General features: G+C 38.5%; 6 protein-coding genes across 14 annotated transcripts; 4 read left to right on the top strand and 2 right to left on the bottom strand.

Moving 5' to 3' along the window:
- Positions 1 to 6,926: 6,926 nt before the first annotated feature.
- On the top strand, positions 6,927 to 191,807 carry COL19A1 (collagen type XIX alpha 1 chain). Its single transcript, XM_038130911.1, has 50 exons — positions 6,927 to 7,051; positions 9,119 to 9,245; positions 17,670 to 17,744; positions 18,255 to 18,354; positions 38,323 to 38,446; positions 38,831 to 39,106; positions 40,880 to 40,960; positions 43,194 to 43,319; positions 43,799 to 43,861; positions 51,051 to 51,104; positions 74,101 to 74,145; positions 93,492 to 93,545; positions 100,661 to 100,714; positions 101,404 to 101,439; positions 113,580 to 113,627; positions 127,290 to 127,343; positions 134,597 to 134,650; positions 139,117 to 139,179; positions 139,953 to 139,997; positions 140,938 to 140,973; positions 141,961 to 141,996; positions 142,095 to 142,148; positions 144,080 to 144,133; positions 147,499 to 147,552; positions 148,799 to 148,888; positions 149,513 to 149,557; positions 149,680 to 149,757; positions 150,640 to 150,675; positions 150,777 to 150,830; positions 150,919 to 150,972; positions 153,230 to 153,271; positions 154,328 to 154,381; positions 155,209 to 155,262; positions 158,372 to 158,425; positions 159,347 to 159,400; positions 161,540 to 161,584; positions 162,184 to 162,234; positions 162,319 to 162,363; positions 163,211 to 163,237; positions 163,737 to 163,790; positions 166,397 to 166,441; positions 168,523 to 168,567; positions 168,677 to 168,739; positions 170,196 to 170,231; positions 170,379 to 170,423; positions 172,848 to 173,018; positions 173,931 to 173,997; positions 176,441 to 176,596; positions 183,016 to 183,093; positions 183,319 to 191,807. Exons 2-50 carry the CDS (start codon positions 9,155 to 9,157, stop codon positions 183,453 to 183,455), a joined length of 3,357 nt encoding a protein of 1,118 aa, XP_037986839.1. The 5' UTR covers positions 6,927 to 7,051; positions 9,119 to 9,154; the 3' UTR covers positions 183,456 to 191,807.
- A 1,134-nt stretch (positions 191,808 to 192,941) lies between these two features.
- On the bottom strand, positions 192,942 to 254,971 carry COL9A1 (collagen type IX alpha 1 chain). The gene is made up of 38 exons (XM_038133188.1): positions 254,808 to 254,971; positions 254,426 to 254,499; positions 252,948 to 253,025; positions 252,679 to 252,811; positions 245,591 to 245,987; positions 240,557 to 240,634; positions 239,899 to 239,919; positions 238,819 to 238,893; positions 238,223 to 238,258; positions 238,051 to 238,113; positions 236,093 to 236,146; positions 235,451 to 235,486; positions 230,180 to 230,203; positions 229,796 to 229,849; positions 228,189 to 228,242; positions 226,552 to 226,584; positions 226,397 to 226,453; positions 225,637 to 225,690; positions 224,354 to 224,407; positions 222,155 to 222,208; positions 220,734 to 220,787; positions 220,015 to 220,068; positions 219,777 to 219,830; positions 219,615 to 219,668; positions 219,348 to 219,401; positions 218,212 to 218,256; positions 217,353 to 217,406; positions 217,205 to 217,258; positions 208,607 to 208,660; positions 207,781 to 207,852; positions 203,869 to 203,904; positions 203,722 to 203,766; positions 202,002 to 202,034; positions 199,223 to 199,369; positions 198,006 to 198,060; positions 196,874 to 197,062; positions 194,696 to 194,773; positions 192,942 to 193,517 (listed from the first exon to the last, which is right to left on the bottom strand). Exons 1-38 carry the CDS (start codon positions 254,819 to 254,821, stop codon positions 193,333 to 193,335), a joined length of 2,760 nt encoding a protein of 919 aa, XP_037989116.1. The 5' UTR covers positions 254,822 to 254,971; the 3' UTR covers positions 192,942 to 193,332.
- Positions 254,972 to 314,949: 59,978 nt separating this feature from the next.
- Positions 314,950 to 394,643, top strand: FAM135A (family with sequence similarity 135 member A). Of its 6 annotated transcripts, none has more exons than XM_038130270.1 (23): positions 314,950 to 315,646; positions 322,561 to 322,699; positions 330,205 to 330,284; positions 333,979 to 334,098; positions 353,950 to 354,029; positions 358,183 to 358,325; positions 358,441 to 358,511; positions 358,826 to 358,999; positions 361,287 to 361,413; positions 361,773 to 361,926; positions 364,681 to 364,758; positions 366,901 to 366,950; positions 368,679 to 368,834; positions 374,496 to 374,569; positions 374,861 to 375,015; positions 375,252 to 377,553; positions 379,547 to 379,707; positions 381,352 to 381,443; positions 383,513 to 383,610; positions 388,872 to 389,023; positions 389,932 to 390,042; positions 393,162 to 393,275; positions 394,051 to 394,256. In XM_038130270.1, exons 4-23 carry the CDS (start codon positions 334,022 to 334,024, stop codon positions 394,254 to 394,256), a joined length of 4,575 nt encoding a protein of 1,524 aa, XP_037986198.1. In that variant the 5' UTR covers positions 314,950 to 315,646; positions 322,561 to 322,699; positions 330,205 to 330,284; positions 333,979 to 334,021. The 6 variants fall into 6 exon arrangements, with proteins under 6 accessions (XP_037986198.1, XP_037986199.1, XP_037986203.1 ...); XM_038130271.1 differs by having other exon boundaries at positions 322,561 to 322,667; XM_038130273.1 differs by lacking the exon at positions 322,561 to 322,699 and having other exon boundaries at positions 314,951 to 315,646; positions 394,051 to 394,643.
- Positions 394,644 to 398,458: 3,815 nt separating this feature from the next.
- SDHAF4 (succinate dehydrogenase complex assembly factor 4) lies at positions 398,459 to 409,534 on the top strand. Of its 3 annotated transcripts, none has more exons than XM_038130276.1 (3): positions 398,459 to 399,364; positions 401,872 to 402,024; positions 405,785 to 409,534. In XM_038130276.1, the coding sequence occupies exons 1-3, from the start codon at positions 399,004 to 399,006 to the stop codon at positions 405,892 to 405,894; spliced, it is 624 nt and encodes a 207-aa protein (XP_037986204.1). In that variant the 5' UTR covers positions 398,459 to 399,003; the 3' UTR covers positions 405,895 to 409,534. The 3 variants fall into 3 exon arrangements, with proteins under 3 accessions (XP_037986204.1, XP_037986206.1, XP_037986207.1); XM_038130278.1 differs by lacking the exon at positions 405,785 to 409,534 and adding an exon at positions 402,997 to 404,298; XM_038130279.1 differs by lacking the exon at positions 398,459 to 399,364 and adding an exon at positions 399,371 to 399,523.
- An 18,531-nt stretch (positions 409,535 to 428,065) lies between these two features.
- SMAP1 (small ArfGAP 1) lies at positions 428,066 to 520,010 on the top strand. Of its 2 annotated transcripts, XM_038130473.1 has the most exons (11): positions 428,066 to 428,465; positions 455,352 to 455,485; positions 456,177 to 456,262; positions 459,269 to 459,344; positions 471,844 to 471,918; positions 476,022 to 476,102; positions 497,759 to 497,843; positions 506,972 to 507,099; positions 515,598 to 515,766; positions 516,401 to 516,732; positions 519,029 to 520,010. In XM_038130473.1, the coding sequence occupies exons 1-11, from the start codon at positions 428,348 to 428,350 to the stop codon at positions 519,161 to 519,163; spliced, it is 1,419 nt and encodes a 472-aa protein (XP_037986401.1). In that variant the 5' UTR covers positions 428,066 to 428,347; the 3' UTR covers positions 519,164 to 520,010. The 2 variants fall into 2 exon arrangements, with proteins under 2 accessions (XP_037986401.1, XP_037986402.1); XM_038130474.1 differs by lacking the exon at positions 471,844 to 471,918 and having other exon boundaries at positions 428,070 to 428,465.
- Positions 520,011 to 539,387, bottom strand: B3GAT2 (beta-1,3-glucuronyltransferase 2). The gene is made up of 4 exons (XM_038130475.1): positions 538,472 to 539,387; positions 527,250 to 527,394; positions 520,701 to 520,849; positions 520,011 to 520,563 (listed from the first exon to the last, which is right to left on the bottom strand). Exons 1-4 carry the CDS (start codon positions 539,009 to 539,011, stop codon positions 520,477 to 520,479), a joined length of 921 nt encoding a protein of 306 aa, XP_037986403.1. The 5' UTR covers positions 539,012 to 539,387; the 3' UTR covers positions 520,011 to 520,476.
- Positions 539,388 to 576,716: the final 37,329 nt, after the last annotated feature.

The raw sequence follows: 576,716 nt of genomic DNA on the forward strand, positions 1-576,716 counted from the left end.
ATGCTAAAAAAGTTGGACAAACACAATTTTATTACAAAAAAAGTTGTTTCTTTTGCGAAGTGTCCTTCTTTTGTAGAAGACCAGAAGATAAAGAGCTGATGTGTATGTCTCATGCACTGATAGGGGTGGAGGCAACCACCAACCAAGGATTGCTGGAAATAATACACTGTGAGAAAGATGTGGCTGGAGAAGAGGCGGGGGGGAGGGGGGGGTGGGGCGGGGGAGGCGAGCACATAAGGAGGGGAGGCAGCACTTTTCTGGGAAAAATGTCCTTGTTTTGGCTCCTAGAGATAACACACAATGCAGTACAGCGCTGGCACTGAAATGAGGTGAAGAAGCTGGCATGGACTGTAAGGGAGGATTAAAACCACCCAAGATCCCTGAAGCCCTCCAATCCATTTCCAGAAAGGTCTAGAAGAATTAATTGCACATGCTAACTGATTTACTTAGAGAGAAAGAAACTTAACTCTAGGGCTACAAGGGCAACAAAAAAGCATCGCCACGAACTCTTGGCGCATCAGCTGGATCAACACTGGAGCCAGGAATGGTGCTCGCTCCTTCCTTCCTTCCTTCCTTCCTTCCTTCCTTCCTTCCTTCCTTCCTTCCTTCCTTCCTTCCTTCCTTCCTTCCTTCCTTCCTTCCTTCCTTCCTTCCTTCCTTCCTTCCTTCCTTCCTTCCTTCCTTCCTTCCTTCCTTCCTTCCTTCCTTCCTTCCTTCCTTCCTTCCTTCCTTCCTTCCTTCCTTCCTTCCTTCCTTCCTTCCTTCCTTCCTTCCTTCCTCCCTCCCTCCCTCCCTCCCTCCCTCCCTCCCTCTCCTTTCTCTCTTTCCTCTCCTTTCTCTCTTTCCTCTCCTTCCTCTCCTTCCTCTCCTTCCTCTCCTTCCTATCATGTGCCTACCCTAGGATGGGAAAATGTTTGTCATGTACAAATATAACCTCACTAAACAGTTGCAGGATGGCAGTCTAAGCTGTTTGAACATAGTTGGTTCCAGCATTAATAATTGGTTCTAACACAATTAGTCAGTGGTTAATTGGCAAGATTAAGTACACAGTTTACTAACAAGATTCCACTTACCAGGAAAGGGAAGAAACCAAAGCAGTTTTTAGAAACTCCAGGCTTCATCAAAATGGCATGTTCATGCTAAATCCCTTGGCCTTGCTCCAAAATTAAATTTCTCTATTGTGTACAAACCAATTTTGACATGCCAAAAATAAACAATTTAGAGATTGAGGCGAATGGTACTCTTGATACATTACATGGCTACATTTGTTTTAAGAACATTCCATTTATTTAAATAGTGGCTTTTCTAGAAGGTAGCATTGGAATTCACATGCCTAGTAAACAGGAAAATTTACTTGAATTTCAGTGCATAAACACACAAATAGTCATGCAAACATGGTCTGATAGGTTCTCCCTGTGGACTGTCATCTTCTATCAGTGCTGAAGTCCTCAGCTCCCAAAAATACGTAAATACACAGGGTGATACAGGATGTTGACTTGCAATGTGTATAGGTCAGTAGGCTGGTTTAGAGAGCATGTGACAGCCAGATCTTTTTTTCTCTTTTTGCATGTACTTCAGTCTTCTAGCTGCAGTCTTTTAGACACTATTGAATTCATGGTTCTTTCACATCAGAGGCCATAACTAGGTAGTTCTAGGCTTACACATCAAGCTTACATAAATCTACAAAACTACTTTCTTAAAAGTATAATGGTTAAACCCCGAGAATATTACTCCTAGATGAGAGGCAAATAAAGTACATGAATGCAGAGATACAGATTAAATATGCACTTATTATGACTTTTTAGATTATTGTGCCTATTTATTCAGCAATAAATGTAAATAAAACAGGTGTCATTTTAATATTTCATTTTTATGTTGGTTGACGGCACTGAAATAGTGTAATAGCAAATAGCTCTGCATGAACTCAGAATCCTGGATGGGTGAATATAATTGTAGCTACTATGTTGATAAAACTGATGGCAACTATATATCAGTTAATATGGCATATGCAAATTTAAAGAACTTACTTTCTGAAAATTTGAAACTCTTTATAACTGGATCTAAAAAGTGGATTATTTATTACAGCAGTATTCATTTTTTAAATACGATTTGGGCAAATTAGCTGACTAGGAAGGACACAACAGTAAGCGACACCAGCTAATACTGTGACTTGAGAACTCTTAGACATACTTGTTACAATGTAAAATCTCTGCTTCATCTTGCTGAAGTTAAAAAAAAAGGCACAGAGTATTCTCTGAGCTGAAATAATTTTGCCCATTAAGCCTGCAGGTTTTATATAAACTAGTCTATTTGTAAGATTTTTAACTTTGCTGATACCTTTTTTTTTTTGCTCTTCACCTTCCTTTTCCTAATATTTGCATTATATAAATTAACAAATTTTAATTTTATATTAAATTAACACATTTTACTGATTTATAGATGCTTTCAGACTGTGTGTAGGATTTTACCATATTCATATAGAAATACTGGGCAAACAGCTACACTTCCCAGAAAAGCTATCTAAAACCTGGCTATGACCTTTTCATTATGTATAATCACTTTTAAAGACAAATGGATACTTCAATCTAAAACAAGCCAGAAGATGTGCTTTGACTTGTTTTAGAAAACTGCCTTTCAGCTCTTCTCTTCCTTAATCAGCTGTTTGATCACTAACTTTTTTCTTGTGCAATACAAAAGCCACCAAAATACATGTATTTTCTGCTTTACAGGTACGACAGATTAGATATCAAGGCAAGAAGAGGAAGAAAAACTGTGGTGAACTTTATTTTTTTTATTGTGTCTTTGGTTCGTGAAACAATAGAACTTGTTGCAAGCTGTTTAGGGTATGGCTGTATGTGTATGTGTGTATATATATATATATATATATATATATATATATATATATATATATATATATATATATATATACACACCCATAGGAAGAAAAAGGAAAGTGTGCCTTTCACTAGAAAAGGAACATTTTAATGCTATTAATCTTAGCATTGTTTCTCTAAGCCTGGACTGATGTTTTACTGAATTCTACAAATCCAAAAGTATTTCAGGTTTGAATAACTTAGCTTTTGAATGAACACTTTAAAGAGTAGACTATAGTACATTTCTCAGTATATACTGAGAAATGTATTTTTCTGGAATAATAATGAATACTGTTCAAAGCCTATGATACAGCTTTTGGCATGTTTGCAACTGGTAAATATTAGCAATATCTCACGACATTGATTTATTTACTTTGAAATGTGTATATTTTAAATTAAAATGCCACTATTAAAATATGAAACATATTAGGACCAGATAACACTAAACATTGTGAGCGACTATTTTTTTGAGATTGGGTTTAACAGCAGCATTGGAATCCAAGATAAAAAATGTACATGTACATTTTCTTTCTTTGTTTTTTTTTTTTTTTGGTTGCTGTACCATTACATTTACTACCAATTGGTTGTTTTAGGACACGCTGTAAAGTGTCAAAGAGTAGAGAAAATGCCTGAGCAAAGACAGCAAATACCACAAAACTATAATGATAAGTATTCTGTCTGTATTTTTTTTTTTAGTTATTTTGGCCCCTCTACTGAAAATCTGAGAGCTGCTCAAGCATGCAGTAGAAGAAGTAGCAGTTGGGTTTTTTCCTTTTTGTCTCCAATAGCAGAAACGAAGTGACATCCAGTTTTTCTGTTGGCTTTGCTGCTAGGAGTGCTTAGTATGTGTGCACATGCATATAAATAATTCCCTTTTTATGTAGTTTTTGCCAAAGTGCCCTCATTTGAGTGACATTTTTGCTCCATTTACATCAATGTTAAAATTTCCATTAACTTCCCCAGGGCTGGGATTCCACCTGTTTCGTCTAAGTTCACCATAGTTCAGTCTCATGTATTAAAAGCATTTATATTTTAATTGCTTCAGTGGAATGCAGTTGTCGTGACCGGGAAATCTTGCAGAGGGCAGAAAGGATCATCTGGCAAGGAACAATGCCACATAAGGGCTTACTCAACAGAACAGAAACACTGAGCACTACATTCAGCAAGAAATTGCTGGTGGTAAGGGGCATTTCAAATTAATCTCCTTTTACAAAACTTTTTTCAAGCAGGATACTTCTGCTTTTAAAGACTTTTGTCCAAGTTTACAGCTTCATTCCTGCATACATGTTGTTGTAAGCAACAGTTTAAAATGTGGGTCTAACGAGATGGAGACAAATCTGTTAACACCACACAGAGAGCGAATTATGCAACTTGGCTGGTTTGGATATCTAAGCATGACGAAAAAAGAAACAAAGGGTGAAAGTGAGTGTTAGCAATAAAGAAAAGTTTTCTATTAAAAAAATTCAGTGCTTTAGCCCACCGATTCTCTCACCTTTTCCCTCTGCATCTTGCCTGCAACTGCAGTTGTAGTAAAAGCTGTTCAGAGGAGTGTTTCGCCTTGGCACAGGAGATGGAATGTTCTCTGCATGTCTGTGCTAAGTAAGGCGTAAACCTAAATTTCTCTACTTTCCTCTTCTTGGTGTATTTTCCTTGACTCTTTCCTGGATCCAGGTCTAATTCTGCCTTCTGTGTGCTTTAGCTAAACTCTAAGATAGCTGGAAAAATATGTTGCTGCAAAGATGGGATATCATTCATTGGCTGCTGCTGCTTCAGCTTATCAGTTTTTCCAGCACTTCCCAGATTTAAAGCAGATAAGACAATGTATACACATTTTCTCTGGAGTGCATCAGTAACTGTAGGTGAAGAAGTGTTTGGGATTTCTAAGCTGTTACTGGGAACAAGAGATGTGTCACCAGTTCTGGCTTTGCTTCCTATATTATGGGAGGAAGAGAAAAACCAGTTTTTGGAGGTCATGACAGAGGTTTTTAAACAGTAAGGTTTTTCTTTCTCCCAATTTTCATGTCACTAGTCATTCAAACTGTTTTTAATAATGTGAACAGTGTTGTCCATAAATACATATGATGGCAGTTCCTAATGCGGTGCTCCTCAACTAGTATAAATCCCTGTAATTCCTTTGATTTATGCGAACTGGAATAATCCTGTTTAGTTGAAGACCTGGCCCAGAGTAGAGGAAGTGTATGTGTTAGTCAGGAAAGGTTGTAGCAGTTTCTAATTCTTCTACTTATTGCTTTCATGCAGATGTGAAGAGTTTTTTAGAGTTGACATGGTCCAAATAAGGTATTTAGTTTTCTATTTGTAGCGTCAGTATTTTGCAAGGGGCGCAACATCCTTGCTTCACAGGAAATGAAGACCATACTTGGGTCTGGACCTTGAAGCATCACTGAAATTTTAAGAGGCAGAAATATTTCGTTAAAGGATAAACTGACTGTATGTGCAAAATCTTATGCAATTAAAATGCTTAGCTACAATATGCTAATTAAATGCTTAGCTATGATATAATGCTTACCTTATATTTGATTGAAATTAATGAGAGTGTTGATATTCATGTAAAGGAGATGAATCCAGTATTTAGGACATGCAAAATAAAGTAAAAAAAATTAGACTTTTATAGCTTGAAAGAGCAATGAGAAATGCAGTTCTCAAATTAAAAAAAAAAAAAAAAGACGATGCCTTTTATTATGGGCAGACTTTTTACAAAGGGTCTTTCAACTGATGATCTCACAGCTCTGAAACACAGAATTAGGGCTCAACATTGAGGCCTTTATCAAATGAACAGTCTGAAGGAGAAGAAGAATGCTCCAATGATTTGTTCAGCTGTGGTATTGGGCTCTTGCACCTTACCCTGAGAGGTAAGACAGCTTTACTTTCTGTAATTTTCAGAATGAGCAAGCAAGAAGTGTGAGTTGCCTAAAGTTACACCACAAGCCTGTGGCAAAGCTGTGGAATAAAACACCCCAGCAGATGTGTACATAAGCTGCAATTTCATCTTTCTCTCGTGATTCTAAGTTGGGAAGAACAACAACTGTTTTGAAATTCAAACCAGGAAGATAATCATGTCTTTCCATGTGATTTGTTGGTTATACTGGCTAGTTATCTTGATTGAAATGAGGAAACACTGACGAAACAAAATCTGCTGAGTGGGTGGGAGGATTTTGGGTATGGGAGCTGGGGGTAGAAGAAAGTTTACCCTACATATTTTCTGATCTGAAGACCAATTGGCTAAATTGATGTTAAGCTGATAAATTTTCATATGACCACCTTCCTTTTTTTCTCCCGTCAGAATAATTCAACTAGAAAAAGGTAAAATATGTCTTGGATATAAATAAATATATAGATTATATACATAAGCCCTTCTCTCTGTCTTCTGTATATCTGTTTCTAGTTGTCTTACTGCTCTCTGTCCTTCTATCTGGTTCACATCTTTGAAGTGCAATATGGAAAACTGCCACATACACACTTGGAGAACCTGACAAAAGTGCAGTTTGGCAAATTCAGCTAAGAGCCAGTGGCAGTGCTCAGTCTCACCATTTCATCACAGACAGATGATATTAAAAGTGCAAGACCATTCAGGTTTGTAAAGGATAGATTTTAAAAGGCAAAACAAATTTCTGTAATTCACTGTGCATTACAGCATCAGTGCCATAAATAGGTGTACTCTCTTGGTTGCTTGCATGGCTGATTATTAAATTTATGGTGAAGTATATAAAAGTACATAAAATTAAAAGTATGCTTACACTTAAAAGCTAGTTTCTGCCAGTGTAATAATGTACATAATTGGTTCTTCACAGCTAGAAACCAGATACTCTTTCATTCATGGATTCATACCATGGCTGTCTAATTTATGGAACTGTTGAGAGAGTGCTTTTAGAGAGGTAGGGGGAAGGAGAACATTTCTTACAAACATTTCTTACATTGTTACCTGACTTGGGATGTACGCATATAATTATGTAAAATCTGTGTCTGGGTGGCTGTTTATTCTTTCTTGCAGAGTATTCTGTGCTCACTGAGTGGGAGGGTCACACTGTGAGACTAATAAGGACAGAGCTGCATCCCCCTCTACCACTCTTTGGAGACTCTCTCTAGCAACTCGGCACTACAGCAGCTCTGTACAGGCATTTTCAGTGCTTCTGGGGGACACACCAATAAAATAATTAAAGGTAAGACACTCACTATTTGTAGTCAATTATCTAAACATCTTACATGTGCACACTCACACACGCTACACTATTCCTGGCTTGTTTTGAGGTGTCTTTGTTCAAGGGTTTTTGGTTTTGATTTCCAAAATTGTCATTCAAGTTTATCATTGCTAATATTAACTATGTCTCATATAAACATGATGTATACCGTAAGTTTTTAACGTACTGCAATCAGCCTGTGCCATAGTATTCTGCTCATGATTGTGTGAATACATTGTATTTGCTAGTGGGTGACTATAGGTGTATGCTAAGATATGCAAATAAAAACAACCCTGCTAAATGAGCAGTAATTTACAAAACTGATTAAACTGTTGCGAATTGCCACTATGCTGATTGTGCATATATTTACATTTAAAAACCTACCTTGTAACTAGCAGGCGTGCCGGGCGGCCTGCGCGCAGTTTTTGGGAGCGCGCTGGTGAGCGATCAGCGGCACGGGCGGGCAGTGCCCTGCGGGGAGGGGAGAGCCCGGGGATGCCGCGGCCCGACTCCCGGCCCGACGGGGCCGATCGCCGCCCCCGGCCCGCGGCGGCCCCTCACCTGCTGGCCCGGCGCAGGTGCCGCCGCCGCGCCCCGCGGCACCGGGGCTGTCCCGCTCGCAGGCGCCGCCGGCCCGGGCGGGCTCCTGGCCCCGCTCCGCCCCGGGGCCGCGGAGGAAGCGGCGGCGGGCGCCTGCCCCATGCTCGCTCCCCGGGCTCCCGCGGCTCCCGGCGCCGCAGGCAGGGGCCGGGGAGACGGGGCGGGCGCGGCGGAGGGAGCCCGGGGCGGGGGCCGGGGGCGAGGCGCGGAGCCGGGAGCCGGAGAGCGGCTCCGGCAGCGGGGCGGGGGCGCTGCCCGGGCGCCAGCCCAGCCGCGCCGGGGAGCTGCCCGCTTGCCTTCCCGGCCGGAGTGCTGAACCCTCCCTCCGGCAAACGCGGCTCGATCCGAGGGAAGCGAGGCTGCCGGGTTAGAGTCTGTGCTGCCGAGCGCTCGGAGCGCTCCACGGGCGGCCCGTAGGCTCCGGTGCGCCGGTGGTGCGAGGGAGCGGAGCCTCCTGGAGCAGCCGGCGGGAGAGGACCCGAGCCCGGAGGTGCGGCGGCAGCGAGGGGGTGGCGGTATTGGTGATCAGAGCCCTTCAGAAAACCAGACCTCCGGAGCGGCAGCTCTACTGAATTCCTGATGCCTGCTTGTAAAGCAGGTGCAGGAAATCAAATGATAATTTATTCGAACATGTATTCGCTTTGCTGCTGGTGGGAAGGCTAGAAAAGTTAATCATGATGTAGTTGCTGTCAGTACATGACAGAATAGCTTTGATGATGAATAAGGTGCTTTGCGAAAATAATTATAAAAATTGCATCTTAGATATGTGATTTCCTTTTCTTACAGAAGATGTGATTAGAAAAATGTTAGATTTTTTTTTTCTGTGTTTCATTGAATTCCTGTGTATTTGTATGTCGCAGTTAGCTTAGAAAGAAGCTTTTGTCCTCTAATGACAGTACCAGTTTGTGTTGTTAAAGCCTGTACTTTTGTAAGATTTAAACTAGAAATTCAATATAGGCTGCTCTAGGCACTTTGCAAGGTGGAGAAATACTGCATTTTGGCTTCTTTTGTGGTTGAACTCAAACAATTGCATGTTGCCTTTGTTCCATTTGAGGACTACTTCAGCAGTCACTGTAAGTGTTGTGACACCAAACAGTTTGGCTAATATGTTGAATATTGAAAAATAATGTGGGGAGAAATATAAAAGAAAATTAGTAATTACTAATGAAATGAACATTCACTGCCTTTACAATTATTATCCCCAAGTTACTATTTCTAAGGTGTTACTTCTGCATTTATTTATAAAGAACTAAAAAGGAGTATATTTATCATTTATTTCCAAACTGGCATAAATCTTTTTTGTAGCTCCCTAAACAGGTAAATTATACACTTGTCTATGACTAGCAACTTCCTCTTCACAGTTAAGAATTCTTGTTTGCAGTATCCTGACAAGGTGAGGTGAGAAGAGTAAGACAAGATTGTTCTGAATATGCTTATTTTTTGTTTCAGATTTGTACCTGCTTGTTCACATGTGTCCAGGGGGAGATGAAGTACATTGGATCCTGCCTAGTTTGGCTCTGTATGGCAGTCTTTCTCCTTCCTGTTTCTACTTCTGTGGCTGTCAGTGACCAGACAGGTACTTCTATTTTTCTTGCCCATCACAGACCAAAGGCATAAATCTCAGTATGGAAAAATTTTTAGCAAGTAACAAGAGCCCATAGAAAATAAACAATATGAACAGATAAAATTATATAAGGTTGTTATAAATCTCTTTTCTGAAATGAACTAAGTTTGAAGCAGTTCCAGAGCAGCCTTTCTGCTTCCTGTGCTTGAAAGATTCATGTTTGGAGGTAATTGTAGTTCCTAGGAGTTTTGTTTTGTGCTTTTCTTTTCCTACTGTACAAAGCAAGATCATAAATCAGAGTTTGCAAAACTTTTGTGAACAAAATCATGTGGCTTTATTAGAGCAGACCAGTTATCACATTGACCTAAACAATCTAATGCTCATGTTAACTGCATCATACTTAATCCTTAAACTGGGTCATATGTTTCACACAGAGTGAAAAAAACCTTTTTTCCTAAGAAGATGAGGGAAAGAACTAAAAATATATGTTTAACTTAAAGCTGTTATCCATCTTCTGTAAATTTCTCATATTTCTGTGTTTTCCTCTTTTCCTTACTTTCCACGTGTTATCCAGTGTTCTCACTTAAACTCTTCGTTAACTCTCCAGCATGTGGCAAATTCTGTCTTAAAGACATATAATATGTGCTTGTCAAATATGGAACATCAGTTTTCTAGAATTATTCAGCCTCAGCAAGTACTTCAACTTATTATAATTTTCCTACAATTATTAGCAAGGAGAACATGTTTATTGCTATTTAAATTGAGTTGGGTTTTTTCTCAAAAATAAAATTAACTCTTAGTAATGTTGTTCCTTTCCAGAAATCTTATGAAAGATAATAGAAACTACACACACACAACAACTTTGAATCTCAATAACTCGTTTTAGCTCAGGCCCAAGAAATTTACAAGTCCATGACTAGGAAAATAATCCTTTTACTACCCCTGGAAACCATAAGCAGTAATAATGAATAAATAATAAGTGTAATGTGTGGGCTCTGAGGTAATAATAATGCATTGTGAAGAGCCAGAATTTAAGTCAAAGTCTTTTTTCCCTTTATATTTTTAGGGCAGTGAGGCTGAGTGCTCTGCTGATGAATTATTCTTAACCCCTCTGAGAGAGCAAGTCTACATCATAGCTGTGAAATCATTCTGTCTGAAAGAAGAAAAATAGGTTTTATTCTGTCATTGCTAGATAGTGGGTTGCAGAAGGGAATTTTTTAAAGTGCTAAAATGGTGTGAGTATGGAAGGTTCCCTAGAGATATAGATTGAAAAATGTCAAAACAAAATTCCAGGAAGCATTGTCTCTTTTATTTCTTTTTCCCCTAACGAAGTGATGCCTTAGTAAAAGTTGGGGCAGCCACAGAAGATGGGGCAGATACACTGAACTGCGAATAGACAGTGTATCTGAACTGTGCATTGCATTCTGTTAGAAGTTTGTAGCTAAGCAGCCAATGGTAAAGTTGCAGTTTTCCTTAGCCTGATTGCCACAAATAGATCAAATATGGGTCCAACTGAACTGCTAAGAAGAAAAGGAGAGGTTGAACCTCTCCTGTGAATAACTGAGGGTGTACACTTGAAAGAGGCTTCTTCAGTTTGTGGAGGTACAGGCAGATGGTGAGGAATAACAAGCCGATAGCTGCCAGCTTGAGCAGCTCTGCCAACAGCAGGTGTGTGAGTTAAGCCCAGAGAAAAACTCCAGTTGATAAGAGGAGAGAGACTCTACTAGAGTTTGCAGGAATGGTTACCGTTGAAAAAAGAAATGTGAATTATAGACCAGAAAGCAGGAGTTGGGAAAGAATGGATCCAGGAGCGGAGCAGCAGTAGAAGTAGTACAGATCCTTCTGCCAAACTTTTGTTGCTCTGCTCTGGTCAGCTGAACTGTGTCCTCTGTGTGGCAAAGTTGTCTTGTTCCAGTTTTATAATTTGTATGAAAGGTGAATCTGTTATAAATTTAAAATCTGCTTTTTTCATGGAGAAAGTAATATCTAAAGGTTTTGGGTTTTTTTTTTTTTCTTATCTTGCATTCAGTTGTTCTTTCTGGGGCCTTTGTTCCCTCCCATGTACAAGTTCTGTTTAAATCAGCGTCTGTCCTTCAATATCTGCCTGGACCATCTTTTTGGTTTTCTTCACAATCTTTTTGGTTTTCTTCCTTCAACAACAGATGCATAGCATTTATTTCCCTGAGCTAATATGGAAGCTTTTCCAGCAAAGCACATGTAGGTAGAATCTGAGATGATTATATTACATCTTGAAATTTCTCACCTACTTGAATCTAAAGGAATGGCTTCAAATACATGGAAAAGTGTAGACTAAAAATAATTGGAGGGTGGTGAGAGAAAGAAGTGTGTTAAGGGAAGGATTGACTTGTGTGCATATGTAGGGAAGAGCTTTCTGGGCAGGCATGCTGAATATACTTTGTGACTTATTCATTGGACCAATATTGTAATAAATAAGTACCAGAATTGAAAAAAAGAGTCAGAGGCTGAGAGAGTATGCTGGATCTTCTTGGAGCAGTCTTCCTTAGGCTCTGAGGGTGTCAATAAGTATTAGATTCACACTGAGGATTTCTTTCAGTTCTCATTTTTTGATATGCTTAGCGTTCATTAGAAGGAAGCACTCGCTTCTCATGATGGAGTATAGCAAATCTGAGGGGAGGGAGTTCAGGAGTTTTCCACAGGCATATTTTTGATCTGACTGCAAGCATACTTTCTTCATGTTGTCAACTTATTATTATTGGGAATATATGGGGTTTGAGTGTGGACGTTAGCTCTTTCTGTAGTGACAGCATGAAGTTCTAATTTGATCAATCCTGACAGCTTTATATTAAGAATATTACTATTCTGTCTCATTCCCAGATCATTGCTTCTTTTTCAACTTCATTTTACAATTAGAGTTTTTTAAAGCCACTTGCTAATCCATGAAAAATGTAGTATAAACAAAGTGCTGGGACTATCAGGCATGGTGAATTTTCCTTGTCTTTTGACCTGGAATGTGCTGTGAAAAGTATTGGCTATGGATCATGATTTTAGATAGGCACTTTAGCCCAAGTACTGTGAGTGATTTCAAGTATGCAAACTAGTTCAGCTTTTTGGTTTTAATGTTTTAGTACAGCTAGATACTTCTCCAAATCAATATAATGACCCTACAGTATCTCTCATATACAATGTCTGCGTATTCCTGATATTCCCTTCTGACCTGGCCTTGTATGTTTCCAGGGATGGGCAATCTACCACCTCTCTGGGCAGCCTATTCCAGTGTTTCACTGCCATTATTTTAAAGTCTAGTCTAAATCTAACTTCTTTTATTTAAAAACATTACCCCTTGTCCTGTCACAGCAGGTCCTGATAAAAAGTCTGTACTCATCTTTCTTACAGACCCACTGGCTAGAAGAATGGAGAAAGGTCCCCCTGGAGCCTTCTCTTCTCCAGGCTGAAAACCTTAATTCTCAGGAGAGATGCCTCAGCTCTCTGATCATTTTTGTGGCCTTCCTTTGCACCTATTCCAACACATCTACGTCTTTCTTGTGTTGGGGCCCTGGAGTTAGATGCAGTAGTCAGGGTGGGGGGTTTTTCATAAGAGCTGATGGGCAGAATCACTTCTCTTGATCTGCTAGCCATGCTTCTTTAGATGTAGCCCAGGATATGGCTGGCTTTCTGGGATGTGAGCACATATTGTCAGCTGATCTCCAGCTTTTCATCCATCAGTATTCTCAAACTGTCTTGTCAGGGCTGCTCTCAATTCCTTCAACGCCCAGCCTGTTTTGACACTGAGCATTGCCCTGACCCAGGTGCGGCATATCATGAGGTTGTTGAACCTCACAGGATTCCCATGAGCCCAATTCTCAAGCTTGTCCAGGTCCCTCTGGATGCCATCCTGTCCTTCAGGTGTGTCAACTGCACCACGCAGCTTGATGTCATCTGCAAATGTGCTGAGGGTGCACTCAATCCCTTCATCTATGTGATTGATTAATTAATTAAATAACATTGATCCCGAACGGGACACCACTTGCCACTGATTTCCATCTGGACATTAAGGAGTTGACCACTCCCCTCTGGATGTGACTGTCCAGCCAATTCATCATTCTCCAAGCAGTCCACACATCAAATCCCAACCTCTACAATTCAGAGATATTGTGGGGACCATGTCAAAGGCCTTGCAGAAATCCAGATGACATCCAGAGCTCTTGCCTTGTCCACTGATGCAGTCACACCGTTGTGCAAGGCCACTGAGTTAGTCATGCAAGATTTGCACTTGGTGAAGTGGTGCTGGTTGTCTCAAATCATATGAAGTCCTGCTTTTCACTACTTACTCTTCTTATGGAGGAATATAGTTCTCCAGGGGCCTAGTGTGAGTATCCAACCCTTGAACTCTGTTGCTTGGATTTCTTATTTCTGCCTGCCAATGCTGTTACGATACTTCATGACCATCTAAGTAGTCACCAGACTTGAAGTTGACTTCTTTACTGTATCACGTTCCCTTCATTCTTCCCACTCTTGTCTTAATTAACATTATACATTGTCATTTAATATAATCTTCTTTACAGAGTAAAATAGCAGAATACGAAAAAATCATATCTTATTTCCTGGTGCCTGTATACTTGAGGCTAGAGATATGTAAGAAATCTGAATTCATGACCTTGAAAGCAAGCCAGCTGGATCTGCTTATCTTCATTATGAATATGTTTGGGGTGGGCTTAGTGGTTATCATTGCTGATGTTTGCAAGTGTGTGGCTAGCTCTGAAGAGGTTGCCTGTGTCTGTGTGTTTATGAAGCCTGATCCAGTAAGAGTATGAGAAAAATGTGGGGTAATATGGGTTTCTGCCTGAAGCTTGAGTCAACACAGGACGTGGGTATACATTAGGTTGGGCTTTGCTGTTTGGCCACATTCATTGGTGTGGTCATGGTTACTGATGGAAGCTTCAGTGCCTTTGCAATGTGCATGTCAGCAGCAGTGGTAGATGGCAGCTAAAAACTTCACCTGAATGTGAAGTTTAATTATAAAGTAGCACATGGGTACTCGTGAAGTGAATCTAGGTTACACTACCACACAGGTTACACTAATCTGGAGAGGCCAAGACTGCCCATTGGAAGTTTCAGTTCCCACACAGGAAGTGCACACAAGAGATATCTGTAAGAGGGAGACTGAAGCACACGCCACAGTCTCTTCTGTCCTCGTTTGCATGGAATGGAAAGCTGAGCGTGGTGCCTAGATGGAAGTTGCAGTGTGGTTCAACAGGTGTCCTGATCATTCCAGGAATTTGGAATGCACCATTGCATGTTGCAACAGATATGTCTAGATGCAATGCCTTTTTTTTTTTCATTATGCTATTAGAAAACAAACAAAAAATTCTTACTAATCTTAGTAGTGAGAGAGAAGACAATGATCTGTGATGCACTGTCTTGGTCTGAATAAATTAATATTTTCAAGATTATTGGATTGATTTTATATTAATAAGCTCATAGCTAGAACTCTTTGATTTATAAAGATCAAGGCCAATTTTTTTGTGTAGGTAGATAAACTCATTGATTTAAAGATAAGTTAACTTGACCTATGATATCAGTGGTTTAATATAAATTTTTTAGTTCAGTCCACACAGATGCAGTTTTATCATGTGCTGAGAAATCTAGTTGTATAAATGTAAGCTTGTTCTTCTTACTATTTCATGAATTTTATAGTAATGTATTTTAACAGGCCAAGTAGGTTCATGGTTTCCCACTGGATTAGCAGGGAAGGGTTTATCTTGTTCTTTTTCTTTCCTGTTCTTGTTCTTTTTCTTTCCTGTTCTTGTTCTTTCTTTCCTTTTCTTGTTCTTTCTTTCCTTTTATCTTCATGTAGACCTTGTCATTCAGCTGCCCACATGTTGAATGGGCAAACTGCCTGTTTTGTCTCAGGCTGAAGAAAATTTAAGGATCTGCTAGCAGTCTAAAAATCGTGGAAGAGGTTAACTATACAAGCTGTAACTGCAGAAAGAATTTTCATCACTCTATAGTAATGGAAATTGTCAGTCTTGGTGTGAAGAGAGTTTGGTCTTGTTATTTGAGAGTTTTCCCTTAGCTCTCTGGTAGAAGGAATAGCACTGAACTAAAGGAGTGCATTAGCAGCATGCAATAGAAGATTCACCATAACACTTTCAGTTCTGAGGATGCGGAATACAAAGAAATAACTAACATTTAAATGTCCCGTCTATGCTGTGACTGTTATGCCACTGATAAAAATAGGTCCATGGTCCAGTCTGTGGCATGTGAGGAATCATTGCTATCATCTGGATAAAACAAAAATTAAGGCTTGAGTCTTTATTTGGAAGAAAGTGTCTGTGGGGAATAGGCTCAAACTTTCTAGTCTTTCATTGCTCAACACTCATGTAAGTTAATGCTGGGGAAAAAAAAAAGCACACTTGTGTCCCAAAAGCTTATATCACTTTAGGATAAAATCAGCAATAAATACTCTTTGTATTGAATTGTATTGAATCTGCCTTGAAATTTATTGAATATTTTTTTAAAAATGCCTTTAGGAAACCTGTAGATTTAAGAAAAAACATCTGTCCATGTATGTCTGACATTCTTTTGTGACTTCAGCCATAAATGGCTTCCTTTATGCCAGCTTATTTCTTAGAGCTATAGTTATGTAAATGTATCCTAACAACATTCATTGGTTCAGAGTGGTTGTGTATAGAATTCTATAGTTTAACAATCCATATTTGATTGAAGGTTGAGGTTTGTAAACTAAAGGGTATCTAAGGTGAGCCTGTTTCTGTCCCATGTGTGTATATATCAACTGGTGTATTGAAATTGCTATGTTACTGTGTAATTCCAGCAAATGTTTTTCTCGCTGTATAAAACTTCCTGCTAACCAAGAATGATGAAAGATTTCACTTCAGAGTTTTCAACATGAATATTCTTTACAGTTCGGCGTCTTTTCTGGGGAATGGGAATTTACAGAGTTTTTCATGCATATATTTCATCTCATTTATCATGAAACTCTATCTGTACAGGGAAAAACATGCATATCCATGTATTTATGGATCTATATGAAGGAAAGAAAAAATTTATTCTCTTAGAGCCTTAGAAGTAAATTAATTTATCTGTGATGTTACTTCTAATAGCCAATTGTTAGTTGTAACTGTAATTTTACATGTGAAACACATGGAACTTCATGAATATTACCAATAAACAAAAAGTGTTCCACACAACCTATTCTTTAAATAGTTAACATAGCTTTCATTAACCATATTATCAGGAGGTGTCTTTATGTCTGTATTATATTATATAGTTTCACTTTTACTAGTTATTTCCAATTAGCCATTCTTAATCCAGATCAAATATACTGAAATATATTTAATAGCATGTAAGGGTTTTGAAGGATAATATGCTTTCTACATCACTACAGAATGAATGATGAATTTCACATGCTTTAAGGTTACAAATATAGGGTTTTTTTAATAACAATGTTTGTTCTGGATGCTCTTATGAAACATTCAAATATAGATGATTTCCAGGTTAATGGTAGGACATTCCCTACTTTTTTCATTGAACTAATGGTTCAGAAAGCACCTTGATCTTCACTGCTCAGCAGCTTCAGATATATCTTGGACATCTTTTCAGTTGCATCAGCTCACAAAGCTCTGTGCTTGATAAGTTGACAGGCCAAATATCATAACTTGTCATCTTTGATTTCTTTGATTTGGTTTTTTTTTTAGGATTTAGCAAGGCTATTTGTAAAACTTGTTAAATAGCAAGCCTTATTTCTTACCCTTGCACAAAAGTGATATTTTGCTGTATTTCCTTCTTAAAAGTGGGTATTCCTGTATATCTATATAAAACAAGAGCATAAAGCATTTAATGCAAGTAAGAAGTAATAATAATTAGTATTGCATATTAATAATGCAGTGTCTTATCCGAGAGTTCATTTAGATTTAACCTCAGTTTACCATGTTCCAAATTTTAGAACATTCTATTTGCTTACCAAAATACTTTGGTCCAGACTTACTCCCATACTTAACTTTTGTGGTGTTTTTTTTTTCCCAAAATACAATATTGTTTTGTATTCATGAATGGGGGAAAATATTTTCTAGTAATACGGTGAGAAATATATAAAGAATTTGGAACAGATATTACTGCTTTATAGAGTGTTGTAAATGGAAACAGCATGGTAAGAATTTAATGGTTTTCTTCTGGCTATATTGTTTATATGAACTTTAACCACAGGCAGCTGAATTAAAATGTGATACAAATTCTATCTGCTTATATTATTGGAAGTGTAGTATAAAATCTGCTCTTGTTCAGATTTTATAATTTGGCTTATTGCTGCCTTTCATACCCTAAAGCAACAAAAAGAAACCTTCCTGTCAATATTACCATAACTGCCATGATAGTTTGTTGAATTCCTGTTAGTTTAATAACATTTTACCATAGGTACTAAACTGTGTTCTCTTGAAGGTGCTGTGTGTCCTTTAATGAAAACAGTTGCCCGTCATCTCCAACAAATCAACAGAGACAGTCGTGGTGTATCAGGTAAATGACCAAGCTAATGTGGATATCTGTATTAATTAGCTGGTAATGATTGCTGGATGTAATTATAAACTGACTGAAGCTGACTTTAAAATTTAAAGGCTAGGACAGAGTGCCATCCCCAAGCACCAAAAGCTGCTGCTGCTCTGAGGAGGGTGGCAGCATCCCAGAACACGTTTTTCCTCAAAAATATTCATTCAAGTTCAGCAGCCACACTAATTTCCATGTTTTTTTCCAATCATCCTGCCTTCTTATCAATTCAGATGATAAAAGAACTAGCAAATTCATTTTTCAGGTTTTAAGGTCATATACCAAGTGAATTTTGCATGAATAGTTCTAATAAAAATGAATATTGAAAGTTTCTCTGACTTCAAGTTCTACTTTTCAAAATAGTTTGTCAGTCTATATTCTAGAAATGCCAATATGCTTGTATTCAAGTATGCTAAAAATTATTATTTACTTACGATTTTTAAATTCCATTATAATTGTATCGTATTGTGCTCTGTTTTACAGGGTTTGATCTGGCAGAAAGCTTTTCTTTAAGGCAAACATCTTGTGGTGGGGAAAAGATCTGCTTTAAACTGGGAAGTGCACCTCTCATTAGAGATACAAGGTAAGATACTATTTTCATGCTTAGCTTTTAAAAGATAGAGCTCAGACTCAATGCTACTAATTAACTGAATCACTGAACATGCGTCCAAAGAATGCCACAGAAAACAGTGTGGCTGTTTTTAGACTTTTTTAGTTTTTTTCTGTGGGAAGCATTTTGATTTTGGTGTGCTATCCTTCTGGAATCTGTGAGTACATAGGTAGTAAGTTAATTGTGAATAGCACTTTCTCAAATCATGATTCTAATACTGAAAATTCCACTTTTAATACATTAATATTTATAAAACAAAGAAAACATATAACTTGCATGGTATGACAGGAAGTATTATACTAGTCTCCTCTCAATGAAGTTGCCTGTCCTCTCTCTCACTACTGCTGGCAAGATTAAAAAGAGAGAAAGTACCACTTTTTCCTTGAATGCTATTTTTTTTAATTTTCCTGGTATTCACATTTTGCCTTTGAGTAGTAACAGAATAGTGTGCACTCAGTGTAGAGGAGAAAATAGGCAAAATCCTATTCTGGTGCAGAGTGGGATGAAAAGCAAAGACTGCATGAAAAATCAAAAGGACAGTGAAAGAGTGTAAGGCACAATTGGATTGGATGGACTCAAGTTTGCATAGGGACAAGGAAATGTCAAGAAGCAGTTAGGAATGTAGTTTCAAGTTCCCTGAGCTCAGTGCGGAGAGAGGATCATCTCAGAGCTTCTTGGTTGAGATGTGCTCTGAGTCATGGGACTGTGGTTTCTGTACAGCGTGTTCCTGTGATGACGAGGGAAGCAACTGTATTCCCATGTCTTCAGGTTGGGTATTTTCTGTTGCAAGAGGTCTGGCTCCAGCTTGCCTAGTAAAAAAACACACCTGGCCCTTGGACTTCCCCTTTGCTTAGATCCTGGGCATAGCACAGAGGGACTGTGAGTAGCATGAGGCCAGGGGCAAGGAAGAAGAGGAGAGCTGGAGGCAACCAGACACAAAACAAAGTGATCTTTGTGGGAGGAGCATGACTACAGAAAAAATTAATCTAGCACTTTAGAACATTTAGGTTCTCTAAGTTTTTCTGATCTATTAGATACTGTAAGTGCAAATTTTTATCTGTGTGTAATTCAGCAAAGTTAAACTAATCACTCTCTTTTTATAAAAAATGTTGGATGCTATTAAAGGAAAATTGACTGGACAAAATTACTTGACACAAAGAATGTTCTTCTTTTATTAGGACCTTTCCAGTTTCATCCAGATTGTCTTTAGAAGAGTAACAGGCGATAGTATGTTCCACCCATAAATGTTTTTACTAAAAATATTTTGAGAGATTTTTTTAGTAAGAAAGGTTTCCTTTAAAGAAATTATTAATTTTTCCTTTTTTTTAATAAGCTTTTTTTCCCAATTTATGGGAATTTGAGGGAAACATGAGACTATAGAAAGGTAGAAAATCGAGGCAATAACAAGAAATGTGGAGCAATTTTCCTTTAGGAAAATTTTCCTTTGGAATAAGAAGCTAAGTAGTGCTAAGAAATGCATCTTGTGAGCTGATTTGATTTTGAAACAGTGAGAAAGTTAGTGCCAAAAATGGTACAGAGAGGAGATAGAAATTGCAAAAGGGTTAATTATTTAAAATTCATATTACTTTGAGGTAAAATTCTTGAGTCTAAGAATTCTAAGAATTTCTGAGTAGTTTCAGAAGTGGTCGGAGAGGTCATGTTGAGGTTAAAAAACGTAAAGCTTTTTTCTTGGGTTTATTTAGTAGGCCTGAATACTGGTATCTTCTTTTCTTCTTCTTTTAAAACAGTTTATTAATGAAGGCAATGAAAATGGGGAATTCACAGCTACTATGGCTGATAGCTGTGGCCTAGCAAAGCCCTAACTATCAGCTATTGCAAGGAAAGTCACAACGGTTGCTTTGTTTGGCACTTTTTTTTTGGTACTATATATTTTTTCCTATATTTTATCTCATCAGCTTTTTGAAAGGAGAGAAAAGTGGCTAGGTGGTTTTTCCTCATTGTCAGTGTAACTTGGGCAGGGGCTAGAGATTTTCAGTTAGGGGTAAACCTGGAAGGGAGGTGGCTTGGCTTTCATGATCTCTTGGTTCTCACCTTCTTCACTGTACCTATTATTTTATTCTGTGTATCCTCATTAAAAAAGTAAAACTAAAGAGAAAATGTTTCTAGTTTTCCCTAGAAATATGCTTCTCTAATGGATGAAAAATGTAGCTGGATGAAGCAACTGAGATGATGATTAATAAAATGCATATCAGTGCTAATGTATGAATAAAATTAGGCAGAAAAATGAATATAGTTAGGCAGAAAATTAATACCATGTTATTGATGATGACAAGGTATAAGATAAGATTTTTAGTCAGCTTGCTGTGCAGGTACCTCATACATACATCTTCCTGAACAATAAAAGGGTTAAAAGTATTTTCAATAACATGCAAGCACTGCAGAATTTCTAAAATTAAATCCTTGTTATTCATGGCAATAATCTTGCTCATCCTTTATTAACCTTTCTTCACGCAAATGCATGTCATTAAAAGATGAACTCTATTCTTAATTATTTCAGTTTGCTGAATATAAAATAGCTTTCTGATATTGAGAGAACACTTTGGGCAAATAGTTTTTAAAAATTTTGTTTTAAGTGTGCTACTTTTTAAACTCTTCTGAAGTTTTAGGATTTTTTTTTTTAAATAAGGGCAGATGGCAGTGAGGAGCACAAAGTCAGGTTTTGGGTTTTTATATGGTAGAGTTACCCAAGTTTCTGACTATCCTTTATTGTATCTGTCATCATAACCTTATAATTTACTATCTCAGTTACCCATGTACAAGATCTTTTAATTAATTATTTTTTATTTAAACCTACTTCTCTTACATTATGTAGGGTTGGGTGGTTCCAGACCCCTTGTGTTATTAGATGGCTTTAGGGATCATTCTGCCTCAGAAAATATTTCAGTAGACGTGGTGTGCAGTAAGCAGCAGAACAGTGTTTGTTATCCATCCTGCAGGAAATTGAGAGTATCTGATTAAGCTGACTAGCAAGTATCAAGTAACTTGGCACATCTCCTCTTGCATTTCATTCATTCAGTTGTAGTGTGGGTAATAGAAAGCTATGCTGTGCCATTTTTCTTCTGTGATGCCATTTTGGTTTTTTTCAATGGACCTGGAGTAGTGTTTCACCTATTTATATGTTGTAAATAATTTACAATGCACTGTCAGCTTGGGAAATTGATTGTGTTTATTTATGTTGGACTTCAACTGTAGGTCTTTCTCTCTTTTTGTGATGCAGATCTGTATATATTTTGTCTTGTGATAGCAGATGGATAGCTCTTATGCTTTATGTAAATGACTGTAAAATATTAATGTAAGGCCAGTAATACTTTCCTTATTAAAACCGTGAATTGCTTATTGAAGTTCTCTGTGAACTTTAACAAAAGTTATTCCTGAGGAAAGCAGTGTAACGGAGCTTTTAATCATAAACTTGTAGTTAAGTACTCTTAGGCAGACAGTCTAATTATACAGTCATAATCATACCACAGAATCATAGAATAATAGTAACTATATAATGGTTTACTTTTATCTCAACAAATACCTTATAGAGTAATAATTTTTCTCCGGACTGTAACATGTACTGACCATGTAGTGTATTCCAGTGTGGCACAGAGTTTGCTGACAAAGGAGAACAGGGCTTTGTGCTGGTGGCATTCCTTTAGACCTGCCAGCAGTATTCATACTTCTGGACATTAAACCTTTAAGGCTAGTCTTTGTTCTTCAGTTGCCTTAGAGTAAATAGCTCTATGATGAATTAATTTCACTGTCTTTCTCTAAAGATGCATCAGACATCAGTTGCTCCTCATTCGCACTTTTCTGGAGTGCTGGTGGGCCATTTTTTTTCCTCTTCTGAAAGCACCAATAAAGGAGATAATAAGCTGGTTTCGGCTGAGTTTCAGAATGTTTTTGAAATGGGTGTTCATCATTAGCAAATCTTCATGGCACAGTCACAGCTTTCTTATTTTGTAGTTTGTTTGGCTTGACAAACCATATTAATTTACTGAGGAGATTATCATAGCTGGCTGTTAAATGATCTGAGTTACAGCAGTTGGGATTACTCTCACGACTCTTTTAGGAATTCTTCCCCTTTCTTTGTAAGATACTACAAAAGAGCTTGGATTTTGACTGTATTTGGACTACAAGCTCCTCCAGCAAAGTTGTTACTTGCTGCCAGAAGAGCTGTGGCTTGGGCCATATTTCAGAGAAAGTGTTTCACCTCCTTGGGATGTCTAGTTACTGGAGGAAGAAATACTGTTCCCGCTTGCCTCAGTAAATTCCAGGCAGGAAGATTCTTTCTGCTAAGAGCAGAAATTGGTGATGAACTATATTTATATGGGGTTTTCTATTTGTTTTTAGGGCTAACCTTTTTAATTGCAAAAAAAAAAAAGTGGAGGGAATTCCATTTTCCTAGAGCACAGCTGACATCAAGTCAGGGGGTTTCTGTGCTCACTGTTAGAAGCCTTTTCATAGCCAGCAATTTGCTTTCCCAAAGCCACCTATCTCTACATGGTTTTGCAACCATTTGCTTTGCTGCCTGTATCTGCTGAGACCACTCTCTTCACCAAACTGAAAAACAGTGGCTTCCTTTCTTGAACTTGAGCTCTCCTTGAAGGTCCTCATGGGCACGACTTTTTATTATTTTTGTACATGGCATTTATTTTGAACGTCAGGGTTAGTTTCAACAGTCTTCTTGAAAAACATTTTAAGATGTATTTTAGGAAGTTTTGTACCTATTTCTTATAAATGGTATAGAATAGATACATGGGATAATCACTGGTTTCCAAAACAATTCACTGAAGACTGTTAAAGTGTGACTGAAAATGGCAATGAGGTATTATCCCAGTTTTGAGGCAGTAGTTATAATTATTCAAACCAGCTTTTATCTGTGCTCACACAAAATCCTGCTAGCCTTTGGTCTGTCAAAATATTAGATGGTTATGCAAGAAAACACCTCTCCTTTACTCTATCACGTATTTATTTGAGGTCATTTGAGCAGTTGGAGCCAACAATGCTAAGACTGAAATGTCTGGTATTTTGGTTGCAGGGTATTTTCAAGAAAAGGCCTTGCCTTTGGAATTTGCTTCCTGAGTGTGGGAGCCTGAATGTAGTACAAATTCTGATGTTTCTTCAGGTCTTTTAAAGTAGTGGATCAGAAACTGTAGAGATTCAAACTTTCTTTTATCCTGAAATAGTATCTTTTGTGTTTATTTTTAGTAACTTCAACACTTACTCTATTTCAGAAATTAAAAAGAGGGAAAATACAGTGATTATTGTTGAAAGAACAAATTGGTGTTGTACTCACCTCATAAATACCAATTATTTAATTTCAGAACTAAGGAGAAAAATGGGTCTTCTTACCCTGTAAAATGGCAGATCAATGCTTCTTTTAAAGAATAATCACCTGTCAGTGTCTTTCTGAATTTTGGGGCTTGTTTCTCCCTGAAAATTTACAAGAAATATGGCAATTTTTATAAAATTCAACATTCAGGTATTAAGGCATTTTGATGTCCATACTGAGTTTGAATCATCCTACAATATAACAAATAATTTACTATGCAGAAAGAATTGGGAAAACAAAGGCAAAGACGGAGGTGGCAGAGAGGAAGAGTACATTTAAAAATGCATAGCACTTATATTAAAAGCACACTGTGAGGGAACAGAGAGTTAGAAAACATTTTTTAATCAAGCTACTGACTGTAACAAATTAGAATTCTTTGATGTGTAGTGTGCTCCCCTGAGAGTGGAGCACTTAGTGGAGGGAGCAGTGTCACACCAGCTGAAATGGTAAAACACTGTTGGATGAAGCACTGTTCATCCTTTTATTTCGTAGTGATGATGTTCTTGCTGTAAAGCACTTGCAAATAAAGGGAAGAGGCTTTTATGAGGTGTGTACTTTAAGGTCACTGCTTCACAGAGTATGCAGGAGACAAGCAGTGTTTCTGTGGAATCCCATGTGCCTCATGGCAGGCAATAAACAAATCCAAATAAACAAACCCAGAAATATTATTTGGAAGAAAATAAAATGAGGAGCTTGCTTTCACAGCACCCATCTCCATCTCTCAGCCTCATCTCACTTCCTCCACATCAGCATCAACCTCTCTGTTCAGTGAGGCTGGCAGCTGATCCCTGTGGCTGTGCCATCTGAGCAGTCACAGTGGGGAAGGAGCAGGATAGGCTCTCCCCAACCCCAGCAGCACTGCCTTTAGCTAAAACAACGCCTGAAACTCCACCTTGAGTTTTTAATGGTTTAACCTGCCCTGTGGGAAACAATCCCAGTGTTCCAATTGAAACAACGGCATCTGCAATTTCACTTTTGCTATATATTCCTGTAGGGAATTCCTTTCTATTTTCATCTGATATGGATGCCAAAACTATTTTTCAGTTTTCTTGTTTAGATAGCAAAATCTAAAACATGGATTTTCATAGATACTGCAATTGCAAGACGAAGCTGTCGTGCTACTAGAATTCTAGATTCGGCACGAGAAATTTACCTAGATGCTTCTCAATGGCCCTTGTTAAAAAACTTGGACACAAATTCTGGAGAAGGTTGTTCAATTTCCCAGTATGTTAACTGAAGGAGCCTTAAGTGATTCTAGAGCGTGGGGAACTTTCAGAAAAGTTCCCACGCCTCTTACTCCTTGCCAAATGTGCTGATTTTTAGAATCTTTGCAGTGTTTTCTTGGTTTTTCTTGGCCACCTTTCTTGAAGCAAAAGTCTGTCAAAAACAAGCACAAGGAGGATGCATTTGATAGTCTTAGAGCAAAAGTGCGGTTGCAAAATCGTACAGATTAAGTTTTCTGGAAAACCAGAATAGCTGCGGGTATCTACAGCCATGCTATATGCAACCACACAGAATTCAATGATATGTACTGGGCATAATGCACGCAGCTGAGGATGCACTGTTAGCCCCATTATGTTGTATATAGAGACTGAAAGATCATTTATCAGTTTTGCTGATTGAGCTGAGAGGATTCAAGTGTCTTTATAAAATGCATATAATTTTTCTAGCTGAAGCAATGGTCCCACATGCTTCAAAAGTAATTTATCAGCAGACGGAAAAGAAAACCAAAACAACAAACAACCCTGTAATAAATCAGATATTTCTTTTTCTAGCTTTTGCGATTTAACACTCTGTAATCTAGTTTGCTTTAGCTATGCTGTCAGACATTTCTCCTCTTAACTAAAGTTGCACCTACAAAAATATGTTTGAGCTGATATGTCTGTGTTTATACTGGGGCTTTTTGTTTAAACATGTCGTAGAGCTATCATACCCTTCCCCCACCTTGCCTCTGAGTTTTTAGGTTTTATATCTAAAAATAATTCATGTTCTGTCTCACAGTGAAGCTGCCTGGTGTTTTTTTCATTACCCTGATTTTCATTTATTTTCATTTGGTCCTGAAAGATTTTTGGCCTCTAGCATTTCTATGTGATTTGCTCTTTGCAGTTTTTATCATCATGCTGTGAAGTGCTTTTTTGTTTATGGACATAAATTGACAAAATTTTAAAAATACTTCTTTGATTTGAAATGGACAGTATAGTCCATGTTCTGGGTTTTTCACTTAGAGGTCTGGGTATCAATTTGAGTTCAGTCCTAAGTGTTGAGAGTTTGCTGATTGTAGTCTTGCCTGTCTCAAGTGAATATTTGTCATACCGCAAACTCATTTCAAAACTTGGAATGATTTAATAAACTTCAACTTGAGAAACGATCTGTAATCTATAGAAACAAGATGTACAGATATTGGCATATTAACAAAACCACATGCAAGAGATCATGTTATTTTTGGATTTAGTCAGTGTGACTAGTTCCAGTATCTCAAAATTCTATTTTAAAAAAATAAATCCTAAAAATACTCTGGGATTGTGCATGACAATTTAGGCATTGAATAACTTATTGATTATTGTTCCTAATATGGCATTATGCTTCTAGTTTTCATAGGAAAATTGATGTATCTTTTATTTTAGGGATTAGACTACTAATTAATGATATACCTATATTAAAAATGTTAATGTTGAAGCTCTTGATCAACCTTGATTTCCCTCTTTTGCTCAGTTTTCTTTGTGAACACTGCTGAGAGCTCTGCTTAGATTAGATGTTAGGAATTTTTTTTCTCTGAAATTTTTGTAAAGCATTGAAACAGACTGCCTAGGGATGTGGTGAAGTCCCTATCCCTGCAAGTGTACAAAGGCATATAGATATGGCGCTTGAGAACACAGTTTATTGTGGACGTGGTAGTGGTGCTAGGTTGGACTTGATAATCTTGAAGGTCTTTTCCAGCTCTAACAATTCTGTGAGTCTATGATTCTGTGGGAGTTTGGTAAGAAATGTGTGTGCTTATAATCTATGGTGAGCAGTATTGATTTACTCAAATACTTTGGAATGCATATTCCAAAAATATCCATTGGTTAAGGCATGGGAGGTTTGCTTGGGACCACTCCTGAGAAATAACAACACAAATAACATTATTGAGAGGCCATGACTCTACACACCTTTTTTTCCTGTTACTGGATCTGTCTCTTACATGAGCAGTTCAGAATGCTAGACGACTGCCAGTTTAAATTAATCTATGAAATTAAACAAAAAATATAATAGTATTCACCAGGAGTGTATACAGTAACAGGAACTGATTGCCAAGGCTTGAAGGGAAGAAGTGCCATTCCAGTCTAATTTTTGCACTGAGGACCCTCTGTGGTGGATGTACTTTGAAGTACAGCATGTGCAATTGCAGAATGAAATCATTGCTCTTGCTCGGGATGGACATCTAGCAGTGACTTGTACAGAATTAGTAGATAATGCTCACTCATTTTATGGGTAGAAGTGGTATTTGGAAATGGGGGTTTGGGACATGAATCTTCTATTGCAGTAGATTGTTTGACTTTTTTTAATATCTCCTGTGAGAAAAAGTTGCTGAGAATTAGAATGTTTAGCATATGGCATTATATTCTAATATGAACTGTGAACAATATATGATAAGAACATTAATTAATAAGAATAATCATAGGGACAGAGGCACTGGAAGAAAATATATCACAAAAGGACTAATTATAAAGTGTAAGTTCTAGTAGTAATGAGGCTGTATATGATGACTTGAATGTCTGAAAAGGAAACGCGATTAGATATCTGTTAAGTCAAAAAGGAGCATAAACTTTGAAATATTTTCTTTTTTTAAGAGGCTATTTTTCTTTCCAGAGAACTTTTTTAAATTTAGAAAGTGATAAATAATTGCATTACTGTTAGTATGTGGAGACAGATACGCTATGCTACCAGGAAATTACATAAGCTTAAGATTGGTTTGTTGTGAAAGTGTTAGGAGGATTGAAAAAACACTTCATGATTCAAGATAGCTGATATGATTTCATGGAAAGGAAAGTCATGACTCATTAACCAATTAGAGTTCTTGAAAGATCAAAGAGTTATAACATAGCCTTGCTTCTTTTTTTTTCTTTAAAAATAAGTTAGAAATACTCATATGGATTCATATTATGCCTAAGAATATATTTCTTACAACACCCTAACTTTTTAAATCACAATTAAGTTTAAATGTCATCTCTTTAAAAAGCTTATACTGATTTTGTTCTGACATGCAAGTGAATGTTTACTCCTACCCAGCTGGCTCTAGATTATCCTGTGTGAGCAGGGCCTTGGAACAGATGATCTCCTGAAGTTCCTTCCAACCTCAGCCATTCTGGGGCTCTATGATTGTATTATAAACTATTCTGTAAATAGTTTCTCTTAGGAATGTAGTTTCCCATAACATTGAGTATATAATTTCATTGTCAACCATGTAAATTGTAGGGTAAGAGTGAATTTCATCAAAATGCAGGCTTTGTAATGGGGTAATGAGGGAACCAAGTACTTGCTTTTTAAACTTCCAAAATATTTTTTTTTCCTCTCACTGCATGCTTAAATGTTATAATTTTATTTAATGAAAAATATTGGTGATAATAGCAGTATTTTCTTAACTGTTATAACTTTTTTTACTTTTTTGTCTTCAAGTCTGATACATAAACTAGGTAATATAGTGCTCTTAGAATTTTCATCAGCAGTACAGACTCTAATCTCAGTCTTACTGTTGAAAAAGATGATAATTGTTCATTCCATTTCTGGTATTTTGCATGAAAATTACATGGATGATTTAACCTCAAGTTGCTGTAGTTGATGCATTGGTTTAATGCAAAGCTTTTCTGCTGTGGAGCAGTGAGCTTTCCTCACTGTTTTGAGGAAAGTTTGTGAATTCCTACCATATTAAGTTTCCTTGCTTGGATATAAGACAGCTAGCCTAATTCTCCTGTCCGAGAAGGGCTCCCGGTCATATTCAGTGTTCTTTCAAGTTGGGTTTGATGTGAAGCTTAGAATTCACCTAAATAAAATGTTTATTGACCTATCCATATCACTGCTTGAGGTACCCTCTCAACAACTCTGTTTTGAGCCAGATGCAAGGCCCCATCTCTCTTTATAAGCTTTGGTTTTTGTTTCTCTCCTAGCATTTTAAAGGGAATAATACCTGAACACTCCCCAGCTGGATCTGATAGTAACAGGGCTAGCAAGTGACAGGTCTTTGGTCCATCCTGTTAAATATAGCTATGACTCAGCAGATAGCAATGCGGGTATTTATAAACTGCGTTTATTTTTAACCCCTTTCAATCCATAACTTACAAAAAATCTCATTATTAGAGAAATTGTGAGAGTTGCAGGCTAAGCTGTACATACTCTTTGCTTTTTTGGTTTTTGTTGTTGTTGTTTGTTTTGTTTTTAAACTGGACATTAATTATACAAAGTTCTGAGATTTAATAAAAAATAATTTCCAGTTTCTGAAAAGGCTAGTAAGTCTTCTGATGTGGTGCAAATAAAGTTTTTGATCATTTCTTTTCCATACTTGTTCACTTAAAATTTACGAATGTTCACAGTTTTTATATACTGTAAAAGAGCACCTTATTTATCTAATTATCCTTCTAAGTGTAAGCAGAACACCAGGCTTATATATGCATGGACTGGTTATGCTGTGTGTAGGGGGTGTTAAAGCAAAAGCATGTTCTCTCTGTAGCTTCACTCTTGCAGCTGACAGCTACTTTTTCAGGTCTGACCCTGCTATCTAGTGTCATTAACCTTCTTTCTTACTCGGATTGGAGCTCTTCTATTGGTAACTCAATCTTCACTACTTACACCTTCTTTTTTGGGCAGATCAGCTGGAACCAAGTCAGGTAGATATACCCATTTATAACAGAGTTGTAGGCTCCAGTGCCTTTGGTCTTGCCTGTGCCGTTTTTCTCAAGTACTTCTTAGCACAGCCTGCTTGCAACTTTAGCCAGGAATGAGTTTGTTTATTTATAGGCAGTCCTGCATGCTGAAGAGGAGGAGGCTAGTGATCCAGACAATTATTTGGGGTTAGCAAAAAAAAGCATCCCTTATTTTGGTGCAGCTGCACTCCAGACTGCAGTCCTAGCTCTCCCTTTCCACTGCCAGCCATGCTGTTAGCACTGTGAGTGCTCAGCATTTTCCTGAAAGAGGGACGCTGGCCTGTGAGATGGTTTGCCCTTTACCATCAGCCAGGGTTGTCTAGGACTTGGCAGAATGAACCCGGTAAGGAAAGGGAGAGCCTGTTCCAAGTGTAATCAGCAGTTCACTTTGCTAGTACTTGTTCCATTGGTTCATTGTAAAAAGCTACCCAAAGTTTGGGATGGGGCTGAGGGGAGACTAAACAGGAAGAAATTTACTGTTCTATGGAAACAACATTTTTAGGTTGGGTAGCATGATGTCATGCAGAAACACACAAGGTGCCTTCCAAAACCCCAGCGTGAGAAGTAAAAGGGTGTGAGTCTCTCAGCATGAAGCTCTGCTGGAGCTGAGTCACCCTCCTCTGTACCAAACTAGAGACCACTGTACAATCAGTTAGTGTCTCTAGGTATCTGTACAAATGTCTGAGGACAAATGGATGCTTAGATTTTTTTCGTCCTACAGGGAAGGTTATATGAATATATAAGCTAAGTAATTCCTGATGTCATCCCTCTTTTCCATAATATGAAGTGCGTTTTCTCTCTATCTTCGTGCCCTCCACTCCAGTAGACAAATTGTCTATTGTAGTTTGGGTTTTCTTTACTTTTTCAGACAACAGCAACTGCTTAAATATACAAATATTTAATACTGTACAATAGGTCTTGCTTCCTACAATAGGGTAGGAAGCATATAAAAATGTGTGCAGAGCAATTTTCTCTGTCAGTTGCCTGCCATAAGTTACCATAATTTTTTTTATTAACATCATCAGAAGGTTCCTTGATCAGCTGAATAATTTAGTTCCACTGTAGATAATCATATTTAGCATAAGAACTTAATATCTCATTGACTTCAGAGTCTGACAAATAACAGACTACTCTAATAACTAGACCTGTTGTGTTTGTTTCATTTCTGGTAGCTAACTAGAAGGACCATGCGAGTTAGAAAACAACTCCTAAAATGTCAAAATAAAAATATGGGTGGATGTTGAAAGAAATATCCAGAGTTCCTCTTAAACTATTTAAGTTCTCATCCTCTTCTCTTGATGGTTGCCATCCACAGTTTGATTTTAGGATATTTAGGACAGTAAAGTAGCATTTTGCATAATCTCTAAAGGCCAAAAATCTTGATGCAAGTCTTGAATGAGCTGAAGACAATTTAAATCTCTGCCATTCTCTTAAGCACATCTTAGTTTTAAATTTTTAACAAAGACTGTACCTTTGGAGACAGTCACAAACCCACTGAAGAAAAGGACAGATCATCACACTTCTCTGGATTCTGCCATAATCTCCAAAGAGGAAAATTTAGTTTGGTTTTTTGTGTGTTCCTTGTGAGGAATGTCAGACCCTAAGTAAATTTTTCTATAGGGGCAATCGATTTACTAGTGTGGTTCTGATTAAGGAAAAGCCCTGAAGGTTTCTGGGATGCTCATGATGAACAATAAGACCAGGTCTTCATGTGTTCAGGGTGGTTTCAGTCCCTACAGTGAATCACAGAAGTAGAAACCTATTACAAAACTGGGGATGGGGGATGCATGTGTCTAAAGTTCTATATGTCAGTACTAAAGGGAGAAGTAGAGTGAGGTCTTCCTATATCTAGGAGGAGCATAATTCTCAACAGGAAATTATTTGAGTTCAAAACAGATTATTTTCTCTTGGTTATTTTATATTTTCAGTGTAGATGGATGTTGCTGCTGCTTATGCTGAATACAGATCTTGTGTTCAGAGTGTTTCTTTTTCTTAGATGAGCAGAGAACAAACAAACTGAGAGATGGGGAGCAAATAAACAAAGACATGGGTCTCTAGTTTATTCAGACAGGGGAAAACATCTCTTCATCTGCTTTCCCTGAAGCATGGAATTGGACAAAACTTTCCGATATCTCTCTGCCCCATGCTGCTCAAACCAGCAAGTGTGTAACTTCATCAGAAGTGCTGAAAACTGCTTTCCACAACATAAGACTCCAAAATTCTTTGTTGACCTGAAATTTCTAAAAACTTCATCAAAATTCAGCAGAATTCTACTTAGAAAAAAGGGATGAAAAGGTGTTGTATTTCCAATATCTGTTATTATATATTGCTGCTTTTAATTGTCTTGTTCTTATTACTGCTGATTTTTTTTTTTCCCAGAAAACTTAAAATACACAGAAATGGGCTAAAATTGGAAAGCAGACAGTTAGTCTGACATCTTTAAAATCAAAGGAAGACTGGCCTTTGACTTCTTTAGGGCCAGGAGTTCACCAATAATTCCTGTAAATGAGGATACAGAATACTGCTGGAAACCCTAGGGTAAAAGTACTTTGCAGAGGCATAATGGGTTTGATATTTCTGTGCCTCTTTTAAACCAGTGTTTTTTCAAATGCCCTTTAAAATTTTGATATCAATACAATCAACTTTCACTCCAAAAAATTCCTGAACAACCTGTACATTAAGAGTCAGCTAATCTATAACTGTTCTGTAAATGAAAGCAGAAGTGTGCCGAAGCATATGAAATATTAGGTAAATCCCTCTTCTCAATGTTAAAATAATCTGCAGCTTTGCTTTCAGCAGTACATTTCAAGAGTGGGTTGAGCTCTCCCTAAGTAATTAATAACTCTTAAGCTGTCTGAATAGTTTCCCTTGAGTTGCATCATATAATGTGTCGTATGAAAACAACTTGAGGCCTAATGTAACATGAAACTATATAGTGCATCTTAAAGTGATTTGAGGAAGATGGATGGGAAGGAAATTATTTCTTATTCTGACAGAAAAGACAGCTGTTCTTAGCTTTTATTTGAAAAGAATTTGAAACACATTTTCTAGGCAGGGATTGGTAAATTGTTCTAGTAAGTTGATTCCTGTTCTCCTGTTGCACCAATCAAGTTAGGTAAAAGACTGAGAATCAAAAATATACCAATTAGTTGTAGAAATATTAATAATAATGTGGAGACTTTTGTATTTGGTCCTCCTGAGCTTTACTTTTTCATTCATAACAGATCTGAGTTTAAACCCTTTGCAAACAGGAAAAAGTTAACACTTCAGTGTCTCCATCAATGAAGTACAAAATAAATCATTACCCAACACAGGAAAGTTTTTTAAACCAATTCCTTGAGCTCTGGTCACCAAATTATTGTAACATTGTCATGTTACAAGTGACATATACCAGGTAATGGTATATGTCAGCTGCAAAAGATATGTCTTGCCATAAACTCAAAACATCTCTCACTTCACTCTCAGGAAATGCAAGTTGGCTCATCTTTCTCTTCTTGGAAGATATACAGCAAGCTGGAGGCTTCATTGATACTTGTAAATACGGAAGTTTATCATATACTGTAGTGTATTCTCATTTGATATGGAACAATTGGAGTTCATAAGATTCAAAAATAGATGCTGCTTTTCCATTAGTGCTTTTTTTAAAAATAAAAACAAAAGGTAAATAAAGGATTGCCTTACTAAATTTGATATGGGTAACTCAATGCTGCTTTACAAAGATAGAACTAAAACTGTTTATAGCACAGTGAATACACAGTTAATTCATTCATAATTGCTTCTTTTAGTGTGCTAGCACTAGGAGTTCCAGCTGGTATCTGCATTTCAGAACTTTTGAGGAAACAAATAAAGAAAATATTTTGCCAAAAGTAATTCTGTACTGAATCTTTATAATATGGTGGAAGGTATGTACAAATATAGTGGTAATGTTCATGCAACAGTCTTGTAACTGCTCTTCTGGTAACCTCATAATGTACAGTCACAGTATATACCTGTTTTTAGGAAAAAATTAAGGCTACATTTGATGCAGTAAAAAAGAGGAGAATGCAGCAAAAGCCTTTGCAATTCTGTACATACATATGCTTTGGCACACAGTTATTGCAAGAACATGTGTGTTTTTTACCATTCTGGCTGCATCTGCCTCATGTTTCATCCAGTGAAACATTAAGAAAGACTTGAATGTGTGGATTTGTAACATATCTATGTACAATCTAAAGCCTTGTATTGTTGGGAATGCTCGTGCTGGCTGTTGATGGTCTTCTCAATTTGCCAGCTGAGGCCTCTGTAATTTGCAGTACATCTCAGTCTAGCAGACCAGGGTGGTGTAAATTCAAACTTCTGTATTCAGTTCATGTGCTTCAATTCCTGCTATTGTTTTCAGTAGTTTCCACCAAGGGTGTGCTTTGCTTTGAGAACACAGTGCTCCATTCGTCAGCTTGAATTTTTATTATATACTACTGACAATATGGACAGAGGGAGAGAATCATAACAGTCAAAGTTCCACCTAAAGTATAATTTAATCAGACTCTGGGCCCCTGAGTCTGAGAATAATTCAAATTGCCAACTCTCAAGCACCACCCAAGCCCTAGTGGCACCTAAAATGAATAATTTTGGACAACTGATTTCCCCTGGCGTCTGGGCATAAATTCCAGGCATGCTTAGAAGCACCATGGCTTAAGCAGACTGGCATGTAACTCCCACCCAAGTTCCATTGTAACTCAAAGATGTGTGTAGAGATGCCAGAACGTTGCCCATGTCCCTTGAGGTGCCTAAGCCATTGACTGTACTTCAAGCACACATGGTAAGCATGGACAGCATCGAATTCAACACAAACCACAGCAGACATGAGTGTTTTGAGTGTAGAGGAGAAAGAGAGCACCTTTTTAATAGACTTAAAAAGTTTGAGCAGTCATCTGGGAAGGATGTCTGGTTTGATAAGGAAATTAAACAAGAATGGGAGAACTTAACTGTTGTCCCGCTGAAAAGGATATTTGCTTTTCATGGAGACCTCAGATTTTTTGCTCCCAAGTCTGATGATGTAGTTTTGTTCAGACACTGTTGTCCAAAAAGGCATCTGGTTGAGAGATCAGATGTCAAGGATGCCCTCATCTGCTTGTCTGTGTTAATTTGTAAGTTCTTTTGTCTTGTCTTTACAGATAAATTTGCACACTTACCAGTTGCTACCCATATTTCTGTAACATTATAACTTGCTTAAAACCTGTCATCTCTCTTACTGCTTTTGGTGTAAACACCATGATTTACTACCCTAAGTTCATGTTCTCTGTTTGTACTGTGTGTACATCTGTAGACTATGAGGTGAACTTGGTGTAGGTTTCCTTCACCCTTTTTGTCTCTCCTTTTCTTATTGTTTTTATACTGTGCCATGTGGAAAGGTTAAATAACTCTGTGTTGGAGTACTTCTTGGGTTGTGGATATCGGGTTGTGGGATTTTTGGGTTGAGGAACAACTTGCTTTTGAATTTTTTGTTAATGTTTAATGCTGTTCCTTTATTGTTTTCACCCTGTACATAATACCTCATAAATTTTCTCAGATTTTAAATGTTTGTAGATGTGAGCAGGTGAAACAGTATAGTAAACATTCAAAGAACTTCTGAATTTCAAATTCAGTATTCCATGAAATTTTGGTTTGGCTTTTCTCATGTTCCAACATGAGGTTTTATGTTAATTTTTATGTTACTTCTTTTATTTTTCTCATCAAATATCATTATATTTATTCTTTAAAACATGTACATACTTTGCCCAATTTTGAGGATTTTCAACTGATTTTACAGAGTAGAAGATGCCATGGTAATAATACTTGAATATCACTGAATTATCTTATTAATCATCTGTACCTGTCACTTCAATGCTCAATGCATGCTTTTATATTCTGTTACAGTCATTTGAAGCCATTCAGGGAGGAAGAGCGTAGGGGAAATTATGTACAGTAGCAGGTAGCCTGCTGGTTTTCTGGATATTTCATCCCATTATTTTGTTCCTTTTCATGTTCAGCATCTAGCTAGAAGGGTTGACTGTGAAGTGTATACTTTAAAGCATCTGTTAATAATTTTTTGGTCACCAAGGAATCTTCATATAGGCTCCAATGATAATTCTTCTCAAAATAATGATACTGCTTCTGTTAAGTTATATCTCTGGTATATGGTAGTTGTATATTAAATTTGTGCTGTTTGTTGGCCAGATACTGGAAGAGTTTCCCAAAGAGTTGTGGAATAATTTCCATTCTAGATACTTCCAAAACGCAGCAGGACAGGACTTAGAGTAACCTGATATAATTTTCAGGTTGTCCCTACTTTAAGCCCGGGGTTAAATCCATTGACCTCCAGAAGTACTTTCCTACCTAAGTTATTTTGTGAATCTAACTGAATTTATCCTTGGTCCAATTCTGCTTAAATCTCACCTCTTTAGTTGACTTCACTGAAATTGGTAATATCCTTAAGAATTAATTTGATGTTGTCTGCTTTTCTCACTTCTCTCAATACAGTTTGCTTTGTCAGCTCAGAGGTAAGGGAATTTAGTTAGAGTGAACTCCTGCTGGTTTTTGTAATGCTGGCCCATACCTTAGCTCTTCTTTTGTTACCTGAATGGTTTGGTAAACAGTTAAGGAAGGTAAATTTATATCACGTGTACTCACATAACCAAACTTATTTGAGAAAATTCTGAAAGAAACACAATTTTAGAAGACTTAATATTATCATATGTCTAGATGGCTGTGCGAGTGTTAGGAAGGCATGCAGTGAAAAGCGATGGAGTGGTGGGTGGGTGTGGGTGTGTAGAAAATAATGCCACCTTGCCCAAAGACTGCTTCTGTTTGTCTTCCAGACCTACAGTAACAATCATGGTTTCCCCTCTTTTCATTTGATGAAGACTTCTGATCATTTCTTTTCCACAGTTGTCTGTCCTTTGTCCATTAATGTGAATTCCCCAGTGTTCTCAATATGGAGTTTAGCTGGGAAAGTTAATTGGTTTTGGAGAGCTAATCAGATGCTCCCATCCACATCAGATGCCAGATATCCTGTCGAGCTTACAGCTGTAAACCTGAGATACCATCTCCTTAGCCTGCCTGGGGTGCAGGAAATCATAGGGCTGATCCCATGTCCAGATAGTTTATTGTTCTGCAGTCACACACTCATGCCTGGTGGAGGTATTTTTTTAATAAATCATGAAACATGTTCTTTATGCTATATTTGAAATACAAAGTATGAAATCTAGGTCCAAGTACAGCCAAGCCTATTCTCTTTTGCCTTGCCTTTTGACATTCCAACGTCTATAGCTGTACAACTGCATATGGGTCCACTAACAATGTGGGACAGCAGCCAATTTGGTCCTAGGATAAAACAGGAATCAGCTGTGGGAAATAAGCCAAAGAAGTGTGATTCCCACATGAGGGCCTTAAATAGGTGCTAGTCCTTAAAGAAGCTCTTTGGCAGGATTTAGAGCAGGCTTCTCTGCACAGGAGGCATTTTTTCGGAGCTCCTAAATACAACAATGTCCAGGAGGGTTGTGGGGCTATTGTTTCATCAGCTGTAGTGCTTTGCTCTTTCTTTGCCCCCACCTTTGTTGTTTGTTTTATTTTAGTTTGTTTTTAAGATAAGCTTTATAGCACATTGCTGTATAATTGTAATCCCATCAGTATTTTTTAAGAATTAAACCATTTGCTTCATGTGATTGTGGGAAATGGAGGAAATTTTTCTGCTGCATGGAGGGGTCCACAGGTTTCCTGAACTCTGACCCAGGGAATGCTTTTTGCACCATGGCTAGCTGATTGCAAAAAGCAATGGGAATGCTTTCGCTACTCCTGTGTTGTGTAGAGATCTGTAGTTTTAATTTTCTCACCTCTGTCTTAGAAAAGAAAGAATTTGAAATGCAGAACCTTCAAATTAAATAAGTCGATTGTACCATCCTAATTTATTTAGTAAAGAATTAGTGTGTATTTAATGGTTACCGAAGTCTGTAGAGTTGAGGTACAGATTTCATTTTTTGTGAAATGCAGACTTTTACCAGAGTTCATGGAAGTGGTCTTGAGGTGCATTCTGTGATATAGGTCAGACTTTTTTTGAGACATTGATGCATCTTAGGTGAGAAAGTAATAACAAAATCAAACAACAGTAAAAAATTTGTTCTAAAATACATTCCTTATTTTTTTTCAAGCTTGCTAAAGTCCAATTCTTCTGATGCTCAAGATGTCCGAGTCATTGCCCATGGAGGTCACTGGATCAAATCACTGCTCAAAGCAGGACCAACTTGAAAGTTAGATCAGGTTATTATGAGCCCTGTCCAGCTGTGTTTTGAAAGTCTCCAAGGATGGAGATTATTCCACAAATCCTCTACAAAACTTATTCAACTATCCTAAGCAATAAACTGAAAAAAGACATATTTTAAAATACTTTCATGTGGGACATTCACTTTGCATCATTTCTTTTTAGACTCCTATTTACATTAATCGCAGATGCTAAAAAATTTGGAACAGAAATGAATTAAAAAACTTTCAGTCTTAATTTATTCTTATAAAAAGACTGAATTGTACTTTTGAGAAGAAACACTTCTGAATGCTGAGGCCTGTGAATATGTATGAGTGGGAGCAAGTATTTGGCTTCTTTTTTTCACCAGGTATTATTTCTGTTCATTCCTTTTAAGCAGTGCTTGTTTGTATAAGAATAACAAGAAATCTTCTCCCTCCCTCCTGTTCCAGGCAAGTATTTCCAAATGGGCTTCCTGAAGAATACTCTCTGGTTGCTACGTTCCGTGTACGGCGAAATACCAAGAAAGAGCGTTGGTATATATGGCAAGTTTTAAATCAGTATGACACACCTGAGGTTAGAGTCATCTTTGATTAATTCCTTCAAAAAGTTTCTCTTTTTTTTTGCATATAATATGGCACATGTAATAATTGATGTTTCATTAATGGATTTAGCTAAAGTTTATATGAAAAATACAGACTTATCTGAAATAATTGATAATTTGTGGCAGGAATGACAGAAATTTAGCAAAATCTATTCAGTTTAGACTGCAAAATAAAATAAATGCATGTTTTGATTTATAGCTGATATGTATTTACCAAGTAACATCAAAGAACGCTTCATAACATAATTTTTGCCCTGTATATGTAGTTGAAGTATTTTTATTATATATGGTTTATACATGTGCTTCTTTCTTATAACTTTTAAATAGCCACTTATTTTATTTTATCTTGCTTTCAGATCTCTGTCCTCCTGGATGGTAAAAAAAAGGTGGTGGAGTATATGACCAAATCCTCTGAGGGAAATATACTGCACTACACTTTTAAGAGTCGAGAAATTTATCCATTGTTTGATCGGCAGTGGCATAAGCTTGGTATTAGCGTGCAGTCAGGGATCATTTCCCTCTATTTGGATTGTAATTTAATTGAGAGAAAGCAGACTGATGAAAAATTCACCATTGACTTGCAGGGAAGGACCCTGATTGCTTCTCGTGCTGCGGATGATAAGCCTGTAGATGTGAGTAGCATGAAAGGACAAACAGATAACTTGAAGTAACGTTTTAGCCACGCTTTTACTAACACAGTTGTAAAGAATCGTGTTGATAAAATGTTCAAACCCGGTCATTATTTTCTAGTGTGTATTCTTAATTTGAAGTCCTTAAGTGTTTTTCTCTAAACATTATTCAATTATCTAGCATCTGCTAAGACAAAGCTGTTGCCAAAGTAACTGCATAGAACTCAGTCCTGGTTTAAGGAGTCTGTTTTTCTGTATTTAATTTGGAGAAAGAGCCACCTAATTACCACAGATATAGTATTTCTATGTTTAAAGGTAACTTGCAGTCCTATTTTTTTTCATTTTTATTAAGATTTATTTATAGGTCTGTATCAGTTGTCTGTTAGACTTTATCTGTCTTTGATAAAGGGGAGACACAAAATAATTAAGGATTACCTCTGTATTGAGGTCTTCTAGAGCAATTCAGCTATGTAGAAATAGGGGCACATTGTTCATAGTTGTCTCTCCCTTATACAAAAGAGAAGGATTAGGAGGTGGCCAGAGGTGTATTTCCTGCAGCCTTTGGTGCAAGAATTACCCAAGAAAACCCCATAATATTCTGGGCTATTTTCTGTCCTGGGGATGCTCTCTTCTGTTTCCTGGTGCAGGGAGGAAAGTAATTTGAAAACAAGTAATTTGAAAGCACAGCAAGTAATTTGAAATCTTCAGGAAATATCAGTTTATTTTCAGGACAGTGGCATGCAGCTACCAGGTTTAAAGCATCTGCCTTGGGGTTTATGGTGACCATCAGAAAGCTTCAGCAATGTTATGTACTCTGTTGGGCTCAGGAGGAAAATAGAACATTTTAAGTGCAAGCTAACATTTCAGGAGGAGTCATTCTTGTGGGGCACTAAGCATTTTGGCCAGAACTCAGATCTCTTGTTTCATGGAGCCAAGCTCATGCTTTGTTTTACTTTCTAAGATTTGAGTTCAACATTATTTGAAATGTGTGTACTGTTTCCTCATTTCCAAACAGCATGCAGCAGAAAAAGCAGGGTTTTTTCTGCTGATTGCATGGTATGAGCTGGATAATTCTGAGTGGAAGTTGTCCACTCAGAACTGGGATTTCCACGTTTGCAGGAAAACATTATGGGCCTAAAGCTGATGAAGGCAGCAGGGCAGATCCTATACTAACGGTCACTTTTCTCAGTACCAAGTGCAAGAGGGAGATCAGGAGGATATAAAACTGATGCAAAAAGAGGAATATGAGGACAAGAATATCTTGTTAGAATTTTTCTTGCTTCTCGTCTTTCCAATCCACCCAAAGTCTCTGAAACAAAAGCTTTACATACAGAATTTGTGATTTTTGCTCTTCAGGTGATTTAGTGGCAATGTCCAGGCAAAAGTCTGTCCAAAGCAATAGATGCATGTGATAGAGAGTTTATCAAACCTTTATTTTAGTTTCCTGCAGGGGAAAATTACGTTCCTGAAACGAAGGTTGGCAGAGGATGTCTACAAGGCTAAAATTCTTGTGTAGTATAGGAAACCAATACAGATGGATGCAACTTTAATGAAAATAAATTAAATCTAAAATGTGATTTACATCAAAGTAATAGACTGCATAATTTTTTTCCTTAAATGAGGAGCTGTGTAATTGTTTTGGATTTGTCTTTTCCTAGCATTTCAGAAATATGCAGTGTTTCAAAGAGAAAGTTTACTACCCCAAGATAAGAAAAAGCATGCCATAACACATAATTTTTTACACTTCATATTAATTTCTTTTGTATTCCTTAATAGATTGAACTTCACCACATAGCAGTTTATTGTAATTCACAACTTGCAGTAGAAGATACATGTTGCGAAATATCTGCAGACTTGGTAAGTTATCTGTTAAAATTCAAACGTTAATACAAAAGAAATTGCATTGTTTCCTGCTAAAGAGCTGTAAAAAATTTCAACAGAGGTGGTAGTTTAATTACCTCCTAAAAATGAATTCCATATCTGGAGTCATGGTACATAGTTTTTTGCTGGCTAAATAAATGGTACAGTGGAACATCAGCAAACAGCACTAGGTGCTGCTAGTGCTTTTTAAATGCCTTCCTTAACATTGATTAATGTCTTATTAGTAACTGAAGAAGCCTCAGAGAGTAGGAAACAAATCACTACGATGGCTTGAGAATGGTTCAAAACAAAACAAAACAGCAGAGGCCCTTTCAGTAACAGCTGCACTTTGTGAAGCTTTACAGATGAAATAAGCAGAGCCCATGAAAGAGTCTGCATGACAGTGGAAGAGAAGGAAAAGAGGGTGGTGTTGAGTTTTCTTCATTTCAATACACTAAAATGGAGGAATGGGTCTTTAATAACTGGAAATTTGTAGTGGTAGGTTGAGAGTTGGACTTGATCCTACAGGTTTCTTCCAACCTTGATGATTCTATGAAATACTTTCTTCTTTAGAATGCACATGCTGTTGTGTATATATTGTTTAACATGAGGGAAAACATTGATTTAGTGTTAAGGGTTCACTTTTCCCTCTTTTTTGGGTAGACAAATATCATTGTAATCTGGAAGACAGTAGAACCATAACTTGACGTTGTAGATGTAATTATTTTGCTCAATCTAGCCCACAAAAAAACCAAAACAAACAAAGCAAAACAAAACAAACCCCCAAACCCAAAACAAAATTGAATTAAAAAAAAAAACCAGAAAAAAACCCAACCAAACTATAAATAGCTTCAGAAAGACATTGTGTTAAATTTTTGGCCTGCTAGTCATAAGTAGTCTGTAAGATCAGGCTCCTCTAAGGCAGTGGACAGTGCCATCACCACCAAGGTTGTAGTCAGCAAAAAAACCCCAGAGCGTGTAGGAGGACTGATTGATTACATCCACAAAGAGATAGGGGAAAGTGTACCTTGATGGGAGAGAGAAATCTGCCCAAGAACAGAAGAGCACAAAACTGCTTGATGCTCAGAAGCATGAAAGAAACATGGTCTAATTTCAGGGGGCAAATTTCAATTTTAAACAATGATTAATAGTTCAAATATATTTCTAAACATATTCTTGATGGTAATGCAGACTTTCTTTTGAATGTATAAACTTATGAAAAAGTGGAATTAATTAAATTCCTGTGTGTCCTTGGAAATACAATTTATTGAGCAGTTATGACACAATAGCAAAAAAAGCAAGAACAAAACAAACTCTAATTATATATGAAGACAAAAAGCTCAACAATAGGCTTTATCCATAACACATAAATATTAACTCATCTGTGTAGCCAAAAGCACCATCAATTTCATTTGTATGTCTTACAGTCTCATATGTATGTTTAAGATGTAAGAAATGCTGGACTACTTGTTAATGACTTTCATATTCAAACTAGCATTACATTTTCTGACTCTTTTTTTCACAACCCGTTATAACAGCTACATTTTCAGTAATTTAAGGGAAGGAATTGATACTTGGATACAAATTTCTATGCTAAGCAGTAAATCCTGTGGGAATTTCTCTGACAGAAGGCTCAAAAAAACTTCATTACATCTTAATGAGACTTATTGAAGTTTAGCAGGGTCTGTTGACTTGTCCTGTAGTATCTTTTCAGGTTGGCTCAGTTCTCAGGAGTCACAGACAGGTAAATCTTGGCTTCAGGGCTTGTTTGTTTGTTTCCAAACTATCTATGCCAGAAGTATTTAACTACAAGGAAATTTAAAAAAAAAGTTTTCCTTAGCACTCACTTTTATTCTTTGCACTTAGGGGCGGGGCAGAGGACAGGGTGAGACTATGCAGTACTATCTTTTTCTTTCTCCCCATGGACATTTTCTGTTTCTCTACTTCTGATTTTGGGACACTTTATTCCTCTTTATTTCTCTGTCTTTTTGGAAGAAAGAAGTGGGACAGTCATATCCGTTTTAACTGGCATCAATTTTAGAGCAGAAGGATCTAAATGTCCAGAACTGATTTTTTTACAGCTTTTTTCTCTGTTTGGAAATTGTTGTCACTTTCTATGTATGGTTTGTACAGGAGTATTAAAACAGAATATAACTTAAAACAAGTGGATGGATGGTATTTACCTGCTAACCAAAGGGGACCAAAAACCAAAAAATCTCTTTTTTTTTAGTGCCCGCATGGGGAAATGTTACTGGCTACAACTTCATCACCAGTGACTGTTCATGCCAGCAAAATATACACGCTTCCAGTGATGCAGCAAGAATCTACACAGAGATGCTACTGCTTTCCAAATAAAGTATAAAGTTTTCCTGTTGCTTTTTAATGTATCATGCTGTTTAATCCTGTTGGATATCAAAACAGTTGGGTTTGGGTTTTTTTTGCAGTCATGAAAAAAATCTTACTGATTTGTAGTATTGTAACATATTTACATTGTATTTCCCAGTTAAGAACCAGTACATTTTTGGATTTAGTTAAATTCAAAAAGTAAAGTAAAATTAGAGATGTCAGTAAGGTTTAATTGTTTGAATATACACCCAAAAAAGTACCATGGTAAAACTGAGAATTATATTTAGGCATTCTATTTAGTGTAAATGTTTTCACTTGAGAATGAATTATATTCTACATAATGTTTGTTTTCTTTTAATACTTCTCCTGGGTGTTGCACTATATTTATTGAGTCATTTGCTTTGTTAGGCATTTGTGACAAAGACAGGAAACCTAACCAAATATATTTTAGATCTGGTTTGTTGACTTTTTTATTTCTTTTAAAATCAGGGAGAAGCAGGATTGCCAGGAGTAGCTGGTTTGCCAGGCCACAAAGGAGAGAAAGGTGAAAAGGTAAAATATCACTTGAATTCTCTTTTTCAAGCCTTGTCACTGGCTTATCTTTCTTAAATAGCAATTATATGGATTCTGTTCTTCCTTAAAGGAATCTGCCTGAACATAGGGTGGATCCTTTATCAGTCAGTGTCTGGCTCTGTGTGTGAGCTCCCTGCCAGGCATTTTACAGCTGCCTCACTTTGGGGTCACCTCATCAACTCTGTGGAGCACAGTTTACCTGCCTGGGAAGCACATGCCTCCCCAGCCCTGTCACCATGCCCTGTACAGAAGGCATGTATGTAGTCTGACAGGAATTTTTCCATCTCCTGTGTGTACATCACTGCTGATGGACAGAATCCCGTGTGGTGGAATCATCCTTGCAATCATCAGTAGGAGGGTATGAAATATGACCTCCGTATATTCTTTAACAACACTCGTACCTGAAACTGTTAATTGTGAAGAGAGAAGAATCTGACATTGCCAAGTCTCTAGGACAGGCCAGTTGGCCCTTTCCTTGGGCCTTTTCTGAATTTTCCTGTTTTCCTTTCACACTCCATTCTTTATATTTTGTTGGAAGATGCTGAATTAGGACATGTCTGGGAATGTGTTTTCAATGTGCTATTAGAGGGGGAAAGTTGAATAAACTATTTAAATCTGCCACAAAGACAGTGAGATAGGAATTGAGGTCAGGGATTGCAGTTTGTATGACAGGAAGATGCCTAGACTGTCCTAGATGAAAGTATCCTAACCCAACATCCTACCTTGCAGCCCACCATATAATATGTGATCTCAAATAGTTTGTGAAGACTGCCAGGGCTGTTCCTATAACTGTAGTATCTGGCTGAAAAGGGTCCAGTTCCAAGAAGGCTTGTCCAGACTGCTGGTTGAAATTAAGAACATTTCTTGACCGTGTATTGCCCCTCCCCCACAACTCCTCCCCTCCAGTTATATTTCCCTTTTGACACAAGCTGTATTTTTAGGTGAAATAAAAAACAGTTCAGTCATGTTAGTTTCTATAGTCCATCTGAACCTAGAGGCACTGCTGTCAGTTTTCAGACCTAATAATGAAGTTTTGGTCTGAACTGTATTAAACAATTGTCAGTTTTTAGTTTTAGCTTATGCTACCAGCACAGGGAGTTTCCTAGCATTTGTCTGGGAAACAGTTCTTCTGCTCCTGACCTGATCCATTTAGACCATTATTGCTACTAAGCTGGGAAAGCAAACTTCACAAGTCTGATTTTTTTTTACCATTTAATCTCCCAGCCAATTAGCAGTATTTGCCATGCTAAGCATAGTGCCTCTAAACAAAACATGTCAGTGCCTGTGGTCACTTCTAGTACTGTTCTCTCACTTGTTTTACAAAAAGAGCCTTATTGCATGGATTCTCAGTGCATGGAACTATCTGAGAGTCAATGAACCCTGCTGCACCCAGAAGTTTAACCTAAAGAGAGTATATTGACATTTATTAATGTCCTTTCACGAAATTGAATGAATTAGCAGGTTAAAGTCAGGGGTAGTACACCAAACAGGCAGAAAGCTACTTAATTTGAACTTTTCTTATAATTGACCAGTACTTGTTACTTCCTAGCTTTGCAGTGGGTGGGTTTTTTCTTTTTTGGGGGGATGGGAAAGGGGTTTGGACGAAGGGCACAATATGACTGTGATCAGGATTGGCTCACTGACCTTTGGGAGCAAACAAATCTTGTGTTAAATAGTGCCTGCCATGATGGAGCTGAAAGCAACATTCTCTGAGATTTTAATACGATTTTTCTCTTTGACTCTGCATTTACGCAAGTTTTCAGTAACACTCATTCTCAATGATGGCCTTGTTACATCAATAATTAGACCTGAAGAGGCAGAAAGACTCCAGAATATTCCAGACATGTAGGATACATGACTTATTGTCAGATTATGTAAAGGAAACTAAGAGACTCTGGCTGAGGGTCTTGTAATATAGTACGCACAAAATAGGCAGCTTCTTGATAACTTTGCTGGCTAGTTACAAAAAAACAGGTCTTCTCTGAGCTGTATGCTCTCCAAGCACAACTAAGCACATGCAAGCATCCTAAGCACGTTTCCCCCTTTGCTTGTGCTCATTTGATTGTTTCTTTTGTTTCCAAATCATATTACTATAGGCATCCAACTAACTATATTTAAAAGTCTTTGCCATTACAGCATCCAAGTGAAAATGTTAATTTTTTACCTTCTTATATGAGAAATTTATAATTCTGTTGATATTATCTCCTTTTCAGCACAACAGTTCTTATCCTTTTATTTTGCTTTATCTAATTCCAATTTCCCATTCACTTTAATTGTATGATTGAATTTATGTCTTTTTTTGTTGCTATGGGATTGACAAGGAAGACTCTACCGACACAGATTGATATTAGGCTATACTCAAGACTCTCAAAATTGCCCTTCTCTTCAGTCTAACATCATTGTTCCCTAAGGTCAGATGATTCAGGAACATCTAAGCTATCACCAGTGTAAAGTATGATAACGTATAAGCCATTTTAAGCATTTTGAATTTAATTACTAGCCTGTGTCCACTCCATTCTTGTACTCTTGGCTCATCTTAGTACCTCTGAACAGGTCTGAGCCAAAATTCAAAGTATATTGCAGGCCCAAAGGACTGGAGGGTCATATTTTCACTGGAACAAGCATTCATGCAAATATTGATATACCCCTGGCAAGCTGTGCATCTGAATGCATAGGAGCATCATTGATCAAAATGATGCCATTTGTGTGAATGACCTCCCTGTTTGTGTACCTGGCCTTCCATTATGACTTCATGAGGACAGTTTTGTACTCAAAACTATTATCTCCCATCCTTTGGGCATGAAATATTTGCTTTGCTCTGTAGGATATTTTTGCTGGGAGATCAGCTTCTGCAGCAAGGGACTGCTCTTTAATTTCTCAATAATTAAGACTGAAAAAATTGCCTGGATGAACTTTCTTTGCTACTTACTAAGTGTACAGTTTGGACTATCCCTAAATAATATGCTGTATTATTCTCATGGCAGCTTGATTCTTAGCACAGTGTATTTCACAAGTTGCAAGTGGACACAAATCTGGTGGAAGTCTTCTGTGATTTTAACACATTTTGATATCTGCTGTGGAGTTGGCTTTTCTCTTCTGCTGATCTGAGTAAAATATTTACTCAGATTTACTGTGTTTATTTGGTTGCAATTTGTACTACTTCAGCATCATATTTAGCTGCTCAGAATCTTAAAACATATTTGTTGTTAGCAAATGTCTTTTGATAATGTTGTAAAGGTCCTGTTTTGTCCTCAGTATGTAGAAATTCTTTAGAAAGACAGAATACGTGTGACCGTAATTGGAATGATTACGTATATGCTAAGTATATAAACTGATTTTCTCTCTCAAGGAGGCTAAAAAAATAACTATGTTTTCTACTTTTATTTCTTTTGAGCAGAATAAGTGCCTATGAAATATTTTAAATGGAAATATAAACAGAATTAAATATTTTGATATAATGTTAAACCATTGTTAGCTGTGTTAATAGGTCATTGGTTAATGCTGTAAGTGAAATAGGGACCAAAAAGCCAGAGGCAGATTGCTTTCAAATATTAAAATGCCTGTTGATGTACACCATGGTGAAATTTATTGCTCTTCAACGTCATTAATTTAAATTTTACTTAAGGAAAAAGACATTTTAAAGGCTATTTTGGGATTAGAGATAGGTTTATGCAATATATTATTGCACTAGGAAAATATTTGTAATAGAATGATATGAAAAAAGATCTCCTGGAGAACAAATGAAGTGTCTGAACTGTTTTTTCTCTCCATTTTCCTTGGTAGTCTTTCTTTCCTGCTACTCTGACTTTCCTCTTAAAATCCAGTTGGCTTGATTCCACCTATAACATGTCTATTGTACTATGCAGACTTGAGACTGGTTCCTTTCTGGCCCAGTTGCTGTTGCTGAGGTTATTGATAGGGACTTAGAAGCTGGAATTCAAGAAAAAGAAGAAAGTTGAGCAAATTATGGCTGGTTGTCAGTTATGACAAAGTCAGAAATTGCCAGTATACTTAGTAGAATAATATCTTACAATAAGCGGAATGAAACGCTTCATGCTTACCAACTTAGGAATTTATGGATAGTCCCACTTATGATCGCCCAAGTTATCAAATTAAAAAGAGAAAATGTCATAGGCAATGCAACCATTTTTTCTTATAAAAATTCTGAAATGTGACTTACTTTGTTGCTGTATTTCCCATTCCAGTACTCATTTCAGTCCTGAGTTTAAGTCCTCCTGAGGAGTGGAGATGGTGGCAGCAAGTCCTCATCACTCTGAGGTGCTCACAGGTGTGGGGGAATGTTACACTTCCCCAGTGGGGCCATTCCAGAGCTGAAACAGGAGCAGGGGAGCAAGCAGTCACTGGCACAGGTGCAGGAGTTAAACCAGTGGCACCCAGCTCAGGCCTTGGTGAAGCTGAGCTCCTGCCCTGATGGGACAGAACATAGCTGGGGGCTTCTGCTGGGATGCTACTTCCTCATCTGTATAATCCCTGCTGGTCCCAAAGTACCAGGGAAAGCCAGGAGTGATGCTGCCTTTGGGATGAGTTTTCTTTCTCCTAACATATTCTCTGTGAATTCTTTTTTTTTTCCTTTTGCTAATAGACACTTTTTTGGGTATTGTTTTGTTTGTTTTTTGGGGTTTTTTTTAACCGGATGATATTGTGTCCTGGTTTTAGTTGGGACAGAGTTCATTTTATTCACAGTAGCCAGTATGAGGATGTGTTTTGTATTTCTGCTGGAAACAGGGTTGATAGGGTTGATAACACAGGGATATTTTCATTATTGCCAAGCAGCGCTTGCACAGTGTCAAGGGCTTTTCTGCTCCCTACCCCACCTTATCAGCAAGGAGTTGGGAGTGCACCACGAGTTGGGAGAGGACACAGCCAGGACAGTGACCCCAGCTACCAAAGGGATATTCCATACCCTACACATGGTGCCATGATCAGTAAATTAAGAAGTATATAAAGCAGTGGGAAGAAGGAGGAAGTGGGGGGACATATGGAGTGACACCATTTCTTCCCAAGTCCACCACTATATATGATGGAGCTCTGTTTTCCTGGAGATGGCTGAACACCTGCCCTCCCACAAGAAGCTCAGTTGAAAAGGATTTTCACTATCACCCTTAGTAAATCCTGACAGTAGATTTACAGCTCGTGATTCTACCTTTGGCCATTGTTACACTGTGTGTGCCTCACAACCTATAAATGCCAGCCTTGTACTACTACTGCTCACCACCTTACAAAGCTGTTTTCCCAGCAACTTATCTTTCACTTTTGTGAAAGACTTTAAGGCCTGCAGAAGGAAAAAGAAAATGCCATTAAGAAAAATATAAAAAATTAAAGATCTATTTCCTATATTTTTGGTTTTAGTCTGTGGTACTGTTTCTATGAATACTGTTAGATACCTATAGTGTCTGATATTTATACTCATAAAGGCATGAAAAACTAACACCTTTCCACCTGTGGTCATTAAAATCACAACTAGAAGGTAGAAGCATAACTTGCAGATCTAATTTGCAGTGGAAAATAACTGTCTTAAAGATGGGGAGTCTGTCTGCAGTTAGTGGAACAGAAGTGTAAACATACCTTGGTTAATTGGCTAGTAAGTCATACAGGCTAAAGGTTTCCTGGCATGTAGCAGGCTGTGTAATTTTAGACTGCACAGTGTATAAAAATACACCACTGAAGGTAACAGAGTGGTACTGGTCTATTAAAATACTGGCAAGTGGCAGAAGGGAACAGAGGATGCATAGATAAGAGAATGACTCTGTGGCGATTAGATAAGGTAACCTTTACTTCTCACAGTGCCAGTGGATTCATGCTATTCACACATACAGGATTTTGGTCTATTTTTGAGACAGAGCTGTTTAATATCTTTATCTGTGATCTGGGTGAGGGCATACAATGCATACTCAGCAAGAACAAGTCCTATGGGGAGTGACTGAGGGAGCTGGAGATATTTAGGCTGGAGAAAAGAAGTCTCAGAGGTGACCTTATTGTTCTCTACAAGTGCCTGAAAGGAGGTTGTAGACAACTGGGGGTCAGGCAGGCAGCCAATGACAGGACAAGAAGAAATGGCCTCAAGCTGTGTGACAGAAGGTTCAAGTTGGACTTGAGGAAGAATTTCCTTTTTGAAAAGCTGGTCAGTCCTTGCAATGAGTTGCCCAGGGAAGTGGTGGAGTCACTCTCCCTGGAGGCATTCAAGAAACAACTGGACATGGCACTCAGTGCTATGGTCTCATTGACATGGGGGTGTTCAGTCAAAGGTTGAACTTGATGATCTTGGAGGGGTTTTTTAACCTTTATGATCCTGATGCAACTCTTGTTGTGTACTTCTGACCAATCTTACTGCTTCTTTCTCAGCTTCACAAAGATGAAGGACTTCATTTCAGACCAGAGTTATAATGTTATTCTTGCTGGAGAATGCTCTTTTCTTGGTAGAAGAGGCACACCTAATGCTTTGTTTTGTTTTTAAATGAACACTACATGGTTTCAGTGCTTTTGCTGTATTCCTCTGGCATCCAAATGATTTTTATTTTAAATTTTTTAAACCTTCTACTTTACATTATTTAGCAACTGGGTTTGATGTTTTCTTATGTAATTTTTAAGACTTAGGGTTCAATTTACAGCTGCCAGGATCTTCCATAACTCTTCCGACCAGTCAGGAGAGGTATGGAAGAGAGTCAGTTTTTCTCTCCAAACTAAAATTTTCTTATAGATTGCTTATGATTTGGGGTTTGGTTTCTCTAAAGGAATAAAAAGGAGGGAGGGAGAAATTTAAATAATGGCTTTCAAAAATATTGGAGGCACATGACTTTGTACAAATCTGTATTACACACTGAGCTTTCTCAGTGTAGAACTGGAAATGGACCCTCTTGGTTTCAGTCTTCTGTTGCAATGAATTCCTTTAAAATTAGTGGACTTGCTTTTATGGAAATATGGATCTGCAAGTATTTGTCTGATGAAGGACTTAATTGATGTTACAGGTGTTTAAAATACATTTATTTTGCTGATTTTAGTGTTACATGTAAGGCATCCTCCTCCACAGTGGTTGCATGACTAAAAAGTCAGGTAGAAGATGCTTTTCTATTGAGTCTGATATGACCTGAGTAGTTGTTGTTAACCTCAGAAGTCTGTAGAGTTTCTAATTGATCAATTTGTTTTGTAGGGAGAGATGGGTGTGAAAGGACTGGACGGTGTTGCAGGTCTGCCTGGTGAGAAGGTATGTTTGTGTTTGTTGAGCTGTGATTTAACTCATGGGAAGTGTTCATTATGTCAGTGGCTTCTCTGAGAAATGGGAAGACAGAGGATTTCTGTTAGAACATTAATGTCTTTCCTGCACTGCCATGTTTTTGCAGCACACTGAAAAAGCTGTCCAGATCAATAGTGTTCTCTGCAGATGTGCATGTTTGGTGGGGTTTTTTCCAAAGAAGTGGGAGTTATATACAGACCTAGAGGAAGCTACTTGTTCCACCTGCTCAGTTTGTGGTCTGCAAGCTTAGATAAGAGCTCTTGTGCACTCAGCAGTCTGCTTGGTAGAGCTTGAGGTAAACACCACTGACTTCTTAATCAAAGATTTGAATAGCCATGGCTAAGAAGGCATGCCAGCCTACTGGTGTATTCAAGGATAAGTTTCATTTCATTTCAGAATGTTAGCCTGTGAAATTAGACAGTTGTGTTCACTTATTTGGTTTGGTGCTACTTACCTGTATTAGAGGAAGTCTATAAGTCTAATATCTAGAATCTTCTGTACAGAGACAATCTTCATAACACTGAGGCAACAGCTTCTTGCTGTCAGGCTTAAAACCTGTGGGTTTACAGGACATAAAATTATGAAATTGTCTTTTATTTTTACTTACTATTTCTGTCTCAAATTGTGGTTTTTTTTTTTTTTAGTGGGAGGTAGATGTATATTAGCAAAGTTAAGAGTGAAATTCAAGGTATTTGTTGCTGATGCTAAGTTATATTGGTAGAAAAATGAAGAACAGGCTGCAAAGATGTTCAGAGGAATTCACAACATTGAAGAACTGAATTGTCAAGTGGTATGTAAGACTCAGAGAAAGCAGTAGGCAAGTGATGCAGATGAAGAGGCAAACAAAGGAAGCATTATGCATTTCATGACAGACTGGACTAGCTATTACTGTTCAGGAAGTGATCTTGGAATTACAGATCAAGGAAAACATGGACTCACTGTTTAGCACTAGTCAAATTACTAGGAAGAGAATAGGGAACAAAGAAAAAGAGTTTTAATGTCACCATTTTTAATGAATCCATCTGCATTATTCTGCAACTTGAATGATGTATACAGTTCTGATTCTCACACCTCAGTGTGAATCTAATAATCCCAGAAAAGATTCAGAGGTGTCAAGAGTGATCAAGAGCACCAGACATCTTCCAATTAAAATCTGACAATGTGGATTTCAATCTGAAAAAGGCACAATTAAGAAAAAACATGTCATGTTCTGTTCACTGTACAGTCCTGAATGAAGCAGAAGAGATTAATAGGGATTGATTTATTTATTTTATTCTTTACTGTGTGAATTAGAGCATCAAACCTGTCTGATAGCAGGTTCAAAAAGGATAGAAAGAAAAGATAGGCTCATTCTTCCTGCTACAATATTAAAGTTTGAACACTACCACAGAACTTGAAAATTCTGAAAATGTATTAGAAAATTAGTGGAGTAAAATTCAATTGAGTGTGTCAGTCTGCTTGTACTTCAAGAGGCTGGAATCTGGGAAGGCCACAAGAGGAGTCTTTATGGCTGCCCTGTTATATTTTTCTGTAGACATCTGTTGTTGCCATAATTGTAGTCCTCTAATTGACTGGAGAAACCTTTGTTTTGATCCAGATAGACAATGTTTTACTTTACTGTGCTCCTAGATGTGAATTAATGGAAAGAGTTATTGTAAAGCAGTGTAGATTGAGATTGATCTAGAATGAAGCTGTGTTTTCCCTTGGCTCTTTTCATAGCTCCTACTCTGATGTTATCTTGCTATAAACTTGCCAGGCTTCGTTGCTTTTCCAGTCCAAGTTATTATTATTACAGTTTCCATGGTTAATATTGTTTGGGTTTTTTTGCTAAGTGCCTTGCAAATTCATTGTCAGGCCAAATCCCAAAGCTCCTGTTAGTTTACATGAAGCTCAACAGTCAGATCTTATTTAATATCCAGACATTGTACTTTTTCTGAACATTACAACTCTTTTAATTCAGCCTATATAAAATATAAATTACAAATGAACGGCGAATTAAAATGAACTACCATGAAATACAAAACTGCCAAAGCTTAAAACTTCTAAAATAAAAAAAAAGAAAGCCAAGTATTTTGTACATGCACAGCTAGACGAAGAAACCGAGATCCAGCTATCCAACTTCTGCTAGCTGGAGTGGTCATGTCTGTGTGGAGTAGAGCAGTGCTGTGTGTGTTAGCTCCTTCCTGGAGCTGGAATGAATATTTTCCTCGTGTTGTGGAAGGTGCTAAAGTGTTCTCTCCCAGATGATGCATCAAGAACTATATACATTAGTAGATTTTTTAATTTTTGTGCTCCCATAAGTGTGGTGTTCTGGATGCTAACATTGTACATAGAGTTAAAGACAATGAAGTGGAGGAGCAGCCCCAAAACCTGTCTGAGTTGAAGAAGCATTTGGACAAAACACCCTCAGGCACATGGTGGGATTCTTGAGGTGTTCTGCGCAGGGCCAGGAATTGGACTTGAATATTCTGATGAGTCCCTTGCAACTCAACATAGTCTATAATAAGAATACTCTAAGCGCTGTTGTTTGGAAAGGCATCTCCTACCTTTCAGAGTGTTGAGGTGCAGACTGTGCAGTGCTGGGAGAGCATTCTGAGGAGCTAGTGCTGTTTCTATATCTTCTTAAATCCATCAGCACTCGTTATGTATTGTTGGACATGTTAAATTGCTTAGTATGGATTTTCTTATGTTTTTGCACTTTGTGTTTCTGAGCATTGTACAGATGTGCTCCTGAGTCACTAGCTAGAAACAGGAAGAAGGAAAAATAAGTTACACTCTTTTTTGAAAATTTAACTGAAGACTGAGGCTTCAAAGAGCAGAGGTGCTCTTGATAATACTCCCAAAACCTATCCACTGCAATACTCCTTCACTTATACTTCATTCCCTGGGAAAAGGTTCAGAGAATAAATAACCAATAGATTTTACTCATGCTGTTATGCACAAGCAACAATATCAATTCATTTGACCTATTTTAGATGTTTACCTTAGAATGAGATAAGCTTGGCTGTTGAAAATTCTGTTTCTTTAGGTAGATTGTCTCAAACATACCTGAAATAGTGAAAAAATAAACTTAGAATAATACTATACAATGGACTTTAACTTGAGAGAATCTTAACAGGAGAATCTCCCAGAACAGTGCTGGATGCTCATATACTTAATTTTCAAGATGTGGGTAAATGGTGAGGCATCTGTGAGTCTTCATATATGGCCTTGATTTTCAAGGATCTTAAGCGTGAAAATTGTTCAGTCTGTCTTCAGATGTGACGCTTTGCCTTCTGTCACTTTCAAGACATACTGTCACTGACAACATAATTTCCCATTCACTAAATGCTGCAGTGGTTTTGCCACTGTCTGCTGGCTCATAGGTGCACGAGTAAGTGGTGTAGACTTCTAGGAGGCTCTTGCCAATTGAGAGGTTGGATCTGCTGAAGGCTAATACAGAGAACAGAGTCTAAGGCTTGATGACTCTACGGTAACATAAGAATAGCCTTAACACTCTAAAGAAACCAGAGGAATGTTCTGGCCATAATTCAGCAGCTTTGTGGATTTTTCTGATGCAGTTCTTATAAGCTGTCAAAGTAAAAAATGAGGTTTTCATTGACTGGTGGCGCACCACAAGATGCCTGTTGTCTCATCTGCCTTTGGGTTAAAAGAAGTCATGGTGCTTATGACTAATCTAGAGAATCAAGAATCTAACACAGATCCTGTGGAGCCCTACCTCAGGCCCCCAAAGTCACGAAACAGTAGATAGTACCCTTACATATGCGACTGTCTATTTGATGTCCACCTATCTAGTTCCTTCTCCCCATCCTTTTTCAGGAAACTGTCCTAAGAGATTTTTCTTTTAGATAGTAAAACCTATTAGGGGCAACAGGACAAACTCTTGAGATCATTAGAGGAGATAGTTCTGAGGTACTTGTTTATAATTTTAAAATAAGAGGGTAGTAGGCTTCCCTTGGAGGGAAATTTGCTTCCTTTGTAGACTATCAGAAGAGATGGAATACAGTGGCATGATCCCTTTCCTGCAATGGGAACTGATTTGTAGCTCAGCCTTCTAGGCACACTTCTTCAACGTATTTGTCAAACCATGATACAAGAACAACTGGAGGTTGTGGTTAATCAGAATCCCTATATGTGTGGGACCTTAGGCTCTGTCCTTCTGGCAATGTTCAGCAAAGGCTGTGAGTACAGAAGAAGTGTGTTGAAGGAAGCACTGTGTCAGCCTACTTGTTGGTGATTAGCAAGTGAAGCTGGTTATGGTGTGAGAAATTAAATCTGTCCCTGAAGTGGAAGTTTGAGGGGACTGGACTGCTTTAAGATATGTTATGACAGTCACCTATCTGCTCCAGGAATCAACCCATCCTGAATCTAGCAGTTAGACTCATTATGGCAACAAAAACGTATTGCTCAGCCATTAAGAATGGTCATCACCTATCACTGCTGTGTACAGGGTCACATCGCTGGCATAACTTAAGCAAGGTCAAGACATCTCTGTACAAAGTATTTATATTTTAAGAAGCTTAATTATTTTCCTAGTTTTCCTGTACTACTGAAATGGAGAGACAACATTCCCATGTGTGACCCAGAGGTTTCTCTAACTGAAGTCATTGTGTCATCTTACTTCCATACAGGTTGAATGTGTGCAAGTGCTTTCCATAGCACCTACTGGGGGATTGTTACAGACCTCCATGATATGTGTTTTGTGTTGTGTCTCTGCACAAAGCATATCTTGTGATGGATCCTTCCACTACTTACAGGAGGCTTATTAAAAAAGAGAGCTACCTTTTACAAGGGCAGATAATGATAGGACAAGGGGGGATGGTTTTAAACTGAAATATGAGAGCTGTAGATAACATGTCAGGAAGAAATTCTTTACTCAGAGGGTGGTGAGGCACTGGAACAGGTTGCCCAGAGAAGTTGTAAATGCCTCATTCCTGGAAGTGTTTAAAGTCAGGTTGCCTGGGGTCCTGAGTAACCTGGTCTGATGGGTGGCATCCCTGCCCATGGTAGAGGGGTAGGAACTAGATGATTTTCAAGACCTGTTTCAACCCAAGCCTTTCTATGATTCTGTGATCCTCCCAATATGGTGTATTTCCAGGCTTTCCAAACAATCTGACAGCACTTTGAACCATGATTAGAAGATCAAGTCCTTAAGCTGTAAAAATGTGTTAGACATTTTCTGAGGATAAGGGGGGGAAAAAATTCCACCATTCACCTGGTCTCAGTGCTCTCACTTACAGGGAGCTCATTTTTTTACTTTCCTTCATAGCTTTTTGTAAACTTGAACAAGCTGGGTTTAATTTTCCTCTGTATAGTTGAGACTTTTCTTTTTCCTGCACTTCTTGTTTCACTGATCCAAATAAGTTAAATCCTCTCCTTCTCTTTGCTTCTGGCTCTATAATGCCATGGCAATGAAGCTCCAAATTGAAAGTTTATTTAAATTCTGGATGCTAAGTGATGAAGTCCTGTTTGGGTTACGGGGTTATTTTTTGCTAGTCTGCGACGCCTTGACAGTCGGGGTGAATTTCTCAAGCATTTTGGCGTATACATTTTAGGGGGTAGACAATCTCTGTGTACTTGAGAAGTTTAGCAGGAGGGGTCCTGGTTCGAGAGATAAGCTGCCACCTGTGGTGGATATTTTGATACAAAGTATTAAGCCTCTTTGGGAGTTGTGGACCTTATGGTTCCCTCCAAGTACCTAAGAGGAGATTGTAGCAAGTGTTGGTTTCTTCTCCCAGGTAACAAGTGACAGGATAAGGGGAAATGGCCTCAAGTCACACCAGGGGATGTTTAGATTTCATATTAGGAAAAATTTCTTCACCAAAAGGGTGATCAGGCATTGGAATGGGCTGTCCAGGGAAGAGGTTTGAGTCAACATTCCTCTAAGTGTTCCAAAAATGTGGCATTTGGTGACATGGTTTAGTGGTGGAGATGTCAGTGTTAGGTTAATGGTTGGACTCAATCCTAGAGGTCTTCTCCATCCTTAAGGGTTCTATGGCTTATGTGTGTTCTGAGTCCTGCTAGCCAGAAACGCCTTATGCTTCTGAGAATGTGCTGATGGCAGTAAGGCTCAAAGAACTCAATGCTTTTCTAATTTTTCTATTATGAAAATAACTTTATCAGTGACTACATTCTGAAAAATGAAATTGATGTAGGCAGTAAGATAATTCAGAAAATTCAGATTTACTGAATTAAACTGGATTTGTCCATTCCCCTTTATCCAAACCTCTGTAGTAATTGCTTCCTCATGATACAATGATACAATTAATAGTGATGGAGACCACAAACTCCACTTTGTGAAATACTTGTAACAACATTCATTTTGAATATTTGACTTTCAAATGGCTTAACTTTATTGTTTTAATTTTTTTTGCATTGATTTTTGCAATCTAGATTATGAACATTATTCCTAAAATATTAAATACATTGAGTAAGCTTTTTAGAGTAGCTGGTCTTGCATATAAGCTTAAAGCAATGAGGTATTCAATGCTGTGCATCTGCTACTATGCTCTATAGACCCTCCTGCAGTATATTAAAAAAATAGTTTAGACTAAAAAGAGAAAGACATGCTTATGTAAATAAAAATGTGTTTATTTCTATACAACTTAGATTTATATTCAGAATATTTATCAAATTAAACTGTGTTTGTCCGTTCTCCTTTATCCAAGGGGATACCTGCTATAGTATTTGCTTTCTCTTATTCCTAGTATAAAATTCACAGTATACAACTCATAGTGACAGAGTTCATGTAAAATCACATGTAAAATGTGATGCAGATCAAAGTCAGACCAGAGAAAAAAACAAGTGTAGATTTCAAGAGCTCTACGAACTCTATGAGGGCTATTTGTACTTTGAGTATTGAAAATGAGATTTACATGAAATGAGTTTTACATGAAACTGTTCAGCAGATATTTGTAAAAGGATTAGTCCTTTTTTTTCAAGTACATGTATGTGTGATGATGAGCCAACAAAATGTACATGAACTCACATATTTTGTGAGCTAGAAGAAAATAGTACTGGTATAAATAATGCTGCTTGTAGTCTTGTTTTTCTTAATTTAACTCTGTCCTATGTCAGAAAACTGAAAACTTCAGTTTTCTCAAGTCCAGTATCACTGTGCTGTCTTCAGTTTTAGCTGACTTGGAAACCAAACACTGATGATTTCAGTTTTGATAAATTTGAATATCCTTTTGGAGTAGGGTTCTCTTTATATTTGGAACAGGTAAGGAAATAATTAGAAAAAGGCTACTCGAAATGTGATATGGATACTATTTGTGATATGAATGCTATCAAGACAGCTTCCTGAACAGTCCACTTTGCACTGCCTGGTGGGAAGAGTTCTCTTTTCCCGTAGTAGTACCTGAGAAAATGAGTTTGAAAATGGCTACATTTTAAGGTTTTTTTCAATATAAAACATGACTTAGAAATGTCCAGTGCTTTGTTTTTCAATATGATTTAATTTATATACATGAACTTAAAATTTTGGGAAAAAAAATCCATGCTAGCGGAGCATGTGACTTCAAATTGCTTTCAGAGATGTTTTTAATACCCATCTGTGTACTGAGTTACTACAGGGTCAGGGTTTCAGGGCCAGCTGCATCATGAAATCCACCACTGGAACCTTGTTAAATATACATCCAAATCAAAACCTCATCATGAACATCCTTATGATGATTGTTCTGCTTTGCCCATTGCTCCAGCTAAATCATACAAATTCTAGAATTTTCCAGGGCATATTTGACTTTGCAGAAGAGCCATGAATATTTGGCCTGTTGTGCCAGTTCAGTGTATGCCTCCAGAGCATTAATCACTCATGTAAGTGTACAAATCTGAGGAGACATTGGTGTTGAGTTTTCAGTAATGCAGTCTTTTCCTTGCAGCTGTCTTGAAAGATCTCTGGACATATTGCTTTCCACATTTCATGTCCTGTACAGATCCTTGAAAGGGATCAAGGTATTTCCAAAGTAGCTCATCAGCATCTTTGAGAAAACTTCCAAAATGCATTTAGAGCACTGGATAGGTACTGTTTAAAGCCATCTTACTCAGGTTATCTGTTTTTTATTCAATGCCATCCAATTCATAAGCTCCCATCACTGCCAATCAGTTCTATTTCAATATTCTTAGATCGTGGATGGACGTAAATTGTGTTACTTATACAACTCTTGAAATATCTTTGTGCTGCTTTGCTCTGGAGTCTCTAACAGAAACAAAATAGCATAACCAGTAACAGAGGAAAAATATTTGACATCAGAAATCTTTTCGAAGTAAGAGAGTTGTGAGCTGTAAGAATATGGTACAATTAGAAACTTTATTACCACTGAGTTTAAAGCCTTGAGTTTGAGAATTGCTGGTGATTATAAATAGGCAGTTGGTTGCCATCTATTGCAGCAACAAATTTTCTAAAATTTTTGTCTTCTGTTTGTGTTTTCAGTGATATCTTAGTGTAACATTAATATACATCTGATTTTAAGAGATAGACATACATGAAAATAGTACATCTCAATAGATTTGTGATTCATAGATATGCTTAAAAATAAAATAAATTATCTTACTTGGAAAATAGACTTTAGATCATTATGCTTTCCAAAACTTGTTTCATTGCTTCAGCATGTATGGTTCTTGCCTTCTTGCTCTCTCCTTAGCGTTACAAGAAAGTGTTTTGAATAGTCTTTGATCATAAATTTGATTCCAGAGAGCTGTCTGCTGTGCTGACTTATTTTTGCCTTATTAGGTGATTTTTGCAGTTCACAACTCCAGGAACTGTTGAGCTCCCTGGTTTTTCAATTCCTAAAGTTAACGACAGCAGTTCAGTTCAGTTCTCAAGAGAAAGCTCTGTGGGATCAAATTACCTGGCATGCAGTGACTGCTTGGGTGTTATTTCCATTCTGGAGGGAAGGGTGATGGTGGCTGCTGTAGGTGTTGGTGAGCAAGGACTTCATTTTTTAATTATAGACTCATTGCTTTTTGAGGGAAAGGAAATATGCTTCAGTCCCATCTGAAGAAAGTTACAGCATTGTCTTCTGTGCTCTCCTGAGTTCCCTCAAAATCAGATTAGTATGTCTCAGAAGAACAGAAGTACAAATGTGATTTTAGAGCCAGACATTTTTGTATTGCTTGGCATCAAAGCCGTGCTCTCCTGCAGGCGAGTGACACTGGTGAGATAAGAGTGGGAGGTATATGTACCCTCTGGGATTTGTACTGCAGCTGCAATAACCAGCAGACCGTGCCTGGTCCTGGGGCCTGGAGCGCAGCCGCCGCCTTTGTGATGTGATGTGAGGTGTGGCCAAAGCAACCAAAGGTCACCATTCATTTTTGAGGGGTCTGGGATACAGGGAGCAAAGCAGAGTGTGGCATGGTGCCATGCAGAGCAGGCCTTTGTTAGCCCCTTATGTAACGTGGAAGTAAAACATAATGCAGTTGTTAAATAATGCAGTCATTAAATGCAGCCCTTTGTTTCTTAATCAGAGTCATGAATACTCTAGCTGTGAGTCTGCTTGGCTCTGGGGTTCTTAACTGTGTTTGAAAAGCTTCAGTCAGGACCTTATAGAGCTTGAAAGGGCAGGGGAGGCTCGAGGATCCTTCTTCAATTGTTCATAAATTGTATTTATTGGATTCTTTCTGGAAGGTTTCTGTGGCACATAGATTTTAATCTTGTATGTTTTTTCCCCTTCTTTTTTGAGGGCTAGGGACTGTAGGTTTTGAAACTGATATTCTGAACTTTCCACATCTCATCAGAATGCAGAGCTTTAAGTACCCATTATTGCACTGTAAAAGTTGGCAGCAGTGTGTTGCAGGAAATGGGCTAATTGGGGAGGAAGGAACTTTCTCACTGTACTGCCACATTGTACATCTTGTCTGACACATTTTGCTTAGTTTTGTTTGTCTTCTTTTAAGGCACTAGCTATCCAACTTCACAGAATGCTAGATTTTTTGATCTGATGAATCATTAATCTATTTAAGGATAATTATGGATAACTTGTGTTATTGTACTTCATTTAAATGATATATAAGAGTATTTTCTGCCTGGATGATAACTCCTATTATGAGTAGCACATTAGATTTTTTTTTTTAAATCCTTTGTTTCATACAGTAAAAAACTTATACATAGTACAAATTATACAGAGGTTGTAGATAATACTGTTGGCTGCTGTGACTTGTGGCCTGTTAACTCTCCTTTGCCCTTTTTTAGTGGGTGAGGTGAGTTACATTATTAAAATTCAAATAAATGCAGCTCATATGTACATTTTTAAAGCCCATGAATATATTTCTTGCCCCCAAACACACTAAAATTGTAGCAGTTTTTATATTCCAAATTCAGTGTAAATTGGTTTTTTAAGTTCACAGATACCAAATTGTTGGAAATAAAAATTCCATTTTATTAGTACAGTAAAATCATTCACAGGTATTGCAAACCAGAATGTATTTTTATTTTTTTAGTTCTCACTGCTAGCCCATATTTATAAACACCTAAGATCCATACTGCATGTTTCAAGTCTGAACCGATTAAATTAATGTGACACGCTGAGGCTGGGCCAAGTCTTGTCTAATCAGCAGTCAGCACTGTTTCTCTGGCATGAGGCTCCCAAAAATAGAAACACAAGAAGTCAAACAAGTAAGTGGAAGGGTACTAAGAGAAAAAGTGCTGCTAATTCCACTGTTGACTTTTTGTCTAATGGATTCTTGTTCCCAGGCCACACTAAGTAAAGCAACTGGCACGGGGCGTCTTCCTGCAGATGGCTCAGCAGTGACACACGTGGCCCAGCTGGGTGACAGGTGTTTGATTTGTGTTTAACAAGTACCTCACACAAGACAGATTTCTTTTTTTGCAGATACTGAGAAGCTAGTCAGCTAATGCTTTTTCCTCAGAATTAACACCCCTTTCACTATGCTCCCGTTCTTTTGTGAACAACAGTTCTTCTGATTGTCCCATGCACATGAAAATAGCCTGATGTTACTTTCAAATAAGATTCTAAACGGGAAAAATTAATTCATAATTAACTTTGTTTTATAGTTGCAGCCTGTTACCTTTACACATGGAAGATGCTCAGCAATTATTTGTAGCTATTGACAATAATATCTCAAGAAATAATTATTTAGCTGGCCACCTTGCAGAATGAAAATTCGCTTTAAAAGTATGAATGGGAGGAGGGTGCCAGACTTCTGGGCTGTGGCCATATACTCTGGGTTAGTGTGTCTTCCCATAATATGACAAGGTTTTGGGACTTTCTCGGACAGAGTAGCACAAACCTGGAGTAAAATAAATTCCCTGTCCAGTACAGTATCGATAGAGATGCACCCGAGGCTACCAGGGAAGAGCAAAGATGGGAAACTATTAAACAGATGGGAATTGTGTACAATGTAGATAATGCTATTCCTTAATGAATTTTTGAAGCTTTATTGCTGCATTACAGCACATGGCACAAATGGAGAGAGATTGTCTCAGTGGCAGTCTGGGGGGTGGGGAGGGATTGGTTTCGTTTTAATGAGAAGAAGGCATTTGTTAGTCAGTGCCATGAAAGCAGCTCTGCTAGCAAAGGCAGCAGTGAAAATAGAAGAGTAGCAGGATGATTTTGCCAGTTATCTTTGATTAATAGGAACCTAAGCAGGTAGGATACGTAATGTAAGAGTGGCTGTGGCCAGTTTGTCTTCCCCACCCCATTCCTCTATACTTTGGTCTGAACATTTTTGTCTTCTGGTATCAAATCCATGACTTGGAAAGAGGTAGGACTTCAGGATCTATTAAGAAAAATGCGTGACTCTCTGTGGTGACAGGGTTATACTGCCAGCGTTGTCAGATAGCCAGAAGAAATACCACCATCTAGAATACACTGTACAGGCAGTACTTCTGCTGAATCACAGAAGAATGAGAAAGGAATGCAGCTGGAGAAATGGGTGTCAGAGTAGTGTTGGTTCTTTAAATAAACATTAGGCTTTAGTGAGAGATGGTTAAAAAATCATGCAAAACTTGTGTCCCTCAGATAGCAGACAAGTAGTGTTCTGTCAGACATCCCAGATGTGGTGTGCAAAGTAGGCTAATAAGCCTCAAAGAGACAAAGAAAAGGCCTGAAAGGGAAAATTACAACCCTACTACACTGAGATGTCATCATTATCCACAGAGGTGCTCAGAATTTGTGGAAATGGAGACTTACCTTTAGGGAGCAGTTCCAGGGCTCCTGTGCTGACAGTAGACCCACTGATCCCAGATTCCCAGGTTCCCAGGTTAGTCTAGGTGAGTTGGAGCACTAGATATGTGGTTGGTATATCCTCTTAATCTGCCTCCAAAACACAGTAAATGTCAAAATCACTGTTTTGAGAGTGATGAGAGAAATTTCTTGGACAAGCCTTAAAAATCTATGTGTAAGTGGAGACCTGGAAACTGTACCTTGAACTACTTTATTTATCAGTGGTTGAGAAGAGATTTGCAGCTACAAGCGCACTAACAATATGGCATTTCAGGAAAAATACTAATATAACTTAGATTAGAAATTTCAGTCTCATGCAGCTCTATTTGTTTCTGATTCATTCTAAATGATTTTTGGTTTTTACTGCTTTTTTGCATTTCTTATCTGCGTGGTTAAACATTGAAGTTAGTATTTAATGGCCTGGGGGTCTGACTTTTTTTTAGTGTAAACTTACATTTATACCAGCTGAGAATCTGCCTTCTGAATCTTCAGATCATGGAACTGGATACTGATGATGATGATGATGATGATAGTTCTCTTATAAAGAATAGCTTCTGGGATGTAAGTGGTTGACCAATGCTGTTTACATTCCTAATGCCTGAGGGTCCAACTATTATGTTGAGTATAATATTAATAATATATTATAATATTTTTGAAAGACCTCAGCAATATGTTCATTTTGAATAATGCTTTTTAACATACATTTAACATTATTACATTTCAAATATTATTTGAGCAAGGCCAATTAGATTACTTTCCAGTTCTGTTGAAACTTTAATAGGATTTGGATTTGCTTTAACGCTATGTTATGGTTGGATTAGCAGTAAATTAATAGATGGTGTGTAGGTCAGGCAATTTTCCTTTTGACAGAGCTGCTGTAAGGGGAAAAAACATAGTTGCAATAAACTATCAGTTGTCCATGTGTGTAAGATGGCTTCAAACTTTTTTCAACTGTGTTGCTTCAGATACTGGAAATATTCAACTGGCTAGACTTAATTTTTGAACTGTTCATCTATAAGAACTATTAAATCTTTGAGAACTTTTTCAGCCAGAATCCTATTTGCATATTCTCACTACTCTGTAGGAAATGTTCTTGTGAATTTTATTTGCATTTTTTTAATGTTCTGTGTATGATGTTGTAGATCAAGTTAACTGGATTGTTATCCAGCCCATGTTTCATTTGTGCCTGCACTGTATTTTTAAGTTTTCACCTCTTCAAGGACATGCAATAGCAGTGAATATCACTTGTAATTGCCAAAGGCAGAAAGAAGACCTACTGATAACAGAGGCTCTGCTGATACTTTTTTGATGGCACAGAAACCAGTCCTTGACATTTGTCCCAAAGACTTCAGCCTGTTTATTACCAAAGAAAAAAGAAAGAAAGAAAAAAAAAAAAAAAAAAAAAAAAAAAAAAAAAAAAAAAAAAAAAAAAAAGCAGTGTACCTGGCTGTAGTTGTACATGGCAATAAATTGAGTGATCCTTTCATCTTTGGTTTTTCAGAACAACTTCTCTGACTTCTTCTTTAGGGTGGAAATAATTTGTGGGGGGAAAATATAGGAACAAACTTTTGACTTATGTACTTTATGTATGAAAATATGTTTTATGTATTTGAGTATAGATATGCTTCATGTATTTCAATATAGCTATGCTTTATGTGTTTGAATATAGATATTGTGTGATTGTCCTGGTTTTTGAGACATGCTCATAGCAAAAACAGGAAATAATGCCAACTGCAGTCTGGAGTAAGGAGCCCTGTGGCAATGTTCTCTGATTCTCTGAGCTGCCTATGGCTGCTGATTCTTTAGTCTGAATATAAAGCATCAAAATCTAGATTTTCAAGTGCCATTTAATTTGGAGTATATTAACATCCAATTGCCTGGATGAATAGGCAAGTCAGTCTTGTCCCAAAAATGGATAACCGAAAATGATGAGAATGAGGAAGATTGGTGCCTTCTGAACTCAGTCTATGTTATGATATGAAAATAAGATCAGTAGGTTATTGCCATTTGCCTTTTTCTTGAGCTGTTACTCAACATGAGCCCTCTGACCTGCTCTGAACCCCTTGGCCAAACCATGGTATATCTGCTCCACTGGGGCTGCTGTGGAAGCAGGACAGAGCAAAGGAAATGAACTATTTACCTGTCACAAGCCCTTCTTCATCAGGTTATTTTAAGGGAGGATCTTATTCTTGCTTACACGGATCAAGTTTGCAACAAGGATAGCACTGAGCAAGAACTCAGGAAGTGCTGGTAGCTCAGCAGTAACCAAGAGGGAATGAAAGGCTTGGTAGATGCAGCGAAGCCAAAATGTCTTAATGTTCAGCAGAAACTTCTTGACACAACTAATCCAGAAAATTCATGGAGCAGGTTTAAATAAATATATTTTGAATACATTTTTACATAACTAATATTCTATCAGGTGATCCTGACCATTAAAAAGAGCCTGTTTAAATAAACAAGGAAATATTCCAGTAGGCTAAGAAAGGTGTCATATAATGGACTGTAATTGGCGTGGGATTTTTATCTGTTCAAGGCAAAGCTCTGCCCCTGTTGGTGGCTTGGCACTGGCCGGGTACGTGCTCCACGGGGGAGGATGCTGCTCAAGCCCACTGACAGTAAATTGTTGAACATTCCGCTCCATTTCTGCAATGCTAAAAATAGTTGTCCTCATTTTAAAACACCAGGCTATTAGATTATTCCAAGGGTCTGGCATACTTAGACTAATGGAAGGCACATATCCATAAATTATCAAAACACTAAGCAGTGTTTGACCGTGCTGATTTTGCTCCTATTAAGATGAGTTCCCTTGCCAGTAACCCTGGAGTATCAAGCCTGTTTAGTAAATCAAGCTACTGGCAGTGTCTCAGTAAATTTAAAAATAAAAATGTTTAGTTTTCATATTGAGAATGGAGAAACATCTGACTACTTCTTGGTGGCTTTTTTTTTCTGGGTTTCTTTTTTTTGTTTGTTTTTAATTTCATAGAACCATGTCTGAAAAATGCTTAAAGTATTTTACAGTAATTGTTTCTCTTTCCCAGCCTTGAACAGAATCTCATGAAGTTCCAGTATGTTTGCCATTATAAATCTTGTTAGTGCCTAAAATAGTCCAACTAGCAAAACGCATTCCAAGTGATTGATAACAGTTTCTTTCAACACTTGTTTTTTTTCATTCCTTTTCTTTTTTTTTCTTTTTTTTTTTCTTTTTGTATGTGTGTGTATAGATAATGGGATTCCTAATTCATTTTTTTTTGCTTCAATATTATTTCACAGTATAGGTAACAATGCTTCTGATAAAGTTCATACACTTGTTTGTTAAGATAGCCTCTCCTTTTATTGTTTTCAATTTTTTAGTGTAGAAGTCCTTTATTTGGGAGGGGGAAATATCTAAATATTGAAATCAAGGTATAAAAACTGATGTAAATCCATTTCTAAGAATGTTGTTATATACACACATACACAACATCTTACTCTGTCTTCAGCATTCTTCTCTAATTTTATAAGCTCTTGCAGTGCAATTATAAACTGAAAAACTCAATAAATTATAAGTATATTAAGGACCATGTATATAAATACATTACACATTTCCAAAACAGTTAAAGCAATCACAACATCAATCATTTTAGATTTTATAAGAATCAATCCTGATGGTATTTATGGAAAAGTGTATTTTTGCATTGTTGTGTGTAAGAAATAATAATCTGTAGAGACCTGATTAAACAATTCAAGACAAAAGATGTATGGCTTCTCTTCATAAGAAAATCTGTGATTGTGTTTTGGGGTGTTCTTCTAGTTTACAGTGATCCAGTGTAGCAGGGAAGATGAAATTTTATGTGGTAGCAGACTATGAAGAATTTTTCACAATCCATTCCATAAATCTAGAGAAAATGAAGGGCTAACAAGTACTTGTAATGATTAATTAGACTTTTTCCCCGCTACTTTTTCCCATGTATTGTTATAGACAGGAGCTGGAAAGAAGTTGGAAATTGTGCCATAAGTGAAGTTGCAAAAATGCCATTTTTGCAAGCTATTTTAAGATTTATTTTAATTGTTGTATGTCATGAGGGCTTTGTATTTATTTGCTTAATTATTTGCATCATTTGATGAATAATCATTCTTTTTTATTGACTCTTTCTGCTTTTAAGAGGACATGGATTTTTTCCTTTGTTCTTTTTGTGTCTGTGAGACATTTGTCTCCTGCTTGGCTTGGAATCAAGCAAGTGAACTTTCAAAACTTTCTTTTGTTGCTGAATTTTGGAGTGGACAGAAAACTCAACTGGGTGGTGTACAAGTTACTAGGGCCAACTTCTGTCAAGGACATCAGATCCATGAATGAAATGGAGAAAGAATTTCATGTTAGATTCTTTTAATAAGACTTCTAAGCTCCTATTAGAAGCCATATGAGCAGAAATGAATTCTACCAGTATTCAGCTCAGTAACTATAGGTGAATTATGACCAAAAAAAAAATATTAATGGTGGCATATTTCATGAATCTGTAAATGGAAGATGGTTCTTAGCTTTGAGTGGCAGAGCCAGGTTCTCTGTAGGTCTGTAATTATTTAATACACTTTGCTAAGAAGGAATGGAAAAGGAAATTATTGCAAGTTTTTATATTTAAATTCCAAATGAGATATCACTAGGCTTTTAACTATACCTTTTCCTTGTAAAGCTATATATTAAATGCAGAATTGAGTTGTCTAGCTCTCAATTCGAAGTTCTTGATTTATGGTTTTCTTTTGTTCAAATACTCCTTATTGAAATATTGAGGAGGAAGTTTACTGTGTTGCTCAGCTTGAACAGTTACCTTTCTTTTAAAAACATTTTTGATTAACAAGATGTTTGGTTTTGCTTATGCTCGGTTTCTGTACATAACATTTAAGCATCTTATTCCCTGAATGGAATTTGCAAGTTCAAATCAGATCCTTAATTTTCATGGGCAGTGTAAGGAGTAAGTCATTTGGTAGCCAGGGGTGACAGTCAACTGTACAGATGACTTACTTTGCTCATTTTTTTTTAAACATGGCTTAGAGGACACAGTAAATTAACAGCCTGTATAAAATATTCACTTGGGAAGTAGGGCAAGCCTGCCTGGTTGCAGAAGATCAAGATTTGCCTTTTTTCCTGCTGAGTAAGTTGGCCACTTGGAGATGAAGGAAAGATCTGAAATGGCCCTTTGAGCAGAGCCTAGAAACCAGCAGTCAGCCTTGTGCATACAGCTCCTTGTTGGACCTAGTGTTTGAAGGGTAGATCTCTGTGTGCTCAAGTGCCTGACAGTGGAAGCTGTGGCTCATTTGTTGGGGTTTTAGGTACTTGGCTAGCATGCAAGTGCCTTCTGGACTGTCTTCTTCAGAACAGGGCCTGAAATGAAGCTTGAGAAAGCTTTTCATGTGATCAAAATTCTCTAAATTCTGTTGTCTACTTGTCTGAAGCAACCTACAGCTGTATCTGCTACAGAATTAGATAACCTGGAATTGTTAATGGCCTATTATTTTTAAAGTGAAAAACATATTAACCAAATACAAGGTAGGAGACACAAATAACCCTAGAAATTAATTCAGCTATTCCATAGAAACGGAATGAGAAGCAATACATGTCCAGATGCCTTTTTCTCTTAATTTAGCTCAGTCATGAGTTAGGTCTGTAAAATGATGTCCGTGTACAGTTTGTTTCAGGGGGAAGCTGGCTTAGTAGGTGCTCCTGGCAAACCCAGTATTACCGGCTCCAAGATAGAAGATAAACCAAACAAATACCCCAAAAATTTTTAAAAAGATTCATTCTAATCATTTGCATTCTCAACATCCTTTTTGCCAGCTGACCAGTATCTACATAAATGGTGCTTGAATTGCATATCCAGTTTCTGAGCTATATAATGTGACAGAGGAATTTTACTATTGACTTCTCTTTCAAAAGAGAAAGGACATGTGGTGCTGTGGTACAAACGTGCCCAGCAGTGTCATTTTGCATTAAGACCAGTTGCCTAATTATTCAAACTGTACAGGTCTTTTCAAGTACAAGATTACAGATTTGAAAATTTGAAATTTGAGAGTCTTGAGATCTCAACAAAATGAGATGAGGAGCAGCACTTCTTCCACTCTTCCATTTTAATCTTTTGCTCCTTTCCAGAAGTGGAATATTGTAGGAAGACCAGAACTTGCAAAATGAGACATGTTTATTATAGACCTTGCTGGTAATACTTGATAAAATTGCCTCTTTTCATGGTCAGATTTATTGTTGATTGCAGGTGCTTTTAATGGCAAATATTTGGAATTAAATCTTAATGCCTGTCCAGCTAATTCCTTTTAGAAAATTGTAGGGGAAATAGTTCTGCTGCTTCAACAAGTTAAGAGACCACACAAAAATTTCCCCATTATTCTGTTGTTATTAAAATTTTGAGAAAATGTTCAGCAACACGACCTTGATGCAATTTGTGTATCTTTAGAGCAGACACTTCCTGTAATATAGCACAAGGGGAAGGAAGGAAGGAACTTATTTTCTGCAGATGAGGTAGCCAGCATTTTGTTCAGCAACAAGATTACCACAGTCTATCCATTTCTACATTCAAAGCCAGGATCCCACTGACTTGTACTGCAGACATATTTAAAACACTGAAAATCAGATCAGCAATCCTGCAGTGATATCAGGACAAGCAATCAATGATTGTCCATGAAAAATTTTTGTGAAATGTTTTGCCTAACTTAATATGATAATTTTGCCACACAAAGGAGAATTTAAGTCAGCCATACATGTGGTACTTTTTAAGTTTCTTTTTTTTTTTTTTATTTCTGCAGCATTTGAATTCTTTGAAATAAGTTATTAGTTGCTAATACTGTTATATTTTTTATACTGTCAAGTGGGAATTTCCTAAACTTCTTTACCTACGTTTTGCTGTCTATATTTCTTATTTTCTCTAATTTGTTTAAAAATTTAAAATGTGCAAAAAAATTTGGGCTATTTGTGAAACATAAGGCATTGTGGATCAGTAACATTGGTACAGGCAAGAACTGACTTGTTGAACAGCAGCATTGCTGAAAATTATGGGGACGTAGACATGAGACTGAATTATGAGCTAACAGTGTTCCCCTACTATAACCAATAAACCACATATTGGACAGTATAATTAAAATTGCACCTAGCAGATCAGGGGGAGATATTTTCCCTTCTTTGCTTGGCGGTGCTGCACATGGTATGCTGTGTCATGTTTGGGGGAGTCCGCCATCCAGAGAGGGTCCAGCAGGGAATTAGTTTATGTTCAGGGGCCTAGAAAACAAGACATCTAAGTTTCAAGGAGAAAAATTTTTTGAGTCTGGCAAGGAGGAAGCCAAGGAATGATAGAAATTGTCCTGCAAATCTGAGGAGTCCAGCTGGTTAATCTTCAAGGACAGCTTCCTAAAACCCCAAGAGCACTCCATGTTGTTATGCAGGGAGTTGAGTGAGTATGGCAGAAGGCCAGCATGGATGAACAAGATGCTTCTGGCTGACCTCAGACAGAAAAGAAAGTAAGCAGTGGAAGCACGGGTGAGCTACCCAGTAGGAAGATAGAGACACTGCCAGAGCATGTGGTGATGAAGTTAGGAAACCAGAAACTCATCTGGAATTGAAACTAGTAAGAGAGTTTTAAGGGCAGCATGAAGGGCTTCTGTTAACTGCATCCATAGCAAAAACAATGCTGAAGAAAAGGTTGAGCTGCTGCTTCATGGGTAGGGGATGTGGAAAAGGCTGAGACTACCCAATTTTTTTTCATCTTGTTTTTATCCCTAGTAAGTTTTGCCCTCAGGCCTCTGCATGTTAGCAGAGAGTGTGATGATGAATCACTGGCTACAGGAGACAGTGTTAAGGAGCACTTAAGCTACTTGGATGCTTGCACAATACCAAACATTATACATCCAGGGGTGCTGGGGCAGCTGGCTGATGTGACTGCAGGGCTGCCCTCTGTCATTATCAAAAAGTCTGATTACTAGGAAAGGTCACTGGTGACACGAAACAAGCAAACATCATGTCCATCTTCAAGGGTCCATTGAACTGCAGGCCAGTCACCCCCACCTCTGTCCCTGGAAAAATTATGTAGCAAATCCTGGGAGGTATGTCTGAACAGGGGAAGGACTAGAAGGTCACTGCAAACAGCCTGCATGGATTCACCAAGGATAAATCACACTGACCAGCCTGATTGCCTACTCTGATAAAATGACTGTCAGTGTGGATTAGGGGAGAGCAGTGAGTGTTGTATACCTTGATTCCAGCCAGGCTTTTGGCCTAGTGTTCAGACACATAATTACACTAGAATCTGTGGGGTTCTGACTAGATAAATGAACAGAGTGGGTGGAAGATCGGGGTTAAAGGTGGAATGATGCTATGCAGTCTGACTGCTACCTAATAGCAAGTGTCATACCCCATGAGGGAATACTGGATATTATTTAATGTCCTTATTAAAACCATGCATGATAGGGTTCTCAGCAAGTGCGGGGATGTTATCAAATGCAGGGAAGTAGTCAGTGTGCTGGGAGGTAGGGCAGGAATGATATTGAGAAATGAGCTATCACAGAACTCTTAAAGTTAAGCAAAGGAAAACATGTGGGCCTGCCTCTGAGAAGGAATACCCTTATGCTACAGTACAGGCCAGGCGCCAATTTTCTAGAAAGCAGCTCTATAGAAAGGGAGTTGGGAGTTCTGCTGGATGCCCTTTGTTTGCATAAGGCCAAAGGCATCTTGGGCTGCCTTAGCAGGTGCATGTCCAGCAGACCAGGAAGAGTGATTGGTGAGTGCTTGTGCTACCACATCTGGAGTTCTGCATCCACTTTGGAGCTCCCCGGAGAGGGTAAAGAGCAGCTCCTTGGGGTGAGTCCCATGGAGGCCCACCAAGATCCCCAGGGCTTGAAGCCCATGATGTAAGAGGGGAGGGTGAGGGAGCTGGGTTTGTCCAGCCTTACGGTGAGATGTTTTGGAAAGTGGGGGGTGGTAGGTGATGTGCAGACTCATTGCTGTCTGTAAATACTGGGTGGGTGTGCAAAAGCAAGAGTCAGACTCCTGTCAGAGGTGTACAATAAAAGGATGAGAGGCGATGGATACAAGCTAAAATTAGAGAAATGTTGACTCTGTCTCAGAATAATTTTCATATAATGAATTTGGGATTGAGTAAAAACACAAATGGGAAAGCTAAATGAAGAAAACACTTCCACAAATTTTATATAGTGTTACCTGTGTTGTGTGTCCAGCAGTTGAGGAAGGATGGGAATCATAGAACAACCCAGGTTGGAAGGGGCTTCAAAAGAATATCTGACACGACTTTTCACAAAAAAAAAGGAAAGGAAGCTAGATAAACTGAACAGAATTCGTATACATTTGTAAATTATTTCAGGAATTAGCCTCTCATTTTTAGGTGAGGACATGTGGAAGTTTATTTCACTAGATACCATTTTGTTTGCTAGCTCTTGGGCTTGCTTCTAAAATTGAGCTGTTGATTGTATAAGCTACCCCCTCCAAAAGAAAAAAGTAAAAGGCAGCCACTTTAAGAAGTGATGAAAAGTCCAGAACTATTTGATAATTTATACTTCTGCACACCTCCAAAGCTCTGAATTCAGTTCCCAGATGTGTAGTACATGATCAGTACACAATACACTTGAAAGTACACTTGAAAGATTTGACAAAATGCTGCTACAAATTTTGCAAGTTATAGCAGCTGTTCTAGTTAACCTCACTTAAACCTTAAACTTCTATTTAAGGAAATTACACTCTCTGAAGGGTGATAGAATGTTTAGACATTGCTCTGTCTAATTTTTTTAAAGGAACTTTGAAAACACCATAAGCTTTCCTTTGGATATTTTCCACCCTTTTTGTCTACAGATGTATAAAAAATGTTGTACTGAGGCCATGAGACTGAATTCTGGAAACTGGAAAAGACATGCAAACTATCTCCTGCTGGATGATTTGAGGGAGAAAGAAAAAGTTTGCATTTTTAAAATTAGGTCGTTTTCGTGCTGTCTGTATATAATTTTGCCCATCTGTATTCTGTCTCACAAAATATGCAAGTATACATTAATAAAAACCTAGAGCAGGTGGGTTTTTTTGTATAATATAGACAGACTGCAGATTGCATTTGATGAAGATGTTAACATAGTAACATTGTACACTGTGATCCTTTTCTGAGCTTAAAGTTAGGAAATTAGAGCTGGAAAGAGCATTATAATAGGCCTTTTTATTGAAATACCATCAAACAAAGAATTCAATCTGCTGAAATAACCTGAGCTTGAGTTAATAGTTTAAAACTCGCCCCTTCTGTGTTTTCTCTTTCTTTGTTTTGGTTTGTTTTTAATACTTGGGTAATTTGATTTGCTTTTCAAAGTGAAAGAAATTAGTTTTCTTTTCATAAATTGTATCTGTATATTTTTTCAGTTGATCTGGGTAGGAGAGCTTCACAGTTGACTGGTTATATTTAAAAATTAAAATGAAGGTATTAATAGGAATAAATGTATTAAAATTGGTTCTGCAGAAGAATAGAAGTACTTTAATAAGCAGGTCTAGAGTCAATAAATAGTTGAGAATTTTTAAATCTGAGAAAATCCCCTAGAATGAATGGAAAAATAAATGACTCCTAATAACTGAAAAAACTATGGAAAGCCATATCATTTTTTTTGTAGACATGTCACACTTCTTTGAATGAGAGACAATCAGCATCCAAATTACTTCATTTTTGTCTCATAATAAAAGTTCAGTGCAATAAAATTATTTTAAAGAATACATTTACTTGAACAATGTTTGTTTGAGGTTTGTATTTTATGCTTTTGTGTTCCAGGGCGAACGTGGCTTTCCAGGTAGTAAAGGGGAAGAAGGTGAAAAGGTAAATTATTCTGTCCATGTAATTTATTGGTTTAACAATATGATACTTGGCCAACCAAGTAGAGCTTTGTTCTGACTGTCTACCTTAAGCCTTTAATTAATAAAATTCTTAAAATTTTGGTATGTAAATGTTTAGGAATGAGAAGTTCTTTATGTATTTGCTGAGTGCCATCAGGACTTCATTTAGATTTTTTTTTCTCTCTAAGAAAAAGTTTTTGGAGGAACCAACAGAACCTCTGCAGTGGCAGGAAATAGTTCAATAGCTTGTACTAAAATGGGAGCTAAACTGCCCTTGTGGAAGGCTGTCTTGGCTGATAGAGTGCCAGCATTGGGTGGCATCAGATGATGCAACCCAATCCTCTTGTGTTACCTCTGACAGGTAAGTCTTCCTAGGTCATCAATCAAAGGCAAAAAAAGTGTGTTAAAGGACAAGTCGAAGGAAGAGCTGGACACCAGCTTGTCTAATAGGAATTAAAGTAACAATGCTGATACTTTATGGTTGTAACTTCAGTTCTTAACCATGTTCATGCCTGGTTACTGTTTTCTCACTAGTTTTGTCTGGTCTGGATTAGGCAACCTGAAATAAGAGTCTTTTCTTGAAACAAGTAGTTTCTCTGTGCTTCAGCCCACTGTCTAAAAAGGGTGCAGAAAAGCATTTCTGCTGAATTTATATATCATAAAGATGAAGAATGATAGGAGCTGCTATTCAGGCAATATTCAGACTGATGAAAATAGAGAGTAGGTGGCAGCTTCTGAATTTAAAAAAGTGTAATATATTTGTGAGTTAGGCTGCTTTGGACATGGATATATTCACTCACCCACCATACCTCTGCAGAAGTGTCAGACAGCTTTCCAATGTTCGTATTTTAAAGAAAGCATGCTAGGGATTAACAGAATTGAAGCAGATTTAAAATGTGGAGGTTTTTAAGGAGGAAGTATCCCAGTAGCCAAGAAGGAAGAAGTATCAGAAGTAAAAACCTGCATCCATAGCAACTAACATTTATAATGTTAGGATTCTGCCTCTGAAAAAACCTACTTGTCAAGCTTGAGTGTTTCTAACTCCAATGACAGATCTTATTTCCTTGGTAGTATCATTATTCATCAGTTCTGAAGGGTTTGTGGAATTTTTTTTTTTTTTTCTTTTTTTTCCCTCCCCATAATTGCTCTGCAGCTGTGCTGTGTTCTCCTCGAGTTTTATGAATAAACTGTGTTTGAGCACAGGCACATGGTTCCAGCTGTTGCTGCCACTCTCTTGATTTCCCTTATTTTAAAGGAGAGATAAAATGACCCAACCACTGGTAGTCACACTTTTCTTATGTAGAAGCTAAACCAGCATGCTTAGACCATTTTTTTTTCTTTCTGTCTCATAAATTCAGATGATAATTAAAAGGTCCCATTTAAAAATATTTCCAGTGTTTATTATTTCTTATTAATGCTGCATTCAACTGCCCTTCAAATTACAGGAAATATAACAGTGGAAAGTTCTTTGTTTACCAGTCATCACTCAAAAATAATTTGGGCTAGTCTCATGAGAAGCTACACATGATATTTGTGTGGGAAGCATGTGTTTTAAGGCTATGGGAAGTAGGTCTTTAGCAGTTATTCCATTCAGCTTTAATTCAAATAATTGTTTAAGAACAACAATGTAGAGTTTCAGCTACTAAACTCCAGTATAAAGAAAATTATCAACACATTTGCATTTTAACATAGCAGCACAAAATGAAATAGTTGTACTACTTTGTACGTGATAAACATGATTACAAAGCCTGAAATAGAAAATTTTCCTATTACCAAAAATTCTGCCTAGTATTGCATATTAAGGAACAAAATTTTTGCACACACTATTTCACATATCTCCTAGGGTGGGGCACAGTTACCTCAGCGTGGGGTATTTACCATTCCAGACTCCCCACAGAAGTACATGGGAATGAACTATCCTCTACTTTTGGTTTAGTGACCAATCATTTCTTAGTATTGAATACTTGAAACTAACCCACCCTTATACCTCATTGTATCAAATGAAAATAGTTGTTTTTTTGTATTAGGTTCTGCTTTGGCAGAGCAAGCCTTGGGGACAGCAGAGAGACAGAGACAGCTGAGGTGACAGTGCGTGATCATTTGTACATTACAGTTATGGGAAGCATCTATAATGTAAATTATTGAGGGAGATTCCTTTATGCTGTTTAAGGGTTTCTCTGCCACACTTGGTTCTTGCTGAGGAATCCAAGTCTTGTTCTGCTTTTGGTCAAGGCTGAACTTGGTTCTCTCTTACAAAAGCCAATAGTGGTATGAGAAGTACAAACCTTGCAGGTGTAATGTTGCAAGTTTTCCCTCCAAGGGAAATATACTCTCACTGTAAATTTATTTTAATTCTCCTTTGTATTCTGTTTTCTTTGTGTTACTCAGATAATGACACTCTTATGTGATAGTCTTATAACTGCAACAAAAACATTGGTTTACCCTTTTATAGCGTGACTGAAACGTATATGCTGGGAGCAGTTGTAATTGGTTTGCTGCCAAGTAGGCAAACTATATCATGGGGTTCTGTTCTCCTTCTAATACTGCTTAGAATTTTAATTTTACAGTATGGGATAGAAAATATGACTATTACATTTCATGATGATAGGAAGTTAGAAGGTACTGATAGTAACTCAAAAAAATCTTTAAAATATAGAATGTTCTTGGTAAATCAGATATGTAGCCTGAAAATAAAAATGAAATTGCAACTGAAAGACTAAGATGTTCCAAAGTGAAGTATTGTCTGCAAAAATAATTAAAAAGTCCTATTAAAAAGTGCTATTTGGTGTTGATATGGCTTCAATTTTACAGATTTTGAAGGGCAAGCACTGGGAATGACTGGTACTCAGGAATACAGAACCTTTGAGGAAGGACTGCATGATTTATTCTTAGTGTAGAGTCAGCTGAAAATATGTGAACAGCCTTCAATACATAACATTGCTGCAAAGGAGGAAAGAAATGGTCTGTTTATGTGTCTGTAGTGCATGCAGGGCAGTGGGATGAAAATGCAGCAAGGAAGATGCTGAGTAGCCATTAAGAAAGGGTTTTTAATTTTAACGCTTTATTACAGAAGTAGTTTCCTCTTCCAATGGTATGCAGTTTTTATCTTGGTAACACAAAAGGGAATAAACTAAAGACTTGCTTCATGAAAACACACAAGATGAGATTATCTTAAATGACTTTGTCATTTTCTATTAATAGCATCAAAATTATGTAAGGTATTCCTTACGTTTATTTCTAATTCAATAAGCACAGAGAATGGTAAGACCATTTCTTTTTGAACATACATACTTGTTTGTTTTTAATGTCCAGTTAATAGTTTTCTGTGATAGGACTGTAAAGCTCTGGAACAAAGTGCCCAAAGTGGTTTTCCAGCAGCAACTTTTCCTTAAGGTTTTCAAGGCAAGCCCTGAGCAATCTGGCCTGATTAACAGGTTTGGGTCTGGATTTCAACCTCTGCAGGTTTCAAGATCTCAGACCTATCTTGAAACTTGCAGACGTTGAAATCTTATTTATTATTACTTATTTTGATACTAGAAGTACATGCATCACCTGGAGGTTGGAACAGGCCCAGTGCCTGTTAGCTAGTTGAGGTCATCGGGCCCAACCTATGACCTAACGCTACCTTATTAACTGGACCACGGCAGTAAGTTCCACATCCAGTCTTTTTTTCAAACACTTCCAGGGACAGTGACTCCACCACCTCTCTAGGCAGCCCATTCCAATGCCCAGTCACTCCTTCTGTGAAGAACTTGTCTAATGTCCGCCCTAAATACCCAAATTAGAGAAATAACCTCTAAAATACCTTTTTCCTTTTAAAAATCTGTAATTAATTCTCTTTCCTCCTGGTTATTGCTTCCTTTGGTCACCCCAGTTAGTACTCTTTAACCAGGTCCCCTATTTTTTCTGTTGTCTTGTCTACATTTTTGGTTAGAATGAGTACATTCATTAGTACACTTCACAGATATGATTATTTCTGTAAATGAGCTAGAACATTAAGAATTCAATTTTCTGGGACACATGAAATGTGAACTTCATATAGATTTCAATAACATTTAGCAGTCAGTATATGTGGAACAAATCTGAATTTTATTTGAAATAGTGGTGATAGAAAAGCCAACACATTTACGTGTTGATTATAGCTGAGCAAACATGATTTGTTTGTCACTAATAGATACTGGTCATTTCACAGAGCTAGGAATCCTAAATTCTTTTCCTTGCTTAACTCTTTCAAAATGCTAGTATGAAATTCCTCTTTGTGTTTTAAGTCAGAGAGGCAAGGTGTGCTGTTATATAACAAAATCACAGGACTAGCTGATATCTCAGAAGACTCAGAAGACTTTTTCCTTCATAAAGCATATTCACTTTCTTCTCACTTTCTTTCTCACACTTGAAGTAGAGGATTTTAAAACTGGATCTCATTGGACCTGAGCTATGTAGCAATTTGTGGGCTCTGACATGCACTTATAAGCACTTGATCTTTGGTAAAGTTATTATTTTACCATAATTCTGTGATTATTATTTCTCAGTAAAATTATATTAATTAAAAAGTTACATGTATTTGAATAAGGGTAACTTTGAGAATAAAACTATATTGATAGTAATTTATTATTTCCAGAGTTTCTTCCTTTTTACATTGCATATTGCTTGTCTTAATTGTGCTTTCACCTGTGTATACATATGAGAAGAGAGGAGGAGTCTGGGGCTTGTCCAGACTAAATGTAGAAAAAAATTTCATCTGCCCAATTTTCTTCTAAACGCAGGATGTTCTTTGTATATATTTACTATTTTCTGAAATACAATTTGAATTATTCCAGGAAATAGGGCTTGTTCTATTTCCTTTAGAAGACAATTCCTAATAGATCTTAGTGTCAAGAAGATTTCCTGGAGGTTCAACGTTTTCTACTTCATCCTATCACACCTAATAAAATACTCCTCTGTCTACCTTCTATCCATCCAGAGCACAGAGGGCTTATAAACTTCCCGGTGTCCCCAGGTGTAGTCTTTTGTTTCAGTCTTCAATATGCTTTTCTTGAATAAGCACAAGGAAATGAAGAAAGAATCAGCTTTCCTAGGTCTAACATGCTAATTTGAAGCTAGTCATAATTTTTCTAGTATTTTAATGTCTGTAACATAAATTTCAGTGGCAAAACCAGACGGCTCAAGTACTGGGGAAGCTTCCAATTTACTTGAAAAATAGAAGCTATTTTGCATAGATGGAAGACAAAGGTCAATAATTAAAAATACTAAAAAGCTGCAATTAAGATAAACAGTTAGTAACACTGTGTATTAGTAGAGTGCTTCTATTTATGAGCTGTAGGTTCTGCTAGAAATGCTTCAGTCTGAGCAAAAGGTTAGAAGAGTAAATTCCATAAACTGCACATCTTGGTGTAACCGCAGACACTACCCAGTCTTAATGTACTTAGAGTAATGGAAGAATGGGCAATTTGCTTTATAGACTTAGGGTCCTGTTCCCTAGTTTCTTTGGGTGTGAGTGGAGTTTGTGCCACTGTGCTTAAAATTTGTCTCTTACCTGTGCTAACCATCAGTGCAGCTACTTTATTGGGGCAGGGAGAAGAATATTTGAAATCCTTGAAATCCTGTTTCATGCAGGTAAGACTGAGTGCTTTACCAGCTGGATATAAATGTGAACAAAGATTTTTCATACTTGTCTCTTAATGCTATATAGAGAAGTATGCAAGTTTTCTCTTTCTCATCTTATAACAATTTAGTCACCTCTTTGCACTTTCTTTAATTTCTCTCCCTGAAATAAATGCAGGCACATCGGCATCCTCGTAAGCTGAACATTAAAAAGGCTTATCAGGTAATTCTGTGGTACTTGGCTTGATCTGTCCATCTTCTTGTTGTTTAATGCTCTTGCCCTTTGGAACAGGCTTAATCAAAAGTGTCTGTTGGAAATAGTCCCTAGCTTTTGAACTGTGCCTGGGAATTATATGAGGAAATGCTAATTGGACTCATTGAAATGTCTGCAAAAAACCTTTACAGCTGGGGTCTATCAGTTAAATGATATAAATGACCAAGTTCCAGGTCCCAAGATCTATCACTGTTTAATTCACTTACACATGCCCATTTGGTCAGATTAAAGGTTCGTCAGGCTCAGCATCCTGTTCTAATGATAACCTGAAGGGGTGCCCTGGGGACAAGCATAAGGACAAAGTAAGCAAGTATAGTACTCTTCCAGCCTTCAATTATTTGAGACTGCATCTCAGCAGATGTGTTTGCAGCAAATTTAGTAGTTTTCAATGGACTTTTCTCCCACTAAAAAGTACTGTTTTCTCCTGGATTCATGTAAACTTTGAGCATCTGCAATATCCTGTGGTGAGGAATTACACTGTTTATCTTTGTGTTTGAAGAAACACTTCCTTTCGTTTATTTGAAACCTGCTTCCTCTTAATTTTATTTGGTGTCCACTACTTCTTTCAGAAGGTTCCTGTTCTCCTTTTCAGTATCAATTGAGAATCAATAAGCTTCTATTACACATTCCTGAGCTGTCTCTTTCAAATTGAACAATATCAATTAGTGTCTCCCGCTATGAAATATGTTCTGTATTGGATCATCCTTACGAGTTGCTTCTGGATATAACTGAGTTCTGTTCCAGTGTTTAAAGATGGAAAAGACAAGAACTTCAGTCTATGTAATATCACAGTGAAATTCTTTGGTTTATCCTCTGTGCCTTCTTGTCTCCCCACAGGGACTTTTCTGTCCTCTCTTTAGCTTTGAGTGTGGTCTCAAGATCTCATTCTTGATCCTTTTGAACTGGTCACTAACAGTCACTCCATTTAGGAAGCTAGGTTTGTTCACAGGTATTATGGCTACATATAAGGATTTTACAATCTTCATCATTTGATGTATATCTACACTGAACTTCATTTTTCCTTTGGCCAGGTCATCTAATATTATAATGACTGTATTGAGTTTGTCATAGTTCATCCTCATCTGTTTTATCCTTTATAATTTGATATTTTGACTAGATTGTTGTCTACTTCAAAAGGTTTTTCTTTGAGTGTAAACACTCCAAGTCTTGCTGAGAACAAGATTAGCAGAAAACTGATTTTTGTAATACATAAATGCTGGTGTGGACTCTCACCCTCTTTCTGCCTTGGACTAGAAACATCCAAATTTGACAGGTTTGGAGGGCTTTTGGCATTAGAAAGGTACCTTTATCTTAAGCTCTGAAAATGGTAATGTGCACATATTGGGTACAATTGTTCAAAAGCGACTTGAGCCTGACAGAGTTCAGAACTCTGATGATCCCTGTGGTTCCTTTCCAGCTCAGAATATTCTGTTGTTCTGTAATTTACTTTAGTCCACAAAGCTCTCCAAACTCCAATTGCACCCACAATGTAGGAATCTTCTTGCATGGTAGGCCCAGATGTAGATCTCTGGGCAAGAAAGCTCACACAGTGCTCTGCAAAAACAGGCATTCCTGCTCCGATGAGCTATCTGGGGTATCAGAAGCATTGTATCTTAGGGAGCATTCTGTTGAGATATGAGGTTTAACAGTGTAAGCAGAGTGCTGAGTTCTTTGCATTCACTGCTTCCAGTAATGGTGCCTTCTGTGCCAATTTTAGAGATTTCTGTGAAGACATATCCAGAGATGGATGACTGGATGTTATTACAGCTGTATGCCTAGAGAAAGCACTTGCTAATTTGGAAACAAGACTTTAAGCTTTTTGAGTGGTATCTAATAAATGGTAATTAATTTAAAATTAATGTACAAAATTTTACCTGTTACTCATGGTACACATTTAGCAACTGAGTACTCTTTCAGAAGATTATTCTTTGTGAAAAAAAATGTACTGACAGGTATCTAATGAGAAGAAGAAAAATAGGATAATCTAATAAACAGCATTGATGCTGCAATATTTGAAAATAACATTTGGCATAAATTGCATACATGCTTACGAAGCCTTGTAGTTCCTGTAGTTTAGCCTCATACTTTGAGACCTCTTTAAAAATTCTTTTATTTAATATTTATAAAATAAGCATGCATGCAAGGATGTAAATCTGTAGATGAAATCACAGAATCTTGGAACAGTTTGATTTGGAAGGAACCTTAAAGCTCATTTAGTTCCAATCTTCCTGCTATGGGCAAGGACATCTACTGTAGATTGTAGGTTGTTCAAAGCCCCATTCAAACTGGTCTTGGACACTTGTAGGGATTGGGCACCTTCTCTTGGCAATCTGTTCCAGTCCCTCACTACCCTTACAGCAAACAATTTCTTTCTTTTATGTCATCTTAATCTATCCTCTTTTTCTTAAGCAAGTTTAAGTCAATGGGCTCTGTATGTGAGCTTTTGCAACTTTGAGTGAGAGTTGTTTTCAGTGAGGAAAAGGATTAGAACTCATGAACAACATAATGAAAGAAGAAACAACAAAATGGTTACAGACATTGGTCACTGTAGAAGAGATGACAGAACTGTTTTCATTAATATACTAAAAATAGAACTCAGTGTGTGCATATGAGCAGGGGAATCTTTCTACAACCCACAAAGACAGATGTGGATGTTACTACTGAAAAGCCAGCAATATACATCATAAAGTATATTAAAGTTCCAAAGCACTTTTTTCCCCTCCACTTAGCAGTAGTTGATGTTTATTAACATAATACTGTCAGTGATAAAAATGGTCTTCCTCCAAGCTCCTCCTTTCCAGTTGCTTCTTCCTATCCACAGTGTCCCTGTGCACTGCTATTGCAACTGTTTTTTGTGGTTTCTAGTAAAATAAACAATTCAGAGAACTGTTTAGACCAAAAAAGTGCCTCTGTTTACTGGGTCTATATCCCAGCACATTCTGTTTCTCCAGACTGGTATGTGGCTGTTTTTCAGCAACCAATGTAATTCAGAAGAATAGGCATATTTAAGAGACTAAAAGGTGCTGCAGACCTATATGGATGACTTTTGGGGTTGGAGAACAACAGTATAATTCTTTTTGGATGAAGCTACACTGAAAGATGTACTTTGGGAACAAGCCTAAGGTGCTTCAATTTCTCATGGCTCTTGAATTCATGAAACCAGACTAGAGCTACTTCAGTGTAGGTTTGGAATGACTCCAACAAAATACAGTGTTAACATCTAGTACTCTGTGCCATTTCTCTATAAATCATGTCTTTTGTGCCACACTCTATGCTCATCTGGGCATAAATAAAAAATACTTTGAAGAAGGCCTGACATAACATGGCATGGAAGTCAAGGGTATAAAGCTGTTATAAAGGATCTATACAAAACTTCGAGAATGGTAAATTGTAGAGAAGGATGCAATAATGTAGCTAAGCCAGTCAGCAGCTTTATGGTGCTACTTTTTACAGTATGCACATTCCCCATCTTTGTGTATTGTTAAATTTTAGTTTGAGAAGCCGAAGAAGCTGGATTAGAAGAGCAGCTAATTTGCAACACCTGCTGAGAGTTTCTGTTGCAGTAGGTGAAAAGTAGGTGAAGACTGAGTTAGCTTTGATGTCTACAGGGAAGATCATCACTGATCTTCCTGGCTGAGGCCAGTATATATTGTGCACAGACAAAGAAAAAGGCTTTATCCTGGTAGCCTTTTAAGTTTTCCGTACCTATTGAAGGCTAGCAGTAAGTTAAACTCCTGTTGTTGGTAGCTGGCCAGTAGATACAGTTCAGGATGTACTGTACATCATCATTTCCCAGGATGACCTTTCGAAAGATAAATCCTCCCATTCAGCAGCAGAATATTGTCCCACCTATTTATTCTAGACACATTGGTTTTCCACCCTTCAATGCACAACTGTTCAACTAGAAGAGAAATGTAATTGTTCCTATGGATGGTACCCATAGAACCTATATGGGCTGATTATATGGACAGTTTCAGGTCGGTGGGAGCTGTTTATTTCAATCCTCTAAAAAGGGGATAAAACTTCCTGCATTAAATCTCTATTTACTAAGTTTTGTGCAAAAGGCAGAAATTCCTGCTTTTCTAATTACATTTTGAATTGACCTTGGTGAAGTCTGACTGAGTAAGGTGGGTGTGTTTTGAACAGATCAAGCCTCCACCTCAGATAAATACCCATTAGGAGACTGAAGGTACCATGTCTTTAAACTGTAACAGGGTTTGTGAGAGCTTTATTGAAACACCAGTTTCCTGGATACAAAGTATGGATTTTTATGACCTTAATAAACTACTTATTGTAGTCTAAGAAAATAGAGAAAACTTATACTGCTGTCTGTGTAGGCCTGATGAACATGGTTAATACTCACAACTACAGAAAAGGCTATTATTCTGGTTGTCATGTGAAAGAAATAAAGCTAGAGGTGCAGCCTTTGGCAGAAAAGACGTAGCAGTCCATCAGCTTGTGCAAACACTTGATGTGGCTTTAACCATCTGCAGAACATCTTCTAGAGTATAAATAACAATAGCAATAGCCTGCCAAAACCATGAAAGCATGTGTGTCTAAAAAATACTACGTTCTGTGAAAGCAATACTATTTGTCAACTGATGTCAAGAACAGATTGGCTTTTGGTTGCCTTAGGAGACAAGCCCTGAAAAGAAACTAGTTTATTCCTCCTACGGAAAAATCTTCATTCAACACTAACACCAACCCGGTATAAACAGAAACCTCCCCACTAAAAGGCAGATAGAATTTTAAACAATTGTAGCTGCAAGTCAAATCCATTTCTAGTATTTACTTAAGAAATGGAAAAATAATCTGCTCATTATTGAGACTGTTTTTTCTTTTGAGGTTTTAATCTATTGATAGATACACAAGATACTTAGGGTTAAAATTACTGGGAAGATCAGTGAGGGGAAACAGAGCCAAATTCAGCTGTTAGTTTTGTTCTTGAGTGATATAAGAACAAAACTCTGTAATAACTCAGGGATTTGTGCAAGCTGAGACATGTATTGTGATTACCTTGTGTTATGCAATGTACAAAGACAGAGGACCATTTATTTAATCCAAGGGTTATTATAACTGAAGTGCAAGAATTAAGACAGAAGATGGATACCTGCAGAACAACGAGACCTGACTGGCTAATTAAAAAATTGATAATACAAAAAATGATGCTACATCTATTTTGCAGATATTGTGTTCATAACACTAGAGGAAAAGGTGTTGAGGGGAGTGGTTACTGTATGAAAATAAATGCTATGACCTTGTGTAAACCCTGCAATGCCAAACTATGCACTGAGTTTTACGCTTGGATGTCCTGGTATTTAAGTGTGCGTGCATGAGAACCATCAAAGAAGAAGATAAATGATGACCAGAGTTTTAACTATGACAATCCTAATGGGTGGGTAAGACCAAGATGAAGGAGTATTTGTGAAAATAGCCTGGATCAAAATGGAAGCTGTGTAGAGGGATGAAAAACATTTTGCCTCTGGTCTGGATATGCATTGTATTTGAGAGACCCACTTCAAGATAATTCCAGTTCTTGCTGACCAACAGAATCAGTGGTTTTTACAGTGACAAAAAGAGGAATCTTCCTCAAGTAAAAAATGTTGAAAGAAATATTTAAACCAATTCAAACATAGATTAGATATGAGGTACTGGAAAGTTAAGACATGCTCTTGGCGAGTAGTCAAGTCTGGATGTAACTGGTGACTCACAGAAATGATTGTTGATTTTATATCTGCAGATGAGATTAGCCAGAGACAGTGTAGAAGGAGAGGAAGACTGGACCATACGTGTTCCCTTTATGGCCTCTGCATGGAAAGATCCATGTATGAGTTGTCTGACTGAATTCAGGAGTCTTTATAGTTTGGAAAGGCTTTTGCTTTTGGATTATGAGGAAAGGTATAGTACAATAAATTATATGCAGTACTCCAATTTTTAAACCGGAATGGTATTCTGTGTGTAGGATTTATTGCAGAACTCAGCCAGATGGAGTTAGTAAAGAATAGAATATCCATTAATATTCAGAATGAATTTTTTAGTTTTTAAAATATATTGTGGGTTTTTCTGGGGAGTCAGACTGCTGTTTGCACCCACTAAAGTTTTTGCACAGAAGTACAAAGTAGGATTTGAAAATGATCACCATGAAAAAGCTTTGTGACTCTTCCTCATAAACACATTTTTCTTGACTGATGATACTTTCTAAAGAGAGTATTAATATATTCAAGTGGATGTTAAGAATACATATTATCTAAGAGATTGAAACTCTGCTTTCAGATAGCTCATGCTTTGGGTTGTACTATTTTTCTTATTTCTATGAATAAAGCTTTAATATTGGGTTAAGAATTTTTCTATCAAGTTAGAAGGTCTGGGAATAGATGATCAGATCAAATAATTACCATAATGACTGAAGTTTTGATTGTTGATTTTGTTAGTATTTTTCTCCTTGACATTGAAAGGTTTAAAGGAAAAGAAAAAAGAAATTGAAATGGTCATGACAGCATGAGCCATGGCAGGATACCATACAAAGCACAGTTTGCAAAATACAAAGCCTAAATTTCACGTGGCAGAATGAAAAGCCAGTGTGAGCATCTTAAACATGATTAGGTCATTAATTATTTATGTTGGGACGTTTATTATTGAAAAACAAACTAAATGTGAGAATGTGATTTGATTTGCATACATTGTAGCAAGCAAGAGTTAGCCAAAATCTCTGTATTTTTTCTTCTTATACTGGCTAATATCTATTACCCAGAAGGATGAAGTTGTGTCTTTATGTTTCTTTTACCTTCACAAATTCCTTAGGTGAAAAGGTGTTCTGTGTATCTTATCTTTTCCACTTACCACAGTACATCTGAATCCCTTTTAGTATTCATTTCATTGATGATCTTTAATGGCTCTGGTCAGCACTAGGGAATGTTAGGCAATCTCTTAGATTTCCATAGGATAGGGTTTTACTGAAGATAATAACCAAGATGAGATTTAGTAAGGAACACATTAAGAGATCATAGGAATCTTCATCTGTGTTTTCAATAAGGCATTGCTGGTAGCCTTGCTGTAATGCCGCTGGCTGGGCTACGGGGTGTACCCAGGAGCTGCATCAAAGCCGGATAGCATAGCTCTGAGGGGGGCTAATCAGCCCAAGCTCTGGCAGTGCCATCAGCCTACGCCTTAGCAAGCCTTTAGTGATATACAGCTCAGTGATTGTCAGCTCATGAGTGATTTCAGCTCTTGAGGCTTGCTAGACTCGGCTGGGGCCTGCAGCAGGCATTCGGAAGACCAGGAAAGAGAGGAGAGCGCTGTATGAGGTTCCAAGACGGTGCCTCTATTGGTCTTCTTTGTAGCTCTTCCACGGAGTGTCTCGAAGGGTCTCAGGAACAGCGGCTCCAACGAGCTGGGCAGAAACAGGGGTTTATATAGGGTTAGGGAGGATTGAGAATTGTCCAATGGTAAGGGTTAAAGGAAAGTGACCTATAGCTTTACAGAGAGATAAGCCAGGGTCCGAGAGCGGGAGAGAGGGGCTCCTTTTGTCCAGTCATCCTGACTCAGCATTCTACCTCTGAACGCCAAGGCAGGTTCGCAGGGCCTGTGCCTGCTACATTGCTGTGACATATTCTAGATGTAAAATAATAGAATTGGACATTATTTGAGGCTTGGTTCTCAATCATAATTCTGTAGCCTATATTATAAGAGTTTTCAATAAGACTCTGACTGAGGACACTTTAGTGTTTGTCAGGGTGCCATGGAATTAAGATACTGTTTTAGAAATCAGTGTTTGTGGATGCTGCGATGGGAGAGTTGAACTTTCATAAGGAATGTATGCCTAAGCCACTTGAATGAATGTGCATACAGTCCTTCCATCCAAAGAGATTGCTAGCTGTTCAGAATATGTTCATCAGTGTAATGCTGCTTTGCCTGTGTTATTTGGTTTAATTTTTATTTTGCTATTCTGTGTCTCGGAACTCATTCAATCATTGTGCTTGGCAATAATGGCACATGGACAGAGCAAACATCTCAGTCATATTGTTATTCTGTATATTGTTGGCATTTCTATTAATGTTTGTCTGTCTTTCAACACCTTCATGATAGAAGGAGACATTGTTCAATGAGAGAGCTTTGACTCCTTAAGACCGGTACCTGCAAACACTGTAATCTTTACTCAGCAAAGACATCATCCTAAGAAAAGCTAAAACTATTTCAACATGTGACTTTGACACATTTTTTAAGAGAGAGCAATCATAGCAGAACCCTGAAGCAGTGGGGAGGAAATGTTATCCTGAAATAGTGTTCAGGGTTATATCTGCCTCACCCACAGGAAGACACGCATACAATGGAGTATCGTCAGTGACCATGCTTAGAGCATTCTCAAGCAAAATCTACAGTTAAGGCAAATTCATTCTAATTTTAGATCATTACAGTGCTGCACTACGTTACAGTACTTCTCATTAAACTACTTCTCTTTTTAACACAAATTCCACCCTCCGCACCCCATTTGGCTACAAATGAAATCTATTATTTGTATTATCAGTATGGAAACCTTGATGTCCCACTTCTAACATTTTTTTCCCACATTTGAGATCCATCAGCATGTCCTATGTTCATTCTTACCTCCTAACTATTTTTCACACTTTCTGTCATTCTAGTTTGGAGAAGAGCAGAAAAACATGATGCCCTGAACTAGCTGTGATTTTTTACTTTTCTCATATGTGGCAAGTAATCCAGAATAGCTGGGGTTTCTTCAGCTTGCATTTGACAAATGGAGAATGGAGTTTAGCCTTTTAAAAATGTCTTTGTGTTACAGATTTCTGCGTACTATGCGATCCATGACAATATGCAGATACTTTTCTGCAGTAGTGCTACAGGGTTATTCTTGTTCTTTGTGCATTGGATATCTCCATTTGAGAGTTCTACACTGAAATTTCTATTGGACTTGGGGTTTGAGTTGGGGTTTTTTGGGTTGGTTTCTTCTTTGTGTTCTAATTGATCCAAATAATTTTGCTGTTCTAATTTATCCAAATAATTTTGCATTTTAAGGTTTTTCTACAAAGAATGGATGGCTGCCTTATTCCTGCTGACAGAATGAGGCAGTTCATTGGTGCAGCTTTGGAGCCTTGGGCTGGCCTGGATTCAGATTGTTCTGTGCCTAAGGTCTTGCCTTTAGTTGAGGCTGTAATTTGCCTTTATATGGCCTCTCTGGTTAGAAGTGCTTAGACCATGCTTAGGAATGTGATGCACGGCACCAAGCAGTAATTAGCCGTTGTGAATATTTTCAGTATTGCTCAATCTATGTAAAAAAGCAGGATGGAAAGATCTTTCTCCTGATATGGTATCCAGTATGTTCAGGCACAACACTTGTTTAAGACTCTTTCACAAGATAGCAAAGGCACAGTTTGGAATCAGCAGATATTTGGTCATTGTTTCTTGATAAGTGTGTCCACTGAGCTGTCTGATCTCTGTAAAGCTTTGGGATCACCTGATTTATTGCTTTGTCTGAGTATCCTAAATATATGGGCTTGGGAAGACACAGGCTTCAAAGTGACATCATTCCTGATCATCTTTTTGATTTTTGTTTTCTCTAGTAGAAGTATATTTCTGCAATGTATTATGCTGTCCCCTTCTGATCCTGCTCAGGAAATACTCTCATGTACTACAGGGTTACAGTCTGTTTGGAAATGAGCTTCATGTATCACTCTTATGTTTCCTTGCATAGTTCTTGCCAGTCTGAACTGAGTCAAAATCATTAGTTTGCCTTGCTTTCCACTTCTTCTAAATGGTACAGTCTCTCAGCAGTCCTGAGGTGCTTCACCCTGTGTATTGCCACTTTCCTAAAGCATACCATCCCATATTCTGTGGAAGATTTACAGGTCTGGCAGTAAGAATATTATTGGGGTGGAGCTCTTCACAACCCCAGCTCTTCAGACATCTATCAGAAAATCAGAAAGAAACAAAGGTTGTTTTTGTTTTTTTTAACTGAAGATGTAGATTTTTTTTTCATTCATAACTTACCCAAGAAAAATCAATAAGCAATATTATGAGCTGAGATCAGTTTAAAAGAAGCTATGGAGAAGTGCCCACAAGAAAATAAAATTCATGTAGAATGTTCTGCTGAGAAAAAGCTGTAACATAATAGGAAAAAAAGTATTAAAAATAACAAGTCATAACTCTTAAAGATATGTAGATAAAATAATGGAGTTTCAGAGTCTAAAAATTATAAGGTATCCACCCTGACTTAATGGCATTATATAGCTTATGTACTTTGGAAAGTAATTCAGCAAGTGTTTATTAACAATGGCACTTTAAAATTCTTTGAAAAACTGGTACCAGGAATTCCTTATTTATATCATTAACAGGGCAGTGTTGCAGAAAACTCTTTATCTTTTTAGTTCAATTTTTAGGTCTTAATATATTGTATTTCCAAATATATTACTTTGCCAGTCTAACGTGGGGGAAATAGTGTGCAAGGAAAATGAGGCAATCTTAAAGTAGACAAGTGAGTAGGAGGCTGGTACTCTTATTTTGCAGAGGCTGTGGATGTACCCCTGGCCCTAATTAAAGAATGCTATCACTGAATTCAGTGCATCCACTATTACACACAGCAGATTGAATCCCTCCCAGCAGTTGTTCTGGAGCAACCCCATTAGCTTTTGTTCCACTGGGTAGTGGAATGCAGAATTCATCCGAAGAAATACAAATAATTCAGTGTTACATCAGGTTAGTTTTAGTTAACTAACAAAAAAGGTTTGATGCTTTCAGAGTTTTGTCATCCTGTTTTTGCAATAAATAGTCTTTAGTTGTCTCATCTGAGTGTAGTATAAACAGGCAGGAGCACTTCATATAAAGTGACATTAACACATTTTTCTCTCTTTTTGTTAATCTGTAAGGTACTTTGCCACAAAGCCACAATGTTGATTATTAACAGCCTCCTCTACACTGCAGAGTAGCTTCAGCATCTCTGCAAATTGGCTAGATTTGAAGCTGTTAATTATGCAGTATAGTGTGCTTTATAAAGACAGAAATTAATAAGACTTGGCTCAGATCTTGTGAGAATAAATTGTAAAAATTGGACCTCTGTTTGGTTTGAATTCTGGCTTCACAGAGAACTTGGACATTCCATACGATAGGCTTGGCAAGTACAAATCGTGTACTCCATTATAAAATCGTATGTTCATGTAAAGTTGCATACCTGGCAGAAAGCCAGGAGCTCTGCGGAGGTCCAAGGCTCATTAACAGGGGGTGCTTTTTATCATTTTGTCAAAGAAACTGAGAAACATCTTAAATCCAAATATTGTGTAAATCACAAGGAATGGGGAGTTTCTTTCTTCTCTGCACTCACCAGCCACACTTGTATGTGTCTAGAGCTGCCTGGCGGCATTTTGAAGTCACCGTCTGCCTGCTGGAGAGGAAAAGGCACGTTCACCAACATGTACTGCTCATCTCACAGCCAGGCAAATGATAAATGTGGTTGAGGGGACAGGCATCTTTTAGCTAGGCTCTCTGTTTAGCTTTTTAGGGCAATGTAGATGTTGCATAAAAAATTATGACAAGATACTTCCACCTTAGGTTTCCACCTATGCATCAAGGCATTTACAGGATTCAACTACTTCTAAAGCAAATCTGTACATATTTGCATAATTTTTCTTAAAGTGTGAAAGCAGATACACAAGCCATAGAATAAAAAGACTGCTCCATAAATTTGTAAATCTTCTAGAAATATATTCGGATAAAGAGATATTATGTGAAATAAATGAGTGTACCTTTTTGACTGTTGCAAGATTGCAGCAGTGTAGCTGATTCTAGTTGAAATACCCTGAAAGCAGTATTAAATGTTCAGTATGTCACAGTGATGAAAAGGAAAATGTCACTTTTGCAGTTCTAAAAGTTTAAGTGAGCTATTTAAAAAGAACAGTACACATGGGATTTCAACTGGGTTGGTTTTTTTTGACTGACAGTGAAACAAAATTACTTTCTCAACCAGTGTCTTAATCCATGGAACAAAGAGGACTCTATCATTTAAACATACTAGAAGAATAAGTGTTAAATTCCTATAACTGTTTGGTGTCATTTGAACTTTGCAGTAAATGCACAGATTTATCTGGTGGAGTTTTTTTTGATCAGTAAGAAAGGGAATACTTGAGGGAAAACCTTAACTGTATGATTCAAGCTAACGTGTAGCATTAAGTTTCTTATCAATGAGATGTATTAAAATGGAAAAAATGAACCAGCAAAGCCATCTTGGGAGTGGCATTATTAAATTCACAGTTTGCTGCTGATAATTTGTTAGTAGGCTTCAGTTGTTCAACAAAGCTCATACACTCATTTTGCAAAACTGATTATTAGAGGAAACGCCCTCTGTCATTGCCATGGGAGAAATAGCTCTGAATCAGAGCTGTGTCACAAATGCAGTTTGCTGAATGATCTCAGCTCAATGCCATTTACCTAACAGAATTATGAAGATGATGCTGATATAATGAATAGGTTCTGCTCAGATAAATGTAGTCCCCTGGAGATAATGGAAATTCAGCGAAGAGCTCTTTGGTTTATTTGAAGAGCTTGGACTCTAATTAAGTCAGTCCTTGCACTTCTATCAGAATTACATTACTTTATGATTACTTATTTTGATTTGACAAACTTCATTTGAGGGACAGAGATTCAATTATAGAGGTCTTCAAGCTTGTTGCTTCTGGAAGGTATTTTCTCTTAAATTATGCTTCTTTAGCAGGTGTATTTTATTTTGCTTTGATAAAATATGTCTTAACTAGAACATCATGGTTATTAGAGTTAATATGGAACTGAATTCTTTCATGTATTCTATGAGGATTATTGTGCTTTGTAGTCAGTGTTTCATGAGCAAACACAGGAACCAGCTATAGTCAATTCTGAAGGAACCTTCCCACCATTTTTTTCTTTTGATTAATAATGTTGTTCATATTCATACTTGTAAGAAAATTTTCAGAACAAAAGTTTTTTCCATTTTTCAAATACAAATAGTGAACCATATACCAGTATAGGTCAAAGACAAATGAGAATACTGAGGACTTTGTAAATAAACACTTACTTCAAGCATCTGATAACAAAACTGAATCTCAGAATGAAAAAAAAATGCAAGATTAAGATTATGATTTTCAAAAACTAAACTGTTCCCTGGTGTAAATTTCTGTTTCACCCCCATATTCTTGAAACACAGCAAGAAACAAGAATGTTCTTCTGTGGTGAGTCTTTATGGATGTTCAGTGACACTATGAAGTACAGAGAACTGTACCAATCAGAGTGCTAGACATTTTTTAGGGACATTTATTTGGAAAGAATTTCTGTTGGAATGTAAGGAATAGTTTTGCTGGTGCATCCAGAAATGTACATGTAGAACAGACCAGAATGGTAAAATATTTTTGCTGTTAAAAGCATTGTGGGTTAGTATTTGCTATAAGTATATTTAATAAAATAAATATTAATTCTTTTAGGGTGAAAAAGGAGATAAAGGAGAACCAGGACCAGAAGGCCTTCCTGGACCAGAGGTAAATGGAACAATAATGAAACAGTCAAGTTACAAACTTCTGGGTGGGTGGTTAAGAAATGCAATTCAAACTTTATGTAAGTAGAGTGACGGATTTAGAAATTGGGTATTTCTGTTGATAAAGTTTGCTTTATACCCTCCTCCTGTCCTTCTCCCTCTTAACCTTGATGGGGGTTACCCTGGCTTTAGGTTTTAATGCTGGATAATCTTGGCTCTCCAGGTGCAAAGCATTGTTGTTGAAGGCAGAGAGCATCTCCCAGATGGGAAATGACTGACATTAGGACTAGAATCCAGACGCAGGACTTGGAAAAATCATTCAGTAATACTTTTTAAAGCACCTTTTCCGGTGCTTTAAAGGGTCAGCATTTAACACAAAAATACTGTGTCAGTCTAGCTGGGGCTACTGAAAATGCAGTAACACGGGCTAAAAAATTATGACACTTTTTACATCACCTGGCTTTCTATGCATACTGTAACCATAAAAATATTTTTCCTGTTTTAGGTAATTATAATTTAATGCTGGGTAAATCAGGCTATTTTTAAGTGGATGTCCTTCATGTGAGAACATGCACTATGTACTAAGCTGAAACTACATTTATGTATTTGTAGAGGTATTCTCTTGTAGCCTGTCTGTCTGTAAAGGTGAACCATATACTTCTCTCATACATACATATATGCTGACAGCATGGAAAATACACATCTGTGTTTCTTTCCATAGCTCTGGTGACATTTCTGTGTTGGTCTTACATGATCTTTACTACATGAGATCTTGTTCCATCAACCTTTTAGGAAGAGTAAGGTATATCAAGTATCTGATTAACTCTAGGGCATATTTAACATTGTGCCACTATGAAAGTGAAAAATACTGAGCATTTATATTTTTTAATATTTACTGAACCGTTGCACTGTGTCAGTAAATGGTAGATTATTATTATGGGAACTGTCATTAAAACATTAAAACTGAAGTAAAACTGCATATGGCAGTATAACATTGTATTGTTTGAAACCACACATAATTCCCTTTTAGCAACACTTACGTAAGATGCTTTGAACTCAGTTATCACTCTGCATGGAGATATCAGTCCTTAAATTTACAGGACTGTGTATCATTGACTCTTAGTTTCTATCAGTGTCTCTCTAACTTGTTCTGCAGTGCAGAAACGTAACAGTTGATATTTCTGCAATAATCAAGTTAATCTCCTTACATTGGTGTAATCTGCAGTGCTGTATAAAAACAGCCTGAAAACACTTAAAGCTAGTGGCACTGCCTTCTGGCAGGTGTTGTCTCTGCCTGGGGGAGTGAGGGTTTCCATCCTCACAAGAACTTGAAGATGATGACTGAACATTTTTTCTTGAACAAATGGTAGAAACATATTTGAATGTATTTTAATCGAAATCAGAAAAGTAGGTGTCAAGAAAACTTTTGCTTGCTGCTACTAACTTGTGTTTTCTCAGCTGTACAGAAAGTTCTTGCTAGAAAGAAGTAGCATGACAGAGGGGAAGCCAGACCTGGTTTGGAGACTAGGCTGTAGGGATGATATACCTAGAAAGTTTTGATTTCCTCTTCTCTCACTTGTGCTAACTGGCTCAGTTAATCTCATTGAGAACAGGGTTTCGAGGTGGGAGCTGTGAATATATCTAAATGTTCTGCACATCTCCCAGTTTATCTCTCCAGTAATCTGAGCCAAGTTCTACAATGCCGTGTCCCAGCCTGGGACATTATTCAAAATCCATCTGACAACATGAATACTTGCTATAAATACTACTACTGTGGTTGTCATTGTTTTTAGTTTCCTAAGGAGTAGTTATAAATAACTTAATATATTACTAATATAGTCCTCCTGTAGTACATGTCCATGTCTCTAAGCAGGTATTTGTTTTTCTAGGTTGAACAGCCAGTTTGATTGAATAGTATCTCTTTCATCCCTTAAGACTCTTTTAGCCACTTGACATTAAAGTCAGATGACACATTGCTGCAACTAAAATCCTGTAATTTTTTTAAGATGTTGTTTCCATTCAATGTTCTGGTGGATATTTTGTTTTACTGTTGGATGTGTGACCTGTCTGCTTTTGTAACTGAGTCATGGGTTGCCTGGTCTTGTTGACAAGGTGGTTTTCAGTGAAAGGTTGGACTCGATGATCTTGGAAGTCTTTTCCAGCCATAATGATTCTGTGATTCTGTAATAATGCTGTCCACTGTAACAAATGAAGCTTCATAGAGACACTATCTGAAAAAAAAAAAAAACAAAACAGTCATAGCCTGTGTGGAATAAGGACAAATTTGCAATATAAATATCCATGAAACTATCTCTGGAATATGTTCTCTGTTATATCCACATGTCTGCCTGTTGATCTGAAGTGAAAAGAAGATCTTTATCACAGAAACTTTTAGATTCTTTTTGAGTCGTGTTGTTTTCTTGATCACTGGTGCAGGTAGGAATGAATGCCATGGGATATTGCCAATTACTATTTTCTGACATAAATTAAATCCTTCAGCAAAAGTAAGTCAAAACAGCAAGTTTTATCCTATCTGTCAGCATGTGTCATGCATAGCTGGTAGAGAAATAGTGTCTTTCTTGTAAGTGGGGGAAAAAAAGTTAAACAAATCTGAAATTAAAATCTAATATATATATTAAACCAAGTGTTTAACTGGTTATTTTTATTTCTCTTGCTGGGGAGGTAATACCATAAGTGACTTTTTTAAAACTTTCCTACATAAAATTTAATTCTTTACATATCTGATGTCAATGGATGAATCTCTTAAGTTCAGTAAGCAATAAAAGAATCCCAGTTTTTCAATGGAAAGATGGGAAACATAATAGATTTTTATTTTGATGCTTGTGGGAAAATGTAATCAGAAGTATGATCATTTTTAAAGGGATTCTGCATCTTGTTGTAATAGCAATAGTTGTTTACCTTCACACCCTCAGGGCCTGTCTGTCTAATCTTGAGCTCTCTTAGTATTAGCATTGCAAGGAATACCTGAATAGGAAGGGAATAATCCTATTGCTTGAAAAAGTGAAGTTGGTGGTGATTTTTGTTTATATCTAGAGTCTGAGAATTCTATTGGGAACAAAATATTAGGAGATAGTAGATTTAATTTAGGGTCCAGTGAATTCTAGTAATATACCAGTTTGAAATTTTGGAATTCCATTAATGAGAAAAGAGCAGTGTCAGTATTTAAATGTACCTGAGACATAAACTGAAAAAAAGTATATTGTTTGGAGCTATGAAAACACTTTGCTAAATTAGAGGAGTTATCCCAGCATACCCAGGTTGGCATTGTACAGCTGACTTTGAAGCTGTTGTTAACGTAGATTTTAAGGCTGCTCTGTGAAGGAAATGTAGTACTGCTCTTAATGGTTAGAGTATTCCCAAGCTCTGTTAATCAGTAGAGATAACTGATCTGATCTGCAATAATGGGGTTGCACATTGTTGGTTGAATTGTTGGGTTGTGTACTGTATTTCCAGTACATTATATAATATGTATTGTTCTAGGAGATTTCCACCTGATGTGACATTGAACCAGATTACTCTAAGGAAGGCCACGGGATTGCAAATAATAAATTATGTTTTCCCCAAAAGGTATCTTTTAGATTTGAAAACTTTTTCTCCTGAATGTATGATTGCAATCTGACTGCATTTTCCATTGACACATGTGTGCAGCATAGTTTAAGCTGTACAAATAGGTGCAATTCCAGTAGGCAACATTTGGCTCTTGTAAGGAGCTGCTGGAGTCTTCTGGTTGGGGTCCAGCTGATCTTTGCAATTTTTCATTGAGAAGAGTACCTGGTGTCAGCTGGTGCTACATTTTACCCGTTTCATCTGTTTTTCATTCATTCCACCAGAAGAAGTACCATTGTCATCCCCTCCAAACAAAAACACTGTCTGTAATTTAATCTTGCTCTGTCATCAACCCCAATTCACACCCTTACTGACATTTGTGATATACACATTCCAGTAATTTCTCTGTTGGTTGGAAATTGCATTACAGTTATGAGTCTTATTTTATGTATGTATGTAGAACATTTCTCATTTTTGCTATTTCCAGTATTGTTATCTTGTTAGCTTTGAATTGGCCTTGTATATACATAATGCTTACTTTACATTTTGGTTTCCACGGAGGAGCCATAATGTAAATTTATCATGACCTGTAAAAAGACCAAGCTGTAGTCCTTTTGGAGGATAAAATGTTTCAGCTGAAGACTGTTCATGAACTCATAAATGTGTATTATGTTGGTCCCAAAAAGCTAGAATTAGACTGGGATAGAATTCAATACCCAATTAATTTACTCTCTGTTATAAGGAATTTTTATTCTTTTCCTGAATTTCTGGCAAATATGGCAACAGACTCCTTAGATCAATAGAAATTTGTTTGTTTTTAAAGCTGACCTTGTTCTCCTAAAACATTGCAGAAAATGAGCTTTTCTAACTTAAGGCTTGATTTAAAATCATCCAAATTGTATCTGTTTAGATAACCACATTCATTTTACTGAAGCATCCTGTTCTGGTCTCTGCCAGAGACAGGATACCCTACTGTACTCTGCTAAAAGGGGCTACAGATTTGACTTGGCACAGGAATTCCTTCTTCTTATGGCATTTCAGAGCCAGTGAGCCAGTAGCTAAACCTCTCAGCAGCTTCAAAAGGGTGACTGTAGGGAAGAATAGGCATGGTGCATTCCCAGATGTGTTTTTTGTAAGCATTCGCTATGTCTGGAACTTACTACGTCTGTAATATTTTTAAGTGGATATATAATGTGGAGGCAAACCAGAAATACTTTTAATGTGTCTATAGCATTGGGTCCTTTAAAATCTTCCTTCAAACACTGTAAGGTTTCCTGTAAAACATGTAGTTTCCCCTTGTCCTTTTTACTTGAGGTCAATTGCTATGGTCATCATCTCTGCCATAGCTGTCAGACTGCACACCTCACTGAGGTGCTCTTGCAGAAACACTACTAAAAGCTTTTAAACACAGCAATTAGGAAAAAATAAGGTTCATAGTTTGAAAGTGCATGGCTCAGGCTCAGCATCTTTCATCTGCAGTTGCATTTTCTATTCAGTAGAGACACATAGATATATGTCACCATCTGTGAGTTGCAGATTTTTTTCAGCCTTATCTTTTATCTTCTGTAAACATACAGCTTAAGAGCTAATTCCTAAACTCATAACTATTGTTCCATGGCTGATTTACTAGTATTGATTTTGAACCAAATCCATACAGTTTGCATACCTGAAAAATCCCTAAAATGGCTTTAAGAATATGGATTGGTTGTGTTTTATGCATTCTTTCAGAAGGAGGTTGAAAGTAAAATGTAGCAAATGGAGACAATATTAAAGCTATGTCATAAATATGCAGATTGTAAAAAGAAAGCAATTTTTTGGCTTGGTTTTTGAATCCATCTGCCTATTACATTTTTTAAGTTCAAACAGCAAAACTACTTCTGATTTAACTATTACATATTTGGCAAGCTTAATAAAGAACAAATCAAAGCTAAATCAGGGGTATTTACAACAACCACAAATTTAATCCAAAGTGGGTACTTAAATGCTCATATAGTTCTAAATGATGTTCCTTCCAGATGGTGAATTAATGTAATTTTAGCAGGAAGTGAAGTTGCACAAATACGCAGTATTTAGAACACTCATTGCTTTCATGTTTCTGTACCCACCAAGGCACAGATGTTAGTTACCCTTTTCATGCCAGTTGTCTCTATCTTCCTAATAATTGCAAACTGAGGAAGAGAGTTTGCAAGGACAAAAAGGGAGATGGGAAGAACTTTAGTTTGTAAACCCTAATTCAGATGTAAATGAATTTTTTCTACCCTTGACCTATTTAACCTCCAGAATAATAAAGATGTGGTCTACTTTTGGAGCATCTTATTATGATTGGGTCCTGTATTGCCTCCATTGTTGCAGCTTCATTTCTAAGTAAAATCTTTGAACATGTAGAGGTGTCTCTGACTTTCAATATACACAGTCTCTCACACCACTAAAGCAGTGGTCAGGGGGAAGGCATAAGATGACTCTCTTGGCTTAAATAAAATTTAATTCCTGGTAGATTTGTCCAGCATGATAACTAAGTTCATTCATTGCTGTAGAATGGCTTGAATTTGCTGGGCATATTTTGAAAACCCTCATTTTTCCATTTGTTTTGCAGTTAGGAGATAAAAACAAAGATTGTGTGCTGGGTACTAAAGATATTTCTGGGGATTTTTGGGTGCTTCTGGTGAGAACTTCTTAATGGAAGAGTTGTCTAAGAGATATTGTAGAGGGTAGCTTCAGACTAGGTGTAAGTAGGAAACACTTTACAATGAAATGGTGAACACTGGAAAAGGTTTTTCAAAGAGACTGTAGATGTCCCATCCCTGGAAACATTAATGAATGGGTTGGATAGGGCTCTGAGCAACCTGATCCAGTTGGCAATGTCCCTGTTTGCTGCAGGGGAGGTTGAACCAGATGATCTTCAGAAGTCCCTTCCAACCCAAACCACTCTGATCCAGGGGGTTGTGAAATGGCTGTGCATGCAAAGTGCAAGGCTAGGCAGTACTAATTGCTTGTCCTGTTGAAGGCAGAACTAAAGAGGGAGGTATGAAAAAAATCAATTGTTTCTCTACTTGCCTTTGTGAACACTGATGAAAATGAGAATGTTGGAAGATGTGCAGCAGCTCTGAGCTGTACCTTGCTGGAGCTCATCAGTTCAGCACTGCTACTTGAAACATAAAATCTGCAGTTCTCTGTCCACCTCTGCCTCTTTCCCAATTTTAGCAGAGTTCAAGTGAATGTACTAGCGCTGTCTCTGATATTCTATTTTTTTTTTTTTTTGGCCATGCAAGACTGCAAAAGAACTTTGCATTTCTTCTCACTGCTTACCATAATGGGGCACAATAAAGTAGATTGGCTTTGTATGTTTAATTATGTGTTGAAGACACATGTGGTCTTTGATAGATGTGTGTCCATTCACAAAATAATGAAAATAAAGAATTTTGAGATACCACTAATAAGGTGATAGAATTTTAAGGTCTATTTCTTTAGTGTATACTGCTTCGCAGAGCTATAGGATTTTGTCCCATAATTTTTCACAGATAACAACAAATATGCATTTCTCTTTTTGCCCAGGGACTGAAAGGTGACCCTGGTAGTCCTGGTATGGCTGGTCCAAAAGGAGAAAAGGTACCTTTTTAAATCTATTAAGTTGTATGTGCATGTGAGTCTGCATGATATTCTTCAGTTTTGAACACGTTGCCATAACTACGTGTGGCAAACACCCACTGCTGCCATTTGTGCAACTTAAGGGTTAAAGAATATGAATACAGGCTAACTGTCAATGCAAAAGACAAGTACCCTTTATCACAACGAATTTTAAAAGGAGTTCTGAGCAGGAGCCTAAATTTGGTGTTCTGAATTTCTCTCTGGGTGCACTAATTTGCTCCCATGAAGTAAACCTGAAGGTCTCAGATGTGATTTGTACCTCAGTGACCTAATTCTGTGAATATTCACACAGTCAGATTTCTTTACATATGTGAGCTGTCACACTGGCTTCAGCAACCACCTTGTGCATGTAAGCTGCAGCTTGTAACTTGACATATGGAAATGTGTTTTGAAGGATTGCTTTTTTCAAGCTGTGATTCATTTATGCAGAGGCCTGGCGCTTTTTTTTCCCTTTACCCTGTGGTGAACTGTGTATATCTCTGCCATTACTGGAGAAGAATATTGCTTTACTCACATATTTTCATAATCAACATGTTTGATGATTGTACTGAAATCACTTCTGCAGTGCTGCATATTCTCTAAAAGGTCTAGAGATTAAATATGTATAACTAAAGAGACTGTTGATTTACTTCCTCTCCTGTTTTAACTAGGGAGATGCAGGACCTCCAGGACCAGCTGCCTTGACTGTGAGTACATGTAAAGAAAAACAGCCAAAAGAAAATCCCTAAGAAATGCTGCATGTTTTTCACTAATTTGCAATGTAAATATTCCCACTAATAAGTCTAAAAGTCAAGTCCCTTTCTTCATAGTGCCTCTGCATTTTTGTATGATTTGTGTAGGAAATTCTGTAAATATTAAAAAAAAAAGGCAGGTTTAAAATATCTTGTTTCCTCCCAAATGCTAACAAGGATATTATCTTGTTTATTCCATGCATAATTAGTATAGACTTGTTCCAGTGAAAGAAGTCCCTTTTATTTTAAGGAAAAGCATTTTTCAGTAAAAGGTTGCAAAAATGATCAATGCTTTTAGGATATTGGATTCTGGCTAGATACTGCTATATGGATGGTGGAAAATGTTCTTAATTTCCTTGCAATCCAGGCCCCAACCATGTACAAAGCCTGAAGAAAAGTGTCCCCAAAACTCTCCAGGGCATGTCTTGTTTGCTTCATAAAAGTAATAAATCCTGTCTGAATTCTATGAATTCTAGTGGTTTTGCTCATGAGCTGAGTTGAAAAGCCCTTTCATTCAGAACAGTCTATTTGGGCAAAAACAATTCAAAATGGTGTGAAAGAGTGTGGCAAAAATGAAAAAGAAAAAAAAAAAGAAAAGCTTCCAAATTTCCAGACTGTTGTTTCACAATATGAATAGATCTTCTCCCAGACTCAGTGTCATGAGCCACATCTATACGGTTCATATTACCCACGTAATCCTAAATAAACTTCAAAAGAGCTGTCATTCACTGTGTAAATGTTTATACATGGTGTTTTCCCTCCCTTAATTTCCAACACTGTAACAGCAGGAGCTCCATTAGAGCTTACAAACATTGAAGGATATAACAGAGACCCATATGATAAAAATAAATTCTACTCTTTAGGTGTCAAAATCAAGTTCCTGTGTTTTAGACTACTTGTTTTTGGATTATGAATTATAATATCATGTTTCCCCTATTTCCTGGGAAGAAGTTAGTGTTTTGTCCCAAGATCAGTGACTCTTTGCTGCAGTTCATATCTTACTGGAGGTCCATTTATCTTACAGGTCCATTTATGTCCTTTAGTTCTTGAATATACAAGCTGTGTGTTGAAAGAGTTAATATATTATTAAAATATTATTAGTAATCTGCAATTTTACTGTAGTAGATGCATTGGAATATCTCTTGCTTTACATAGATTCTTACAGGCCTTGAAGGGGTTGTAGGAATAGGAATCACCCATGTCTGAAGATAGGACAGGAAAAAAAACTGAGGATATCTATTTTGTGTGTGTTCTAACACCATAGAACAGTGTTTTTGAGATTTTTTATGTAAGTGATTGAAAAATTAGTACATCTGTTCTGATAGAAGTGCCTGGATATGTTAAATCTCCTTTTTTTTAATGTATTCATTATCTTAAGTGGCAGTTATGGTCACTTAGCTTCCCTAAGAATCATACTCCGAGGTCAGTAGTATGATAGCAAGAATCAGAGAATATGCTGAGTTGGAAGGGACCCACAAGTTGGAAGGGATCATCAAGTCCAACTCCCTGCCCTGCACAGGACCATCTCCAAGAGTCATACCACATGCCTGAGAACATTGTCCAAATGCTTCTTGAACTTAATCGGGCTGGTAGCGTCACCACTTCCCTGTGGAGCCTGTTTCAGTGCTCAACCACCCTCTGGGTGAAGAATCTTTTCCTGATACCCAAACTAAACTTCCTCTGACACAGCTTCAGGCCATTCCCTTGGATCCTGTCACTGGTTGCCAGAAAGAAGAGAACAGTGCTTGCCCCTCCTCTTCCCCTCATTAGGAAGTTGTACCTGCAGTGAGGATTCTCCTCAGTCTCCTCCAGGCTGAACAGACCCAATGCCCTCAGCTGCTCTTCCCCACGAGCCTTTCTTTCTCCCTGTGGCCGTCATTTGGACACTCTCTAGGAACTTTGTATCTTTCTTATAATTTGGTGCCCAAAACTGCATTCAAGGTGAGGCTGTCCCAGTTCAGAGCAGAGCAGGACAATCCCTTCCCTTGCCCAGCTGGTTATGCTGTGCCTGATGCCCCCCGAGAACAGTTTTATCCCTCCTGGCTGTCAGAGCACACTGCTTTCAGATTGACTGCACTTACTGCTTCTGTACCTGAAGTGATCCAATTTCATAAAATGGATGTCAAAGAATTTCATTTCTTTGATTACAAAATGCTTTGCAAATGTTTCAGTTCATTGATTCCAGCACAAGGTGTCTTTGTGTTGGTACATTTACTGATGGTCACCTCTACAGTTTTAAAAATAAAATATTTAAATTTTAAAAAAGCAGACACAGTCTTCAGAGGGATATTAGTAACTAATGTAGACAAGAGTGAGTGTGAATGGGTTTAGCAGTTTGAAGACAGATTACAGCAGAGTGGGACTACACGGCCCAGCAGGAAGGCTTTCTCTCTTGGCCACTGTAAATCGTTGTGTGTTTCTCTTGGCAAGAGCTAAAAGAAGATTACATGAGTGATGGTGGCTAAGGGAAAATTCAGTTTTCAGAGTGGTTTTATTTGCGTGACTTCTGTGTGGCTGTGATTCTTACAATATATAATCATGAAAGGAAGATGTCATATCTTGCTGTGAATAAATAGTAGGTCAGATAATATCACAGTTCATATGTCACTTAATGAAAACTTACTATGTCAGAACCATTCATGCTGTTATAGCCAAAATATGATGTAAGTGTTTCAATTATGAGTCTTGTTAAAGTTTTAAAATGTTCCATTAATTTGGGATGAAGGCTTAATGTCATAAATTTATCCTCTGCTTCTGGTAATTTTTTTTCCTAATGTGAAAACTATTTATTTTTATCTAAAAGATAGATGAATTATGCTGGGGGGCAGGGAGGGAAGAGAAGTGAAAATGATGACACGCTGTTAGAACTAAGTCCTCAGTATGACTTTTGGGCAGGGAGGAAGGGAATATTAACAGGGACCAGGTTTTGCTCTTACTAGTCAATTGGGCCTGGGTCACTGACCTTCTGCCCCAGTGCCATTGCATACAGGGACAGGTGGTAAATGATGGCATCATACAGAGCTCTACTGCCCTGTGCAGCTTTTCCATTCCTGTGTATCTCCATAGAAATCATACATCAGTGGAGTAAGCGGAATGAGGTCTATCATATATTCTGATTTCAGTATAAACTAGACCATCACTAGTGTTGTTCGGGGTCAGAATGTTCTCCCCATACACAGACCTGTTCCATCCTTCTATTATTAGCACAGGGAGTGAGAAAGTAACAAAAAACTGAGACTGCTTCACTGCAGCAACTGGTTGGTCCAGGGGGAGTTGCCTGTAGGTAATCTATACAATATGTAAGTGCATGCAGTAAAAATTCTTGGAGGTTTTGGCTTTTTGGGTTTTTTTGTCCGTGCTACTGCCACCTGCAAAAGTCTAAAAGGTGTCAGTGACTCTGTGTCTAAAAGTGTTTGTGCAGCCCTGATGAGTAGGAAATCCCACACGGCTCAGAAGCATGAGCAACAGAATACAGAAGACAATGAAGGGATGGGTACTTGGAGGAAAAAAATATATTTTTAAGTATTCAGCTGACAGATATAGCCATTATACTATGGAATGAGGGAAACTTCAAGACGGTATGTATGACAGAATTCATAAATACCCAACAGCTGTAGCAACCTATTAGATAGATGAACATATGCCAAGCTGCAAAATAGGCAAAACAATAGCACTGCTTTTTAAGATGCAAAAATTATTTTATGAGTTTGAAATTGAAATTTCACAGCTCAGAAAGTGCATCTGAAACATAAAGTAGATCTCTGGATCTTCCTGTTTGATGTGAGTTAACAGAAAATTTCACACTGTAATCCTAACAATATTAACATTTAACTAAACTTCTCTCCTGTAGCAATAGCACAGAATTCAGAAAGAGATGGGATTAGAAATCCATGTGTTTCTGCACATTTATTAAAAGTAGATACATAAGTCTTGCTAATAAATTTCATCAATCATGCATGAAGAATTAGAGAAAAGAAACAGCACTATAATGCATAATATGCTAATCTGTAAGAAGAAATATGTGATAAATTTTATAGGATTTCCATAGAACCCTACTGAAATTAGCAATTTCAGTAGTTCTAAGTATATTTGTTTGACTCGGGCATTATTCATACAAATACATTTTATTGTATATTTGACGTATATATGTATATATTTAAGCCGTTTTATTGAAGACGTAAAGTTTTCCTGTATTTTTATGAGTAAATTAACAGTCCCCAAGTCCATATATATGTATGTATTTTTCTTCTCATTTATGGTGGTAGTTTTATAGGAGTAGCCCAAAATCATGGTTGATTCTCAGCCTTTTTTTATGCTGTGTCTAATTTCTCTGCTATGTTCTGAATTGCTCTGTAAGTAGTAGATGTCTCTTTTCTTTAGTACACTTCCAGTGTCTTATGAATAAATGCTGCAATTAAATTTTGAACTTTTCTCCTTTATTACGTGCACTTTATGAAGCAATATGGGAGATGTTTAAGGCTTAAGTTCCCTGATAAATTGCACTGTAGCTGATGAACCTTCAGAGAGTAAAAAGGAGGGATTGTGCTGCTCTGTGGTGTGGTTTTGCCTAAATGTGGGATTTAGAGGCAGAAGCTGGGGACTGTGTTCTGCAGGGTCACAGCTGGCTCCACAGCTTGCCCGCTCTGGTATCCCCGCTTAAGCCTGTGCGTGCCGTGTCAGAAGAGTGACAGGTGAGGGAAGGTAGCACAGCCATCCCTTGTAAAATATATGATAACTATTCCCCTCGACACTCGATACGCTGCTTTTAGTTCCTGGGGAAAATGAGCGTCCGTCTGTACGTTCCTGCAAACCTATCCCTTTCAGGAGTTATAAAATAGTCACCCAGATGGCACCAAGTGTTTACTCAGAAGCCAAGGCTTAAGTCGGTCACAGACAGAAGTCCCCAGGACTTGCTTACTAAACAGATATTTGGAATGTTGGCTCCCAGGTCTGGTTAAACCGATCCGAAGGAAGCTGTGCACAAGTGCCGTGTGGAGGCGGCTGTGGGAGGAAGTTGCAGATTCAGGTCTGGGCAAGCTCCACTGTGACTTTTGGCTCTCCCCTTTCTAAACAAACATCAGCTACAGATTGCACAGCTTTCTCCTCGGTTATTCATGTGAAGCTAAAGAAATGGATACACACTCTCCAGTAGTAAGCAGCTCAGATACTATTACCTTTGCTTTCTTTCCATGTAATGACATGAAGGAAAGTAATCCTATTTAACTAAAGAAAGTATAGACTGCAAATTACATTTTCTTTCTAAATCTCTTCTTTTCATACATTTACTTTAAGGAAGATCTGGATTTTATCTGTCTGCATTTTTTAAATGAGGTGTATTAATTTCCTGAAAATACTAAACTGTTTAGTTGTTTTTCATTAAATATAGTGATCACTTAACTTCCGCAGTGTAACTTACAAATATCCTCTTCTTCAGAAAGCACTTTTTAATTATGGGAGCAGGTGCTATTAAGATTACCTCTTTATTGAAATAGAAGATTGTTTATTAGTTACAATGCAGTTTTTATCTTCTTTATGCAGTAATACTGGTAGTGAAGGCACAAGTGAAGATTGAAGCTTAACCTTACAGTAAATTTGTTTTTCAAAAATTCTTACTCTGATAAATTAGCATGAATGTGATTTCTATTTCTATGTCCTTCATTAGAATAATGATTTAAAATTGTCCCATATGCAGTAGACGTCAATGTAATGAATAATTTTGATTTACTCCTCAGGATTTTAATTATACTTTTCTTTTTTTTTTTTTTTTTTTGCTTAGCAAATAAACCTATGTTTATTAAAAGTACTTGGTTCATGAATGTAAACTTGGGTGAAATTACCCTTTCAATTTCCCTTTCAAATTATTGTCCCTGAAGGAAAGTACATTTCAAGGTTAGTTAACAGAGAGAACTAAAGAAATGCCCAAACCCAAAGAGTAATGATGTCAGTGAGGAAAATATTTTCTGTTTGCTCCAGTAAACAATGATCAAGAAAATGTAGCTTGTCATGTTTTCTGGCAGACTGAAATACTTCTGCTAAATGCTGTCTCCTTTTCTGTGGAAGTAAATGGATTGAAAGCAGTTTAGAAAGAAAAGTGGCGGAACAGTATGGTCACTGCAGTAACTTTAAGGGGCTGAGCAGGTGTACAAATCTTTCCACCTACTGTCTCAAGGTACTTCAGTAAGGATGTGACTGAGATCAGGTCATGTTTGGAAATGCTTAAGATAGAGATAGTTTAATTTTCCTCATAAATGGTAATACAACAGGAAATTAGTCATCCTTCTGTGATTTTCCTGTGCTGTTTTTCCCATTGTAACATATTTGGAGCAGTGAGGCGTGTCTGCAAGCTCTGTGGGCTTCCGTGTGGGTGGTGATGGACAACCTTTTGGGCAAGAAGAGGAAGCTATGGTAATTGTATTTTAAGGTCTCCCCCTTCCTCATCCTGCTGTTTGGGGTTAAAGATAGGGCTGCATCACCATTGCAGCAAGTAAACTGCCTTGAAGATACCAGAGAAACCAACACTTTGACCACCTTGGCTGGAGGAAAGTTACTCATATTTTAGTTCCTTTGCTTGCTGAGTGTGATAGTCTGTTTTTACCTGAGAGGAGGCCATTCATTTACTCTCAATATGTAAAGGCCAAAGAGGAAAATATTCTCAAAATAGGGTAGAAGGATCGCACTGACCTGCACAGTAGAACTTGTTCTCTACAAACACCTCCAGATTAAGTGAATGCCTTTAAGACCTATTAAACTGCATCTTGTTGCATCCTGTCTGGGATGCTGAGCCACTCTTACATCAGTGCAGCCACAGCAGTACCATCCATCCCACAAGCAGTATTTGGGTGGCTGGAGAGTGTTCAAGTCAGTCATGCTGCAGCTCTTCGCTGTGACCACCTATTGTGTTATGTCAGGAATTTGGAAATCTGTGGTCACTTTTTGCCTGACTCCTGGTTACAGTGATTCCGTGCTGCTCTACTTGTGGAGTTTACAGAGGGATCATTGAAAATTTAGTTCAACAATGTGACAGCTTTTCTTTATCCTGGACAAGGACTGTGTTTTAAAGAATTACATCAATCACTTGCAATGGGAACTGCCTGCCAGTTGCTTTTAAAAATGTTTCAGCAGGGATGTTGTATCAGTAGAACTATACTTTTCTGTTTATCAACATAATGTTTTGAAATTGCTTGGCAAAATCATACCTCCTATAGCTGGGTCTTTTTGAAGTAGCAAGTTTTATCATTGTGAAAACTTGCATATTCAGATGATTAAAAGATGAGCTATTCTTACATTTTCACAAGGCATTTCTGCATGCCTAATTTAGACTTTGTCTCTGTCTAACTCATCTCACAAAATTACATACATTTTCTCCTCGTTTAGTAGCATTTATCCTGTAAAAATTGTGGTCATGTGTTTGCTGGAATTCATAGTGAGGAAACACTGGATGAAAGTAGCTTGTGTATAGAACACACACACCAGTCTATAAATGAAATAAATTTTGTACCTTAATTAGACCTGCATTATTATTGCTAAGATATTTATATTTATATGTATTTATATGTTTGTATTATATTTAATTTGTGTTGAAAAGGAAATGTATTGCTAGCAACACTGCACTGCCTACAAATACATAAGGCAGCTGTCCACCTTTCTGCTTCAAAAACTGTCAGCTATGTTTTGAAGCAACTTTCAGAATCCCAAAAATATATGTACTTGTCTAATATTTTGCTCTCTTGGCATCAACCATAATCTTCTGTGAGAAGTAACATGAGTAACAGTTTTAAGTAACCTCACTATTCCACTTCAGCTGGAGTTTTTTTCTTTTTTTTCTAAACATTCTTTTTTTCACCACAGGGTCACGATAAAAACTTCACTTTTTTGAGAGTATGTTCTTAGGCACTTTCTCTGAGTTATCGAATTTATGAACAAGGCCTCCACCATGTCTCTGCAGATGCTTGCAGATGTATCAGGTATTTAAAAATGTTTTTGTATCTGCAGAGTCCATGACAGGATTTTAGCCCTTCTACAGTAAGTGGTTTCTGAGAGCTCCACACTCATACACTTCCAATTAACAGCTTTTGAAACTTAAAACAGTTTAATTGGCTGTTTCTTAACTGGATCTTTCTGTAACTTCCTAATATATTTTACTTCTACTGTATCAAGTTAATGTTTGGTTTTATGTCCTGATACTTTAAAAATATTATTGTTATTTAATACTCTTAAAGTATTAAAATGTTATATCCTACAGATATTTTCAATACAAAATCTTTTTAAAGCTCACTTATTCTACTGCAGCATTTTTTAAACCTGTTTTTTTTTCCCTAGTTTCCCTCAACTAAGTCTTAGACGAAGTTTTGAGGATATTTCATTTAGCTATGTTCTTCACAGTGTGTTGCTTTTTCTATTCTATGATCTAACCAGCGTATTTTCCCTTGTCAATACTTCCCTCTATGGTTTACCTCTTATAAAGGGATTCACTAGTTTCTGCTCTTCATTTTCAAGATTTTGTACAACCCTCTTGTGCACAACCAGTGCATCATGTATCATCTGTCTTCATAGCCCCCCTCGCTCATTGAGGGTAGATTTTTTTAAGTTTCAGTTGCACTTAAGAACATCTCCATTTTACTGGCTTTTATTTTCCCCAAGCTACATGGTAATGGTTTAGAGATTTCCACTCCATGTTCCTCAAGCTCCGTCAGGTACATTACTCCAAGGGGCTTGCTTGGTCCATGGCAGGAACAGGCTTTATAGACTGTATATGTTATTTTAATCCACTGCACCACAAAGTAGGTAGAATGCTGCCACCTTTCAGCCTCACAGGTGGCCTGGCAGAGTCAGGAAAAGCCCATGTGTGTTAGGTCACCTCGAAGGATACATCATATTTTTCTGCCAGCCTGATGTCATACAAATAGGCTGGTTTTATACCTCCCACCGCCTTGTGCTGTTCCTAGACATTGTTCTGCTCATCATCATAGCCATGCTTTTGTCAGGTCAAAAGTATCAGTGACAGTGGCACATTGTGAATGATTTCAATTGCCTTGCAATAACTGAAGGGCACCCATAAGAAAGGTAGGGTGAGACTTTAGCTGAGCCTCTTGAGACAAGACAAGGGATAAAACTGAAGGAGGCATTAAACTGAAGAAGGGTCAATTTAGATTAGATATAAGAATGAGGTTTTTTTACAATGGAACAGATTACCCATAGAGTTGGTGGTTGCTCCATCCCTGAAAACATTCAAGTCCAAGTTGGTTAGGACTCTGAGAAACCTGTTTTGGTTGAAGATGTCCCTGCTCATTGCAGGAGGGTTGGACTAGATGACCTTTAAAGGTCCCTTCCAACCCAAACCATTGTATGGTTCTGTGATCTTGATTGCTTTGGTTGTTGTTTACCTGGGGAGTTTTTACTTGTAGAATAGATTGCCTTCTGACATAAATCTTTCTAACACAATCCACTGCATATCCCATATACCATAGATTGGATGGATGATAGATAGATATATGTCTATAGAGATAGTCTAGATTCTATCCCTTTATCTGTGGTGGTGGGCTCCTCTGACCAACTGTGCTATCCATGGCTGATGGGAATCAGATCTGATGTCTGACCTCCAAAGGAATATCTCCAGAAATTAAATAGGAATGCAACCTAAGTAGATACTTTAGTCTGCCTTCCTACAAACATGTATTTCTAGTCATTGCCAAGTTCTATAGGAGTTCAATGGTAGATCTTTTATTCACAAATTAAGACAGAATTCACTGTAGAAGGTTTTTTTTTTCATTTCTCCATTTCTCCTGCAGGTTTCTTCTGCAGTTATTTTTTCATGATCTCTTTCAGTGGATGTTGAGAAAAGATAGCAAAGCTAAGTCATTACTTTGGCCAAGTTACTGCAGTTTTAGAGCTGTGTTAGTTAGCATGGCCCATGTTGTCCTATCAATTTTTAAACGGAAGATCCCACTGAGGTTGGTGTGAACTTTTACCTCAGTTTCAATATCAGGATGTGGCTCCTTGTACAGGGGAGTCCTCCCTGCCTAGTTACCAATTGTACACAGCTCTCCTCCCTTTCCTTGAAGATAAATCTCCTTATCTGGTTCCTTTTTCTTGACAATAATATTGTAGAGAGAAGAAAAAGAATAAAAGTATTCCTTGGATAAAAATGTTGGCTATTAATTATCACTATTGTGCAGTTACATTCTTGTGTAATTCTTGTCCCCTTGGAGCCTTATTGTACAGATATGTGAGGCTAAGTATTTCCTCCCCCATAAAACGGACATTGCAGGTTTTCATCTCATTCCCCTGCATAAAGTTGTCACCAAAATGAAAAATTAACAAAACAAAATTCCACCTCTTCCTGAATTCTCAGAATTTCTTCACAGAATTAGAATATTGCTAACAATTAGACAGAACACTGCAAGTTCCGCACTAGCTAGATGAGAAAGTAAAGAAGCTTTCCAGAGGTCACATTGGCATGCTGCTTTATGAGTTCGTGTATGTATAAGCTACATATCTTGCACTGTAATTAATTTACCGTGATATTATTTGTTGGACACAACGTTCTCATGCATATTTTAGTTCCATAAACTTATGGTGAAAGATGGAAATGGTGTGCATCAGCTTTGTAAACGATCCTACACCTTATCCTGTTTACATTATAAACTGAAATGATAAGAGGAATATCCTATAGTGAAATACTGTTTGAGATATATTTTAACTTCAGTGTTTGAAAGCGGAGAAAGGGTAGAAATGGAAAAGTTCTTGAAGTGACCACTTCTTTTTAAAATTGAAGTCAGACTACACTCTAATCAATTTAAAACTTTATTTGAAGATGTATATGAGCTAGTAGCTTTGGAATGCCTACTTACATTCTCAGGTTTATATTGGGAATTAGAGATCATTAATTAAGTTCTTAAATTCATTTCTAGAAATCTGGCTACTTAAAAAATTTATGATTGTCAGGGCATCTCAGTTCACCTTTATTGGGTCAATAAATATGTGTAATTGATTCTAAGTAAGGTGTTTGAATTTGACCAAAGATATAAATCATGCTGAAGCAATACATGAGTCTGAGTAATTTTAAAGATTTTAAAATTTTAGTATTTCAGATTCTTAAATAAAGAAAACGTAAGTTCTTTAATTGTGTGACATCTCTAAGAATATGCAATATAACATGCAAGGCTTTTTTTTTAAATTATACAATGCAGAACTGTTACATATTCTTTGCTGATTACATTTAAAATTATTTCACATTTCTTGTTGCTATAATGGAAATTGGATTGCTTCCTCAAAGTAATTCTTTTAATTGTGTTCCAAGGTGACTCATGAAGAAAAGGGAGACTGGGGGGAATGACTGTTCTGAGTTGTTCTGAGATGTTATTTGAAGGCTTTATGATTACATTATACATTATTCAGATGTAAAATTTAATCCCCAAAGCATCAGAACTGGTCTGTGATTTGGTCTCTGACTGAAAAAGGCAGATCCTTGCACTGAGTTCAGAAGGAAGGCTCACAAGTCAAGGATCTATTCAAAACACTCAAAGCTCCAGTGCCTGTTCAGGAGAGGGAGAGAAAAAAAAAAAAAGGGATGCTAAAGTGTTTTGAAAAGCCAAGCCAGAATTGCAGAGGAAGCAGCATAGGGCTGGTTCTTAGGATCCAGTGAGCATAAGGCCTTCTGCTATATTTAGTTCCCTTTCCCTGCCTTCCCCTCCCCCTTCAGTGCCTATATTTGAATTTGAGTTGTAGTGTAAATTGTCTTTCATTTAAAATAACTTTTTTGTCAATTTTTTATGGCATCCTAACTTAACAAGATAAATCACTTTTCAATTAACATTGTAGTTAAATATAATTATGCTTAATTAGTGCCGAGTTACCTCTTCTTTTCTAAAGGATACAGCCTTTATATGATGGCTTGTGATTAATAATTATTGTTTGTGCTTTTTCTTGCACTTTAATATAACATTGAAGGAATTGTTAGAAATAGGCAATTCTTAATATTAGAAATAAATGCCTTATCTTGACATCTGGATATTTGGTCTAGTCTTACTTCTATAGAAAAATAGAGGATGAGAATAGCACTGAATGTTATAACTGTTTAATGTTTGTATTTTCAGGGTTTGCTGGAGGGTCCTCAAGGTCCACCTGGCAAAGAAGGTCAAAGGGTGAGTAAACTTGTGAACAACTGGTCAGTGTGCTAACAGCTTGATGTGCAACTTCTGCCTAAGCGCTAATAAAAAATGGTGAGGTAGCAGCTGAGTATGAAGCATGCTGACAACAAACTGAGCCTTGACACTTGAGGTTTCTCTTCAGTTGAAGGAGATTTAACAATTTCAACCATCTAAAGTGTTTTAATGACTGGCAGAACAGATGTATTGTATTGTGTTTTGTGCAATATGTTTCTGCTGTAATTTAAACTGAAATAATATTAAAACTGTTCAGTTTTCCTTTTTTGGCAGGGGTGAACTATACTTTGCAACATCTAAGATATACAAAGATAATAATTTAGGGTCATTAGCTAAAATATTAGCAAAAACCAGTCGTACTGACCCATTATGCACGTGTCAGTGCCCAACATATGTGTACAAAAATATGATACAGTAAAGGGGACGGAAGGGGACTGGGGTGGGGGGAGCAGAATATGCCAAAGACATTAAATAAACCTTTGGTTATTTAGAATTTTAATACGACTAAGTAATGGACTGACAGTTTCTCCATGTTCTGTTTTTTTATTTTCCCTGACTTACTGAATTTCATAATTCATTAGAGCAGATAACAAATATTTATGATTGTGGTATCCCAAGAATTAATTCACTGTTGTAAACCTAAAATCTAGTATGTTCCTAAAAGTTTGGGAAGATGTTAAGACTCAAGCATTTCAATATTTTTACAAATTAGGTGTGTGCTCAGTTTGCAGTTTTGAAGTTGGGTCTTAATAATTCTTGGTTCATTTAGGCATCTTGCTATTCAATATCACAGTTAAAATATCTGAAATAAAAAGATTAGGTGTTTTTCATCTTAGTAAACTACAGTGAATTTTTAAAGGCTAATTGAATTATTCCAATAATAGTAATAAAACTAACAGAAGACTAGCCCTTGAACAAAATGAGTAATGACACATAGGCCCCAAAGCGATGTTTTATGTTGGTTGTTAAGTTTTAAAAATAGTACTAAATTCCATTTAAGCTGTACACGGAGCAACGAAAGCTGAGTTTATTGATGTTTCTCACTAAGGATTGAGAACCTGATCAGAAAAACTCAGTGTAGTAATGCAGAGTTCAAAGTGATGTGATGAAAATATTATTAAAGCACATTTACTAGTATATTGACGTCCTTATTAAGAATTTTATAATGACCATTACTATTACAGTTAGGCAATTAAATATATAGGATACTGCAAAAAGATAGTTGTATCCCCTTTTAGCATATTTTAGAGTTGTTCTGTGGAGTATTAAATCTGCAACAAGACAAATTCTCCTTTAGGAACAGTTATAAAGATTCTTGTGTTTTAGAAACTTCACTCTTGGAACTTCTTCATTTTTTATGCAAAATTTCAGAGTTAATACACTGTATTATATTTAATGGTGGTGGTGGATAAATTGATTTGGAAATACTTTTAAATTTTATTCCATTTTGCAGTAGGAATCAGTGGGTTGATACTTCCATCATGGACATTTTCCTACTCACACATAAAATTAAGCTGCTGTCACACTCCAGCCCCTGTAAAAACGGGAGTACTGATGGTTTTGTAATCTCTCCATGCACACAGCTGCCTTGAGCCAAACAATGAGAACAGCAGACTGTGGAGTCTCAGCATCTGTCTTTATCTTTCTGCCAGTGAGATGCTCACAACAATACTCCTTCTGCTGGCCACTCCCGCTAAGCATTAACAACATTGTTGGCAGGCTTAATTCAACTCCCATGTGCTTTTGCATTTCCAATACATTTAATTACACAATAACATACTATTTGTAACAAGATCTCTGCTCTGTTTAATGACAAACTGGACAGTGCACATCTAATGGCTATTAAATGCTCCTTTTTATTCAATTATAGATGTCATGTTCCTCTGTTATACTTTCACCAGATCCTCCAAATCTTTCACATTATATGAAGTTACTGCTTTTCTCATGGGCTGTCTTTTGAAGATTAAAGCGTGTTATTGAGTGTGTAACTAGCTAATATTTCTTTTCTCCAACATATTATTCAGACCTAAAAGCAACATTGTGTCCATTCTGAAGACTGGAACTGTAGCATATTAGGGGGGAAAAAGCCCCTCCAGAAACTTGAAATTACCTATTCAATTTGCATGCCACACTTTGAGGATATGAACTCTTAAGTTGCCATTCATATGGTACTTGCTATATTCAAAATTTAATCCACCTGCATCTTGAGCATTTTTAAGTGTTCAACTCCTTTGAAAATTGGTCTTAGATTAATAAGGAATTGAGAGGACAATCATATAGTGTGTAACTTGCAGACCTCGGAATACACATTGAAGCAAGGAGAATTAACAGTGTTAATGGTGATATGAAGAAACATATAGAAGGCTCAGGTTAGAGCTAGTGACAGGTAAATGGCAATAGAAAATGAGTAGAAAAGCAAAGAAAAAAGCATGCATCTTTGTTTTCAGAGTACGGTTAAGTGAGGTTTTATTATTTCAACAGAGATCAGAGTTTAATATTAGAACTACTAAGAAACACCAAAAGTGCCCTGTCCCAGAGTGGACACCCATCTCCCTGCATTCACTAAAAGAGGGAATTAGGAAAATTGTACCCCTAGTGAGAGGAATGAGTCTGAATAGTAGTACTTCTTTCACCTCACAGGAATAATCTGCACAAAAAATCACATCATAAAAATAGATATCATAATTATTATAGAAATAGAGTAAATGTTATTATTATTATAGTAAACATTAAAATAACTGTAGTTTTTGAGTTCAAAGTTATGTCAACCTTAAAATGCTTATTGACATGTACATCAAATTGGCTTAGAAATGCAAATCTACACCATTACTTGATGAGATTATGTCAGTGGTTTATTTATTTCAAGTGTAAAGGGGATCAATACTTTTTTTTTTCAAATAAGGTGGTACCAGCTTTTTTCTGATAGATGCACTATAGACAGAGTTACTGGTGTCATTTGAGCCCATGCATAATTATTAAAACACAGAATATGTCACTTTATGTGTCTTTGATATATTATACTGTATATATAATATAGTAATATAGTATATTACTACTGTATGGCCATACTAGTTATCATCTTACTCCCACATCAAAGAGTAATTTAGGTTCTTACTTGTTTAGATGATGGTCAGCAGTGGAAATTGATGACAGAAGTGTGTGAAATATCTTCTATCTTAGTTGGTCTCGCTGGATGCTCTCCAGATATCCTAAAGAATGAAAAAGGTTTGCAGAAAGCAGTACACTAGTGTGATATGTTTATAGAAATGTAGTGTGGAGAGATGATTCAGAAGGAGAGAGAAGCCCTGAAAATTCTAGTTTTGTGCAGCATTAAATGATCCTGTATCAGGATGACCAGGTTCTATTTTTTGTCTTTATTTAACAGAAAATTGCAAATTTGCTACAAGGTTTCAAGTAATGAAGTCGTGGAGATCAATGAATGTGACGATAAATAAAATTTGGATTCATAATCACATTACTTCTCTTATGCTGTTCTAGTAGCAAAATGCATAAATATTTATTTTCTGAATGAACAAATGGATTAATAGTCTAGCATTCATCAAGAGTACTGGTTGTGTCTCTAAGAGTAGACTCATGAGTTCCCATTCTTTCCTAACTTATTGTGACACTTTTCCCTCTCATCTCCATTATCTCATCGCATTGTGGCTGGCTTGTGCAGGAGAGCAAACTTTGTGAGCAATGGGTACAAATAATGATCTTCAGACTTACATATCTTGTTTTCTTTGCACAGCACTAAAAAGGGAGGAACAGAGTTTTGAGATCAAGTGGACAAATTTGTTTTCAGTTTTGCATGGTTTACTACCATGATTCATAGACACAAAAGAAACCTCCCAGAATTTTTCATAGCTCTGCAAAAAATCTTAAGATATATTTCATGATTCATCACATATTTTCTATCCCTAATTAGACTGTTACCTTGAAGGCAAAAGTCATTGTCATGGCAGAAGACATCATAACCTGGTTACATCACAACGTGCCCAAATTCAAAGAGCACACAATGAACTTATTTCTGATTCTTCAATCAGCCTGAGATTTATACAATACTTATTTAAAGGGCTGTAATAATGTCATCAGTGAATGTAGCTGAATTCTGTGTGAGCATGTAGAGTCCTTGTGTTTCTCCTTTTGCCAAGATACCCACTGCCACTCACCACTCACATTTGTTAGTCAATGTTGTGTTTTCCTGTGGGCTCAAGGAGTCCTCAAACGTTTGCTCTTCTTAAAATAGTCTGGTGTTTCCTCTTGTTCTACAAGTAGTGACTTCATATAACATTTTTCAAGGTTTTTGATCCTTAATGAAGTGGTTTGTGCTAGACATGAGACCTTACTCAGCCAGATTTCTGGGTTTTAGCTCTGGTCACTGAAAGAAATGGGCCAGTCAAAACAGCTACTCATTCCTGCATGAGAAATACTAGACTACTCTGTGGGCAGGCACTACGTTCATGCATCATTTTTCAGCGTCCCATCACGTTGACTTCAGGCATGCTACTGCTGCAGCAACTTGATACTATTACACAACTGCTCAGAATGACATCAGGAGCTTCAGGAGGTAATTACACATTACTCAGAAAAGTCCCTGGTCCAGGATTACCAACCCACAAACAATACTAAGATTGGGTACTAACCTAACATTTCGTGGAATTTAAATTACAGTGGATTACCACGCCATCTTCCTGGATTCCTGTGTTGTGCAGAACTATTACTTTTCTCAATCATCTTGCACTTTCTAGGTAAGCTTATTTTTGCAGGAGTCCAGTTTCCACTTCAAAGAACATCAACAACAGACTCTTTGGAACTTGCCTTGAATTCTTTCCTCCAGTGTTTCTTGTCAATCACACATTTCAAAATATGCATTTTATTTTACACTTAGCATCTATCTAATCCTCCATTAGCCTCAAGCAACTGGGTTTTTTAATGTCCTCTTTATATTGAAGAGGTATTTGGAGTTTTTTCTCTACAATCAAATCACCATTCCATTAATTTTAGAAAAAATTCCACTAGAGGCCTTTAGATCCCATGAAAAGAATTTTCAGAAGTCTTCAAATAATTTTGCCATGTTGCTGTGTATTCTTAAAAATTTCTACAACCTATAGTTTACAGGCTGCATGGGGCTTTCCAGACTCTGCCTTCACTGTTTTAAGTGCAATGAGGTTTATATTTCCAAAATAATATTCCAAATGTTTTGAGAAGTAATGCTTCATTTCAGTTGGATATCTTTGTAGCAGGGATTTTCCCCGAACTTGGTGCTTTTTTTAGAAATACTATTTTTTCTGAAAATTATTCAATTTTTAAAATATAATACTTCAGTGAATTCCAAAAAAATTTCTTAATGCAAAGGATCAAGGTATATTTATTAGACAGCTGTACTGTGAAATCTAGACAGGGTGATTTTGCATTCTCACCTGACCTCTAGAAGAGGCATGCCCAGCATGCAGCTGAAATACACAGCAGTTTGTGCAGCAATTTCTGCTTCTTTACAATCCTCTTGACGCCTTCTTGAGCTCCTAGGCACTTTTTCTGGGATTTGGGCACTTTTGGGAGGGCACTGAGGATGCCTGTTTCTTCCAGGTGAGGCTAAGGTAAGGGTGGCTCTAGCAGCTTCTGCGGAGCTCTGCCAGCTGTCCTTGAGCAGCAGTGCCACTGCAGGGAGGTCAGGCCCCTTCTGGCCGGTGCCAGGGTGAGGACTCTGTAGGAGCAGTTTGTGCAGCCATGGCAGAGGCAGCCAGGAGATGCAGCAGGTGGCTCAGCAGTTTGTGCAGGAGGGCTTAAAGAGGCCAGCAAACCTTCTCAAACCCCTAAGGACGTCCAGCATGCACGTCCTTAGGCGGGGTGGTCAGAAGGCACAGGACCCAAACACTACTGAAGGAGCAGTGACAGCTGTTTGCTGTCAGACTTTCCTACCCAGATGGAGGACACAGCTGTCTGTCCATAGGGCCCCACGCACTACAATCCTCTCTTGGTTATTTTGAATGTTCATGGTGACTGGGAGAGGCTCCTGGAGACTGGAAAAGAGCAAATATCACTTCTGTCTTCACAAAGGAAGGTACAGGGAACTACAGGCCAATTTCCTCTTTCTTTTTCCTGAAAGAGGAAATCTTCCTGAAAACCATTTCCAAAACACGGAGGACAAGAAGGTGATTGGGATAGTCTGCATGAATTTATGAAAGGAAAATTTTACTTGACCAAATACATTGCTTTCTACTATGATGTGACTAGCTAGGTGGATGACAGGTGAGCAGAAGATGCCAACCTCAGCTTCAGCAAAGCCTTTGGCATTATCTCCCATTATCATTGTAGACAAAGTGACAAAGTACAGATTTGATGAGTGGATGGTGAGGTGGATTGAAAACCATCGGAAAAACAAGGTCCAGAAATTTTTCATTAGGGGCACAATGTCCGCTTGGAGACGAGTCTTTAGTGGTGTACCCCACTAATGGGGCTGCTGCTAGAGCCAGTAGTGTCCAGTGTCCTCATTAACAGCCTGGGCAGTGGGGCAGAATGTAGCAGAGAACTGGGGCAGAAGAGATCACATGAAGCTCAACAAGAGCAAATGCAAAATTCAGCACCTCTTGGGTGAGCATACACTGAAAACAAACTGTTTTGAAGAAAGCTTTGTGTAGAAGAACTGTTAGGACAATAAGCAGATCATGAGCCAGCAGCACATCCTTGTGGCCTAAAACAGGCCAATATCCCGGCCTGCATTTGAAAGAGCACTGCCAACAGGTCAAGGGAGATATCCTTCCCCTTTGCTCAGCTCTGGTGAGACCACCTCAAGGAAGACACAGACTTCCTCAGGGGTGTCAAGGTGCAAATGGAAAAACTTCCATGGAAGGAGAGACTGAGAGCTGGGACTCTTCAGCCTGGAGAAGGCTCAGTGGGAATCTAATCAGTGTGTAAATATCTGATGTGAGGGAATAAAGAAGAGGGAGACACATTTTCCTCAGTAGTAGCTGATGACAGGACAAGAGGCAATGGGTAGGAAATTAATTACAACAACAGCAACAGAAAAAACAAACAAACAAAAAAACCAAAACACCCAGAAAATTCTATCTGAACACAAAAAAGCACTTTCTTATTGTGCTGTTCATGAAATACTGATACAGGCTGCCCAGAGAGGTTGTGGAGTCTCCATCTGTGGAGATATTCAAAAGCCAAGTAGACACAGTCCTGGACAATTGATCCTGCTTGAGGACAGGGATTATACTAAGTGATCTCACGACTTTCCTCCAACCCTGGCAATTCAGTGATTTTTATGTGACTAGCTATAGCTTATTCTCAGCATAGCTACAACAACTTCATTTTTATGGATTAATAAAATTTTTAAAAAGTCTTTTATATGTATTTAAACAGATTATTTCTCCATCATGGTGGTTTCCCTAGTTCCAGTGGTGAATTGAGTTCAAGTATTTAAAAATCTTTCTGCAATATCACAGCCATATCCTTGACTCTATGTTCCTTGGGATGTTGCAGGTGTCCTGAAGTAAATATTTTTGAAAGAACTTCCTTATTTCCAATAGTTGTGTTTATAATACAAAATACTTCACTTAAGAGGAAGTTATTTTAGCATTATCTTAGTAATAAATTAAATACCTCATAAAACTAGGAATCTGTTGTCATATCTAGTATTTCAACATTGATTTCACTAAAATTACATGTTTGGAGGGACTCTGAGGGATTGCAATATTTGCCTTATGTTAATAATCAGCTTACTCTCTGAGATTACAAGTTTTTCTCATCAAGCATGAACAAAGGTAGTTTGACAGAGTGGAAAATCTTCCTAAATAAATGGATGGAGAGCTGTTAGATTTTCTTAACATAATTATTTAGAGTGGCATCAAAATTAATTTAAATTCTGATTACATTTTCTGATTTATAGAACATTAATATTTCTTTGACACAATTTCTTTTCCAGTTCAGTGAATAAATGTTATAAACCAGTTATAAAACAAACCTTACAGAACAATGATAATGTCTGCATTGCAGGTCAGCCTCCTGGCACAATGCAAAACATTTTCTTCACAGCTAAAGCTCTGTAGTTTTGGAATCTCTTTTGATCTTTTCAGTCATTGACTTTGATGTAAGTTGTTTTTAAACAGGCAAAGCTCCAATCTGATTTAAGTTAGAGTTCTGTATGTTCCTTCACTCTGACATTTAACAGTCCAAAAATGCTTAATGTAAAACAGTTTTTTTCCCAGAATGTCATTGAAGTACATATCCAGTAAATTAGGATACAGCCTAAAAATATTTATTTTTCCCACTTTGGCATTTAAAAATTGAATGAAACAGTTATAATTTAGAATGATGAAAATAGATTTTTCAATTAGAAAAATATTTTTTTCCCTTGTCAATTTCCACTGTAGAAATTGAAACCTAACTTTTAATGGAATGACAGAAATGGTATAACTTTTAAGAGGCTCTTTTAGAATTTCAGACTTTCTTCCAAATACTCTGTTATTAATGTTTCTTTTAATGTCTTTTAGCTGAAGTTGTAGAAGTATGAGAGAATAAGAAATTATATCTAATAATAAAAATTAAGGTATAAACTATCTAAATATAGTTTAAAACTGTTTCTATGAGTGGTTTTGAACTAAAATTTAACTTTTATGGATACACTTGAAAAATTGTGATGGATTTCATCTAGAAATTTTTTTGGCAAAAGAGGTCATGGCATTTGACTTCTTGGCATTGCTATGCCTGTTTAGGGACTTATTTTTATTTGTTACACTCATTTCAATTTTATGTAACCTGGCTCGGTAATCCCTTTAAGCATTTTATTTATGTCACAATGAAGAAACTAGAAATTTTGTAAATCATTCCTAAAATGGTTTTGGAAACCCAAGATTGAGTGCAGGAAGGCTTCTGCATGAGAAGCTTCCTACTGACTTTTCTCCCAAAGCAGAGGATTAGGCTCTGTGTGCTCTACTCTTCTGTGAGCCACGTTTCTGTGAAAGGTTTTAGTGGGGTATGCTGAACAGACTTGCACTTGATTTCTGCAAACGTTTTAATTTCTTGCCTTCTGGCCTTATTCCTGTGATTTTGTTCAGGTTTAACATCTAATACAGAGGCTAATTTGTAATATACTGGTTACCATAATGCGTCCTCAAGGCCAAAGTTAATAGGATTGAAAAAGGGATTGAACATTCAAATCCTAACACTGTATTACTGAAGTTAACAAGGTTTCATTGTCTGCAACATAGCTTTTCAATTTAGGGGAGAGACTGTCCCAACTCTTGCTGTAATCTGAGATAGCGTAGGCGCTGGAACTGGCACTTGGCTGCTTGGTGGCAACTTTGGGCGTCAGGAGGAAGAGTTTTTTAACTGCCCAGAGGTCAATCTGGCTGCATTTAGGTACTCAAGGTGCTGACAGGCATCTGTGGGTCAGGCACTGTGTGACAGGGGTCTTTAACTCCCCACTCACCTCCTGTTTTGGTTATATCTGTGCCTTTTTAAGTCTGGTTTTGAGGATTAACCAAGGCTATCAGAGTGTAGTTTGGCAAAAAAAAAAATTACATAAACCTCATTAATTTTGCATAACAACTACGGTAGTTAAGACTTTAAAGCCAGATTTCTATTTTCCCTAGAACTATTTCTTGTTTTGAAATGTGATTATGTGTTTCAAGAACCACTAATTAGCACTTTCCCTTGAAAATTCACATGATTTATTCTAAGAACTTTTACCTTCATACTAAAATGTAGATCTTTAAATTATTAACTCCATAAATCATGTCAGTGTTCCTACATAACTGCTTCATTTCATCCTTAAATAATCCACAGTTTATTTTTAAACACTAGGATTAGAGATCTTACTCCTCTAAAGTTAGAGAGATGTGAATAGATGGATATGGCATGATACAGCAGGGGGTTACAATACAGATTTTGAATTCTTGCACTGTGTGCTGGACCTGCAGCATTGCCCAGGAGCAGCAGTCAGAACCAGAGCACAAATCCTATGGGAGGATGGCCAGAGCCTCTCGTCTGAACAGCTTTCCATCTCATGTCAGGCAAAGCTCATCAAGTAATTTCAATTCACAGAAGGGGTGAAGGAAAACAGAAATAAAGAATGCAGCTGACCACATACTTCAGCTAGGCACTCAGATGGGTTTCCTGAAGCATATAATCTCTCATTTACTTTATTTTTAGTATTTTATCCTTTTTTGCCTCTAACCAAGCAGTTGTTATTTGAATGATTTGTCATTTGAATGATCTAGCTGAAGTCTGTCCTTTGGGAAAGAGGAAAGTAGCCTGCTGTACAAATTAGTTGGGGGCAAGAGTCAAGGGAACAGCACACAATAGCAGTAACATCTAGAAAACTTCTTATCACATTGATTGGCAGCAAAACTATGTGCAGCACAAGGGAAATAGCCAGCAACTCTTTTGGTCTTCTTCAGGTATTCTAAGTAGCATTAGACAACTTGTTGACACCACATATCATTTTTAAGTGAATGTAGGTGGTATTGCATTTTTTATTTAGTTAAAGGAACAATATGATGCCTAGGACATTTATTTCTATTTTGAGTTGTTTTATAACCTCAATATTTGCTCAGTGTTCTAAGCTAAATGAAGGTAACAGGCCTCCTGTGTGGGCTGTCAGCCCTCTGCACAGCAGAGTGGCAATAAATACAGCTCTCATAGGGCTACCAAGGCCCACAGCTGAGCAGGAGATGGGAGCTGCGGCTCTCTGCTAAGCCCACTCTATAAACCAGAGAGGGCACTGAGATGTTTTTCATTTTTTTCTTGCCAGAAGGATGACTCAAAATCAAAATGTAAATATTTAGTCATGGTCTGGCTCATGGTCTGCCCAAGGCAGCATCATAATAGGCTCATCAAAAACATTATTCTCATTGTTTTAATTACCCTAAACAGAGCCATAAACCAGTATTTTCTGCTTACACTCTTACTACAGTAAAAATATATGTATTTTTCCCCCTGCTGATGCTGAGAAGTCATAGAGAAGCAGGAGTGTTGAAAAGTAGGTGGAGTTTTGGGTATTTCTAACATTGAAGTCTCTGTATCTGAAAGGCATTGCTGAAAGGTAGTGGCCTGGTATTAAATTTAAAATACCAGAGAGGTTACAAAGGTGCTTGGAGGCAAAAAAAAAGGACTTTCATTACTCTAGGAAAAGGTTATGTCTCATACTGATCTGTGTGCTTGTTTTACATGCAATATTGCATGTAAATAATAATGCCTAATAATATAATGATGGGATAAAAAAGTGGGGGAAATGTTTCCTCTGTGTTTCACGTGTTTTAGTAATTATTAAATGATGGTGAAAAATAAATATCCCTTTTTTTTTAATAACTTGGTTTTGGTTTTGATTTTTTTCAGAAAATTCATCAAGTTTTGTTTTTGTTATGTCATAAATCACATTTTAGTTCATCTTGTAAACAGAGATAAAATTGCCTTCCCAATATATTCCATGTTTTCCTGTGTAATTAACACCTCGTTCACAGTTGTGGCTGCCAGTCAAAGCCCTGTCTTCTTCATCCTGACACTTCCTTGATACTTTGTTTAGACTGCTGTGACTTTAAGTGTCATCCTCAGGATACTTTAGATAAGTTCAAACAGGAAAAGGAAGGTGGCTTCGAGAAGTCAACACTGTAGATTATTATAACTCGGAGGGACTATTTTAAAAGTATGGAGTAATTTATCTTTGTTTATTACATTATTACCTCTCAGTCTGTTTTTCCCACTTTCTAAGGGAAGTTTACTGGTTGTTTTTTTTTTTATTTTGTTTTGGTTTTGGTTTGTTGTTTGTTTTTTTTTTTTAAGTCAGGAAATATCAGTTTCCACCTGTATTTCCGGAGTAGAGATCAGTCCAAAAGTATAGATGTAGCTGTCTGCAGCCCCCTTTGCTTGTGCATGTGTGCCCTGGCAGGCCAAGCAAGCTTCTCAGTCGCTCACTGAGCAGCATCAGTGAGGTGACCAAAGTCAAAACCTGCCCCACCTTAGCCCAGCTGAGCTGCCAGCCCTAGCTGGTCCTGGGGCTGCAGGGACAGTGTTACCAGCACAGCAGAGTTCGTGCTGGGGGTGGGTAGTAAGGGCCAGTAGAGCCTTGAGCCCAGTCTAAGCACCTAGTACTGTATTTTGGTTCTAAAAAATTACCCTTAGCTGCCCCAGTTAGAGCTCTGCATGTGCAAGTACTGGTGGGATTAAACAGCTCAGCACATAACATATGTCTCAGCTAGTTAAGACCCAGGAATTTGGCACTCCAAATATGCTGAGGTGGTTTTGTTTCACTCTGACTGGCTGAGGATGTTCATAAAACCGTGGTGGCAGTGTACATGTTGTGTGGCACAACCCAATGGCTGAAACACATCCACACAATCTTGGTTCTGTTTCTTCTTCAGCTTGAAGGGCTTCAGATACCTACCACTCTCAGGAGAGTCCCTGGCTTCTAGGCAAGAGGTTGTCCTGGAGAGCTGCAGGGTGTGAGGGAGAGGGATTTTCCACCCTTACTGTCATCCCCTCAGCATAGATCAAGATTAATGAAAGGCATAGCTTGAGAGTGCTTTCCTACAGATCAGGGCTCTCACCTGGAAATTGCAAAACTGGATTTCTTTCTGTTCCTGAGAATACTTCTGCAATCTATGTGACACTGTTATTTAAGAAACTACAGAAGCAGGCTTAGAAGTAGGGAGCATAGCTTACAGAAATATCCCTATGTGTTAATTGTGAACTGTCAGCCAGAATTTTATTTTTTTTTACTTTTTAAGCCAAGTTTTCACCAGGACACCCCCCTAACGTTTGACATTAATTTACATTTGCCATATGCAAGGGAAAAGTTTACTCTTAATGGATATAACACTTTTCTTCTTTGCCATTTGCACCTAGATATTAGTTGTTCTCAGCTGTTGTTTCTAAAAAATGTGCATCAGATTTCAGCTTGGCAATAAAGATGTTAATTCCTGTAAATTACTTCCATTTTTATGTTGATCTTCCTATAAAAAGCATATGTGAAACAGTTGTTCAAGCAAACTCTGTACTAAAAAATTGTAATAGTTACATATGCAAGTGTTTTTTAGAAACTGAGTGCAAAGTCTCCCTTAAGTAGACTTTTATGGACTTTATGTTTTAATGCAAATGGTTTTGCATGTGCATTATATATACACAGATGGTAGTAATTGCACAAAGAAGGTGAGTTGTTTTTGCAAATAAATCTCTGGCTTTTGTGCTCATTATCACATCCCAGAGAAGAAGAAGGTATATGTGTTTGTTAATTGAGTTACATTGCACATATGTACTGGCTGTGGTGCAGCGCAGTTTTACATCCCAAGTTCTGGTGTATTCATACAAATATAATTTCTTTACACCTCATCAAGGTACTTTGTTAATAACCCTATGTGCACTCAAATTTGAGACAAAACTTTAAACTGTGACATTGTTACCAGGATGGAGATGCAAATATAGCTTGTTATAACTATTAAAAGCAATCCTAGAACTACTCATATTAGAAGTATTGCAGTGACTGATACAGAGCATTCATTTTGGATGGATTTGGTTGGTGTGTTGGTTTTTTTTCCTGCTAATACATAAGGCAACAAATCTTTCTTAAAATTCTGATTCCAAATCAGTCCCTAACCACAGCATTTATAAATGTCTGTTGTAATTTTTTGTTTCTAGGGGAGACGAGGCAAACCAGGCCTTCCAGGAAAACCGGGGCCACCAGGACCTCCTGTGAGTAACTAATGAGGGGAATGGGAAATTTTCACTCTGTCCTTGGACTTTGTTAACTCTTTTATAGCAGGTTACTGGATCATAATTATAGTAAAAAATAATTGATATGTGTGTACTCTGCTGTATCAAACACCTGCTACTGGTAGACTTTTGTTGCAGCACATAAAAAAGGACTGGGTCCACAAGTGGGAGGGACTACACAGGAGGGAAAGAACAAGATGGAAACTTCAGCAGAAGAAGCAGAAATTGGCATTTCAAAGAAAGACTGGCCATGTATGCTAGCCGTGAATACTGTGCTTTCATTCCCTTTGCAAAATGCATGATGCTCTGTAGAAGAAGGGATAATTTCTGTCTCAGAGGGGTAATTTGAAAGATGAAGGACTGTGTGAAGCATGTGCCAACTGTCTGAATGATGGGGAGGATTATACCCAGCACTGGAATGAGCACTCAGCTGTAGTTCAAATGAGTTGACTGAAGAATTAAAAAGATTAAGAAATACATGACTTTATGAAAGGATTTGTAATATGAAGAACTAAAGGGTTTAGCTCAGATTTAAGAGGTTTGGGATTTTCTTTTTCTTCTATATTTTTTTAAAAAAAGATAAAGGAATTAAAATTCAAGTCAGGCATGAATGTATATTAGTCTTCAATGAAAGCAGCCTTTTTTGTTAGAGGAAGACTTGGTCATATTTATAAAATTCTCTGTACATTGTATTGTAAAAATGCTGTCATGCACAAATGCAAAACAGCTATTTGTGGATTAAGTAAACTTCTGCTGCTTTACATTCTTAATATAAAACAAAAAAGTTATGATTCTATCTTTTGTGTAACTGGATAAAGGCTAGTGGTTTACACATCTGAACATTTGACTCAAATTTGTTTCAACCTGGTCTTATATGTAGAGAAGAGAATAATGCACTGCTGCATGGTACACAATGAGTAAAATGAAACAGATGTCATCTACCCTCATCCAAAACCAAAACTGCATACATTTCATAAATAATTTTTTCTTGCGAAATGTGTTCAGAAAGAGGCGTTTATGATGGAATTCATTTATCCTGCATAAGATCAGTTAAAAATCCCTCCCTTTCACTCTTTTGAGTGAAACAAGCCTTGCTTGTTTGAGTCCTTTGCACAGTCCTAATGCTGAAATGGTATTGCAGATTGCAGGAGGCCAAACAGAGGAAAGGACTGATGCAGAATCTTTCTTAATACAAGTGCCAAATATAACCTTTAAAGGATAAAAAAGCAAACCATAGCAGAGGTCAATGTTAGACCTAATCTACTTAGCTTTTTGTGAGCTAGTGAAAAGCTGTTTCTGTGTTACAGATTTCTGCCATCCTAGATTTGCTGGCAGGTCAGACTTGTGAAGATGTATGATGCTTGACAGATATACCAGAAATCTTGAGAGGAAGCTAAATTGCACTTCTATTACTGAGATGTAGCTCAGATTTTCTTACAGCAAGTGGAAAGCTCAACTTTGTCAGCATGGCAACGTCACTACATGGAACTCTGTTGGGTACTGTAGCCTAGTACAACATACAGAGAAGCATTCCTTAAACAGCCATGGCCAAAATACTGGTTTAAAGTACTTGTTTCTGGTATAACATTCTTGATGCACTCCTCTCTTTGAATACAGCTATACCATCATCTTGTGTTCCTCTTCCAAGGCTGAGAAGATAACACATAGAAAAGGCGTACTCTAAAAGCAGTAATGCCTGCTAACATGCATTGGCAAGATCCCCATGCTTCAAGTGCCTCAGCTTGTATGCACCAAAAAAACTTCAACAGGACCCATCATTCCCCCTCTCTTTCTCAAGGCTCAAACTCTATTCAGTTTTGCTGTGCTTCCAGTTACCCCTCTCTCCTAATAGCGAGCAACTTCTTCATGCACGTGGATGCATTGTTAGCCCTTACTTTGGCTTTTCCAAAGAGCAACAGAACAGTCACACCTGCAGGGTGGTTGCTGTCATAACTTTGGCATACACAGGGTACAGAGTGGTTAACAGATGGACTGAATATGTAAAAATTAGACTCTCCAGTATAAAAAAAAAAAAAAAAAGGGTTTTGGCTGATGTTTCAAAAAAATAGGAAATTTGTTTTTGAGAAAAATGAGATTCATTGATTGTTAGGGCAACTAGAGCATGCAGTTTGTGATTGAAATTAACAAATTTACCTAATTTACTTATCAGTTTATGCCATGATGTTGAGTATTGCATTTAGATATTAGTGCAGTCAAGTACTCAGTACTGACAAAAAAAAAAAAGAAAACATAAAAAGTGTGATAAGAAAATCCAGTACTCAAGGTATTTATTATAAAGGACAGTCCTAATAACAATGTGCACATATAGGGACTTGTGGGGAAAAGACTGAGGTAAAATTAAAGAAAACTGGAAAGTTACAAAAATTGCAGTCAGCATACATGCTGTGCTTTCATGTGACAGGAGTGTAAAAGCACCTGCTAGCAGTCAAAAATCTACTTGGAGCATGGCAGCATTTTAGACTTTTCTAACCTTCTCCCAATATCTCATCTTTTTTTTTTTTTTTTCCCTAACCTAATTTCTAGGGATTTTTTTCAGTAAAATTAATGCTTGGTGTGAGTTTCTAGTCCCTTAACATCATCTGCATAGCTTTGGTTGAAAACCTTTATCACTGTCAGAAACATAGATTGATTGGCATCTGGTAATGAAACTATTCAGTTAAAGTGGCACTTCCTATGAAATTTCTTCCAGATAGCCTTTCTTTTTTGTCTTTTTTTTTCCTCCTGATCCTTTCTTTTATGTTATTTTTTTTTCCTTTGGAATAAGTCCTCTGCTCACAAAAGGCAAGGAGCCTATGAGGATTTTTATTGATCAGCTATGAAATGTTTTTTTGTAAAATTATGGAATATATTCGTCCTTTGTTTAAAGTCTATTACATATTATAGACTTTTAAGGTGTTCTTTGATTCCCTTCTGGTTCAGAATTGGTGGCTTGCATCCTTGCTGTCGGCTGTTGTTTTTGAGTACTGTTCTGTTATTTCAGCGCAGGAGAGCTGAGATGTGAGCCCACACCCGTCTCAATCCAGCAGGTAGCAATTTGTGCTGAACACAAGAATCCAAGTAGAGCGGCAGCTCCCTCTAGTGCTTTTTGGCCTTTTCTCCACTTTTAAAGCTCCTGGATAGCAGTGAAAATCTTCTGTTAAACACACTATTCACTTTGCTCTCACAAGCATTCTGAAAATTGTGGTTGTAAAATCAGTATCTCTGTACCCTTCAAATGTATTTTATGTATTTGCCTACTTCCATTTTCTTCTGAAGTCTTCTGAAAGAGAGACTGTCACATGCTGTTATCCTGCTCAGCATGGCTCTTCACTGAAATTGAAATGCTGATTTTATGAAACAAAAAGAATTACTATGATAATAGGATGCTTTAAGGTTGTAAGAACAGCATTTTGATCAGACTGCAGAACTGAGCTGATTGCTTTCTTCTGCCATAGCTGCTAACTTAAATTCCATAGGATTCAGCAACACAGGATGGGGTCCCTGATGTCTGTTACTGTTGAGGTTGGGAGTTTATTGATTATTTATTTTTACCTTTGAATGAATCAGCAGGTTTACATAGAATCAACCCATTTACATAGATAGGTTGGAGAAGAGAAAAAAAAAAAAAAAGGAGTTTTATTCATTTCTTCATTGAGGCTTAACTTTATCTTTCCTGTCCTAATTTTCTCTGTCTCTACTAGAACTGTTATGACTGGAGCAATTCCATTTCTTAATAGCTCCCATTTTAGTGAGCTACCTTGTTTTTAAAATCAAGAGTGCTAAGCTAGAGTTGTGCTGCAAACTTGTCCCAGTATAACAAAAAAATTCTTTGGGATGAGTCTGACTTCTGCCCAGTTATTCTTTAGCAGAAGTGAAATGTTATCAGCACTGGTTTGTAAAGGTTAGAAGCATGAGGACTGCCTGTTCTGGCCAAACACAATCTTGTCCAACCTACCTGTGACAGAGGTGGGAAAGAACCACCTAAGTTCTGGTGGGTGTGTTAAATCACTGGCTAGTAAACTGTAATCACAATTATTCATTCTCTTAAATTGATACATCCAAGCTAAGCTAATGTTTTCACCCAATAGATATAATTTCACAGTTGCTATAGCTTTTGAAGCTTACTATTCAGTTTATCATTTACCTTTGCAAGAGGCTGAATTTCATATTTTTTATCTTCTTAAGTATTTTTGGAAGATAAGCTTTGTATTACTCCCTAAAGTTTTAAATTAAAACAGGGTTTCATTTTTGTCTGCATTGCATGTGATGTAGTAGAGGTGTTCACTTGATCTTCTTCATTTAGTTACGTACACTTTTGGTGTTGTGATTCAATACATATGTCAGTGCCCCCAAACTAGTTATCTTAAGTAGCCAGCAGTTCACCTTGGAAATTTCATTTCCTCTGCCTCAGGAAATATTGTCATTCCTCTACCAATATTTTGGGAGCGAGTGAATGTTATCGCTTAATTACTATAAAGAAAAAAATCAAAGCAATGATAAGTGAAAATTGTCAATAGCATTTCTGGTTTTCCTGGACTTTCAGCTGCTTCTTAGAAGAATATTGGAAAGGCTTACATTATAGTGTGGGAATGGCTGGCAAAGGTTGGTCATATTGCTTGTTTCTATGCATTAAGTTTTTTATCCATATCAAAATGTAATTTATTTCTTGTGTGCTATTGTGACAGACGTCATGTTTTCATCATTCTTTCCATTTGCTCTTTGGAATAGTTATGCGGTATTGTACATCTGCCCTGATAAGTTTCATGATGTTTTGCATTAAAATAAACAGATAAACAGTGTCTTATTTTAATGGGCAGGCACCAAAGTGAAATACAGGGATAAAGTAACTGTGCTGAGTCACTTGCAGACTGTGTTCTCTGAAATGGCCTATTTTTGAGATGCAACCAATGCAATTTACTTGTTACCCGTTTTATGCATGGACTGTGAGATTGGGTAGATTTTTTCAACAGTCTCATCTTTACAGAAATGCAGGTGAACTATAAAAGTTAAGGGAGGAAAATACATTGTAAACCCCAGTAATTTCACGGTTCGGAGCTATTTCCCTTTAAGCACCTGTGTTTCTATTCCTGCCTTGTCTGTAGAAATAACATCTGAAACCTGTTTGCAATTTTGGAAAACAATCAGGACACATTTTCAGTTCTTTTCTTATTCATACAACTCTACTCTGTGTGCTTCACTTCTGTCAATTACACAACTTGATATTAGAAAAAAAAGGAAACCCTGCTCAAGTGAGCTTCAAAGTGGCAGATGTGCAAAATTCTCATTCAAAAGCTAGAAACTGCTGGTACAATAATTCTTCAACTGTTGTTAATTTCATTGCTTCTCCACTTTCAAACCAATGCTGCTGGGGTTTTTTAGCCTGTAGAGACTTCAGAGTAGATTGTGCAACTATATTAGTGTAGTGAAACTGTGGAAGAAAAGAGACTGTGGTTTAAGAAATTAAGTCTTGAGCAAAAATATTTTCTGTTGTTGTACACTTGTTTTACTAGCTTTTTATTATAGAAAAAATGATAGAAACATAAAATTATTAAATTTATGTCAATTTTTGGAAAATGGAAATACTAAACTGGTAACTCAAAGGCTGTGGCATAGTCAAAAATGCAACCCAAATGCCTAAAGTTCTCCTTGACTGTCTTAGTCATGAGACATTCTGGAAATTTTTAAGGATATGTTTGTTTCTCAAAATTGTGCCAATGTACTTTTCATCCTGTCAAAAATTATTTATTTATGTACAAATAATAACTGAGAGTTTGAGGTTGATGGCAGCATTAAGTTCTTCCTGGGTTGTGTGGCTGCAGCAGTTTCAGTGGTGGAAAAACAATAAAAGAAGCATGGTACATGATGTCAAATGCAAAGGGAGAATAAGTTCTTCTTTTTGACTCGTTGCAGGATTTCAGAATTCTCCAGGAATCCTGGGTTCAAGGATTCAACACAGCAGGTTTACAGTGCTGATGTTGAGATGTCTAGGCAGGGTCTTTATGCTTCAGTTTCAGTTCTGAATTGCCAGCTTTATTATGGATATCAAAATAAAAATCCTGCCATTAACTTTAGAAATCAGAGTGGAGTGAGATCTCAGTGAAGACATCATGACCATATTGATCTTATTTTTAACATAAATTTGAAGTGACAATTCACTTTGAAATAACAGGAATGCAGGAGTGCACTTTTGTCTCTTCCAATTTAGGGAAGAAGGAGGGAGTGAAACACCTGAGATATTTCATGTGGCCTCCAAGTTTTCCTAGTATCCACACTAAGACAAAGCTGCAGAGGGCGAATTGTAATTATAAAAGGCCTCAGAGGAGAAAAGTTGCTTTTGTGCCCTGTCTGTATTACAATCGGGTCAACCAGGCTAAATTAGTTACTTGAATATATTGTAATCTTATTAATACAGTTAAACGTTTCTTACAGCCATCATGAGTGGTTGTTGTTCATACTGCATTATGGGAAGGCTTCAACTCAAAGAGAGTAACTACACCAATTTGTAAATTTAATTGAGTCTTAGTTCACAAGAACTGACTGTACTTTCTGTGTTCTGCTCCATCAACCAAACTTAAAAATCTCATTGAGGGCATGCTTTTTGGCAGAATATGCCTAAAAATGGGAGGATTTAATGTCCAAAAATGTTTTTTTCCTGAGCACATTTTTCAGTGTTTCTGTCCTAAATGTTCATTTGATCAGGAAGTTCTTTTTTCAGTGTTCAATTTCTTCATGAAAGGTGTATTTAAGTAAAAATTTGCAATGCTAATAAAACTAGAAAGTTAATATTCTGGAGAATTCTTGCTTTCCTCAATTTCATTTACTGTACTCCCAGGTTAAAAACGTTGCTGTTCACTCACACTAGGAGCCACTTCTACATCAAAACTTGTGCTTTGAGTTAGTGGAAAGAGTTTTAAAAGGCTGCAGAACAAGAATGTTGTTCATACAAGAAGGGACTTGTAATAAAATTTATATGGATTTCACTTCTGCCTTCTCTGACTGACTAGTTCACTTGAAAATAAGTTGGTAGTTTTCAAAATTCAGATATTTAAAAACTAACTTTCTTCTTCCTCTGTGCCAGAAAAAAGAAATAATGAAGTTACAGAAGATAATTTACCGTACACTCAAAAAAAAACCAAAAACCTTTTACATCTCCACTGCTCTTTAAAAAAAGATATGCAAACATAAAATTATTTAAATTAAAATGACTTTCTGATGCATGTTTTTCCATATAGGGTCCATCTGGACTAAAAGGAATCCTGGAGTCATTGAACAAGCATTATAATGAGGTATGGAGATTTGATTTGGCTTCTGTGTGGGTTTATGACTAAACAGTATCTAAGGTAGAAATGACTACAGTTTTAATTCCTGTGAACCACATGCCAAATTAATTCAGAAGAGAATTTCTTTGCTGCCCCCTTTCTGCATCCCTTTTACAAGTTTCAGTCCACACTCTCATCACATTCCTGCCTTGTCATCTATCTTGCTGCCATGTGTCTTGCCTCCCATCCATCTTCTACTTACTTGGTTTTGACTGGTGAAACTCAGAAAGGAAACGTCTGGACCACCTGGCTGTTACTGTGAAGCACCAGCTCCCCAATTTTAATTGCTTTAAACTGAACTTGACATTTCTTTCTTGACCAACTCTGTCATGATTCTAAGAGTAAAATAGAAAGACAAGGAGGCATAATTTTGAAAAGATCTGCCAGCAGTCCATGAGAATTGTCCTTATGTTTGTATTTGGGACTAATAAAAATACTGTGTCAATTATAAAACCACCTGCAGCTAAAAGAATTTAAAAGAAAGGGAAAAAAAAGTTAAAATTGCATAGGACTGTGTTCAACTTGACAGAGTTTTTACCTTCTTACTGCAGGTATTTCAAGTCATTTAAGCTGTGGTAGTGTCTGCCATTGTATGAGAATAGAGAAGTTTGCTTAATTGATTTGGGAGTATGTAACCTCTCTGATCAGAAAACCATTTTGTTCAAAAATTCAAGATGTACTATTACAGCATTATTTCCCCAGTACAGTGGTTAATGTGTGTATCACAACTTAAGTCATGCAGGTCAAGCCTGGAGGGAATTAATTTATTTTAATATTAGAATGCATTAACTATACACGAATAGAATGCCCATGTATTCAGGGTATTTTTCTTATTTAACATTCCCAGATGAGTGCTAAAATCTTTCTTTGAACAGGGATTCTGTAGTTAAATTCACGTCAAACATACCTTTCCAGCTGCTTTTATCACTGAAGTGAATTCTTTGATATTAATTATGATATTTAATCCATCCCAAATCAGTACATCACCTTAGAAGCATGTATTAGGAGTTAAACATAGAGTATTATGCCTATTTTTTTTATGCCTAGAGACTTAATTTTTGTATTTGGTCTCTTGCTTCATATATATTTGTTGAAGTTTCACATATTTTGGCTTTCACTTTTGGTTTCCTTACCAATTTCTTTTTCCTACCAAAGAGCTTTAACTGATACCAGCACTGTTTCCTCTATTGATACCATATTTTTGTAACTCATTCCCCACCTCTGCCTTATCAATCTCTTTAATCCTGATAGTCCCTTTAAGGTTAATTCTGCAAGAGGAAATACAAACAGTGATGATCTCCAGGAAATGACACACATCTGTCTCCAAAAATCATGTTTCTTATAATTATAATGCTCTAAGTAATCTTAATGTGGCTAATATTTCCTAATTAACAGTCTTCTGTAAAAAAATGTAGACCAGCTGGTGTGTGTCTATAAATTAATTATCTTTTAAATCCTGGATAGCTATCAACTTTTTTCTTACTTCAACTGCCTCGTTTGAAGATTTTAATGACTCTGTCGTAAGCAATTAACTGTTCAACAAGGAAATGCTGTTTGATTCCAGATGAAAATGGAGTTGGCTTTCTGATTCAAGTAGAAGGTTCTAAATATGCAAACTTTTAGTTAAAGTTGACTCCTAGAGTCAACTTAAGTCTCCAACAACAAATGTATTAATTCCTATACATTTTAGGATGGGATTGAGATAGTCCCATCAAGGACAAGATGAAGATGTCTTCAAAGAAAAGAACAGCTTCTCTGCTTGCCATTGATTCACTTAGGCAGATGTATGCACCAGTAACTTGTCTTTTCTCCATGCTGTTACATATTATGACAGAAGCTGATTTTGCCCACAGCACCTTGGAGACATTAAGCAGTCTTTCACATTCCAGTATTGAATTTGTAGTGGGCCTCAGTTATCATTGATAAAATGATATTTGAGTGATACTCCAAGGTTTCTGAGGTTCTCTACAGCACAAGGAATGGTGGTGTCATCTTCCATCATTTTATTCATTTTCTCAAGGATGTCACAAGGTCTTCTTTCAGTTTGGTGTTTAAAGTGTTTAGGCATTGAGCACATTTTAGTTGTTATAAGTATTTTCGCACTTTTTTTTTTTTAATCTGGAGAATATTAGTATGGCTTCTTTATGTTGGCATTTCTAGGAACCATGGGAAACTGATACCAAGAAATGTGGTGGCTCCTAAGACCCATCACAATTAACAATGTTTTTTCTGTTTTTCTAATTTCTCTGTTTGTTATCAGATTATTTGCAAATTTTCTGATTGTTGTATGGTAATTTCTGATTGCTGTAATAAGTATTGGTAATTGCACATTGTATTTAAATAATTTATTGCAAGCAGGATTTTTCTGGGTCAGCATCAATCACTTTATCAGAGTGATTTTGAAGGAGGCTGGAGTGCAAGCCTTTAAAAGCATAATTTACTTGATCCATGTATACAGTGAAAGTGCACTATAAATACAATTGCTGATTGCAGCAGCAAATTGTGCTGAACAGCAAACCAAGATCAGCAGTCTTTCTTTAATGAAGGTGAGAGAAACCTGCCAAGGATAAGTAGTAGCATTGACCCTTAATGGGGTGGGAGCCAGTGCTGGAGCACTGCTTCCTTCATTCTTCCTCTGTGCTTGTTTTTACAGGTGACTGTTTTTATAGTCCTTCTTGTTATGTCTTTTGCATTTTCAGCATGAATCAGATGCTTTGCATGTGTTCAATGAACACATTTTGTTCTCTTCTTTTTGCCAAGAAACTAGTTCTGCCCTGTGTGTTACATTCCTTCCGAGATGGATACACAATGCCTCATGATTTGCATTTATATACTCTCAGGCCTCTGTTATCCTTTGCTTGGGTTTTCAAGGCCTCTGTTATCCTTCTTACTTGCCAGTTTTCCATATGTAAATGTAAGGTCATTTAGCCGAACTTGCTAAATATCTTTGGAAAGGGCATGTAAATCAGTTTAATCAAAAATGTTCTCCAACACATAAAAATAAAAAATTAAACCATAACACAAAAAAATTGTAACTATAACACAATCTGGTCAGGAAATGTTTCAGAATCATCATAATTTGTATTAATTTTAGACTATTATGGGATAAATCAGTATTAACTTTTAAATTTTTTTTTGTTTTAGTGTATTTTACTTACATTTGGTTTTAAATTACCTATAAAAATGCAAAGAACATAACCAAATTACCTATAAAAGTGCAAAGAACATAAGGGTAGTTATTTGGTCTAAAAGCCTTTTCCCCTTTTTTCCCCTCCATATATGCAAAAAAAAAAAAAAAAAAAGCACAACTCAGTATAAATCATAATTCATAATTTGTAGTGTACTCAGGGTAACAGACACCTGGACTCTCAGCCCAGTAGTAGTCTACTGCTTCTCATCAGTACTCAGGTATCTGTGTATCTGCATCTTGTTCTGAAGGTGATTTTGATAATTAGTATACTCACAGTGTTACAAACCCTAAAGACCAAGGAGAATCCATCAGGAAATTAGCATTTCTAAAATAATTATTGATTTTTTTTCAATTTATAGTCAGTTACCATCTTCTGAAAATATTAACACAGTGTAAATGGCACATTTATTCATTGTGATATTTCCCATTTTAGGGGTATGGAACCTGGGATATGGCAAGGGGAGTTAGCTTACTCAGGGTTCCTGCTCACCTCAGTGGCATGTGTTCTAGGATTGGGATTCCCTGGGTCTTGACTGGAGCTCATTTTTCAGGGTTATTGGGGTTTGGTTTCTTTTTTCATTGTCATTGCAAAGAAACATGTTCCCCTTAGGACGTCTGACTTTGTGAAAAGGAAACCATTTGCTTTGTGTTTTATTGTGTCTTTACCTTGTACAGAAGAGTAAATAAATGCAGTGCAATAACAGCTGAGCAAGTATACAACCTGAACCTTCTAGTACTAAGTCTCTCTTCCTTGAGAAGCAATGTGAGGAGCCTGTTCCCTCTTACTACTGTAGTAGACGTAAAATGATTCTACGTATTTTACATTTCATGGTGCTCAAAAGTAAAAAGCTTGTGGTTCATTTTCATAGAAGTTGGAGGTTTTCTTCTTTTCTAACATACTTGAGAAATGCTTTGTAACAATGAGCATAAAAATATGCTCTTTGCATTGAACTCAAAAAAATCACCAATTTGCGTAGCAATAGTCAACATAGATATTTCCCTTTTATGCTTTTGTTCATTTTGTGTTAGTGTGGCAGGAGTGTGAATGCGTGATAAAGGATGTGTTCTGCAACACACTACCTACTTGTACTGCAGAGGCATTTATTATTATTCCGTTTCTAGTGGTAAATTAGGACTTCTGAATTTACAACTGGTTAATTACAATAAATTGTTATGGTAAATAAATTGTTACTGGAAGTAAATAGTGATGTTTTCTGATCTTTGTGATGATATTTCTTTCCAGAGTGACACAAGACTACTGGGAGTACTTGGGACCCCTGGACTTAAAGGCCAAAAAGGAGACGTTGTAAGCATTTGGGATGAATTTGGAGAAGTTTTCAAAGTGCCTACCCAACCTCTCCCTGCCACCCTCAACACAGTGCATTTTATTTGATTTATCCCAATGGGTTTGAAGGAATAGATTTTTGGGATGACTGGCACTTTGATCTGTGTAGACCAATAGCCAAGTCATCGTGTTATCCTGCAGAGGCAGCATGTGATCCTTTCTCCTCTAGTAAAAATAGTAAGGGGAAATGCTGAAAGTATTATGTATGGTTTCTATAATGCCACCTGAGAAGTCAAATGATCTGCCCTGCCAGTTATGTGGGAAAGACTCTGAAAAAGCTGCGATTCAGAAAATATTTTGGATAATAAATAATGACCATTTAAAGCAGTTTCTCTGTAGCGATGAGGCTTTCTATACCAAAAATATTCATAGACAGCCTCTAAAAATTACATGAAAATCTAATTCAGAATCCACACTTCATTGTTTATAGTTATCTGTCCTGTATAAACAGCTCACTGATATTTTAACAGTTGCATGCCTTTCAGACTTTTAAGAGAAGAGACAAGTGCTCTGGATATGTGACAGAATTGACAACATTTTATTGAGAAGCCTGCAGATCTTCTATAGAAAACAGCCATTTAAATTCATTTGCAGATGTTTAAGCTTGATTTCCATTGTAACAATCGTGAAGATTTTGTGGCCCACACAGAACAAAGTACAGTTAAATAAGAGGAGGGGGTTATTTACATTTGCCAGAATACAAAGATTTTAAATATAATTAATTTTGTTAAAAGGGTCAAAAAGGAGAACAGGGAATGACTGGTGCAAAAGGAGAAAAGGTGAGTTAATTCCTTACTTCTGTGCTCATGTGTTTACTAGAAGTTGATGCAATGTACTGCTTATGAACAAAATCTTGTAAAATATACAGGAGATCAAGACAAAATATTTGGGTATGGGAATAGTTGTCAGTTTCTAAATGTCCTTAGTACTTTATTCAAGCCCCACCTTGGGAGGGTATTTACATAGGCAAGTAAATGTCCCTGTTCTACCAGCTCACAAAGTCCTTAGCTTTAAAAACAGTTAGACTTTTACTTAATAACACTTTTAAATTATTTTTGTATCAGTTTATGACCAGAGGCTGCCTCATGAATTAGGTGCCAATCATACTTTTTCAAGTTATGAATGTGATATTCTACATAAATATGAAAAAACAAAAAGCTTTAAATTATTAAAATTAACAAACTAACATTCTAATTTAGTTTATTTTATTTTAAGCATCTATTTTACAGTATTATTTGGGAGGTATGACTTGGGAACAGATGTGTATTTTACTTTTCTAGGAACGTATGCTGTACATAGTGCTGCTGATTAATAGGTGTTTTCCCATTCAGCTGTGAGGCTTCTTGGTTTCTTTGGTCATAGTTATATAGTTTTCCTGCAGGCAGAAACAGTATTTTTACTCCCTTGATATAACAGATTTGAGGTTTTGTGTGTTATAAAGCGCCTGTGTTTGCGAATTTTTCAGATTTGGATGCATGATTACTCTATTTAGCTCATGTTCCTGACACTCCCTTGTGATCCTGCTTGAAAGGACCATAGATGTCATGGTCTTGGCATTAAATCAACATCATCTCTCAAGTAAACTTTTGTAGTACATATATTTGTATTTTAGACAGTTTTAAAATAGCCACATTTTCCAGGACTCTTCAGCAAAACCAGACATATGTGCTATTTACCATTTTAAATACATCTGTTAACCTCTTTTCTACTTTTCCTTAGGGAGAGCCTTCTGAAAAAGGGGACAAAGGAGACCCAGTAAGTGTAGCATGTTTTGAACTGCTGTGAATAATGTACATTTGAGATTACTGTCATACCAATTCATTCTGTAACCTTTTTCTTTGTAGACATTCATTAGATGCAGGGATTGTTTGGAATAGCATATGTATTGTCTCCATCTTACATCAAGGTCTCCCAGGTTATAAATAAAAAACAGAGGTGCCCTGTTTTTCAGCATTTCTGTTGCTGGTACTGTCCATGAACTGAGTTTAGAGCACATGCTTTTTTTTTTTATTCCCTGAAGGTTCTTTCTTTCAGCTTTTCCAGAAAGTTTTATGTGGCCTGATCTGTACTGTTTCGATGCCACCAGTGTGGCATTTAACATCAGGCTGTTCTTGTCCAGCCATTTTATGTGTGCATAACTTTGTGCATAACTTTTTTCTTATTTTAAGGCAAATTTTCAGAACACTCATTCTGTAAGAATCTCTTTACCTATGTTACATATTTTTAATTAATTATTGTCCTCTCTTATGATATTTGACAAAAACTTGTTATGCTTTTAAATATAAATATTATAAACATATATATTAAATATAAATATAAATATTATAAATATTGTAAATTAATATAAATATAGTTATGCTTTTAAATATAAAACTCAAGGTTACTGAGATACTTGTGATTAACATATTATAATAATCAGAATAAGTCCTACTGTAATAATGTGTGGGCTTGGAAGTGAATACTGGTTACCAGAAGAGATGTAGTGGTGAAGAATAGATTGGAAATGCTGCTAAGGACATGTAGTGTTTTCAAAAATTTTTCCTCTAAAACAGTGGGAAAACTTGCAAAAAAAATTAGGTTGCTATGTCTTTCAGAGTTTGCAAAAGGCATCAGCAATTATTTCATATTTTCTCAATATTTAGGTTTGCAAGCTTCATTACAATATTTTAAGGTAGCAAATTAAGCTCTTATTTGATCCTACTTAAATTTCTAACTTCTTATAGTTGTATTTACTATTTTCAGGGAGAGACTGGAATGGAGGGATCAAAAGGAAATAAGGTATTTTTGGACTGTACACATTATCAGTACACATAGCTGATACTGGGAGACATAGCAATAAACTTGGATTTTTTTGTTTTCTCAAACAAAATCATTAGGGTGAAATAGGAGATCCTGGACCACCTGGTCTTATTGGAAATCCAGGATCAAAGGTAAGTGAAAGTTATTTCATCCAATAACAATTGCATTCTATGTTGTTATATAAGAGGACTCTGCAGCTATCAACTCTTTAGCTAGGATTAATGGGCAAAGAATGCAAATCATTTATATCAAAAGTTTATGCTTGGATCATGGCTATTTTACATAAATTTATGTTTTACATCACGTTCCTGTTGCTCTCAGTGTCACGCAGAAAGAATATTCAAGCAACACTCAGGTGTTATTTTGTCACTTGAGAATATGAGCACCCATTTTGCAATTAGAAATCCCCTGGTAGCTGGGTGTGTTCTCTTTATACCTTGGTGAGGCAAGGAGTAACCACTGCCAGTACTTGAGTAGCTCCTTAATCCTGTGAGGCAGCAGGTCATGTTAAAGCAGTCATGGCCTGGCTTTGAGTCTATCCTCATAGGCAAACTTCAGGAAGTGTGGACTGGATGAGTGGGCAGTGAGGTGGATTCAGAACTGGCTGAACAGCAGATACCAGAGGCTCATAACCCTGGCACAAGGTCTAGTTGGAGGCCTGTCACTGGTGGTGTCCACCAGGGTTCAGTACTGGGCCCAATCTTGTTTAGTTGGTTCATCAAGGACTTTCATGAAGGAGCAGAGACCTCCTCAGCAAATTCCCTACAACACAAAATCTGGGAGGAGCGACCAGTATCCCAGAGGGCTGTGCAGCCCTTCACAGGGACCATGACAGGTTTGAAAGATGGGCAGAAACTGTCTGAAACTCAACAGAGGAAAGTGCAGGGTCCTGCACCTTGGGAGGAATAACCATAGGGAGCAACTTTCTGGAAAGCAGCTCTTTGGAGCTGCAGTACCTGCAGAACCTGATGGACAACACCATGAGCCAGCAGCGCCCTTGTGGGCAAGAAGGCCAGTGGTGTCCTGGGATGCATTAGGAAAAACATGGTCAGCAGGGTGAGGCAAGTAATCTTGCCCTTCTACTCAGCCCTGGTGTGGCCACATTTGGAGTGCTGTGTCCAGTTCTGGGCTCCTCAGTACAAGAGGGACATGGAGATCCTGGAGTAGGTCCAGTGGAGAGCAAAGATGTTTAAAGGATTGGAGCATCTCCCTTACAAGGAAAGGCTGAGGGAGCTGGGCCTGTTCAGCCTTGAGAAAAGTCAACTGGAAGGAGACCTCATCACTGTCTATAAGTAGCTAAACAGTGGTGTTGAGGTTTCCAGGCTCTTTCCAGTGGTGTCAAAATATAGGACAAGAGGCAGTGGGCAGAAACTGATGCACAGGAAGATCCACCTGCACATGAAGAAGAATTTCTTTACTGTGTGGGTAACTGAGCAATGGAACAGATTGCCCAGGGAGGTTGTGGAGTGTCCCTCACCTGAAGAAACTGCAATGTGCTCTAGAATGACCCTGCTTGAGCAGGAAGGCTGAAACAGATAACCCACTGTGGTTGCTTCCAACTTCACCCATTCTGTGAAGAGAGTAACTGAAGCACAAATGTTCTTGACAATCTCTCATGATGCCTTGAATTGTATCAAACACAGATAGAATTGAAAACTATTAAATCTAACTGCCACCCAACAGTATTCATGTTGGATAGTATCTGAATTTTAGTTCATGTAAAGAAGACCCAGTGAGAATGGATGGGGGTATAGAGGCCTCAAAATTGTTGTCGTAAAAATGATTCTTGAAATCTTGATTGTTCTTTTCTTATGTCTTTCCCTTTGTACTTACTTTGTATTTGCTTTGTATACATACTTTGGATTTTGTACATATCAGTCCACAAGACTTACTGAACTAAATGTTAGAGTAAGGGAGAATGAGCAAACTGTACTTCTTACTCCATATGGAAGACAATTCTTAGTGCCTGATGTTTTAATATATCTATACATAAGAATGCTTTACACCATATTACAGTCATTGATTGACTTTTACCTCAGGTGTATGTTATATCATTTCACAGGGACTGCAAGGCCCTCCAGGACCTGTTGGACCCAGGGGACTGCCAGGAGAAGTTGTATGTATTGTGCCATTTCTCCAGCTGTAGCTGCGGTGCGTGAGCAGTTAGCCAGTGAAGCAGTGCCACAGAAGTTACCATAGCTGCTCCTTTTGCGGGTGGTCCCATAGCTGTCAGGTGTTGGAGCACAGTAGGATGGGATGCCTCCCTTAACAGGCCATTATCTTGAGTTTCAGTAAACCATCTGTATCGTGCTTCTGACACTGTTTGACAGCCTGGAGTGGATCTGGATATTAGGGTCACTGAAATGAGAGCTTTTACCCTTCTTGATTATCTCTCCCTTGTTCCTCTGTTAGCATTATGTTTGTTGGCTCCTGGCTTCCCATTCCAGCTGGGAGATCATTGCTTGGCTGGGATGGTTAAGCAGGAAGTTCTCTTGGTTTGGGTTGTCCAGCTGTACGAGGCACAGATGTTACTGGGCAAGGCTCCCAGAGATGTAGTGTGCTTGTGGGTGCGACACTGGAGCACCGGGAGTGTCAAGCAGTGGTACTTCTCAGCAGAGTTGGAATGTTCCTGTAGTCATTGTGCTTTTGGATGCTCCACATTCAGGTCTGCCACCTGATTGGGCAAGGTGATGGGGGTCTCCTTCACGGGGGTTTTAGTGTCCCTGTAACAATTATGCCACTGGGCAGCAGCCTCATGGGTCTCCTGGCTGGTTGGGATTTCTCAAACTGGTGGGCACCTACCCCAAGATCCAGCACACTTGTAACCCTTGTGCCTCTGGGAAGAGCAAGGGTAAAATGTCAATCCAGCCTGGATTCTATAGGAAATATCTTAAACTATTAATCACCATTATACTAAACTTGAAAGTGCCCTGGGCATTTGATTTGACACCTACATATAGCAGAAGCCTCTCCTGGGGCAGTGGCTCCTGTCTCCCTTCCAAATTATTAAGAGGGCAAAATGCCTTTTTAAGTGTGTAGACAACTATTTTCTGCCTAATTCTCTGTGTTTCAGTCCACAACACTAGTGGTGTCACATAACCTAGCAAGTGGCACCTACCCCCTCTTCTTGGTTTTTTTACGTCCCTTCTTCCATAAACCATAAAATGGTTTTAAATAGCATTTTCGAGGTAAGAGGGTTAGATCTGAGAAGTGGATCAAGAAAAGCAGACAGTAAAAAGCTTATCTTTACCCTAGTAGTTCAGCCACTCACTTAAAAAGGACTGGGATTTCAATCATTACTCTGTGTGTGTGGTTTTGGTTTTTATCTTTTTTCTGCCAGTAGAAGCATCTAGAAGCTGGTGTTGCTGTATTTTGTCTTAAGACTTTCCACACATGCCCTGAGACTACATTATGGAAGAAGATTCTTATTTTGAACAGACTTTTAAGCCATATACTTTATTAAGATTAAAATACCCTTCTGAGTGGTACAGAACTGGCAGACTTTTTATTGATGACCTATTAGAAGTCTTAGGGATATAAGCAAGGTGACCAGTAGAATACACCATCTTCAGCTCTTGACGAGGGAAAAAAACACGAGTATTTAAATTTGCATATAGTCATTTTACACTGTGTTACTTATTGACAATCTTATTATATCTCATTTTACTACTCAGTTGAGGCATATGTTTTTTCAGTTGTGTCTGATTTACTTATCATCTATTCAAAAGTTTGTAAGCCTTATCTGCTGTTCTTCTTCTTATGTATAAATCACCAATCCTACTGTGAAAGATAACGAAATACTCATTTGTCTCTTGCTTGTATTGCCATCATCCCACTTGAGTTCATAGTTGCTACTTCTGAAAGTGGTGTTCCAATGGATCTTTGATTGAGGGAACATTATGAACAGCTAAATACCAGTTATAATATATGTAAGTCCTAAATATAGATGATCCTGAAGATCCTATCTGTGCACACAATTCTAGTATGTAAAAACATACATTTAAATGTATTATAGAGACATTGTCCTTAGCTATAAGCTCCTTGTTTTTTTATCTTCTAAAGATGAAGCATTCTAGATTAAAAAATACAATAATTCATTTTGTGCAGTATGATGAAAATGATGAAAGTTTGAAAAATTGTTTTACATTAACTTACATTGTCAAAGAGTCATTGAGCAGATAAGGATTACTTCTTTTCCTAAGAAACCACTTGAGCTTGGCCCTACCAAAAAAAAAAAAAAATTTGGGAAATCCTTAGAAAAGAAGAGAGAGAAGAGGGGCTGTATGTATTTTATGCCAATATCAAAAGTGGATAGGGTAGGCCATGATCAGTAAGCATAAATTTCCATTTCCATAATGACTTTGTGTTGGTATATTCTTCATTAGGTTATTTTCTTTCTTATGCTTTTAGTTTGGATGCCTGGGTGAAACGAGTAGCTGTTTGTCTGTATTAAGTCCAGAATGCAGCAGAGAAAGCAAACACAGCTGCTGAACATTCACTACTGGCATGAAAATATTGTCATCTGTCATATGTCAGTGTGCACAAAACTGTGTTTTACACTGAGAAAGAAAAATTAAAACAATATGTGTTTCTTTGTCTTTTTCTTAGAGAGTTCATTTTTCAGTCCAGCTTAAGTTTCATACTTAGATTTTACTGTTCAGTTTGGGCAATCTTATCCTTTACTGTGAAAATTACTGGTATTCTTAACAAAATGCTTGACTAAATATTTGGTTGAATAACATTGAAGGGTCGTGGAAAAAGTTTTCTGTATTTGCTGCGGTATTGTGAGAGAACCCAATTAAGCCTTACTTGTTATTTAATAGTTTCTATTTAGATTTTAATCTTTTTCATTTGTCTTCATTTATCTGCATTTATAAAAATCCTTCATGAAAAGGACTTGGGAAAATACTGAAGTAAAAAACAAAATGTGAAAGATGAGAAGATTTTGACAAAAGAAAGGCTGGAACATACTTTATTTACTGAAAACGTTTGACTGTCCATTACATATCTAAAACATTTAAAGGGATTTGTTGGATTAACTAATGTGAAAAAGTAGGAATTAATTGAGGCTTTTAAGATACCAGTTTGAATAATTAACTAGTACAGGAAATCATGCAGCCCTCCATGGGCAAAAGAGATGAGACACTTAGTTAAAATTCAAGTTTTTATGTGCTACTTCTTTCCTTGAAAAAACAGTTGATTTTCAAGACTTGGAATTACTTTGAAATAGAAGAAATAAACCTTTTGGTCTCTGCAGTTCTCCCCCAATAGGGTCCAGAAAATAATCTTGATTATTACATTTTAACTTAAAGAAAAATGATTTAATTATGGAGGCATTCATTAACTTATAGTCTTTAACATTTGGGGTCAATACTAATGCACAGTAAATATTCCAGTGTAAACTGATTTTCATCTGTATTTTTATATCACCATTAAGGGAATAGCTATAAAAACATACAGTTACATTTTTATTGATTCCAGGGCTTACCAGGAGATCCTGGGGTACCAGGAAACCCAGGAATTAAAGGAGACAAGGTATGTTTTAAGTGTTTTTCATTAAGCTTGATATGTTCAAGCATTTCAAATTTTCACTTCAAGAGAAACCTTCCATTCTTCTGCAGTGCATCTGTGTGGCTACCATGTGAAGTGATTTTAAAATGTACAGCACCCTGTGTCTTGGAGAGGAAACATCTCTACATTTGGAGATGGTTCAGGCCAGCTTGGCTACCTAGTTGCTCTTTAGATGAATAATTCAAGTATTATTTCAAAGAGATTGGACTGTGCCCTTACATTAAATCTGTGCTGTGCAGAAATGTCACTTCAGGTCCTGACTACAGAACAACCTTTTCAGGGTAGTGTCCTACCCAGACTAATGTGCAAAATCCCACTTCACAGTCCGACATATTCATCTTGGCAGAGCTCTAGGGCAGCTACACTGGCTCAGACATGAGCCAAGGCTGGATCTCCTTAGGACATTGTATTTTGCTGTGTAGAAATCCCTTAGCTAGAATTCAGCTGCATCAGCAAGAGCTAAAAATTACATGTGTATATACTGAATGTAAAGAAGGTGAAAAAAGAGGATATACAGGTGTGCTCTGAGCTATGGGATGTGTTGTGGTATTTATACATTGCGGGGTACAAGGGAAACCAATAAATTCCAATCTAAAGAATTTAGCAGAAAGAAAGGGAAAGAAAATAACTGGAGCAAGGACAAAAATGTACTCATCTTGCAAAATGGGAAGTGGTGGGTTCAGAAAGAATCACAGAGGATGTTGCAGGAGCCTGCAAGAGACAAGAGGCCAGCATAATAAAAGGCACAATTTTACTGCATAAGCAGCAGAGCAGCAGAGTTTAGTGATGTGGAACAAGAGATACTGCTTGTATTGAAATAAGAGCAGAGGGTAAAGAGGAATACACTGAAGACCCCGGGTTTAGCACTAGTGGTTGATAGCTGGGGAGAGACAGCTGTTGTTTCAGCTGTTGCTATGAATTAATTGGCAGGGTTTAATGACAACCTGCATATTAGGAGCCTGGGGAACAAGAAATGTAGATCAGATGAATTGCAAGCATGGAAAACCAAGAGAACACTAGTTATCATTAATGGTTATATGATCCATGTCTCCAATTCTGTAACTTTTTGACGGAAAATATGAGGGTTATTTTTCTTCTCTGTATCTTCTCAAATTACTGGCACTTTCTATGATAAACTTGATAATATTTAGAGCTTTTTCATAGGGGAAAATCCTCACATTTCAATTAGTAGTTCAAATTTATTTTGTAGGGTGACCCTGGTGGAATTATGGGACCACCTGGACATCCAGGTCCAAAAGGCGATATGGGGCCTCCTGGACCAAGTCTGCCTGGAACACCAGTAAGTCCATAATCTGAAAAGTCTTTCCTGACTTTATTTTCTTCAGGAGCAACTGGGAAAGAATTAACACTGTGCAATGAAAGAAATCACGGAGTGATTTACGTTGGAAAATACTTTAAAGTTGATCTAGTTCTAACCCTCTTCCATGGGCACGGGGACATCGCCCACTAGAGCACGTTGTTCAAAGCCTCATCCAACCTGGCCTTGAACACTTCCAGGGATGAGGCAACTTGTTCCAGTGCCTCCCTCCTCACAGTAAAGGATTTCTTCCTAATACCTAATATAACTTAGTCACTTCCAGTTTGAAGCCACAAAGCAAGTATTTTTTTATTGTAATTTCAAAATCAAAATCTATTTTACAGTGGTATTATAAGTGCACTAAAGTATAGAAATAGTGTAGGTCTATTAGTTTATTAGTGTAGTCTAGAAATAGTGTAAGTATCACATATGATCCTAGTGACACTGGCACTAACAAGGAAGATATGTAAAGTTGTCATAGTTTATTTCTAAGGGCTGGCTAATTTTGGCCATTAAATTCATCTATTCTCTTGGATTTCAAAACATAATTTGTTTTTTTTTTGTCTTGGTTTTTTCGCGTTTTGTTTTGTTTTGGGTTTCTTTTAGGGTCCCACTGGTGTTCCTGGAAACCCAGGTCCAAGAGGGCCAAAGGTATGCCAAATACATGATTTCTGTTTCTAAAAATGTTTTAAAATTTTACTTTACTTTAAAAGATAATATGTCAGTTTACATTTTCAGAGCTGTTGTGATGAAAAGCCTTGTACCTTTCACAGGGAGAAAGAGGACTACCTGGTGTACAGGGAGCACCTGGGGAGATGGGGCCCCCTGGAATAGGCATTCAGGGGTCACCAGTAAGTAAACCAACACCCAGAATTTGGGCCTCTCACTGTTCATCACTGAGCAACTGCAGTAGGCAAACAAAGCACAGTAAAAAGCCATGAATTCCCTTCTGGCCCGACTCCCAACTCCCAGTTTGCTTCATGGGTTGCTGGGCAGTTTAAGTACAAACATGAAGCAAGTTGACACAAACATCTAAAGCATTAGTGCATTTATAGCAAATAATTTGTACAGCAATAACTGTTTCAGTTATTCTGCTTGTTTCCCAGGTTTCTTTCTTTTTAATGCCTTTAAATAAAGCCACCTGCAGTGCCTTCAGAGTCTGCGATAAAAAAATTTGCTGATGTTGATGGTGTACCTGGTAGGTGGTAGATGTTATTGCAGGAGTTTTACTCCAGTGCCTGAGGCAAGCTCTCTTCAGTCAACCAACGTGTATCACCTGATACAATTCAGTTTATGGACAGTGCTCTGGTATAAAGGGAAAATATTTGTGAAAGGTGACTAGGCATTCACCCTGAATGTCTTAATCTAAAATAATATTACTTGAAGATAATTTTTTCAGTTACAGTATTTTCAAATCTGAATTTTAAAAACGTCCCATTTAAATTATCTGTTCCTATTCAAGTGCTCATTAGCTTTTTTAGTGAATCTTCTTGCTAAATACCAAGTTTCACCACAGATCATTAATTTTTGGAAATGCTTGCCCTAAAAAATGGGCATTCACAAAGTCCTAAGGTCTCTAACTTTGGCAAAATTATGGATTTAAAGCCAAACCTTAAAGTAAGCCTTTCTCAAAGTAAAAAATGCAGAAATATCCTACATTCAGCATTTTTAATGAAGTTTGTCTCCCTTATCCCAGAAAGTGTGACTACTGATTATTTGGAGTTTTCTTACAGGGTCCTATAGGTCCAACTGGATCAGCAGGTGTGCAGGTAGGGTATGAGTTTTCTCTTTAATACACAAAACATTAATTTAGTTAAGAATTTTGCAGGAAAAGTACTCTTATATCCTAAGTAACCTTTCATGCTCTTAGGGCCCTAGGGGACCTCCAGGATTACCAGGAGCTCCAGGTACCCCTGGTATTAATGTAAGTGACAGTTTTATATATATACAAGAAAAAGTAATGTGTTCCTCATCAGTGATTTAAGGCCATCAAGTTTTCCATTTGTTTCTAGGGCACTCCAGGAAGAGATGGAAAGCCAGGACTACCAGGCCCTCCAGGTGATCCTGTACGTATACAGGGAAAGCTATTGCATCTGCTTTGGTGCAAATATTTTAAATTTATATGAGGTGAGATAGAAGAACTAGATATGAGCAAGTCTAGAAGAACCAGTGATATGAAGATAAAGTAGAAATACTTACTTGGAAAAACAGGAAAACAGCCATGTGCATGCACTTGGCCTCAATAGAACCAAGACTGTCTTCATGATATTTCTTTAAGCAAGAAAAAATGCTTAGAATTAATTACCGTGTAGTTAATGCTTATCAAAAATCATGGATCTGAGTGTCACTTAGCAGATTATTGTCAAACTTGGAAAGAGAAGTCTCTCCCATGCTCGGTTCTTGTCAGTGATTTAATTTGATTTGGGTAAGTAAATAAAACTCTGAAATTGGAGTGGGAAAGATTGCTTGCTTTTTGAAGATGTAATCAAAATTCAGAGGCTGTCTAAAGTCAACAAGATTTAACTCAAGACAGATGAGGATAAAGTGCCTAATAATGAAAACCAAAATCCATAAGTAGAATAAGTCTGGAAGGCACAGTGCATTGTAAACTAAAAGTAAGTAAAATATTTGATGCTGCTATTAAACAGACAGGTCTAAATGGTAAAACTCACAAACAGGATAATTATTGCCTTTTGCTCTCTTGAAATACTCTTCTCTTTGGAAAGAACATTTTTTCCAGGAAGCTGTAGCAAGCAGGAGTGAATCTGGAGAATTAAGACCATTTTAACACTTTCAAAATCTCAGCATAAATCATACACTTATTCAGAGATCAGCACACAGATTTATGGCTCTGGAGAGTGTTTTTGCAGTCAGGTTGGACTTGCCCTACACCCAGAGCAGGGGAGCTGCATGGCACAAATGCAGTTGGCTCAGTCTTACACATGTGTGCCCTTTGCAGCTGGGGTCAGGACCCTTCCACACTTGGGGTTCTGTTCCAGTCATCGATAGAGCAGCTAAAATAAGAACATTAGAAGAGGGGAGAGACTGGGGAAATTACACTTCTAGTCCGGTAGGAAGACCAACAGGTGATATGGTAATAGCCTGCCTAGCTGAAAAATGTCATAAGGAGAAGGCTGAAAAGGCAGACCATGCAGGTTTTTGTTTCCAAGTCTTGTCACAGGTTTTTAAGAGCAGCTGATCCTGTCTATGTACAGTTTACTCCTGCAGAGGATGGACTCACACCTTACATAACTATGTCCTCAAGTTGTGCTAGATGGTGTTGTCTCACCCTAAAAAACAACTTGGCATGCTTTCAAAGGTGGTTATGCCACCCTATAAATGGTATACTGATTATATTTCTGGTTAATTATATTCAGCAGGACATCTCTTGAGCTGATCTTTGACACTCATTGCTTTTAACAGGCAGTCTTGGGAATATGGTAAAGAAATTACCATTAAAGATATTTTATTTTTCTTCTTCAATATGGAAAGAATTGAAACAGGCTAAACAAAAAAGTTAGCTTATTTTGAATGGGTCCAATTTTATAGTATGCCCAGGACTGATATGATTTTGGATCTAGGAATTGCCAGACAAAATGAGAATTCGTGACTGGAGAGTCTGTGAATGAAGCTGATGACAACTAGGGCAATGAGTATTTAACAGAGAGTCTTTAAATATAAATTCAATGGCAGGTCTTGGAAATCTGGGATCTTTTTCAGTACAGTATAGATCCACTGACTGATCTTTAAATGGCTCAGCTTTAGTATTGGTAGCAATTTAGCAGTGGCACCAAGGAGTTACACACTAATTATTAATGCTTAAACGTAGGAAAAAATATTACATATGTTGCTTTTGTTGCTGTAGCTGGATTACTTCCAGTATCTGAGCTAATTTATTGAAGTTAGCTTTGGCATCTCCAGAATCTGTACTACAGATGACAGTAGAGTCAAAGCCTAGGAGAAAGGAGGAGGGAAACAATTGAAGATAATCAGGTGAGAATACAAGACATTCCAGTAACACTGAGCTGCTGCTGATGTGTTACAAAACCAATATTAGTATGTTCAGGAGTTATGCTGTTGTCATGGTTTGAGACATTTCATTGCATTTATAGTTAAGAATTGCAATCAATAGGTTGGATCGACTGTGATATTTAACTAGATCTGAAAACCTGTTTTTTCTTTTGACTTTTCATTAAAAAGTAGATTGAACCAACGTATAATCAGCTCTATATGTAATTATACAAAGTTTAGAGGCAATGAAAACACATCAGAATTAGTAATGCTTTGTGAAACATTAACTGCAGATGCCTTTTTAAATTTCAGGTTGCACTTCCACTTGTGGGAGACATGGGTGCTATACTGAAGGTAAATTTTTCAGAGATTAGGTGTCTTTTTTTGCTATAAACATGCTTTTTAAACAAACACATGCACTTGAGAGCTTCTGTAGGTTCACTTCTGACTTACGGGGCTAGCCTAAAATAGCATTGTGATTTTTTAAAAATTTTTGGTTTCTTTTTAAAAATACTCAAGAAATATATTTTATAGAAATTTTGCAAAATAGTGTTTGAACAGCGAGGGAGGTAGTAGCCAGCAAGGGCCTATTCAGCATACCTAGCCCACAGTATGAATTGCTACTAATATACCCTGTTCTTCTCTTCACTTTGTAGCACTAATTTCAGTAACATACCAAATGGGGAAAATAGTCTAGAGTTTCTAAGATATTATTTTGAAAAATAATGAAATTTGGAGTGTTCTGCAATATTCAGAAATGAAAACTGTGCTCAGGAGTATTTCAATGTGAAAATAACACATCATTTCTACTGGCCTTTATTAATACATGTACCTAGGGTTTATTGACTTTCTCATTTCCAAATCTGATTTATTTTAGGACTTTCCTTTTGTTTGTAATAGTGCTTTCTGCTGCACATGCTCTTCTTGTCAGAGCTCTCTCTCTTGCTGCTTCTTTAAGCTTCATTCTTCATTTCTCAGTGTTTTGCAGTTAGCACTTCTATATGACTGCAATTTAAGTGGTAAATGCTTCTCTCAGCAATGCAGGGCTCATTTACTTTTAAGTAACTACAGATATGAAGCTGGAGAGAGTAACAAGTAGCCTTCATCTCTAAGTAATCCTTGAAAGCAAGAAGCTCAAACCTAAACACAGGTGTGCTGGGTCTATCCAAAGTGTTTAGTGTTAGCATGATTTGAGTAGAGAGTGTGAGAGATGGGGAGGAGAACATGGAAGTCTCTCTGAACAAGTATATGGTTTAGAAGAGAGCAAGGACTGAAGGGAAGCTTTGGGTGAAAAATGGAGGCCTGGTCAGAAAGGCAGGAAGGAAGCAGTGTGCATAGATCAGTCTGCATGGATCAGATCTATGTCATAAAAATATTTATTTGTCACTTCGTCTTCTGTCTGCTCCACAGGGTGATCCTGGCACAAGAGGTCCTCCAGGCATTCCTGGCAGAGAAGGACCAAAAGTAAGTTTTGAAGAGTGTACTTTTCATTGCTTTGGCTCTTATTAAAAGCAAAAGGACAGATTCTTACCTTTGTGAGACTTGACTTTTTTGTCATCCATATCCCTGCGGCATTGGGCAGTCTAAAAGTTCAAATTATTTTTACATTTCAGGCCTCTTGATATGTCTAGGTTGAATGAGCAAAATAGCCTGAGTTGAGTCCCAGGCCCAGATAGGTTTTCTGTGTCATGCCTCCATTAAAGCCGGCTCAAATCTGACTGCCCAGCAGTGCTTTGCTATCTATAGACTCATTTTAGTGAGTCAGTCGCACGAGAATCCTGCAGTGAAGAGGCAAACTTCCCATGTCACCCTCAAGTGTGCAACACAGCTGGACCACCCTGTCCCCTTGCAGCCTGTTCCCATGGGAGCAACACAGCCACTTCCCTGGGACTTGAAGTGTCACTGACATCAATCAAAACCCTGCTTCTCTGGAATCAGATAAAAAGCCACATGGTTTGACATGTAGATATCTCCTATCATTGGGAGTAATTCCATGGAAGTGAACTTTCTCCATTTCAGCAAGCATTCAAGCTCTTTGGTGTTAATGTCTTCATCCTAAGGTGTTCTGAGTGTTTTGCCTCCTAGGAACAAACCACTCATTTCCTTTCACCTTGCTGGGAGGTGTATTTGAAAGCTTTGAGATAGTTCTGAGCCTTTGGTTTGTGTTTTAGGCACTATGGCTGTAAGGGCATCATGCTAGCATTTATTGCATGTATATAAAATGCCCTACAAAACATGAAATTCATTGTTCTCTAATAGAAAATATTTGTTTCAATGTTATGTTTTCATAGGGAAGCAAAGGTGAACGTGGATTTCCTGGGCTTGTGGGGGAAAAGGGCGATGAGGTAAAATTACTTCATTTCTACAGTGGCAGCATTCTTATCTGAACATGAGTAAAGAGCTAGACTGAAAATGAAATGCACAGGATGTTATTTCGTTCTTTAAAACTGCTGAGATAGGAATGTAGTGCTATAAATAGCCCTCGACTCTGATTTTTCAATATGATTGAATATTATTCAGTTAAATAATATTGATTTGATTTTCATCAGTGAATTTTTGCTCATTTGTATATTTTAAAGCCCAACACATATTTACATGCTAATCTTTAAGGATATAGGATACAGCAATAAATAGGCTAATGCCATATTTTTTCAGAAAATACTTCATGTCTATAACATATTTGCTTTCATTTTGTTAGTTCCCCTTTAGAATTCACTTTTGATAACTTTCCATTAAGTAAATAATCTGATGGGAACAGTAATAGCAGCAATTTCTATTAAGTGGAAACTGAAAAATATTTGAATAGGCTGAATTTAAAGTATTTACAGTACTTTGCATCTTATATTACATTCCTAGAGTTATTTTCATGTCTTTATGGAAAAGTGAAAAAAGCCAAATGACTTGCAGTGCCAAATCCAAAATAGCTGCTATAGCTTTCATTTTCATTTGAATTATTTGCAGTTCACGTTTCAAGAGCAAAATCAGTGCAAAAAAAAAAAAAAAAAATCACCGCAACAGAAGAAAATTAAGGAAATTAATCTGGATAAATAAATGAATTTCTAGTGACCTTAGCCAAGTGAGGAGTTAAAATAAGTAGCCCATTAAAAAGTACATGGTGAGCATTTTGAAACTCCAAAGTACTTAACTGGGATTAAACACATACTACTCTCTTTTAATTTAGAAGTGCTGGTTACAAGACACAGCACCTGGAAAATACAAAAGGAATTGAGAGTGTATTGATTGAGGGGTTTGTAATTCTTTATAAACATTTCATGTTTCTTCAGCACTAAGGCCATGATATCTTAAGAATTTTTAAAGAGTAGTAGAATCAGAGAATAGTTTCCCAAAAAATGTGTTTATCAGTATCCTTGGCTTACAAAAGTACACAGTTGTATGTGGAAAAAAAAGATGCAGCTCCTGCTACTGTTTTGCCCCAGAATGTAGCATGTTGTCAGCCTAAAGTATCATGCTTACTTTCTTCTTTGGTTTTATATGATATATAGAGCTCATTACATATATATTTTACATATATATTACATATGTATTTGGTTTCAGAAGATATACAGACCTCACACCTTATGTGCCTTCTGAGATCGATTTCAGAGCATATTCCCTAAAATATGCTCTGGGGATGGGGCAGCCAAAAGCAAATTTCATTCAGAATTTTACTTAAAAAATAAATGGGAGAGTAACACATATTTTGTGTGCCATATAGGATACCTCTAGCAGTCAGCCCTAGTAGGAATGAGGCATTGGCAAAACAATTTTGGGAATTCAAATACAATTAAACAGATGAGATATAAATAAGATATTGCAAGGAATTTAGAAGTTAATAAGGTAACAGCAAGTTTATGACTGGCAGATTTTTTAAAGGAGTCTAGAGAAAATTCATTGTATATTTTTTATTAGTGCTGTGTTAATAAGTTCATTATTCATATGTTTCTTCACCTTTTGAGAGCTGGTGAGCTGCCTTAGCTCTGATACTTTCAATATTTTGCAGCAGCTTTTGATTATGACATGGTGAGGGTGGAAGTGAATCTTTTTTCAGAAACATGTATGAAAATATTTTAAAAGTAACTTCTTTTACAAATTTCAATATTTTTATTTTGATCATTTTTTTGGAATTGGAAGAAATGGGAAGAAAGAGAGAGAAGCCTACCTGAAGCCCTTTGAAATATGCTCATTAACTTCCATATGCTTTCCAATTGCCCTTTAATCTTTGTTGAACTTGTTATCTTCATTTTCAAAGCACTTCTTTTTTTCAGGGAGTTTTTTTTTTTTTTAATATCAGTAGTAAGAATTACAGAAGATGTTCCTTTGGTTTCATATTAATTTTTCATGGAAATGTACCATCACAGTAAAGGAGTTCAAAAGGAACAGAGAGCACATTAGCAGTTACCTTGCCACTCTGAAAAGCTGCAGAGGTGGATCAATGTCCTCTGTGTGTAGGAGCAAGAAAGAAAAATCAATGTCTCTCCCTTTCTACATTTTTGCTGATTTATTTCTCTCCAATTTTTTTCCCTCAGTCTCCCCCTCAGAGCACCAATTTCAGGGTTCCTGACCACTGTGGCTTTCTAGGCTGTCTCCTTAGCCATTTCTTCTTAAACACTGTATTTCAAATGAGAAGTACACCTTTTCTGAGGGGATTTTTCTTGTCAGAGGATGGACAGATGAAATTAATCACTGCTTGGAAGAATCCGTTTCTCTTTGTGGATTATAGGGAGAACCAAGAGTGTTAGCTCTCATTAGTACATCACTTTCACGTGTCTAAAATTGCACCTGAGCCTGGTGTGGCAGAGGAAAGATGCTCAGTGACACACAGGCTTGTCTCAAATCCCACCTCTATCCACTGTAGTGAGGTGCACAGCTGTTATGTTTAGTAAGTGGATACTACAGTCCATTGATTTTCAGACAATCAAATAGAATACAAGCAGAAAAGTAGATCATTAAATACTATGTAAAATGTCATGTTCAATTACCAAAAAGCCAAACCAAAAATAAGACAGAAAGTACCTTTCATTTAGATAGCATCAGGTAATATTGAGAAGCCTGCTTAAATGTCTTCTCACCAGCAAAAAAAAAAAAAAAGCCTTTTAATAAAAGAAAATAGAAAATTAATCTCTAAGGAAAAGCTTGACATCGGTTCTTATTGTTCTTATCTGCACAACAAAGGACAAAACTATTTACAAAATGTAGGCTGGAAATGTGAAAGGCTGAAGGACAAGGGGTGTTCATCACTCACGGAAGAGGTTGCCTGTAGCCTGGGTCAACGGTAACCTGGTTCTCTTCCCCACCTGGTGGGGTGGTTATTTTTTAGCTATTATTAAAAATAATGACTACATTTTAGAAGAAAATGCACTGTAATGCAGGTATAGTACTGCTGGACATGCTGAATATAAGTATTTTTGAAGTATAAATGGAGAGGAACTAGACATGTGCTCTTTTAATCTCCAGGGTCTTCAAGGTGCTCCTGGACTGCCAGGTGTATCAGGACCCAGTGGCCCATCTGTAAGTGTGTGGTATCACCTGTGATCTAACTTATTTCCGTAGGGCTTGCTATAACTGCCTAGATCTAGCTAGTCCTTTCTTTTCTCTTTTAGGAGAGTAGTAATAAAATCTTACCCATTCTGGCTCTAGTAAAGTAATCTATACTGCTGTTGATGTTACTGAAAATATCGTAATTGTCTGGACTCAAAGTTTATGGAACGTAAATAGAATTGAGGTTTTGACATTACTAGAGAGTCTGTGAGGTTACATGATTTATGATGTGCAAACTTGCAGTAAAATGTGTATTTTTACGCAAGTTAGAGTCATGTTAGTAATAAAATCTAAAAATAATTCCAGCTAGTCATTCTGGAAAAAAAAAAAAAAACCTAGTGCAAAAACAAAGTAATTACTTGGTTCCACAGTTCAAAACCAAAGAATGAGAAAAAGCTGACAATATTTAGAGGCACTGAAATATATCATTAAAATTGTTTGGTTTACTGGGAGAGGTCCTCTTTGAAATGTTCTCAAATATTCTTTTCTACATATGGGAATACATTAGTTAGTATGATCATTATTTGTTCCTCAGTTTCATGACAATACTAATTCTTCTTTCAAAAATTGTAGCACATTTAAGAAGTTTAATGTGGAATACATAAATTGGCATTTAGCAGTAAAAGATGATTCTCGGCTGGATCAAGATGTGCCATTTAGGGTCACCACATTTAATTTGCCAAGGTGAAAATGCAATGGTGAACAGGAGTTTTACCCTTCAAAGAACCTATCAGGAGGACACAGCTGTTGTATCAAAGAGTTAAACCTGAAGGAGAAGTATAATTAGGTTTAAACTACCTCCAAAAAGCATGTTTTAAAATCTTAGTGACACTGCAAAAATATTGTGTTTCATTTTTTCCTAATTTATACAAATAATTCCGTGTTGTGCAGGGAGTCCCAGGAAGACCTGGACATCCTGGTCCAGCTGGAGCAAAAGGAGAAAAGGTATTCCTTCTTTTTAATCTTGGTACAGGTCTGTGAAGGTTTTGAGTGTCTTATAAACAAGAAAAAGAGTGTAAGAAGAATGTGGTACATATATCAAATTTTATTTATGTTTCACTACAAGTACTCTCCCTAAGCAGTGCTTTGCATATGGGCTTATATTTTGAAGTGCAGTCCTTGTGGTATATTTAAGTTGCAGAGAATTTGCTTTAGGCATAACACAATGTATAAGGTTTAGGAAAGTGAAAACATGTTTCTGACATAGAATATGACTAGTGACTTCTTGCTGTGCTTCTCATTCTTTTACCAATATTATACCCAAAATAGTTGTACAAGCACTGAAAGTTATTGGGTGTTAGTTATTCTGAAAAAATACGTAAGCTGCCTTTATACTTAATTTGCACTCTCATATATATATTATATGTGTGTGTGTGTGTGTGTGTGTGTGTGTATATACACACAGATATATATAAAGAACTGGTTTTTTCAAAATTTTATATGTTCTTTTATCAGGAACTTGATATTAAGAGGTCAAATTCATTTCTTGGGTACTTCAGATCAGAGCAATATAGCAGAGACAAACTTTGCTGCAAAATACTTTCTGGGACAAATTCTACATTTTGTGCATGAATACAGTTTTTCTTTCAGTAGTACTCTGGAATTTTTCAGGCATAGCACTGCCACATCCACGTGTAGGATTCTAATTCCCTACAAAACTTTGGTATGAGTAAGAAAGAAAACTATTTTGTAAAGCTCTGAAATTATTTCAGTATAAAATTTGAATAAGAGTTGTCTCCTTGCAGATCATGGTAACAAAAATTTACCTCACTTATTTCCTTTTTATCTAACTGAATGCAAAACACAAGTCTTTGATAGTTCCTTCTTCACAATTCACACACAGGTGGGAATGAGGAGCCCCTGCTCGACAGGTTTTGTCTCATCATTCTAAAAGTTGAAAAAGTCAGATGGCTGAAGAGTAATGAAGTAAACTGAAATAAAGCCCCAGTAAATTTCTCTTCAGTCCTTCATCTGGGAAACACTTGAGAATTGATCACATAATGTGCTTTCTAAAATAATTGGATTTTAATTCCCCATGAAGTTCTTCAAACCACTCTTGGGAGGCTGACAATTTCTAACAATTAACAGGGCCATTTGAAAATTATCCAAGTATAAATGTCTAGTAAGAATTATATTTTTTTCTGCTGAGCTAATTATTGGCATTGAGCATGTAGCTTGATTTTTGCCACCTTAGTAATTTTAAATTTGTGACTTGGGTGTATCACTGACATACATTAAATAAGATCCAACAAAGCCAGTGAAAAATTCTGACAGACTTGTTCCAAATTATACAGTGTATTTCTCTGAATTGTAGTGATGAGATTTTGAAAAGATTGTTAGGGAAATTTTATGTTGAAACCTTGGCAGCTCTTTACTATCCACAGACCCCATGATTCTGCTATGCAAAATTTCAGCAGCTATGTTCTATATAACACAGGCAATTCAGTACACAATAGCAGAACAGGCCAGAGATACAGGTAACAACGGATGAAACAAAAAAATATTCATTATATATTTAATGAGGAAGATTCTTTAAAAAAATCTTAATTTATATTCAATATGTTTCTAAGTAAACTGAATTTCTGAAACGGTAGCTCTTTATTTACACATGAATGATCAACTGAGGACTGCCTTTTGCAAAATAATCTACAAAGCATAAAATTAATGTTAACTTTTTTCTGCCAGTTACTTGGAAATTCATATTAACAACTCTTTTTTTTTTCCTTTCCTCTCCCTCCTGGAGGGAGGGAGAGGAAAGGTACATATGAAATATTGGTACATATGAAATATTTCCTGGTACATATGAAATATTTTCCAACCCAGGTTACCACTGTTGTTTTGCCATAAGGAAGTTAGTACACATAAAGCAGCAAGTAACTAACAAAATAAAAACTAGTAAAAAGTAATGGATCATGCCTTCCATAAAGCTAAAGCAGGAACATTGCAGGAGAATTTATTCTTGATATTACCTGCTGTTATTGACTGTATCTCTTGTTTATTGTCATTGTGGTCATCATAGCTTGAGTGTGGAATAGATGTGGCCAGTTACAGTAAATGAGTTACATCAATCTCTTGCTGTACTAGGGTAGTGAAGGTTCTCCTGGGAAACCTGGACCACCTGGGCCTCCGGTGAGACATTTTGTTTTATATCTTGAATTTATATTAGGAACAATATGCTCGTGGGTAAAATGTAATGTAATATAAAGAACTGAGTGTTGGTCTAATAAAAATTAATATTGCAGGAAGGTAACAGTGTCTTTTTTCGAAAGGTTTCTGTACTCCATTTTTTTTCCTTGCAATTCATCACTGAGTAAGTTCAGATCACTAAAATCATCTAAGAAACCTGCTCAAATTAGTTAACCTTGGTATCCAATATTATTGGAGTAAAATTGACAGCAGGGATGCCTGACATCAGGGAACCCAGGCAACCTAGGGAAAGTCTGTGGAGCTCACTGGACTAGTGGAATAGTACCTAACACAAAATTTATTCTGTAGAATTATAATAATAAAAATCAAAATATGATGCACACTGATTTGCAGGTTTCTTGGTTTATAATTAAAAAAAAAAAAAAGCCCCACGCTTTTATGTTCTTCTGGAACGTGGAATCTTTGGCAGATTGAGAACAAAAAGGATACCACAGCTTTGCTGAGCTACAGGACTTGAACAGGGCAATAGTTCTGCCTTTATAATTCATAAGTGACACTTACTTGGTTTTTATGCTTTAAAGGGTATGCCTTACAATGAAAGAAATGGAATGAGCAGCTTATATAAACTGCAGGTATTTCTCTTTAATGTTAATCGCTTTCTTTTTCAATCCCCACCCAATTTTAGCCCAACTCAACTTTTAAACTTGCTGTTACAGGGAGGAGTGAGCGTCGCGAGTTATCCGGGTCCACCAGGACCTCCGGTACGTGCTACCAGAAATCTCATTTCTAGTAGCTAATGACATAGAAACAGAGAGGGTTAGTAGCATGGAATTGGATTTTATTTGTGAAAGATTTTGATAATAAGGATATGATTGGTATATAGCATGTATACTGTGATTTTATGTTTGCCAAGCATTTTAACCCATTTTGGAGAGTGGTTTATTTGGAGTAAATCATTTCATCCTAGCAAGTAAAGGCTGCAGAAGTGGTACATAATTTGGTATTGGAGTCTTTAGTGAAAGTATTCTTATACTAAAAATGTGTAACTTTGTACTTATAGTTCGTGGAGGCATAGTTTTGTAGTGAACAAAATTTGGTGCCAGAAATGAGAAGCTCAGGAATTCTGATCTGAGTTCTCTCACTGATTCACTCCATGTAGCTGCAGTGCAGGAGAATGTGTAAAACTAAGAATTAGATTGTGGAAGTACTGCAGGGCTGGTGTCTTTCACACTGCGTGCAGTACCTCACAGCTGGACAGTGTTGCTTTGGTTCCATGGAACTAAAGATGCTGTGCATTTATTTGCATTCTCCTTCTTTTTAGCACCATATGCAAGTTTTGTTTTGAGATTATTGTCTCTGGTAACCACAGTTATGGGCTGGCACTGAGCAACAGAGCTGTCCTTCTCTGTGTTCTGGAACAGCAAAACAAAACCCAAAATATTACTAAGATTTTATACTAAATTAATCAGCTGGGACTAGAATGAATAATGATTCTAAATGCACTGCATTAGCAAAGCATCCTCATAATGCAGTCATTAAAAAAAACCCATCTTATCATGTAACTGTTCTTCTTTAAATGTAACTTGTTTTTTTGGGGTTTTTTTGCAGGGTCCAAAAGGGGATCCTGGAACAGTGGTATGTATGTATGTATTTTTTGTTTTTAATAGAGAATTCCCCAAGTAGTTTGACACATGGTACTTCTGAAGGACAATAAGAAACCCAAACCAAAACCTCTCAGCAGTGACAGCAAAACATGGAGTTGTAAGACAGTTTTCTAAAACAGTTTAATAATTTGTTTACAAAAAAATTCACAAAGCTTCTTTTTTTGTTTCACCATAATGCCTGGAAGCTGAATACATCTTTCTGTGCCAGCACCTAGTTCTGCAATTCTGTATTACATCTTTCATCAAAATTAAATCATTGAGCCAAATACTCACACAGAGCCTCTGGGAAAAGCTTAATTTGTAAATCAGTAAAACGAGGCATAACAAAATCTGTTTACCTGACAACTGGTTAGCTGTTATAGTAATCTCAAGTTAAATAATCTGCTGTTGCTTGCTCTTCAACATTTCCCATGTTAAGTAAAGACATTCTAATGTATGCAATCTTTTAATTATAAAAAATTTAAAAACAGGGAGACCCAGGACCAATGGGATTACCAGGACTGGAAGGACTCCCAGGGGAAAAGGTAGGTCTCTTAAAAAGAAGGCATGATTTCTTAGTGGCCCCTATCTGCAGCTAAATATTTTCTGAAGCCTTGTTCAGTTTATTTTTCATGTGTAAGTTAATGTTTCCATGAGAAAAATCTTTGCATACTTATTTATATTTTCTGGTTTTTGCTTTAGCGTGGGTGTAAATAACATACTCCCCAAACATAAAATTTCATTTTCTGCAAAAGGAAAATTGTCTGTAGGAGGCCTTGTAATATTCTTGGTAGAATACTACTGTACTTGATAGTTAATATTAGTTAGTATTAGTTAATATTAGTTAATATTTTCCTACAACAAGAACCACACTTATTATGTGGTTCTTGTTCCCTTTTGAACATAATCTTATGTTTACAGTCCATCTGTCTTGTATTCAGCCTTTTGCTTTCTAATTGTGGGGGCTGATTACAAATTTAAAGAAAAGCTTTTTATAAAAAGCTAAAAAAATTCAAGATAAAAAAGTATTCATTTTTAAATATAGCAAAGTACAAAACATTTAGTGGAGAAATAAAAATAATCTGCAAATATGTTTTCTGTCAGCAAAACCAGTTTGATTTTCCCCATATCTTCCAATTTAGGAAGAAAAAAGAGTAAATTTTTTTGCAAATGAAATGTTTTTCAGCTTTTTTGAATTATGCTATTAAATTACTTCATACAAAAGTACTTTACTGAAACTTATTTTTCATCACAAAGAGATGTAAATTAAAAGTTTCCCTCTCACTATCACTGTGCATTCCTCCTACTTGTTCAGTCAGTGACAAGATCTAAGGTAAGTATCTATACTAGATGCTTAAATTACATGAGATGGTTCTTGCTCTGGAATTCTGCAACTTAAAAGCAATTAAAGACTAGTCTGATTTCAAAATGAACAAACACAGGGAGACATTACAGATCTAACTGACAGAAAGTGAGGACAAGAATTAAATAAAGGGAATAAGCAATGGATCAGATCATATAAACCAGCTGAGTGAGTGTTTGGCCCTCTCCCAAAGTAGAAATACGGTTTCCTTAATTAAATTTGGTCAGAATTTCATATTTGAGGTGCAACTGAGTGAACAGAATCTCAGAGCCTGACAATCCCAACAAGATAGTGCATGCTGGGTTTTAATTTAGAGCCATGATGCTTCTCTGTGTAGCAGAATGCCATCTTTTACAGACAGCATTGGCTGTAATTTCATGATCATTTCATGACCTGCTCATGTCCTCTGGATAAAATGTCCCCTCCCTCAGGTGAGCTGACAGTGGCTGGTGCAGCTGTGCTGCAAGCCTGACTGCTGAAAGGACTAGAATAATCCTGAAAAGAAAAAAAAATCTTGCAAGGGAAGCATTAGGCATTTCTAGTTTCACTATCATAGCCAGCCTATAGGGAAAATACCACAAGTTCTGGGTCTGGAATAACCACTAGGAAGAGTGCAGGGCTCCAGACAGCGTGCCCTGCCTGCTGCAGGCACTCAGTGCTCCCCACCACTGTCCCAGAGGTGCATGTTGTGTTCCTCACTGGGTGACTGCTGCCAGCCTCCAGAACAGGACAGGCTGAGCTGTGTCCTGTAAGCTGCTTCCTCCCAGCACCAGGTCAGGCATGTAACTTGTCATCTGCTACACTGTGTGTAAGGGACTTCAGTGTTTCTAATCAACAGCAATATCATTGAGCACCTGAACAAAATGATCAGGATGAGACATACTACCACTACCTATAAGAACAAAAACCAGAAATCCCAAAACTTCCTGGGGCTCTTATGCAGAACACAACGTGCCTGTAGCTATGTTTAGAGCCTTAGTATATCTGCTCCAGGTAACATAAACCCATCTCAAAATAATACTGTCCTGTTAGTATGGCTTCAACAGTGCCAGGGGTTTTCTGACATAAATTCAGAAAAGAGGAGCCTGATTTTTTCACATTTGTAACTAACGTTACAGTAACAGAGAGAGCATAGTGTTGCAGTCCAACACGTCAGCAGTGGGTAAATACCTCTGGGTAGAGTTTTACCACTTGCTGAGCTCTGTCTCTATGCTTTAGATTACAGTCCTTTCAAGAAAGATGAATTTTTCCCTGTAATTCATCAGTTCCAGCCAAAAAAACAAGTCTGTCCTAGCTTAAAGCATAGATGAAGGTGGCTGTGTGCTAAGGAGAACCCTTGCCCTGAAAGGGCCAAGGCACAAGCAGAGGACGTTGGCTTGTAGTAAATGGATAACTGGGCAGCAGGAAAGCAAAAGCTTCTTTGAAAGGTACATCTTAAATATGGGTATGTTGATATGAAAGTGAATTACCCTGTGTAAATTTTGGTCATTGCCATGACCACAAATTATAACTATTTGGAGAACTACAGATAAGTCAGGGACTTTCCATCCCTTTTCAAGGGAGGTCTCATGCAGAAACAAAGGGAAACATTATATGAGAGAACCTAAACAAAGGATTTTGGTTACTTGCTCAAGTCTGTAAAATGAGCCAGTGGCACAGATAAATATTAGCATTTAGCCTGGCTCTTGTCCTCATTTTCAGTTCACTTCCTTGGTTTTTAATGGGAAACCACCAAGAAACTTGTGGTTTGATTGTTGTAGTTTAAACACAGATTTCTCTTTTCTTTAGGGTGACCGTGGACCAGCTGGAGCACCAGGAGTGTCAGGGACACCGGTGTGTATATTCTTTAAAGAAAACTCTGGGTTTAGAAGCTGAAAAAACAGGTCAAGCAAGGTGCTGAGCTGTAATCTCAGTCACTGTGGAACACCAGTGCTTGGCTTATGCTTTACATGTAGGTATGAAGATTATGGGTTTTCTCTAAAGAAATTAGAGTTTTAATAGCAGCAAGGATTCATATTATTATTAAAATGACAAGAGTGAGTGAGGTGAATACATGATAAAGCTGGAATTCAAAGCTGCATATGCTTTGTTAAGAAATGTGAGATTCTTCGCATGGCCTCTGTTTAATATAGATAAAGACATTTTTTGTGTTCCTGGGCATGCACACATTTCTGAGCATCTTTCTATCACAAAGAAAAATGATGAACATTAGTTATTGCAACCCACAAGGATCTGCATATCAAGTTGATCAAACATTTGCTCTAGGGGAATGCTTTGTCAGCTGTTTACATATGATATTCAGAGGATTTTCTGAAAGTCATAGAGGAACTTTGTTGTAGGTGAAAGTAAAAGTAACTAATAATAAATTGAAATTATAGTTATTCATTTGTGTTCCTAAAGGAAATGAAGATATTAGATTCCATTCACAGTTTAATAAAAAAGTTTATCCATATTTCAGGAGGCAATATGGAGTTATTTATATGCAAATAAATTTATTATTAAATTTTGGCAGCTACCAATGCATTCAGGAGCTGTTTAAATTATAAATATATGTTTCATGAAATGAAGTATGTGCCTACACACTCCCATTTCCATTAGCCACTGATTTAGTCTATTTACTGTGACTTCCAAGAGAGAACATCATCTTAAATAGTCTAATTTCACTGGGTTTTCCTAAAAGAATTGCACATTTAAGGGGAAAAGTATTTCTCTGAGTTTTATAGCAGATGTAAGAATTTCAAAGTTTGTTGTTCTGAAACAGATCTTACATTGTTAATAATGACACTGCACAGTTGTGCATTTCCTATGAATTTCCCACTGGATATGTCCCAAGTTATTGGATGTTCTCTATTCAAGATGGATAAGAAATATTTAATGGGGTCCCTTCTTCACTGATGAAGTTGCATAATATTGACTATATTTAGTTCTAATAAAATCCAGTGAAATAAAATATTTCCCTGTGAAACAAACTGGATTTTTTCACAATTATGCTAAGGAGTTTTAATCAAAAAAATAGTAGATACTTGAGGCAAATTTTTTTCAGTAGTCTAGGAGGAGTTTGAGACATATCCACATATCTTGCTGGAAAAGAATTTGTCTTCTGTACCTGTCATCATTCCCTAGATTGAATAGTGGACCCTTTTTCCCATCTGGGAATGCAAACCTCTTATTTTCACTTCGGTGTTTTGCTGAGGTTGCTGAGATTGTCAGGGAAGCTTGGACTGAGATCCTGCAAGCATTGCCACCAAGGCCTATTTCAACACAAACCCTCGGTGCTGCTGTTCCCAGAGTTGTCCCTGGTGCTGATGGGTTTGGTCTCTCGCTTGCACAAGTCACCTGAGGATCTGCTCTAAGGGTACTTTCGGGAAATGTAGGTTCAAGTTGTTAAAAGAGACATTTAGAATCAGCATTTAAATGATGTCATAAGAGAGGATTGTAAATTTTGCCAGGGTGAACATAAAATGACAGTAAAACTGGCCAAAAAAGATCATGAAGAAAATTTGCAAAGGACTTTAAGTCAGTAGTAAAGTCATATAAAAAAAAAAAAATCAGGACTAGAAATTAGCTGAAGGAAAAAAACCTTGATTTTACATATTCACTGAAAGGCTTTGATCTGACTATGACTTCTCAAGATGGGAATCGTGGTGTTGTTAAAAAAAATTCATAAAAGCATCTCAGTATTCAAGAAGGGTAAACAAAACCAAGTGACTTAGTAACATTTAATGCAAGAGCCCGTTCATGAAATATGACAAAAATCTGATAAAATATTTCTTTTTCCTTTCTTAAAGCATTAATGAGCAATACCATGAATATTTCTGCCACATGCACATATATATATTCTCTTATTTTGGGAAAAGAGGAAAATTTTATTTGGCTTCCTAATAATATGAATCTGTAACATTCTCTTTTTGCAGGGAAAGCCGGGATCTCCTGGGTCTCCAGGGTTGCCAGGAGAACCTGTAAGTACAGATTTGAGTTCTGGATTCTTACACTAGCAAACAAATATTTCAGACGCCTAATGCAAGATTTTTCATGCAGTGTTTTCATGTGTGTTTTCTTCTTCCTTAGGGTGAAAGAGGACCTATAGGAGATATAGGCTTCCCTGGTCCAGAAGGGCCACAAGGAAAACCAGTAAGTAATTTTATACTGAATTTGTAATTTGCTACAAAATGATGTGGTTTAGTTTATCAGAAGTTACAAAAGAAAGGACATTACATCTTGCTTTGTGTTAGAGTAAGTAACATGTGAAGAACACACAGAGCTGCACTGCTCAATATTAACCATGGAAAAGAGAATTCCTGGTATTGTGGTTAATGTTACTGAGATGTTGCCTTTAAAGGTTTTATGAAGGTCATTTGGATCTTGTTGATAAAGTTTCCTCTTGTACTTTTTCCAGGGGGACAATGTGAACCCAGACGCTCAACACAGTCAGTAAAGGATGGGGTGACAGAATAGGTTCTCAGTTTCAGTTTAGATAGAGAAGCGTGGGCTTCATCACTGAATAAACTTTGAGACTCTTCTGTACGCAGGTGATGCAACACTGCAGCTGGGGCATTTACTGTTCACTTAGGAGATGTCTAATCTACTCCCTTTATGTAATAAAAGTGTGACAGCAGTGTAGTCAGCCCTGTCTGAGCTGGTTGAAAAAACCTAGTTTATATTCCAGAAGGGGTTCAGCAAGGGTAGTGCAGGAGTCATTATCTCCCCCGAACCTTGGTGTTTTGGGGATGAGAATGAGCAGCAGACCTTTGCAGCTTGTCAGCACATCTCCACCTTACACTTCTGCCTTGAAACAAGACACAGTTTCTGTAGCTACAGCAGCAAATTAGCCCAAGGTGCCTAATCTCTGCAAAACTCCACTTTGCAGTATATGAGGAGAAAGAAATATTCCTGCTGTCTCTGCTCATACAAGTCATCCTTTCTCACTCACAGCTATGAGTTTGCTACATGTGCAGATCCATAAATATCCTACTAAATTAAACACTGCCAGAGCACTTATCTTGCAATTATCTGGCATTGTACAACTGTTAATAAACTGTCTGACATTAATTTGGCCCATACCATCTAGGACTCTCAGATCATGCCACATTCCAGTCTGGAGGATAATGTGAGCCTGGAACAGTTTCCAGCAGTTGCTATGAATGCAATCACCTTATTTGAGGAAGGAAGTGGCCTTAACCCATGAGACCAAAACTGTGCCATGCTGCAAGTCCTAACAACCAAGAATGGATCTAGAATTGTAATAGTAAGGCATAATGTCTGTAAGAGCAGAAGGGTAATTCAGCACCAAGGCTAATATCTAGAATAAAAGAACTCTCTCCTGTGTTTGTATTATGACTAGCTGCTACTGCAAAAGTACATGTGCCTATACAAATATTCCAAATTTGCAAAATTTCTCTATAATTTGTCATTTAAAGTTGGATTATCATTAGATTTGGTGCACATCTTGATGCTCTTTGTATTTCTGTATTGTAGCCACACAAACTGCCGCTTCTCTAGCTTCAGAACATTTCCTGATATGGCACTAAATACTAAGCTTTACTCCTTATACTTTGAAAACACATAAACATATTAATTTTTTTCGTAGGGAATCAATGGAAAAGATGGCTTGCCAGGTCCTCCGGTAAGAAAACATACTTTTGTGTATTTCATTCCTCACAGAATCCACAGCTGTTAATCCTAGGCAGTTGCTTTCCATTCTGCTAACACATGAATACACAACAAAGCCTTTAACTCATAAGTTTACCTTTTTTCAAAAACCATTTTTCAGGGTGCTGTGGGAAGACCAGGAGACAGAGGACCCAAAGGAGAACGTGTAAGTCCCTACTATGACAATTTTTTCTCTTTTCACTGGGCATATAAACACCTCATCAGCACCTATCTTATAGGCAAAATCAAGAAATTAATTCTCTGTGAACTTCAAGCAGTCGCCTAGACATCTAAGAGGTTTAGTCCTAGACACCACTTGAAGGAATTAGAGTTGATTTGGCTTCTGCATTTAGAGGAAAAACACATTTTATCGACTTTCTAACACAGTTTGTCTGGACAGGGTAAATTGATCAATTTGGAAAGCAGGTAATCCAGTTGTGCTGTTGTCAGACTTTACAAAAGCCATGAACTGCCCTGTTGTCATCCTTAATATGTCACAAACACAAATCATGTTTTATGTAAAACAAGCTTGTCACACGTAGGCAGCAGGAATGCCAGTGCAGTACCTGACTGCTTCCCAAACTCTCCAGACAGTTCTGTTCATGGTAACAAGGTCATTGTGGGCAGGAATGATTATGGGAGGTGAGAGATGAGTGGATATGTGTGTGTGTGTGTGTATATATATATATATATATATATATATATGTATGCATGTATGAAAGAAGGTCTTCTTATAACATTCCCAAAGTCCTGATGTCCTAATCACATGGCTGCCACATTTATTTGATGACTCAGAGAAGTATCTCCCTGTTTAATCTGGAAAAGGAAATGCTTCTATATGACACTGAAGAAACATAAGGGTTTAACAATTATTACAATTATCCCTTAAAAAATTAACTGTTTGCAACATTCTGGTTTTGCCTTTAAGGACACAGGCCTGTGTCTGTGAGAAAGATTGCAATGATTACAGAAAATAAAGTCAAGGTTTTCTTGCAGCCATTATTATTATTACTGCTGTACAGCATGCTCCTTCATTTTGACACCAACTGTTGTAGTTACAGAAAAGAGAAGCATCAAAATTGGAAGGACAGAATAAAACTCTTGAGGTTTTCTTGTCTGATATGAGAATATCCTCATAGAATCCATTTTAAGAAGGAATAAGCCACCTGGGCTGAAATAATTTTATATATTCTTTGAGTGACTAAACACTGCTGTTATTCCTACTTTATAAACTGAGTGACAAACTAAATTGAAAACATGTTTTATAACAACCCATTTTCTAATGATTTCAACAGATACAAGTGCTAGTGGCTTGCTCATTTTTTGCTGTTATCTCCATACCTTGATCACAGATTTTGAACCTGCTGGAATAGAGCAGGTAGAAACACAGGAGAAACATCAATTCCTTCCGCTCAGAATTTGGTCCAAGATAAAATACAAGAGATAGGGGAACACTAGAAAGGAGAAAGGCTGAATAAAGCAGCACCTTAGTCAGAGATCACAAAACACAAATGTCCTGAATTTTGTACAATTCATAGTGGAGAGTTTAAAGAGGAATCTGGAGGAATATATGACCTAGTTTATGAATTTTTACAAAGACCTTTTTCTAAACATGAAGAAAACACTAGAGGCAGTTAAAAATGCTTGTTTGAAAAGTTGCTGTGGTATTTGATTTGCCTCCTACACACTGGCAGCCTGTAAAACATGGATTGTTTATAAGAAAAGGATCAGCTTCACACTGGCATAGCGCCATGATTCTAGAGAAACCTGCCTTTTTCTTTATCTCTGGTAGAAGAGCTATCTGTACCTACTCTGCAGGATTATAAATCTGAGAATTTATATATCACAGAACCATAGAAAGGCCTGGGCTGGAAGGTACCTTTAAAGATCACCAAGTTTCAGCCACCTTGCCATGGGACTTTCATCAGACCAGGTTGCTCTAAGCCCCATCCAACTTGGCCTTAATATATTTCCAGGGTTAGAGCATCCAAAGCTTCTCTGGACAACCCGTTCCCGTGCCTCACCATCCTCACAGTACAGAATTTCTTCCTAATATCTCATCTAAACTGACTCTCTTTCAGTCTGAAGCCATTACCCCCTTGTCCTGTCACTAAATGTCCTTCTTAAAAATTCCTCTCCAGCTTCCTCCTAGTATCTTTGGGTACTGGAAATAACTTAGATTAACTATAATTTTGTGTAAATGAAGACATAAAATAGTAGATTTTTAAGGAAAGTTACAGGAAATGTCCTGGTGTCTTTTGCCTGTGTGAATTTGAGCACCAGAATTATACCTATGCCGTAATTGACATTCCTAGATCCTTGTATAAGGGCTAAAAACTTTCTATACTCAAATTCTGTCCTTGAAAAGTGGGCTACAGAATCAAGCTATTCTTTTTGTAATCGACTTCAACATCGAAAGTGCAAGAAAACAAAATATATTTTCAGAGACAAGATTCAGCCTGGAAAATCATATTCCCTGCATGACTGTTTTTGAACAGGCAAGAATTTTCTCTTTAGCATTATCAAGTGACTCTTCAGGTTTGTTCCACTATGTGCAATACTGTTTTCTTTCTGCTTTTATTTTACACAGGGAGATCAGGGTATTCCAGGGGACAGAGGTCCACAGGGTGAACGAGGGAAACCTGGCCCATCAGGAGAAAAGGGGGATGTGGGTCCTGTTGGCCCTCCAGGAGACAGAGGCTATCCAGGATCCCCAGGTCATCAAGGTCCCCCAGGCTCACCAGGACCCCCAGGGTTTCCAGTAAGTAAATATAAGTTTATCTTGTTGCTTGTGTATTCAGACAAGTTATGAAGGTTACATGGGCTGTGCAGTGGAAATTCAACTGAGAAATAGCACAGTATTAGAAAAACTAAGGATTTCTCTCAGATAATTTCAGTGTTCATTTAAGGTGAAAAAAATATACCCGCATGATCAGGCAGTTATTTTTAATTATTTTTTAAAACATCTGCTATGGATAAGCTTTAACTATTTATTTCTTTAGTTCCTGCATATCAATATAGCTACACACTACTGTTAATTTTCATGTTTTCCATAAGATTAAGAGCTAAAGTCTGAGCCTTTGCAACTGGGAAAGAAAAGGAGGCAGCCAAACTTGATTCTCTATAGAAGAGAAATCAGCATTTAGAAAGACAATGAAATGCTGCTTGCCAGTTGTAGATAACTCAATTTGTCTGCATGAACACACAGGCACACACACCCATGTTATGGGTTCTTTTTAACCTGAATTAGGTAAGGTAAAGCTCTGAAACACTTTTCCAGTGAAGTTACTGGGGCCATGGTTCTGTTCTGGTCAGCAGTGCATCAAAGCAAGCAGTTCCCAGGGCAGGTGAGAAGTTGGCAAATGCTATGCAAAATAATGCAGAGTTTTGTCCCTGGACATCCTTACTGTCATGTGCAAGGTAACTTCCATACTCATCACATCCGGTCATCTTGGCAGCTGGGAGTGCTTCTCCCACTTCATGCCACTTTATCTTTACAATGTTATAATGCATTTGCAGTAAAACAAATAACACAAATAAATTAAAACACTTATCTGTTGGTGCAAGGTTTATATTTGTAATGCTAATTTGAGCATTTCTTATTTTTGTAGCATCATAAATTGTCCTCTGTATATTCCTTCTGATACATATCACCTTCCTTTTTCCTCATCAGGCTGATGCAATTTCACTTGAAGAAATAAAAAAATATATCAAACAAGAGGTTCTTAAGGTATTTGAAGGTAAGAAAAGGAAATATTATATAACTAAATCTGAAATTCTGCTCTAAATTTCTTTAAATGTCATCTAACTTACATTGGACTTAGCAGGTACCTTGTTGCTGTAGCTGTGTTTAACAAGTCTGCTTTACATGATTCTGTTCAAACAATGAGAAGTTAAGAGTATCTGTTGAACAGAGTATTTCCTTATGTAAAAGATTAGCACTGAAGGGTAGTCTGCTCCAAATCACAACAGCAAACAGAAGTATGTGTCATTGTAGATGCATATATGTGCAGGAGACCCCCATTTCCTGCTGCTGGGAGCTTTCCCGGGCAGGTGCTGTCAGGGTGCCTGCGGCACCGAGAGCGTCTCCACTTCGGGCTGCACCGACAACTCCTCCAGCTCACCAGATGCCCGAGCCTGGATGTCGTAACAAAAGGTCCACCAGGAAGTGAGAGGACTCTCCAGATGGTTAAATCCACTGGGATTTATTGAGGGATCAGAGAAGCAGGGCAGGAACACATCCACAGGTGAAGGGAACCAGAGCTGGAGAGCAAGCAGTAAGGGAGGATCATGGGCATATAACTGAGGAGAAGAAAGAGGGGCCAGGGTACAATCAGACCAATCGGGTGAGGGTCCAGGGGAGGAGTAAGAGTGGGGTGATGCAGCGGGAGCCAGCTAGAGAGAGGAGAGGGAGTGGACTTTCAAGGCAAAGCAATGGGGAAACAATACGGAACTTTCTGGAAATGGGGAGTACACAACAGGTGATGGGCAGAAATTCATTTGCATGACAACACAGGAAATCCTGGGAGTTTGTTTCTCTTGCTCAAAGTTACACAACAGTCCTCTCCCAGGGCATCCCAGGCCCATCTCCCTCATGGTCACCTCCTACATATATGTATCATGTATTACTGCAGATACTGTTTATCTACCACATACCAGTAAGATATTGAAGTGTTACTAAAGCAGAGACCACAGATACACCTAATTATTTTTCCCACTTAGTGACTGACTATCTAAATAAGAGAAAGGTTCAGCAGCCTTCAGTCATACAAGTCTAAATTGCTGTGCAGTTTTCTCAGCAAATATCCCTGCTGGGTTCCAGAACTCCCTGCCAGACCACCATCATCTGGCACAGTTTCAGGCAAGTACCAGATTCAGCCAAGGCCTTTGTATGATGTAAGATTTCTTAGACAAGTCCTTACTCTGAAAAGGAAATATTTTTCTTCCCCAGCATACCTTTAGTCATGGTAGAAGAGCTGTGACTCAGATAGGTTTCTGAAACAAGCTTCTTCTTGAGCACCCCTAAACAGTAGCTTCTCTTCCATTGCAAAATGCATTTCTTATGTCCTCAATATGCTTTGTTATTCTGTCATTAATATTTGTGGACAAAAACCATCTTTTAGAGATAAAAGAAATTGTATAAAAGCTTGAAGCTTCTTAACCTGTTCAGGCAGTTTTTCACTTTATAACAGAACTATCACTCTGTGTATTATCACCTTTCCCCAGGGTGCTACCCCTCAGAGTTCGACCTGCTATGTATTTCAAGAGCAGTTTGTTGAGTGAAGTCACCTCCTTTTCCCACTCAGATAGAATGGTAGCAAATATTTGGTCTGTTCACAAAATGAAGGCATTATAAGGTGCCCTGCCTACAGAGAATAAAGTAGTTTTGTCTTTATAGCTATTTCATTTCTATACCTCACTACAGTTCCAGTATCTTCCAGTTTTGGCATTGTTTCATTTTGTTTACTTTTTATCACCTTCCTCCTTTTTTGTTTGATGCCCACTCTTCTCTAATTTTTTTCTTAAATCTTAAAATTCCACCACTGTAAATACCCTATAAATTGTGGAATGTTTAGGAGTTTAATCTGGTATAAATGAGACAGAGCCAAGATTAGTAGCTATTTTACCTACCACTAAGGAACAGTAAAATATTACCAAGGACACTTTATCTCACCAGCATGAAAATTTCTATTCTGAAATATCTGCAATTAACAATTTTTACTGAATGCTTTCAGGTTTTTTACAGCTGTTTTCAGGGTTCCAGCATATGCCAAGAACTGTTTGCAGGATTTAATCTCTACTTTGCAGCTTAATATGAGTTACAAAAATAGAAGGTAGCCCTCCATCAGTGTGTTAAGGACTAATTATTCTGTCTATGTGTTTTAAGTACTTCCATGAACAGGAGTCAGAAATCATTTGAAATATTGTAATATGTTAGTAATAGAGAGTAGTAATAGAAACTTTAATACAAATTAATTCTGATTATTTCAAAGGGTAAAGAATGAGACATGAATCTGAGTTGGAACTGAAGGTATCAGTGCTTATTGGAGCACTTAATACCTTGACGTTTAGAAGAGTTACACACCCTACTTACAGAAACTTTAGCTGGGGCTTCGGGATTTTTTTTCCCCTTTTTTGCTAGCAGATTTCTTACCAATTTTTTCCTGTCTTTGATTAATGAAGAAAGGATGGGTCAATTTGTATCCCAGCTGAAGCTGCCTGCTGCAATGCTTGCCTCCCAAGCTCATGGAAAACCAGGGCCCCCAGGAAAAGATGGATCACCAGGGCCACCAGGAAAGGATGGTTTGCCAGGGCCACCAGGAGAACGTGGAATTCAAGGTAGAGATTCCAAAAAAGTTCCTTTTAGTTGTATCTTGAAATCCTTATACACTTGCTAATGTTTATTAAATAAGCCAGGACTACCTATCTAGCTTTCTAATAATTAACTTTTAAACTTTTGTACTTATGTTTTTTCAGACCACATCTAAATATTAACCCATAGTAAATGTGTGGATTTTACTGATTAAAAACTCCTAATCAGTGCATTTTATTCTAATCAGTTATAAAGTTAATTATTGACAGATATCTATGTCTGACAGAACTACTGTAGCAGGTTTTTTTTTCCTACAAAATACTTGAATAAGGAAGAAAAACAATGCCAACACTCTTGCTATTTAGATTCAGCTTCATATTGAGAGGCCATCTTATTTAAGAAAAAAAATTTGATCTCCTGGTCCGACTGCTCTCAGCTCAGATCCTGAGAAAATACAGGGCAGGAAAAACTGAAGAAATATATTCTTCTTTAAGAAGCAGTGAAAACTGAAGTATTACTAAATTAATTTTTCTCACAATGAAGGGACCTATTTTCACAAAAGAAAAAATCAGAGTAATCAGTTTTTCACTAACTGAAGGCATCTACTATACTCCAAACAGTAATTTGTGCATTGCAATGCACTTGGACAGTATAGGACTCTCATTTCTGTGAACTGTCTTTTACTGCAAAATTAGCTCTGAGGGATCCAGGTTCGTTGTAGTTGTGCTCTACTGTAGAGCCAGCCTTTCAGAGATTAAAAGGAGGAGGAGAACAGATTAGAAGGAAAAAAATAATTTATAGGTTAATAATATTTTGTGGGTGGGTAACATGTAATTTGCAGTTTATCTGTAGGTAGTTCTTTATTATCTTTTGCTAGTTTGGTCTGCTCTGGAGTCAGAGCAAGTCAGACTGGAATGAAGAACATGCCAGCAATGCTGAAGATGTGTGGATCCTAAAGCTATCAGAAGAATAAGGACTTACTAACATTGATAAGCGCAAACCACTGACAGAAGCTTGAAAAATGTGATGAGCTCAGAATGAGAAGAACAAGAATAAAGGATCAAGGAAAACAATAAAAGGCTTAGAATCTTACGACACTGACTTCATCGTTACCTAAATATTCAGATCACTGCAAATAGTCACCCTCAATGTCAGTGCCAGATTGTTCACTGATGATGGATGTACTGGATAGTCTCAAACACTTCTGGGAAGAGAAACGTTGCACTAGGTTTCATTTCCAGCTAGTGAGCATCAAGACTAAAAGATGATAGCTATGTTTGAAAAAAACAAAAAAAAACCCTGCTTTTCCATACCTTATACTTAAGTTAAAAAGTGCCTCATGTACACAGGATTTCCATCTGTTTTACCAATATGCTCAATACTTGGTTTTGATTAGTGAAAGGTAAGCTAAGGGAGAAGCCTTTAATTCTCTGATACATAAAAAGATACAAAAAATTACACTTCCAAGGAAAGAAAACCAAAAGTTTACCTTGCCTCTTTTTTTATACTGCAAATAAGAGACCATCCTGTAAGAGGTGCACACTTACACACAGCCTTCACACCTTCCTCAGTTGTGCCTGTGCATGTTACTGCTTTATGCCAAGAGTAAAAAGAAATTCAAATCTCTGAGCAGATTGAAAAGTATCTTTTTGTATTCCAGCTTGTCTTCAGCCATAAAATACATAGCAAACAAGACTTCTTGGTGAAGCACATTACGTGCATGTGTGGCTGGGTCCTTTAAGGTAGCATGCTGTGTGCACAAGTCCTAATACAGACTTGGTGTTGACTGATAGACACTTCCTATTATATTTCTCACTTGGGTGTAGCCCAGACTGCCAACTCCAGGGATTTGCTGTGTGCAGTAGTATGTGGCAGAGTGAGTGACTTGTCCCTCACAGGCAGTGAGAAGAAGTAGATGCTTGTGGCAAGCAATTAACAGGACCTCTGTGAATACGTCCTGTTTGTGATGCTGCATGCGGAGCCTGCTAGAGCCAGCCAGATGCTACTGTGTGTCTGGAGAGGTGTTTAACTTCATTTGTGGATTCACAGGGGTCTCTCCATACACCTTGAGTGTGGTGATGGTTCCCCTGGAAACTGGTCAGGAATGATTTAGCCAGATTCCAACAGCATCTCCTTCTGCACAACAAACTAATAGATAGGGGGTTAGTCCCCTAAAAGAGAGATAGTAACTTTTGGACTTATAGGCATGGTTTTCAAAAAGTGTATTTAAAGAATTGCTGGACTCTTAAGCAGAGATTCATGCCCTTCTAACGAAGTCCAGAATTTTTACCTGCTGGCCTTCAGCAAGGTTGTTAATAGTGTTCCTCACAACCTTCCCAGTGGTTCAGGTAGATATAATTTATAGAATGGTCTCATTAGAAATATAGCATGCAAGCAAAATAGAACTGCAAATCAAATTGTGAAACACATAATTCCTACACATTCAAATAGTGAATGGAAGATTTTCATAGACATAAATACATATATATATATGCGTATATTCATTTCAAAAATAACCTATGCATCTGCAAGCTGATGCTCTGAGGCAGGACTAGTGATAAAATGTACAGCATCTCCTTAAGGGAGAACAGAGGGACTTTACTCTGTATGAGTTTTAAGGTATGTTAATATCTCCTAGAGAATTAGAAAGTTTATTTAAAGACTTTACAAACAAGATATATCAATGTCATCCATCTGCAAACAGTCAGTCAGCTTGTCATGTGTAAGAGGATCTAGCTCAATTAACTCCACTGACTTAATTGAATTTTTAAAATTGTAATAGTAAGGGAATTTTGGTCCATTAGATGAACTGCACCTTGTGATAATTTAAAAATCCAGAAATCCTTTATGTTAATATGACTTGATTTTTTTTTCAATAGAGAAAAGATTCCATCCTAGTTAAAATTCACTCTTTCTGTCAAATTGAGGAAATTAATTTTTATAGGTCCTCATATCTTGTGATAGCCTGAAGGAATCAAAAAAAAAAAAAAAAAAGCTCAGCTCAGAAAATAAAAACACCATGCAATGAATAGTGAAAGCTCCTTATCTTTATTGGTAATCTCTGTTGTAAAGTTTATGTCTCTTATTATAATTACTAATTTGTATGGTGGAAGCATGTAGAAACATTGGCTGACATCAGGAACCCGTTGTAATGGATGCTGTCCCTACACAGTCACTCTTCTGAAATAGCTGCACTGGCTTCAAGAGATACCTCCTGTAAAGTGTTCTCTGCTGTGGAGGTTAAAGTTAACCTGTTTAACTTTGATTTGGAACCCAGCTGCTCCCTCTCAGCTGAGAGAGCTCTGAAACACAGAAGGAATTCCAAACATGTATTGGTGGCTGGATGAGAGGGCTTCATCTTAGCACCCTGTCTGTTGCTTTGCAGTCTTTTTAAGAACACAGAGTATTTGCACATCAAAGCACAGTGGATACTTTGCTCTCATTGTTCCCTGTGGTGGTAATCGCTTTGCCTTGTATTTGTATTAAAGAACCTGAGATTTCTCTAGATACTTGACATGTTAGTTTCAGGTGCTGCATTGTCCATGCTGATGGAAGAGGGTCTACATGACATGGGTGCAATAGCTTCTAAAGCAGTTTCAATACCTTTACCTCCAAGTTCATGGATGTGAACTTGCGTCATTTCCACACTGAGCCGAGGGTGTAGCAGTAGTGATGCTTTTGATGGTGCTGTTTGTGGCAAGCACCAAACTGAGAGCTGAATTCCAGCTGTTACTGCTCATCTATGAACAAGAGCTTATCTGTATGAACACAAACTTGCTACATACTGCTACGAAGTGTTTACCATGCTGCCCACGTTGGGTGTGTGTTTGTAATAACAGAACTTTAGGGTTGCAGAAATCACAACAAAACTTCTAGAACCTGAGTGAAAGGTTCTGCTATAACAGTTATCTTTTGAATTAAGCAGGTGCCTGTTACTGGAATTGTAATTCTACCAGGAAAAGTAGCTAGCATATTAGATGTGCCTTTACATTAAAAACAGTAAATTAAATCTGTTTTATGCGTATGGTAATATTTTCCTTTGACTGTGTATGAGTTTCTCAGTCTAAGCTCAGAAAGAAGGTGATACTATCCTCTAGAGGGGTAATGATGGCCCTGCTTCTGAGCAAAATATACCTCATTAAAAATCAAATCATTTTCTGCCAGAAGTACATATTACATTGTTCACATTGTTTACATATAAGTCTGTTTATTAATATTCTTGCATTCTATCAAATAAAGCCTTATTGTTAGACAAGGTATTTGGGAATTTTTGTATTAAACTTCAGTGCTAGCAGAACTTACCTGCCATTATGTAAAAACTACAGCCTTGCATGTGTATTTGGATGCAGCCAATAATGGTTTATCACTACCCTGGACTATGCTGCTCCTTGTCCTGTTGTAGGGGGTTTCTTTCCTTATTTTCTTGTGTTCCAGTGATGTTTACAGAATCATTCAGTCTATCTCAGTCGTTTTCAGTTACGGTGTGTCAGAGACCTGCAGTAATGTTTATTGTGGGGATTGTAAATGTGATATATGGTACCTTTGATTTCTCTCTCTTCTCCATAACTAAAGAAATGCAAAACAAATGGTTAGTGGCAGCAGTCTGTTGTAAAATTAGAGTTAACTGGGTTTGTAATGGGAAATGCATTGTAACTGTTGACTGTAAGTTAAAAAACATTGGGAAATATAAAATAAATAGGACATGTAATGGATCCTGTGGTTGTATTATTGAGCTTTTCAAAAAGCAACAATACTAGAAGTTGCACAATAATTTTCAGAACAAACCAACCTGATGTAGTTACAAATATTACTGTGGTCATTGGAGAGTAAATCCAGGATTCAAAATCCAGTACAAATACCTGCATATTCCTTTTCCTTAGTCTTTATAGCTTGTGTGTGTATATGCCTTGTACAGTTCTGCTTAACATAACCCAGTGACCAGAATGCATGGTTAATTTGAATTTGGGTTTCTGTGAGATTTTAAACTGTTGATTTCCTTTAGTTATGTTATGTATAGCACCCTGCATGCATTTTGTAACATTCTCGCCTCACAGTAATTTCCTTGTTGTGGTGCTGAGAGGAGTTAAGACGATTGATACTCTGTTTTGAAAGCTGGAATGATTGCAACTGATAACAGACTTTCTACTGAAATGTATAATGAGCTTGTGTGTAACAGAAAGCTTGAATGCTCTGTGTATCATTCCTACTGCATTGTGTCTGTTGTAACAACCCTGAATCGGTACCCACAGCCCTCTAAGTAATTTCCTTCTGGAATATCCTGTAAGGTAGCAGTGTTGCATAGACCACAGCACACTGGCAAGACAGCCTTTGCCATCCATCTGTCAGTGCCAGTTAATCTTCGTGGGACATCAGGTGGATTGGCATGGCTGTGCTGTTCTCTTCAAATTCAAACTAACAGTTCTTCACAAGAGGAAGAACCCAATACTTTATTGTATGGAATAGGTGATGCTAAAAATATACTGGTCCCTGAAGCAGGAAGATTTTAATTCCAAATGTGACCAGAAATCAGCAAATTAATTTTAAACCTTTGTAACCATACATGCAAGCATCTGAAGTGCTGGGTACAGAAGAGTTTCCTTGTAAGCCTTTTTGAAGTAAGGGTTTGTGGCAGACGTCTCCTTTAAAAATGCTTTCATCCTTTCTCCCGCATAGTAAAGGTACATTCTTAACTTGAAATAATAAGGAAAATATTTTAATGATAGCAACAAGTCCTCTGCTCTAAAGTTTCCAACTAATAAATCTTTTTAAAAACAGTTCAAGGAAAAAGAAGCAGGGGCTGGGCATGGGTTCCAGCACCTGGGAAGGTGGAAGCCATTTAGATAAATTAAAAACTATGGCCTGTGAAGAAAAAGGACTCAAGTATTCAAAATATGATTAGTAATCACATCTTGTTAATGGTATGCAGCTGCTTGGGTCAAAGTAAGCTTCAAACCCAAAATCTGCACAAGGTCCAGAGATGATTCATTCCATGTGAGGGGAGCTGGGCAACACTGGCCAGGGAGTGGGTCTTTTCTCACATACAGGAGAATGTCTAATCATAAAACTAGCAGTTTACAGTCCAAAAAGTGCAAATGCAAGGATTTATGCAGAACAGAGGGGGTAAAATCTGCATTTGGCTCTTTACTAGAGGAATTTCAGATGACTTAAAATCTTGGGGAAAGTCAAGCTAGTAAACAAAGCAAGAGCCCCCTGACAGATGATGTAACCAGTTACTGCTAGAAATGCTCCTATTTTCCAGAAGGAATTTATAAACTTAAGAGCTGTCTCAGAAAAAAAAAAAAAAAAAAAGCTTTCTGAAGAAGAGAGCTGAGCATGTGCTTTCCCAATTATATTTGTCTTGGTAATTTCATGTCAACAAGATATACAGAAAATCACTACCTAAAATAAGAGGGTGCTCTTATTTTCATATCTTTATTCTGTGTAGGTTATAGAGGACAGAAAGGGGAAAGAGGCGAACCTGGAATTGGACTGCCTGGTAACCCTGGACCACCTGGCCCTGCAGGTACAAGTCTCCAGATCTATTTCTGCTATTGTTTTTTATGAACTAACAGGCCTTTCTCCTGTTTTTAACGCTGGTTTTACACTCCTGCTTTTCCTCCTGAGCTGGATCGCAGCTCCACCTGCCTCCTTGTGGATGTGCTGGAGTGCAGCTGATGTCGGTGATGAAAAGCAGGGCACTGCTCAAGCTCTGGTGAGGACTCTGCTAACTGTAGCTTTGTTTTAGCAGCTGCTGGCCTGCCAGGCCCACCAGGAGCATCAGGCTCACCGGGACCGCAGGGGCCGCCTGGAGCCAACGGGAGGTGCAATCCAGCAGACTGCTACTACCACATGTCACAGACTCGCTCACGCACCAGCAGGAAATAAAATCCCTCTCCCCCAGACACTTGGGTTCACGGTCACTTTTCACTCTTTCCAATAAGTTAATTTAATTTTTGAAATATTTGGTGCATTTTTTTTTCTCTCGACGCTGCATGGTATATAGATAATTTGTAAGGCACAAAATTGAGCCTTTTTCTATGTTATTTGCAGTGTCATAATGATGACATGATGTCATATATTTTCCAGAGTGCATTCCATGTGTTGTTTCTCATATTTATTTTGCTTAGAACAGAAAATAGGCCCAAATAATTTTCATAAACTTCTTTCTTCAAACAAAAATATTTTATTATAACTTATGACATTATATATGCCTCCATATGTAAGCTGGCTTTATTTTTCTTGCTGGTGGTGAATTTTCAATAGAAAAAATACATTTCTGAAGTTACAAAGTGTACTCATTCATAGCGAATGCAGGACCTGAGCTGGAGCTCTGGGAACTCTGTTCAGACTAAACATTCATGTCCCTCAAGGAGGCTCCAGCACACCTTCTGAAAAGGGTCTGCCATGCTCCAGGAATGCTGCCCACCACTTCACAGTCACATCCAAGATGGCAAAGAAGGAAACAAGATGTGTTTATGGTCTCCTTATCTCATCCAACAATGAGCTTCAAACTGACTGGAAAATCACCGGGTGTAGCTCCAGGAAGTGTCTCTCCTGACTGGATTTAGTCCCAACTGGGGGCTCGTATGTTCCTTTAGTCGTGGTTAAACATACCCAAATATTAAATGCAAGAGGCTGCTGACAGTGTTCTGGACTGAGAGCTGGCACACCTTTAACCATTAGGTGGACTGAGTAAGGCTGCTAAGGCCTGGAGTCAAGCTACTCTGCCATTAAGTCTGCCTACAGCAAAGGTGACCCCTTGCTTTAGAGCAGAGGTTGGTGAGTACATATTCCAATAATGGAACTTCACAACCTTCTAATCTTGGTGATGGCACTGTTTTCCTCTTCCTCCTGCAATATTCACAGGTTGAAATCAGCTTGAGAACATGGAATCTGTAGAGTGCACAACTCACAGGTTCTGTCAAATGGTGACAGAAAATTTCTTGAGTTCAAGAGAAACTTGGAAAAAGTACAAAACCCTCCTATAAAGGCGTACTAGTGAGAGCAACAGCATCCAGTTTTCAGGCAGTTAGTAAAGGCTGCAGGAACAGACAATGTAAATGATGAACAAAACAAAACAATGTGTAACTTCTGTGGAGTTCAAAGGGTTGAGTAAAAGAAAATCTGGAGAAAATGGATCATACAGATGATCCTGAAAAGGAGTGAGTAGGAGTGGCCAAAATTTCACTTCTGATTATTAGTAAACAGATGATCCTAAGTTAGTCCTGTGGAATTTTGTACGGTGCAATAGAAAGCGAGGGTGCTATTTAGAGAACACAGACATCAATAACCTACAATTTCAAAATGCACCTGTAGTACAAAGCCATACTGAGGGCTCTTATCCCATTGTTTGGAAGTTAGTCACTCTCCCACGGCAGGCAGGAAAGTAGTTTTGATAACTTTGTGCTTGAGCAGTACTGAGCTACCAGGGAAATATTCTCAAATTGGAAGTCCTGGCTTCCAGAGAAGCTGTTGTGATACATGAATCTGGCTGATTTCTGGGTTTTGCTTAAAAGCAGTTAAGGAATGACTGGTGGGAGTCTTTAGCAAAAGATGCACATTGGCATTTGTTCTGAATAGAGTTCCTAGCACTTGCACCCTGAGCAGAGGAGCAAGATGAGAGCAAGAGGGGACAGAAGTAACTCAGGCAGCAGCTGGGGCACTCAGGATACTTTCTGAAAGGGAAAGCACACATCCCTGACATGTTCATTGGTTAGGTGTTTGGAGGAGAGAAGGTGTTTGCTACAAAAGGATGTTAAAGGAAATACGGGGATGGAAGGCCGAGAGTAAACACCTGGGACAGGAAAGGGCAGCAGGAATGAGGATGGCAGAAAACCTGTGGCATACCATGAAACTATCTCCTGAGGGAGCTGCGCTACACCCTGCAGCTTGGGGAGTCAGGGTGCTTTATCTGTTCCTTGTGAGAACAGGGTCAAAAGCCCACAGGTAAACCAAATCCTCACACCTCCTGTTCTTCTCACCCCTCACTCCTCGGGAGGCAATGGCTGTCCCTTCTGCAGGCCAGCACATCCTCTGCTCTGCAGGCAGCGGGCACCTGTCCTGCTGGGGTGAAGGTGCATTTGGAACAAGTGGTCCTGCCTGAGCTCAGCTCAGCACAAGCTGCTCCCACTCCAGAACTGCTGTGCCCATGGAACATGTTTTGGTTTGCTCTGTGGAACTGATCACCCTTCCAGTCCTGGTCCACAGAGCACTGGGGCTGTGGGAGTGCTGGGAATGGTGAGGCAGCTTGAGACCGAGCACTGAGGCACCGACCGCTGCCATGGGTCTGCCTGCCCAGAGAGCACAGCCTGGCACCAGCACATCTCAGTGTCTAAACATGGGCACCAGAGGAGGAACAGCCCCACATACCGGTGTCCATTCTCTGAAAGGAACTGCTGGTCAGGTATCTTGCATAAACATTCTCTGTTTCTTTTGGGTTTTGGGTTTGGTTGGGTTTTTTTGTTACTTCTCTAGTAATTCCAATATATGTAATAATCTAAACATTTTTTATTTCATAAGTTAATTTTGAATTTCATTTTCTGTGATAATATTGCAAAGGGTGCTGTTTTGTGGTAGTACTTGAGTGACTTAGAGGTTCCCAAGCAGCCCCATCCTGGAAGGCTGTACATAGACCATTGCACCGCATTGGTGGTATCTGTATATTTTGGGGCTTTTAGCTTGCTGAAACCCAGCATCTGTTATCTGCCAGATGCAATTGCTGTATTTTAATTTACTTGAACTTATTGGGAAGCAGAACACTTTTTATATTTGAAGAAGTTTTATTTTTTCATCTATGTTTCCTACAGATGCCTTTTTCTTTTTATAGGCTCAAAGAGAAATGTCTTTCTAAAATGTATTTGAATGCTTTCAGTTGATTTGCAGGTAACTTTGGCAATTATCTTGTTGCATTATTTTTATTTTGCTAAAAGCCCAATTTAATTTTCTCATGTGAGAAAACGGGTAATTTTTATATGGGCTATCTCAGTACCTATTTTAAGATGCCACTTCTTCACTGGGGTAGAGCAGAGCTAATCCCAGCTTAACTTTATTTCACACTGGCTTGCTCCTAATTCACATTTTTAGAATTGAAAGTGGAATATGGCTGGAAACATGTATCTGCATGCTTTTCAGGTTTGGCCCCTGAAATTTCTTTACAGTTTCAGACTGATGTTGTCTTAGTTTTTGGGCAGGAGGCCAGGGAGGGAAGAGGGGATGCTAATCTATTTTGCAATTTGCTTTATCAGTTTTGTATCTGTTTTAAGAAGTTCGTGCTGCAGTAAGCACTGCAAGGAAATAAACACAAGGGGTTATTTCTTTCCAGTAGCATAAGGTCTTTTATTCTTCTTTGGGTTTGTTTACATGCAACAAGACTCAGAAGTGAAATAACTTTGACAAAATGTTTTTAAACCTTTTTTAAAAGCTCTTTAAGCTTTATCCTAGTTCAGGGTCAGACTTCTATATTTTATGGCAAGTTGCATTATCACCTAGTAAAAATGTGTTGGGATTTTCTTTAAATAGCAATGTACAGAACTACTCAGTTTGCCTAAAGAAAGTACAAACTTCCTCAGAGGGAAGCTTCCCCGAGGCTGCAGCAGACCTCCTGCTGTCCGCATGGTGGAGTGCAAAACATCCTTTCAGTACAACGATTACAGCCCAGGCATAACTGGCCCAGCAGAACAAGAGCTGACCCAGCCATGTGTATTCTCACAGCACAACAGTCTGTGTTTCTGATTTTGTTCTTGAGACTTACTTTTTTCTATTTTCTTTCTTCAAACCTCTTTAGTTTTGCATGGCGGTATTTGCAGAAATACTGCCTTTCTTGGATAATCATTGTAAGATAATATTGCTAAGATTTTATTTGTGTTTATTATTATATTGTGGTTTATGTATGTTACAAAAGAATATTTTGTGGTGAGACGTCTCATTTTCAGGCATCATTTATGTCCCCTGCAATGATGTTTGTCCCCTGGGGAGGAGGGACTCACCTTTGGCTAGTAAAAACTTCAGCAGCATCTGATGTACAATTGGGCAGCAGCACAGCCTGGCAATGTTTTGAGAACCAATATTCTTACCGTAAGCTGGATCTGGTTTAAATGTTAAAAGAGCACTGTGATGCAGAAACTGTATTGATTATCTATCCCTCCCTTACATTTTATGATTGTGGGTTATGACAGATGTTAGGTATGCACATCTTTGTTAAATAAATGGGGGTTTTAATTAATGGACAATCACAAAATATTTTGGATCTTCTTTTTCACAAGGGTGAAATGTTATTTTTCATGTCTATGTACGCTCAATTTTTTTCTTTTTTTTTTTCTGAAATGTTTATATGAAAGTCTTGTAAAAACCCCTCTGGCTAAATTAGCATTTTATAAACTTGTTTCTCCAAACAGACTACATAAAACCAGTCCTTAATCTTGCATTTTACCAATGCAGTAGAAATGCTGCTCTAATGTGAGATGTTAGAACAAGAAAAGTAACTCAGAAATCAAAACATTGCTAGTTTGGGGTGTGTTTTTATTGAATTCATAGATTCTGAATGTAACAAGTCATGCAATTTTTTCCTGAAATCTGATATGTCCACTACAATTCAATTATACTGGATGGATGTTTAAATCACCTCCATGCATGTAGGTGGGTGTAGGCCATGGATAACGAGCTTAAACCTGATTTTGTCATGATTGGTATTTAAGTGGGAAATTCAAGCTTCAGGATACTGTAAGGAAATGTGGTTTTCAAATATTAATTGCTAACAAATATTACAGATTCTAGACCAAAATAAGTTTGTAGCTACAAAGATTGGAGTCTACATGTCTTTTAGCAGTTTTCTTTCTTAGTCTGCTATTCTATAAACACGAATGCATTTAATTACTTACTGCAGTTTTAATGTAAATATATTCTGTCTCCAGTCAGAATGTTTGAAGGATTCTCAATGACACACCTTGGTGTTTTGTATTCTTTCATTTCTGAACTGTATGCAGCTGTCACTGAATGAATCACAGAACATGATGACTGGTTGCTTCCTTCCTTCCTTATATTTTTGGTTTGCAGCATTTAAGATTCAGTTCAATGGAAATGTATTAAGTGGATGAAAAATAACTTTTTACATTATTGTGTGGCCATGTACATCTGAAACAGGATGCTGGATGGAAATGGAAGTATTTCACATACTTTCTGTTTGTGGCTCTGTCAAAAAATGTCAATCTTTCCTTCTGTGTCAAATCACAAGAGGGAGGATGCAACTGCAAACAGGAGAAAGGAGAGGCACAAAGCCACTGCAGTGAGCTCTGGGGAGAAGTCAGGGTGGGTTGGCTGAATTTGGGGGGCTGGATTTCAACCCCAACTGAAGTCAGGCTTGTGCTTCCTAAGCCTGGTGAAACTTAGAGCTCTACAATCTGGATTAAAAAACAAACAAACAAAACCAACTAAATGCAAAACCTTGGTCTTAATATGTATATAATTAATGGAAATTAATGCATTCTCTGAATGCAAATAAACTTCCTGCTCAAGTAGGAGATAATCACTTTTATTCAAGGAACTGATTGACTGAACTTTAGGAAACTGTAGGAATTTTCATTTTTCTCTTGCTGCCTAACTCTCCCAGGAGGAAAAATGCTGATGGCATTTTAAAGGACTCTAGGTAATAATTTCACCACTTACTTGATTTTCTTTCTTCCAATTTCATAGTGACTTCAGAAATTTTGTTTTGTTTATTGTCTGAAGCTGCCAGGTTTACTCGTCCTTTTGAATGCACAGACAGCAAGCAAAACCGAACAGGAAAAACAAAAAGTGAAGGGAGGGAATAAAACTGAAGCTGTAGCAAATCACACAGGAGGAACTTGCCCTACAAAATATAGATTATTCTTCTCTACCTGTGACCCATGAGCAGAGGAGATGCAGCAACTGCGTTTTTTAAGTATAAAGGAAGCAGAGGTTACATGGCCAAAAAATAATAGTGATGAACAGGTCAAGCAAACATATTTCACACAATTATCTAAGCAATTGGACAAGATTTGCAAAAATGCAGTGTTTGTATTTGGTGCCCAACTGCTGTGTTCTGCCAGGATGAATTAATGCTGTTGTCTCTGAAAAAAAATAGTGCTTCTTGGGAAACCTGGTTTCTTGTTCTTTCTGTCCTTCAAGTAACCTTCAAAATACCATCTGTTGACCCTTTTCATATTTGAAGTAAAACAAATTTTGTTGTAGATATGTGCTTGGCTCTGGGTGAACTCAGATCATGACTAAGTATTCAAGGACACAAAATGTGTAATCCTCCCTAGCCTTGGTTTCATACATCATTGAGGAGCTCCAAATAGTGCTCTAGAGCTTCTTTGGCTACAGAGACTTTGGCTGTGTGAAACATTGAAGATTTTTTGGTAGCAGTTCATACTAAGTTGCTTGAACCTAGTGATGGCTGAGGCAGAAAACTTATATATAAACTCATATATTAATTCTAGGTGTATATAATCTATAGATGTATAATATATCCATCTCCTAGCTCAATATTTGGCATCAGTGTTATGAATTGCTAATAGACTGATGGTGAATGGTGTTAATCCAGCTGGCCTCTGGTCAGTAGTGGGGTTCCCCAAGGCCCAGAATTGGGATTGGTCCTGTTCAGTGTCTTTATCAGTAACCTGGATGAGGGGATTGAGGGCACCCTCAGTCAACTGCAGATAACATCAAGCTGGGTAAGAGTGTTGATCTGCTGGACGATAAGAGGGCTCTGTAAACTGGGGAGTCTGACAGGATGGATGCTGAGGATTGCCCCAGTCCATGTGTAGGACCTTGGCCTTGGCCTTTCTGAACCTCATGAGTTTCCCATGGACCCACTTCCCATGTCTGCCCATGTCCCTCTGGAGGGCATCCCTTCCCTCCAGCATGTTGATCACACTGCACAGCTTGGTGTCGTTGGCAAACTTGCTGGGGTTGCACTCAATCCCATAGTCCATGGCACCAGTAAAGACATCAAACAGTCCCAATGTGGACCCTTGAGGAACTGGTCTCCACTTGGACAATGAGGAAGCAACCTCTACTCTTTTAATGTGGCCACCCAGGTCTGTCTGTCAAATCCATGTCTCTCCAGTTTACAGACAAGGATGCTGAGTAGGGCAGTGTCAAATTCTTTGTCCAAATAGATGATGTCATTCCCTCTTCCTTCCTCCATCACAAATATAACCCTGCCAGAAAGCCCCCAAATTTGATGGCAGTACCAGGTCAACATCGAGACTCAATGATCTTAAAGTTCTCGCCCAATTGAAGAAAGTCTATAAACTGGTTATCATTAAGATTTTCTCTGGGTTCCTGCCTATACTGAAGTAACTGAGGAGCTAAAACATGTTTTTATCACACTGCAATTAAACCTCCAGAACTAGAAGTGGTAACAGAGATCATGGTGGGTAAAAGATTTTCACTAGTCTTCTGTTCAGTAAATCTCACAGAATTTTATGATGCTGAACCTGAAGGCAATGAGAACAAGATTTACTTGGGTTTTCACCAAGATTTCAGGAGCATCTGGTTAAAATTGGTGGCACACTGACAGTGGCTTGTGAAACCTCTCCGTCTCTTTGCACTGTGTCTTCTAAATTTATTTTAATTTTTTTTCTGTATCACCATAAGCAATACATCTTTATTTTAAATTCATAATCCTGTCTTTATTTTCCAAATCTTTATTTTACTTGAATGTGCTGTTACTAAAAATCCCCTCTCTGGTATGTTATGGTGCACCATTTGTCAGTCGACCATTTGTCAAGTACCTCTTTTCCATTCTGGTGTAAGATTTGGAATTAAGAATTAGATTAACCTACACATCCCATAAGGAATTACAATGGGCCTGAGGATTTTTTCTTCAGTTAGGTTAAAACTTGTGAGTTAGCTTGAAGGCAGAAAATCTGTCACAGTCTTAAGATGTCCACTTATAAAGATTCTGCATTGAATTGACTCTCAATGTTGAATTTGTTTGATTGTCATAATTCTTATTTGAGTTTTGCATATAAATATTTTTGCTCCTACATGAATTTCCTTCTATTGTGGAATTTTATGCATTTTTCAGACTATATTTTCTAAAGCACTTCACAGTTGTATTTAAATGTGGGGGGGTTTGCTTCTTTTGATTCATATATTTATGCATTATGTACAAAACCCAATATTTTCATTCTGTTATCAGGTGAGATTTTTTTCTTTTCAGCAGTTTTACACACTTTATAGTCAAAATAAAAGTTTGCTGGTGAAACTACAGGTTTTTTTACTAGTGTTTTATTTGTTCCACTACCTAAGGAGTACTTTTGAGGACTCTGCCCCCCAAGTCAGCAAAAACTAATTCAAAAACTTTTGAAAACCCCTTTATGTGTTCCCAAGCTGCTCACCTTGTGTGGCATCTTCTGGATTTGTTCTTTTCACTTGCCAATTTTGGGGACTTCTTGTAGTATTAACATAGGAAATCACATTTGGTTTGAGGTAGGTTTAACTATTTTTTTTCAATAATTTCAATAATTCCTTTTGAAGCATACATTAGACCAGTACTTTTCCCTTTAGTGTTAGCTTACATGTTATGTGCAAAATGCAATGCTCCATGGATCTTATTTCTCTCTGTTGTCACATGGCATCAAGTGATTGGAGAATGAGCGCACAGTTAATGGCTAATAGAAAAATAAGTGCTTAAAACAAATGTGCCAAAGCTTGTATAGGAAAATTTGGATGGCTAATAATGAAGAGAAAGGAAATATAATAGGGTGGTTTCATTGTTGTCTTGGAGAGAGAATGAAGTTCAGAGAGGTAAAGTCAAACCACAAATAATTTAATTTATACAGAGAGGAACAGAATACCCACATTGCACATTTTCCTCTAAAAACTAAGTATCTAAAAAAGGCAACTTGGGCCATCTAATGGCTGCCTTCTGGCTGTTGTGGCCGTACTGGCCATCAATACTGAATGCAACCATTCATTTAAAAAAAATTATTAATTCTGAGGTTTGTAATCTTTTATAGGAAAAATACATATTTCTAGGACTTAAAATTCTGTTGACAGCAGCTACTAGCCTTTTATTTCAATGTAACATATAACAAGGCAAGCTGCAATGGGCTTCATATGGAAATACAAATGTAACACAAATTGGAGTCAAAAAATGAAGCAGTTATTCCACATGGGTAATTCATGGCGAGCGTGTGATTTTACCTTTACAGATATTGGCAGCATAAACAGTGCCAGAGGTGGCAGGTTTTCACAAGAACCTCCCATCTGGGCTTCTGTGATTGAATTGAAGAGCTGAAGGAGGTTAGCATATTCTGTGCAAGACACACGTGAAGTGACTGTGCATGAAGAGTATGTGCTACAATTTATTTTATAACTATGAAAGAATAGATACAGCTGCAGTAAATAAAACTATCCTTATTTATTTCATGGCTGAAGACATTATTTCACTGTACATCATACATAGGAATTAAGTAGGGGAGGAGGAAAAATCACAGAAACTCTTTCTTAAACAAAATCAAAAATAAAAATAAAAATAGACAAGTACCTTTTATTTCCCCCCAAAATGAGAAGGCAGAAGGCAGCACCTGTGTATTTCTGTAAGCACCATTGTTCCAGCTCGTGTTACTAAGCACTCCTTTTGGAAGAGTGTGCAACCACAGTGTTAAAAATACCTTACTGAAACCTTGGTTGAAAGGTTTGTCCGTGTCTGCATTTCTCCTTCCTTCCTTCGTGATTTCGTCCTCAGCTGTCTGTGCAGGCTGCGAATCGATGCCGACACACGGTGGCACTCTCAGGGCCCTTTCATGTTCTTCCCGGCTCTCTGTCCCGCCTGCATCCTGCAGGAGGCTGGCTCGCAGTACCCAGGAGGACCGGGAGGCCCAGGGGGACCAGGCACCCCCGGCTGCCCGGCCACCCCAGGGGGACCTCGGTCACCGTCGCGGCCCTCCGTGCCATAGCTGGCTTTGCCTGGTTCACCTGGAAAAGTGGATGCAGGTCTAAACTTTGGCAGCAGACGACTTGCATAGCATAATTAGCATCCTGTCCTTAAAAGCTATATGAAGGTGGATTTTCACTGCTCTCAGGGGATTCCCAAGAGGGCTGCCAACTTACAGGGACAGTTGTACTCTACCTGACACCCAAACTGTGATTACACAGCTACAGCAATGACATTGCAGTCCCAGTGCCCTCCAGGGGTACTAGTGCAAGTCTGCTGCTGTACAAAGCTCGGCAGGGTACTCTAGTCAGCCAACCCTGCTGCCAATACCAGGGCAGGATAGATGCTCCTTGCTACCACAGAATTTCATTAACTCCCTGGAAAAAAAAATACCTTTTTTTTTTTTTTCCACTCAGATGGTTGGGGGAATATATGTAAAGATTTGAACTGCTGAGCACTAAAGTAGTTTTTACTTCTAAATCTTCAATGAAGAAAGGAAAAACAATGATTTCAGAAGGCTTCTTCCAGTGATGGATTTCTACAGAAAACACCTCTGAGTTACACGGACATCCTTCGGATCAGTAAATACTAAACTATTTTTTTTCCTTTTTCACAAGAGAACAAATATGAGTAGTTCGTCTTGCTAGATAAACACAGAAGTGTACTGTAGAAATAGTGATAGAAATAACATGTTTGTGTTCATTCGTTGACCACTAGAGGCCAGCTGTGCTTCAGGCATCACCAGGAATCTCTCCTGGAGCCATGTTATATAACACTGCAATTAATTACCCCAGAAATAAAATAATCTCCTAAATTATGACTGGAGATTTTAAAGACTGCTGTGCCTGCCAGTGAGACAATCTGGAGGTTATGGCCCTTTTTTAATTTTTTTTATATATAATTACATGTGTATATAATATACATAAGATACATTAAAAGAGGCAATTTTTATTCATGTTGTGGGTAATTGCCTCCTTCTTTTAATGCTTTCTTTACATTTTTCCTAATGTTTCTATCAATGAGGAGGTGGCTTTTTGCTTTTTGCTTTTAAGCTGATTTCTGACCGAATCACCACCTTTGAAGTGAAAATTACAAAGCGCTATAATTTGAGAGTTTATTGCTTAATGGACTCCCTTTATCTTTTCAAGGCAGCTTGAAGTATCAGTTCTGAGCAAATTTTTGCTATGTATCTTCTTTATCCTCATCCTCTTGTATTTACCTGGAAGACCTCTTGGTCCAGGATAACCTTTCAGTCCTCTGCCTGGAAATCCTCTTTCTCCTCTTTCTCCTGGTTCACCTAAAGCAAATTCATGACACATTAGTCACACTCTGCCTGGAATATCATTTTTAGTAAATCCCCTTTCAGAAGTTAACAGTTAATAAGCAGAGAATTCAGCTGGCCGTATATATTTTTAGCATCTTTCAATGATGTCCTGGCACAGTGTAAAATGTTTAGGATTTGATTTGGTTTTTTCACGCAATTGAAGTTACACTCAGAAGCAGACAGGTTGGAGGGAAAGAAACCACCTAGAGTTGGACAGTAAGTACCACATGAAATATGTCACAGCCCATATGACAGGAATAAACCAAAGTCCCAGGATTTCAGGATATTTGGTATACACACTGAGGCTACTGTCTTCTGCAAAACTATACAAGCTCAGTTAAGAAGTAAAAATTCTCAAGTGTTGGTCCTCAACAGCCAGTGCAGAGGAGAAAAAAGGTGGCTACACAGATGACAGTATTCCGTTGATATTCACATAAGGCATAGTTTTACTTTCATAAAATATTTTTTTCTTCATATAATAAAGTCATGGAGACTACTTTTAGTAGACACACAGATTTTCTTCAAGCCCATATCTTGCTCCAAACCTGAACCATCTTAGCAAGAGGAAGGTTTTTATGTTGCTTAGGCTGTAAAGTTCAAATTCTGTTCACTGTTATCTATGAATCTGTCTGAACCAGGAACTCAGAGTGAGGCACTGAGAGTTTTCAGCTTGGCTCCCATGTACCATTATTATAGGTCTTACACATGAGAGCATGCACCACTTCTCTTGTATCTGAAATGGTATTGCAAGGTTTATTCTAAGGTAACTCAGAATTTGATGACAGCTATGATAGCTTTTTGTTAGCTATGATAAGTATTTTCCTTGTTTTTTTTTTTTTGGGGGGGGGGTGGTTAATGCTCTGTTTATTTTTTTCTTTTAATATTAACACAGTGTAGCCTGCTGCATGTTTAATCAAATTTTGGATATCCCATGCATCACCTTTGTATTTCTCATTTTTGTTTCTTCTGCAGATGACTTTACATTGAATTAAAACAGAAACAAAACTCCAGCAATGATGCCATTAAGTTTTGCTTTGGTTTTATTCTAGTCCTTCTCTCAAAGCTTTTCCAAATTTCACTTTGAAATAAACCATGAATCTAAAGTAAACACCCTACTCCAGCAACAGACCAGCTTTTTGCAGAAAGACAATTTTTAAATAAGACCTTCTTCTTGGAAAACAAATCAAAACCACTGCTGAATAGACACTAATATATACATTGTAGTGGTAAGACTTTGCAGAAAATTTTACCCTGTAATTCTCTGGAGGAGAATAGAATCTCTCAGTCATCAACAGAAGAGATTAACTTAGATCAAAGATTTTGTGTAAAATATAAGTCAATTTTATTATGGATTTGTTCTTTCCAAAGAATCAATAGATGCTTGCACCTGGTGAAATGATGTTAAATGGCTCAAGTATTATATGCAAATATAAAAAGTGGATTTATATATACAAAGTAGTCTATACTTTTCTAGTCTTTTTTTTCACTATACAAAGTAGTCCTTTGTAATGTGACAAACTGGGTGCGCTTCGAAAAGTAGACTAGATTTTACTGAAGTAACCTGACTGCTTTCATCAGCTCTTGGCACCATGAATCTTGTAGAAGTTAGGTCAACAGCCAGGCTGAATGGAGCAAAGAGAACCACTGCTGGAATCACATGTGGTGTTTGTCATCAAATGACTTCTACAATGTGAGAAAGGACAGGCATCTGCTCTGAACTAGAAGGAAGCAGCTGAGTCAGAGTCCTAATATTGTTTCTCTCTCATGGACTTCTGAGGTTTTGTGGGTTTTTAGGTGCTAAAAAGCAGATTTCTAAACAAGCCTTGCTGAAGGCAGGCCAGTGAGCCCTTTAATCACTGTGGTAACTGAGAACACTTAGAGCAAACAGCTTACACTCCTAACACAGGATCCTTTTTGGACCTCAAGTGTGTACAGCATACATCCACAAGCTGTAAACCAAGGGGGCAACAACAGCAGCAAGACCAAAACAAACAAACAAAAAAACCCAAACAAACCCCCAAAATCCAAAACTAAAGCAGTCACCAAGTGAAAGCCAGCTGGAGAATTTCTTACCTTTAGGACCTTTACGACCAATCTCACCAGGGGGACCTTTAAGGCCAGGCAGGCCACGGGGACCAAGCTGTCCTGGGAAACCATTTTCACCAGCAGGTCCTGGAGCACCTGGAGGCCCTGGTCGGCCAGGAAGACCTGGAGCACCAAATTCTGGCCTCCTAAGGCTGGCTGCCAGCTGAGCTAATTGTTCTGCAATGAGCAGGAAGATAGAGTTATGGAGTAAGTGAACAAGAATGAAGAAATTCCCATGATCACTGAAGAAAAATGTATTTTTACTGCTATAGGAACAGACAAATTACACTACAGCACCTTCCTTTTTTAACTTTGCTATTTACAAAGTTTATTACATATATGGTATTATCTAATTATAGAATAAGATATTCATCCTATTTATGGAGTGGTTTTTTTAAATACCCTGTTGAGCATTATCAAGAACAGTGACAACTACTGGGAATTTTTAAAACATGAGCAGAAATTTCATTCTGTAAACTGAAGCATAATAACCCAAAAGACATCTTCAATAGCAAATAGTGAAAAATTTCTTCTGTGTTTACAGGGCAGCATAAATTTCTCATCTCAGTAAATTCCACGCACCCAACCATATTAGAAAAACTTCAAACTTCTCTGTGTGTCAAGAACTCAACAAATTAGGGTTAATTTAGAGTATCTCTTATTGCTTTAATTTTTAAAGTATGCTATCTCCAGAAACGTCTCTTTGCATTCCTCTTCTTTTCACCTATTTTGCACAGTTTGTTTGCTGAAATCTAATAGTAAATACAAAAGGCTAAAAAAGCTTTCAGTGAAGCTTGTACTTTTATGTATGTAAACACAGAAAGTGATTTGAATACAAAATGTATTTATATCACACAGCTACTCTGGTCTGTGGCCTGCTTACCACAGCAGTAGTGTGGAATCAACAGGCATTTCAATAAGGGTACAAAATATATATAAATAAGGGACTTCCTCTTACTGTGTCCACATTCACATGTGGAAAAATTTTCCACCAGATCCCCTGCTGAGGTCATGAAATTTGTTCTGGGTAAGCATGGGGAAAATCTTGGTTGCCTCCACAGAAATAGGTGATCCCAATTTAAATTCACAAGAAACATGAAATACTTTTTAGCCTATTTACCTTGCATGACTCTCATGCAAACCTGCTTAATGTGCTGATCACTTGGTTCTTTTCCCTAGGATTAAAAAAAGAGGGTTTTAATAAAACAGTTGATGTCACACTTACACTTTATGAGTGTGCCTGATTCAAAAAAATGCTGTCAAGAAACAGTTGTCACACTTTAACCCCAGCTGCCACACCCATGGAACAGGGGAAGAAAAAGAAGTTTAATAAATGGAAAGTAAGAACCATCAGAGGAAGGGGTGGGGAAAAGGGGGAAGAGGAAGAAGAAGAAGAAAATAAAATACAAAAAAGACAACGATAATGCAAGTTGTACAAATGAAAGCAGTTGCTCATCACTCCCACAAGTTTTCCCTGGTTACGTGGCTGAGTGTGATGCCATATGGTATAGGATATCCCTTTGGCCAGTTATAGTCATCTCTCCCAGCTGTGCCCCCTCCCAATTTTTCGTGCACCTCCAATCTACTCACTGATGGTGCAGTGCAAGGAGTAGGAGAGGCTTTGATTCTAGGCAGTGTTCATGAGTAATTGAAATACCACAGAATGGCTTGGGTTGAAAAGGACCTTTGAAACCATCTAGTTGCAACCCCCCTTCTCAGGGCCCCTTTTAACCTGGCCTTGAACCCTTCCAGGGATGGAGCCTCCAAAACTTCTCTGGGTGACCTATTAGTACCTCTCCATTCCCACAGTGAAGAATTTCCTGCTAGTATCTAATCTAAAACTATGCTCTTTCACTTTGAAACCATTACCCTTTTTCCTGCTCCCATCAGCATGCTACAAAGGTTATTTTCAGCACAAATCCAAAGTATAACTCCATACAAGCCACTGTATCCCAACCAAAACAATCCATCAGTCACTAAAAGGTGTTCCAGCTCCTGCAAGTGCAACTATTTCAGCTGACATCAACTTAACTGGCAAGGTAAGTCAGTGATGGTAAAGTCAGTGATGCTCCTTTGTATCAAACACATTTTTGTTTCATGCACACTACAGGGGTGAGGTGGGCATAAGAAAACAGAGCTGAACTGCAAGCTGGGGCCCCAAGGATGTAGCTGTGTACAGCCCAGGATTGCTCTGGTGTACACCTGTGTCTGATGAGAGGCACACTGTACTTCAGACTGCTGTGGCATTTCAGTTTGGCACGTGCATGTGCAAAACAAGGAGTGGTGTGAGTGAGAGAAAGGTTCAAAAGATACCAATTTCATGAAAACAGTACTTACAGCAGGACCTTCGCTGCCAGGCAGGCCTGGGGCACCCTGCTCACCCTGCAAGCCTCGTGGTCCAGGTGAGCCACGTGGCCCTTCCATGCCAGGCAGTCCCCGACTTCCCTCAGGCCCACGGGAACCAGGGTCTCCAGGATTACCAACCTGACAAAGAAAGAGAGGAATTTCAACAGACTGCTGTACAAGAGATAGACTCATTCTGACACATCAAAATGGTGACAGGAGCTATTCACAAATGCAAAGAAATGAGTGCTGAAATACAGTTGTTCAATAGAACTTTTTTAAGTAAGCAACTGGAGTCAGTAGTTGCATGATTTTTAAGAGGTCAATACTCTTACAGGGTGAGAAGTAGAAAAATAATCTATTCCATAAAAAAACAGGTAAATCAGATCATAGCATAGGTAAATCAAATAGTGACATGCTCAAGATGGCTCTCTGCCCTCATGTATGTCAACATGGAAAATTTCTAGACATTAAATAAATGCTTAAGGTATGAAAATTCCAGCTCCCTTCTTGCTCCAAATGCCTTTCACGTCCTTCTCTAGAGGGTACCACAGTGTGAGCCTCCACTGTGTAGCCCAAGGCTGTTTGGGAACACACATTTTTGCTTTGTTTACTCTGCCAGAGCTAGTTCTAGTGCCTGCACTGGAGTTTGCTGGCAGAGGGGAAGGAACATCCTCCCACCAACTGACATTGACAAACTGCCTGGACAGATGTAGTGCTGCTTTATTTCACTCACAGAAGAGATAGAAAGCTATTCCTGACCCTGGGGAATGAAAGGATTGATGTGACTATGTCAACATGTCCACTTAAATACACCGAGTAAACAAAGCTATAGCTTCTGCTCCAGTAATTTTACTAAGAGTTATTAAATATCGTGCAGAGGGAGACCTATTCCAGCAGGCACCTCTGAATTATTGTAGTGGGTTTGAGCGCAATGTTCTGGTAGCAAGGGGTCTACAGGTGTGGCTTCTCTAAGAAGCTGCCAAAAGCTTCCCCCATGTCTAGCAGAGCCAACACAAGCCAGCTCTGGAACAGACCTACTGGCCAATGCCAAGCCAATCAGTGATGTTAATAAAGCCTCTGGGATAACATATTTAAGGAGGAAAAAACTATTGTCCAGAAATAATTGCAGCCAAAGAAAAGCAAGGTGAGAATATGTGAAAAGAACAGCTCTGAAGAGCTGAGGTCAGTGCAGAAGGAGGGGGAGGAGTTACTTCCCTTTTGTTTTACTTCCCATTATCCTACTCTGACTCTGATTGGTAATAAATCAGTTGATTTCCCCAAGTCTGTTTTGGCCATGACTGTAACAGGTGAGGGATTTCTCCCTGGCCCCTTATCTTGGCCCATAAGCTTTCTTTTGTATTTTCTCTTCCTTGGCCAGTTTTGAGGAAGGGAGTGGCAGTAGGGCTTTGGTGCACACCTGATGTCCAGTCAACGTCAAACCACCACTGTTGCTTTCAATACAAGTTAATTTACTCCTAATAACCAATAGTAGTAATAAAAAAGAAAAATATGGCGCAAAAGAAGAAAAAAAATCCACCTAAAAAACTCAATACAAGCAGGAAAAAAAATCCTACATACTCATGACTTCCCAAATCTACTGGGGAAAAAAAAAGAGAGTAACACACTCTGAAATAGATGCTAAAGAACAAATTACTCAGCTGTGGTATCATTTAAATCCACAAGGTGGGACCATTTTGGTTCCAGCTGTGCTGCATCCCAGACAGCCAATGGCTGCCCCTATCAGAACAAAACCCAAAGAACATGCTTTGATAGATATATTAAGGAGACAGAATAACTGCTTTTATGGACTATACAACTGGGAAGCCATCATTCCTTTCTTCCTCAGCCTGGTGAGTTATCAGGTTCCCAGACAGATTATTCATTCTTGTGAGGGCACTCACTGAGATACTAGCACTCTAGGCTCTCATCAAGACAAGAGGATTTGAAAAATTTAGGTGGATAAAGTTATGGATTTCTCTTCTAATCTATCTCTTCCTCATGTCCTTCTTGTAGGATTTTCATCAGCAGTAAATACTCTTTAGCTTGCATTTGCTTAGCCCAAAAGTTACCCAGAACACTAATAACACAAGGACAGGATTTTTTGTTATGCTCAGCCTCAGTTCCCCATAGGGAGAACTGTTGGTATTTTAGTATCACAGCTCATACTGTCAGATGCTGTAACAATCCAACTCTTCAGTGATCCTGAAATAAAAGAATGAATTCAGCTCTCCAGTTATTTTTTATGTGATATACAAGATCCCGCTCACCTTCCACATCAAAGTTATCATTTTGCAGTAAAATAAAACAAAACAAAATAAAAATAAGATAAAAGCACAATAAAAATAAAACAAAGGAAGCTGGGCCATAAATATTTCTAGTGTCACAGATATCACAATCCTGCTGCCAGCTTTTTAACAGTGGCACGCAGCCACTGCACCGAGCCCCCTTTCTACCCAACACCTACCATACAAAGGGTGCCTTCATTTTCTTGAAAAAAAAAACTTTGTTGGCCAGAAAACTTCTGCTGAATGATGCTTCTCTTTTATGGCGCTGGAATCCAGGAAACTAATTCCTTTTCAAAGCTAATTCATTTTAATATTAGCTGTATTCAAAATTTAAACAGAAGAAAAGCTGCTAAAACTCATTCCATCTAACTGCAATAAAGAGGTCAGCTTGTTATTTGCATTTTTCTTTTCCTTAAATCAGAAAACCATCTATATGATCTACTAGATCTCTGTCTTTCTGTAACAATGCTATTCATTATACTTACAGCTCCCTTTGCTCCTGGTAATCCCATGTCACCCTAAAAAGAAGACAAACTATATTAGAAGAGAGTCTCCTTACCACAGACATTACAAATGCAGTAAATGTGACACAATGTTTTTTATTTTAAAAAGAAATTTCATATATTTAGTTGATTTATGCAAAATTGTCCCACAAATAATTACAATTCCTTTGAGACTAAAACCTTTATTTTGAGTGGGTTTTGTACAATTCCTTTCTCAAAACTTTTCTGTAGGGTTCAGATAAGAAAGCATGTTTGTCATAATTGGTTTTGTATTGCTTCTCTTGGAATTTGACATGGGGCTCTAACCTCTCAAACACAACTACACCACAGGACAATCTTAGATAGAAGATTTCTTGTAAACCGTAAGAAGAAGCATTTTTTAAACCAGGATTTTCTAGTTTCTACAAAGTGACAGAACTATGGATATTGGTGCTGTGTTAGTGCTGAAAAAACTGCAACAGAATCTACCTAAAGTTCTGTGAAGAAGCCTGAGGAAGCCAAACATCTACAAGTTCCTATTTTCAGCAATCTTTCTCCTGGCTTCAACAACAGCAAAATCCCTCAATCACCTGACTGAGAATAGCAATTCCACCATTCAGGAATTTTTAAGTTTTCCTCTCAACTTTAAAAAAAAAACCAAAACTTTCAAAATCTTGTAATTACCTGTGAAATAGATTAGCATAACAACACTGAAGAAACTTTGAATAATTTCTGTAAACTGTACTTTCCCAGTTCCTAAATGTCATTGGTGAAATAATAACTGGTTTCCAGCCAAAGGCCTGTCTGTTAATGAATATGTCATAATTGAAATAGAAATAATTGTTATCCATTTAAAACCAGACTAGCTGGCAGCACACTTAACCCATAATATTGCTTCCTGGGAATCTGTAGAGTGGTTGTAATGATCACTAAGGCTTTCAAAATTGCAGCCTGTGGGAAAAATACATTCATTTACAGCATGCAACCTGGCTACCATTCTTTGAATAAGGAGCAGTTTACTTCCTTTAGAAAGACCGGTTCTGGCTTTGCTGGATGAGGCCCCATGAGAGCCATTGGACCAGAAGGTTTCTCTTTTGGCAGAGAAACAAACCCTCTTTACCCAAGGGCACTTGACCTGGGCATTACCCATGTCAATTCACAACATGCCATACTGCAGAAGATGGATAGATGGATAGATAGATGGATAGATAGATAGATAGATAGATAGATAGATGCAATATCACAGCGCCACAGCCTCTTCCCAGTCCATTTTTCCTCTAACAGCTAGCTGCAAATCATATTTCCAAAGAGAAAGTCAATACAAAAAATTTCCTTCAAGTGTGGGTCATTAAGGATATTCATTAACACTCCTTGTTTCACCTGAGTTAAACTACTTGCTCATCCTCACTGCCTCAAACACCAAGAATATATATATGTATATACCTACATACAAACACAGACATGTTGTTTTTTCTTCAAGGCAGTCTGTGCTATATGGTACACCTAACAGAACCTGGATATTTCAGTGCTTTCCAAACAGCAGGAATAGAGTAACTAGGCAAATAGAACTGCTGTGCTCTGCAAGGGCCAGTTGGTATAAAACTGAAATGTGCCTTTCAGTGATGCAAACATAATGCTTGTAGCACTCCAACAATACTTTATATTTTTAATTTAAAACAAAAACATAGTATTATATCAGGTAAAGGGAAAAAAAGTGCCTTACTAAGTCACCCTTTTCTCCTCCATCTCCTTCTGCTCCAGGTGCACCCTATATCAAAGAAAGACATACTGTCAGCCTCCAGATTTAGTTAACATTATGTAACATTTGCTACTGTGATTTTGAAGTTTAATGATCTCTAACATGACTTACTTGTTCACCCTTAGGTCCTGGTTCACCCACCGAACCCTAAAAGGTTAAAGATTAAAAATAAAAAGAGAAGAAGTCTTCAGAATTTTAAAGTTCAGATTCTAAAAGCACACTAAATGTTATTTGATCCTAAATTTCACATTCACGCAAGAGACTTTTAAAGCTGCAAAGTTTTAAGACTTTTCAATGAAAGAACTTAAATTTTACTATGTAAGTTGTGTAACAGAGTGAAGGCAAGTACTAGTATGGAACATATAATCCACTACCACACCATGCAGTACAGATTCTGACTGTCCAATGGTACATTTCCCCTTCAAATGACAAATGCTCTTGGAGCTGCTACAGATCTGCTGTGAGAATTGTTTAGAAGCTACAAATAAATAAATCCAGTAAGTGCAAGACTTTTCTCTAGCACCATTATATATTCCATATTGCTGTAGGCTATACTAGCCCTGCTAACATGGGAAAAGCAGAGAGACATCCACAAGTACAGTCACAATCTTGTCCTGCATGCTATTTAATTCTCAATGTCTTTTAGCAAACCTGTGTCTAGAATTTTGTTAATTGTAGTCAAAGCTGAAGGGTTTGTATCTTGAAGTTAATATTCCTTTTTAAAAAGAAATTTGATTATGTTTCATATTAGAATCCTCTAACAAAACATACTCATGTGGACAGGCAGGAAACAAAGAGAAATAAATTAATGACCCAATTTATTTCAAACATATGTATTTTTTACCTAGAGCAAAACTGTTATGTTTATAGAACAGTATATCACTTAGGAAAATATTTTTGTATTCTGTTTGAAAACCAGTCACACCATCCATTTAATATTCTTTCCAGTCTGTGCATGTTCATGCTATGAATTCCAAATGAACCGTAACTGTGTGTGATAATCCTGGTTTTTTGTAAAACAGACAGAGATGCAGCAGTTTCTCTCCCGTTTCAGAGATCCATTTAATTCACATAAGATATAGGCACACAGACTGGTGTAGCTTTTACAACTTTTACAGAATTTAATGAATTCTGACATGTTCTCATGTTTTTGAAGATGAAGAGCTAATACTAAATTATCCACAAAGCTAAGCAGTATAAATGACAGCACTATTTAACATTCCGACTTTGTCAAACAACACTGAAACTATTTTGTCTGAATTGTTCTCAACATTGTGCCTTGTTAAGGTTTCCCAATTACACAAAAAAAGACATTGGTATCCAACCTAACATTATTTTGGGGGTTCTTTTTCTCCTTTACTCTTCTTTATAGCAATAAAACTGCCAATAGATAAAGCTGACATCGAAGAACCTATTGCTTTTGTGAGCCTGTCCTGCAATGTTTGTATAAGCAAATATAAAAATCACAACTGAAACTAGTGGAATCAATTCTACATTGACTCCAAAAATTGCAATGGAGGAAATAAGGCAAGACGTCAAATTATGAAAATACTCACTTTTATTGGCATACTGCCTATCTATTTGGCAAAAATCCCTCTCAAATAATACTCAAGAACTCTTTGGAAAACTGCCTGACAGCGTGATCCAAAACTGTACCAGGGGCTCCTTTAACTACTTAGCAGCACAAAGGATCACATTGCAGTGACAAGGTCTGGCACTTAGCTTGGTGCTGTTTAACTGACTAAAATAGACAGAAGCTGAGTGTATGAAACCAATCCAAAATACATGAACCAGAAGCAGCCTAAGTGGTGAATGCTGGGTCTGGTTCAGGCTCCAAAGGAGGCAAAGGCCTAGGCTGTGACCTCCTTTTCCAACCTGAAAACCCACGCAGGCACAGGGTGACATGGTGAGGATTGGTCCATGTGGGCTTGGAAACAGGAACACCGACCCTGCTGTTGGCACATGATATTACCCTTGTAACATTCAGTCATTATTATATCCATCGAATTTTGTCAGCTCTCACTTTTACATATTACTTCAGTAAAAATAATTCTGGTGGTATCTTTGGTGGTGATTTATTCCTTAAGTGGTCATCACCTGCATGCAGACAAGATGTCAACAGATAGTACACAATATTTAACAGCTTTGGGATCAAATTCTACTAGCTTCTGGCTGCTATTTACATAAATTTTCACCATGCAGATACAGCTACGCAACAGAACTTTATAGGATTCCTGTGTACAAAACCATAAAGTTTTGAAATCAAAGTGACAAAAGGTTACTTCAGCCTAGAACTTACTCCTAGAAGGGGCTGACCCAAAGACTGGGGTTAACAGGCTACAGGGATGCCTATTTCCAACCTGACAAGGTTGTTTGTGTAAGACTGATGCAGTTGCAAAAGCTGAAGGGAAGAGGAAGGATAGAGTGGCACAATGCTCTCCAGGCTTGTGACTTGGAAGACATACTGCAAGTCAGTGCTGCTGGCAAGGCTGCAGCCATGCTAAACAAGTCCCAGAAAATTCACTACAACCTCCATGCAACTGGAAAATAGAATATGAATCAAGGATGCAAGTGGAGAACTAAACAGCAATCATAGGATGAAATAATTCTTAGCACTGCACTTTGGACTTCAAGGTATTTGCACAGAGCATTAAATTGACCTCAGGTTTTTAAAAAAGGTCCAGGCATAACTTACTGTTATCTGCCAGTCAGATATTCAGAAACCTCCTAGCTGTAGCCTGGATCTCTCTAGGTCTGTTTACAGCATCGACATTCCACTTTTTATTTTAGACATCCAGATGGTTTATATGGCAAATGAGGAAAATCAAACACCTTTGAGGGAGGTTGTCAGCACTGCAACAAATGTTAGATATTTTCCTTCTACCTTTGCTTCCTTGGTACCTTCAATCTCCCTCTGGAGAAGTCTAAAATATGAATAATTACCAATCTAATAGAAGGAGACTGCTTTATGTCAATACTTACATTTGACTAGAAACATGTCCTGATCTCAGCATTAAAAGAAAACCAAACAAACATGAAAAAAATACCTCAGCAACATCAAAGACTTAAAAGATTGCTTTTAAGTACCTGAATAGCTTTTTTTTTTTTTTAAAGCTGCCAAAAACAACAGCAAACCCTACCCAGAAACCCTACGATGTACACTGGGAGCATCCTAAGGGCAGGATTCCTCTGTTCAGCTAAGACATTCTACAGCAGTTATACCCACGTCTGACTAACAGTCCAACAGTCCCCTGGTTGTCAGGAGGATGTAACAGGCAATTCACAAGTGTAATTCATTTAATACTCATGTAGACATGCCTCAAGTAAGGAAGACATAGTAGAGAACTTAATATTTTTATATCAAAGCTGTCAGAAGTTAAGCAAGTGAATTCCATCCTTCACAGTCTCCTATAGCCAAGAGAAGATAAGAAACATCTCTGGCTTTATGTACTGTCTTCACTAACATATATTGAGCAAAGCAAGATATATTCTGCAGTTATTGGGCCCTGGGACCAAATCCTTCCCTCTCAACAAAATACTAGAAGTAGTACTTATATCCTGTAATTCTGCGTGTATGCATGGGTGTCTCAATTGCTGCATTGGCATGTGCATTTCCATAGGAGGCCCTAAGACATATAAGAGGCATCACTACTACTGTAGGCGAGAGTTGAAGTTGCAAAGCTGTATAGGGACCAGAGATCCTGACTGACCATTTCATATCTGGCTGCGTCAATGATTTGCAGCATGATTTAGGTCTTTAAATGATTTAAATTTAAAAAACAAAATAATTCTTTATACCTCTAATCTTATTTCAGTCCCCTAAGTGGCACTGTCAAGACTTTTCCTTTACACGCTTATGAGCTACAAGTAGTCAATGGGTACAGAGAGCACCACTTTCAAGCAGTTAAATATCTACATACAAAACAAGAAAACAGATATTAATTCGTGGAAAAACTGAAGACAGTGCTCAACTTGTTGTGTTTACTCCTGACATCAAACTGCATGTACGAGTGCATTTCTTACCCGGTCACCTTTACCACCAGGAAGGCCTGGAGGACCAGGCAGTCCAGGAAGTCCAATATTACCCTGGGGACCCTGTGAAAATAAGCCAAGGATGTAAACTTAGCCAATCTCGTTTAGAATTAACAACTAAGGGTCATACCCTGAAGCAGATAGGGCAGACCCTTATTCCCAGAACAGACTTAGCTTGATGAAAGAGGATTTTCTGATGCAAATTGGGCCAATCCAAAGTACGGCACTTTAAACAGACTCTTATTATGAATTTATTGCTGACAATCGCAACAGAAATGACTTACAGGGTTTTCTACCCGCCAGTCCCTCAACGACAGACTGGTTCTCTTAAAAATCCTTCCCAAGATCTTGCACTCTGCGATTTGCACATTCCTCTGTAACAGTAAGCTCTTTCAGCCAAGACCTCCCCAGCTATGCTTCTGACTGATTCTGTGTAAATACTGCTGGAGCTCTGGTAAAAGGTGGCATTCATAATGTGCTCCATTCATTAGTTTCAGGTAGCTGTTAGCAGAAAGTCAGTCTCTCACTGCTCCTGTTCCCAGGAGCCCACACAGGAGTGTGCTGCTCAGCTTTGCATGTCATAGGATTTATGGGTTTATCAAGTAGAAGAAAAAAGTAACACACATCTCCATGTAATTTAAAACAGCATTTTCTAATATTAGCACAGTCACAGAGGACTGAAAAAGAAACTGAACCACCACTCATTTCAATGTTATTTTCGGTTCCCTGCATGGATAAATGGGTATGTGTAGTTCAGATGATACTATAGCTCCTTGAAAGTAAACATGAGTACTGAATATAGAAATAAACTGCTTACCAACTTCCCTGGTAAACCTGGAGGACCTGCAGGACCTGTCTCCCCTCTGCTGCCCTGGAAGCAAAAATAAGAGGACAACATTATTTCCTAGAATTCTTCTTGTGATCTGAGAATAAAGTATGATATTTTTTTCCCTTCATATTAAATGATTTATTCTACTTAGCTGTTGGGTTTAATTGAAACTTCTTTTTCACAGTGCAAAAATACCATAGGCATTAAAACCAATGAAACTTTCTGAGTAAACACTTTTAGTTAACCATGGCATATAACCTTTATTTGGCATTAAATGATTCAAGTAAATAATTTTGCTGAGTGATTAAGCAAAATGAAGTTCCCTTCATGGGATCACACCTGAGAGTTACCTGTCACAAACACAATTACTTCATTATGACAGCTCTGGCAGGCACACTCAACTTTAGGCTTCTGCCTAGTTTCATCACCTGAGCTCCTATATGACCACATATTTAAAGCACCTGATCCTTAATGTACAAATATGAAAAGTGATGAAGTAATGCTTAACAAACTCATTCAGGTTTAAAAAAAGTCTAGAGTGTTATGAGGAGAGGTAACTTTTAAAAGTCACCATTTATAATAGTGATAAGCATAAATATGTGCTTTACTGCATCTTTAAATCTTCACTTCAGACATGTTTATCCATTCAGATCATCATATATTCACATTAGTGTTACAACTCTATTTCTTAATGCAGCCAATTGAATACACACTCTGGGTAAATCTGACATTGAGCCAAACTTGCAAAGACTTTAAACAATTTTCAAACTAAAGTACTTTTCTTAAAAGATTTTGTCTCTTATGATTAAACCTTTCAGAACAGCTTAATTTTATAGCTTTACTCTCACATGTACAGACATATCCCTGGACAGATAAATTCAAACAAATCTCCCAACACAAGCTTAGGTCTCACTTCTGAAACTCTTCTTAAATTCACAATGTGACTATGTGAGTGCTATTTGCAATAAAAGAAAGATATAACATTTAAGATCCTAAAATGTCAAGAATTTATGTTATTAGTTATGCAAGTTGATAAACCATTATACAATGACAGAGACAATTTTAGATTAAAGCAGATCTTAGCATTCTAGTGCTGCATGCAATGGATAATTTTAAATACAGGGGGGTTTTCATAACAAGAACAATATTGTGAAATGTGGCATACTAAATAAAAGGAGATGGCAGACAGGGCCTTTTATACTAGGTCATAAATGCAATGATAACTTCTCACACAAGCTTAGGAAAGCTAATTCTGCTATTCAAGAAATAATTAGGTACCCTGGAGAGATCACAGAACCAAACATAAACAGACTTTTCAATTCATTTCCTTCAAAATATCCTATGGTGTTAAAATACCTATTACTTTAATGCACTTTGCATAATTTCTAGAACCTTTTTTATGTTAAAAAAAAAAAAAAGAAAGAAAGGAAAAATGTCTCCTAACTCACCTTCATCTTACAACCCAGAAAATGCATTACAATTTTATTTAATCACAAAATTCTGAAGTACATCTCTGACCTGGAATACTGCTATATTTCTGATACAAGAAAGATGAAGACTAAAATTATGATCAACTTTAGAAACTTGTTTCTCATATCATTTTCATGAAACCCATAACAGTCATTCATTACTCATAACAGTCATTGCTATACAGAGATGAAACAAAAGCAGTATCATCTTCAGAGAGTTAAAATCTTATAATAAACCTCTTAAGCACATCAAAATTTCTGCTGATCACACAAAATTCAAGAAAAAGCTTTCATTTTATTTCAAATGCAGAAAAAATCTTTTGTCAAATGCACACCACAGGCACTTTGTCAAACACAATGCTTTTCTAAGGAGGAAAAAAAGGAGGTTATTTTACAGAAGACCACTGCATAGTATTTCCTTGCAAACATTGACATTTTGTCTGTAAGGACAGATTATTTCAAACTATGGGCCACCACTGGAAGATCTGCAGCAGTGTTTTAGCAAGTAAGAGAGTAACTAGAACCCAAAGAATGAGGAATTCCATCCCCAGCATAACTAGAAAGATTGCAATGCTTCCTCCAAGTTATACCAGACTGAAATGGCCCTAGGATAGGTTACACAGTAAGCTGCTTACTCATAGTTCTGAAGGGAAAAAAGGCATCTTGAAATGTCCTCATGTAAACATTTAAAATAACATCACATTAAGTCATGTCCTAGAAGCACCTACATCTTCCCCGCAGCCTATAGCAGGGTTTCTGTAACAGCTGGTTCAGGTGTTGACATCTGTTCTTGGCCAGATGAAATGTTGCTCTGTGCTGTAAGTCACTACAGGCAGGAATTAGAGCAGAAGGCAGTTTGGCCATGTCCTCAGCCTACCTTTCCTATACAGCAGCCCTCTGTATAACAGTGCATAGCTTCAGGCCACCCACAAACCAACAGGCATGATGCACTGGCTTTAACAAATAGACTACCAGAATCTGTATGGTCTCATGCACTTTTGACACACTTCAGAATCCATGCTTTTCCTAGAGGTGACACACTTAAGGAGGGAAAGAACTCACTCTAGTTCAGAGTGAGCTGAGACAGACGGGGTTGCATCCATGCTGGTGACCATTACGTGCCTCTAGGAAAAGGCACATGCAAAATGATAAGTGTGAAATGGTGGCAGAGCACTGCAATCTGAACACCACCAGGATGTAGCCCTTCCACAGCTCCTGTGCTAGACCGTGGTTACCACAAAATTCACCTTCCATTTGCTTCAAGGCACAATGGCTGAACCACTCAATATGTTTAAAAATTTAATGTCTTTCTCACAGATCTGTTATACTCAGCCTTTTAATGAATGTAACATACATAAGAAGACCTTACAGTATTTACAGCTGACCTTCCTTTAAGTAGTCTGGGATGGTTTTCATCCTCACTGAAATTTTGAAGACTTGATCCTTTTGTAGAATCTCACAAACAAACAGTTACAGAATGCAATCACATGCTAAGAGAGTTTCACTGTCTTATTGATTTCCTGTTATTGTGGAACAATAATAAGAATGAGAATACCTCTTACTTGGTTACCCAGATAATTGAAACAATAGTTAGAATCACTTGAGATGTAATCCACAGTATATACTGTAATGACCCTTTACTTAAGGGTTTTTACTTTTAAAATTTGTTATTAATTATAAGTAATTTGTTATATATTATTAAATATATTTCATAGGACTGCCAAAGAGAATTAAATCTGTGTGGAATAAGGAAAACTAAAAAAAGTATATTTTGGATCTTTTAAACTTCATATTCAAAGTTTTTTGCAAAATGTAACCATTTATCAACTATATACTTCTGAGACTTAAACTTACCAAATTTTTGTCATGCAAAATCTCAGAGCAAATACTCATTTAAGTTCAAGGATTTATCCACAGAAGCATCAACAGGACTCATTGACCCTCAATACCGTACTGAAAAGCATCCAAGTATGTAAACCAATGTTTGATAGAAGAGTAAATATACAAGTAACTTTCTCTGAGATTTTAAATGTAACTTTGCACTTTGCCAGAGTCATAATTAAATTGTACTGCTCAGGATAATGGTAAGAGGTAGATGTAGCATGAAATGTTCCCTCCTCTTAACAATGCTTTGCTTTGGGCAGAAGCAGCAACCCCCTAGCTGTCATTCTCTTCACAAGTGATACTGTGGCCAAGTCTAGAGGGCAGAGATCTTTCATTCTGACTGTGTCTACAGTGTTAGTTGAAGTCCAGGACAGCTTTGGTACACTAGCTCCATAACATATCCATTTTTTTACTCAGGTTACTGTCTACACTGCTTAGGTCAAGCCAACATGGTGATATGTGCTGACATCCAGAGGTCTACCATGCCCCAAACTCAAAGAAAGTTGTTGTTGGAGGTGGAGGGGTAAACAAAGAGGTATCAGACAAGAACCTGGCCATGTTGTTTAGGAAGACAGGGGTGGATACCAGGAGAAGTGAAGAGGCTTGGAGCTTATAAAGTTTGGCTGGGATACGTACTCTGCAAGCATGACAGAAAAAAGTGCTACCCCTGTACAGACCATGTTGTGGAATTGGGCAGGGTCAAAAAGTTTTGTCACATTCATCTAGAGGCTTAGGTTTACTGGACAAAAAGTACCTGCCAGGATGGAAATGTGCTCTGCCCTTTTGACTCTGCTATAAACACTCTAATGCTAACTAACCCCTTTAGCTCTAGCTTAAATGTAAACTATGACACCACTTGTGAAACATGTCTTCAATTATATATAAAAAACACGTCCACCAATTCCTAAACATAGCATACAAACTGAGACAAGGACATTTCATCCTAACATTAAGAGCTACAGAAAGTGACACGTTATTTCACTTGTAGTCATGTAAAAGGAATATGACAGAAAATTGACATTTAGGTTATTGTAACTAAACTATGTAGGGTAACCAAAGTTACATTTCAGCATGGTCAGGACAGAAATACCTTTAAAGACCAGAAAATTATTTAGCTGAAAGAAACTTAAGGTGCTGAAAACAGCATTCTCCTCTAACTTTAGGCTGTGTGACATTTGAGTAGTAAATCCAAGGTACTCTCCAGGTTTTCTCTTCATAGTGAGACACAGGCACTTCCAGAGAGCAAGCCAGCCCAACTGACCAGGGCCCCTCAGCAGTCTCTCAGAGGGGCTATGGTATCAAATCTTAGGCAGCTGGATATTTAGTCTGTGTTGCTAATGTTGAGAAAACATGTATTATTTCCTAATAACAAAGCAACATGTATGAATGCTGGCCTGCATATACATAAAGTTTGCTAGACACACATTGAACTTCAAATGATTACTCCAATATTACCAGCTCTCTGCAAAACCACAGGATGCAATACAGGCTCTAAAAATGTTAGTAATTTATAGATTAAATAATTGAAGAAAAGCAGGGGATGAAAAAGCAGAGGCAGGGGTCAGTATTTTCTGCAGAAACTAAATTAGATTACTAAATCTCAGCAAATATGAAAGAAAATGGTTAAGCAGCTTAGGGAGCATGACTAAATTCCACTAATTAGGAATGACACTCCCACCTTTGAGAATTCCTTCCCTCGGCCCACCTGCCATGATGACTGACTTAGAAAGGTTTAAATCACAAATGAGTTTCGTAATTACTTGGATTGGTTAGAACAATGTGAAGCAAACATAAGGTTAACCAAGAGTGGGGTGGAGAATATGTTTCATTTAGAAATAAAATGCAAAATTTCCACACTGCTCCAGTTGTTTTTCCAGTTTACTGAACACATGAATAGCAAAAGGGTTTTTTTCCCCTACCCACTCAGATGCAAGTTGAAGTTTTTTCAAGGAAAAGCAATAATAGACTAAAATTATAATTTTTAAACAAGTTTTTCCTAGGGATCTATGTCAGAGGTGAGGAAAAAGTCTCCTAACACATGAGTTTGCCATGAGTTTTTAACTAGAGCTAGTCATCTTGTTTTCAAATATTTAGTATCTGCCTTGTGAAACTGTGAAAGTTTACAGATTCACAGAAGGACAAAATTTGAATCTTGTTAGTAACAATATCTTCCAACTACATTCCAACAGCTGTTTAACAATAAAATACACTGAAATACCATGGTTTATGACAAAGGACTCTACAAGTTATTTGGCAAGCAGTACAAAAATATTATTTGTCCCACAGAGCCACGGATGACAGAGGTCTCTTGTGTAACCTTTCAAAAAAACTACACACCAGTTGAAGGGAAAGATTTCTCTCAAAAATGTCTTTTGCAAGTAGAAAAAGCTGGAAAGCCCCATGATTTTAAATATAACACAAATGTAGGCATGTAGCTTTTCCCCAATGCAAATACCAGCCTGCTGGCCATATTAGCAGAGTTAGCCTTGTTATCCCCCAAGAGACCTTCCCCAGATGTCCTTTCCTCTGGAGTTCTGGCCCTCCTGGAGCTACCAGCCATGTTGTTCCCCACAGTTGCAATGCAAAGAACAGGGGTAAGTGAAGCAGGGGAGTGAAGAGGATTTCATGTGGCTGTTGCTGTGCAACCAATATATTAGGGAACTGCAATTCCCCATATCCTGCAAAACGTCAAGGTTTTTTCTTTCTCCAAGGAATGAACCCAACCCCTCCTAACTTCTACCTGAGTCTTCTATAGCAAGAATAAAATGAAGCAAAGGGAGAGAGGAAAAAGGAAAGAACTGCAGATACTTATAAAGTGGGTAATTCAAAATAAGAAGAAATAGGCCAAGAAAAATACCTGAATAGTAACCATAAATTCTTCAGGCTTTGAAAGCATTTAGTTGTGCAAATTTGGTCTAAAACAAACAAGTGTTAAAGCTGTGAGAAAAATTCAAATTAGGAAAGCAACAAAAAATATATATGAAAAATTCTCTTTAGAACAATTATAATTGAATTTTAATTGCTTTTATAATTTTCAACTTATTGCCAAATTGTCTAGTTTTAGAAGTTTGAAAATTACGACACGTAGAATTATTTAACCAGCAGATTATGTTTTTCCCTAGAAATAGAAGGGAAGAATCCTAAAAGCTGAAGTTCAAATGTATATTCTGCAGCATGTACATGTAGCAGAAAGAGAAAATATTCTTTATTCTGCCCTGGAAATAAATATTGACTCAGCTTAGACCAAAGCTCTCCGAAGTTCAATAGTTCAAAACTGTGTCCTTCCAAAACAAAAAAACTCTCATCATTCCCCTTTTGTGTGTAGATGTAAATTGTTCCTCAAAAAAAAAAAAAAAAATAGAAAGTTATTCCAGTCGTATGCTGCCTGTAGTCTAAAGCTGATGAGAGCCAACATAGTTATTATCCAAGGCTCTTTACAGCTTTAAGGGAACTACAGATAAGAAGTGGTTTACTGTTTGATGGACCACATACAAGCTTATTTCATAATCAATAATTTACTTCCTTTCTCCATGTTGTATTGATCAAAAGTTTTCCTTCTATGCTTTGGTTCTAATGTTTACATGTTTTCCAAAATGACTGCACTTTGTAAACACAGAGAAAATAAAGGCAAGGAATCCAGATGTCTTGCTGGTCTCTAGAGTGATAAAAAGAAAAATCACTGTGTTTAATCTGCTTTAAGTACTTCTGTCCATCTACAGGGTTACTAATAATTAACCTTGTGTGTCAACCCCTGTTCTACGGACTGCTGATTTTGTAAATTCATGTTCACATTGAAAGGATTAAAAGAATAGTTCAGCAGATTACAGTGCATTATCAGAGTGGGCAATTACTTTGGTCTGATTCAATTATAATTCTTGTTCCTGTCACAAGTGTACAGTATCAGCCTAAGAGCAGGGCTGAAAACCTTTTTGAGTGTACACAACATTTTTAAATACAAAGAACAAAAATAAAGACAAAAACAAAAACTTGTTTGCAAGTTGGGTGTTTGAGAGGCTGAAGATGCCTGTATTCCATCCTAGTAAATGCCCTTATAATCCCCTTTCTGTATCATCCTTAGGCAGCTGTGTACACAGCAGCAATGCAAAGACTGCCCAAAAACAAACGTGATCTCATTAATACATCTGACACCTGATAGCATAAACCACAGAAAAAAATAAAATAAAACCAGAAGAAAATGGAATCTGTTACTTGGCTGACTGCTGGTGTATGTTTAGGAGCTCATTCTGGTAAGATATTCCCGACCCTTACAAATATATCACAGACAGTACCTCATTAAACCTTGTGTGAGAATAACTCTACAACTGCAGGAGCAAAACTTGTGTCGCTGTATTATAGCAGAAGCTCAGAAAATTCCAGGAAATCATCCCCAGGGTATCAGTGCCAAGAGGGAAGCCTGGAAAAGCAATTCCTTACAGAGCCTGAAGCCTGGTTAATGTCATCAGAGTGAATATCTGTGCATGAAAATTTTCTTCAAATCACTGATCCTCTCATCCTTCTCCATCCAGAAGGATTAACAGCAAAGGGAAATTAGATCAGCCTTATGCAGCTTCAAACCACGTCAGGTCCCCTCTAGAGAGAATCAGAAAGCAGTACCCAACACTCTCCAGTATCCAGTTGTTCTTTGTCCTCAAAACTGAGCCTTAACAAATACCATCAGTTCACTTTTCTTAGCAGATTTATTTCCTGCAGAAAGCTACCTGCCCAGCAGCAATTTCTCCAGTCTTCCAAATCTTTCTAGTGTTAAGGAAAATCTCCAGGGAAAGAAATTACAACAGCACTGTTTCCAATGGAAGATAAATGCTATTCTTCACACCACTATATCTATGTTAATAATGCCAACCAGACTGTTGCAGTGGAAGAACAGGAGTTTGTTTCCAGCTTTTTGTCCCAAACTACACTTATTCCCTCTGTTTTGGCTTTTACTCAGCGTATTTAAATACAAAGACAGGAAGAATAGAAATAAAGGTTAAAAATTTAACTTGTCACCAAAACCAAAAACAATCATAGAACATTATTGGACATATATAGGACTGTATTTCTGTATGTGATGATGCACATACTCCTGGCACAGAAGGTAAAGAACTGGTATTTACCTCAAAAATTAGAACTTATGATAAATAACAATTTTACCTTGTGGCTATAACTTCAGCAGCCCTATGTTGAGACACTGCAATTTTACATATGCTCAATTAGACATTTATTCCATACTTACTGGTGGTCCCCGGGGTCCTGTTGGACCTGCTTCTCCCTCTGGGCCCTGCTGACCCTGTTTTGGGGAACAAATTTGAAATGCAACAAATTTGAGAAGTGATTTTTAAACACATTTTTCTAGATCTTATGTATAAGATCAATGGTTTTACCTGTTTACCAGGATTTCCCATTAACCCTGGCACACCAGGAGGACCTTTATTACCCTGTTAGGCAGAAGATGAAAAATATTAGCCAAGCCAATGGTTTGCTCTTCCATTTTAAAATTAAAAAATTAAAATAAGTAAAGCTATAAGATCTAAAAAAATTCAGCCTTTGTTAATGTTTTAACTTCTGCCTTATTTTTGGTGTTCTTTTAACTTTGACCAAACTTTTCTATCTAATTTTTCAAAAGTCAGACTTCAGTTCCTTTGCTGTTTATGTGCTGACAAATCCCAAATAGATTTGATTGCTGCTTTCGAATCACAGAAGGCAATATCACTCCATGTAATTTCAGACAAAAATCATGTCTCAGTCTGCTTTTCTTTTTCAATTACTTACAGCTAAACTCAACCATTGTCTGAAACATTCCACAGTCTCAATCTTACAACAATTTTTTAAACTAAATTGGAATTGATGCTGCAATTTGGTGCTACCTAAATAGAGATAACAACCCCTGTGATTGAACCAGCTAAGGGTAGCTATAAATACTATTCTTATTACAAGATTGTTCATTTTAAGATGTAGTGAGGTAGGAACTCTAGAAATGATTTCCACAAATTTGAAAGGAAATGGCCTTTTTAAGGCATTATTTAATGCCTAGAATAATGAAAACCACGTAATGTAGCGCAAGAATCATGAAAATTTGGAGGCCAAAGTTGAATACAAACTGTATTTAATTCCTTCAGTCTAAGGTTTGTCTCTTAACACGAGAGAAGACTAGTACAATTTCATTGAATACTTTAGAACTTTAGATACTTTAGTATTTTATTTGTGCTTTAGAGAAGAAAGACAATACTCAAGACATTTTACCTTTGGGCCAGGAATGCCTTTCATACCTGGAGAGCCTGGGAAACCCTGAAAGAAAAATGATTTACATTTATTTGTTGATAAAGTGACTGGAAATGGTGTTTAAAAAATTTCTCTCATACTTGAGTATTTCTAATCCTTTTATTTGATATTAAAGTACTTTTATTCAATAAGGGGCCAAGTTTGAATTCTTTCTGTTTACAAAGTAACAGATAAGGAGTATTATTCTTACTTCATAAATTGCAAAAGGAGCATGGATAGGTGAGGAGTTGTGACTTTTTCTGTCTTAGACTAGAAATACATGCTTGTCCCAGTATGCTGAGACTGGAGGCACAGAGTTTTATAGACACCTTTGGACATTTTTCATTCCCTCCTCACTTGTCTACAACAGCTCATAGCAAGTATGCTATTACTAAATTGTCTTCCAGGCTTAGGATTTCACTTGGTATTACAAATTTATGTCCAGTTCTGTTTTAAAACATCTGCATCACTGTTTCTCACAGCAATTACTCCTATAGCCAAGTGTTTTAAAGAGGTTTCTATTTAGCTTTTGACAATTGGTACAGTTCAGACTTAGTTAATGCACGAGGATTACCTTCTGAAAGAGCCCATAAAGCACCAGTGATTCCCTGTAAGTTCCCCACAGGGAACACACTAGAGACCTTCAAGCCACGCACAGAAAGAAGCACAAGCATGATGCATTCCAGATGTTCTGAGCCAGCAGAACATCAAAGGATGATTGTTCAGGGAAGGTATGTCAGACTAGCAGCTCAGCTTTTCCTGCTCAGTTTGGGAATAGCTGGGCCCTAGTCACTACAATGAGACCAGCCCTTATTATGGGGTCACACCATAGGATCTGCAGGGTCTCAGGTAGGAGAAACATGAGAAGAGTCACATCCTGGCCACAAATGTATTGTGAGGCCGAGTTCCCCACAATGGCATCCTAAGGAGATCTAGACTGCTGTGCAAAGGTTTTGCATATGCAGAATTTCCCCTTGCATTACACACACTCTCCCCTGAGCCTTTTGCTTATATTTTCACTAGAATTATTCCATCATCAGAGTCAAATCAACCAATACACAGCCTTTCTATGATTTGAACTGAGCCTACCTTTCAAAGGTAAAATATTTGATACTTACTGGCAATCCCTGGAGCCCTGCATCACCCGGAGCTCCGGGTTTTCCTGGTTCACCCTGTAAAACATTGTAAGTTGTAATTTATGCAAATCAAACATGATGGAAAATTTTACTTCTGGAACACAGGGTTGACATACTTTTGGATCTGTAGTACATGAATGTTAATTCAATTACCCTAATAATGTGCATAAAACCATGAGCAGCAGCCACAAATTAATGAACAAATCTAGGGCACTACCAAAGCTCATAAACATGCCAATTGTGTCTTACTTTAGCTCCAGGCATGCCAGGGATCCCTTCACGGCCATCAACTCCTGGTAAACCCTTGAAAAAAGAAAAAAAAATACTGTAACTTTGAAAAGATTTTGCCCAAGCACTAGTATGCAAAGTAGCATTGAATGAAACAAATAGATAAATTAAATATATACATACAGGCTCTCCTTTCGGCCCAGGGAGGCCATTTATTCCTCTTGTACCTTGAGGACCCTAAGAATAATAACAATATTTAAAAATTAAGCTAAAGACAATGAAATGGCAGATGAAAAGAATGTCAATGCACACTCATTTAGATACACATTATTTGGAGAGTGCCACTGTTATGCAGTGTTTATATGCTATTAAGTAACTGATGTTCTCAAGTCAACAACAGTCAAAATTTGTCTGTGCTCACCCTTTCTCCCTTTGGACCTGCCTCTCCTAGTGGACCTCTCTGTCCTTGATCCCCCTACAGAAAAAAAATATTTTAGAAATAAAACCAGAATAAACTTCCTTTTTTTTAGCTAAAACTCTCAGAAAATCAACAAGTACAATTCACATTTGGTGAAAGCAGACATCTCAAAGTCACACTATATTTAAAAATGCAGTTTCTTAAAACTACAGTTGACAGATATATTTTAAAAAACACAGCTCAAGCCATTATCACCTGAGATTTCAGGAGTGTCTAAGCAAAGTTTGTTGCACTTGTTAAACACAGAGTTACTAGCTATTCCAAGCACAAATTATAGCTATGGAAGCAGGCAGCAAGTAAGAATTTCAGAAAAAAACAACCAACCAACCACCCCAAACAAATAAAATACACACACAATAAAAACCTCCAACAAAAATTGCCCAAATTGCCCTGTATGGGTTTTGTTCCAGTTTGATACCTGAAAAATTCCAAGCCACCCTAATGCACAGTAGGAAGAGAAAACTATAACACGCAAAGTTAAAATGGGTTCATCAACCTCAAATTCTTTGGGAACATTAAGACATTACTGACTTGCTATCAATAATATCATTTATTCACCTGTGGGGAATCAATAGAATTGGATTAATCAGAAGCTTCTTTGATTCACAGCTGCAAAGCTGCACTAACTGGGAAGTGTTTGGATAACCACCCACTCTACTCACAGGTGCACCAGGAAGACCTTGGGGACCAGGATCACCATCAAGACCACGAGCTCCCTACAAAAGAAATAGATAACACAGGATATTAAAGTGAACTGCTGGAGCACTAACAACTTGTGTGTCTTGCTTTGCTAGAAGCTACAAAGTCTCTACAGATGAGACAGCTTTATAGCTCCAATTTTAAAAAAAAAGGCAATTTTCTTCATTTATCTTGTTTTTTTAACGGAGATATGAAAATATATTTAAATATTAAAATTACCAGTCAAAAACAACATTCAGATCATTCTCTAAAAATCTAGGAAGGAGATAGACCTTTACATGCTACTTCAAGAAATCTCTGTGTCTTCTTTAAATATATTATATCCTTCACTACATAACAGAATAACATCAAATTATGCATAGAAATGATCAAGTGCAGTGCTGCTATTTTTATCACATATATTTCAATGAAACAACACAATCACTACCCTGTAAATAAAGGTAAATGGAGAGAAAAACATTTTTTTAAAAAGATTTAGAGAGAACATGGAACTCCTTAGTGAAACAGATGTAGTAAATGTTTCAAGTAGACAAAACATTACAGTAAATGTAGGCAAATAACTGCAAAGAATTAGAACACACAAAGGCCAGAAGAGGGAAGTAAGATAGGAATAGCTTAGCAAACACATCCAAGATGTTAGGAAGGATCATTCATGAGAAGATTCATAATCAGGAGAAATTTGATGTTGTCTCTGAAGACAGATGATCACAAGATTTACATGATTGCACTTCTGGAGAAGTAGACAATGGCAGGATTGCTGTGTTCTACTCCTTTCAGAAATTTTTTACTATATAGATTTAGCAAGATCATGAGACTAGAAATGTAGCACCAAGGTTTGAAATAACAGACAGAAACACATAGACAAACAAAAGGAAAATTGTCCAGCAAAGTAAGAGCCCAATAAATATTAATCCCACTGGCAGCAATTTAAGACACAGAGATTTGAAAAAAAAGAATGGGAAAAAGAACACAATCTCAATAAAAACTCCTGACAAAAACTCAAGATGATGATGGAAGTAAAAGGCTTTAGGAAGATACAAATCACAGGGGGTACTACTTAATAAAATTTAGCTTTAATTTAAATGTGCTGTAGTTTACAATTGTTATAACTTGCTATCTTGCTAAGTGCAGACTTGCACACGTGCAAAACTACCATAAATGCAAGGATTGGGGGAAGGAGTAAAGAGTACATGTCCTTCATCAATTAGAAGGACTGAGCTACCTTTCTTTGCAACAAGAAGGGCAGTAGCTATGGAGATACAGCTGGCAGGAGAGAGAAAATACAGAGGAAATAAAGAAGGAGCTTAAATAAGCTTTGAAAACATTCAGAGTTGTACATTTTTTTAATATAGACCATTTTATAGAAAGAAAGGTTAATACTCACTTTGGTACCTTTAGGTCCCATTATACCAGTTATACCTCTGATACCTAGAATGCCCTGAAATAGAAAAGTATATTCAAATTATGCTAATTCTTCTCATCAGAACTGTCCTCGTTTTTAGACAGAAGACTCAAGAGTTCAACACCCTTTCTTTACGATTATTTAATATTTTCATAGCATTAAAGGAGAAATCCAACTACTGCTGTATTAGAATTCTTAACTTATACGGTAATTTGATATTTTACTAATTTTAGAATTTTAAAAAGAGTTACAGAACTATCATGCTGTATTATAAAACCACAAATACACCATAAGGACAGAAAAAACCCACTGGTTTTTCTTCTTGGTTACCTCAGAGTTGAAGCATTCTCACCTGCAGCTTGTGTGAAAGGAACATGGCCAAATTTGCACAAGTGCTAAGCTGTCCTAAGTGGGGGACTGGATAGATGAAGGAGATTTTACAGAGCTCCAGAGGCAGATAAAAAAGAGCAAGGCTTTCGAGAGTACAAGTGCTAAGTTTATATGTCCACTAAGAGGCTAAATCAAGTAGACATCCTAATACAGCATGATATATCATAACTATCATCACAGCTGTCATCACTTTCCTTCAAAAGAGTCTTGTGGGAAAGTTGGCTTCACTGTCTTCCTCTTCCCAAGAGACTGACACTGCCTGAGATGTCTCCTCCCTGCAGAGACCAAACCCTCAGCCATAACATGCTTGTGCTGCAGCTGTGTTATTGAAACAGCTACAGGCACTTCCCCAGAGCTTGGGCAAACCCAGTCCTTGAGCAGATTCTACATTGGCAGCCTCCCCTTGCTCCTCACAAAGCTGGATGGAATCTTGCCCAGAACACTTGAAGCCCTGTTAGCCTAAAAGGTGGGGAAAATCATCATAACGCAACAGGCGCTGCAACACAGTTTAATCCTGCTTCTAAGATCACAGATGGAAGTAGGCACACTGTGGCATCCAATACTTTCTATCAAAAGCAACACCTCTCCCAGGGGTGGCTGTCTTATGCAGATCTTGTCAGTTGAAATGCAAAGGTTGGATTGCAGGTGCTGTGGATACTCAACCCCTTTCATGCATTTATATAAGGAGAATATAAGAAGACACAGCAGAGTCTACAGGCTCTCCATCTGTACCTCTAAAGCACTGTCTGTCCTTTTTCACATGGATTATCTATCTGATATCACTTTCTGCATATTACAAATCCTAAATTCTAATAAAACTGAGTAAAAGGAATTGGTTCCCACAGGCCTTTCAGACAGCAGAAGCTGCCTCTTACACAAGTACTTTGTCTGCACCAGGGCCTCAGGGATACCTTTTCAGGATCAAGCATCAGAAGGAATGGACCCTTTCCTTTATTTAGTCCTTTCTTTACCTTCTTCTAGTCATAATCCAGAGGTTTATGTTGTCGTATGTTTATGTTCATAGAGAATTTTGTAATTAGCATTTAGATATGTGCATCAAGGTAAGTTCCTGTATAGCATCAAATCTGGACAGCAATGGCATTAAATAAATACTTTTACACCTAAGAAAAAAGTATGAGACCCTATCAGAAAATAAACCATAGAAATTAAAGGTGTTATGCCTGTTTCTCCTACTTAAAATGACCCCTTTATTCTGTTCCCTATTCCTTTTCAGTCATGGCAACCATAAGAGCTCCTTACAGAGAAGAGGCTTAAGAGGTATGTGTCAGAACAAAGCACAGTTATTCAGGACAAGAAAATAACTAAATAAGATTGAATGATACTTCTTGTGCAAGCCAAAAGGCAAAAACTTTAGGGGAAAAAAAAACTGTTCTTCAGTGGTTGCAACTTCATCCTCAAATCTTAGCTAAGTCTGAATTTCACAGCTGATTGTGTTTCAAACACAATGAATTCAGAGTCATCAAAATTATGAAAAAGAAAGTGAAGGGGAAAAAATGCAACCGTTTTCACAATCTAAGCACAATACAAAATTTAGGACGTGAAATAGTTTTTAAAGTTAGCCTTTCCATAGAACTATATGGAGCTTTGTGCCAAGCAATAATGTAGGTTTTGGAGGGACTTAAATAATTCTACTTTGATTCATAGACAATATGGCAGAATAAAGAGACAGGTGCATGGAGGTTTTGTAATATCTGTTTTCTTACAATAATAAGAAAAAAAGATATGTCATTAGGAAGAAAATGAGTAACACTTTAAAAGGAAATACTTTACTGGAGGGCCTTGAGCTCCCACTTCACCACTGGGTCCTTGGTCCCCTTCTTCACCCTGGGAAAGCAGAAGGAATACATCTGTAGCCAATCCACACCATGCAGATTGCTCTGTCATTGTATGAGGTGCATTTCCTACTTAATGTTTTCTGAAACCATTTCCTGCCTGAAAGAAATCCAAATGAAGTCACACCACTTCCTCAGACAGATACTCGTTGAGATTCACATTCCATTCAATTATTAGTCAAAAGGCTAACTTTAAAGATACCTCAGTATAAAGAATAATGATATTTTACCCTTAATCTGTCATTCCATTTTTTCCTGACATTAATGTCTTTAGGATCTTGTCAGGAACTGTAGTAACAGGACAAGGAGTAAAGGGTACAAACTGCAAGAGGGGAAATTTAGGTTATATTGTAGGAAGAAATTCCTTACTGTGAGGGTAGTGAGACAGTGGAACAGGTTGCCCAGGGGGGTTGTGGATGCCCCAACCCTGGCAGTGTTCAAGGCCAGGCTGGGCAAGGCCTTGAGAAACCTGCCTAGTGAGAGGTGTCCCTGGACATTGCAGAGGGGTTGGGACTGGGACTAGATTATCTTTAAGGTATATTCCAACCTCTTAATATTCAATGATTCTATGAATTCTTGTTCTTCCACACTAAAAGTGCAAAATTTTTCTCTGATGGTTTTCCCGCAACATTGAAGCGTGGACCAAGGCAGTGCAAATATGAAAATTTCTTGTAAATATTTCAATATTAAAGAGGCTATATAAAACGGTTAATTCAGATGAAACACCTTGATAGAGTTAACATTTCAGTTTTCAAGATGGATCAGATCTGCCCTCTCTTTATGAACTTACACTATGTCCTTTCCCTCTCAAGTGTATTTTTCCCTCTCATTCTTCATTTAGGTACTCATCTGTGCTGCAGCTAACTTGGTAAATTAAGGGAATTATGCTGCATTTAAATGTTTGAAAGTTTTTCAATTAATAAACTTAGCTTCAATTTTCCCCATAAGTTCTATAATAATTAAATTGAACAATCAAAAGCAAGAGGAGTATGACTTGTGCATCATAATAAATAGATAGTATAGGTGAATAAAGAATAGAGAAGTGCCTTTGATTACTCTGGAGCACCATGATATGTAGTATCACTTCATGCATTCTGTTAAAACAATTAATACTTACAACAGATTATAATACTGTTTTTGAAGGTGAGGCTAAACTACCATTAGGTGGCTAAAAAAAAAAATAGCAGATTTTTCCTCTTTTTTTTTTTTTTTTTATTTTACCTTATAACCTTGTTTTCCTGGTTCACCAGACTCTCCTTTTGAACCTTTTTGCCCCTAAGACAAACACAAAAAAACAAAATAAATTAATAAATAGAGATTATTCAAAGCTAAAATACAGTTTTCCAAAACAGACAGACTGCTGAGAGCTGTCTTGCTGTTCCCTCTCAAACCCCATTCACTACTCCTTCCTCACCTGTCTAGGAAACACTACATATTAAGTATCATGCTCAAAATATCTGCTTCTGGATCTAACAAGGCTGCATTTCTAGGCAGTTTAGTTTTTCTTCTTATGTTATCCCATAAAAATTTCCTGAAGGCAACAGTATTTCTGGAAACCAGCAAAGAATATATTTTTACAAATCTTAGCTAAAATGAGACTCAAAACATGTTAATTTCAATTCAGTATGTTACAGGTCTCCCATGAAGAGAAAAAGAAGTCAAAAAGATCTGGGGAAATATTTAGAGTTTCTGGAGTCAGACCACAAATTATCCAGGAAGTGAATGAAGCAATCCTTCACATACTCTAATCCTCTCAGGACCACACATAAATTTTACAGTGAAGATTAGAGGAGTGGCAAGAGATGTCAACAACAAGAGGTTATTTTGGCAGTCAAGAGTTGAATAACCATAAGCAACCACAGTGATGCAATCTTTTTTGAAACTAACAGGGAAATGTCCTTTTTCAAGTCAGTAATTACCCTCCCTAGTGCCTTGAGACAGCACCTGTGGAAAGAATGCTGGAACAAACAAGTTCTCTTACCTTCATACCCATTAAGCCAGCATGTCCTGGACGGCCAGGAGGACAAGCACTGGGACACTGGAAAAGCATTCACATAGTTATTACCACTGCATAAAGCTGAATAAGATTGTCTGAGACTACTTAAAAAGAAATAAAAACATGGACAATAATCTTACCAACAGGTCGCCATCTTGCAGGCCAATCGTTCCCTAAATTAAATTAAATTTATCAAAGTCAGCAATACAGAAATAACCAGACATGACTCATTAGGCAACACAGTGATTAGACAAAACTGCTATCTAAACTTGAAATCAGAAATACAAACAACCAAAGGATCTCACACATGAAAAGCACCTAAATGTAGGATTTTATTATAGGATTGCAGGTCCTTCCAATCCTCTAACTTAGAACAACTTTTCAAAAAACCCCAAAATATTTCCCTTGCTTTTTAAACTACCTCAAATATACCTTCTGTTAAATATGGAAAAAATATGTCCAAACCCCATTAGTTTCCTACAGAAACCAAGGCAATTTCTATAATAAGAATAACTTAGTGCCACTTGCCAAAAGATTCAGGCCTTTACAGAGAAAATTATTTTTTTCAGGGAAAACAATTTTCCCAAACGTATTGGTAGGTGGCAGTTGCAATAAACTAGACATCAGTGTACAATGAGATGGACTCAGTGGGGGGAAGGCCTTTTCTCATATTAAATCAAATACTTGATGGAAGCTAACAGGAGGTTTATGAGGCACAACAGGGAGAAAGATTATTTCACAGCAGCAGCTGGATTCTCTGAAGCCCCGTGGGAGGGAGCACACTGTTTCAGAGAAAAGCACAGGAGAATTTCAGGAATAAGCTCTTTAAAGAATGGTCTGATATGCACAAGGATTTTTAAAAAGCCAAGAGTATTTGGGTCTGCAATGTCATCAACTGGAGTGGGACTGTGGCACTCCAGAAACCTAAAACAGACAAAATTTTAAGGAATAGAAGCACTATACACCACTGACTATTCTTCTCCAATTTACCATTCATGTTTTTTAAAATGCTGCCTCCAATTCTCTGGCAGCTTTCATGAAAACAAGAGACACGGCATAAATAAAGCATATGTATTTAGGGTCTGTCCCTAAAGAGTGGGGGGAGGAAGTTCCCAGCAGAGGAATAGTACAGCTCTTAAAAATACATCAGCACAACACCTTTCCCAGTGGTTTGCATTTCCCAGCCCCCAGACTGAGATGTGTCAGCCAAACTCTCCATTTTATTTCTCTGGGCAGGTAAATTGCCACAAGATAAAGGCATAACACAAATCCCTCCTCCCCAGAGGTTTAAAAAAGATAGCTGTTTCCCTGGAGAGGCAAAGCACTGCTGTAAAGCTTTCTTTTATTCCTTGCAAGTAGCAGATCTGATTGCAAGAAAGACATTAGAATTCAACCCACCTGGAAGTATAAATTTCTGTCTCACGAGCCAAATATTTTTTTCTTCTCCTAACAGAGAAAAGCCTGCCTCTGCTGAGGTAATACCATTGAGGCCCAACAAAGACTACACTTACAGTATTATGATTCACAGGGGAATTGAAAACCCGTGTATTTGCAGTTTACAGAAATGGGAATGCATCATGACAGAAGTTACAAAATTTACATTTCAAACTGCCTTTTTATAACAATAAAGAGTGGAAACTTGCTTTCTAACCAGAAGACCAAAATCTTTCTGATATCCTAAAGTCAGTATTCAGCTGTAGAACCTGTGGAGAAGTTTTGTTCAAGCAGAAGCAACACAAAATTCAGATGTAAGCACATATTAAACGTATTCACTTACTGGAGGACCTGGAGGTCCTGGTAGCCCTGGTGGCCCTCTTTTTCCTGGATCTCCCTTAAAAAGGGTAAAATAATTTAGTTGATTGATAGTAATAATAACAAACAGCAGTTACAAAATCAGAGCACACAACAACAGAGAAATTAAGTGGCTACAGAAGGACAGACTGGGTAGGCAGTTAAAACATCAACCCACAACATGGCTCCCAGAACAGAATGGGAAAACTTTTTTTTTTTTGTAGAATGGCAGCTATGTTGTGAAATAGGAGTCACAAGAAAAGCAGAATTTTTTCACCTGCTTTAGAAATCTGAAACACCTGACCACAGGATTATCTATGCACTCCTCCTCTATAACTGCTATTAAGTTATGAACAAAAAGAATTCTAGTAACTAGCAAAAGGAGAGAGAGGAGGAAATACACTTTTTCAGAGCACAAGAGGAATTTACCAAGTTAGATTTTTTTCCCGTTTGTGAAATTTTGATGCTGAGTGCTCTCATAAGTAAAGACCTCTGCAAATTATTTTTAAAGGTTTGTAATTAAAATAGATATAATAATTGGGCAGAGACCATCTTTTAACTTAATACTGTCATTTCAATATTACTTTTTACATTTCATTAAGTCAGAAATTCAATAAATTCAGTAAAAGTCAAAAACAAGATTAATATAGAAAAATTCTTAAATCTCAAAACATGAGAGCTATAGAGCCATTCCTTTCCATGCAATGCATAATTACATTGTGGGACTCGTCAATACAATGTATTATGGAGGCTTGGGATATAAATGGATTCAGATACTGACTGCATTAATGGAGGATAGGCTCACATGCAGCTTTTGAAAAGGCATCACAGATGCAATTTCTGATTCAGGCAGTCTCTGAACTACCAACTAACTGCCAGAATGTATGACAGAAAAATGCCATTTTATAAATAGCCTGTGCACCTCCCTTGGTATCCTTTCTTGCCCTTCCTACAGACAAGACAGTGAGCTAGATGGATCATCTTCTGAAGCAAACTTGCAGTTTTTTATGTTCTTTTTAATTAATTTCTATAATTTCATTTAAAAGTAGGTTTTATTAAACAAAAGTATAATGCTATTTCGGATTTCGAGTAGAAAAGTACCAATTGGTTTCAGCTTCCATTTCAGTAAAGTGTGGTGTCAAAACAGGAGTTTGGTGAAACTGAGTGCACAGTTCAGCAGTAAGGTCAATAGATGGAGCCACACTTAAGTGAGATGAGAGGAAACACTGAATTGCCATGTTCACTGGTATGCAAATGAAAATCAGTAGTTTAAGTAGTTAAGGTTTACATTTCCTGTATCTCTGTCATATCTGCTTTTTATTTCAGCTTTCATTGAATAAGGGATGTAGAGTATGGGACACTGAAACATTTAATTCTAATCTGACAGGTGGCTCAGACTTTGTGCTACTTATTGTTCTTATTTCTGATGAGCTTCCAACATAATCCTTCTTCTACCATTGATCACTGCAGAGAAAAAAAAAAATTGGAAATGCTGTGATAGCCCAAATAGTATTTAGATGGCCCATTTTTTTTTTTAAGTACCTTCTAGCAATTGAATAAACCTGCATTTTCAGCAAACACAGTAGTACTTACAGGTGGACCAGCACGACCTACTTCCCCTGGAAGTCCTGCTGCACCAGCAGGACCCTGCAACAACCAAGGTAAATAGTATTTTTATACTATATAATACCAATGTAACAAACATCCAAGGACTGAGAACACATAATTCTCACAAACAACAAACCATGCCTTCAGACACCAATATTCTTGCCCCATATACCACAGACCTACACAACCTCAGGGGCAGCTGAAGAAAACACGCATAACAGACATAAAACATCAGGATTAAAACCATCTCTTGTTTCTCTCTTGTTTAAAAGTAATAAAATTACTTTTATTTACAGTATAATAGCTTTATTAAATATTCAAACAGATTCATTGAACAGAGTATTTATGAATTGTAAAATTTATACTTACAGGTGGTCCAAGAAGCCCCTTTCCCTGAAATATGAAAAAATGAGATCAGAAATATGGGGAGGGATATTTTTCCAAATCTAGTAAAGCTGTTTTCCAAGAAGAGAGTATTTCAGATAAAAAAGGTGTAAAAAAGCCCTCATTTGATTCTGCAAAATCATTTTGAAAACTTGTTCAACTACTGTAAAAAATAAATTTTATTATTAGGTAATGCGTATCAGCAGAGAATATTAAATTACTGGTTAACTTGCCTTGCAGTATCATTACACATATTTATAAACATATATACTCCCAAAAGGGAATGAAGACATTAAAGGCTTTGTATTTAGCTAATTATCAAGTACCATGATAAACATGTCTATGCTCTAATAATTTCCTTATAAAGGTACATTTAAATTTATAATAAAAGTGACTCTTTTTTACCCACAGTGCTTCCCTGAGGCCTAAATCCATTAAACTTACAGGTTTTGGTAATGAGAAAGAACACCAAACTTCTCCTGTTTATATTTTCCATCAGTGTTGTTCTGAATCATTTTAACGAGATGTGTCCAAGATACAAATGTGTTTCTGCCTATTTAGATGATATACTCCCTTTAAGAAAAGAGATCCCTCCATCTTGCATTACTAAAGCAAATGGAAAATTTTATGGAGAGCAGTGTTGGTGATATATATGAAACACTAAAATGCAAAATCCCAAATATACTTAAATATTCAGGAGATCTGACATAATAAGGGGCCTGGGCTGAATGTGAGTAAAAAAGCCACAGAATATCAATCCAGGGTTGTATTTGTAAGCCCATGTAGAAAAGTCAATGCATTATGGAAAATTTCAAGCATTCATCAGAATCATTCCATTTTAACCATTTAATACACAGCAGAAAGTAAGCTTGCATAACCTACATAATCCCTTTGCTATTGCTTCACACTTCCTTGCTACAATTCATCATATTATATGTATCTCTATTTGACAATACAAATCAAACTTTCACTGCATCACATATTCTATATTATAACATCCCCTGCGTCTGAAAGAAGGAAACCACCTGCCTGCCGGTCTCATTGGAGTACCCCTTGCTAACACATCCCCTAACAGAGGCAGGGAAGGTCAGTTATACCAAAAGAAGCAGCTACAGCTACTGTGACCAGCCCACACAGTGGCCCAGGAGAACGCTGTCCCTTCCTCTGACCACTCCACTGCATCTCTACACCTTCCTAGCAAAAAGCAGGGACTCTCCCCCAGCCATCAATGCCTCCTCACGCAACTACTCCACCCTTCTGGCCATGAGCTCCCTACAAGCAGACCAAGATGCAAAGCTGAGAGCAGCTCCAGGGCAATCATCAGTAAGGACATGAACAGAGCAGTTCAGCAGTTCCTGTCCCAACCAGCTGCCCATGTTCCTTCCTCTGTCTGTTTCCTAAAGGGAAAGCCTCTCCACACAGCCTGGGACTGCAGCCTGGCATGCCCAAGTGCCTGCTGTGTGCTGTGGAGGTGCTCATCTGACCCGTGGAGCACATGGAGTGCACAGGCCTGGCCAGCCCCCCAGAGTCTGCAATCCCCTGCCTCAGAGGTACCTGCCCTGTAATCTGGTAAGTACCCCTGCCATCCACCACAAAGAGCCCAGTGTTTGCAAGTGTACCCTGTGCTGGACACTGTGTTTTAGTAGACCTTAAAATATTTTCAAATTCTCTGCCACTAAATACACACAATCCTCCCCATATGCCACATCACCACATTGAATATCAGCTCATAGAAAAGTTAGAGGGAACTGAAAGAGAGAATGGACTGAAGAGTGCAATACATGCACTTAAAGCAGCAGCCCCAGGTCCATTTTCCAGAACAGGTGAGAGATATCAGCATATATAAATTACTTGAATAAAAAAATTACCTGAATTAATCACAAGAATTCTAAGAACTTTGTAACCTTGTCATTTAAAAGATTGTCCACCAAAGAGAGGAGACAAAGTGAATAAATTAAAACAAAATTATGAAACAGGAAAAAATGTTAAAAGAGAGGATGATAACTGAAGACTGCCAGGGTACATTCTGGGGAAGAAAAGGTGACAGAAGAACACAAGCAAATGCTGTATATAAAACTTTATGTCTTGAAAATACCCAGAAGTCCTAACTTGGCTGATAAATATCACTAGAGGAGCATGAAAACCAGTGATAATCATTTAAAACTAATTAGTGTTGTACCCAAGGCTGCTTGATTTTCTGTTTGCACTGAGCATTTTAACAATTTAAGCAAGAGGTTTTGTGAAAAATGAAGTCTTTGGATAACTATCCAGGGACTACTTCGCTTGCAAAAAGCCACTGACAGTGTTCAAAGCAGTGCATAATTACACCTAAGCACTCCATTAATCATGTAGGCAGTATGCAGATTCATAAATGCGCTCACTATGTTTCTGGTAAATGAGGTTTCATGGATCAAACCAAAGAAGTGCAAAGGTTAAACAGCCCCATTACTCCACATTTGTAGAAAGAGCTTCTCCAAAAGTCTCTGAATCTGAAAATTGCACTCTGGTACTACCATTTCTACTTGGGTTTTTTGGTTGGGTTTTTTGGTTTTGTTTTTGTTTGCTTTGTTTTTACAGTAGGTGGGTTCTGTCGGGGTTCTACAGGGGATCTTTTGTTTGTTTAGGTAGCAGGGTTGTGGGGTTTGTTGTTGGTTTGGTTTATCATTTTTGTGGATTTTGTTACTAGGTATAATCTCACTAAAGGTCAGATGACCATGCTGGCCATTTCATTTTGAGAATCTTCCAGTAGCTGCATGACTTCTTCAGCAGCATACAGGTATTCACCAGAGGGAAAATTGCATTTATACTGGCTTTACTAGGAGATTTATTTTGAACATTAATCTCTCTATATGAACTCAGCACGTATGGGTTAACAACCATGGAGCTACAAAATCAATCACTAAGCTTCTTCCTAATATGTGAGGTCTAAGGATAAATCTTAATAAGTATGAGGGTAATGACTCAAGTTGACTAAGTATATCTATCTTTACTGTTCTTTTAAATAAATTGGAATTCTCCTTTCCTCATTATAAATATTCCTGTGGATTCACCTGAAAATACAAGCTTCAGTTGTTTATTAAGCAGAGGCAGAACTCCAAAGGCAATCCCTACTGAGGTTCACTGAAGTGTTATCACCTTAGGATTGAAAGTCTCAGGGCAAACAAAATCACTCAGCTTTGAACAATGGTCCAAAATCTTATCAGATTTATTGCTTTTACAGTCTCAAAATATTGTGACAAAAGTCCTACTGCTCTGAAAAGAATCAGCATACTACCTTGACAAGTTGGTCCAGTTTCCTGCTTTGCCAAATTAATGTCTCTACCTCCGAATCGAGATTAACCCTCTTAATACATGCTTTATGCACACGCTTATTCTGGAGAGTCTTAAATTAATCATTCTTGCATTCTGTAAAAGGTGAGCTAAAATTATGTACATTTTCCTCAACTCAGTTTTTCTTTTGGTTGACAGGCTAAAATACCGCAGTACTTTAACCAAGTATTTCAGTAAATCAGTTTTATTTCCCCAGTTTTTCCCCATAATAGAAACACAGAATGGCTTGGTTTGGAAGGGAGATTAAAGATCATCTAGCTGCAAATTGCCATGAATAGGGACACCTCCCATTAGACCAGGGTGCTCCGAGCGCCATCCAACTTGGCCTTAGACACTTCCAAGGATGGGGCATCCAAATCCTCTCTGGGCAAATGGGCAACCTGTTCCAGTGCCCCGCCACCCCCACAGCAAAGAATTTCTTCCTAATATCTAATCTAATCTTTCAGTTTGAAGCCATTTGCCCTTGTCCTGCCACCACATGCCCTTGTAAAAAGTCCCTCTCCAGATCTCTTATAGGGGTCCCTTCAGGTACTGGAAGACTGCAATGAAGTCAGCCTCAAGCCATGTCTTTTCTAGGCTGAACAATCACAATTTTCTCAGCCTTTCTTCATAGGATAGGTTGTCCATCCCTCTAATCATTTTTCCCCATATCATCTGAGCAAACATACCTGACAGAGTTTAACTACCTCTTCTTTTCAGCTAGATGTCGTAATATGCATTGCATACAACACAGAAATTATTTCCCCATCTAGCTGAAATCAAAAACAAAAAAAGCAAAAAAACCCAAAACAAACAAACAAAAAGAAAACCACCTCAAGCCTCTAACAGAAAAATGTAGGAGTTTCAGTCTACCTAGAACCTACCTCAATTCTGCCATTTTCTGTGACTAAATTCAACTCATATATCGAGCCTGCAGACCAGCTAGCCATTATATTAACTATTTTCCAAATTTTCAGGTAAGAATGAGCATCCATGAAAATTAAAGTGGCCACAAAGTGATTCATCTTGAGTTTGAACAGGTCTATAATGTCACATCTCCAAGAATAACTTCATAATTTTCTCTCTGGCCAACTATAAAAATAATTGTTAAATATAAATCTAATGAAAGTTAATAGGAAAAGGTCAAAAATACAACTACACAAGGAGTGTTATACTGGAATACCATACCTCTTCTATTTAATTTAAACAATTTCTCCAAATTGAATCTATTTCTTAATTAAATTTTAATTATATACACTCTTATTGTAATTTATTCTAATCATCTTGTTCCATTGCTCATCTTCCTTGAGGGTTTTTCCTAAGCTAAATTCCTTCATGCCAACCACTTCTACCAGCAAAACTCCTAAAATCTACAATTCCTTTCAGCCCCAAAAAACAGATGTCACATCCATCTGCATGCTAACTGGAACAGTACTCTTTGCATATCCTTTCTCATCATTTGGCCTGTTTTCATACAGAACTGCAAAACAGCAAAAGGAGTCACACAGAATTTACACTTCAGTGATGCCACTTTAACACATGGCTAGGAGTTGAAAACAGGAATAACTGTAGACTCCCATATGCAAATGAAACATAGCCTCTCTCATCTCCATAGTATTTTCACAAAGAGATGGAAAAGAATGGTAAAAGTCCAAAATTTGGGACTACATCACACATGCTCCTTCTTTTCTACAGTATACAAACCAATCACCTTTCATTAATATTTGCTCACTTAGATATAAAGACAAAACTGTTCCTTAAATTACTACTTTTGTAACCTATGAGTTGACAAAACTGTTCCCTAAAGTACTAATTTTGTAACCTATGAGTTCTTTGAAACCTCAGAAATAGTTTTGGCCTTTTCTTCACTACATTTAATGGTAAGAAGCCTTCATAATAATACTTAAGATGCAAAAATCCTCTTTGTATACTAAATGCATTACTTACTGGAAGTCCACGAGCACCTGGCAGTCCTGGCTCCCCCTTTAAAAGATCAAAAATGAGTTTTAAGAGGCATTAGCATCAAGTTTGTTAAACAATATACAGGAAAGTGTTCTCTCACTTTTTGGAGGGTGTCATTTAGTGGACATAGTCTGCAGGTATTATTCATCTTCGTTAATGCTATGCTGGTTTCATTAAGACTTGATAGAAAGGAAAGACTTTCTCAGTATTAGAAAGATACAGCCTCTGGCCTTTTATTCCCCCACCCCCAAAAACTCAAGCATGCTTCTTACTCAGACTTCTGATTTATATATCATTTGTTTAATTGATGATAAAGTCAGGTTTCACTGTTCTGGTTCCCACTGCATATTACAATGGCACAATTGTAATACAAGATGGAATGGGCCTCAACTTTACTGAAGATGCTCAACCTTAATGTCAACAATGAAATGCCAGCCAGCATTCCTTGCTGCTGGCTGTGGGAATGGAACCTTCTTTGTGCTGTGTGGAAAGTGCCCAGCACATGTGTATTCTATAGGAATGTTAGGATTGTAAGAAAGACTGCAACATCTAATTAATCACATAGAGACAAACAAAAATGCTGCTTTAAAAAAAAATCCGTCATTTCATGCATAATTTTGATCCTACCTTCTGTCCTTTTGGTCCTGGGGCTCCACGTGAGCCATCAGGTCCTGTGAATCCCTTTGGAAGTAAGTTATACAATGTTAATGCAAGGGTTATGTGTTTTTCTTAATCACAACAGAAAACATCAAGCAACATAGAAAAATGAGACTATTAAATGAAATTGGTAAGTGCAGAAGCCTTGCAATCCAAATATTTATTTACATGTACAGATAGAATTGCACAAGTTTAAAGTGCTAGCTTCTAGTGACAAACATGCCTGTGATACGTATCTTCAAGAATTACTCAGTCAAATCACAATTAAATAAAGCATGCCATCTCACATTATCTTATTTCCTCCTAATGGGAGATTGATGAATTTATTTCACAGCTAAGGTTAAAAACAAAAACTGTCAGTGTTGTCCATTTCAAATAAAAGTTTCATTGACAATAACAAAAACACAAAACAAAACAAAACCCCAGAAGGCTGGCAAGCTGGATTTAAATTTATCCTTTTAACTTGTCTATCTGGCTAAAATGAAAACCTAACCATGATATTATAACCAGAAATTCATTTGGAGTTCTTATTTTTCCCTTTGTTTCCAATTCTATGGTCAGCTTATACGGCTTAGAAATTTCCAGATATCCAGCAGAGCTTTCCTTGTACATTTATCTATTACTTTTATTTTTTTGGAACACTTCCAGCAATTCAGTGTTCACACAATTCTTCCAACAATTTGATTTTGAAAGCTTACATGATCATTACAAGCAATTACTGTACAGTACCTTTTTACAGTCTATTAAACCTGACACTGAAATAATTTTTGAAATAAAATGAGATTTAAAAAGTCAGAACTGCCTTTCCAATTAAACACATAAGGTATTATAAATCTAAAACACCAATTAAAGGTTGAATGCACAGTGGAAGTACAATAAGGTCTTCTTTTTTTTCTTCAAGTGAAAATAAAAAAGGTTCAATATTTCAAAAGACTGTACTCTGGTATTACATTTTCATTAATCAACTAATAGGAAGGAATATACAAGTATGAACAGATACCAAAAGCTGAGCTGAGTTTAGTGTGTTCTGTTTCACGTGACTGCGTTCCCATGAATTTTGGCAAGGAAAGTAAAACTATGCCTTAAGTGAAAATTGTAAGAGGCAATGACTTTTAAAAGATCTGCTTATAGGATTTTGACATGTACAAATGGGTTGTGGGCCTGTATTTTTTAGGAATATGTGAAGTAGTATGAGATGTCATTCACAAAGCCCATTTCTTCTTACAGATACAAAATTTGAACAGTTTAATTAAAAAGACTCTTCCAGCTCCATGTCCACTAAATCTCTTCCCAAAAACAAATTAAATATTGACCTCTAACAGCATTGCAACCTTAAATAGAAACTAGGCTTTTTCATTTCAATAATTTGCAATATCCTCTAACACACTGGTTTATGGTATATAATCTTTATTTATGATATTTTAAATTTTTTAAGTTTTAAAAGCTTTTGTAAATTAAACATAAGCTTGCCTACCTCCTGGCATAACATCTAAGTACTAATGCAAAAATCTTGCTTCATAACAAGAAGTGCTTTTTAACAGTGCTCTCAAGAGAGAGAAATATGAAGCTTCCAAAAAATGTTTAAAGGCATTTTTATAGCCACAAATTTATTCAAGAGGTATGACCTAACAGGCCATCAACACTAGATGATGTTGAAACTTCAATATTTTCTATTATTCCTCACAGAATGGGTAGATGGGAAGATCAGCAGACCTTTGTCGTGCCCTCGCTGCTCTGCCCTTCAACCAGAGGTGGCTTCCAGAGGCCACAGCACGTGTCATCCCTAAGACCACTGCCCAGTGCCCTCTCCAGGGCCAGGTGGCAGCACCCACAGCCCCCGTGCTTTATTTATTTATTCTTGAATAAAACAAACAAACAAACAAACATACATACATACACGGAAATTCCAGAAAATCAAGTGTACTCACATCAGCTCCTGGCTCTCCAGGCAACCCAGGGGATCCTGGTTTGCCTGCATCCCCATCTGGACCCTTCAGGATTTAAAGGGACAGTTAAGCACGTTTCACAGAGAGAAGCAGAAACAAAACTCAAAATTTCTTCTTTAGCAGAAGCAAATGAAAAGTAGCTGCAATCACTTACCGGTGGACCAGGGGGGCCCTTTGGACCTCTCTCCCCCTACCAAGATATGAAAAGGAAGGTATTAGTCAGAACTACAACAACCTTTTATACTCTTTCATGAAAATCACTGATTTACATGTTACCAGAAATAATCCTGAACTCTTACGATAGAAAATAAATATTAAATCCACATCATTTTTATTACAGACTAACAGAAATCCTCAGAGAAACTTCTGACAGGAATCAAGGGAACACATGTAGTAGCTCCTATCAGGAATAATGCCACAAATCCTTATCATAATTTAGCATGAGTGGGCATCACTATGTAATCCCTTTTGAGATTAGATTTTTAAGACCCTTACACCCCATTAATGGCAGATAATCACTGCATATGATGCTGATTACACAAAATAAATAATCCTGAGTTTTCTATACCAAAGATAATCTGAAAATCTGCTTCCTCCACTCACTTCAGCCCACTACAGAGCATGAGACCCATCAATTCCTTCATGTATCCGCAGCCAAATTCAAAGTCCTGAAGATCAAAGGCTGACAGACAACACAGATACAGCTCAGAGCATTTCCTGCTTCCTAGGCAGGGCATGGGAAACACTTACATCAATGCCATCAATACCGGGAACTCCTGGTGGCCCTGGTGGACCTGGGGGGCCTGGTGGACCTGGGGGGCCTCTCTGACAAGGAGTAAAAAAAAGGAGCAATTAGAGCCTGGCAAGCCATGGAGCTGTTCTGGGGGCACCAGCACAGTTAGAGGCTATAGGTTAGTCAGGAGGTCACAGCTGTGACAAGGACCAGCATCCTCACCCCATGCGTATCAGAAGCCCTATATCCTATTTTGACTGTCACTATGAGGATTGGCAACACTGACCTCACCAAAGGAATGGGGAAGGTGTTAAACCCCCCTCCCTGGGCCCAGCCACTCTCCTGTGCCCACAATGCTGCCAGGCCAGCGGGCTCCACTCCCCACCCAGCAGGATCTGAATGCCCCATGGCAATGACAGGATGGCAGAAATAAAAGCGATCTTTGCGGATCAAGCACCGAAATTCATTACACTCTTTAATTACTCTTTCTTTCAACACAAAGGAGACAGTTTTCCTAAGAGCTCATACTAGCAACGAAAATTTAAACCAGCCCTGCTTCACCGACAGGCTCAGCGGTTTCCCCTGCTTCCTCGGGATTACATTAACATCTACAAAGGCACTTTCTCAAAGCGCCGGGCTCCCGGGGGGAGGTAGCAGGCGCCGCCAGCCTGTGGAAACTCAGGGAAAGGCAGTTCTAGGTCTCCGTGTCTATAATGGGGGGCTCTGTTCTCCTTGGAGTGAGCTCTGCCCGCGGCCCCACAACGGGGCTCTGTGAGCAGGAGGCTGCCCCGGGCCCTGAGCCTGGTCCCTTGGTCCCCGCAGAGCTGCTGCTCTGGACACATTTCCTCCACACGCCAGAGTTCCCAGAAACATTCCGTCCAGCGGCAGTCGCGGTGTCACCTGCCCTGTGCTCGCAGGTAGGCGCACAGGCGGTACCACTGTCCTGCGGGCAGCTCGCCCCGGCCGCGTCACCCGCAGCTGCCGGGGGGACACGGCACAAACACCCTCCGGGGGTCGGCGCCGGGGCACGGCAGAGCAGCCTTCCGTGCCTCCCTCTGCACCGGCACACCGAGCTCCGTCCGCTCCCTCGCACTTACCTCGATTCCCGTCTGGGTTACCTGCGAGGGAGACAAAATAAAAAACAACAAAGCAGAGCGAAAGTCAGAACAAACTTACTTGAGCCAGGGCGAGGCAAAGCGCCTGCAGGAAGAGCCCCAGGGGCAGGAGGCGCCGGGCCATGGATGGAGGGAGCAGCCTGCGGCTGCCGGGCCGGGCAGGGGCAAGGTGAGCGCGGCCGGAGCCCCTCCCGGCTGCGGCCCGGCCCTGGGCAGGGTGGCGGGGATTGGAGGAGGGCTGGCGGCCGGGCAGGCGAGGACGGAGCGCCAGCAGCCCCTTAACCCTTTGCCCTGCGGCTGCCAGGTCGGACCCTGACTCCGCCGTGCCCGCGGGCCTCCCGCCGCCGGGCTCCCGGTGCGGCGATGCCGGGGACAGCCGCGACAGCCCCTCCGCTGCCAGGCACAGCGCCCGCAGGGCCCCGGCCAGCAGCCCGCCAGCGGAGACGCAGACAGCAAGTCACGGAAGGGTTAAAATGAGGAGGCGGCGGCTGCTCTGGGGGGTTGGATTTCTAAAAGCATCGAACACCGGGCAGATGTGGTGAAAAAGAGCGTCGGTGGCCAGGAGTGGGGAGAGAAATAATGAGAATCCCGTAGGCTGCAGCTGCGGGCAGGACGGGACAGGACAGGACAGGTGTCTCACCCGAGCCGGCAGCTCGCCGCAGCCTTCGCGCTGGGGTCGCAGGGGGTCGCAGTGGATCACCATCCACTGGATCTCGAACTGGCAGAGAAAAGATCATGTTAATTCGGGTCAGGGGTTACGCTGGCCGAGCATGTAAGACGTGGAATACTGGCACGCTAGGCAGAAGATTAAACGCTAGGTGTTTAATGTCAATAGCTGCAGGTGGAGTGCTTTGCCCTGCATTCCCCCATCCCTAACTGTGGAGGTCTTTTAAAGAGGAGGCATAAACCGGCCTAAGTGCTGCCAATCCTGAACTCCTCTTTATCACATCTCTACTGTTCTGTTTGTTTGCAGTCATCACAGTTTCCAGAGTGGTGAGACTAGAGCACAATGGGAGTACCCTTGTTTCTTTTACCTGTTAACTGACACCACCACCTGTGAGCCAATTCCTTCCCTCCTTTATCCACTTCTCATTTTCAAACCACCATAATAATAGCCAATTGAGTGCCATAATATACATATGAAAGAACTAATAGTGATTTAATACTACAAGGCAGCCATAAAATAGCAACAGCCCAAACAGGAGTAAGTTGTCGACAGTGTCCTTACACTAAATCCAAACACAGCTCTGTATCAGCTGTGAAAAGAAAAAACTCTGTCTGCCTTGAGGCTATATAAAACAAAAGCTGATAGGAAACCTCTCTAACTTTTTAAAAAATTAAAAATAAAATTCTTCTGGTGGCAAGGTAGTAAAAGATGTGACTGGCTTCCCATTGATTTAGAAGAGGTGAGAGAAGGGCAAATATGTTCTAGCCTTCCTGTCAAGGTATCTTTTCCCTTGCGAGTATTTCACAACGATCTTGTTGATTATGTTCAGATGATTTAAAGGATGCCATTATTTTGAAGACATCTCATGTAGGTATTCTACTGATATCAATATACAGTGTTATTAAGGATTAAGTATAGTCATAAAGTTTTCAGAAATGAACCTCAGATAATTTAGAGGTAATCATAAAGCAAAGATATTAAAATGTAACCTTTTAAACCCAAAGGTAGTGTGCTGGTTTTGCCTAAGGTAGAGTTTATTTTCTTCACAGTAGCTGGCATGGAGCTGTGTTTTGGATTTGTGTTGGGAGCAGAGTTGATAGCACAGGGATGACTTTGTTATTGCTCAGCAGTGCTTGGATGGAGTCAAGGCCTTTTCTGCCCCTGATCCCACACCATCAGCAAGGAGGCTGGGGGTGCACAAGGACTTGGGAGGGGGCACAGCCAGGACAGCTGATCCCACTGACTAAAGGGATATCCCAGACCATACGACATCACGCTCAGAATATAAAGCTGGGAGAAGAAGGAAAGGGCAGGGGGAGTTTGAAGTGATGCTCTTTGTCTTCCCAAGTCACTGTTACATGTGATGGAGCCCTGCTTTCGCAGAAATGGCTGAACACCTGCCTGCCATTGGAAAGTGGTAAATTAATTCCTTGTTTTGCTTTGCCTGTGTGCATGGCTTGAGCTTTACCTATTGAAGTGTCTTTATCTCAATCCACAAGTTTCCTTACTTTTACTTTCCCAATTCTCATCTCACCATGGAGTAGAGTGAGCAAGTGGCTGTGTGGGGCTTAGTTGCTATCTGGAGTTAAACTACAAAGAATGTTTAAGACCCATAGGTCAGTATTCCTGACATACATTTGGCAGGATTCCTACAGGATTTCTGTTTCATCTTTATTTCTTAGTCAGCACAGATATGATTAACTGTGTCTTACTGTTCACTGTTTTGTCGTCTTAAATTCTATAGAAATTCCTGCAAATGCCCACCATCTTTACACATCTCAATTATGTCAACCACGTAATTCAGTTGTCTTATTAGTGTTTTAGATGAGAGAGGTGAAGGTTAGGTGAAATGTAAATGAGACCTAAATATGTAGGGTAGTATTTTCAATATAAAATCAGTCACAGGGATGCATTTAGCCATACCATCGGGGCTGTTGCTGGCTTGGTGATGATCCATGGGAAGTCACCCCTCCTGGGGAAGTAAAACTCAGCTAACCAATTCTTCATGTGGAGATTTTCTACAATACCTTGTCAAGGACATCTATGTTTCTTCTGAGAGGTCTGCTGTCAACTGTTTGTACATTTGTTAAGTGACCAAGAATAAACTATATATATTTTAATGCATCTCATTCCAGAGCTATTTTAAACATGTTTTATCCATTTTCAACATCTCTGAAATAGGCTTTTATCGCTTCTTTCTCCTTGCACCTTTTTTTAAAACCTTTGAATATTACAGCTAATTCCAGTGTTATTTGGCTTTCCGTAGCTAGAGTTCAGCCTTCTGAATGTGAGATTTCACAGGGTGAAAAAAAAAAACCAAGATGTGACTTTTTTCAGTACACAGACACAATCTGTTCTGTGGTGTAAATTAATCCCTGTTAAATAAATATTGACAAGCAGCCTCCTCTCGGATGTTGCAAGTCACGTATCTTCCCTGAGCTAGTTAGCAGCATGAAATGTCAATTAAATAGTGACCAAGAGTCACTTCTAGCAAAGTGTTTAGTATCTTTTATAAAAAAATGGTAATGCCTCTGAAATCACAGTATTTAAGGCAATTATATAATCTCACAGAAGTTATAATTTGAGCAGGAAGAAATTAATTCCCCTACTTTCCTATTATAGACATGTAATTTAGAAAGTAAATTCCTTTTCAGTTTTGAAATTATGCTAAATCTCATATTGCTTAGTGTTTATAATGGATTATATTAATTACTTTTAGATAAAAAAGGTACAACTTTTAGGTATTTTATCTTGTAAAAAATATAAAATACGGCTGTGAATCTGTGTAAAAATTTGTCCTCCATGAAGCATTCCAGAAATCCTGGAATAAATCTTTGTAAAGGCTGAAAGGCAAGATGCAGTTCCATTTCTAATTCCTATTCTCCTAGGCACTCATAGTAATAACAAGCAATAAATAATCCCTTTTAAGATTACATGTGTTACAGTGCACCTCTGAGAAGTTGACCTATTCTGCAAGATAAATAGGGCCCTCACTAGAATGCTGCAAAAAAGAATAGGAAACACATAATTTATATCCTTCTAAAATTATACCACTGGAAGTAATATACTTTAACAATGCCTGGGAGTAAATTAAAAGCTGTGCCTAGGGCATATTAAATAACCAATTCTGTTGAGATTTTTAAACTAACAGTCAAGCAAGTTAAAGACTAGAATAGCCCCAAACATAGATTTATTTAGTCAACTTAAAGAGAAAAGAAGTACACAGGCTAAAATAGAAATTTCTGCAATATAAATAGACATTTTAAAATTACTAGTCCACCTGACTATGTAATTCCTTTATCATCATTTCAGAGGTTATGAGGTTCCTAAATCTACATTATTGTAATATCAGGTTGAACCACTACCATTGCCTTTTTGGGCTTCCCAGCACAGGCCATGCAATTCAATCGAGTGAGTCCTAAGTCAGTTCTGTCTAAAATAAAGTGTAATTTTAGACATCCAAACTCAGTTTAAGAACATGGTGTCATGCTTACTTTCTGTCTTCCCTGATAATTTGTTCCAGCACTTCATTGTTCTTTTTGTCAAGAATTGTGCATCATACTCTTGTTTTAAAGCCTAACTCATGCAAAGGTTTTACTTTTTTTCATAAAAAATACTTCACATGACCAAATCTTCCCAGAAACATGCTAAAGTTATAAACAAATATTTTGTAATCTAAATGGTGAATAATAAAAATTATTTACTACAAATTTTTTTTCATCCTTAAAGGAGGTTGTCCTGTAATTACCATAGCTCCACACTGGTGCCTAAAGATGTACAGTCTTGAACACAGGCAAGGCAGAACTTAATGCCAGACCCTTCCCCACCAAATGCCTGAAGAGCCCTGGGTGATAAATGCTGCTCATTTGTATACCTTGCTGAAAAGAGGAAGTTTCTGCAAAACACAGTCTGGAGAGGAAAGAGGATAAGATTCCACGAAGATTTCTCTTCTGCTTTTCCTCACTTCTGTAATCCTGGCCAAAGGTCAGTCAAGAGTACCAACAGAAGGCCAAGGTTACCTTGATACCACATCTCTCTCCTCACTTGTCAGCTGCCATTTGGAATCACTGCTTCAAGAGGCAAAGGAACTCTCCTTGTTTTTAAAGGGATGACTCTGGGTCTAACTTGAGGGCACAGTTTGCTCTAGCCCTGTCTACCAGGTGCTGTGAAGTTATTGCACTAATACCAATAGATTTCTCTGCATTTAACATAACTATCTTTCCAAAGAGGAAAGCAATATTGGCATAGAATTTTTTTCATCCAACTAACATGCATAGAATATATGTAATGTGTAATGTTTTCATCATCCCACCTGTCCATTCATCCATCAGTATTGCTCAGAGCAGTTAGCAAAGCTAAGATACATATGCTAATTTTAATATGCTAATTGCCACATTATCAGCTCCAGCTGATTATTTTTAATTACATGTTCAAAGACTAGCTATTGTTTTCAACAGAATTAGAATAACTTTTCAGCTATTGAAATTTCCTCATCCACATTTATAACAGTATGTTAGATAGATCCCTTCAGACACATGGGGCAGCTTTCTGCTGGCATTCTCATGTAAAAAAACTGATTTCAATCCAGTCCGATACAGCAACTAACCATACAGAGGTGATGAAACATGAGATGCTTCTTTTCTTGCAATGTTTTCCCTTTCAGATTTACACAACACTGGTTAACCTGTGTCCACGGGGCTTTTTTGCAAACAGTGTGAGATATAGTTTAAAATTATGTCTCACTTCACTCTTCTACTTCAAAGTTGTTACAAGTACAGGGATGTCTAGGAATTTTCATTATTGAAATTTAGACATTACCTGGGTCATCTCTTAACTTACAAGGTATAAGTGCAAAATTTAAAAAAAACACAGCTAGTACTTACCTGCCAAGGAGTTATTTTCTGCCATTTCTGCTTTCAGAAATAATTTAAACGTGCATTCCACAAAACAAAACCCCATATTTAATGTAAAACACCTCTTGAAGAAATAAAAGATTTTGAAACTTACCGGAACTGAGATTTGAGGATTCTTTTTAAGTTTTCCAAGCACAGCAAAGCCATCAGTGTTGATTTTCCCTTTTGGTTTTATATTTAAGGACTCTATTTTAATACAGTCAACAAAAAGTGTGACACTGTTTGCTTCCACAATTATCATAAGCTTGTGCCATTGGGAGTCAAACAAAAAAGGCAAATGTAAAAATGATGCTGTTTGGTGTATTCCATCTGCTCCTTTATAAGAAAACTCAACACTTTTCATTTGACCATTGAGATTCACTCCGACTTGTTCTTTTCCTGAAGAATCCTGAATCTGCCAAATAGTCCAGTATTTCTGAAGTGTGGCCCCAGTCATCCGAAAAGTAGTTAGAAAGGAATATTCATCAGGCAATCCATTGGAATATATGGCACTGTGTAGGATTAAAATACAGTACATTTGTTCTGTATTTGCTCTGAAAAGTTCCACACTTCACCACAGACTTATGAGAAACCATTGCTCAGTGGAACCATATCTCAACCATTCTCATATCAGCGCACTTCTGCATGCTGAACCCCGAAACAAGGTGTTACTAATGGCAAAACACCTGGTTCAGGAGTGTGGGTTCTTCCAATGTTTTACAATTTTTATGATAACCTTTTCTAAGAATAATGGATGGAACAACTACTAACTCCTACTTCAGTTATAGAAAGTATATCCTACAATTATCCTATTTCCCACTGTTAGACTTACAAGGTCAGTCAACATTTTATGGCTTTACAATGACCAGGGAGAAAGTGCAGATTGGTTTTGATTTTGAAGGCATAAAAATGTCTTTTGCAAATGCATTTTCTTGTTCAACCTGCCAATAACCCTTTTGTTAAGGTGTAAGCTATCACTTCAGCAGAAGTCATTGACAAATATGTGGTGAGAAGGCACACTCAAAGTGTATTATGTCCTGTGACATTAAACCAGAAGACTACAAGTAGCAGGGAACAGATGTTCCACATATAAAATATCTCACATTTTAGCAACTCTTATAAGGTAAGTTTTGGAAACACAGGTAGCGCTGGCTGTGTCACTGTGCAAAACAGTCATGTCATTTTTTTTTATATTTCAAATGTATCACTGAATCCAGTACAATATTTAAGAATTTGGCCTTTCCATATTTATTCTATGGATCATAAAACTCTAGTGTCATATCCAGTCAACATCAATACATTATTTTCCATCTACCCACATTTAAGAATAAGTTTAAATAAATTTCTTAAGCATGAAGATATGAAGAGCTATTTTGTCCCAGCTTTCATTAGGACAACTTCTCAAACAAGTAGACATCTTGAACAAAGATGATTTTTGAGATGCAGATCAATCCTATCTCAGCAGCTATTTATATAGCGTTAGTGAATCTCAGGATCTAGGCTATGGGAGGGAAAAATGAAAAAAAAAATTGTCAGCTCTTATTCTGTATGCTTGATGACTGCTGATTTAGAAAGAGAGTACTTCCAGAAGCAGTCTCCCTAGTTTGTAGTGTTCCAAGCTGTATTGCAGCTGTGCTCCAGCAGGCAGCGGCACAGCCTCAGCAGATTTCAGTGAGCACACAGCAAGCCTGGCAGCAGCAGCAGCTTCAGCTTACAAATAAAGTACCCGCAGTGCTGGTGTTTCTCCTTTTCCCCAGGAGCCTTTGCATACACCTGAGAGCTATGGAGTAAGGTAGGGGAATGATTAGCTGGAAAGTGTAGCTCATTATATACGGTGTGGAGATATACAAAGCTGGAAGAGGGGCCTCCTTGCCAGTATCTTTAATCTGTCTGTGCTTTGCTCTGAATTATGTCTCTTGACTGAGGATGAAGTCCTGCCCCACCTGGTTTTGTTTGATAGGATTTTATCTAACTCGTTGTGTTCTGTCATAATTTATTTTCAGTTTTTATCTTGCCCTCTCAGATGCAAATGTCATCTTGTGGATATTGGAGCTTGCCTTCGGTTTCAAGCACTTTGCAGTGTTTACTGTACCCTCTCCCTCTTTGTGTTAGGTTTCTGGCCTACACAATAAGCATATATATTCTTTTCTGCTTCAGAAAGATAATTCTGCGCCCTATTCAAACATACCTTTACTCTTACGAAGCTTCTGATCCAATTCAATACATCCTTCATGGCTCTTTGTGTCCTTCCTCTATAATGTGTCTTTTAAAAATCTCCTCTACTGCTAAAACTTTAGCTCAGCTGGGTCATTTATCTCTTCAGTTGCTGAATCTCATTTGTTCTTGCAGAAGAGCTGGTTTTTCTACTACCACACTGAAGGTGGCATTGTTAGGTAATCTTTAAATAGCCTCCTTGTGACATTCAACTTTCTCTGTTAAGTTCAGTGACACCAGGGTGTCTGATACACTGAGCCTAAAAGAAGCAGTACTAATCCCAGATCCTCTGTGAAGACGTTTGCAGCATTTCTCTGCACTGCTAAGTTTTGTTGTCATGGCAATACTCGTCAAACTATCACACACATTCTGATCTGACCTCAGCTGACACAACTATACTGCCAAAAACACAAAACAACAAAAGAAACAAAAAACCCTAGTACGTGAACATACTTTTTGATTAGATGATTGTTTATGCCACATTGGCAAATGAATTCTTTGCACCATATTTAGCTATAGACTTAGTATTTTTCAAGATATTACATGGGTTCTCCTTTTTTCAGACATTAAAATAGGAAAGAAATATGTTCACATTTTCAGAAGATATGCAAAGAAGAAAAATAATGTAAGAGCTTCTGACATTGGTAAGAGAAAATCAGGTTATAAGAAACATATATCAAACACTAAAGATAAAAATCCAGTGCACAAACATGGAAAAGTATTCCCACTTTTAAAAAATACTAATAACCAATCAGAAGAACTGCTGCCTTTAGACTAAAGAGTCTATCAATAACATGACTCAACACAGTGAAGCATGACCCATCACCAGAAAGGTACTGTGCAGGGGACTGTTACTGTGTAAGATTTATACCTATAATTCTACAAGCAAAGCAGACATATGCTCATCTCAGCTATTCCCACAGTAATGATCCTTTAGTGGTTTAATTGTATTTCAGAACACATTTCTTTCCAAAGCCTGTAATCCTTATATAGGCAAAACCCTTCCGAAGTCAGCAACTTAAAATGCTAAATATTTGGAAACCATGGCAAATTTAGCATGATATTTAAATAAACAATTGTAGAGCAGCTATTCCTCCATCTTACTGCCAAGTGAAGAGTGATGGATGCTGTAACTTTATTGAACAGCTGATAGCTGTATAAGCACTCAAAATCTTTCTGGAAATTATTTTTAACATAGTTGTTTCCAATTCCACTGATTTATGGAAGAGAACCAATCAATTTTAAATTTAGATTCAGGTAAATGAGCAAAGAAAGAATTTATATGGAAACATATTTAAAGAAGGCCAAAATCCAGATTTATTCCGAACCTATTTCCTATCCACTTAAAATTGTAAAGGGATACAAGCCATCAGATGTTTTTATTTAATTTAGTTTTTTTCTTCAGTTGTAAGAAAGTGATCCAGTCCTGCTTTCCTTGTATACTCATACTATTATTAACTGCTTTAGTTGTTTTACGAATACAAGATTAGGTCACTTTTTTTTATCAGATATGTGACTATTTGCCTAAATTTTTAAAGTATTGGAGGGTGGGAAGTTTGAAACATTTGTAGTTCATCTAGGGGAACTCTGAAACACTACAATTTCTTTTAAATCTTTTTAATAAATACCTAAGGCTTTCACTAATCCTATATTATGAATACTTAACAGGAAGATTTCTTTGAGATTTCAAAGCTAAGTCCTACCCAGGCTTAAATACAACCAAGGTACGTCATCTGACTATGGTGAGGAAAGCCCTGACCCATCCCAGTGACCCCAGGATTCACCAAGAGCAGAAGACTATGTTAGAAGCTCAACTATACACCTATATAAGTTCTACAAAGTAACTGCTTATTTTATTAAATTTGGGGTTTTTTGAGTTAATTTCTTAGGTGAACTCCATTGCTCACTGACTTAACTTAGTCCTTGCTAAATAAAGATTTTAGAAATGTTAGCACAACAATGCGGAAATTGCTGTGGCCGTTCTCATGATAATGCAGTATCATGGGCCTGGAGTTGAGGGTTCTTTTGATCAGTCTGGAGACACTCTCTGCATCTCCTGGAGCTGCCTAGAAGCACAGCTGACCTGGCACACCCTGCCTGGCAGCAACTGAACAAGCAATAACAATAAAACTTAGCTCAGCACTTTTAAAAGCATCTGTCCTAAGTCATTAACCAGAAGCCATTTGTTAGGACTCATTACCCTCAGCTGAACTTTATTATTCAGAAACTCCCACTGCCGAGCTAATTAATTCTCTTATGACCTAATTAGCTTCCTAGCTCCATTTTGTCTTTTCTATTTCAGCGTCATCATCAATATCTGGGTGGGATAGCTTACAATGTGAAAGGAAAAACACCTGAAGAGCTTCGGTGGCTGAATGTAGAAAAGCTAGACCTTTGAGCACATGCATTTGAGGAGTGCTGCTTCACAGAAAAGCAATATTCCCAAAGTGGAAAAAAAAAAAAAAGCCAGAAAATCGGCCTCTGAAATTCTCTGGATATTTCAAGTTTACTGATAAAGCTTTATAAACTTCCTCCCTATTTTGTTTGGTACTGTGTGCGTGTGCGTGTTATGACAGTTGCATTTGTGAAGTCAAATGTTTAAGATTTCATCCAATGCACAAAGATAATCAGCCCTTTTCCCACATAAAAAAAATGTGTCATGAACATATTTCTTTGTGCCAATATATATATTTTTTAAGATTTTCTTTAAAAATAAATACAATTATTATCCAAGTTAACAGGATTCATTTTGTACTTACTATCTTGTGGACACCTACAACATGTACATAGATTAAATTAAAAATGATGGGTTCTCCACTTCCAGTGGAGACAGCTATTTGTCATGGCAGTTCCACTCAAAGTTATTACACCATTATTACACCACACCATTACATGGAGAACACTGTTGATCCTTCAGCAGATTTTACTCTAGAAGAGGCACTGGCCAATGGAAACTTATTTGGATGATGGGAGAAGCTAAGTTACGACTTATGTGAAATCATTTCTGTTCATTATGGGATACACTTCTGGGAAATTCCGAGCTCTCATTCCCATACCATATAGCCACTCAAAAATGGGCTCCTCTGCCCTTGTATAATCATCATGTGTTAGCCTAAAAAATTATTTCCCTGTTGCCAGGTGTTTGATAAAGGTCTCTCCCAAGTGCTCCCATAGCACTTGGGCTACATCAGCCAGCCAGCTCGGGAAAGCCATGCTGGCCATTTTTCCCAAACTCACTCTATTTTTCCCTCCCCCACCTCTGGATGCAGCAGGGGCGCACAGGGTGATCCCGGGACGTGAGCCGGGCCCGCCGCGGGCGCTGCTTCAGCACCGCGAGCAGGGACAGCTCCGGGAGCCGGGCCGGGCCGGGCAACTCTGCCCTGCTCTGCCCTGCCCTACCCTGCCCTTCCCTGCCCTCCCCTGCCCTGCCCTGCCCTTCCCTGCCCAGCTCTGCCCTGCCCTGCCCAGCCCTGCCCTCCCCTGCCCTGCCCTGCCCTTCCCTGCCCAGCTCTGCCCTGCCCTGCCCAGCTCTGCCCTGCCCAGCTCTGCCCTGCCCTGCCCTGCCCAGCTCTGCCCTGCCCTGCCCTGCCCTGCTCCGTCCTGCCCAGTTCTGCCCTGCCCAGCTCTGCCCTGCCCTGCCCAGCTCTGCTCTGCCCAGCCCTGCCCAGCTCTGCCCTTTCCTTCTCTCCCCTTCCTTCCTCTTCCCTCTCACCGAGAGGGCCACACTCTAAAGTAACTCTGGAGCAGAGCAGTGAGCTCAGCCCCATGACAGAGGAGCAGCTTCCTGAGGCACTGGAGCACGCTCAGGACTCAAACCTTAAATCCATTTCCTGGGCCAGCTACCCAATGGCAGGAGTCAGCTCAGATGCTGGAGTAAGGCAGTTGACATTGGTTTGTTCAGGGGTAACTTGTGTATATCAAGCACATATTTAACTAGAACCCTCTATAGCAATAAGTCTAAACTCTCTTAAAAGTGAAAATATTTCTCAGAGAATCTGCAATTTATAGTGAAGTGATGATCCCATTTGCTGTCTGTGATTGGATTCACATTCATGCACTAGCAGTCCTGATTTGTGTCTGGGACTAAAAGTAGCCATGAGCCCAAGGTAACCAAACACTTCAGCTCTAAAGCAGCTTAATCTGGTGGCGATGAAGGTAGGAGCCAGGGAGGAGTGCAGCAAGAAAAGTTCTTAGTGATAGGTGGAGTAAGACAGAAACTCTTCACAATCCAATTATTCCTAGCTGAAACAGTAGTCCAGTTAATGGTCTTGTCATTTAATTGCTAAGTTGAGGCATTCTTAATTACATAAGGTGCAGGAACAGAATCCAGACTTGCCTAAATTTGGCAAAGACATCTCTACCCTGCTGTACTGTCTCTATTCCTTCACCAGCAACAAGTGTGGCCAGTAAAGCACAAACACAATTAGATCCTTAAATCCTAACTTCTATCAAAAATTCACTGTAACATGCTAAATAATAATTTTTGACTTTTATAAATTAAGTGACCATAAATCAGCCAGGAACATTCATGTACCTGTTATCTAAAACAAACACACAGTGAAAAAAAACCCCTTAGCTCAGAATCAGTGAGTTCTTATCCTACCTCGTCTCTGCAATCCTCACATGCTCAGAAAGATCCCTTTGTGACAATATTTTAAGAAAACTTTTTTCCATCTCCTCCTGCTACATTTTCTTTGCCTACCTATTTCAAATCATCAGCAACTTCTGACATTGCTTTCTAGAGGTGAATCCCTTAGAATCAGCAAATCTTGAGGCACTCTGAGCAATATCAGTGGTTAGAGGGAAGTGGAAGTCCCTGAAATTGCTGCTACAGAATCAGTCTGATCTGGAGGTGGTAATGAAAAAAAAGAGTTCAATTCCCCTTTCCCCCTCTGAAAACTTTTTAAATTAGGTGATCTAGCTGGTGGGAGATCTACCACTTAAAAAATAAGATTGCAATATTTTAAAGCCAAACAAGGAAGGCATTACCTGGTTGGTATCCTGAAGTCTACATTGGGTCCCAATTTATAAGCTACTTGCAGAGAAGTGGATCCCACTACTCTCTCGATAATTCCTTGGGAAGCAGCTTTTTCTATTTGAAACTGAGAAATCAGGTCAAAGCCTGCAAGAAAAAAAATATACATATCCATAATGTAACTTTCATTTAATTTGAGATTTGTGCTGTCACAGAGCTGAATATAACCTGATCTTGTTTTTGAATGGCAGCTTTTTCCTGAAAAAGTCAGGGTGCTACTTGCCTGGTAGGTCATCTTGGCCAATCCTGATTGTAGGGCAGATATCAATTCTGTGACTGGCACCCAGAATAGCTGGTAGTCCTACAAAAAAAGGTGAATTTACTAACCATGTGCCTGCACATTGCCACAGATCACCTTATAAAATTAATGGAAGCAACTGTAAGATTATTAGGAATTAAACAGAGCTATAAATGATTATTATTAGAGGTATATAATAATTTAAACTGTACTCAGTAAAGTAAGAGGTATAAGAAAATAATCATCTTTTTCTAGAGAGCTCCAAATTAAAAATAGTAACTTGATATGCTATTTGATTTTTTCAACCCTTGAATGAGAGTGGTATAATAATTCTTCTCTTGCAGAGCTGTTGAGAAATAGTAATAGTTTAAGAAGGACTGCTGTGTAAGGAGGTTTTGGGTTGTAACTTTTCGTGGTTCAAGCAAACTTACAGAAAAAAAAAAAAAAAAAAAGCCCAGTTACCTAAATCAACAGTCTCTACTCCCAAGGAAGCTTAAACAAACCTCATGCCAACTAAAGAAGTTGTTGTGAATCAGTTGGCATCTTTTCCATCCTCTCTGGTATTCCAAGCTTTCCCGCTTTCCTCTGTGCCAGATTTGATCAGAATATGAACATTCATGAAATGCAAGTTGGTGGCAAGAAGATCTTACAGACCTTTTTTTGTTTACCAAAATGAGAATGTAGAAGAAATTTGTTTGAGGAAACGAAATCTAAAAATCCAATTTTTCAGAATATTATTTGTCAAAAAAACTTGTCATGGCCATAAGACCTATAAGATACCCAGAATTAAGGAAGAAGGAAGCAAAAATAAGCATTTATTTGAAGAGTTTAAGAGCCATGTACAAGTCTAGTACCAAGTCAATCTGGAAAATGTTAGCAGAGTGTGGGTAAGGAAGAATGAAGAGTGGAAGCTGGAAGGAGAAGCATTTCTAACCTACAGAGAGCCTCTTGTGTGCTGCAAAGGCTCAACCCTAAATGTGGGTTTCCTTCTGACAACATAGGCTTAAAGAGAACATTCAGGTTGACACATTACACCTTAGAAAAGACCTCATTCTATATTCTTTGATGAGACACATGGCTGACATCCAGCCATTTACATTTTATGCCCAGCAAATAAAGTAGAGCCAGTTTATTGCCACATGTAGCAGAAGAACATCTAACTAAAAGCACTGAAAGACAGGGAAGGTTTGTGTCCTGTATTTACCATCTACATCCAGATTTTAATCCTTACCTTAAAAATACATCTAATAGCAAATTTAAAGAAACACACACAGCTCTTGTTTTTGTCCTGCTTTTCATATATATCCTTCTACCCATCCATACATATATAAATGCACATAGACAGCTCTCACTTTGTGTGATGGCTAGTTACAAAGGATTTTAGTTTTGAATAAACACAGAATAATTCTTTTGACATTCAAAATTACACAAAGATAAAATGTTGATAAAATCTGTCTCCTTACTTGATTGGTGCTGGATGGTGGCTGAGATGAAAGACCACAGAAAACTACACAGGTAAAAGAAAGCTGTAGTTTTCCTGTAAACAGAAAGAACACTCCAGTATGAATCTATAGTTTCTGACAGGTTCTGTTATTAGATTTCTCCTCCAAGCCATGCATATTAAACATATCAAATACCACCTAAGGATCTGCTAACAGATTTGACAAGACAATTTCTTTCGCAAGATAATTTCTTTACATGACAACGTTTTATTTTTGCCTTATAATAAAATATGTCAATAAAGCTCTTTCTACTATAGTCAACTCCTATAATACTGGCAAGGACAGCTTTCACTGTTCTAATCTCTTATTTACAGATGTCTCTAAATCCTACTTGTTCTCTTACCAGTGGCTTTTCATCTTCCCTGCTGTATTTCTTCACTTCTCTCATGTGAATGTGCAGGGTATATCGTCACACTGCCTGCTTCCCTCTCATTAGTCCAACAGAGGAGTGCAGCAGTGGGTGCAGACAGCAGCTCCTGCCCCACCAGGACTCTGCAGAGAGGGAGGTGGAGGCTGCTGGGCTGGTTTTAATCTTTCCAAGGGAAGGAGGTGGAGGCTGGACAGACATGTGTGTCCTGGTGGGCTCTGAGGGCGGGCTCTGGAGCCAGCTGACTATAAAGAAGCCAAGAGAGCAAATTAAAGCTTACTTCTTTCACCAGCACGAGGGCAGGGGGATTCAGAAAAAAGTGAGTTCAGCAAAGCCAGTCTCTGAATGGCGGGATATGCCGTCCAGCCAGGCAGGGGAACGATTTATATGTACCAGGAGGTGTGAGGAAGCTGGTTGCCCTGATATGGTATTAAGACTAAAAGCTCTGAGAAGAAGCAAATCCCTGTCCTACAAAGAAGGTATTTCCATTTCTCACTGATTTACTCATCAGGTGACCTCAGGAGAAGCCTGTCTGGTGAGGTTGGTTTTTCTGAATAAAACAGGTTTTGTAAAGGGGTTTTCTTTGCTCAGATTCTAACCTCCAAGGCATACACATAGGCATTATTAAGCAGACTCCTGCTCTGTTGCCATTGATAAAGCACTCCCTTTCCAAAGAGACTATTATATATGCTTGGACACACAAAGACATTTACTCATATTTGTTCACCCAGATACCAAAAGAGAGAGAGAAACTGAAATCTGTATGCATGCAAAGATCAAGGAAAAGATAATAAAAAGCCAGAAAGTCCTCATAGGAACTACAGTCAAAATTCATGTATGTATGGAAAAGTATGCTATGTTGTCCTTATACATCACATTTGTAAGGTTTCATCTTCTCTAGACTACTGATATTCTGGTTAATAACATCCTACATTTCCAGATCTTTCAAAGTGTGGAATATAGGAAATGAAATAATCTCTGCTATCTGATAAGTGTCTGGATAAATAACTGGGTAGTGAACTATCCCCTCCATCCCAATTTGCTGTAAATCACATTCCCAGTGTTGGTAATTTCAACATTAATGTGGTTTACAGTTTTAAATCTATTGTTAGAAAGGGTGGGGATGGATCACACACACAAACAGTTTGCCATGAATAATGTCTGATTTTGATGCCTAAGGCAGTGAAGCTTTGGTGATACCATTTTTTCACTCTTCAAGAGAAAGATGCACCCAGGGACCCTTGTGGTCCAGCATGACTGTGGTCCAACATTACGTACCAGCACCAGGACTGTCACATGAAACCTCTGTCAATTCAAAAAACAAAAAAGGTGAAATATCAGTTTGATCTCACAAGAAGTTTGCCCAAATCAGCACACAACCAAACGCCTTATTTCCCCTTGCAGGTATTTCCATTGTGGCATCCAATGCTACCCAGAGGGCCTGAAAGGAGTCCATAAGGAGCTGGAGGAAGAGCAGTGCATGGAAGTCACTTGAAGCTATATCAAAGGGGAACGTGGCATGTGAAGGAATGACAGAGAGCACCCAGGACTTAGAAAGAATACCAGAAACTTTGTGAAGAAATGGAAAAGAATCAGGTGCCAAACCATCTCTTTTGTTGTCTCTAAGCTGTGGCATTTCCTTTGCCTTTGAGACTACTTAGTATTGCCAATTTACTTGAGGCAGTATTAAGGAAGAAAAAGCCATTCCAGTAGTTAGATATGGAGCTAATTAGAACTACCTTACAGTAAGTTAGCAATGTTTTTTGGTACATGGTGTGAAGATGTCTGCCATCCATTGTGTCTGGGGTAATTTACACACCCATCATCCTCTCCTAGAGGGGGAGTATTGTTCAGAGAAATTCAGAGAACATATACTCTGTTTCTGGGCAATCTATAATCTAATTTTGATTGCAGTTCATTGCAACAATTCTCAAGGGGGGAACTTCTTTTATGTCTGGAGTATTTTTCCAATACAGGATCTTCAAAAGACATTTTAACTGAAATAAAATATGGGAGACAGTATGTAACTAAATCTGGGAAAACACATTTACTATTCTGTTTGTGGGCAAAAGAAAAATTCTTTAGAAGACTAATAGCCTCTGGTTGCCCTGTGTGCATTTTGATGTCTTCATCTTGAAGGAAAACTCACAGTCTGTGATGAAATTCCTGATTAGATGCTCTACTAATAATTATCACATCACCTTGAAAGAGCCAGAAAAGTACTAACTGACAGACTAGTGGTAGCAGATTTAATAGCCCCACAATCTAGCCAATATTATTCCCATTTCAAGAAAATGTAAACTGGGAGAGATGGAGTATGTATCTTACATGTCTTGCTGTCACAGAGACAGTTCCCATCCAACTGACACTCGTGTTTAGCTGATCTGACTATTTTGATGTCATTCTACATAATTTCATAATTTTCTCTTCTTCTTCTTATGAATTGGGCCATTATAGTTTTGGGTTTTTTTCAGAAAACCTCAGTGTGCAGTTATTGCTGTTTAGCAACTTGCTCAGGGATTCATCATCTAAACACTAACTGCTCATCTTTTGAAACTGGATTAATTAAACAGTGGTGACTTTGCTCAAATACTCCTGAAAATAAGCTATGTAGGAAAGTCATCTCCTCATTAGCATGTTGAGGTGTTCTTACACACCTGACTTCACATTCCACTCCTCAAATATCTTATTCCATATTCATTCCATACTCCTGTTCTTCTGTGTAACTTGAGTTGGAGAACAGGTATTCACAGAGCTGTCTCTGGGAATGTGGCTGGAGAGATATAGCAAATGGGTGGAGCCAGTTTCTCTTGCAGATATAAAGGTTGCTCTCTGTTATGAAAAAGTTTCCATCAAGGTGGCTGCAGTTGAACTTTCAGAAAGTGAAATCCAGCTAAAAACAACAACAAAAAAAGACTAAAGTCATGATTTAGAAAAGATCACGTGGCAGAGAAGGAGGTTTCTCAGTTCAAGCTTGGATTTACAGCAATTTAGGATGACTAAATTAAGTGAAAAATCCTTTCCTGATGATTATTTTCTGTCTGGGCTTGAAGCAGCTCAATGTCACTGGCTTATACTTTTGAGCACGACTTTTAGAAGGACCTAGGCAAGTTTGTTCTTCCCCTGAAGTAGTTGTGACATATATGCAGGTACTGGGGTCTCAAGAACAAGATTTGGAACTTGAGGAACTAAAGTCCAGTTTGTGATGTTAAGGTGAGGCCTCTGCCTGTGTGAGTGATTCCATAAAGGACCAGTGGTTCATGCTCCCAGCCCTACACAGCTCTTCCACACACAGCTGGAGAGGAGAGGAGCAGCAGGGAAGACATTACTTCTTATTTGTTGCCTATCTCTCTCCTGTCTCCTGGAGACAGATACTTCTCTCCCACCTGGTCTTCTCTAAATTGTGCCTTTGGTCTTTTCATGTGACTTCAGCCTCTTACGGCCACGTTCTCTGTTCAGTTTACAATAACAAAAATCCGCTTTACACATTTCAACCTTCTTTACCCTTACCTAGAGTGTAAGGGTCACTGCTCTCCCTGGAGTTTACCAGACCCCAGGATAAGCACACAGCACACTCCTAACGTTAGGGAGTTTGTTGTAACATTGTGTTTGGCTCTCTCAGCTCGAGATCAACTGTGTGGCTGTAAATGATGGCATTTCTGAAAGATCTGCTCTTCATTTATCATGCTAAGAGTTAAGGTAACTTGGACCTGGGACTGATCTCATTGACATCAGGGGCAAAACTTGCACTGACTTAAGCGCCTTTTAATTAAACCAGCAACAAATAATTAAACCAGCTTCCTCAAGTGTAGGGGTAATTGAATTGACAGCAAAACTATAATCCTTGTCAGGTTCCAACACATCATTGGAATTTAACAAATAATCTATTATCCGATAAATTCTTACCTTCATCATAAAAATGTACTTTTCTGTCCAGAATTTAATGAATTTTGGCATGGGAAGAAAAACAGCTTTTCTTTCCAAGCTGTCAGATGCTGTTTTGCATAAAGACCAAACAGCTTCTCTCTAGTAGAGATCACTCAAAGAAACCTGGGAATTCTTGGGGCCAGATTCTCATCTCCTCAGCACAATCCTCTTTACAAGTGAACCTCACTGTAATGGCACTGCAGCCAATTTGTGAACACCTAGGCTGTCCAATGTAGTCTACAAAATTCAACAAATCCGTCAGGAGTGTTCATGGAGCACAAATAGAGATGGTCTCTGTATGAAGCCAGACTAACTTCCACCTTAGCTCAATGTCCCCTTGCCATAATAATTCTTTCTGTGGATGAGGCTTGCAGTTCCCATTACTTTTGGATGAAAGTCTATATTGTGGCATCATTCCTATTTTTACTTCTTTCTAGGTCAGAAGATTTGTATGTTGTCACCAGGGGTGTCAGACAGCAATTTTCCCCAAATGTTACAGTCAGTGTTTCAGATTATCCTAAATACAGGAGAATTTATTTTCTAATGAAACAGCAGAGAAAGAGAAAAGTTAAGCAGATTTCAAGTGTAACTATGCTAATATTGCCATGAACACTGTTGTGTTTCAGCAGAGATTATGACATTGACCTCGCTTAACATACATCTGTGTCCGTCTACTGATCACACCCATTCTCAAAAACTATAATAAAATCAGAAATGGGCTCTGTTGTTATTTAGTAATTTGTTGATCATAAAATGTAGTGAAAATTTTCTCATTTATAATAGCAAATGCTATTACCAAGATCTAGATCCAAACTTCATATAACTAAAAACAAAACAAAATTAAAAACCCCCCCAAATTTTGAAGTATTTTCAGCTAGATTCTTGATAATATTCTTCTATATTTTTCTCTCTTTTAATACCCCTAAATATTTTAAGATTCTTTTCTAGCCAAAATTATATTAATTGAACTTTTTGTAATTGTTGATATGATGGTACTTGGTTCTGTTGATACTTATCTCCAAACACTGCAGCAAGCATAATTTCTTTCATTGTCTTCAAATACCCTTTGAAAGAAATCATGACACCAGTAAGAAAATATCTGAAATGGGATCAGTTTTCCCTCTCTTACACCAGCACATAAACATCACAACATCGGCTCATAGGTAAAAATACTCAGAAAAATAAAATTAGTGTATGGTTACTTGAGACAGAAACCAGGCTTTCTCCCCATGTCTCTGCCTGCCTTCCCTGGCCAGACTCAACATCCTGCCTCCTATCCTCAGCCCAGTCGAGCTCCAGCTGCCTGGACCCAAGGATGGGGCAGGTTCCCATCAGGATCCATCAGGATCTTTCAGGATGAGAGACCCTGACAGGGTGGGAAAGAAAAGAAATATGCATATATGGCTACTTGTTTACACAAAATAGCAAATTCTATGACAGAAATTCTGATTTTTGTGGCATGAGGGGGAAAAAAAAGCTATTTCACACTGTTGATGACCATGAGGATTCTGTAAGATTTTTTCTAAAATGGCAAAGTCCTCAGATTTTCCCAAAGTAATTTCAGGATTTTCACAGATCAGGGCATCACTGTATAGTTTCATGCTTATTTAAGGACTACCTGAACAGCTCTGGGATGAGGACAGTAGGGTGCTCTGTTCTTTTTGAAATGAAATCTGTGATTCAATAAAGTGTGGTGTTAAGACCACAAAAAACTGGCACACACAGACTTCTATGTAGAATTGATGACATTTAGAATATTTATTTTCATCTTCAAGACATGTTCGGTATCAAAAAAAACTGTTCCAAATTTTTAAAATGGTTCTTTTCTCTCTTACAAAAACTATAGGGGACATAAATATATAACAATAACACAATAATTAAATACTTGAAATATAATATTAGAAGCTTGTAAGTATTTAAATCCATATAATTAAGGTCTGCAATTTCATTGCACTGATTTTGCACTTCCAATTACACCTGGTTATTGACCTCAGCAGAGCTACTGAGTTGCAAAAAGTCTTCTGGACAGGAATTCATTGAGAAAAAACTAAGAACCACAAAATTTTTTTAACATTATTCCTTTTGTTTTCTCCCAGTGAACCCAACATAATTCCACAATGGGAACAGTGTGCTGCCAAAAATGAAAACCACAAAGAAGAAATCAAAGGGCAAATTTCATGATAATTTCCAAAGCAGAGGGAAGCTTATTAGTGAAGTCCCACAGAGACTTGTAGAAAAGCCTGTGCTGTTCAAAATATTCATAAATGTGATCTGGAAGGCAGGTGTATAATGGGGAGGTAACATCTCTAGCGGATAAAGGAAGTTACCTGAGCAATAAAAATGAACATTTGAAATTTACCCAAGCAATAACAATTGAGCTGGCAGTGTGCCCTTGTGTCCAGGCTGGCCAAGTATCCTGGGGTGCATCAGGAAGAGTGTGGCCAACAGGTCCAGGGAGGTGATTGTCCCCCTCTGTTCTGCCCTAGTGAGGCCACAGCTGGAGTATTGTGCTCAATTCTGGTCTCCACTGTTCAAGAAAAACAAGGAGCTGCTGGAAAAGATCCACTGGAGGACCCTAAAGGCAATAGGGAGTCTGGAGCATCTCTCTTATGAGAAGACAGCAGGAGCTGGACCTGCTTAGTCTAGAAAAGAGAAGGGTGAGAGGGGACTTCATTGATACATTTATACAGCTCAAATGCGGGTGCCAAGAAGTTGGTGCCAGACTCTTTTCAATGGTTCCCAATTACAGGAGGAGAAACAGTGGCCATAAACCAAAAAAAAACCACAAGAAAATCTGCCTCAGCATGAGATGAGGAAGAACTTTACATTGAGGGTGGCACAGCACTGAACAGGCTGTCCAGGGAGGTTGTGGAGCCTCCCTCTCTGGAGATATTCGAAACCACCACCTGGAGGTGTTCCTGTGTCACCTGCTCTAGACAACCCTGCCTTGGCAGGCAGATGATCTTCAGAGATCCCTTCCAACGCTAAGTGGTTCTGCGGTTCTGTGATCAGTGTAAGATGGTGGTACAAATTGTTGGAAGTTCTCAAAATACCAGGTGAAGCTTTTCACAAAATAGCAGGTGAAATTCCATATAAATAAAGAAGAAATAATAGTGAACAAGTAGTCCTAAATTTATGGTGGTTTCTACTGTTGTAGAAAGTTATGTGTCACCTGTGATGGGCAGAGCTATGAAAACATACCTTAGTGCTCAGCTGTGGGCAAAAAGCAGACTGTATATCAGGAGAAATTAGGAAAACAGTAGTGAACAAAGCAGAAACAATCAAACTGCTGTGGTATAAACCATGGTCAGCAGGGACAATCAAAGATTTGAACTGGTTTTGGTAGGGAAAAAATTTAATGGATGAGGATTCTTCAAGCCTGAAAAAATGAGATCTAATGAAGTCTAAACACTATGGGAAAGTGAGTGAAGGACTGTTGTCACTCTCTTGCAGGACAGGGACTAAGTTTGCCAAGGAGATGGAAGCCAGAAATTTCAAAATCAGCAACAAACAGCACTTCCCCATACCACTCATAGGCAAGGGGTGGATTCTTTTCTGCCACTTTTCGTATTCACCATTGAAAATGCTAAAATTTTTATAGGATCAAAAAGAGATACTGGCTGGGAAAACACATGGGAGAAGTGTTCCTATGTACTTGTGCTACATTTACCTGCTTCTCTAGGCATCCACTATTACCTTAACCAGAGAAATTATACTGGACCAGATGGACCTTTCATCTGACATGATACAGCTGTTCTTCTCTTTTAATAGTTAAACTATTTGGAATATTGAAAATTCAAAATGGAAAGACTCTCCTTGTAATGCTACAACACATTTCAGAGGACTTAGACATAGTAGTACTCTTAAAAAAAAAAGCCAAGCAGGGTCTGAGAAGGAAGGGAATATTTTACTTATGTTACTTATGTTTCCTAATATTTCCAGAGTGCAAGATACTGGGATGGAAGTTTTGTCCTTGTATCCAGAGAGGATTCTCAAAGATCATCTCACAGACTGGATGTTAGAAAAGAACCAAAAAATGTAGAAGCATAGAAGAATTTAGTCCAGGAATGATCCAGGGATACCACTTGGGCCAGCCTCCTCTCAATGCAGAATCATATTTCAGAACCGGAGCAGGTTGCTCGGGACCTTAACAGGCTGGGATTGGATTGTCTCCAAGGGCCTCTGCCCTTGGAGAGCTCCAGAACTTCTCAGGGTGACTGCAGTGTTTGTTCAAGCAGAATTTCCACTTCTACATCTTAAGAGCACCTTGGAACCTGTGTCTGTTAGCACTCAGTTTCTGGGCCTCATTCCTCCCTCTCTTGCCCTTGAGAATAAATGTGAGAAGGACTTTCACAACCACAAACAAGTGATTTGGTAGGTTTTTTTTCATCTGGTTTGTGTTATTGTAAGAAGCTATTTCTGCTGCCAGAGTGTGAGGAGTCAAGTGCTCAGTGTAAGAGCAATGTTTAAGAGACATGCAAGACAACATGAATTCAGAAAAAAAAAACAACCATTTTACAGTGATGTCTGGAAGATATTTCTTCTGGAAAATTGCATGAGAAACTTTTCTTAAGAAACACAACAAAAAAGACAGGGGCTGAGAAGAAAAGTGTTTACCATCTTTTCATCTTGATTTGTGTTTTAATGGTTGACTTTAAAAAAGATCAGCAAATCTTTTACTGCAACTCACTGAAGGAGAAAGGTGGCATGCCTATAACTAAATCCATGTTGATTATGTAGTGGTATAAACTTCTCTGTCTCCCATGTTACTGATGCAATTCTCTGAACTGCATCTCATATTTGATTAGATATTTTGTATTATCATGTGTAAATTAGTCAATCTCTCCTGCAAATGTCTCAGGACTTGTTTTGGTGCTTTCTCCTTTATTTTTGTTATGTCCTATAGCTGGATTGCCCTGTTTTTCATACCTTTTTTTAATTCTGATTTTTCTTGCCATCAGTGGGCTCCATGTACAATAAACTTTAATAATTCTTATTATCCAAAGGTGATATACTTTCTGGGTGTATTTTGGTTAAATTTCTGTGTGTAAAGTTGAAGTAAGTATTTTTAACAGTAAAACTTCGTGTTAAGTATCTCAAGATTTTTTATCTTTACTTACAGTTGAGATGGTACTTTGTTCTTATGCCTTCCTAAACTAAGTATCAATCTAAAAAAAGTCCTCCAGCAAAGGTATTAGGAAGATGAGCATTCAAATTTAGCTGCTATTATGGCTTACAAATCAAGAATCAGATGTCTCCCCACAAAAAACATGTAGGAATGTCTCTTGTGTACAGGATTCTCATCTCCATCCACAGGAACCATGCAAAAAAAAAAAAAAAAAAAAAAAAAAAAAAAAAAAAAAAAAAAAAAAAAAAAAGGAATAAAAATAACCTCACTACAATGTTCTGAAATGTCAAACACATTTCTTCACAAAACTTGAGATCTTGCCTGGGTTATGCAGACTGTATTGCATGCTGCAGTCACTCCAGAAAGCAGCCACTTGCTGCAAAGATTTACAGCACACTTTAAATAGTTGAAAGGGAAGATGTATGTTCAATGGGGGAGGCAGTGGTCCAGAGGATTAGCTATGGGAGAGGACTTCTGCCTCTTCTAGGTCAGCACTCAGCCTTACTCAGAAGCAAATAAAAGTTGTTAGTATCGCCTGTCAGCTAGCCCATGAGAAATGAATTAATGATCCCTGGCCAATCCCTCACAGACAAAAACCCAACAGCAAAATCACTCTCCCTTCTGGAAGCTTTGTAAGAAAATCAAGAACTAATTGGGCATGGGAAATGAACTACCTTGTCTCTTCCAACCAAGGTCTTTCCAGGCTAAGAATAAAACCAGGTGGTGGGAAAGGGTGAGCAAGTAGCTGCTTGCCTGAAATTAACAGTTTTGAGGATAATCAGATGAATTTATGGGTGAGCAGTATCTCTCAAGCCCTTGTGAATCCACCTGGAAAACAAAGGTACATGTGAGCAGCACTCTGTTTGGTACTATACCCTATTTGAGACAGAGGGTTATGTTTAAATTGTTAAGACTATTTAAATTTGTGTTAGCAATTTAAAGGATCATTTTCAGTCTAAGTTCTTTACAGGGGTTTCTGCAGGTCCTCCAGTCCATCCCCAGCCCAGAGGAGGGCTAATCTCAGGTGTTGAAAACCTGACAAGTTTTGTTACCTCCAATTTAATTACTGTTCCACCATTCAATTACTGTCTCACATGAATACTTCATAAATATGCTTACTTTCAGCATTCCAGCTGAACTACTTAGCAGTCCTGGAGCACAGAAGTACCAGCAAAACTGCTCGACACAGTCAGCATATAAATATGGGAGAGAATCTTTTCCCCATTCACTGTCAGTCAAGCTGTCTCTTGTAGCTCTAGGACATTTCTCAGAGTATAGCAGATGCTTTGATGTAATTGACAATAATACTTCAGGGCACTGAACACAATTTTCAAGGTAATGCAGCTCAAATTTGACACACAGTGTCCTCTGGTTCTGTGAAATTTCAATAGTTTTTTCAGGAAATTTCCTATTTTCAAGTTATCTGTGTCTTTAAGCCTCCTCCATAATCTCATTTAATGCCGCCTGTGGAAAACTTTTTTTAGGATGAGTTCAGGTCTATATTGGAGAAGCCTTTCCTGGCATAATAATGACAGAGTGTGGGATTTCTTGTGACATTTTTAACTAGAAAGTTTTAGTGTATATATAGATATATATATCTCTATATATATACACAATTATAACAGATAAATGGGCTTTCGTTAGAACTGGCATAAGTGAGTCCAAGAAAAGCAGAGCTTCTTTGCAAGGAAATTATCTAAACTGAGAATTTTTTTTCCAGTGTGAAGAGGGCACAAATAACCTGCCTGCAGCCACCCAATTTGTGAACTGACTTATCTGTCCAACAGATGGAGTTTTACAATCACCAATGCTCAGATTCTCACACTATGCTGTTCATTCATTATAAGTTAAATTAGTTCTAGCCACATATTAGTGCTACTTGATGTTGATAATTCCATATGGATATATTCAGAGATGAATTAATTATTGGCCTTTTTCATCGTTATTAGTATTTAGATTGTTAAGACACAAAGCCAGTTTCTATCTTTAGTTATACTACTGAAGTATTCAAGAAATGTGATTTTTTAAATTTTTGCTTCCAAGTACTCTGATATTACCTACACCTTCCTTAAAGACCGTTTTGCTGCAAAAATATCAGAACAATCAATCTTGTCAAATACTAGTAAGCTTTACATTCTTGTGTTAACTATTATACATCTGATGTAGACAACCTCTCATTCTTTTCTGCACTCACTGCACATTTGGAAGGAATAATAAAAACATGTCAATGACTGCCCACCTTTTAATTACAAAAAGATATTTAGTTAACTTTGCCATTGTGATCCCATATTTTCTATAAGCTGACATCTCTTATTGGCTTAATACTGTGGATTTTGAAGAGTTTTCATTTGCTTTGCAGTAATAGCCTTATCACAAGTGAAAAACTCTGAAAAACAAATGCAAGTGCAACAGCCAGGAGAGTGATTATGGACTGACCTGGGACAGCTGGATAAAGACTTGTGGACTGATGGCCATTCTCAGCCTTACCGATGGAACAAGATCCATTTCTTTGGGATTTAGCTCCAAATTCTCATGTTTAAGCCATCCTCCTTTATTGTTTCTTTGCCTTCTGCCCTGATGAATCTTGCATCACTCTCTGCATATGGTGTAGCCAGGAGCACACATGGAATGGCCTGACTTCAGTGACTCCCTACAGATGGAAGAAGAAATTGTAGCTTGATCCCATATGTGTTGGACATTGGGGCGGGCTTGGGGGCTACTGCTTTCAAAATAGGTGTGGTGGTAACATCACCTGTAACCACGACTGTTGATTTAAAAAGGCTGGAACCTGATCATTCCTCCCAAGATGAGGTGTGAAGGCCTGATTGCCAGGGTGGACTCCATGTTCTGGATGCCAAAGGTAGGGAGGAAGCTTCTTCAGATCTTGAGTCAAATACTTGAACTCTAGATGAGGATTTTAAGCATATTCCTGTTGGCTCCCAACAGGCATTAAGGTATGTCTATTTCTCTTTATGCTCACTGAGTAATTCCACAACCTGGATCCTTTTTGAGGAGGAGAGCTATAAAATTAGAATTTTGAGTATGCATGTAGTTAAATCTCTTGTTTTCTGTATTCTTTTTTAAAAAAAACTTGCTGGGCATTTCAGTTGTTACATAATCTTAACATTTACCCTTGTAATTTCCTGGGAGAGTTATCTAATGCTACATTTTGTGCAAATGCTTCAAACTAATATGAAAAAAAGGGAAACACACTGAAATGGGCTTGATGGAACACATTAGTTGTGCAAGAGTCTCCAGACTTTCCCAAATCTCTCTGTTGAATTAATCCTAAAAAATTATTCAACCAGCTATCATAAACTGGTAAAAAAGCTAAATAAAATAATGAATTGACGAGCATCGCTCATTACTGGCCACATCTTTCTGTTTTGCAACCAGGGTTGAGACATAGCAGCTTCAGCAGGTTTTTTTCTTTGCTGGGGGTTTTTCTCTTAGGTATATTGAACTGGATGGAAGCCAAAGGTAGAAGTGTCTGTAAATTATCACATGTTCCAGAGCAGTAATAATCTCAGAGTGCCTCTGAGATTCAGAAATAGAAAGATATTACTTGGATAGAAATGTGTATCCCACAGCAAAGAGGCCAAGAAAATACTGTAAATGCTGCAGGTGTAAGAAAATGAGTGAGTGCATACCATGCTGTATGCACATTCAAATGCTATGGTCTGGCATGTGCTTAAAAGTGGTAAAAAAGAGATAGAGTTAGGTTTTCTTCGCTGAATTATAACTGCATTTATTGATACTTATAAAATCTCTCAAAAATAAATGTCAGGGATGCTGAATTCATCATTACTTACTCAGCAAAATAGTATGTTGATAACAGAGGGACGCCCAGCATTCTGAAATGCAGATCCATAATATTTTTCTTGCTGGGTAAATATGGAGTATTACACTGTGAATAAATACACACTCAGGACTAGTATGTATTTACGTACAACACAAGTTTTCTCCAGTAGTTCCTGAAAGTCACTTTTCTACCACTGTGAAATATATTTGAGGCCTGAACAAAGTGGACAGCTGGCACATAGGGTTGGACCAGAGTTTATGTTCACAGTGCACAGTGTAAGCACATCATGTAAATCCCCCAAGCACTGGCACATCTCCATCTTTTACCTATGTAACCATGCAAAAACATTGAACAGTTGTGCAAGATCAATGGATGTTGTTGCTTACCTCACTATCAGCCACCTTAAAGCAGATGTCCCAAAGAGCACACACCAAATTGCATGATTCAGCTGAGATTTCCATTTCTCTGGACATACTTTTGGAAATGAAGTGAAATGAAAGTGCTACGTGCTGAATGTTGGATCGTGACCTTGGGTTGCAGTTCTCAGCCCAGACCACTGGGTGCCAAATGCAGATGAAGGGACTACAGCCTCCAAAGAGAGCAGTGACCTTCCTTTAGGGAATCTGCCCACCTCTGTGCCAGCAGCAATGAGGAATGTATTATCTTCTCTTATCCTTTAAACACTCAGAGCTAGAACAAATTTTACACTTATTATTTAAACTGCTTTGTAAAAACCATAGAAAATGCAACTCCTAGTCCAAAAGGTTAAGATTAAAATGGAAGAAAATATTGATGGTGATGAGTCTTTAGTGAGTTGCAACTTTAGATAGCTGATTTGTAGAGGGTAGTACTTGATACTGTTTAGGGAACAGGGCCTTGGAAGGAGTCTGCCTGGACTAGCAAGGACTTACAAGTCCCTGGAGGTCCCCCAGGACAGGCCTGGCACTGCTGTGGCATTACTGGGGAAGGGCCTGATGGCTCCAAGGGTCTGACATGGAGTCCTGAGCCAGGGCAGGGGTAAGGGAAGCCAGGCTGGGACAGTGTCAGAAGAGTAGTAACTCCCAGGTTGAGGGAAGTGATTCTTCCCCCCTTCTTCACTCTGGTGAGACCTCACCTGCAGTGCTGCATCTGCTCTGTGGCCCCAACATAAGAGGAATGTGGACCTGTGTGCAGGATGTGAAAAGTCCAGAGCAGGACCCTGAAGATGATCAGAGAGCTGGAACACTCACCTGTGAAGACAAATTGAGACAGCTGTGATTGTTGAGCCTGAAGAAGAGAAGGATCCAGGGACACCTTAGAACTGCCATCCAGCAAGGGGATAGATGGGGCTTTGAGCAGCCTGGGCTAGTGGAAGGTATCCTTGCCCACGGCAGGGAGTTGGAACTAGCTGATCTTTAAGGTCCCTTCCAAGCCAAACAATTAGATGATGATGATGATGATGATGATGATGAAGTATGGCTGCCACTAGAGGGTTCTGATTTTTAGGTGATACATCCAGAGTCACCAGATCTCCCTGAAAAAAAACTTAATGCCAAACCCCACAAAACAATTTTAACATGCAAAGGAAGATACTCTATCCACAGGGAATAGCTTGCCTGGGAGTGACATTGGCTGCCCCTATACCAACTGATTTAATGACTGATACAGTATGAGAGTATGCAGTCTTTTTGCTATTTAAGGCCCAGAAAATGAGGAGTTTTAACATGTAGTTATTGAACTTATTGAACATGTAATTCAATAATTGTCATGGGAAGTAACTCCAAAAAGGGCTGGTGTTCTGGAGGCAAAACACACAGCTTCAGGATGTGAGATGGATGGTGATGGGTGGAGTAATTTCTGGTATCAAAAAGATTAGGAGATTGAAACCACAAAATCACAAGAGTAGAGAGATCAGGAGATGGTAGATTTAAGAGCAACCTTTTTTTGCCTTTTCTGGAGAAAAACCCTAAACTTTTGTCAGAGCACGAATATGAGCGAAGTAAAAGAGCAGGAAAATTTAGATGATTCCTAGGATGTGACTCATGTTAGTGGACAGAGCCTTGGAAAAAGGGTATTTTCACTCTGTGTGAAACCTTGAGTCTAAGAAGTTTGTGTGCTACCCAGAGTGTGATGGAAACTACCCCTCTATACATTCCAAGGTCACTGTCCTAGAAGAGCATCTCCACTAATGTAACCATGCACTCATGTCCATAAGCTGCCTACAAAACTATGGGAACAAAAATCAAAGGAATGCTAAGAAATATTGAAAGAATAGCTGGGGGATGGAAGAGGAGACCCAGGTGAACAGCCTGAAAAGCATACGAGGACAGAAAATCAAGAAACAATAATCCACCCAGAATTTAAAAGTATGAAAGGAAGACAACACAAAGCACTTGAAGCCCAGCCAGGAAAATGGGTGTTCAGATTTGCACTGTTTCTGCTGCAGTTGTTCTGTGAAGAAATACCAGTGTTTGGCAAAACCAAGCATGTATACAACATTTAACAGATTTATTCATTTCAAAGCATGCAACTAGACGTTTCACTACTGCTCTCTTTTATTCTCTTCCCCAGTTAGTCCCCATGATGTCCATAGAAATCAATGGAAGTATCTTGATTTTCAGAGATGTCAACAAGACTAGGATCTTGCCCAGGAACATTTCTTTCAAAATAGCTGATTGATATGAAAGCCCCCTGAATAACTAATGGATTCTTTCATGTGCCTGCTTGGTCTGTGTGTGTTCTGCCTGCTGCTTGCACAGCAGATGCTGTAAGAGCTGCTGGAGGGAAGACAGAGAGAGCAGACATGTAGGTTAAACATAAGCAGTGATGCTAACAGGGTTTGGGCAGCACCTATTCAGTGAGCCCATTAGCTGTGAAAGGCACTCTGCTGTGAGACAAGCTTATGTCTGACCAAATTTTTTTCTCACTGAACACAGAGAAATTTTAGAATTTTTTATGTTGTTCCCATGGAAACTTTCCCTATGTCACTCACATTTTTTCTTGCTGCAGGTCACATCCTATTTCATCTTCAGTTATCATTATTATTATTAATGTAGATGGCAGTTGCTTTATGACTGCCTTGCTGATTGCATACTCGTATGGTCACCCTTTACGATAAAGATATAATTGTCATAATTGCTAGGATTTAGCTGTCATTCACTTCCTGTATACAATGTGGCAAGGAAAAGATCCTCATGGGCTTTGTTCGCCAAAGCAAGCAGGCTGTTTCAAGTACAATGGTCCAAAATAGCATTGGATGTGGTTTGCATAGGATACTCTTATTCCAATGTCTGTAATGTTCTGATCCCCTATACAACTTGTGCAAGGTCATTAATTGTACTCAGATGGGCCTATTATAGGGTAAAATACACAAGTCAATTTGCTGCTTAGTGTTGTAAAAACCCGTATTTGTGGGAAAAAAAAAAAAAAGGCCAGTTCTGCTTTTCTTCATTTTGGCTAGCAACATTCTAGCTGTAAACATTTTCAGAGAGATGCTCCCATTATGTTCTCTTTTTTCCCCTTTATTCCTTCCAGAAGATTTTTGCCTGTTGGATGCCAGTTGCTGTAGCCCATGATAAGCAAATTTTGATTTTAAATGAGTAAAGAAACATATTATAATTATTTTTGTGTGTGTGTACATATGTATGCTTTCGAATAGATGCAGTTCCACAATTGCTTGACTAGAAAATAGTTTAGCAAAATATCCCTCAGAGAGGAAAATTATATGATTCTGTTGATGAAAATCAGTTTAGATCTGACCAAGTTACAGGTTGCTGAAAATAACTTCTTTCTAAAAAAACAATCCTTTTCATTAGAATAAGTACTTAAAATTGAAAAATGCTGCACGAGTGCACAGCTAAGAGAATCACCTATTTTCTCCAATAGCAGCTGTTTCTCTAACAACTCACTGTAATACACAGCTTTTTGCTGCAGGCCTTCCCAGTTCTTCCTAATAAACAGCACCCTGTGCTTCTGTATACCAAATAGGTAATATGATAGGAAAAAAAATTATAGTTATATTCAAGATATAGAAACAGCATATCACTGTGTATCTGTGCAATCCTAATGGATCAGACTGAGATTTGGTCAGGACTGATGCCCTGTTTCCTCCAGTTTCTACAGAGGGATTTACTCTGGCTCCTTTGTAACTTTAAGAGGATGGAAAGCTCTACTTATTGACAATGCACTATTGTCAGTTGTCTGCTACAATTCCTTATCACCCACAAGAGAGCATGAGATACTGACAGGCAAGGAGTAAGGAGTTAGGCAGTAACTCCCACAAAGCTGCTTTTCCTGTGCTGAGCTGGAAAGGGGGGAATTAAATAGTAAATTATCTTCTTGTTCTTTCACTATCTTGCAGCAAGAGTAGTCCTGACACATCTCCTTTTTACATGTGCTTTTAAGATATTTTTTATCATGTATCCTTGTCTTCTTGCTAAAATATGCAGTGCCGGTATTTTCAGCCTCTCTTCAGTGCAGAGATATTGCTTCACTTGTGTCATTTTCCTCATTCTTACATAAGGCACAGATTCTCAGAGTTAGGTTGATCTTCATCATGCAGAATATGCATGTCAAACTGCAACACTCATTTGGCTGAGAGCTGCCTTCTCTTCTTATTTGAATGTTTTTCCTCCTGCATCTTTGGCTTTGTTTTTCAGTGCTTGGATGCTCGTGAGTATCATGCAGCTCTTGCTACAATTTGTTCCTTTCACACAGGATGTTGGGCTCTTTTGCTGGGTTTGTAGGAAACAGGAGGCAGGTCTATGAGTGAGAGCACTTTTCAACCTCCAGCCGCAGAAGAGCATCCATATTGACAATGACCACTTAATTCTCACTGACTTCATTGTCAGATGTAATTTTTTTCTAGCATTCACTGAAGGTATTTTTGTAGAAATACAGAAGTTATAAGAGTGGAAGAAAAAATATTTTTGAGAGAACTCTACTTTTTGGAATTCATGTTTTATTGAAATTATCAAAATAATAACATCAGAATGGGAAACATCTCTCCTCCCAGCATTTCATGTATGCATTCTCCTTCTAGGCATCTTCAGTCAACTAAATGATTAAGTGAAATAGCATATTCATTATCCTATACTCTTTTTGAAATGGTAATAAATTAAAAAAACATTTTTTAAAAATGTAGCTCAGACAGAAAGAGGGCAATGACACATATCTGACTGTACATTTTATTTTCCTAAAGCAATGGCCAGACAACACACCTTTGTTAGATCTCGTTCTGACTGTAGTAGAAGTAAGAATATACCTTTTTTATACCTCCTGGTTCAGAGAAACACCCAAAGAGTATCTCTGATTTCCTCATAATATAGTGTCCACAAAACATGAAACCATGTCCTACATTAGGATGTACAATTCATTATGCAAGATAAGACAAAGATATATAATTACAAACTGTTCTATTTGATTAATATAGCATCCCCATTGTGCTACCTTTAAATACTCCTCTTTATTGGGACATAAGATCAGACACAGATCAAAGAAATTAATTACAGTGTTACTCCAATTGCCACAGACCCCACAGTATTATAAGAGGAATTTATTTAAACAAATGCTTACTCTAAGGAAAGACCTAGGGGACACAAATCTATGCTTTCTTGGAGGTCTCTCTATGGAATAAGTCAACCTATAGAGTGTCCAGGAAACAAAAACACATTCAGAAATAAACTGGGATTCTTTTAAGAACAATTCACTTAATGAAAACAAGAAGGTTCCTGAGCCATTTAATTTCCATTAACTCTAATTAATCAGAATAGATTTTTCATCATTGCCTAACACATTTTAAAGTTAGGTTTTCCTTTTAAAATCCAATCTATTTACCTCAGATGCCCAGAGGCTGCCAGCTCTCTGTATTCACTCCAGATCTACCATGGCTCTATCCATTGACATATCCCATACATTGGGTTCAGATTGTAACATCCTCCAGTAAATTTCACAAAAACAATTTGCACAGCCTTGCATAGCCCAGGGCCCTCATCATCTATGCATGACCATCTAAGCTAATTTTAACTTGCAGAGTTTCTTGAATACTCTGCAAACCCTTGGTTGCCATGGAAACCCCTGCACCTCCGTGTGCACATATAAAACTTCCACAAAGAAATCCACACGGGGAAATAGTGCCTGTTTTTAGGTTAAATGCTAGTTAGAGGTTGCAAATATTACAGATCTCCACATCACCAGTATCTATGCATTTCAGAAAATGATGTAGTTTTCCCCACAACAGAATGGGTGAAATAGTGCTGGGTGAATGTCCTGCAAATTAGAAAGAAAACCATTCCCTGCTATTGTCAGCCTGGATAACAGAATAAAAGATTTGCAAAATTTCCATTAAAAAATGAACACTTATTGTAAAAGTCATCTTGTCCACCGTTATCATGCTAAGGATAAGCATCAAACAGAATAATGTTGTTTTCACTTGTCCTTGTAAGAAGTGACTTTTCCAAGGCAAACAGGCTGCTGGAATTTTGAAATGATGTCTTAATAATAAGCGCTTCAATAAACATTTCCATACTGATCTGAACAAAAATCATCTGCTGAAATAAAAATGCAAATAGAACCACAAAAAAGCATTACTCAGTGGCCATAAATATGTGTTGTTTCTGGTGGCTTTTTTAGCAAGGCCAGACTAGAGATAAGCAGCAGAGACATACCAGTGAAAAAGAGGAGAGAGAAGGAATGTGAGCCAACAAACATAGGTAGCACTCTTCCAGATGTAGATTATCATGGGGGACCATTTTAGTGTGTGTTTATTCTTTCTGCATTGATTGTATCAAATGGTTAGGTCTGTGTTTTTCCTGCTTTCATTTTTTATTGAAATATATTAAAACATATATTCTAGAATATTACAAGCAGAAAAAATTACTTAACCAATGTAAAGTCACAAAGACTATCTCTTATGTTTCCACTGCACTGGTAATAGATAGTGTTGCTTAAACTGTTTTACCTTTTACCACCCCTCTGCACTTGGCCAACGTTGCAGAGCATTAAATCTAGATTAAAACTGATGCATGTCTGACTTCTGTCCCTGGTATTTTCTGACTGTTTCAGAGACATCATTTAACCCTTCTCTCTTTTATTTCTACATTTATGCATGGGAGACCACATAACCTATTTCCAATGGCTACTTTTGGTATAAAGTAATTGTAAAGCATTGCAATCAGATAAAACAATGTCTACTAAACATTATTGCAATGAATGGCTATGAATATTATGGCTAAATCAAAAAATGAAAAGGTTTTTTTCTTTGTTTTTTATGGTTTTGATCCCAGCTTACATTACTTTGTAATTACTTTGTATTGTATGAATCAGAATGGTTCTAAATCTTTTTTATGTAAAATAAATAAATATCTGTGGTGCAGAACTCACTAGAGTCCATTAAGAAATAACACAAGAGATAATCCTCTATCAATTTCAGAAGATTATCTCTTCCTGATAAGATACTTCTTTATTGATTTCCTGCTTACTGAACTCCCTAGGGTCTTTGCATAAGAGATGCTTACCAGCTTTCAACTAATGGCATTACAGCATCACTTCCACCTTCTCTTTCAACAATAAAATGTAACAGAACAAATCATCTGCGAGGGACCATCTGCTGCAGAATATGGAACTGTTCACCTTTATGTTAATGGACAAAGATCATTACAAATGGAAAACCAAAGCCTTTAACAACTTTTAATATACATCCCACCTGATTTGAAAATGAGCTTACTGCTCTGAAAGTATTTGGTATCCTGCATATGGGATGTGTTTATACAGCTGGTTTTCAGTCCATAGGCTGATGATGACATCAAATGCAGTAAAAACAGAACACACATCAATATCATCATCTCTTTCTTATAATTAAAACCTTAATTCCATTCTCAACCCCACACAGAGATGTAAGAAGAGCATTGTGAGATGTTAAACATATTATGTGTCCTTTTAGAAGTAAGACTTGATTAAAAGTCCTTATCCAGGTCAGTTGCCCTCTTAGCCATAATGCTACAAATCAATCATCTAGCTGAAAATCCACTATGCATAATAAATGTATAAGCTTTATAAAGTTCTTTTTAGAAAAGAAAAGTGACTAACATGCAGAGGCCTGAATCCTGACTTGACAAGGGTCACACTTGATTTCTTTGCTATTAACTTTCCAGTGAAGGAGGGTGACTCAGTAAGTCCTTCGACAAAAGCAGCAATTTATGGCACAATCCCCACAAACTCCATTCAAAACCATGAAGAAATGTTCCAAGTAATGACAAACCATAACAGTATAATTATATGACACGAGATGTATTTAATTTTGATTTTACAGTTGAAAAAACTCAGGAAAACTAGTGTACCAAAGATCGGGCAGTGAAACAACAACAAAACCAATATAGAAGTGCAGAGTCCTGAAGACTACAGTTCAGAAAAATGAAAGTTTCATATTCGCATCACACCCATGTAGGATGTGAAGTTGACTTGTTGAATAATGCTAAGACGATGGAATTTACTACTTTTTTAAAATAAAATGTTAGAGCATTTGGCCTTTGTGCTGAAGACACTGACTTCCTGAATAGTTTGAAAGATTTTTAAAGTGAAAAAACACTGAAGGATATGTCAGGAGATATCCTAGTAGCTCATGGACATAAAACACTTTTTAAGGGGTGTGAACATCGTTTTCATCTTTTTTTATGCCTCAGCCTAGATCTGGATTCATGATGCAAAAGTAAAATAACAGGTGAGGTAGAGAAAAGTTCTTTTCCCATAAATTTTTATTTGATCCAAAGGGGTAAAGAATAAAAAGAAATACATGCAGTATTTCCTCTATGACAGCTATTTTATTAACTTCCCTAGTCTTTTTCTTAATGGTTTCATAATTTTTTCTCTGTGGGTCTTGGAATTTGAGGGGGGCGGGGGGGGGGGGGGAATTTGGGGGCTTTGCTTGTTTGTTTGTTTGTTTGTGAGGTGGGTTGTTTTGTTTTGTTTTGTTTTGTTGGAATCACTTTGCAAGAGGATGGAATGGAAGGAAGGAAGATGTCAATGGAAATCATGTTATCATGCTGCATTAACTGTAGCTGCTGTATCGGACAGTTTTTGTTGAACTGGGACAAAAGCAAATCCGTTTGGAGGACATAATCTTTATTTCCTTATCTTGTGACAAACAATTATACTGCTGCCAATGCCAATTTGAATGTTAGCCTACATTTTTGCTCTTAATGTCTTTAGCTATAAGCTCAGCCACTTAGATTCAGGGTACTTTTTCACTGTCTGGGGAGACAATATTGAACCCCCAAACACCTGAGTGATTCTCTGATGCAGAAACAGTTATGTGCCAAATATTATTTAATAACTGCTACCACAGAATGCCATCACAGGGCATCTAAACCTCAGCATTTCAGCCTGCAGCTCTGGTGATGCTCATTCCAAGCAAAGGGGGAAAGTTGGGCTGACTGCTCCAGGGCAGGCAGGGTGTGAAGGAGGGTAAGGCTGCATGATCAGAGCAGACGAGGCAAGCAGCTTCTCATACATCCCAAATGCAGCAACTTCCACATAACCCTTCACTCTACACTAGTAAACTTCCTCTTGCCACATTAGCCCCAAGAGCTCTTGCATGTGCTTTACACACCAGTAATTACAAGGTGTTTCAAGACTCAACATCCAGTCTAGACTGTAGATATTTTTCTCTACAGCCCTCTCTGTTTAGGTCATTAATCACTATGACATTCTCACCCTCTCTAATTCCTCCATTGTCCTTTCCTTTTTATCCTTCTTCATGCAAAAATAAAATTGTTTCTTATTTTCACATTAAATCTTTATTTTGGACGTGTCCAGACACCTCCACTCATGTGTTGCAAATGGTTTTCTCATCTTCTCTCCATCATGCCTGTTTAAGACTTCAGGTCTCAGAAGCAGAAATTGCTCATGGATGTCCAAAACCTAACTGGGGGGATCATCACTACTCTAAAACTGCTGCTAGAAGGGTATTTGTAACAGTGATACATAGAGATTGTAATTGAGTACATTTGTTGGTGATTTGCAAACATTGTACTGAAAAAAACCCCAAGGCAAGAGTGGCAAATCTTAAAACTTATAACAAGTCGCTGAATGATACACTGACACATTACAATATGCAAGAAAAAGAAATTATTGAGATCTTGAACAAACTTACAAGTAAAAATATGACAGATTTCAGTGCTGAGCTATTCAGTTAAAACACATACTGATCTTTCTCCTTAAAAGTTTTGGTAATCTTGTAATAAAAGCTACCTCAAGCAAAACAGCCTACAAAATGTTTGTCTCTGAGAAAACCACTCCTGTCAAGGATAGAAAGGCTGATAAAGTTCAGTTGTGGCTTCTCACAGTGAATACACGCTGTGGACTGAGATGTGAGACAGCGGATTAGATGGATGAAGCAAACACTTTGATGGTTATCGCGTGTACAAGACCAGGGCAGCTCCTTTGTGGCAACTCACAGTTCCTATAGCCTGTATACCTGTTAATGATGTTGTAAGACTGACTAGTCTTTTGCTTCTACAGAAGTGATTTCAAACATTCACTGATGTTTTGCATACATCAAAAGCAAGTGAATGACAGACAGAAGAACACTGAATTATGTCCTCAGAAACTACATGGGTTTAGATTATCTTTAAACACAAGCGTTTGTTCATGTGCTATTGTCTTATACTGCAAACTACATTCTCAGCAGCTATGATGTGTCACAGCCTCACATGATCATAGATGCTTAAAGAGAAATAGATGTCTCTCAATCCACATTTTAACTTTACTTTTTTTCTCTATCTCTTCTACCCAGTCTCACTGTACAGCCTCACTGCCTTGTCCTCATGATTGCCACCTTCCTTCTGTCATGGATTTTGGCCTTCCTGCAGCCTCAATATTGGACTTGACCTGAAAGTATGGGAACACCTGGTATAGGCAGGAGCAGGCAGTCCTACCCAGCAGGCACACCAGCTCTGGGAAAGTAGGTATGTGCTACATGGCCATGGGCTTCTATTGCAAAAAAGGCAGTGTCCACAGACGAGAGAAATTCAACCCTGTGTGAGTAAATATAAAGAGCAGCCTCCTTCACAACAGACATGGGAATGGTATTCAATATTTTTGATTTTTACTGTTTCCATTTTAATTTATGCTGAATGTTAACTATAAAGCTTTCCAGATACTTTCTTTACATTTTCTTTAAACCACCTCAGTTCAACTGTTCTCAGGAATGTTACTTCTTTGTTACCTTCCTCTCCTCTGGCTATTTACTCTTTTTTTTTTCCCTATATTTATCTCTCTGTCCATTAATTATCTTTTTAAAACGTCAGCCTCAGGAACTGAAACATCCTTCTATTTACTTCATGGAAAAGGAATTGAAAATTTTGGAAATAGCAGGGTATTTTCACAGAGTTCCTCTGCTTGTGGATTTATCCTTTTCTCATATGGTTTCTCTCTCTCTTGACTATTTTATTTGTAAAAACTTAAGAAAATAGGAGTTTTTCCTAAGGTGTTTTGCATGATGATGGCATTTGGTGTGCCATCCAGAGTGGCTTATAATGCACTGCTATATGCTCTTCTTGTTGTTGTTTTTGAACAACCCAATCCTTAGAATATAAAGATTGTACTAGACATAACTAAAGGCCTGTCATAGACACTACTCCAATTAAAGGTGATGAAGGTGTGAATAGAGTCCAGCTCATTGCTTACCAGAGTGGGATGGAAACTTTTAGCCACCTGATGATCATGGAATGCATTACTCATAAATACATGGTATGTGATAGGGTGATTGTTTAATGTATGTTGATGGTTGATGCCTTTCATAACATGTGATCAAGTAATTTAGAGGATGCAAGTAGGTGTTGAAAAGGGCAAAGAAAATGTGGATACTGACACTGAGCACCTGTACATTTTGTGTTAATTGGTGAAGGTAGAATTTCCAGCAGCTTTCATTAGCAGTGTTCCTCCAAGCTTCATTGCTGCTTCCCTTCTTATTTCAGTTTCCATGTGGCCCAGAAATAAAGAATTCTTCATCAATAGCAATAAATTAAATAAAACAATAAGAATGGATAAGGTCTTTCCTTATGTGAACAGATGACCACCAAATGCTTTAGTGGAAGGGAATCTGATATAAGAATTCAGAATCTGTTCACTTCCTCCAGGGCTGAGCTCAGTGTTGCAAAACAGCCACTTTTCCATCTCCTGCACACTGCCTCACAGATAACACAACAGCCACACTCCTGGTGGGTTTCAAATTGCTTATTGGATGCAAATTCATAAGATAAGAAGCAAGAAAATAAAGCACAGTTACCACAGGCTGCAGAATACACAGTGCAGCTGTAGGTGGCCATTTTAAGGGAAACCATGGAGTAAAGGCCAGCTGCTGCAGGGTGCAGATGGCAAAGCCCAAGCCAGAGTCCAGGTTGCCTTTGTGGCAGCTGTCACACAATACTCTACAGCTGCTTCCTACTCCAGCTTCTCAGATTACCACTGAATGCATAAATAAATATCTTTGGTATTATGGAAGAAAACTAATTATTTGTTTACAAGATAAGACATGCTTGCCAAGTTGTATTCGGTAAATTATGAAGTCTGTTTTGTCATACTCTGGTTTTGTGGTTACAAAGTAAGTTTTGGTAGCTAAAGAAGAAGTGTTGCACAACAGCGTCGTTAAGCAATCCTGAATTCAGAGTGTACAAATACCGACCAATTCCTGTATACTTTTAGGTAAGTACATACAGTGAAAGAATACCATTAGCTGAAGTTTTCATGCTGTTGCAGGTGTCATAAGTTCATGGGGAAAATGGATCATTACTTCTACCGTGTCAAGAAAACATGGCAAATTAGTGGTTTTATGAAATCATTTCATGCTCAGATCTGCTATAGAGCCAGAAATCCTAGCCTGTACTAATTGCCTGGCTGGTAGAGCACACAGCCCCAGCACTCAGCCCTGGGGTACTCTAACATATTGCTGTTCCCTTTCAGTACAGAAGCAGCATGTTTTGCCCTCATCTCTGTTTTTGTTCCTGTAGCTTTTGGTGAGGTCATTTTAGGGGTAAGGGAGGTAGGAGGTGCACCTCAGGGTGCTAGTTTTTAGGTTGTTCACAACAGGGGCCTCATGTGGGAATTCCATTGCTCTCTTCTAGATCTCATAGCTTAGTTTCCTCGCAAAAAATGAGGTTTTCCATGAGTATATTAAGAATGGGTGAGATGAGGGAAGGTGTGGTGAATAATGAGATCTCATTCTGATATGGAGGTGACCCGTGAGGATCAGATGTGGGTGGAGTTCACAAGGCTGATAATATCCCCAAGTTTCCCAGGATAGACAGAACCCTGACTTGCTCTTAGAGTTTCAGTTTATCCCAGGCCTGGGACCATTCTGTTTTCAGTGCTGTAACAGTCCCTTGGATAAAATCCTGGCTTTACTGAAACCTGCTAACTCTTCCAGTCCTCAGTCCTTTATTGTTTTTTCTCCTACATACATGTGTATACAAAAGAAAGAAATGAGAGATTTTGCTATTCTATGTCTGCCAAGTCACTGAACATATATAATGAGTTTACTTCCCTTTACTCCAACCAAGAACTGAGGCCAAGTGTTCCTTTTTATATAAACTGAACACTGTGACTTTCACAGAAAAATAAAAATGTGGGATTTTTTCCATAATAAATTGGTATTACATTTGTGAAAAATACATTGTACAATCAAAACTCTTTATTCAGAGTTACTTACAGTTACTTCTTTCTGAATGTCAGTATTTGTATTCCATTTGGGGAAGAGAACCATCACAGAAGCAAATAGAAAATATAATATGAATAGTACATTTGCTGTGCTTGAAATCTTTGGGAGTGAGTAGATGCATAAATGTGTTTGGAGAAGGACCTCACCCCTGTATGTGGTTTATATTCACGAATTATAAATGTCTATTACCAGATTCCTAAGAATCCATCTGAGTTTCACACCCCCTGCCCCCACTTTTTTCCTACCTCTCCCAGTGTTCTTTGTACTTTACCTGAATGGGAAGGTGAATACATTACTGTTTTCACAGATCACAATAGTGAAATGTATTTGTTATTCCTCATATTTATTCCCATAGTCTGTCCCTTTAATTAACCAGATGAAGTTACACTTAGTTCAGAAATTCTAAAAAGCCCTGATTGTCAGCTTTATTTTTTTAAAGTATAAAGCCAAGTCTATTGTGAAAAATATATTATGGACTTCTGAAAGTTATTTCTTCCCATTTTAAATAAATATTGAATTAATTTTAAAACCTTAAATATTAAATTATTTTTTAAAAGTAAGAAATATGTTGTATTTTAATAGTCCTAATTCTAGCTCCTGATTTCCATCCACTCACTTAAAATCTGATAAAATACAGAATTTTTTTCAAAGTCAAACCCTTCATTTACACAGTAAGGAAACAGTGTATCAATATTATAAAATCCAGATACTTTATCCTTCTGAAGGCAATATGTCTTTGCGGTGCTCGTTTCACTGTGCACACACTTCAATGCCAGAAAATATTACCATGATAATAGCTGCAAGTATGCAGTAAAATTTAGGCTGTAAAATATGACTGTGTATTACTAAAAAATTAACAAAAACTCTTATGCACTTATCCCTTGTCAGAAATTAAACAATATGATGCAACCCTGCAGGTTATTGGGAGACTGCATTTAATGCCTTTGCTGTCTCAAATAGAGCTTGATACCTGTTCAATCCAGTTTGCCTTTCAGGCATTTCTAGAGATACTTAAAATCTCTGCACATGTATAATGCTTTCTGGCTGAAAATGAAACTATTACCACACTGAGTTTTCAAAACTACTGAAGTTTTAGGCACTCATGTGGCCTGCAGTACTTTGAGGAAAAGTCACACCAGTTGTGAACAGTTCAAGAGGTTTTTTATGAACACTGAGATACACAAAATGTACACACCTGTAACACTCAAAGCATGGAAGTACATGGAAGATAGACTAGAGTCCATATGCTAGTTCCTCTTTGTTTATATTACATATAATTGCATTTAGGATTTTTTGTTAGTAGCACTGCACTCAATTTATAAAATCTTAAAATCAGTGTGATGAGACAGCACAGGCTTATCCTGTGTGGCAACCACACACACACAGACAAACCTGGGCCTCTTAATCTCTTAGTTTATTGGAAGCATAAAGGAACTGATCTTTCAAATTCACAATGTAAAAAAGATCTTCAGAATATGTCAGAAATTCTAATTTTTATGTTTTTCTGAAAACCACCCATCAAACCTTAGAATGTGACGTATTGGTATTGCTGTTACACTGTATTACAATAAGCATAGTTCTGCTATTAAAACCAATTTTTTTCCTTTAAGTACAATATTATTTGTTTTAAAAACATAACTGAGGGAGTTTTATGTTCAAATCTCCTTTTTACTACTGCTTTTGCACAGTGTAATATTCACACAAACAGGATCTGTCCTGATGATTGCCAACCAGTTGACTCTTTTAGCCTGGAGCTGGATCCTCTTTTAACCTTCCAATTCAGTTACACTCTAAAGCTTTCTTTATTATACCAATATTTTACATGTACAACTCATGGCACTGATATTTTCCTCCTTTCCTTTCAAGTGGGATATCACATGATACTGTTGTTATACCACAGTGGTGATCCATTGGAGCTGTATGCCTCTTACCTTTGCTAGAACATTTCTCCCTGCTTCTAGAATTGAGATTTGGTTGGCACTCTGGATCCTACAAAATACTTTCAGGAATGTTTAGGACATTCTGTGACTGGTCAGGGAAAATTCATGCCAAGCACTGCCATGCATACTGATTTCTGACAAACACAACCTTTTATCTGTTAGCTCATTGCAAGCCCTGAGAAGTCACTACAAAGAAGGAGCCCCCGTTGACTGGAGATTTGAACTTTGGAGCCTGTGCAAAGCATGAAGGAACATATTTGTTTTCATACTGAGATGGATGTTCATGTAAATCACAAGGTAAACAAGGAAAAACTGAAAAATGGCTGGTTTATTGGAAAAGAATTGGAGTCATTTCCCACTATTACCAAACTTGTTCTCTGTGAAGCTGGTATTTATAATCTTGATGCTGGCACTCGTAGCAGGCTGTTGGGAGGTTTGAAAGATCTGTTGTCATGTTTGCTCATGTTCCATAATATGTTTTGGATAGATGATTCCCACAGGTTTAATCCATTTTTCTCACTCAAAGAAAGGGTGGGATTACCTGCTTGAGCCAAAAAGGATATTCAGCACAGAGATGTTAGAAAACAAATTATTATTGTGCTGATGATCCTGTTACTGCTGTAATCAAGCTGGCATTACAGTTTTTACCTAAGCCAAGAAGTTGAGATCATTTTCCATAAACTGAGATGAGAAAATTCACAGCACACTTATGTTTCAAAAAAGAGATTTTTTTTTCCCCCAAGTTTGCTTGTTAAGTGTCTAATTTCTAAACTTATCCATAATAATGAGAGATTGATTAATCTCGGTAATAAATTCCGAGACAGTGGGTCTGGGAGCTAGATTTCTTGAAATTGCTGACCAAATTATTACAGAATTTGTAGCTGAAATTTTGAGCATGCCTTATGCAGAGGTAAATTACCATTTTATTTGGCAGTATATTGAAATAAATCTACTGCGCAGAGAAACCTGCCTTCTCATTTAAATAATTATGGACCTACTTTTTTTTTTAAGTGAACCTGATGGCAACAACTGCAGTAACACAAGGCTATCTTTCTGCATAAAGTGACTGGCTGCATTTTAATCAAGAAATTAAAAGAGTTCAGAGGAAAGTGACAAAAGTAATTAGACTCAAGAAAAGACTCCCATGTGAATAAGAATTGAAAAGTTTGAGTTCTAATGGACATAAATAAGAAGAGACATGAAGACTTTTAAGGATAGGATTTTTGCCACCTGCAAGCTGTGGAGATTCTCTCACCTTCCCTACTCTTGAGGATCTTTGTAGGACCCCAGAAACCGGAAAAAAATGTTCAGTCACTTGCCTAACTCTGCTGTGTCAGTCCAAAATTTGCCTAAGTCTATTTAACTAAAAATGTACACACAGTCTGCACCTTTTACCCCACATGATCTGGAAGCACCTTTTTACCCTCTTCATAAATATTTTCCATGCTTTAAAAGTTCACCATTGCAGTTAGGAAGAACCACTGAGACCCCTCAGAAGAGTTTGGCAGAGTCCACAGCTTACATCTAACCTGCCTGAGAAGTGACCACAGCCTTGTAAAAGCTGCTTTCCCCTTCTTCTCCTTCAACTGCACTTGAAGGTGATGCCATTGAGAAAACAGAAACAGAGAAAGAGAGGAGTGAGTCCCAGCTTACTCAGTGTGGAAGGAGCCCGAGAACCCTTCTTCCTGACACGTTGGCATGGGCACTGCTTCCCTCCACCAGGGAAAATCCCCCATTGTTAGTCTCCAGTTGCTGCAGAGTTAGTGGCACGTGGCCTGTAGGTATTTGGGTAAGCATATTGACCTTTCTTATAAGGATTTCATAGTGGGTATGGCAAAGGATGACTGATGATGGATGCACCTGAACATTTCTGCACCATATGTTTCAAGTCTATTGCTCTCCTTGAGAGACAATATGGACATAATTATTTCCTAATTTTTACTGTTAATATAATACTTGCATACTGCAATACTTGCAGTCAGTTGTTATCTTCTGAACTTGCACAAGTCTTCTTTCACTTGGAATATATGAATTTCAGGATATAAACTATATGAAAAACTGAGGCAATAACACTAGAACACTCCTTTAATGTACTATAAAAGTCAAAAAAGGGGCTTTGTTACCCCAAGAGAAAAGACCTTTCTGGCCTAAACTGTTACTTTGGAAATGCCTCAATATGGATATTCCAGTTCAATCATTATATTGGTGCAAACAAAGTAGAGAAACCTTTTTTATATCAGCATTTTTCTTATCTCTTTAAAATATTATGTTCTGTGCAAGACAATGTTTAAGAAAATACAACAGAGAAAAGCAGGTGTGCAAAGATATGTGTATGAAGGAGGTGAGCACAAGTCCTCTTTCCTACACCACCAGCATTTTTAGTTCTTCCACAATGTCCACACTTCCTCTGTCTCTATCAGGCTAGCAGACCTGGCTACCAGGCCACACCACATCATGCACAAATGCACGCACACAAATAGGTGTGGCTGCATGGGTGCGCAGGAAGCAGCCAGTATGAATAGGACAGTTGTGTTGATAGCAGTGGCAGGTTTGTGTGGGTGAGAGCAGACACATTTAGAAATCTAGGACAACAGGAAACAATGGCTCACGAAAGCCATAGGTAAGAGGAGGCAGCTCATCTATGAAGTCATGATTCATTCATGTGACAAAGCCCCATATCAGAACTCAGAGTAATTATTGTTGAGTCATGCAGACAAGGAGAGCAGCTTGGAGCTGGCACAGGTATTGCCAAGAAGTGATACAGCAGCAATCACCTGGGGTGGGGAGAAGGGAGGTGCCGCTTCAAAATCTTGGGCAAGGCCAAAGGCCACATAATGAGATCAAACTACCATTGTTTATTTTAAAAGAAAACATTTTAAATTCTGTCTGGATATGAAGAAAACCTTAAAAATATTACAAGCTACCTGCTTTTTGCTGTGCAGCCTGGTATATTAGCTTCAGTAGGAGTAAGCTGTCCTGCTATGTCTCTCTCTGATACTTGCTTCCAGCTAAAGAGGGAGCAGGTACTGTGGGAATAAGCAGAAGCAGAAGTGAGAAGGCCAGACACAGTTTCATGAACAGCTTGGTCTTCCTCTGGCTCTGGAGAGGCCCTGTCAATTCTGGGCATGATAATCTTCATGCAAAAACCTATCTGCTCACATTTTCTTGCTCTCCTTTGCATGGTGACTTTGCAAAACTATGAAAAGATGATTTATGCATGACATACAAGAGGGCTGGCTATGAGTCACAGTCAAAATGCACAAGTTCATTCAACTGAATGTTCCACACTACACCAGTTATTATTTGAATTCACTGCCTTGGTTGAAAATTCCCCCCCTGCTTTGCACAGCAAACAAATAAAGCACAGAGTTAACTAAGCTACCTAAGTTAGCTGGGAACACAGTCACGTGTCTTTGGAAGACTTGTCCTGACACACTGAGGGATGAAATGAAGTGTGCTTTGGGGAGCTGGCAGCCCTCAGGAGAGTGCAGGATGTCAAGGTGTTCTGTCAGCACTGCCTGATGAACGGAGTATTTCCAGGCATGCCCTGTTCAGCAGAGGCTCAGAGCTGATGCAGTCACAAGGGAGGGAAGTCTCACTCCCAGGCTGGAGGGTGCTGCACTTCCTCCTTGGCCTGTTGCTGCTCTTGTAATGCTCCTGTGTGCCAGGATGGAGTCTGTCACTGTAGTGACAGATTTTTGTGGATCTTCAGCATCTGTTTCTTTCTCTATCAGGAGTGAGACTTTCCTGATGGCTATTTAAACCAAGATTGACAGGCAGCCAGGTTCCTCCTACGTACATTTATTGTGAGGGCTCTCCATTTTCCTCTTTAAAATGCACGGAATTCATAGAAATGCATACACCTTGACACAATCATTTAAGTAAAAAAATGTAATACTCACCAAATATATGACATATTAGAAATAGAAAAGGTTTAGTAAGATTTTTGTCTTGTTAGTGTCTAAGTGATTAAATAAGTTTTTGGGGTAAAAGATTTCAATTATTACTCTGAAAGAAAAATTAAATTTTTCAGTCATTAGCTAAGATAATACTGGTATTGTTATTTTGCAAGTAACTCTGACTTGGTAATCTTGGCTTAGGGAGTTCAAGACTTTGAGAACCTGGAAACGAAAAAAATGCAAAATAAAACAATTCATTAAGAAGTCTTTATGTTTAGCTTTCCTTTCCCATAGAAAGTTTATGCTGCTGGTGGTGGCTTTGGAAATGAGTCTGTTCTTGCAGGAGGCAAAAATATTTGATCTCATATGGAGACAGGGAGCTAAAAGCTGTAAAGCTGAGGGTAGGACAGAAATCCTTTTATTGGCTACTCCAGACTTCTAATCTCTTTTTTCCCTTAATAAATAGAAAAGTCTAATTTGAACATATCAGAAATACCTGAAAATATGTGTATAAGGACTGTGGAAAGATAGATCATTTTTGTTATATTACAGACAATTGATGCAGTTTATTACCTGTATATTGTTTTTCATCTGTGTATATTATCTATGAAAGTGGTGGCTAAGAGAAGTTATGAGGATAAGTTTTTCAATAAACCCTCTCCATTTAAGCTTTATTCAAAACAGTAACTTTTTATATTTTCAGTGTTTGAAATGTGTTTCAAATAAATCTAAATAACATTACTCATGAAAATCTTTCATCTCACTAAATTAATGAAGAGTTTCTGACTTTTAGGTAGCTATTCAAGAATGCGTTCTCTTGTTTTCGTAATCTTTTTTCTGTTGGAAAAGTGGGTGTCATGTGAGTCATTTCTTTTTCAGTTGCATAAGCCAAAAACTTGTGTATGACAGCCGGCCAAATTTACTTCCCAATTAATATATAACATGAATAGCTACTTTCCGTAGTTAAAAAAAAACCCTCTTTGCTATACAGTACATAATATGCACTCAGATAATAAGGGTACCAAAAAATTGTTACCTAGAATGTGCTAAGATATACAGCATTTCACATGTAACCTGAAAAGAGATATACTATCTCAAACATTTAAATAAACAAGGTTTTCAGCCAAGAAAGAGAAGACAAATTATACAAACAACCTTGGCAGAAAATTTTGAATTCTTGTTTTGAGATGAAAGCACTCAAAATGTTACCAGCAGGAAAAAAGTTTCCAGTAAGATGAAACTTCAACAACCTTTTAAAAAATGGAAAATTGGTGCAAGGAAAGAGTCATGGTCCTGAGAGCAGTAATGTGTCTGACTGTCCCTGCCCACCTCCCTGGGTGTCCCTGCCCTGCATGCCATGTCACCCTGGAGCCACCACTCCCTGCTCCCGTGATGCTGTGGCAGAGCTGGTCTCCAGCCCCCCAGCCCTGCCTGGCCTGGCCATGGGTCCTGCTGAGCTGGGCCCCACATCCTGGCCTGGCCAAGGCCATCCCCACGGAGCTGCCCGGGGCTGGGGCTGCCTCAGCTCCCTGCTGCTCCTGGCCAGGCCAGTGGGGTGGCCCTGGCTGCCAGACCCTGCCCTGCCATGCCCCTGGGGACTCCCTGCCCCTCCATCCCCAGAGAACTGCCCCAGGTGCTGGAATAGAATGGCTGCATCACAGAGCTGCTTTCAGTTCTGCAAAAACATACACCTACATTCCTCAGCCAGATTTCTTCACAGTGCCTTTTTTTTTTTTAATCAACAAATTTATGTTTAAAACAGAAGCACATTAGAAAAGCCTGCCTTTCTGAGATAAAGAGCACATACATGCCAGTGCTGGAAAGGCAGAGATTTCCCATCCTTCCTCTCAATCAGAGAGCAGCTGTCAGATTTTGTGGACAATTTCCTGACTATTTCCAATATCAGATACCTTCATAATCTGTGGTTCTTAATGTATTTTTAACTTCCAACAGAAACTTCTAGTAGGTATGTCAATGAATCACAATGTTCAAGCTTGCCTCATGCTTCTAACACAGATTAGAAAGAACTACAGGGAAAAGCTGAAGCAAGTAAAAACTGCAAAACAGAACAACACCTGGTGCCCCAGAAGCAGCCTCAGGAGTGGAAGGATGCCTTCTCACAGTTGCTCTCCATGCTCTGGTCAGTGCCACGCAGCACATCTTCATCCCACAAATTAGCTTCTGACTCCAGCTCAACCTCTTGTCAGTGAGATTCCCTTCTGCAAACCTATTTTCCACCCAGTCAGTGTCCCAGTTGCAAGTCAGTGCAAGATTTTCACATCCTGGGTGCAAGGCACTGCATTTATTTTTGGTGAGCTTCATGAGGTTTCTCTTTATAAGAAACATTCCTTTTCAAGGCAACCCTCTCCTCCAGCACACAGACTGTTCCTCCCACTTTGGTGCTGTCTGCCAACTTGTTGAGGACGTGTTCCACCCTGTCATCCCGGTCATCAATAGACATCAAATTAGAACAATTTTGACACCAGTATCAGTCCTGGGAAACACTAGACACCAACTTGACTACAAACACCATGAGCTCATTTCTGCACCCATGTAACAGTCCACCTGTCTGGAAGAAACCTCCTCAGTTTGTCTGTTAAGATGCTATCAGAGAATGTGGCAAAAATCTTGCTAAAGTCAAGGTCAATGACATCTACTGCTCTCCCATTGTTCACAAGGCCAGCCATTTCATCACAGAAGATACTCATGCTTAACCAGGCAGGGTTTGCTGTTCATAAATCCATTATGGCCATTCACAGTCCCTTTCTGGGCCTTCATGCACTTGGAAATGGCTTCCAAGTTAATTTTCTCTGAAAACTTTCCCAGGAACTGACTTGGGGCCAAGTGTCCTGTAGCTGTCCTGTAGATAGAGCTTCCTTTGTACGCTTATGAAAGTGCCTTTTGCTTGTCTCTGGGAAACTCCCCTAACCATCACTGTGTTCAAAGTTGGTGGAACCTGGTTCTGCAACACAGTTGGCCAGTTCCCTCAGCATGCAGTCTGCACCTATGGATATCTTTACATCCAAAGTGTTTAAGTAGGCCGTAATTAGATCCTCTTTTAGTACAGCAGTGTGCCTCTCCCTCAAACTCAGTCAGTCAGCAGAGACCCAGAGATGTCTGGAGAAATACCTTAGTAAAGACTAAGGTGAAGAAGGGCCTTATTTGTGGTTTTCTTCTCTTTTTCAACTACCCATTCAGCAGTCCGTCTTGCTGACAAAGTACCTACAGAAAATGGTTTTTACATTTCTCACCAGGATTAAATCCAGCTGAGCTTTGGCTTTTCCCTGCATGCCTGGGCAATGCCTCTGCACTCCTCCCATGTAACCTGGCCCCACTGCCATCTCATGTACACTTTAGCCTCAGTGATGTGCTCTGCTTTCAACTACGCTGGCTAGTCATGCTGGCTAGATTCCCTGCTTAAACATATTCAGGAATTTTTGACAAAAACAAAATATTAAATTATTATATACAGTAATAATTGTATATCATATACAATTTTTATTTTATAAAACATGTAGATATTAGCAACAGCTATTTGGAATAGCTTTGATGTGCACAAGCCAAGAATACATCTTCTTTGTCTTCCAGATTCATCAATAACACAATAACAATAATTCTAAAAAAAAAAAAAAAGAAAATACGTGTCTAAAATTTTTCTTCTACCTATATTTCTCATATTTATTTCTTACAACTGAGTATCTAAGAGTCTTTCCTACTTCCTTTGTGTACAGATGTATAGATAAAGTAACATGCCATCAGCTTGTGTAAGTAAAACATGGTAAATCATCCAATAAGTAACACACCTCCACAACAGTCATCTTAACTATTTTATTGACTAATAGAAATTTAAATTGCTTAACTGTTTTATCTTCATTAGTCATCTATTTAATTTTTTCTTGTAAGTCTTTTATTCTAATACATCTTGTATTCTAATACACCTAATGTGTTTTTATATACCTAAAATGTTCTAATACACCATAGTACAGATACAAGAGTTGTGCTCATAAAAGCTATTGAGTCACTGATTGGTAGAATCATGCACATTTTCATGCTTCATTACAACATCATAAGTCAAACACGAATGACATCCTCTCATTTCCTGCTTTGACTGCCATGTAAAATGAAAAAATCATGAAGAAACTTACAAAAAAAAATCCAAAGCATTTTCTTATGAGGATTGGAAAAATCCATAGAAACCAAAATCAAATGAATCATGAGATAACACATAATTATCTTTCAGCTCTCTTATTGTCTGTGTTTATGGCATGAAGGTTTTTCACCCTATGAACTGTAAATCTCTTTAACCCTGCATTCTGCCTTCCATCACCTCCTCACATCTCACAGACTGAGCAGGAGCAGGATGTGTCACTGTGAAAGCTACACAGGTAACATTAAAGTAAGGACAGCAACTGGGAGGATTAATTTTTCGTAAGTGATGTGTGGTGACTCAGTGCTTTTGTTTGGAACTACTCCAGATAGTTTGAGATGAGATTATGACAGGGAAACTGTCTCTCCCATCCAAGTGCCCATGGCCAGACTTGGATTCTGCTTTTGGCTCTGCTGTGTTACATTGACCCTAACCCCAACAATCCTGGAAGTGTAAAGGAAGTGTTTCAGCCTGACCACCCCACTCCCAAGACTGACAGCCATTTATGAATGAGTCAGATGTAATTTCTTTAGAAGATACATAGAATAAGTGGGTTGCAAAATGTTACAAAATCAGGATACTTTCACAATGTAAGCTTGTAGCTGCGAGTCGAGTCTGTACCTGAGCTAAAAGACTCGCGGATGCAGCAGTCTGTCTTCCCAATCCTCTGTGCTTGTATCAAGGCAGGGTCACTGTTGGTCCGCCTAGGGATGCCTCATTGGGACTCCCATTGCAGGTCTTGAGGCATAAATGTAAACTGTTTAGTAAATTGGTAAGTCCAGTCTTTCACCCCTGGATGTGCTTTGGTAAAGATCAAAGACGTATGAAACACAGAGGTAGAAAGGGATTATCATCAGATGCATTAACAGCTGAGTCTTTGAAATCAAAATCTCAAAAAACAAAAAAGAGAATGTATATGTTCATAAGCTGCAGTGGGTATCTGAGACTGAACAATAAAGACAAGATTTTTCCTATATGCTCTTAAGAATTGTATGGAGCAATTATTTCTGGAGTGTTAGGTATGTATTGTATTTATGATTATTGAGGCTACTGAAACTGTAAGGTGTGTTCCCTCACATCTTTTTCTACTTTTTCATACTGATGCCTCCCGGGTCTCATCACTCCCTGTGAACAGAGCTGGGGGACATGAGCCCAAGATGTGGATTCTCCTGGAGGAGCCAAGGACATGCAGGCTCAATGCTACAACTATTTTTCAGACATCATGATCCTAAATAATGCCAAAGTTTACATATGCTTTAGGAAGCAGAGGGTGGATCTGCAGTCATGTTATAAAACTCAGGACAAATATTCATGTATATACGGTCCAGCAGGAATCTGGTTTCCCTGAAAATGTGTGAGGTAGAAGTAAGGTGGATTTCTAGTCTCCTTGTCCTCCTTGCAGGATTAAAACTCCACTTCTTGCAGGTATTGAAGTGGGAACCCTATGTCCATAACTTCCCAGGGTCAGATCAGCAGAGCTTATGCTGGTTGCTCAATGGAGGTTGACAATGGCTCATTGGCACCATGTGCATGTCACCTGGGCAGGAGGTGGTGCAGATGAGAAGCAGATGCCAGGATGTCACACAAAACCCAGGTGCATGGACCCCCAACCTGCACCAGCATATGTTAGGTATTTGGCTCTCTGCTACTCCTTGGTTCCCAAAACCATCCTTGGTTCCTAAAACCCTCATCTGTTTTTCACCTTGGATTCAGTGTGCTTCACTTTGCTCAGAAAGCCAGACATTTCCAGGGAAGGTAGATCCTGCTGCGCCTGTGCAAGACCAAGAACATGCATGAGCAGTAAAGCTGCTGATCCTAGGAAGTGCCAGAATGGTGATGTGCTCAGTTAGCTCATCCAGTTGAAAGACTGAGGATGGTGTGGAGCATCTTGGCTGGGATGGTGCAGTGCCCTATGGCAGTAGAGCCAAGGGCCAAGTTTACCTTGCAGACTGACTTGTACACTGACTGAATGCCTCCAGAGACATAATCTTGATACTCATCAATTATTTATCAGGAAATAAATTTATAAATTATTCCATAAAATCACACTCTTCACTACACAAATTAATTATCAAACAAGAAAGTAAGAATAACCCTAAATCTCGGGCTATTGTTGTTAGGGGGCTGCATAGAGTACTTAAAAGTCTGCTGCAGTTTTGGCTTTGGCCATTCACTAGCACTGTTGAGGTATAGAGGAGGTAGCAGCCAGTCTGAACCCAATGCTGAGTGTGACTACCAGTATTTTCTATATTTCAGACTGTTTAAGCAAGTGATGGACCCAAAACCTGCTCAAAGTCAATTGAAAGATTTCCTTTGCTAGAATTCTAATTCTCTTTGTTTGGAGAATTAAAATCAAGGAGTAGCTAATCCCCACCAATGCTTTTATTTGTCCTGAAGTCTTTGGGCATGTCTGTTTTTACCAGAACAATTCTTAGGACACCTCCAGTTGTTATTTTTTTGTGGACTAAAGTGGGCTTCTCATTACCTAAAACTGTTTGTTTTAGTTAATTGTTGTTGTTGTTAAAGACTACTGTTAGCAGTCTTTCCATCCAAGTCCCAGTCCAGTGTGAAGGTACAGAAGATGTTTACTAGAATCATGTCTTTATCTTACATGAAATATTATTAAAAGTTGCACTAATAAAAGTTCTTCTGTGGCTCTGAGATCTGATTTCTCAGACATCAGTAGTTTTCTTGTCCAGACTATGATTTTTTTTTAATTTTAAAAAATGTGGTTTTGTCATGTTCTTAGTCTTTATTTTCTTGCATAATTTGTCTTCCAGAGAACAATTGGTGACTATGTTTCTAGTATAAACATTTCTCATAAAATTATGTTCTTTCTTCATTGTTTCTTTCCCTTTCACACCCTTCAGATTCTTTATTTTCCCCTCTTCTTGATTTTCTTTTAAAGCATTTTCCTGAAAACATGGCAATACTGCCAAGGGAACCTTTGCTTTTCTTGACGTTGCATTGTACCTCTGATTTGATCTAGTCTCATAAAACAGAGAGAATATTTGTGCTGAAGAGCAGACACCAGCAGAAATATGAATATCAGAACTGGGAATAGAAATATCACCAGAAATCAAATCTTCCTTTAAATACTCTCAGTATGAGGAACAGCACACTGAATGAGGAGAAAAATTCCTATTGTCTAACCATGCTGCAGACTTCCATGAAGTCTTAATAAAGTTTGTTTTTGCCCCCACACCCAAGCTGTTTCAGTTTAGCTTTAAAAATGGAACGTGCTTTCTTACATATTTACATGACTACAGTGCTTAGTTTAGGTCTCAGCTGCAGGCAGATGAGCAATTCTAATGCTACAAGGACAAAAAACATGTATGCAGGCAGGGAAGGTTAAAATTAGATGGGCTGTTTGCTACTTGTCACATGCTGGTTTAGATTGCATAGGCAGCCCCATGTATGCTATACTATAAAAAGATTAGTCAAAGCCAATGAAAGGAAAACATTGAAATCGTAACACACTGGAAAGGAAAAAGAAAAATAACTGTGTACCATTAACAGTCCAAATATTTACCTTCAAGCAATTTTAAAATCTTTTTATTGGTGTTTTGCCCAGTTAATAAAAATTACAAAGTTACAGTATTTAATTACAGGCCAAAAAAATTAAGGAAATAAAATATATTACAGTACAATACTGTAATTGCATTGAATAATTACAGTACAATGCTTCCATAAGGAAGGATAATTAGTTAAAATTAGCATGTGTGACCATCCATATGATCATCCAAACCTATGTTTGAATCACTGTTTCTAATAAAAGTGCAAGACAAACCATGGTCACACACGGCTACATTAAACAGACACAGTAAATCTCTCACAGCACCTGTAGTTTATAGCTCAGAGAATTGGAAGGGATTGGGGCAGAATCTTAATCTGGCAGAATTCTAACTGCTTGATAAGGTTGATTCAATTAGAAAATAATTCCAAATATTAGGAAAAATATTTCACATTCCTATCCTATATATAAAAAATAAAGCAAACAAAAAAGTGTTTTGAGATCATAGTTTTATCTAATTTTCTATCTTTACTGAATTAAAAAGTCTAGCATTATATTGCAAATCTCGCAATATGTGGATTTTATTAGCATTTGATTAACACATTAAAAAATGAAGAGTAACTTCTTTGATTATTGGATGATATTTCAGAAATCAAGTCCTTAATTATCTGTGATAGTTACCTATAAGATTTTTTTAAATTATTAATTTTCACTCCTGCAGGAAAAAATGGTGAGTGAAATGATTTAATGAAAAGTTTTTGCAAAAAGAGTGGGTTTTTGATGTAAAAACCCCTCATGGTTAATTCAGAAATACAGAATCACTTTGCATAAGCATTTTTAAATTATTTAATATCTTGCTAGCTCTTAATTTTCAAAACCATTTTTTCTTTAAGAATGTTTTCTGTATTTTGCTTTCCACAAGGATAAATCAGTTATTTAAAAAAAAACTCTGTCTTACTACATTTAATAATGAGTTACAAGTAAACTTTATTTATGAATTTAATTCTGGCATTTTCTAGTAGGTGGAAATAGCCAAATATTTCTATGTAAAGTTCACATTTAATCAGAATCTATAGTCAAAATAAAGGTCCACTGTACTCAGTGTAGTGAAAATTCAATTTCAAAATTGAATCAGCTCATATTTCAGTAAGTGAACAGATAAATAAATTAGTTTCATGTAAAAACAAAACAAAACTAATAAAGCAGGCTGGGAATTCATTATTGGCTACACCAAATTCCCTCGTAAAGAGTTTTCCATTAATAAAAGTTGAAGGTCTTGCCTGAACAGTTAGAGACTTTAAGGAGAAGACAGAAAAGGAGTCACAGTGAAAAGAAGAAATTGTAAAAGGTCAGATAACTATTGTTTTGAGGAAAAAGAGTTTACTGAATTTGCATCATTTGACAGAAGAGACATGGTTTTTTTCTACGATGCTCAGAGCATGCAGGGAAATGGTAGCAGATTGTTCCCACAACCCTCTTCATACAGATCATGAAGCCAGATCCTTACTCATGGGGACTCTTTGGAGGCTCAGGAGGAAGGTGGGGTCTAAAGATAAATAATGATATCTAACATAGACTTCAATGTGAACTCCTTACATGCTCACTGGTTACTACTACTTAAATGGGCAATGAAAATAGCCTGAAAATATACTCCAAGCCATAAATACATGCAGCATTTTAAAAATTGAAAGTAATAAACTGTTAAAGGCATTAGAATAATAAACAGAGGAATAGTTACTCTGTTTACCAGGGTACAGTGTACTCTTTCTAAAACATCATGCTTTAATAGCAAACAGTTTTAGAAGCTTCAAAAATATCTAAATAAGAAATGGGAAATCTCCAAGATTTAGAAAGGGAAAATGGTAAGAAATTACTTAAGTAGCTATTGACCAACAAACCAATAACACAGTCTTCAACTGCATATATCAGGTTCCCTATTTACAATTCCATTACATAATGTAATCAACATGTCTTAAAATATGTGCATGGTCAAGATTAGCAGATGGCCATCTTTCTCTGCTCAAAAATGTCTTCAAATGCTGGTCTCTGAATAGCAGTTGGCAGGAAAAATATGCAGATGGCTGAAGTAACTTTAATATACACCCATTACTGATACTGAATTATATTAGATAATTACACATCATAATCACTGATGATTAATTACAAATAACAGACATAAAATATGTATGTTTCATATGTTAGTTCTTCAAATGGATTGCTAAGAAATCTGGGCATCGAATAAAAAGATTAGAACCCAAAATAGATATGCTGCTGGCCAAAACAAAACCAAGGAAAAAATCCATAACTAGTCAATACAACAGATATCTCTTGCACTGTAGCCTGAAGGTCAGTCATCTGTGACTCTGATGGCATGTCAAGAAGAATGACTTGCTTCAGCTGAACAGAAGTCTGATCATAATTGAAATATAGCAAGTCTGCATTAAATTTATATCCCTTTTTTCCCTCAGAAACCAGGAGGCAATCTGTATTGTGTACCCACAGGCATAATAAAGAACACAACAATTGAGCATGAATTAGAGAGATGAAATAGCTTTAGGCTACCTATGGTTGGACTACAAATATATAGCAGTGGCTCCTAAAACCATTCAAAACAGTCATGGACATCATTAAATTACAAGTTACATTCTGGACTGGTATATCATCTACAGCACTATGCCAGCACTGCAGAGCAAATAGATGTCTATCCTTTACCTTGGCCTACTGCCCTCCACACCAATGCTAGCTAATGTCAACATCACTGAGGTTCATGGCCTCATCACACGGCCTTTCGAGTCCTCTGAATCCTCCCTCAGGATGCTATTAGTGGTGAGAGAGTTTGCGTGTCCCTGTAATGAAATGGAATTCTTCCCCAAAATTGCTGAATCTACACATAGATCAAACACAGCATCAGCATTGAGGTGATGCTTCAGCTGAAATAATTTCCTGTTTTGATGAGAAGCTCATACTATATCATTGTCCTAGGTTACAATATAAAGATGCATTCTACCCCCATCTTCAAGAGCTGTTGAAACCATGAGGGGCATTGTTTTTCCTTATCTCCTGCTAATGAACCCATCAATGCCTTGTCACATGACTCAGAGATAACTCCCTCCAGGAGCTATTTCTGTTTAATGGGCAATCAAGGACCCACCACATGACTCAGAATGATATCAGCCCAGCAGGGAGGAGCTAAGCATCCCCACCTGGATATAATTTAGGATTTGGGACAGAACAAGCTGTCCTTACTTATTGGTTTCCAGAGGACAAGAGCTACCAGATCTTTTCCACAGGATCACCACTTTAACAAGACCATTTCATCTGGATTGTGACCACCATCCTAACTAGCAGGGTGTCAGGTTGTATTCTGACTCTGTCAGTGGTTTTTTGTTTGAATTATTGCATGTATTTTGTTTTTTCTTTTTTCCTAATAAATTGTATTTCTGACTTGGAGTCTGTCACTGGTTTTGCTTTCAAACTAGAACTTATTATCTACATAGAAATTATCTACATCCTTACTGAAATACATGTTAATAGAGAACAAGGGAAAACATGGGGATTAAAAAAACCCAATGTCTTTCACTAAATTTTTATTAGAGGAAGTTTCAAAAGAATATGCCATGTTTCCTTTTTCAGTAAGGATGTTCCCCTTTCCCTTTAACAAGCAAACATCAATTATACTCATCAAAAAAGGGATCTAATGTGTCTGTACCACCTTGTTTATTGTATCAGTCTGTCAGTGGTGTAGTAATTACTGTAGCATCTGAGTGCAGCATCAGCAAAGACAGCTGTACCCTAGTGTGATGAACAGCACATTGATCACTCACATGAACCTTAGCCCAAGTCCATTTCAAATGTTTACCTACCATCTTCCTGGTCACCAGCCTCAATTATTAATTCTATTTTTGTCACAACAGAAGTGACTTTCTGCAGGCACTGAATTTCTTTCAACAAATAACCCTATCCTGGTCCCATAGGATTCCTGAGTCTGAGTTTGTGACTCTTTTTTCAGTTAAAACTCTGACAAGGTAGAGGAGTGGATCAAGATAGTACACACAGGAGCTGCCAGAAGGAAAAGACAGCTGGGTACTAAGAGCCGTGGTACTTATCTGTCTACTGACAGCATGTTTTTCTTACGGGAAAATGAAGTTTTAGTAATTGTAACATTATCAAACTGTTCTAAAGAGTAATAAAGGTGAAGACTATGCCCTGCTTCAGGTTTAATCATGTTTTGGTTTTGCCGAATTGTAGTTTCTAGGCATACCTATTTTGAAATAATGTGTTTTTAAAGTATTTGGAAAACAGTGAAATATCTTCACTTTCTCAGCTTACCCTGTTTCATAGCCCTTTTTTTTTTTTCTATTATTGTTTTCCATTCCTCATCAGTCCACTCAGAATAAAATTTCCTTGGGAAACTTCACTTGTGAAACATCAGGAAGATTGAATGTACTCAGCTACTCAAGAGAGTAAGATTAAATCATCTTCACTAAGCTGGTGCAACAATAGTTGAGAAATTCATCATTTCAAAACCAGGTGTCTTATTGAACAATTTTACTCTAAATGGTGGATTAATGAGTTTGATATACAATTTCAGTGACTAACTGGACCCATGGCTTGTAATTGTACATGAATGGCACGTTTTTCTGATGTACTTTTGTAATGTTCCAATTTATTCAACTGCCATATAATAGAAAAATAAAACTGGGGGTATGGAGAGGAGAAACTGAAATGGGTATTTAAATCCCTTGGACTGTATTATCATTCTGACATTTTATAACAATGTATAATTGTGAAATCTGAATTTCATTAATGTTACAAGAGTTTTGCAATTTAATTTAATCTTTATAATAGGTGAAGGCAAGGCATGTTACCAAATATATCTAGTTGTCAGTGATTCATATTATGTGGCTTCTCTACATAAAGGAGAGATATAAATTGTGTTTATGGACCTGAAGGACAAATTCCTGTATTTATCTTAAGAATAAAATATACTTGAGGCTATTTGACATCTATAATTGTTTTAAATGGCTCTATATATTTTCTCTTTTTTATTATACCTTTACATAATTTTGCCTCTGAAATTTATAATACATACAGATAGCAGTGATCAAGTGTAATTTTAAAAAAAATTAATTAATCATTAGGAGTTAACCTTAGCCATGCAGAATTTTGAAGCAAGAACTCTATTAGGGAAGTGCATTGATTTAATTGCACTTTTTATACTCTTAGTCAAAATGTCAAAGGTATGCTCTGAATTGTATATTATCTGATGGCTTGATTACTTGCTTGTTAATAACTGTATCACTCATCTGGAAATATTCTTCTGACATTTAGCTTTACTCTGTTTGTTTTTTAAAGTAAGACATGATTTAGCTGAGGCAAAGAAAAGAACATGAAGTAGGAAGCATATGGAATTAATTATTTACTGTGTAAATCTCCATTTACATTTAACTGTGTTAGACCAGATCAGCTGGGGTTTTTAAATCCTACCGGCTATGGATGTGGATGATGGCCTTTTTGGATTCATCTGCCCTCTGCCTGCCCTCTGCACTTGCTCCCACTGCTACTGACCCACTAAGAGACCTCCTCACATTTCCCTCAGAAGTTCCAGCTCAGCACTGACTGTTTGGATAGCCAGGCTAGCAGTTTAGGTCACCACATTGTCCGGACTAAGAAAAAGATGCAGCGCTAATAACGTATTACTGAAGCTGAGACATGCCACTGAAGATGAGAAGTCTTTATGGGAGCTACTGCTGCAGAGCATGGCAATGCCTTACACAGAGGTTTTGGAAAGGATACATATCCACAGTTTAACTTTTATGTAGTCTTCAGGATTTAGTGTGGGCAGGTCATAATCTGGCTAAATTGCACCTTTCAGTGATGATGTTCCCATCCAGACAAAAAATGCTTTGGTCATACAAACCCTGACAATGTTGTGCAAGATCTAGGTGGGAGCTAGCTCTCAATAGAAGAGCAGGGCACAAATCCTAACATGCTCTGAGTTCTGCACTGGATGTTTAACCAGGCTGGATCTAAGTTAGTATCTGCTTTGAGCTGTCTAGGCTTGTTCAGCAAACAGAGAAACTGGCCTGCCGGCCTGCTGACAGCACAAATGAAATTTCAAAGCTGGATTTGGTTGCAACAAATACTTTGTTTGGGGCAATATCTTCAACATAATAATAAGTCTGGAGACGATAAGGGTCTAGGAGATCTTACAGAAGCCTTCCAGTACCTATAGAGAGCCTAAAACAGAGCTAGAGAGGGACTTTGCACAAGGACATGTAATGATAAGACAAGGTGGAATTACTTTAAATTGAAAGACAGTAGGTTTAAACTAGATATTAGGGGAAAATTCTTTACTGCAAGGGTGGTGGGACACTGGAACAGGTTGCCCAGAGAAGTTGTAGATGCCCCATCCCTGGAAGTGTTCAAGGCCAGGTTGAATGGGGCTTTGAGAAGCCTGTTCTAGTGGAAGGTGTCCCTGACCATAGTAGGGGCTTGGAAGCTGATGATCTTTAAGGTCCTTTCCAACCCAAAAAATTCTATATTTCTATAATAATGCAGTTCCATTTTGTACTACAGAGTGGTCTTTCAGCAGTTATTATTGGGCGTGGATAGACAATTTTCCAAAACAATTCCCTGTCAGGTTACAAACACACTGCATTCTATTAATTTCACTGTTTAGTGGTTAAGATTAGCAAATAGAAACTATTTCCAAGGCAATTAGGGGGGAAAAAAGTTATTGTAACATGGTATTTCCTGTCACTGCTACTTGTTCCTGTATGGATGGACATGATACAGGAGAAACATTACACTCATGTCCTTAAAAATCTTATGTCTAATATATTATGTAGCAAATTATAAAAATTAATAAATTGTCCCAAGTAAGTAAATTGAGAGTCGTCCAGCTCTTTAAGTCATACCTCACTTCCCACAAGATCTCAGTAGATCAGGGATTCAAGTTGCACTGCGGTTCATGCCATCCAAGTCCAAGCAGAGAGCTTGGAATTGCCACTGCAGTGTTCCTCACCACAGCACCGTGCCTCAAGATCTGAGAGGTGCAGAACTAATGAGCTGCTTTCCAGTAATGTTTAGACACATCATAGGAAATTATTGCAATTTAAATATTTCCTATTGTTATACTGAACAGTGTGTCAAGCAGACAACAGATGTGCTGATTCTCTTCCTCCAGCAAGCTGAATTAACATTCATCCTTCTCCCATTGCAAGAGACTGGTGCTGCATTACCACAGCCTATTCAGATAATTTAAATGCAGTCAGAGCCAAGATAAGATAAGAAAATGGGAAGAGTCATGTTTCCAGTTGCTGCTTTGCAAATCAGGAAGCAGAATCTCTCATTCAAAAGGGAAAAAAAAAAAAGAAAAAAAAACCCAAAGTGAAAAACAACAAAGCAATTAAAATGAAAAGGGAAAGCTAGAACAGGAACTGCCACATCGCAGAATTAGCCACTGTGACTGTCTGAGTTCAAATGTCAAATTTGCTACTTGAATGGCGTCTCAAAGGTGCTGTATATCATGTAGTAATTTCTGCATAGCTTTCTCCTGCCACCTTCTACCAAGAGCACATGTCAGAAAATTAGGCCCAAGGTTTTATTTAGATAATTATGGGAGGATGTATATTAGGCTGATTATAGACATAATTTAATATATTGCTCTATCTTTTAATCTATACTCAATGCACAAAAGTTTTCATTAAAGAGCTTGGATTAAACTAATCCAACATGGCTAAAATTTGTTGCCAATACTGTGATGCTTGAGGATTTTAAAATATATTTTAGTTGCTGAAAATTTATGTACTTTTTGAATGCATAAAATAAACTTTTCCTGTTAATGGACACTAACCTCCATAGCAGAAGTAATTAAAAATACACTGTGATCATGATCCATGAGAAAACAAATACAACCACTAAAATAGCCCATGAAAAGTGAGAAATTAAGTGGATATATTAATTTCTGTATGTTTTATGTAAGAGTTTAATATACCCTCCTCCAAGTAGTAATGCAAAACTTTCAGAAGACCTTAATCCATATTAAAAGCACACTACATTACTGGAAATGATATCCTATAAAATATAGAGCCATAGAGTCACAAAATTACTTTAGGTCAGAAGAACCTTAAATACTGTCTAGTTCCAACCCCCTTGCCTTTCATGATCATCATAATCAAGTGGTTTGGGTTGGAAGGGACCTTTATGTCCATCTAGTTCCAACTCCTTGCTGCAGACAGGGACATCTTCCACTAGATCAGATTGCTCAAAATTCCATCCTACCTGACCTTGAAGACTTCCAGGGCTGGAGCATCCACAGATGACTGCTGTTTCTTAAGCATGCTAAGAAAAATGTAATTTACATTTTTCAATGGAAAAAACTAATATTTCCAACAGTTTGGATTTATTATTAAGAGTGGGACTCCTAATAATACCATCCCATTGTCAAATGGGAAGTCCAGCAGAGGCAAGGCTGTCTCAGTCCCACATTCATGGGGGACTGTCAACAGTGGGACTGAGCATATACACACGTGCTTCTAGGTATGCATGCACATTTAAGCGTGATAACATAGCATCAGAGGTGAAGAATTATGTAACTGGTGCTTGTGTGTGCATTTCACTGACTTGGGTTCACTATGTGAAATGCCAAGGTGCTCTAGCTGGCACTAATGCCATTTTCACTCTCTCCTTTTCTGGTACCTTTTCTGATCTTTTTCTCCTATTCTTACCTGGTGGTTTTGCTCATGAAGTCATGACAATTTCACCTTCTACTCACAGTATATTTTTGTGGGCTTTTGTGTTACAGATGTAAGCTGGAAGAAGTGACTTCTAAAGGTTCCAAACCCTGGGGGGAAAGGTTAATATAGTAATAGTTTATTTTGATAAAGCCTCAGTATTTTTTAAAGCTCAGTAATGGTAATTTGGAAACCACGCATTTCAGGAAGAAAAGAAAGGGTTTCTGCTTTCCTTTCTCACTATTTCCATATATAACAGGCAGTAAAGAGGCTGAGAGGTACAGCATACATGAGGTATATTTTTCATAGGCATGGAAAAAACCGTAGCACTCAGTCCATTTCCAAGGAGCAGGTATCAGAAAATTAATTGAACTGGTAACAGAGGCAGGAGAGAGGGAACACCCTACAGAAGAATTAAATTTCTGCTAATGATTGCAGGCCATACATATTCAGGTGTCTGTTCTCCTTTGTTTTGTAAACCTTGTGTTCTTGGTCACCTCACTCCAAAGTGAAGACAATCTTACACAGTAGGACACAGAGAGGCCATCAGCTCTGAAGAGAAAGTAACTTATAATCTTCTCCCATTCCCTACCCCTCCTTCCCTCCTTTCTCCCTTTCTTCCTCAGAAGACATTTTTGTTCTGTATCTCAGTGAGGTTCTGACAACTGGCCTCCCCCTCAGAACTTCACTGATAATGCATGCTAAAAGTTATTTAATACTAATTGCAGATTATTTAAGGCATAGAAGCCTGATCCACTGCAGAAGCATCACATCATTAAGGTAAGTGCAGTGATTGGTATCCACACTCTGTGTCTGCATTTGGCTGTAACAAGCAATTCATCTAAGAGAATGTGTTCTCTAACCCTTGGCATCATCGCTCACTGCTCTGTGGAATGCTCTCAGCCAATGTATAGTGAACATTAAAATATGAAACAGTCTAACACTTGGAAACATTCCCCAGTACAACTCAAGCTGACGTGGCAGGGAAGGCACACTGAAGGTCTGTATTCTTTCTTTTTTCACTCCTTCCAGAAATACCACAGTGAAAATGGGATACAAGCAGCAGTGCGGTCATGAAATTTCTGCCATGCTGAAACTTTTGCGGGGGTTTAATCATTGTGTTATCACTGCTCAGAACTGTGCTGCTTTTGCTCTGGAGCTTGGCAAAACAGAATGAAATGAATTGGCCAAGAATTGAGTGTTGGCAATTCAACAATTGGCCCAGCAGTCACAGATGTTTTCAAGGCAGCTCATGTTGTGCTGCTCACCAGCATAGTCAAAACTAGAAATATTCTCCAAACAGTTGTCTTTAATTGGGTTTAAATGGATGGGTTATGGACTGAATGCATATGTATCACCAGATATGAAACTAGCAAGCACAATAATAGAAAAACCCTTCAGAAACTTGGGGGCTACTGTTCTGTGTGAAAGGATTAATGGAATACAGGATGCCTTCAATATCCAGAGACCTGTTATTAGGTTCATGCCAATACTTTGTTCTCTGCTGTTATAAATGCATCGTAATAATGCATAATAATAAATGCATCATAATAAATGCATCATAAATGATGTGTCATGCCAACCCTGATTTTAGGCGACCCAAAGAACCATCTGCTGCCTTGATTGCAGACGCCTTGTCCTGACATGTGCCAGCAGGACAAGTGGCAGCATAATGGTGCTCAGAGTACCGTGATGGAATGTGATCCTGGATGACTGACAACAAACTGGGTCTGTTTGCTTTCTTGTTTGGATACTGAGCATGATTTCCCCTTCACAATATCTTTGTGAACAAAGAAACAGCTTTGCAGCCACCAAATACTTAAAGCTGTCAAAGGTGTATTGTCTGTCTCAGCAAAGATGATAAGGAACACCTGTATGTATTTTAATTCCCCATCTTATCAGTAACATCTTGAAACACATTCAATGATCTTGAAGTTCACTGGAGCACTTGCCTTGTATTTAAATACAGCATTTTTGCAGGCATCCGATGTGAGTGAAATAGCTGTCTGACTGTGGTGAAAAATGAAAACATTGCATAAAACTTTGTCACATCCTGATTTTGCATTACTTTGACTTTATTCTTAGAAGAATATCACTAGTATTGGAGAAATAAATCCTGTTGCACATGAACCTGATAGGGGAAAATAGGGTTTTGTAAAGTATAATGTAATTCCCTGCTTGCAGTACACAGCCATAACTGAAAAATAATTACTTTTATTTAAAAAAGGAATACATTGTGCTAGCTGAACCTCTGAGACAGTCAACTTCTGCCTATAGTAAAATTCTGGAATAGAATTGTTTTCCACAGGAAAGAAACTGGAAAGTTGATTATTAATTATCTGTACATTATCTTTCAAAAATACATATGAATGTAAGGACAGGGTCCCAGCAGGAAGAGCAGTGTTTTAAATCCTTTTCAATGGGCTAAAACTTCATAAATACTGTGATGTTCAGACATAAACATGGAGAAAAGATCTTCCTGAAGAAAGGAAGCCATCCACCTGTGCAAGCAAAACGTTCCCATCTCTTGTAATATACTGCATTCAATCACTGTCTGCTGCTAGGCTGAAGGGTTTTCCCATCACTACAAGCAGAATTAATAGCATGAACAAGGAATAAAGGCTGAGCAGAACTGGCCTGTAGCATGGGAAAAACATCCTCTGAGCACTGCTGCAGAAGTAAGGGATTGTATGACAAAACCCACCCATAAATTTCACATTCTTTGTGCAAAAGAAATACAGGCAGACCAATCATACCCTCACTAATGATCACTTTCCCCTTCTCCCTCGAACTCACTTTCATCCTTCCTTGCCCAAAGTGAGGAAAAGGTAATTTGAACTAAGAATGACCCAATCAGCCAGTATGGGGGGTTGCATGAAAGGGACTGGCATGTGATGTACCTGTGCACACGTGCCAGTTTTGAACATGTACCCATCATTACATGAGGCTCATTGCTCACAGCGCAGTACAGCCCGTGGCCCGAGCCAGGTTGCCAAGGCTCTATGGGGTTTCTAAAGGCAGATCTATCGTCAGCAGTCCTGAGGGTGACACATTCATGTTGACTCAGAGCACAGCGCATTAGTCCCATCAATACTAGCTCACAGCTCTCTGCACCACGCAGCAATAAGTAGTACTGCTGTACCTATTGATTGTTTCATGCTTTGCATCCTCTTTACCCAATTCTTGCACTCGTGTCTAGCTATCTCAACACCATGATAAGCCACTCAGTGTACAGACTGAATACTGGACAATTCAGTGTTGCACTTTTAAAATGAATTTAAAAGAATTAAAATGTTTTCTTTCATGCTGTTGTCCAAAGTTGTATCTCAGGGTCATTTTGCCTTGTAGCTAAGTAGTTGCATGGTATTAGTCCTAGCTCCCTATACCAGTGCACAGGATGGATGCACAACAACTTGTGTAAAACACCATTTTGATCTGACTTTAGCAACAGTTAATTTGATTTAGGGGTGACAGGATAAGCTCCTTCGGCGTTTGGTTTGTGGACACAGTGGTAAAGTACCTTTGCAGGCATTCAGGAAAAGCTCTGTTAATTCAGACTATTCTCTGAGATGTTAATGGCAGCTTGCTTTGGATTTGTACCAGCTGTAAAGACAGACACCTGCTTCTGCCTCTGTTGCTCTGGATAGGGAGTGGGATGGGGAGAGCCAAGTTATTGCCCATTTCAGCTCCACCTGCTATGATGAAAATATAAAGATTAGACCCAATGTACAGGCGACCACAAACAGACAGAAAACCAATTACTCTTGCTGTCTTGACCAGACAGTAGTAAAAGGCATTATCTTGATTGGAACTCTTTTGTTTACCTGAATAAATATACTCTTTTTTTCCATAGCAACACTTCAATAATCCAAAAGATCTGGCAGTTAAAAAAACCTGAGTAAGTTTCACTTGCTTTGTAGCTGTCTCAGCTTATGGGTCTCCTGTTTTCCAGCCTACTTTTTATACATCTAAGAGCAGCAATGCAGCATTTCAAATCCCAGACAATGTGAGACTTATAACAAAATAATAAGAAAAAAATATTTTATAGCAGACATGGTAGATGACAAGGACTTTTCTTTCATTTTATTAGTGAGTTGCAAAATTTATTTTGTGCCAGAACTGGCTGAAGTAATACAGAAGCATAAAATTGAACAATAACCTGAAAAACACATTTTATTTTTCTGTAAGTGGCAGTATTTGTATGACTTTTGGTTGTGAGTAGAATTTGTGATACTTTCACCCATCCTTCTTTATAAAAAGAGTATTACATCTTTCCACTTTGGCAGATACCTGAACCAGCCTGAACCTCATTCATGAGGCAGCTGAAGAGAAAAACAAATAAATGTTCTTCTGTTGGAGATACAAAGTGGTCTAACCTAGACGCATCATATCACTTTTCTCCAGGGCAATCAAAACCTAAAACACTTTCAGATTCAGTGGAGATGAGATGGCTTCAATGGTTAGTGAAATTTGGAAGCAGACTGACTGTAATAATAATAAAAGTATTTGCCCTCAGATGCAACTTTCTTTTCACCTTGGAATGACATTTAATGCTATGCAAGGACCAGAAACCTTCAGCATATTATTTCTCATATATTAACTTGGAAAACCACAGTATTTTATTGCAGAAGCCCTTTATTTCCACTGACTCTGTTCAAATGCTCGCCTGCTATTATAAAAACAAGATGTCTCTTTGGACTTTGTGTTTCAGGATGGCATTTCACCTGTGTATTTCCATTTTCATACCTTTCAAATTATTATGATCATTAGGATCTTAAAACCTCAGCATTTCAGAAGTTCTTCTCTAAGCAATTGTTTCTCTTTCAAGACAGTATTTTTTAATCCAAAATATAGGTACAGCTGTGGTAGATTTAAACAAATTATCTGACAGTATTGAAATTGTGCAGTGTGATTCAAATTTTGCAAGGATGCATTTTTTAACAGTTGAGGTTGTAAACTTAACAGAAGCTTTGGAAAGAATCAATGAAAAGACCATCAGGATATCTTACTGATATTCATATTCTTACTAAATATGAAATACAACAGTTTAAATAAATAATAACACACAGTTGTTTGTATTACTACTAACCTCCTACTAATATATTCAAAACCAAAATTATCATAGATTTGAGGTTATCTACATTACATACTTTTGTACTCCCATGCCTTAGAAACTTCATTGTTGACTGACACCAAACACGAACACAAAGGTTTTAAAACATCTCTGCTAACAGATGTGCATTTTCAGGAAATTGAGTAACTAAATGGGACTTATGTTTTAATTCACCTTCAAATCTCAACAAAGTCTTTTTTTTCTCTATTCTTGGGTTTTGTTTGGTTTTTTTGGGGTGGCATTTTTGCGTTTTTTGGAGGTTTTTTTTTATTTTGTTTGGTTGGGTTTTTTTTAATGTGATTGCAATCACAGTGGTGGGGATTTCTTGTGCCAGTCCTATAACAAACCAGTACAGGACTCATGCTCTTTAAGCTCTGGCCTCAGGGCATATGTGACTGTTTATGTCCTTGACAAACACAAAAGAGCAAAGGAGTGAGCAAAACAGGGTTGAATCCCAAAAGGTCTTTCTTCTCTTTCCTTCCATCTTGTCACACCACACTTCTCCATCTCTCTCTCTCCTCTTTTCAAGCTTATTATGAGAGCTGAGTGCTCATTTGAACCATCAGTCACATGCTGTAGAATAAATCCATATGGATTTATTGTATTGCTGTGCTTCCCAGCTCTCAGAAGGATATACCCTCATTGTAAAAAGAAGTACATCTTATACTACATAATGAAACAGAAGATTGGGAAAGACACTTTACACAAAAGACAATGATAAATAGCAACATAGAAAGTGGGGGAAAAGCATCTAGTTGAATATTTTAACTGTTGTTGTTTTTAGGTTTGGTCTCAACAATTTTCATTTGTATTTCAGAAGCAAAATCAAAAAATACATTAATTAATCTTAGAAATTATATCCAAATGGTGCAAAAAAATTCTGCAGAAAGAAAGCATAGCTCCAGAGAAACTAGGTAAATTAAACTACCCCGACCTCAGAAAAATGCAGGCAAATAACACAAGAGAGAAAATACACCAAAATATCGTGTCGTTGGTATTGGATATAAAATTGTTTGCGGAAATCTCATTTGATATTGCCAAAACACAAATCAAAAAGTTGTGAGACATTTGACTGGAATACTCAGACTGACCCATCAGTACATGCAGCGGTCTTGCTCCACCTGGCACCAGCCAGGTTATACTTCAAGTACTGTGTTTTCCTCAATATAAATTCTACAGAATATTAGAATTAATTCAGAAACCAAGTGAAGTTACCTTACAGGAAGAGCTGGTAATCCTAAACTTGTGAAGCTTAATATGCTAAACAGAGATTTCTGGTGGAAACATCAGTGTATGGTGCTATTCAGGGAAGCAGGCTGCCCCAAGAAGTCGTGAAACCACCACCCCTGGAAGTGTTCAAAAGATGTGTAGATGTGGCACTTGGGGACACGGTTTAGTAGTGAACATGGCAGTCCTGGGTTAACAGTTGGACTCGATGATTTTAGAGGCTTTTTCCAACCTTGACAATTCTATGATTCCATGATCTAGGGTACTCAATGCACAGCATAAGAGAACTGTTAATGTTAAGTGTTTTACCCTAGATAAAGCAAAGAGTGATTTCAGTATAAGAAAATACTTAGCATTCAGGTATGATCTGCTGGGCTATGGAATATCCTTCCAACAGCCAGGGCAGAAGGCCCCAAGGCAGAAATCACTTGACACATGACCTGACCACTGCTGTGTGTTAGCAGGACCAAGCCCTGGGCATCACTGAGAGGAGGACGAAATTTCAGTGTGGGTGCAGCTGTGGCCAGAGACACAAGGTCCCAGCCCTCCCACGACAGGGCAAGGGAACAACTTGGAGAAAACTATTTTCAGAGACTCCACAGAAGAGTCCACCCAATACCCTGCAAACAAGGCACTTTCGATCTCATCTGCCTAGGAGAACTTGCTCAAACAGTACTGCTGCTGCACTGGTGAAAGAGTGATTAGTTTCTACTACTGCATTCCCAAAAGGGGCAAGAAATGAAATTGTTACATGTTGGATTATTAAGTATTACTGCATTGAGATATTTAGGTTTGATACATGGGAACTTGCTAAAGAGCAATGACAGTAAATGCAAATTTATTTCTGGTAACTTCTTTTGGCATTAGAGTTTTTAAACAAATCTTCAAGTAGATTACTTTCTTAAATCCTAGCCAAAGGACTCAGAATGGTTTTTTTACATCTCCTTCCCTCATTCTCCTTCCCTTCTGCCTTTCATTTGATGAACACTAATATCAAATGAAAGCACATATGCTGTGCCCTTGACGCTTGCAGTTCTTTCTTATGTAAAGAAAAGCAAACCCAAATGCAGTTTTCTCTGCAGAATCTCTGTCTTTCTCAGCATTTCTAACTGACTATTGGTGCTTTGTTCCAACATCCTATGGACTATATTTCTTCCATATCCTTGTTTCTTCTTTTTTTTTTTTTTTGGAAGGGTAATTAACATGCTGTATTTTAAATCCTGGTTTTTTTCCTGCGAGCCTGCATTGCAGTCTTCTAGTGGGTTCTCTGCTTCCCTTTTTTCCTTTTGAATGTGCTTCCACCTTTGGATCATCACCTCTACAACTACAACTTCACAATTGATCAATTGATGTCCTTGCATTAATTCTGTTCCCATCTTTACTTGCACACTTCCAACACCTAACCTGTGTCCATTCATTTAATCCCTTCTTCCAGCCACTTTAGAGGTCCCTTATTTAAAGTCAGGGCATCTAAACTGAAACTCCTGTGGCTGTGTCTGAAACCACTGACAACAGCAATGGTATGAAGGTTTCTCTGTATCACTGTTAGCATGCTGTGTGTCAAAAAAGCCAGTTCCTTGTTTTTGCATCAACCTAATACCATGCAAGCTGAAGGTAGCTATAGCACTGAGTTCCCAATCTTGAGCAGCCTTTAGAGAACCTCTGCTGATAAGAGGAAGCTGACCTTTTAAATTCTATTGCTGTATTTTTATATCTCTCATTTATTCTCCATACACAATTTTTAATTTTCCCCCATTTGCTTTGCAATTCCCAAACAAACAAAAAATTATCACTGTTTATCATATGAGGAAAAGTAGCTCTTAACCAATCTTCCGTAAATCCTATAAGTATTGTATTCATTTATTAAGTAATAAAGTTCAAAAGCTACTTTAGATTGTTTTGACCACATTATTTAAAGCAAAAAAAATTTAAGTAAAACATTTTTTATTTTAGTAACATACTAGCTTAATTATGATTTCGTAATTATATATTCTAATTAGAACTTTGAAATCCCTTGCAGTACACAGAAGCATTTTTTCATTCACTGTTTTCAACACATTTATCAAAATAGTCTTGAAATGTAATTAGTTTCTATGTTTTCTTATGATTAAAGCCATTGCAGAGGATGTTTCACACAAATCTGTTTTCTGAAAATGAACGTGCTTAGTGCTGTGTATCCTATATCTGGATATTTATTTAGGGCACACAGCCAAATATGGCAGTTGTCTAGAATTGTGTTTTTATTGAGCAATCAGTTGAAGGTTCATTCAGCATTTTTCCGTATTTTGACAGCTAACAAGCACAATCAACAGTTGCTTCTCTGACAAGAATCATTCCTCCACTCATACTTACCCAGTTTTAAATCCTAGACACAGTAATACATGAACCATCCCTGTGATACAATGTTCCCTCCAAATCTGGCAATCTTTATCATCCTACTCTACACCCTCTGTTTTCTCCTCTGGCAATTTTTCTGAGATTCAAGCTTTCTCTTTGTCCACCTATACAAACTTCTCAGAAAAACTGTTTATTCACTCCACACTCTTCTTGAATGGCCTCCTGATACACACTTGTGCACAGTTACCAAGCTTCCTTGCCAGAGTATCTATTGTGGGCTTTTTTCCAGGAATCAGGATTGAGCCTCACAGAATATTCCCAGACTGGTGGTTCCACTCGGCTTTACTAGCCCATTATTTCCACAGTGTGCCTGTCTCTACTACACACAGGAGCAGTGCAGGAAGAGCCCCAGGTTATCACTGGCTCTGCAACTGGAAGCTGTGCAGTTGATTTCCTGTGGCTTTGCATTTGGGTTCCCAATTCTGCTTCTCAGTTCAGCTGCTGGTGGCTCCACAGCTTTTGTTTCAGAGTCTGCATGAATTTGATGCTAGCTAGAGGAAACAGACCCGTATTAGTGATGCATTGAACCTGACAGACATATCCATAAATCAATAACCTATTTTTTAACAAAATCCTGGACTAGAAAAAATGCTCAGCCCAGCCATATGAACTAAGGATTTAAACTCATTTCACACGGAAAAGGCAGCTTCATCAGAACTCAAATTGCAGAAGTGGTTTCTAGAGTCTCCTACATCATACCTAAGCAATCAATTACTTCCAGGCTTCCCTATGTTAGTTATTAGTGAGAGTAATCCATAAATTCATGATAGCTATCTCTAATAAGCAATGCTCATAAGTGCATCCAGGCTTGACAGGACACCCTTTTTGTGGCAGCTCTTATGTACAGCATCCAAACTTTAGAAATCTCCTGAAAACAAAGACAGCTTTGGACTGAGGGAGCTGCTGTTCGCCAAGGTTGTCTTCATTCAGGGCTGTCAGATCATCCTTCTTTACATGGACAAACAGGGAGACAGCAGAAAGCACATGGGATATGTGTGGGATGTCGGTGGACCCCATCCGTGGTACTCACTGCCACACGCAAAAGAGGGACAAGGTTGGCAGCTGGGCTGATTGATGATACACCTTTACAAGGGGATTTTTGTGAGGGACGAAATTAGATTTCTCTAATGGCAGTTCTGCCATTTATAGGAGCAAGCTGCCAGTTTTCTGCTCATAGAAGTGGACAATACAGTTACCAAGAAATGCTTCCTCCATCTAACGGGAAAGAAGCCTGCAAGATATATTCTCCTAATAGCAGAAGTCCAGCCAAGGTTGAGGAGAGATAAAATAACAAAAAAATTACAAGCCAGACAAGAATTTATCTGTGCAGATACATAAAAGCCCATCCAAACTGCCAGGCCGGCTTCTGGACTACTCAGCAATCAGAACATCTTCAATAAAATCTGGCTTTTGAGATCTACAGGAATTATCTGGTGCTGAGCATCTTTTAGTACAAAGCTGCTGAATTTCTGAGGCAGGTCTGAGGTGTGTTTAGGCCTGGTGAGACCTTGTGTCAGCCATGCAGAACTACTCCAGTATTTTTTTGGTTGCTGGAACTGACTCTGTGGGACCACAAAGCAGTTACTAAAGCCTATCCCAAAATAACCAAGGAGAAAACCAAAAAATGGCAGCCACTGATAATTTCAAAACAGCCTTTTTAAAAAGCCTTGAGATATTCACATGCTCCTGATAAAACAGATGCAAGTTTCATTTAAATCATTAACCTCCCACTAACTGAAATCTTTTTCACAAAAATTAAATTTCCAAATACCATGGGTTCAGCCTGTAATAAATTTCTGCCAGCAGTACTATCTCAGTCACATTTAACAGAAACAAAAGGTGCTGAGAACTCACAAGGATGTCTCACAAAGCTGGTTTTGATACTTCATGGCAATCAACTTCTTATCCCTCTGTCATTTGTCCCAGCCCAGCATCAATCTGGCTCCCTGCCTTCACAGTCAATTTCCTGTTTGCATGTCTGGATGCTAAATCAATTGGTGACAAAAATATTGAAAGAATTCTATGCAAACACTAACATAAAATTTACATTGCTGCCACTTGACTGGACTGAAAGACCCCTCTAATTAAAAGCAAATTGCCTGCATTCCAATTCCTCTCTCTGCAAAACAGCTACAGGGTTAGGCATTGAGAAAGCAGCACACACTGGGAGTCTGAAAAACTATTTTAATACAATTTTTCTTTATACCCAAGGGTTTGTTTTTTTCAGATAAAGGCAGGCACATACAAGGGGAAGAAGAATATGATTTTTCTTCAGACAATCATTCTGTTTGTAATAGTTCTCTGAACAAACTAATTTTCAAGCTACATGTTTCATTGTTAATGAGACAGTAGTACCTAGCATCCCTCCTCCTCAATGTTAAACACTACCAGTTTTATTAGTGCCGTTTACAGCCGATTTACTTCTATTTTGGTATCACATACTGATAAAAAGTCTTCCTACAGAAAAGAGAACTTTTTCTCAATAAAGGCTCATTACCTCCAGTCCTGCACCCGCTGCAGGTGCCCCACAGCCCGGCCCGCCCCGCCGCTGCCCCCCACCCCCCGAGGAGCCTTTTCCCCGCGGGCTGCTCTCTGCTCCGTGCCCAGGCCGGGTCAGCGGGCACCGGGAAGGCAGCGCCGGCGGCCGCGGCAGAAGGCAGGCCTCCCCCGCTCACAGCGTGCGCCACGAAGGGGTCTCTGGGGAGCGGGCCGCGGGGGGAAAGCATCGAGGGCTAAGCCCTGGGTGGGTCGCGTCCCTCCCGCCCCGGGGGTCTCCCGGCCCGGCGGAGCCGCCCCAACCGGCCCCGCGGAGCCGCGGGAGGGGCCCGAGCCGCGGCCCGGCCCGGCGGGGCGGCAGGGGGAGCACGAGCGCGAGCCGGGCGCACCGCGGGGACAGCGGGGGCTCCCGCTGCCAGCAGCGGCCGCCGCGGGAGCCGCACGGGAGACTCCTTGGAGCCGGAGCGAGGCGGCGCGGAAATCCCGGCGCGGGAGCCGAGGATGCGGCCGCTACCACCGGCCTCTGCTTAGCCGCCGGCGCAGCCTTCCCGGCGGCAGCTCCGGCACCAGCCGCCCCTCGGCGCCGGGCAGCAGGAAGCGGCGCTCGGCCGGCTCCCAGCGCCCCCCCTCCCTCCCCGCCCAGCGCAGAGCGGGCGCCGGCGGCACGGGCCGTCGCGGGAGCAGCAAGCGCTGGCGTCGGATGCCTGCGCTACGCCATCCCGGTGCTGCCGCGGCCTGGACTCCGCGGGGAGCACGGACGATCGGCGGGCAGCGGCGGCCGCTCCTTTGTGTCCCAGGTCGGTGCCGGGGAGCGGCGAGGGGGTGCAGGGTGGTCGGGCAGAGCGGCGGGACCGTGTCCGTCCCCTCCCGGAGGGCTGGGGCAGGCAGGCACTCCTCCGTGGCCGGCCTGTCTCCGGGGCCGCGGGCATGGCGGGCGGGGGAATTGTTTGTGCCGGTCGGACCCCCGGCTCCCCGGCAGGAAAACTCGGGGAGCCTTTCCGCAGCCCGACCGGGTGGGCGGCGAGGTGGGGCGGGGGCTCGACCGCCTCCGCCGCGGGGCAGGGGGCTCCTTGCGAGCCTCCGCTCGGGGGGCGGCTCGTGGCCGGAGAAGTTTCTGCCCAGGCAGCGTTTCGCCGCCGCTGTTGATTGTTTATCGCTCCGAGGCGGCGCCGAAAATAGGTCAGAAATAATGTCTCGCTCGTTCCCGCCGCGAAGTGTCCGAGGGCCGGCCGTGGTAGTAGGAACTGCTGGAGGCGATGGTGCCTTTCCCCTCCTTCCTTTCCTGGGAAATACGGGACCCTTACAGGGTTTGAAGCAGAGTTGAGGGGGCGAGGAGGGGGCGTTATTTATTTATTTATTCATTTATTTATTTTAAATGTCGGTTTCTGCGTGCAGTGTGGAAAGTTGCTGGCCGGGCGTTAGGAATAACTCCCAGCTATTTCCTGGTGCGCGGAGGGCGGCACTGGCGGCTCCCGCCCTCCCGGTCCGAGCGGGAACAGCCCGTTCCCCTCGGAGCGCCGGCAGCGCGGGGCAGGGCGGGGGGCGGCGGTGCCGTGCCTTCCGCAGATGCTCGTCACCCCCGTTACTGTCCCTAGGATCTCGTCAGGGCTCAGTTAACCTCGGGGCGCGCTCGGCAGGATTTGCATGATCAGTAAGCGCTCTGGTGGAAATAATGTTCGTTTCTTGTATTATTTTAAGCAAAAATTCGAACAGAACCGATTTGAAAGCTCTATTTGATAATTATGCTTTGCAAACATACTGCTTGGAAGAGAAGTTGCATAGCATAACAGATTTTAAAAACTGTAATTGGGGGATTTACAATCATGTTGATACTATAACCAAGGAGATATTTGTGCTGATGTGTTCAAGCCCACTTCCCCTTTCCCCTGGTTGCAGAGAATTTTGCTGACTGAAACGTAAATAAGCTACTGTTTGATACCGTACATTTTATCGAGTGGTCATAAATGCCTATTTTGTTTTACTGGGTTTACTTTTTTTTTTTTTTTCTTTTTTAAGTGGTTCTTTGAACTTGCTTAATGTCTTCTAAATAGGCAAAGCCTGAGGTAAAATCTACACGCACCACCTTTTGGCTTGCTTGACTGATAGCAAGTAGCAAATGCTGCAGAATCTTTATTAGTCTGGAAGGGAAGGCGTTACATTTTCATCCATTAAACAACTCCAACTTAGCAGTTTGATTGTGAAGATAAAATTGCTTGGCCCTTGCTAAGGGATAAATAGCACAGCCCAAACCCGCTTCAATAAATCTGGTTTGCTGGAACATTACTGCTTTTTTATAATGAAAGAATTCTGGATTTGTGGAGGAATAAATTAGGTACTCCAGCATAGTTTTTATTATTCTGTGCAACAGTTCATTCCCATTAGAGCTGAATTGTTTTGTAGGAAGTGGACAATAATCTGGGCTCTGGCTGTATCTTTGCAAGTACTTTAAATGAATGAAGCACAGAGTTGTAATCTCGTTCGTTTCTTCCATATGACTGTACCAGTAGTCACAGTCTGAGTACCTGCATTTGGAACGTCAGAGCACAGCTATAAATCTTAGTCTGCATTTTCCTTGGGTGGACCAATTGTTTTCTTTTTTCCCCTTGCAAGGGGCATAAGTCAATTCTTAAGCTTGCCTTTGGCAATTGATAAAAGTCAGAGAATACAATTTGAACTCATTCTTTGGATTGGTTTAAATATCTCTTGTGTGAAATACAATCCTACACTACTGGTGAGAGTTGACTGGTATGTGAAAATACTGGTTTTGGACTTAAATTAGCCCTTTATTAATAAAACTGATTTGTTACCTTCAATTCAAAATATGGTCAATTTGACTGGCCTGTAAAAGGTTTGGCATGAATAGTAATCAGTAATAGTAAAGTGCACACAGCAACCAAAATCTGTCTTCAAAACTGTGATTTTGAAAATGTGCCAGACAAACCAACACAGTTGTTGATTCAATTTGATTCCATTGCAATATAATTTACTTTTGTTTTGAGTTAGTTAAAACCTCAAAAATAACATATTGGGCTCTGTTCAGATTTCAGAAGAGCTAAACCCTTGCATCTCTTCTGAAACCCCAGTGATGGATGTGACGCTGTTACCTGACACTGCAATATTGTGGTTTTAACATTTCCCTTGGCAGAACATGGGTTTCAAAGATCAGTTCCAGGACTGTCTCTGGTGCTTTTTTCTCACAAATATAGAATTAGTGAATTCAGTTCCCAAGCAGTGAGAGATCCGTTGCTCACTCTGACATTCCTTGTTGACTTTGCTAGTCAGTTATCTGCTGAGAAAGTTCTAGTGGACTTGGTTGTGGTTTTGAGATATGATAAGCGCTTTTTGACAGGATGTTTCTATCAGTATCTCATTCTCACCAGGTTACAATCTGGTGTTTTGGTGCTCTCTTGCTGGAAGAGATTACAAGGGGATATGAATGCCACAGCCATCTGTCTGCCTGGGGAGGTGCACAGGAAAGCAAATCCTGGCAAAGGACTGAGGCAGATTACTTTGAGTGGCAAGGTTTTGAACTCCTGCAGGTAAAGGTATGGGAGCCCTTTATGAGCTCTGACTCTTGTACTGTTTTTTCCTTGAAGAGAATGTGGTTGCCTACACCGGCCTAGGAGGCAGGTACCCAAATGTTTATTAATGTAATGCTGAGAGTACTGATTCCTGTGTCTCTCTCTTGGCCTGGTTGCTGTCCCGAATAAATTTGAAAGTTAAATCAGTACCAAAGATGGACCTCAATGTGAGAATCAACAATCAAGGGTTGTGAATTCTTGTTACTGTTGACCTTGTTTCAGTGTTTGAAGTTGTTATTGTGATAAAGACTAATGTTACTCATCCTTGCTTGGTAACTGTTTCATCTTCATGTTTTCTGTCTTGAAGTCTTTCTTGTTCTTCTTCATCTCCCAATCCCTACACACTATAGGACAGTCTTGGCAGAATATACTCTCTTGTTAGCCAAGGTGGAAGAGTTGCAATTTTATCATGTGGGTTTCCCCCTTCCCCTTTTTGTCTGTATGGAAAAATACAGTCTCACTAGTGCTTTGTTTTCATGATAGGAAAGATGAGTAGCACCTGTGTGTTGACCAGCCGTTGTCCCTGATGGATATTTGTTTTGACAGCCTGTTCTTGTATGTCAGTTACCTCTGACTGGCTGTTGCTCAGAGAACCTGTAGCCTAAATAAGTATTACTGTGTCAGGTAGTCAAGTACCAGCACGTGAATTTCTTTTGCTTAACTAAGAGCATAGCTCAGAGTTTCTTGAATTATTAATTATTTAATTTTGCATTCAATATTCCTCCTAATGAACAATCATGGAAGATGGGATTTTTCTTTTTTTTTTTTTTTTTTTTTTTTGTTAATGAAAAGTTTGTTTATCTTGCAATCTTCAAAACTTTTATAGGTTCCTATATCCTGGTGGTACAGTTCAGTGGTTACAGTGGTAGTGCTGGGTAGACATTTGGACTTGATGATCTTTAAAGGTCTCTTCCAACTTTGATGATTCCATCCTATGGTTCTATAAGTCACAATCCTTCTGCTTTAAAACAGGAATGAGAGATTGGTGAAATCCACTCAAAAGTCACATTTTTGGTCCCTGGGCTTGTTACAATCATACCATGCTTCTGAAAAAATGCTAGTTCTATGTTTTTCTGCCACAGCTAGGCAAAGCAGTAAAGTATGTCCTTACATTCTGTTAATATTAATGCACCATGTGTTTTCTCCTTGGCAAGACACATGGTTTTATGTTTGCTACACATCTGCTGATTTTGGCCTTCTCTAGCATTTTGCTAAGCACCTTTTGAACACATTAATTTGTTGGATACATGTCATTAAGTATTGTGTATGTATAGAAAAATAAGTTACTGTTGAAGTAGGAACATAAATAAAACACTTTTGTTTATAGCAAAAGCAATTGGTATTTAGTAATGTGATGTTGCTGATATTTGTAGATGTCTGTAGTACAAACCATCTTCCTCGAAGAACAATGTGTGGAACCTTTGTGGTAACAAGCGTATACAACAAAGAATATACAAGAAAAAATCTGAAAGGGCGGAAATAAGTTTGCCATAGTTTTGGGTCAGGAAGAAGTCAGGTGAGCTAACTGTGTTTACTTCAAGCAGGAAATTGGTGACAGCATTGTTCTTAGAAAGAACAGACAGAGAAATAAGGAACAGAATCAAATCTCACAGAGCTCAGCTTACAAGTGGAACAAAAATTGAAAATGCTAAAGCAAATTGAAATGGCATCAATTCTATATTTTGTTAGATGGTTTCAGTGCTTTTTTTTGTAATGGATTTTCTTTAGAGGTTTTGAAATTGGGAACATTTTTCTTGCGAAGAATTTTGAACTTTGTAGAGTGCAAGCAATCTTGTTGGAAACAAGATAAAAAGTTTCACCTACCAATATTTCTTACTAAAACTAAGTAAAACATGTCCACATTTCTGAATTACAAGTCTTTTATCAGAAAGAAAGGAAAGCATACAGATTTTGCTATATTTAGCTTTCTAGTGAAAAGTTATAAATTTGTTAGCTCTAATACTATAGAATTATACATATATATATATATATGTACATATGTGTGCATATGGTTTGCTGAATCTTGTTTGGGCAATAAATCACAAACCTGTACACACCGTACCCCCAAATTAAGAAGAAATCTATGGCATTCAGCAGTTAATTTTGCAGGAGGCTTTATACTTGACCTCTGACATTTTGAAATAACAAACTGACTTGTTTTCCAGATGCAAGTCTGCTTACTATAATCACAACCTTGTTCATGTGCTGTGACCTCGTGAATTAATCCCTGTTACTGACAATGCCATAGCTCACTCATTACCTGTTGCATAAAGGATGTTGAGAGGTAATGCTTTAGCATGCTTTCTAGCGGTAAAATAAACTGAATTCTCTTTATGCTTTAGATGATTTTTCTAAAGTTAATAAGAAAGGTTTCCCTTTCAATTTTCATATTAGAATGGCCTGCAGTACATTTTCTGTCTTCTTTCTATTGAAATTTACAAGGAAAATGTTGTAGTATTTGTGCTTCTGTAGAAGAAGCTGTACTTTCTCCCCAGGCTGTCAATTTCGTTATCGCTTGATGATTTTTCTGCATAATGATTGTGTATTTCTATGTAAAAAATCAGTCTAAATAATGTAATTAATGCTCCTGAGTTTTAGTAGTAGAGGTAATAGTAGCTGCATATGTAGTGCTTTTAAACTTAATTATAATTGCTTGTCTGTCTATTCATATGTGGCCCATCTAGCTTTCTATAAATGCATATATATGTTTTTAAAAGATTTTCTGGGAAAATTCTGAAATTATACCAGCTGTCAGATAATTCTAGAGCCGATGTTTTCTGGCACCTCTGACCTTCAGTCCCTCACTGCAGTGAAAAAATCCGGATTGAAAAAGCCAAAGTATTGAGGATATTTGAAGTATGAAACAAAAAAACGTAGATAGTAGAAAACATGTTTTGCTGCTTTACATAAAAAAACAGCTTAGAGGAAAAAACCTTGTAATGAGTGAGGTCAATACTAGATCTGAACGTGGAAGTCAGGACCTAGATCTCCACATTCTCCTTCTTTCATGCTGGGCTTCTTTTTCTAATGAAGGCCCTTTTTGCTGGGGTAGAACCTGCTGTTAATTTCATTTTGCATGTCCTTAAGAGACAACCTGTGGAAGGTGCATTGTGTGTCTGTGAAATTGGTTTGAGTGCCAGCTAATGCTGCTAATGTTTGAGCTGAATTTGAGTCTGTGACTTGAAGCTCTAGCAGATGTTACCTGTCTTTCGATGGGAATGTGTAAAAGCTGATGGAGTTTAGCTAGAATGATTAATTTTCATGGCCAGTCACTTTGCTCTTCTCAGGTAGGAGAGGAAGGAACAATAACCTTTTGAAAACCAACCAGCCATGCTATCAGCAGGGTAGGGAAAGCCTCTGATGACTTTGGTTCCTAGTTGTTGGGCCTTTTTCTCCCTGAATGTTTGTGCTATATTTAAGGGGTGGTACTTGTTCTAGTTGTAGAAAATTTGAAAGCAGCATGTAAGGGATTTAATGATTACAAAACGTTAGTACAAGAATTTCTAACTAAACATGACAAGTAAATGGTAAGAGAAAAGGAGTGAACAAAAACTGTTCCATACAAAACACTGTCAAAAATAGTTTAAGTAGCTTTGGTGATGGTTCAAGCTAATTCAGAAAACAGTTTTCTGATTTGTTTTGATGTAACCCTGCAAGTCTACCCATTGAAGTTACTAAAGGTGATAATTAGATTTGTTTTGTTTCCAATGTGCTATTTTGGAAACAGAATCTTGCCATTTTAGGTTTGTGTCAGTGTTTTAGCAGCTTCTCACGTATCAGCATTGTTCTGTTAGTGAAATGCCATGTAGGGAGCGGGAGGTAAGAGGAGCATGAAACCTTCAAGCTGCAATATTAAAAAAAGCAGATCTTGAAACTGAATTTGTTAATGCTGCTCTACTTGCCTGTTTTATAGGGACTCTTTAGTAAGATATTCTGCAGTGCAGTGGGGGAGGAGCAATGCCAGCTCTCTAAGGGAGGGTTGCAGCCTGTGGAGCTCAGGTGGAGCAGGCTGTGCTGACGAGGGCAGCCCTATCGCTCTCTTTCTCCATAACAGGGAGCAAAAGAGCCCTTCTTCAGTAAAAACTGTGCCTGTCTCCTGACACCAGATGTATTGGTTGGTTTCTCTGCAGGCAGAGCATGTTTTTGGGCCTTTTGGGACAAAGCTGCTGGAAGTTTTCCATCCTTCTGTGCCTCCTTCTGGAAAGAAATGGCCTGGGATGCCAAGGAGGGTTCCTAGGTGAGACGTTGCCTCCCTGGGAAACAAGGCCTGTGAGTAGAGAGCAGAACTTGTCCTGTGGAGCAGAGGGAGGTTAGACTGAGCTGCTGCTTGGGCTCTGGGGTTGTGTCCCTTCATGGAAGAAGTGGGGCAGGGGTAGGGTGTTACCATCCAGCTTTTGAGGTTAATCAGAGAAAGGAGTGGAGGGTAAAAATACTACCTCAGGAATGGCTGTGAGAAGGGGCAGTTTCTTTCACCCTGCTGCTGAGACCTCTTTGCTTTGCTGTGCCAAGGCCGTGGCCTATGGAGGCTGAGGGGACAACCGGCCAGGGAACCTCTGTGTTGTGCTGCTGTGCGCCTCCCTTCCCCGTGCTCGATGGCACTGCTATTTGTGGAGCTGTGCTTTGAAACCGGATAAGGAAGTGATCTGATCAAGCCCTGCAAAAATAGATTATTCTAAAATGGTAACTAATTAATTTTAAAATGCTGTCCCACAAGCACTGTGTTGGCAGTGTTGAGGGGGCGATTGTATTGATGCTGTGAAGATGTGAATGAGCACCTGACGCAGAAACTTCTGAAGCTGTTTCTAGTGTAGAACACTTAGTGTAGTTTCCCAGACAAAGTTGGCTTAAATCCTTGCTATGCCCTCACTCACCTCTTCAGGGTTAGATGTTAATATAGGCATACTCTGGGATAGATCAGTGCAGCTGTTTGTGGAATCATGCTGCATTTAAATCAGCCAAATGTTACTGTTTAAATTAAAAATGAAAAAACCTAACCAACTGCCTCCCCCCCATAACCACCAGTATCTTACAAAGTAACCTCCAAAATATCTGTAAAGGTTTGGTTTGGTGCTGTGGGGCTTTTTGCCTCCCACGACTGACAGCACAATTGCAGAGATGGCTGTTTGTGGCATGGGTGCAAGCAATTCTGCCAGGGTAGCAAAAGCATATAATTTAAAGACTTTGCTACTGATATATAATATGCTGTTTTCTCAGGGTGCTTACTGACATCCAATCTTCTTAAAGTGTGCATGCTAAGATCTGCTCAGTTCGTTCAAGCTACCATCACAGCTGTCCACCAGTACTGATCAGTGTTATCTTTACTTGACACTTGTTTCTTCAAAGACTTTTTTGCCTGGAGCATTTCTCAATAAAAAAAGCACACACAGTACTCTGCATATTGTGTTTAGTCCCTTCTCTTCTAAACAGCTAGAAAAAATAGGGAGTAATTGAATTTTATTGCATTTTTTTTCTTGGGAGTGGGGAGTGTGGGTTGGTTGGTTTTATTTGTTTGTGGGGTTTTTGTTTGGTTTTTTGTTCTTGTAATTTTTGTTTCTTTGCTTGGGTGGTGTTTTTGTTTGTTTGTTTGTTTTCTGTTAGGTCAGGTATGTTTTGCTCAGAAAAAAAAGGCAGAAAAAAAGAGTGTGGAACATTAAGGACAGAGCATTAAAATCTTGTGCTTGGCTGGTTTGGTAATAACTAAGTGAACTTAAAAGTTTTGATAGGTTTCAGCTTAGTGCTCTTAGATTTGGAGGTGCACAAGACAAGCTGCTGGAGGTGCCACCTGAGGTTGCAGAGAAAAGTATCTGTTCCTCATCTGGTCAGTATGAAAATAAGTGAGCATCAAGGGAGCTTAAAGCTTTAGGCCAGATTGACATGTAGGTGTTCATTTGCTACAATGTGTTTTTGAAAAGCTTTAATGCACTGACGTGCATTAAAGTTCATGAAGTTCTGAAATACTTTTTATGACCTCAGTAGGTCATGGCTTACAGTGGCAGTCTGCTAAATTGTCCTTCAACTTTGCACTTGTATCATTCAACCAGAACTAAATTGCACTTTGTACTAGAATAATATGGATTTGACTGTAAAATTAATGCATGTTTTGTATAGCAGAAAGGTTACAGACAGGGTCTTAGAAGAGGGGTCAATTGAAGAGAGGGTCTGACACTCTTCAGTGTCAGAAAATCATTAACAAAGGCAGAACAAAACAAGAAAATATGACTTTTTTAGGTAGGTATTGAATAAAAGCTGTGGGCAGATGTTATGAGATGATAAAAACAGTGTTTTATATTTCCAGTTTTTAGGTTTGTTTTTTTTGCACTGAAGATCCAAGAGTTAAACTTTTAACCTAAATTTATGTGTTATAATGCTTACCTCAATTTGTTTTGTTAAAATGGTAGGAAACTGGAAACCAAACCACAAGAAAATCAGCAATAGTGTGGCCAGCAGGACCAGGGCAGTGATTGTTCCTCTGTACTCGGCACTGGTGAGGCTGCATCTCGAATCCTGTGTCCAGTTCTGGGCCCCTCACTACAAGACAAACATTGAGGTGCTGGAGCAAGTCCAGAGAAGGGCAGCAGAGCTGGTGAATGGTCTGGAGCACAAGTCCTGTGGGGAGCTGGGAGTGTTTATCCTGGAGAAAAGGAGGCTCAGGGAAGACTTTATCACTCCCTAGAACTACGTGGAAGGAGGGTGTAGCAACTTGGGGTTGGTCTCTTTTCCCAAGTAATCAGTGATAGAATGAGAGAAAATGGCTTTAAATTGTGTCAGGGAAAGTTTAGATAGGAAAATTTCTTCACTAAAATGGTTGTCAAACACTGAAAAGGGGTGCCTTAAGGCAGTGGTGAGATCACCATCCCTAAATGTGTTTAAAGAAGTGTTGAGTTGGCACTTGAGGACATGGTCTTGTGGTGGAGATAGCAGTGTTAGGTTAAAGGTTGAACTTGATGATTTTAGAGGTCTTCTCCAACTTTAATGATTCTGTGATAAAAGTGAAGTCAAGGATTATGTTTTTCAAGATGTAGTAGCCATCCTCAAATCAGCTGCCTTTATATTGGATTATTAACATTGGGTGTTGAAAAATAAAATAGTTTTTGATACAGTACTCCTGTGTATTTCTGAAAGAATTTATATTTGTAAGAATGTCCTGTCGGAATCACTGTTTTTCTTTGTTGACTGATCCAGCCTATCACCACCAATGCTATTACTGTAGGAACTACCAAGGAAGTGGTTTTGTGACCACTGATCCTGGCTCAGATTTACTATCAGATTATCCCCTAATGTAGCTTCGATCAGGCAGCCAAGCTATCACATTTCTTAAGTTAATAAGAGTATGCAATATATCATTTGTGCTAACTTAATGCCTGCTGTGGGAGGAAATACTATTTGGCATAAAGCCTTCCAATACAAAATCAACCTGTCAAATATAAACTGTATTTACTGTCTTGTCAAAGAATGACCTCAGAGCAGGTATTGTAACAATGACTCAACTCTGTAAATTGTGCTGTTTTATTTACAGAGGACAATAATACAGAATTATTACCTATTAGAAATAATTTACTGATCATATAGCTTTAGATTTATTTTTCATTTTTCTTGAAACCAAAGGTTTATTTTTTTGAAAACAGGTTTGCTTGTGGTAGGAGAGAAGTTGCAGCTTTCTTTTGGAGACTTTTGATTCATCAAATATGGCAGAGTAATGACATTAACAGTCATTGGAGACATTTTAATGTCATCCATCCATATGAAAGCTATTTTTTTATTTAATGACATTGTTGGGACATGGAATTCAAAGAGAGAGAGCTTTCTTCCTTTGTTTAAATAGGAAAATGAAGTATGTTTTAAGTACACTTAGACCCTTAATGTTTTATGAAGAACCTATTCCATTGGACAGAATCAAATTATTTTAGTATGCTTCCCTCTCCTACTTTATTAATTCTTATTTGATACATCCTTCATAAATTCATTAGTTTATAAGATGGTGAATGTATTAGGCTATGCAGTTTGGGTTTTCTTAAGCCAAAATACTACAACCTGCAATTTATGGTGGTTTTTTTCCCCATTTTCTGTAAAATCCTTATATGCTTTTTATGTAAAGTTCCAAAAGACTTTGATTGATTCTTTAGTATAAGCACTTCACTTTGGTTTTTCCCCTGTAATGCTCTTCTGAATAGGTTAGGACAAGATAGATTGTGAGTTCATTAATGGGAAATGATAAGCAAAACAAGTAATTAGTTTACAGACTTATGTCTACATTTGCAGATGTATTTCTACATAACTACATTACTGCTGCCGTAGTTAGAAGTATTTATTTTCATCGCTGTTGTTGAGTAGCTCAGCTTTACTGCTGATTTTCATGGTCCACTCTCCATGGTTCTTGGCATGAGTATGTGGAAGTTCATTTTTCTCACTCAGCCAGTGTGTGGGATCAAAGTGGGACAAGGTGACTGGCGTAATGTAGTAGCACATATCCTGAACTGCTACTGGTTATCATCAAAACTCTCCCTTTTAGTTGTTTCTGATGCAAAAGCAGTCACATTTGCGCCAGTTTTTCATACTCCTTTAATAATTTTTAAAATGTGGGTTTTATTTTTATGGGAGGCCTTTGTAAAAGGCAAATAAAACATTCAGTTTGGTTTGTTCATGTTCTGTTTCCATTTTTCTGTGCAAATTACTGTTAAAACCATTGCTCAGTTTGTTTTAATGAGAAAGAGGAGAAGGGATCTCAGAGATGATGCAGTTTTTGTTTAACGTAAATTGTTGGCTGAAGAGAGAAGAAGTTAGTGTCCATACTGAGAGGAAAAATACAGAGATCTGTAAGCATGGGGGCTGTTTTGCAGCAGGGGTTTTTGTGGTGAAGGGAGGACACATCAATAAGAAAGAGAGCTTTTAACTGTGCTCTCACAGAACTTTTCCTGTTAAAGTTTTTAATGAGGAAGCTTAGAAATAACATGTCATTTGTCAAACAGACAAAGACCAATGCTAGGATAGAAGGGAATAAGCCTAATAAGTGTTCAAAATGAATTATTGTATCACATGTATGATCTATTAATAGGGGAGAAGAAAAGAAATAAATGCAACCTCTTAATAACTTCTATGCTCAGTGGGAATAATCAAGTTGTCAGCCCAAAGTAGTGAGTATGTTGTTTTTATCAGTGTGCTGCATAAGGGATGAGATATTGGTGCTAAATTTAAAGCAAAAGTATGAAAACTTGAATTTTAATGCCTGATTAAGTTGGTTGTTTATCTAGCCCATTAAAATGTCATGGGTATCTTGCATTAGCTTTGTTGGAATCAAACCTTATGGTTGGCTGGGAAGTAGTCTAGTCTTAGAGAACTAGGCATGAGGAAAATTGTAATAGTTGAGTTTTGCCCTGAGCCTGTGAAAATTAGGTCGTTGTTTAACTATACGTGTAGTTATTAACTTCATATAATTATTATAGCTGTGAAGCTTTAAAAAAAATTAATTAGGAAATCCTGATGTAAAACGGTCTGTTCAGATGTATTTTTCCAGTGGTGGTGACGTTGTCTTTTTAAAATTGGGATAATGAATTGATTAAGGTGTTCTCAGTATTTCTGCATAAGGGTTTTGTTTGTTTGTTCGCTTGTTTTACAACACGATGATTATGCAATCCAAAATTAAACTACCATTTCTTTTCTACACCCTCACCTTTAGAATTATGGAGAAGCAGGGTTTATTTCTAGTGCTGGGAAGCTCTAGTCTAAACCAGAGCACTGTGATATTGAGTGCTGCACAGCTTTGAAAGTATTTCAAAGGACAGGGGAGTTATGCTTGCAGTAGTCCAGGCTGTCTCTGCAGGGAATGCAGAGAGAAAGGTGAAATGATCAAAATAACAGACTGGTTCTTTGCAGCACCATGCTGAACTAATACATGCAGTGAATTATGCTTTTTCAGCCTCACAGTAATTAAAATAAAAGGATATTAGCTTGGAAGAGTTTTAGCTGTATGGATAAATGAGACATATTTCTAATCACATGCAGAAAAATTTGGCGCATCTTCTGTATAGTCTTGCCAAAGTCTATGAGAACCCAGAGAAATTTAAATGAAAAACAGTGTCTAGGTTTCCAGTCAGATTGTGCTAGTATGCACACTCAGAAAGTAGGCATTAGGAATAGCCTTGCTGGTCAGGTCAAGAACTTTGTTTTCACCACATTAAGTTTCAGCTGAAGGCAGTGTCCAAGAAACAGCTAAAATTGGAATTGAAGGCAGTTCTCAGGTGGGGGGACAAACCTGTGAGTCATCAGCACAGAGATAGATGGTGGCTGAGTTTGTGTTGGCAGGTGCTGGATCTCTGAGCATACAGGAGAAGAGGACTGGTAAAAAAGCTCAGGGATTGTGGTGTACAAGGCTCCTGCAGCAACTTTGAAGAAAAATACTACTTGAATGTTAAATGAAAGCTAGAAACAGACTGGAGCAAAATGAATGCTTTGTTCTATTTTCATTTGTAGGTTCTTTAGTTTTACTTTTGAGTTCCACTGAATATAAAATACTAAATCTGAGGCTAGAAAAAATTCAGTTCCTCAGAATTTTGCATTTTTTCTCTCTCTCTCTTTCAAAAAAAAAGAACTCAGTCCTCTTTAAAAGAGAACTGGTATGACACAGATTGTAATGCACTGTTAAACAAATGTAATAAATGCTGGTGCCATATTTATGTGGCATTATGGCTTCAGGATTTTACTGGGTTATTACTGAAAATTTATGGTATCAAAGGTGCAATACCAACAAGTGAATGCACAAATGAATCTGTTTTTAAAAAAATCCAGATAATGGTTTTTTAATGTTCTACTTTCTCTGTTTTCTTCCCTCTGAAACTAATGCAAAACCAGTTTAGTTTCACAGCTTGCCTGCACAAGCTGTGATAGATTTTGTCTTTGTATTTCTCTGAAATATACATACAGAAAGATGCAAAGTTCCTTTAAGAGGGTAGAACTAAGTGTTCTCTTTTCTGCGTCTTTGAAATCTAAAGGTCATCAGATAAAAAAGAGATTTTGCCATTTTTTGTTGTAGTTTTAAGTACCCTAATGGTTTCAGAGTGCAGGAGAGATGAACTGCTTCTTAATAAACAGTTTTAAGGTAGTGGTTTATCAGGACCTCCCAGGAGAGTTTCAGAATATGAGGTGGTGTTGGCCTACCTGCAATGTTTGCTCTAAGAAAGTGGGTTCATGGTCTTCTCCTTGTCCCCTGAATTTTGGCTCCTGTGGAGAAGGGACATAAGATTTATGAGGAGAATCTCATCAGACCTGTTCTTATAAGTTGTCTCCTCCTTGGTGGCTATGTAAGGCTGCGTGGGGGCTTGAGCTGCATTTGATGACTCAGGCCAGAATATCCTCCTACCTCTTTGGGGCTGTGTTGCTCCTGGAGAGCTGAGAGTCTCTCTGAAGAATGGGGAGGCTGTGGGATGGCTGGGGGTGTACCAGAGTCCTCCAGGAGCTTAGAATTCCACGGTGAAGACAGGGATAGTTTGGCTGGACATAGCAATGTCAGCTTTGCCAGAGTATTGGCTTCATGAGAAGTTATATTTTTTACTTATTTTCTAAAAATACATATCAGACTGCTACGCTTTAGGAGAGCTGAAAACTGCAGGGCAGGACTCAAGGTCAGATTGGAGAATGCTGTAGGCAGTTCTTGTGTGATTGTTGGAGAGGTCTTGATAAAGGTTGTTATTAGAATGCAGGAAAAGAGCACGAAGTACATAAGTACTGAAACATTCTAGAGATGTTGCTGTTAGTAAAATGTTTGTTTGTTTGCTTTTCAGTTTGAGCAGTATGTTTTTGACAGCAGAGAACTGGAAGACTGGTTGATTGACATACTAAAATGGAGTATTTACCAGTGCAGGTAAGACATTCTTTGAACGTCTTTTTGCAGTTTCATTTCTCAGTGTTGTTTTGCAGTTCCCAGTGCAAGTAACTAGATTAACGGCAGTGTTACACAATCATTTTTCTGAAAACAAAGCTGGTTTAGGAGGTTTCTGTATTTTCGGTTCAATCTCAGGTGCTCTGATGCAGCTGCTGTGAAGTAGCTAAATGGTCAATTTAGCTAAATGATTAGCTACATTATTCTAAAATGATCAATTTAGAAAAAAAACAAACCAGGAACAAGAAACAAAAGAAACATATTTTTTTTCCTTCAGATGAACATTAAAAATATGTTATTCTGTGATCTACTTTGTATTGTGGCCTCAGGAAAGATTACTTTGGATAACTAAAGAAAGTGGTGAGGTGATGTGGGGACAGCATGGACCAGCCAGGATATATAGGAGATTTTCCAACCTAGGAAAATAAGTAAACCCTCAGAAGTATGAAGGAAAGGAAAGGTTTGGCCCTCAGTGTAGGATCAAGTGGCTTTAACTGGCATTTTATCTACTGGAAATGTGAATTCTCAGTGCTCTGAATACTTCTGAATATAGAAATGCTGTTTGGATTATAAAAGTTAAGTAGCAACCAAAAATTTAGAACCTCCCATTCTAATTTGTGTATTAAGGTACTGTCATTTATTATCAGACCTTCTGGTATGGGTTTATATGCTGCATTAAACTCCATTTCTCATGTAGAGAGCTCCTACTGAAGGATTCTTTTGTTTCTTAATGCAGTTTATTATCTCGGTTTCCAAATGCTAATGATGTGCTTTAAAATACAACAGTAAACTCATTAAATACTAAATTGAGTTGTGGACTTTTGTTGTAGATGAAGTCTGTGGAATGCAGCTGTAAATTTGACAGGAATCTTTACAACAAATACCTCTACATGAGTTCAGGTTTTTTTGTTGGCTTTTGTATGATTAGTGTACAAGCTTAAGACATTGTCCAAGTTGAGTTTCTCCTTTAAAATATTTATTCACTGCATAACACTTTCTATTACGTAGTTCACAGGACTATAACTGTTCTGTACTAACTGTTTTCCTTTGCACTGGTATGAAAGACTTTGGCAGAAAAGTAGTGATGTGGTTTATGTCAGCCCAGGGCAGTGAACGTTCCCCTTCTTCCAGTTTAAGGTGCACATGGAACAAGCTGAAGCTCAGCAGAGCAAAAGCTATTCTCAGTGGTTAGCTGGGTACCTGCGGTACGCAGCACTGCTTGCTGCATGTGCTGTTCTGTGAACTGTGCCACAGTATTTCTTACTGGTTTTGCAGTTGCTACTGGAGGAAGGCACAGACGCTGTTTTTTCCAAATGCTGTTTGTAGTTGAGCAAGAGCTGTGTTACTGGATTAAAATGCACTGTCTTGTGTCATGAAGGCCTGTGGCTGCTGGACCCTGTGCTTGGTCTGCAGGGAAAAACTGCCTGCCAGGCAATTTTTAGTGAACTGGCTGGGAGTGCTAAGTAAGCTCAATAGAGAAAGAAGGGAGGGAGTGGCCCCAGCTAGAGCCGTATTCTACACAGGAGGAATACCACAAGTTCACTGGACAGCCCTTTTGGCAGTCATGCAAGATGTGGCTCTCTTAAATTTTGGGGTTTTTTGTTGAATTAACTAATTCATAAAATGGACCTTTGTGCTTACGTAATTGGACTGGTTCTGGGTTGTTCCAAGTTTTCCTGCTGGGGACTTGAGGGACCCTGATCGTGTCCCACAGCAACCACAGGAACAGTCTTCCTTTCACTTAATGAAGGCAAACTGTTCAGGGAGTTAGCACCACTCAATGTGTCATGACACCAGAGCCTTGTCATGTCTTCCTCTCTTAAGAATGTAGTTTTATCAAAATGCAAGTTGAGTGAGACTGCCCTATGATATCCTTAAAAAGATAAAGATCCTTTTGCTTTTCATTGAATGTTTAAAGTGGCTTCCTTCTGAGGTACTGGACAGTTTCATCCACAGGGTTTGTTGCCCAGCAGCCAAAGGTCACAGTGGATCTCCGCTCTGTGGCAGGTCAGGTTTCATTTGCAGAATATACACTTGCATTTTGGTAGGTGATGCCCATGTGATAATGCAGTTTTGCAGCCCCAGAGAATTACAGTGCAGAACATTTTGTATCCAGCTTTAAAGACCACAGAGAACACCCCTATACAGTACTGTAGACAAAGCAGTGGAAGAGGGAATTGCTGCAAAGCTCTGTAGACTGTCACTGCCAGTCCTAACACTACAAAACTGTAGCAAAACTTGTGGCATCATTCAATTAGTCTCTTGAAGTCCTTTGATTGAAATTCAAACAATGACAAGATTTTTTAGACAAGCTGGGTTAATAGCATCATCTAGATGCAGTAATTTTGATCTTATGGTAAGGGCCTTTGATCCAAGGTCTTCATGTTGTCCTAATGCAGCAAAATTCCTCTTCCCCTATCCCATCAATAAGGTATTGTTCCCGTGTTTTTGTAAAGTGCGTTCAGAGTCTCTGTACTGGCTGTTAAACCAAGGTCAGAATTAATGTCTTGTTTAGAGTTTAAAATCTACACCTGTGTTACAGTGCTTGAAGTCTTTCAGCTCCTCTAGAGTGAGCACAGGAAGGGAAGTCTTATCTTGAGTCATATTCTAAGACAATTTAGTTGGTAGGCTAGAGGTTGTGCCTCTAAAGGTAACTTTGCTTTCAGCTGACTAATACCTGCTGCAGTCTTGACTTTTTTTGCCACCTCCTCTGTTTCAGTCTCAGTACTGCCTGCTACTTCACAAATACCCAAATGCATGTTCAAAATTTTAGAAACAAAAAACCCATAATCCATTCAAGCTCCAGACAATGTCTGCTGCTTCTACATCAGAGCCAGGAAAATTGACTAATATGCATGAAGTGCAGCCTGCTCAAGTTTTGGTTTTTTTTTTTTTTTGTTTGCTTAGTCCTCAAACCAGACACTGCTTGCAGAAACGGGGAAGTTTGAAGACAAGTGTTTGCAGAAGATGTAGTCTGTTTCATTAATCTAGTGTTGAAGGAAAACCAGCAGAACTTAGTAAAATCTGTAGGATTCTTAGTAAAATCTGTAGGATTTTAATGTAGGAATCAGCAGGCAGTTGTAAAGTAGCAGGAACTTGCTAGTCTGTGGCTGTGAAGATGACAGTGAGAATTACCACTTTACTACAAAAAAAAAAAATTACTAAAAATAGGCATGTTGACTTCCTTAACTTCTGCCTTCCCCTGGAATCTCTCAGTCTAAAGCCTTACATGACCTGGTCAGACACTTTCTCTTTACTGTTTGGCTGTGCTGTAATTGCTGTCCTCATGCCAGAGTTGAGGTTCGGCTGCCTGCATGGACGTTCTGCACCAACAAGGACTGGAAGCAGCCTGTGCTCTTTTTCTCCTTGTCAGAGTATTTTTCCCTCTCCAGCCAAGAACCGAGCAGAGCTGCAATATGTAGGTACCATTAAGTGCCAGGATTGTATTATGCTGACGATGTATTGTGATGCTTCTCTGATAACACTTGATTCCTTCACAAGAAAGGTAGAAGTTACTGTGAGCTGGATTTGGTACATCCTCTATTCTTGTTTACCTCAGGGACTGCATATTTAAGGAAGCTGTGCAAACTGTGTGTAAGCATTGTCCTTTTTAGGACCAGATGTGCATTATCCCTATGCTTGTGTTCTAAATAATTTGTTTTCTCTTTGTTTTCAGTAACTAAGGTGCTGACAATTTTGACTTCTTCATCCTCATAAACATGAGTGAAGTTCAGGCTATGGTAGAATTCTCCGTGGAGCTCCACAAATTCTTCAATGTGGATTTGTTTCAAAGAGGGTAGGTAGCATGTTCTTTCAGACTTTATTCTGTTGGATGGCTTGTTGGAAAGACCTTAATGGGTATTTTGTCATGCACTGTTGCTTCATGTGTTACTGACTATTTTTATAGGGATTTGAATTTTTTTTATTCTATATTGGAAAGTCATATTCTTTCTAGGACTTAAAATTAAAAATTAAAATAATTTTTCTTAAAGCCTAATTTGTAATACAATGTTTTTGTCTAATTGGAGATGAGGGAAAGCCTGTAGATATGGAGAGGACATTATATTCTTACCCAGGCCTTTACCCTTGAATGTCTTAATTTCTGTAATCTCTTTTGTTTGAAATATGATAGGTGTTTCTCTTCAATATTTTAAAAATGGTCTTGCAATTAACCTACTCGTTTATCAGTTTGGCAGTGGAGAGTTTCACCAGCCTCTCTCCTCTTGCTGTGCTGTGCCTCCAGCTACACAGGGCTCTACGCTGCCTCTTTAGACCCTCCTGACCTCCTCTTACTCCACCTTATCTCTGCAGAAGTCTTTTCCATATTCCTTTCATTTGATATCATGTGATTGTCCTAGATTACTTTTTAAGGTCCTTGTTTCCCATGACTATGCAGGAAATAATCCTTTGTAGATTATTTTGGAGCTATTAAAGATTATTGGTCCTTTAGTGTTGTGGTACATCAGCCTTCTGTCAATCCTCAAGTAGACTACAGTAAAAATGCATGTTAGAGTTTAGGCTGTGTTAGCATTTGCAGAGACAGAACAAGGTGTATCAGTGTTGATTTATGATAGCTGCTTTTCCCAAAACATTGTAGAGTAACTTTCCTCAGAAATAGTGATAAGAAAATACATAAGAAAATACATTCGTGTTTTTAGCCTTGTCTTAGTTCAATACTCTGTGTGTGTGTGTGTGTGCATGTGAGTATTGTTTTCAGTACAGTTAGGGTTTTTTTTCACAGAACTGATAATGACCCATTATGTTTGCTACTATATGCAGTCAAAGTATATACAACAAACTGACCCCTTTTTAGGGAAAATTGTCATTTCACTCTTCATTGGAAGAGAAGGATTAAGGAAGGCTTAAGAGGTCTGTGAAAACACTGAGAATATTCTAATTACTTCAAGAAAAAAGCACAGTCTTTTGAACTGTAGCCTTTTTTAATCTTTCAAAACAGCGGGCAAGGAGAGGGTAGAACATGGCACATTTACTCTAATGGAGAACCTGAAGAGGAGAAAGTGTTTTGGTTGTCTTAACCTTACAATTCAAGTGGTTCCTCAGAAAGGTATTTGAGAAGCAAAGCACAGCAATATAATTACCAGTGCTTTACCTGGCATATTTATTTTTAGCTTATTCTTGCAGTAAGCTAAAAAGCAGTAAATTCACAGGGCAAGTTCAGAGAGGTGGAATGCTGACATAATGAGAAAAGTGGTGTGAGGAGATAACAACTTCTCTGGTTTCGAGCTGAACCTTAAACTCTGGGCACATTCCTTGTAGAAATTAATGTCAGGAAGAAGAGAGAACTTCCAGAATAATTTGACAGACCGAGAAATGTGACTATTGCAATTAATTCAATTTGGGTAGGCCCCAGTATTTTTCTAGGAAACTGTCTTTGTGTTTATTTGAGACCATACGTAATAGTTCTGTTGCTGGAGGAGCTCTTGGATAATGGATTGAATGAGCAGAAAAGGAAATCTTTGGTTTCATTGTTAGTCTCCTATTTTTTAGCTACCACTGTGTTTAGCATGGTTTGTCTTGCCAAAATCAAGTACAGAATTGATTGCATTGTGTGCATTCAAGCCTTCCCAGCGTGGCATGCTTGTCTCATGGAGTTAGAAACATCATGACCTTCTGAACTGAAGCTGAATAAAATGTCAGCTATTGCAAGTAATCACATCAAGTTCCTTATTAGAACTTAGAAGATTTTACTCCAAAGTATTTGTTTGCAGAGTGAGTCCAGATTCTCACTCATTTGAATACTGGAGATGTCATCATTTGCAGCCTAAATTTCCTTCTGATCAGTTTTAGTTGTTTTTCTTAATAGCTTTGTCTTGTGAATCAGTCTGAAAGTTCACCCTTATGGTATTATAGATGTCAGTCTTTTGTCCCTTTTATTAAATATGAGCTAACATGAGTTTATTCATTGGAATTTGTGGCATATTCCCCACCCTCCCTTCCTTTTTTGTGGAGTCCATGTACCCTAATATCCAATCAAATCCATTTTACTGTCTTCCTGCTTTTATAACTATTTGAGAAATCTGCCAACTCTGGCATCCAAAGTCTCATATTTTCTCGGATTTGTATCTGTAGTGGCACTACAGTTGCCAGAAGTACTTATGACTGTGTGTACACTAACAATTAAATTTGTTATTTAAGGAATTAATTACTAAAAGCAGTGCTGATGTCCATACATCTGTGTGGTTCCATGGTTGCTTCAGATTTTAACCTCATCTTCTGATGAGGACCAGGTATTTTGTATCATGAGTGTAATTTGAAGTTTTTTGTATCCGTAATCCCTTCAGAGTGCTTTGTGTCCCCAGGGGCTGAAGCGTATTTGCGTATTTTGTGACAAGTAGATCAGAGTAGTTCAACTTAGGAGACATCCAGGTTCTATGACTGAGAAAGCTCTCAGTAAACTGAACCAGCATGCAGCAAACTGGGGTCACTGGGGAATGTGCCTCAAAACCACTCTTTTGATCTAAACGGGTCTAAATAGTGCAGACTGAGCCAAAATGTCTCATAGTATTTTACTCATGATCATATTTATATGAAGAGTTATATTATCTTCCTAAGTGACCCTCTAAAGCAGACTATTTTCTTTACTTCAAGATAACTTACTATTCCAAGAAGGGGTAACAGTGAATTGTAATAAAATATTTGTCTTATGTATCCAGTGCAGCTATTTTGTTATGCTGTCTTATAACTGTGCCATTTGCTTTAAACCCAGCTTGTTACAGATGGCTCCATTGGTTTATTTTTATCTGTTATTACACTCAAATAAGGCTTCACACAATTTTTGTTTTGAGCTAGTGAGATGTGATGACAGGAATTTTTTGCCCAAACAGTGATTGATATGCAAGTATTGTGTGACAAAATGAATTAAAGAAATGTATTTGTTTGGGACCTTTGAGAATGATAGTCTGAGATAGTGAGGTTTCAGACTGTTTTGTCATCTTAGCTCATAAAAGTTCACACCAGTAAGGTGTGGGCTCTATAGTACTGATCTTCTATAAAGACAAGGGAAATATAACATAGCTTGACTGCAGAAGTGGAGAATGAGTTGAGTGGAAAATTGGTTGGATAATCCGGCTCAAAGAGTTGTGGTCAGTGGTGGTATGTCCAACTTAAAGCTGGTGACCAGTGGCACCTCCCATAGACTGACACTGAGTCAGTAGTCTCAGCAGTCTTTGCATAGAATCATAGAATGGCTTGGGTTGGAAGGGGCATTAAAAATCCTCCAGTACCAACCCTCCTGCCGTGGGTGAGGCACTTTCTATTAGAACAGGTTAGAGCCCCATCCAACCTGGCCTTGAAAACTTCCAGGGATGGAGCAATCACAGCTTCTCTGGGCAGCCTGTTGCAGTGCCTCACCACCCTCTGACTAAAAGCATTTCTCTCTAATATCTCATCTAACCCTGCCCTCCTTTAGCTTAAAGCTGTTCAATTCAAAGCCTTTGCTATAAAAACAGGTTGCTTACCCCTTCATTTACATATGTCTTATATGTCAGCATACATATATATCCTGAACTGAGAGATAAATGTGTTCAGAATGTCTCATTCCAAACAACTGCTTACAGAAAGTGCCTCAGTACTTTGTAGTGCTCAGTTGGAGTTCCCATGTTCCACCATGGGATGATGGGTCCTGATGTCTAACGTGGGGCAGTTACACCTTTTCTGTGGGTAAGAAGAATTTCCTGGTAACCCTCACTTGGGAGAAGATGAGGTTTTCATTTCCCTGGAGTTGTGTATTGCTTTTTTCCTTGTAAATGGCAAATCTAATGAGCTAAAGAGACTTAGTTTGTAGTTTAGCATAGTGCACACATTGCTGCAAGATCTGCTTTGAAAACAGCATTCATCTACATTTTCCCCATCTCTGTGCATTTTTATAATTCCATTGTTAAGTTCTTACTTTCTCACAAATCTTTTGTTACTTTGTCAGTAGTGTGCATGCACACACAACTGGCCAAAGCTGGGTTTAGAATACTTCTAATAGTTATGTCTCTATGTGTTTTGCCTTTTTTTTTTGGTACTATTTTAATTTGTAAGGTACAATACCTGCAGTTTCAGAAAGAGCTTCCTAATGTTTTTTTTGGCAGTGTAAATTTGTTGTTGCATAAACTGTGAGGAGAGGAAGTAAAATAAAGTAGTAACAGTAGCTCTTTATTGCATATTTACTGCTCAGTGTGTCTTAGTTTTCTTTTATTTGACTTAGTTTTGGGTTAAAAGGTTCTTATAAAACCACATGAAGAAGTTACATTAGTAATGTAAGTCTACCACACTTCTTTAAAGGCTTTTTGCTTTTAACTGTTGGGTAACAGATGGAAGAATAATACTAAATACCTTCCACAGGAGAAACTTTGGCAGATTCTAACCTAAAAAGTATTTTTGGAGATGTATCATATCTGAAAGGTTATTGGTAAGACTGCAGCATAAGTTGCTTGTGAACCTAAATCCTATTAAAAGTCAAAGGAATTTAAGCTTCAGAGACTACCGAAAATTTAGCCTTATGATATTCTTCTGTTCCATAGATTTATGTTTTTCCATGTGTAGATAATCACTCATGTGTCTAAGCAGCATTGACATTTTATGCTTTCATGCATGTGGTTGTGTAATGTAGCTTAAAAGAAAATAACACTGAATCAGAGTATGAAATTTATTAAATCTCATTATGATTACTCAGTAATGTCATGAGAAATAATGCAATATATAAAAGGTTGTATTGTTTTCTGGATCCAGTGAGTTGCCTACATTAATTTTAAAATTTTTAACAGGAAATTAAAATTCAAAATGTACACTTCCAGCAGGACCACATTTCTTCCTCCTGTTTATATCAGAAATGAAATGGTTTTGTCCTTAAATGAAGTAGCCCTTGTTAATGGTTTGTATTGCTAGCATATGATTGAATAACAAACTCTTGATGAACAAGGAACATTCAGGTTCACCTGTTTGGTTTTCTTTTTTTAATTCATTCAGCTCAGACATACTTTTAGTTTCAAACTACCTTTCTGTATGGCATATTTTTCTGGAAATAAGTGTTGTGAATTGCCTTCTGACAGGATAGCTTATCTTTTGAAGTATTGTACTGTGATCTTTACTTAATGTAATGCATTTTTACAAAGAGAGAAGAAAGCTGTCAAATTTGTCTAACAGTTGTAAGATGAGCTCTGTTCTTCAGTTTATGGTTTTACAGTAATACAAATAGCAATTATACTGGTTTAAGATTTGGAAGGCTAGGCTGTAAACTCAAGGGAATAATCTGTCTAGGAAAAATTATGCAAATATTTTTGGTCTTGGGGTTTTTGTTGTTGTTGTTTTGATGTTTTGTTTTTGGTTTTTTTTTTTTAAGTGGATCATTTTCTGATTCTAGTTTGTCAGTGGATGCCCACAAACAGGTCCTGCTTGCTTTGAGGCAGGGAAGGGTAAGACTGGGAATGAGCAGTGGGGAAATCTTATTTTAAATTGCCATTGCTAAAGAAGCTGAAACTTAGTATCATCAATCATCCTATTAGCCCCTGTCATGCAGGGTGTCTGAGACACCAATGGTCCGGTTCCAACGGGCAGTTACAATTTAAAAGACAGAATCGTGTCTTCTAAAATATGGTGTCTTATATTTGTTGAAAATAGGGGTTAGAAAATTAAGTGGAAAACTGAGCAGTGTTTCCTTTGAGTCAGCTGAGAAATTAAGGTTTTTCGAAGCACACCGAGTGGAACTGAAGACATTGGTAGGTTGTTCTGCTTGTCTTCTTCAGTTATCTGAAGTGCCATGCTTGTATTAGGAGACTTACAGCCACACAGGGAAGCTCGTCTGGCGGTCACCTAGAGCCACTGTAAAGTGGACTCCTACTTTTGAATCCTCCTCCCCGCTCTCCTCCATGGTAATTCCTAGAAGACTATACTCCAGCTTAAGAAACTAAATTAAATCTGGATGCTGCAGATTTTAGCTACATATTTTGACCCATAAAGATGCTTGTACAGATGCTTGTTTCTTCAGTCATTATACATATAGGTGTAGATAAGAGTTGGTAGTTGTAGTTGTCCTGAGGGTATATTTTTTTCCTGCATCCCCCCATATTCCAAAAATATTACTTCAGTGTTTTGTAATGTTCATGGGTACTCATTGCATCTTCTAGACTTCTTAGAAATGGGGTACAAATTTCAAATCACCTGAATTTTATTCAGATTTTCACTCTTACATTAAAGTAGTCCTTTTGGACATTTTAAAAAGATCAACTTTTGCAATTGAAATTATGATTTTGCAATGGAAAACATTTTCTCAACTCAGAATTAAAGCTGTCTAATGGCATCCCATCTCCTCCAGGCATTCAATTTGGCAAAATTCCATTTTCTAAGAACAAAAAGATGAAGAGCTCAGATGCCTAGCTATGCCATCTTGCTGCCTTTCTGGACCTGACAGTGCTGTGGTAGGCACCGCTCTTTGGTGTGACAGTGATATGGCATAATTTGCTGGCCTTTGCAACTGCTTTTGGAGGGTCTTTGTAATTCCTTCTTTCTTCATGCAATGGAAGAATAAGGGGTCCTTGCGTATGTAACACCAGATACCATTTCACACTGCAAAGTAACAATTGTACCTCAGCATGCCTTGCCATGAAGTCTATCAGGAAAAACATGATCAATGAGTTTAGTTTAGTGAGGGAGTAAATGACAGTGTAAGACAGGAATGAGTATAAAATGATTTTATCTGGAGAAGACCCATTCTTTTATTCTGTAGAACATATGGCACTCAGCTGTGTATAATATGAAGGTAGAATGGGCATGGGTGTTAGTTGAAGGCATCACAATAACGATTTCTTGAGTATGCACCTTCTTTTTCTAAATTGAGTTTTACTAAGTTCAGTATTATGGAGTGGCATGTGACAGCAGTAACAGGTTTAACTTTGCATTTAATACATATTTAGTTACTAAAATTGCTACTTTTGAGATTCTTTCAAGTGTTAGCACCCTTATGTGCAGAAGCTTGTAGCTTGTGCATAGTCTTACAGTTCAGACCTGACGCTGTGAGATGGTAGCAAAACCCAGAAAAATCTGTAATTCATAGGCTTATTTATGTGTGCTTGGTTAATACACATAATAGTTACAGCAGAAATATGATTCTTTAAGTTAGTTTACCATCCACAGCTAACTGAGGGAAGGGAGAGAGAAAGATGCTCATCCTGTGTTTCACAGTCTTGACTGCCTCACAATACAGCAGAAATTTCTGGTATGGTGTCTTTGTTTTGCTTCCTTTGCTGCTCGTACTAGCTAATAATACCTTGATGTATACCTGTATCTGCAATCACAAACAGCACTTAACTGGATCATCACAAACTGCAGAGAGCATATAGCTTTGTTGAAATAGGGAACCAGGCTCAGTCCCACCACCAAATGCAGACTCAGACTCGCTGCCTCCACTTCAGTCAAGTGCTTGGCTTCAAAATCTCTTCCTCTTTACTTCTTATGTCTCCTGCCAGTTACTGTACATAAAGTAACTCATCACATTTTTGAATACTTTTTAACCTTATTTCACCCCATTCTACTTGTTCGCCCTTTCCCAGATTCTGACTCACATTGGCCATGGGGGAAGAAGCTTAAAATACCTCCAAATACTTAGAGGCTCTCTAGACTGGACCATCGTGTTCATGTTTATGCATACATAACTTCCTTTGTTGATTTGCAAAGTTTTAAAATTGCTTTAAAAATTTGTCTCATATTTTCTCCAAAAATATGATGAATACCTTAGATTAAGTGATCAAGACCTGCTGCTAATAATTTTCTATATTTGTGTATTTTTACTGCAAGAAGTAGCATCCAAGTTATTGGAGGTGATCAGGCTGGGGAGAAAAAAAGAGGCGCATTTTTCACTTGTGCATGTTTCTTTGATGTGGATGGTTGTGCCTGAGCTGTGGGGTTTTTTTTGGTGGAGGGAGAGGGTGAGAGGGTATACCCAGCATGGCCCACTGTTGGTGTCATGAACCCAAATCTGGTGTGAAATAGCATTCTATGCATTTATAGTTGGCCTGAGCATGTACCTGCCAAAAGATGTGATATGCATGGTCTTCTCCTGCTTTGTTTGCTCCTGCAATCAGGTCCCTCGAATGGGCTTGCTTTTGACAGCAGTATAGTCAGAGAGGGTGTTAAGCTGGCAGGAACACAGGGTTAATGGTATAGATCTCACACACATGGAGAGCCATTGGATAGCAGCTGCCTGAGTAGGGTGATCCTGCTTTTGGTGCTTCCTGTGTGCCTGCAGTCATGCTCTTTTGCCTTATAGTTGGTCAGCTCAAAGTGGTAAACCAGCAGAAAAAAAATGGCAAAACCAGAATAATTTTGGGTTATATTTTTTTAAGTCTCTCTGGTCCACATCAGCATCAGATATTCTGTCAGTGGTGGTACAGAAGGAGTATAAAGTACACAGGAGGAATGGGATGCCTACTTCTGTCACCGACTAGCTTTTGGGTTGGTTTAACTGTAGTCCTGGACTACATCCTGAGAGAAATGTCCATAAAAGTTCCAGCCTCTGTGTTAGGAAGATGTTTCTGGCATGGGAGAGGCCATTATGTCAGTATGATCTGCTCAGTGACAGCAGCCCAGACATCAGTATGTTTTGAAACAAAACCTCTGTTTGAACTTTTGCATTCATCTCAGTTGGCATCCCTGCCCCTAGGGTACAGAGTTATGACGGACGTCAGGTATGTCAATTCTAATTTCCCTAAGCCCTCATGTAGAGATCCAGAGTTTGCCTGGCAATGCCAGTTTGCAGTTTCCACCTCCCTTGCTGCTGGCAGCTTCGTGCCGCTACAGTGCCCTGCCCTGTGGGTTGTGCTGCCTGAGCTGCTGGATCTGACCAGTGTCCAGAACTGCTCTGCAAGTGGTGCATTGAGAAAGGTGTCAAATGTCTTGCTGGGGGAAGAACTGAGTGCCTGGGAGGACAGGAGAGAGGAAAAGGGGTAAATAGAATTCCTTAAACTTTGTTTCTTGTAGAAGTCCTTATATTGCAAAAGTACAGTCTAAATTTCAAGACATTATTCTTGACATTCCCTTACTATAAGAAAGGATAGGGTTTCCCAGATGCCAGCTTGCTTGACAGGCACAGGAAAGGAATCAGATTATTGCCGAAGTCAGAGAGATCCAGCTCTGGTACTTGGCAGAGAATGGGCCCCTAATCACATCCAGAATGCCAAGTCCCTTTCTGTCGGTCAGCTCTGAAAGGAAGAAGGAGGAGATGATAGAAAGGCATCCAGAGCAGCAGAAACCCTCAGCTTCCGACTCTGCAAGCAGAACTTGGACTCTTCTTCAGTGGATCCTGCAGATCTCAGCTTACAGGGAGCAGTGGTGGGAGGTCAGCCTCAAAGGGGAACAAGATGAGTTAGATACCCAGATGCATGGAAAGTTTGAGGCTCTTCAGTGTATGTAGAAAGTAAATCATACGATCACCTTGATGACCATCTCTACACTCATATTACTATAGTTGGTTCTTCTATGGAGTTTTTATCTTTTCCTGATTATATTCTTCTCAGTTTTCATCTCATAGTCCTTTTGCATGCCTTCCTTTCAGCAATTTGTTTCCTACCTTTCTTGAATGCATTCCTACATAAAATTGATTTCAAAATATTTTAGATACCATTTGAGGTTTTCTGCGGTGCTTGTTACAGTTTTCTCAAAACAGAAGCCTTTGAAAAGTGCAGACTTCAGAAAAACAAATTTTTTTTGCTTGCTTTTATAATTTTTTTAAAACTTGTTGAACAGGTTCAGCAGGTACTGTGTATCTTCAGGATATCCAGCTTGTGGAACCTGGCAAGAGAAAAAGGGATTTGACTACTTAGTGTGTTTGTTCTCCTGTAATTTGTTTCATTTATTTCAACTAGCATCAGAAGTTTTATTCTTGTGAGCATACTGGATAGGGATAGGGTAGGTCTTAGGAGTTGGAATATACTGTTGCTGTAGGAGGTGGCTCTATCATGTAAAAAAGTCTGTTCAAGAACAGTAACTCTTCTTTTTTATGGAGGGGAAAGAAGTGGAGTGTTTGCTTTCCAATCTTAAATGTTCACTTTACTCTTTGACATTCATAAGCTTTTAGGATCATAGTAATTTAGAGAAATAAGTCTAAACTTATGCTGCTAACTTTGCATTACTTGCTTGTGACATTTTTCTGGTAATATTCTCTGAGGTTATTTAAGATTTATGTTAATAATAAATGTATAAATACAGTTTGCAGACAGCAGTTCTGCTTCTCAGTGATTTTGGAGTTGAAACTCTTGAAGTTGAGGAAAAAATAATTTACCAGAAGTGGCAATACAATTGCATATTATTTCTGAGTGTGGAGCTCCTCCACTAGCTCAGCCTTTCTTAAGCCCCTGTCATGTCACTCAAAGGAACACTTTCTCCTCTGGCTGTGTGATCCTGCCTTCTGTTAATAGCCCCTACTGGATTCTTCTTTTCCCTTTTCAGATGGATGAGCATGTTGGTTTGTTTTACCATAGAGGTGATGGAACATCAAAACTTATTTGAAGTGGGACAAAAATATGTAAAAGAGGTTTTGGTCTGCAAAATCCTTCTACTTGGGGCAGTACTGGCTTAAGGTGATTTAAATGAATCATGAAAATGTGCCTTGCTTGAAGGAAAAAAGACACTTCTTAATCTGAGAGATTACTTTTCTTTCTTAGTGTGCTAATGACATCTCAGAGCAGTATGTTATATTTGAAACTAGAGTGCTTCAATTAAAAAAATTAAATGACAGGAGCTAATGTGACTTTGATGAATGACACAGCTTACTGCAGGGGAAAAGATGACGATGTTGGTAAGGGATGAAGGTGATGACCTACCTTTCTTTGATGCGTCTTACATAAGATACGGTAGTTCACATGGGCTCTTTTGTCATGATTTTTTGCAACAGTTTTCTTTGTGGTACCTGATTTTCCCTCTGATTAAATGTTTGCCATTTGCTATTAAAACAGAGATTGCCTTTCATTAAAATAAGGTGCAAAGTGACTTGTAAGGCTTGCTGACTGACAGATGAGAGGAACAGAATTGCACAGCTGCAAAACTTACAATTTTTGAAAGACTAGTGAATGCCAGAAAATGAGTTGTCTTCTGGTTTCCCATCTGCTGTGTGTGCTAAACTTTGATTTTGAAATTAACATGTTATGATATATCTTAGTAAAAACTGATGTCTGTTTGCAAGGGCTGAAGTTATAAAATTGTGACCCTGTATACTAGGAAAACCTAGCATCCCATACTTTTCTCCCCAGAAAACTGAAAAGTTCCAAGCCACAAAGTGGTTAAACAATGGTGATGTATCATTTGCAAGGCTAGTATGCTGAATCAAAAAGTCAAACAGAAAATACTTTCAAGCTAAATAAATATAGTTTAAAAGTTGTTATAAGAGAATATGAGAAATTATTATTCTTGAAGATAAGGTTTATGGGACTGTTGTACCTTAAAGATGTAAGGAAATTTAGTATGATTTCTTTCTTTTTCTCTTCAGTAAGAACAGGAAGTAAAAAAGGAACTAAAATTATAAACATAGAATAATATAAGTTAGTATGTATTTGATTAAACAAGAACTTGTCTAGTACTGCATGTTTAGGTGTCTCTTTAAAAAAAACATTACTTATTTGAGACTGTTCCCCTTTCAAGTTTTTTAACAGATGTTCATAACCATTGCAAGAATTCTGCCTGAGTGTGTTTTATGGAAAGAACATGGTGAAAAGGCTTTTGTAATAATAAGGCAAAATCTCCAGTTGCATTTACTTTCCTCTCTCCTGTTTTACGTATTTAATCCTGTTTCATGTCTTTAATCCTGTTTCATAACAAGCTGCTGTGACTTAGTTGAGGTATTAGTCTCCCAAATAACTCTCATCAAACTTTCGGTCTAATTACTATTTTGTTTATATATAAGACTAATTTTCAGAAATGTGTGTTCTAGGCATGTGAGGTACTTCAAAAAAGTAATTAACTTTCAAGGGAACTTTCTTTCAAATGAATGAGAACCTCTTATCTGTTTCCTGTAAGTTTGGCCATTGTGTTATTCATCTTAATAAAAGTCAGCTGGGAAATATATGGATTTTTCCTTGAAGGGATTGCTAAAAGATTTTAAACATAGGGCATGAAAGTTTTCCTGTTACTCAAGTATCTGAATTAGAGTTTCTCAGATAAATCCCACAATTATAATGGAGTGTAAATCTCATATTGGTCCCTATTAGAAGTACTTATTACAAAGTGATTGCAAGATACAAATCTTTCTGTTAATTCTATACTTGTATTAAATAATTCCCTGTCTAGATAAACCCTGTAAATAGTTTGGTGTCCATTTGGTATTCTGTGGGCCTCAACTGGGTTTGGTGGGATTAAATTTTTATAGATGACTGTGCAAATCTCCTGGTGAGGAACAAGTCTAACCAATTCTGGTTTTAATTTTGCACTTCAATAATCAACATTTTACTGCCTGTGCTTTATTCTGTCTTTCTCAGTTCTCTTATTTCTGTTCCATTGCACCTTATTTATTTCCATTCTAATTTTCCTCTTTGCCTGGATTGCATTTTTACAGAATGCTTAGGAGGTTACAGAAAAAAATCTGGCAAATTTGTGGTAATGTTTGAGGTAGAGTATTTGTGTTCCACAATCATATGGAATGCTCTAAACGTTACAGGTGTACTCAGATTGCCTAGAAAAGTACGTTGGCATTTGTCAGTATTGGCTTGTGACTGTGGGAAATGCTAAATGTCTTTACTGCTTTTAAGATTCGTTTTATAAATCCATGGAAGAATTAGGGATGTAGGGTCTCTCCAGTAGCAAGGGGCTTATCTTGTAGAACAAAGGGGTGTTGAACAGAAATAAACTATTATTTTCTCTCATCATTAGATCCTTTCAGTATTTTGCTGACTCAACCTCTCGCTGCAGTGGGAGTTTCTGTTAGTGCCCGTTTGCTACCGTGGGAAGAGGTGTGATCTGTAGGACACAGCTCTGCCAGGGTCAGTCTGACTGTGCTGCTATGGAACCGCTGCCCCCAGAGCTGCCCGTTCCTCTGGAGACTCGCTCTTCTGTCTTTGCAGTTCCTCATTTCTCTGCCACCTTCCATATTTGCAAAGCAGTGCTTCATCTCCAGCTCTCTTTTCTCCTGCACCGAATGAGTCCTGCTTGCCTGAGCCACAGCTCACCTCAGAAAAAGGAGAAGCCTTAGTGGCGGTCTGCAGTGGAGGGTGTGTTTTTAATAGGGCCCTGCACTCAGAGATCCCAAGAGCTCTCCTGAGGTTTTGCATATACAGAGTCACAGCTGTTCTTCCATTTGGTTGACTGATAAATTTAGAATCTGCCCTGCAGGTGACCCAATGTGCATGTGAGTCTTACAGTCCATGACATTCAGTGCTTGCTCTTGTTAATGTGACTGAGCATGTTTAAGTGTGCAGTGAGTGCAGTGGGATTTAGGGAAGAGGAAAGCTCAGACTGTGCTGTACACACCTCTGTCTTTCCTCTTCCTGGCGAAGACAAACAGGAAAAAAAGTTTTTGTGGGAGAGGAACAGCAAAAAAGTTTTACCTCAATGATGAAGTGTGTTATCAAGCTTTTTCAGAATGTACACTTGCCTTGGAATGTTCTTTAGCTGACAAACTAAGTAGTTTTTCAAGTAAAGTCTTGTGCAGTTATTGTCATAAATACTCATGTGCTTTTTTAATGCATGAGGGTTTTTTATTTTAATAATGGTTGTACTTTATGATTGCATTTGCATGCATTACTCCCTGTAGTTCCATATGGGAGCATTAAAAAGTCAAATCACTATTACTTCATACATTTCTATTTTTGTCAGTAGCAAGATACATTCCAGTTATTGATAAACCTATTTCCTGCTCAGATTATAAATTACCATTTTCTACCAATGTGGTAAAAACTCCCTTACTTATGCGTATCTAAATGAAGTTCTCCTATAGTGGGGATAAAAAAGGGAAACCTATCAATTTTCCTGTGTGGGAAAGCATTTTCTGGCACATGCCAGATTTTTGAATCTTCAAGGTTTTAATACAACTTGATAAACAAAATTTAATCCTTTATACACAGGATGGACAGTAGAGATGTCTTCTGCCTACAGGACAGCAGTAATTCTAGCTATTTATTTCAGAATACCTTTTCCTACAAGTTCTGTAGTAAGGACACTAAGCTCCAGATGTCCTTGAACCTTTTAATATCATGGTTGTATATTTACATGTAATGACATTGAGGACCAAATGACATAAACAGTCACGAGCAGGCATGTGCATATATTTACTGAAGAATGACTGTATAGACTGGGTTTGACAGAAATCACCTGGATATTTATAAGCTGTCCATTTCAGCTTTGCTTGTATGCTGTCTCAGTAGACATCTCAAATGTTTAGACTGTCTATCTCCCACATTGAAGCAAAAGCAAAAAGCAAAAGCAAACTGTTTTAGGATAAAGGTTTTAAGTAGTACAACTAGAGCAAGAGATCAGGTATTCATCCTAGACCTCATGTCTGTTGCCAAGATAAGTAAAGTAAATGCTGTGAGCATTTAGAGAAGGAGGGGTTGGCAAATTTTCAGAGGTAATGTTGTAGGTCATCTTTTTTTTTTCTTTTTTCCCCTAAGTAATTTGAAATTTTTTAGGAAGTAAAAAATGCTGCCTTTCAGAGAAGCAAGTAAATCAGCTGTTGAGAGGGATTTTGCCTGTGTAGACTTAGGAAAACCAGGAGCTGAAATATGTTCTATTCATAGGTGTGTCTGCAACTTGTTCTGTGTACCAATTCCCAGCCATATGTGCTTCTTACTGTGTTGCCTTTCAGTCATCAAGTTGGAAATTGCTGAACCCTGTTTTTCAGGTTTTCTTTTAACGTCTGGGATCATAGACTGATTCAGGCTGAAAGGGATAGCAGCATGCCATACAGTTTTGACCCTCTTCCTGCTGAAAGGAGGCTCAGAACTTGATACAAACCATATTGCTTGGAGCACTGTGCCCTCATGTCTTGAAAGCTTCCATAAGGGGAGATTCCACAGCTTATCTGTTCCAATGCTAAAGTATCCTTAAGACTGTTTCAGGTTCCATTTACTCAGCCTCCCTCTGGAGCCTGTCCTTTAAATCACATCAACACCATGAACATGGAGCAAGCCACTTATTGTCTTGAAAAGAACGGTTCTCAACTGTTCTTGGTGTAGTCAGACCTTCATCCAGCTGTGTTCCCTGCACTGCTTGCACTGCAGTGATTCGTGTTAAGATTCAACTTCCTTAGCTGCCGTTGTAGCCCAGCCTTTTAAAGGGACAAACACTAGCTGTGTCATCTAAGATCACCCAAATGTATCTTGCTGAATTATCAGGTGCTGATTCTTAACATCATGGCATAATCTGTTAGGGTACTTTAACAGTTAATGCATATCAGGCTCTTGCTCATGATTAATTTTTTAGTGCATTTTCTGTCATACTGTAAATTGAAGTTCTTGGTGGTAATTGTGTTGGTTTGTTCTCTGTTTAGTAAAATACATGGTAATCTTGCTTGAGCTAATGGCACAAATGATAGTCTGAAGGATATTGTTGTTTTTTACAGGTGATTCTTGCAGTATACGACCTTTCTGAACACCATTAATTCTTTTCTTCAAAACTGAATAGCTTTAAAGCGTCTTTGTCAAAATACTTCTGACTTCTTTGTTATCTTAAAAAATCAATGATGATGTGGCAGTTTCAGTTAATAATCTGACAATGGCGGTTTTTTCATGTAATGCAGTCAAAACAGAGATTAAGGGAGAGATTCTAACTTCTTTTTTCAAATTATTCTTTAAAAATCTTCACACAAAAAACACAGCTAGTTCAAGAACCCTAGCACTTTTCTGGAATCTTAATGCTGACTGCAAAGCTTGAGCTATTTTCTTTTTCTAGTACTTCTGCTCTAGAAAACAGTTTCACACAGAGCTTTGTATGAACCTGAAGCCCCTGTCTGTTACCACTAGACCATTTGTGTAGGTTGCTCTCAGAATCAGGACTTGAAAAAGAGCCAGACTGTTGCAGGATCAGTTTGATAATTCCCCTGTCATGTTCCTAGGACTTGGAGATGCATGTTGGAGAAATGGGCTGTAGCGAGGTTGGGCATGTGAGTCTCACTGGTTTTGCTTCAGCACGAGCCATGCTCTGGGTTCTCCCTTCCAGTGGGCTTCAGGAAAGCAGTGTAGTACAGACACACCCATGGACACGAGCCGTTATGTCTGAAAAGTTCTAGTGGTAAGCCTGCAACTGTGTGATTAAATCTGCCATGTTCCACCATTTGGAAGAAGCTAGACTGGGGTTTGAAAGCATTGTTAGACTGGAATTTACTTCATTGATCTGGGCATGTTTGCTGCACCACTGGTTGTGTGATCTGTAGCGTTGTTATCATATGGAATTTTCCACTACTCAGGATAACTTCATTCTCTCATTACATTAGATAGTGTAGAGTTGATACATGAGACAGTGGAGAGCTGATTGTATTCAGATCTTATTTATGGAGTGTTTTAAGGATATTTGGGAGAATTGAATGTGATAGGTTAGTAACAAGTCCTTGATACTGAATTGTTATGTGTAGGCCCAAGCAAATACCATAGATCAGGTTTATGAGTCAGTTGTCCAGATGAGAACTAAACAATGTTTATAGTACAGCCAGGGAATAATTGAGAGTGACTTGGTTTTGTTTTGGTTTTAATAGAAATGGAAGCATTGCAACACAAATTGATTTGTGGGTTGAACAAAAGATGGCAAGATGAGGAAGACAGGGCTTGGGGAAAAGAGTGATGAAGCTTGATGCATTTTTTTACATTACTTTTAAAATTTGCTGTCAAATAAGAAATGTATATCATAACTTTTAAAAAGTATTTTCTTATTTACAAATTGCAGATATAATACCTTTGTGAATCAAATATCCTGTTTCAGTATAATAGCTCTATATTTGCAGATAGATCCTTAATGTATACAGCATTTCAAGATGAATGACAGTGAATAATTCAGGTAAATACTGTGTAGGGGGCTGTCTTTCTTATTTAAATACCTTGTTGCAGTTAAATAATTTTGCCATTTATCTAGGCATAAGATTTTGAATTAGTGTTTGCATATTTGCCCTTAGCTGAACTCCTGCAAGATTTTATTATTCAGAGTAACAGGTGAATGTTTTATGTTCTAAACTGCTTAAAGTATAAATCTGTTGAAAATCTAAGCCATCTGTCTCAAACAAACAAACAAGACACCTTCATCTCCCTATGAATCCAAATAAAAATATCAGGCAGATAAAGGGTTTACCCTTTTGAAAAAGGATGGAATGGTCTGCTCTTGATCAACTGCAAGCAAACAATGATAAGAAAGAAAGGATGTCCTAACAGCCCTTTGGTTTCACAAATTACATTTTAAACATGAACAATTCTATTGATCGTTTTCTTTGAGGCACAAACTCAGACAGTAAACAGTCACTTAATAGTATCTCTAGGGTGAATGAGCCTTATTGGATTAAGTAATGGGAATATCCCATTGCACCTTTTCTCTGTTCAATGCTCAAAAGTTTTTATTTTGCCTTGCCTTTCATTTTACCTTGTTACAGTGCTTATTCAGGAATTGATCTACATTTGATAAAGTTGTTAATCCTGAATTAAATTTATGCTCTGCAGAGCTGTCACATGCTTCTAAACATCAGGTGAGAATTATGCAGATTTAGGATTTTTAAAATTCTAATAGAATGACAGTTTGATATGAATAGTTTGGTAGGCTAAAGCCAAGGTGAATTAAAATATGTGGCATATCTCTGAACTTACTGAGATGTGATGTTTTAATAGAAAACTGCAACAAAATATTTCATGTAAACCATATAAATAATTTTACATTCTTTTAATACATGAAATAACAAGCAGTATGCTTTACCATGGCTGGCTGGTCATTAGGATCATGGGAAAATGCAGCCAGTAGTGGTAAGGAATCAGGCTCTTGATGTATGTTACCGTGGATCCAAAAATGACACTGTGAAGCTGGGGCTGGTGGAAAGTATCTCCTTGCTGAGGCTATTGCACATTATCATGTATCATGTTTCTTCAGTATAGGTGAAATGAGTCACTAATTGAATGGTGGAAGTCTCATCTGACCCAGAGAAAAAGGAGTACATCACTGTACTATGCTGCATCCTCCTGGGTTAATGTTGAGAGGGCACTCTTAATCTTCTCAATTCTGTATACTCTTGGAGAAGATAACAGTGAAAGATTAATGTTAATTCAAATTTCTTCTACCCAATACAAAATGAATTAATTTACTATTTATTAATCACTTAGGGAGTGTATTTGGAATCATGTTTGCCCTGTGGGTTTCAAAAAATGAAATATGTAACTAGTGGCTTGAACAGGTTAAGTTTTGCTCTTCTTTAAAAGTAGGAATCACTTAATCTCTTATCTCTAACAATGTTACTGGTTCATTATAAAGCATTCTTTAATATATAAGTTTTAACGAGACTAAAGTTGACTTTTCATTTTGTCAAAGAATTAAATTGAGGGCTTTTTCATTGACCGACTGTTAGGCTAATACACAGTCACATCAGTCCCAGATGGGGAGCTTCAGTTGTAGTGTTAGAAGCCAAAATAACAAAACCACAAATACGTTGGTTTGGATTTGATTTTTTGGGATGATGAAAACCATGACTGTGATTGGGTGTACACTGTCAGTGAAATATGAAGGGTAAAAGTGTACTCCTAAGGGCATTTAGGACCATGCTCCTGCCAAAAAGGTGAGGTTTTCTTACTCTCTGTACCTGTGTTTGTGCTGCCTCCCTTTCACTGATCCTAGTGTTTGTGGAGCTGTGTGGTAGGTCACATCAGCTCACTGAGGAGCTGAAGCTAACTCCGCAAACAAAAATCAACTCTCTGAAATAGGATGAGATGGTTAGAATGTGTCATCTAAGGGTATTTGTGGGTGCATGTGTTACGTAGAGGCTTCCATAAAATCAGTCTGGTGACAGTTAAGAATTTCTTAGATGAAAATCAAAGTTGGAAATGGTATGGACCTGAATAAGATGAAAAATGGTTTAGAAATGGGGTAGAGACCCCAAAGACTTGTGTTTTGGCTTGAAGCCTGCAGTTTTGGCTTTGATAGCATAAAGGTACTGTCATGTTTTGTGTATTGTGACCCTTTATTTGCACTTCTGCATAGCTGGTGGCACCAAACTATACAGGGACTGTCTAGTAAGTGGTGTGTTTTCAGAGGATCCTGGAGGGGGAGAGTTTTACAGACTGCAGTTTCACCTCCTTCAGTGTCAGAACTGATTATAGCAGTCCTGTAGACGTGCTACATGGCAGATCCTCCTGAGATAACTGTAGTGTAGGTGATAATCCCGATTTTTCATTCATACCAGTTTCCCATTGTAGGTCTTTATTCCCATACTGAAGGTCTTTACAAGTATTTGCTCCAACTCTCTGGGGTATGGAAAAGCTAGTGTTGGGACTTCTTTTTATTCATGTTTGGCTACTACTTTGGTTAATAATTTTAAAAAAAAATGTAACAAGATAAGTGTCAAGTAAGACAATATTAAGCTTTGTAGACTTCCTTGATCTGTTCCTCTTTCCCATTATCCGCTCCTGCCTTTGTCAATATATCTGTATATGGTAAATGAAGATGTACTGTAGCACATCTGTTGCAAATCACTCTTTTGCTTTAGCTTTTACCAGATTCGTGCGTCTATGAAAATTCCTCCAAGAATTCCACACATACTGGAAGCTAGTTTGTTACATGGAACTGGTAAGCGTAAAAACTTTCAGTAAATTAGGTCATTATCTTGCCTTGCTAATTGAGGAATTGCACTTTTTGTTGTATATTTTTATAACTAATACAGAAGTGGTTTTAATTTTGTTACTAACATAATGCAAATATATCTTGTTCTTAACAACAGGACTTAAAAGTTGATTACAGAATTTGTGTTACTGTTTTTTCATCTGCTGGTTGTCTCTGCTGGTAGCAAAATGTGGTGATTCCTTTACATGAGTGTCTTCTGTTTTTTCCCACTGATCGACTCAGTCTTCTCCATGTTTCAGGCTAAGATGACCAAGGGCAGATCTAAGTAGATATCTGAAAGCAATGGAGAATTTCAGATACAGACTCTTACACAGATTGAGAAGCCCATTCTTTTTCTGAAAAGAACACTTTGAAAGGATGCAGTTTTCAAACTCACTCTGTTGTTCTCTAGTCGTATACTTGAAAATTGATTTAACCTCCTGAACAGATTTCCCTTATCTTTTTTCCTTTTTAAACCTGTCATTCACTTTTGATTTCTATGTCCATGCAAACTAAATCCAGAGAAACCTGTTGGGGCTCACCTAATTCTGTTTAGGCCATACCTCAGCATGGTGTAAAAATGTGAAAAGCAAAAAATAATTAAGTTTTCAAATGTTATGTGGAATTATGGAAATTTCAAGGAAGAAAAACCTAATACAGTCTGAGGAAGTGTAATTGGATACAGTCTGATAGGATGTGACTGAAACTGAATTTTTGAGGCTATTTTGAAAGTAGCTCTGAGTACAGCAACAATGTAGATACTGGGTTTTGGTCAAGCTTCTTAAGTATTTCTTGGATTTGTGTGAAATAAATTAATAGTTCTGATGAGCCAACATTACTGGACTTCAAAGGCAAAGTTTAATGTAGTTTAGAGAATTTGGGTCTGGTAAACATCCTTTAGTAAAAAACATTTTTTGAGAATTGACACTGAATAATATGATTGATATTGCTGGGGAAAAAAAAGTTTTTCCATTTCATGATGTATTTTTGAATGGTCTTAGGTTATTTTTTCAGAAAGCTGCAGTCTTGTTAGCAGATTGTGGCATATATGTTAGCTCTTGTTTCCTGTTACTAGGCATAATGGGTATAAACATTAAGACTGCAGTTTGGTGTGAGTTTAGATCAGCAGTTCTGACAAAGAAAAAAAATACCAGCACTTGATTCCCCTGGCCACTCTGTCTTACCTTCATATTGCTCTGTGTGTTGTTGACAAAATGTTTGGTTTGGTCTGGAAATTCAGCTGGGGAACTCATTCAGCTGACAAGCAGCTGTTTTACAAAAAACCCAAACCCCTCCAAACCCAAAAACTGGGACCCTTTCTCGATAAGTTTCTCAGTTTTGTTTTTCAGGTAGTTACTGATAATGTTTGTCCTACAACAAAGCAGAAGGAAGGTTACAGGCTGGTCAGTGAAAGGGAGTTTGTTTGTCCTTCTTGTGGACATGGTAGTGCTAGGTCTTGCTGAGAACCTCTGCTTTCCATTTCCATTTAGCCACTTGCTTGATTTAGCAGAGCTGGATGCTATAGGCTCAGATGCAGCCCTCCTGCTCTAGGAGGAGGAATAGCTGATAGCAATTCCTGAGACTGCTGTTGTGTGTAGAAAATAGCTGCTATTGGTCTCAGCATAGAGTAGCACAGTGCTGATTCACTGTGTGAAAATGTTGCTTGCTGACCACAGAGGACGCTAGTCAGGATCCCCACTCTTGGGAAAGGTGTCCTGTATTGATCAGGTGCTTCTTTCTGTACTTTCCTCTCTTTTCAGTCTTTCTCATACTTGCCTATTCTAAATCCTATTTGCTTTGTCATGTCATGGTTTTCCCACTCCTCTCCAAGTCATTTTGCCTACTTGTAGCTCTTCCTGGACTCTGCAAAGTCATCCACAGTTTCCTTACTTTGGCTGTGTTTTCCCCTCTCCTATAGACCATTTGTTTGATCTCTCTCCTCATTTTATTTTCCCAAGTCAAATACACAGTCTTAAGTTTTTCCTCTTTTTCCAGTTCATCTTTATCTCCTTTCACTCCTTGCCCAGCTCTTCATGCAGTCCTTCATTAATTTAAATAAGTATTTTTTTTTCCATTTTTATTTCCCACATCTTTTAGTAGCTCATGAGAGCTACTGCTTGGGACACAGCATGAGTGTCATTACAGATATGATAAGGCAATTCACTTGCTTTAGCTCCAGTCTTGTGAAGGTCTTTTATTATTCCTGTAATTTGAAGGAAGATGTAGTTGTGCCATGGAAAATGTAAAGAAAAACATAAGTATTTTTAGACTTTATGAGGTTGCTTCAGATTTGAGGATGATCTGAATTCCTCCTTCTCTCAAAAATTCGTGGCTGGTTTTCAGAGATAAAAAAGGGTTGAGAAAAAAACAGCAAAGGCAGAGTAGGAAGGAAAAACGTGTCTGGTTTTATGATGCAAGAGTAAATGATCTTGTAAAATATAAATAAATAAATATAAATCTAGTACATTTATATGCAAGAGTAATAAATATGTAAGAGTATATATGCCATTTATATGCAAGAGTAAAAGAATCCCACTTTTCTTTCTCCTCTGTTGTGGAAATGGCCTTTTGTGTGGGTAGAAGCTTAGGAATAGTCCTGGCCAGTGACTGCATCATTGATTTTAAGACAGCAGTTCTGCCTTGATGACCCCACATTTGTGAGACCTTGCTCCCCATGTGGGAGTGGCTCAGCCTGTTCCTGACTCAGCTTTTGCTCTGCAGCTCCTCTCCCTCTTCTGGGGGTGCCAGTTTGTGTTACGCTGAGGTCAGCAGAGCTGGGGGCTGTAACTCAGGGTTGGGCACTGCAGAGGAAGTGGGACCTCAGCCATTTGTCTCCATTACTTCTTTTGTTTCAGACAGGAGTGGGAGATCCCTTTTGCTGATGCTGTGCAGTCATATCAGATTATGTGCCAAGTGAAACCATACCTGCTCTGCCCTTCAGCTGTAACAGATGACACAGATGGATGTAAGCTGAAAGTGGCATTATTCATAGGGGAATTACACTGTAATGATTCAGCCTTTGTAAGCACTTTGTCCAGGACACCTAAACTGATGATATGTGTGAAAACACTTCAGCAAAACCCAGTATTTGTACATTTATGAAGAGAAGTTGAATTAAGATATTACTTAGAGTGGGAATGTTTGCCAAGGGCAGTAATATCCTATCAGAGGCCCCAAAGCTGGAGACTGCAAATTGCAGATTTTTTTTTTTTACCTTTTGTGGATTCCTTTGAAGTAATTTATTAGGAAGAATCAAAAGAATTTTAAAAAATCGTTTGCACCCTCATTTACATGATTTCTAAGACATTTTGTCTTGGAAGATATTGATGTTATTGAGCCATTTTAAGAGGAGTTATAAGTGTCAGTATTTCTCTTACTTCTGTTCTTCCAAGTTCCAACTTCTTTTAGGCTTTTTTCAGAGGATAGTACCCATCGTGATACTTCTGTGTGCTGATCCTTTGCTATTATAATAAATATTTCCTCAATTACTGTTTTAAATCATTCCCTTTCTCATTTCTTCTGCAAGTCTTTTAACTGTTTTTTTTCAGCAAAAAATTCCCCAACCATTTATCACACTTTTTTGAGCTCTTTGTGATGAGTAGCCTTTGAAGCGTCATATTCCATGCACAGTGCCAGGTTCAGTTGATAAGCTCGGAATTAGTTTGGCCTGAGTAGGATGCAAAGATCTTGAAAGAAAGAACAAACAATCTCTGTTCTTGATTGATTCAGTGGAGTGGTATTTCATTTAACCTCTTTGCCTCATCTGTAGGTAATGTTGTTCTCAGTGTGGTTAAAACCTGTAAGTTAACATGAATAAAACAATACGGAATTCAGGATTTTTATTGCAATTTTTGATGCCTAGAATGTCTTCAGTTTGTAACAAAGCAAAAATTTTCAGAACTTATATTAAAAGCAAATTATATTAAAAATATTGACAGTGTTTCTTTGAAACATAATGTACCCCTTCAAACTTCATCAGTCACTGACTGAAAAGAAAACCACTTATATTTCTGATGTTGTTACAATTTTAATAGCAATCGTGAAACTGATGCAAATGATAGTTCCACTTATTACCTGCTCTGAGTTTTCCAGTTATATTAATACTTGTTTCTCTCTTCAGGTGCAACAGATCTTGCCTTTCCTGCCTCAGTCCATGACAATATAGTTTGCAGTAAAACATTTCAGATTCTTTACAAAAATGAGGAAGTTTCGGTGAATGATGTGATGATTTTCAAAATAAAAATGCTGTTAGATGAGAGGAAGGTAATCTGCTGTTCAAATTTACTATATTCAGATAATTTAGGCTTCGTTATGTACAATTTGAATTAGTACAAATAAGGGACCTGAAAGATTTCATGCTTCTACAATTTCTTTGTAGATTGAGGAGTCGCTTAATGAAATGAATTTTCTGCTAACATTAGATTTACACTTCACGGATACAGACTACTCGTAAGTTTAAATATAGAAGATTTTGTTAAAGCAAGAATATATGTTAACTCTTTAATCTGTTTCAATCTGTATTATTTATAGGTGTAGTGTGTACACATTAGACATAAATTATGGTAAAAAAATAAATCTAATGCTGAAGTCTCTTAAGATTTCATAACTGGTTTGTCTCATTCTAATTTTTTCTCTCTGGGGGAGATGCCATTGTGTTCCAAAGTATGAACTTACGATAAATTGCTGTTTGACTCAGTTATTAATAACTTGCACTTTAAATATGATTGTTCTGATTATACGTTGTTTTGTTGGTTTCTTTTTAGACCAGATGACCTGAGCACACTACAGCCAATTAGTAGCCGAACTTTAAAGTTGCACTTTAACCTACACCAGGGCCTTCATCATTATGTCAATGTTATGTTTGATTACTTCCACCTTTCCGTCATATCGGTTATAGTCCATGCTTCTCTGGTTGCTCTGCATCAGCCATTGATAAGGTAATCTCTTGAAAATAAAATGCAAATAAATTCTTGAATGTCCAAATGGAAATGTTATAAAACTAGAATAATTAGGAAGGAGTTAAATCTATGGACAGCATTGTGTTCTATGATGATTTTGGAATTCAGGGCCCAGAGGGATGAGAAACTTTTTGTTTTTAAAATTATCTGAAACAATTTTTGAGGGTTTTTTAAATTAGAAATAAGAGTGTGTAGTGTAGAAGAGGGAGAATGCCCAAGGCCAGAGAAGTGGAGAAATGTATAAATATCTATATTTGTATGTGTATATTTATATCTATAAATATTTATGAATTTTTTTTATCTGGAAGATCTGCTGCACACCATACACAGTAGCTGAAATAGCTGCTGTTAATACAAATAGGGTGCCTTCTGTTAACTATCTTCACAGTTTTCAGTTACTACTGGAATGGTAGTGATGTCTGCAAATTTACCATTTTATTCAGTCAATGGAACTAGAGAATTAAATTTTCTCTTTAAAAAGGACTTTGGCTATTTTTTGCTGGAGCCTTTTAATTTCATCTTAATTTCATCTACTTGTGTCAACCTTTGCAATCTCTGTTTACTTTGCATCTCTCTCCGTGTGAAAAAGGGCTGTACAGTCAGTTACACATATGAAGTATTCTATGTACACCTTTTTCTTTAGCATGTCTATCTTTTCCTTCTTTCATGGTCTCCAAATACTCCATGCTACTGCCTTCAAGTTTCCTCATATTCAAGGCCAGTCTGTGCCATAAATGCCTTGACCTCTAGCTTCAGGTACTCCCACTCCTTGTGCCTGTCTTCACATGATGGAAAGTACTATCTCTGTGTATGTTAGACAGCTGTTCTGTGCTGTAGGGCTGTGCTGGTCTGGAGGATTCAGCTGACTTTCATGGGTTTTTTGTCTTTTTTTTCCCCCCCTGCAAGTTGGTTTGAATTGTTTTGGTGATGTGTTTTAGGCATGGTTATATAGTCAATGAACTAACACATCTCAAGAGATGGCACAGCCTTATTTGGGAGAGAAACAAGTACTGAGAAGGTGGGACTTGTTGTTGAAGACATAATCTGATAAATGCACTTAAGCGCACTTTTTACTTTACTTTGGGTAGCATCATGCATGTAAAATGTACATGATCACACTGGTCCTACAAGTGAGATTCAGGCATTTAACCTGTATTGATCATTTGTTGTCAGAAAATGAAAAACAGGTTTTGATACTAATTTTCATTCAGAAACATATTTATCCCTACTGACCTTTTTTAAAAGTTACAATAAATCTGAGGTGTTTTCTATGCATTTTTCCTCAGTTTCTGGCTTTTCAAGTGATGATACAATAATGCTATTTAATTATAAACCTCAGCTTGATACAGTTTTTGTAAGGAGAGACTGAAACAAAACAGCATCTTCTATGCTGCTTTTGTTATTTTGAAAGTAGGGTGTTGCTGTATCCACAAAATTATTTTAAGTATTCAAGTTGTCCTTTATGATGGAGAGAGGAAGAAACTTTAAAATTTACAGTGTTTTATTTCAGCTGAGCTCCCCCATGTAGCAAATACCTGATGGTTTCTGTATCCATATCTGGCTCACTTTTCTAGAGCACTTCTTTCTGAAAAACCTGAGAATTGCAGATGTCACTCCTCTTTGTCCTTTGGGCTTTCATGGGTGACAGTTTGGTTGTCTGAGTGGATCCTGCTCATGTTATTGGCACCTCTTCCTTTCCTAGGGGTGGTCACTTTTTGAGTGTTTTCTTCTTCTGAGTAGCATTCTGATTCACCTGCTGTTGGGAACAACCAGTGTTAACAATTCCCTTGAAAGGGAAGATAATTCTACTTGGGTACAGCCCTGGACTCCTGTATAATCTATGCTTTTCTTTAACCTGTAATTCCTTATTTCTGCCTGTTATCTAATAGTCCCCATTTTCTGCATTCATTCATTTTGTTCATCTGTCCTAGTTTTTATCACAAGGCTACTGTTGCAGGATACTCTGTTATTCCAGGAGTTCAGGATAGGATCTCCTCCTCAGCAGGCAGAGGTCAGGCAACCTTCAGGAAAACAGCAATGTCAATTTGTGTAACAGCTTTGAACTTCCTGCTACTGCTTCACTTTTAAGAGGTTAAGTCCTCACAGAAAAAATCCACAGAAAATTAATGCTTTATACCTGTTATAGTTCAAAATGTATCTTTCTGGCTTAAACTTTCAGGAATATAGTTTAAATTAATTGAAGTTTGCATTGGAAGTAATGAGGAACAGTATGTTCAGATTATCCGTTCATTTGTGCTTTTTGCAGTTTTCCTCGCCCAGTGAAGAATACGTGGTTGAACAGGAATGCACCAGCACAAAACAGGGACTCTGTGATTCCTTCCCTTGAAAGTGTGGTCTTTGGCAATAACTACACAAAACAATTATCAGCAGACGTAAGATAAAATATCAGTTTAAAATTTTCTTTGTATTCCGTGGGGAGGTGTGAATTTTATCTTTTTTGCAGGAATATTATTTGATAAAGAATGAACTTTATTAAAGTTGTTTTGGGGTGGCATGTGAAAAGGGAAATGAGAATAATTGCTCCAAAAGACTATGTTACCTGCTTCAGGATTGTACATATGGGAAGCTTACAGTATTAAGAGTTTGGCCTCCTTTTTTAATGTCTCACAATCCATTGAAAATCCCAAAAATCAGGTTTGTGAAAAGAGGGAATTGCTTATCTTTTTAGTCATTCTGCTAACACTTCCTTTATTATACAAAATTAATATGTGCCTTTTCTTTTTTATTCTAGGGTTGCAGTTTTGTTGTTTCTGAGTCTTTCCTCAGCCATGCTTATAATTTCCATTATACACTTTGTGCCACTTTGCTGCTTGCTTTCAAAGGGTTACATAGATATTTCATGACAATAACCAAGGATCTCCCCTCTTCTCACCGAATTGAACTGGGTATGTTCAATTTCATAAAACTTATCACTTTCTTGTGAATGTTTACAAGACCTCTTCTAGATTAAGCTGTCATTGATGGCATATCTTTTACATCTAAAATGTTTTTTGCTTAAACTGATCTGAAATTTAATAACTGAAGAAAAAAAATTATCTCATCTCTAATAAAATAAGGAGATAACAGCCTTAATCTATGGAAATAGATTTTTTTCTTCTTGGTCTTGATTTTCTCTTATTTCAAATTACTGTGTTTAGTGGTGAGAAAGTTAGAGAAGCTCCTAATCCAAGTAGCATACTGAGCTTTGTTTGTTGTAAGGAAACATTGCATATTTGTACAAATATCTAAATTCTGTAAGCTTTGAGGAGAATATTTCACTGAAAACTTTACATGAAAAAAGACCTACAAAAAAAAAACAACTGTTGCTGGCTTAGTTTGTAGTTTAACTTTTTAAACAGACTTAGTTGCCATGAAGACTTCTAGCTAACCACATGTGATAAAAGTAACTGCAAATGTATTACATGTAATGTATGGAAATGTACATGTACATTCCTTTTCTGTAGAATGAAGATTATATTAGAGAGCCTAACCTTGATTTGTGAACTAGAAGAGCAGTGGAAGTAAGAAAAGAAAATACATTGGCATTGTAAACAACGATTTAGACTTTTTCCTCAGCAACCATATACTTTTTTTAGTCATGTTCTACTAAAGGAAAAAAAGATCATTTGGCATTTATATGGATTGTAGACAATATTTACTGATTATTTAATTTTATCAGTGTCAAAACTAAGCACAGTGAAACAGTAAGGTTGGTAATTGAGATATGAAAGATATTTTAAAAATGGGATGTGGTCAGTTAGTGATTCAACGAAAGAATGTTTCACTTCTACATTACAAAACACAAAGCTATTTGTGGTGGAAAAAAATTTCAGGGAGTCTGTTACAAATCTGTCCATAGAAAAATACTAGAAACTGAGGTGTTTTCTTTATAGAAGCAAAAATACAGCTACATTTTTCTGCCAGTTATCTTAGTTTTGATACGGAGGGAAACACCTTGTTAAAGGAGTGACTCAACTCTTAGTTTTCCTTGTAAGGTGAAAATATACTTTTTCCCAAACCATAAAATCAGAGGGTTTTTTAGGTTGGAAAAGACTCCTGAAGATCACAAAGTCCAACAATGTAGCCAGCAACACCATGTTCAGCACTAAACCAAAGTGTCACATCCACATGCCTTTAGAATGCTTCCAGGGATGGTGACTCCACCACTTCGCTGGGCAGGCTGCTCCAATGCCTGACCAGCCTTTCCGTGAAGAAATTGTTCCTAATATCCAATATATGCCCCCTCTAGTGCAACTTGAGACCATTTCCTCTTGTGTCACTTGTTACCTGGGAGAAGAGGCTGACACCTGGCTACACCTCCTTTCAGGCAGTTATAGAAGAGCAGTAAGATCTCCCCTGAGCCTCCTCCTTTTCTCCAGGTTGAAGAACCCCAGCTCCCTTTGCTGCTCCTCACAGGACTTGTGCTCCTGACCCTTCACCAGCCTTGTTGCCCTTCTCTGGATTTGTTTTACCAGCTCAATATCTTAAGTTTGATGGCGCTATTGTTGTTCTAAGGATAGGCTTAGACTAAATCTTGATACTTAAATGTTTCAGATATGATCTTCAGTTCCCTTAAAACATTCCTTCAAAATATATATGTAATAGAAAAAAGCTGCCATTGAGTTGCATACTGGCAATGCAATATTGGGTTGTATTTTTCAACTACATTGAAGTCACCAAACCCACTCACAAGCTTCAGTGGAACTTGAATCAGACCTTTTCTCATCTATATGGGTAATTTAGCTTACCTTTAGGAATGTGGTTTTGAGGAGAAATGCTCACAATAAATATCTGAAGAGAAAATTACAACTTAGATTTAACATTCATTGTACATAGTGTACTGACAGTTTGTTTCCTGTGGGTTTAATTTTTTATTTTTATTTTTTAAATCTCTGCTAGAATTACTTGTTTTTTCATATTTATAAATATATTTTTCATTTATTTTGGTTATTTTGTTTGTAAATTGATTTGAACAATTGATATAATAAAAAGTACTAATAATGTAAGCTTTAATTATTACTCACATTTTGCTTATGAAAATTAATACCTGCCACTAACACCAATGTTTCTAAAATCCAGTTAACAAAAAAAAGCTATGTTTCTGCTAAGTTTCTGTAAAGAAATTGAGGCTCACTGGACTTCACAAAGTACACAATTGTAATTTGCACTTTTTTTTTCATTTTTAAAGTAAATGAACTTTTTTATAGTGGATATTTTATCTGTGATGTTTAAATGGGCATTGCAGAAGAGAATATCCAGTCCTATTTAAACTTCAGAATCATCACTTTTTTGTTTACGATAAAATTGTTCTCTCTTTAATTTTGTTTCTTCTATTTGCTTTGCTATTTCTCTGTCATAAAATCTTAACACAAGGCACTGATTTTGCAGATGCATGTGAAGACAACTGTTGGACTCTGTAACTGTAATTGAGCATTTAAATATTACTGGTTTCAGGAAATAAAAAACGCTATCTTAATGTGTATCACAAGTGATACTTAATCTAGAAACTACACTAAAATTATATGTTTTCATGTACTGATCTAACTGCACTAATTGCTAGGCTAGCAATAAGCTCTTTTACTAACTTTAAGGCAAATAATAAATCACAGGTGAAAAAAGAGTGTAGTAACTAGTCATGTGTGTACAATCCCTGTAACTAGCCAAGGCCAGCATGCAGGTCCTTTATGAACGCCTTCTCAGAAGAAAATATCCACGAACCCAGAGATTCGCCTACCTAGGTATGTTTCCAAAGCAGGTGATCTAATCCCTCAGATTTTTATTGATATTATAAAATATTAATTTATTATTAATTATATAAAATGTTACTCCTTTTGTAGAAAGAAACAATTTCAATATTCAGCCATAGCAAACATATGTTGAACTCTGAAGTCTGCAGAATTGAGCTACTAAACTTTAGGCTGAGTGTAGACATCATTGCTGTTTTTTGGTTTAGTGTTGTTCTGCTTTACTAAACAAAAATGAGTGAAAGTTCAGTCAATCATCAACATTTAAAAATAGCTTAAAATTATAGCTTCATTTAATACAACACAGCCTCATGATTCTTAGCTATTTAAAGATCATTAATACCTTTGCTTTCTGAGAAATCTTTCAGATCCCTTTTGATATCTCAAGACTTAATTCTTCCAAACACTACACAAGGCATTATCAGTGTTTAGGGTGCATTTGTCCGTATCTACATGGGCCAGTCCTCCCTCTGGAGAGTCAGTGTGGGCTTGATGCTGGACAAAAGATTACAGAGCTCTTTAAGCACAAGAAGTTTCTGTGGGGAAAAGGATAGAATGGCAGGTCACTACCCTAATCATCTCTAAGGGTGTTTTTGTTTTAATATAAAAAGGAAACAAAACTGGTTTTTAGCAGAGCCAGCAAAATTGCATCAAATGTTTGCTGGGTTAACATTACTGCTATAGAATGTAAGTGCTTAATTTCCTTTTGTGTTGTGTTAACTCTCTTCTGTCTTCTCTTTTTAATATAGCATTGGGATAGGAATATAGTTAGGGGTTTTCCATAATGATTTTAGATTTCAGGGTTTTAAATCTTGTTCCACAAGCCTGTTCTCAATTGAAGTGCGACAAACAAATAATCAGTATTGTGTCATAAGTAGACCTTTTAATTTTTTCACTAATGACAAGATTTGTGTGGCTGTACCAAAACTAGTATTATAGCTTAAATTATTTTCACACATTTTCAGAAAAATTATCATGAAGTGCTGTTTAGCAAAAGGTACATGTAGTTTCTTTGAACAACTTTTGTCAACTTGTTTCTGAGAACATCATGCATTTCTGCAATTTGCTTTTTTCTCAGAACTCTGTGTTATGTGAGTTAATTTGTGAGGCATTAGGTTCAAACCTAAGCATGATGAATGCTGTTAGTTCAAAATCAATATATACTTACCAAGTATAGGTGGCATAATTAAAGGGAAGTTGAGTATACACGCTGTTGCTGTTCTGTAAACCTTTGTTCATTATCCATACCCTGAAGTTACTGTTGGGGCTTTCAAGGCATATTTTGTTGCTGTGTGTTTTCAAGAAATATTGAACAATTTTTTTCCTTAATACTCTGTTTCAAAATGAAATATAAATTCTTGTTACAGGCAATTTTAGTGTTTATTAATTGTTCCCTTATTACTCATACTTCAGATGCAGAAAGAAATTAAACATAATTCCAAATTATTATTTATCAAATCCCCCAAAGTAAACAGGGCTGTTTAACAAGGGAAAACATTTTCATGAAGGAATATATCTGTTCTCTTCATAAATGAATCAGTCAAAGTTCAGATCCAGTTTAAGCTGCCATACTGTGTTAGACTGATTTGCTCTTAACCTTGAGCTACTGAGAGATCACCTAAAGAATGGTTTTATTAACTAAAAAAATTCCTCATACAACTAAAGATTTGTATTTATATTCATGTATTTTGTAAATTATATACCTTTAGAAAAGTGATATGGGAATAAGGCTTTTCTAGAAAATCTGGTAGAAGAGGAATTATATTACCTTGGTTTTAAATTATGACATTGCTGCTGAATAGCAGTGGATAATCTAAAAACTATCATCTAAACTACAGTATTTTCAACTGTAATTTTGAGTGGAAAATTGCTGTCCTTGACAAGGTGTCATGATAAGCAATCATGATAATTGCAATTTTTTTTTTCTTAATTAGGTTCTGTCCTCAATCTCAGAAATTGCCATAAGAATTTTAATGGAAGTTTGTAGTTTACTTGATAACTGTGACACTTAATATGGCTTCAAGTTTTATTTGATGAATTCTTTTTCATGTGTTAAAATTGTTTTGTGAGATAATTTGTTTCACTCTGCAACTTGGAAAGTACATTACTCATGGGTATGTCCTCTCATCTTTCCAGAAAACATAGATGTAGAAATTCGTCTTACAGAATTGTGTGAAGAAGTCAAGGTACAGGGCTTTTTTTCATGTATTAAATAAGTGAAATAACTGTAAAAGTAGAATGTACTGATTTCATATGCTACTTGGGAATAAACTGTTTGTTTCAGGGATGACAGCATCTATGTTTTTTCCCAGCACTTATTTAAACTCTTCCTCCAAAGAGAAATTGCACAACTGATGCCAAAACAGAACTGTTGATCTGGTGGCTTGGTGTGTCAGTGGTAGCTGTGTAACTATTTATATCATGAAACTGAAAGTTTAAAGGTGGATTACTTGTATAAAAATTGCACTTTGAATTTTCTGCAGTTATAATTTGATTTTTTGGGATGTGATGGTATCAAATAACAATGATGCAAGGTCAGGCAGTAGTAAGTTTTACAAAAGGGGGTTCTGCAAGTCATCCCCTCATCTAAAAGTACTTGTTCTGATGCTGTCTCCTTTTCCTGTTTTCCCTATATTCTTAAGGAAACACTGTCTACTTTAAATGGCTTAGATTTGTCTCCCCGTCTCTCTCCTTAGTCAGAACTAGCCCCAGCTGAATAACTGGTTTCTTGGTCAGGTGAAGTCTGAAGGACAGGTTTTAAAACTTCTTGGAAGTTTATCCACCCTTTGCTGGCAAGTGATCCCAGCTTGGAAGCTCACCTTTAGTTACTGCAGTAGTGCTATAACTGCAAGAAAATGTAATGTGGCCTTTAAAAGGATGTAATTTGTATAACTGGAGACAAATTCAGCCCTGCTAGCTCTCTATGGGCAACTAATAGTCTTACTTCATGTATTAAAATAGTTTTTATATTTACATAGCTTCTCTGAAGTCGTTAGTTTCTCTCTTGGCTTGCTAAACATTTTCTGTTTTCTTCATTCTGTTTTGTACAATTCTCATCAAAAGTTTCTCTTATCTCTCTTACTATTGGTTAAGTTGGTGTTTCTATATTCCCAATCCTTTTTTCTACTAGCTCTCTAATATTGCTAGAGTTGGTTCTTTACTATCTTTTCATTTTAAACCCTTTGCCTCAGTGCCTTATGGGCCTACAATGAGTTTCTGAAAAACTGTGTTATTTTCTAAAATGGCAGGGAACATAAGCCTAGCTATCTACAATTACTGTGGTACTGTATCACAGGATTACATTACATTGAAAAAAAAGCAAAACTTGTTTCACACCAAATTTGTCCTGGTGTGATCTGGGTCTACGAAGGTTGTGCTATAACACTGCTTCCTGACTATGCGTAAAAAATGTATGTAGATACATAGCATCTTATAAAGGTTATTCTAAGTAATAACAATTCTGAAATGGAGATATCTTTATTAAATTCTTATGATTTTATCAGAGTTGGACTAACATAGCAAGTGCCAGTTTTTGGTTTCCTGATTCCTCTTCCTTTCAGACACACAGTATTTTTATATGTTAGAAAATGCAACAGTTGAACTCAGTTATCTTTGCCATAAGTGGAATTATTGCTTTAATTTTTGGACAGGAGTCCTAATTCTAAAAAGCAATGGGATAATATTTAATACAACATAAAATAATCTATTACTGTTGTAACATAGATTGATCCAGTGTCTTGGTTTGAGAAAACTCTGGGACATCCAGTTTTGATACTTAGTTGAAACGGTTTTCATTTGGAAGTTGCTTTTTAAATTAAAATTCTTCCTAAGATAAAGTATACTTTTTATTATTATTCCTGTGTGTAAATTATGCTTTCATCAGTGAATCACATAAATATTTTTCCTGACTTCAGAAAATGGAAAATCCTGATGAACTGGCAGAACTTATAAATATGAATCTTGCTCAGCTTTGCTCACTTCTGATGGCTCTCTGGGGGCAGTTTCTGGAGGTCATTACCTTACAAGAGGAGGTCACAGCTTTGCTAGCACAAGAGCATCACACATTAAGAGTAAGTACTGACCCAAGGACATTCATACGCTCACTGGGGCACATTGTTATGGCAATGTTTATCACAATGAGCCTCCAGATTACCATTTTTTTCTATTTATATTTCAGAAAGCTGGTTAGAATTGTAAAGGGAGCTGTTGCATTTCATTTGTTACCTTGTATATAATGTATAATGTTGCTGGAATATAATGCATAAAATATATTATTTATGTTTATGAACCAGGTAATTCACTGTTTTTTTGAATAAGAAATGCAGTTCAGAAGACAGATTGCAGGCTGTGGAATAACTTATATTTGTGCAGACTGATGTACTTTTCTGTGGGAGCCATGTCTAGTGCCCACCCTACATTTTACTTCTCTGCATTTAGGCTGCCTGCTGACATCATAAACAAAGTGTATTTCTTTCTGAATTAAGAATTTATGATGTTAATAAGTTTTGAAAAGTCTTTTACATGGAAATTTGTAAAAGAAGTGTATGTGAAATGATCTGGCACGTGAGTGTGTGTGTGTACTAACACATCTATAGTGCTGTTGGTCTGTCTGTGGGTGTGTGCAATTGCTGTGGGCTCTCTGCAAGCAGAACCACAGCAGTGCTTTTCCCATAGTGAAATATAATCAAGTATGGACTAAAGCTTTACTCTTACTTGATAAATCACATTGTTTAGTGAGGAAATTGTGGCTGTGGAAATAGCCTGTTATGGAGAATAAATGGAATCTTTCAGAAAAAATGCAAAGCGTTATTTGTTTGATGTGCTAGCTATAAGAAAGGTGTCATTTTATTGTCTCTCTATGAATCTTACTTACCTTTCTGTGGGTTTTGTATAAATATCCCTCAAGTTAACTGGTGGAAGGTATGAAACAAGAATACCATTTCATTTAGCCTGCATTTCCATTCAGCTGCTGGTATGTTAGTTCTTCTACAAATTTATATTTAATAAAACCAAAGGAAGAAGTAATATATAAATTTTCACTGCTCCACAAAAGACACTGCTAATGATTATGTATTTATCTTCTTAAAGGTGGTTCTTTTAAAATCTGTGATGTAAGTTATCCTGCTTAGGTCATAAATGCCTTAATTATTGAGTTTTCCTGCAATTGTTTTAGGGAGTATAAATCAAAGTATTTCATTATACTATGGGAATTGAGATATTGCACATATTAAAAATATTTCTGTGATGCTTTCTAGTTTGAAAAAAATTCAAATAGGAGTTCCCTGCCTCCCTATGAAAAAAAACAGTATCATTTGATTACACATCTGCATGCCCTGCATCACTATGAGTTGCTGTTATGCTCACTCCTTTTGTTATCTGTTACTGTACTTTGTGGATACTATATAATCAATCAAAGACTGGAGAGGACATGCAAGGCATGGGTAATCCTAAAATTACATTTTTATTTATGCCTGATAGCAGAAAGCCAGCAAGCTGACTCTGTAAGAATTGCATAATACAGCATTGAGAGGGGATTTTCACCAGAGCCAGCTTAGAACCAGCAATGTGATATTACTTCATTTTTAAATGGATGCTTGTTTTCTGCCCTCCAAGATGATATGAGTTTGTGTGAATACTTTGCAAATATATGTAATTAAAATATATGTAAGAAACCATTGCTCCACTGGGCTTCCCATGTGGCAGTAGAGCAGGAACTCATAATCCATAAATTCAGTAAACTTTTAAATGAAAAAGAGATGCTAAATTTCAGTCTTTTTTAAGAGTGTGTTCATTTGTTGGTTTTGGACCTTGTTTTGCAGTGCTTAGTATAATAAATTGTAACTTTTATTAATAATATCTTGATAATTAATATTCAGAGGGATTGTATAAACATACCTCGGGAAATCTACATTGATGAGCATGTTCCACTGGAACCATTATGCACATACCAAGTGATGCAGGTTTTCTGGTTATTGGATTTAGTTGATATTTAAAAGATGATCTACTAATTCTCCTCTTTGGAGACTATATGTTGACATTTAGAGTCATGGAATTGCTAAGGTTGGAAAAGACCTTTAAGGTCAAGTCAAACTATCAATGCAGCACCACAACGTTCAGCACTAAACCAGATCCCTATGTGCCATATCCAAATGTATTTTGGACACTGCCACAGATGGCAATTCCACCACTTCCCTGGGCAGTCTGTTCCAATACTTTACAACTCCTGTGAAAAAAAAATCCTAAGATCCAACCTAGACCTCCCTGGCACAACGTAAGGCCATTTCCTCTCATCTTTTCACCTGGGACATGGAAGAAGAGACCAATTCCCACCTGGCTACAAACTCCTTTCAGACAGTTGTAGAGAGTAATTAAGTCTCCCCAGAGCCTCCTTTTCTCCAGGCTAAAGATGACCCACTAATTCTCCTTTTAAGAGACTTAACCTGTCCTTTCTGGAATAAGAAACATTTTTATTTTGGAAATGGATACTTCGATATGTTCATTACCAGATGCTAAATCTCATTTTATCTTTTATTCTTGCAATATTTCCAGACTATACCTTCCACAGGAAATTTCTCCCTGGGACTGTTTATTAATGAGCCCTTTTAGGGAGTCATTTATCTGAGTGGTTAAGATACGTGTGTTAAAATACCCCCTAGAAAGGCCTGCCCCCTGTATTTGGTCAAATGACTTTCACCCTCTGCACAGATGCTTAAAACCCAGGTATTTGTGCTGAAGAGTTGTTCAAGTATTGAAATTATTATTTTTTTAATTTTACTTACGTTTACTCTAGTGTTTCAATATTTAACTATTTTCAAATACTTGGAAAAGCACTGCATCAAAAAGTGAGGAACACTTTAAAATGGAACATCCATCTACTACATGGATCGTACTGATCAACCTGATAAGGTTTACAAATGAATTTTGTTGAAAAAACTGCTCAGAATATGTTATTTTATATTGCAAAACATTTGAACACTAAACTAGTTCATCTCTTTATTCTGTAGTGACATCTTCTGGTAGGTCTGAATATATTCTTCCAAAATTATTTCTTTCAGTCTGATTAGTCCTAAAATAGGAGAGCTGAAAACTGAGATCTCTGACTGCTATTCATAAATATGCAGACACACAATATGTATTGCACAGCAGTTTTTATACACAGTTCTTCTGTTTCCATTGGGAGGACCATAAAAACCATGCCTCTGGGAAGTCTAGAGATTAGGAGTAGCAGCTGCAGTTTCTTCCTGCAAAATCCTTGTGGAGTCAGCCCAAGTCAGTGGTTCCTGCATCATTAGCAGAGCTGGCAGTCACTGGTTCTGCAGAGCCTGGTTAACAGTGTCCTAGCAAGTGCCTCAGTCCTTCAGTAAGTTAAGCACCTATTAAACATAATAAACTACTGTTGATTTGGGTTCTTTTCTCTCATTAATAATGACTTACATGCTTTAGGAGCTTGCTTTCAACTAGTTTTATACTGTTGCTATTCTACATGGAGCTGTCTGGAGCTGGTATTGAGATTTTCTTCAGAAGCACTGGAATTACTTAATTACAAATGAGATTTATTGCAAATGAAAAAATGCCTTTGTCTTCTGTGGGAGAGAGTGCAGTATTGTAAAGATCTACTCTCCGTATAACTCCAGTTACTTTATGTGGTGAAGTGCTCACATGTAAACTCAAAACTACCTTGCTTGCTTCCTGAGAAACATCTGTGTGCCCTTTTCTTGACATATACCACAGACTTTTACTAATTTGGCAATGTTCCTTTAACTATTACCTGATTGATTAGGATCTTTAATTAATTTTTAAATTGCTTAATTTAAAATTATAATGTCCACTCTTCATGAACAATTGTTCTAAAATCTAGTTTTTAAGCAGTAAAATTATCTGTTAAGTCTACTGTATAACAGTCCCTCCTTCGTTGGGGGAAAGGGTGGGGATTATCTCTGAAAAAATCATGTATTTGCAAGGTATATGTGTGTTTAGAAAAGCCAGCAGGGAAAATGCAGCAAATTACTTGAGAACATCAATTCTAATCCCGCATGCGTATGTATAAACTCCTAACAAAAAATTCTGAAAGAAAGCAAATTGACTTCTGGCGAGAGTGGAAGTTGCATTTACAAGTAACTGTTGACTTGTGTGCTTTCTTTTTACTGCAAAGCATTTTCCTTGACTATTCAGAGATGATGTTATGACTAAGATTAATTTCAGGTAATCCAGTACAATAAATTCTGGGAGGTTGGGACAGGACTTTCAGTTTCTATTGCAAGTTAGAGATTAGGGGTAAAATGTTTGTGATTTGGGATTGGGTTTTTTCTTCAGCACTTTGGGAAAAAATTTTCCTCAGTTCTTCTTGTATTAAAAAAACAAAAAAGTGTAGAAGCTACAGAACTTAATCCAAGTGGTACACTCTAAAAGTATAATGGGCAGTGTATCAGGAGGGAAAATGAACTCCCATGCAAGTGCTTATCACTGAACAAAATTAATGTGGTCCTGAAAGTCTGATATTTGCCAGTTCATGGACAAGATTTTCAGAGAGCCATGTTTGTACTCAGGGTGGGGCAGATGTTGGGTGAAACTCTGAGTGAGAGAGCTAAGGGAACTGAACTGGTCTTCACGCTTGTTGTCAGTTTCACACGGAAAACTCCCACAGTCTGTTCAGGAAGTTCCACCATTTAAGGGGAAGACCCAGAGTATATTGAAGAAATAAAGGTGTAGGAGGTCAGGAAGTGCTTGGTAAATAAATTATTTATTTGGTATACTAGCATGTAATTCTCTGAGTGGGATAGAAATTTTGTTTAAATTGATACAACCAAATTAATGTCAATGAACAGGCTGTTGCCAGCAACCATTGCACAGCACATTCTCTTTGGTTTGCTTTTTTTAGATGCAGGTAATTTGGCAGTTGCAAAAATAAAATGCATATTGATTGAATTAATATTTATGTAGAATATTGGAAATGTGAGAAATCTTGTACAAAACCTTTGGGGTTTCTAGATACTACATTTTCAGTACATTGATTATGTTTTCAATTGCAGCGAATTGCTGTGTAATTCACACTCTCTATTTTAGCAGGTATATGATGGTAAAATATTGATGGTTTAACGTGTTTGATGGTAAAAAATATACTCCCATGTGTTATTAAATACTCCAGTATTGTATTGTTTATTGACCTCAAACATACAATTAAGTCTTTAATACAATGCTTATAATTAATGTACATTCTGTTACTGTCTTCATCATTTCCAGCTGAAATCTTTGAAAACAAAAGATTCTTTTGCACAGTAGTTTACTGTGGGTTAGAGAGTACTTATAGAAAGTTTGAAACACTCCTCTATATTTTGAGAATGCAGAATATCTAATGGGTTTCTGCTTCTGAAGATGATACTCAGGCTTATTTAGAAGTGTGAATTGAACAGTCATTTCCTTTCTTCCAATTAAAAATTCCAATAGTATTTCTGTGTGTTATTGTTTGAGCCTGATTTGAATGATTGATTTATTGGAAATAAAATTTTCAGCAGGCAGTTGAGTCTAATATAATTCCCAGTTATGCAGAGCACAAATTATAATTGTTTCAGTCACTAGTCTTGTCTATGTCACCCATCCAGAATGAACAACTAAAAAAAAGTAACTGTCTGTATTATACATACAAATGATACATTGATGCATAGGAATGTTGGTGGATTTTTAAAAATTATTTGTAAGGTAAAATAAGCTCTACCTTCATTTGCGTCTTGCAGGTGCGCAGATTTGCTGAAGCATTCTTTTGCTTTGAGCATCCTAGGCAAGCTGCTCTTGCCTTTCAAGAACTACAGTGAGTAGCCTTTGAAATTGCACAGTATATAGCATGTAGTACTGTTACTGTATAGTTTATGTTGTGTAGAAGTAGCATTGCAGAAATGCATAAGAAATTCACAAGAAAATTTTGTTCTCAATATATATTTAAAGTACTGGTAGTTATATAAGAAGTTATTAAATAATCAAGCTATTAATAGTTAATTAGTAGAAAAGCTTCTACTAAAATTAATTAAACTGTTGGCAATTTTTGTTAATGTAAAAATAAATAGCTCTGTTTTTTTCATGGAGGACTGCTTCCTTTTTTCAGTGCTCAAAGTCATCTACAGGTGTGTGCTGCTATCAAAAACATTTCCTTCTGCAGTTCTCTTCCACCCCTCCCTATTGAATGCAGCGAACTAGATGGAGATATGAACTCCTTGCCTATTATCTTTGAAGATCGGTATTTAGATTCAATTACTGAAGGTAAACACAGCTCACAGTACAATTTCCTTTTTGAAGAAATGAACAAAATTGTGTAAAACTCGAGTATTTTTTTTATAAATTTCTTGCTGGCTTTAAACAACTACATTTATTTGATAGAATATGAAATTTTACCTTAAGTTTTGAGGTTGTGTAAAATTCTATAATTGCTAGTGTGTTATAGCATCACTTATCTTATTGTAAACATACTTTCTCTTTTCCCTCCTTTTCCATGAAAGATTTGGATGTACCCTGGTTGGTAGCTCAGAGTGTTCCAAGGGCAGAGTCCAATAAACTGGATAAATTAGAAGCTGAAGAAGGTTTCGTTGCTGGTTTTAGTAGCCCAGAACTGAAAATGAGACCTGCTGGTGCCTCAGTCTTTTGGCATTCAGAAGCTGAAAAGATGCTAACAAAAACCTTCAAAGGGAAAAATGAAGATACAAATAAATCCAAAGCTAAGGTTGCTAAGCTCATAAAAACAATGAAAGCTGAAAACACCAAAAAAGTCGTAAAACAGAACTCAAAGGACTCTGTGGTGTTAGTAGGATACAAATGTTTGATAAGTGCAGCACTGGAAAATGCCTGTAGAAGGTTAGATGGCGAGCCTTCATACAGTGCTAACGAAGGGCTGGACCCTGGAGTAAGTGGAATTCCTTGTGATACAAAGGCCTGCATCAGGCAAATTACTCGAAGAGACCTTCCATTGATGCCATATGATGAAATGGCTGTCAAGATTGAAGGTGACCAACCAGGTCCAAGTAGTCCTGTGCACTGTGAAAATGAGGCTATTTTTGATAGATTGACTATCTCCCAGACAGGTTCTGGAACTGTTCAAGCAGATAGTGCTTCACAACACAGAGGTACACTTGAAGATTGTCAAGGAGATCAACCAGCTTCCTCAGGAGTCAGGACAACTGAGGTCAAAGCGAGTAATAAGAATCTTTATGAAGAGGAAAAAGGAGTAGCTCACACTGGATCGTGGGCTAAGTTTCCACAAGTTGAAGAGCACAGAGAGGATTTGTTGACACCCAATATTCAGTCTTCAGGATCTGGAAATAAATTGAATTTGGGAGAACAGGACCCCATGCTTGAAAAGGAAGAGGTCCATGAGAGAAACTGTCAGCATACCAGTGACATCTTGACAAAAATGAAAAGCAATCCACCTACTCTTTCAACAAGAGAAAGTCAAATCTCTGCAAGTGGAGATATGACAAAATTGCCAGATGTTAGTGTGACGTATGCCTCTTCTAGATTTTCAGATTCAGGTGTAGAAAGTGAACCAAGTTCTTTTGCAACTCACCCCAACCCTGATCATGTTTTTGAAAATGTTCATGGACAAAGTGCACAAAATGGTGAGAGAGCATTTCCTCAGCCTTTACTAAAACCAGACTGTGCGATAAAAAACACAATCGAAAGCCATTGCACTGAGAGTACAAGTGCTGTAAGTGAAATACAGTCATCCCTGACATCCATAAATTCACTTCCCTCAGATGATGATGAGCTGTCACCTGATGAGAATTCAAAGATATCTGTTGTACCTGAATGCCAGCTAAGTGACAGCACAACAGTATTGGATCTAGGAGCAATTGACTTGCCAAAATGTGATGACAGTAAAACATCAAACATCAATTTGCAGCAACAGCTTGTTGTGTGTTCAGGGTACTTGGATAACAAAACTCTGCCTATACATTCTGCACCCTCAGGAAAAAAAGATCTGTTACACTTGGTTGTTTCAGATGAGGATACACCTACTGATGTGGAAAGTTGCAGCCCACAAACAGGCCCTGGCACAACCTGCAAGGACCCTCAGGACCTTGAAAGGCCTCCTAGAGCTACAGAAGAAACACTTAAGTTGTGTCTGGAAACAGCTTGTATGGGTGAGCTATCTGTTTCAGGTTCTTCAGCTGTAAATGCAGCGGTTAAAAAAACAAACAAAGGAAAGCATAATGAGCCTTCAGAACTAAAGGACACAACTGAAGAACTGTCAGGAGCTAAAAGTGAAACTGGTACAGATAATCCTTCTCCAGCTGGTAGTGGTGACATGGTAAAGCAAGGGCTTGTTGAAAACTATTTTGGCTCTCGAAGCAGCACAGATATTTCAGATATTTGGCCTATGAACAACAGCAATCCTGCTAGCCCTCAAAAGGAAGCATATGAAAAACAAATTATTTGTTCTTCCCAACAAGAGGAGGAAGAAGAGGAAGATCAAGAAATGATTGAAAATGGGTATTATGAAGAAACTGATTATAGTATATTAGATGGAGCATGCAGTGCTGACCAGGGCCATGGCTTAGCAGGAGAGAGAGTCCTGAGATCTGAAATGATTGACGGTGGACACCTGCAAGACATAATGACTGTGCCCCCTGTCTGTACTCCTGGTTGTTTGTCTTTCCCTTCTTCTCTGAGAGACTCTCCCTGCAATGTTAGCTCTTCTTCAAAGAATAAATCTGATGCAATTACACAACAGCCAGGCAGCACATCCTACACCTCCGCTTCAGCTGTTTCCTGGTATGAAAGCTCCCCAAAACCTCAAATGTTAGCGTAAGTGATTGTTTTAAAACAAGCTTTTTAATTTTTATGTTAATATAATAGAGAAGGGGAAAAGAAGCACGGTTGGGCTTCTGGGTAGAATGCCCCAGAACTGTGGCTTGTGGATTTGCCATGCCCAAGTAAGAGCATGTTCTAGATGTTCAGATAAAAAGTGTCTTAGCACTGCACTTCTATGAATTATCTTGTAATTTCTTGTGGTTTGAAAAACAAGCAAAACAGGATTGTTCTTTGTTATGTTTAAAAAATAATCATCCAGCTGAAGAATGATGTTGTAAAGGCTACTGAGCGTAAAAATGGTGTTTTATGAAATAGAAATTGTTAAAATAGCTAGCTTGGCAAAATGTGCTTTGACTTTAAAAACATAAATCCAAAAAACATTGTGTAACTGGTTGTCCATCAGACTAGTTAATTGAAGCAACAAGCTATGAAAATGGCTTTATTTTTAAATCTTAACTCCAAATATCAAAAATGTAACACCTCAGAGACCGTAGTGCTCTAAATTACACTGCAGTTTGGAGACCAGAAAAGCCAAATTTAGAGGAATGATCCCAGATTGTACCTCTTCTTGCTGTGAACATAGGAGTTTCCCTGATAAACTCCTGCTGCTAAATAAACATGTGAAGCAGCAGTTTATGTGTTGTATTGGAAGTAAAAAGTTTCTATGAGAGAATTTAAAAGAGAGGTAGAAACAAATGCTAAGCAGGTGGAAGAGATAGAAGACCAGATAGTTTGTGAAAAGCAGCTTGAGAACAGAAAGAAGGAGTAAGCAGTCAGGTGGAGGAAAACAGGTTAGAAGTGGCCAGTAAAGTAGCTTCTGAAATACTGTATGGTGGTACTGGTGTGCAGTGGGAAAGATGAAGAGCAGAGACTACTCAGGCTGTTCTGTAACAATAGAAAGGAGCTTGGAATAAAATCAAGGACTTGGCCATGGGAAAAGCAGAGTCTCCTGGAATATGAGATAACTGTGAATCCAGAGGGTATGATCTCCATAAAGAACCACCCTTGGTGTGTTCAGGAAACATGCCTTGAGTACAAACTCAAGTAGCTTCTGTTGCAGAGTGATAAGAGCAGCTGTCAGCAGTGGTTTCTGTTCAGGCTGACTTCATTGAGGGCCTGCTCCTGCCAGTTAGTGAGGAAGGAGCTAAAGATAAGGCAGGGAAAACAGAGAACAAAAGGTAGAATGGGAGGGAAACAGTGAGCAGGCAGAAGAGGATGGGGTACAGCATGACATTGTGAGGGATCATGCAGAACAGATGAATTAAGGAAGCATAATAAAGCATAAAGCTTTACGTGCTGCAGGGAAACTGATATGGAATTAGGAAGGCCATGCACAAAAACTAAGCAAAGTGGAAGAAAGGGAGGAAGGAACACAAGGAGCTCCTAGCCTGTGAGGATCTCAGCTATTAAAAACCATATAGTGTATGCCTTCATAGAATAGGTAAAAGTTTAGAAGTCTGGATCTGGGTGTTTCGGAAGCAAGTGCCAGTTTTTCAGCCTACCACAGGAACCTTATGGTGAGACATTACAGCACTGACTCCAGCTCTCTTCTGACCTAAGAAATAGACTTGGCAAAAATTATCAAAAGTCAGTGAAAATCTTAACCTTGACTTCCAATTGGTTATAATTTCTATAATTTTTTTGTGTGTGTGGAAACAAAGCTGTTGCTTGCTCAAGACCACAACAAACCCATCATCTTTAGTAGTTTCAGAAATACTTGAGAGTTTGCAAAGATGGTCAAAGGAGAGAAGAGAGTAGAAATTGAGATATGGTTTTTGTCCAGAGAAAAAGGGGCTGTAGGAATCTGCAGTAAAAAATGATCTGAGGAAATGGCTTGTTTTGTGAAAATAGTAATTTAATAAATATATTTTACTTCATATTAATTACATAGAATACAAAGCAAAGTGACAGTAGAAAACTGTATTGTGGAAGACACCACATTTATCTAGCAATAGTAAACGTATAATAAGGGTTTTTTTTGTTCCAGTTTCCTACAGGCTAAAGAAGAATTGAGGCAACTTAAACTTCCTGGATTTATGTATAGTGATGTTTTCAAACTGGCTTCTTCAATACCTTATTTCAGTATGGAAGATGATGAGTGTTCAGAAGAAGGAGTGCATCTTATAGTTTGTGTCCACGGCCTAGACGGTATGCTGAGAAATGTGATATTGTACAAGAAAGCAGTTAAGATTACCAGTGAGATTTAGCTTTGGTCATTCAAACTCTCAACTGAACACCTAAAATAGGTTCAGTGGAGAGAAATGGGAATCAGACATTGTAGTGCTACATTTGACAATGTGTTCCATAAAATCTTTTAAATTAAAAATTCTCTGTCTTTAATAAAACTTCCCTGTATATAAATCTGTTTAATGCCATAGTTCACATCAGGTGCATCTGTCAGTTTTTTATGTCGTAAAGGAATTTGTCCATGTTGTGGTAATAGAATGGAGTTACTGACAAAACTTTTCTTTATAATTGCTGTGTTGTCAAGAAAAATGAAATATGTGTGTTTTGTAAGGAAAAATAAATAGTACATGTAAAACGCAGTCAAGTGTTTCTAAAGTTTTGAAAGGTTAAGTCACTGAATCACAGTGTGGTTGAGGGTGAAAGGGATCCCTGAAAATTGTCTCGTTCAACTTTGCTCAGAGCAGAGTCTACAGCAGATTGCCCAGGACGCAACCCAGCTGGGTTTTTGAATATTTCCAAGGACAAAGATTCTACTCTGGTAGAAGTGAGAAAAACCTCTTTTTAATTGAAAGGGTTATGAAGTTTAAGTAGCTTGAATCTGTTCACCTGCTTTTAGTTCAAAGCATACATGTATATTAAGAAACAATAGCCCCTCTAGTTTTTGTGCGTTTTTGAGACACTTCTTAAATTAACAATGTAAGGAAACACAAGAGGGCAGTAGAATAGAGTATTGGACTGCACCAACACTGCACAGGCACCTTCTTCATTTTTCAAATTCCTAAGTTAAAAAAATAAAATAACAGCATAGTTTTTCTTTCCTCATTTGGGCAGAAAGCAACCTTTGTTAAGTCCTTTAAAAACAGGACTCGGCGGTATTCTCTCTTACTAGTGTAGATATTCTCATGCTATTGCATGTAGAAGCGGCACAAAAGTTAACTTGACCAAGAGCCTGTCGTTACAAAAACATGTGTTTGAAGCCTTAGGAAAGTCCACATAGTTAGAATTTCCTTATGAAATGGAGAGCTTGTACAAGCTGTTTCTTATAAATGACAGATGTAAATAAAAATCCTGAAGGCAAAAGGCTACCCTTTCTTCTAAAGCATCCATGACTACTGATGTGGAAAAAATCTTCAGGATGCTAGTTAAACTAGCATTTGTGTTTTGGGTATCACAGTATCTAAAAGTATCTTTATCTGCTGATAGTTCACTCTGCCTTTTCATTTTATGAAATACTCTTTTACTGAATTCTTTAAGCTCACTTTGAATTCTTTAATTTGCTTTATCAAAATTAGTTAGGTTTCCAAGAATGTAATGTTCACAGTGCTATATATCAGTTGGAGGCTAAGACAGAATCAAGCAAGACTTCCTACATCCTTGATTTTTTAAAAGTGTTTGCATCAAATGTCATTTTCATAAACCATTTTGTCACTTAATTTGACACTGTAGTTTATCTCTCAAAGTCTTACTGAATTTTAATTAGGGCTCAGACTATAATTAGCTGTGTTTAAATATAAAGCTCAGCCAGAGATTCATTTCAGTATTCTGAGTGCTTTTATTGCAAGTTAACTTTGCAGAATCTAACTCTTGATTGTTTTTCTTTTGAAGGTAACAGCGCAGATCTAAGATTAGTGAAGACTTACATTGAGCTAGGGTTGCCTGGAGGAAGAATTGAATTTCTTATGTCTGAAAGAAATCAGGTATTTGCCAACTAAAAAAGAATTTTTGTAAAACTATGAACTGTGTAAACCTTCAGAGACATTTATTTACTTGCACTACTGTGTTTACAACATTTTGTCTATTTTTATTGTATTCTCGTGGAATCCATGATTTGATCTGTGGCTTGTGTCCAAGTAATTACAAAATCTTGTATAGTATTGAAGGTAAATATTTTAAGGGGTAACATTTGTTACTAACAATTTGTTGTGTGTACTGTGTCTCCTAAGTTCTCACCATAAACAGTTTAGATTGTGGATAAAATATGCTCATTACTAGTGGTAAAAATGGTAATAGTGAAAACTGGTGTGGCAAGAAGGGAGATGTATTTCAGAGGATCTGAGAAGTACAAAATTCCTATCGCTTGTTCTTTTGTCAGCATTCTACAATATCTACATCATAACACTGAACAAATATCAAATTACCTCGTGGTAAACTTTTGTGAACTTTATTATTTTCTATTAATTAAACTTGCCAGAACACAAAAGACCAATTTTTACTTTTTGTCTGTGTGTATGGGTGTATTACATATTTTATTAGACATACTTCAGAGATGAACTAGAACAAAGTCTTGTCGGTGGCTCAAACAAAAGCTTCATTTAGTGCACTAGCATTTTTCTGGCAGTAGCTGCTGGGATGCTTTGTGAAACAGGCTGGACAGGCACCAAGCCAGACTTTCTCTTCTCTAGCCCTATAGTTTGTGTCAGTCAGCAGCTGTGAGACTTCCTGATTTGTGGATTCCACTGAGACCACTGAGCCTAATAGCTGCTGACAGACTTTTCTCCTTAATGTTGGGTGATTCTTTTTGAATCTTTTTACTTCTGTATCCATGGCATACAGTTTGGATTAATTCTATGGTTTGTATACATTAGTAATTCAGTTGCAAACAAGGAAATGGAAGTAATTTACCTTACAGTTTGTATTGGAAAAATTACTCCATAATCATTCCTCATTCCTCATTCACTGCTTCAGTTTTTATACCTTTTTTTTTTTATCAGATATTTTATAAACAAGTACAATTTCTCCCTCAGGAGGCAACTGAAGAGACATAGTCCATTTATTATTTCTTACAGTTAGATGTAAAGTTTCTGTTCATCCATGGTACCCTTCCTGGCCCGCTTGAAACTACTTATCATTTAAAATGAAATTACCAGAACTAGACAGGGCATTTAAGATGCTTTTGCACTACAGATGGACAAAATGCTACATTGCTATTTTCTTTCCTTGCTTTCCTAACATTGCTGATTATACAGCAACACAGACATGTAGATTTTGGTTGCACATACAGTTAGGGCTGGTTTTCTCTGGGTAACATCTGTTTGCATTTCTTGCCATTTTATCACCCAGGCATGCAGTAGTACAAGATTCTTGTGAAATTCTGGTTGGTTCTAGATTTGACTACTCTGGCTATTTAGTTTTGTCTACAAACTGATTTTTCATCTCCTTCTTTCCTTTCCCAGATCATTTACCAGTATGTTGAACACTACAGATTTAAGCACAGATCCTTTGGAACTTGTGTCGAAAAGTTCTAGGCAGGCTTTGCCTATCTCTTTTAGTTTCTTACTGCTGATCATTGGAGAGAATCAGCTATGAACTGAGGATAAGGCCTTAAGGATTTTGTTTGTTTGTTTCATTTTGAATAACCAGAATTACTGTAGACTGCTGTTGCAGTAATTGACTCATTTCTATTTCATGGACAGTGTGATATAATTCTGAATATGCAGCTTGGTCTTCTGTTATACTACAGATAATCTTAAGTGTAGAGAACAGCTTAGAAGTAAGGCTGGGTGTGTAATGTTAAGACTTGTATTGGTGTTTAAGAATAAAGTAGTCTTACAGTAAAATGTGTATCACTTTATTCCGTGTTACAAGAAAATGACATAAAAAATTTACAATAACTAGCTGTAGTGTTTGTATTCAGAGTTAATATTGATGCTTTTATTTGTGTGCTGTTGATCAAAACACTGGGGAGTAAGAATTCAGACTGAATGCAGAATGTATATTGCTGCATTAGAAAATACAGTTATTATTTTTTATTTCTTTTATTTTACAGAATGATACCTTTGCTGATTTTGATTCCATGACAGATCGCCTTTTAGATGAAATTATACAGTATATACAAATTTATAATCTACCCCTTTCAAAAATCAGGTAATATCTGTTCTATACTATTTACAGAAATAAAACTAGAGCCCTGGGTTGTTTTAAACTGTGATGCTCAGGAGCAGGCCAAAAGAGAGATGAGAAAAAGCAACTGGGGACGCGGGAGGAGTAGGGGAAAGGAGGACAATGGAGAGAGAGGGAATTGCCAGATGACAGAAGACTGATCAATGTTGTAAGCTCATCTATTGGTGGTTTTAGGGCAGAGGTTAAGCATTACATTTAAGGAATTGCTGTCTTGTGCTGCTACAAATTCTGCATATTAGAGTTCTGCAGAAAAACAGATAGTACTTTGAGAAAGTCAAAGGAACCTGTAATAGCGCTATGCCAGGATGAAGTTAGCTTCCTTCTGATTTTATAGTCCCTTCACCAAGTATGACATGGCAGACTGTTTGTCTTGTCACTCCATTCCACTGACTCTTGTCACACACAGGGCACTTTCATCTTACCTGTGACATTGAAGGGCAGCTGCATGAAAATATATTTCATTATTTTTTATGTGTTCTGATTGTTTCGTCTGCTACAGAGCATGTTTTACATCTTATTAGAGAGCTTACCACAGTCTATACATTTCTGTTTTCTTTTACATTTACTTCCACAGAATGCCTGTTGCATTTATTTTCTCAAGGTAGAGTGCACCATTTGGGCAGACTACCTTACTAACTCAGCAGTGTTGCTGGAGTTAGCTCATCAATAGATGAAAGGAGCAAATTCAAGCCTGACTTTATCAAATTGTTTAGGCACCTTCAAATTACACATCCAGAAGGTTTTTTGACTTGCTAGTCACGTGTGTTTCTGACAAGTTTGTGCATTCACATGTGTTTGGTAGGCCTTGTTCAGCTGGAGGAAACACCTAAAACATTTAAACATAATCTCACTATTTAAACAAATGTTTCTGTTTTGAGCTAGGCAAGATTTGACATGCTTAATTTTGTCTAAACTGATGATATAAAAATTAAAAAAGCACTGTGTGATCATATTTTTGTTTCACAGACTACATGGTAGCACCCTTGGTATGGGAGAGAAGAGTTCTGTAACCCACCTGCATACACCAGGATCTTCTCTCCCATGCTGTTGTCCGAAGGCTGTAATGAGCAAACCCACCCACTTATCTTCTCATTGTTAATACCTGAGAACTGAGCTCTTGTTTGCTTTTGGTTTGCTTCTCCCATAAGACTTTTGATTTGTAAATATTTTTCACTTTTATTTGTTACTCGTCACTTGAAAGAAAAAAACAAACTTAGGAATTTTTATTTTAGTTTCCTTTTTGAGGTGTACACTTGTTTTGGGCCCTATTGAAGCCGAAGTTTTCATTTCTCAACTTAAGCTTTTCTTATGAGAAAGTTTACATGAGAGAGCTGTTAGAAAGGTATGTGCCTCTATGCAAGGCCTTGAAGGGACAACCCAGAAAGCCTGGGAAAGTACTGCTGAGAAATCCTCTGCTCAAGAAGCCAATGCTTTCCTGCCTCATTTTGGTTATGCCACTGTAGAAAACAGCCCTTGGAGTAGTTACCTGTGGTGTCCTGAATGATGCTGGTTTCTCCTCATAAAATCTCCCTGTCTCCTAAAGGAAGTGTTCTCTCTACAAGGGCTGCTCCATAACCAGTCAAAATAGACATCAGTCTCCAGATTTGTGATTTTGTATGGCAAAAAAGCCAACATCCTAAGATGGCTGGATTCTGTCTTGCTTAAGCAGTTGGACATCAGCATCCCAGGCTTCAGTATAAGGACAGTGATGTTCGTGGTGGAAGCTTCCTTGGCCTTGGGTCTGGATAGATTAGTTTCATATTTCTATATCTCCAGTAGGCACATATGCTCCTTTATTTGTTTCCCATTTACTCTTTTTTTCTCCTCCCATTCTCTGTTACCCCTAATGCTGACTTTTTCTCCTAAGTTACACAACTGTGCTCCTGCAGTGACCATTAATAGACCATTGGGGACTTCTGCCAGATGATACCTGTACCTACAGTTGTACACACCACACTTCATTCTGGTGATACACTGTTCAGGGCACAAAGAATAACTACTTGTTATTAATAGAACTGTAGTGAAACTAAAAGAACTTTACACCTGACTTGGTTGTTCACTGGCAGATGATTGTTGTCACAGCTTAAACAAATTAAATCAACTCAGGTCAGGATAAGTCCAGAGATGTTCTGAGATTCTGCCCTTTATTTGGATAAATGCAGAGTCTCATGCTCTCAAGTAATGGTGAAATCCTACTTACTGTGCTTCATTCCTGTACTGAGAAAAGACACTCCCTGTACCACTGGAATAGTATCAGCTTCGGTAAACATTTTTGGTACCTGCAAATCTAATACCAGCTATTGCAGCAATTCACTAACACATTCCTTCATCTCTCAACAAAATATCTGCTCACAACAAGCATGGAGCAAGCATGAGCTGGAAGCTTGATTCAAAACAAATGCAATTTGCCTTATAAAAGAATTGTTTAATAAAGAATCACAGGAGGCATTAGGTTGAGGGGACCAGTCATACTAATGCCACCATCAAAGTTAATGCAACTTTGAAGCATGTCAGATTGCTCAGTCGTACTCGTTCATGTTTTAAGTATCTATGAGGATGGAAGCCCTCCATGTAACCAGGCAGCTGGGGAATAAACCACCTGCTCTTACAGTGTAGTTTCAGAAACCATTTTGCACATGTCAGGTCTTACGTAAATTTCCGATTACTTGCATTGGGCTTTGACCTTGGGTAGATTAATCAGCTTGTCATCCTCTTCCCTAAGTAACATTGGCTCATAAAAAAAAAACAATGAAAGTTTTTAATGCTATGCATATATTAAAACATTGCTTTGTTGTGTCAGCACCTCATTGATTATGAATCTTAACTGATTTTTCTTCCTTCCATGAATTTTTATAATTGGACAGGATTTTTGTTTATTGGCACAGAATAATGAGGTTTTCCTGTGTCTGATGTTCTAGTATGATCTGAATTGTTAGACTTGTATCATAAAGCATGTATAAAAACTGTAATTCTGTTAACTTCAGTGTGTTAATGATATATTCAGAAGATTGTAATATTGCCACCTAGTGTTCATTGCTTTTGCAGAGCATCCCATGAGTAGGATGGATTACATTCCTGTCTTACACTTTCAAGACCCTATTTGAAGGATTTTCCTTTTCCTCCCCTTTTTGATTTGAGCAATTTTTAAAACCCTTCTCTATTGAAAAACAAATTTAAGGCTTATTTTGTGTTCTCCTAAGCATCTGAATTGGATCACAATGTATTACTATAACCTTTATTATATTTCTAAGGCTTTTCAAATTAACTATAAGTGTTTAGTCTTTGAGGTACATTCACATAGCTGATTGTGAGTTTCCAGTTTTCCTCAAAATTGATCTTTAAAGTTTCTGAAGTTTTGGTTAGGTATGCCTGTACTCATAGGGAGGATAGAATTGACAGATTTTTTTTGTTGTTGTTGTTTTTTTTTTGTTGTTCAAAAATTGCTGGTTTTTTCACAGAAAATGCCCTTTGTTATGGTACAGTATAAGAGCTTCTTATCCCCTTATGACTTTCAGTAAATACTGTCTGAATTGTAGGAGAACTGTCAAGAGAGTATCTCTGCTAATATTCAGATCTTCTTTAGACAACAATCTCTTTTACACAAAAGCAGTTACATCACATAGATCATCTTCAGGATCAACTCAATTTCTGTGTGCATTTACTTGTTCTTAAAGAAATCTGTGGTTTTGTTGTTCTTGTGTGGATTTTTATTAAAACTAGTCCTCCAATGGAATAGTTTTAAATTTTAGTATTCAAGAGTGCAGCTCAGTGTTTTGTTTTGCAAATGCACTGCTGTTGTGCTGACACCACAGAGGATACATAATCTTTCATTTCAAAATTAGTTAAGCAAATACAGCAAGCTCAAGCAAAGAATTTCTCATACATAATATTGGAAATCTAGTAGTAAAAGCAACTGAGAAGAATATACATGCATGGTTAAAATATGTATTAATAATGAACAAAAAAACTTTTTCTATTACAGAAATGCATCATTATTTCCAACTTTAGGAGTTCAGGGTGGTTCTGCCATTCTATAACCAATTGTTTGAATTTTTTTTATTTGCCTTTAAATTGATATTTTCCAAGGCAATGATTCTTGCTTGGGAAGCATTTGAACAGTCAAGTAATCTTTTAGCACTGTATTTTACACAGATGGTACAGGAAGCTTTGTTTTAGCTACTTTTGTTGATGACTGTAGGGATGAAGAGCAAACAGGAAGGATGAGCCTAGAGATATAATACTGTAGGTCATATGTGATCCAGCAGTGATAGTTCTACTGTACATAATTTTGGATTGTTTTCTGGTTTCACCATATCCTGGGGTTGCATCTGTAATGCAAGAAGGCACTTTTTCCTTCTAACTTTGTGAGTCTGGTCTCCTTTAAGTCAGTGCCTGGTCTGGTGTGGTCCTGATCTTAGCAGGGATCTGTAAGCATAATAACTAGAATTGCTTAATTTCATAGTGTCCATTTTAAAGAAATGCTTTATATAGGCTTGCGTATATGACAGTAAGCACCTTACATTAAGTAATATTTATCCTGAGATACAAGAAGCTAAAGAGTCCCATCCATCTTTCTCTTAAATTGCTTAACCAAGGAAACACCTAAAAGTACTATTGTCCTGACAAAGACATATTCTTCAATTGCTTGCTCAACCTGATAATCACTTCTTTTGGTCAGTCTGCTAAGCAGATCTGAGATGTTGCTTCTGTTTTTAAATAATCAGGTTCAGTTAAGTAATGGTGTTTTTATCCCTATTAGGACTACCTTTGGAATTTGTCTCCACTAGATTGTTTCAGGAAGGCTCATACATTTATCATATTGAGTGCCATCACATGCCAAAGTAATGATGATTTCAGTCATGCAAAGCTCATAAAATATTTTCTTAATAGCTGGTGCTAGGGGACATGAACCCAGAAATAATCTTGGGTTTGGGTGGTATATGCCGGTGGAAGGATAGTTTGGTTTTGTTAGCTTTTCAAAAATGCTGTAATAAATATTTCTGGGGGAGTTCAAAACATGTTTGTAATGAGTTTGTGCAGCTTGAGAGACATGGACAAGCTCTGCCTTCTGAATAACATAAAATACAGGTCTGAATGGAAACTTTCCATTAATTTTTTCCTGTGCTCTTTTAGCATTTCATGACACTGGCTTTCTTTTTCTCTGTGAAAAGAAAAAAAAATCCTGCTATAAAATTCCATGTTATATTGCTTTTTCTGTTTAACAGCTTTATTGGACACTCACTGGGGAATTTAATAATCCGTTCAGTGCTCACAAGACATCGATTTAAGTATTACCTCAATAAACTTCATACCTTCCTGTCTCTGTCTGGACCACATCTTGGTACCCTCTACAACAGCAGTGCTCTTGTTAATACAGGTGAAGTATTATTTTCAGTAGTATTAGTTTAGGGGAAATATTGTATTTGAAATTAACTTAGCAATTTCATGTGGGGTGCACATTTCTGCATTACTGTGATTGTGAGAAACTGCATATTTCACTGTCATAAGCAGAGAGAAGGGTTATAAAAATAAAATATCAATAAAAGGATGTGCAAGAGGTGATTGGCCTAAGTATTTTCCAGTATGTTTGGTTCAGATTTTTGGTTGCAGCATAAATAAACTCCAGTTTTAATCTGTTGAGCTCAATTTATAATAAAATGAACTTGAATATACTTAATCTGCCAAACAATTATGTAAAATACACTAGTTTAGAATTATTTTAATGTATCTTTTCTCTTTCAAAAATGCCTTACAACCTGCAGTATGTTCCTGCAGATGTGCATGGCGAGGGAGGCAAGATTTCCTGAAAAGTCAGTTAGCCACCTATTATTGACTAATAAAGAGAAATTGTACCAAACAAAACTTTCTACTATGATATTCCTGTGAGAAGATTCTGCTTCCTTTTTTCAGGTTACATTTATTGAGTTCAGTTTAGGAATTGGAGAAGTAGTGCCTGTTGTTTTCTGAACATCAAAATGTTCTAATATTATATTGAGTATTGAAATAAAATGTGTATATTCTGGCTAACATTACTGTATTTACATTTTGTGGAAGTTATTTTTTGTGGGCAGGCATGTACATTAGTGGAAATAAAGGCCTTCATGTTTCATTGTGTAGATAGGAAAGAAAATGAAAATTTAAACTGTTTCTGAGCTTGACAATGCTTACATGAAAAGTAAAATCAGCATCTGAGAGATTGTTATGAACTTCACATACTATACTTATGTTTAATTAGATTTTATATTTTATTGTGGATCTATACTCATGTTGTACCTAACAATGCAGGACTGTGGTTTATGCAGAAATGGAAGAAGTCTGGTTCTTTATTGCAACTGACGTGTCGAGACCATTCAGATCCACGACAGACATTCTTATATAAACTTAGTAAAAAAGCAGGTAAGCTTTGTTAATGCTTCCTATCTCTTAAAGACAACCGTGTATAAATGTGAATAGGAAACCTAACAAAAAAAGAACTTATTTTCAAAAAGCTTCTGTTTCACTTTTAATATTTAACAGTTACTTTAGTCCTGTATTCTTCAAGTAAAGTGAACAGTGAACCATTTCTGTTACAGAAGTAGGATATTACTTTGAGACTTTCCTTCCTTACTAATGATCAGAACTTGAGTGCAGCCATTGCACCAATAGATAAATAGGGGATTTTTAAAATATCTATCTATGAGCCACTGTGTAGTAAGTCAAGTACATTCATACACATTTAGGATTATCTGTTCCTGTATCTGCCTTTCTTACCTACACTATAAGTCTAAAATTCTACTTTAAAGTTTTTGCTGACTAGTCTTTTATTGCCTCATTAAGATGGTCAGGGAAAACAAAAACTTTTTTTCATAAAGGAAGGAGAAGTTGTACTTAGCATAATAGCTAAATCCCAGATTAGATTATTCATACAGTTTTCTCTGGGTTGAATATCCTTATTTCAACTGTTGGCCAAGAATGCGTTTGCCAGTGGGTAATGTGCCAGCAGGGGGGTAGTTTCCATTAAGCATTATAAAATTATTGAGGATTCTTCTGACATTCATGTGAATGTGTGTCAGTCAAGCAGTTGTGGAGCCAGAGATGCTTGTGCTGTTCTGTGAAAAATCTGGGCACACTCCCAGATCAAAATATTTCTAGGTTGTCAGAGGTGCAATTTTGTTAAGAGCAATGAAGTACAAATATATGGGCAGGAAAAGACTGACATATAGCTCTTGAGGTGCTTGAATATAAAATTTACAGGACTTGGAAGAAGCAGAAAATAATAAGGAAGGAGCAAAAAGAAAAATCATAAGGTAGGAATATTGATCAAAAATTTATTTTAGAAAAACTTGGGGGTTTTTTACCCTTCTCTTCAGAATCTACTATCACAAAGTGATTTTGTTGATGATACAGTCATATTTAAAGCTGAACTGTGTTTAAAGGTGAACTCAATCTAGTTTTGCTATCTTTTGAAAAGAAATATTTGAATATAAATAGAAGTTATGTGAGAAGTTACACACTGGATACTGAGTAAGACTGTGGGACCCCTGCTAAGACATAATCAGATTAATTAATCAGTTGGCTTTAAAAAAATTCATATTCCCTGGTTTTTATGTATATGTATCTCAACATGACTAGAGACACTCCTGTTTGAGTACTGTTGTCTGTTGTAGAAATGTGACATATATTGTGATGGCAGACCTTTATATGACAGGATTTTTTAAAGACCTGAATAGCATTGTCTCAAGAGTCATAATGTGCATTTCAGACTTTGTTCCACATAAATGGTAAAAGGAATATAAAAGTTTTCAGGCTCAGTTTCTTCTTCTTTCTTTCTTACCAAAGAAATGGAAAAGAGCTGTATTTTGGCCCACAGCCTCAGCTACACCATCTTGTTTCCAGGTCCTTTAGTGAGGTCAGTGTAAGAGAGAAGGAAAGGCTGGGGGAGACAGGAGAAAGAGATGTGAAAAATTAATGATTTTAGATAAGGAGAAAAAAAAGTAAGTTTTATGCTTCCCTTATAGAGAAGGAAGAAAATTTTCCTTTGAGGGGTGAGTTAATATACTGTATGTACAATGTAGGTGTTGGTGCCTTTAACTCTTGATATCTGTACAAGGCCTGCTTCTGTCCTGCCATCTCTTTCTTCACTCAGTGTGCATACAGCATTGGCTGTGCTTGACTCTCATAGACAAGGTGAGAGGCATTTGGGATTCCCCAACCTGCACAATTCCTGTTTTCAGATTCTCAATACAGGGAATTTGTGTGCTGGTCTCAACAATGATTATAAACATAAGTCTTTCCAGAAGTCACCTAACCCCAGGGTAAATGCAAGAGATTGACAACACTTTTGAGAAGTGTAGCCCTGAATTTGCAACTTCTGTTGATTTTTGCAATTATATAGTTAAATAGGGGTCTAAGATGAAGAAACAGCTGTTACTGCTTCATGTGGTGTCTTCTTTGGACATTGGCTTTGCATCTGGGAAAATCTCTAAGGCAGCAAAATCTAAAACTTGCTGTGGATCCAGCAGGTGGTGTTTTGAGGGTCAAGGTCTCAGCTACATAGTTGTATGGTGGCTTGTGACTCTAGATTTCAAATTTGCCAAAGAACATACATGTTAAACACATCGTGTTGCTTAACCCCAAAATGGAAGAAGAATAGGTAAACAGTAAAACTCACTTATCTTATGAAATACCCTATATAATTTCTTTGCTCCTGCTGAAGATTTTGATCAAACACTTAATTGTAATGAAAGATTTATGATACTTATATCTAAAATATGATATTCAGAAGGGGCTGTTCTAAGGCAAACTATTTTCCTAAAGTGCTCCATTGTGTTTGGCCTAAAGCAGATGGGCAGCACCAGAAATCTGCTGCAGCTTTCTAGAAAAAATGTAAAAATTCAATGTCTTTAAGGGCTGTAACTCTGTCATTACTGGGGGTTCCTACCTTTGCATTGTTCTACTGTGAGCATGTTTGTTCCAGAATTAGGAAGTCTGGGTCTAGTTATAAAGGTTTAATTATACTTCAGGGTTGTGTTGGGCAGATTCTGCACCTGCGCTTGAGCTGGTTAAACCTTTCAGTGAGGCAGTGCCTTAGAGAGGCACCTGCACTAGGTGGGCAATATCATGTGTGTGTTGGTGCTAGGCACGAGTTCTAATGCAGCTGTTGTCTGAAACATCAGTGAAGACAAGGCACCATCCATCTTTAGGTTTCTTTAAGCCCTGTGGAGGCTTTACTGTCTTCTGTATAGCCAGAAACCAACCACTGTATTCCTAAGAAACAAGATGAAGGTTTGAACCATACCCAGTTTAATGGGAAACTCTACAATTGAGCCATGGCCATGTCTATTAAATATGTACAGAGGAAAGGCTAGTACCAAACATCTCATTATTTTGTAGCTCTACCTATTGTAATTGTTTTTTCTCCCTTTTTTTGTAAGATCCTGTAATAAATTAGCGCCAAAGATCAGTTGTAAAATGTTTAATTATTCAGTAGTAATAGATCAGAGGATTTGCTAAGAGTGATACCTTTTTTCTTGCAGGTCTTCATTACTTCAAAAACATTGTGTTAGTAGGATCTCTGCAGGACCGTTATGTTCCTTATCACTCTGCCCGCATTGAGATGTGTAAAACAGCTTTAAAGGACAAACAATCAGGTAATAAATATCCTGCAAAATAAACAAACCGCTCTGGTTAAAACTCACACGTATCAATCTCCTCCCATTTAATTTTGGCTGTTTAACAGTGGCACTTCTATTATGTGTTAAGAAATGTTGGGATTACTTTGTAGTAGTAGTAGAGGGAGAAAATCCATGTAGAGGCTGGCTTGCTTTCTGTATCTGTACTGTTCTATTACATGCAGATGGAGATGAGACTGAACAGGTTTCTAGCTCACTGACTTCGCTGAAAGTTAGGTGAACTAGACACAGCCCTTCATGTACTATTTCATGAAGGAAGGACAAGTAATTTTGATTTTTGAGGATATCAAATTGTAGCATCAAGCCCCGGGCTGTATTTAGCTATGGCTTAATAATAGCACATTATTTTTCCATAATCAGTTAGGGTCACTTACTGTTGGGATATCCTAGCACTTACTGTATCCACTTACTGTACTTACTGTTGGGATATCCTAGCACAATTGCATTCTAGTATTATATATTGACAAATAACTTTTATGTAATGTAATAAATTAATACTGATAAGTACATTCTCACTATAAATGTACAAATACTGAAATTCATAGCTTCAAATTATTTTTCCAACATTTCTAGAGGAAATTAAACTTTCTTTATATTCTATTTTAACAGAACCACAGCATAACACATTTCATTACATCTCTTACTCTGGCTTGTGTTCATTCTGCGTTCAAGGTCAAATAATTGTGTTTGTTTCTGGCAATTCACACAGTACAACTTTGCTTTTCTTCTACAGGACCAATTTATGCTGAAATGATCCAGAACCTGCTTCTGCCAGTTCTTCAAAACAAGGAATGTAATTTGGTTCGTTATAACGTAATTAATGCATTACCCAATACAGCAGATTCTCTCATAGGGAGAGCTGCACACATTGCTGTCCTTGATTCAGAAATATTTTTAGAAAAATTTTTTCTTGTTGCTGCCCTAAAATATTTTCAGTAGAGAAGAGCATTGTCAGAGACTCGGTTATTACCTCATTAACAGATGAATTCAGATAATGTGTGGTGTTAAAGTATAGCTGCAGCTGTATTTTAAGAGATATTTATACTTTTTATATGGAAGATAATTTATATCATCCACACTTAGGGCTTTTTAACATCAACTTTACTTTCTAGGTAATGTGACTGTGCAATATTTTTTTATTTTGTTCTTTTTACTTTTCTATTACTTTTTCTTAATTTTGGGTACCTAATTATTTGGAGATTAAAGCACAGTGTGTAATTTTGTTTGGTTGATTATTGGCTTTCAGACAACAAAAGTCGATGTTACTTGGCTACATTTTACAAGAGGCTTTAGATGCCAAAAATAAATTGGATTTTAAAATTCTAACAGTGTCTTACGTGTTCACTTGTCGTATTTTAGCACTGTAGAAAGTTTAACTGGAAACACAATGAGCTGCTAAAATACTGGATATTTGAAAATTACTATATCTGCTACAGCTTAACAGGTTTCCACAAAATCATTACTGTCATTGTTAAATATGTTATGCCTGTGGGAATATATTGTCTGCTGATCTCAAAAACATGTTAGTTTACATACTCTAATTTTATGACTAGAACTTTTGTTTTCAGAAGCAAATGGCAACTAAGGATTTTTAAATGTTCAGTGATAGCTGCCTTCAAATAATTGGGGTTTTGCAAACTGTACTAAGATGGTTCCTTACTCCGTCAGTTCCTTCAGATGAACGTGGACAATTTTACGTGGACTTCCTTGTATATACTTAAAATAAGTAAATGTTATAAATTTCTGCAATACTTTTATGAATTTCAACAATTTTTAAATATTGTTAAAATGTTTTATTGACTATAAAGTATTGTAAATATAAATCAATACATCTTCAAATGAGACTATTGTAAACTTTACCTGTTTAGTGACACAGATAAAATGTTTTTGATATACAGGAATGTTAAAGATCTGACTTTCTACTGGTGCTGAATAGCATTGTTTGGTTTCTTCTTCCTTCCCTTTTCTCTGTTTCAAGCAGTAGTTCACTAAAGGTGGAGGAAAAGAGTTATATGTGCATTCATTAATTGTACACTAATTGTAATGAACATTTTTTGAAAAATATAAATTTGTTGTATAATGCATGTTTATTTTTAGCATTGTGTTATTGCATCTGGTGTTAATAAAATGAACAAATAACTCTAATGAAAGCAATTAAAGGAACGGAAATGTTCTACTAATTACCAAAATTCTGGGGAGGCTTTTTGTATATAATTAATAATTTTGTACTTTTGAAATTAATATAGCAATAATAGTTGAAGTGATTATATATATAGATGAAATGTCTGTAATAATAGATTAAGTGATTTTGCATTTGATATGGAATGTTGTATAACAGTCTTTGTAATATATGGAAGGGGTTCCCTATAACTTACAAGATGCTAAAATGAGTATCTGAGCATCTACAGTTCAGCACCATATACCAGAGTATTTTATTAGAGTTGGGTTAAGCCAGTCCTCATGACACAAAGGTATCTTTAATACATTCTCACTATAACAATGCCTATTTTCAGTTTTAATTTTGTATTATTTATCGAATTCAGAGGCAACCCCAGAAGGGAGAGAGAGAAATGATGCATCTGATTCCATCTTATCAGAATGCTAATTACTTTATACTATATTACACAATATTACATTACATCTAAACTGAATCTGACAAGCACTCAACTCTGCACACAACTGCACAGAATCTCATGACGGTCAGCTGACAGTCCCGACACACACATACACACACAGACACACACTTGGCCCTGATAGGCCAAGGAAACAAAAGGCCATGACTTTGGGTAAACAATCTCCATATTGCATTCTACTTTTGTACAAACACAGGCACAGCAAATGATAAGAATTGTTTTTCCTTTCTGTGAGGTTCAGAGAATGTGAATCTCAGAAATATTCTTGGGAAGAATTGTGCCTTGCATTTCTCTGTGAAGAGAAACGTAGCTACAATTATGATTGCTATTAAGCTCTAAATGTTTAAATTATGTTCTGGTATCTCAATTGTCTTTTATTTAACAGTATTATTGGATTTGGCTACTGTCTCAACTTTGAATAGCTGTTGAAGGGAGCTGAAGTTACAAAATATTCCTTGGCACACAATTAAGACTTTAAACTGTTCTTAGGAAACAAGTATTTAGATGGTTCTGTCACTAGTGAAAAATGTCTGTCTTGCTTTCTGTCTCTGGAAATCAGAACATGTAAAGCATGCTTTTGTGATCAGGAAAGCAAAAAATATCATGACAGAAATAGCCAGTTTTTTTCTTTTTTTTCTGCTTTTTTTTTCTTTTTTTGGGGGGAGGGGGGAGTGGTAACAGTAGGTCCCTACTATTTAAAGCAGTTTGAATTAGGTTTGTTCTTTGAAGAAAATGGATGGTGCAGGACATCATGTGATATTTGCGTGTAAGTATCGTAAGGAACAGAGCAAATTAAGAGAACAGTAAATTCATTCTCCCTTTATTGTTATTGCCTACTCCATATGTGGTGTGGTAGCCCTCTCAGTACTGCAGCTTTTGTGAGGGCTGTTTGATGTCCCAAAGCAATGTGCCATCTGACCGTAGTGAGAGGCGTGATGACCCCAACGTGTCCTTGAAGCATAGGAGGTTCACATTTACTTACAGACTGTATGGTCATTTGCAGTTGCTCCCTAAACAATACTTGCAGGCTGGGATGTTTTGGACAACTGTGCTTGTGTTGCATGCCATGTTCCCCCTGCTCCTGCAGTTTTCTGCCTTCTCTTTCCTACACCTAAATACAGACCTGTGTATCCATAAGTCAGTGTCATCTGATGCAGCAGAAGCTCTTAAGTGCTGCTACTCAACTTCTCACCACTCTTCTGTTTGAATGAGGGCTTCATCTTCCTTTAGAGATAGTAACCTCTCCTTCATGCAGGTATCCTGCAGCTGCTTCAAAGAGAACTATGCTGCTTACAGAATGAGAGGCAAGAACTGAGGTCTTAACATTCCTGTAACTGTCAGTCTCTTGTTCCCTGAAGGCAGTAGGCTGGTACTGTCACTTCAAAAAGCTCTCAGTGATGTAATTAGGAGATCACTGCATAAAATGACATAGTGTCTGAACCTCTGTTTTCATGTTGTGTATATAAATTAATTCCTAGGGTTGTGTTTGAATCCTTGATACAAACTAAACTTTCTGTTACTGTAAATCTAGGCATTGCTAGTACTTTGGAAAAAGAGTTCGTGTCATCCTGGAAATCACAAGGATTTGCAGCAGAGCCAAGAGATTTGACATTGATGGAAAACTTATTCTGTAACTACAAAACAACCTTGTTTCCAAGCCGGTTTTATTTGCTTAGCCCTGACCAGGTGTGGTGTTCAGATAACCAAGGTTCTTGACACAGTCTCAGAGGCAGAGGGGGCATTTAGGCAGTATCAGTACACTTGCTGCCCAGGACAGTGCTGCTTGTGGTGCTTTCCAGATAGTCTCCATGACCAGTACATCTGGCTCATCTGAACTGACCTGCTGCAAGCTTTGTGCTAGCTGTAAGTCTTTTATTCCCCACTTTTTAGAACAGCAAAGCTAAATACAATATTGTTTGTGTCATCTTACAAAGGAAGCTGCAGTGCAAGAGATAAATGATCAGTAAACAGAAGAAGGAAAACAAGAAAACAGTCCATTTAATCATAAAGTAGAAAATTCCTGTGATGTATGCTACAGTTGTTTTTACCAATGTGAGGATTTATTACCTCCTTAACCAAAAGATCTAGAAATGAATAATTCAGGAGTTACAAGTGAATTTTTCCAGCAATACAATAAAGATGAGAAATATGTTTTGAAGATAGTTAATTTTTAGGTGGATACAGTACCTCAATAATATTTCACTGCTATTTCATTCTTATAATTTGAAATTCAACATGTGTGCTTGTACATAGGATGTATGCATACATGTATGATTTTTCATGGATTGTGTTAAGCAGTTTAGGAGCAGAGCTTACTATTACTTCGTGTCTGCAGACATCTTGGTAAGTTTTTTTAAGGGAAGGATTTCATGTTTTTATTGTACTGAAGACATAATAAGTTCTTGAACTTTGAAAAGATCTGTTCAGGTTTTCTCCTTGCTGCTTTCAGACAGAGCATTTTCTTCTGCGTTCGTCTTTATTCTCTCTGATCTAGAGGCCCAGCATCTTGCTGTTAGAATAAAGGAAAGGATTTCCATTATTTTCAGTCTCTAATGTCTAATTAACCATGTTATAAAAGGCTGATAGAGAAAATGTCACTTGTAAGGCAGTCAGTTAAATTTAATTACTTTCAGTGTGTAGGCATTGCCAGATGTAGCTCAAATAAAGTCCAGGAAGTGCTGCTGCTCTTTAATTTACCAAGATTTACTTCCTTAAAGCTTTCAGATGTGAAAAAAAAATGCTATTTTAAATTCAGATTTCCAAGTAATCATCTTCAGGTTAGTATCTGTGGACAGTGAACTGTTTTACCTAAGAACACTGTCAGCAATAGAAGTTTAAAGAGTGACAAAAAGCAAAAGTTGGCATATTCAAAACATTAACTGTACTTAATTAACTGGAGTGTCACTCCATGAACTCTGGCGTCATTTATCCCACGGCTAGGTTTATACTGAGCGTTAAAAGCAACTTCACTGCTTATACTCAGAAACTGGAACAATGTTGTCTGAAAGCGAACACTGTCTGTACATCACTATGGTGTTAGCCAAAGTTCCTTCATGTCCTTGGCAGCCCTTGTGTGTTATTTGAACAATGTACAATTTTTTATTATTAAACCAAAACAACCAAAACAAAAACAAACAAAAAACGAAACAAAAAACAAACAAACAAAAAAACCTGGCTGGACTGCCCTACACATTGAGGGGAAAACGGGTTCTTGCAGCGCTAAACTCTTCACTGCATTGAAGAAAGAAGACGTCTTTGCTCCACGTTTGCCTAGGGCTGGAGAGAAGAGTTACGGCGTATTTCTCGAGCATCTCCATGGGCCCGTAGCTGCCTTCATCGGGACCGTGGCTCCCTCCAGGCGCCGTTCGCCTCTGCATGCCGGAGCCGGGGAGCAGCGCAGGGCACGGGGGGATGGTGAGGCCGCTGCAGCAGCCCTGCTCGGGGCCGCGTTCGCGGCCTGCCCCGCCTGGAGCCGCCGCCGCCTTGGGCGCCTGCGCGGCGGCGCTGCCCGCACCGCTCGGCTCCGTCCGGCCATGGCTCTGCGGCTGCTGCGCGGCGCGCCCGGGGCAGCGAGTAAGAGGCGGGCGGAGGGCGGGAGGGCGCGGGCTGTGCCGCGGAGGGGCTCCCCGGCTCCCGGGCTCCCCGGCTCCCCTGCCCTTCCTCCCGCAGGAACTGACGAGCAAGGGAACGGGGCGGGCGCCGCCCGGGGCTGCCGGCGCGGGGGAGCCGGAGAGCGCCCAAGATGGCGGCGGATGAGGAGTGCGGCGCGCCCCACCTCCGCGGCCCGAGGGGCTGCGGGGCCGGGGGCTGTCACAGCTTTCCCCGCACCTTCCGTGGCCCTGCAGTGTCCCTGCTCTCAACCCCTTCCCTCCCTTCCCCCTCGCCCTTTCGATAGGAACCGTGAACCTACTGCTGTCGGGCAGCTCTGTTACTACGGAGGTTTTCTTGCCTTGTCGTTGCTTCGTACTTCTCAGCGGCAGTAAAATGCTAAACAGTGGTGTAACGTTTGGAGAATAGCTGGAGGAAACGTGCTGTGCACCTGGAAGTTACTGGTCCGTTCCCTTCACCTGAGGAAATTCGGGCGGTTTGTTTATAGAGAAGTAAGGCAGACTGGGTAACAGAGCCTGTCCCAAACAGCTTGGGCTGTTTGTTTGGTGCTTCCCTCTTGTCAAAAGTTGAGCTTCTGTGCTGCTATTGATACAATACACTAAAACAAACCAGTACACTGTATGTTAATGGAAGAGCTGTTAAAATTTTTTGTTAGATATTTGTGCTCTATTTGGCTGTCAGGTTCATGGCAAGATGTGGCTGATGCTCTAATCCTCTGAGCATCCCAATGTGTGCCCAAATCCTACTGCATGGATGGCTTTGTTAGGATAATTCACATGCTGTGGGCCACTTCAAAAGATGGAATGTTGCAGCGCAGCAACTTTAAAGAATTGGGATTTTCAACTTCAAGTTCAGTTATGTAATTAATAAACGGTAGGGCATTGTGACACTGTCTAAAAGAGGAGGGAATCAAAGATCAGTTTGTACAATGTAGTTTACTAATGTTGATAGTTCATCTCATCTTTGTCAGAGATGTTTAATGTTGAACTTTTGTCACCTCTGTGTCAAGAAGAGTTTCTTTTGGTCAAGAATATCAAGTAAATCTATCAAGGAAAATAGGTTTTGTCTCTTCTCCAGTGACTGAGATAATCAATTTCATACCAGTACCTTAATATGATTTTTATTTTAATTTGGACTAGAATACCAGCTATAATTGAATTTTCTTGCTAGCTTTTTGATTCTAGCTTACTGAAGAATGACAAGAAGCTTGGCAGGAGTAGAAAGATCCAATGCTTGCAACAGATTGGATCCTTTACTGTTGATGATTTGTTACACCATGCTTTACTCCTTTGGGGCATTGGCAGCAGTTGGCAGACATAATACAGTTTGTGTGGCTGTAGGGTTTGATATTAAACATGTGGTATTTTAAAATGAATTAATATGTTGATTCTGGGAATACAAGTGAGTTGTTATTTGGTGCATATTAAGGTGAGTCAAATTGACAGAAGGCTTCCCAATTCAATCTCCCTAGGAAAGCAGAATAATAGTTCTTTCAGGTACTTTGCACCCAGCTGATACAGGGAGCATTTCTGTTTGAATCTTGCTTCTTAAGAAATGTCAGAACTGCTTTAGGCACCTGTCCACAGCCAAAATATTTTTAGTGGATAGTTTATGCTCACTGGACATTTACATTTGGCTTTTTAACCAAAATGTTGGTAGGAGTTTAAAGGAAAAAAAGTTAATGCTTTTAGTAAAGGCATTTGCATCCAGTTACATAATTGAACTTAAACATGCTCAAATTTTTTCCTGCTTTTGCATACCAGCTGAATTATTCTACCATCCTAAGGGAAACCCAGCTATCTTCTGCCGACATTCTGGAAAACCTGTTACTAAGGGAACGCTTCATTTTTTTAAAATTTCCTTTGGGAAAGCAGAAGCTTTTTCTGACTAAAAAGCTTCTGGAAATGAGCCAAGATCTGGAAATCAGCAGGTTTCTTGGGGGAGGTTTGGATTTCTCCTGGAAAACAGACTGTACTGGTCTATGCTAGCATAATTACTGTTTAAGAGTCTAAAATACAAGAAGGTAACAGCAAAGATAAGTTCAAGCAGTTTAAAATGCACTGTTAATGTGAACTGAGTTATACAACTAACACAATTTTGCCTACATCTGTTTCTAGGGCCAAAAATAATGGTCTATGCTGCTTTCTTAGGTATTCATGAGTTGAATGTTAAATAATTTTTAGAGTTTGTTTTTGTGCCTTCCTCTCCCTCATCCTTGAGGTAGGTTTTTTTAAGAGGTGCTCTGGACAGTGACAGCATTACTCAGTGTTAAACTCCCACATTTATGCTGCACATGTCCATTTGCTTGATAGAGTCATCACTTCTTTGCCACTCGCGAAGCAGCTCCAGCTCTAAGCCAGGGGGAAGATCTGATTCTGCTAAGCAGCCTCTAAAGAAACCAAAGTTACCGGTGGGGAGGTTTGATGAACCAGAAGAGTCCAGCATGGAGAAGGAGCCCCTGGAAAGTAAGTAATGTTTTACAAAATTGGAAGCTGTGTTTTAAAGGCAAGACTGCGAGATGCTGTGCTGATGTCAATTTGAGAAGGTGACAGACATTCAGCACTCTAGAATCATTTTCTAAGCTTACTGGTTCTGAAAAAAAAGTCACAGAGGCCGGGCAATGGGCACAAGTTGCAGCAGGTGGTGTACCAGGGGAGAAGAACCTTCAGAACAACCATGGTCAGACATTGTAGCAAGTCACACAGAGAACCTGAGCTTCCTCCGCTCTTGAAGATAAGCAAATTTGCCTGGATGTCCTGACTTAGTACCAGCCCTGCCTTTAGCAGGGGTACCTTCCACTAGAACGGGCTGCTCAGAGCCCAGTCCAGCCTGGCCTTGAATGTTTCCAAGGATGGGGCAACTATAGCCTCTCTAAACAACTTGTTCCAGTGCTGCACCATCCTCACAGTAAAGAACGTCTTCCTAATAGCTAATCTAAACCTACCCTCTTTTATTTTAAAGCAAATTTCCCCTGTCCTGTCACTACATGATTTTGTTAAAAGTCCCTCTCCAGCTTTTTACAGGCCCTCTTCAGGTACTGGAAGGCTTCTAAAAGGTCTTCCCAGAGCCTTCTCTTCTGCAGGCTAAAGAACCCCAGTTCTCTCAGTCTTCTCTCAGTCTGTCTTAATAGGAGAGGTGCACCAGTCCTGTGTTTGTCTTAGTGGCCTTCTCTGGACTTGTTCCAACAGGTCCACCTCTTTTTTGTGTTGGGAACTCCACAGCTGAACACAGTACTCTGGGTGGGGTTTGGGATTTTGTTTTTTTTGGGTTTTTTTTAAACCAGTATTTATGGTACAAGAACTTCAAAGAGGCAATGCAAAGAATAACTATTAACTATTTGCAGCAAATTAAACACAGGTTTCTTCTTGCCCAACATCTTCATGAATTAAGCATTAAAAATTTGATGAAATATTTCCTTCTCATTCTTCTGTATACAGGATATATTCTGCCTTACCATGTAAACAGGAAGCCAAGTCTGAAAGCACTAACATCCTGGGGAAAAGAAATACAGACTGATCTATAGTCTCCAAAAGGAAGGCAGCAGAGTGCCACTGGAAGCAGAATTTCCTTTATCTGTAGACAGTACTTCATGAAAACCTTCAAACACATTAATGTGCCCTTCTGTACAGTGGTAATTGCTTCAATTCTTGGGATGTAGTCTTGGATAAACTTGGATGAAGTCATTTTCCAGAGATGGATGTAATACTGTCGCATGAGAACATTGCCACTCACCTCCAGAAAGTTAAAAGGTAGTGTAGCTGTCACATCTGTCAGGGGCTCTGTGTTCAACATCCAGGCAAGCCAGTGCCATGCATAGTTCAGTCCAGGAGGATGTGCCCCTTCTTTAATTCCATAAGGCCACTAGAGTTGAATGATAGCAGCATAAAGACTAATTATTCCTTACATTCACTTAAGAAACTGATTGTGTGTGTTCTTTCACCTTAGAATCCTTAATTTCATATCAAGAATCCTCAGATAACTCTTTCACAGAAGTCCCCTCTTTTCATACAGGTTAAAATGGCACTTTTTTATGCAGCAGAACTAAAAAAGGTCTCCAACTCCATAGTGTATTACCCTGAGGCCACCACAGCCATTGGGAAAGCTGCATCATGGTGAAGAGCTACATCTGCTTCTCCTTTCACAAATTTCTCTGCAAGTTTGTCGTTGTATTGTTGTATTATTCTTGTATTGGAGTCATCTCCATGCAATTTCAGATTGTGGTTCACTTGAGAACTAACTCACAGTTGGAGTTACTGTGTAAGCAGCTGTTTAATTCTCGTCTTTTTATTCCCAGGAAAATCAATGCCATCACTGCTTCATTTAAAATATGCATAATCGATATCTTTTTTTATTTGCTTAGGTATTCCAGGTTTGGAGGTCTCTTTAGTTGCACCTGTATTTTTTACATGTAACACCAGCAATAGTTTACAAACTGCCTGTTGTATTCTTAGGAAAAAACCTAAGAGTTGAAGCTGGATTTAGAATTCTTACTGCTCTGTAGCTATCATGGAGAAATCTTTTGAGCATCTGCATCCACTGCCAGCACATGAGTAGTGCTTTGATATTGGGACGATGACACATACAAAATAATGTCAGGCGCATTTGCACCCCTTGTACTGCCAGAGGTGCTCAGATACTGATGGTTCTTCTCCTGGTCAGCATCAGTTATGAAACAGGTGTCTCAGCATGTCATCCTGTATAGCCTGTAGCTGTATGAGTTCCCTCCATCACTTTTCTTTTTGTCTCCTTTCTTTTTGTCTGAAAATCTGCTATCCACATTTTCTGTTGTTGTCTTTTCTCCCCGTTGTATTTTGAGCCCTGCACCTCATTACCTGTGTTGCGCACCCGGGCTGAGTTAGGTGTATGACTGAGGGAGTCCCAAGTTAGGTGTATATGTGGGAAGCTCTGGACAATCAGCATGGCGAGGGGCATGTGGGGTACGGTGAGTTTCTGGGAGCCCCTCAGTCTAGTGCAGGATGAGACTCAGCCTGGGACAGTGCTGTGCCACAAGTACTTCGTGGCTTGATGGCCTGAGTTAGCTATTCTTAGGAGATGGCCCTGAGTAAAGGTGCACTGAGTAGTGTAAGAATGTTGACTGAGGTACAGAAAGCTCTGTGGTGTTTAAGAAAGTAGCATGAGCTGGCAGTGTGCTTCTCTTTGGTAGCAGGTTAGAGGGTTGGATGAAAAGCTGGGCTTGATCTAGTGGTGTGTCATTGCAGCCAAGAAAACCAAATCCTGGACTGCATCAAAAGCAGTGGGGCCAGCAGGTCAAGGGGGGTGATTCTCCCTCTCTGCCCTCATGAGACCCTATCTGGAGTGCTGCATCCAGCTGTGGAGTCCTCAGCACAAGAAAGGCATGGACCCGTTTGACTGGGTCCAGAGGAGGGACATAAAGGTGATCAGAGGGCTAGAGCATCTCTCCTGCCAGGACAGGCTGAGAGAGCTGGGGTTGCTCAGCCTGAAGAAGAGAAGGCATTGGGAAGATCTAATTGTGGCCTTTTCATGTCTAAAGGGGGTTCAGTACCTTCAGGGGGTTTATAAAATGCAGGGAAAGAGTTTTCTTACAAGCAGATAGTGACAGGAAAGGGGCAATGGTCCTAAACTGAAGGAAGGCAGGCTTGGATTAGATGTTAGGAAGAAACTCTTTACTGTGAAGGTGGTGAAGCATTCAAGCAGGCTGCCCAGTGAACCTGTGGATGCCCCATTCCTGGAAGTGTTCAAGGTTAGGCTGGATGGCTCAACCATCCAACCTGGATGTTTTAAGTACAAGACTAACAGAATCTTGACTAAAATTCAAGCTAAAATTAAAACAGAGTACTTCAAATTAGAGAAGTAAACAGCAAGTGATACCTGGGGTTTTAGATATCATGAACATAAGTACAGCATACCTGAATGATGCAAGTTATGACTTGAGAAGAGTTGTGGTCCTTTAATGCCTCTGGATATTCAGTTGCTTCTTTATTTGCATTATAAATATTATATCTATATTTGTATGTATTATATATATAAAAATATAATATAATATATGTGATCATATAGATTGCAGTCAAAAAAAACTGAAATTAATTTTGTAGGACTCTGGGAAATATTTAGCTCAAGGTTGCCTTTCAAAACAAAAAATAATTGATTTTGAAAACGAAACTAAAAGGAAAACATTGTAAATTATAGCATCTTTATATTTGTCAGCATTATAGAAATTTTAAATAATTTTCCCTGTTATTTTAGAATTCCCTGATGGAATCAATCCTACTACAAAAGAGAGAGGTGGACCAAGAGGCCCTGAACCTACACGTTTTGGAGACTGGGAAAGAAAAGGACGTTGTATAGATTTCTAATATTTAAATGTCTGTATTGCTAATAAAATATTTCTAGTTCCTGAAAAATATAATGTATGGAAAAAATCTCACCTGGATTTGTCATGGAGCTTATTGTTTCTGTTGTGTCACCACATTCTGTCATGTGATGAATTTTCTTAATAGTGCAATGTATTTAAACACAGTGCTGCAGCTCAGATTATGGAGCTGTTAGTGGCTCAACGTCTACCTGACCTTTAATACTATTTACACTGTGCAAGTATAAATGCAGGTATAGTGGTGTGAAATTGGTAGTCAGGAGGTTATTGAGATCTATAAGGGCTTGTATTTCTTCATTAATGTAAAGATATATGTGATGTTGTAAAAGTGTTGAAAGAACTTTGCATTTCATGAGCCTAGACACCATTCATCAAAGGTAGAACCAACTCTGAGATCAGTAGGTCACTGATTTCACACAGTGAATTTCCCTGGTGAAAGTGATTTCATCAGTGAATTCATACACTGATTTCCCTGGTGAAAGCCCCTTTACTCAAGAGCCTTCCCTCTGTCCCTGTTGCAGTGGGTTGGGTGTTTTTTCCTGTTCGTAGGGAAGGGACAGTCTTGTCTCTGAGGACTGTAAGTAGCATAATAGAAATTGAGACATTTTGGAGAGGGTCAGCTCTTGATTGCAAGTAGTGTAGAGGTGCTCTGTTTGCAAGTCTAGAACACTGTCCTTTATCACCTGTCTTCTTCATGCTGCTTATATTATCTTTTATTTTCTAAGTGGAGGTGCCCTTTTGCACCAATGCTGCTTGGGAAAAATACAGCATTAGTGTCTGAAACCTTATGGACAAAGAGGACAAATTCCATTAGGTGATCTAATATTGCAGGTCTTAAAACTAAGTTATCTGGCATCAAACTAAGTATCTTTCAGTCAGACTGAGCTCGGTTCTTGATTCAAGAATTTGCCTAGTCTTAAGTACAGTAGTAGAGTAATAGTAGAATGCAAATCTCCCACTTGCGTGGGTGCTTACTAATGAGAGTAAGTTGTTGTTATTGAAATGTGAACATGTGCTCTATTTCTGTGCAAGTTCTTTTTGATAACCTGAACAAATAAATCTTCTCTAGTCACAGAATCAGAGAAGGGTGTGAGCTTTGATTTGCATGGTTTAATGCAAAGTGTGCATTAAAGTGTGTTGGTCCTGTCACAAATCTGAGCAGCCTCCCCTAAAGCTCACTTGACTGGCAGTGCAGGAGCTCCTCGTTGAAACGGACAGTTTGTGTAACCAGTGTGTAATGTTAGAGACATAGTCTTGCTCTAGTTGTGAGTTTGGATGTTTGTCTCACTGTGATGATTCCCTACAAAAATACTGAACCTATTCAGTTACAGGTTTATCAACCAAATACCTCACTGACAAGAAAAATCAGATTAATGAAAGCCTGTTTCTCATAAAAGGTGTTAATTAGTGATAATTAGATTTTGAACCTTTAAATTCTGCAGCATGGCTTGGATATTGGAAAATTAGTTTGTATTTGTATCTGTTTCATTCTGGTTTCCCTTCTGTATAGTGACAGATCTTTTCAAAATCTATTGACATTTTCAGTTACCTAAAGATAGGCTGGGTTAGCTGTCTTTAATTTGTTAATTACTTCTAGTAATGTTTTGCCTTTTCAGTTGCTGGTGTGTTGGAAAATACTTTGTCACACAATACACCACCTTTCCAAATAGGAAGTGGAAATTTTAGTTGGAAGCTTCTGCCTTTTCTGCATCATTATTAATAGGCTTAACATCTTAATTCACAAAGAAGCAGTGAAATACTGCAGTTATTTTATTTTTTAATTCTAAATCTTCTCCATGAATTGTTGCATTACATCATTATCTTCTCATACCAGGTTTTACCCTTCCCACCACACACTCCATGATGTTTACCCAGTTGCACTTCTTGGCATTCCTGATTTTCAAATCTAATTACTTTCCTCAGTGCTGACTGCAGGTGCATTCCACACCGGATGCAGACTTACCCTGTTTTGATTTAGCATATGAAGAACTGGTCTCACGCTTCCATCATTTTCCTTACATTTCAGTTGCTTATCTTCAGTCTCCCTCAGCTTTGTGATTAAGGGCTGACCCAAGTGCTGTCCAGGCCCCTGCTTGCTTTCTTTCATGCAGGTGATGACTGCTGCTGTCAGAGCCACAGGCAGGCAGCGCTTCCTGTCACAGCTCAGGCAGGTCCTAGACACTCCATGCCAGTATCCATGACATACCTGGATTTTGAAGATAATTTTGAGAGTGCTAGCATCTGTACCAATAGGACAGAGTGTCTCATAAAAGCAGGGATTTTGCTTTCCTTCAAAAAACAGAATCACAGAATAATTTAGGTTGAAATAGACCTCTAAGAACATCATGTCCAACCACTGCCAAGTCTGCCACTGTCATGTTCTTGAGTGCCACATTTACACATCTTTTAAATACTTCCAGGAATGGTGATTCAACTGCTTCCCTGGGCAGTCTGTTTTAAGCTTGACAGCCCTTTCATTGAAGATTTTTTTTCCTAAAATAAAAAGGCTGTTTTTAACCCGTGTTATAAATAGCTGAGAAGGAATTGGTGCATGGGAAATAGAGGATACCCATTCAGTCTTGAGCAACTTCAAGCTTTTTATACCACCTCCCAGGCTGGTGCCAGTAACCAAATATTTGCTTAACTTGTTTATGGAATGTGTCAGTAAGACATAGGAAACTGAACATATAAGCAAAATAATATGTAAGAGTCAAAGAGTGAATGCCAAGGAGCCCTCTTACGTTGCCTGGCAATCTGGCATTTACAAAAAAAGAGGAGCCCTGGGCTCCAGTAACAGTTAAGAACAAAATCCCATGGTGCTGCAAAATCTCTAGTGGTACCTGTCAAAAGTGATCAGGGATTGAATGTAATAAATGATACAATGATATTGTGGGGTATCAACAATCATTTCTCTTTGTTTTCTTGCAGTGCCAGCAGTTAGGAAAGCAGCACTTCAGCACTTTTTCAGAGCTGTCTTCCTGCTCTTGCCAGATAATTACTGTTAGCAATTCACTGGAATTTAGCATTAGGGTAAGAAAATGGCTTGGGGCATTAACTATTAGATTAGCCATAGATACGGTTTTATCATAAATACTGATTGATTTTTTTTAGCTCTTTTTGTTAGTATAAACAGTGAAGAGCAGCAGGGTTTGTATCCTAACATTCTGTGAGGCAAAGGAAAATTGTTCTCTGTGTGTAAGCAAATTCTTGCAGTACTGCAGGATGCTTCCTGCTCTGTTTCGTTTTCATTAATAAAAATCTGTATGTTGTGTTTCTGCAGTAGGTTTTCTCTTTTAAACTTGTTTCTGCAACTTGGCATAGATGCATTTGGTACATTATTAAAATTATGAAGCCTTTATTGTTCGAAGGAATTGCACAGTAATTACTTTATTGCAAAATACATTAAGTTTCAATTTACAGTTAAAGAAAATATTTGCTATATATTGTCTTGTTTAGAAAGTATGTATTTCAGTGTTGATTTTATTAAATTGAAACACAGGATACATAATAGAATCACAGTAACATTGCCTGTGATGGTAGCATATGTTTGTAAAGCACCATAGAATGTTGTTATAAATCTTTACTGCATTTTCAGTTGACTGCAATAAATGATGACAAATTCCAGTGGTCTGTAGTGACAGATAAATTAAATGCCTCTTTATGACCCTTATTTTGGTATTCTTATTGAAAAAGCACCACACCATCTTGTTCTGAAATGTCAGGAAGAGGAGGAAAACTGCATTCATTTCAAAGAGAAGCAGTTTTGGTAGTTCTGTGTTTTTGTACTTGCTCATGAGTATCACGGTATAACATGGTATCAAATATATCAGAACATAAGGAAACGGTTTGAAATATGCTTCCATGTGCTGGTGGAGATCAAAACTATGCACATTAGTGGTCACTTTCTTGCTTTTGTAAAATGCAATACAAAATACCTTTGCTTATCTGGTGGTCAGTGTTTCATATCAGACCAGCTGAGATGTGCAGGCTACATTCTAATGCGGGTATGGCTGTGCTCCCTCTTCCAGCTCCAAAACTGCTACTTGTTTAGGGGTAGTCATGTGTAATCTTCTAAACCACTTTTGCTGCAGAAAGAGTGACCCAGTAGAAGTTAAATCTTAGTTACAAAATGGCAAACCCTGAGAAAGAGCTCTATTTAAAATTAGTTCTCTTAGGGGGGGAACCAATGAAGTCCTGGTTCCTATGAATGTCTGACACCCTCTGCAGATTGAGCATCTTTCTCCATGTTCATGTGTTGATTGACATTATCTCCACTAGGCCAGGGGCATCTTTCTGCCCACCTTTTCCCTGTGAGAGGAGTTATTTGGACCTCTTTCCCAGCCACTGATTTCCACAGAGCTTTCAAGAGCTAAATTCTCTAAATGTTTCTTCTTGACACCTTTTCAGAATAGGTTGGCATTACTGACTTTTTAAGTGTGGGGGCAGTGCAGATTTTGGCCTCCCATCCTTTGGAAACCAAGCTGCTGAATGACTTTGACCATATGTATTTTCTTCAGAAATACTCAGCATCTCTCTGCATTTTTTTGTTGTGAGAATGGAATTTTTTTCCCTCAAATAGCATCAGAAGTGCCAATTAAAGCTTGCAGCAGGAAAGTCTTTGACATGCATTCTCCAGGCTTTAAATCTCCCAGTCAGCTACAGTCTTGTGCCTGTGAAATCATCACATATCTCAATGTTGCCATTTTTAGAGTAAGAGTGTTCAAAGAAGCTTTTTAAGGTCCTTACTTAATACATAAATTTATATTAAAGCTGACACCCATGGCCTATCAAAATACAGCTGTAATTCTCAAATGTTAGCCCCTGACAAAAGTCAGGTGAGCTATGCAGTGGTGGTCAGGTTAATTCTAGAAGCCAGATATTGAACTATAGCTTATACCCTCCTAACTGATTGTTTTAAACTTCAGTGATTTATGTAGCCATCTCTGCTTCCTTCCTAGTTGTAGTTCAGGGAGATGCCTCTGAAAGGCAGTTTTGTCTCAGTTTGTCATTACAGGTGGTGAATGGGGGTGTTTTAAAGGCATCTTCCCTACTGACTTTAAAGGCTGCCTAAGCCGCTGTCCTAAGCAAGATGTATTAGGTGTCAGTGTCCTGGTGGTGACAAGGGAAGCCAGGGTGTCCCTGAACATGAGTGTGAACTACTCACTTCCTCACAGGGGGAGGGCTGCTGTGAGGCAACAGGACATGCAGTGCTTTTGCTGTGTGCACCCTTCCCAAACACTGGTGGCAGGGAAGGGGATGTCCAGGGCCTGCTCTTAGACACCTTGTAAAATGGAGTTACATTGTCTTAAAATGAGAGGGAAAAGGCTGAAGCTAGTTCTTTAAATTCCTTCTGTCTATCCACCTCCCAGGCAAATGCCTACATGCATGATACAGCCAGAAGGGTAACACTCAATAAACTTAAAATCAGGTGACAAGTATCTCAAACCTACAAATTAGTTGGGATGTTTTCCCTAATAAGGGTGAAGTGTGTCAACCTAACAGCTAAGCCGTCTTATGTGATGTGCTCCTGAGAGGGACTTACCATCAAAATAAAACTGGCAGACTAGGAAAAAGTCATATATTTGCTCGGCAAACCTTTAGTCTGTGTGACTTCCTTGTGAGAGGCTGAAGAACAAAGGATGGTGTGTTTCCAGCTACCATTTGAAAGCTGGGGAAAATTTCACCATGTCTTAAAAGACAGGCAAGCAAGTGTTGCTTAGCTCAGAGAGTATCCTGCTTTTGGTTTACATTTTACCCCAGAGTTTTCACTTTTAAGTTCTGCAGTGTGTATGTGTGATCTTGAGACAGATTTTTTTGCCAGATTATTTTCTTGAGACAAGTCTGCAGTAGCTGTTTGGACTAGCAGACATACTGTTTCATTCTCCTGGCTTTTTTTACACCTGATAATGACAGCTACAGCTCTCTTATTATTAAATTGCATATTATTTAATTTCACTTTTACTTTTTGCTGTCCTTGAAGTTTTGGGGTTTTTTTTGATAGGTTGTACCCTTTGTTTCTCTGTAGTAGTAACAGGGTACATCATAACATTAATCACAAATTACAGGTTTCTCCTTCTTCTTCCTTTCTTTGAAAGAGATTTTTTGCTAATATGGAGGATTTTGTTATGTGAAGATTTTATCTACAGTCAAGAAAAATAACTGGAACTTCTCCAGTGGCATTTGACTCGAGTTTCAAATTTAAGTTCATTATTCTTTCAAAATCTAGCTTTTGTGGGAAGTCAAAGATGCAAAGAGGGAGAAGGATGTCTGTAAGAAGTAGCATCAGTCTCCCTGAAAGCTTTATACTTTCAGGAGTTTAAACCCAAATTCATTTCAAGGCCTCCTCTGTGAAGGTCACTGAGCTGTCAGGTTATGTTATTCAGCTTTTTTTCAGAGCACATGGCTGTGGTCCAGTCTGTCCAGTCAGGACATTCTGGTATGTCAGGACAGTCCCAAAACAAGCTTTTATGGATTCAAGTCTTAGTTTGCACAGAGAAGTACCATGCTAAAGTAAAGTAGTACACTTCTGACTGGTAGGTACATTGTAAGCTCACCTGTGAATGACTGCAGGCATCACAACCATCTCTGAAATGGCAGAGAGGTTTGAGTAAAAGGGCTCAGAAAGCCAGGTGGTTACCTTCTGGTCCTATTGTCATCTCCATTTTGAAGATAAAATGGGATTTATTCCTCCTAAAGAACAGAAGTCTCAGAAAGGTGTCTGTACCTGCTGCTGTTCCAGGAGATGTGCTGCATCCTCTCGTCCCCTCGCTCAGGAAGACCGCTGGTGGGAGAGCAACTGTCAGAGATAGGCTGAATGACACTGAACAGGTGTAGGAAGCAGCAAATGTGCATTTGGGCAGCTGACCACCAGATGGTCCTTCCTATAAAACTGTAGAGAACTGTGGATGATACTGGGTGTATCACAGAGGCCTGCTGGGCTCCACAAACCCTGTGTGAGGGGAAAAACCAGAATGCTCAGTGCAGGATTTGTGCAGCTACTGTGATGCTATGAAGGAAGCCAGACAGCAAAACAGCACAGGTATGCAAGGCAAGAAGTATTTTCATTTTGCCATATTATTGAAATAAGGATGGCTGGAGAATGAGGTGACCAGTAGTGTGCTGTGTTATGGAGGGAAGGGGAGGAGAGACAGGAGTAGGCTTCTCCACATGAACTGCACCAGCACTGGGCTTTACCTGGATCCTGGTCTCTGTTTCTGGAATCTTTCCTTCCATCCTTGTACGTCAAGGTCACTGTAACATCTAACTTATCTTTTATTACAGCCTTCTTCTTGTTGCAGCAAGTCCTGCAGTGCTGGTCTGGCTGGGATTCCTGCATTTCAGGAAACCCCAGCTGACCGAGGAAACCCCTCAGCATATCCATCAGCAGGTCCTTCCTTATGTACCTCCTTTAGCCCAAAATGTTTTGAACCCTTGAACTGGCAGCTTGTGGAGGTAGGCAGATACTTGTTCCTCACTAAGAAGAATGTCCCTGACCTGTAGTGCTGCTGCATACCTTCCATGTCTGGTCATCAGCAGAAAATGGAAAACTTACTCGTTTATTTTACACCATAATAGAAATTTCAGTTCATAGCTCTTTTTTTGTGTTCTTCCATCTCTGCTTTGACATGATTCCAAGATTTTTTTTCCTGTCACAGAAGCGTGTTTTTTCTTTCAGTTTATGGTTACAAAAAAATGGTTATGTCCTTTCAGATTCTGTTGAAACAAGACTGATGGCAGGGCAGGATTTATGATGGTGCTGGCATTAGTTTAGACCACAGTGACACTGGGAAACATGGTGTTGGTTTTCTATCTCTGAGCAAAGGAAAGAACAATTCCTTCTGGCCTTTAGGAGAAAACTAATGTATTATGGAACTTGCTTCATCATCTCATGATTGCTAGGCGAGAAATTTTAAGGTGGGGATCAGAAATTTGGCAAGAAATCCCTCTAACATTTTGAGCTGCCTCATCTGTAGGAAATTCTCATCCAGCCTAATTTGGGAATAGCAGTCCAAATTTTATTCTGTAGTCTGCAGAACCCTTTCTATCTGCAGTACTTCAACAGCCAGACACATATTTATAAAACTTCAGGAGTGGTCTGGATGTCATTGTGTTCTGGACACAAAACAAACATTTCCTTAAGCCTGTGTCTTGCTTTTTTAAACTCAGGGACAAGAGACCTGGATTAACAGTACATTCTGGGAAGGGTTCAGCGTGCTGGAGATTGACCACTGATGCCTTGGTAATTTGTTGGCACTGATTGGCATGCAGGGCTTTTCCCTAGTCCATGAGCAGTAGAACACCCTGCAGTGCTTCCCTGGTAGCACACAGGAAGAGCAAGTTCTGTGGGAAGGCAGTCAGCTGAGTTCCCTGTGGACAGTAAGGCATGGACAGCGTGACCCAGCATGTAGCTGTCACACACCCCTCACACACCCTCTACGCTGCATCCAATCACAAATTCATCCTTCCCCATCACCTCACACCCAGTACTTTCAGCTCTTTTCCCTAATTTCCTTGGCTACAGGCTGGGCAAACCAAAGCAGCTGCAGAGTGTGTGGGTGCTTTGCTGCTGCCCCATACAAATGCAGGATAACCCACAGGCTTGCTTAACAGCATCCCAGCTTTGTCCTCTCAGGGCAGATGGGCTCTGCAAGCTGCTAAGCTCCCGTTGTCCTGTCAGACACCAGAGAGGCAGCAGCAGTCTGGACTCAGCATTTCCTGCTGAGTGCTAATCATGGGGTTCTCCTCTCTGCTCAATAGATGTGTGTTGTTCCTCTCCATGGAAGGAAACTACCTCCCACGCAGGGCTGAAAATGAAAATTGTAACTGTTTCTAGAACATGAATATCTACATACATTTGCATATCCTTATTCACACAGATATATATATATATATATATGTATGTATGTATGTACACACACCCCCTTAATACAGAATCCTTTGCCAATTTCAACCCTGTGTGGGAGGTTGGCACTTTATGAAACCCTTTCACAATGCATCAAAACTTCATAAATAGCAATTATAATAAAGTGTTTTATGTAATAAAAGCACAGCTAATACAGCTCCAGTTTCTGCTGAAGTTTATAAATATTCTATAGAATTTTGAAAATTGAAAAAGTTACAGGCAGATCAAGACTGGTTTAAAAGGTAAATACTAATGTCTCTTCCTCACTTCTGAAAAGTTGTTTAACAAATGCCTGTTTTTGTGGCTAATAAAGAGGAATACACCAAACTGTAAAAGAACTGATTGTGTCTGCTAGAATGCCCAAAATCCAGCTAGGCCAGTATCTTTCATCTGACAAAGGTATCACCAAGTGCTTTGGTAGAAGTCCTCTCATAAAAGACTTTGTGGAACATCAGTGGGACAATTTTTTATTTCAATTTAGTGTTAATCTCTTACCATGGTCTAACAGTTAAGCTTTTAAGTCTATGTAGTTTTTCAATACAATTCTCTTTCAGACCCTGTGTTCTTGAGCAGTCCTACATCTTGTACACAAAATAGTCTAGAGACAAGACTAGACAATAGGCATAAGTTAACTCTGGAAATCATTTCAGGATCATTTGATCAGCTGCTCCTCTGAAAGTCTTTGTAATGGTTGTTTTAATGCTGTAATTGATCAAGAGGACCTATAGAATTTCTAAGTGGGAAAAGAGAGTCAATAAAAAGATAAAAATAATTAAAGAAAGTAATTTAGAGAGTAAATTTAAGATAGTAGAGACCTGAACAGCTGTACTTTTCTAGTGATTTTATTGTATGTGAGACTGAATCTAGTGTGAATAAAGATGTATTTTTTTCCTCATTTCAAATATTCAGTTGAAGCCACAAGAAGGCATGTTGGGTATTTCTCATTTGTAATAACAACATCTTTATGCTCTTAGAGTAGTGGGAGAAGAAAACTTGAAATGCTGCCAGATGCAGTTATATTTCTCAGTGGAGAAATCTCTCTGAGTATATCAGTCTTTTGCTTTGTTCTGTTTTCAAAATTTACACTTGTAAGTGAATCCTTGCCTTTGCCTATTCAATTTGATGACTCTTATTTTCACCTGAAGTTCTAATATGATCAGTATCTCATTTCTGTGATCTGTATCCTGCCTTCTAATTGCATGTGCCAAAACAAGAGGATGGAGGACTGTGTCATTCTTGATTTCTCCTCAGGTGTGCACAATTTGCTGTATCCCTGTCATTAAACAGCAGTTCCTGGCCAATTATAGCCCATATTTCCTACTCTTCTTCACCAGTTCAGGCTGGTGCAGCTTCTGTACCTCACGGTGTTTGCTCTACTACTTGTGTTGCTGTTCTGCAATGGTCACAGAACTGGCACAGAATACTTCCTTTGCATCATCAGTAAACTATGGGAAGAATTTGGAAAATACATGGAGCCTAATACTAGGCAGTCAATGTTCTCTGTGGTCAACAGTGCTCAGAGGCTGTGTCATATGAACTAAACCACATCAGTTGTGGCTGAAGTGTTTTTAAGAACTAGAAAAACAAGACTTCAATGAAGTTTGTGTATGTGAATGAATTTACTTTAGTTGGCTGATGGTGAGGAATGCCAGCTACTGCATGGAGTAAGGAATTAGGGTCTGCAGAGGACAATAGTAATTAAAAAATTCTTTGGAAACATTCTTGTGTGCATACTCCTTACTTCTTGAGTAAGAATCAACTCAAATATGATACACTAGAATATGTTACCCCAAAGTGTACAGATATTAATACTCTTGGATGGTAATCTGAGACATTTTTAAAGGCAGAGAACTGTGGACACTATATGTAGCCTGAGAAAGTACCGGAGCAAAGACAAAGAGCTGAAGTCCCACTCTGCTCTCCAGGCTGCTGACACTCTTTGTGTGTATTCATCGTTACATCCACATGTCCCTCAAAGATGAAATAGATATCAGGAGAATTTTAGAGAAATTATTCACCTAAACCCTCACAGTAAGAAGAAAGGATTTTTTTCATTGCACATACAAGACAATGCAGGCTGAAATAGCTGAAGAGAATCATTGATGAACACCATGAAGCATCCCAGCACACCTAACATCAACAACCATTTGCTGAACTAGACACATCTAAAGAAAATTTGAGATAATGCTCTTCAGCCAAGTCAAGGTCAGTCTGTTTCTGAAAGAAGTCTGCTTCTCAGACTCCCTGGCAGTCAACATCTGCAGGACATTTCATACAGCATAGGGGCTTATGTCAGAAAAAGGTATGTAACTGGGCTCCACTGCAGGCCACAGAGGATGAGAGAAACATGGGAGGAGACCAAGAAGCTGCATCTCTTGGTTAGACTGAGGTGAACAACAAACACGTGCTGTCCTTGGGAGAGTGACCTCTCGAAAAAATCAGCTAACCCCCAGATTTTAACACATTAAACCATGTTTGTCACATTTGGACTGCCTATGGCATGTGCACACTTTGTCAGTTCCTACACACCTTGCCCAGAGCGAGTATATCTGCATGTGACCAGAATAAAACTCAGAAGGAGCAATGTTGTCAGTGCTTGTGTCTCGCCTTAAGAGACACAAGCACTTTTGGCCACTTTTAAGTGGTTCTTTTCTGTAATACTCAATAACTTTTACCCTTCCAGGAGATATTTTTTTTCAAGGTTTTGTTAATATTAAAATCAGGTTATTTGAAAGAGGAGAAATCCCATTTCTTCCTTATTTAAATTTACTATAAAATTATTTGCTTTCATAATAACAATTTTTTTTCATAGTGTCTATGCTACATGTACAATTTCAACAAATTTCATGTGTGGATGGGGTTTATCATTGAAAATTTATAGGAAAAGAGTAGGTCTCCCCACAGCAATCATTCAATAATAGCAAAGCTTCAAATTTTGCCAACCACGTAGATTTCATCTGATATATCTTTAAATGTTTTCCTTCACCCACACTTGTAATAACAAAATACTTTAAAAATATTTATGCTCTATTTTTAGTTTACTAGAATGGAGCTTTTCTATAGCAGAAAATATTACTCTTTTGTTTTGACCACAGATAAAAAATGGCAGCTTTAGGACTAAACCAGAAGGCTGTACCTGCACCATATAAGCTGCACAGCTAAAGCAAAGCATGTTGAGTACCCAGTGCATGCATTTTCAAGCCCAACTGGTACCCAACCACTGGGCACCTCTCAGCTGGAGACCAGGTCTGCAGGCTCTTCAGTCTTCACCCTGCTTTTCTCAGGCACTAGAACTTCTAAGAAGAGCCTTCAGCTTAAGAGATATGGAATCTAAGACACATGGGGTATTCAACCTCAGCCAGAAATAGAGTCAGAAGTGGGAAAACCTGCTTACTTTCCAGTTCTGCTCTGCAGATGTATATTCCTGGGAGCTTCGATTCCAGGATGAGTCATGCCAGAAATTCTGTAGCTAAGACATCTTAAGGCTGTAAAGGGTCAACAAAGTGAGGCAGCTGCTTTCAAGTGCAGGAAGCGTTTCCTTGAACCTCAAAATCCATGCCATCTTCTAAAAATAAATGCAAAGCAGATAGATATTTCAGAAAGAGCAAATGAACACCAAGCAAACACCTTCACCTTAATCCAAGCTCCAGGGATGCAGGACTTGATGATAAAATGCTATTTAGCAGCACTTCACCTCTATAAATCTGGTATCACATTAAAAGGAGACCAGTACATTAAGTTAATCGTACATTAATGGGGAAACTAAGCCGTTGGAGGTAGAATGACTTGATCAAAACCAGATCTGGGTCTACCTGTATTGAATTAGACCTATTTTATCCAGAAAATATGCTGTCTCTGACTACAGCCACCAGACACATGACAGGAAAGTATAAGAAAACCCACTTACATGTGTTGACAAATCTACCTGGTTGGATTATTGTGAGGTGCAGAAGGGAGGCTGATGCAATTGGTGAGTTAAATCTTCAGTAAAAAAAAAAAAAGGCACAGGAAATTATTATTGTTTCCTTTCACATGATACAAGTAGCTTACGGAAATGTGTGCTAGAAAAGAAAATATGAAAAAGCTCAGAATTGTAGTTTTAATTACACTGTCAATGTCATGCAACTCACCCTGAAATTAGAGCCACCTAAACAGCTTAATCTGTCATGTCTCTGAAGGCTGCAACTCAAAAGGACATGAAGTCTTGTCTTTAACTGTTGAAATGCAAAATAAGCAAGTCACCAAAAATATAAGGAACTTGTATAATACTGACGTAGATAAATTTCAGTACCGGAGTGACACCCAGGGAAATTTGCTGCTTGGTTATCTGAGGCTCAGGTAGTGAAATTCAGCTAAAACCAGAGGAAGCTGTGAATTGCTTGTTTTGACTGTCAGGAATTCAGAATCATCAGGGACACAGAAAAACCATACTTACTGCTAGTCTTGAGAGATTTCAAGGAAAACAGCCCCAAACTAGACATGAAATTAAATGTTTATTAACATCCAAGTGTAATCAAACTAAAAGCCACCTCCCATGGAAATAGCAGAGGAAGACACCTGTCCAACAATACCTTTCCATCAGATGCAATTTAAGCAAATATTTGGTTTGCATTTTTCCATTGGTTAAAATTCATACTATCATCATAGTCTCCCCTGAGTGAGTTGAAGGAGTTCAGCTGTCTATTTCAGCATTCTGATTAGGAATTCTATGGAATAGTATGTCAAAAGGATGATATTTTACCAGAATTTAAGAACTTTTGTAGTTTACTAAGATCTTAGGTTTGTTAGAACTATAAATTTAAATTAATTGACATTACTTAAAATATGCTACAATTTTATTTTAATCTTAATTGTTGTTAGTTCACTTATTAAGGGCCTCCTGCTAAGGCTAACAACTTTTACTGCCTAGTAAAGACAATACCAAAAGTCTTATCTGGCATTAAGAAGCTGTCATGGACATGAATGCTCTATGCGTGGATATTAAAGACAATTCCTAACAGACTATGATAGTAAGAATACACAGAGATAATGGCTGAGCTTGGGTGTGTCACTTCAGCTGAAGATTCAGAGATGATCTCAGTCATCAGAGTTGTAAGGACAACATTACTTATTACAAATAGTGCTTTAGAGAGCAAATAATTATCTTCTGCCTAGCCCTAGACTGTTATTAAGTGTGCAGTGTTACAACATTTAAACAGAGCTCTGAGTCTAAATTACCCTGACACACAAAGTGTTCATGTTATGTAGAATACCTTTTTTCAATACTCTGCATGTTCCAGGCCATTCCTGCAACTGATCTGATTAATAAAGACTCCTTGTGCATAACATCCAAGAAATGAGCCAGGTGTAGCAATGTACTAAAGCTATGGGCATGAAGCACCAGTTGCTACCACACAGCATAGCTTTTTCTTGCCTTTCCTGCAACAGGAAAGGTACACCTCACTCTGTATCACAGGCTCTGTTCTGCACTTGCTGAGGAAAAGAAATGGTCAGCTCTGCTGCTCCACACACTTACACCTGCCTTCAAAGAGGCAGGTACTGAAATTTAATTTTTTTAAAAAGCAGTGCTTGCTTGTTAAATGATCCTCTTCAGCAGTCTCAAAATTACATATATGATATACATTATTTATTTTTTTAGTCTTGAACATCTCTTCTGTCTATTTTATTCATAATTTTATAGTACTCTCTTACAAGCTCCATATTTTTAGGAGACAAATACCACCCCTAAAGACTTGCAGTGCATGCTGGAACTATGCATGGGAGTAAAGCCTGAAAATAGACCATCTTTCTGCACTTCAAAGGCCATAGAATGATCTGGCAGACAAGTGACATTAAAGAACACAAAATTAAGATGCAGTAGCAAGAAAAGAGTTGTGGAAAGTAGATCTTGATATTGCTTTAATACAAGTGTACATTTTGTAGATCATTTTTAGAAATGAGGCATAGTACTTGGAGTCTCTAACAGTCTTTTTTATTACTACAAACTTCTTTAAATCTGCCCTGTGATTTTTACAAGACCAATCTTTTACCTTTTCTCTCTGTGACTTCTGTGCCAATTACCTTACTAGACTTTTTGTTCAATAACCTTCTCCTTTGACTTCCTAAATAAAAAGATCATTTCATAGTCAGTAAATTAAACACATGGTTTCAATGTGTGTCTCAGAACAGTACACTTCAAGAAAAAGAAATATGTTTTCAAGATAAAACATCAGAATGAAATAAACACAGAAACAATGTGCCTTTGGGGAGTAAAAAAACACTCCAGGGCTGATTATATTTGCCAGAACACTGAACAAGGACTCATCAGATTGATTAAGTCTGTCATAACAACGAATCACGAAGCTATAAAAGACAAAATTCAATATTCTTTCTAAAGATAGAAGCCTATTTTTAAACTATCAAAATAGTACTGCATTTAGAAAATCCCTGTTGCTTTTCTGTACAAGTATTTTGAGCAGCACTTCGGTATCAAAGATGCTGTAGTAATAAAAGCACAGACACTGCAATGGTAATTTTTCTTTTTTACATGATGTGTGTATGTGTGGGTCTGTGTCAGTAAAGACAAACATGGTGGGAAGGAAAGGGAAAGGGAAAGAGAAAAAGGGGAAGGGGCAAAGGACCAGATGGATTTTGTACAGAGAGAAAAACTGCTCCTGAAAAGCAATGGAGTTATGAGGGACTTTCCACAAAATATTTCCTATTCTGTGAAAACTTGATCTGACCTGGAGAGAATTCCAAAGTCAGCCTAAAGGCAGGAATAAAAAGTTGAAGCAAAGTAGTCAGATGGGGGAAGTCCCAGTCAGATGCCTTTCCAGAGATTTCCTGTTCTCCTGCACATGCTGTGCAGGGCCATGCAACTCTTTGAGAGCTGCAAATTCTTGGAGTCAGAGCTCATATTCTCCTGACATCATACTTCCTGTGCAGTATAACGGCAAGTTTTGTACAAAACCCAAGGAAAACATCACATCAACCATCACGGGCTTCATGCTTCTAGAGGCAGAAACACAGGAGATTTTTTTATCTGCCAGATGTAGCCACTGCCCTGGGAACACATCCAAATATGTTTTTCCTCAAGTGATAGATCACAGAGGGACTGAAGGAAGAGCTTATTTTTTTTCTTTTGTACAGCAAATCACTTTTCTCATTTCTTGAGTATCCAGAAGCTGAGGAAAAACGTTTTCCTGCAGATATAAGCTCAGCTTGTGAGTGCTGTGGACATTCTTTCCTTGATAAAAGACTCACTGATCACTAAAAATATCAGCTTTTGAAGTAGAAATTATTCTCCTTAAGCATCTCTGGACTGCAGAGACACTCAGAAGCCAGTATGATTTGTTATAACTTTACCCCCTCAGTCTCCCCAAGAGAAATGTGAAATTATGTGAAATTACATCAAAGGAGAAAAAGTATTTAAAATGTTTGTCCTCAACTTTTCCACTTTTCTGAGGATGATTCTAAGACAAAAATAGGTAGAATTTTCAGGGAATTTGCTGCAGACCTCCAAACAGTTAAGATATAGCACACAAATATTAATTACTCCTTATCATAAAGGGCAGTGACAAGATAAACACAAATTCTTTCACACTAGTATTTAAAGAGTACTGCAGAAAAGAGAAGAAAAAGCATAATGCTATAGAGTAAAAAAATCATCTCAAATGCTATATATATCTAGATTCTATTTTGTCTGCAACAGTCTGAAGCTTGCAATTCATCAGTTAGTCCTTAACCCACACTCTCTGCAAGTTCCTGACTTCATTGGAGGGAAAAATGGACCACATGAATCACAGTTCCTACTGTTGAAGAGCTAAAATTAAGATTTGTGAAGATCAAAAACTGTCCTAGCTTTAGTGTCTATCTAGTCATTTACCCATTAACAAAACATTTATAAGCTTCAAAGACTACCTTTTGCACAGTAGGACATGAAACAGTAATAACAATGGAGTTCAGCTCCTCCTCTTTGTATTTCCTTTTCATATTTTTCCCTAGAATTTCAAATTTATGATTTTGCAACTGATTTTACATCTGATCATTGCTCTTCATCTTATTAGATAATCATGACTGCTGATACCTAAGGCTGGTATTCTCCTCAAAGCACAACTGAGCCAAATGCATGACTCACAAAGTTCCATCTAACATTCTCTCTGTTCAGAAAACCCAGGCTAAAAATGAGATGAATTGAAATGAAAAGATTCCGACCGAAATATACAAACAGCCTTAAAAAACTGAAAATACACCATGAGCTTGGAAAGTGCAAAGCATTTAATTTTAAAGATCACTTCTATGCTTCCACTGGAACCATATGGAGTTCCACTGCATTTCCTTATATTCTACACCTACACTATCCTGCATTATAATTCACATGAAAATATAGTGGCCTAATACATGCACTAGTTCAAAACACAAGAGAGCACATTAGCTCTACAGTATGGGGTTTTTTCCCTGAGTTTACACAATTATGACTGACAGCAAAGGTCATTGAAATGTATTTAGTCATCCTTCTATTTAATTTGCAGTTTCCCCTCAGGCACTAATTTATTTACAATTAAAATTCAGATTTACTAATAACTCTCAAGAAAACAAGACTGTTGGTGAAGCATTAGAATTTTTGTCTTAATTTTCAGAATTGCAGTCACATCAGAAGCTTTCTATTTCAGTGTATCTCAAATGCTTAGCAGCTATAGAAATTAGACTGCCTTTTCTGGGATGTTATAATGTCAATAATTCATCTAATACCAGGTCTCTGAATAGAAGTAAAGGAAGAACCAAGAAACTGGAGGAAAGATTTACTGCCTCTAATATCTAATCTCTCCAGTCAAATTGCTGTAGAGAAACTAGAATTCATTGAAAATGCAGCCTCACCTATAAATCTTGATCCTTTAATAGCTTTTAACCATCTTAGGAGTGAAACTATCCCTGTTTGGTTCATTGGCCAGGCAGTAAGGGCTCAAACTGTAAGAACATGACTCATGCCACTCCTGGGGCAAGCCCACAATGCTTATCAACCAGAGTTCCCATTGCAGTGACCCTCCAAGGCTGTCAAACACATCATACTCACTTTGGGGATGATGAGATATGATCTTGTTACTTCTGTGTGCACAGTATATTCAACTACAGTTTCGAAAGTCCTGTCCCCAACAACTTTTGCATTGTATAAGGATTCTTTTTATTGCATCGATATATACTGTCCTATATAGCTTAGGTTTTGTAAGGCATAAATTAATGTATTATGTTCAAATTTACAGTAGCTTGTACATTAAAAAGGTTTATCAAGGCAGATTTAAAACTGGGCTTTGAAAACTAAACTTTCTGATGGGTTTTTTGTTAAAAAAATACCGAATCCTTTAATACTATTGAATTTGTTTTCAGGGCTGTATTTTTCTTTTTAAACAAAGAATAAAAATATGTGGCAACTCTTGGTATAGCTGCAGAGTCTCTGATACAGATGTTATTTCATGTAATGTGATGTTACTATGGCTTTCTCCATTTTTGTTTTTTCTGATTGAAAATACCAGTGCTAGAGCTGGGCAGGAATTGTCCTACACAAAGTAAGTTGCTGAAAAAAAATCTCATTAATTAAAACAAAGCTGAGAATTTTTTTTTTAATATCTTTTACCACTCAGGTAGGAGACAGTCACCCTCTCTACCCTTTATTCTCAATTAGGAGACACAAACAATCAAGGAAGTCATTCCCTTCCTTCTGACACAGGCGCTTCCAGATGGTAATTCTGCTTACCCCAGTCAGAAACCTGTCTGAGAACATGGCAAACCACCTTCACAAATGTGTTTCTCTCCACTGGCCATCAAGGGTAGACAAGGTGACAGGCTCACAGCTCAGTCTTCTTAAGTTTGTGATAGAAATTTCATCTGAAGCACTTGCTGAAATACAGTGGTTACAGTCAGCTTCTCAGGGTCTGCCATTCTCTGCCAGCCAATGACCACAGGTAGCACATTATCTGACCCCATGGGCTGCCCAGACACTGCAGCATGGGCAGCTGACTTGGAAGAGCCAAGTTTCAGAAACATTACTGAAATCTCCATTTTCCAGGAAGTTACATGTATATGTATATGTATATGTATATGTATATGTATATGTATATGTATATGTATATGTATATGTATATGTATATGTATATGTAATGTGTGTGGGTGGGTGGGTGGGTATGCATGTATGTATATACATACATGTATACATGTATATACATACATGTATACATGTATATATACAACTTTTTCTTACCTCAACAACTCTAACTGGAACCCCATTTATTTCTGGACTTTATTTGAAGAGGAGGCAGTAGAGAAACACAGCTATTTTAACAACTGCTTTCAATCCAGTTAATAACTCTGCACCTGATATATTCTTTCCCATTAAGTCAAATTTATGCTAATACTGTCCTGATTAGCAAACACTATTTAAAGCTGGCTTATGGGATGATTTCTGAATAAGGTAGGTGTCTAGATTTGGTGAATTTCAGCTTCAGATTATGAAGTTCACAAACTGTCTATAGGTATCTCTGCAAAACAGTGGGACAGCCTGCAGGATGACAAGTAGTGACAATTAGGGAGAGCTTTCCTCATGCTGGGTAAATTTGCTTTTACTAAACACAACACAGTCTCTAGTATTGAAAACCACAGAACCCCAATGTTAAAGTTACTTTATGGAAAATTCAGTTAGCCTCATGAAACTCACTCAATCCTGAAGATAAAGGTCTTGAAACACAAGGCATGTACTTTAAACAGTTCCAAAACTGGATTGCATAGGCTGTGCACTACAGGGCTTAATGAGAGGTGAAGCACAGGGCACCGAGCTGACAGGCTCAGCATGACAACTGTGTGTCTTCTTTTGAAGGAGCAACATCTCTGGCCTCTCTGCACGACATGTCATGGCATGATGTGGGCAGACCTGAACTCATTCTATAAATCATACTGTATCCTGAAAAACATCTTTTCTTCCTTTTTTCCTCCCTCTGAGAAATGCTTTTGGTAATAATTTCACATCTACAACATTCTGCTACTCTTTGGGATCTAGAAAAAGCGGCAAAGGCACAGAAGGGATACATTTTTGCTCTCCTTCAATTCATTTGTGCTCTGAGGGAAACACCTAATGATGTATTTACAGCATGCTGTTTTCAAAGCACTATCTATTAAAATATTAATAACCTATTCATCTCACCCCATGGTGTAGCAGGTGATTTCATATTTCGACTACATTACAGAAGCAGAAGTACTTAGAAGGATAATTTTCAGAGCTGAACACAAGAAGCACATCATCAAGCTCAACAGTCAGAAGATGATATCCCACATCAATCAAGATACAACATCTAGTTTTAAGGCACTAAGGGCAAAAGCACATACTAAACAAGACAGTCTGCAGAGTTGTGTAGGTTTTTTCAAGCACAGCAACTGGATCAATAGTCACTTTACATGGGAAGCATCACTGTATTTGTTTTAGAATCAGAGAAACTTCTGCACATGAAACCAATTGCTTAAAGCTATTTGATACCTTCTGGCAATATGGCATAGAGTTTCAGACTATGTGTAACCTACAGGTCAAGACTATAGCAATAGTCTTGCTATTTTCTCCTAAAATGGCAATGCTGCTGCTTATCTAGCACATGAGAAGCAAGTTCATGTCCTTTTCTTTCTCTACCCACGGCTCTTGCCTTTCTGACAAGCACCCTGGTTCTCAGAGTCCCGGGAAAACAGCAAGGAGTAGAATCTCCCTTTCCAGCTGAAGCTGGTTTTCTCTGAGGAAAAAAAAACAAACAGTAAAAAAGGGAGTAAGCAGCCCACTTAGGGCTAGAAAACAGTTATATGCCTGTAGACAAAGTATTCAGCTAGAAGAAGTCAGTCTTGCTTAATGTCATGTTTAATGTGCTTCAATAATTGAGTCTCTAGGCAAGGGCTGATGGCAAATATCAGGATACAGTAACATTTGTGTTACACACCTTCTGCTGCAGCAAGTCTTTGTCTTTTGGCACTGTAAGGCAGCTGGAGCTCAACTTTGTTGTGCCATTGTATATTTCTGGTTTTAACCCCTAATGCCTGCTCTGAGTAGGATGCTAAACCCTCTATTAGAATCATGTATTTATACCATAGCCTCACTTTGGAACCTCATATCCAGGAACTCACTGGCCAGGAGACCCCCAGTCCAGTGTTCAGGCAGACCTTAACTCTCTATTTAAGGAAGATCTAAACATTTTCCCATGTTAGGTGCTAGTTTAACTACTAATTAACTTAATGTGTAGTATTTTATTTTTTTTTTTTTTCTGTTGCAACTCTTCCACACTTAGAGGATATTTAATTCACTGTTGTCTCTGAGAAAAAGAAAGATACAGAGAATGATTCAGTAATTTAGTGGCTGAGAGGAAAAAGACCTGAATTTCCATCTGCCTCACATAAGCATTTTATAGGCTATATATAGGCTTCAGCTCTTTCCAGAAGGGTTGGATTAGAGGCAAAAAAATGCAGCAAGCTAGAAGTGATCCGACAAAAAGGATGCTACTGGTGAACATACTCTGTAAGAGAGTACTCAGCAGCAGCAAAGGGACCTGATACAAAATGGAGGAAGGGGACAACAGAGACATGGTATTTTGACGGGAAAAGTGTAGAGGTGCAGTCTTGGTCCCAGAAAATCAGCCCGGGCTGTGCTTTTCTGGGGGTACTTTGGATCCATCTTTGACTTCCCCAGAGCATCTCACCACCTACACAAGAATGGAAAGCACCGGTTTCCTCATTGTGAGGTCTCTGCCGCCTGTAAAGCTTTATTTCAGACAGAAACAGGTGCACCTGTAGGAAGTTTAGAGGGCGAGTTCCGTCTACGGCAGTGTCCATTCAACCAAAAGGCTGTAAGAGCTTTTTTTTTTTCTCCCCCAGCAGTGGCCTGGAGAAAGAGACAACTGTCCCAAGGGCACAGGGTGCCCCAGTCTCATGGACGCTGCAGATCCCCTGGCTGTGTTTTGGGGCACTTGCCCCGGTGGGTCGGTAAATACAAGGAGAGGGGTGTCCACTCCCCCGGTGTTCACACAGCGCCGAGGAGCGGCCTCCGGGCCGCCCGCACCGCTCCCCTCACGGGCGGGGCGGGGCGGGGCGGGGCGGGGCGGCGCGCGCACAGGTGCGGCGGCTCGCGCCGGGCCCCGCCCTTGCCCCGGGCACCACCTGGGGGGCGGGGTCACGCGCCGGCGGATGGATACATCACCTGCCGTGCCCAGCTGACCCCTTATGCCCGGGCACCGCTCCGTGCCCTTCTCAAGCCAGGACGGGGTTTTTTGCTCTCTGGGAAGCGCCGCGCAGGGGCGACATCGCGGCGCGGCCTTAGGGACTCGGCGGACTATTTGTCACCCTCGCAGTAAGGGACTGTCGTGGCCAGGGTGGGCGTGCGCGCGCCATCCCGGTAGCGGGCGGGGAGGGAGGCGGAGGCGTCCGCGTCCGCAAGTAGTTCCGGTTGAGGAAGTCGGCGCTCGCGGCCGCCGGTTCCCGTGGCCGCGCCAGGGCAGGAGCGTTCCCGGCCCCGCTCCAGCCCCGCTCCAGCCCCGCCATGGCCACCCGCTCCTGCCGGGAGAAGGCGCAGAAGCAGAACGAGCAGCACCAGGCCATCCTGGCCAAGCTGCTGCGGGAGGAGGACAACAAGTATTGCGCCGACTGCGAGGCCAAAGGTACGCGGGGCGGGGGGCGCGGGGCCCGGCCCGGGCGCGGCTCGGCCCCAGCGGGTCCCGGCTCGGGGCGGCCGCGGGGCCCGGCTCGGGGCCGCGCCACGTCCGCAGAGGCGGCGGGACCGGCGGGCGGCTCCTCCCGACAGCGGGCCCGGGGGCGGCAGCAGCGGGGTCGGGCTCGGGGGCAGCGGCGGGGCGGGCAGACAGACAGACAGCCTGACCTTTCCGTGTGAGCCGCGCTCCGCTCTTCCATGGGCTGGGCTGCAGCCGCCTCGTCCTCTAGCGAGGAGCCCCCAGCCCGGCTGGGCTTTATGCAATGACTGGCCCAGCCCTTTCCTGAAGTTTCACGGCCGCGTCCGCTTCCTGCGCTGCCAGGTATCGATCCGGAGCGGGCTGTGGCCTTCGGGAAGGGACTGGCCGATGCCAGGGGTAGATGCCAGATGAGTTGAATGTCGGGTGTCCAAAACAATATACCTAGCCTTGCTGACTCAGTCATAATGCCAGGCTCTGTGAATCTGGATGTCTGGGTCTGGTTAAATGTGTCACAGATGTGGCTTTGGCGATGAATGGAATTTTAAAGATTATATCACTGGCAAATCTTACAGTGCTTTAATTTTTTTTTCCCGCATAAAAATAGATATGTATTTGCGTTTGTATGTACCTTGGATTCTGTGGCTTTCAAATGGAAAATTGTAGCACATCCCTCTTTCATCTAGAGTCAATTTATTATGATCTTATTCTAGGTAAGGTGGCTGCACAGTAAGTTATTAAGTCTAATGCTTCCTGAATAACAATTGGGAGGTCACAGTATATGATTAATGCCAGAGCTGCCTTGTTCAGTCGTTCTCCACATAAAGTGGAGGTGAAGTGTGATTGAGCTTCGTTTGAGCAACCAGAAATGGCGCTGTCTTTGTAAATTGTCTTCCCATCTGTGTGTGCTACTGGTTTTCACTGTGCATGCAAGTCATGCTCTGCACAATCAGAGAGAAGACTGTATTGTCCTGATATAAACTCTTAGAAGTACATGATATGGATTACACCAAAGATAATGGGTCTTTATATGTTGTAAATTACTCTGCCTAACCATTTCCTAACAGTGCTCCTCTTACCCCCTGACAGCTGGTTACCATGTAAATGACTATTCGTAACCAGTGACTTTCTGGAAAAAGTACATTTGTGTGTTTTATGTGTTATTGGCACTTTGTATTTCCATGCTGAATGCTGCTTGGTGTTGCTTGCTGATGGAATTCCACATGTAAGTTGTTCTGTAGCATCGGCCTGAGGGCTCTGTTGCTCAAGATCAGAGTCCAGAATTCTCAGATTGCTTGTCCTGTCTTCTGAGTTTTCTCTCTCTAACTCTCGCTTAGTTAAAATGTTTGCCCGTCTCTGTAACCTTCAGTGCTCGGTATCTTTTGCCCTTTCAGTTCAGCAGTGCTGACACTTTCAGCTTCCTTTTCCTTATATTTGTGTTAATAAGTGGTTTTATTCACTGTTCTTTTCTTTGGTGCCTTCTTTCATAAGCTCAAGCTTTGGTGTATCTTGAATTTGTTGTTTTTTTTCCTGTTCAGATTCTGGAGGACCTACCAATATCTTGACCAGACTGTCTTCTGCTAGTGCATATTCATTCAGTTTTCAAATTTCTAGTAAGCTATTTTACTTAGGTACCTACTAAATCTGATGGCACTTTTGAAAGCTTCTTGCTTTTCTCTTTTATTGAACTTGTCTTTTGCTGTCTCTCTGTATGCCAGAAGCAAGGCTTGCTTTCACCTTGTCTCCAGGAAAGCTGGCCTGGAAATACTGGGTGATGCAATGTGAGGGACTTGTGGTTTGGCAGTTCCTTTTTTATTTATTCTATTCTTCTCTTCAAGTTTAATTTGCATTTGCTTCATCCTGTTGTAGCAATTTTTATTTTAAATCTTGTGTCCTATTAGCTTTGTAGTGCTCTCTGACTTTGCCTGTACTGTGTATGTTTGGGGTTTTTTAATAGTTGGAAGGAAGAGTGTGGAATGATACACTTGCTTTAGTTGCAGCTCTTCTGAAGGCCCTTGACTGAGATGTGGTCATGTATACACAGTTTGTGGAGATTTCTTACTTGAAGTTTAGGAAGCTTCCTTCTAGGAAGGAGGATTGTGTGAACAATGTTGAGATGCTTCCACTGTACCCTGAAGTCTGGATTTCCTTATACCTCCAGAAGACATCTCAGAAAAAAAGGAAACATTATCAGTTGTTAAGTTGAAAATCAAGCTTATCATGAGCATGCAATGCCACTGTTGAACTCTTGCTTAAAGGCTGCAGCCAGCTGTTTTTTCCTAATGTATTTCATGTTTAATCCATGGTGTATGAGTGACCATGACTTGCTGCTGTCTGGCAAAGCTGTAGTTTTGTTAGTCCTGGAATGCAGAGCTCTCTGTGGCAGCAGCTATTAACATGGCTCTGTTAGCTGACCAGAGCCTGCCAGCTGTCTGGCATTCCCCAGCCTGTGAGGTCTCCTTCACCTCTTGTAACACTAACAGCATCCCTTTCATCTCTAGTTGTGTTTGTTATTGGTCTGGAGTTCCCTATGGTCAGTTCCACTGGAGAACCTCTTCATCCTGGATTGTGCAGAAATTAACATGAAGCCATTTGTCATTAACATGACAAAACGTTAAGGAACTCTCTTGTGTCAGTCCTAGTTCAGCATGTATTTACTTTTCTTAGTGTAATATATTCTTTTTTTCTTTGCAATGTTGTCCACTTTATTTTCTGTTTTTTATTTGCTTTCCTCTCTTGTGTGAGCTTTGCTCCTTTGTCTGTCCTTCTCTTTTCTGTTGCTCAGCAGGAGCCTCCAAGTTCTGTGTTTTATTTCTTTTTCTGTTCACCTAATTGTGAGGTAACATCTTCATGATCACCTCCAGTTGTTTTAACTGAGTTGCAGCTGTCTTGGATCTGATTCTGTCAGTACTTAAAAACATTGTTTTGGTATGGTCTTTCAGATAGCTGTCAGTTCAGTGTGGGCACTTAACTGAAACTAATTCCTTTCTCTCACCCTAGATATTATAGTATCTCTTAAACCTGAAGTATTGTATTTAACCTGGGCTTCTTTTCAGATAGTCGCGTCCAAAGGTTGTGGAAATCTTGCAGATTATTCTTGTGTATCTAACTGCTATTCTTTTGGGTTCTGGGAATTCTTAAGTAGCTAGACATAATTTAAAATCTTACAAATATCCTTTTGACCCTAAAAAATGTGTATGTGGTCCTTGTTAGCGTATTTGCCACTCATTACTTTCATTGCATCTACTGTAATGCTACTGTTCAACTCTCCCTTCGTATCAATAAGGCTTTTCTGCTGGCTTTAAATTCTTGCATCAAAAAGGTGGTACAGGCTCTCACTACCGTCCTGTCACTCCTGAGTTACTGAGTTAGCTTTTGTTGCCCACGTTTAGGACTGCCATATGCATTGCCTGCAAAGAAGTTTGAAGTAGGCCCCTTTCCAGTATCTATTGCATGCTTGCTCTGTGTTAGAATTAGAAAAAGCTGTTTCTTGGTCATCCTCAAAATAATATTTCTGTCTTTAGCAGTGGTCTTATATCAAGAACAACCCTATCCTTTGATTTGTGTTCTGCTTCTTCAAGTGTAAGGTATGCAGATACATTGGGTGGCTTTGTAAGGTGAAGAATACAGCTGAGGACACATCTGCCAGAGTAGCATTAAGTAATAATTAGGATTGCTCACCGTGGCAACAGTTTCTGGAAGTGATATTTATTCTGTACTTGACTTTTGCCTGTTCAAATAGCTGCTGTGAATCTGACTGTTGCTGCTTAAAATGTGTTGGAAACTACCTGTTATAGGGCCATACGGTAGTTGCCATATGTCACCTTCACATTGTAAATCTTGCAGCTGTCAGAAAGATGATTTGATACTTCTGTGGGGAAGAAGCCTGAAAATTAAAGGTTCTGGAACTGTCTTTGCAATCACTGAGACTTTTGAAAGAGTGAGGAGGCTGGGATGACATTTGACAAGGCAGTTCTTGTCTGTGTACTGTCTGTTCTTTACATCCCTATCTGAACAGCTGTCTGCATAAGGCAGTTGACATCTTCCCAGCCTTATGTTACTAGGAAGAAGTTACACTACTGTTTCTGATACTTGCAGGAAATAGTAGGGTATGTTGACAGTAGCTTAAGCCACCCTGAAGTTTTGAAAGAGAGGCAGCTGAAATTCCTTTGTGATCCTTCTGTTGTATAACTCAGTAAAGCTGGCAGGAATTAGAAGGATGTAGGAGAAGCTGTTTCAGGTATGTAAGCTATGCTGAAAGCTATTGTAAAGCATTTGCATTTTTCTTACTTTTCATTGTAGAGGGAGGGTAATGCATTTTTAAAATTGTTGTTTCAATCCTGATATTTGAATCCCTTAAGCAATAACACCTCTTAGAAATCTGTCAAATGAAGCCAAAATAAAAAAACTCAAACTGTTAACATCAGTCAGGGACCCTTTGACTATAGGGGCCATAATTTGGCATTTCTGTGTAGTTAGTACCTGCTTACAATATGCTAGAAATCTTCTAGACTTGTGTTCTTATTGCTTGACAGCAAAGCTGCTGTTGTTAGGATGCTGATATTAAACACTGAATCAAGTACTTAGAAGTTGAAGTGTGTGATGAAGCACAAAAAGAGATTAGTTTCAAACATGATTAGGAACAGTAATCAGTTTTATGCTCCCCATTTACAGACACAGTCCAGAACAAGACTGATGGCCTTCAGTTTATAGGCTTGCTTGCTTAGATGGAGAGTCCTTCAATTCTGCTGAATATCTTGTCCTGTTCTAAGAAAAACAATTTGAATGTTCTCTGACATACCTTTTCTGTCTGCTGTGCTTGTATTTGGATGCTGTCTTTAATACCAATGGACTGACGACCGAAGTCTGTAAATTCATCTCCCTATGAAGAAAGTAATTACCTGAGCTGTCAACTGCTTTAGATTTTTTTAAAATTGTAATCAAGTTAAAATAACATAATTGGGAACTTGCAGACCTTAGTGTAAACAACTGTGAATGTTTTCAGCCTTCAGAAAAGGTGAATAAATTTCTGTATCAGAGGAAGTGTTCTGGGCTTTTTTTTAATGTTTACTTACTTCATGCCTGGTAGCGCTTGAAGCATATTTAGATGATCTGTTACCAAAATCATAGTACAAAGAAGCACATTGACACTGTTGCTTGATCAACCAGATTAAAACTGGTTTACTTTGGTTATAATATTAATGAGAATGCTTTTCAGTATTTGTAGCTGTACTGTGCAGTCATTGAATAGCTGTATGCAACTGAAGACTTGGCCTTCCCTCTGAAGAGTGGCAGGTACAGGCACTTGGGAGTGTGGAGAGAGACTCAACAGGAAAGATTGTGGTACTAACATTTGTGTAGCTAGAACTTAACTTTAACTTCCCTAACAGCTAACCAATCCCAAGCACAGTGTCTCTTAGCGGTGGGGAAGAAAAGAAATGTGGTTTAAGTAAGTGGGCTAACTAGCTATGGAAAGAAATCTGGAGTATCCCAGAAATGTTTACAGCTGTTCAGACTCCTTTTGTGTCGACATTCAAGACTTGCATATGATCTCTTCTGTGGCTGGGAGACCAACTTAAATATTTGTGTATGATCATCACTTTTTGTGAAGGTGTCTTGCTGTTTACTTGTTTGATGTCTGGTCTTAATCTTGCCTGTATATTTAAAGCTAGTGTACTTCTTTCTCAAGCAGATGGATAACTCTTGCAGCTCACTGCCCTCAGCCTGTGCAAGGCATCAGCTTTTGCCTCACTGTCAGTGAAAAAGCTTTTCACTGACAAAGCTTTTCACAAGAAAGCTTTGTGACAGCTCATTGACAGAGCTCACACTGGGGCAAGGCACTGGCTGCTGTACCTCCTCAGGTGAAAATCTTTCCTGTCTTCCTCCTCAGGTGGAGAAACCCCTGAGAATACACTAGGGGGAGTAGAACACAGTTGTATTATGCTGGAGGTCAGTTTCACGCGTCATCTCCAGTGCAACTTCTAGCCCTATAAAGAAGTTCAAAGTACTAGCTTACTGCTAACTGTGCTGTATGGATATTCTGTACTAGATGTTGCAGATATTTAGCAGATGTTACTGCAGGTCACTTGGATCAAGAAATTGCTGGTGTTTCTTTGTGTGTTTCTGTTGCAGGGTTCACATTGCTTCTGCAAGATAAGTTTGGGAAAGATCATGTGAGTGTAACAAAATGGAATATGAATTGACAGATACAACTGGAGGCCTCTGGCTCTCCAGTGAGGATTTGCAATATCCTTCCATAAGGAAGGTAAAGCATTTTGATTCAGGGCTGTTCTTAAGCTTAGCAAATGAAATTATATATCTTGAGCTCTAATAATAGTAAGGAACTGTATGACTAGAAGTCCTAGTGGTAATCTGGTACTTAGCTGGTAGTTTTCTGGCCTTTTTGTCAAACACAGTACCTTCAGAGACCCTTAGGGGCCAGAACCACTTTAGTCTCTCTTGGGGCTGTGTAACCAGGATTTTTTGCCTGATTTCCTGCTACAAAATAAAACTACCTCGATGCTCTCATTCCGTGTGCTCTTGCCGGTTGCTGACACTGGTTGGATGAGACTGAAACTTAGGAATTAGTTGCCGTTGCAGCCCTGAGAAGGATAATTGTCTCCCCAAGAAAGGAGCCCTTAAGACACCTCATTTGGTGGGAAAAAGGTATGGCAGCCTTAGCTTAGGACTTCTGAATGGGGCATTGCAGTGTTGGGTGATACTAGTGGCCCCTGTAAGGAAGGGTGTTTCCATCTCCTGACTCTTACAGTGCAGAAAAGTATTTTCAAATAAGTCACAGGAAATATGTTTAGCTTGTAATAGAACAGAGTTATTTGCAAAGTTGGAGGCTTTTTTACCCAAGTGGGTGCAATCTCCATTCTTCAGGACATAAATGTGTGAGACCCAATGTGGCAATGATGTAACTTTGTACTTAGCATTGCTTTGACAAGAGGCTGGACTATGTGACCTCCATAGGTCCTTTTCAACCCAATTATTCCTGTTACTACTAATAGAAATATTTTTGGGGCTTCTTACTTTTATTTTTTTACTATGTTTTGAATCTTGAGATTCTCTGAGGTGTATTATACAGACGGAGAAATCCTTATGTGCTTAGTTTGCTGCTGTGTGTTCAGAAGTTATTGGCAGTCTAAGCTGTTTCTGTTGTGTGGACCATAAGGATGGGACAGTTCCTGAAAGTGATTATTGCTGTTGATGAGACCATGCTCTTGCCTTTTTGAAGTGCCAAACACCCCAGTTCTTTTGGTCACGTCTACAGGTGTGTATCTTCAAGTGGCCCTGAAGCTGCAGTTCTGCCACCCTTCAGTGATGTGAAAAAGCTGCTGCTGCAGGATGCTGTTTGTACACTTGGTCTTTGCTTTGTTCCTGAATTTCCTTTTGCAGAATGGAATGATGCTGTCTTTCCTCTTTGGTCTGAATGCCATAAAGGAGAAGGAACAACTGTGCTGCAGCCTGTATCATGTCCTTGTACATGATACAGAGGAAGCAATTAGATATATCTATGTGATAAGCAGACTTTTAGGGAGGTACCCTTTCCTGGAAAGGTGACTCCCTCTTTAATGCATACATCCTATAGGATTTAAGAGAGTCAATTATCAGACATTACTCAGGGAGTAGTCAGCAGCTGATTTAGTTCAGGTGTCACATTGTCTTGGATTGGCTTCATAAGGTTCATTTGAGCATGATTCAGCTTTATTTTAAGAACTCTGGTGCTTCACAGTGTCTCTTGTGGCCACAGCTAAATTCTCCTAGACATAAGGATTTTGCCTTGTGAACAGGCAAAGTTGTTCAGTGATCTCTTATTTTTGTGTTGAGGTGGTTCTGAAGAGTTAGGCTGATGAACCCATGACTAGTTAAATCTGTCTTCACTGTACTGTCAGCAAGTTGTTTTCAGACATTACGGCAGAGTAAAATGAGTTAGGAGTGAGCTATGATTTTTATTGGCATTACTGAGTGGGATAGCTCACAGCTGGAGGACTGCAGTGGGTAAGTACAGGTGCTTAGGAAGGGCAGGCTGGGATGGTGGTAAAGGGGAGTTGCTGTGAGAGCAGCAGGGCTGCCTGTAGCTTTACCTGGAGATGGGTGAGCCAGATGGATGCGAGCTTATGGGTCAGGAGTAGTAATGAGGATTTCCTCAGACGACTCAAGCCTAATGTTCACAGGCTCTCTTGCTAATAGGGTGCTTGGACCACCCTTATTATTTTCTGGGGAGAAAGCACATCAGGGAGTAAGTAATCAAGGAAGCTTCTGGCATGCATTGATGCCCATGTCTCAATACAAGTGCTTGCAAATGAACAATGACAGGTTGAGGATGTAAAGATTAGGAGTAGTCTTGGCTGCAGTGGTCATGAGGTAGAAGAGTTCAGGATCTGAATTGGAGACAGCAAAGCGTGGGATTACAGCCATAATCTTCAGAAAGGAAGATTTTCTTCTGTTCAAGGATCTTCTTGGAAGAATTGTTTGGAAGATGGTTCTGAGCAGAGAGAGACAGGAAAGCTGTCTGACTACTTCTTTAAACTCTGGTGTGGCCTATTGCAGTGAATAGGAGATGGTACAGAGGCACGAGGGGTCCTGCTTGAACGAATGAGGAGCTTCTGGAAAAGCTCAGACACAAAAAGGAAGCATATAACAGGTGGAAGGAGAAACATGTTAACCCAGGGAGAGCCTGGAGGTATCATCCAAGCATGCAGATGTGTCTAGGTCAGAAAGCCAACATCCATGTGGAGTTTAATCTTACAAGGTATATGTGAATGGCAACAAGGGAGGCATTTACAGAAAACTGGCAGAAAAAAGAATGGAGAAAATGTACGCCTGCTGTTGAATGGGGAAGGGAGCGGAGCTGCTCGTGAGGGATGTGGAAACAAATGAGACATCCAATGTCTTCTTCACTTTGTTCTTTACTAGTTAGACTTGTTTTCAGCAATTCTAGGCAAGGAAAGCATACTCTCAGTTAGTAGAGAAGGATCAGGTTTGGGATCACTGTACACAAGTCTGTGGCCTCTAATAGGATGCAGCCAGGAGTGAGATGGGTGGCCAAGGTAATTTTGTGGTCATTAACTAAGGTCATGGTGACTGAGGGGATGGGTTTTGGGGTCTGAACTCAAGCAATATCCTTACTATTTCTGAAGAGGGCAAGAAGGAATGTCTAGGGAACCATAAGCCAGTCAGCTTTGCCTTTGTTCCTGGAAAAGTGACAGACCAAATCATTCTGAAAACACATGAAGAAAAATGATAGGCAATAGTTGGTATGGATTAATCAAGGGGCTGTAATGTGTGACCAACCTAATAACAGCTGTCCACACTGAACCAAGCAAGATGACCAGCTTGGTGGATGAGAACAATGGGTGTTTTCTTACCTTGACCTTTCATGAGGCTTTGGAAACTGTCTTGTAACTTCTCCTTAGTAAGCTGATGAAATACTTTCTGGATAAAGACAAAGTGAGGTGGATTGAAAATAGCTTAGAGGCTAAAATGCCAGGCTCAGGGTGGTTGATCAACATCCTAAAGGTCAATGGGAGGCCAGTCCCTTTTGGTGTAGCTCAGGGATTGTTATTGAGGTGAGCACTGTTTAACATCTTCATTAATAACCTGTGTGACCGGATAGACCCCTCCCTTGGCAAACTTGATGGGATGCAAAGCTGGGAGGAGTGGTTGATAAACCAGATGGATGTGCTGCTACTCAGGAGCAGGCAAGTGAACAGGTGGAAGAGATGAGCCAACAGGAATGTAATGAAGTTCAGCAAAGGGAAATGCAAAGCTCTGTGCCTAGGGAGGGGATGTTGGCAGTGCAGAAGAGATGCTGTGGATCAAAAATTGGTCATGAATCAGTAATGCACTCTTGCCGCAAAGAAGGCAAACAACATCTTGGACTGAATTTCCAGAAGAGAGTGGTCAGTGTGTAGGGGCAAGAGATCCGTTCCTCAGCACTGGTGAGACTGCATCTGTAGTGCTCTCCCATTCTGGGCTCCAGAAGGAAACAGGGACAGACTGGAGCAAGTGTAGCAAAGTGTGAAGGGGAGGGTCCGTGTGCCTTAGGTCAAGGAGAGGCTGAGAGCACTGAGATTATTTAACCTGAAGGAGAGAAGACTGCTGGGGGGTTCTTATGCATGTAGTCTAATAAATACCTGGTGACAGAAAGTAAAGATGATGGAAGCAGACTTGTCTGTGATATCTAGTGATAGAACCAAAAGGCAACGAATGCAAATTAAAACACAGGAAGTTCCACTAAAAGATAAGATTTTCTGGTTGTTATTTTCTTTGGTTTTGTTTGGGTTTTTTGGTGGGGTTTTTTTTGGGGGGGTTGTTTGTTGGGGGGGGGGGGTTGTTTGGTGTTTTGTTTTGGTTTTGGTTTGGTTTTTGGTTGGGGTTTTTGGTGTGTGTGTTTCTGGGTTTCAGGAAAGGCTGAAAAGGATCAGGTTACCTGGAGAGGCTGTGGAGCATACAATGTGGATGCCCCAAAAATCTGACTGGGAACAGCCCTAAGCAAGCTGCTGTGTTGTCTGTGCTCTGAGCACCAGGACTTGGATCTTCTAGGGTCCCTTCCAGTCTCTGCTACTTCAGATCTATTACAGTAGTTGTATCACTTACAAGCTGATATGGAGTCCCACAGCATGTAAGTTTTTTCCTCTTTCTCTCCAGGGAGCAAGTGTCAGTCTAGGTCAATTCAAAGCGGAATTCTTTGTTTAAAGTTGGAGTCCTTTTTGAGAAAGTGATTAAACAGTAGTAAGTACAGACTGTAGTAGAGCTTTGAATTTTCAAGAAATACACAAATCTTGCTGTCAGTTGTGCATCCAGAGACAAAAAGGACCAAATATACCAGTTAAAGCAAATTGAGATGCTGTGGTAAAAGGGTTACTCATATTGTGTTTGAATGAAATGTTTAAGTCTAGCTAGGAGAATATCTTCACGACTTCAGCTGCTCTGTGGAGCTGGTAGAAAGTTGCTTAGAGCTAGTGTCCCTTATGTCTGAAATTTCCCTGGATCTTAAAACTACTGGTTTGAACTCCACGTTATGACTGACAGTGATTTCCTCTGGAAGACTGGGGCAAAAAAGATTTTACAGATCTACAAAAGATACTACAGATTTCTGGTTTTTTTCCATTCTGGCCTCTTATTTGATTAATGTTTGAGAGCTTGAGCAATATTAGTTCTCTTAACATTTTTCTCTTGAATGGCTTCGCAAAAATCCATTCAAACAAAACTGCTTTATTGTCTTAGTGATAACTTGACAAATTTAAGATTTGAATGGATACCTATATATATTCATCTTTGTTTACAGTAGACTCTGATTATGTGATATACTGCTAACTCCTGCTTATCTTTCACTGTCTTGTCTTGATCACTTTTTGCTTTCTATTACGTAGTAAACTTGTACGTTCTGACTACATATTCTCAAGGAACTCCTGCCCAGTGCTATGAAGCAACCCAATCAAGAGAACCTGAGTTCCTGCCTTATTTCCTGCTTATCCAAAATACTGATGAGATGTCTTTCTCTGACCAGAGAAGCCAGATGCTTTTCTGCTCTGAGGTAACAATCTGAAGAGGAGGAAGGACTTGGAGGAGCAGAGAACATCCTCGTGCTGCAAGTCTGTGGTAGATGTGGATATAGAGTGCTGATGTGTGGCTTACGGAGTTTGTGACAAGTTTTATGGGGGAGGCTGGTCTCTGTGATTTTTGTGTTCTGTCTGTCTCAGTAGCCTTAAACTGTCAATTGCCCCTTTCCTCTCTTCAGGAAAGGTGTTTGTTTCTGGTAGATGATAGAGGAAAAAGAGGTAGAGACTGTAGCTCAGTGCTTGCCAGAGTGGAGCTGTGGACAGCCATGTGTGGTAGTTGGAGGTAACGTTGCCAAGCAACTGACTTTGCAGGTGTGGTTTGGTGAAGGAACAGTTCTTTCTCTAAAAGCTGTGTCAGGCTGTTATTTTTTTGTTTAAAAAAGAAGAAAAAAAATGGAATAAGTAACTTTCTCTCTTGCATAGATGAGAAAAGGAATGCAATATTCCACATTCAGCTATTGACTGCTATACAAGAATCTAATGCATTTTTACTGAAGACTTTGAATGGAAATGAATAAAGTTTCATAGTACAGGACTTCATTGGTAGGATTAAAGGCAGTAGTAGTCATATAAGAAACTGTGCAAAAGACAATGGAAGTGATTCTTCATATAACCTGGTATTTTTGAATGCAGCTGAACTTCCAGGTGGATTCAAAATATGGCAATGAGGGACAATCTGGAATGGATGATTACTTGAAATAAGCTCCTGGCAATGTGTGCTGAAGTCATTTGGGTTTAAATTTGTCATTCATAACAATTTGTAGAAGCAGCCAATGTACTGATAAGTAATGATGGTTTTATAATAGAGGGACTGATTATCCCATTAAGATGTATATATATGGGGTATTTGTTCTGTTGCCTATTATCTGTAGAATGACAGAAATATCCCTTTAAACATGGCAAATGCTACACTTTATGTGCACCCTTTAGATCTTCAGAGGAGGTGTGCTTGACCACTAAAGCAAGGATGAAACCAAAGAGGCATGTCAGTAAGACACTGAGTGCAGGCTTTTTGGTCTTTGGTTCTCATTGCCAAGGGATACCTGGGTTATCCTCAGCATTAATTGCGTTGAGCTGATGTACTGGAGTTGTCTGAGAGGGGGTTAACCTTCCATAGCAGCACTCATGGTTCTGTGCTTTGCAGCTCTAGAGGGGTGTTGATGGCACACCAGTGTTTCAGCTGGTGCTGAGCAGTGCAAGTGCAGCCTCAAGGCTGTCTCTTGAGCCTCCCCCCAAAGGCCACTGGACTGGAGGTGAGTGGAAGTTTGTGAGGGGATGTAGCCAGAACAGCTGACCCAAACAAACCTAAGGGTTAGGCTGTAGCAAGCGACAAAGTAAAAGCTAACAGAAAGCAGGGGAATGGGGAGGTTTTGTTGTTAGGGTGTTGGTCTTCCAGAGCAACCAACTGTGTCCTGAGACTTTGCTTCCTAGGAAGTGAATATCACCTGCTGATAGGAGAATAAATATTTTCCTTCTTGCTTCTGCACATGGTCTGTGCTTTTCTTTATTAAACTGCCTTTATCTTGACCCATGGGGGTTTTATCTTATTTTCTCCTCTTTGTTGGGTGCATGATGACCAGGCAAGGTTTATGCACCACAACTGCTGAGGGTTTCTCATGTGTTCTAAGTACAAAGTAACTGTTATTCTCATTAATAAAGACTGTAAAGCCTTGTTTCCATTTTCTAGGTGTTCTGCAGCATAGAGCAAGCAACTTCTGAAAGAAGTGATGAATGCTGAATACCCCTTGACACTTGTCTATTTCACTATGATTTCTGTGGAGCTTTCTGGGTGTTCATGGAGTCCCTGCTTTAAAAAGGTTACTTCAAAAATGTATTTATGGAACAAAAGGGTTCTGTCAAGTGTTTGGTCTTAAGGTGAGCATTTGAAAAATACAACAGATCCAAGATCTCATGCCTGAGAGGCTTGCAAAGTTTTGAGAGCACATTTGGAGAATTGATAACTTCTCAAGCAACCTTAATCCTGCTTTGAACTCATACTCACAACTCTGTGTTCCAGACCGAATGCAGCTACTGCTTTGGTATTGTATTCCATTTCTCTTATGGCATCTGAAGAAAATGATACTTTGTGGAAAAATACTGTAGAGCTACAACTTATTTTCTACACAAAGTACAGAAGATCACTTTAGAAGCACAAAAAACCCTCCCAACTTTCTCTCAATTTTTTTGAAACACAAATCTAGTTAAATCAGCTGTGAAGAGCACTACTTAAAAGTAAATTTGTTCTTTCCTTTTTCAGTCACATGTAGTTGATATAATGATGTCTGAGTATTGATGATTGTCTGTCATGCTGGAATGTTTACCTATGTTTGTTTGAATTATATTTAATTTAGTATCATCATGCAGGAGACCAATATAGTTTTAGGAAGCAAGAAGATGCCCTTAGAAAAATACAAAGCACATTTAAGCCTTAAACGTGTGGCATGATGCATTTGAATTGGATATAAATAAGTTACTTTGTGGTTAAAAATGACAAAATTTTCAAATACCAGACTGAGCTTTTCCTCAAAGAGTTGCTGAAATACACCTTAGAGTTGTTCAAAACAGCTGAACAAAGCCCTAAGCAGCATGATCTAATTCGATCTGATTGAAATATGAAGTTAATCTAAGTAACCTCAGGAAGTCCATTTATGCCTAGATTATAGTTCTTTTGTTCACTGACTGAGGAAATACAGAAGTTAACACCTGCTCTTTAAAAGATAGATCTCACAGAACATAGATACCTTCTGTTGTGTGCATTGGCTCAAACCTAGATTCAGGGAGGGGTATTGAAGCACTCCAAGGTGTGATCCATTTGCTGAGACTTGGGCAGAGTGCAGTATTGGCGTGTAGCTACTCTGACATGCAGGTCCTGGGCATTTGTGGGAAGGGTTTGTGTCTTGACACTGGGGCTTCAAGTAGAGAAAAGGTGTGATTCTGCCTGGTGTCTTCAGCCTATTCTTTTCCCCAGTCTTCTGTTAATTTAGTACCCTGAGCTCCACTGAAAGTTCTGCTCTGAAGATTGATAGTATTGTTACAGTAAACTCGAGGTTCAAGACCAGAGTTGCATTTGTGAGGCACGCTGTTCCTCTGCCTGAGAACTGTGGTATATTAGTGTTTGAGGGTGGGCCAATGAGCTCTCTGTAGGTAAGAGAGATGAATGATGCAGCCTAGAAATCTACTTGATCTGTTCTACATAAGCTGAAGAGGAAGTGAGACGGTATGTAGAGGAGGAATGTAGATGAGTGTCTGCAGTGGATGTGGATGCCAGTGGGATGGCAGAGACTCAGAAGAGTAAGATTGAGAAAACTCATGAGTTGAGATAAAGACAGGTAAAACAAAAGCTGTGCCCACAAGCAAGGCAAAATAAGGAATTAAGCATCAGCATGTGGGTGTTCTGCCTTCTCCAGGAAAACAGTTCTGTCATATGTAACCATGATGTAGTTACTCACTCCAAATGTATCTTTCTCCTTCTTACTCTAGTTTTTGTTGCTGAGCACAGTGTATGCCATGTACCTTTGGTCAGATGGGGTCAGATGTCTCAGCTGTGTCCCCCTTCTGGCCTCGTGCCCCCTTCCAGCCTTCCCACTGGCAGGACAGTCTGAGGAGCAGAAAAGGCCTCAATGTTGTGTGAGCGCTGCTCAGCAATAACTAAAACATTGGTGTGTTATTGACACTGTTTTGGTCACAGATTCAGAACACACCACCCTAGGGCTTTCCATGAAGAAAATAAACTCCATTGCCACACAAACGAATGTAGCAGAGAGGATTGGTACATGAAACAATCTGGCTGCTCGTTATGGATGATTTCAGTATATTTCAACTGTCTAGAGACTGAAATTTGGCACTTTACTTTGCCTGCTCATGGCTTCTTGAACAGGTGTATTTTTTGCTCAGTATAAACTGACTGGGTGGCCAGGCCCAGTGAGTGTTGAATGGAGTCACATCCATCTAGTCACTCATGGGGTTCCTCAGGGCTCTGTTTTTGGTCCAGTCCTGTTTAATATCTCTATCAATGATCTGGATCAGTGTCTTGAGTGCACCCTCAGTCAATTTACAGATGATATCAAGTTGGGGCTGTTGATTTGCTGGAAGGAGGCAGGAAGGCTCCACAGAGGAATCTCAACAAGCTCTGTCCATTGTATGGACATTGTATGACATTCAGCAAGGCCAAGTTCTGGGTCCTGCCCTTGGGTCGCAACAATGCCCTGCAGTGCTATAGGCTGGGGGCAGAGTGGTTGAAAAGTTGCCTGATGGAAGAGGACCTGGAGGTGTTGATTGACAGCAGCTGAACTTGAGCCAGGGTGTGCCCAAGAAGGCCAGTGGCATCCTGGCTGGTATCAGCAGCAGTGGGGCCAGTAGGATCAGGGCAGTGATTGTCCCTCTTTGCTTGGTGGTGGTGGGGCTGCTCCTGTTTCCAGTTCTGGGCCCCTCACTACAAGAAGGACACTGAGGTGCTGGAGTGAGTCTGGAGAAGGGCAGTGGAGCTGGTGAAGGGTCTGGAATGCAAGTCCTGTGAGGAGCCAGCTGAGGGAGCTGCAGTTGTTTAGTGTGGAGAGGAGGGTGCTCAGGGGAGCCCTAATCACTCTGCAATTCTCTGAAGGGATGTGGCCAGGTGAAGGTTGGCCCTTTCTCCCAGGCAGCTAATGACAGGACAGGAGAAAGTGGCCTCAAATTGTGCCAGGGAAGGTATAGATTAGATATTGGGGAGGATTTCTTATCTGAAAATTTGGTCAGGCATTGGAACAGGCTGCCCAGCTCCACTGCCTGAAGTGCTGAATCATCATCCTTGGAAGTATTAAAGAACAGGTAGATGTGGTACTGGGTCATGCTTGGTTAATGGTGGAACTTTAAGATGTCTTTTCCAGCCTTAAAGACTCTGATTCTATGGCTCTTGGCTAAAGAAGCTTCAATCTCTGGTTTCTGTGCATCTTTTATCAAATTTAGGCTCTTGTTGGAGGGGTTATGGGAGTATATTTACTGTCTTTGTTATTTATGAGAAAGCACATCTCTGGAGTTACTGAGGACTGCACAGAGCTTGTACAGTTTGTGGAGTGTGAACTTAAGGATCTCTTCAGTTATATTTGGGGAAAAAAGGTAAAGAAAAACTGATTAATGCAATTGCTAGATAATGTCTCTGCTAGAGAAAGGCTTATGGTGTAGCCTGTTTGCCATAAACAAAAATGAACCTGTCTTGTAAACAAATCTTATCTCTGAGGTTTTTTTCATAGTTAAAGGAAGAACTTCAATTACTGACTGAAGGGTTTTTTTTAAGAAGCAGGTGCTTATATAATCTTTATCCTTTGCCTGGGTGTGCTGAGGGGTTGTTACGTCCTAACAGAGTAGTGTAGGTTTATAAATTTCTTTTTCTTTTCAGTGATGCTTTTACTTAATGCTTAGCTATCAGCTTATGAAAACATTTTGTAAGAGCTTACTGTTGCCCATTTTCTTTTTATTTCTGCATATAAAAGGAATATAAATTGTAAACTTAAAACAGTAAATGTTTTAGCATTTCCTTGCTGACAAAGGAAAAATTGCAGTCAAGACCTGCTCCAGAAGCTTTCTACTAATACTGTAATATGCTACATAATCTTGTCTTTTTTAGAAAGCACCAAATGCTGCTAACAGGAAATGACAGCTTGCACACCTTATTCTTGCAGCCTGAACTCTGACACAAGCAGTCTTTCTCTTCAGGAGTGAGCAGGCAGGATAAAATTGGAGTGCTACCCCTTAGCCAAATTGAAATTTTGTTTCTGAGGCTGTTGGGTTATTGAATGTACCAGGGTTGGCGCCCCTGTCGTCTCTGATACTTGGGGCACTGACTTTACTTTCCAAAGGGTGCTGTAGCACCCACAAGGCTGGTAGGAGAGCTGTGGCTGTGTCCTGTGCATGTGTTCCCCTTGTACAGTCACTGACACTTGCTCAGGCTATCCAGGCGTGGTTGTCAGCCAAGGGTCAGGAGCTGCTATCTTGATAGTTCAGAAGTTGCTTATGATTCTGCTTACCTGGCTAGTGTGGAGATAGGTGAAATCTGAGGTGTGAAGTACTTCCAAGTCAGGAATGCAAACTCTGGGAGATGGTTTTAAAGGACATTTCCTTGCAAAACACTCAGTTATGCTGATATTTTCATTAAAAATAGGTGTTTTAATGAGATAGGTGTTCTTTTTAAATTTTGTCATCTGATTTCTAAGATAAACAGGAGGTCTTTGGGGAGCATTTCCCCCCAAAAAAATCATAATCTCCTTTTTCTTGTAATTTTCATGAGGTGGGATCAACTGTATTTGTATATATAACTTTATGCTGAACTCTAAATATTGTATTTTATTTCACAACTTAGCTTTTATGTCCTATAATCAACTGATATTTGATGAAACTACTTTATTTTGGAAAAGGAATTTGTTAATAAGGCAAAACAAAATTCTTTCACTTTGACATCTTACTAGGTTGCTTGTGCCAAATGGCTGTTAGACAAGAAAAAGAGCTGTTCATTTCAAGAATAAACTGACATTACCTGTGTATCTCTGATAGCTAATGTAACCAACCAGTCCTCTGATTTACAAACTGCGCTTGCATATTCCACACTTAATTTTCTGTAAGAAGCTTTTGCTGTTTGAAATTACTTGGATGCATTCCAGAATTAAAGTTGCTATGAAGCCAGCCACTTGATTTTGTGGCTTAAACAGAATTGAAGGAACATTCATGTCACTGTACTTCTTTTCTAGGTGTGGCTTGATACAGCCCTTGACATTTCTTTGAAATGCTTTTAGCCATTTTTGGTGCTACAGAAGCAAGTGAATAAGTGAGCTGAAGGAATAATTGAAACTGATACATATTTCTCTCTCTGACTTAAAGATATCGGACAGAGTTGTGCAGGGGAAGACTTTCATTCATGATACTTCTACAGAGCCTATTTGGAGTTACAAATAGTCTGCACTTAATGGATTTTTTGATAGCTTTCATGAAAAACGGTTATCAAAACCAAAAGACAAACTTGGAGGAATTCTGTCCATGAAACTCTTTACCAGCCATGAGACACTGGCTAAAAATAGCTAAGCAATGCTTCTAAGGTTTGTCTTCCCACTGTTCCTGCAGTATACCTTGAACCACATGAATCTAGCTGCTATTAAGCTGGGCTCTGGAAAAATGTACTTGAGTTGTCTGCCTTCAGAGCAATTTCATGCTGTTGAGTTTGACTTTATTTAAAAATATGAAAACAGCCTGTTACAAACAGTTCTTGTTTGAGCTCCTGTCACACTTTTCTAAATGTGGTAAATTTTAAGTTCTCAAATTCTGGTTTTGACTCTCTGAACACAGGCTTACTAAGCCAGCTGCAAGAGACTGCTAACAACTACCGTTTTTGCCCTATGTTGCCTTTGTTTATATAAAAAAGTATTTTGCTGCATACTTTGACATCTTAAAAGTACATAAAGACTGAGTTTGTGTAGTTTTCCCAGTTGTGGGTATGGAAATAAAGCAAGGAAGCCTCTTCTACTATAAAGGAAGTTAGCTTAATGTTGGAGTAGATGTGACGTGAGAACGTGCTCCAGGCTATTTGTTCTGTTTAATCAGAAACTAATTCAGTGGATCAAGTGACAAGTAAATAGTCCTTTATCAGTAGTCTCAAAAGACTTAAGATTCAAGGGCTTTGAAGAACATTTTGTAGAATAAAGATTCTTGTACGGTGGTTCTTACATGATTTCCTTTGCTTCAAGATCTTTATGCAAGATCTTTTATTCTTTCAAAGGTTTGTTTTATTCACAAAGTTTCTTTCAGTGGACATTAACATTGCAATTAAGCTTTTCGTCTTGGGGGTCCGTGGGTGCTGTTTTCTTGAAGGATTTGTTTCAATCCCCCCCCCCCCCCCCCCCCCCATCGAGCCCAGGAGTCTGTGAATCAGAAAAAAAGAGATGGTGGATCTACCTTTAGTGTGAAAAACTAAGCAACTGCCAATGAAATTCGTAAGAGATGGTCTTTGAATCAACAGGCTTACACTGGAAAAGCATGATAGTAAATTATTTATTTGGAGCATTTCAGTATTATGTTGATTTAATTGCTATCTCTTATGTGTTATATTTTGAGCAGAGAAACTTGGAGGAGTCTCTCTAAGTTCTGCCTCGTTCTTTTATTCTTCCCTGAGTAGCCACTGGAGAAGGGACTGTTTTGTGTTGACTCTGATCTTCTTGTATTGAATTTAATTACATAAAATACAACTGCTGCTTACTTGTTTTCCTTTTTTTCGTCTCTACCTGCTATGAAAGGGTGCTTGTCTCCTGTTCACAATCTTTATTTGTATCTCAGCTTGGAGAAGTTACAGATATTTTCAAAATATATTCTTTCCTAACTTGATTGAAATATTGAGTAGCAGCTTGAGCAGTATGAATTGGATGTGAGAGTGATGGACAGAGAGGGAGCACTGCATGGATATGCTTGGATTGATGCAACGACTGAGGCTTTCTTTGAAAGGCCAAAAGTGATAGTTTTTGGGAACTGACTAACAACCATTCGGGATAAGTCAAGCGTGAAGATTTTCTTGTAGTTAATTCTGTGTTCCACAAGATGGAGCCAGTTCTTTGGGAAATCAAGTCTGTCTAACAGCAGCAGGATTTGGGGAAACAAATGAGAGTTAAAGTAACTTCACTGCACTTATGGGTAAAGGACAGGCAGGGTGCTGTTGAGAGAAAAAAGGTATTGTAGTCTGTCAGAAGTCTTTAAAGATCTTGGCCCAGGATCAGTTTGCTACAGACAATATTAGAGATGCAAAGTTAGTACCCTGTTATGTGTAATTCTTGGCTTCCTTCCTTGTAGAATTTCTAACTGGTAACTGCAAGAATGTAAGTGAAAACTAGCTTTGTGTTTATGTGCCTCTATCATACAAACCATATATAAAGCTAGTTTTGACAACCTTTTGTCATTTAAAACTTTGTCTCAAAACTTATTAGTTTCCTGGTGAGCTGGTTTTATGTACATATTGTAAAGGATTCAGAATTATTTGCTGAGTTGTAAAACGGTTGTCCTTCCCTTTAACAACACATGTAGAATTGAAAGGCTTCATGATTGCTTTTTTCACCCCAATTCAGACCTCTGTTCTCTCTATAACTTAAGATGTTTCATGAGAGGGGTCAGCACCTGTATTGAGCAAAAGGAGTGTTTCAGTATTAACTACAGTTACAGAAAGCTGAACAGATGGTGGGGGACTGATGGAGGGAAGGAGGATCTGAATTGATGTAATGAGGAAAGCAACCATTGTCATTCAACTTCATAGTCAAATCTGCAGTGATCTTATTCTTGCTCTTTTGTGGATGTCTCCCAGTTACGTCATGTTCAAATACCTTTCATTTTCTTTTGCCTCTTTTTAGTTTGTTCTGGTCTTCACTGCCTGCTTTTTTTAATTTCCTTTTTCCTTTTTTTTCCCTTTTTTTTTCCTGGCATGTTTGTGTGACAGGTTCTCCTACTCTGGCCCAGTCTTCCCTGATAGTGTATAATTTCTTGATAATTTCTTACTGCAGGTGGAAGCTGAGTAGAAGATGGAGTGTTGACTGAGATGTTTAAAGCAGTTGTAAGGTTTTTAACTAATCAAACGGAGAGCTAAAGCAGTGTTCCACGCTGTATTGACTGCTTGGATTCATATACTGTTAGTATATGAGCCTTTCACATTTTTTGTAATGCTGATAAATGTACTTTTTCCTCAGCATTTTAAATGAACAGTACTGTGTAAGCCTTGTTTTGTACCTGATGCAGTACTGTGTATGTGCTGTGCAAAATAAAACCTGAGCAGTTGGAGTAAAACTTAAATCTTGGACATATCAACACTAATGTACTTTGTGTTTTAGTTCCTTTGAAAATGCACTATACCAGCTTCAGCATTACAATTCCCGTCATTATTCTTGCCCAAAGATGTTTGTCAGCTGTACTCACAAATAGATAGTTGTATTGTGTAGAAGCGCATTAGGAGAGTTTGTCAGCAATGTGTGAATATTTATTGTGGCTTCTTCAATCAGCTTTTTTCTAAAATAGTGGAGCAGAGCACATCATCCTTTCTGAGTGAGTTAATGGGGCCAGAGAAGAAAGAGGTATTTGGGAGTACGTGCACGAGCGTATATGTGGCTTTTTTTAAGCACGTGCAAGATATGAGTCCAGTTTAAATAATATGAAGGAGAAATCTGTCATCAAAAATTGTATCCTGAAAAAAGGAAAGTGTGAGGGAAAAGTGGGTAAGATTTTGAAATATGTTGAGAGAAAAGCTTTAGCCTCACCAGAGAATATGTAAAAATGATGCCTTTTTCACAAAATTCACACTTTGATGTGCACTTTAGAATGAAAGAATGGCATGTGAGATTGGAGAACTTTTCTGGCAATGTGAAAATTGGATTGAAATCAACTTATCTGAAGAGTTTTATCTAAAATGATGTAAATTGCTTTCAAGCTCTTTATTGCTTGAGTTTTAAACAGCTGAAGTTGGTTTTGGAAATGTTCACAGTTTTTTAATAGCTGTAGATATTTCTGTGTGTAGGGAGAATGTTGGTTCTATACAATAACTATATTGGCATGGAAGTCTACTGTAACTAGAAATAAACTCTCCAGGATTTTTCTTAAATTCATGAGTTATCTAAAACCTCCGAAAACTTAAAGATATAACAGGCTACATTGCTTTTTGGTGGTTAAGTGTTTCTTTCACTCTTAGGGCCCAGATGGTCTCTGATGAAGGACTCCTTAAATACCATAAATATGTCACAGTTAGTGCCTTTTCTATGCGCCTGATTTAATTCTAATATATATTTGTGATGTCCCTTTGGTCAGCTGGGGTCTCATGTCCCTAACTCTTCCCTCCTGGCCACTTGCCCATTCCCTGCCTGCTGGGTAGGGATGGAAAAGCAATCCTTGACTGTGCAAGCACTGTCCAGCTGTAGCCGAAGCATGACTGTTACCAGAACTGTTTTGGTCACAAATCCAAAGCATATCTCCATAGGAGCTGCAATGCAGCAAGTTAACTCCATCCCAGGCAAGCCCAGTTTTGGGAAATGTTGCTTGGTGTTTTTCATTTAACATGTAATAGCCAAGACTCCAAATTAATTTTTGTGAAGCTATATGATGGCTCAAATCCACCTTTCTGTTTAGCTCTTACAAGAAACTTGCACTTGTGCTGTGTTTAAATTTCCAGTCAAAATTCATCACTCCTTTTTATGAAGGCAACTGAATTGCAGTTGTTAATAAGACTAAATACACACGATAAACCATGTGTGCCTAAAAAATAACTTCATTATTTTAAGGATACTTAAAATTGTATGTGACCTAATGCATTCAGAATCTGGTCATGATTTCTCTGGAAGACAGCACACACCTTCACAGCCACTGGCTAAGAACTGAAATAGGAATTTAGGTCTAACCAATAGATGATGAGTAGAAATATGGCAAAGAAAGTTTAGCGTCAAGAACAAAAAATTTGATTCTTCTCTTGGAAGCAGCAATCTGTCTTTGGGTTGCTGAAGTTTATGCCGTTGTTCAGCTGGGCAGTGTTCCAGGGCCTTCACAGTATTCTAGTATATAGTCTAGTATAAATATTAGTTATTTTCAGTCCTGTGGCTTTTTTCCTAAAATTAACTTTAGTGAAGGGTGAAAGAGACTGAAAATGTTTTCAAGCAGTTATCTATATCTTAGATGACTGAAGAAGTAACTTTAAGTGTATTTTTATATTGGAGTGGTGCGGCAAGCTGCTGAAGTACACATTGGCACTTTTAGTAAAAATTCAAATGGCTTTCAGAAGAACAAAATTACAATTCTATTAAAACTTACATCAAACATGACAAGTGTTTCACATTATTATTGGCTGACTGAAATTGCAGTGTATAGTGCAGTTTTAGGTAGGTAAGACAGCGTTACTAATGGCATGTAAAGGTGTTTTAAATAGTATAAAATAGCAGTCACTGAGATTCTTGATGTCCAGTCTTCATTTCTGAAGCCAAATATCCATCTTTTTAATTGTCTAGCAATGGCAAGCAAGAATACATACAGCAGTTAAACCAGGTTACTCTTGACATTTTTTCTAAAGGAAACCTAAATGTATCTATCTAAATGTATCTTTAAGGACCCAACAAAAAAAAAAAATCAACCTGTAAATATTTCTATTAGTGCAAGATATTTACTGTGCACAGAAATAAGCATCCTGACTTCATGCAGAATTGACAAAACTGTAAATTGCTTATTGAATCACTTGGAATTACTGTTGAACATTTTTCACACAGAAAGATTTGCAGTCTAGGCTTTAGTTTAATGTTCAGTTAAATCAAGCATAGTTGATATGATGAACACACAGAAAATATTTTGACTTTTCTTGCCTAGTACTTAACTGTGGTTATGATTGATTTGGATTAATGAAAACATTTTCCATTTGAAGTGTTTAATATTGCATATTGTCATTACTCTGAATTAAATTCAGAGGTCACACAAGAATATTTTTGTCTGGCCTCAGGTTTGCCTGTTATTCCACGGTTTAATTTGTTCCTTCATTGCTTAAATATATTTGATTACCAAAATTTATTTCATAAATAAGTACTAATGAATGAAATTTGAGCTTTTGGGAAAATGTAAAACTGCTCTTTTCCAGGAGAAAGCCATCTACTTCAAAAGTTGTCTTACTTTTTGTTAACAAAGTTTCAGTATTTTAACTACGATTAATAATCTCTCTCTTAATTTTTTTAGACTTGAGTCATGTCAAGTCTTCCTCCTGATCTTGTCTCATTAATGTAGAATTTGCCTGTCTGGGATCTCACAGCTGAGACAGTACCTGGATAATAGGAAATTCATGTGATGTGTAGTTGTATAAACTCATCTGTGGTAAAAAGTTCCTAGTGGTTGTGTAAACACCCTGTAGGGATAAAAACTTGGGCAGCATACAGGTACTACAGTTAAACACCTTGTGTAGTAATGCCTGTAGTAACCTGATCAAAACTGGCTCCAGCTTTTAGTAGACCCATGCATTATACTTAAAGGGGAAAACTGGAGAAGCTGTTGGGTACACAAGACTTTATCTTATCTGTTTCTAAACTGTCATGGCTAGATGAATTTTTTGTATAAACTGAGGTTCTTGATCTACCTTAGTGGAATGGCTATGAAGGGTTTTTATTAAGTTTCTTCTGGTGCACTATTTTAGCTGAAACTTGATTAATAGGTTGAGGCAAATGAACTGCAAAACTCTATCCTGGAGCACTAAAACTAATAGTGGTATAAATTTTAAGTGAGGCCTTCCCATAATATAAATCTACTGAGTGTAAGAGTGAGTATTTTGTGTCTTAGTGTTTTATAGGGGGAAATAAAAAGACAGATTAATAGGTTGCTAGTTGTTGTAGTATTTAAGACACATTGCAAACCATCTCACCGTTCTTACCTGACTAGTAGTACTTGTAATGTAAAATTGCCATGTGGGAAAAGATGTGTTAGTTTTGCCCTTGAAATCTAATTTTATGATAGTAGAACTTACTTTGAAGGCTACTAGTCATTTTAATGATTATGGTCTTAAAGGTCAAGCAGTGGACATCAAGTGCTCTGACTTTTTGAGATATTGAGCAAGATAAATTAAAAGCTAGCTGATTACCCCAGATATTGCTAGTATTTCCACTAGTAAGAGTAATGCTTCTTGCAGCAAATATGGGGATCTATGAATGTGTCTTTGGATTTTCAAATACCAATTCGAAAGAATGGAGTCTAACTGAAAGGATTTCTCCTGTTCCCTTGTTTTGGCTATTGCTTGAACAGTGCTTAAACACTATCAGAGCTTTTCTTTTCTCATTCTGTTCCCCAGTGTTTAAAGGGTGAGTGGTGGGTGGGAAGGATGCACAGCTGAAATTTCTGCTGACTGGAATTGATCATTCTATGCCATGTGATAAAGTGCTCAAGCAACAAATGCTCAAGGAAAGGAAGAAAGGACAATCTTGGTTATGGTGGTGTCCAAAAAAAGTGTTGTGGGTGCTGAAGCACAGCTTTCTAGGAAGTGGCTAGACAGCTGCCTGGCCATGGGAAGTAATGAAGAAATCCTTCCTTCTCTTTTTTTCCTCATTTGTCTGCAGTTTTTGCTTCACTTATAAAACTGTTATCTCAGTCTGCAAGTCTTCTCACCTTCCTGCTCTTTTCTCCCTGTTCTGTAGGAGAGGAGAGTGAGTGAGCAGCTCTGTGGTGTTTGCCAGGTCAAACCAACACAGTCCTAAGCAAAGGATCAGGAGAGGGAAGCGTAAAGCTCTTCTCTAGGTCCCAGGAAAGTGTTCATACAATATATTGATGTTGAAATGCAAGCGACTGCTGATGCAGGAGTGGTCTTGGGGCACATTTGTCATACAAAAGCAGAAAATAATTGCTTGAAATGTTTTCCACCTTTTCAATATGCCTTCTTGCTTTTGACGGTAATTATTTCATCTCAACTCCTTAGAGCTCAGAACTAGATGGACTTAAAAGTAGTACTTTTAACAGTGGTGATGTATAGGGCTGGAATAAAATGATATGAATGTGCTTAATTAGAGAATGAATAGTAGTTTCAAGTGAAAAATCCTAAGTGTCACTGATCATTCAGGCCAGCATACTTTAACTGTCTCAACATGCCAGCACAGTTGAGAAACAATGGTGGTTAGTAAATCAGCCTGATTCTGTTAGGAAGACCATTTGGCTGTAAATGGAAGTTTAGAAATCAAGGATACTGAACATAATCAGTTTTCCACCATTCTTAGATGCATATTTTTATCAGTTGGTTTTGCAAATCTCTGTATAAGGGTTTCCTAAGAGCTTGCATGCTACTGTTGTAGAGCCTGTGCTATATGAGGTATTTGTTGCATTAATATTAGATTGCCCTGCAGTTAATTTCAATTTAAGTACTGATACGTGTCTTAAGAAGCTTTTAAATGGAAAAAGAAGGGAAAAAAGCAGCAACTTTTACTTCTTCTGTTGATACTTCATCTGAGACATAGTCATAAAGATTATTCAAGACGCAAGCAAAAATCTTACTGCTAATAAGCCAACTTTAAAAATTTTGTCCGTTGTATTGTTTTGGAAGTGGGGAGGTGGACACAACATAGACTTTCTAGATAAATCTGACTAGTTAATGTTTTGTGACATTATTTAGAAGTAGAAATCTGTGAATAAAATTGTTAACATTGGAAATTGTTAAACATGATAGATATTCTAGAGAGGCAGAGGTGAACCTTTATTCAAGCCTGTTTGTTCATGTTGTTGATATAGAATTATGCCAGAGAAAATCCTCACAATATATGGAATTTTGAAAATAATTGATTTATTTCCTCATTCCATTTAGGACCAAGATGGGCTTCTTGGAACACCGGTGTTTTTATCTGCATCAGATGTGCTGGAATACATCGAAATCTTGGGGTTCATATATCAAGGGTCAAGTCTGTCAACTTGGATCAATGGACACCAGAGCAAATACAGGTAAAATATCTTCAACTATGTTTCCAGTTCGGAAGGGATGTCAGGAGTATTTCTGAAAGGATTTGTATTTATCATGATGCCTTGCTTACATGTTTTACAATCCTATTAGCTTTTGCGTGTATTGTACTTCTACTGTAGTGAGCCTAAGTTCATAAAACTTACTTCTGAAGTTGGTTTACCTCTCATTTCTGTATCATTTTAGAGGTATTCTACATTACCCCAGGGACTTCTTGGTTGTATCTGTAGAAAAAGTGTTGCAAGCCTTTTTAGTATGGGACAGGACAGTAGCACTCACATATCTGTGTGATGCCTGTTTGTGTTCTTTTGGTGTATCAAGCGCTGACTCTTCCGGGTATGCTCCAGTCTGAAGCTTCTTCCTGCCATCAGGCAAACTTTATTACTCTTTGTCTTCCTGGTCTGAAGAGCCATTCTGGGAGATCAAAGCTTGTCTTACCCTGGGTGGGTTAGTTTACACTGCAAACAGGATCCATGCTGCTAGCTTTGTCCATCAAGTCTGGGCAGGCAGCCATCCTCTGCCATGGTCATATCTCCCAAGACCTATGGCAACAGAGAGATCTGCAAGTTAAAAACTTGTAATGGCATTTTAGCACTCCTCAGTAGCATTCTGACTGTTTCAGAGTTTAAACTATCGACAGACATGAACTAACTATTTTCTACCACTTTTCCCTAGTGCATGCAGGAAATGGGAAATACTAAAGCAAGACTACTCTATGAAGCTAATCTGCCAGAGAACTTCCGAAGACCTCAAACAGATCAGTATCCTTTTTGTTTTGGCTTTCACATTGAAATGACTTTTAAGGCAATTGAGATGTTATGACTGTTTGAAGGAACTGCTACATTTGTCAGCTTATGTTATTTATTTCATTGATACTGTTGTATAAGAAATGACAGTGGAAGTTGAGAACAGTTCAGAAAAGATTTAAATTACTTCAGTCATAGCAAATCTACTTTGTAACGAGATTTGGCAAGCACCATTTATTTTTGCTTTCAGAGGAGGTGACTTCATAAATTCCCTGTATGTAGGAAGTTAGTGTGATACTGGAGAGCTCTTGAATATTTTCTTTGTCTTGAGTAACTGCCATCTGAAGTTTAGAAGCATTTGATGAGGAAATAATGAGCTGAATGGTACAGTAAAATAAGCCATTGCATCTTATTCCAGTGAAGCATGGATTTCTTTCTCTAGGTGACTAGCATGGGAATACATAAATAAACCCAAGCTCTCTGAGGGCTGCCAGTTGTGTTTGTGTGTGGTTATCACTGTGTACCTGGACGGCAAGAGTTGGAAAAAAAACCGTCTGCTGGCAGTAAATAACTTTTCTAACTAAATACCTTTACGGAATCATTAGGATAATAGGTAATGGCATTAATTTAGGTCTGGGGTTTTTTTCTTGATTTAGTGAAGTTACTCCACAGCTAGAATTTGCTTCACCTGATCTTATTGTAACTCATTAATTATAATGAGATCCTAAACACCTACTCTTAAGTGAGCTGAGTCTTTCCCCAGCTACAGGAGCTGATAAACAGACTTAGTGTTAACTTGATCTAAATTTGCTGTATGCAAAGATGATTCTGGTTCTTCTGTTTAGTAGATACTACGCTCGATATATTATAACAGAAGATTTTTTTTTTGAAGAGTTAGAGTCATTAAAAAATGCACTTGAGCGAAACAGATACTTTTTCATATTCTAGTAGCTTTTGCATTAAAAATGCATCCTCATAAGAAAATAATCAGATAGCACCATAGTATTCTAGCTGTAATATTCTGTGACTTTATTTTAGCCTTATAATCAAAATATTTTGACTAAAACTTACTCAAAAATGATGTATAAAAAAGATGTATATTGTTTTTTTGCTGCAGCTAACTACTGCAGGAGAAGTAATAATGCTTTAAGCTTTTCTTGTCAGATCAGACCAAAAGTCTAATTTTTAGACTTTCAAAATATTTTTTTTTTCCACACTGTATTCCTTGAATTAATTACATACCCTTTTGAATAGTTGTGGACTAACTGGTGGACTTAGTCCACTGTTCATTGCCTGTGTTTTCTTTATTAACACTGTATTGCCATGAGAGGTGATTGCAACAATTTCTGATTTATTTCTCAATTTTTGCATAACTTTGGCAGCTACTTACCTACTTGGCGTTCATGACAAGCTGTTGTGTTATGGATATTTTTTGCCTTTTTTATTTGCCCATTGTATCATTACAAAATAGTAGTGATGCTTAATATGTCATCAGTGTTCTGCTTGTGAATAATCTTATATTCTGAACATTCTTTTCAAAACATTGAAAATATTTTGCATGTAATGATCAATTTTGTATATGTTCATCTATATGAGTATTTAACTTCCTGTAGCACTATAATACACTTCTAGTTTTAAGGTAGTAAAGTGGAGACACAGGGGGAATGTGTTTGTGGGATCTGCCCAAAATCTCCTGCTAAAGATCCCTCCTCATTTCTGCTTCTTAATCACAAGAGTGACCTTTGTAAGCATTATTTTTTCCTTCCCTGGTACTTGGCAGGGATGCTGTAGTGTAGAAACTAACTTTTAGGATCATTGTGATTTTTTTTTTTTTTTTTTTTTTTTTGGTATGGCAGCTTTAGTAGCCTGTTGAAAACTCGTTTTTCCAACAACAGTAAATAATTTTTTCACACTATTAGTACTAAGACAGCTGTACCTTCAAAGTGCTCAGGATGCCCTTTGCAATTGATATATATTTGGAAAGAGGTAGAAAGCAGTGTTTTGATTTTTTTTGTAACTTTTATCAAAGTGTCTTCAGGTGACATTTCCATACAGTTTGAAACTATGATTTTTGACAATATAATTTGATGCACATAATGAAGGGACTGAGTGCTCTGTATTCAGTGTTAATCTTAGGACACAGTATGCGGAGCTAAGGGTATCTTTCCATTAATTGAGGAAAAATGCTTTGGAAGTTTGAGGCAATGAGTCTGAGCTTCCACAGTTGCAATATCAGTTTTTGAATGGATATTGCTGGACAAATGTCCATTGCTGGACAAAGTAGTTAAAATTTATTCTTCAGATCCTAGAGAGTCAGCTTTACTGAATGTGAAGTATTCGCACTGCTTTGGATGAGCTGCTTTATGAAGCTGAGAGAATAACTGAGGAAAACAACTGGCTGGTTTTTTTTGCATTTGAGCTACTGAGTTGTCAGTTCTGGTTTTCTACAGCAATATTTCCATCTTTGCTTACTATTGCTATTTGCTGCTATTTCCATCTTTGCTTCAATATTTTTTATCACTAGTTGTTTTGGCTTTTTTCCCCCTTCCACAGGGATGTTTGTTTCAACAGGAGGCTCTCATGGAGGACATAGTGATCTTGGGGAAGTGTTTATAATCAGCATTTGATAAATGGCTTAACATGCAAATCAGAGAACGGGTACATGCATTTCACCTCCTTTATAAAGAGAAAGTATTTTTTAAGTTAAGATGTTAAGTTTAAGTATTTTTAAGTTAAGATGGTAAACTATTATTATTTACCATATATGAGTACCATTGTTCAAGTATTTTCAGTCCTACAGCCATGTAGATTATAAATACCAGATTATAAATACCAGGTCCTAATTGTGAATCACTGAGTTACTTATACTCTTTCTCATATTTTTTTCTTTAGAGGTTAAACTGATTAATTTTGTGTAGTACAAAGTTCACTTTGGGCACTGCAGCAGCAGTAGTTCTGTCTAGAGTGGTTGATGTTACTATTAATATGAATGCATATTTTCCTTAAACTAGCTACTCACAGAGCTGTGGAATTTTTCATCAGGGATAAGTATGAAAAGAAGAAGTATTACGATAAAAATGCAGTTAATGCCTTCAATGTAAGTAAACACTTTAACCAAGAATTCTCACCTTTTTTTGAAAACTATGTGAGAGAAATTTAGCAAACATTATGCATGTTAAAATGTCTTTTACATTTGAAAACCCTATAACTCAGAGTTAAGTGCTTTTTTCTCTATCTTTTGAAGACTATTGCTAGGTTCCATAAGTTTTGCCTCTGTTGTCTATTACATTTCTATCAGCAAGGCATTATGATCCAACAGGTAGCTTATTTATGATCCTTTATTTTGTGGTTTTCACTCATGGGTATTTCTTTAACAGTACAGTTTGAGTCTTTTTTATTTATCTTTTTCCATGTTATGGGGGTAAGATAGGATTACTATTTGTGGTGACATGGTCTTCCCTCATCCTCTGTAAACCTTGATGAGGAATCCTAGGGTGTTTTGAGCCCTTCTTCTGCTGAATTCCAGACTGTTGCTTGTGAGATGCAGTGTAGTAGCCAACACAGGCAGTACAAGGAGCCTGCTGTTAAATTCTTTGGCTGTGTGCTTGCTACATTAAGTTGGGGAGTGCTTCCCTGGCAAAGGAATTTGGAGAATTTGAACCTTTACTGAAGTTCAGAGTCTTAGGTTTGTTTGTTTGTTTTTTTTTGATACATCTGTTTCTGGGATACATCATCTTGTTTGAACATTTTTCATTATATAGTTGTATTTATGCTTAAACATACACAGCTATGTACCTGCTTTATTTAAGTATGGCCTAGCACATCACCTGTTTACTGCTCTGCCTTAATAGGCAGTGAACTTTTACAGGGCCAAGTGCAAGTGTAGGTTTAAAGCATAAGAGTTTATGCTGCATTTCCCATTTGAGAAAATGGATCTTTGAATAATGGTTTCATTTTAGAAGGGTAAAAAAAAGCCAGCCTGGGAAGTACAGAAGAGTATTTCAGTAAGTACTGTTGAAATGGGGGAAAATTGCTTCTCTTAAGATGTAAGATACGATTGTGGTTTGAATTACAAATTGGTTACCCTTCTTTACTTTTATTCCAAAATAGAAAGTAGGAAGAAGAGTTTAAAATTATACTTCTTAAAAAAGTTTTTAAGACACTCAATATCTTTCTACACAGAGAACCTTGGCGTCAAATGTAGCAGTTCACTCCTGCCTTAATATGTTTGAAGGAGTAATTAGCTTTATCATATTGCAGAGTAAGATGAATCATTTACCTGCTGTAGCAGCAAGGATACCATCTAGACAAGCTGAAGAGATACATATGTGTTACTGCTGAGTACTTTCTTCCAACTTGGGCTTTTCTTTCATTGACTAGTGTCAATGGCATAATCTTTCTGGGAACAAAATCTGATCATACAATCTTTTAGCAATAGATGAGTCGAATGCATTCAGAGTCGCCTGTGTTTCTTGAAGACCACAAGGCATCAGGTTTGAGGTGGACAATCTGTAGTCACAGTTATGGCAGATCCTAAAAGTACATGATAGTAAATGAGCTGCACTGGTGTAGCACCTACAGTCGTTGTCTGATGCTTGTGCTGGCTTATCCTCCCTGGCTCTGGCCCTGGCCCAGCTCATGTGTGCCTGTAGTGCTGCAGCTGGTGTTCAGTGATTGTCTTTCTACTGGGTCTGGGCCTGACAAGGAAGAAGAAGAAAAGGTGAAGCTGAGCCTCCATTCTGCTTGTCTGGTACTCTGCATTTCTGTTGTTCTGGAAAATTTCTTTACTATACTTATATTTGCAAAGAGCATCTTGTACCCTATTTTTAATCAAAATTAGTATTCTTGGTGGGACACAAGAATTTTTATTATCACGTTTGAAATGGAAATGCCTTCAGCTTGGATTAGGACTAATTTAAGTTAGAGGTGCATACATATATTGTCTTTTCTTAAAAAGAAATCCCTTCTAGATATAAGCAGGTGATACAGAAGTGCAGAAAGAGGGTTGCAGTGCCTAAGGGTCACTTTCCTAATGTGATAATTTCACTGAGGTGTCATTTGAAAATTTAAGGGGTTTTCCCAGATTTCATCCATGAGCAAGTTGCTCATGGGAAAAGATTCCCATAGCATAAAAGTTGTTTTGAATAGATTATTTTAAAACATGCAGTACAATATTTTAGTGTGATTTTGCTGCGTTCATAAACTTTTCAAGTTTGTCTACCAGTACATCTCTGTGAATGTATTCTGTGTTGAAACCCAGGAGTATATATCAAGGTTCAGTTTTTGACTGTCAGGATTAATTTTTTTACAATCAGTTACAAATGTCTTTTTTTGCAAATCTTCTATTTTATTATTCTTAAGTATAGAAGATCTTTTGCTCTCTGACAAGACAGTTGTATTACTGAGTTTGATTTTTAGAGTTGCACAGTATACTAACAAAATTAGCTAGTGCAGAGACCAGAAGTGCCATCAAACATGCAGACTAAAAATATGCAAATATGAAATTTTTTTTTCATAGTTCACTAAAAAGTGAAGGATAAAGCTGTGGGCAAAAAAAGGCATCCGTGATTTTATTGGCTAGTTACATTTTAAATAGAATAGGGCATTTAAGTAGAAATCAAATATACATTAGAATAATTGAATGGTGACTGAAAGCAACCAGACTTTAAAAATCTTTTAAATCTACTAAAATGTATATTATCTCAGTTTTCTGATCTATCATTTTTGGAAAAATGTGAGATGCTTGTTCTGTATCACTGTTCAGGACTAAATTATGATATAATTTACTCAGCTGTTTTAAGTGGATTACCAGTAAATAGTTACTCTCCTTTTCTTGTTTAGACCCAGTGCAGGCTTGTGGCTAATTTACAGAAAGACCTCAGAGGCTAGTACCCTGGAACAATGTATGTATGTTTGTCCTGTGAATAACACATGGGATGTGATATTGTTTATTGGAAAGAACTAGTTTTGTTCTTTGAATAATCAGCTTAGGAGCAGCAATAGCTGTTGGCAAGTAAATGTATTTTAAATATCTTCAGCATAATACTATTGTCCTGGAATCAATTTCTGCCAGACTTCATTCTTGATTTTTAGGCATATGTAAACTATGAATGATGTAAAGTATAGCACAGAAGCCAATAAATCAAACTTCAAATAGCAGTGAAACAATCAGGGCATCTTTATAAATGATGCATCCAAGATACAGTAACAAGAACAGTTTCCTGTGCAATATGTTGTACTTTTTGACCTCATTTATTCTTGAAAGCTTCTGAAATGCAAGTGGGAGCTTGCATTGCTTCGGTAGTTAACAACAGTCAGTTGCCATAGGTCAAGTCGCAGGAGATGATTTTTGGATGGTAAAACTATCCTTCAGGTAGTACAGACATGAAACTGGGAATATCGTTCCACTTCGGAATTGTACTTGATCATCACTTGGCAGCACTCACAAATCCTTTTATATTCGTCCACTCACAAATCCTTTTATATTCGTCATAGGGGTTTTTTGTACCCAGCAATCCTAGGACTAAAGGGTAAAGCTTGCAGAACAGTTTCATCTATAACCACCTTAGTCCTGAAGACTGTTAAACCTTTTTGCTTTGGATTCTCATTAAACTGCTTATGCTCCTTTAGTTTGTCTCCTGGAACACTCTTAAAAGAGCACAGCTTGCAATTACACGAACACCTTTCCCCAAGAATCTGAACTTGTATGCTTAAATAAATGACTTGATGGACTTTTTCAGAATGGTTGCAATAAATATAAGTGAGGCAAGTATGAGCCATGGAGAAATGCTCTGGAATGTGGTGTTTTATGCAAGTAGTGTCTGAACAGAATATTCGTGTTCACTGACAATCTCTGTATTGAGTCCCAAATATTTACCAGAGCTGTGCAACTGGTTATGTTGAGGAACAGTTGTTAATGAGGCTCATGATCTTAGTGGCCAAGAGAAATGAAAAACCCTTGTTTTAGGTTTTGTGGAGTTACTAAGGATCTTCCAAAATTACTGGCCTAGAGGACTTCAGCTTTGAAGTAGATTATTACAGTTTATCAATAAATAAAGAGGAAATGTGTAATTTTTAGAACCAAGCTTCCAGAAAGAGTAAAATCTGTCTAGAATATGCAGTAAGAACTGCTGGAGTTATTCCTTGAGACACAGGACTGCACTAAAGAAGTTTTTTCTGGTTCACAACCTTAATAATTGAATTTGACACTATCTATATGCTGCTAAGTTAAATGGTTACTAAAGTTGCACAGAGTTCAGGAAATCAAGTTTGAAGCAGTCATACTTTCTCAATTAAAAAAAAATAGCACCTCCTCTTTCATATAAAAAAAAACCTGTAAAAAGAAAATCCTTCTTCAACTATTGGTTATTTTTTATCTAATACAATGACCCTTATGCCTTACAAGTAATGAGGAAGTGCAGTGAGGTCACTGTGTTGAGTGAGGATAAAGATTAGCTGTGTAGGTATCATCATAAACAATCTCTACAGCTTTTAATAAAAATAAGTATGTAGGAGAATGCATTTAGAAATCACCTTATTCAAGTTGGATGATGATTCAGCTGAAGTAGATTTCAAATACTTTCAGTCTCAAAAACTATGAACTGGTACAGTCTATTCCAGTACATGAAGTGGGACTATGGTATCACATCTTGACAATGTTTAGAGAATAGGAAACGAAGTTTCTGTATTTAAGAAAGAATATGAATTATGTATGGAGCAGAAGTTTCATGTAACTCTTAAGTTCACTGAAGGAAAAGAATTATGGGTCTACATTTTTCATGTTTTCCTAAGACATTGTGTATAATTTAAGAAGTATGAACTTAGGCAACTGGCTAAAATGTGATGTGTGTTTTGAGATTGTGATGGCACACTTTCCAGAAAGTTTTCTTAAAGGAGATGAAATCTGTAATACACTTACTGCACTAAAATATGTTAGGTAGGCATCTTAAGATATACAAATTGGGGTATTAAAGAGCACGTGAACATTTCAGTTTATAGTAGCCAGCATTCAGAAGCATTCAGTCATTATTGTGGAGGGAGTGGTTACCAGTTACCCCTCCCAAAAGTGCAGTAAACTTACTGGAGTTTTTTGTGGTCTATGAAAAACTTTGGAATCAACTGATAGGAAGTGTTTTTAAAATTTGCTAGTCAAGATAGGCATCAATAGGAGCACTGAAACACCCTACAAGAATTACGATTTGAAGGCAAGGGTAGGGAAAGCAGGACAAATTATTTTCAAGATAATTTTGTTAGAATGGGTTAAATTATAGATTTGCAGAATAGGGTTGGAAGCAACCCTTGGACTTCATCCTGCTCCAAGTAAGGGTCATCTAGAACAGGTTGTTGAGTCTCATATACAATTGAGTTTTGAATGTCTCCAGGGCTGGAGACTCTAAGACCTCTCTGGGCAACCCGTTCCAGTATTCAACCACCTCCACAGTAAAAGAATGAAAGAAATTTATTCTTATGTTTCAATGAGTTTCCTGTGTTTCAGTTTATGTTCAGTGCCTCTTGGTCCTGTTTCTGGGTGTCACAGGCAACAGTCTGTCTGCCTTAGTCTTTGTTCCCTGCTTATTCCCCACCTCCCAGTTTTCTTTCCTCCAGACTAAACAATCTGAACTCACTAAGCCTTTCCTTGTCTGAAAGGTGCTCCAGGCCTTTGATCATCATAGTAGGTCTTTGCTGGACTTGCTTCAGTGTGCCCTTGTCTCTCCTGTACTGATGGGGTCTCTGAGGTCGAGATGACCTGAGGTGTTAGAAAGTCTCTTTTTCCCAGCCCCAAGACTGAAGAAGTCTAGATGCGTGGGTTCTGCTTTTCAAGGTTGTTTGTTTTCTCTTATCTAATCCATTCTTTCTCTGACCTGCAGAGGTCTGTCTGGCAGGTCAGTTCGTGGCACACTGACTGCCCTTGAGGCGGTGCTAGTTTTTTATACTAAGAACTACGTATACTTTATTTACAATAAATTTCCAATACCTATCACCTATGTTAGACAGTCTGTCTCTACTCTAAACCAATCCAAAAGTGTCACCATCACAGCAGAAGATGGAGGACAAGGAGGACAGGACACACCCAGATTCCTCCATCTTGCCTCTTGAACCCCCATTCTTAAAACTCCAAAATTCACCATATGACAAATTAACTATCATTCTCCTCAAACTCTTGTGCCTTCTACATCCTCACACAAAGCTGGTAATTTTTCCATGGGTCAAAATCAAAGGCACAGATGTCTTTGACTCCGTGCCAAGGTTTCTGAGCCCCCTGCCAGGGTCTCAAGCCATCCAGGGCAGTCAGAGGAATATCCTGGGTTCCAGCTTCACTTGTGAGCCCAGAATTGGTGCAAGATTGTGTCCAGCTTGTCCACCAGAATCTCCAGGTCCTTTTCTGCACATCTGCTTTCCATCCACTTGATACTGAACCCATATTGGTGCATGAAGTTACTGCACTGCCATACTGGTGCAAGGCTTGGCGCTTTCCTTTGACTCTTGATGCCCATCCTGTCAGTGGTGCTCTGAATGGCAGGGCGCCTCTATAGTGCATGAACCATTCTTCCTGTTTGTACCCTTTGCAAACCTGTACTCTGCACCACTGCATGGCTCATTACTGAAGAAGTTAAATAGTGTTTGCCCCAGTATCAGTGCCTGGGCAAATCACAAGTGACAGCCCTTCAGAAGCACTTTGCCAAGCAGTGGAATAAATGAGGGAGTTGGAGAAGCCAGACTGGATTTTCAGTAAGCCAGCTGCATTCCCAGTAGCTCCCACATGCAGGGTCTTGTTTTCCCTACTTCCATAAGTACTTCACGCAGCTAGACCACATAGCTACAAGTTGCTATGTCCAAATAAACAAAACTTTGCCAAAGATGAAATCTCTAGTGACTACCTTGCCAGTTTAACATGGATCATGAAAATGTAAATAGTCTTGCATGCAGCAGAGCAAGCCACTTAGGGGAAAAGAAGGTGTTGTTCTGAAGTGCCGGGAAGTTCTCGTTAAAGACAGTTTTCTCTGGAACAAATGCAGTAAGCACTGGTTTGACTGGACAGGAGAAATGGAGGGCAATTCAAAGCAGAGATTCAAAGCATCTGTTTTGTTTTTCCAGTGTCAACATTTAACTAAACCAAGGTGACTCTCTGTAATATCTTACAGAGGTGGTTATCTAAAGAAGAAAATAAATAACCTAAAAAAAAGTGGGCAACAATAGGTGTGGGTGTTCTGGATTAGAGTTGTGAAAAAATATTTTGTTCTCAAGTCTCTTAAATATATCTGTATTTTCCCGAACAGTGTATAGTTCTGTCTATGTTTGATGTAAATGTTACAAACGTCTATAGCTTTGCATGTGTTCAGAACTACAACTGGCTTATGCATAATCTTCATCTATTCCTGTAATTAGGATGGTAACTCTGAAGAGGTGGAGGAGGAGTGCTGAATGTCTTCACAGTATTGGCAGAAGAGCAGTACTGGCTTCTTTCATAGCCAACCACTGCTCTTTTTTGTGAAACACGGGACTCTGGATCTCTCTTCAGGGTGTCCAGTGTTATAGCGTAGAATAGGGGAGCGTTGTGGTTTCACCCCAGTCAGCAGCCAAGGGCTACATAGCTGCTTGCTCACTCTGCCACCAGCAGGATTGGGAAGAGAACTGAAAAGGTAAAAGCCAGAAAACTTGTGGGTTGAGACAAAGACTGCTTAATAGGGAAAACAAAAGCCATACACACAAGCAAAGCAAACCAAGGAATTAATTCACTGCTTCCCAAGGGCAGGCAAGTGTTCAGCCATCTCACGTGTAATGGTGACTTGGGAAGACAAATGGCATCACTCTAAATGTCCCCTTTCCTCCTTCTTCCCCACACTTCCTGTACTGAACATGATGTCATCTGATATGGAATATCCCTTAGGTCCGTTTTGGTCATCTGTCTGGGCTGTGTAGCCTCCCAGGCTCCCATGCAGCCCCAACTTCCTCAGCAGGCTGGCAGTACGAAAAGCAGAAAAGGCCTTGGCTCTGTGTAAGCCCTGCTCAGCAATAACAAAAACATCTCTATAACTAATCAACCTTGCGTTCAGCACAAATCCAAAACACAGCCCTGTACTAGCCACTGTAAAGAAAATAATTTCTACCCCAACCAAAACCAGCACAGGGGGACGTTTTAGTAATTAAAAAAAATGCCTTGCCAGCTAGCCTTAAGAACTTCAAAAAATTTGTAGGTAAGTGTTGTTAATAGTATTCTTATACTTCTTTTGGTATTTCAAGAATAGACCTCTTTAAAAAATGTCAAGCAATTGATTATTGTGTTTATATCCATCTACTAGCAGTCTATAATTGCTACTGCTTTAGGATAAATTACTGATTTTAGTATTGTCAAGATTTGTTGGAGATACAGAGTAATAAAGTTGAAAATCTGCTGGAATAAGAAGAACATATGCAACAGCTAAACTTAAAACCTGTCAAATGAAAGCAGAATATTCCTCTTCATTTAGGCTAATTCCCTGCATATTGTGTGTGTATAAACTGGCCACTCGAGGGCACTTTTGTATTTAGTTCAGCTGCAGACTTCCTGAGTGGTTTGATAACACACCCATTCTTTAATGTCCTGGATCTTCTGCATGATAGCAGCCTGCATTTCATATTTAAATGGAAGCTTAGAGTAGGCCTATAAAGCTTCAGTTTGAATCTTCTTTCATAAAAGCGTGAATAATGACATGCATTACATCAATGCTGGATTTTGGAAAAACTACAAATAAAAGCAGGTGAAAACTTCAGGAAGTACTTACCCCTTAATGACTGATAGTGTTTGTGTGACTGTCACGTAGCATCACAAACATGTCAGTACAAACTAAACTAAAGTAAATCATTCTTAGGTTTTGTATGTTATGATTTCTGATAATTTCATTTATTTAAAGCTTACCTTTTTTTGCTTGGAATAGTAGTCTGGTCAACGGACTACATCAAGACATTGGGCCAACTACTGTTTGCATTGTTGCTTTTACACAAACTGTTAACTTAGCATGTATTTGCATAGTGCCACCACTAAATAATAACAGATAATATAGAAGTTTTTTGGGGTGGAAAATGGGGGCAGGTAACACATTTACATGTAAGGGGGGCTGGGAACTGGACTAATACTGTAAATCTAGAGATTCTTTCTTTTCTGATCTTACATTGTTTATGCACCAAAGGGTTTCTCACAGAGCACAGGTGAAACTGAAATCTTACAGTACTGTTGCATTTGTATGTAATTTCTTGCTCAGCACTAAAGGTACCAGATGCTTTAAAGAGAGTATTGAATTTCATTGTGCAAAATGGTTGTTTTTGCTCTAATGGCTTTCTAAAAAGAAGTCACAAAACACGAACAATGGAAGAAGATTCAAGAATTTCTAAAAAATAAATGACTGCAAGTCTTCTGGTCTGAAATGCGATTAAAATTTCGTGGAAAAATGAGAAATGTGAAAACTTAAGAGACAGCTCCTTGCCATCATTCTTTGTTTTAGGCAATTCTGAATTTCTGAATCAAAAGACGTAACTACTCTTAAGTTAAAAGTTTAAATAATGTATTATATGCTAGTTGTCATTCTGCAGTACATTGGTAATGCACACAATTCCCAACTTTATTCTTTTTCTGGCAGTATGTATGATTAGTTACAGAGGTTACCATTTGATACTTTAAGGTGCCAATAATCACAGATATCTTTAGTTGACTACTTTTCAGAGCATAGTGCAAACATGTTGTTAGAGTAGATCAGTGTGTGCTTTTTCACTTGGATTCTGGAATAGGGTTGGAAATTGCTTTTTGGATTTTCATGGAGAGATTTAGGTGGCTGTCAACCAGCATTGCCAGATCCTTTTCCCCCAGGGAAATTTTCCAGTCACTCATCTCCGAGAGTCCTAAGTGTAAGACATGGAACCTCACTCTGTTGAACCATGTACTGTTGGCCTCGGGCCATTGATCCAGCCTGTCCAGATCCCTCTGTGGAGCCTTCCTGTCCTTCAGAAGATCAACATTCCTGCCCAGCTTGGTAATATCTGTAAACTGAATGATGGTGCACTCCATCCCCTCATCCAGATCCTGCATAAAGAAAGATATTAAACAGGTCTGGCCCCAGTACTAAACCCTGGGGAACCCCACTAGTGACTGGCCACTGTTTGGTTGTGACTCCATTTGCCACTGCTCTCTGGGCCTGGCCACCTAGCCCCTGTGTAATCAGAGAATAGTGCACCTGTCTAAGTCATGAGCAGCAAGTTCCTCCAGGAGAATGCTCTGGAAAATGATGTCAAAGTCTTTGCAAAATTCTAGGTAGACAATATTTACATGTTTGGCTTTGTCTAGCCACTCGATTTGATTTGATTTTTTCATTCAACTTTCCTTATCTGGTGCAGCCTGGTAGATAGGAAATTCAGCACGATGCAGTGGTGATAAAGCTGTTCAGCAGCTCAACCTTGTACTGTTGCTTGCATTTTGTAAACTTAATCTGTTCTTTATACATTGTAATGTGTTTTCTCTTAAAGATTAGCTTCAGTTATACATCTTTTGTTCTCTGGCTTAGTTGAATATTTGCGTGTGTGAAGTGTGTTTTCAAGTGCTCTTTTTTTGCCTGAAGTGGTTGTAGTGATGCTGGCTGTCTTTAAACATTATGCTTGGGCATTTCTCAACTTGTACATCTACTTGTTCTATATCCCAGGCTAGACAGCAACTACTTTTCTTTCTGTCTCACAGCTCTGTCTGACAGCTTGCATGACACTTCTTCATTAGTTCAATGATTCCATTACTTGATTGGCAAAACTATAATAATTGCTTTCAGGCCTTCATAGAATTACCTTCTTCTAGCTAATCCTTTATAATATGAAGAGGATTCAAAGATTAAGAACTGTTATGGGAGGATGGAAATTGACAGACACCTACAGTGCTGATTTTCCCCCTAACCCCCAAATGAAATTCTGCCTTCCGTGTTCTGTGTGGCAAGTAGCTGTTACCTGCTGTTCACCTGTGAGGGCTATCAAGCTTAAATTCTCCTAAAATCTGAAGTATACAAAAGAATGAAAAAACTCCAAACCCAAACCAAAAATCCCACTTGTTAGCAGCTTGAAAGATGATGATTCATTATCAGAATTTTACACATTTTTATTTAATTGAAAACTCAGAAGTATGATGTTAGAGTACATGGTTCAGTGTATTGTGTAGTTACCTAATAATTTTTCCGGCATTATTTGGTTGCAATGTGGTGCAGTCAGAATAAACAGGATCCCAATGTTCCTATAGCAACAGAATGCTACTGTTTGTGAAACTGCATCATTGCAGCAGGTGTATCCATAACTCTGCTAATAACCCAAGGATTTTAAAACAGTAAATTTAAAAATGAGAATTCTGTTTCATATTTCTGCAGGTAAAATTTGGCTTTAAAAATAAACCTTATAAATATCTTTCCTGCAGCTCTACACCACCTTCCAGCATAGACATAGGGTCTTTTTTTTTTTGTAAAAATACTAAATATGTAAATTCTATGAATATTCCAGCTGTCTAAGTAAAGAAACTGGTAGGATTTTCTGTGAGAAATATAGGGTATTTAGACATGAGATAGATGGGGTTTTTTATCAGCTTTCAGTTTCCATTTCATGCGAGCTGTTTTTTTTAAACTAAGTAAAAACATGTCATTTAAATTGCTTATTTTCGTCCAACATATAGCTTCGTTATTATAGCTTCATTTCTTTCTAAATTTTCCTTCTAGATAATAGAGGCGATACAAAATAGTGTAGAAGTGTCAGCTTTATGGCTCTGAAGATCTTCTATATATTTGGAAAATGTATTTCAGTTTTGTTTTTATAATAAGGGAAATAGAAAGATAATGTTTCCATTAAAGTAATCAGCTATGCATAAAAACATTGGATAGGAAGATGAATGAAAATGCCTTTACAGAAATCCTGGTTTTTTGAGCAAACTGTATTTGTTGCATATTTAAGTTACACCTTTTGGAGAATTCTGAAAGTCTAGTGATGCTAATAGCAATTTTACATACCAATTCCTAGAAAAGAAGTGTCACTTGTCTGAGATCCTTCAACCTGCTGCTATGTGGCTTTATATTAACCCTAAGCTCTTTATGTACTTGGAGTGCTCTTAGAGAGTTAATTAGAACTTTAATTAATGTATAACTTTCAGAGTTATTTTGCATTTCTCTTAATAAAAATATTCTATTGCATTGAACAAAGGCGGTCTCTTCTCTCCCCATCCTCTGGGACAGTCTGCCTTCATGCTTCAGAACATTAATATTTCAGTAGTTACACTGGATAAAAATTGAACAATGGATGAAACCTAATTATTTTTCTTACGCCTTTGATATGATCTTATTCAGGTTCATTTTCTTATATTCTGTCCTAGTGAATTTCATTATAAGTCACACTTTCCTACCTGAAACATATCCTTTAAATATTGTACTCAGGAAAAACAAAGCAACTTTGTCTCCTCTTTATGTTTCTTCTACGTGGTGTAACCACTACCATCAATATTATTGGGAAAAAAAAGAATGAAAATCATGGCCCTTAGTCACCTCTACTGCCTCCCTTCCCAGCTGTTCTTGCTTATTTTCTTTCTCATTTCTTTCCTCTGTTTTGTACAGATAACATCTGATGCTGCTCAGCCTTTGGCATCTTCTCCTTCTCTGCAAGCTGCTGCTGAGAAGAGCAAGGCAGAGGTATATTGGTTTGGGGTGTAACTCTTATCAGGTTACTGCTTTGCACAAATGTTTACATCTCTATAGAGTAATTTCACTGAGGTAACTTGAGAGTTTGAATTGCTGTTAATCCTTCACATATTTGAAATACATCTCTCCTTTTTTCTTGGACTAGCTAAATGAAAAGACCCAGCACAACTGTGAAGTACATGTGTTGTTACTTCTTGGTGTTTATATATCAAAATTCTTGTTCTCTTCTGATTTAGTGTCATGAAATTGTGGAAAACCCACTTAATTCCCAGCTAATGGGAATGTCCTGAGTCATCAGAAATAATTTCTGATATCTTTTTTTGTATTACTTGTTTATTCGAGATTTTAAATTATCAGTATTGTTCCAGCCATTTAGTTCATTCTCCTTGGAGATAAATATAGAATTACTTTGACTCATACTGGTTTTAATATCTTTCTGGCTGGGATATGTGTGTGTGCTAACACATATACTGTTTAGATGCGTCTTTGAAAAGCATAACACACAAGCAAGTAGTAGATGAGGCATCATTTATATCCACTTCCAGTAAATGTCATAATTTGCAACAATAATAAAATTCATATTTAGAATGTGAATATCCAGTGTTAGCTTCTTTTAGATACTTTGCTTTCAATTGAGAATATGCAATATATGAAATAATTTATGATGTGAACATAAAGCAAGCTTTCTCCTTCTAAGTACAAAAAATTTGGACAGAAGTTATAAATTATTTTAGTTCAGCTGTATTTAAACATTGATTAAAATATAAATGTCAGTGTCATGGACTAAGACCACAAGCCTTGTTGAATTTGTCATGTGTTTTAAGTTGTATCAGGAGTAGCAGCAGCCACTAAGAATGAAACTTGCCTTTACTTTCTTATCTACCTGTCTTGGTGCATTCTCATTTGAAAGTTCTTCTGTGTAACTAGTATGCCATGTTATTAGAAATGAAACTTGAAAAAAATTAATGATCTTTGCTTAGAATTTAACACCAGTATAAAGTCAATTTAATTTTATTATCTTCTTAGTGCTTTTTGACTGCTTTTGCAAGTAATGAAGCGCTTGAGTTGAAGTTCTGGCATGAATGCAACATCTGAGAAATGTTTTTATTTAGTCTGAATTCATTTTTATCTAATGGAGCTGAGGCAGAAAGCTTGAATTTTGAAATCAGGAAGTGTGAAGATGAAGGACTTGTGGCTTTTCAAGTGCACAGTGAAAATTAAATGAATGAAAATAAAGTTGCTGGGAATCAAGACTGTTTCTGTAGACTCTGTGAGGTGTGGAGGTAGAAACACAGGAGAACAGTTTATTTTAAGTCTTAATATAGTCACTATTAAGTTTTCAGAGATTTGTTAAGGGCAACAAGAGGCATATATTTATATTTGGTCACCTTTAAAGAGTGTTTGCCATATGAAACTACCCGCAAACCCTCCTTGTTCTTGAATCCTTGAAGAATAAATGTTTCCAGATACTTTTTACTCCATAAGTGAGTTTTTTTGACAAAACATACTTTAAAAATCAGTTGAAGTCAAACTGGAAATCAGGACATGCTGGAAAAAATGCAAAAACTTTAACTCTGCTTTCCCTTAAACCTATTTAAGGAAGTTTAAGGTACTGTGATTGAAAAGTAAGAGTACTTAAATGACACTTCAAACAACCTTTCCTGGGAGGAGAGGAATCAAATCATAGAATTGTAGAGTCATAGAATGGTTTGAGTTGGAAAGGCCCTTAAAGATCATCTAGTTCCAGACCCCCTGCTATGAACAGGTTGCTCAAAACCCCATCCAAGCTGGCCTTGAACACTTCTAGGGATAGGGGGTCCACAGCCTCCCTGGGCAATCTGTTCCAGTGCCTCACCATCCTCACAGTAAAAAATTTCTTCCTAGTATCTAATCTAAACCTGCTCTCTTTCAGTTTAAAGCCATTCCCCCTTCTCCTGTCACTGTCCTGCTAGAGTCCTTACCCATTGTTCCTGAAGCCCCCTTTAGGTACTATTATAGGAAGGCTGCTATGAAGTGTCCCCGGAGTCTTCTTTTTTCTCCAAACTTAGACAACCCAAATTTTCTCAGCCCATCTTGAGAGAGAGGTGCTCCAGCCTCCAGTCATTTTTGTGGCCCTTCTCTGGGCTGCAGGGCATCCACGTCCTTCTGATGTTGGGGGCCCCAGCTGCAGAGGAAGGGTCTTGTGAGAGCAGAGCAGAGGAGGAGAATCATGTCCCTTGACCTGCTGGTCACACTTCCTTTGATGCAGTCATCTTAAAGAGACTATGTTTATTTAAATTATTCAACTTGAGAAGGTTGGAATGGGATGTGGAAACAGAAAATGGAAGACTTCAAAAAGTTGTTGCTCTGACAATGTAATTTGTGTGTACACTAGAATGCAGATTGGTACTAGGGTCAGTGAAACAGTAGTGGAAGAGAGGCTGAGCTTCCTTGAAAGGCATGGCTATGCATTTGTAATCCTAGTTCAATAAGACTGCAAGTCTCAGGTTATTATGTGACCTCAAAATAAAATACTGCTCTGTACTTGTCCCAGTGATACAGACATTTCTTGAACACCTTGCATTACCACAGGTGAGATACAGCATTGGCAAGGCCTCTAGTTTGTACCACTGTGTTCACTTTTGTGTTCTGTTATTCAGTGAAATCTAAGTTGGTCTCTGTTTCTTTTCATCAAAACAGATGTTCCAAATTTCCCTATTGGGATTTCATGACTGTGGTCATTGCTTTCTGTTGCTTTTAAGCAGGTGCTTGGTGTGGAAGTGTGATTTGCCAGGAACCGAGTGTTCAGGTTAATGCTTTGATGAAATAATTCACATGGGTTAGTTGGGACTTGAATAGTCCCGGTCCATCTCGTAAATACGGTGAAAGGTTAGAAAATGAATTACTGGAAGTTTTGAAGAATGTGTTATGTGGATCCCCCTATGCCCAGTCACCTCCAAAAAATAACCCCAAACAAACAAAAACACAAACAAACAAACAAAACCCCCAAAACAACAAAAACCCAGAACCTTCATCTGAGTGTTAGAACTATACTAAGTAAATAGCATGCTATAAAAATTTTTAAATTGTGTATACTGGGTGTTAAAAAAAACAACTCACAAGTATTCCTTACTGACACAATTATTAACTGTTTTATTTTTAATACTGGAGCTGCATGGACAGATCTAGCCTCTCAACCTTCTGCGTAATATTGGGAAACTTGTAAACAGTAATGTTTTCTGAAACAAGGCTGTTTTGAGGCTTTGAACAAACAGGGGTGCAAGTCTAATGGCCAAAAGAATGTTTAGGAGCTACAGTGTCATCCATTCAGTTCAAATATACTCACTAGTACTACGCTGTAGGCGTACAAGGTAAATGCAGGCAGACTAACACTTTGTCAAAGCAATTGCTAACCTAGAAAGTCTGTATCTTCTTCATGTTATTCCTTAAGGCATATTTTGTGCTTTGCTTTAGTCAGATGGGTCAGTAATTTTGGCACATTCATTCATTGAAAACTAAAGTGAAGAAATATCTGTAATGTCATTACAACACATTCAAAGTAAAGGGATCTTTATATTTTCACTTTCTGGAACAACATAATGTCTCATGACTCAGCTGGCCTGTCATATGGCCCAAGGCAACTTTTTTACATTCAGGAGTATTTTTTAGGACTACTAGACTGGCCTTTGAAAATTAGTACCTTTCTGCAGAAAGCAGCATGCAATTTACCTTAATCTAGTTCTTTGGTCAAAGCAGCTGCCATCCACCCTCAGTGACAGAGGCTGTCAGAGTTAACGGAGATACTTATACTTGTACATTATTTTTTCTCTTCAGCTCTGCTTAGCTGAGGAGAATCAGTACTGGTTCTTTTTTCCTTCTGCTTATTAAGCAGAAAAGCAGATGAGCAGGTAAAAAAGTGAATTTCTTGAATTTAATCTAAAAGTCACAGTATTTTTAATATTAGTATTTGTGCAAAATGAGTCACTTGTGGAAGGAGAGCAGATAAATGATTTAAAAGGGAGTAACTGAAGATGTCTGTTAATGGTCTGTATGGCTGTAGACATTTAATATGTTTGCAAATTGGGTACTAGCAAAATGCTTTTTTCTTTTTGCAGAAGGAAAAAGAAAAAAAGAAAGAAGAGAAAAAGAGAGAGAAAGAATCAGAAAAACCATTAAAACAGTTAACAGCTGAAAAGGTAACAAGAGTTTCTTTTTTTCCACTTATTTAAGAATGGCACATAGTATTAGATATGTTCAGAGATTTGGGGAAAAAAATTAATGTGTATGTGAGTTGTGATCTGGTTAATCCACATGAGTTGTTTGCTTGTGCTGTTGCTTGCATACAAAGGTTGGTTGACCATACAATGAGGAATGTGTTTAGGAGAAGAGGGAAATGGGTTAAGCTTAGTTAAAGTTTAGGCTCAGACTATAAATCTAAATAAAGTTTTTAAGATCACAGGATAGTCCTGACTTAGAAGGGACCCACAAGGATCATCAAGTCCAGCCATTAAATGTACAGCCTGTATGGGGATTGAACCCCCAAACCTTGGTGGTGGTAGCACCATGCTCTGTCCAGCTGAGCTAAAACATCAGGGTTATGGACCACTGCTATTCTTGCACAGAAAATTGTCAGTTTTATTGAGTCCTGTATTATCATCTAATGCTGTCTTTGATAAATGAATATATTTTAAACATAAATGTAAAATTTGTAGAATTTAATTAGTAATTTTAAGTAACTTAAAAATTGGCCACTAGCATCATGTCACAAAACATGACAAGCAAACAACTTAAGGGGCTTCTTTCCACAGCTATGTTAAAGCATAATGAGCAGCCTTAGCAATGTAGGTACAATTAAAATTTCATGTGCACTTCTGCAGAGAGTTAATATTAAACAAAAATGAAATGAGTAATTTTAGTATTAAATATATTAATTTCTTTTAATAGAGATGTTGTCTGTCTGATCTTGTGAATCCATTAATATGTTCAGGTCTGTAGTGTAGTCTGCAGAATGCATTGGAGTCTCCATCTGTCAGTGTATTCCCCCATAGTGCTGTGTTACAATTATGAAAAATGTTGAGTGTTCACAGACTATGATTGCAGATATATTTCTAGTTCAGTTTTCAAATAGAGTATTTTTTCATTTTACATAATAAAACAAGATGCAAAAAAAAAAAAATATGCATACTTGGAGGGGTAAAAAGGGCCCTCCCCATTACAAATATTATTTTTCTTAAATTAGAAAGCAAGTTTGGAACGAGTTAGTGCAGAAGCAGATTTTCTTACAACAATTCCTGGAGCTTCTCTGAGCTATTGTTATTGATATGGTACGAGGTTAAAGTAAGTTTATGGATGACACTAAAAATATTAGAATTGTTGATTACTGAAGCTTTATGGGGGTGTCCAGCCAAGTTAAATGTTTTATTTTGGTCTTTATAATAATATAATTTAGTTATAAAGGCTAAAAACATTGCTGTGATTTGGAAACATTGTCTTTATAGAGCCCAGAGATCTACTTTTGGACTGGGGGGAGAGGGTTTCACTTTGTAAGGATGTGTGAACTTTGTTATGTGACTGGAAATATTTGGTTAAGGGAGGGGAAGAAACAACAGAGCATAGTTACAGCTGAGGGATTATCCTACCACTTGAAATAAAAAACCAATTCTAATGCCACTGATTAGATTTACATTTGAAAAGTCATTAGATTATCAGTTAATGATTAGACAAATAAAAAGAAGTATTTTGATTTTAAATGCTTGTACTACAAAATGTGGAATTTGGTAAATATATCTGTATTAGATAATCGTGGTGTTGTAACAGCTGCAAAATGTTTGAAGTACTGCAGCATATTTTGTTTCATTATTAATGTGTCAGCACTGACTGCTCGAATGGAGCTCATCTCTGTGTCATCTTTTTAATTTAAGACATTCTTCAAGCTTGGGCTTTTAAAGGATCATTCATTCAAAATAAACTGCTTTCACACTGTGAATTTTATATATTTTAAAAGTCTAGTTGTGTTCTGTAATCCAAATGAAGGAGAGCTGTATCATGTGTTTACTTTCTGCTGGACAGTGTTGGTAAGGGAGACAACAAAGATTTTCTTTTCATACATGGAATGTATGAAAGAATGTATGAAAGAATGTATGAAAAATACATGTTCATACATTGCTGCTTTTCTGGTGTGTTTCTGTTTTAGGGAGCTGATAAACATTAGTATTTCAGTGATAATGATACACTTCACATCCAGGTAGAGACTGGCTATAGGATGTTTTAAGGACTGCCTCCTGAATCAGCAGGGGAGTGCAGGCATTTTTCCCAGTTCCTGGAGGAGGAAACAATATGAGAAGTCTGCACACTTTGTATTAAAAGTCACTGGTTGGCTTTAGTATAGGCGTGGTTTATATCCAGTCTAGTTGTTCCAGGCTTGGGAAGTTGATTAAAAATATGTGAGCAAGCAGTTTGCAGTTCTGTCACAATTTTGAGACTTCTTTTAGATTAAGGCAATTCAAGCAGTGTTTTAGCTATCCTATAGAAGAATCAATAATGATGGAAAACATTAGAGGTCTTAAACTGGTAAAAATAATTCATCTTTTTACTAGAGAAAACTTAAGATCTATTCTCAAGTGTCATGTACTCCTATAAGTCTTCAGTTCCTAGTGACTTCAGTTTTATCTTTTGTTGATATTGAATTTCTTAGCTCTTAAAACAAGAATATGCATCTTAAAAAATTTAGATGTTCACATTCAGTTCTCATGTTCTTATCTCTGCTTCATAGAGCTAATTTGCTCCTACATGCATTTGAGCGTCTTTCTCTTGTCAATAACTAGATCCTGTCGCTAACTGATCCTTAGCCTTTAGCAAACTAAATGTCTAGCATGATTTCTTTTGCATTTTCAAATATTACTGAAAGATTCTACCATTGATGTAGCAAGCTTATGATCCTAATATTACATTAATGTGTCAGGCAATTATGGCATAAAAGATACTTTGTTGATTATCATGCTTTGATAAACAAAGACCATCAGCTTTTAACTTATTTAATAATAGTGAGTTTTCTTACTGAAATTGCTTTTCAGTAAAGAATCATCATGTGCTTGATGTGGGTTTCCGGGGAAATATTTTTTTTGTCTCTCACATTGGAGAGTTCAGACAAAGTGTAGGATTTCCTCAAGATCAGAGAGATCAACTGCAGAATAGTGAGTAACAAGGATACTTGCTTGACTCTGTTTTTGTGGGCTGTTCACTTTGATGAGATTATTGGGTAATTTGTAATATAACAAGATCTTACTATGTCAGCTACTGATTGAGTCTAGTCCAGTGATTAGCATTTTATTAGAAGCAGCCAACAACAAGATTTTCCACATCAGATCTGCAGAACTCTTAAGAAAACACATGACATTGCCAAGCTACTGGCAGCTGTAAGGTTTTTTTAAGTCTAACTGAAGAAAGTTAAGAAACTTGTATAAGTTATCCAGGGTCTTTCTTCTCTCTCTGCCTGTGCTATTTCCACAATAGCAGATTTCAAATTTCCTTTGTGTTTCTGCCTAATAGAATCTTATCCTTACAGTTACTTTGAAGAAACAGGTTAAAAACAGCAAGAAAATTGCTGTAACAATTATTACGTAATTTTTCATGACATGAAAACTGAGGCCAGGTTATTTGAAGCTAAATGTTCATTCAAAGCCCAGCTTGTTTGCAAACAACAGAAGTGCAAATTTTAGCAGTATTAAAAATGCGTTGAATTGCAGGAATAAATAATCAAACTGAGCTAATTGAGTGCTTCTTGATGTTTCCTATGGGCCAACAGCAGGATAATAGCATAAGGCAGACTGTCATGTGAAAGCAAGTTTTACATGTTCTGTACGGACAGTTAAGATTGAGAGAAATGGACTAAAAAAGTCTCACGTTGCAAGAGTGCGATGCATTTTATAAGTGGGGAGGGGAAGAAAAAGTCTGTAGTTTGGCCACCAGTCTTACATATTTTCTTGGTAGTTACATAAGAAAACCTTTAATTTGTTGGCAGGAAAAAAACAGTTAGACTTTCACTAGCCAGTTGTAAACTTCATCATTCTGCCTGCCCTTTTATCAGCTGCTGAGGAGCTTTCCCTGCTTATTAATTACTCTTCTGCACAGCTGAATGTAGTGAAATTTCAGAAATCAGCCATGATTTTCTTTTTCTTTTTTTTCCCTTTCTTTTCTGCTTAAGCTCACTGAACAAGTTCTCTGTTTGGGAATAGAGTAAACCACTTAACTCCTTTTTTATTTCTAGAGTGAGTAGATCTTTTGTTTCACCCTTGAGTAATTGGATGTGTTCAATTTAGAATTATTTGGTGATTTAAAAAAGAATATGTAGCATAAGTATTCTACTTGTGCATGAGAGAACTCTCAAAGCCTCATGCAAGTGTTCTGAAATAAAATATGACCTGTGGGGATAGTTTAGGTAAAGTTTCTTCTTGGAGCACAGAGGAGCACTTCAGGTAAGCTCCATGCTGTTCGTCATGCAGCAGGTTGGAGCAGGCTCTGTGTGCACTCCATCTGCCTTGTACCAGTTTTTCACTGAAAGGAAGCACAGAAAAGTGGGAGATGAGGTGCATTTAGGTCATTCAGGCTGAGCAGTCAGGGGCGTAGCTGGGCCATGGCCAGTGTGTGAGCTGGGGAGACTCTGTGCCCCAAGGATAAACAGGAGCTGCAGAGTGAATGGAGGAATATTGTTCACAAGCAATCAAATGATATAAGGAATATTTCATTTAGTAAAGGCATTTGCTTTGCACTGCTTAGAACAGAGAGGTTGGACTGAGCTGTGTGAATGACTTCTTGAATTTCAGAGCAACAGCACTGTTTAGTTTTTCAAAACATACCTGTTTATGTACTTCCGCAGTACAAATTCAAATAAAAAAGGCATCGCCAGGTGTGATCCTGTGAGGCTCTGGAGTGCTCCCAGAGTAAAGAGGAAGAAAATTGGTGTGCCTAAGTGTTCAGATTTTTGTAGGGTTCAACTCTTTATGAAGTCTAATTTTTAAATAAAGAAAATGTGATATGCAACAGTGCTAACAACCCAGAATTAAGCCAGAAGTTATTTGGAAAACTGTCCATGGAAAACTTGGTAAGTAATTCTAATATCCAAAATTAGAACGTTCAGCTACGTCCATGACACTGAATGCTTTGGAAGTGTTTGCATTCAGCGCTGTGTAGCTTTCTCTGCTGTTTAGTTTAGAAGTTCCACAGGAGTTGAGTACTGTCATGAAAATATTGTGATGTTTTCTCTGTAAAATACTGCATGTTGGGGACCATCTGAGTTATGGAGGTAAATCCCTTCAGGACAAGATTGTGTTGTACTGGGACAGTAAAGTTAAATGGTTAGGATATAAAGAACTTTATAAAGAACTATGAACTACTTTTTTTTTCACTAAGTACTCGTGCATTTGCAAACTCAACACTCAAAGATTTTTGATTAATATCAACACTCAAAGATTTTTTCATTCGGCTGAACATACCAGGATGATTAATGGTTCTGAAGGACTGCAGCAGTTACACTTGATTAACTGAAGTTCAAAATGACACTGTGAGTTAGTTTGTTTTATTATATTGCATTTTGAATTTGAATCTGGCTCTTGTTTTTGTATAAAGTTATTTCAAGTGACAGGAATGGGTCAGTTGGAGGTTATTTTTCAATGGTAGTATATCAAATGCTGTTTTTCTTCCCCAAAATGAAGACTAAATTGGCAGATTAAACTTGGCAGTAACAGTGAGCTGCTGCCTCTCAGTCAGCTGGTACCAGGCAGCACCAGATGGCCTGTATTAGAGGTACAGGCATTGGTTTATTTGCCTTTAAAATGTACTGGAGAACCCCTCAAAAGTGGGGGCAAGTCACACTAGCAGCTTTTCACCCTCGTGTAGGAAAAACAGTATGTCAAATACTCATTTAACCAAATAGGAAGAGCTTAACATAGCTTGTTAGGATGGTGTGTTTGTTTTCCCCCAAAGACAGCCTAAAACTCCCACAAAAATCAACCTGCTTGGACTGTTGAGGTAAAAGAAACTATCAGTCCCCCTTATTTCTCTGGGATGTCATTTTCTTATCCAAAGTTATCATCCTAATAATTTTGTATGAGGAGAAATGAGTTGGAGCAAATAGTGCTGTAGTGTTCTTCACGTCTTTAGAACACAGTAGCACTGTAAGAATGCATGGGAGAAATGAAAGCCTGCAGAATAGTTAGTGTCCACCTAAACACCAGTTAGGTGAAAGTGATCTCTTTAAGTGTTACTTTTAACTTGTATTAATAAATGGATTCACAAATACTGACCTGAATGATAATTTAAATACAGAATCCCGTTATAAATACGCTAAATGTTTTCTTTGTTTTGATACTGTATTATTGATAATTTGCTAAATCACTGGAACAGTTGATAATAACATTTCCCTAGACATCTTATTTGCTTGAGTGATTTATTTTTAAAAATATTTTCCTTCTAATTTTAATATAAAATGAAATAGTGTTTTAGATTGTAATAAAAAATCATGTATATTATGGGAACAGAAAAATAGAAACCTGTTTTGTTTTCTGATTGAATACATAGTCTTATTTATGCTCTTAGTCCTTGTTTTCATAAATTCAGACTAAGCAGATAAGAATTAAGCTCAGGATTTAGGAGTATGTGATAAGACACAGGGCAACCTGTTTCCCTGCTTCCTGCCCCCACAACGGGTGAAGAGTTTAAGGCTTCTCAGTCTGCATTTTACAGTCTATGGACCTCTCCCAGCCTGGTTTTATATTTCTAATCATACCTTCTCAGTCTTACGGAAGAGATCAGGTTATTTTGGGTTCTTTGGTTGTTTTGAATGTTAATCTGGAGAAAAGCAAATCAAATTAGATTCTTCCCAAAACGGTGCTATTCATTTCTTTTGCAGGTAACAAAGGACTTCTTCTGTTTGAGGATTGCCATGAAAAATAGTCTTACTTAATGGAATTAATCTGTCATGGCTCTTATTACGTATTTGCAGTTGTAGACAAAGAAATTAAGAAACAGATATTGCAGGTAGAAGCAATGAAAGAAACCCCTTTTTTGTCAGGAAAAAAAAAAAGAAGTTTTTATCTTTCTGATGTTGGAAAAGGAGTCAGCGTTCAGGAAGGGTATCACTTTTTTTTCTTCAGCCATGTGTGTGTTTGCTGTATCAGCTTGATCCTCTCTACTCTGGTCCTGCAGCAGAACAGTATTTTAATGCAATTTAAAAAATTTTATGCAAGTAGAATCTAAAAACAGTGGAAAAAGCTTCAGTAGGGGCTGCTTTGGTTAAATTTGCTTTTGTTTAACTTGCCAAACTGTTTTTACCAGAAAGCTGGTTTAAGTTTGCTTAGTTTTAGTTGATCCTCTGTTACACTTTTGCTCCACACAGGTTCAAAACATAATACTGCCTTGGGTTTCAGTTGTTAATACTTATTAACAGATGGCATTTTCAGTTTGTGATAAGTTTCATCATTTTTCCTGGTGACTTTGAGACAATTAAGACAACATTACATGTGCTTATTTGTACATTGAACAAAATTAAGTGGACACATTTTAACAAGCATGTACTAAATCAGCCTTACTCATGGGTGGACGCAGTCTTTAGGAAAAAGACGTTCTGAGACATTTGAGACCACAGGACCGTGCATGATTAAAACTGCAAATATACAATTTCATGTAAAAAGTTTTATTAAAATTACAGTACTAGTTAGGAGATCATGTACAATCAATCAAATGTGCAGGAACAAAATGGATGCATTTAACTAAGTGGTACTGATACATGGAACTGAATGTAAAGAAAGATAAGGATTGGATAAGATGAAGCTGATAAGAGAAAAAAACTTTAGTTTAAATAACGTCGCTCAAAATAATAATCTTATCTTGTTTTGAATAATAGTCTTTCTTTGTTTTCCAAAAATAATGCAAGTACTGGAGCATGGGCAAAGCAATCAAGTGCTTTTGTGTGTTCTGTTTCATTTCACCATGCTTAAGCTAGAACGTGCTTAATCTCACTCTGGTGTGTGACCATCAAGATAGGGCAATGGCGTAGTGGGAAATCCTGTCAGAAGTGCAAATCTCACTGAAAAGTAAAGATACTGACATATTTTTCATAAAAAATTATTTTAGATGTCACTGGCAATATTAAATCTCCAACATGAGCTTAAGCTTTAAATGGATGATAATAATAATAATAATAATAATAATAATAATAATATGCCATAAGATGTTTCAGCAATGTTCCAGTGCCATGCAACAACTTTGTGTGTCTTCCTGCTTAAGTTTGTAGTTGACATAGGTATTGATTGTTTGCCTCTTTTGCTAAAAAGGATATTTCTTTGGACTGTTGAATTTATTGCATTTTGATAGTTGCTTTTGGCACTATAACAGTTGTGTGGAACTTTTTATGACTCTGGCATTCATACTGTTGCATAATTAAATCTTCACAAAGTTAACTCAAAGGTAGTTGGAAAACAGTGCTGTGGCTGTGGTAGAGGTAGAAGCAAGAGAAGATAGAAGCAGGGTCTTTCAACAGGATTTGAAGGAAATTGACAGGTTTCTCACACTATATAATTTTGTCAGATGAAAAGTTATAAGTTGCCTAGTTCAAATAACTGGCAGCTCTTAATGTTAAATTGCTTACATGGATCAGTCAGAAATGTTAACCCATCTGCAGTGAGTTGCCTCTTGGCTCTGTGGAGAAAAGAATTGCAACTGGATGAGCTTGTGTTTCAGTTTTACTTGAAATTTTTCTTTAATGAAAGAGGTACCTGAAGTTAGAAGAAAATGGGGCAGTTCTGAGGTTGGTCCTCAGGCATGCCACTGTACTGTCATAAAATAAATCTGTCCTGCCTCTCTGCTCAGCAAGTATTGTCTCTCAACTTGAGAATATTGTACTTCATGTCAGAGTAAGGTACTGCAGGCTTGTGTGCTAGGCAGAAAGTGTATATTACACAGCGTAGTAACAAGGGTAACTTCTATTCAAAAGAAAATACAGGGGGTTTTTTGTCTTACCTATTTAACCCTCAGTTTACACTGTAAGTAGATATCAGTGTATCTTTTTCTTTGGTTTAAAAGTGGATTATTTCTGTTTAAATGAAACAGGTTGGGCTGCATTTTAGCATAAATGTAGAAGTGGGTGACAGAACAAACAAATAGGAGGTCTTGAAATATCACTCTGAAGGGCCAGTTTAGAAACTTTGGCATCTTTGAAACTGTGAAGATAAAAGCTGTAAAAGGCTTTTACATTTTGTAAGGATGATTCAAGTATGCCATTTCAGAATATATAGAAATTTCATATAGGTTCACATTTATTTGAACTGGAGGATTAGAAACAGGAAGAAGCTTGACTTATTTCCAGTTGAGATGGAGGCTGCAGTGCTTATTGATAGTTCATGTTAAAGATTATGATGGTATGGACAATGAAGACAAAGGAAATGGTGCTTGCCCAAGTAAAGAGAAATCCATTTTGGTATTGCATATGATCGGTTAAAATTGCTTAGCTTTTAAAGTAATTGTTTCAAAGTGATCAACTTTGAAATGAGAGCAAAATTGAGGAAAAATACCCTGACTGGCAGAAGAAATTAATGTAGCTAATGATGCATGAGTATTTATTAAACACTTCTCCCTCTCCCTAAGTTCTGCATTTGTGAAACAGAATTATGTATATGTACGAGAGGATGACAAAGTACTCGTCAACTCTCTCCTAACTTCTCTAGTAGTTCAAGAAAGCAACAAGCTGACACAGAAGTAAGAAAAATAAACCTGTGGGGCTGTTTCAGTCTTGTTAGTTGTAATGGTTGAATTTCTGTGGAGCTAATTGAGAGGCTTTTTCAAATGCATCTCTAGAGAAATAGTATGCTTAGACTTCATAAAGTGTTTGTAGCATTCTGTTTGTGATAATGACAGAAATTATACCAGCACAGAGTATGAGTCCAACACTCTGAGTAAAATGTCCTAACTCAGAGGTTGTTTCTATGAAACTATTCAGTGTGATGTTGTAAGACTGACTAAAACATAAAGACTGTAAGAATCAGATGAACAACAGCAGGTGGTGGAGTAATCTAATCAGTAAAAAGAGAGCCAGTGATCTGCTTCTAGTACGTCAGAGGAAAATAGTGAGGTGGGTCGAGGAAAAAGATTCTTTTCCAGGAATACCAGGCAAGTAAGGGGTGATTGCAAATACGGTATAGAATGCAAAGAGAAAAGAGCTTGGGAATGGGGCAGAATATTGTACACAGCTTATTATGGGATATTTAGGTGACACAGACCAAACCAGGGGAATACAGGAATCAAGGTGGATGGGGGTGTAACAAGCTTGAAGGAAGAGGGGGAAGTGGATAAAAAGGGGCAGTCACATATGTGCTGGTAGTTGGGCAGGTTGCTGGGCAGTAGGATTGTCTGAGCCTTTACTTGATCTCTGCAGGCTGTTCTGTATTTTTGCCAAATGCTATTTGCAACTACTGAATGTGAGTGCATTGTCTCTTCTGTGCCTGTGTGTGGACACTTGCAAACTTCAAGTTCAGTTATCAGGCAAGTGGGGTAAGAGGTAAGAGGCTGATGCTGGCCACTGGAAGGAGGCTGCTGGCCTGAGGAATTTGAGGGTCAGCACCTGCAGAGACCATTATCTAGAAGCTAATTATTTGCAAAGGCAGCGTGTCTTAACACCAGTTGCTGGAGACAAACATACTGTGATCATGCCTGATGTGTGTTAACAGGTAGCACATTTCACACTGGACTAACCAGTGAGTAAGACACAAGCACCTGGAAAGTTCTAAGGTATGAGCTGATTGCTGGCTAAGGATGTAGGGTCTTGATATTGTATGAAGTTTCACGTAAAAAGCATTTTTCAGCAAAAAAAAGCACTTCTGTTATAATTAACAAAAATACTGAGAAGTATACCTTCATGAATAGGGATGGAAAGCATTTCTTTGATTGTTTTTCTACTGTGAGCTCAATCAGTTACCTTGCCTGAAACAGCTCATTCTTGTCTGGAAATATATGAAGACAGAATTACAAATAAATGCCCTTTAGTTCTGATTGGGTACAATTATGTTGTATTATGTATTACTTGAAAGATTTTTGAAAGGAAAGTTATAAAATAGTTTAATGAGGAACTGGAACTGATATAGCTGCATTATTGTAATCTTGCTGAGCCTAATGAGCACAATAGAAATCAAGTAGAAATGAATAAGCTGAGTTCATATAACCATAATATGTGATTTGAAAACTGAAGGTGTATTTAAAATAGCTTACAAAATTACAAACCATGTTTATTGCATTTCACAGTTTGCAAACTGAAATGCATTAAAACACTTTGACCCTAATCTGATTTTATAGATCTCATAACGGGACACTGGATTAGCTGTAAGATGGATCTTTTGAGGTTTTTTGCTTTATAGTGATTTCTTGTATAAGACGCAAACCCTAGGTTTTATTGGATTAAAAGCAGAATTCTTCTTTTTTATCTAAATCAAGTTCCATGACAAGATAATACAAAATAGGAAAAGGCTTGATAAACAGCTTTTTCTCTGCCTTTTATGTCCTTGTAAACAGGTCCTTGCTTTTGGGCTCAAATGCTGTCATTTCAAAATTTGCAGCTGCAGGAAACTCTGCTCACGTCTTTGCCCCCAGAATCTCTGGAAAACTTGAATACCTCTGCACTCAGACTGTGTGCCTCTCCTGTTCTGCAGTCTTGCCATCCCTAGCTCAGCTTCAGGTTGCCACATCTTGCTGTCTTTTGATGCTTTTTTCAAGTATCTGACCTAGGAAAAAGAGCTTTTCCTCTTTTTTTCAGACCCTATTTGTAACTTTTCCACTTTAAGGACCTAATATATTTGAATCTGAATGCATAGAACTATTGTTTTAAATGTGGTAGTTGCTATATAGATTTAATGCATGAATATAAGAATAAGGATTTATCTCTGATACTTTTCTGTAGTCTCAGCAGTAAGTATAAAAAGAAAGCCACCTTAATTGTTGGAAATTTTACTTCTACATGGTTCATATGATGTTTTGAGCAAGGTAAAAGGGCCTCTAAGATTGTCTGATGCATTAGAAAGGAGCTAAACCAATTCAGCTAAATACAAGACATAAAAGGTTTTAAGCCTTCCTGGAATATATTGACTAAAGTAAATGAGATCTGAGCTAACATTTAAAATTCAGTTAAAATACAATGTTAGTACTGCTTGTTCAATAAGTAAGAAAAAAGGAATAGTCTTAATCAATTTTCACAGAAATGATTAGTGTATTAGCCTAAACCCAGCTGAAATCATATTAATGGAATAAGATTATGGTGCAAGGTCTGTTATTTCTTCCATGAAGTTTTTAATTCAAACTACTAGAGATATAATGCATTTTACATAATCTTGCTTAAGTATCTTGCTCTAACTGTGAAAATCTAATGAAATCCACATACCCAGGTTTTTAAAGTGAAGATGTAGATCAAGTACTGCTTTCAAAATTTTTCCTTTGTGTATGTATTTTGACTGAAGGACCTTCATGTGTACAGAAACATATTTAGCAACAACAGAAGGCAATTTGGTTTTTTTTTGATTCCTTAGTGTGAATGCCTTAAATCGGCTTACTCAGGTGAGTGTGACTAGTTCAGTGTTTGTGAGTGATTAACTGAAATAATCACAATAGACTCTTAAATAATCAATTTACATTTTCCCCTTGGCTTGACTCTTTGGTTCAAGATAATTATAGTTTGATAAATAAGAATGGTGGCTTTTTTGTTGTTGTTGATATACAGGTTTTTCTCTTGATTAGAAATGCATCAGAGTTTGATTGCAGAGTTGCTGTAGTCTATACAACTTCACAATGATACCAACATAGTTGTACTTGTGTTTCAATATAGTGCATCAGTTTCTGGCTTTTTTGCTAGTTGGGCAAAATAGGAGTTCATCACTTGCTAAAAGTATCCTCAGTTCTGAAAAGTTAGTTTGATTTCTAAGTTTCTGCATCCTTAGTTGCAAGTCTGAAAAAACAAGTGCTGGTATTTTATAGGAGGGTAAACAAAATAACACATTTCATCTTTAATGCCATTTAAATAAAATGTTATGAAAGTATTTTTTACTTAAGTAAAAAAAATTTTTTTTCTTATTTTTAGGTCAGGTATGAAAGCTATAAAAATATTCTTTTAAAATTATAGGAAATGCCTACATGAGTAATGGTGTAAATGGATATGAACTAAACTTTTAGAGCATAAGCATAAGAAAAATATCTACAAACTGATTTCAAGATATAGTAAATTACTAACATTATTTTCTCATATGGCAATTCTCAAATGTTTATGCTCTCCTGCAAGTTTTATTGCAAGCAGGTAATGAAGAGAGAAAGAATCCAATTGCTTTATGTACAGGGCATACAAGTCCTATGTATTAAGAGCAAAGGAGAGCTTTTGTTCAGTAACCATAGAGGCATATATGAGCTCTAGAGAGTAAACTGGAAATTACTTTTAAGTAAGTTAGAAGTGCTTTTCACAAAATTATTTGATGTATCTTCAGCTTTCATAAGGCTTCTTGTAGTTAAGGTAGGGAATATGAGTTAGAAATACAGTGCATTTTAAACAGACTGAGTTCTAGATTCGTATAAATTTTTCATTAAAGTGGAAAATTGAGGAAAAAAATGTGAAGGAAAATGGGAGCAGGTAAGTGGACTGGACAGCTGTTGAATCAGATTTTTGACAGTGACTGATATCTTGCTTGAGAGTAGGAGAAATTTTTAGATTAATAACTTTATGACTGGTCTGACTGTAGTGTTTTTCTACTTGAGAGGTATTAATCATGTGGCTTGTGTCCTGCACTATGTATGCTACCTCTTTAAATGCTCTCATACAGTGTAAATGAGAATAAAGTCAATGAAAATCCTAAATGGTGGTGTTGACATCTGCTAAATTATTTACATTATCATCTTGCAGTAGTGAATTTGGCAAACTTCTGCTTGTTTTTAAAGTATTTGGTGTGGTTTACATTTTTACTGAATGTCATATCTTTTAGAGCTGTTAAACCCTTAAAATCTGTACATATGATGATAACTCGCATAAGGTTACAGAAGCAGAAAATGGAAACTTGAATCTCCCATTTATAAAGAAAAATAATCACAGTATTTTCACTGTGTGCTTACACTTTTGACCCAGGCCTTACGAAAAAGGTTTGTTCACAACTGTCACTTCTAGTGCAAAATGCCCTCAGCTGCCTGTCAGAGGAGAGTATTCTGGGCAACAGGGCTGTGCAGAAGAGTAGCCTGTAGATTTAGACCATAGGCTCTAGAATGTATGATCATATTAAACAATGTTCTGAAAGGATACCAGTGTCCTTACTTATATAACAAAATTGTATTGTTTTCCTATTTTACTACAATAGTAATTTTAAAAAGGCAGTGGGTTTGACTGCAGAGCAATGTATTTGATGCTAGATCTGAATATTCTTACTGTTTTATCATTAAAATGTAGCGCTTATCACAAGACCTCACGTATGTTATCTGTTCCATCAACCAAGCAAGCAGCTGTAAAGCTTTCTACTTGCCTCTTGTCTTTCCCTGCCCATCTTGTGCACCTGATAGCCAGATGTGTTTGGGCACGGTGCTGAAAGTTGGGAAAGGACAGGCTTTTTTTGCAGTAAGGGAGCAGTGGTTGTAGGAGCCATAGACCTCCTAGCATCATGTTACATATGGGAATTTAATAGGTGTCTGAAATTCAGTCATGATGGTCCTCACCCTCCTTTTTATCTTGCCCATATATAACCATATCCCCTATAGGCAACATCCTGTGTGCTGTACTATAATCTCTGTACGGAGGAAGGAGGAGAATTGACTTGGCAATGCTTTCATTTTTTTTCTTTTTTTCTGAGGCAGAATGAATCACTCATTTAATGGTTATCTCCAAAAATAGCTGGCTGAAGAAAATTTGATGAAAAACCCCACTGACACACTGGACTTCCTACAGTATGTGACTTATGCTTCAGGTGTTACTCAATTTTCTTCACAATCCCATCTCCTGCAGAGTTGCAGTTCAGTTTTTTGTGAGAAGGCATTGCTGCCCATTCCAGGGACTTGGAGTTTACCATTGGATGAGTTGACTGGAAAGCTGTAATACTCAGATTCAGTTCTTTGAGGCTTGTGTACACTGAGCTTCAGTGGGGAATCTGAATTTGGGAATTCACTGTAGTTTGCTGGATGAGGTTTGTGTATAGGTTGATTCACTTGACCCGTGTGCTCCTTGCATCTGTTTGACAAAGTCCATAGAGTGCCAGAAAAAGGGAAGAGAAGGTGCTTGTGAAGAAAGTCTACCAATAGGGAAGTACTGCTGACTCTTAAGTGTATGTGTATGTCTCTGTGTGTGTGTAGTCCTTGAATGTACTTAAGGAGGTGCTTGGAGGTTGGCTTGCTTAAATTAGCAAAACGAGAAATATGATTGTGCAAAAGCTAGCAAAACTAAAATGACACAGTTATCAAAGTATCACCACTCAGCAATAGCCAAAACACCAGGGTGTTATCAACAGTGTTGTAGCCACAAATCCAAATTATAGCATCGTATCAACTGCTGTGAAGAATGTGAACTCCATCCCAGACAGACCCATAAAGGCAATTATTTTGAAAAACAGACAGTATAAAGTGCCTATCAGTTCCCTTGTCCTTGTCAAAGAAACATCTTTAATCACTAATAATTTGCTTTAGAGTAACATATAAGAGAGAGAAACAAGTCTGTAAAATCAACTCTAGAACTTAAGGTGTGAAGAGAGTAGTTAATACTGTTGCTTGCTGATTTATTTGGTTTCATTTAACTCAAGAAAAGTATTTCACATAAATTAGATTGAACTAGAATGGTGTAACTAGTAGTATATTGAGCTCAATAAAGGCCAATATTGATTTCTAGAAAATAGGGCTTTCTTTTTAAATTTGAGACCTAGGAGACCTTCTTTTTTTTTTTTCTTCCTTTTTTTTCTTCCCTTTTTTTTTTTCTGGCCTAACCTGGTGTACTTACCCATTATTTCAAAATTAAACCTCATACAACTTCCGTTGTTGCACAAAATTAGTAAAGAAAGAATAAAGGAGGGTGGCACAGTAATGCGACATTAAATGTGGGTTGCTGAGTTAAAAGATGCTCTTTCATGATGGAATGGAAAACTTTCTGTGTAAATTTGGAAGCCTTTGACAGTGGTGTTGTTTTCATCTTAAAGGATGAAGCCAGAACTGTCAGAATAAGCCTCAAAACTTTGGTACAGATTTTCATAGCTTTTCCATCAAAACCTTATAGACTGGAAATTACCTTAAAGTCTTAGAGAGATGTTGGATAAATAAACAAGATTGACAGGTGACTAACCATGCCATTCTCTAATGTAGGGAAATGAGCAAGATGAGTTAAATCATAGACAGTATCTCTATGAATTATGAGAAGACTGGCTGGTGCAGCTTCCACTAATGAAGGCATAATCTCAGTGTGAGATTAAACTAGGCTTGTGCACTTGGTTGTGTTAAAATCAGAAAAGCTAGAGGTGACCTGGTCTTCTTCACTCTTGCCTGCTTTTAGATTTTGTTTGTGATGGTTTCTTAGCACAGAACATTATAGTTGGCCAAGGTACACTGTGGAGGTATATGGAGATTACCAGCATATCAATTTCTGTCCAGTAATTTCGAGCCAGTTGATTTACAGTGACAGTGGGGGGGGAAATTAGATGAAGGTCCAAATACTCATTTCTGCATTTCCATTTTAATTAAGTAGGAAAGAGATGCTGCTTCTTATGTGTAGACATAATTTCTCAATTGTGCATTTTGGTAGAGGTAGAGTTACGAAGAGTTCTCAAATATTTTTAAATATTTGCTTTTTAGATACTGAAAGATGATTAATCTTGTTGTGTGAGGACTACTTACAGACGTGGTATTAGCACCATACTGTCACATAATTGTTTTGTAGATGTACAGCAGACAAGATAAAGGCATCACTTAATTTGGGTGTAAAATTGGAAGTCATTCATCACTGGACACCAAGAATTAAATGAGAGCAGGAGCTTGAAGAGGGAATTGTTTCCTTGATGGCACCTTTATCGGTTATCAATGCCATCAAAAAACCGTATTGAAGGAAGACACCCTGTGATGCTCCACCCTTGTCTGCCAAGCCAGTCACGACACTTTTAACAGTGTTGGTTTGGTCAAGCATGGCTTCCTTTTGATGAAGCCATGCTGATTTCCTCCACTAACACTCTTGTCCTTTATGTGCCTGGAATTGGCTTCCCGGTTAGTTGTTCCACTGCCTTCCTAGGTATTGAGGTGAGACTGAGCAACCAGTTGTTCCCTGGGTCTTGCTTCTTGCCCCTGAAGAAAGGACTGGCAGAAGAGCATAAGAGTGGAAAGTTAAAAGGACTGCATTGGAAAATAAAACAATGAAGGATTATTGTATCCCAGTTACCTGTCATCTACAGGATTGCAAAAAGTTATAGTGCCCATACTGGATCTGAGTAATGAGGGTGTCCCTGCCCCTGTACTGAAAATACATGCTTAATCAGTGAAAATACTTTTAAGAGGTTGCAAGGTTAATTCTCTATTTGCCTCCTTAATTTGGCCAAAGTATCTAATACCTGCTGATCAAGGGGTAATTTAAATTAGGTTTTGTGGCTCTTTTCATAACAAGGACTCAAGTTTTTTAAGTAAAAAATTACAAGTCATGGTGATCATGTGGAAACTTGTTCTGACTTCAGTTTCTTTCAGTGATATTTGCAAACAAACAGTTTTCGATAATCTCAGAATAATTGAAGGGAGTGGACATTGCTTGCTTTCAGTAGATCTCCAACATAAGAAAAACCCTGAAAGGTAATGTAGTGGCCATTAGTGACAACTGTGAAAAATGGCCATGTAAGACCTGCATATCAAAGATATATGATGTTCTGCTGTTTGCAAGGACAGTATTTCAGAAGAATGTACTAGCAGCATAAAAATGATTTTGAATGAGAAGCTGTTAATACATGACCTGAAGTAAATATTTCTAGACATTGCTGTAACCATGTACTTCATTCACTAAACCCACATATATTACTAAGAAAATCTTGAATGTTATAAAAAAAGAGTAGCCCTAGTAACCTTGAAGACTCCACTTGAAAATAAATGTACAAAATTGTGTACCTGTTCCTTCTACTTGCCTTTTTCATATCAGATTCTTAATGCTATTTTTAGTTTACCTAATGCTGCTTAGTCTCCTATTTTTAATGTGATCTTATTCCAAAGGGCATAACAAGGAATAGGTTATCTAGTTCTGGTGTCAATACTTAAAAATAATTGCTGTGGGATTCAAGGAGACTAGTAATAGAATCTGAGATGAATCTTAGTGCAGCAAGACTCCCAAGCATTTGTCATGCTACCTTGCAAGTCTACAAAATGTAGTGTCTTTTAGATAGAACACAATGCTAAATTAAACAGTAAGTTTAAGAAATGTCACTGCCTCATTATGCAGGTTTTTTTTCCTGTTGCACACTTCTGTGGTCACTGAGTGCAGTACTTAACATCTTGAAAGGCCACTCTCTACATAAAGCTTAGTCATGAATGAGCCCTGTTGGGGCAAAACTGCTAAAAAGAAATTAAACATCACATTTCTCTTTATGATTTGAAGTAAAATTTTCTAGTGACTCCAGTGTGGCTTCCTTTTTGTACTTGTCCAAATTTCAATACCTTGTTTATGCCAGAATTATATGGGCTGGAAGAGACCTCTTCAGTTTCTCTCCTCAACCCAGAAATACGGCATGATCTCTGCTAGAGAGCACTGTAGTAAGCCTTTGCTTTTTGTTATATCTACTTCAGGTGGACCACAGTGCAGAATCCATGGGACTGAACAGAGAACAAGACCCTCAAAAGCAGGATGGTAGTGAGGGTCATTTAGGTATTCTTAAAAGTAATTGTGTGTGTGCAAGTTTCTTGTTCTAGCTCATCTCACTGGTGCCGTACCTAGTTTATGCCTAAGTGCAGGAGAAGTCCCTGTCTATCTGTGAATCATGGTAGACCTTAAGCACCAAACAAATGTCTTCTGAATTTGCACAGGAGCCCTCCTATGTGCTATGAAGCATCTTAAACAGAAATAAAGGCATAATGAATTACAGAATTGATTGAAATCTCAGACGGGAGGATAGGAAATTCCAGGAAATGGTGCTTGTTGTGGTGAGAGAATGGGGAACAAAATAATTTTGCAATTATAATTAAAGAGGAAGATCTTTTGTTACAGATAGCTGCTGAATATTGCTTTGTGTTTCTGCTGTTATACAGATGAATTATTGGTAAATGTTAGGTGACTAATGTGATTTTTTCATTTTTCAGGCTGAAGGTTAGAAAGTTGGTGAAAACTGTGTAGCTACAAAGATGTTGAATAGTGCTTTAAGGAGAAAATCATCATCAAGGAAACCACAGCAGTATTAGTGGCTAGAAATATTTGATATACTGATGACCTTGAAAATAATTTTTGCAGCTTTTCTTAAAGTAATTAACTATGAAGTAATCTTAAAATCTAGTAGTTTACATACTGGCAAGGGGAGCAAAATAGTACAGAAACTTTTGATCAAGAAATAATAGTTACGATATTGGAAAAGGGCATTTTAAGGGATCATATTTTTGTAGAAATTCATATTTTTATACCTTCTATCTTCATTGCCCTTTTTATTTAGAGAGTGATGAAATACAAATAGGCATTTAATATGTACTGAAAACGTTTATTTGACAAAGCAGAGGACCTAAGTAGATTATTCCTCCCATATTTTTAAAATTTTAGTTTAGATAATGGGATTAAATTGCCACAGTGGTAAGTACCAAATAAAAGAAAGTGCTATTTGAACTCTTTCTCCTTAGTTCTTATTAATGTATGCACAAGTGTTTGACTTCTGTGAAAAGTTTGCATTCAAAACTAACCTGTCAAGCTTTAAATTATTTCAAACTTGTGGTTTTACGTAGTTATCAGAAATCTAATACAGTGTAATGAAAATTTGCACATTTAATATAATTCTAGCGGTTTTTCTTTTCAGTTGAAAGAAATCATTCTATATTCATATTTTTAAGCTACTTAAGGAAAAGGGAAAAAAACCAGTTTCATGAAATGAAGGATCATGTCAGAAATGCTTCTTTTTACAACTTCTGTGACCCATAGTGTTTCTTACAGAGATGGAGAAAACTCAGATGTTCAAGGTTTTATGGCACATTCTGTTCTGAAGTACTTACTGTTAATTCTGATTAGTGTTTATAATAATAATTTTGTTGGTTTATGGTATATTTACTGAGATATGGTCAGTTGTAGAAAACTTCATTTTGAATTGCCACTTTTAAACAATTCTTGATACACTGTAATGGTTACTTTCAAAAACTATACTTTTTATGTGTTTGGAATCGGTGTGCTGTGCTCCAGATTGTAAACACAGTGTTGAAAGTTACAATACACAATAGGATCAGGGAATTCGCAGACTGTTTTTTCATAAGGATATTTCCCAAACAGCTGGATCTTGAGCAAGATAATGTAAAGTCGAAGCAAGGATTTTTGGCAAGAGGGAGCAAGTATTTCTCTGAGAGATTAGCAGGGGTCAGATTATGTGTGATGGTATCTGTTTGAGGTACCTGCAGGAATGGAGTTTGGTTAATTTGGGCTCTTTGCTGAAGGTTTTCAGTGGGGATTTGCTCATGCAAGAGGAGTGTCTGTCATGTTCAGGCTTCTGTTCACTTGGGCTGCCTTTGAATACTCTTAAGTTTCCTCACTGCTCTTTACAAACACCAAGCTCCTTACACTTTATCCCCCTTTGGCGGGAGAGGAAGAAAGTAAAGGAGTACCTAAAACAGATCTTTATATGATTGTGTTGAACTTTAAAGCTCTCCTAATGCTAAATACTAAGATTCAATGACTTCTGCAACCTGAGGAGCTCAGTGACCCTGTGAAAGCCACATTATGTATGTGATTAAAAGTGTGAGTGAAGCGGGTTCCATCAGTGTCTGCCCAGTGCCCAGCCTGACAGTGTCCTGCCGCTGTTATTGGGTAATCTCTTCTAGGTAAAGGCTGTACTCATTGATCAACCAGTCCACTTCAGGTTTTTGTGATAAGTATGGAGAAAGGCACATTAAATGCACATGAAGAAATGCATTTGTTATGTCACTACTATTAAGCAGTTCATCTTCACTTTAGAAATTGATGTTTTGATGGATTCAGGGGATCAGCCAGATACTGGTGTAAGAACTATAAACAGATTCATGACATAATTTTCATGATGAAGTTTCACATCAATACCATCATATATTTTGAAATCTCTGGGCAAGAGAAGACTAGGAATTCTCTTTTCAGAAAGAGAAGAATTATGTTATTAGTATTCAGGTTTATAAAGGAAAAAGGTCATGAACTCAGGTTGTGCACATCAGTGCTCAGCATATCAAAGTTCTGCATGTTCTGCAGATGTTCTTTGCAGAAAGGCAAATTGTTGACATTAGTATACTTCCAGTTTGTAAATTTAAGCTTTTAAAAACTTTATTTTGTTTACTCTTTATGCTGCAGAACCGTATATTTTGGTTGCTGAAATGAACTGATAAGTTATAGACGGCTTTTTGCCTATTGCATGATATGCAGTGGTTCAGTTTAAGACTTCAATTTATTTTAAACTATCCTGAAACTTAAATTTATTTAAAAATTTAGTACATACCAGTGAACAATAATTTTTACAGTCATGTGCCATGTCCCTTTTGACCATAATTGCCACATACTTCATTACAAATCAAATTCATTATGATAAACAAATATGGAAAAAGACTTTTACTTCTGATACTGAAGCAGCATCTTTAATGAAAAATTTTTAAGCACTGAATCTTTTCAGACATGTTACTTGTGTTTATTTTTTTCCCTTACAAGCCACAGAAGAAAGAAGATCAGCAATCAGAAGCTAAAGCAAGTCCAAAAAAGTCATCAGAACCCACGATTGACCTTTTAGGACTTGGTAAGCAGTACATAATTGCTTGGTTTTAAATCAAACATAGATATGTAATTTTATATTTTAATAGAAATACAAAGTTTTATTTTTTCTGTGATTACTGAAAGATTACTATGAAAGCCATAAGATTGCCTGCATGAATTTAAAACTATAAGGGAAAATGCCATTGGGATGGGATTTATCAGTACTTATGTTTTGTTAGGGAGAGTAATGAGATCCTGTGGGAAGGGGAAGTTATCAAAGTGATCTTCAAAGGCCTTGTGGATTGCAGTATTTCATTGTTTATGATACAAGTGTAGTTTTTAATGAAAATGCTGAGGTCATCTGAATCATGTATCTGTAAAAGACATTATATCATACGTTTCCTATATTAGTTAAAAGAACGGTAAACTGTCAGACTAATACCTTGTAAAACTTAATATAATGGGCATTTCAGTGCCCTGTACTGACTGCAACCATCATTCATTTTTATCTAGTCCACCTTTTTGTTTTCTGACTGGCTGGTAACTATGGGTTTGTCCTGTAAATAAAGTAGTGTCTAGTGAAATAATTTAATTGACACTGTTGGCCTATACTGTTGTGTATCGGCCATTCTCATAAAATATGTCTTTCATTTATCTAGTGTTGCTCTAAATGTGTTTTGTCCATTTGATTGAATCTTAAAATGTAAATGGAAGAATAAAATATTACAGTATTTTTATTTCCTTATGAAATTCTGTGTTAGGAAAATCTTCTACAAGTTGTGAATGGGTATTAAGAGTATTGACTTTCCATCCGTGTAATGGTTACTCTTAATTTTCTACATGATTTCTACGTTATATTGGAGGAGACTAATAAGTCTCTTAAATGCAATTCTAATAACTTCACTTTGTAGAAGAGTGTTTTGGGGTTTTTTAAATTTTTTGTTTCAAGGTATGAATAATGTGACAAAGCAGTAAATGTTTTCTCTGTTTTAAAATTCACATTCACATCAGTGGTTTTTTTCCCTCTGATGTAGAGCTAACTGTAAAGTACCATTTTTGCTTGGGTTATGTGTATGTTGTCCATATCTGGTTCCAAGTAATTGCTACTATAGGCGTGCAAATCTTAATTAACACTGTATAACGAATGTAGAATGAGCCTATTTAAAAAAAAAAAAAAAGTAATTTAGACCTGATGGAAAGCTGATTCTCCTTTATTTTCCTTTAGCAGACCAACAACCTAATTAAAACCTAAAATTTAATCAATATGTGGTTCTGAGATTGCTAGGCTTCTGTATTCTGTGGGTCATGATTTGAAAAGTATCTTGGTAACACTGTTTTATGATAAAATAATGAACTCAGATTACATTGGCTAACTTTGGATGTAATGTGCAATGAAAATTGTATTATAATTGGGCTCAACATCTCTGCTTCTTCAGAGATATAAAAAGGGCAGAGTTTATAATATGTATGTTAAAACCCCATAATTTTAGAGGAGGGAATGCTTAAAGATCTTTTAAATAACAAATTGAAAAGCAGTGTAATAAGCCAGTAGCACTTGGAAGCCACTGAGCTGCAAATGAGATATTTGTTAATGAGAGCAGACCTGCGTATTTCATTTGAAGAGTTGTCTTTTAATTAGCACCTGCAATAGAAGACTTCAGATAGTATAAAAGAGAGGTCACATCAACCCAGTATATCATAGAACCACAGAGTAGCCCAGGTTGGAAGGGACTTCAAATGTCCTTCTGGTCCAAGAAGTCCATGGGAAGGGGAGTTTAGAGATTATCTAGCATCCTATCTGGGCACACAGCCTTCAAACATCCAGTGATGGGAACTCTGCCACATGAGGAGTTCTAGTAATTGATCTCACGGTAAAAAATTTCTTTCTTATGTTGACAAACTTGTACCTGTTGCCCTCTGTCTTCCCCGTGTGGCTACATGTGGTGTGAAGAGAGAGGCTGTGTCCTCTTCATAGCTGCCCTTTAAGTACTGGCATGCTGGGATGAAGTCTTCCTGAGCCTTCCCTTCTCCAGGGAGAAAAGACTGACCTCCTTCAGTCTTTCCTCATAGAGCAGGTCCTGCAGCCCTTTGGCCATTTTCATGCCTCTCCTTTGGACCCTCTCCAGTCTGTGTCTGTGTTTAATTGTGGGACCCAGAGCTGGACACAGACTCCAGGTGAAGCCTGGGATGTGCTGAGTCGAGTGGGATGATCACATCTTTGTCTCAGCAAGTAACACCCCTGTGAATACATCCCAGAATTTCACTCGCCTCTTTTGCTGCAGTGATGCACTGCTGATTAAAATGTTTGATATGTCATATCAAATAATATTAAAATGGATATGATTGCTTAGCTCGTTCTTCTTACTGAGCAGACATTTTTCTAATGAGGATTCATTCTCTTAGGACTTCATTTCTGCAAGTGGAGAATAGTACTAGCTTTTAGTAGGGCAGCTCAAAATCACTTGTGATAGCAGGTTAAGTAATTTTAATGGATCCAAATTCATGCTAGAATAATTTTGGCTTTCAGAACAGCCCAGCTTCTTGGTAAAGTATTTTCTTGAGTAACCCTCACTGCTAGCTTTGGTTGTGGTATTAGTCTCTGGATCATTGTTCTTTTTGTCTCAGTTGGTTTTGCAGTAGTGACCTCATCAGAAGGTAAACTTCCTTAGATAGGACTTATCCTATGAAAATTGTAGCTGGGCAATTTTCTAAAAGAAAACTCTCTTTTACTTTTCTTTATAAATTGCAAAATTTTCAAGAAAATATGCCTTGGGGAATTGTACCTCTAAATCTTGTGATAGGAGAAGAGGCATAATATCCTCAGTGACCCAACTATCACTTTTGTGTTTGTCCTGAGCCCTTTTAGATAGATCTGTGTGCTTCCCTTGATTTCCTCATCGGGGGTTGTTATTGAGATGCTGTTTAGATACTTAATTTTTGATGATGCAGCAACATTCATGGGTTTTGGCTTTCTGATTCAGAATAGATTTTAGTTCAGAACTCCTCATACAGAAAGGTGGGGAAATGGACTTGAACAACTGAAATAGTTATGCTCTCTATGGGCAGCAGTGTCAGTGTTGCTGTGCAACCCCAGATTCCTTTCCTCTCTTCCCAAGCAGTGGGAAATAACAGCCTGTTTCTGTAGGCCAAGCCTGAAGCTGCTTTTTTAGTCATCTCTACAATTATATGGATGTTACCCATCCTGGAAGAATGCCCTGTTGAAAATGTGGAGATCTAAAATTGACACTAAAATAAATAATACAGGATGTTATAAAATGAATTTTTAATAGGATAATTATAGGAAACAGTCTTTGGTTTGAAAGTCACAGTGTGTAAACCACAGTTCTTCAGCACTTACATGACTGGCGGTGCTGTATTTTCATCTCTCTAGTGTTAACCTTGTGCTCTGTGCTCTTTTCTGGTTTTTTTACTTACAAGGTAGATGTATCCACTTATGCCAAGTTGGTGTAAATTATTTCTTAATATTTTGTAGAAAATGGTATGATAGCTATGTACAAGTGTCCATGGAATATTGGAGTGTTACACAGGCAGTTTGTGATCATTGTGTTTGCCAAGGTATGCCACTTAGAAATTACTTTGACCTAGAGAGGGAAAAAAGGAAAAAATAGTGGTTTTAAATTATGTTACCTCACAGAATTACCAGAAAGAAGAAAAGTGCATTTTATGTATTCTGCATCATTTGCCCTGTTTAGATGTGCCCTTCAAAAAATAAACAATTTCATATTCTGGATTAATCACTGTACTTACAATAAATAACTAGAAGAAAATAGATTTATTATGGCATTTACTAAATTTGATGTGTGGGGCATTCATTTGGCATGGTTGGAGGTAAAATATGATATGCTAAAAGCTGCTTATCTGCTTCTGCATGGGAAATATCCTCTGAAAGAGTTCTCTGAAGTTTTGAGAGGTTAATAGTGATATGAAATGTAGCATAACTAAGAAATGTACTTTTGTCAGGACTGTTGGGTAAATACCAAAGCAGCATGGTTGGTCCTAAGTCAGAAAGTTGCATTTAAGAAATAGTGAAGATAGATTTGTAAATATATAAATATCATATATGCCCATACAGATCATAGACTCCTAGAATAGTTTGGGTTCGAAGGGACCTTTAAAGGTCATCTAGTCCAGCCCCCCTGCCATAAGCAGGGACATCTTCAACGAGATCAGGTTACTCAGAGCCCTGTCCAACTGACCTTGAATGTTTGCAGGGAAGAGGCAGTTACCACCTCTCAGGGCAACCTTTCATGATCCTCATTATGAAAAATTTCTTTCTTATATCTAGTCTGAATGTACTGAATGTGTCCTGTTTTAGTTTAGAACCATTACCTCTTCTTGTATCACTATAGACCCTAATGAAAAGTCTGTCCCAGTCTTTCCTGTAGGTCTTAAGGTACTGAAAGGCTGCAATAAAGTCTCCCTGGAGCCTTCCTTTATCCAGGCTGAACAGCCCCAAATATCTCAGACTTTCCTTACAGGAGAAATTCCTCTGATCACCCTCATGGCCTTTCTCTGGACCTGCTGCAACAGGTCCGTGTCTTTCCTGTGTTGGAGACCCCTGAGCTGGATGCAGCACTCCAGGTGGGGTCTCACCAGAGTGGAGAAAAGTAGAATCCCTTCCCTCAACCTGCTGGCCATGCTGCTTTGGATGCAGCCCAGAATACAGTTGAGCTTCTGGGCTCCAAATGCACATTGCCTGCTCATGCCCAGATTTTCATCCTCCAGGATCCATAGGTCCTGCTCTGCAGGGCTGTTCTCAATCCATTCATCCTCAAGACTGTATTTGCAGCATGGATTACCCTGACCTGGTGCAGGACCTTGCACTTGGCCTGGTTGAACCTCATGAGGCTGCCATGGCCACACTTCTTGAGCTTATAAATCTGTTAACATTTACAGTATTGCTGCAATGTTCAGAATCTGCTTAGGTAAGCAATATAACTACCTGAAAGGAAAACATTTACAACCACTTGAGGCATTACTAGCTTTCTGGCTTTCCACATTTTATTTTCAGAAGTATTATATAGAAATTGTCTCCCTGTGAATGCTTTTTCCCTTCTGCAATGGTTTTAGCAGTAAATAAATTTTTACTAATGCATTAAATAATTCTGCAGCAATTTTGGCCAGACAGACCTTATTTGAATCTTTGCTCCAGATTTTTGTTGGAACTATTGACCTGTTTCTCTCAGTTCTGCCTTTCTAGTAGTTTGGTGTAAAAAACAATCGTATGCATATTGTCTTTATTGAAAGTCTTGTTATGGCTGTCATAAATGATTGTATATATAAAAATACTTGGCTGCTTAGTAACAAAGTTGTTGTAAATAGTTTGGTCCATAAAAAATGAGTTTCAGAAATCTAGAGTTTAAGACCAGATCTGCTTTTTGGTATTTCCTCTCCTGTTGTCCCTTTGAAGCCCTTCTGCTGGTCTTTGTCGCTATTGGTGCAGATAAATATACCAAGGATTGATGATGTATTTGAAAGCTATGATGCATATGAATAACAGAAGGCAGTACTGAATTGAAAATTATCATGTCAGAGATAAATAAAATCTATACAGAAAAAGAGCTGTAAAGGTAAACATCACTGGAACTCTTCACTCTATTATTGAGTACATCCTGGTAAACAGTTCCTGTTTCTGCCATCAAACTGAAACAAGATTTCCTAATCTGAAGTCAGAAGCATCATCTGCTGTTACAGTGTGGCAGACAGCAGATCATATATTATGTGTAATATTGTCATAAACAGTAAGAAGAGAAGTTGTAGAACCACACCTAGGAGCAAGGGTGAAGAACAGCATCCATTGACTCTTCACATTCCCTTCTCTGACTGAGCACGGAAGCCCTGCTTTTCATCTGCTCTCACTGCAGTGGTTTTTGCTACATGTAACATTTCATTCCAAGCTATGGATGTGTTCTCCAGAAAAGTGATGGAAATACTGTTTCTCAAAAGCTAATTGCTTTAAAGTAATCCTGTGATGGCTGAAGCTATAAATTTCTCAAAATACTCAGACAGGCCCATGTAACTTAATCTGATGTTTACCTGTTCCCTGGAAAGACTACAGCTGTGTTTCCTTCTGTCACATACACACCACCTCTTCTAATCGGGTTTTAATGGTAGGTGACACAAGTCATATGAATAGTGATGTACTTAGAATAAATTAAAACTGAGGACTCTGCTGAAGTGTCTTTCTTATATTACAGAATTATTTTAAAATTAGAAGGGAAAGGAGGAAACACATCCTAATCCATGACCTAGTGTGTTAAAGCTGAGACTATCAATAATCTCTGTATAATGATGTGAATTATTTTGTTAAAAAACAAGACTGTATGTGCCTGCATACAAATATATTTAAATGGAAACATTAGTATTCCTACAAGTAATAAACTGGAGTGAAAAGTCTGTTAGGTTTTCTTCTATATTCTGAAACTTATTTCTTTCAGTAGGGAAAGGCGAAGGTTTTTTGAATCCTTCTGGTTTCTGTATCAGTGGAGACAGAGATATATTTATTCAGTAAGAGATGAAAGGCACGTGTATTGCCAAATAGCATTCTTACACAACAAATCCAGCAAAAATCAGAGTTTTCATAATATTAATTTATAAGCAGCATATTAAATACTTGAAAAATACTATATTTTTGCAAATGAGTTCTGTCATGACTGTTCTAAATATGTGAAGTGCTTGTTTCAGTAAATGATTGCATTAAAATTTTCAGTCTTCTATGTTAAAATGCCTTTACATTCAGGAAATCTTTGGAATACTTTGGAATGTGACAAGAAAGATTTTTTTTTAAATACATTTGCCTGAGAAAATGAGAACATTAAATTATTAATTCCTGACAGTTGTCTTGCTTGAAAATTATGCACAGTTCATTCCTAAATTTATCTGAAACAGTGAACCTTTGGGGAGATGTTTTTGGAACTGCCAGTCTGCAGAATGACCTCAAAAGAAGCTTATGCTTAAATGACCAGTACATTTATTGCACACATCTCAAAGCACTAATGTGCATCAAATGGTGCAGCAGATTATACATATAGTCATTTTGCTGTCCACTGACTTCCATTCATCAGAAATAAGGGAAAGAGGCAACCTTTGCATTAAGGTGTAAGTAGCTCTGTCATAATCATGGCTGAGTTTGTAACTTTGCTTTTCAGAATCAGTGCAACAGCAGTCCCCCAGCAAAGTCAAATCACAGAAGAGTAATAAAACTGACTGAGCTGCTTCACACTCCTCAAGCTCTCACTTTTTACTCAGTATAGAAGATCTGCTAGTGTTAACGCATTCCCATGGCCACTTTGCCTTCATGGAAGGCAGACAGGAATGAGAAGGCATCTGTCATAGTTTGACCCCAGCTGGCAACTAAGCTCCACACAGCCGCTTGCTCACTCCCCACATGGGATGGGGAAGAGAATCCGGAGGGGAGGGTGAAAATGACTATACTTGTTGGTTGAGATAAAAATAGTTTAACAGGTAAAGCAGAAGCTGTTCATGTAAGCAAAGCAAAACCAGGAATTCATCCACTGCTTTCCATGGGCAGGCAGGTGTTCAGACATCCCCAGGAAACTGGAGCTCCATCATGTGTAACAGTGACTTGGGAAGACAAATTCCATCACTCCAAAGGTCTTCCTCCTCCTCCTTCTTCCCACTGCTTTATATACTGAGCATGGCATCATGTGTTGGGTATGGAATATCTCTGAGGTAGTTGGTGTCGCTGTCCTGGCTGTGTCCCCTCACAACTCATTGAGCACCCCCAGCCTCCTCACTGGTGGGGTGGGGTAGGGAGCAGAAAAGTCTTTGACGCTGTGCAAGCACTGCTTGGCAATAATGAAAACATCCCTGTGTTATCAACTGTTTCCAGCACAAATCCGAATCAGAGCCCCATACTGGCTACTGAGAGAAATATTAACTCTATCCCAGCTAAAACCAGCACAGCATCTGTGGGTAATGATCTTCTGAGTGGGTTGTTTCAGAATGCAGTCTTACAATGTGGCAGTGTACTGTTTTCAGTATACTGTACTTTAGGGTTTTTGGAATACTGACCCCGTGTGATATGCAAACAGCTGTGCCAGTCATGGCAGTGTTTGTTTTGCAGAGAAAGTTTTGACTTAATTCAGCTAGTTTGTTCTACCAGAGAAGTCTGACTTCTGCGCTGAGATTGGTTAATTTTAACTTCTTCTACTGCCTATATAAGCTTTCTTAAACTTGCTGTTAGGACTATTCCGTCATTATAAAGTTCAGCAGAATCTAGAGTCACCTTTGTATTTGTCAAGCTCTAGGTAATGGCAACCCACTTGTTATATGCTTAAGTATAAATTTATTAGCCAATTCTTACACCTTTTTCTTGAGCAGCTTGAAATCAAAAGAAGATGGTTGCTCTGTTCCTTAAAAACACTTTTGTGATGTTCTTGTCCCTGTATCTTTTAAAGTACTTTATTGCAAATTCTATTTAAGGCATAATTCTTTTTTTGTCATGCATGCATCCACTTTCCCCTACGTCAGTGAATGTGTTCATGTGTCAAAGTGGTTTAGAGACACTAAGGCTCAGAGTGAGAGCTGTAGATTCTTATGGATTATTAGCTCAGTGTGCCTGGCAAGTGTGCTCATATGGAGCTATAGAATAAAGTCTGTGCAAAGTACTTTTGAAAAAGGTGAAGAATGGACCTTTTCCCTAATGCAAAGTTTATTTATGTACTCTTGAGTAAATTGGCATATCAAGAATAACTTCATGGATTCTAAAATGCAAATTTTAATTCACAGATGAGTGTATTTTGTCTGATACATGGCTACCAAATTTGGATCTTCTCAGTAAGACATCTATTTAAATTCTTACTACAAATGTTAGTGTGCAGAAACTCCTGAAAAATAAGTAGTGTGTACTGCTAAGTTGGTGTAGTTGTCCATAGGGAAGATTTAAGTAGGTTTTTGTAATTGTTTTTTTTTGTTTGTTTTTTTTTCTGAAGGACAGTAATGTGCCATTTTCTTTGGGAAAGACCTTCTTTACAAAACCTGAACAATATCGCAGTCTGAAAGATATCTCAGAAATTGAGCACATGTTTGATGGGGGCAGGGTAGGAGAGAATAGATAGCTTTAATTGTTCTCATGGTGTTAAGATATTCATAATTTTCACTTTAAAAGTGATTCTGTTAATTTTTTAGATGGTCCACCTGAAGCATCTGTTACAAATGGAGGCACTGCTGCTGTCACAGCACTGAATGATGACCTGGATATCTTTGGCCCAATGATCTCTAATCCTTTACCAGCAGCTGCAGTACCTCCTGCTCAGGTAAAATTTATTAAGTGTATTTAGTTATATATATGTGTAAATATGTGCATGCACATGCATATTTTCCTTCAGGAAATTGTTAATTTACGCAGAAGGAGTGCACAATTCTCAACACATCTTAAGCACCTCATGACTAGAAGTGCTTAAACTGTAACACTGATATTTTTCTTACCTCTTCAAGCTTCTGGACTGCTTGGATATAGAAGTAGATGGTGTGGTCTTTCCTTCTGGTTATCTAGCCAAATTGGATTCTGTCTCACCCTGGTGATGATAGTAATGTTTTCATTTATATTCTTTGGTCTTGTTCTTTTTTTAATAGGTATTGCTGAATATAACTTTATGTTCTCAGGTTATTGGGCATCAAGTAATCCTTTTTAAGACCTCTTATTGTTTTGTGACGCTGATATTTAGGAAAGGCTACAGCAGATGCTTCTCTCATAGACCTGCTAAAAATTTGGGGTCTGAGGTTTCATACTCAAAATCAAGAACAGATATCAGGAAAAATTTATATTTCTACCTGGGCTGATCTGTCTTTTGTATCATCTTGGAATTTGTACTTTGAGAGTGGCATAACTCCTGTGCCTAGCCTGCTCCTTCTTATAGCCATGATAGTTTGGAAGCAAACCATCACCATGCCTGTTGTAGCCTGGAAAGGCAGCTTTGGGACACACAAAGAAACTTCTTGAAGCTGCAGCTCTCCTAAAGTAGCCACACGACTCAAAGAGCAGAGTGTTGGTCATGCACATGTGCAGATTTCTTTAACCCAGACTGGCTTTTGAGAGGGAGATTTTGCAGTAGTGCAAAATGCCCCATCTGGGGCATTTTGTTAAGGTCATTTAGAAGCTCATTTTTGTATAGAGCTTTATGTCTCACTCTGCTGAACCAGAAAGAATTGTATGTATTCTTGAATTTATGATTTTGGGACATGTGATCTGTACTCTCTTCATCCTTTAGTTTTCATAGTATGCACAATGGAAGGGATAATGATGAAAAGGAGTTCTGAGTGCCTTAAAGTAGATATGTGTTATTCAACAGATTTTGTTATCCTTTACTCTCTCCCTTTCCCTGCTTGCTGCTGAGGGCTGACAACATGCTAGTGAGGGTTTCAGAGGCTGAAACCACTTTTCTTTTTAAACATAATGCTACAGATAGAGCAAACTTCCCACCATGCGTTAAGCATAAACAGTGAGGGAAGTAATGTGTATATTTGCATTTAGATTTGGATGTGTTAGCTAAAATTGCAAAGGAAATTGTTGGTGTCGATTTTTGTATCTCTTGTGGAAGTCTCTGGTCAAAGTACCAGGCAGCAATATTGGGAATGCTTGTTGTCTGCTATTCTAATGCTTTATGTCAAAATTGATCCCTGTAGAGCTAGATGTGAAAAGCAGTAACCCCTTTTTAGCTTCCCTTAGTTTTTAATTTGTTACATTTGGGTGTAGATTGAGTAAATTCAAATCTAGAATCGTGAAGTTTACACTTGGCCTTAATAAACAGGCCAATGTTAATATAGTACATAATGGGTAGCACTGAATTCTGGTTTTACCCCTTTCCAGCTGTTTTGAAGCTGGAAATGATGACTGCTGTATGTAGTTCCTGTGTGCCCAGGAGAAAAGAGCAACCTGAGAAAGAAGAGAAAAGCTTTCTTTTGTTTCTGTTCCTTGGACATGTGATGTGATCTGCTGGTTAAAGAATTATTTAGCTGAAAAATGCAGGAAATCCAAAAGAAGGCTAAATATTTAAGAGTGAAAAAAAGCAAAGTGAAGGGTGATACCCCAAGTGATGATGACTAGTGATGGGTTAAATAATGGAGTAGCTTCTAAAGCAAACTGAATTATATGCAGATATAACATTTTAAATGCATTTCTGTGATAAAGATTTGGTCACTCGACCTTTTGTGAGAGGAATATTTTGACGTGTTGTTCATTTTTGTGCTAGTTTCTAGACTTAGTATGGTACTTACTAAATTGATTAAAAAGTGGTAGAAAGGACAATACTGTTCTCAGTATCTGGTGAGTATTACCTTGTTTATATGTTAGAAAGCATGAATATATCCACTTGCTCTAAACAAACTTTTCCAGACTTGTGGTGACATTTTTCTTTCCTCTGAGTGCTGTAATCAGGAGGAACAAACAGAACTTTCAGCAAGCATTTTTTTATCAAGCACACGATCCTTATGATGTATTGCAAGATTTAATTCTTGGCTATTTTCCATTTTTTATCGGTATCTCAAAGAAAATGTAATGTAATCAGATAATCTACAGATAAGAGACAGGAACACAGGTAGGTAGGAGAAGACAGGTTTCTGATGGTGATTATGTGGGTTGCTTGCTAAAGTCGGGCAAAGAGAATATTATTATTATCCTGGTTTTGTATTATCCTGACTATTATTATTATCTTGGTTTTCTTCAGGATTATCGAGACCTTGCACACGTTCTGTTTCAGGATGGTCTAGTCTGGGAACTGAGACTAGGGAGAAGTTGCCTCTCATTTGGCAGTGCTGTATTTTGTAAGATCTTTCACCTTGCAACATGGAAAAAAGTTGTATGGAATTCGGAGAAGAGTTAGGAGAATACAGGGTGCCTTATTTGGGAGGGTTTAAGGACTTGGTCTATTTAAATTTCCTAAAGTAAATAAAAGGTGTGATTATAATGTGAAATTATTTTGTGTGAGGCTGTAATTGGTGAAACGGGCATGAACTCAGACCAGCAGTTGAGTAACCCTAACATTCAGTCCCCGTGCTTGAAATAGGAAAATTTAAAGTAGAAGACCATGGGCAAACCCGAACTTGAACTGGTTTGAATATCTATTAACAGAATGTATTGAAAATTTTAAAAATTAAGTAGAAGAAGGGGGTCAAATGTGAACTAGCGTGGCTTGCTTTCTCACTGAGATATTTACTATTATGTTCTGCATTGTAGGTGTGTCTGAGGTGCCACAGTGGGATTTGAGAGCTTTTCTTCTGAAAAAGAAGGGAATTTATTGGTGCTCCTCAAACTGATCTGTATGACCCTTGAGTTTTCACGAGATTGCTTTTCTTCTCCATTTTAACCTGAAAGGCAGCATTTAATGCTAAATGCACTCTGTTTTATGGCACTGTGGAGCACAGAAATGTCTGTTTGAATGTTTTATTATGAAACTGAAACATCATGATGTCTGCAAAACTTAGGATTTATGTCTGTTGTCATAGCCAAGACATGCTTTTCAAGTGCAAACAAAAGCATTTGTTTCTCCTTTTTCAAATGTGACTTGAACATTGATGATCATGAGTACTCCAACTCTGCTTTCAGATATATGTCCTTATCACAGTTTTCAAAAATATTTAAGATGTTTCTTCCCACCATTCTGTAGAGCTCTATGCTATTATGCAAACTGTTGAATTTGTAAAGGACTGGTAAAGAACAATATGTGACAGAGTAATTTGGATTTTTGTAGAATTTTGCCTATTAGCAAACTCAGGGGGGTTTAAGAAGAGTTACCTTAAGCAGTTCCTACAGTAGAACTAGATAAAAGGCATGTGCTATAAATTATGCATTATTCATGGGCACAGAAAGGAAAGAAGAACATTTCATGTGTTTAATGATGGTTTTTTTCATGTGAAGTGGGCATAGCTAAGTTATAGTATTAGAATAGGGTTTGTTGCCAAATGTTGTATAGGAACTGAGCAAAGGTCTACCATTTTTACCTATACTTAAAACAATTTCCTAAATTGTTTTAGCCAGTTGTTAATTTCAAATTTTGTATGGTATGTCTTCCAGCAAAAGTGTGATCTTCATTCTTCAGTGAAATTTGTAGGGAGGAAGAGAAGGGGAGAACTGTGAGGTATTAAGATTGTAAATATTAATACAGTGAAATATTTAATATATGTCTTTCTCCAATCAGGATACTCAAATCTAGTCAACTTAAACTTTCTTGGATTTTGCGGGGGGGGTAATTTGAATTGTACTATATTGGGAGCTGAGAATCAGTTCCGTGGCTACAAAAGTGTATTTTCATAGAGATGGTGTATGTTTTTCATGATTCTTATCTGAAAAACTTTGGTGGGGTCATTTAGATAAAGAGATGTTCATAAATACTCGTTTTTCCCTGAGCCAGGTGTATGTATCTAGCATGGTTGCCATACATTGGCAAACAAGCTTCAACTTATGAATGAATTGTGGTGATGTTAATGTGTCAAATTCCTCAGATTTTATTTTAAAATGTGTTGTATCAGAATTTGCTTTATCATGAGTGTTATTTAAGCAGGGCGAGACTGGAGAGATATGTAGTCCTATTCCAATACAATCAGTTGAAACGCTTGTGGCTTGTGCTTATGTTTACCCCTGTCTATATTTTCAGGTATCTGAAAGCAAAAGTTTCATTCCTTCAAATGGAGTTAGAGCAATTCCAAATGTGACTACAGGCTGGGCAATAAGTTGAGAGCAGGCCTGCACAGAGAGACTTGGGGGGCTGGTGGGTGCCCCCCAGATCTGAGTATGAGCTGGCAGTGTGCACTCTAGCTTGGAAACCCAACAGTATCCTGGGCTGCATCAGGAGAAGTGTGACCAGCCGGTCAAGGGAACTGATTCCCCGACCCTGCTACACTCTCATGAGAGCCCTGCCTGCAGTCTGGGGCTCCCAGCATAGGAAGGACAGGGACCTGTTGGAGCAGAGGGGAGCCACAAAGATGCTCAGAGGGATAGAGCGCTGGTCCTGTGAAGTGAGGCTGAGACAGTTGGGGTTGTTCAACCTGGAGAAGAGAGAAGGCTCCACTATAAGGTGGAGACACCTTATAGTGACCTTAGAGTATTTGAAGGTGGACTACAAGAAAGATGGGGAGGGATTTTTTTATAGGGAGTCTAGTGACAGGACAAGGGAAAATGGCTTCCAACTGAACAAGGGCAGGTTTAGATTAAATATTAGGAATAAGTTCTTTACTGTTAGGGTGGTAAGGCTCTGAAACAGGTTGCCCAGAGAAGTTGTGGATGCCCTTATCCTTGGCAGTGTTCAAGGCCAGATTGGACAGGACTCTGAGTAACCTGATCTGGTGAAAGGTGACCTGCCCATGTGAAGGGGCTGGAACTTGACGATTTTTAAGATCCCTTCCAACCCAAACCATTTATGAATCCATAGTTATACTCTCTTTGGTGCTTTAAATGCCTTAGGTGGAGCACAGTGAAAGAGCAGACATCGTACTCCAGAACCAGAAAGAGTCAGCTGAACAGAGTCTAGAGGAACAAAAATTTATTTTGCGTTCTAGAGAAGGGAAATCTGAAGGAGTTGGAAATGGCACTGCAGGGAAGATAAATGTTTTCAAGCCTAGACAAGGATGATTGCAAAGGAAATGTATTTTGTGTTGTGAGTACTGGACATGCAGCAAAAAATAAAGTTGAATTTTTAATCTTATTGTAAGGTTAATTATATTCTTGGATATGATGTGAGAAAGTGATGGAAATCTTAATCTTTTTCAGATATTGCTGATAATTCCTAAAAGCAAGAGAACAGATGAGATTTCTTAGTGTTTTAATTTGTGAACTGAATGTAGCTGAGTGCTCATTTTCTCATTAGTTATTAACAGGAAATAACAGTTAATTATTTTTAATGGAACTGGGTAGATGTCTAAAAACAAAATATGCAAAATCAAAACAGGAAGAGTTGAAATAAACATCAAGTCCATTTACAGTGCAAAGTTAAAACGGGTAAGAATTGTATATAGAATTTAAGACCTTAATAATGTACTTAGTACCTTGCTTACATAAGTATAATTGTATGCTAGGCTGTATTTTCCCTATGCAAATAACTCTTCAAGTCAGCAGGGAGAAATTGAAAATGTTGTGTGGGGCTATTATTTATCACCATACAAATGGAAAACAGTGGAGGCCTGGCTTTTCTACAGGCCATCCCTGCTTTCCTAGATACCAGCCAGAGACAGAGACATGCAGATAGCCGGAAAGTGCACATGTGCTTTTTTCTCTCCTGCAGTCCTTCTCTCAACTCCATGTGTCCCACTGTTCCACTTCCCTCTTTCATTTCCTCTGTTGCTACCTCTCTTTCAGTTTGTAGGAAAAATTCTGTTGCACTGATACCATGAAACTGCTTATCAGTATGATCCTTAAGCACCCAATGAGCATTTAGGTTTAGCATAATGACTCTCTGAGAGCACTGTATGTAGGAAAATGATTATATGAATGCCAGGTGTGTTTTTATAGAGGTCTTGGGTAGCATGACAATGTTAGAGATACAAAAATCATGTCAATGTTAGTTGTTTTTTAACTTGGATGCCACCTGCTGTTTTCTTGCCATGTATTTTGCATTACCTTCCATTTATTCAGCTGATGAACACTTCAGGGAGTGCTTGTCCAGTGCTTTGGCTCCTTTGAGGATCTTCCAAAACCAAACCGAATGAAGAGACATTAAATGAACATTTAATCTTAGGTTGTAAACATAACATGATCAGACCTCCAGGCTTCCAGCTCTGCCTTCTAGAGAAAAGCAAATCCCTTCCTTGCTGCCTACAGGCAGCAGAGAGGAAGCTCTCTCTGTTCACCCACTTGCAGGGCTCCTGTGTCCTCCTTGCAGCCTGCTGGGCATGGCTGTGGCACAGTGGCTGTCCTAGGCAGGCACTGCGGGAGATCCGTGCCAGTAGGGAACAATTCAGTAATGGGCCTTCCTGGATGTATACACAGGAAAACAAGTACTGCTCTTCAGGATGGGCTTTTACCTGAATGTGTTGATAAATCTGATTCTGGTATTTTTAAAGACTGGTTGTGTCACACTGATAAAGAATTGTCTCAAATAGGGCTTCCTAGTGCCCACCTAAATTAAAATTGATTTGCTTTGCTATCATAAATTATTGTGAGAAGGAAGAGGAAGAAGTTTTTTTAGTATGTACAATAAAAAATGGATAATTTAATTGTACACTGGCCAGAGAGGTTTCACAGGTATTTTTCTGTTTGCTTTCCCTCTGTAGTGCTGTCAGCCCACTCTTGGTTGTCCACTAAGTCCTATTGACTTTGGCCCAATTTGGCTGTAGTATAAATGCAGGTTTTTCACTTTCCAGAAAGTTCCCTTTTTTGGGCTTTTTTTTTTTTTTTTCTCTTCCATTTCTACAGCAGTTTTGAAAATTTTTCACCATCAACTGTGTGAATCTGCAGTCCTTTCCCTTGCTGGTTTCTTGCAAATTTAGCTGGTAACAGAATTGTTCGGCGTTGTTGTTTTTTTTTTCCCCTAATCTATAGTACTGCCTTATGCTAGAGGTTTTAGCACTTCAGAAGTCATACACTTAATGTGTTTTTTGAAGCTGCATATTGAATATTTCTGGTGTTTGTAACAAATCCAGTGTGACCATAGTGGACTTTTCAGGGCTTAGTCAGCAGCACACCAGCAAAAGCAGCAGATTGGAGATAGTTGCATTAGGAAGATTATAGGGGTGTTCCATATCTGTGTATTTTGTGGTGCCCTTTGTCTGCTAAACTTAGGTATGGGATCTCAGTAAACAGACCTGGTTACATGTTGAGTTCATTGGCAGTGGTATTCCAAGGAAGATTTTTCTTTAGTATGAAGAAGAGTTGAAACTCATGCAAGCTGTGGGTGCAGTAGGTATATGCTAAGCAATTGGAGATCACTTAGCTGGACTAAATAGGGCCATAGTTTAGGTATGATTTGCAGTCCTGGCTCTTTTTCATTGTTTATACAGTTGATTTGCATTAGAAGTTCCCACTGGTAACAGGATGAGTTGTGTATTTTAAGGAATATAACAAGAACCTATGTATTGCCTGGTTCCCGGATAAAGCCCCCATATGGAAGTGTATGGGAATGAGCAGCAACATAACAGCACTGAGAGACTGGATATAATTTGCTTACAAAACATTCTATTGCAAGAGCAGCACAAAGCCTGCCAGCCTGCCTGTATTTTAGTTTTTCATTTGTAGATTGCAGTATGTTTTAGATAATTATGCTGTCTCAATAAGTGAAATGTGCTTACAGAACTCTAAGCCAATTATTAACCATGTATTATAGAAATTTTATTACTTGAAGAAGATAACCAAAATTTTGCCTTTTCTCCAAAGATACATTTCAAAGCACTTAATCTTTTGTTTTAGCTCTTCTCTAACCTATTCTGCCTATGAGAGGATTAATGAGATGTGAATTTTAATCTCCTTATTGATTTCCTAATTATTTTTCATAATCTAACTCCAGCTCTTGATTTATGCTTCTCACTGATGAAAAATGTAGAAGCAACAGGAATGAGTAATCTGTATGTGTATGCCCTGAAGCTGGTTGAAGATTTAGTTTTCTTTGTTTTGTAACCTCCATCTGGTCTGAAGGCCTTTCCATATTGCCTGTACTGCTTTTTTCTGTCTTTAGTCATACCACATATTTTTTAATTCCCATTCACTTAAATTTAGTTTCTGTAAATTAATGAGGTTTTATTAAGTTGAGGGAGAAGACTGTACAGCAAATATTTAACATCATCTTTTGCTGGTTTCTTTCAGTAGTCTGTCTTGTCTTTTATTTCCCAGAGCACCTCCACTAAGCCAGCAGCTGCCACCTTGTCTGGAGCAGCCGGGGATCTTGATCTATTTACTGAGCAAACAACAAAATCCGAAGAGTCAGCAAAGAAACAACTCTCCAAAGACTCCATTTTATCACTGTATGGCACAGGAACAATGCAGCAGCAAAATGCTCCGGGTAAATAATGTTGTGGAGGTTTCTGTGCAGTCCTGTTTTAATCTTTATCTAGAAGTTACCTCCTACAAGTATAAAGCTAAGGTTTGATACCTGCTAATTATATTCAAATGAAGGTTTTTATTTTCAGCTTTTATAAAACTGAGAAATATTACTGAAATGTAATATGGATGCTAAAGAAGAACATATATGTGATTTTAATTTATTTATAGCTGTTCAAGTTATCAAGTGTACAATTTACTGAAAGATTTGTGAAGTCAGATTCTGCCATGCAATTAATCAGTGAGGGTTTGAGTCTCCAGTGTGCAGGCAGCAGTCGGTCAGGATCCCTACAGAACTGTCAGAGCTTTGGTTTAGCTGTGTTTGTGTGAACACAAATACCTCCAGTACAGCAACTGAAAGATTCTGGTTCACCACAGGGATGCCAGACTTTCTTGGCAATTTAGCTCATGATGACTCCCTTTCCTTTAAGAGTTTTAAAGTAATTTTTTGCTTTTACCAGAAGCTAAATTTGCAGCACTGACATACAGATGAACAAAGTTATCCTTAAAATTATTTTGGTGCACTTCTGACTTACGGGATGGGGGTAGAAAAATCACAAGACACTTCTGCTTAAATCTTCCCTTCTTTGCTACAGGTATGTTCATGGGCTCGTCTTCTATGCCATTTACCACACAACCATCAACTCACTTTCAAGGCTTTCCAGCCATGGGAGTTCCTGTGCCAGCAGCAACTGGGATGATGGGAAACATGATGGGACAATCAGTGCCAGTCATGGGACAAAGCACAGGTGTGATGGTAGGAGTGGGAGTGCCCAATGGATTTACTGGTACTGCACCAACTGGTGTGATGGGACTTCCTCAAACTGTCGTTGGACCTCAAGGTGGAATGGTGGGACAGATGGTCACACCACCACAAAATAAGTATGGATTGCAACAAAACCAACAAGCTCAATGGAACCTCTCTCAGGTAAAGGCAATTCCCAGACAAGAGTACTTTAGGAAGAATGATGCTTTTCAGATACAAAATGTGTGGCTGTAGGAGGAAGGTCAGTTGTAGCCAAGTTAAAGACTACTGGACTGTGAACTGCTCAGAGGCACATGTTAACAAACCAGTGAATAGTTCAATGAAAGATAACTACTAAGAAAGCAGAGACTAATTTTGCCAAGGTAGACCAAACTCAGTACTCTGCTTCCATAGCTCATATCATCTCATCATCAGAGCCAGCCAAGTAAAAAGCTTAGCTCAGGTAGAGTTACAAAATTTTGAAATGAAACACAGCCTTATAACTAAAAGCAGAATTTAACTACTTGGGGATAGCCACTAACAATGACTACTTTCATTCACAGATTTCAGGATAAATTTTGGTGGAATGTGAAGTGCTTTCTGCTCTCAACATTTTCCTGTAGATAATTTGCTTAAGTGCATCTGTTATTTATCTACAGTATTTCCATCCTATGTTTTAAACATGTTTCAAAGATTCTCTAGAAGGGTTAATGTACATGTAGTACTGTATTTGTACATTTTCCAAGGAAACATCTTGAAATCAAGTATTTGAGTGTTTATTGGGGCAGGGTGAGGCAGAGGGATCAGACTTAAATTATTCCCTTGGAATTCAGCATGGGTGATAGCAAACATTTTTTCATACTATTATTATGATAACAATATAATAATTCCATGATGCTTACTTAGTAATGCAGGAAGAGAACCTTAGTGACTGACTTAAATTGGATGATACGAATTTCTGCTATTCTGCTCCATTTTACACTGTGAACATTTATGAAAGTAAACAGCATTGCCTACATGGATAAAACAGCCTCTGTTTGAAAATACAGGCTGTCATTCTGCTTTGAGAAGTAATTCTTAAAGGTGAGAATTTCAAAATGTCAGATCAAAAAAATCTGTGGATATACTGGTGGCAGTCTTTTCACAGGTAGCTAGCTTTAAAAAGACCCATATCAGCTTTGAAATTAAAATCTTGCCTCTTATCAATTACATGTTAAAACCTGGCTCCTTGAACAAGTTCTTCACATGTTCCTGTACCCTTTGCACATCAGATGTTGTCAATATGATGACATTCCACAGTCTGCAGAACTCAGATCTAAACTCTGACTAGTTGAAAGGGGGAGAGCTTGCTTTACCAGACTGACATGTTTTATATAGTCTGCTGCTTAAGAATTCTACTCCAGAAGAGATGAACCACTGGGTAAAGCATGTTTTTATCAGCCTTTTTTATATTTCCAGGTTCAGTGGTGGCTTGTTTTCTGCAGATACACATTTCGGTGTGAAAGCATGCAAAACTTTATTTTACCCTGAAATACTAGTTTGCAATTTACTTGAAATTTTCACCAGTGTTTCAGTTTCATTTTGCAGCATGGTATTGTTCACTCATGTTTAAATAAACTCTGACTTTACCTAGTGCTGCCTTTAGTTTGAATCAAATGTTACTTATCCAACATCTCTGTTCATTGACTCTGATTATTAATTTCTCCAAATGCTTTTTTGCTCCTATACTCATTTTGACATTGATAATTTAAAATTACAGTGACTAGTTATTTGTAAAGACTACAAAGAGTTTTGCAGCAGCTCTGAAGTGACTATGCAGAATTTTGAATTCTTTCCCACCTTTAACTAGATGTTAAATTCATGTGAATTTAATTTCATGTGGATTATTTTACTTGTTTTTAAGGAATTACAGTATCTTGAGTAGATTCTTTAGCAAGGATGGTTGGATAATACTCAAGTTTATAAATCCACCTCATTCTTTGTTGATTGTCACCTATATGGACAATTTGTGTAAAAACTGATGTAGTCAAGATTATGAAATCTCCAAAGAATCGTTTCTGGAAAAAAAATAAATCTGGAGCTGCAAGTGCAGACAAGACTATATTACTGACTTTGCTGTTTGTTTATTGCAGTTACTACAATTCTGTTCATTAGCTTTGAAATTAAGAAAGCAAACTTTTTCCAACCAGCCACACTGGCCACCTCCTTCACATGCTGTCAGTTCTCATGTGACACATACACCAAGTGCTGCAGCCCATCAACTGATGTATGTTGGTGGTTGAAGGGCTCCAGAAAAGCTGGTAGTATGAGAAAAAGCTTAAAAACTTAGATAGAGTCAATATTTTTATTTAATGAGAAATATTTTTGGGGAAATGTACTTGTAACTGGGTGGCTGGTTGGAGGCGGGACTGCTTTTGGCTAGCAGCATGCTGTGTTTCAGTGCCAGTGCTAACCAGGCTCGTGTGTGTGTGCTTTACAGATGAATCAGCAAATGGCTGGAATGAACCTCAGCAGTTCCAGCAACGTGATGGGCTTTGGCCAGCCCCCCAGCACAGCTGCAGGATGGACTGGAAGCTCCTCTGGCCAGACTCTCAGCACACAACTGTGGAAATGAAAGTTGCAATAGAAATCTTTCCCAGAACAGCCACCTAACATTCCTTGTTCAAATACATTTACTTTTGCTGTTCCTTCCATGTACATATATATTCTTTTTCTTTTTCCCCAGCTGTTCAGATTAAGAATATAACTGACTGACCGTGTTGTGGTCTATATTGATTTAAATTTGATGTAGTGAAAAGCAGATCAAATATATTTATACATCATTGGAAGCATTTTCATACAATGCATATGATTTCATAGACCATATTAAGAAGCTGCTTAACCACATACTGATTTTTTTCCCCTCAAAATTCTAGATCAAATGTTTGCATATAAGGGATGTAGCTATCATGTTAGTAATATCCAAAAATATGAACCCCAACCCCCCAAAATTACCCAGTAATCCTGTAGAAGGTACTGTATGAACAAATGTTTAATCATATATAAATAGAATGTAAATGTATCACTGAGCAATGTTTTCTAGTGTATCAAACAAATTTTGTTTCATCATACATTTCACTGTGATGTTGTTATGGTGTGCATAACAGGGAATGTGGTTATTGAAAGAAAGATAAACCTGGATGTTACTGTAGTTCTACAAATCAATAGTTTATTCTTCTAAAGATGAGCATTTGATGCATTTGAGTTTCCTGTGGTAAAGTCTCTGACCTGGCTCAGGAGACGGGCGCACAGTGTTAAAAGAGAACTGACAGCACAATATGCATTCAAGGCAACTCAGTGTGAACAGATATATTTTGTCTTGCAGAGAGATCCAGGTTTATGACAGTGATTGTGTTTACATTTTATGGTGCCTCGTAATGATAAAATGTTATTTCCCTATATTAAAAGGATAAATCCGTAAATGATTGTGGGTTTTTTATTTCGTTATTGTATGACCTCTTTGACTGCTACTTTTAATGAAGTAAAACATGTTCAGTTTGGAGGATCCATTTATACAGACATTTAGACCAACAGTTTGTGAGTTAAAATCAGTTTATAATTACACCATTAAGCTGGATAAATACAAAAAGTATATACATAAATAATGATTTTGAAAATACTCCATTTCAGCCATGTTTATCTGTGTGGAAACAGCATTAAAACAAAGGTAAGTGTCAGTTTATTAAGCTGAGAGTTCAGAAATGCATGCAGACAAGTTAGAACAAAGCACACACACTTAATTTGCTTATTAGAGTCTGTGAAAGCTTCCTTTTGTTTCCACAGATGTCTGTCGGGTCGCAGGCAGAAGCAGATGACTTTAGCTGTCTGAACCGGAACACGCGCTGGTGCGTCCATTGTCCTGCTCTTGCCGTGGGACTGTCCCCCCCGTCATACCTCAATATTGACTGTGTCCAGGTGGTACTTTGGCTCGTTAGCTAGATTCACTTTCTCTGTTCGGGTGTGCCATACAAGAACCTAGAAAATACCATGTGTGTCAGTAAAGTCATCTGCAGAGATGAAAGCTTTTCACAAAGTAGAAACTACCACGTGTGTCAGTAAAGTCATCTGCAGAGATGACACGAAAGCTTTTCACAAAGTGTGCCAATCTGTACCTTTGTGCAGTTGTTTGCTTTTGGCTCCAGTTCCTCCACTGTTGTTATCTGTTTCAGAAAATCAGATTCTTGCATTCCTGGTTGAGAACCACGACGCTTGAATACAGCTTTGGGATGCGACAGGATCACTTGAAGACTCACAGCAAATCCTTGGAGAGAGAGAAACAGGGAAAAAGGTTGAGAAAAACCTTTAAGCCGTACATTTTTATGCACTTATACTCATGCCTAGAAATCTCCCATGTTCTTTTTTAAAAATATGTAAATTTAATTATGTGGATAGACAATATTTGGTAAGTTTGTACCTCCTACATTATATTGTTTTGTTTTGGTTTGCCCTTAAGATACAATCAGATTTTTTTTAATTGCACCATATTTTCAACATGCTAAATCTTAATTTCCCATCATGTGGCTAATGTATCTTTTTTGCCTGAAAAGTCAGCCATTGCTAAAATCTTGGGTTATTCTTCCTTCCTACTTCTAATTAAGAAATAAAACTCAATTATAAGTAAAATGAAATGTATGAAATTTATACTGTACAAACCATTCTACACTTCAAAGTGAGAGTCAAGAAAAAAGGTTAAAACATGTTACAACTGTGGTATTTAGATAGCTTTAGCCTGTAGATTTTAACAGCCTTGTTGAGGAAAGACAAGTCATACTAATGCTCTGCCTTGGGAATGACTTTCAGCACCACTGGTCTGCCAGGCAGCCTCAGCTGGTCTGAGCCTGGCACAGCATGACTCAAAGCATTTATTCAGTGTACACAACTCTCTGCAATGCTTTTCTCTACTAACATGGATCAGGTTCCTTGAGTGGAGACTGCAAACTGAGAAATCACTGGTTTGAACAAACTCACCCTCTCTGAAGAAGCTACCATGAATCTCTAATTTACCATTATTTTATAGAACTCTCCCATTTTCCTTCAGCAATGCTCAGTCATATGTATGCTTCTTTAACTGTGACTCAAAAACTCAGTGATAGACTTGTGAAGAAAAATTACACTTGTAACTAACTCCTTTTGTCTGACTGCCAAGCCTACCAAAGAAATCCTTTCTTCATCAGTTCAGAGTGGTTCCAGCTGTCCCTTTATGACACAAATAGTAACAGTTTTGACATCAGTTCTGGAAAACTCCAAGAACATTTAATTCGAAAGCCACTATTAAAATTTTATCAGTTTAAATTTGAGCATAACTTTCTATAACTTAATGTAATTCTGACCCTCTTTTAGTAGAAATGTCTTGCTGCTGTATTTTCCTTGAAAGTATCTGTGACTTTTACAGGAGCCTTTTGAAGAGGAAAATGTAAGGAAGTAATTACTACATCACATCTAAAGAAAGACACACTGAAACCACTTTATCATGGTCTTGCTTGTAGGAAGCAAAGCAAGACACCAGGAAGTTTGTTTTGTTTTCAGTAAGGATTTGGACCCTGATGAAATCTATGGGTTGGATGTAAACAGGTCCCAGTTCACTGATGGACACAGAAGATATTTTCTACATTATATATTTTATGTAGCTTTATACATCCTGTCCTGCCTGAGGTAGAGAATAGGCGTCTGCAAGGACAGAGCTTACCCACACCCTGCAGTGCAGTCTTGCTTCTCACTCCTTGTAGCCTGGACATGATGGAGCACAAGGTGTGCTCTATCCCAGTGCTCTTGGTAGCCATATGTAATTTGGGAAGAGCTGAGGGTGAGAGTTTAAACTCCCTCAGCTACAGACAGTACGTACAACCAGATTGCTGCACCTTGAAAGGGGACCAGAGACTTAGTACTGATGAACAAAACAGTCTGCTTCATTTGAGTGGGTTTGGTTAGGTTTTGTTGGCCTTTTTTCCTCACATAAAACAAACTAAAAATTTTGGATGCAACTGGGCTTTAATAATTTTGGGCACAGAAAAAAAAAAGTTCTTTTACATGGGAGGGCATTTTTGGAACCCTGATCAGCTGTGTGACCTGCTCTTTCTTTTTAAATATATTTAAGATTCAAGCTGCCCATGCATAAAGAAGAAAATGAAGTAAACACCAAAATTAGTGTCCTAAATTTTAGTGCACAGAAATAATCCCATTCTAAGCAGAAGAAACATAGATTTTTCTGCTGTTTCTCTTTGCAGTGTCCATGCGGCTCCCTGGACCCATAGCCTATACTTATCCATACATTAATTTCTCATAATTTCTCTTGTTGCAAGGCTTGCTCCTCTATTGAGAAAATTGCATTGAGTTCTGAGGGTGGATTTCTCCTACACACCGATATTCAAGTGGGCCGTGGCCCCTGCACATGACACGTGCCCTTGTTACCATGCTATTGCAAATTGTCATTTCAGGGTGCTGTGAAAACTATTGGTGCCATCAAGTAAAAGTTAAATTATAAATTGAGTGTTGCAGGTGGCAAGGACGTGGGCTACTGTGCACTGTCTGGCCTGAGGTTTGTTTCTTTGGTCACGGTCCATGCAGTCTTCGTTTGTTAAAAGAATCCAATAAAGCAGCAACTTTAGAAGACAAAATAATCCAAGGCAACATCTCTTAGCTCTCTAATTCTTCTAGCTCTGCTTTATAACAGCTTTATTTTCACATGTATGACATTTTGTAAGATGGATTTGAGAGCAAACCACTGTCTAGTGACAACTTTTAAGTTGACTTTATCAGATGTATCTTTTTTGGTGTCAGAAATAGAAGAAACAGCTCAAGTTTTGACCAGACTGGCACTAATTATTTCTCTCAGTAGATAGTGATCCTGTGCTAATAGATGAAAACACACTGTTGTTTTGAATTCTATCACTAAACAGGATTTATCTGGGATTTACCGTCTCCAGTGCAGCATAACTGAACAGTGCTTACATGCATACAGTTATTTTACTTAGTCATTATTCCTACAAGGTCATACTGGGCTTAACTTCACATGACATGCCACAAGACAATTTCATAGCTGGGCTGTAAAGAGGTGTTCTGGGGGTTTTTTGGTGTTTAATGCAAGGTTATAAATTAAATCTATTTGGCTGAAGAGCCACCTAGATAGGAATTAATTTGTTGGAGGACAAGATACCTGGGAGACAGCAGATACTAAATCTGTTCTTCCTTCAATGTAAGCTGTTTCTGTTAATTCACACCTTGACTTGTGCTAGTCCAATGGCTTCTGTTAAAAGGCAGAACTATTCTTCTTCATCCAGTTACACTTGAGCCAGGGTTTAAAGATTTTGTTGCCATGGTTAATGCCATTGCTTCCAGGATGTTCTAGGTAGGATAGTAGCTGAAGGCAAGCTAGAAACTTTAGTGTTTATCATTTCTGGAGTGTATAAATGCTAATGCTCGGTGCTGATGTTGGAACAGATGTGCTGTTCCACATAGATCAAGGTCCCACCTTTGGTTTGGGCTCTGCAGCTTTCAAGTTCTGTTCTCCCTGTGGTGTACTTTTTGGCTTGCAATAAGGCAGAGATGTCTGACCAGGAGGTTTTGTAGTTAGGATCAAAGGCATCTGCTGAAATTAATTCACCATGAAAGAGGCACTTGATTATAAGCTCGATGTTTAAAACAGTGTTTATCCTTGGATGGGAAGGAAGATTGGTGTTTTGTTTTGGTTTTGGTGGGGGGTTTTGAGTGCTGTCTGCCATACCATTTTTAAAATTTTTTTGTTTGTGACTTCCAGCAGTGGCTCTTTCAGATTCAGGCAAAATATGCCATGTTTTGCAGTGCCATGAATAGACTGGCATTTTGCTCAGGGAACCCTAAGAAATATGAGACATACTGAAGATCTCATGACTATAGCAAAATTTTAAGAAAATACAATAAAGAAAGGTGGTTGCTCAGGCCCTAGCAGAGGTGCCTAGGGCGTAGTGGATGAACTCTGGACCCAAAGTCCAAAATCTGCTCGCCCAGTGATTTACAGTCACATATTAATCTCTATGACTGAAGTAGCTCCTGGAATGCTAATGCAAAGCTAGCATCTGCCTTCTTGAGCAACCTTCGCATTAGGAGAATCACAATCTAACTTTTTCTTGAATGATCCAAAATTCCGGCAGTAAGGAACAGGCGAGAATGAAAACAACATTTAATATAGAAGACTTGAATTCAGATCCATACTAAATAACACAATTTTTGCTTTCCATTTTCTCTCTCACTTTTCTTCCTCAAGAGTAAGCAAGTCTCTGTCAAACTCTAGAACCCACCTAGATTAAAAACTGAAGCAGAACTTTGGAAATACCAGAACTAATTCATATGGTGGGTTGGTTGCCAGGCAAGAAGCAACAGGAAATGACTACTTTGCTTTCTGAATCCAGTTTAGCATTGGAGAATAGCAGTATCAGCCACAAATTTCTCAAAATAAATAACCAATGTTTAATGAACTGACCTAATGTGATTGCTATGAACAAGTGTGTTTCAAACAATCTGGGGAGGTTGGCCACTCAGGGTCATTGAGCTGAGCCCAATGAAATCAGCAGGGCCTGAATGTGGCCTTGTACTTTGCTGTCTAGAATAAGAATTTTGTGTGCCTAAACTCAAGGATGTGCTTCCTCTGAACAGCCAGAAGTTAAACTGGTCGTCCCAAACCTTTTAAGCCATCACTCTGTTCATACCCAGCCTCATTATCAAATTCTTGTGAAAATCACTGTGAAAGATCATTCACTAAACCAAATGGAGCCTCCTTACCAGTGCGTTGTGACCCAAGCACAGAACATAAACTGTAGACAGCTGATACATCTCCATATCAATATTACTGTATGCACCTACCCTGGTTGCATGGCAATATTTTTAACAGAGTGCATTGATCTTCCTCATGTGCAGCATTCAGTATAACCTAAGTTCCTTGTATATAGAAAAATGGAAAAATGCCAGCAATGGACTACAGCATGGACTTAGGTTTGGTAGCAAGTCCCTGGAGGTGTGCTGGGAAGTGAGAAGGACAAGGGTAGGAAACTGCATGTGGACGTGCATCCTGTAGCCTGCACCTGCTCAGACACCTATGGAGTTCTGGATTTGCAGTCTCTTCTGTTTGTACCCTGACACTGTATTCCTTAGGGGAATGAAGATGCAAATTTCACATCATTTTTTTAGCAGTCTACACTGCATCCATTTCTCTCCTTGCTGAAATTAAAAATGAAATTCAATTTCTTCAGTATTTTTGAAGACTAATAAAAGTTCTCTTGCAAAATAGTAACTCTTTCTTTGTGGTTGTGCAATAACTTCCTGTAAGTTTTGGGGGTTTTTTTTGTCTGTATGACCTTCCCTTACATGACTTTGGTCAAAGCACAAGCAGGGAATGCTTCTAATGGACCTGCTTTTCCCTCATGCCAGTGATTTAGCCAGCATCTGGAAGGTAAACAGCTTAACAACTTTCCATGTATATCTTCATGTCTGGGTTAGAGTCCCTTAGCCAATGCTGTGTAATGGCATTCTGCCTGCTGCTGATGAATTATGGACCACGCTCTCACCTTTACAATGCCATCAGTAATCCCTTCCAGAGTCCAGTATCAATGTATCTGTAAATCCACAGGGACTGTTCAGCTGCACAGCTGCAGTCCCTGACATGCTGCATGGCTTCAGGCATTAAATACTTGCTTGCCCCTGAGGAATGCCTTTATGTGAACACCTTTATGCCAGGTCATACTACTGACTTGAAATCCCTCTACAGTGCAGAAAAATTCAGCTGATAACTTTTTTTGTCTTTGAGGTGATAACAACCATTAGTCCTCCTTTATTTACTCTTTAACCAGTTGGACTGTAAATACTGTACATATTTTTATCAATAATTTCAATTAATATAACAGTACTCTGTTAAGCTGAGAAAGAACCGTGCACTGTCCTTTTCCCTCTCTCAGAACATTGGGGTATCAGGATAAAAAGTGGCTATTTCTACCCTGTTCCTGCCCTTGTATTCCTCCTTTCTCTCCTGAGTATAGAAGATGTCTGTCATTTTCTGGGAAACCAGCTGCTACTGTATCAGAAGCTGGACCTGTGCACAGTGGTGATTCATGTGGCAGTTGTGAATGTATACAAAAGATTGTCTAAGCATGGACTGTCAGCAAGACAGAGCTGTGTGGTGTGCAAACTTCACTGCAGAAGATTGATTAGATTCATTTTGAAGCTTTTCTGCCTTCATCTACCAGGCAACAGCTGTCAGTGATTTTTCCCCTAAGCCCAGTGTTTCAAACTATATCCATCTACAGTTATCACTGTCATTCCAATGCAACAGGAATAATTTCATGATAAAGTAGCTTTTTACAACATGAGGTCTAAGAAGGTCTGCATTTATGCTGCCTGGTTTAGATTGATGACAAAGTGACAGGCAGGGACTCCTTGCAAGAATTGCTAGGATGAATTAATTTACAATTAACTTGCTTCAGACAGACAATTCTTACAACATAAAAGCCAAGTTGCCTCATAAAAATAAAAACAAATTAAAGTAAGTTCAGATACCACCAAGCAGCAAATTAATTAGACAAGATGTACAAGCTTAGGTTAGTGCCAAAGGGCTGCACACTGCCAGCACATCAGAAGTTTAAGAAGCTGCTGAAATTGAGAAAAGGAAACATTCATGTGTCATAAGTGAGCCTCACCTGCCATGTCGATAGCAAAGGGCCTGTCAGCTCTCCAGCCCGTGTACCAGCCGACGACTTTGCCGTTCTCCACGACCGGCCGCTCGTAGCGCCGGCCTCCCACCAGCCCCACGGGCCACACGGACACCTTGCGCGTCGTCCGCATCTGCAAGAGGCAGGCACAGCGTCACTGCCAGCTCCCGGCGGGCTTTCCTGTGAGTGCTGCTGCAAACCCACATCAGTTATCAAGACTAGGAATTCAAGAGCAATTCTAGCTTATGGACTGCAGCCCAAGAGCTGCATGTGCCCACTTATTTTCTGTGAAGTCTCCAGCTCTGTAGTCCATAGGCATCTCAATTCTACTTTGAATACCCTAGTCATGATATCTTTTATACCAAGAGTTATTAAAACTGTGAAAAAACAGGACATTTTGTTCTTGTTTGTTTGGGTTTTCAGAAGTGTAATATTTTATCTGCAAGACGGCAGCATTCTGGCAGTGGTCTTACGTCTACAGATAGCTGAGATACTGTAGAAACCCAGTGAGAGAAAATATAATACACACTTCACTAGGCCAAGTACAATTAGTTTGGGACTTGTTAAAAATGCATTGAGTAGAGGAAATGATGACACACAACTCTTTCCTACTGCAGCAGACCTGAAATGCAGCTTGGATCTATTAAGGATTCATGAAAAAAGATTGCTAAGGCTAAATCTTTTTAACTTCTGTATTTTCCCTTTAAAAGCTCTGCTAAATTTCTGAGAAGGACAAAAAGCAGGCCAGGCAGGCTACTTATTATCACCAGCAGCAATTTTTCCCAGTGATGTAAGTTAACTAAATGCAAAACTGGAAATGTAATCCTTAACTAGCATAGAAGAAGCCATAGGTATGAAAAAATGAACTGTCTGTGACTGGGACTCACTTCAAGAAAGACATTGAAGTGTTGGGGCATGTCCAGAGAAGGGCAGCAAAACTGGGGAAGGGTCTAGAAAGTGAGTCCTATATGGAGCAGCTGAGGGAGCTGAGGATGCTTAGCCTGGAGGAAAGCAGGCTTGGGGGGGCCTTATCATTCTACAACTGTCTGAAAGCAGGGTGGAGCCAGGTGGGGGTCAGCCTCTTCTCCCAGGTAACATTAGGAAAGATCCTCAGGCTGTGCAAGAGAAGGTTCAGGTTGGCATCAGGAAAAATTTCTTCACTGAAAGGGTTGTCAGGCATTGGAATGGGTTGCGCAGAGAAGCGATGGAGTGACCATCCCTGGAAGTGTTCAATAAACTGGACATGACACTTTAGTGCTATGGTTTAATTGATGTGGCATTCAGGCAAAGGCTGGACTCGATCTTGGAGGTCTTTTCTAACCATAAAGATTATGAGTCTGATTCAGTGACTTCAGATAACTGGTTCAATGGTCCATTTTCTCCATTAAACAGGAGATAATATGGTACAAACCTTGACACACTGCTCCCCATGGGAATATCAGACAGTCTGGCATGAGAACTTGAGTGAGCGAGTGCACCAACACAGCGACTTGCACAACTTAACCACACTGGTTCAAAAGCCACTGTTTTAACTACTGGGCTTTAAATATGGTTCTATTTAAACAAGTATTGAACTATTTCAGTGTAACGTGGGTTTAATTTGATCTATTCAAAAAACAGTCTCATCTTTTGTTGTAATTGAAACTTATTCCTTTGGGAAAGATTATCCCTTCTTCCTTCCAAGCACTCTTCTCAGCAAAAACAAACACAGTTTTACATATTTGTAACTGCTGTCCCCTATCGAGGAATGCTGAAGTAAAAGACAACCTTGGTTAAATATTAAACACCTCCCTCTGTCTCTGCCAAGGTGAAAGATTTATCATGCATATCATCAAGACTCGCAGGAGTCACACCAGAAAAAAACAAAGACATCACGTCAGCACGGTTCACATTTCTAAGCTAGAAACATTAGCAGATTCTTAGAACTTTCAGATAAAGTGTAAAATAGATATTTAAAAATCCACAAAAATGTAGGCACACACAAAAGAGAGACATGCACCTTCTCTCCCTCCAATTGTTTGTGTATCTATCTTCAAATTATTTTATCAAAAATTCCTCTCTTTCACCCTAAGAACTGTTGCAGCAAGCTAGAGCACCTCACTCAGTAGCAGCATCCTAGAGTGCATAAGAGCAGAGTATGTATTCAGCTGGCAATACAGGGAATTCTTGTGATAAGGATTCTCTCCAAGCCATTGCTTGGTTAATTGCCAGTGAGAGGCTGCCATGAATCTTTCTAAGATTATGGATAAATGTATTTACCTGCAACTGTTCTCCCTGCTTATGTTTAACTATCCAATCCCTCCCACTCCTCCCTGTAGGAAATGCAAAGTTAGCAATTAGCTATTTGGGTACGGACATCAGCCAAACCTTGTCATGAAAATCTTTTAGCTCTGGTTTTAATGACACTTCTTTTTTTTTTGCTAACAGCATGTTTATATTAACATCCAAACATACCAGACATGGACACAGGGAATTATCCTGTTGGGCTATCTACACAGCACCATCGAGCTACATTCACCCAACTGTGCTACACCAGTAAATAGCACAGGATAAGCACACATTAATACATCCTGGAGGGTGTGGATACCTGAACAAATTATTAGTGTTCAGAAGTGCAGTGCTTTGGCCGTCCTGTGCCAACTGTCTGTACCTAAACTCAAAATGCCACAAGACAGGGGCAGGCATACTCTGACTGCAAGAGAGTGGCCAGAGCACAGTGCATTATGTGCACAGTAAAAGTTTGGGCAGCTGTACTCCAAAATAAGCCAGGTTACACAGGACTTCTGAACTGGGTCAATAGTGGCCTCAGCATCTCTGCTGGCAGAACCAGATGGATTTACATTAATACTCTATGATACACAGTGTTTTGGAAAACCTTGTCAATGAAGAGTATCTCACTGACCTCATAAAACCAGCATGAAATGACCCAAGAAGTTTTAAACTAATAATCTTGTGTCAGTCTCAGTGTCCATGAGTTATGTCAGTAAAGCCACCACACATCAGATGCAAGTAACCCCTTACAGAGCTCCTACTTCTGTCCTTGGGTGACTTTATTCTTACAGGTTACATTTCTGAAGAATGAAATAAGGAGGTGTCAAGAATACAGCAATTTCTTTAAGCAAAAGCTGAAAGAGCACATCTAGACCAGTATTTATGCTAATTCCGAAATACCTCACAGCCTTGGGATATGCTAGGCAGATGAAAGTAGGAATATTTCTTTTAATCTTCTGAGAATAGCATTACTGCAGTTAACATACTGATATGTGAAGGCTGTATTTATGTATGATGGGGAAAAAGCTATTATTTGGATTAAAAGGCCAGCTTGCACCTGAAATTTTATGCTGCTAATCATCAAGACACAAAAAAGTGATTCAAAAATGTGTTAAATCTGAATAGCTTTAGTGCCGTGGGTTAAACAACTGCCAAAACTCCTAGGACTTAAGAACAGCTTCCTAAATGACTGTTCTATCTGTCATTGTAATGACAGCAGTAGCACAAGCTGTGTTAACACTCAGCATTGAAAGTCCTGGTAGCTTACACGAATGATACTCATCTTACACTTCACTCTCCGCAAGTCAAGCAGCTGCTCTGTCCTAGTTAGACTTCTGTAGTTAAGCACCAGAGATAGGAGCCCACTGGCAGGACTCATCCTGCCTGGCTTGCACAGCTCTCTTAAGGAAGAAGTGCTTTTGTCCTCTGTTTACTTTTTGAAAGGGGGTCTTGGGCATAGGAGGAGAGTGATGTACTTGGTGGGGAAGATGGTAGAGCAAACCTGAATGAAGTAGGAGCGGGAGGAGAACTGAGCAAGGATATGACAGGAGAGATGAGTAACAACTGACCGAAGAAATGCCAGTGAGGTGATGGGCATACCACAGTAAATACAGTAACAACAGAGTAATCACTGAAGAATAGCAACTGAAATGCAGGAAATGGAGCTGAGCAATAAAAGACAGTGATAAAAGCATTGCTAAATTTAGCATCTCATTAGTCAATCAAGAAAAGCTGCTTAATGGGATGCGCTGGACTGATGGATAGGGAAGATACCAAGCCAGTAACATAATATGAAAGCCCAAGGGGAATGAAGGCAAATGACAGAGAAAAGGAAACATGGCTATACTTCCTACAGTGAAAAGGCTTCCAGACTGGAACAACCATCCTGCTGTTTTTGCAGCATGATGTCAATGTGTTTCTGTTTGGGATTCAAAGCCCTCTGCAAGGGCAAACCTGCTGCCACACCTCAGAAGCTTTTTTTTCCCCTTTCATTTCAACCCCTGTGTGATTTGTGATCTGTCCTGGTCATGCTACAGGTTCACATCCACACTCACCATCCTACCCCACACCCCTGCCCATCCCAGTGATATTCCAGCAGATTTCTTTGCAAAGTTCCAATTTATTACAACCAAAGACAGGATCTAGAGCTCCTTCACTACAACAATTCCTCAGGACAAAATTTTATGGGTTAAAGCATAAGCACAGCCAGGTTCCCTGTCAGTTCTCACACAGTTCTCTGCATCACTCATAGGCCATTTAAAGACAAATTCTGCTTCAACGAAACTTATGTGAGAGCACAATGGCTCAGCCAGACAGCTCAGCCTGATGCTGTGCCTGTTTACTGAGGCTCTGGACAGAGCTCCTGCCCCCACTAACCATCATTTCAAAGGAGGTACCGAGGCATAGAAAACCTGTGCCAGTGGCTTTTGTGGTTCAGGGACTGGGATACTTAGGGGTTAGGAACTTCAAAAGGCAATTTTTTTGCTGGCAAATTTGACTGTGAAGGGTATTCTCCATGGGAACACTTGTAGAAGGGATCTACAAATCAAAAAATTGTCATTCCTTGATGTAGCCCCCTCTGCAGCTCTCACAGGTGATCTGCTTCACCATCATCCCTGCTAGAAAGCTTTCTTTCCAAGCATCTGCTTTAAACCTCCTCTGCTGATTCGTACACAATCTACATTGCAGAGGAAGGATAGCTTAATTCACTCTTTTCTCCAGCAACATTTTATATATAAGGTACATGACAAATGTTTCTAAATTATACCAGCATCCTGGGGCACAAATGTCAATATTGCTTCTCTGCAGAAGAAAACTGTACCAAATTTAACTAAAGCAGTTTGCAGCCAATTTCTGTGGACTGGGACAACTTCCAAAACATTTGCTACTCATTTTACTTCTGGGCTCTTCTATTTACTGGTTGCCTCATTCTACTCCCTATCATTCTACTGGGTTGTGTTCACTGTACCTCTGAAGAGCTGCTGACCCCGTGTAATTAATTTCACAGCAACAGTATCAGTTTCACAGGTAAAACTGCTGCTGCCAGTGCAGAAACAGAGAGTACTTGGTACTTTGTAACCACGCAAAAAGCTGTACCAAATAGCCTTTTGTTTTGTTTTGTTTTTGTCACTGTTTCCTCTCATTTTTAAGCTGTTTCATTCTCTGCTAGTCTTTTCTAATCCAGCCTCTTTAGCATAGGTATTACATGTCTATGTGGAAGAAAAATGTCAGTGTGCATTTAGAATCTGTCATGTACTCCTAAATCATTTATATACTAGAAAGGTATTTAATGCACTGCTAACTCATATTTGGATCACTTTTTATACTGAAGAAAATAGCTAATGACTGCCAGCTAATATTTAATTCTGTCTAGACTACTGAATGTTATTTTTAAGACTATTATAAAAATCTGATTTTTCCAATCAGCTCCAAGAGATACAACAAAAGATTTTCATGTTTTCAAAGGTAAAGAGATTCACTTACACCACTTTTAAATCTTTTGCACAAATATATCCATTAAAAAATACACAGAAGTTAGCTTAATACAGTGTATAAAAATTAGGACAGTTATGTAAGTGTTGTTGAAGGAACACTAACTCTTCCCTAGTCAAAGCTGGAATAAATAGTAAAATTATTTTTAAATTTAAATTTACCTCTTCTATAATGCATTTTTTGAGTTACCCTCAAAATATTTTATAAAGATGATCACAGGAAAACTGAAGCCTGTGTGACACGCAATGCCTGGAAGTATTTCTGTTCTATTTTTAATAACAAGGAATCCTTTTTTTAGGCTACTGAAATGGCTGTTAAGAGCCATTAGACTCTGCCACCTTCAAACATACCTTTTGAGAGGGAAGTACAGGGACACAAGAAGATTCTTTCAGTCCAAATCTGTGGCTCTTTGAATCCTGAGCTACCTGTAAAGACTACCTCAACTTGGGGAGAGCAGGATGAGCTCTGCCCTCTCACACCTCCTTTCCAGCTTCAACTCTACCATCATATTCAGGGCACTCTTGTGCAGGCAACAGCTACAGCAAATTGAATTCTGGTCCACAACTCAGTGGGCAACAGGACTAACTGCTAAGCTGCTCAAGTTTGGGTTGGGTTTCTTTACCCCTTAGAAATAACAATTAGGACTGTGATCTGCTCTGAATTCCAAGCTGCAAGGCTGTTTCCACATCACACCTCAGAGTGTGGATTTCTCTAAGGAGACCCAGTCTGCAAATCATCTCCTTGCATTTAGACAAGAGAGTGGAATGTGCCACACTGGTGTGCTCTAGGCACCCTGCCAACATCGCCAAGAAACTGTGGACATTGAGGACCAGAAGCCTGGGGGTGGCAGGGAGGGGGAACATGGTTTTAGATATGAGCATTTTAATTTCAAATATATCTCACTTTAGGTGTCTGAACAAAACACAAGCAAAAGTCAAAAATAACCTAGACAGGAAACTCTAAAACTTGGTGTGTGTTGGAACGCATCAAGCTCACTTTCAGACAGATACTGAAGATCTTTACTCCTCTTCTTGCACTCCTCATGCTGCTCAGCCTCCACCTTCAAAGGATTCAGGGCAGTCTGCACAATCAACAGCAGAGTGGATCTCCAACAATAATTCCTCCAATTTGCACACATGGACCATGGAAGTGATGGCCTTTGGCCAGCTACTCAACATATGGAAAGAGCAGAGAAAATGCCTGGGAGACAGAAACACAGGACTTCTGTGAAGAGTTAAGGGAAGTGGAACTTGGCTGTCTACCTTCAGTCTCCAGTGCTTAGGTTAATCCTGTTTTTAAAATCTCTCTGTGAAAAATGCAATGCCAGTTTATCTAAGGTTTTTTCCCTCTGGAAGTTTAAAATGTGAAATCAGCAGTTGCTAGGCATCAGTCACAATATTACAATAACTTGCATTCAGGAATAAGATGAAGCACAAATGCACCAGAAACTATAAGAATCACTCCAAAATGAACAGCGTGTGGTAAAAAATAGAAGCTATGGTGAGTCATGTAGAAACATTTGTAAAACATCTTAAACATAACAGTTGGAATTTCAGGCTTCTCAGCGGCTTTTTTATGAATGCAGGCTGACTTATAACAGGTATTTTCAGAAAGCAGACTTGCTTTTGATGGAGAGTTGAACAAGGACACCTCCAAATAAACAGATCATACCTGAACAGAAAACAAATAAATTATTTCTGAGGTTTTGATCCCAAAATAATAAATTACAAAATACAATATGCCAGAACCACAGGCATTAAAGTAAAAGCATGATTTTTCACCTGACCACCACTACACTCTCAAGCAGAAAGAGTTGAGAATAACTTTAAAGCCACACCTCTACTCCTGGAAATATTTCTTCATCATTGCTGCATCCCTTTTAGTACTCTAAAGAATTTTACAATCATTGAACAGGCTGGTTCCTTCTCTGCAGCCTTTCCATGGAAGTGAACCTTTCCTAACAAAATGCGAAACTGAGCCAATGCTGTAGCAGCAGAAGGACAAACCAGGCTATCCACCTTATTCTAGAAAGGACAACTCAAACTGTTTAGACCCTGCCCAGTTTGACTTCGAGGACATAGTTTCACCAGTCAAAAACTGACCTGTCCACCCACATGCCATCCTAGCTCTTAGGAAAAAAGATGATTACAAACAGCAGCCAAGGGTTCCAGATATACTACAGAGGGTGACATTTTCCAGACCACTGTAAGCTGGGTTTTTTCCCTGATTTCCATGAAACACACTTAGCCTAGGTCTACTGGGCCCAGTTCACTCCACATCAAATACAAAGTATTCATTCCTATAAGCACCAGGCAGAAGTACTTTGGGCACAGATTAGAATTTCTTCATCAAAAGCTCTCAGCAGTATCCCATGGCATTCCATGTCAAAGCATGCTCCTTTTTGATCATGGCCTCATGGTTTATACACTACAGCTCACAGGAAAGCCTTTGCTGATCTTGCTTTGTCAAAAGGCTCCATCTCCTGTAAGGACACCAGGGAAACCCACAGCAAAAGAGCTTTCTTAAACCCAATCCTTGACGACGTGCAGTTCCCTTGTTCGCCTTCCGCTCCGCAGTCCTGCTTGTTTGACCTCTGAGCAAAACACTTCCCTAACACAAACGTTCCTCCCGTGCTGGCTTTACAGTCCCAACCAGCCTTGCTTCCCATCTCCCCCAGGCCCCACTGCTGCCCCTGGAACCAGCAGCAAGCCATCACAAAGAGGACAGAGCTGCTGTCCCATAAAGCGGCAGATGTACAGTGTACACACCAGCCTGCCCGCAGTGCTGCTGGCACTGTGGGGCCTGCACACCCCTGTGCCCGTGCCAGTGACATGCTGAAAGTCACAGCCAGCACAGGATGCTGCTTGGATCAGAGTCCAGAGCTCCTGTCTCATCCTACATTTAAACTATTCCCCTTAGTGAGCAGACTACAGTTTATCAGACCTCCTTAGGGAAAGGCAACTGCTGGTCTGGAGAATTGTTCCTGGCAGAGCAACAAACTGAAAAAACTCCCTCTCAGGTATAGTTACCACCATTTTCATAACAGGAATTACTACCAGATTTCATCTGCAAACAATGCATTCTGAAGCTGTTCTCTTCATGCTTGGAGAAGACAAGTATAATTTGCGTTCATAAATCAATCAATTCCTGAAGGGGAGATCAGGATTTACCACAGAGCTGTCAAGCCAGAATCCATGAATACATAGATTTTCTTTTATCGAGTCAAGAAGCAACCAGCCCTCTAGCAGTGCCTCGACTGCAAAATCAGGCTCCTGGCTCACTCTAAATGTAACCTCCCACACGTAAATGTGCATCCTGTTGGCAAAGCCTGTCAATGGACTTCTGTCAACTTTGCCAGGTCTGCAAGGCATTCCCCGTGTCAGTAGCAGTGCCTTCCAGAAACGCTGCCAACAGCTCCTCAGTGACCCCAAAAACAGCCACAGGAACTTGCAGCGGCAACTGAAGCAAAAGCTCCTTCTCTGCTCCTGTAACTGAGCGTTCCCGGCTCCCCATTTCTCAGGGAAAACTCATTCCTGCACGTGTGTCTGCCTGTGAACACAAGGCTCAGAACAAACAGCTCTTTCCCAGCAGCTCAAGGCAGGGGAAAGGGAAACTTTAGGGTTCCAGAGGTTCATGCTGGAGGTTACAATCCTTGTTAGCAAGAGGAAACACAGGTTGCCTGTTGTGCTTGCAGTTCTCAAGGTTAACCCTACAGACAGCTTTACCCCTTCATTTTCCTGCATTTCCTAGCTAATTAGAGAGGTAATTTGTACCTTTCTGTTTCATAATTCACAGCAATTAGTAGAATAACGATAGAAATTTTAAAAGAATAAATGTGAGCAGACTCCTTTTCAACAGCTGTGGAGCACTCAAGAGAAACGCCAGCTAATACTGTTCCTTCAGTACTGTTCCTTGTCCCTAACCTTGGTACTCAACAACAACAAAAAAAACCCAACCAAACAAAAACCCCAAACAAACAAACAGTAGATATTTGCCAAATATCTTTTGTCCCACATTTTTCATTGTGCCAAAGTGTATTTTCTGTTTCTATTAACAGACTCCCTAAGATTCAGTTAAATTAACCTTATTTCTACAAATACACGTGAGCACTCCCATAACATCAAAGACGGGTATGTGAAATTACTCTGCATTATAATGCACTGAGCACAGCTATGAGAATTTTTAAAAAATCAATTGCAACAAAGGTTTAGCCTCGAGGCAAAGGTCCTTAAATTAGCAGCTTCAATGCTGAATGCCAAGAGGGCAAAAGAAGTAGGGCATCCCTGCTGAATGGGGAGCCTGCACCTGCCCACACACTGGAAATGGAAAGGGACGCATTATGAACCTAAACACAAACGAACCTAAGCATTTCCAAACCAGCTTTCCCTAAGGAGCTGCGTGTGCTTCCCATTTCAGCGCATCGCGTTCCCTTTAACTCGCTGAGTGCGAAGCACGCGAGAAGGGCACAGCGGGGCCGGCAGCGGCAGGGGAAGGGAGGGCTGCTCACCCCGAGCTCCAGCTCTGCCCGCCGGCACAACGCACAGACCGCAGCACGCCCGAAGCCCTCGGCTGCCAACTTACTTTCCTGCTTCCCTCCCTCATTTCCCTGCCAAGGTTACTCTCCTAGCTGTCACAGAAGATGTACACGATCTTTCTTCTACTGTTTTATGTCCACTTCTTAAACACCCTCCTTCCTGCCAGGGGGAGCCCAGAAAGAAAGCTGGATATCCTCTGCCCCGAGCGCTTGCCAGTTCCCACCAAAATGAAACAAAGCCCTTCACCGAGAGGAGGCAATGAAGACAAAAACAGGTCCCTTCACAAAAGAGACTCCTGAAAGGGCGTTCAGTCGTTACACAAGCGATTTGCTGCTTTTAAGAGCGAAAGGCTTCAGAAAGGCAACTCCACGTGAAGAAGCCGGCTCCGGCTTCATTCATTAGCGCCAAGGAAAAAACTGTGAAGGATGGCGACTCCTGATGCGTGCTTGCCCTACAGGGAGAGGGATGCCGCCTGAAAATAACAAACCAAGGAGCACTTTTCAACCCAGTTTTGACAAAAAACGCAGAATCCCTTATATAAACCTTAAACTTGCCCCGCTCGGCAGCAAAGTGAGAAAACAGCAGTAAAAAGTTGGGGGAGGAGGGACAAGAAACTTAAAATCAAGAGAGCGGTGGTCACACAGAGGCAGCCCCGGTGTGCCCGGGTGAGGGGCGGGCACTGCAAGGCCTCCGGGCGGGAGCGGGCTCGACTCCCCCGTGCCCGGAGTTTTTGGATGAGGGACACCGAGTTCGCCGCAAAGCGGGGATGGGGAGCAGCCCGGCGCGGGAGCCTGAGGAGGGGGAACGGCAGGAGCCGGAGGGGAGGCGGGGAGCGGGGATGGGGACGCGGCGGGCGGCTGCGGGGAGCGGTGGAGCGCGGCGGCCGAGCGCGCCCCCCTGTCCCGCACGCACCTCCTGGAACAGCTCCAGGCTGTAGGTGTTGTCGTCGTCGGCGAAGAAGAGCACCCCGGGCTGCGGGGGCGGCAGGTGCTGGTGCCGCTGCCGCAGCCAGGCCAGGCCGGCGTTGCGCTGCTCGGTGGCGCGGGGCAGCCCCGGGCGCTTGTAGCGGCGCGGCGTGGGGACGTGCAGGTGCGTGCAGGGCAGCCCGGCGCCCGCCACGAAGCGGGTCACCAGCTCGCTGCGCGCCGCCGCGTCCTCCACCAGGATCCAGTGGAGCCGCGACACCTGCCGGAAGGTGTTGGCCAGGCGGGTGAGCTCGGCCTTCTGCACCGGGCGGCTGTAGGTGGGCGTGATGGCATAGATGGTGGGCAGCGCGGCCTCGGGCCGCCGCCGTGGGGCGGGCGGCCGCGCCCCGCCGCTACCGCCCTCGGCCCCGCCGCGGGGGGACAGCGCGGGCAGCGGCGCCCGGCTGCTGTCGATGTCCAGCACGATGATGACGATGAGCACCCAGGGCAGCAGCAGGAGGAAGCGGCTGAAGAGCAGGGACTTCATGCTGCCCCCGGCGCCCTCCCGCCGCGCCGCCGCTCAGCGCCGCCCCATAGACGGGCGCGGCGGGGCTGCCCCACCGCGCTGCTCCGCGGGGCGCCCGGGCAGCGGCGGCGGCGGCGGCCGGGGCGGGTCGGGGCACCCCCTCCCGCGGGCGCCCTCGGCGGGGCGGGTCGAGGAGCCCCGCGGTGCCTGCGGCAGCCCCGAGGGGCAGCTGCCGGCCCCGCTCCCGCCGCTGCTCTATTCTGCGAGCGGCCGCCCTTCCTCCTCCTCCTCTTCCTCCTCCCGCTTCACCCACAGCATCGCCGGACGGGGGCTCGGCGGGGGGCTCGGGGGAGACGCTCCTTCTCCTCCGCTTCCCCGGGCGGCTCTGGCGGTGCGCGGGGGCGTGGAGGGGAGGGAGGGCGGGCGGGGAGGCGGGAGGGAGGGTCCCTGCGGGCGGGGGCTCCCGCCCCGCCCCGCTCCGGCCGCGGGGAGGGAGCGGCGGCCCGGGGATCTCGGCGGCCTCGGGGGCGGCGACGGGCTCCGGCCGGCGGGGATGGGACTCTGGTGGCCACGGGGTGCTGCTTCTCTCCGCGGTAGGCGACAACTTCGGCCGGTGGCCGGGACGCCTTCCCCGGGACAGCGCCGGCCGGCCGACGGCCGAAGGGCAGGGAAGGCGGACGGGTCCGTGCCCGAGTACTTACCCCTCGGAGCGGCGGAGAGCCGCTCGCTTCATTTCTGCTTCGGTTTGGTTTTGGGTTTTTTTTCCTACCTCGGCCAAGTAAGAAGTTGTAAATAAGGCGGCGGTTTGCCGCAGCTCTCCTCGGTGCCCGTCTGTCGGTGCCGCCTCCCGCCCCGCACCACCCGCGCTCCCTGGAGCGCATCTCCCCGTTGCTCGGGCGTGCAGCTTCCCGGGAGACCGCATGGAATTGAGAGCTCCTTCTTAAAAAGCATACATATATCAGAATTTCGTAATAATCTGCCTGTCTTTATTTTGAGGAAAAGGCATTCATCAGGTGCTGCAACACGCATGAAATGCACAATCTAAAGCCTCTTACAAATCCTTTCCTCACAGGGAAGTTTCCACTGCATTTTTCATCACTCCCTGCTGTCATAACTAAACACTTCCTTACGGCTTGAATTATGCTTTTAAAACTTCATGCTGCATAAGAACACAGAAGCACAGCAGTAGAGTTTGCAAATCACTGAGTTCTCCACGATTCTCTGATTAGAACGTAGAGATCGATTGGTGTTCTCACTGGCTTCTGAGCTATTTGAGACAAGAAATAGAATGATTCGTCACTGATACTTTGATTTTTGGTAGGAATAGCATGGCTTACAGAAATGGTGGATGCCTACACGCCAGCCTCCTGGGCTTACACCACTGCTTTCTTTCCTGTTTTGTATTCAGCCTTCACATTTGCATGTGTATAACAAATGTAGATAACGTGGTCACTCTGTCTGTCTGTCATTCATATCTATCCCAAATCGATTTGTTATTCAAAAGGACACACACACACAGAGGACATCGGTCTGATGTAATGTAAGCTGAAATTCATGAGAAAGCGAGGGCGACACCTGGCCTGGCACTGAACATCTGAACGAAGAAACATCTGTGTAGCAAAGAGATAATTAGAGTTAGCATGTTTAGTGGAGGAGTGGAAGGGTTATTATGTGATTAATGAAATAATATGGAGGAATGAAGCAAGCATAAATAGTTCAATATATTCAAATCAAGAACATCTCAGACACAAAATTGCAGTTGCCTGTTTTATGCTGGTGCTGTTTATCTAGAGGACAATCACCTAAACTCTGTCTTTCCAGGGACTGAGCACACCATTGTTTTCTTATTTCCAGAATAAATTCTATTTACAGAGATAATTTCTTCAAATAATGCAAACATGTGTATCAAAGCCACATACCAAGAAGATATTGCTTGGTATCACTTGCAAGTCAGCAGTCATTTGGAGAAGCTAATTCTAAGCTTACTACTTCTAGATACTCTACGATACCACATCAGGATTCTTAAAAACTTATTGGGACAGAACGTAGAAACTATGGATTACAAATGAATGTGTGTAACTGGCATTCTTTATAGACCAAACATATTAAAATATTTTTAAATATTGTTTTTCCCTTTATATTACCTTTCCTCCAAAAATATAATCTTTGGTTAACTTGTGTGTTGTATTCAGAGCCTACAGAGGATACTTGATAGTTTATGGCTGTAAGACCTTAGTAAAAGCAGCAATAAGAATAGCTGAACGTAATTGCAGCAGTTTAGGAAGGAGCACAAACAGTAAGCACCAGGGAGGTATCCGGATGAACAGTGATCTTCCATCTCTTTAATTGTATTCCTGAAAGCTGGCAGCTCCGTTTCTCTGTTGTTTCTCTGCTTGCTAACAAATGCTGCCTTTACTCCTATCACGGCTGCTGTAACAGCAATGTGAGACACGTGGTTATTTGATAACATTTTCCCCTCAGAACCATTGTAACACTTTCAGGTGCCACAGAACAGGCTCGGAGGTGGTGAGCCAGGTGCATCAGGTGTGATATCAAATAATGCAGCAGCCTTTTCCCGTTAGCTTCACGTGCAGATTATTTCAGATGGAATGGTAAAAGATAATGAAGGCACTACATACAAGCCAACTGCTATTTATTAAATTGTTGTTTCTTGATAAGCAAGGCAGAATGTTCTTCCTCTGGAAACTGGAAGAACCCAGTCAAATTACCACTCCATTTGTGGGGGCAAACTGTCTACAGAGATACTTTTTTCAGCTGAACACCTTAGCGCTGGTTATTATAAAAATTGTCACATTTGATTTGAGGCCTCAGGTGCAACTCTGAAACAAAGGACGAGTTTCTAGAGTTTCTAACTTGTGATGGATGGTACCAATCACTGTGTGACTCAGGCTGCTCTGATGGTTTCACACATAGTATGCAGCACAGTGCATATTCTGGGTAGTATCAGAGTGTGTGGGCAGGCATTTTTCTTTAGGATCTGGTCCAGAATTGTTTGTTTGCAGTACTTTATGGTTTGGGTCATCTATTATGGTGTTGTGATTGCTGCCTCCATTCTCCAAAGATTTTTTTCAGAGATGTGTCAGGACTTGGCATCCCATTTTTCATTTGTTTTCAAAAAAAGCTACCTCTACTTCAGTTTCTTATGCTTCTTACCAGCAGAGGATGCATGACTCTGGCAGGAGAATGCTTAACACAGTCTTAGAGAGTAGCCCATGTGTGCAAGTGTGCATATGCACACCCATCCTAAAGAAATCCCATCCCTAGGAACGCTCTCCACAGGCCCATGGAGGCTTCCTGCTTCAAACAGGAGCACACAGCAGTTGCTGGCTGGATGCAGTCACAGGGGGTTGTGTAATGCTAGCCAGCAATGTTGTGCTCTGGCTCCTTTCTTCTTCATTGCTTTCAGTCTTTCCAATGTCTGTAGAAAAGGATAGGTGTGGCAGGAGAGTTGCCTTAGCTGTGCAATAGATGTACTGCTCCATCATTCTTAAAACAATTCAGCTCTTTTTTGCCTTTCTCCCCCTCCTGAGTCAGGGTCACCCACGCATCAGGCAGCTCTGTGCAGGGACTTCTGCTGCACTCCCATCCAGCCTCTCAGCTGGGCATGCCTGTCAAGGGACAAGCTGGCCAAGCCTTTTGCTTGCTCCATTTGAATTTCCCCAGTTTCTGAACATCAGGATTTGCTAAAGCTAGGTACATTAAAAACTGTGTTGTTTGGGATTTTTTCCCCTAGTTATTGGAAAGTTGGTCTGAGTTATACGACAGCATTTGAAATAAAGCTATTAAAATTTATTGTTTCATATGTTCTGCAGCTGATAGAACTATTACAGTCCCGTGGGAAGCAGAAGCAAAATCAGTTGGATAAACATATAAAAATGTGCAATTATTTTTAACTAGTGGATGAAACACTGGAGAGAAATAGTTTCTATTTCACATGGCTGTAATTGAATAGATCAAACCCAAGGATGGTTCATTTCTTTGGCCTGTTTTGTATTTTTCTTTGAAAAGCAGTGACTGGTGGTGACTGGAGGTGGGTAATTAGCTCTGGCATGCAAAGGGGGCTCATCGACCTGGTTTCTGTGATGGGTAAATCCAGATGCCTGGTGACTCAAATCACAACAGGCAAAAGAGTAACCTGCCTGTCTGAATGAAATATAGGCAGTGTACTTTCTAGTGTTTGCAGTTACACCTTTTGGCATTGCTCAGTCAATCAAAATGTGTAATTAGCCAAAAAAAGGGCATTGAGGCTGCATCTCACAGGAGTGTCAGAGAACATCCGCCGTGTACTACACACTGAAGTGCACGAGCCTGATCTCAGTGGAGTGGCAGTGTATCCAGGGATTCAAATGAGGACAGATTTATTACACTTAGTGAAGGCCCAAAAGACCAATGTGTGAGCCAGGCATCCTACTGAGAGGTGATGTTCTGCCGTCTGACAGGCACAGATCACCACTCCAAGTGTCTGCACAGAGGTACCTTGGCATCAGCAAGGGGCAAAAAATGTACAAAAAAATGAAGCTGTAGCACAGAATACAGAAAAAGCATATTTTCTTCTATCCTCTTCCGCTCCTTTACACTTATTTCAGCCTCATTAGACCACCTAACAGTTTTTCTAAGAAAGCATATTTTCCTATACTGTCCAGTTATTGGAGCCCCTGAGAAGTTTAATCATCCAGCTCAGAAGAGAAAGCCCCACACCCTCACACAGGACACTGTGTGTCAGAAAACACAGGCTGTGGAGACTGGGCTGGACTGGCTAAAATTTTAACGTATGAGGGGTCTGTGCTGCTCCAGAAACAGGACACCAGCTGCCCAAGCTGACAGTGAGAAGTGAGATTGCATGTTTATCTGTGCATGTAGGCCATTTTGAAATAATTTTCTCTAGTTCTTTGTTCCTTTTCCTAATAAGCCAACTTGTTTATCACTATAGCAACCAGTGACAGATTCCTGGAAAGAAGAGCTGCAAATGCCCATTTGGACTTCTGTGGTTATGGGTGGTTGGTACGAGCAAGGTGTCACACCTGCCCCCCAGAGCTCTGAAATGCCATGCAGGGGAAGAACAGGGTGAGGCAGGCACGACAGGGTGTGACACGGTGTGAGGGGGATGTGCAGAGTGAACAGGGCTAAGCACAACTTAATGGAAGCCATCACAAACCTAAAGATTTTTGTTTTAAATGAAAATAAACCTGTTATACACAAGGCAAAGCAAGTTTGAAGTGCAGAACTGAATCCTGAAGTGGAAAGATTCAATTCTCATTCTATGACATGGGCTCTGGTGCTGAGGACTAGAAGAGGTGGGAAATGGGTGTACAACCAACCTGCTCAGAGGAAGTCCTGCAGGCACGGGTATGGATGGAAATCAACACTCTCACCAAATATCTGCTGACAGCAAACACATCTGAAACCTGCGCCAGTGACCTTCTTGTTGGCACTGAGCCACATTCCAGGGGACATCTCACAACTACAGCATTTGTTCAAGGGGCAAAGTTTCGTGGGGCTGAACAAAATGTGGTGTTCAGAGACAACCCTTAGGGGCATAGTTACACAAAAATGAAAGTGTTTCTTTGCTTATCTACCTAGAAAAATTCATGCACAACGCATTCCATCAACTTTCCCTCCCTCTCCTCCCCCCGACCCCGTTTGCAAGAATATTAGCAGAAATGCAAACTCTTCTTCTTCTTTAAAATCTGCCTTTTTGGATAATATTGAAGAGAACCATTCTTATGCTGTTTGCCTGCCCCTCTCCTGTGTTCACTCAACTCATATCAGAAGCCCCTGAGCTCTCCTTATGTTCTGGTACCTACTCAGTTTGCTTATATTTTGAGTAGGCCCTGAGTACGAAGAGATGAAAGTTAAAAGCTGTGTGGTTGAAAAAGGCTACTTGACCCTTGGTCTTTATATGGAGAGGGTTGATTTTTTATTCAATTTTTTTTTGGTAATGTAATGTTGTATTAATGAGGTAATGTTGTTGTAGCACCAGGGTCCTAGTGAATGTCAAGCGAGCTTTTAAGGAGGTATATCTTCTAGTAGACTACATGAAATAGTAAAAAAGAACCCAAGCAGATGAGTGTTCAGGCATACAAATTTTTCTTTGGGTCTCAAAGAGCCCTCAAAAAAAAATGCTCTCATAGACAAGTTTCAAGATACTCTATGAAATTACTCCTCACGAAGAAAATGTTTTCTTTCACCATGTTGTGACTTTTTTCTAAAGACCTCAAGCTGATGATTGGTGTTTTGGCTTGGTTTGGCTTGGTTTAGTTTGTTTTTTGTCCTTGAGAAGTCAAAGATTCTGCTCTAGTTTCTCTTGAAATCATAAAGGAACCTCCCATCTCTTTATGTTTCAGATCTGCTTGAGGCTTTATTGACAGAATGAATAGTTTTGGCATAACCAGGCACAGACTTAAACCAGCACTGCCAGATGCTATCAGACTTCTCAGCAAGCACGATTCTCCCTACCTGAAGACTAAATCAGTGCTGCGTGAATCTGTTATCTACCATCTCACTGTTCAAAACCGGATCTGGGCTGACAGCAGTAACACTGAGACAGCTTGCAATCACCATGGTAAGTGGGTATTATATGACAAGGCTTGCAAACTCTCTTGCAAGTCAGCTGGGTGACACCTCATATTGTGAACCCGCAGAAAGGAAAGTTTCTTGTCTTGGCTAGATTTCATAACATAATATTTAATTCTGGGTTGGCCCTTACCATACGAAGATAACTGGCTGACACTGCTCTGTTTTTTTATAAAGATGTATTTTGAAAATGGGTGTTGAGGATGTATCTCTGAGGTGATAAGTGGTTTATGGCATTTCTGAGTGATTTATGGCACTGTAGTGTTTGAGCAGTTGGACACTGTCACATCATTTCAAAGACCTAGGGCATACACCTGCCTCCCCAAACCTGAAGTTTGGGGAGCTAGGTGGCAAAACTGGGGATATCTCTTTATCTTATATTATTATGCATGCTGTATAAGTAATTGTGTAAGATCTTGGGAGACATTAGGCAGGCAACGTGAAAAGGCACATATGAAGGTGTGATCTCTGTCCAATAACCCTACAGTCCCAAAACAACCAAGGATTTATTATGGCTAGGGAAGAGCAGGCACCTTTTCAAATCATCTCTTCCCTAAGCTCACATTTTTCTTGTCTAGACAGGCTAGCCCGTGCAGATCCAATACAAAAAAGAAAGAGGAGTTTGCTGCCTCCTGGTGCAGACTGTGAATCGTGTGCTTCTAAGGCAGTGAGGATGGCATTCTTGTCTTGTGCAAGACAGGCCATGAAAAAAGGGTCACACTGTATCAACACCAAGCAGAAACTCATGGGTGGGGAGTGTTACTTGAAACTCTGCCTCTTTTTTCCTCTCAAATACTCTAGATGAAAAAGAAGGGACAGCTGGCCTTGGTCAGCACCCAGTTGGCCTGCCTGCCTTGTCAATATGTCTGTGGATTACTGCTGCCTTTCCATCTGTTCATGGCATCTTCTCCCATGCCAAAATTCTCATTGAACCCTAGCAGTGGCCATGATAGAGTAAATATAAAAGTTACACAGTACCCTTGCACTGAGCTCAGCACACACTCAGCTGACATTAGCTGGGCTCAGCAGCACAGAGGAACAGGCTCTGTGTTGGTGGTATTTGCAGCACTGCCACCGAGCCACAGAGATGATATATTGCTCCTTCCCCCTTCACTCACCTTCCCAGTATTTCTTCTCTGTCCCAGCAGGATGTCTCTGGAGCCTTCCAGCTTGTCAAGCTCAGCACACTGCTCTGTGCTTGAAAGCATATGGCCAACAAAACAAAGAGCTTGCAGCTGGAATTTGAATGTGGAACAAACTGAATTGCTTTAAAAATCAAGGTATGTCGCTAGGAAGAAACAAATTGTAAGGAAAAGGAAAATATAGGCCAACTCATGTTCTCAAGCCAGGAACAACTGTCTAAACTTCCCATGATGATAATCCAGCCATCTCCTGATGCAGTAACTGTGCTGATGGTAGCAAAGGTCTCCTGATATTTTACACAAGCTTTATGTTCATAGGTTACTGTCTCCTTGCAAATTGAACATAGCTGACCACTTTCCCATTTATAGCAACATTTTAGACAACTAGTACCAGTACCACCCCTTCATATCTGCTTTTCTTCAAAAAACATTTTTTTCCTAGAAATTATTTTTAAAATTCATAATAAATATAGGCCTTTTCACTACAGCTGTATATTTCTTAAAACGTGGACTTCAATACAAGAAATATTGCTATGATCAAGATCTTATCAGTGCCATGTCAAGGACAATATTTAGCATACTTGCCTTTCATATGATAATTGGAAGAGTTAGAGTATTTTTATTTTCTGTTATAGGTCCATTTCTATGGTACTCTTCCATAGTCAGGTGTTCTGTACATAATTCTACTCCCTTCCTTTCCAAGGTGATCACATGTCTGTGTTTTTCAGGACTGTTCTTGTTCATTTCCTTTTTCCTTACACTTTTCCCCTTTCCTCACAAACTCACAAAATGTTCAGTGATTTCTGTGATTTTTCCACAGGAAAAGCAATTTAAGTAATTTCAGCTCATCCAAGTATTCCTTAAAAGATTTTTTCCCTATTCCTTGACTATTCTTTTGTTATTAATTTTAAAGATTTTTAGCCAATAGATCATAGTTACTCTCCTTAGGAAAGATTAATTCTATTTAGGCTATATTTTTGAAAATCTAGCTTTAATATTTGTGTTAATTTAATGGAATTTTAAAGGTTTTCTAAATTACCCTTTTCAGTACCTGCAAACTGTGTAAAACAAATCATGACCTTTCTCTTCCTCAAAACGTTCTGATTTTGAAAACTTGTTGTAAGCTGACTGTCACTCTGAAATATGATCAACAAATTCCCCACAGGATCATCACAGAAGGTGTGATGGAACATTTCTCATGAAAAGCTGGGATAAAATACAGCAGCAGAGACTTTTTCTGTAGGTTGCTGATAGGCTCATACACTCTCTCCCCTGGTGATTTGATTTGCCTTTGTGCTTGGAGTTGATGCATGAGTGCAGGAAAAGTGAGAGTAATACTTTAGTCAGGATGCAGGAATACTCACTGGATGAAAGAGCAGACAAGGGATGGGAGAACTCTCACAACCTCCCAAACCTGTGGTACCTGGGATGTAATGTAGGAGGAAGTTCCTGCACAGATCCCCCCCAAAAGAGCTGCTGAAGGCCTGTGACAGATTAGTGATGCAGATTCTGGCTTTCCAAAGGTGAGACGATGTCTCAGAAGCTGTGGGCAAACATGAGTCAGGTAGACTTGCAAACACTCAGGATAGCTGCAGGGGGTGGGGAATGGGAGGTAAAGGCTCTTCTTCATCACTAGGCAAAGGATGAGGACATGCTATTATTCCTAGGAGTTATTTTTCCAAGGACAATTTGCCCTCAGGCACTTTTGTTTTGTTAATAAGGATGTGGCCAAGCTAAGCAATTTTCTCTAAGTCATTGTGTGCATTTCTTTCTCAAACCATGTCCATGGCAAATTATGTATAATTGGTCTGTAAGGCTCTCTGTGTCCTGCCTAATCTGCTGTTTACTGATATGGTCTTTATCAACAGTGACAGTTCTTTTGGTGATGATTTTGTCACCTCTAACAGAATGTAAACAGAGATTATGTAAACAGCTTACTCTCTCATTCACCATGTTCGAGCGCTTTGATTTCTTATCTCTTTAAGGGTGAGGACTGTACACAGAAATGTGGTAGCACTTACTGCAGTTCTTTGGGGCTGGATGAAAGCACAGTCCTGCCTGAGGGATGGGCCACCCCTGCTGTGCTCTGCAAGACTTGCACATAGGGCTGTGACTTTAGATGGCACTTGGGGTATATTGTCAGAGAGATCAGTCCCTCCTTCAGAGCACAGGTCTGTGCCAGGTGTTGGCATGCTAGGGGACTTCTCTGATAGGCAGCAGAAGCAGGTTCCAAATAAAAATATGCCCTTATCCAACCCCATGTGCCAGTGTAATGATACCAATGCTTTCAGAGACGTGCATTACCAAAATTAGGTGTTTCTAAACAGATTTCTTGCCCTGCAGCTTGCAGTTCAGTACACACCACTGAGATACTATATGCAGAAACTTTGGGGGTTTTCTTTCCTGGCAGGTGGAACTTTATGTTTTAAGGAATATTATTCTTTCAGAAATCCTTAACTAGTTTTGGCATTTGAGAAGAAAAAAGCATTTCATTCTTTTTGTGAAAACAAGGCAAAGTTGTATCTGTCACAACCTTCCTCTCAAATTACTTTTTGTAATTCTCAAGTAATCCAGTTTAACATAGTTCAGCTATTTGACTGAAATTTTCACTAAAGATGAGATACAGTATAATTCTTAAATAGCACAGTTTAAGACACCAGCTCTTCCAAAACTGCATGTATCTGTTATGTAGAGTATAAAAATAAAACTCTCATGAACTCGCTCTCTCAATACTGGATACTGAAACTGCACCATTTTAAATCTATTTTTTGTTCTTCCATATTTAGTCGTACTGTTATTCCAAAGAGGAGTGAAATTATTCCACTACTCCATAGAAATCTCTGCAGTGTAAGGTTGAAAATGACCTCAAGAAATCATTTAATCTAGTGATTCCCACATGTTTTTAGCTAGTGGGGGATAACTTCATCTCAATTCTATAGCCAGTTATGGGCAACTGAACTCCAGGTTCATGGGCCACCAGGTATCCTAAGATCTTAATATAGGTATCTTGAGACCAGAAACACCTGTTTATCAACTCTTCTTGTAGATTTTGATGTATCCTGCTGCCACCTTTGTAATTCATGCAACTTGTTCTTGGCTCCTTCATTTTCAAGGTGATCCTTGAGGGGAGAATGAGCTCTGAGCAGAGAAACAGCACAGGCCACAGCCTTCTCCCAACCATCACCCTTCTTAAATAGCTCTGGTCCTTCCTTGATCAGGGAAGATGACATTCATCCACCATATCAGAGATCTTTCTATGCAACTGTGACCTAGTCAGAGGCTGCCACGCCCAAAGGTTCAGCCAGGTCTTGCTGGCTTCTGGCTGGCAACACACCAGGCAAACTATCCAAGCAATCTATGGATGAGCATCAGAACAAGCATCCCTGATTTAGTCTATCCCCATCCTTGAGGCAAAATTGAACAGATTCACACCATCCTCATCTGCCCTCAAAAACATGCAGTGTAGATGATGCTGGTCGCCTCTGCAGTAACTGATGCTCAACTGGCCTTTCAATTGAAAGGAGAACGTCTAATCTGTATTACCTTCCCTCAGCAAATGAGATTACTTGTTTATCTGATGATTTTGGAGAAAGAGCACATATCTTATGCATGTGAATGTTCCCATCATCCTTGACTTTCTACACAACAGATTCAATTCTTTCAGCCATTCCCAAGAAGTCACATGCCCTATGATAGGTGTTGCTCCCCTCTGAGCTCTGTGATTCATGGAGCTACATTCTTCTAAAAATACCTGGCCCAAAAATGGACACAGTTTTCCAGCTGAGGTCACTAATGCCAAGCTGAGTAAAAGAACCAGTTCCTATATTTTATACCTGTTAATGCATCCCAAAAGGGTATTTGAATGTCTTGCAGCAGCACTATATTTAGCACTTGCAATCTATTGTCATCTTCTGAATCCTTTTCTGCTGCAGAAAAGAACAAACACATCACGACAACTTCTACAGGGCCCTAACTCTTGACTCATCACATTTAAAGACACACTGAAGGACCAACTCAGACAGTAATTTGCAATCAGTTGTACATACACCTCATAATTTTATCTGAATCATTTTTCTTCGGCTTGCTTCTGAAAACATTGTGTGGGATTTACAAAAGCTGTGGTATAGTCAATATAAATTCTGTCTGTGGTTCCTCAAGGTTTTGCTAGGTTTCTATTCATGTTTTAGATTTTTTTAGGATGGTATAATGTGATTTGCTCTTTAAAAACCTGTATATTTTCTGTTTTGTTGGTCATTAAGTGACTGCTCACTGGGAGCATTTCCAGGTACTGAAGTTAAACTCATCCATCACTGTATGTCCCATAGATTTCTTTCCAGCCTTGCTCTAAATACAGGGTTTTTTTTCACTTTTCACAGTAAAAACCTCCCTGTCCACCTGCAAGTTTCATAAATGATCATTAACAGTTGAGAGGTTGCTCAGGATAAATCCTGAAACATTTTTGGAGAAATTTCCTCAGAACAAGCTCATGTGAATAGAGCTAGCCTGTGCTAATCTATCCTGTCCTCTTGTTGAAATTAATTTCATGGATGCACCTGGTCAAAATTAACTTTGTTTTGTGATTAATAAAGGAAAAAAGGAACTCCATGGAGTGTCCATCAATCATATTGCTTTTAAAATAGTATGCATTTTTAAGTAGATTTTTCAGAAAACCTTATCTATGATGCAGACCTCCATGAACAAACAAAATTCATTGATTTCAAATTCTACCCTGAGCTCTGTCTGATAAATATGTTAATTTCACTATTATAACTAGACTGCAATGTAGAGATGGAGTCACAGTCACCAAATTCATTCCATGAGACTAGTCCTTTTTATATCACTATTTAAAGTTTGAATTATTTCTCTTTCTCAGAATCCTTTAAAGGATTAAGTATTAAATTATATATATTATTTTAAGAGCTGGATTTGCTAGTCCTTTCTCTCCTCATAATTAATTGCTTTCACTTCTACCTGTATTTATAGTGTGCATGAATTAAGTTTGCTCAGGCAGAAAGCAAGATTAAAATACTTTTGAAAATCAGTTAATATCTCTGCTTGGATGCATCACATAGCAATGATCATCCTTATTTTTTTCAGCCTCCTCATGTTCTTGAGAAGTTTTTTGTGACTGATATAAATTTTACTCTTCTACATTTTTTATGCAGGGTTGTTTTTTTTTTTTCTGTTTAAACAAAGCTCCTCCTTTTTTTCTCTGATAGATGCAAAACATCACCAGGGCATGCTCCATTTGCTCACACACAGGTTCTCATACAGGTGTGTATTCACAATGTCAGATCAGATGCCAAGAGTAATTTTAATTTCTAAATGAAATTTTTGCCATTTGGTAGCTTGGTGGGGGCACTGCCACTGACTTTAACAGTGTCAGACCATCAGCTACTGTTTGTGCAAAGCCTTCCATGAAACATTCCTGCTGTGTCATTCATGTGACTACAGGGTAAATACAGACATTAGTCCTCACTTGCACAGGAAGTCTCAGAATGCACCAGGATGAAGGTCTCACAGCACTGGTTGCACATAAAGAAGCTCCAGTCACAGGATAATATAATTTCAGAGACAATAAGTAACTTTAGCACAGAGGTATAAAACTAAAAGAAGCTTGAGAAGTTTTTAAGCTCTTACAGAAAATTGTGTGTGTTTTAACAGACCTTTTCTCCTCAAAAAGTAGCTATGTGCTTTTTATACCTTCTAGGAACTGCTGCTCTAGACAGAAATGCAATAAACCAGGCAAGTGGGTCCTGAGCAAGCCCATTTTCTTCTCCTCCAGCTTCACCAGAGGCTGGCAAAGAGCTCTCTCCTCTGTAGGTACTTCTGTCCCCTGCAGCTCCTGGGAGCTCAGCTCTTTTCTCCAACAGCTGAGGACTCTTCCCGGTAACTGAGAGGGTCCCTGCATGAACTTGCAGAGGGTTTGACCTTACATGGGCTCCTTTGTCCATAAATGCAGACAGACTTTTACACCTGCAAAAGGTTCACAGCAAGGCTGGGGACAAAATAATTCACACCGTGAAATATTTGTGTGCCATAGTCAGGCTCAGTTACTCATTCCAGCCTTGCACCAGAAAAAGGTCTAGGGGTGAAACCAGGAAGAAGAAAATCAAATTAAACATCCAGAATAAAACAATTTTCTTACGTTGTTTTCTCCATGTCTCTGTCTTCCCCAGGCCACTTTTGTCAAATGCCCTATCTGATTGGTGCAGGATTGTTTGGCATGAGCATGGTCTGAAAAACAAGTGTCACCCTCTGGAGAATTTTGCTGAGAATAATAGATCTGTGTGAAGGTCTAAATCAATAGAAGTCTTTCTGAATGCATTTCTAGGAAACCTAGAAATATCACCAGTGACTTTGACTAAAATGCAAGGTGCTATTGTTTGGAAAGCAATTTATAGTTAAGTAATTTAGATTTCATAGCAAAGAAGGCCATATAGTGAGAACTTCACCTACCACAGGAGAGGGAAGATGGAGCTGTTCAGGGACTGCAAATACTAGCACGATTTAGGTTTGACAGGGTTATTTTTGAGGGTTTTTTTTTTTTAAGTATGATTTCTGGATCCTATTTCAATCCCAAAGGAATACCCTTTTCTGTCACCCTTGAATTTCAGCTTTTGCATATTTTTTCTCCCTAAGGTTTATTTTCTGTCAGACGATTACTTTCTCCTCCACTAAAAGCTTCTTTTAGGTTATCAGAGTAGGTGTTTAAGGTCTGCATTCTGTCACTTCTTATTTACATGTTTTTAAGTGTTTCTCCTAAAGCTTAAGCTTAACTGAAGGACAAATAAGTGTAGAGGCTGTGCTACCATGCAGTCAATTGAAATGCACACCAGGGATTCTTCCCCTTTTTCCATTATTAGGACTAGCATTTATGAAAGGTCTCATTCTCCTAACCTCAATTTTGTTACCCAGTGCCATCCACAACCCTTTTTTTTTGAGCTTCAGCATCATCTTGTTGACACCTAAAGTGGGGATGCATCCCCTTGTGCCAGTTCCAGGATTCAATGAACCAGTTTTACTCTTGCATCTCTTTGACTGAGTAGCTCAGCAACTACCTTCAGTCCAAACCCAGCTGAGATGCCTCAAGCCTACCTTTTTCACCTTCCAGAATTATGTCCTCTCCATGAGGATATATGCTAGTCATGCCAGGAATGAAGGGAGGAAAGAAATTGTAATATCTGTAGAAAATTGTGATGTTCTATAGAAATTGTGATTTCTATAGACCGACTGAAGTGATGCCAGCGGGTGGATGGCAGGGAGGGCACGAATCACAGGGCCAGAGAGGGAGGAGAAAGGGATTTCATATCACCTGGTGCTCCCACCTGATATGATGGGAAGCATTCTTCAGAGCTCTCCCATGCTGTGGAGCTGCTGACCCTGCATTTCTCTCTCTAAAACTGAGGTTTCACTGATCACCAGGGTATTAAATAAAATATGGGGTCTGCTTTCTCCAGCCATTTTAGTTCTTTCTCTTAGTTTATGAACAAGTATTTCTAGTGTTTCTCTTGGGAGACAGCCTACATGCCTACAGTGTGTTTAAAAGGAGGCATCCTTCCCTTGCACCCTGTGCCTTCACATCTCTGCCCATTCCTCTGTGAGCAGCCTTTCAAGGGGTCGGGCTGGCCAGGAGCACAGCAGAGGAGGAGGGTGACCACAGCACTGGCTGCAGGGCCCACTGCTGGTACCAGGATCCTGTGGTCAACCTAACTTGATGGCATCCATGTACTCTGTGAGGGAGCTCAGTTAGGTCAGCCCTACAGCAAAGCCCTATGATGATCTGAAGACTAAAGGCCTGGCTTTACCCCCACGCTGCTATGAGCTGTGTGCTGATGACTCTAAGTGTTAATCACACCTCCTTTTGTCCAGGTTTGATTGATACAAACTCATTTGGTTGATACAAACTCATTTGCTTCCAGGGATCTCTGACTGGGGGCCATCACAGCCTTAAAAATCTTAGAAAGAAATTCAAAGTGTGAAAACCCATTGCAGCAGCAGAGAAAACAATTTGCAGGAAAACAGAGAACGCCAGCAATAAAGGCAGGCAGGGGGAAGGGATGCAGCTCTCCAAGGCTCCCCCAGGGCACGCTGAGCTAAAATCAAAAGAGAAAACAGCATGCAAGACCAAATCCTGCCAGTGGCAAGTCCAACAAACAGCTGGAGCAAAAGGCAGCTCTTGGAAACAAAGCTGCCGCTTACCCTCACCCTTCTTGTATAAGTATCCCCCACACAAAAACCAAGATTTTATGAAACATTAGACAGTTCTGCTCTCATGAATTTCTTCCTCACTTTTCCCTTGGGTCTGACTGGTTTTTTAACCTTTGGCAGCCTCCTCACCAGAACTGCTGTGCAGGGGCTGGGACACCAGTGGGGTGTGCAAGTCCATGCTCCCTCAGCAGCCTGGACAGGAATGGAGGTGAAAGCAGTGGGGAGGTCACAGCTCCAGCTGGCTTTCCACATCCTTATAGTCAGATTCTTTCTCTCTTCAGGATAGGAAAGGCAACTGGAGAGAGAGTATTACATATCTTGTGTTCATAAAATAGTTTGGGTTGGAAGGGATCTTCAAGGATCCAGCCCTCCCGCTATGAAAAGGGGTACCTTCCACTAGACCGCATTGCTCAAAGCCCCACGCAGCCTGGAGCTGAGAAATTCCAATGATGAAACATCCTTGTACTTGGTCTTGTTGAACTTCTTGAGATTTAAATGGGCCACTTCTCAAGCCTGTCAAGGTCCCTCTGGGTGCCATAGCTTCCCTGCAGTGAACCAACTGCACCACTCAACATGGCATCATCTTCAAACTTGCTGAGGGGGCATTCAACCCCACTGTCCATGTGTTAAGTTACCCATTTTCATATTGAATGCAGTGTTCCATTCACATATACGTAATCTTTACATATAAATATTTATATAAATGGGACCCCTCTTCAAAGTGTTGTGCAGGTTTTGGCTGGGGTATAGTTAATTTCCTTTACAGTAGCCAGGATTAAGGCCGTGTTTTGGATTTGTGCTGGAAACAGGGTTGATTACACAGGCATGTTTTCATTATTGCCAAGCAGTGTTTGCACAGTGTTAAGGCCTTTTCTGACCCTACCCCAGCAGTGAGGAGGCTGGGGGTGCACAAAGAGTTACAAGGGACATGGCCAGGACAGGTGACCCCAACTACCAAAGGAATATTCCCTACCCAAGACATGATGTCATGCTATATATAAAGTAGTAGGTAAAGCAGTGGAAAGAAAAAGGCAAGGGAGACTTTTAGAGGAATGGGGTTTATCTTCCCAAGTCACTGTTACATGTGAGGGAGCCCTGATTTCCTGGGGATGTCTGAAGACCTGCCTGCCCATGGGAAGTGGTGGATGAATTCCTGGTTTTGCTTTTTTCCATTACCTGTTAAATTGTCTTTATCTCAACCTGTGAGTTTTCTCACTTTTACTCTCCCAATTGTTTCCCCATCCCACTGAGGTGAGGGGGTAGACCAAGCAGCTGTGTGGAACTTAGTTGGTGGCTGGGCTTAAACCACAACATTTCTTCTTGGTGCCCAACATGGGGCTCAAAGTGTCCACGATAATGACAGATTTGATTAGAATGTGCTGGATTGAATTTGTAGCTGTTCTTGCTGTTTAGCTATTAACGGGCAGGCTTCTGTGCTTGCCATGAGACTCGCTTGCCTGACTGTGTATCAGAGCCGAGTGCTCGTTAGTGGCTGCTTTCTGCTTTCACTGCTTGCTGTGCTGCTGTGCTGCTTATCATCTTACTCTGCTGTGCTTGGGAACATTTTGATAACAGCCTGGGCTGGCTGATGGCCAGGACATTGCTGCTGTTTCTGTGCTGCTGTGCTGGACAGGCTGGAATTCTGGTGAGAGCTTGAGTTTAAGAGACTCTGACCAATGGATGAATGAATGTGGGTGTGGGACACCCGAAATATCTGTGCTGCAGTAGTTGTACCTCTGAAGGGCCGTGGCCTAAGGATGAGGCCACACCGGAGAAGGTACACCTCGCAGTGTCACTGGCTGTGACCAGTGAGGTCATGCTTGAACACCTCAAAGCATGAGGCCATGGATATAAGTCCATGACAGTATTCACCATCTGAGAGTACAGAATGGTACAGCAGATAGACATGGAGGCAATAGTTTTCTACATCTAGAAAGTGCACAGAATGTGAGAATCTCCTACTGAAGGCAGATGCACTTTTAACAGTGTTGAAGAAGGTTTTGGAAGGGCTATGAAGGTCATTGGGAATGGTGCACTCAGCCCCAACTCTGTAATTTTAAGCCTCCCTGTGTGGTTAACATTTGGGTTTAAAGCAATTTGTAGATGACTTGTCATTTGGCACTGTAGCTATTGTTTTAAAACATTATTGTCATGGTAAAAAATGAAAAAAAAATTGTGAAATTTTGCACTGGTATCCTTACCTTGGGAATTTGTATTTGGAGAATTACAGCTAAGGATTACAAGCTCCCTGTATGAATGCATATTTGAGTGTGTGCTTATAATATATACCCACAGAGGAATACACGGAAACAACATCTATTTTGGCAACCCTTGCACTTTTCAAATTAGATGCAGAAGAGTTATTCTAATTATTTAAAGGTCTCTGAGCCTCAGCAAATTGTATTGACAGAGCTTTCGCTTTCAATAAAAAATAGACCTGAAATGCTTTTGTAAATGTGTTGCTTTCATCAAAATTTTTATTTCACTGTTACTGACTTTTATGTCGGGCAAAAGCTATGCAGGCAGCCACATTTATGCACATCCCCATCCCTAGTCCCCTTCTTGCCCACCACAAGGTTCCTGATTTCTCCCATCTATTGACACCCCCATCTCCTGGCAAAAGGTGATCCAGCTGCACAAGGAGCCAAGTGCATTGGGCTAGCTTCTAAGTAAAGGCAGAGGCAGGGAAAATAAACTGAAGGAGACGAGTTCAGAGTGCAAAGCATGAAACTGGGACAGGCAATATGAAGAGAGTTAAGTACTGGTGAAGCAGGAATCAGATGAGCTAGGATGATTGAAGCAGAGAGGAGCAAAGATTTTGCTACAGATTGTCCTGTCATGAAATTGAAATATAGGGCTTTAAATTGCAAGGTAGGTGAGGCAGAATGAGATAAAAGGAAGGCAAGGGAGTAGTAGTGAGCAATAAGCTGTGCTTTGATGCACATGCACCATAAGTGCATAAACCAATTAATGAAAATATTGCATTAGCATCTGCAGCAGGATTATCCTTTCTTTACATCTGTGTAGAGCTCTCCTGGACATGGCTGCCTCTTGCCAGTTCGGTGTTGCTCATGCCCCTCCAAATTTTCCATTAAGAGGAGTGATACTGCTCTGGTTTTAATGAGTTTCCTAATAAAGAGATGATGACTGGCAGTGTAATTTCCCTTCTACACTTTGTGCTTTCATGACGGGAGTTTATTATTAACCTTACTACTACATTTTCTGTTATTTTACTCTGGTGGTTTAATTGTATTTCCACCTCAGTCATGTGCATTCATTTTCTAATAGTCTCCTTTCCCAGACTGCTTTCATGTGAGCAGCAGGGTTTTTCAGTTAAGTACTCTGTGATGGTTTTAGTATGCATTTCTTTCTGGTTTAATCTTTCTCTTTTTTACTCTCTGTCTGTGTATTAGTCATCCTTAATGGGGTACAGCACCTTGTGCTCTCTGACATGGAAAACAGGGATAGTGTAAGCAAACATCAAGGACAAAGCATAAAAATAACAGAGGCAGTCTCCGTAAAAGGGGAATTAATGACTCAGGCAAATGGATGCCACATGTTAGTAATTTTAAGGAAAGAAAGCATCAGCCATGCTTAGAAATGCAGATGTATTTATCGCCTTTCAGCCCCCCTATTTAGCTGTTACTAATGGTGTATTGAAAGGGAACAAAAGAAATTTCTGAATGCAGAAGCAAGGATGTCTTAGCAGGTGGTCCGGGGTAATGGAAATTTAGGGCACAAGCAGCAGATCTGATTCTTATTTTATTAATGCTGACATAAATCAGGCATGTGTATCCGCTGGAGGAGTGAAAAGAAGTTATGCCAAGGCAGGGTTGGAGAGAAGTCAGTCAGGTCTCCCATATCCAATCTAACACAGTGCAGCAGCCCCCTCAGGAACTGCACCTTTGCTCTCACTAAATAAGACAAGATGGAAATAAATCTCTGTATTTCACTATAAAATACTAGGATGTGTGCGCAGACAACTCTTGGTATGTCAGTGCCAGTCTAATAATGCAAAGGAGTAAAAGTCCAGTAACACTAGAGGTACGGTCAGTGGTTTGGTATTCAGTCAATAAAAATAATTGAGAGTCAACTCTTATTTACAGTCTGGCCCCTTTCCAACACCAACATTTTAGGGGAGCTGTACGTTGGATCTAAATGAAAAGTAATTTGCCAGTTAGTTAGAGGTCTCCAATGTGAACAGGAATCAGGACCTTTGATTTTACATCCCAATGCACGTTTCCATTTGGCATGTTACACGCTAACACTGTTTGCAAGAAGTGAGGGCAGTCATACTCATTTGCTGAAAAATTGTAAGCAGTGCAGAAGGCCTCATGAAGCTGAAACAAGGCACAAAGGGATTGCCCTGTAGCACAGGACAAGCCTTCCTGCTGATGGGGTTATGAGAAAGATTCAGAGCTGTCTTAGAAATACCTTCACGAGAAGAAAAATCCGGGTGCTAAAGAGCTCTTTGAAGTACGGGGCAAACGTACTATAGGAACCACAGGCAGGTGGATAAAATGTAACAAAATCAAATGGAAAATGAAGCATGTCTGAGATGGCAAAGCCGAATAAGCTCGTGTTGATGTGGGTTGAGATGTGGGTTGTGAACTCTCCATAGCTGGACACCTTGCAAGAAAATATACTTTACCAAGGGACATACTTAGAGTTCAGAAGAGGAAACCCTCAGCAAATTAAAGGGCTCATATTAAATAAATATTTGCTTAGGTGGTCTAACAGCCTTGACTTTAATCCCTGTGAGCCATTTGCTCCGGCTGTCCACCACGGCCCGATGCCCCAGAGCCGGCTGGGGAGCGGCGGGGCGCGCAGCCCCAGCCCCGTGCGCCCGGCCGCCTTAGCGGGGCGGCTCCTCCTAAAGCGGGGCCGCTGAAACCCGGCCACAGAGCTTTGCAAAGCGCGGAGCTCCAGGCTGGCCTGCCCGCGGGGCTCCCCAGCCTCAGAGCACGGGAACCCCGCTGTGCTTGCTCAGAGCCGCCGGAGCACTTGGCCAGCATCCTTGCCAGGCCCTTGGCGCTGCTGTGCCGAAACAGAAGCACCAGCCCCCACTTCTCAGACAGCGCATGGAGCGCCAGAGCCCACGTCGCCCGACCTGGGGTCTTCAGCACTACCTGCCACACCATCCTCTTCCGGGGAGACTGACCGGGACACCTCCTGCAGCTGCCCGGAGTTACTGACAGTCCCTCACGCCTACAGCGAGATGGGAACATAAATAAAACGGCTCAAAATAAAACCCTGTCCGCGAGAGCACCGCGGAGGGGCCCTGCGGCGGAGCGGCCGCGCCGGGCCGGGGTCCCTCAGGCCCGGGACGGGGCGAGGCGCAAAGGGCGGGCGGCAGCGCCACCTGGCGGCCGCGGCGGGACCGGCGGGGCGGGGGAGCTGCGCGATTCCTGCAGTTCCTGCAATTCCCGCAGTTCCTGCAATTCCCGCAGTTCCTGCAATTCCCGCATTCCCACAATTCCCGCACTGCCTGCAACTCCCACAACTCCTGTAGTTCCTGCGCTCCTGGAACCCTGCTGTGGGAATGGAAGTGGCGAGGTGAGGGAGAGGAGAGGAGAGGAGAGGAGAGGAGAGGAGAGGAGAGGAGAGGAGAGGAGAGGAGAGGAGAGGAGAGGAGAGGAGAGGAGAGGAGAGGAGAGGAGAGGAGAGGAGAGAGAAGAGAAGAGAAGAGGAAGAGAAGAGAAGAGAAGAGAAGAGAAGAGAAGAGAAGAGGAGAGGAGAGGAGAGGAGAGGAGAGAAGAGAAGAGAAGAGAAGAGAAGAGAAGAGAAGAGAATTTTCGCTTCTGTCACATTAAGGGTGGAGCTGCAGCCATGCATGACCTGCACTGCTTGTTACCGTGGAGCCAATGCTACATTTTGATCAGTGGAAAAATCAGTTATTAATCAGCAAAGACCTATTGATTTTCCAACTGCTCTTCCCATAGAATAGGAAGTCAGCCGTTGCAGCTGGCGAGCACTGAACTGTGAAGTGCCACCGGGAGCACCTCTGGCCCAAAGGAGTGAGTCGATCCATGTTGGGAGCTACAGAATGTTCTGGGGTCACTGCTCAGATAGAGCAGCTCCCACGTGGCAGGAGACATGGAAGTACATTTCATGTTTGTCCTTAACAAATTAGGGAAAATTCACTGTTGAATGGGGAAGCAGAATGGAAGATGGGGCATACTCTTCAACTCCACGTAAAACTGTATATTTGGTGGGTGTTGGTGTGTTGGTAATTTTCCAGTCAATTCATAGTGGCCCTGAGAAATGCATCATTTTCCTCTGACAGAATTCAGTTAGCAAAACAAGCTCTCTCTCTCTTTTTTTTTTTTTTTTTTTTTTTTTTAGTGCAGTAGAAATATTTATAAGGTGTTCAATGAGATAGAGTCTTCTGATTGCTTTTCTTCTCTGTATAGATCAATTGTGATGGTTCACTCAGGCAAACATGTGCTGATCTGGACCATACAGATTTGCCTATTTATTTTAGCTAGGTCTGTAATGGAGATTTTTATCACCAGCTGCTGGGATTTGGGATTCTTTTTATGAAACCTGACCAGAAACATAACATTCTGAGACCTGAAATTCTTCTTTTGTAGTCTTCTTCCTAATTTCCCTGAGTAATATACTCAAGAACATCATTGAAAAATGTCCACAATGCAGAGCTTATGCTGACATTTACCCAGGAGAGTGTCAGCATCAGCATAGTGCTGCATAATAGAAACAGGGCACTGTTCTTTCACACTTTTTGGTATGAAAATTATAATTTCATGATCTAGAAGATGTTCTGCTTTGAATCAGAGTTTTAGCTGTCCAGCAGTCAGCAGAGATTGAGGGCTGGCTTGCATCTATTTTAGGTATCTTTACAATGTGCACACAGCCCCTGTTACTCTGCATTTCTCCAACAGATCAAATTGTGGTTGTTTCTTCAGTCATGGTCCAGCAACACAATGACAGTAGCAAAGATGTGAGCTCTCACAGCTGTCATTAAGAATCACAAGTTCATTTACTCACTACTGAAACTTTTATCTGAAATAATCCAATACAGTGCAACCACTCCAGGAAGCTGGAAAGAGACAAAATGTCTCTTTGAAACCTGAGCTATGAAAGAATTACCCTGGAGCTTGACACAAAGAGCACTGTGCACAGTTCTAGTGATCACCATCAGGAGAACATTGGAAGGTAGGTTAGATGCTAAAACTGCTTGTGGAAGTTAGTGTTCCCAGTGTCACAATTAGTGTTGCCACTATGGCAAAAACAGTCCTGGCTTCATATAGCACCAATGGCACATGCAACTCTACTGCATGGAAAAACTGGTCAGCTTACATGGTTTAAATCCACATGAAATTAAAGCACTTTATGGATTTATTAGCAGTGCATATTTATCACTCTTATCAGTGATATAGCATGTAAACCACAGCACTAGACACTTGCAAAATGTTAATAAATGCCTGCAGATCTCTAAACATGCCCTTATAACCCCAACATTTAAGAGCCCCCCTCCCAGGCAGTGTGCATTACACCCGCCATGCTTTGTGTGCGGGTGCAGGTGCCCATGTGCAGCCCCTCTTGCGGGACACAGGGTGCACCCGCTGTGCCCACACCAGAGCTGCTGCCTCACCCTGCCCAGGGCAGTGCCCCTCACAGCCCCGTGTGCTCCCCGAGGAGTGGCATACCTCCTGCCACCCCTTGCTCTGGGACACAGGTTGTGTGCTCCTGGGAATGCTGTGGGGCAGTGCCTGGCAGTGCCCCAACAAGGTCACTCCTCCTCCCCCTGCTCCGAGTCATCTACCTGGGGTATCCTTGTCACTCCCTGGTTATTGATTAATCAGGATAGTCATCTCCCTGGTTAGTGCTACCAGCATCAGGTGCTCACTCTCAGGTGGTTTTGGGTGTCCCAAAAAGCTGCTTAAATGGGGAAGTTGTGGGGCACCCCAGCTGGGGTTGTGCTCCTGGGTTTCCATGGCTGCCTGGCCCTGCGTGAGCTGGACAAGCTCATAGCTGACACTGCCCATGTTTGTGGGTGCTGGAGGTTCATCAGCTGATACTCCTTGCTGTCCTGGAGTGCTGCCTCTGCTGGGAAGGGCCCTCACTTCTGGCAGGGAGTGCTGAGCAGATCTCTCTGTCTGCTCCTGGTCCCAGCTGACTTCTCCATGGCAAAACCTTTAGAGACATGAACTCTTTGTTTTGCTCTGTTAGAAGAGTTTGCAATACAGCTAAAAAGGTCCAAGTTTACTAGTTGTTGGTTATATGGCTCTATATAGGCTTCAGGTCCTCTCTGAATAGGGCTTCCTAAAAAACTGCGGGTTTGTTGCAACTGTTTCTTTCTCTCCCCTGTAGTGATATACTTCCTGTTTAGATAGTAGTAATCTATATTTCTAGGTATACTCATTTGTTTTCAATGTAATATTTCTGTGCCTTTTCTTCTTTTGGTATTTAATTTTTTTTTCCTTGAACATGTTTTCAGGGCAGTCTTTTGCTTTTACGTGGATCATCCCTTTTCCATGCAGTTTCTCTGAAATGCTTTCTTCCTCTGCTGTTTTCCAAACTGTGTCAGTGCCTCTTGAGCTTGATATCACTCATTTTGGAGTTTTTAAAAATTCTTTCTTAGAGATTTCTTAGAGCTGTTGGGTCTCAGTCACTGCCCAAAAGCAACCAAGAGTGTTCCCAGTGGTGCTGGGGTGATGGAGTGCTTTGTGCAGTCACACCCTGCGTGCTGCCGAGTGAGCCTCCTTGGGGCAATGCCGGAGCTGATCTCAGCATCTCCTGTTAGTCTATAATAGTGCACAAGAATGTTGTGACTCTCAGTGTGCAGCTGTTTGCATTTGACCAGGACATGGAAAAAGAAACAGTAATTTGGGAGCACATTTTTTCCTTTTTTTTTTTTTTTTTTTTTTCCATCTGAAGAACAGCAAGTGGTCCAAATTTAGCCAGCTGTGGTGCTTCTCTCTGGTGGCTCTGCAGCACAGCTTGATCAACAGGAAAACAGGGAATTGTAGACAAAAATAAGTAGCAGTAGTGGTATTTTCAGATGTGAGAAGATCCTTATGACTGTAGGGGTTCACTGTTCTCCAGCTCAGACAGCACTGAATTTTCCTTTAGAGAGAAAAATAAAAGGGCAAAGGACAGAAAACAATCTTTTTTGGGGTCCCTTCTAACGTTTCATGTGCACCCACATCTCCAGTTTTATCGACTGAACCAGATGGAACCAAGTCTTGTGTCAAATTCTTCCATCCTTTGAAAGATGCAAAATACAAAGTCCAAATAAATCAACAAAATTAGATAAGAATCATGTTTGCAAAGTTGTATTTGCAATGCAACTTCTTTACCTCACTCCCTGCAGCCCTCCTGCTCTTACATTTATGCACTGTGTGAAGCTTTATAAAGCTGACATTTGGGATCTATCCCTGGAGGATTACCTTTGAAGCAACATACCACTTCTTAGTACTAAAGATATTTTCTTTGAACATCCTGCATTCATAATTCTAAGACACAAATAATACTATCAATATTAATGCACTGAAGACATTTTCTTCTGTACCTGAGGATATGTTACTTCCCACAGAGATAAGTAGAATTTCATAAACATATATAAAAATCTTAAATTTTGTCATCATGGCATCTTCAGAGGTGTAATTGTAACAACACTCCAGAGCACGGTATTGTTACTAGCTGCCACAGAGCCAGAAGTTATCTCTCAGAAAAAATTGACTCCACTGAATCATGCATCTCTACTCATGCTTACAAGATACTGAACATACACACGTACACACACACACATGCACATCTGTGCATAAATGTGTATATATATATATATATATATATATATATATATATATATATATATATCTCAAAGTGTGGTTATTAATTTAAGTGAAAATATTTTCCTCTTTTAAAACATACTTAACTTTCTCTTTACATAATGATAATGATAATAATAATAATTGTAATGATGCAATTTAGGAAGAAATGGTTAAGTAGTTGTGTAAGGGTATGTTTAGGCTTCTGTTGGCATACAGATTTTGTAAGCAGTCCTTCTGCAATTAGAAGGTACCATTTATTCCTCTGTATGCAGAAGAATACTGCCATTGTTTTGTGTCTAGACACCCCCATGTAAGAGGTGAATTATCGCTCAGAGTTCCTTGATCTGAAACAGATCTACTGAAATCTCCAGAAAATTTTGAATAAAGGTGAAAGAGCAACATTTAAATCCATTTCTGGATAGCTGACATGAAGGAAATAGGCTTATTTTAATTATTTTCTGTTGAAAATAGTGGTTTTAGTTATGTTCTCATTCTTGGATGTAAAACTGGAGCTTCTTCACCAACCCTGCTAAAACAGTTCTACATTATAATAAAGAAGAATAGCTAAAAGAATTAGGTCACTCATGCTCACCACAGAAGAAAAATATTTTAGAGGGCTAGACACAGTCAGTGATGATAAACAGTTCTTAGTTATTCTTGTACACCTCTTACTGTCCAAGAAGGTTGATCTGAAAGAAGAGTTTGCAGTTTCTGCAGTTTCTTTAAGTTTATATGCCTCAAATACAGCAGGGATATTTTACTATTATCCCCATTTAAAAAGAGTTGGGTAAGATGCCCTAATTATTTACCTAATATTGAGGAAAGATGCCCTAATTATTTATCTAATATTGAGGAAAACACTCATGCCCCTTGCAACACAGTGCTATTTATGCTTCCTTTATCTCTTGGTGATTTTGTGTAATGTTTGCTGTGGAGTCCTCTAGACTTTTCTTCCATATAATTGTTAAATAGTTAGTATAGTTTTTATTAGTTATCTAATTCTCTTTTAGACACCACATAGAAATTAATAAGCAAGGGTACTTGACAGAAGTATTCTACATTTTGACTATAAAATAGATAGAAATAATTGATATACTGATTATTTGTTTATATCATTTAAACAAGCAGCAACAGGACTAAAGAGGGCATATTTAAAAGCCTTATTAAAGGCTCTAGGCAACAGATTTCTTCCTGTAATGTATTTTCGTATGCTAACTGATTTATGGATAATAGAGCTGCATGAGGTGTTTTCAATGGAGTTGGGGTCCCTTGAAATTTACCTTGGTATCATCACAGAATGAAGCACCCTTCACCTAGACATCACCAGCTATAACCAGAAAATCATCTGCAATGACTGCTGAGCCTGTGGCATAATCCAGAAAGGTTCTCTGATTATCTCCTCCCTTGAGACTGCCTTGGCCTCACTTTGTGGCTTTTGTTGGCTCCAGTGGTCAGAAACAACTTCCTGATTTCAAATCTCTTTTTTTCCTGGTTGGTTTGTGCCTTTTGTTGTCATTGTACCAATGTTGTATTTGATCTGAAATAGCTTTTCCCTTTACAGAGTTTACTCATCTGAGGTAGAGGAGCCTTGTCCTTCCTGCAGGTCTTGCTCAGCGATGCAAACCAAGGTGTCCTGGTCCTCTCTACTAAACACAATGATGAACACTGCTCATCCTAAAAAGCTCTCTCCGGTGCTTAGTCAGCTTAAATTCAGCTTTCTTGTGTGTAGGTGGCTGGAACAGTGTGAGACCCCAAGGACAGTGTGTGTTTTGCTGGAGTCACTACAACCTTTCATTTGCCATTGTCATGGCTGCAAGGTGTGGAGACATCTGTGAATACACATGTTCTTGTGTGTATGCACAAGTGTAATGTTCATGTAAGTACTCATGTGCATCCAGACACATCCACACATTGTTTTATGTGTTTGTTGCCAGCTGAGGAACGCTCAGATTGCAGTGCACATTTTTATTACTCTTGCTGAAGTGCATGTCCTCGTGTGTTACGGTACTCCATTGGGATTCCTCCTGTCCTCATGACTCCCTCTCCCTGTGTGACAGTCTCCTCCATACTGAGGACAGTGTACTTGGCAAGTTTTGTTGCCACTTGTCCACTTTTCATACTATTAATATTGCTAAAACTAAACCAGACCCAGTTCTTGAAAAACTTTGCTCATCATCATCATTCCAGCCCATCACATTGACATTCTCCCTTCAAGCATCCTTACACTACATGGCTTCTACTTGTTCTGCTCAAAATAAAATGATCTCATGTGTGGCTGTATAGCAGATGTTTCACAGATGTTTAGATAAATGAAATTTTGGTCTTAGTGTTACATAGTAATAATAGTTAAAAATATCAATTATAGTTTCTAAGAAAGATGCTAGGCTCATCTGACACATATGTTGCATTGCTCTTCCATCCATCTTCACAGATTTAATTAGTTTTTCTTCAAAAATTATTTCAAGTTCTCACCTCTTTTGTTTAAGTTTGTTTAAGGTCTCTACTCTCAAACTTGTGATTGTATGAGCCCAGTCTAGCATGGACTAATTCTGATTCTGACTATCTTTCAGATACTGAGATGATGTCTACTTCCCTCCCTGTGTGTGAGTTACAAGAGCATATCCCTAATGGGCCTGTTGTCCATTAAAGACCAAGCAAGTCTCTTGATGTGGTCAAAGACTTATATTTGTTTGTGGAGAAGCTGGAAAAAGCTCTGATAAAGGTAACTGTTTCTGCAGGCAGGCAATGAAAGCTGGAAGTAATGGAAGAATGGAAGTTGGGATGGACAAACCACGCCTGTAATTTCTGTCATTAAGTTTGTCACATTAAACCTGAAATGAAAATACTTCTTTCCCCATCCCAAAGGAGTTGGCAGTCATGATTTATACTGTGTTTATGTTTGGTTGCAGCCAGTGCTCTGGCTCTGTTCATCACCCCTGTGCTTCCCAGACACACAGCCTATGCACACGGGTGGGACAAGGATGGAGCTTGGTGTGATGGTGCGCGCAGCTTGACTGTCAGCACTGATGAGGTAGCAAACATTGCTGCTGAAGCAGTAGAAGTCTTTAGGCCCAGAGCAGGACAGGAGCTGCTCACACTCTTTGTGGAAGGTCAGGGGAACCCATATTTGCTCTGTTTAGCTGTTGGACCTGGACAGAAAATAGAGGCCTTTGATTCTAATGGGATTGCAGCAGTCAGACATGGGGGTGAGATGGTGGATCCCACCAGGTGGAGAGGATCACTGCACCCACAGGAAGCTGTGTGGGGCCCTTTGAGAAAATCTCAATAATTGATTCCCAAAAAAGGAAATGAAAGTGGATTCAGGAAATTAAAAAGCATACACAGCTGCTTCAAAGAATCTTATACCTTACTTTCAGCACATCCCTGCAGTATCCGTTGTGGTATTAGGTCTGTCTGAACTCTTTCATTTCCCTGTTGCAGTGTAATGATGGTTTGCTCCCCCAGTCAGCTCATTTTTGATCCCCTCCCTTTTTTTTTTTGAGCTAGGCAAGCCTTTTTAATTTTTTTATAGTGCCTAATAACCATGTATGTTCAGCCCCCTAGGTGGTATGTTAATTCTTTTCTTTCATCTACTTAATTAGAAGATTTTGTTCTGCATAAAATATATGAGGCAGCTGGGGCAGGGTCTTATGAACTGGTAAGCATCCAATAGCTATATTAAGCAGTTTCTTAAGGCTTTGAAATTGTCTTCAGATGGTAGCTGTTGACAAACCCTGAAGTGAAGCACTACTTGAATATTCACGTTAAAACTGCCATTGTAGTCAAGTTAGCGATGCATGATTAATTGCCTTAAAAGCAATGGATTCATATGGAGTAAAATGCCCCTATGAAAATCAATAACATGACTACCATTAACAAGAGCATTACTTTGAAGATATTAAGGGCTACAAATCAAATTTGTTAGCTGAGGAGGAACAGTGGCTATATGTACAAACAAAAGGCAGTTGTGTCTGCAGCACAGCATGTGGGGTTTATGGTTCTTTCACATATTCTCTCTCTTCTCTTAACAGTCAAAGCAGTGGGATAGCATGGTAGTTACTTAAGGCAAATAACACATACAAAGGTGTTACTTTGCTTCCCCCACCAGGTTTGGGCAGAACCTCTTAGTCCCTGGCACATGCAAGTGTGCAGGACTCGATGCTGTCACCCAAGACTGGCTCCCTGATCTTTGCCATCCACATTCACACCCACTTTACCTGATGCTCCCATCACTGACACAATAGGCAACCCCAGTTTCACAGGGGTCTTGCTCATCTGTCTAAAAATTCAAAGTATTTTTTTTTAAATTATATAATCATTATAAAAACTGCTCTTCTCTTCTTGCATCCCCTCAAACTCCCTTTGATGCTGTTGCATAAAAGCCTCATCAGGACTGAGAGTTGATTCCATGGGCAAATGAAATACTGTATTGTGGTCATGTTTACAGTGGTGCACGGGGAAATGGTACAAATTTCAGTCTTCCTAGGGTATGTGCCCAGAATTATAAAAACAATACAACCAAACAAAAAACCCACTCCACTTGGGTGCATTTTTATGTCTTTTACTCACAAAAAAATGCTGAGTTCCTGATTCTGTGTATCACTGCAAGAAGTAGAAAGCTGCCTGTCAGTTGGGGTACTATCCTCTTTGCCCAAAGCTGACATAAATGATGATAAGAATTTTAACTTGGACAAGAAGGGAGCTAGATGGAAGAGACTTCTTTTATCTCCATGCCTAAGGATCTAATGTAGAAAAAGGGAAAAATCAAATAAACAACAGTATGACAATCAATAATGGAAATACAGAAGATGAGAGGCTGGACAGTATAAAGAGTGAAAGTGCTAATACTGAGGAGAACAGGGGGAACAAACTGCTTCAGTACTGACCTAAATATAAAATAACCTTGGACATAAAGCAATCATTACTCTTTAAGGAACAGAATAAAATATTGATGCTCTTCTTAAAAAATTAGGAAATACCTAATTAAGTAAATTTTCAATTAACATGGTAAAGCATATCTACTATAGAAATATTAAGTTGGGATAGAGGTTCATGAATGATCCTTAAAACTAATAGTAAGAGTGTTTTTCTGAAGTTTGCGGGTGACAAGGTAGGAGTCATTCTCAATATGAGAAGATGAGGATATTAGGCAGAAGAAAATGCCTGTCCCAAAGAGTCAAACAATGTGATAAACATCAGTGGAATTAAGGACAATGTCATTTAAAAACTAGTGTGGAGAATTTGCACTAAAAAAAAAAGGGATTTTGTCAGCTGGAAATGGAAATGAGTAGAAAGCACTGGGTCACTGCGCCAGTCAGGATGAATACTGTCATCAATGTGTTCCAACCGTGAAGGGCAAATCCAGGCTGAGGATATCCCTGATGACTTGTTTCCAGTGGAGCGGAAGTAGCATTCAGGCTGGTGGCATCCCCATTCATGAAGGCTGGAGGAGCTGCAGAGGACACCCCATGGGATGGATGTGGTAGGAAAAAGGGCTTGGTTTAGTCCTTCCCTTGTGGTAGGGAAAAGGGCTTGGTTTAGCCTTTCTGAAGCTGCAAAGACAAGTATTTATTCCCTGGAAGCAAATAATGATGCTAAATTCTGGAGAAACAGGAAAAGAAAAGCAATTTAAGTCAAAGAATATAATTCACATAGAACCAACAAAGAAATACATTTAAGCAGGATTTCATAAATTATTTTTCCTTATCAGTGTACTGAGGATCTGGAATAGGATAGTGGTGATATAAAACCTGGTCATCATTAAAACAAAGTTCTGTTAGCTCGTTAAATATTTTGACCAGTATATTTGGCAAATTACTGGTATTTCAGGCTCAGGAACTCCTTTCCAGGTTCATATTCCTCTGACTGGACCTGCATAGGAGTAGACAGAGAGTCTCATATCCCAGAAGAGTCAATGCTGCTGGTCTGCATCATCAGATCTAGGCTTGTTGGTTAAAAAACAGCCATCCTGGTCTTTTTCCTTGGAGCTGGGCTTGCTGTGGGAATTGGAAGAAAAGCAAAATTGGTTCAATCTCTTTTATCCACAACCCAGCTGCTGTTTATCCCTCTGAGACAAATGCCAAGCACCCCTCCTCCAGAGCTGCAATAGTGTGGTACCTTTGTCCTCTGCTGTGTGTCCATGCTGCAAGCAGCTAGTGGGCTTTCAGTGGAGCATGTGCTATGCAAAGCATCCCAGCATATCAAACATCCCAGAAACAACCCAGTAAAGTTGTCCAGGAGCTAGGTGCAAAACTCAGATCTGGAATCTCCTCTCCCTCACTGCTGGATCTCCCCATTCCTGAATCAGCTCCTTTGGCAACACTGGAGCTTGGTTGGCCCAGCATTCAACTACAGGGAGAGGGAGGAAGAGATCATAGACCCCACCTGTGCGGCAAGTGCCTGGCCTTTGCTCAGCAAGGCACTATCAGCTCAGACTGCCATAATTCGTGTTTGACTTCTTGCATCTTGTAGAGACAGACAGGCTGCACTCTGCTGCAGACCTCCTTTCTGCCTTCCCAAGCCATGCTGGGAGGCACTCTGCCCTTCAGCCCCAACCTATGCCACTGTCACTCATTAACAAAACCTGCCCCACTATTTAGTTGTCCTGCTTTCAGTGACACAGTGAAGCTTAACATAAGTGAGATTTCAAATTATGGTGGGGTGGTTTTTTTTAAATGTCTTCTGAATTAATTCCACCACATGACTCAGGAAGTGCAGCCATCAGGCTGGCAGTGATGCTGCATCACTGTGCTTCTGAGCACCTTTTTTGAAAAAAAAACCCCAGTCATTACTGAATCCTGGCGAGGAGGGAGGGAAGACAGATTAAATAAATTTTTTTGTCTTTTAAAAAAGTGTGATTCGTTATCTGAAGGCAGTAATTCTAACTGGTGTTATTGGTATGCGGCGCGCAGGGATCTTAGTGCTAGCACATCTTTATTAATGTTGTTATAAAAGCTTCTACTGGGATCCTAGTTATCAAATGACTCTGACAGCAATTCATCCACAAAGCCCTGTGTTTTAATTTCTCACTATCTGAAAAGAAATGGGCTGGGTGGGTGGAAAGACTCCTATTTTCAGCTGCTTTGTCCTTTGCTTTAAAGCCTGGCACATTGCAAACGTAAAGGAGGAACATGTAGGATTACAGCTGGAGGAATGCATCTTTGAAAAATAAATATCCTGCCATAAAAAGCATGTTACAAAGTGACAGGTACCATCTATTGATATAATGGAGTCTTTGATTCCCATAGCACCGGCCATTATAAGAAGCTGTACACAAGGCTGCGAGCCAGAGCCTTGAAAACCTCGTTGAATAGCAGCAGAGCCACAAATAGCAGCAAGGGATTTAATGGTAAAACACTTTACAAAGATTTTGCTGTGTGCACTGTGAAACAATAGAGACTTAATGAATTACTGGAACCAACAAATGTTTCCTTTGATACAAATCAGAGACTGACTGATCAGGGAAGCAGCTAATTTCTAGGACTTTTTCCCCTCTTCAGTTCACTCTTTAGTCATGGTTATAAATAGTTGCACAGGAGGTCCAGACCCAGCAGAATTTGTAAGCAAAAATGATCAGCTAATCTAAGTAAGTAAAAAAAACCCCAATTTTTAAATAATTTCTCATGGCAAGGCTCAAAGCTTTTCCATATGCATGATGTTACAGTAGAGCATCATGTGAATGTAGCAAAGTGAGTGCTGAGTGAATTATGCATGAGCTGAAAGTGGAAATGGGGAATGGTCTTGGTGGTTCTCAAAAAACATAGGCACACGTATGTCTGAACTTTCCTTCCTCAGCTCATTGCTTAGCATTTGTCCAGGCAAATCTGTCCTGGTATCTCTTTTATCAAATCCTGGAAGGACAATGGATTTTCTAGATTATAGCTTTGGGGGCCAAGCCTCTCCCACATGGATCTTTTTGTGTGGCTAGAGAATGCGATTTCAGCAACACTGTGGTGTGATGGCCCTTGTTTCTGAGGAAGATGTATTGTTGCTTGCCTGCATCCTGGGAGGATAACTCCCTTTTATTAAAGATGTAGGATGATGCAATCTTTCAAAAGGCCCCTCTCCTATTTAAGGGTGAAGGAGGTAGTAAGTTGTGGGTTGTGTGGGTTGTGTGAGACTGGCTCTAATTGCATGACCAACACTTGAAACATATCTGCAAGGATATTTTTTCCAAACAGATTTTTTTTTCTCACACTGTCCTGTTCCAAACCTTTTTCCTTTCCAAAATGATATCAAGCCCTCCAAGTTTTCTCTGTTGCAAATACAAAGTCTTTTAAATTATGTTCTAATAAATGATGGCTTTTTTGTGGCTTTGATTTGATAAGAACAAGATGTAGATGGCAGGACTGGGGCCAAGCTGGGGTCCTGTCACAGTGTTAGTTATAAACATATATGTGTCTGTGCCAGCATTTTGCCACTTAGGTCAAGAAGTCTTTTGCTGGCAATTGCACTAGGAGGCAGGTGTTTAATCCAGGAACTTTCATGACTTAACCCTGTAAACAAGCTTGCCAAAGCTGTCTCAGGATTCGACACAAACAAACCGTTTTGGAGTTGCTGTTTGATTGTCCCTGGTGTTCTCTTCTTTTACCTAGCTCTGTGTGAAGCCAAGATTTCTGCTGAGGTTTGGCACTGACACTTCTGCCGTGGGTGACAGGCAACTGAAGCATTCACAGGATGCCTTGTCTGGGCACAGGACAGAGGAGTGTGGGATACCCTCCAGCCCTGCTCTTCCTGCTGGCTCCTCTCCCAGATCCTTTCACAGAATCACAAAATGGGCTGTGTTGGAAGAGACTACAGTGGGTCACCTGGTCCAACTTTCCTGCTCAAGCAGGGTCATCCTTGAGCACATGGCACAAGGTTATGTCCTGATGGCTCTTGAATAACTCCAGTGAGGGAAACTCCACAACCTCTCTGGACACTCTGTGCCAGTGCAGAGTCACCTGCACAACAAAGAAATTCTTCCTCATATTCAGGTGGAACTTCCTGTGCATCAGTTTTTGCCCATTGCCTCTTGTCCTATTGCTTGGCACCACTGGGAAGAGCCTGGAAACATTCTCTTGACACCCTCCCTTCAGATATTTATTATAGACAGTGATGAGGTACTCTCACTGTCATCTATTCTCAAGGACATACAGGCCTAGCTCCCTCAGCCTATCCTTGTAAGAGAGATGCTCCAATCCCTTAATCATCTCTGTTGCCCTCCACTGGACCTGCTCCAGGAGCTTCATGTCTCTCTTGCACTTGAGGAGCCCAGAACTGGACACAGCACTCCAGATATGGCCTCACCAGGGCTGAGTAGAGGGGCAGGATCACCTCCCTTGATCTGCTGGCAATGCTCTTCCTAATGCACCCCATTGGAACACCACTGGCCTTCTTGGCCACAAGGGCACTGCTGACTCATGGAGAGCTTGTAATCCATCAGGATCTGCAGATCCTTCTCTGCAAGGGAAATATAACATCAGTAGAACTTCATAATGAATATGGATTCCACTTCACCCCTATATCCATCCCATAGGGGGATTGAGAAGCCCCTGAGTGGATGGGTTTGTGTGCAGGGTGAGACCAGCCCTGGTGCAGAGTCTGGAGAGCAGTGCTCCTTGGAGAAGGATTTTAGCTTGAAGAGCTGTGGCTCAGGTGTCCTGAATGGCACTAAGCATGTTCCTGGAATTTAACAACCTAAGAAATAATTACTAGCTGTTTGCAGACCCCCAACAACTCTTAATGGCTGAGGAAGTAAATAAGGACCAAAGGGCAGTAACACTACAACAGTTTTGTTCAACAACTCTCTACAATTAAATCCCCCTGTACAAAGGGAAGGCAAGAAAACTGGAAATGAGCTAGTGAGTGAGGATCCCTGCAGTGAGCCATGCTTTAGAAATCACAGCCAGCCAGTGACTATGGAAACCTTACACTATCCTAACGGAATAAATAATTTAGGAAAGACCCATATTAAAGACTGAATGTCTCTCCTGGGCTCAGACAGATAGATGGACTTCTTCCCTTGGGTAGATAATTTCTGTCTTGTTTAACAAAGTGCAGCCCCATCCAGCATTTCAGTGAGAAGTAGCACCAGATTCACAGAGCTTTTCCTCTTTTCAGCAGCCAGTGCTTCACCCACACAAAACAAAGATAATATTGAATTAACCTCATCTGTAGTAGAGCACGTGCAAGCAAGCACGCTTTAGCTGCCTAGCTAGAGAAAAATGAAGGGTTTTTTAGGATAAAAATGTATCTGGCAAAACAAGTGCACTGGCCTGTGCCTTGCTGTTGGTTACGTGGCAGCCCAGCTGAAGCCCCTCCTGCCATTGCTGCTGCCTCTAGCTGAACTTGAGAAGGATGAGGATGGGCACTGAGGCATTGCTGCGTGCTCTGTGCCTGCACAGCCCCCTTTGCCGGGGCTCTGCTCCTGGTGCTAAAGGATAGTTGTAATGGGGAAGGAGAGAAAAGGCTGCTGCTCTCAGGGGGTTAATATTTCATCCCTTGTAGCAGAACTGGGGTCCAAGGGCAGAGGCCAATGGCCCCCATGTGTTATCACTAAGGGATAACTGAACACCACCAGCAGTGCAGTTTCTTTCCCAAAGATTCTGTCTCTAAACAACACAATAGACTTACAAGCTACTTTTCTGCAGCTGAATTGTTTTTTTTGGACTACATGCATTAGTAGCTTCAGTGTGTGCTGCCAAATTAAGAGATTGGGGAAAAAAAACCCTGTGGATGCCAAGCAATCCATCTTAAAAAGTCACCTGCATGTAGGAAATAAGGGATCCAGAAGTGCCCAAAAGCTAAATTTTACCAAAGGAGAAGGTAACATGTATAGTTTCAGCAAGTTCTTGCCTCTGTCCAGGTGATCTTCTTTTCTCTTTACTTGAATTGGCCCTTATTTCCCTTTCCACCTGTCCTTTTCTATAACTTTCCTTTTCCCCTTCACATTTGCATTCCTAAAATAACAACCACAGTAACAATAAAAATGAAAACGAGAGGAAGAAAGGTAGTTCTGGAAGGAGGGCACATTTGACTCATCATTTACATGTTCTGCACTGATCTGGGCTTCTCCAGCTGGATGCTTGCTGGAACAGGATGCTGGTAGCACTGGCCAGCTGCACTGAATTATCCCATTTTCTAGGTTTTAAGGCACTGCTATAGTAAGAGCAGAGGTGGCCTTTTATGTATTACCTCCCTCCCATTTCCAGCACACCCCATCCCAAAGGTTCTGCTTCCATTCCTCTGGGAAGTTAAATCCACAATGATCATCATCAGACAATAAGCGAGGTGCCATTCAGGCTCCTGGGAAAGCAAGGAAGGGAGCAGAGGGGTTAAACAAATGCTGGTAGCATGAAGGCAGTGGGAACACGGAGAGTGGAAGGTTGCTTGGCCTTGGGGACCAGTTTCTGCAGGCCATTTTGAGGTAAGGATGTCAGGCTGTTTAAATGGGAGCAGCTGTCAGACAGTTCCTCATCCCAGAGGTTTGCCTGTAATGTTGGACTGAATTCCTTGATTAGAAAGTCCATTGCTGTGAAGGGACTAACTGGGAGCTTACATAGTATTTTTATTACCTGCAAAAAGCTGTTAAAACATTTCCTCCTGCAATTCCAATTTGTTCAAAATTTTCAATATTCTCTCTTGAAGTAGATTAAGCTGCATATAGAGTCCTTAAAAATCAAACATTGGGTAGTTTCCAAAGAGCCATAAAGCTAAGGTTGCAGGATGATAACAGTCATTTGTAAAAGCAAATATGATAAAATGAACAGCTGCTTGCATGAAGTAGCACCACAGACTTCCTAATGACTAGATCAGTTCATTTGGGGTTTCAAAATAATTTGAGTTCTGCTCATCTGAGTGCTGTTAATTGATCAGAAAGTAAAGCTGATCACTGCTTGTTTTTCCCATGACATATATGCTTTAATAAATTATTGCTTGCAACTCTTGCAGTGTTACTCATTATTGACTTCAGATACATCAGCTCGATGGATGGAAAAGACT

This window comes from Motacilla alba, chromosome 3, assembly GCF_015832195.1.
Source record: "Motacilla alba alba isolate MOTALB_02 chromosome 3, Motacilla_alba_V1.0_pri, whole genome shotgun sequence".
Taxonomy (NCBI): Eukaryota; Metazoa; Chordata; class Aves; order Passeriformes; family Motacillidae; genus Motacilla; species Motacilla alba.

What these genes read in the sequence shown, in the direction of transcription:
- COL9A1 (XM_038133188.1), bottom strand. An exon ending in AGGGGCTTCTTGGACCACCT is followed by an intron (nt 229,850 to 230,179) that starts GTAAGTATAAAT and finishes TGGTTGTTGCAG; the next exon opens with GGTCCTGCTGGTGCAGCAGG. An exon ending in CAGGACCTCCAGGTCCTCCA is followed by an intron (nt 226,585 to 228,188) that starts GTAAGTGAATAC and finishes AATTTAATTTAG; the next exon opens with GGAACGATTGGCCTGCAAGA.
- B3GAT2 (XM_038130475.1), bottom strand. Translation starts at nt 539,011, where the DNA reads ATGAAGTCCCTGCTCTTCAGCCGCTTCCTCCTGCTGCTGCCCTGGGTG. An exon ending in GCCTGGAGCTGTTCCAGGAG is followed by an intron (nt 527,395 to 538,471) that starts GTGCGTGCGGGA and finishes TGCCTCTTGCAG; the next exon opens with ATGCGGACGACGCGCAAGGT. An exon ending in AAGCAAACAACTGCACAAAG is followed by an intron (nt 520,564 to 520,700) that starts GTACAGATTGGC and finishes GGTATTTTCTAG; the next exon opens with GTTCTTGTATGGCACACCCG.
- SDHAF4 (XM_038130276.1), top strand. Translation starts at nt 399,004, where the DNA reads ATGTCCTTGGCAGCCCTTGTGTGTTATTTGAACAATGTACAATTTTTT. An exon ending in GCGCAGGGCACGGGGGGATG is followed by an intron (nt 399,365 to 401,871) that starts GTGAGGCCGCTG and finishes TTTGCTTGATAG; the next exon opens with AGTCATCACTTCTTTGCCAC. An exon ending in GGAGAAGGAGCCCCTGGAAA is followed by an intron (nt 402,025 to 405,784) that starts GTAAGTAATGTT and finishes CTGTTATTTTAG; the next exon opens with AATTCCCTGATGGAATCAAT.
- SMAP1 (XM_038130473.1), top strand. Translation starts at nt 428,348, where the DNA reads ATGGCCACCCGCTCCTGCCGGGAGAAGGCGCAGAAGCAGAACGAGCAG. An exon ending in CGCCGACTGCGAGGCCAAAG is followed by an intron (nt 428,466 to 455,351) that starts GTACGCGGGGCG and finishes CATTCCATTTAG; the next exon opens with GACCAAGATGGGCTTCTTGG. An exon ending in GGACACCAGAGCAAATACAG is followed by an intron (nt 455,486 to 456,176) that starts GTAAAATATCTT and finishes ACTTTTCCCTAG; the next exon opens with TGCATGCAGGAAATGGGAAA.
- COL19A1 (XM_038130911.1), top strand. Translation starts at nt 9,155, where the DNA reads ATGAAGTACATTGGATCCTGCCTAGTTTGGCTCTGTATGGCAGTCTTT. An exon ending in GGGGACTGCCAGGAGAAGTT is followed by an intron (nt 144,134 to 147,498) that starts GTATGTATTGTG and finishes TATTGATTCCAG; the next exon opens with GGCTTACCAGGAGATCCTGG. An exon ending in CAGGAGTGTCAGGGACACCG is followed by an intron (nt 166,442 to 168,522) that starts GTGTGTATATTC and finishes CTCTTTTTGCAG; the next exon opens with GGAAAGCCGGGATCTCCTGG.
- FAM135A (XM_038130270.1), top strand. Translation starts at nt 334,022, where the DNA reads ATGAGTGAAGTTCAGGCTATGGTAGAATTCTCCGTGGAGCTCCACAAA. An exon ending in CTGCATCAGCCATTGATAAG is followed by an intron (nt 359,000 to 361,286) that starts GTAATCTCTTGA and finishes TGCTTTTTGCAG; the next exon opens with TTTTCCTCGCCCAGTGAAGA. An exon ending in CTTGCCTTTCAAGAACTACA is followed by an intron (nt 374,570 to 374,860) that starts GTGAGTAGCCTT and finishes TCCTTTTTTCAG; the next exon opens with TGCTCAAAGTCATCTACAGG.